Raw genomic sequence first — 576716 nt, 5'->3', positions numbered from 1 at the left:
GAGCAGTGAATATAGTAGACTAGAATGAGTGAAGTGCAGGTAAAGCACTGCATCACCTGGAACATGAGTCTGAGGCCTTGGATAGTGAGGAGGGAGGAAGTAAATGGATGAGAGTTTCATGTTCTCTGATTGCTTAAGAAGGTACCATGGGGGAGAGGGGAGGTGTGGGGAGTGGAGGAGGACTAGGCCTGAAGGAAATGAATTATGTGGAAGGCTGACACAGGAGAAGAGAAGAATATGTGACTCTGGTAATCTGATGGAGGTGGCAGAAATGGCAGCTAATGATCCTTTGGATGCAGATGCAGATGGGATTGTGGGTGAGGACTAGAAGGTCCATCTTGCAGTTGTGGGTGAGAAGAAAAGGGGGTGAGGACCAAAGTGTGGGAAATGAGTCAGACATAGCTGAGGGCGCTGAGTGGGAGGCTGTTCGGTGGGTCAGTGTGGACTCAATGGGCCAAGTGGCCTACTTCCACACTGTAGGGATTCTATGAATCTATGATTCAATCAGAGTGGTGGGGAATCCTCAGCTGAGGAAGAGGTTGGACATTTCTGCAGAATGTGGCAGCATCAGAACTGATGTGAGTGAAGATGAAAAACATGGAACAATGGAATGGAGTCTTGACAGGAGGCAAGGTGTGAAGATTGTGGATCGTCGCTCAGATTAACTGTCTCAATAGATGCAAGGCCCATTGGCACTGGATGACAAGTAACATTCATGCCACATACGTGCCTAGCAATAACCATCTCCAGCAACAAAAAAAAACTATCACCCTTGATATTTGATCTCCATTTTTAAATTCAATTCAATTTTCTGAATCACCTACAGTCAACATCCTCAGAGTTGCCACTGACTGTAAACTGAATGGATTAGCCATATAAATACTGGAGATAGAAAAGTAGGTCAGAGCCGTGGAATCCTGTAGTGAGTATCTCACCTCCTTACTCTCCAAAGAATGTCCACCATCCACAAGGATCGGTCAGGAAAATGATTCTCCTAACGTGCCTGGCTGAGTGCAGCTTTAAAACACCATCCGGGAAAAGGCAGTTTGATCGATACCACATCTGCAAACATTCACTCCCTCCACGATTAATGCTCAGTTACAGCAAAGTGTGCCACTCACAAGATACATTATGGAAATTCACCACGACTCCTCAGGCAGCATCTTTCAACCCGTGGCCACTGTTGTTTAGAATGACAAGGATAATCTTTTCCAAACCACTCAAGCCCGACTTGAAATTGTGTTGATATTCTTCCAGTGTTGCTGGGTAAAATCCTGGAACTCCCTCCTCATGGCATTGTGGATCAGCCTACATCAAGTACACTGCAGCAGTTCAAAAAGGAAGCATAACATCAATTTTTCACAGACAACTAAGGACAGGCAAAAATGCTGACCCAGCCAGTGAAACCCACATCCTCTGAGCTAATATAAAAAAAATTGAATGCATTGTGCACATATTAACTACATATGCATTGAATGTTTTAGAAATCTGCACCACTGCTTCTGAAAAAGTTCAATGATCAGGGCCCATGTCATATGACCTTATGTGAGTTGTCATCTGCATTCTTGGTTGCAAAAAGAACTTCTTCTGTACTCTTCATTATTGGAAAATAAAGCATATAAAATATCTCGCTGGTTATCAAAATGGGTTTTGCAATTAACATAATTTAATACACTATTAATTTTCATCATAATATGACCTTCAATTAAAGGCTGCATGTTAAACTTCCTTTATGGTGGCTGCTTACGAACTGGGTAAAAATGAGTTTTATACTTGGAGTAACAGCAATTTCATAGCTATTCAACATACTGTAGCATTTTGTTATCCTGCACTAGACATGGATTTATATCCCGTTTGAATCAGAGATCAAGTCATTATTATTACATTAGCTCCTCACTGCATAACGCTCTAAATTACAGTTCTGCTTACATAAACACCATTCTGGTTTCCTTAATGATGAAGAGCAGTGTTAAAAGAAAACAATTTTGTGACATGCCCTGTGCTGAACATTCTTTATCCACCTATTTTTAATACAATATTGCAGAAAAGGCTCAGCAATACTTCACAGAGTAAGCATAAAATAAACTACTGATTCCATACAAATGCTATCCTGGTACGAACCCATCAGATTCCAAAAATAGTGAGATCAGTACGAAATTTGTTCACTATTCTGAGTTGGTTATCTGGCCATGTATTATGACCAGAATAAAGAAAGCAACAAGCCTGAATTTTGAATGATGTTGTTCAACATATTTTCATGACGTTTCAAATGAGAAGCTTGATATAAATATCTCAGGCAAAAATCCCCAATTCAGTACAAAAGCAAGATGCTACAGGGGCTGGGGATCTGAATAAAAACGAGAAGTATTGCAGAGCCTCAGCTTGCAGCATCTGGGGAGGAAGAACCAAAAGTTAATGTTTCAAGTCCAATATAACTCGCCTTTAGAGCCTATTGCCTACTGTACCTTTAGGATTCTTTCCCATATTCAGTCAGGGAGTGGTTAGAATCATTTGTGGGGAAATACGTTGCAGAGATTTAGAAGAATGATTCTTTTAATATCAATTATATTTTAAAGAAGTCCAAATATTTTTTGAGGAGCTTTATGCTTCCCAAAGTGATGTGTATCATTGTAGGGAGTGCTATTTTTTTCGCTGATATTCACAAAGCAGTGTTTATAGATCAAGTGCAGCAAAATTAAATGCAGAAGCCATTTATTGCTTTAATACTATACTTCAAATACAACCTCAATAAATCCAATTATCCTTAACCCTCACCCAGAGTATAATTTTCAGCTCTCACACTGTTTGTTTTTTAACCTAAGTCAGAAGTCTTCACCTGATGAAGGAGCAGCACCTCAAAAGCTTGTGATTACAAATAAACCTGTTGGACAATAACTTGATTTCATGGGGCTCCTGATTTTGTCCACGCCAGTCCAACACCAGCTCCTCCACATCATAATTTTGATTAGCTACCTAAGATATTTAATTTAGCTCTGAGAAGGTGTTGTTGTTTAATTTACGCTGCAGACTCAAAGTTAAAATTCTCAGCCTTGTGGTTAATTCCGACTATGTTCTCACTCCACCTAGTTTCCATTAAACACTCCAGCTTTGCAACTCTGCACTTTTCTAATTCTGGTGTCTTATGTATCCCAGATTTTCCCTGAAGCACAATGGCCATGCCTTCAACCACCTAAGCCTTAAACTCTTCAATTCCGTTACGAAATATCTCTACCTCATTCACTCTCGTTCTTCGTTTAAATCAAATCTTTCAAACCCATCACTTCACCTGCCCTAATTTCTCCTTATTGCCTCAGTATTAGATATTACCTGACAGCACATCTGTAAAACATTTTAATGTAGTGAAGTTACAACATAAATATAAGTACTGTTGTTAGTGTGGACTCATGTCCATGAAGGATTAGCTTGGAGCTAGTCCAAATTCAGCCCTGTTGGACTTCAATATGGAGCAGCATTGGTTTCGTTCAATCATTCTGGCAGGATTCGAGTTAAGGTCTCAGAGGCGAAAACCCTTGCATTCCACAATCTCAGTAGTGATATCCTTTTAAAAAGCCAGATCTTCACAAAACACAATTCTCATTAACTTTATCAACATCAATTTATTGTTCAATTTCTCTTTCTTTTTAAATACAAGTGTTATTGTTTAAGTGGAGAGTGATAACAGCATTCATGATGAAGCTGACTGGGATGAGTAAGTGAACTTGATAATGTGAGGGAGTTCATTAAAAACAACAGTTACAATCATTAACCTGAGGTACATTGGCAATTTCAGCGTTACAACCGTGGGAACTTTGATTCCATCCTTCATACTGCCTGAATCAGCATCACCTCAGGCCTATTCCCCCGAGATGTCATCGGCATTCATTGATTAAGCGAGAGTTTTAAGCTTCAAAAATGAAGCTGCATATTAATCAAGTCTCAGAATTGTACTTACAAGACTCTATCACAATTTCCTCAATTTATTGGGTTTTAATAATTGTTTGTGTTCACTAATAATCTAAGAACACTCGTCAAAATATTTATGCTAAATTAACAGCTTGTAATTGGTACATTAGAGAATGCAGCTCCATTATATAAACATTACTGTGCCTGCTGCATCTCACGAAACCCTGTAAAACCCACTTGCTATAAAAAACACATCGCTGTCATCAGATTATTAATGCTGTTAATTGGGTTAATGCTTATTGTCATTCTGAGAACACTCTAGTCCTTAGCGCTGAGGCTATTTATTCACTAGTTTATCCAACCAAAATAGAAAGTCCTTCAGTAAAGTTCAAGTTCCTACTGTAATAGTTTGACTTACCTAGTATCTGGTCACCTGTGAGCATTTGTTTAGGTCCTGTCTGGCAGTTGGCATGACTGGCCTAGTGGATATATCCATTGAAAATAAAGAACAGATATTAGAAAATATTTTGTGGCTTCGCTCAAACTAACACTTTTAGTTTTGTTTTGGTGGATTGCAGGATCAACCTCAACATCACAGTGATTCATCTTTTTGAAACTCTTAGCTTCGGGGACAAGACACTAGGATTTAACCAGAATCCACCACAGGCAATATTACCTTTAATCCTGAAGAAGGATTGGGCTTGGTTGAAGAATTCATATCAAACTGTAGCCAAAATTACTGATAATACAAAGGTAAGTAGAAAAGCAAAAGTAAAGATGGCAAAATGAGTTTGAGAAAGGATGTAGATAGTTTAACTGAATGGGGAAAAGAAAGAGCAGCAGCATAATATGGGAAAAGGTGAAGTGTCCCATGTTGGCAGGAAGAAGGGATAAATGGAATATAATTCAGGAAGAGGGACACTGCAGAGTGCTGCAGTAGGATAAAAACTGAATGTCCTTGTACATGAGTTAATAAAAGTTAGCATGCAGGTGTAACAACGAGTTAGGAAGTCAAATGGAATATTGGGCCTGAATCTGATGGCCACATAGTTGGGGAGAGTAGACTGGAGTTACATGCAGGAACCATATAGAAGTCCAGACTCAACAAATTCCATAAGAATTGTCCAGGAAACGGAAGAATCTAAAGAGCAATTTCCCTGCAACTGAAACCCTTCATGCTAATCTATTGAAGACATTGCATTTGGAAGTTTCTGTTTCAGTCAAATGAATAATTTCCCTACAGACCATTCACCATTCTGATTTGGAAACATATTGACACTCCTTCAGAGTCGCCTAGTGATGATCCTGGAATTCACTCCCTACAGGCATTGTAGGTGAGGTGAAAAAGTGGTAGGTGGGTGACAAGATAGGTTAGCAGCTGTGTGGTGTGGTAGTGTTCCAGTTGAATAGGGGCATTGGGTGCCAGGCACATGATGGAATAGAGTCAGTTCAATGAAGGGGCACAGGTGGCAGGTGTGTGGTGGGGATAGGTTGGTCTCTAAGTAGATTTTTAGATGGTGAGTAAGTTTCTGAGGAAAGCCAAAAGAACTGTGGATGCTGTAAATCAGGAACAGAAACAAAGTTGCTGGAAAAGCTGAACAGGTCTGGCAGCATCTGTGAAGAAAATATCAGTGTTAACGTTTCAGGCCCGGTGACCCTTCCTCAGAACAGACCCTTCTGAAGAAGGGTCACTGCACCTGAAACGTTCACTCTGATTTTTTTCTTCACAGATGCTGCCAGACTTGCTGAAGTTTCTGAGGACTTGGAGGAGGCCAACAGCTGTTGGGATAGGTCAATAAGTGTTGGGTCAATGGGGAATTGAGGTTGTTGGTCATGACTGTTTGTGAGAGAAGCATTTTGTGGGGATCAGGTGATGAGTCAAGTCTGGCTTACTAATGATTAAGTCAGAGATGGAAGTCTAGGGATTGGAATCAGGATGGTGAAAGTTGACAAGTGTTCTGGTCCATAGGCATTATTTACTCTACGGTTAAAAAGAATATGAAATATTATTTCATGAGAATACAGTGTGCTTTCTTCTTAATTCTTTAAATAATAATGTCAAAAGCACTACACTTTTCTTAAACAACAACAGTTTTCAATGAAACCATTGGCTATCACAGAAACGTCACAGTAATACAATGGTAAATTGTGAAAGGAGAGTGGTCTGACAAATGGACAGCAACAGTAAATAATGAATCACCAAAAGAAATTGAAATGAGTATTGGAATTAATGCTTGACTGCCTGAAAATAAGAACAGGTTTATTTAGGTAGAGAGACATTAACTGGATACTTTGAGGCCTGGACTGATTTATATGTAAAAACATTTTGATAGGAATTAAGTTTTCACCTTGATATTCACTCCTGTTGTGATTTTCTTTGTCTGTAAAATGTAGTAGGCAAAAGGTTAAGTAATTTAGAACTTATGTCGTGAAATATGTGAATATAAAAATAAGATTATTCTTTCAAAAATCAACTTGCACTGAATAATTCATGAATCAAATTAGATATGAATCTGTTCTGAAGTTAGGACGCATTCGTTAGGATACAAAGTAGTTAAAAAACATAAGCAAAATTTGAAAACTAACTATTAATTTCCAAGAGATAATAGGAACTGCAGCTGCTGGAGAATCCGAGACAACAAGGTGTGGAGCTGGATGAACACAGCAGGCCAAGCAGCATCTTAGGAGCCGGAAAGCTGACGTTTCGGTTCGAGACCCTTCATCAGAAATGGAGGAGGGGAAGAAGGCTCTGAAATAAATAGGGAGAGAGGGGGAGGCAGATGGAAGATGGATGAAGGAGAAGATAGGTGGAGAGGGGACAGAAAAGTTAAAGAGGCGGGGATGGGCCCAGTAAAGATGTGTTGGTGGGGAGGTAGGGAGGAGATAGGTCAGTTCAGGGAGGACGGACAGGTCAAGGGGTCGGGATGAAGTTAGTAGGTAGGAAATGGGGCTACGGCTTGAGGGGGTAGGTGAGAGAAAGAACAGGTTAGGGAGGTGCGGATGAGCTGGGCTGGTTTTGGGATGCAGTGGGGGGAGGGGAAATTATGAAGCTTGTGAAATCCACGTTGAGAGCATTGGGCTGCAGGGTTCCCAAACGGAATATGAGTTGCTGTTCCTGCAACCTTCGGGTGGCATCTTTGTGGCACTGCAGGAGGCCCAGGATGGACATGTCAACTGAGGAATGGGAGGGGGAATTGAAATGGTTTGCGACTGGGAGGTGTAGTTGTTTATTGCAAACTGAGCGTAGGTGTTCTGCAAAGCAGTCCCCAGGCCTCCGTTTGTTTCTACTGTATGTGCCAATGTTCATGTTGAACAATGTTATTCCCAAACAAATGGATCAACTTCAAAGTCAACTGTAGTTACAATAGTCACACGTGAATGAATCATTAAGTCTGACAAGAATGCACCATTAAGTTAAGTGTGAAAATAATAGTTATTCATATTACTTGGAATTTAATGGTTCCACTATGGAATCATACAGTCACAGTTGTATAATTATTGAAATATAATTAGAAAGGCAGAATGCCTGCATTGAAATGATAATTCAGGAAGGACACAGTTCCTTATGTGAACTAAATTTAGTCCTCCAGGCCTTCTTTATCTATCTGGAGATAGGTATTTCATGCCTGATATCAATGTTTTGCACGTTTCTTACTGAATCCCTGACACGACTCACTTACAGTGAGTTCCTCTGTTACTTTTCCTTGGGCAGCACGGTGGCTCATTGGTTAGCACTGCTGCTTCATAGCACCAGGGACTTGGGTGTGATTCCACCCCTTGGGCAACTGTGTGCGTGGAGTTTGCATATTCTCCCTGTGTCTGTGTGGATATGCTCTGGTTTCCTCCCACAGTCGAAAGATGGACATGCCAGATGCTAAATTGCCATAGAGTCCAGGGATGTGTAGACTAGATGGATTAGCCAGTGGAAATTCAGGAATGGAGTTGGGTCTGGGTGGGATGCTATTCAGAGGGTGCATTTGAATGGCCAAAAGGCCTGCTTACCCACTGCAAGGATTGAATGATTTTAGCAAATTTAGGATGCTACAAAGAAAACGGAGCTTGAATTTATGAGAAAGGTGTTTCTCAGGTAGAAAACAAGCATAAAATAGACCAAATAAAAACCAAAAGAAAAGCTGACGTTTCAGGCCGGGATCCTTCATCAGAAACCTGCTGTGTTCGTCCAGCTCTACACTTTGTTATCTCGGACTCTTCAGCATCTGCAGTTCCTATTATTTCTTGTTACCACATAGTCTGCCATTACACACCCACTGTTGTTAGTCACTAACAGCCCCCATTAACAACTATTCACCCTCCCAGCAGCAATATTTTTTCGGCTTGTCACTCTTGACAGATGCTGTAAATCGGGAACAAAAACAAAGTTGATAGAAAATCTCAGCAGGCCTGGCAGCATCTGTGAAGGAATAAACAGAGTTAACCTTTTGGGGCCGGTGACCCATCCTCAGAACTGATGGTGGCTGAAAACCATCAGTTTATATGCAGAAAAAAGGGAGGTGGGATGGGGTCGGGATAAGCAATTTGATAGAGCTGAAAGAGAAAAGAGCAGCTAGGCAGACAAAGAGTTGATAACAATCTGGCTGGGTGGGTAAATAGCTGTTAATGGGGACTGTTAGTGACTAACAATAGGCTGAACTATCTATTGCCTGCCACTTTAACACACCACCCTGTCCTCTGACCAACATCTCTGCCTCTGGCTTGCTACAGTGTTCCAGCGAAGCACAATGCAAGTTGGAAGAACAACATCTCATTTTCCGCTTGGGGACCCTGCGGCCCTCCAGACTCAATATTGAGTTCAATAATTTTAGGGCCTAAACTGTCCCATGTCCCAGCCCCCCGTCCCACACCAGGCCTTGTTACCACAAAACAAAGTGTAGAGCTGGATGAACACAGCAGGCCAAGCAGCATCTTAGGAGCAGAAAAGCTGACGTTTCAGGCCGGGATCCTTCATCAGAAACCTGCTGTGTTCGTCCAGCTCTACACTTTGTTATCTCGGACTCTTCAGCATCTGCAGTTCCTATTATTTCTTGTTACCACATAGTCTGCCATTACACACCCACTGTTGTTAGTCACTAACAGCCCCCATTAACAACTATTCACCCTCCCAGCAGCAATATTTTTTCGGCTTGTCACTCTTGACAGCCACAAGCCAAAGTTAAAACAAAGTCTCTGGGGAGCCCTGAGGAGGAAGAGAGATTCTTCAACTTCAGATAATCTGTCATCAACTCTTCCACCCTACACCCCACCCCCGCTGTGTTTGCCTGCTTAAAATTCTCCCATTCAAGAGTTACTTGAGAACAACCTGAAAGCTACTGCTGAGCAGTATGCTGTCCCGGTGGCTAGTACAGTTGCCTCACAGTGCCAAGCACCTGGGCTCGATTCTACCTTTGGGATATTGTCTGCGTGCAATTTGCACGTTCTCCTCACGTTTGCATGAGTTTCCATCAGTTGCTCTGGTGTCCTCTCACAGTCCAAGCATGTGCAGATTAGGTGGATCGACCATGGGAAATTACCCCATAGTACACAAGGCTGTGTATACCAAGTGGATTGGCCAGCGTAAATGCAGGGTTATGGGGGATGGGTCCCAGTGGGATGGTCTTTGGACATTCAGTGCTGACTTGACAGGCTGAATAGCCACTTTCTGTACAAAGGGATTCTATGATTTTACTTCTCATGAGGGAAGCCATTGGACAGAAATAGTTCTCAGTTTGTTGAACGGTCTGTGGAGCTATGAGATGCCAAGTATGTTAATCAGAATAGGAAAGCAAATTTTGTTGACTCTGAAGCCTGGTGGTGTGTGACTCTAGTGCTATGTATAAAAATCCACGCTTCAATGAGATTAACTTCCCCTCTCTCTTTTGTACTATGCTGTTCATATCGAGAGTCCTAATTGTCATCAACAAGGTGAAATATACTTGATGCTGATTCATTTGTGAATTAAATGTTTTCAGTAACACACACACATTTTCAAGGTTTCTGTAACTTATTCCCAATGCATTCCCAAGAAGGATGCTTAAGTAATCCAAGGAAACTCTATTTACGATTATCACTTTGTTGGCTTTGGGGAACAATTTCTCATTACACACTCCACAAACTGTGATTAAGCAAATTGTAGTGATAGGATTACAAGCGCAACACGGAATCCTTTCACTGGTTTTGATGCCATATGTTTAATTCATTGCACTATTTGTGGGTTTATGCATGAAATGAAAGTGAAAGTCACCACCGTCCCAGAGGACCACAGGCTGCACTCTCATTAGAGAGATGACTGGTGATGAGTTGTCACCACACTTGCAGAATATAGTGGCTTCAGCTGGTACAGGACCTGAACTCATGCAGTTGGAATCACGATCAGCTAACAGGTCACTGAGCTAACCAACTCCCATTCAGTTACATTATCAACTGTTTGGAGCACTTATATTTTTCACTGCAATTGATGTTCAGATGCAGCTAAAATTTGGAATCAAGAATCTACAATTGTTTGGATCCACTTAACATTCAATTAATATCAACCCTGATTAGTTTATGCTTCCTCAACATAATGTCAATGCTATCCATTTATTTTGAAAAGAGGGGCAATGTTAATATTGCTTTAACAAAACTTGATGTGCAGGTTAGATGAACTGACCATGCTAAAAAATGCCCCATAGTTTTTTTTTAATTCGTTGGATGAGGTCATTAACAGCTGGGCAGCATTTATTATCCATCACATTGTTATGGGTCTGGAGTCACACGTAGGCCAGACCAGGTGACGATGGCAGTTTCCTTCCCCAAAAGAACATTAGTGAGCTAAGTGGGATTTTTTTCCCCCTGGCAATCAATAATGGATTTATGGTAATCATTAGATTCTTAATTCCAGGCATTTATTGAATTCAAATTCTGCCATCTGCTGTGATGGGATTCGAACTCAGGTCCCCAGAGCAATATCCAGGTCCCTGGACTAACAGCCTGGCAATAATGCCACTAGACCATTGCCTCCCCAAAAACTTAGTGTCTAAGGATGTGCAGGTTAAACTTTAGATTTGGATTTTGATTTTATTGTCTCGTGTATTCAAGCACAGGGACACAGTGAAAAGGATAATGTTGCCACACATGGTGCCTTCTTAAGTACAAGGGTATTTAGGTGCAAAAAATCAAGGTACAAAGTGGTAAAAGAAACAAAATTTTAAAAAGTGAAGCATTACCTTCATATAATAAGTAGAAAAATAAAGAAATAAGGGATTATCCAACATTGAAGGTCGGTGTGTTATCTATGGTTATAGCACCATGCGGAGATGGGGTCAGTATGGGTCTTGGTGGCTTTTCAGAGAATCGGTGCGGACTCAGTGGGCCAAATGGCCTTTAATATACTGCAAGAATCCTATGATTCTGTAAAACCCCAGGCCCAGAACTTCATTTTCAGTGTGACATTGTAACCATTTGGCTTTAATGCAAACTTATTGCATAAATAGAATCAGGGAGTTATCAAAAAGTTAGAACTTAAATGCAGGCCATTCCACCCATTGTGCTCCTTCTGGCTCTTTGCAAGAGCAACCCTGCATTTCTTTCTTACTCTTTAGTTGGTTATCAAATTCTCTATTGAAAGCTATACACACTTGAGAGGTAGTACATAGCAAGTTCTAACCACTTACTGCATTAAAAAAAAGCTTTCAGCCCTGTCAGTGTTGATTCCTGCATTGATCACCTTAAGTTTGTGTTCTGTGGCTCACAAACAATCCGTCATTGGGGGTAGTTTCCATCCACTGTATCCAAATTCCTCATGATTTTGAACACTTCCATCAAATTGCATCTCACCCTTTTCTTCTCTGAAGAAACAAACTCCAGTTTCTCTAATCTGCCTATGTAATTGGAGTCTCTCATTCTTGGAACCATTCTTGGAAATCATTTCTATGCCTTCTCTAAAGTCTTCACAGCTTTCCTCAAGTATGGTGCCCAGGATTAGACACAATACTCCAGTTGAAGCCAAACCTGTGCTGTGAACAACCTAAAAGCATTTCGGGTATGCAATGTATGTAGATGCAAAAGAGTTGAGGCTGCTTTCAATTACAAACCTACATGTTTAAAATCAATTGCTTGACTTGCAATGCCTCACTAAATTTAAATCTAAAAGTATATCAAGCTATCTTGCTACTATGAAGTGCTTTGCTTCTAACAGAGCTGGCAGAATAATCTTTTTAACACTTAACTGAGTTGAAAGCCAATTATGAACTGAATTGGCAATGTTGTGTGTTTGGACAAGAGTCAGAATAAAGACTGCTAAAACAAGAGCGTTTTAATTAGGTACAGAGATAGAAGGAGATACTAAGTATACAATCTTATGTAAAACACAAGTTACATATTGATAAATGTGTAAAAAGTGAATTAAATGTCAATCAATTTGGACAAGCATACGGACATACATGGAATAGTGTAGGTTAGATGGGCTTCAGATCGGTATGACAGGTCGGCACAACATCGAGGGCCGAAGGGCCTGTACTGTGCTGTAATGTTCTATGTTCTAAATGTCATAATGGAAATGCAGAAAGCCACTTTCTGAAACATATAGCAGCTTTGAGCACAAATCTTGATTAAAATAACCATTTTGGGGGGACAAATCATCAACTCACATTGCTCAAATTTAGAATCTCAGAAACAGTAAAAGGACATGGATAAAATGAAACACATCCTGGAAGAAAATATTATTTTTAGAGTGAGGATTTGAGCTGAGAAAAAGGGAGAAGGAAGCGGAGGGAAAATGATGCAAGTCTACCCAAGGGCTGTGGGAAAGGCAGGGAGAAAATGTTAAAAGAAGAATACACAGGAAAACTTGCAGCTCAGATAGAAATGAAGCTTTAGCTCTTTATGAAGAAATTAAGCACTCTAGGCTGGAGTATCGAAGGAAAATCAATGTTAATAATGAAGTGATTCAGGGTTTGGATAGATAAAATGTGGAAGAGATCAACAACACAGATTAATATGCAATAATGTTAGGTAATTCAATATCTAGAGGAGATAAAATGATCTTCCATCACCTGCATGTACAGTGGTAGATTGTTTCGTGCCTCTCATTCTACAGCATGGAACATTCTGTTTCAACAGCACTTTTTACACCTTCAACCTCGAACACCTAGGAGGTATATGGGAAAAGCATCACCTGAAAGTTTCCCTCCAAGCTATACACCATCCGACTGGGAACTACATCACCATTCCTCCATGGTCGCTAGTTTAAAATCCTGGAATTCACTTTCTAACAGCACTGTGGATGTAACTACACCCCCAGGGACAAAACGGGTCAAGAAAGCAGTTTACCATGTTGTATGAGAACTTCAGTTGCTGTATGAGTCTGTGTGTATGGCAGCCCTTTATATGTTAGCTTTTCTGTAACCATCCATGGTTAGCATTGAGATCTAGAGTGCCCTCATGGTCTGGCATCATTGAAAAAAACTACTTGCTCATCTAACAAGTCTGAGGGTCCATCTTAAACAAGTTGTAGTTATTGTATGTCAGTAACTAAGTCCAAGTTATACCATACGATAGACATTGTTGCAGAGACCATGAGGAAAAGCTGAACATTATGTTTCACTGTTTTAAAACCCTAAATTGTTCTCTCACTGTAGAATAAACAATTGCACATTTTGATACCCTGACAAAAAAAATTACACATTCTCAAGGGTAATTAGGGATTAGGTCAGTTTGGATTCTGCCAGGGCCACTCAGCTCCTGATCTCATTATATTCTTGGCGCAAACATTGACAAATGAGCTGAATTCTAGAGGTGAGGTGAGAGAGGAACTGCCCTTGACATCAGGAATGCTTTTAACTGGGCAAGGCATCAAAGAACCCTAGAAAAACTGGAGTCAATAGGAATGAGGGAGAAAACACTCCTCTGGTTAGATTCTCAAGTGACACAAAGGGAAATGGCTGTGATTGTTGGACTCCAGTTATCTTAGCCCCTGGATATCTATGCTTCATCAAAGACCTTCTCTCCATGATAAAGTCAGAAGTGAAGATGTCTGCTAATGAGTTACAGTGTTCAGGTACATTTGAAATTTCTCAAATCCTGAGCAGTTCATATCCAAATTCAGCAAGACTTGGATAATACCCAGGCTTGGGCTGCAGTGTAACATACAAGCCACACAAGCGTTAAGCAATGGCTATGTTTAAAAAGAGAAATTCTGATCATCGTCCTTGATATTCAATGACATCAGCACTGAATCCACTATCACTATTCTGGGGGGTTACCACTGAGCAGAAACTGAACTGAACTCAACCATGCCAGACTATGAGTGCACTCTAGATTCCTACCTTAAACATGGATGGTTACATAAATCATCACATTGTGAATTACCTTGTATACAGCCTCATACAGCAAATTGGATTGTTCATATAACACGGCAAGCTGCCTTCTTGACCCCCTGTTGTCCTTGGAGTGTAATTACATCCACAGGAATCTTGCAGTGAGTAGCTCACCTCTGATTCCCCAAAGTTTGTCCACCATCGACAAGGTGCAAATCAGGAATGTGATAAAATACTTGGACAAGTGCAGCTCTAACAACATTCAAGCAGCTTGACACCATTCAGGACAAAGAAGCCTGCTTGACTGCTGCGAAATCCACAGACATTCTTGTCCCCCCCATCACCAATGCTAAGTAGTAGCTATGTATACCATCTACACATGTGGCGCAGAAATGCACTGTTGTTCAACATTTCCAAATCCGTGAACACTTTCATCCAGAAGGTCAAGGGCAACATATGCATAGGAACACCACCAGTTATACATTTCTCTCTGACTTGGAAATATATCACTGTTCCTTCAGCATCACTGGACAAAAAAATCCGGAACTCCTTCCCAAACAAAATTGCAGTTGCTCAGGAAGGTAGCTGTTCTTCATCTTCTCAAGGGAAATTAGAGTTAGGCAATAAATGCTGGACTGATCAGAGATGTCCACATCCCACAAATGAACTAAAAAATGGATAGACTAGATTAAGATTTATGAGAGAATGGAGTACTTCGAGTCAATGTGGAATTCGATAATTATGTGTGGAAAAGTCTGAATTCCTGATAATATGGATTTCAGAGATTCGGAAACAAACCTAGGGTTAGGGAGAACAAAGCGTGGAGCTGGATGAACACAACAGGCCAAGCAACATCTTAGGAGCACAAAAGCTGACGTTTCAGGCCAAGACCCTTCATCAGAAAAGGGGGATTTCACATGCGGCATTCCTAGGCTCCCGGTGTTAGATAGTGAGCAACTATAGGATTAGGAAAATCATAGCCTAGAAAAGGTGTGGTATTAGGGAAAGTAACTACAAATTGCAGTTCATTGCCTTGGTTCTGTCACAGGTGAGAGCTATTTTACGAGGGTAGGCTGTATTTAAACAAGGAGGATACTAATATACTGACAAAATAGTTAAATTGAGAGGTGAAAAAATGGATAAGAAAATAAAACAAACCAGAATCAGAATGTAAAGAATACAGAGATAGGTTCATATCTATGCAGAAAACAAATTAGCAAAAGGGACATGGAGTAAATGAATGAAATAAGGTAGAGTAGTTTGAAACTGAGAGCAAGCTGAAATTAAGAAAGGTGGGAGCCATGACAAACATAAAATTGATGAGAATAGGGACAGTATGAGTGAGACACAATGATCACAATGTAGAGAATGCAGGAAATAAACTCGAGAATTGAAAACAATTATTTTACAAAAATATCCATGCTTAATATCATTAGCAGAAACCTGGCTGCAATCTTAACCGCAGCAGAAATGGATATATCAAATCGAAGTATATTTAAGAGTGCTGGATAAAGGACAAGATAGAAAGCAGGAAGAACTGGCAATACTGGTAAAAAGGAGAATGCTGGTTGTAGAAGTAGTTGGTGGTCTGAAATTAAGATAATGGCTCATACAAACAACCAGAGAAATCTTTATTCAGCACCAATGTTTAAATCTATGTTAAAGCTGTCAGTGAATTTGCAAAAGTACCAGCTAACTGTGATTAGGAAATGCTTGGTGGGATATTACAGAGCAGGAAAATTAAAAAAAAACAACTCCATGACGATTCCATTAAATTTCTTGTTCTCCGTGGAAACTCTAAGTAGGAGATTGAACATTATTGATGCATTTCAGACATTCCTTTATTTAAGAGCAGCCCCTAATCATGACTTATTCATGGCTTTGACACTGATGAAAGAACTGCCAAAGCTTTATCTGGTGTGAAATCCTCTCCCTACTGAAAGAAAATGTGAAAAAAAACGAGACAGTCACACTGTCTTGACATTTCTCTCAAACATTACAGCATTTAGAAAGCAAGTTAACTCTTGGAATACAGCATGTTCTGTCTGAAACGTGCATCAGACTGCTTTGACAACAGAAGAACAATGGTACTTCTGTAATGTAGCATGCAACATTTATCTTTTTTGTCCTTAAATCTCTAAAGTCTTGCCTATCATTGCAGATCTTCCATTTTTGTTGGTTCCCCTCCTTTGTCTGCTTCAATGTTTGCCTGAACCAGTTACATTTCTAACTGTGTCCAGTTCTGATGAAATGATATCGACCTGAAATATGAGGCATTGTCTATTTTGTTTTTGGATTAATAATTGACAATTTGAGTTCCATTTCCATTTTCTTCCCAAATGTTCCTCTTTCCTTCTGGCACTCCAAGCTCATACAAGGGTACAATGCCATGGATACCAAAAGCCTCCATTGCATTAGCCAAGGGCCATCTTCACATGTGAAGCTTGTCAATAAATAGTGGAAGGGAATGGTATAGAATGGTGACTGAATGCATCACAATGAAATCTGGTTCTTTCTTCCCCAGGGTATGCTTGTTCATAGAATCCCTACAGTATGGAAGCAGGACATTCAGCCCAGCAAATGCACACCAACCTTCCAACCATGCCCACACCCAACAGCCCACTTCCGACCCCCGTAACCCCACAGTTTCCATGGCTAACCAACTAATCTTTGGGCTGTGGGATGAGACTCATGCAGACATCAGGGAGAATATACAAACTCCATACAAACAGTTGACTGATGCTGGAGTCGAAACTGGGTCCCTGGTGTTGTGAGGCAGCAGCGTAAGCCACTGAGCATACAAACACCCTGTCATGCCAAAGTAAAAGCACACTAAGTGATTAAGAACAGATATCTCAAGGTGATATTGTCCTCCTAGATCAGGGAAGATTGCAGTAACTAAGGGTTTCCAACTACTGTTATTCCTGCGTCTTTTTTATGAAGACAAATGATAAAGAAATGAAGAATGTTTCAGGAAGAAGTTGAGGCAGACACTACATGAATAAAGGAAAATACTGCAGGTGCTCATATTCAGAAGCGAACATGGAGAATGCTGGAGAAACTCATCAGGTCTGGCAGTGTCTATGGAGAGAAAAACTGCATTAACATTTTGAATCCACTATGGCTCTTAGAGGAGATGATGGCCTTGTTGTATTTTTGCTGGACAATTAACACAGAGAGAAGGTAATATTCTGGAGAGCCATCTTCAAATCCTGCCATGGCTGATGTTAGAATTTGAATTTGATAAAAATCTGGAATCATTCTAATGATGACCATAAATCCATTGTTGGTAAAAAAAATCCATCAAGTTCACAGAGATAGTGGGAACCATTGGTGCTGCAGAATCTGAGATAACAAGGTGTAGAGCTGGATGAACACAGCAGGCCAAGCAGCATCAGAGGAACAGGGAAGCTGGAATCTTCTTCAGCTCACAGAAGTCCTTTAGGGAATCTGCCACCCTTATCTGGTCTGGTCTATATGTGACTCCAGACTCACAGTAATGTGATTGACTCTTAACTGTCCTCTGGGTAATTAGGAGTGGGCAATAAATGCTGGTCTAATCAGTAGCACCCTCATCTTGTGAGTGCATCAAACAAAATGGACTTACAGCAAGTTTTCAAACTGACCTGGAACTTTCAGCGTGGTAAAGATTGCCCTCCCATGTGTGGATTGCCTCAAACGGAGTATTTTACCTGATACAACAATCCTTTTCTCGATAAACAGCTAGGTGTAGGTGTAATATTATTGAAGAAACCAAATCTCATTTATTAGAACCACCGATCATACACGCGGTGATGGCTTCAATGACAAAAGGGCATAGGTTCAAGGTGAGAAGAGGGGAAGTTTGGGGAGAATTACAGGGAAAATTTATTACATAAGGTGTAGTGGGTACGCAGAACACACTGCCAGTGGAGGTGGTGGTAGCAGGCGTGTTAGTAACTTTTAAGGCATATCTTGATAGACACATGAATGTGAGACGAACAGAGGGAAAGACCCATACATGGCTAATAAGTAGCGGGTCTAAATAAGGACTGGGAATTAGCACAGGCTTGGTGGGCCAAAGGGCCTATTTCTATGCTGTCTTGTATTATATAAGCATTCGTTTCTCAGACACTTATGATTCTGTGCCCATATTATGCTCGTCAGTTACAAAGACCAATACATTCCCAGTATGTGTGTCATGCTTCAAACTGATTCAAGTTAAGATGGAATCTGAGATTTTACTACCCTTAGGTCACATGCTGTGATTCAGTGAGGATAACTCAGGCACATCTCCTAAATGTACGCTGACATACCGACTGTGAGACATAACAGAACGCTCGCAGTGACTGCGAAGGTCATTTGCACCCTTATATTTAATGCTGCTGGATCCTTTCAGATGAGAGCAGGTCACATTAGCAGCATCTTGCATTTGTAAGTACAGAAGCAGCAGTGGGGATGACAGGAAAATCTAGAAGGAGACACAACATTTGGCTTGTGGCTCAGGGTTCGATTTATAATATCAAATGCCTGCAGCGCATTCCTCAAGATTTCCTTTAATAGTCTCTGCACCTATAATAAGATAAAGCTGCCTGAGGCACATGTTTTGTTTCAGGTGTAATTTGGCAATCTGCACCATGCAGAAGCCAGAGTTACCATGACAGTGATGAGCACTGTGTGGGAGCCAATTCAGGCCATATTCTAATCACACATTGGGCATACAAATTCCACAAGCTGCTGCCTGTTTTCAACCTGTTGCACTTAGGTCTAAAATCACAATCCCTGTGACCACAACAAAAACACTTATTCAATGCTAACCTCACACTGGAGGTTGGCACACGTTTGCAGCAAGAAAAAGGGGGCTGATGAAAGCAAAACATTAAACAGTGGGGCACTAGTGACTTTCTTCTCTCTGTGATATTACACCCTCAATGTTCAAAATACTGCCTTGAGTACCTTGCTATGTTGTCAGAAATTCTAAGTCCTGTTTTTTTCTCGGTGTAGCACACAACCTGTTATCCTCTAGATGGTTGAAGTACTCTTTGCGTCAATCGCTTGTACCTCCTCAAGAATTTATTTTAAACCTGCCACTTTTGTGGTTACCATTCTCGGTAATTACAGTGCTTTTCAAAATGAAGCAGACAAGCTACTTGCAGAGAATGGGTTGTCAATCACACTGCAATGATGCTGAGATGTTATCTCAATTTGACTGAAAGACAAATCGATCCTGGATCTCTTGTGATTTTCAGATACAGTGGTTGATACACAACACAAGCCTTAGACTTTGGAAAAATAACTTGTCACTCAATCTCCAGTGCATGTATTTCACAAGAGATGCAGAGACATTGCCTTCTGGCAAAAATGGAATCTTGAACATTTTTACTATTCTTTTGAATGATTTTCAGCATTATAAACTGGAGCAGAATCAGAGAGTGAGAGAAAATCAGAGACATAGAGGAAGAGGTAGAGAAGGACACAGAGAGAGAAACAAGAGAAATAGACTGGCAGAGGGAGAGTCAGAGACAGTGAAAGAGAGATATACATATAGAGGAAGAGAGGAAGTCAAAGACAAAGAAAATAAGAGTGTATGGAGATGAAAGGACTGGGAGAGAATGGACCAAGACCAGACACATGAAATAAACAAGCAGACTATGATTTAAACAAACTTCCAGAAATAATCAAACACAAATGCATCCATATACAATCACAGAACGAGTTACAAATATGAACACAGAAACATAAAAGAGATTGCAAACTATCCCCGTGGCTGTGTGGGTTTCCTGCAGGTGCTCTGGTTTCTTCCCACAGTCCAACGATGTGCAGGTTACATGAATTGGTCATACTAGTGTCGTATGAAAGGAGAGAAGATTAGCACTCCCCTTGATAAGGATGGAAGGAGTCTGAGTGGCCTTACAAAACACAAATGGTTAAAGGCATTGCCATCGACTAAGTGGCATCTAACCATGTTTATTTTGTCAGGTGTGTCCAGGAAGGATTTCTGACTCAATATGTAGATAGGCCGACTAGAGGGGAGGCCATATTGGATTTGGTGATTGGCAACGAACCAGGCCAGATGTCAGATCTCTCGTTGGGAGAGCATTTTGGTGATAGTGATCACAGCTCAGTGACATTTACAATAGTCACAGAGAGGAATAGGAGCAGACGGTATGGGAAATAATTTAATAGAGGGAGGGGACAATTGCAATGATATTGGGCAAGAACTATGGAATACCAATTGGGATCAGATGTTCTTAGGAAAATGCACGACAGGAATGTGAAGGTTGTTCAGGGAGCAGTTGCTACGTGTACTGGATAGCCTTGTCCCACTGAGACAAGGAAAGGATGGTAAGGTGAAGAAACCTTGGATGACAAGACATGTGGAACATCTAGTCAAGGGGAAGAAGAAAGTTTACTTAAGGTTGAGGAAGCACAGATCAGGCAGAGCTCCAGTGATTTAAAAGGTAGCCAGGAAGGAACTGAAGAATGGACTCAGGTTAAGTGGTTCAAAGAAAACCTTGGTGGGTAGGATCAAGGAAAATCCCAAGGCATTCTATGCTTATGTGAGGAACAAGAGGATGGCCAGAGTGGGGGTGGGGACAATCAGGGGCAGTGGAGGGAGCTTGTGCATGGAGTCAGAGGAGGTAGGGGAGGTCCTTAATTAACACTTTGCTTCAGTAATCCCTAGTGAGTGGGACCTTGATGTTTGTAAGGACAGCATGAAACAGGCAGATATGATCAAGCAGGTTGATGTTAGGAAGTAGGATGTGGTAGAACTTTTGAAAAACATGAGGATAAACAATTCCCCTGGGCCAGACGGGATATACCCGAGGTTGCTACAGAAAGCCAGGGAAGAAATTGCTGCCCCTTTGGTGATGGTTCTTTCATCTTCATTGTCCACTGGACTAGTACCAGAAGATTGGAGGGTGGCAAATGTCATTTCCTTGTTCAAGAAAGGGAACAGGGATAATCCTAGAAAATACAGACCAGTCAGTCATACTTCTGTAGTGGGCAAATTATTGGAGAGGATACTGAGAGGCAGCATTTATGATTATTTTGAAAAGCACAGTTTGATTAGAAACAGTCAGCATGGCTTTGTGAGAGGCAGGTCATGCTTCACAAGCCTTACTGAATTATTCAAGGAGGTGACAAAACACATTAATGAATGTAGAGCAGTGGATGTGTTGTATATGGATTTTTAGCAAAGCATTTGAAAAGGTTCCACATGGTAGGCTCATTCAGAAAGTAAGGAAGCATGGGATTCAGGAAAATTTGGATGTCTGGATACAAAACTGGCTCTCAAATAAAAGACAGAGGGTGGTAGTAGATGGGAAGTATTCAGCCTGGAGCTCAGTGACCTGTGGTGCTCCGCAGAGCTCTGTTCTGGGATCTCTGCTCTTTGTGATCTTTATAAATGACTTGGATGAGGAAATGGATGGGTGGGTAAGTAAGTTTATCAATGACACAAAGGTTGGTGGAGTTGTGGATCGTGTGCAGGGCTGTTGTAGGTTGCACTGGGACATTGACAGGATGCAGAGCTGGGCAAAGAAGTGGCAGATGGAATTCAAGCTGGAAAAGTGTGAAGTGATTTGTTTTGGAAGATTGAATTTGAATGCAGAATTCAGGGTTATTGGCAGGATTCTCGGCAGTGTGGAGGAACAGAGGGATCTTGGGGTCCACTTCCATATATCTCTCGAGGTTGCTACCCAAGTTGATAGGGTTGTAGCAAGTGTATGGTGTGTTGGCTTTCATTGGCAGGGGAATGGAATTTAAGAGCTGTGAGGCGATGCTGCAGCTCTACAAAACACTAGTTAGACCACTCTTTGAATATTGTGTTCAGTTCTGGCCACCTCATTAGAGGAAGGATGTGGATGCTTTAGAGAGAGTGCAGAGGAGATTTATGAGGATGCTGCCTGGACTGGAGAGCAGGTCTTATGAGGAAAAGTTGAGGCAGCTAGAGCTTTTTTCATTGGAGCGAAGAAGGGTGAGAGGTGACTTGTTAGAGGTGTACGAGATGATGAGAGGCATAGATAGAGTGGATAGTCAGAGACATTTTCCCAGGGTGAAATGACTATTATGAGGGGGTTTAATTTTAAGGCAATTGGAGGAAGGTATAGGGGAGATGTCAGAGGTAGGTTCTTCACACAGAGAGTGGTGGGCATGTGGGATGCTCTGCTGGCAGTGGTAGTAGAGTCAGATAATTTGCAGGCTTTTAAGTGACTCTTGGGTAGACACATGGAGGATAGTAAATTGTAGAGTACGCAGGGTAGATTGATCTTAGTCGGATAATAGGTCGGCACAGCATTGTGGGCTGAAGGGCCTGTACTGTGCTGTACTGTTCTATGTTTTAAATTGCCCATAGTGTCCAGGGATATGCAGGCTCGTTGGATTAGCTGCAGTAAATATAGGGCTAACATGAATACGGTGGGGGACAGGGTTAGCTGGGATGCTCTGTGGAGGGTCAATGCAGCCTTGATGGATTGAATGACCTCTTTCCACATTCTAAGGATTCTAGGATGCTATAATTCCATAAGTAACATAAACAGGAATAAATGCATCCATACAAGTTACATGCTGCATATAAATAAGCAGAAGGATACATCAGAGTCACGGATAAAAATAAATGTGTAGAGAACTGTAGAATGCCTACCTTGTGATCACATTTCAATGATGAAAATAATATAAGCTGGAAGCGCTCATTTAACAGAATATCTACATTGTTACTAACTAAAATTCCAGTCTAAATGGACACGGCGTAAAGCCAGTTGGAAATAAAATCCTTAAGCTTCGAATCAGAAATCACAATGTGAACAGTGTAAAACCAGCTTTGGCTTAGTGAATAGTGTTTTGGCTTCTACATCAAAGAGCTGTGATTTTAAGTTCCATTCTAAAGCTTGATCACTACTCAGTATAGCACAGCACTCAAGGAGAACTGCATTGTTTTAAGAGCTGTCTTTTGAATGAAAAGTTAAGCTGAGGCACGAGCTGCACTTTTAGCTGAATGTAAACGTTTCAATGGCACATTTTCAAGAAACAAAAGTGCAGTATGATGGAATAATATATATTATGGTCTGTAGCATCAGGGAGGTTGTGATGATTTACGAACTGGGGCTGAGTGTGTAGCATGTTCAACAGTATACCCTCTGTCGTAAATAAGTCTATAATGAACAAGACCTCTTGACATTCATACGTATGGGTGTGAACTGTCATCTATCAACAAACTGGACCCTGTTCGAAAGGTTAATATTAGACACTGCATTAAGTTCTGCAAACCTACTGATGTAATAGAGGCTTGATTTGGGGCAAGGCAGAACATCTTAAGATGTCATGATTTGCAAATAGTTTGACTGAGAAGTTTAATGAGGGAAGTTTGGGCAGGCTGGGCTTGTTTCCAATGGAGTTTAGAAGAGTGAGGAAATCATAACTGAAGTGTATGTGATCCTGACTGGCCTTGGCAAGGCTGAAATGGATAGGCTATTGCTCCTTGTTGTAGGTCTGGATCGATTGGGCAGGCACTATTTTAACATTGGAGCTCACCTTTCCAAGGCATAGCTGAGGAGGCATTCTTTCTCCTAAGTTTATGCAACTTCGGAACTCTGCTTCAGAAGGTGGCAAAGGCCGATTCACTGAATGCTTTTAAGATGCATATGGAGATTTTATCTTTTATCAGGCTGAGGCATGAGGAATATTGGAGGTGGATAGGAATTTGGAATTTGAAACATGAACAGATCAGCCATGATGTTTTTGAATGATGGAGCAGACTTGGAGGACTGTTTCGGCTCCTATTTCATACGTGTATGCATCAGGTTCTTGTTAATCTCAACTGTTTTACTGTCACTAATGTAACTTGTATTGGCTATCATGCAATAAATTATCTTGTTAAGATAACAACCTTTTCTAGTTCAGACTCAATGGTGGTAATTCCTCTACCACTGAAAACCATATTGACACAATCATGGAAGGAGGATTAATAACAGTATGTTTCAATTTACAAATACTACAGAGATCCAAAGTTACTACATGGTGACTTAGGAATAAAGAGAGCACAGCTGCTACTATTGAGGAAGCTCAGCCGTCAGAGTTTTGCCCAGCCACTTTTATCAAGGATCATGGCATTTCAGAGCAGTATCAGCATTATAAAATGTTAGAAACAGACAACAGAGCTTTGTAAGTGTCCAGGAATTTGGAGATGCTGAGGGGCATGATGCATTTTTCTTGAGTGATATTACAGACCCACTAGATGGCATGGTAGCTCAGTGGTTAGCACTGCTGCCTCACAATGCCAGGAACCTGGGTTCAATTCCACCTACAGGCAACTGTTTGTGTGGAGTTTGCACATTCTCTCTGTTTCTGTGTGGGTTTCTTCTGGGTGCTCCAGTTTCATCCCACAGTCCAAAAGATATACAGGTTAGGTGGGTTGGTCATGGTAAATTGCCCATCGTATTCAGGGATGTGTAGATTAAGTGGGTTATAAGGGGATGGGTCTGGGTGGGATGCTCAGAGGATTGGTGTCAACTTGTTGGGCTGAAGGGCCTGTTTCCACATTGTAGGGATTCAATGAATGAAAAAAAAAGAGGGTTTCAGGTAAAATAGAACACATATAGCAGCGGTCTCCAAACTTATAAGCACATGATTGCTCTTGACTTTAAATGTGATCCAGGATCTATCCTGAAAGAAATACAGAGTGAATAGTTTATTTTTAGTGCAATTTAAACCAAAAACTTGTTGATGATCAACCAGCCAATCGCAAACAATTAATTGGAGACTCCAGCACAGCATAGGTTTCTGCTTTCCTGATTTCATAAACACACAAATGAAATTCCAGTTAACCAGTATCATGAGTACGAGTGAGGAAACTAGTTCTATATTTGATGTGTGAGTTGTAGGGCGCATTCTATCAGATTCCATCCTGTGGCTGACAGAAGAGCTTTTCCAACCATTGAATTATTCAGTTTCTTGGTGTGGGAGCTCTGTCCATAAAGAATACAAGGGCAGTATAATGGGAGGTAACTGATATCCTATAAATACTTCATTCCTAATCAGTATTGTTTCTTCCTAATGGAAATCTTCTATAGCTTTGATTCTACTTTATTCAGCACAAGAAGGGGAAGCTGACTTGCTCCATTGTGTTTTGAACCAGTCTTTGTTGTTACAGTCCCCAATATCACAAGTAGATTGTAATGTTTCTTCATTTTTTGAGCTGAGTCTAGAAACAGCAGAAATATACCAGGCAAGAAAATGGTCAGCTGCAAGTAAAACACATGACATACAAAGATTCTCTGAGAAAAAAATGAGGAAGGAAGACACCACTGATGTTACTTGTTCTATTCTGTGCTTTAGACCAGTAATAATGTAATCAGATTCTTTCCTTCAGTACCTCTCAGCTGTGGGTGTCTACACATACGCTGTAAGAGGCTAATAGCTTCTTATCTTGAGACAACTCTTTTCCACTCTTCCTGTACTGGAGTATTTGTATCTAAATATTACATGTTACAGAATGCAACACTTTTTGGGCTTTGTCTACTACTTCTCCATCTCCACACTCCTTCCTGATCTGATATCTGCTTCCAGTCTCAGAGAGAGCTGGAACTGGAGATGCTGAAGAATCCGAGATAACAAGGTATAGAGCTGGATAAACACAGCAGGACAAGCAGCATCATCGGATCCTTGGCCCGAAACATCAGCTTTCCTGCTCTTATGATGCTGCTTGGCCTGCTGTGTTTATCCAGCTCTACACAGTGTTATCTCTGCTTCCAGTCTGCCTGATGATGTCAGAGCAACATCACCAGTTGCAACACCGCATCCTTTGGTGCCTATTGCACTAGATTTCCCTTCCCAGCCCCACAAAGTTTCTCTCTGACCTGGTTTACATCACTCCAGCAATTTACTTCCACTTTTTTTTGTGCATTCATTGTTATTATTCACATCACTATCACCATCTGTCCCCCACCCTCAAAGTCTGATTCTCACGGGTCAAGATAAGCTGGAACTCTGATGGGTCATTCCGATCTTGTGAGCTATATTTCCATGCAAGGATGATGGTTGCCGCAATGATTGAAGAATTCCACACTGCATTTACTATAGTATGGATGCCTCTATCCCACGTCCTATGACAATCCCACTCATGGTTACTTCGAGGTTCAAGTAAGATCAATACCTTCCCACTTTCTTTGTAGACTACTATTCTGTTCTGGCATACGTGAGTGCTTGGGGTTTTCCATTCATCTATTTTGGCATTTTTACTGTTCTGATTCTTTACAATATCTGGCTTCAAAATATTCTGAGGCTTCTTTCAGAGGTTTCTCCATCTAAAACCTTGTTTTTGAGGTCTTCCAGGTGGAGAAAATGTTTCTACCAGTTGGAGAGACTAGAGCCTCAGGGCACAGCCTTAGAGTGAAGGGACTGCGCTTTAGAATTGAGATGAGGAGGAATTTCTTCAGCCAGAGCATGGCGAATCTATGGAACTCATTGCCACAGCGGGCTGTGGAGAACCTGTAGACAGGTTCTTGATTAGTATGGGGATCAAGAGTTATGGGGGAAAGTTAAGGGCATAGGGGTTAAAAAACATATCAGCTATGATCAAATGGTAGAATAGATTCAAAAGGTTGAACAGCCTAATTCTGCTCCTATATCTTAAGGGCTTATGGTCAAGGTTTTGGTCTGGCTTTTGGAATTTTCCTGATTTTTCTGTTTTGTATTCCAAGTCTTTGCAAGTTCTATTTAGGCCTTTGAAGTCATTGTTGCCAATTGCAGCATTTTGTAGACTGTTATCAGATTTCAGATCTTAGCTCTGGATATTTCCTTAACTGTCACTATATTTTAATGTAAAATACTTGTTACTAGCATAAGTACATACTTCTCCTTACTAATTATGGTCTGTAGGCTCTAGACATGCACGTTCGGAGGATGGTCATTCTTTATGCTAGAATAAGGCTCTTCTTTCCTCCTCTAATGTAATTTTGTTTTATTTACATTTGAATATCAACAATTATTGAACACAGTTCTCTAGTGTAATATCCAATGCTTGTCTCTTTTCAGGCTTCTTTCTTGTCTGATACTTGCTTCCAACCTGTCCCACTCATCAACATAACATCGTGAGTGATATGATCACTATCAGCAGATTTCAATAAGCTACATAAAAGATTTGCTGGGGGAAGAGTACCTGAATCTTTGAAAACAACATTGATACAGATGCTCTGAAACTGTAAGTTCTTCCTCTTGCCAAGGGGAGTGCGACAGAATAACAAATTCACAATTTAAGAGCAAGGAATTCTAGTTCAAACAAACAATATTTTTGAACCGAGAGTGGGATTTTGAGTGGACACAACGAGATCAAGTCAGGAAAAGGAAACCTCAGAGCCAAAAAGGAACAGTTTCTTAGTGAATAAAACATGTGAAGTTGCTACTTGATAAAGTAACAAAAGAAAAAAAAGCTCTTCAAATCTTTCACTCAAATATAAGTGAACTACTGACAGAGCTGAGATGAACAGTAAAGTGAACAAACAAAACCATTTCAACAAAAGGACAGTTGTCATCGGCCAAGGGAAAAGTGACTAGAAAAAATGAAAGAGATTGCAACTGAAAAAGAAAAGCTTGCAAGAAACCTCCATGAACCCTCTGCAGGGAAAAAAACACAGTCTCATTGACGAAATGGCAAAAATAACAAATTGAAAGAGGTGTTCTGATAGTTGAAAATGCCTGTCTTTTATTGGAATATTAAAAGCTTGGGGAGCACTACAAGTTATTAGCTGAGGAAAATATTCTGCTACGATCGACTTACATCTGCAAGGCAAACGTTTGAGCCTGAAAAGAGTGATTTCAGTTGACTTTTGCAGAAAACTATCATGTAAAGGAAAGCCTTCATTAGAGAAAAAGATCAAGCTCAGAAAAATTATAATAAAACAAAAAAAAATGGATGTTGTTTTAAAACAATATTGATCTCTTAGAAAATGCATGATAAGAAAAATGGAGAAAGAAAGTGTAGACCTAAGCTTTCATCATCAGGCCAATCAAAACCCTCAGATGAGATTGTGTTTTTCAGGAAAATGGAAGATTATGAATATTCTGCCAATGTCCAATCTTGCAGTAAGTCAGAGTATTGAGGTAAAGCTTCTTAGTTATCTCACTACCAATAAAAAAAAATCCTGGGAAGATCATTTTTATCACATCCTGATAAGAAATCACCAAGGATCCTATTTCCTTCTCTCATTCATCACTTTTCCCTGCCATCCCAAAAACTATGGCTTATAAACAGGCTCAGCCTCCAGTTGAAGTATTTGTAGCTGTTCCTGTACCTGAGGAAAAAGCCATTCTTAACATGGGATCTAGAGGAGTTGTTGGCCAATCCTAATCAAGCTTATTCTCATGAGAATAAAATGTGAGGCTGGATGAACACAGTAGGCCAAGCAGCATCTCAGGAGCACAAAAGCTGACGTTTCGGGCCTAGACCCTTCATCAGAGAGGGGGATGGGGGGAGGGAACTGGAATAAATAGGGAGAGAGGGGGAGGCGGACCGAAGATGGAGAGTAAAGAAGATAGGTGGAGAGGGTGTAGGTGGGGAGGTAGGGAGGGGATAGGTCAGTCCAGGGAAGACGGACAGGTCAAGGAGGTGGGATGAGGTTAGTAGGTAGCTGGGGGTGCGGCTTGGGGTGGGAGGAAGGGATGGGTGAGAGGAAGAACCGGTTAGGGAGGCAGAGACAGGTTGGACTGGTTTTGGGATGCAGTGGGTGGGGGGGAAGAGCTGGGCTGGTTGTGTGGTGCAGTGGGGGGAGGGGATGAACTGGGCTGGTTTAGGGATGCAGTGGGGGAAGGGGAGATTTTGAAACTGGTGAAGTCCACATTGATACCATATGGCTGCAGGGTTCCCAGGCGGAATATGAGTTGCTGTTCCTGCAATCTTCGGGTGGCATCATTGTGGCAGTGCAGGAGGCCCATGATGGACATGTCATCAAGAGAATGGGAGGGGGAATGGAAATGGTTTGCGACTGGGAGGTGCAGTTGTTTGTTGCGAACTGAGCGGAGGTGTTCTGCAAAGCGGTCCCCAAGCCTCCGCTTGGTTTCCCCAATGTAGAGAAAGCCGCACCGGGTACAGTGGATACAGTATATCACATTGGCAGATGTGCAGGTGAACCTCTGCTTAATGTGGAATGTCATCTTGGGGCCTGGGATGGGGGTGAGGGAGGAGGTGTGGGGACAAGTGTAGCATTTCCTGCGGTTGCAGGGGAAGGTGCCGGGTGTGGTGGGGTTGGAGGGCAGTGTGGAGCGAACAAGGGAGTCACGGAGAGAGTGGTCTCTCCGGAAAGCAGACAGGGGTGGGGATGGAAAAATGTCTTGGGTGGTGGGGTCGGATTGTAAATGGCGGAAGTGTCGGAGGATAATGCGTTGTATCCGGAGGTTGGTAGGGTGGTGTGTGAGAACGAGGGGGATCCTCTTGGGGCGGTTGTGGCGGGGGCGGGGTGTGAGGGATGTGTCGCGGGAAATACGGGAGACGCGGTCAAGGGCGTTCTCAATCACCGTGGGGGGGAAGTTGCGGTCCTTAAAGAACTTGGACATCTGGGATGTGCGGGAGTGGAATGTCTTATCGTGGGAGCAGATGCGGCGGAGGCGGAGGAATTGGGAATAGGGGATGGAATTTTTGCAGGAGGGTGGGTGGGAGGAGGTGTATTCTAGGTAGCTGTGGGAGTCGGTGGGCTTGAAATGGACATCAGTTACAAGCTGGTTGCCTGAGATGGAGACTGAGAGGTCCAGGAAGGTGAGGGATGTGCTGGAGATGGCCCAGGTGAACTGAAGGTTGGGGTGGAAGGTGTTGGTGAAGTGGATGAACTGTTCGAGCTCCTCTGGGGAGCAAGAGGCGGCGCCGATACAGTCATCAATGTACCGGAGGAAGAGGTGGGGTTTGGGGCCTGTGTAGGTGCGGAAGATGGACTGTTCCACGTAACCTACAAAGAGGCAGGCATAGCTGGGGCCCATGCGGGTGCCCATGGCCACCCCCTTAGTCTGTAGGAAGTGGGAGGAGTCAAAAGAGAAGTTGTTGAGTGTGAGGACGAGTTCCGCTAGGCGGATGAGAGTATCCACTGTACCCGGTGCGGCTTTCTCTACATTGGGGAAACCAAGCGGAGGCTTGGGGACCGCTTTGCAGAACACCTCCGCTCAGTTCGCAACAAACAACTGCACCTCCCAGTCGCAAACCATTTCCACTCCCCCTCCCATTCTCTTGATGACATGTCCATCATGGGCCTCCTGCACTGCCACAATGATGCCACCCGAAGATTGCAGGAACAGCAACTCATATTCCGCCTGGGAACCCTGCAGCCATATGGTATCAATGTGGACTTCACCAGTTTCAAAATCTCCCCTTCCCCCACTGCATCCCTAAACCAGCCCAGTTCATCCCCTCCCCCCACTGCACCACACAACCAGCCCAGCTCTTCCCCCCCACCCACTGCATCCCAAAACCAGTCCAACCTGTCTCTGCCTCCCTAACCGGTTCTTCCTCTCACCCATCCCTTCCTCCCACCCCAAGCCGCACCCCCAGCTACCTACTAACCTCATCCCACCTCCTTGACCTGTCCGTCTTCCCTGGACTGACCTATCCCCTCCCTACCTCCCCACCTCCACCCTCTCCACCTATCTTCTTTACTCTCCATCTTCGGTCCGCCTCCCCCTCTCTCCCTATTTATTCCAGTTCCCTCCCCCCATCCCCCTCTCTGATGAAGGGTCTAGGCCCGAAACGTCAGCTTTTGTGCTCCTGAGATGCTGCTTGGCCTGCTGTGTTCATCCAGCCTCACATTTTATTGTCTTGGAATCTCCGGCATCTGCAGTTCCCATTATCTCTTATTCTCATGAGAGTTGGGAAACAGTGTCAATGCCCTTACATTCAAATGACTGTTGGAGCTTGACCCCAATCTGCTGAAGACTCCCCCAAAACAGGGCCATATAGAGTTCATCCATTTAATTTTTTCTTAAAAAGAAACTAGGATATGGTTGGAGATTGATGCAATATCTGGAAGAGATTTTTATGTTGGGAGGCCAAAACAAAGAGACAATTGTTAGTGGGTAAAGGTCTGTGATTTAAATATCAATCCTTAATTGTTCGTAATTCAAAGAATTACAATGAGAGACTTGGGGTGAGATGCAGTGTGATAGAGTAACACATATTATGGAATTATTAGACTATGACTTTGGTGGTTGCCATGATGATGTGTATTCACATAAAACTGAGACCTGAGTGTGTAGAATTCTCAAAATATGCTTTCTCTTACCCTCTCTTGCGAGCACTGTAATACTGAACAAGGCCTATTGATGTTTCCTTACCTGAATGTGGACCATGTTTCAACAACCCAGATAAATCTTATTACAGCAAGGGGGTTTTCCCTTTTGACATAGCTGATATTTACCCCTCACTCACCATCACCAAGCAGATCTGGTCATTATCACAGTTTGACTCCTGAGATACTGTTTTGGATATTCTGTAATACAATACAACAGAGACTACACTTCACATGTATCTCATTGGTTCTAAAATACTTCAGGACATCCTGGACCAACGAAACGTGCTCTACAAATGGAAATCTTTCTTAATTTCATTTGAGGAAAATGTTCAAGAGAGATTAGTTTGGGTAGCAAGGTGAATCCTGAAATGGCTGACATCCTGAGGAATGATATTACATTGGATAACAGGAGAATCTTTGACAAGATAATTAGGTTCAAAGAAGACAACTTGCCAAGTCATTACAGAATACTTGCTGAGTCCTGAGGGATGAAATTGTTAGGTCGCAGTAAAGATACTTCATAATTATATTAACTGCAGTTATGTACCAGAGTGGACAATTCACTAAACATTTTTTAAAAAGGAGACTGAATTAATGTAGGTCACTATAGTGCATTAGTTTAAAATCATTGGCATGAAAGCATTTAGATGTTCCAGTTAAGGATGAAATTACAATATATCTTCATAAACAAGAAAGAGTAGAAATGTAGCAGATTGCAACATTTAGGCGCTTGACAAATCTCATAATGTTTTGTGAGGTTGACAGGTGTAATAGATGATGAACTTATGATGCATGAAATGCACACACAATGTACATCCTGAGGAACATTAGAGATTTGGAAAGAGGGGCGTCAGTAAATTGGATTAAAAATTAATTAGAATGGAGGAAAAGGTGAGTAGAAGTTAAGGACAGTTTTACAGCATGGTCAGAGATTAGCAGCTGTGCCTCATAATCATGGGCTTGTGGCTGCTTCAATAACTGTGCTCTTATATTGACGATTTATGCCTAGATATAGAGGATTTCAGAGTGGTGTTGCATTCGCCATTGATTGTAAAGCGTCTTTCTCTTTAGGGAGGTAGGGAGGGGATAGGTCAGTCCAGGGAAGACGGACAGGTCAAGGAGGTGGGATGAGGTTAGTAGGTAGATGGGGGTGCGGCTTGGTGTGGGAGGAAGGGATGGGTGAGAGGAAGAACCGGTTAGGGAGGCAGAGACAGGTTGACTGGTTTTGGGATGCAGTGGGTGGGGGGGAAGAGCTGGGCTGGTTGTGTGGTGCAGTGGGGGGAGGGGACGAACTGGGCTGGTTTAGGGATGCAGTTAGGGAAGGGGAGATTTTGAAACTGGTGAAGTCCACATTGATACCATATGGCTGCAGGGTTCCCAGGCAGAATATGAGTTGCTGTTCCTGCAACCTTCGGGTGGCATCATTGTGGCAGTGCAGGAGGCCCATGATGGACATGTCATCTAGAGAATGGGAGGGGGAGTGGAAATGGTTTGCGACTGGGAGGTGCCGTTGTTTGTTGCGAACTGAGCGGAGGTGTTCTGCAAAGCGGTCTCCAAGCCTCCGCTTGGTTTCTCCAATGTAGAGGTAGCCGCATCCATTGTACCCGGTGCGGCTACCTCTACCTATCCCCTCCCTACCTCCCCACCTATACTCTCTCCACCTATCTTCTTTCCTCTCCATCTTCGGTCCGCCTCCCCCTCTCTCCCTATTTATTCCAGCTCCCTCTCCCCATCCCCCTCTCTGATGAAGGGTCTAGGCCCGAAACGTCAGCTTTTGTGCTCCTGAGATGCTGCTTGGCCTGCTGTGTTCATCCAGCCTCACATTTTATTATCTTGGAATTCTCCAGCATCTGCAGTTCCCATTATCTCTCTCAATGTCCCAATTACAAGGTCATACACCAGAAAGATAATATAAAGGAAATAAGTTAAGTGCTGTGAAAGAGCGATTTGGGGTTATATCACAAATATTTGAGTGATGGTGATTTTGTGTAAAAATCAACCTCCTGGTTCACCCAAAATATCACTCATTTGATGTTTATGTGGACACCTGACTTTAAGCCGAAGATACCCAAACTCTTTGTACTTAGCTCGCTGCTGAACAACATTAGGAGTTGAAGAAAGCTGTTTGCACAAGTTGCCCAAGAAAAATATGTGAAACCAGAGGACAGTCGAGCCTGTCAGTAATTGGAAGACAAATTTCTGAAATGCATATATAAACATTGCAAAATGGGCTTTTAGTTTCGTGCTGCTCTATACAAATATTCACCCAGAAATAAGCAGCTCTTTGTGTAGATTTGAATGTGCTTGATCTGTGTCCAAATGGCACATGGAGGCATCCAGATTTTTGCCTACCTGGAGCAACAGTGTACAGATAGGAACAAAGGAGAATAGACAATAAGAAGAAGAGTAGGCCATTCAGCCCTGTGAGTCTGTTCGAACATTCAACATGATCACGGCTGATCATTCAGCTCAATGCCCTGTTTTCACTTTCTCCCCTCATTCTTTAGTCATTTTGACCTGAGAACTATATCTAACTCCTTCTTGAAAGCAATTAATGATTTGGCCTCAACCACTTTCTGTGGCAGAGATCTCCCCAGCTCAACATTTTCTGGGTGAAGAAATTTCTCCTCATCTCAAGTCTAAGTTGGATTCTTCCAACTTTTGAGTCAGTTTCCAAATGCATTCAACAGGCAATTTTGTTGCTTCTGTGTCTACCTGTGTGTGAAGCTATTGATGGTTAACATCACAGAATCCCTACATTGTGGAAACAGGTCCTTCGGCCCAACAAGTCCACACCGGCCCTCAAAGCATTCCACCCAGCGCCATCCTCCTATAACCTACCTAATCTACACATCCATGAGGATTATGGGCAATTTAGTATGGCCAATCCACCTAGCCTGCACATCCTCTGGACTGTGGGAGGAAACCGGGGAGAATGTGCAAACTGCACACGGACCCAAGAATAGAACTGAACCCAGGTTCCTGACACTGTGAGGCAGCAGTGCTAACCACTGAGCCACCCTGCCACCCCTAAGTTTTAACATCACAGGGTCTTCTCCAGCCTGAGGCTAAGCAGGTGCTCCATCTCTGGCCTGGTGAACCTTCCTCAGTCACCGGGCCCAATACGTTAACTCTGTTTTCTCCTTCACAGATGCTGCCAGACCTGCCGAGCTTTTCCAGCAACTTTGTTTTTGTTCCTGATTTGCAGCATCCAAATTCTTTTGGTTTTTACTCAGGCTCTGGCCATCACCTGAGTGCCAGTGACCTGGAGTATTTCTTCCTTGACCATCAGTGATGTGCTGACAAGAATATGGTGCTGACTCTATTCTCGCTAAAATACCACCAATGCCACTATGCAGTATCTGAGCTGGGGATGGGTGTTGCAGTATCTGAGCTGGGATGGGTGTTGCAGTATCTGAGCTGGGGATGGGTGTTGCAGTATCTGTGCTGGGGATGGGTGTTGCAGTATCTGTGCTGGGATGGGTGTTGCAGTATCTGAGCTGGGGATGGGTTGCAGCAGACGGCCTTGTGTGAGCTTTTCCTCTGAGGTGGAGGAGGAGAGGATGACCTGGGGGACTGATATCTTTCTGACAGCAACTGAGTGGATAACACCAGTGCCTGCAGGAGATGAGATGAGAGAAGAATGTGTGAAATAGGGTAGGAGTTCGGGCTTATTCAGACTGCATTCACAGTGGTAGGAATGAGAGATCAGGGCAACATTTTACAATGAATTTTACTTGGGCGTCGGGACATCTCAATTCCAGCCTCACCACTGGAGTTGTCATTGGCCTTTCCTGCTAGAGTTCTCTCTCCGTAGGAAGTGAGCAGATGAATGTAAGGTGCCCTACTACCCATTTTTGCTCTTTCCATCCTATTGTCAGCTGTTTTCTCACAGATTGAGACAAGGAGAGGCACTGAGTAAGATGAAAGTATCTGGCACAGTTGTTCATCCTGGTAGAGGTGGGGCAAAGATGGTAAGGTGTCTTGAGTGAGTGGATAGGCAGTGCAAAGGGCATACAGTGTTAGTAGCCTGGAGGGTTAAGGTGGATGAGAGCGATTAAGGGAACTTGCTGCCAGAAACAGTGAGAATGGCAGACTATATGGATGGTTGGTAAGTGGCTGTAGAAATGGAGTTAGAACATGGCTGAGAGGCAGCAGATGGTGACACTTAGTCTGTGGAATGCAAAAGATCATTAACTTTCTTCCTACACTGCTGGGTATTCCTCCAGACCATGGATATTGCACAGACCGAGATCATTAACCAGGAGGATTCATCAGAGAGTATGATATAGTAATGTAACCTCACATACAAGGAGACCAGACATAAGTAAAAACCAAAAGAACTGTGGGTGCTTTAAACCAGAAACAAAAACATAAATTGCTCTAAAATATCAGCAGGTCTGGCAGCATCTGTGGAGAGAAATCAGAGTTAATATTTTGGATTGGGTTACCCTTCCTTAGAACCACTGTTTCTGCAATTCCATTTCTGAGGCCAAACATAACCACATTGAAACTCACTTCCAAGGTGAATGATCGGGATTTGGACATTGGTTAACCATTCAATATTGTTTTGGTGCTCTGCCAGGCAGCTTCTGCTCAATACAAAGTGTATATGGACCTATTTGCTTTTGCAGTCCTCAACCTTTGTTTTTCTGAATCTGTGTCTCATTATCCATCCAATTTTAATTCTAATGATTCTCCTCTTGACTCTTCCATTAATGTTCTGAGTGTACATGCACTGCTAAGTTGCCCTGAAATGCTTGAGTAGCCTCAAGGGCAGTATGGTTCCAGCGAGAAGCAGCTCTTGGTGCAGCATTATCCCAGCAGACTGATGTGCATGAGGGAGGGTGGACATGTAGCCTGTCCATTGTACATCTCTAAGCCTTGAATGGCAGTGCTCTCCCTTGAAAAGCTGATATGTAAAATGAACTTTTTTTCTGAAGAGGTGTATGAAATCATCATTGTTAATTCAATCCACTCTCTTTCAAAGTGCTGACATCTTCCATGGTACGAGTATTTTCTTAGCAGACGTTCTCTGGGTGTCACAAGAGATGACAGGAAATTCACTATCCCAGAGGGATAGAACTGATTGAGAATATATTCTCATTCTTCATAATGGGAGATTGGCATAGCACAATGAAGCTTATTGGATTGGCAACTAAGTTTTCCCTGTGTTCACAGGAGCAATCATCCTGTTCTCCAGTTCGATTGCCTATATTTTCCGCTTAAGCGAGGGACAGTTTTGTTTTCATCATCTGATGCTGAGCCTGGGTATGGCTAATCTTTATAGCAGTGAAACTAAGGGAGGGATTGAGTACAGAAACAGAAATTACTGGAGAAGCTCAGCAAGCCTAGCAACATCTGTGGAAACACCGAGTTAATACTTTGACTCCTTCTTCACTGGAATCAAAAGGTTAATTCTGTTTTCTCTGCACGGATGTGACTACCCCTGCTGAGTTCTTCCAGCAATTTCTGTTTTTCGATCAGCTCTCCAGCATCTGCAGTTCTTTGTTTTATAATGGAGAGATTGAGTACATTGCAGCGGCTTAAAGAGTGGGTAGTGGTGATTGAAGGGTAAGAAAGGTGTTGAGGAGTCCCAAATGAGAGTGGATAGAAAGAGCAGAGGGTAGGTAGGGTTAATAGTTTGGAAGATTGAAGGAAGCAAGAACCTGAGAGGGCACAATCCATTTGAGAGTTGGAGTTATGGTGCATGAGCCTCGGTGGGAGTCGTGTACATCAGCAGATGTACAGTGCACTGTGGTCATGTGTGAGGTAGCAAAGACTAGATGGTCGTACCTATCTTTGTGCAACACAGAAGATGTTTGACCTTCTTTCTGCACTACTGAGCATCTCACCTCATCCAGGATGCAGCACTGACCTGGGCTGCAACTTGTATCAAAATTGGCTGAGTCTGGTGGCATGGACTTCACTGCCCACTTCTCTGCCACCCTGCCAACCAGCACCTCTAGGTGTCTGTCTGTGAAAAGTAAAGCAAAATTAATATCCCTCCGGGCCATGTGTTCTGTCATTGCTCGCAGCATCGGGAGTGGTGTACCCGTTGGTTTTCAATATAGTGACAGTGGCATAAACATCAGAACGTCCTGGCTGTGGCAAGCACCTCAACCTCTCCTGTCACATGATTCATCAAGGAAGGTGACCATGAGTCCGCTTTCATAAATAATGAGGAATACAGTGGACGATTCCATGTGAAACATTATTCTGACCAATGATGAACTAAGCACCATGAACCTCACTCAACAAGAGACTCGTTGAACTAAAAATGTGAAATTACTGCTCTTAGTCCTAAAAATTTGACCATTCTACATGGGGATACATGTTTTCTAACAGTCACTGTTTGAGGTTTTACCACATAAAAGCAGTGGCATTCAGGGTGGGCCAATGCAAAATCTTACGTCTTCAGCATAAGAATTTTTCAAAATTGAAAGTGGGCATTGCTGGCTAGGCCAGCATTTATTACCAATCCTTAATTGCCCTTGAGTAAGTGGTGGTCTTTGATTTTATTGCACCTTGCTCAGACATTTACAAAGCCATAAGACTACAAGATACAGGAGTGGAATTAGATCATTCGGCCCATCAGGTCTGCTCCACTATTCGATCATGGCTGATTTGTTTTTCAAACCCAGTCTCCTGCCTTCTCCCCATAATTTTTGATCTCCTTCCTAACCAAGAACATATCTATCTCTTTCTTAAATACTCTCAATGACTTGGACTTCACAGCCCTCTGAGGCAATTCACCACACTTTTGCTGAAGGCATTCCACCTTATCTCAGTTCTAAAGTGATGTCACCCCTTCACACCTCTATGGACCCTTGCCATGTTGGACCCAGCCTCCAACACCACCCACTCCCTCAATGCCCCTAGCCCCGTCTGACCTTGTTAGAAGTGACACTCCACATCCTAACGCCCAGCTGACCTTGCTGTAGTTGATTCCATCCCATGCCAGCCTCACCTGACCTACTCTACAGGGTCATTCACTTACATGGCACCCACAATACCCGACAACCTATTGCTTCATCCACCATCCTCATTACCCACCTGGTGCCCTATGCACCTCATCGACATGGCACACAAATCCCTTACCCACCCACCTACCATCCTACTCTCTTCACTAACACACTGACGTTTCCTCAGATGCTGCCTTTATAATCTTTGATCCTGCAATATGGCACAAAGTTTTGTTAAAACAGGTTGTGTCTTGACCGGCAATGCCACCTGCGTGATGAATGGAATCCTTCTTATTTTCCTCCAATGAATGCATTTGGATCAGGCCAGACTCAGGGTCTTGGCTGACAAAAAAAATGGCCATAGGCAACTTTAAAGAGAATTATTGTCATTCAAATCTATTCTGATAGCAATTGGAATATCTGGCCAATTGTCCTTAGCTCGATAACAATTAAATGATCAGTTATATAACCAATATACCACCATATCTCTCTATCACTCCTGCTCCCTCTCCCTCTCTCTCCATTATTGTGCTCTTTAGAGAAGAGGAAAGTACAGATCTAACTAGCAAACCCAAAGTAGAAATTTGAAGGAATACATGAAAATGTAGGACCATTATCAATCCAAACAATTCCAAATTATGGAAAGAGTTGATAGAAACAATTAATATTATAAATTAATGAAACAGGGTAGGTAGAAGCAAACAGTTTCCTGGTTTGAGGTATCTAAAACAAAGGCTAATAGAAACAAAATTTAACATAAGTTTTGAGAGAAAAGTTTAGAAGGAGGTCACAGAATCCCTACATGTGGAAACAGGCCTTTTGGCCCAACAAGTCCACAGTGACCCTCAGAATTTCCCACCCAGACCCATCCTGTATAATCCAACTAATCTACACACCCCTGAACACTACGGGCAATTTAGCATGGCCAATGCACCTAGCTTGCACATCTTTGTGGGAGAAAACCAGAGCACCTGGAGAAAGCCCACATATTCACAGGAAGAATGTGCAAGCTCCACACAGACAGTTGCCCAAGGGTGGAATTGAACCTGGGTCCCTCGTGCTGTGATACAGTACTGAACCACTGTCCCACCCTCAAGTTTAGTGCTGTAGGTAGAAATTCTGGTGTGATTTTTCCATTTTATGACCTCCCTCATTGAACAACACATCATTAGCCAGTCTGCTTGTTAAAAACTGAGTAAGTGAATGTTTCTCAGCCTATGGCTGTCGTCACCATTGGTACCAGATGCTGGCAGTGTCAGGGTCATAAAGACTAACAGTCAAGGCCTACATCACAGGTGATCCAGTGGTGAGAAGGTAAGTGTTGCTCTTCTTGTCACAGGCCTGGGATCACGAGGGAAAGGGGGTCAGAGGCAAGGAGAGTGAAATGGATTTCAGTGTCCATCTTTTTGCCTCTTTCCCATCCATGGGGTTGCTTGCGTTCATGTCGGGGCAATTAAAGACCCTGGCACAACCTACCAGAAAAGTTGCCTTGATTAGCCAATCAGGAAACCGTTCTCACTCACAAGCAAGGCAGGTAACGATGGAGTTGGTGAGTTGAGGCCCTTCAAGTGCAATAATGAATCATGTAAGAATCTTGAGTAGTAGTGAGTCATGAAAGTGCACAGTTGGCCTTTTTAAACAGAACATAATTGATGGTGTAACAGGGAAATGGTGAGTATCTCTCCAGAGTCAACACACCTAATTATTTCCATTTCTCACTCTCTCACAGTGGGCTCTGTGGTTAACACTGCTGTCTCCCAGTACCCGGGGGCTTGAGCTTGATTCCACCCTCAGGCAAATGCCTGTGTGGAGTTTGCACATTCTTCCTGTGTCTGTGTGAGTTTTTGTTGTGTGCTCTGGTTTCTTCCCACAGTCCAAAGGTGTGCAAGTTAGGTCAATTGGTTAAATTGCCCATGGTGTGTATGCCAGATGAATTAGCCGTAGAAAATGCAGGGGTATGGTGGGGGAATGGGTCAGGGTGGGATGCTTTTCAGAGGGCGGTGTTGGGCTGAATGGCCTGTTTCCACACTGTAGGGATTCTATGATCTCGAAAAGAGAAAAGTTCCATGCTCTGTTACTAAACAAGATTTTTTTGAACATATAGGAAAACAGGAAAGGAATTAAGAGAGATAGATGAATCTTGGAGAATACATTTTAACCTGTTTTTTGCAAGAACAATAATTGATGCTGACCCTTTGACAGGACAGTCTCTGTCTTTTACCGATTACACTTCAATCGATGCTAGCTGAGGTTGACATGTCTGTCACTTTTGCTTTCAACATATGAATGAAAGTGACTTTGCTGAACTTATTCCTATCAGTGAACAAAAGCAGGATAAAAACTCCCCACCCTCACCGTTCCTCACTTTCAACTACTCAGTGAAAGCTAGCAGAAGCTCATGTTAATTTGACCAATTTTTTTTCTTTATCCTGAAATGAAAAGCTGCCTCCAATAAATACATAACTGTATTAACAACATCAACATTTAATCCTATAACTTCCTGTAAAGTAAATATGTATTGTTGAATTGGACAATTAGACAACCGTTAATTTATGGCAACAAAAACAATCTCATATCTTATAGATGTAAGTAATCTGCTCAGACTTCACTCAAATTTAGGTCATCAGATGCAAAGCGCAGAATTACAACACTGTAATTTAATGGGAGAGCATCTATTGGTCGGTAATAGATAATTGGAACAATTTATTTTGAACTTATTCTGATAAAACACATTATATATTTGAATGTTAAAGCAGAAATTTATTCCATGATTTGTATTCACAGTTTAGGAACTGAAATTCCATAAACTGGGATGTTTTCATTCTGTGTTAAATCATAACTGGATGATGATCTAAATGAAAGATAAAACACTGATAATATTAAAGCAGCATATCTTTGAAAAGCTGATTCATTGTTATTGGTTAATATGATCATTCCAAATTGAACAGTTGTTCCCAATGAAGTGATAGACCATTGGCATCTTACTGTAATGCTACAAATCATTCTTGCACCTATCCTTGAGTGTGCCAGCTCTGAGAACATCTTAAATTGTTGGAAAACTTGAATCGCTTTTCAGTCACCAAGCATTTCAGAGCACTTTTTTTAGCCACTGCAGTACTTTTGAAGTATTTTAACTGTTTAATGAAGCAAACACAGTAGCCGATCTTACATACAGCAAATACCCATAAACAGCAATGTGATAATGACCAGATAATGTATTCTGATATTGGTTGAGGGATAAACATTGGTCAGGGCATAAGGAATAACTCCCCTACTCTTCTCTGGAATAAACTTTCTTCTGAATTGAAATCTTCTGTGTCATGGGATCCAATGCATTCACCTAAGCAGTAATGTAGGGACTTAGCTCAAGGCCTCTAAAAAAGATTGGCAGTGACTGAGTACTGGAGTTTCAGCCTTGATTTTTCTGTTGTGTGTGTGGTCAAACACGAGAGTGGGAACTGAACCTACAACTTCATAAATCAGTGTTATCACCTAAGTTCAGTGTTATCACCTAAATAGGTTCAGAGATTTACCTCATAAATCATCTTAGGAAGGTAATGGTAAAACCAGTTGGGTGCTTTCATAGTGAGCAAAGCACCATATCCAAAGGCAAACTAAAGAAAACTTGTACCTTTCATAACCTCTGTATGACCCAAATCAGTGAATGAAGTAGTTTTGAGATACTGTGACTGTGGTAACTGTGAAACATAGCAGAAAAAATATCCACTGCAAAGTGATAATGACCAGAAATCCAGTTTATTAGCATTGAATGTGTAACAAGTAGTGGTTAGCACATGGTGAAGAACATCATTTGCCCTCCTCCATAACACACCCATGGGATATTTGACATACTAGACAGGGCTGCAAGTTTAATATTGCATTATGGAAGTCTGTGCCTCTAATAATGCAGCACTCCCTCAGTATGACAGTGAAATAACAGTCTAAATATTGTACTCAAGCATCTGGCAAAGGAATTGAACTCTCAACCTTCTAACTTAGATATGAGAATATTACTGAACTATAGCTGACACATATAACAAGTCTTCTTCATAGAGTGAATAGATATTACAGGAAACGCAATGCAATTTTATGAAATTGGCATTTAGGAGTTTAAGAATTGTCCAGTGGCTTAATATAAGCTCATTATTAAAACATGATCTAATATCTCCACAAAGCATTGCTTCAGAAACACATTATCATTTCACCACTAAATAAATGATAAGGTTAGATTGACTTCAATTTCAAGAAAAATCTTTACGCATAACGTCAGAAAATCCAATGGGAGAGTGCTTGAGACAGCATAACGTGTTTTAAAACAGTCTGCATACCCTCATGAAGTGTGCCTTACTTCATTAATCTGATTCAGGCTTTCTATCAAGATGCAGTGAATGTTGTTCCTTGATTTTAAAATAAAATTGTTAGTTTCATCAGCAATATGTCTTACAGATCTCTTTCCTTCAAAAAAATCGTGAATCTTAATTCATCAGAAGGTACAAGATTAATTTATGTACAGACAGTGAAATTGGTCATCAGCAGGAACACAAAAAGACCTTGTAGTGAACCGAAAGTCTGATTATCTGATGCACTATTTTAGTTTTTATTGATGATATTTCAAAAGGAAATTGGGCACATTTTAAATTGGACGCAGTTTTCCAACAAACTGGTGATTCACTATACCAGCTGTGACTAAACTGTGCTACGCAAATTTTGCAAATTGCTTTGTATCAGCTCACATTCCCATTACAAGAACAGTCTTGATTCTGATATCCCACCACAGTGTTAAATAAAAACTCTCAAAGTACCAATGTATTCTTCTTCATAACCAATGCCTAGAAGAGCATCTGACGTGGATGAGTAAATGATTTTTTAAAAAAAAGTTGGAAGGAGAAGATTTCTTTACACAATGAACGCAAGTGTTTAAAATTATTAATAGGCTAAATTTTCAAAATTAAGCATTGATGCTTCTCTCCCAGAAAAACATCTTCACAAAACCTCTCCCAATCACTACAGCAACTGATTTTACTTTTTTTAGTAAAACATCTGTCATGTTCTTTAATTTCTGTTTAATTAAATATACAGTTCAGTTTTCACCCTCTTCCTTTGATTCCTTTGTCAGTTTGATTATATGCTATTGAGTTTTAATGTGTTTTAATGTGATTACCACATCATTGCAGATAATTAAAACTATCTGCATCCTCACTGAAGTTGCTTCATCGGTCTGCAAAGCTTGCTGGTTGCCTCAAAAACAGTCGAGTATAATTGGTCAGAGTTTGTTTATTTTTCCCAAAAAGAACAAATTATATATAAACTGTTCATAACAAAACATATCATTAGTGGAATGGTGTGCCAATGTGAACTTTTACTAATCCTCAATCACAAGTAATTTCTGTGTGCTGAGCCCTCATTATCTTAGCTGCGTGTTGATAAAGGCTCTTTTTGGTTCATCTCCAGGCTTCATTGTCATCGAGGCATTAAATTGAAAGACGTTTTTTGTGAAGTGAAATCACAGGCAGTGTCATAACATCCAAGGCTATGGGCCTAGTACAGGAAAGTAGGACGATTGTAGATAGTGTGATTTTTTTGGCAGTACTGACTCAATGGGCTGAAGACCGTCCTATGTACTGTATGATTCCATGAAACCTCCTGTGGGATCAATAATATGTACATATTTATTCCTCTTTGGAGGTATCCACAGGCCAGTTGTTTATTTTTTATGTTGTGACCTACTTGTTCCTGCAGTGGTGGAGTTCATGGAGGAATGAGTTCTAGTGAAAACTGGGCAAACACTTGGAAAAATAAAGCTAACTATCACCAAAGCTGTGGTCTTGATCTTTGGACATTCAGGGTTCAATCTCATTAATAACCAGCAGTATATTAACACTTTGGAACTGATACAATGAAGGTCTCCAACAAGCACCTCCCCTTCAAACAAAATCAAAATCAATTTCATTATCATCAGCTTCTGCCAACTCAATAACCTCCTTTGAATATTTTGGTTTAGAAATTAAACTAGGCAGACTTGTATTTTCTTTCCTTTGCCAAAGGTTTCCAAAGCTTCTGTAATAATGGGCAGGAAGCACATTTTCATGATAAGCTCAAAACTGTTATGTTGACAAAAAAATTAGCATGTAGTGCTCTTACATGATGCAGGCATTTAGATTGCTGCAGAAGCAATGGCTAAGCGGTACTATCACTATCCTACTAATTCAGAGACCCAGGTAATTGTTCTGGTGATCTGGGATTGACTTTTATCATGGCAGAGAGTGAAATGTGAAATTCAATTTCATGGGGCTCTTGTGGAGCACTGGTAGTGTCTCTACCCCTGGACCGGTAGGCAAGTCCCATCTGCTTCAGGGTTTTGTAATAACATCTCTGAACATGTTGACTGGCAAATAGATTCAATTATAAACATATTGTTAGCCAGAGGCTGCAGAGAGATAGAGAAAGAGAGTTACAAGCAGCTGACATCACCGTCTGGGGACATGTTGACCAGAGGCTGCAGAAAGATAGAGATACAGAGAGATACAAGCCACCAACATCGCTAACAGGTGGCACTGAATGCAAAGATGTTGACACAAAGAAAGAAGCAGCCTGTGAACTAGAAATGACCTGAGCCCAGGTACTATTTAGAGCTGATTTAAACCATTTTGAATGAACTAAGTTTTACAAAAAAAAATAAAGAAGTTGAAATAATACAAAAGCCTTACTTGGATGAGAAATACTGAGGTAATGTTACCTAAGTCTCTGGATCAAGGCCAGTAAGATAAAGGCATGCAATAAGTGAATTAGCGTGAGCCAACAGGAAAGAGACAACACGACTCGAGAGAGATAAGAGAATGGATAAGAAGACGACTCTCAGGCACGAAACCAGCACAAACTCCAGAGACCAACCATTGCAGAAGCGGACTCTATGCCAAGCACATGATGACGACACTGAGAGAGAGAAAGAGCAGCACCTAGTCAGCATCAGCCCTCATCAGCAACAATAGCTACCCTGATCAGGTATTAGCTGTGATCACCTGGGGGGTGTCAGAGAGTGTATAAATAATTTCTAGTTCAGTTTGTGGAAAAAATATATGAGGTCTAGTTTGTAATAAAGTATATAAGCAATATGTGTCTTGTTTAACACATTAATAAAGTAATTTGTTAAGTTATGAGAACTGACTCTTCTCTCTGTACATGCCAGCTCAAACAGGCTCTAACAGTGTTCTGTGCTGTTGGGTAGGTCATCTTTGATACTACGATGCTGAAAAGATAAACAGTTAAAACAAACAAATGATGTGATGAATGTTATTCAGGAGTTTGATTCTTTACACATGGGGGCTTCCAGAGCCCACAACTACCATTGAATTTGGTAATAATCATGCTCTTTGCTAACTTCAGCAAACTTCCATCCAGTAGAAAGTGGGTTTCCACGTTCATAACTCTACTTTGTTGCACAAAATCCACACAACCTCTATGTGAGCCGTTCAATCTTGGAACCAGGACAATTGCTGGAAAACCAGTTTGTTGGTTTGGTTACTGATGAAATTATACCAAGGTGAAACATTGCCTCAACCTCATGTAGCATTTTTCTCAAAGGTAATTGCAGACCTTTTCTAGTTGTGAAAAGTCAAATTAGCTTGGCATCCGATCTCAGTGTTTTGTAGTAAACTGTCTTTAGCTTCCGCAGCCCATTGAACCACACTGAGCCCTCAGTTCTGAATTCATTATTTTGCTACTTGCCGGTAACTTTGTCAACATTGAAAATAGATCCACTCATGCTTTATTGCTTATGAATTTGATTTTTAATCATGCGTAAGATCTCAAATGTCGCTTCATTTTTATTCCACAGTCTTTGCATTAACTACCCTTCTATTTTGAATAGCTTCTGCCCCTTGGATTCAAATTGTGAATTTCATGATTCAGCCATTCTACATTAAAGAACATAAGAACTTGGAATTGGAGTGAGTAATTTCTACCCTTGAGTCTACTCGACTACTTGTTTCAATGTTGGCTGATCTCATTTCAGCTTCAACTCTGTTTTCCTGCCCATTATCCTCAACCCTTCAGCCCATAAAAAAAAATTAAAATTGAGATGATTGACATACTCGCTCAATTGTCAAAGTGAGCATTCATTGGGTGACTGTGATAATGGGAACTGCAGACGCTGGAGAATCCAAGATAATGAAATGTGAGGCTGGATGAACACAGCAGGCCCAGCAGCATCTCAGGAGCACAAAAGCTAACGTTTTGGGCCTAGACCCTTCATCAGAGAGGGGGATGGGGAGAGGGTTCTGGAATAAATAGGGAGAGAGGGGTAGGCGGACCGAAGATGGAGAGAAAAGAAGATAGGTGGAGAGGAGAGTATAAGTGGGGAGGTAGGGAGGGGATAGGTCAGTCCAGGGAAGACGGACAGGTCAAGGAGGTGGGATGAGGTTAGTAGGTAGGAGATAGAGGTGCGGCTTGGGGTGGGAGGAAGGGATGGGTGAGAGGAAGAGCAGGTTAGGGAGGCAGAGACAGGTTGGACTGGTTTTGGGATGCAGTGGGGGGAGGGGATGAACTGGGCTGGCTTTGGGATGCGATGGGGGTCACTTCCTGCCATTTACAAATTGACAATTATTCTTACTCTTTTCTTCCTGTCCGCTACCCAATACTTTATTCATTATAACATACAATCCCACTTACTTTAATTTTACACATCAATCTTTTCAGTGGAGCTTTGTCAAAAGCCTTTTGAAAGTCCAAATAAACTGCATGAACTGATTCCTCTGATAAACTCAACCGGTTACAAGCTCAAAGAAGTCCAATTGATCTGTCAAGCATGATTTCTTTTTTATAAATCCATGCTGACTGTGTCTGATTTCACCACTGTTTTCTTAGTGCTCTGCTATCTATCCTCGATGATGAACTCTAGCAGCTTCCCCACTATTGACTCAATGGTATATAATTCCTTGTCATCTCACTGAGGCCAGTGTTCTGTCACCAAGTCACCCTTTATTTACACTTAGAGAGTCCATGACACTGATCCAGCTTCTTCAGAGCCAGCTTTCAGAGTGAATAGAACCTCTTACACTCTAGTTTACATCTGTCAGCCAGGGCGCCCTGATTGGATCAGATTAACAGCCCTAATCAGGGAACGCATATTCTATGAAGTCCACCTGGCTGACGTTATTACAATCACTACATCTTCCATTTCTGTTTTTAAATAGTGGGTTACATTAGCTAGCCTCCAATCTGTAAGAACTGTTTCAGAGTCCAAAGAATCAAAGACCACCAATGCATCCATTATTTCCGGGGCCACTACCTTTTGTAATCTGGAATTAAGATTAGTAGGGCTTCAGGATTTATCAGCCTTCAACCTCATTAATTTCTCCAAAACCATTTTCCCTTGAACAGGCTTTCCCCTCAACAACGTCAAAAGTGGTATTTCTGATTTTCAGGGGAAAGCTCACAGGGGATTCCTGGACTGCCTGCCTTGTCTTCTTATTCTGTCTGGTAGTCCTATTTTACCTCCTGTCTGTCGAGTCTTAGGCTGTAGTGTAACCACCTCCCTCTATGGGCTATCCCTGACACTCTCAGCCCCCTGGATGATTCTCAGTTTCCCCAGCCATGAAACCTGCTCTGAACAGCAGGCTTCCAGGAGCTACAGCTGGAGACAGTTCCTGTATACATTCTGGTCCTGGGCACTGGAACTGTGCCTGGCATCCCACGTAGACCAGGAGGGGACAACATAGCTTTCAACTCTCCTGCCATGATTTACCCCTTTAAATTAAACCTTCAGGAGGATGCTCAATATCAAATGATGTCAGTTTCTCTCAATCTCTTCTTTCCTGCTCCTTCTTATTACAGATAACAGCCCTTGAAAACTATAAACCACAAAAAGACCTGAAAAACAATAAGCAATAAAAGTAGTAAATGTTTACCTGGCCTTATCAATCAGCTCAGTCCCTCGGAGCCTCTACTCCTGCAGTAGGGTAGTACAAATCAAGTTCTCCTGTGATATCACACTTTGTTCATTCCCAACAAGTCAGAAGCCTTCCCAGAATGCTTCACCATGACACCAACTGTGAGGAGAATCTTCCCAGATTGCAGCACGGTGACACCACTGCACACACTTCCCAAAGTGATTCACTGTGACACTGACTGTGAGGACACTCTTCCTAGAATGCTTCACCATGACACCAAATGTGAGGAGAATCTTCCCAGATTGCAGCACGGTGACACCACTGCACACACTTCCCAAAGTGATTCACTGTGACACTGACTGTGAGGACACTCTTCCCAGAATGCTTCACTGTGACACCAACTGTGAGGACCCCGTTCCTCAGTTGGATGAAAGGTCACCAACCAGAAACACTGTTATTTCTTTCTACCTCGATGTAGCCTGACGTGCTTTTCGTGTTTCCAGCATGAAATAAAATATAATCACTGACAAGGTTAAACACTGTGAAGAAATGCAATTGTGTTCTACTGCATGATAAATTTGGAGAATATGAATAACTCTTACCATTTGTTTTGATGTGGAACTTAAGAACATGATGTAGCCAACTTAAGAAAATGATGCCCTGTATAACCCCAAGTAACCAGGTTCACTTTGGCTGCTATAATTCAATTTCAAATAAACTGGAGGTCAGGTTATAAGGAGTTATGTAGCTCATCAAGATGTCACCTTACATAATGTTTCTGTTCAGCAACTGTAGTGAGTTAAAACTGGGAACATTTTATTACGGCATTATTCATGTTTAATATCTTATTGAATGTATTATTATCTCTTGCCTTACATAATAACAATGAATAAAGTTGACATTTGATTATGTGATTCTGATGAGGTCCTGGGTGTTTTGTTCTAGACAGACAGTTAGTTTAATTTGAAACAGAAAAGCTTTTGAGTGTAACTGCTTTGTTGAATGAGTATTTTACACAGAATGAGGAGGTCCCAGGTGCTGGTCACATCAGTTCCACAGAAGCATTCAATTATAAATTCAATGCTTCAATTCAGCAGCTGTGGTATTTCAAAGCACAAGTTTGTAAGAGAGCGTTTATTATGGCTGAAGCTAAAAATAAAGATTTTTTCGTTGAACTAAGAAACACTTGTAGTAAAATGTTTGTGTTTGTGACATTGCCTGAAATTCATTTTTTAGAATGAGTTAAATCTATATTCTGGAACAATTGATAATGTGAGGCACATAGACAGAAAGCTTTCCTCTCCATTCCTTGACTCTTTCTGTTGTATGAGTTGTTCTCCTGAGATTGAGCAGTGTGACTACAACTGATCCCAAGGTCCCTGACAATGATACAGAGCATAATGTTAATCGAAGTAACATGACAATTTGAAATTTACATTAGCATTTTGGAACTCCACACCCCAGCCAATGTATGGCTTTATGCCCTTCCTAATGTAGATGGCACTAGCTAAACATGGATCAACTGGAAGTAGACACCTTCATACATCATAGAATCCCTAAAGTGTGGAAACAGGCCATTCAGCCTGACAAGCCCACACCAACCGTCTGAAGAGCATCCCACCCAGACACATTCATCTGCCCTATAACCCTGCATTCACCACAGATAATACACATCCCCGGACACTATGGGCAATTTAGCATGGTTAATCAACCTCAACTACATATCTTTAGACTGTAGGAGGAAACCAGAGCACCCAAAGGGAACCCACACAGACACGAAGAGAATTTGCAAACTCCACACAGGCTGGAATCAAACCTGGTGCTGAGAGGCAGCAGTGCTAACCACTGAGCCACCCTACTGCTTGTTAACATTGTAAGAACATTCCTGGCAAACTATCCAGTACACCTAGAGTGGTGACATACACCCAGTAGTCTGACTCACTGAAGTTCGCATGAGTTCTCCCAGCACATTGTTGCCTTTCTAGCAGACCCCTGCCCCAATCCACTTTCCCATTTCTTGCCTGCATGTGCCCAGCATGTCTCCAAGTGCAGATCCTCCACTCTCATTCTATATTGTGAAATATGCGCATTGCAAGTTCCCAAGCTGTTGGAGATATGTGTAAGATCACATGGCAGTATCTTTTCATCATCACTTTTTCTTTTCCATTTCCCCCTGACTTGGGCAGTTCTTTGGTATCTGAGATGCATAATGGACAAGGGTTACATCTGTGGGAGGAGAGGAAAAAGTAAGAATTGTGCACTCACCACATCCATAACCTGAGAGACAGAAGAAAATGAGGTCGAAAGAAAGAAGGATGAGAACTAAAGGTAATAAAGTGTGGAGCTGGATGAACACAGCAGGCCAACCAGCATCTCAGGAGCACAAAAGCTGATGTTTTGAGCCTAGACCCTTCATCAGAGAGGGGGATGGGGTGAGGGTTCTGGAATAAATAGAGAGAGAGGGGGAGGCGGACCGAAGATGGAGAGAAAAGAAGATAGGTGGAGAGTAGAGTATAGGTGGGGAGGTAGAGAGGGTATAGGTCAGTCCAGGGAAGACAGACAGGTCAAGGAGGTGGGATGCTCCCCTCACTACCTCCCCACCTATACTCTACTCTCCACCTATCTTCTTTTCTCTCCATCTTCGGTCCGCCTCCCCCTCTCTCCCTATTTATTCCAGAACCCTCACCCCAACCCCCTCTCTGATGAAGGGGCTAGGCCTGAAACATCAGCTTTTGTGCTCCTGAGATGCTGCTTGGCCTGCTGTGTTCATCCAGCCTCACATTTTATTATCTTGGAATCTCCAGCATCTGCAGTTCCCATTATCACTGAGAACTACAGGTATCCTCATTCCCAATCCCTCCAACCCAACCAAAGGCAATGACTTTTATGACACCCCTTCCCATTAGGCCCTGCCCTGCCTAGGCGGTAAAACATGAAAACACACTTCCCTCTATTTCTTTCTGCCTTGTCTTGTTCTCTGTCATCTCCCATAAAAAAAGGATGGTGTCAATGTTTACCCTGCAATCTGTTTTGCTGATGCACTGACTACAGTTGAATAGTTGCCAGTATGTGTCAACTGTGGTGTGTGTTGTGCATGTTTGTGTGTGTTTCTGTGTGTGTGTGTGTGTGTGTATGTGTGTGTGTGTCTGTGGTTTTCTGTGAGTGTGTGTGTGTCTGAGTGTGTGTGTGCATGTCTGTATGTGTGTGTGTGTGTCTGTGTGTATGTGTTTCTGTGTGTGTGTGTGTTTTGTGTGTGTGTATGTGCGTGTGTGTGTGTGTCTGTGGTGCGTGTGTGTGTCTGTGTGTTTCTGTGTGTGTGTGTGTGTGTGTGTGTGTGTGTGTATGTCCGTGTGTGTGTGTGTATGCGTATGTGTATGTGTGTGTGTCTGTGCCTGTGTGTGTGTCTGTGTGTGTGTGTTTCTGTGTGTGTATGTGCGCGTGTGTGTGTCTGTGGTGCGTGTGTGTGTGTCTGTGTGTGTGAGATGCTAATATCTGGGCTAAACCTTTGACAGTGATGGAGGTTTATGGATGAAATGCTGAGTATTAAATGCTCCGTTTGTATGATTTCAGCGTTTTGAATTGAGCAACAATTGTAACTCACGGTACTGTAGCCATTCAAGAAAGATCTGTTCTTATAAACCTCAATCTTTATTTTTAAAATCTTTCCATGGCCTTGCTCATTCGTACCTTTGTTGCCTTGTCTCGCTCCACAATCCTCTGCGCTACCTTCGAAACCCTACTGTCGAAATAGGCCATTTGATCCATCGTGTCCACACTAATCCTTTGAAGAGCATTTCACCCAGACCCACCACATCCACCAAACTTATCCCTATAGCCTTGCAATTCCCACATCTAATCCACCTAAGCTGTACATCTCTGGACAATATAGGGCAATTTATCATGGCCAATCCACCGAACCTGTACATCTTTGGACTGTGGGAGGAAACCAAAGCACCCAGAGGAAGCCCACACAGACACGGGGAGAATGTGCAGACTCCACACAGACAGTTGCCCAAGGGTAGAATTGAACCCAGGTCCCTGGCGCTGTGAGACAGCAGTGTTAACCACTGAAACACCGTGTAGCTGGAAATCTGTACTTATCTGATTCCTTATATTTTCCAAATAATAGCTGCACCTCAAATAGTCACTTCACCTTCAGCTGCCTATGCCATAAGCTCTGGAATTCTTTCACTACAGCTTGATACCTTTGTCTCTACTTATCCTTTCGGACACATCTTAAAACACACATCTTTGACCAAATTTTTGTCCACTTGCCCTAATATCTCCACACATGGGTGAGTTGTCATACTTTGTTTTGTACTGCCGTTGTGAAGTGCTGTGAGATGTTGCATTATGTTAAAGACAGAATGAAAAGTAATTTATTGTGAAATAGAATAAGAATTCAGGGAATGAAAAGTGGCTGACAGACACTGTATTCTTTTGTTCAGCATTACAGTACCAACTATCGTACAATCTCCTTGACTTGGAGTTAAAAGAACTGTATATTCCATTGTGAATTGGCTTCTTTCCATGAACCAATAAATTCACTGAGCAATATACATATAAAATAAAATCAGAATTCTCTACAGTTATATTGACAACAGCTACGTTTTTATTCTCCTGTGAATATCAAAATGACAAGATCACTTTGTGTTAGCTCTCAATTTAAAATGTCTCCTTCAAACAAAGATATTCACTTTTTACACAGCAAAATTCACTCCCTGGACTTACACAAAATTGGACGTTAAGTTGTTTAGTTGTCCTACATTTCTATTAGGATAGAATTTGTGCCAATTTGATATTGCTACTGGTAGATTCCTTCAGAACTTTCCCATCATAACTTTGGTCAAATCTGTGTTGTTTTCCCAATCTCACACCGAAATTATAGGGAGATTTTTTTGAGCAAATGTCTAATGTAAATTTCTCATCCTTAGTTTTTACATTAATTCTGCTTTGTTAACCAGTTTAATGTTTTGGAGACATGAGTGAGATGTACCTTCAGTGGTTAATAACAGCCAATGTGTTACTGATTAGGTTACATTCTGTCACTATGATTGAGTGTTAGCGGTTGGTCTAAATATTATTTTAAAATCCTCTTCATGCTCACTCCACAATTGACCTTGTCACCCATTTGATACAACATTCTCTGAAATTTGATAACTCACATGTGGTGTTTTAAAGATTCCCCAAGTCATCTGAGAGATCGATGCTGCACAAGTTAAAATGGTGGTTAACATTTCCCATGACCCGCAGCATGACATGCATTTGAGGTAAGAGGTGGAAAGTTCAAAGGAGAAGTCAGGGGCAGGTGTTTTTTATACTGAGGGTGGTAGTTGCCTGAAATGCACTGCCAGAGGTAGTGGTAGAGGCAGATACAATAGGGGTGTTTAATGGGCTTTTTAGATAAGTACATGAATAGGCAAGGAATGGAGGGATCCCGGGGCAGGCAGAAGGGATTTATTTAATTGTGGGCCAAATGGCCCATGCTTGTGCTATACTGTTCTATGTTCTATGGCAGAAGCTATTCAATATCGTTTTGATCATTGAAATTAAGCTTAAAAGAAACAAAAACCATATACTAAAGTTACTGCCATTCAGTTTTAAGGCACAGTTGCTGCAAAGGGAATTTCTATTTACTTCCAAACATGCATTAGTGACAATTTGTAGAACATACATGGTTACAACTGAGAAGAAAATATATGTATTTATACATTTTAATTAGACAGGTTTCTACTTGTAAGGCAATCTCTTTCTTTCCCTCTTTTTCTCTGCTTCTTTTACTATGGGTTCTGATAGTTTTCTAGTGGTATTATCAGCTTAGCAGAAAATCTGTAATTGTAGCAGTGCAGAAGGGACAACCCTCCTGTCTAATTAGGTGTCAGACCAAGAAGTAAATTCTACGATTTAAATAATGAGTGGCTTTGTTTCAAGCAAGAAATTTTAAAATGCAAGTTCGTGCCAGAGAAGTGTTTTTGTCATTTTGGTGTTCCCAGAAGATATACTGTCATGATATGTCATGATCATTCAACTGGTACCATCTACACATATTCACTCTAGCTCATCTACAACCATTCTGCACTGTTGCCTGAGTGCAAAAACAATGTCCAACACAGTTAAATTTACATCCAGTGGCTGATTCTTTCATGGAATGTGAGTGCAACTGCAAAGCCAGTTTGTTATACATCCATAATTCATATGACGCCTTACGCCAGTTTCAAAACTTCCAGTTTACTGGCTCCAGCCACCTCCTCTTTACCATAGATGTGCAATCCTTTTGCATATCCATTACCCACCAGAAGGGTCTTAGGGCTCTCCACTTCTTCCTGGAACAAAGATCTGAACCATCCCCACCCACTACCACCCTCCCCCACTTGGCCAAGCTTCTCCTTACCCTCAACAACTTCTCTTTCAACTCCTTTCATTTTCTTCAGCTAAGATGGGTTGCCATAGGTACCCGCATGGGCCCTAGTTATGCCTGTCTCTTTGTGGGGTATGTGGAACATTCGAATGTTCCAGTCCTATTCTGGCCCCCACCCACAACTCTTTCTCTGATACATCGATGATATCATTGGTGCTGCTTCCCTCACTCATCTGGAATTGGAAAACTTCATCAATTTCGCCTCCAATTTCCACTCTGCCCTCACTTTCACCCTGTCTATCTCTGACTCCTCCCTTCCCTTCCTTGACATTTCTGTTTCAATTTCTGGGGATAGAATGGCCACTAATATCCATTACTAACTCATCAACTCCCACAGCTGCCTGGACTACATCCTCACACCCCACTTCCTGTAAAGATTCCAGCCCATTGTCTCAGTTCCTCCGTCTCCACCACATATATACAGATGAGGCCAACTTCGACAAGGGAGCCTCCAAAATGTCCACCTTCGTCCTCAACTGAGGATTCCCCAGCTCTGTTGTTGACAGGGCCCTCAATCGGTTCCGACCCATTTCACACACTTCTGCCCTCACCCCTTCTCTTCCCTCCCAAAACAACAATAAGATTCCCCTTTTCCTCACCTACCTTCACACCAGCATCCACATCCAGCAGATCATCAAACAACATTTCCGCCACCTCCAGCAAGATGCCACCACCAGATAGATATTCCCTTCCCCTCCCTTGTCCGCCTTCTGCACGGACCGTTCCCTCTGGGACACCCTGGTCCACACTTCTGTCACCCCCAACACCTCCCCACAGTCCTACGGCATCTTCCCTGGTGAAGGTGCAGCACCTGCCCATTTACCTCCTCCGTCCCCACTATCCAAGGGCCCAAACATACCTTCCAGGTGAAGCAACACTTCACTTGAATTTTCAAGAATCTAGGCTACTGCACTCACTGCTCACAATGTGGTCTCCTCTACATTGGGGAAATGAAGCACAGACTTGGCCACAGCTTCACAGAACATCTATGTTCTGCTTGCAAAAAAGATCCCAAACTACCTGTTGCCTGCCACTTCAATGCACCACCCTGCTCCCTGGCCAACATCTCTGACTCCGGCTTGCTACAGTGTTCCAGTGAAGCCCAGCGCAAGCTGGAGGAACAACACCTCATTTTCCACTTGGGGACCCTACAGCCCTCTGGACTCAATATTGAGTTCAATAATTTTAGTGCCTAAACTCTCCCATGTCCCAGCCCCCCACCCCACACACCAGGCCTTGTTACCACATAGCCTGCCATTACACACCCCTTGTTATTAGTCACTAACAGTCCCCATTAACAACTATTCACCCTCCCAGCCTGATCGTTAACAACTCCTTTGTCTGTCCAACTGTCTTTCTCTCTCTTTGGGCCCTATCGTATATCGTTTACTCCCTACATACCCACCTCCCTATTTTCTGCATATAAACTGACATTTTCCCAGTCACCATCAGTTCTGAGGAAGGGTCACCGGACCCGAAACATTAACTTTGTTTTCTCCTTCACAGATGCTGCCAGGCCTGCTGAGCTTTTCCAGCAACTTTGTTTTTGTTACTGATTTACAGCATCCGCAGTTCTTTTGGTTTTTATTATGTCAGTCACTAATTATCCTATGCAGCCATCTCAGAGGGCAGTTTAGAATCGTTCGCAGTACTAAACATACAGAGTCACATATTATTGCTGGCAATCACTTGCTAACAATTATGATTGTCTACCCAAGAAATTCTGTATCACTGGTCATGAGATCTGTGGGTCCTTTCATGCTGATGATTCCAATTCTAGAGCCAATCACATGTTTGGCTAGCGTTTCCAGTAGGTGGGATTGGTCTTTAGACTTTAAACTGCTTGCAATCCTTTGACTGGGTCCTTTTATATTCTTCATCCTTCCAACAGATACTCTCAAAGAATTGTGTTCGTTCACACAGACACTTCCTCCAAGTTAGTTTCTTCTGAATCATGTACATGTCAGGCCAGACAGAGATCCTAAATCGTCTTCAGTTAGGGACATTAGCAAACCAGATGGGTTTTAAACGAAACTCAATGGTAGCTTCATCATCACAATTATTGAGACTAATTTTCATTTCAATATATTATTAATTTAATTTTCATTGGCCACTATGAGAGGTTTGAGCCGATGTTGCCGGAGCATTCATATCGGCCTCCTGGATTACTCATTCTTTGACATAAGCATGATGTTATTTTCTGTCCCCAACTAATATTGTATAAGTATGAATGTTGCCCTTTACAGATAAACAATTTCCAGTTTGGATCAGCAACGGGACAAGTATGACACCTGCATTGGACTCCAACCAGAAAAATTATAGCAGGTCCAGGCACAATTGGCAAATGCACAAAAAGGTTTTGCTGCTGTAATTCAGCAGACAGACCAAATTCAGAAGGGTACCAGAGAAGTCAAAGTGACTATTTGGTGGGATGGCTTCTGGGAATAGGGCTTAAACATGAAGGTACACCTTTGGGTATGTCTCCCATCACAATTGGATGTGTTGCACACCTTGTTTATTTGATCTACCTCACAGCCTTCACAGTTGCATTTGTCTGTTGGAAAAAGGAACTCATCCAGAAACTAACTGTGGACTCTGCTCCTACAGCAGGATCCAAGAAAAGATTGGTCTCTCTAAAGGCCATACAGGCATGAAGGTAAGTCAGTGTGGTAAATAGTGGCTAATTCTTAATTTGTGTATTAAAATACCTGAATATAGTACTGTTAAGCTTATTGACCTGCATAACGAAGATAATATATAGAGTATTATTGCCTGTGATCGATGGGAAACTCAGGTACTCAGTGAGTTGGGCCATCCATCTGAGACTTAATATGCATCCGCGCAAGAGCGTGGTCTGACCCTGTGATCCCATTTTTGTTCACCGCTTCAATAGATCAACAGGAGTAACTGTGGTCAAGAAAATATGAATCCTAAATTGGACATCTGAAATTGATTGTGCCTAACTGCAAATTAGCCAAGCTAAATTCTACAGTAGCCAGCAACTATTGGCAGTAGACAACAGTTGAAACCGAGGCCAAGGAAGTCATGAAGATTCAGGGGAACCAACTGTAACCAGCCTGAGGATTGTGTGTTGGAGAAATATCGATAAGATTTTCTGGCACATTGACTTTCTTCTTCATTGACTGCCTGAGGATGTGCACTTCATACCTCCCTAGCATGGCAACAGTGATGGATGTTGGTGCAACCCCATTGGATGTTTTAAACTCAGCTCATGACCCCATTGGCCAAAAGGCCACAGACATTTTGGAAGGTGCAGGGTGGGAGTGAAGAAACACACACCTGGAAGCCACCCCCTCAATGAAGCCTCGCAGCAAAACTCATGTAGCAACCTAAGAAGACCCAGGAGAGGATCTACCCTGACCTTTGAGACCCATCTTCTTGGACAGGAGATGCCAATGACCCAGCTCCAACACGTGGATCATTGTTGGTAATATCCTGTTTCAGACGGATAGAGTTAGAGTGTAAATATTGTAGGAGATTGGGAAATATTCAAAGTTGTTTTTAATAAGGAATATTTAGCTAATTAAATCAAGTTGACCCCAAACCAAATTTCTGTGTCCCATTGTCTACCTCATCATCAACAGTGATTGAGTAAAGTGTTTTTTTTACTGCATAAACTGGTCAAAGAGTCCAAAGCACAGACAACAACTCTGTTCTCTAAGGCCACCTCTTTCAACACTTTATGATGTAGACTATCAGGACCACATTTGCTGCATTCAAACTTTTCCCTCTTAAGCAACAATAGAAGCTTTTACAGTCTTATTTTATTTTTGATTTGGTAGATTGCATCCTTTCTTTCCTTATCTGTTTCTTGGTCTTCCTTTCCTGTATTCTAAAACCTTCCTAATTCTCAGATATATTACTACTTGTGGCCACTTTCTAAGCCTTCTCCTTTCATCTTCTGCAATCCTTAAATCACTTTTTCAGTCATGGTGAACTGGCATCTTTCAATTTTTGTACCTTGATGGAAAGAATAGTTCATGGAATCCCTGCAGGGTGCAAGCAGGCCAATCATTCCATCAAGTCCGCATGGACCCTCTGAAGACTATCCCACTTAGATTCACCCTATCCCTGTAATCCTACATATCCCATGGCTAATCTACCAAGCCTGCAGATCCGTAGACACTTAGCATGATCAGTCTAACTAACCTGCACATCTTTGGACTATGGGAGGAAACCAGAGCACTTGGATGAAACCCACGCAGGCACAGGGAGAATGTGCAAATGCCACACAGACAGAGGGAGGCGTCAAACCCAGGTCCTTGGTTCTTTAGGGATTAGTGGTATCCACTGAACCACTGTGCCAGCCAGTTGTTGTAAGCAATCCAATAGCACTTTAAGGAATGTCCATTGTACATGTGCACCCACACCTTTTCATGCATTTTCTCAATGCACCTCAGTTAACTTGTGTCCTATGCTTTCATAATTTCCCTTACTCAAATTTAAAATCCTTGATTCAAATTGAACTATCTCAACTTCAGTCACAATGTAAAATTCTATAGTTTGTGGTCACTGTTTACAGAGAGGTGGTTTACATGTCTCTGATTATTAAAAATAAAACACCCACAGAAGTTCGACTCACCTCGTCATCTGTTAAATGAAGTCTGAAAAGTGGTGTAACCTGCTTCTCAAACCCAACCTGTGATAAAGGAGTGGTTAAATGAAAGATTTCCCTGAATCTCACTTTATAAACAACACGCAACAATTTATTTTTCTAACTCCAACAGTAAGCAAACTAACAGAACCTACTAACAAACCAAACATTTCCCTTTAGCTACTACTCATGAATAAACAAAATTCTATTTGTGCGCTGTTCCGACAAATAAAAATCCCACGTAAATATGTAAAAGAAAGAAGAAAAATGGATTAAAACTTAGTCTCTCAAAATTACAGCCAGCATAAGTCTTCCAGAATTCTCCACACCCTCCCCGATCCTCAATCAGGAACGCCTTTATGTGTCGAATTCTCATGGCAGGAATATTAGCTAAGAGTGTCACTGTACCTCTCATTGAGATGATGGTTTCCTGAGAGCTTAGAGAATACTGTGATAGCCAATGATTCCTTCTTTTGTAGCTAAGAGCTTTTCTCTTGGCAGATGACAATTAACTCTCACCCAGATTTTAAAATGGCCTCTTCTTTTATAACCTTGATGACATATCAATTTCTTACAATTTGATTGGTTCGAGGTTATCAAATCCATCGGGTTTAAGGTTAATTGGGTTTTGGTATCCAGGCCCTGGTTTAAATTAATTGACTAAGCTCAAAAACTTGTTGGCTTGATAAAAATGCTGTTTTGCCTACTATCAGTATAGCCTTTTGATACAAATGTTTTGATTATAGGAACTCTCTGTGCATCTGCTGCTGCCTGCAGGCAGACTAAACAAACATCATCCTCTAAAGGGGCCATGTATTCTTCCCCTCCCCCACATTTTACAAACATCAAATACTCTATCCAACTTTGCAACAGTCACTCATCCTCAAAGTTTCTTTTACAGTAAGACTATTAAGTATCCCTTTTGCATTGCACAACACCAGATCCAAAATAGGCTGCTCTCTAGTCAGCTTTTCAACTTGCTGCTGTACAAAAAATTGACTGCAGCAGTTCAAGAAGGCAGCTCATCACCACCTTCTCAAGAACAAGGGACAGGCAATAACTGCTGACCTAGTCAGCAATGCTCACACCGTTTCAGTGAATTTTAAAATGTCAACTCAAGGTCCTTCGTATTCAAAAGAATTAATAAATCATAGAATTTTTTACAAGTAAATTATGTTGATTCATATGTTCTTTATATATTCAGTCTTGTCTTGTGAAGTCTAACTCATAATTGGCAATGGGAAACTTGTTTTCTGTTAATTAGTGACCAGTCATCAGAAGTGACATTATTTACTTTGTTATTGAAAGTGCTTCCTACACAGTAAATAATTTTTCATTTGGAAAATGAATGCGGAGTAAGCCACTGCAAGGAAACACGAACAGAACTGGATAACGTGCAAGCAAATGGTGTTTCTTTCTTCACACAATGAAGACTAAGCCAATAAGTCTGCTGAGAATGAGTGACAGTGATGTTTTTCCCCCATCTCTCACCTGTAAAGAAGTATCAAGCTCCCTTCAATTAAAAGCCATTAGTGTTTTTGTCTTGTCCCTGGGGTAAGCAGTAAAGAAATGTCTAAATGCCAAAAGGATTAGACATTCAATCAAAAACAACTTCTCCTCACTCGGCAATAATTTCTAAAACTTCTGTCATCTACCTGCAGACAGAGTGTTACATCGTTACTGGAAACATATTTCTATTACCGTGGTTTTGATATTGCCTAAAACAATGTAAGCCTGTAGACAACACTTTTCACTGTATTTTGTAACAAAATACACGTGATGATAAATAAATTAAATCAAATCAAATCAAATCAAATCAAAGACTTAGCTGTGGATCGGCTAAATTAGGATAAGAGTCATTCTTCTACAGCATGCTCATAACATTCATTGAAACAAACACTGATTGCCCAAAACTCTCTTGGTATACACACATAGAAATTGACTGGCGTTTAAGGGAACACATTTTATTTAATGCACCTATGTTTCTGCTAGTTTAAGATCGAAAAATAGTTACATGGGGATTAACAAATAACATATTGTCAGTTATTAATTTCTCTCTTCAGTTATATATAATTTGTGAATTTCAGCACCAACATCAGGGCATCACTTCCTTATGCAGACTGATTTGAGTTTTTTCTTGTGTATCTTCTATTTTGGTAAAGAGTATATTGCATATTTCCAAAGGCTGACAGTTTTAGTTGCTCAGCTTCATCTTTGGGCTTTATGCGGCAATTTGCCTTCATGCCGACTGATCTATACTCAATTTGTTATAACAGTACCTGTATATGATACAAGAGTCATTGTCATTTTCCTCTGATACCTTGAATTCAAGAAAAAATCAATTATTCAGTCAGGTGGAAGCTTCCAATTTCATTTTGATGTCTGATTGCATCAGAGCCGAGGAATTAAATATCCATATCAGCCCACCTTCAAATTTCAACAGCCAAGGTCAATTCAGGTTTAAATTTTGACTATATCCACCATTTTTATTCAACAGGAAAAAAATTCTATAGTATCTTGTTAACTTGCTATGGTGTTGATGAAGAAGAAAGGCTCAAACCTTGCAATAACTTTCAAAAAAAGTCAATTTCAAATAGGAATGAAGTTTTGGCTAGCTTTGCTGCAAGTTTTGTTTGATTTTAATAACATACTATAACAAACCATTCCTCTCATTATCCTTCCAATTCCAAGCTTCTTATCTTTGGAACTGAAGACATTAGAGGTCTAACTGTAATGTCAGTGGACTCTTAATTCAAAGAGTCAGGCTAATACTCTGGAGAGAGATAATGGGAACTGCAGATGCTGGAGATTCCAAGATAATAAAATGTGAGGCTGGATGAACACAGCAGGCCAAGCAGCATCTCAGGAGCACAAAAGCTGACGTTTCGGGCCTAGACCCTTCATCAGAGAGAAACGTCAGCTTTTGTGCTCCTGAGATGCTGCTTGGCCTGCTGTGTTCATCCAGCCTCACATTTTATTATCTAATACTCTGGAGATGCAGGTTGAAATCCCACCATGGCAGCCAACGAAATTTCGATGGAATAAACATATGGAATTGAAAGCTACTGTCGGTAATAGTGACCACAAGACTATGATCAATTGTCGTAACAAGCCATCAGAGTCAGCAATGTCCTTGAGATGGTCCAGCCTTCATGTGTCTCCAAGCACACAGCAAGACGGTTGACTCTTAAGTCCTAGCAAGCAATCAGATTAAGAGCAATTAGACAACAAATGGGCAAAAATGTTGGCCTTGCCTACGATGCTTGCATCCTGTGAAAGAATAAAATCATCTTCCAGTGTCTAGGCACCTCCTTGTAATGCCCTCTGCCATGTCTAATTAGTAAATTAAAAGTCTATCAGAAATACATTGTTCATCATTCATCTTTTTTTCTTTAACATAAATGGTTCCTTGCTTTAAGAGCATCATCTGCAAAGTTTGATTATATGAAATCAGAATCTGAGGAAAAAATGAAGTCCTCCTGAAGTCTGTCTCTGCAATCGTCAATTCATGTACAATAGTTTGCACTATCCTGGTTTATGGATCAAGCAAGGGATTGATGACCCTTTGAATGCAATGAATTAGTGGTTGTCAGTGGTAAGATGGAATTCCAACGATCCTGTTGCAAGCTATTCAGAATTTGTATTGGTAAGATAGTTGCACTTATTCCTCTGCCAATCTCACTTTTCAGGGTGTGCTTGCTAGTTTTCTTTAACACATGGTATGAGTTAGGGCAAAAGCTTTGAGGTGGTTGATTTCATCCACAAATGTGTGGCATTCCAGATGTGAAAAGCCTATGTGTCATCTGGTTGGAATTAGTTCCAGTTTGGGGCTTCAATCACGTCTGTCTTGCCATGAACTTTGTGTATCAGCTTATGTTTACACAAGCCTCTACAGCATTCCTTGTTGCTCTTGCTTGTGTCCTGTTTGGTTGTGTCCTGTTGTAGCCTTTGTCTGCATCTTTGGAGTTAGATGTTTTGTATAGGCAGGCTCAGAGTCCTTTGGAACTGTACGATTACACTGATCTTTGATCTTTGATTGTAGGACAGCTTCACATTGTGTATAACAGATCGCACTTGCCATGGAGCTTACATGGTCTTTGTGTTCTGGTTACAGTGGCAATACTGCTTGCTGTACCTCATGCTTGCACATGCTGCTGTCCAGCTACAATAGATCCAGTGAATCAATGTTGTGGCCTTGCTTTCTTCCCAAAGGAACTTTAAATTTAATATGTTCTGAAGCAATCTACAACTCCATAATTCACTCTGATAATCCAGCTTCCGAAAAACCTATTCATTGCCCTTGTTATGGTGTTATCCATGCTTTGGCTATCCCAACAAAAAAAAAACACTTTACCCAACTGCTGTTGCACGTGAGGTGGACAACGGGACACAGAATTCATTTTATGATTCAATTTGATTTGATTAACAATATATTCCTTATTAAGCACACCATGTGAGCATTTTCCTAATTCCCACAATACCTACTCTCTACCTTGTCCTATCCATCTGAGAAAGGATATTACCCACAATGACCCATGTGTTGAGCTGGGCCATTGGATTCTCCCTCATCTCTGACGTAGGGGTGGCTCTCTGCTATGAAGGTAGGTCCCACAGATCAAAGCGGATCTTCTCCTGGGTTATCTTGGGTTGCTGCATGGTCTGCTGCCCTGAGTCTTGCTACGAGTCTTCATTGAGGGCGTGGCTTCCAGGTCTGTGTTTTTATTCTCCTCACCTTGGACCTTCCTGAATGCTCTCTGGCATCACATCTGCAGTTTAATTTAGTTTGGCCACTTTCCTGTTCGGCCCAATTTCTCTGCCTGTGGGCCTATTTAGAAATGTTGAATTTTGGCCCCATGGTTGCTTGACCACAATGATTTCCACTGGCAAACTGATCGCTTAATTCCTGTGGCTTTTGCTTCTGAGATATCAATGCTTATATCTCTCAGATTTTTGGAAGATTCCCCGTTAGATCTGGTCTCAGGGCACTGTTAGTGGAATTAAGGCATCTTTGAAAGACTAGGTTGAAGCACAATTCTGTCAAAGCAATTGCCTGAAATGAAAACGTTTAGTAATGAAAAAGCTCAGCATGTCTGGTGTTAGCAGTGGAGAGAAACAGTGTTAACGTTTTGAGTCTTGTTGTGTTTATCACCTTTGGAGTGATAAGTGATGTTATTATGTAGTCTTTTCACTTGTCTTTACACACTTTCTGCATTTTTTACAGTTAGTTTTCCCTTCTATTTTGGTTTAAAATTCGTTTTAGGACTTGTTCTGTTGATTCTGTTCTGGTCCTGAATGCAGTCCACTTATTAGTTTCCTATTGTTTAAATTCTGGCAAATTTTCACTTCATTCAGTGGGATGCTGGCACCAGACCATCATTAAAGTTTGAAAAAGCCTTTAGGTGGGTCAGGTTTACATGTGACCCACCTAAAGGCCTGAAAGAGCCTGGCTGGAAACTCTCAGTTTGTGAAAAACTCTTACTCTCTTTTTGTTTTCTGCACTGCGGGAATCTCTGGATTGCCATTACATTTTGTTTTGGCTGCTCCCCTTGGCCTTCAAGCCTGTTAAGCTGGTTTGTTACATTTTATTTGTAACATTAAAAAAATCCCAATTTCCATAATATAACAATATTATTGTGTATTCTAAATATAACTCAAATTAGGTGCATAGATTCCATTTACTTGTAAGAACTTGATATGTTATTTATCGTAGAACCATTATATACAATGGAGAATAATCTTTCAATGTAGTCTGTGTCTGGAGTGCTACAGTACAGAAAGCCTGTGGTCTGTGGTCATGTGAAGGGATACAGGTGCCTGGCTCATTTACATGTTGACCTCTTATCACTCCAAAGGTGATAAACGCAACAGGACTCAAAAATGTTATCTCTGTTTCTCTCTCTACTGATGACACCAGACATGTTGAGCTCTTCAATTACTACCACATTTATTTCAGGTCTTGGCTTCATCCTACTCTCCTAAAGCCTGCCTTATCTCCACTAACAGAGCCCTGAGACCAGATCTAAAGCGGAATCTTATGTCTCCAAAATGTGAGAGGAATAAAAAATTCAACAGCCTTCACCCTCACTTTTTCTCACCCCCACACAGTCTCCATTACATATTCATGCCAATTCATGCAGTTAATACCTTTACCCCATGCCTCATGGTCCCTTATACTCTATGCTAATTTAATGTCTGCTTTCACATGTCATGCCAACTGATGTTGTATCCACAACTACCCGTTCAAGTTGGATAAATTATATATTTCTATTCCTTAAAGTTCTACATTGTTGACAGCCCTGGACAGGTTTTGACAAATTATAGAGTTCCTGCCTTTTACCCGCAAACTTCTCCAGAATTAATAATGACTAAGGACCTCTGCTCCCTCTCAAAGAATATTGATCTGCACCACTGAAGGAAACTTAATATTTTTACTAGCAAGCTCCTGGTAAAGTTCCCTGTCCCCAGCCTTTAGTTTACTGTGGGACCATGTCCTCAGGAGTACCTTAGCTCTTGAAAAGGCTACCCTGGCAATCCAAAAGAAATCTAAAGAGAGCAGATCTTCTCTTACTTGGTCCAATCTCCACATCCTAGCTCTAGACACCATGCAGTGAAGTGGCTGATGAATTTAACAGCCAGCTACTATCCATAGCTATGTATATTTGGACTGATATAATCTTCCTAACATCCTTTAACATCTGTTTCAAAGCAAAAATGCATTACATCATGGCAAAAATCAAACAAACATATCCCTAACCTAATTAAGCATCATTGACTATAAGATATCAACATTGTCATGCATCATTATTGTAATCTGGAATTCAATGCCTGAAAGAAGGATTGTACCAGATTTAAACCTAATTTACAAATGAGAATTGGATGTAGTCTTTATAAGGTGAGGAAAATTCAAGACTTGTTTAAAAAGCAGGTCAATGGGATTTGTTGGATATCTCTTTCAGGGATTGAACCATCCTGGTCCTGGCAGGAGTGGGGTGCTGGGTACATGGAGGAGGGTAATGATTGGAGTAGGCTTCAAAGTGGGGCTGCCAAGAATTTCAAAGGAAAGGACCAGCTGAGCGGTCCAATAGGTTCTCATTTCCAGGAAACTTTTCTGGATGTAACTCATCACCAGTGGAGGCTATCAGCTTGGTTGTGGGAGATCATCAATCTACATTAATAACTGCCAATCTGTGGATTGATTGGGCATACCATCAGGATTTCATGGTGTTGGATAATGCCTTCATTGAGTACATGCCAAGTGAGTGCCTGGAGGTTAGTTGTCTGGAAGTTGTATGGGAGCCGATAAAGTCGTCCATTTTATACCACTCATTGGTGGGCCGAACATGAGCTGGCCACTGTTCCAGCCATGCTACTGTGGCCACTATTTACTTAAAGTACTCTGAGCTCATCAAAGGGCACCCCAAATTAGGTTCACTCACCTCCCATTTCCAGCCATAGCAGTGCCCATGTGGGCCATTAGACATACCGAACCACCCAAACTGTCGACCCTCTATTTGAATCTACAATCCTGGGGACCTTCCCATCAGCTTCCACCCATTGGATGGCATACTCAGAGGCAGCCTATGTATGGTTAGGTCTCATAGGCAAGTCTAACTAGTGGGATCCTGACAGTCAATGAGCGATCAGGAACTGCAAATGGTCTCAACAGGCTCTCATATTCAAACAGCAGATAATTCCACCCACAAAAGGAGCAGCACAAGTATCACGCGGCAACCATCGTAGAGTGCCTGGAAAAACATGGTAGCATTAAAACACATAATTACAACTTCTACTTCAGACAATGACTAATAGTGTACATTGAGTATGCAATAGACCTTAGTAAGCATAGCCTTGATGAAGCAGAACTAATATTGAAGTTACTGTTTTGTGGAAATTGAGTAATTTGTTTGCAAATCTCGAAAAGATAATCCCCCTCTCCCTTTCCAAGGGCCTCTTCCTTTTATGGCCGCAGGCCAACTGAAAACAAAGTGAGCATTTATCTAACCAGAGACATTGTTGATTTCCTGAAAATGATAAAGTATGCAACATGACAGCAATATTTAAACCTACAACTGTAATTTTTCAATGGACATTAATGTGCATCTTTGTCTACTAATTGAAGAGGTTTAATTAGGTTAATGAGTACATTAAAATGGTAAAGGAATTTGATGCTCTATATTTTAAGTGCCCGAGCACTAATATATGGTAATCTCAATTTCATGGTGTTTAAATATACAAAACCAGAAGATTTTTCCAAATATCTGTCTGCTTTCATTCAATCAGCTCATTAATAATCACTCCTTAATGAAGAGTTGAACTGTTATTTCAGCTGTTATTCAATCATGCATCAAAAATCAGTTCAACAGAACATGAAAATCTGTTTTTTTTAAATTAGGTTCAGCCAAAGACAACAGCAACAATATGAGCATTGAGCAATTGTCATCACATACAGCCCAACAGAAAAGTTTCTCCACAGTATTAATGAGTAAATTCTAGATTCCCAATATTGATAGAATCGTAGACCCTTTTGGCACAGAACAAGGCCACTTAGCCCATTATGCTGGTGCTGGCTCTTTGTAAGCTTTCTCCAATTATTATTTAGATAGCCCACTCACCTGGTCATTTGAATGTTATTTTCATGTGCAAAGAGTGGAACTGACAAGGCCAGAATTTGTTGTCCATCCTTATTTGCCCTTGTCCATCCCCTATAGCTCTGCAGAACTTTCTTTCTCAAGTCATAGTGTCATACATTTCTCAAGTCATACAGAAACAGGCCTTTGGTCCACCTTGTCTGTGCCAACTAAAATGTACAATATTACACTAATCCCACTTGGTCCTCAGCCTACAATGCCTGCCATTTTAAATACTTGTCCAGATGCTTCTGAAATGATGACAAGAGTTTCCCTCCATCACTCTGTCAGGCAGCACACTTCGTATATTTATTACCCTCTGCGTGATTTTATTTTTTCTTCTCTGATCTCCTCTAAACCATTTGTTCCTCATGTTAAACTTGTGACCTGTGATCTTAGATCCATCTGCCACGGGGGAAAGATTCTCACAATCTGCTGTTTCCATACCTTTCATACTTTGTATACCTCAAATCAGATCCTTCCCTCAGTCTCCTCTGCTCCAAGGAAAACAAAACCAGTCTATCCGGCCTCTTCTCATAACTGAGGTTTTTCATCCCAGGCAACGTTTTAGTGAATCTTCTTTGCACCCTCTCCAGTGCAATTATGTCCTTTTGATAGTGTGGTGACCAGAACTGTCAGGTTTTGAAAACTATTTTGGAAACTGTGTGCATTTCATGTTATATCAAGCTGCAATATAATATTGATTCCGAAAACTGACAATTTCTTCGCTCTTTCGCTGGTTATCTTAAATTATGGCGAAAAATCTTCATAATTTTGCAAAATTCAGTTTGACCTGCTTTACTGTAAAGGTCTATGCTGTCGGTCAAACCTTAATGGTAACATTCTGACCTCTGAGTGTGAAGGTTGTGAGCTAAATCCCCATTTCAAAGGCTTGAGCATATAATCTCAGCCTACACAGCAGCACTGTACTGAGGGAGTGTCATACTGGCAAAGGTGCTTTGATGAGACCTGCCACTCTCAAATTAGCAGTATGGATCCTGCAATGCTATTTCAAAGAACGGCAAAGAATGATATACTTGTGAATATTTATTGTTTAATCAATATCACAGGAAACAAGTTATCTGGTCATTATCACTATGCTGTTTGTATGGTGCTTCGTGTGCACACACTTTGCCATGATTTCTACTTTATAGCAGTGGTAACACTTCAGAACTACTTAACTAGGTGCAAAGTACTTTTTGGTCTCCTGATACCCACAGTGCATTAAAATGTATTATTCAAGGAATATCGCTTCAGTCAATATGGATGGAATCTGATGCTTCCACCCCAACCCCCAAGATGGGTTCAGAGACAGGAAATACACCTGTTTAGAGTTGTACAGTCATACAGCCCGGAAACAGACCCTTCTGTCCAGCTCATCCAGGCCAACCAGGTATCCTAAATGAATCCAGTCCTATTTGTCAGCATTTGGGCCATTTCCCTCTAAATCTTAGGTAACAAGGTGAGGAGCTGGAAGAACACAGCAGGCCAAGTAGCATCACAGGGGCAGGAGAGCTGATGTTTCGGGCCTAGACGCTTCTTCATAAATGGGGGATGGGAAGGGGGGTCTGAAATAAATAGGGAGAGAGGGGGTGGTAAATAGAAGATGGACAGAGGGGAAGGTAGGTGGCGAGGAGATAGGCCGCTGGAATTCTCCAGCAACTGCAGTTCCTACTATCTCTGAAACAATGTTAACTCCCTCTAAATCTTTCCTATTCATGTACCCATCCAAATGATAGTTTGTTCCATCAATGCATTACTTTCTGTGAGGAAAAGTTACCCCTCAGGTCCCTTTTAAATCTTTCCCCTCTAATGTTAAAACCATGCCCTCTAGTTTTGGACTCCCCTGCCCTGGGGAAAATACCTTGGTTACTCACTTTATTTATGCCTCTTGTGATTTTATAAACTTTTGTATGCCTCTTGGGAAATGACCTTGTTGTTTTCCTGGCTCCACCTGACGAAATGAAGGTCCTACAGAATGGAAGGTTTCCCTTCCCACTCATCCCACAGTTTGAACAATCAGTAAACTTTTGAAATGAAGGCACTTGGCTTGTATAGTTGAAAATGGGGCTTAAATTCAGACCTGTAGTATAATTTTCAAGTTGCATTGTTTTATTTTCCTGGCTTTTCCCCCAAACTACTAATTGTGAACGAAGGACATTACATACCTCTATCACTGACACGCTAAAACACGAGTGGCTGATTTGCCATCTGGGAGATTGTCTAGTAAATAGAATTGCCAGCAGCCTGTCACATTTGGAGAAAGGTCTCTTTGTTCACTGGGCATTCTGTGCCCATGCAAGAGACCTGGCATCTGAAGAGGGAGCCCCAAAGGAGGCCAGCCCTCTGCACTGGCTAACTACTGCTATATACTCCCTAATTTCCTGACAATCCCCTGCCCATGCCCAATCCCTCCCTCTCCCCTCCCCTCCCACACATGAGTTCATTTTTCATCAGCCCTGTCTAAAGTTTCATGACTATATCCATTTGAAGGTTCATGCGTCGTGTTGGCAGGGACCACTACTCATTGCAGTGTAGCTGGTGATGCAGAAGTGATTGCCGAGTGATGCCTTGTGGCACAATGGGTTGCCTTCCTGCCTCTGAAACAGATACTCCACGTTTGAGTGGAGCTTTTTTTTCTCTCCATCTTCGGTCCGCCTCCCCCTCTCTCCTTGTTTATTCCTGTTCCCTCTCCCCATCCCCCTCTCTGATGAAGGGTCTAGGCCCGAAACATCAGCATTTGTGCTCCTGAGATGCTGCTTGGCCTGCTGTGTTCATCCGGCTTCACACTTTGTTATCTTGGATTCTCCAGCATCTGTAGTTCCCATTATCACTCCACGTTTGAGTCCTGCTTTGAGGCTCAATGGCCATGGTATGTGCATTCATGACATTGCTGAAAAGGTCAATTGCTGAATGGCCTGCAAAATTATCTCATATGCCAATGACTGGTGGTAAGAGAAGGAGTCTTTGGGTCAGTCAGGCCTGTGTGGCAGCTGCAGTACATCTACATCGTGATGTTAAGAAACTCCATGTGTGAGGTCTTATCATGGTTGTACTCTGTGGACAAGCGAACAATTTCATTTTGAGGAACTACTGACAGTGATAACTGAACGACAGCTCTCAGGGATGGGAACTCCACCCCAGTGGGAGGGTCAATGCTGTCAGGCACGTGCCTGATTGCCTGGCAAATGAATGATGTTTTAAATGGTAAAAAATTGCAGCATGCTGCTGTGCAGAGGGACTTGGGTGTCCTTGTGCATGATTCACTAAAATTAGGATTGCAGGTGCAGCAGGTAATTAAAAAGACAAATGGAATTTTGTCTGTGATTGCTAGAGGGATGGAGTTTTAAAACAGGGAGGCTATGCTGCAGTTGGATAGGGTCCTGGTGAGGCCACACCTGGAGTACTGTGTGCAGTTTTGGCCTCCTTACTTGAGAAGAGATATACTAGCACTGAAGGGGTACAGAGGAGATTCACTTGGATGATTCCAGAGTTGAGAGGGTTGGATTATGAGGAGAGACTGAGTAGACTGAGATTATACACATTGGAATTGAGAAAAATGAGTGGAGATCTTACAGAAACACATAGGATTATGAAGGGAATAGATAAGGTGGAGGCAGGGAGGTTGTTTCCACCAGCAGGTGAAACTAGGACAAGGGGGCATAGCCTCAAAATAAAGGGAAGCGGATGTCGGACTGAGGTCAGGTGGAACCTCTTCACCCAAAGGGTTATGAATCTGTGGAATTCCCTGCCCAGTGACATGGTTGAAGCTACCCCGCTGAATGTTTTTAAGGCAAGGCTAGATAAATTTTTGAAAAGTAAAAGATTTAAGGGTTATGGTGAGTGGGCAGGTGAGTGGAGCTGGGTCTCAAAAAGATCAGCCATGATCTTATTAAATGGCAGGGCAGGCTCAAGGGGCAGGATGGCCTACTCCTGCTCCTGGTTCTTATGTTCTTTTGTAAATGCACAAGCCTCCAGGAAAGAAGGGACATTGGTGGAATAACTCTTCAGTGCTTGGCGTCCCATCAATCACTTTTTTTACAAATGCATTGCATTTAACAAGAGCACTACCTCTCACTGAGTCAAGCATTCTGGGTCCCAATATCCTCAACATCCATCCTTTGTCAGCCAAATCTTCCTGATTGGACTAGGTTAACAGCCTCATATTCTATGAGGTCCATCCAGCTGACCCCTTTGCAACAGGGTTCCCACCAGTTCTGTCATGAGTGGATCAGATCCCCAATATCCCCATTACGTTCTGTCCCATGACTAATTTGACATGTCAATTTCCGAAGGTGAAGGGCAGATCAAGTCTATATTTTCAGTGACCATAATTATTCCATAAAGCGGAAAAATGGTCGTTTTACACTTAGCACCAGAATCCTGTTTTGGCTTCTTAAAGCCTGAGTCAAGATTTGTAAGTCTTGTTTTCAGCCATGATAATCTCTTGATAAATGCTAAATGTACCATCGGATTTGTACTCAGGCAGTGATTCCACACAAAATAATATTAACTTATTTCAATATCTCCGAAAAGCACTTCAGGTAACAATATAATAAAATAAAGAAGCTTCCAAGATCAAAACTGTTTCTCAGGAATTGACTAATCTACTGACTCAAAGCTTAAACTTATTAAATATTTACTTCCAAACCACTTGAGTTCAAATTTAATAAAACATTACAGTCTCTTAAAAATATAAATAAATCCAATGATTTCCGATCGATGGCAGATCTTTTATCTATATATCCTAGCCACATCAGATGTGATTTAAGAAGTGAATTGAAAAGCAATTTTGTTTACTTTCTATGAAAAACATTGCTATTAATGATTTCTGGAGTTTCTAGTATCTGGCTATGGGTGGGACAGTGGCTCAGTGGTTAGCACTGTTGCCCCATAGCACAAGGGACCTAGTATTGATTCCAGCCTCAAGCAACTGTCTTCATGGAATTTGACCATTCTCCCCATGTCTCTATGAGTTTCCTCTAGGTGGTCTGGTTTCCTTCCACAGTTCAAAGATGTGCAGGTTAGGTGGATTTAGCATGATAAATTGTCCATGGTGTCCAGGGATGAGCAGATTAGATGGATTAGACATGGGAAGTACATGGATGTGGAGACGGGAAAGGGGGGTGAGTTTGCGTGGGATGCCCTTCAGAGGGTTGGTGCAGACTCAATGGGCTGAATGGCCTGCTCCTGGGATTCTATGATTGTTGGGTGCATCATGGATCAAAGCAGAGAAAGGAACACAATGACTTCATAATTTACTCAATGCTGAGAACTCACAAAGAAAAATACACATTTCTAAAACAGTCTGTTTTGACCCGAAATAGCACTATTTGCCATTATGCAAATGAATAAAAAAGGCCTGATTAGCTTGGTTACCTCAGTGCCTATTGTATGGATCAGATTAATGCCAATAGTGCAGGGTTGATTCCCGTTCCAGCTGAAGTAGATTTGGGGCCTGGCACTGCAAGTGGAACACAACAGCTGGCCACTGCTAATGAAAACCTACCCAGAAATAGGTTAGGATGCAGCATCTAACTTTGGCACTGCCTTTATCAGGAGCAAATGTAAGTGAATAAATATGAAACTTCTATGAGTGGTACACCAATTAATTAGACATATTGCTTTCCCCATTCCCCCAATGACCATATGATACCTCTGTAAGGCCTCCATTCTTCTTCACAGCTGGACAGAAATTATGAATATTCTGGGTCAAACAATATTTTGTGGATCACATTCTTATCCAAACATTTCATACACACCGAATTGTGCTTTCTGCAGATACACACATTCAATGCTCCAAGCCTGCGCTGAACTTAGGCACCTCTTTAAGGGTTTTTTCCTGTAAGGATATTTCCTATTTTCTCCCCAATCCTCTTTCGATTCTCTTACTTTTCAAAATGCTTGTATGATATTTATCTGCTTTATGTAATAACCTAACACCTTTTTAAAAGTGTTTAATCAATTTAATATTGAATGCTACCTGCAGGAATGCATTTCTCGTTCTGAAAGCTGTATGGCTTACCTCTGTAGATTTTGGCTCTCATTTTCTCCTTTCAATAAGTGTCTGTTTCAAGTGGTGAACCTGAGAAATATTCCTGGATTTTGGACCAAGTTCAGCAGAGGCTTTAACTGAAGTGTCACTACAACATCACCATGTTAAAGAAAGCACTGTCTCTTATTATGGATTTATTTCTGCCTGAAGGAATATAATTTTGTCATTTATTTGTGTCTAGTAAAGGGTAGAAAAAGAGGGATAGCATAACTCTGTGTTCTCCATTTATATCAGCTAACATCGAACAGCATCACTCTGCATGTAATACACTGAACGTGGTAATCAATGTCCTGCTTATTGTCTTCCACTAAATGTTCTGTCACATTCTAATCTTCTTTTTCATGTGTCTTCACCAAAAGGAAAGCTATTGGTAACTCATGTGCCCTGAATACACCATCAGTCAGATTCAGTATGCTTAAAGCAATTAAAATATGTTATTCTCCAAGATATTGAAATTTGGGTTTACACTAAGATTGCCCACCAGTGATTCAGTGATGAAGTAAAACTTTCAATTCAGCCACAACCAAGTTGTTTGCATCTTCACCTTTGAGTCAGAACATTGGGGATTCAAGTCTCACAATGGACACTTGATTACAACATTTAATTTGATTCTTCAGTGCTTCATGTAATATAAGTATAAGAACTTTGTGGAACCAGGAACAGGAGCTGACCATGTGGCCCCTTGTGCCTGTTTCACTATTCAATATGATCATAATGGACCTTCTGGCTCAACTGATTTTTCTTCCTATTCCCACATCTCTGAGAGACCTAAAACCTCTTTCAGTGAGTCTTAGATATTTTCAACAATGGGTGATTCACTGCCCTCTCTGATATACCATTCCAAATAGTCACAAGTCTTGCAGTGAAGCAATTTCTCCTCACGTCAGTCTGAAGAAATTGAAGCTACAGCCTGAGGTTGTGACCCTGCGTTCTAATTCCCCCAGCTAGTGGAAACAACCTCTCAGTGCCTGACCTGTCAAGTATCTTTATAATCTTGTTACTTCCAACATGGTAATCTCTCATTCTTCTAAATTCCAGTGAGTGATATACTCAACCTCACTTCACAGGACATTCCTGTGATCCCAGGCTCTAATCAAATGAACCTTTACCATGCTAACACAAAATGGAAGTACATTTTTTCCTTGAAATGTTGACCAAGTATACATGTTGCACTCCAGCTGTGCTCTCATCAGAGTCCTATACAATTGCAACAATAATTCATTATGTTTGCACTCCAATGTCTTTGAAATAAAGGACAACTTGCCATTTTCTTTTCTAATTATTTGCTGCAAATGCATGTTGATTTTCTGTGGTCCTTGTATGAATGTATTCAAATCTCTCTGTAGTTCAACATTAACAATTTCATGGCTTTTTTTAAAAAATTGTGCTCTTTAATACATATAACTAAAATAAATCACCCCACATTTCCACACTTGATACTCCATCACATTTTTGTCACTCATTGTAATATACATAGCTCTGTAATCGCTGAGTCTTCCTCATAGCTTACATTCCACTTAGCTTGATATTGCCAATAAGTTTGTACATATTACTCTCTGTCTCTTCAACGTAGTCATTGCTGTAGATTGTAAATAGTTGATGCCCAGGATTGATCCCCAGAACACTCCATGATTCATACCCTGAACCCCAAATATTTCCCATTTATCCTGTTTCTGCCTCTCAGGGAACAATGCTCATTTTAGCTGCGTGGCTCCTTTCCATAGACTTCTAAAAGCTCTTGCAATCTGTTTTAATATTCCCGGCCAGTTTACTCATTCTACATTTTTACACTTTATCAACCATTTGCTGTCTTTTGTTGGTTTCCAAAGTATTCCTGATCCTCAAGTTTACAACTCTTTTTGTGACATTGTAAGTCTCTCATTTAATCTGATACTAACCTTGACTTATTCAGGAAGCAACTGATAGATTTTCTTGCTTTTTTAAATGAATTTTTAAATGTAATATTTCAAATTGTTTTCTTAAATGTTTGAAACTTTTTTTTGCGAATGTAACTTTAGACTAATTACTTAATCAAAATTAGCCCAGCCTTCACTCATAACAATGTAATAGGTTCAATTTAAGGATGTGAGTTTGCTCGCTGAGCTGGAAGGTTAGTTTTCAGACATTTTCGTTACCATTCTAGGTAACATCATCTGTGAGCCTCTGATGAAGCGCTGGTGTTATATCCCGCTTTCTCTTTATCTGTTTAGGTTTCCTTGGGTTGGTGATGTCATTTCCTGTGTTGGTGATGTCATTTCATGACACTTACCAACAGGTGGCGATAGACCCAACCCCACAACTAGAGAACCGAATCACAGCCTTACTCAAAAAACTTCAAAAATCTGGAGAATTAAACAAGAGAGACTTCCAAAAAATGAAACCAGATGGATCCAACACACCACGCTTCTATGGGCTACCAAAAATTCACAAACCAGGAGCCCCCCTCAGATCCATAGTCTCACTACCTGGAACACCAATGTATAGATTAGCCAAGGGACTACATCAAAGGCTAAAACACCTAGTAGAAGACTCACGTCACTCCATTCGCTCCACCCAAGAATTCCTGAACACTATCAAAGACACCAAGATAGAAGAGGATGAAATAATGGTCTCCTTTGACTTAACAGTCCTGTTCACATCCAATAACATCAACCTGGCCAAAGAGACACTGACTACACTATTAGAAGAACCAAAGACACATACACCAGGCACCACCAACCTCATCAGCAAGGACAAAATCATCAAGCTAGCGGACCTATGCCTTACCACCCACTTTGCTTTCAATAACAAAACCTACAGACAAACCAATGGTACACCCATGGGATCTCCGATATCAGGGCTCTTAGCAGAGGCAGTAATGCAGAGACTCGAACAAACAGCTCTGCCAATCATCCAACCCAAACTTTGGGTCCGCTACGTGAATAACACCTTTGTCATCACAAAACGAATTAGAGAAAATCTTCAAGACCATCAATAATACCCTGACGGGCATAACACTCACAAAAGAGCAGGAAAATAACAACAAACTGCCATTCCTAGATGTCACAGTAGAGCGAACGGTCAATGGGGAACTTCAAACCAGCCTCTACAGGAAAACAACACATACGGACCAAATACTGAACTACAGGAGCAACCATCCCAACACCCACAAACGAAGCTGCATTAGAACATTATTCCAATGAGCCACCACACACTGCAGCACAGAGGAGCTACGAAGAGCAGAAGAAAATCACCTATACAGCATATTCAAAAAGAATGGGTACCCAATGAACACAGTCCGCTGATTTCTCAGCAACAAACCCAAACAAACAGGCAAAACGGGCCCAGAAACCATAACCACTCTCCCTTACATCAAAGACACTTCCAAAATGACTGCCAAACTACTTGGACCTCTTGGCATCATGGTTGCCCACAAACCCACCAACACACTAAAACAGCAGCTAATGAACTTAAAAGACCCTATACAGACAACAAGCAAAACGAACGTCATCTACAAAATACCTTGCCAGAACTGTGACAAACACTACATTGGACAAACTGGCAGAAAGCTAGCCACCAGGATACATGAACATCAACTAGCCACAAAACGACATGACCCACTATCACTCGTATCCTTACATACAGATGAGGAAGGACACAGCTTTGATTGGGACAACATATTCATCCTAGGACAAGCCAAACAGAGGCACGCATGAGCATTCCTAGAAGCATGGCATTCCAACCGGAACTCCATCAACAAACTCATTGAGTTGGAGCCCATCTACCAACCTCTGAGAAAAAGAACAGGAAATGACATCACCAATGCAGGAAATGACATCACCAACCCAAGGAAACCTAAACAGATAAATAGAAAGTGGGACATAACACCAGCGCTTCACCGGAGGCTCACTGATGATGTTACCTAAAATTGTGACAAAACGTCTGAAAACTAACCTTCCAGCTCAGTGAGCAAACTCACATCCAGAAAGTCAACCTGAGCTACGAATCTTCTCAAAACTCGCTAGGTTCAATTTAAATTTAGGATTCTTGTTTAGGATGGCATTATGTCACTTTCAAACGTCATTTAGAATTTAGTTGTATTATGATCACTTTTGACAGTGGAGATTTTTAAACTTTCTGATGACCCTACAAATGAACAATGCCACATTGAAAAATTCTAGGTGAAAACAGCTTTATCCCAAGTAGATTCACATCATATTGTTCCAGCTAACTGTCACAAAATCCTGCATTTGTAAAAGAACAGGGGAAACATCCCCATTACAATGCACATTATTTATCCTTAATACATTGTTTTTTTTAAAATGAACACTTCTGAGCAAGTGGCTGCCATGGAAGTGCCTCTTCATCACACCTTTCATCAATCTTTGTTGAAGATGGACAGTCAACACTTGGGTTTGTAATTACCCTGATTGGATTTATGCTATATTTAGTAGTGAGGATATATCTGGTCATTTTTTCATGTTGACAGATAGAGTCCAGTTTTGTAGATCTGCTGGAACAATGTTTTTGTTTTATCGTCAGTATATTAGTATACCTTTAGGGGACATGCTCATAATATCATCACTGTACCACAGCATGTGAACACAGGATATCAAGGTGTCAGACTCCATCTTACTTGGAGTCATGACATGCAGAATGTATCTTGTTACTCTTTGTAAACATGTAGCTTAATATGATCCCAGATGTGAATGATCCCATAAATATAATTTCGATGCACATTAATGAGCTGTATTAATCATTTGTTGAAACTTTCAATACCACATTATCCAGATCCTAGTTTCTTACATAATGCACTATAACATAAACTTCAATGCATCAGATGAAGATACACTGCTGGAGGCAGGCAAAAATCATTCCTGATCAGAAGTGGGCTAATTCCAGAGAGCAAGTTGTGACACAGATGGCAATCAATGAAGCAACCTCTCCCACCTCCTGTGCTTGATCTCTGCCTCCCTCAAGTTTTGGTCTTCTGTCTTCATCGAGAAGAAAAAACAAAGAATTATCACTCTGAGAAATAGATGGTGGAAGTAGAAGAGAAAGACCCCAATTCTAAAGGATAACTGTGAGGGACAGGTAGGAAATGGCACAAAGATGACTCTGAGTGTCATTGATGATTGTTTAGAGGTGGATGTGAGGAGTTGCATGATCAGAAAAGAATTGGTGGAGCGATAAGGTACATTCATCTGAGGAATGCTGTGCAGGTCACTGCTGGGAAACTTGAGACAGGGACATGGAAAACCATTCATTTTTCCCCCATCCTAAACTCTTTAAACTATTGCTGCCATTTCCCTGATGAAGGGAGCAGACTCCTGTTACCATTTCCTTCACCACATCCTTCCATGCCTGCCTGAATGAAGAGGCTGGTCTCCTTTTCCTGTCTGTAGGCTTCCAAACCTTACTTCAGTCCCTCAGATCCCACAGCTGGACCTTCAAGTAAATGTGAGAGACCTTGAAATAGGCTTTCTATGTCTTCCTTTCATTCTAGATCTGGAAAAGCTTTCAACCACTCTGACCCATGTCTTGTGACCTTAACTAGAAATACTTCCTTTGAGTGTATTCCTGGCTGCTCTCTCTAGTAGGTTGAGAAAACAAGAAGTAAGTTAACGAATAATGAAAAAGTCTGCTTCTGCAGAACAATGGAATGGTGCATTGATGACATAACTGAGATATCAGCAATCCTTTGCAAGAGTCTCGGAACAGACATGGAAAAGTCTATTCAAGTTCACTTACTTGGAAACATAGAACATTGTATAATATCAAGGATTATTAAAGAAATGCACCAGATTTTTGGATCTCACAGCTGGAGGGAAAATTTTCCAATCACAATCTGGGGCACAAGTTATCATTCAAAGTGAACTGAAACCAAGAAGCAGCTTCAACCACAAATGTGCTTTTGACTCACATAGACAAGTGCCCAGAGACAGAAACCCACAACCACTCTTCGACCTCTCTCAACACTACAAGTTGGTTTGCTTCTTAAAGTTCACTTAGGGTAATGGTCTTTAACTGGAAAACCGAAATAGGATATCTTCTGTGAATCTCAAAAAAAAATACAGCAAACAGTTCTGTAATTTCGAAATCAAACAGCTTACATCTGTAACATTTTTGGTTATTATTCTCCATCAGCACAGCATCATCTAGTGCAGTTTTTGATTTCAATAGCTGTTGGAAACATGTTTGTTGTAGCTTAATGATACTCTTCATGCCTTCAATATGGGTCGCCATGCTTACATTTCTTTCTGAGATAACACGGTGTGAAGTTGGATGAACACAGCAGGCCAAGCAGCATCAGAGCAGCAGGAAAGTTTGACGTTTCGGGTCATCAAACATCAAACTTTCCTGATCCTCTGATGCGCTTGGCCTGCTGTGTTCATCCAGCTTTACACTGTTATCTCAGATTCTCCAGCATCGGCAGTTCCTACTATCTCTGTTACAGTTCATTTTGCCTGGCTTGCTAAATTGCGTGTTGGTACAATGTCTATGATTTTTACTTGGATTGATGATCTTTGCTTTAGCTGAACATCAATCTCCGTGGTTTCCGTCAACACCTCCCATAGCACTTTCCAACACTGACTCACCTTTTTTACCACAGTACAAGTTTCCTTATTTGTAGCTCTGAAAACCAGCATCAGCTTCTGTCAGGTTTTTGTTTTCAGCCATTCTTTCAAGCTAGTGAACAGTTAGATAGGAAAGTTAGTTCTTCTCAAATGTATGTGACTGCTTTCTGCAACAACAGCAGTGGAGATGCTCTGAAATTTGGACTTTAATTTGTTTCTGCCTGAAGTTTCAGCTGATTAAGGTTGGGAGGAGAGTGGTACACCTGTCAGGGGAAATTGGGGAGACAGGTATCCTATTACAGGAGAGAGATTCCCTGTCAGGGGAGATAGATTCTTCTGTCGTGGGATGAAGATAACCCTGTAAGTGAGAGACAGAGATACATCGAGGGATATCACTGTCAAAGTTGACAGATACTCCCTCAATGGAAACTGATATCCCTGTCATGGGAAGGGAGATCCCTTCAGAGATATCACTGTCAAGGCAGACAGGTCCCACCATCAGGGTAGGCATACACCATGGTCAATATAGACGGACCCCATCATCAACGGAAATGGTTACCACTGTCAGGGTGCAAAAGATAGTTCCTTTATAACATTAATTATCTAACAGTAAAACAATTCTGATTGACTGCCTGTGGCCACCTGGAATGCTATACTTTGTCTCATGTTAATATTCCATTGCCTTTGTGTCTGTCAGGATTTTCTGTACCTTCTCTGCCACATGTTTTGAAATACCATCAATGTTTATTCATTTTCTTTTTTTAGGAATTATGTTTTCCTGATTGTAATGCTTTTCAATCATTAGAACAATTGAATGCTAACATCACTTCAGTTGATAAATTTCAGGGGTTTGAGCAGAATAACAAGAACATTGAACCAGTGGTGGGTAGCTTCTCTCCCCTTTAACATTATGTGTACACTCACATGGCCCTCTCCATTTCCTTTCTACAACAGCAAAGTCCAAAACTCGGTAATGTGTCTGTTACAGAATGACACTGTTGCCTGAATTATGGGCAGTCCTGTAAGTGGAATATATTTGCCTTTTGGCTGAGATTCTAAACCATAATATTTTGAGGATGTTTAAATAGTGAGGTAGCCATTAGAACTATCAAATAATCTTATTTAGAAAATAATGAATCACCTATACTCTAACCAGCTTTAAGCTTAATCAAATTCACAAAAAGTGAGCTTGACATCCTATGTACACCCATCTTGTGTTCACCTTTATTGAACTGAATGGAAGATAAACTCAGATAAGGGTGTAAAACAGCATTTGATCCAATATTTTTCACTGTTTTACTATGGGAGTTGGGTTAGAACTCAGTAGAACCCTGTTGATTTTCCATGTCATGAATTAAAACTCTAAGCTGGCGATTGCCTGGGGCAGATTTTGTTGGACCTTGAGATGATGGATGGCATCAAGAGCTATGTGCTACGTACTCCATTTATAAATTAATGGATTTGAACATTATTATTGTTACTGAGGAGATTCTAGACCAAAGAAAAGTACTCCCAGTGGAGATAGGATTTAATAAATATGCAGATCTCTGTCTGAGGTATACTATGATGTGGCATTGTTCTCCATAGTCATGCGATAAAGATTTTGCTAGAAGGTTGGAATAGAGCAGCTCTAGGCAGAAATGTCCAACATAGTATCACCATGAATATATTGTCAACATATGCTCCTTGACAAAACAGTTTGAGCTTATCTGAACAACTAAAACATCCTAAAACACGATGACACCAGTGGAAACTGTAATCTGGTGTAGATAGTGTTTCCCTCAAAAGAATCTGAAGAACTGCAAGCCAAACAGACAAATCAGGGAGCAAAAATTCTGAGAATTCTTCTTAAATACTGTAAAGTTTTTTACATAGTGAGGTATATTCCAACATGGCAATATGTCCACTTGTCAGCTAAACAATCTCTCCCTCTTCCACAAATGAACCCATGCGAAAACACTCACCTTGTCCTTTTCTGAAGAAACTTCAAACGTGAAACACAGGACCAAAGGAGGCTTAAGAAATGCCAATAAATGTAAATGTGTCTTTCTTTAGTGCTTGAGGTTTAATGACAAGAAAGTGGTGGCATTATAGTAATCTCACCAGAATAGTAATCCAGACCTGGAGGCTAATGTCCTGGGGATGCAGGATTTTAATTCCACTGTGACAGATGGTAAAATTTGAGTTCAACAAAACATCTGCTGTATTGATGAACATGTCACCATTGTGAATTGTCATTAAACACACATCTGTTTCAATAATGCCCTTTGGGGAAGCAAATCTGCTACCGTTACCTGTCTAGCCTATATGTACTCCTCAACAGATAGCAATTGGGTAAATCTAAACTGTCTCCTGAAACAGCCCTTGCAAACCACTCTGTACAAGTTCTATTAGAGATAGGCAATGAATGCTGACGTTATAGTGTCATAAGCAAATAATAAAAGTTCAGAACATTCTTACACTTATCTGTTAAATAATAATTTAACAAACCTACTGGGCATTCTTTACATGAAATAAATATAACGTCAGGAGCAGGAAATTAAACGTTTTGAGGAGGATCAGAATTCTGTGAATGATTGTTGACTAAACAGTAGTGCTTACACTCTCAAAGATAATTAATTAATTATAAAGCACAGTGGGATGCTTTGAGAATGTGAAAGCTGTCATTGGATATTCTCTCCTTATTCCGGACCAGATGTAAGTTTGACTTTCATACTTGATAGTGTCAAACAAAACTTGTTTGTTACTCAATGAGAACATAAGAACATAAGAACTAGGAGCAGGAGGAGGCCATTTGGCCCTTCAGGCCTGCTCCGCCATTCAATAAGATCATGGCTGATCTTTTCATGGACTCAGATCTACTTACTTGCGTTCTCACCATATCCCTTAATTTCTTTATTGTTCAAAAAAAAATCTACCTCAGCTTTAAAAATGTTTACTGAAGTAGTGTCAACTACTTCACTGGGCAAGGAATTCCATAGATTAACAACCCTCTGGGTGAAGAAGTTCCTTCTCAATTCAGTCCTAAATCTGATCCCTCTAATCTTGAGGCTATGCCCTCTTGTCCTAGCTTCACCTGCCAGTGGGAACATCCTCTCTACTTCTATCTTATCTATTGCCTTCATAATTTTCTATGTTTCTGTAAGATCCCCCCTCAATCTTCTGAATTCCAATGAATATAATACGAATCTACTCAGTCTCTCCTCATAAGCCAACCCCCTCAAATCCGGAATCAACCTAGTGAACCTCCTCTGCACCCCTCCAGTGTCAGTACATCCTTCCTCAAGTAAGGAGACCAAAACTGCACACAATACTCCAGGTGTGCTCTCACCAGTACCTTGTATGGCTGCAACATAACCTCTCTGCTTTTAAACTCTATCCCTTTCGCAATGAAGGACAAAATTCCATTTGCCTTCCGAATTACTAGTTGTATCTGCAGACCAACCTTCTGTGACTCATGGACAAGGACACCCAGGTCCCTCTGCATGGCAGCATGCTGTCACTTTTTGCCATTCAAGTAATAATCCCTTTTACTACTAGTCCTACCAAAATGTATGAGTTCACATTTATTTACATTGTATTCCATCTGCCAGGCCTTCGTCCACTCACTCAATGTATCTATGTTCCTCTGCAAAGTTTCACAGTCCTCTACACACTTGAACCCCATCGCCAAAGACAATCATGCAAATTGGTCACTTCTGGCTCTTTCAACCCTGAGGCTTTTGTAATTTGATCTAAAATTCAGATTAGTATAGATACAGCACCAGAATAAAAGCAGGACTTTGTAGTGAGGTTGTGTGAATCAGAAAGTTTCAGTGTATATTTTGCTGAATTTTGAAGCTGCATGTACCAAAAGCTATTGTACAGAGACTTCACAACTGATTGCCTTAAATAAAAACATGTTACTTCAGAATAATCTCCACAGTGTAAAGGAGATGATGACAATTGTTTGAAAATGTTTAATTTTAAGGTAATCATATGATTAAAGCCTGTGTTAAATTTAAAGTTGAAAGATACGTACTGCACAAGGTTGTTCACTTGTAATTGTTGACAAAATTGAACAGAAAAATGAGACACATATAAAATTTCAATTGATTTTCCTTCTCCCTTAAGAAGAAAACACATTGTGTAGGGCAGCATTGGGAGAATCAATGAAATCTAGGCTCATGTGAATGTAATCTTTATTACTTTTGATTTTTGTGATGATGGCAAAGGCTACTTTTTAATTGTCATATTGGTAAAATCACGTACTGTAAAATAATATAAAATATTACCTGCAGCAGACACTTTGAGCTGCTTGTTAACTTCAGATAGAGAGGGAACAATGGAGATGGACCTGAGAGCTGAAAGACTGGAAGAAATGGGTTTTCTGCAAATGCAGTTGAATTTAATCACAAGCTTTTTTTGCTTTCTTGTTCTCTCTATTTCACAGCTACATCAAGCCAGATTGAAAGGCTGTGTAATAGCTGGATGAGGTGGCCTTCAGCAACAGGCCACATCTGTGGAATGGAGAGGAGATGGGTAATATCAGGGTTCCTGGGGAGGAAAGGAGGAGGTGGGAGCTGATGAAATCTGGGGAAGAAATCTGGGGAAGCAGGGGCGGGAGGTGATTAGGGTACAGAGGTAAGGAGCAAATGTAAAACCAGGATTCCAGAAAGGCCTTGAGGCTTGAGGAGATCATTCTATCTTGATGCATCGCAGCTTGGTACAGCAATTGCTCTGCCCAAGATCATGAGAAACTACAGGGAGTTGTGAGCACAACCCAATTCATCACGCAAGCCTACTTCCCACACATCGACTCCGTCTATACTTCTTGTTGCCTCGGAAAGGCAACCAACATCATCAAAGATCCCTCCCACCTCAGTTAGAATCTCTTGCAGCCTCCTCCATCAGGCAGAATATACAAAAGTTTAAACATATGTACCAACAGGTTCAAAAACAGCTTCTTCCCTGCTATGTTTAGACTTTTGAATGGACCTCACAAATTCAAATCTAATGTTGATCTTGCTTTTTGTGCACCTTCTATGCAGCCGTAACTTTGTATTACTCACTCACACACACACACACACACACACACACACACACAAATGTAAATCTATGGGATGAATTTACATTTGCAGATGCATTCGATTTTGTTCAAAAACGCAAATTTTGTCGACAGTCTGTCAATGTGGCATTTTATAAATTCCGATTTCTGAAATAAAACCAATCTGGCTCCAACCAAAACACAAACAGATTCTAAAAAAAATCTGACACCAACAGCATTTTTTGACCTAAAATGTCATTTTTTTTTAACACTGATCAAACCTTTTGTTCTCTCAGGGCAATGACTTGAAAGAAATGCAGGAATTTACAGACACATATTAGTTAGTTAAAGCCTTCTAAATGAGTTAACATTCAACAGCGTCTTAGGTTTGTTTAATACATCTGCATCAGTGGTGTGATCCTTTGATCTTTTATTTCTAAATTCTGTGTGTGATTTCACGTCTCTTACTAATACCTGAAGAACATCCGAGGCTCCAAAAGTTTGTGATTTCAAATGAACTTGTTAGACTATAGCCTGATGTCATATGATTTCTGTCCTTGACTACCCCAATCCAACAGCAGCAGCTCCACATCATTGCTTTTTCCTTTCACCCCATGATCTTTGTTTATGACCCGCCTGTACTGTACACAAAACAGAACTTTTCACTGTATCTAAATGCGTGTGACAATAATAAATCAAATAAAGTCAAATCAAATCATATGTCTGATCGAAGTATTTATTCATATAAGTACAGTAGAACCAGCAAGTTGATGGACAAGCTCTTTTGCGTGAATGCCACTATCCTTATCTTTCTTTCGCTCCTAAGCCCATGAAAGATTGATCAGTTATACATAGGTTTAAGATTGTGTTTTAATATGAGGTATGTAGCTTATTACAATATTTATACTGTTAAGCTACCGATCAGGGTTTGCCTTCCTGTCTTATTTGTACTCAAATTGGAAGTAGATTTTTTTATTGAGTTCAGTGTTGATTTTATTGTCATTATATCATTCCACTAGCTAAACATCATCCAGTTTCAGAGGTTTAAAACACACTCTTTGGTCTTCACGTGATAATGGGAACTGCAGATGCTGGAGAATCCAAGATAATAAAATGTGAGGCTGGATGAACACAGCAGGCCCAGCAGCATCTCGGGAGCACAAAAGCTGACGTTTCGGGCCTAGACCCTTCATCAGAGAGGGGGATGGGGTGGGGGTTCTGGAATAAATAGGGAGAGAGGGGAAGGTGGACCGAAGATGGAGAGTAAAGAAGATAGGTGGAGAGGAGAGTATAGGTGGGGAGGTAGGGAGAGGATAGGTCAGTCCAGGGAAGACGGACAGGTCAAGGAGGTGGGATGAGGTTAGTAGGTAGGAGATGGAGGTGCGGCTTGGGGTGGGAGGAAGGGATGGGTGAGAGGAAGAACAGGATAGGGAGGCAGAGACAGGTTGGACTGGTTTTGGGATGCAGTGGGTGGAGGGGAAGAGCTGGGCTGGTTGTGTGGTGCAGTGGGGGGAGGGGACGAACTGGGCTGGTTTTGGGATGCGGTGGGGGAAGGGGAGATTTTGAAGCTGGTGAAGTCCACATTGATACCATTGGGCTGCAGAGTTCCCAAGCGGAATATGAGTTGCTGTTCCTGCAACCTTCGGTGGCATCATTGTGGCACTGCAGGAGGCCCATGATGGACATGTCATCTAAAGAATGGGAGGGGGTGTGGCTTCCTCTACATTGGGGAAACCAAGCGGAGGCTTGGGGGCCGCTTTGCAGAACACCTCCGCTCGGTTCTCAATAAACAACTGCACCTCCCAGTCACAAACCATTTCCACTCCCCCTCCCATTCTTTACATGACATGTCCATCATTGGCCTCCTGCAGTGCCACAATGATGTCACCTGAAGGTTGCAGGAACAGCAACTCATATTCCGCTTGGGAACCCTGCAGCCCAATGGTATCAATGTGGACTTCACCAGCTTCAAAATCTCCCCTTCCCCCACCGCATCCCAAAGCCAGCCCAGCTCGTCCCTCCCCCCACTGCACCACACAACCAGCCCAGCTCTTCCCCTCCACCCACTGCATCCCAAAACCAGTCCAACCTGCCTCTGCCTCCCTAACCTGTTCTTCCTCTCACCCATCCCTTCCACCCACCCCAAGCCGCACCCCCATCTACCTACTAACCTCATCCCACCTCCTTGACCCGTCCGTCTTCCCTGGACTGCCCTATCCCCTCCCTACCTCCCCACCTATACTCTCCTCTCCACCTATCTTCTTTTCTCTCCATCTTCGGTCCGCCTCCCCCTCTCTCCCTATTTATTCCAGAACCCCCACCCCATCCCCCTCTCTGATGAAGGGTCTAGGCCCGAAACGTCAGCTTTTGTGCTCCTGAGATGCTGCTGGGCCTGCTGTGTTCATCCAGCCTCACATTTCATTACTTTGGCCTTCATGGATGGTTGTCTTTATATCCCAGACTTTGTTGTGACTGGAGATTTCCAGCAGGAACTTGTAACTGCCCTCAAATCATTCGTGACGTGATCAACTATCCTTATTGACCCGTGGCAGTCCCTGACTTATAACTAATACCAAATGCAGAAACTTGGGAGACACTAAACACTTCAGATGCAATCTTCCCATGCCCAGAGAAACATGGATAATGGCCAAAAAACTGGACAAGTTGCATGAAATGGTCTGCGAGAATTTCTGAGCATTAAGAAGAAAAAGTACCATTATGCATCCAAGTATTAATGGTAAAACTAGGTTCTTGCTATTGAAGAGAGGCTGTTTTATATGCATTAGCATGCATTTACATCTTGTTCTCAGTTACTCTTACCTCTTTAAAGCAGTTTCTGCTTCTTCTCCCCGATAGAAGAATCTAGAAAGCATCAATTCACACCATAAAAGACAGAATAATGACCTGGTAAGTCCAGCTCGCCTCTTGCTTGTCCAGACCTCCATCTTGGGCATCAAGTACCAACATCTGAAGGCATGCTCCATGGGCAGTGAAGGTACTCACCCCTCATCCCTGGACATTGTCAAACAATGTGTAACTGCCTCACAGCCGTTTCAGGACACCTTTTCAATTCACATACAGTATGTTCCTTCCCTTTCACACCGCACGTTGGAATGTTGTGGCACCTTTCATTAGGATGCTTCTGTGAGAAAACTGCAGGCAGGGACAGGCAGCTATCTTATAGACCAAAGTAGGGTGAATCTCAGGACAGCTCAGTGACCATCTCAGCACTCATTCACCTTGTGCCTGCTTTAATGCTTTCCCTTGCCATTAAGTACTTTGGCCCTTTAGCTAGAGCTTAAAGGGTCACATTGCTTCTATCTTGACTTACGACAGGCACAAAGCCAGAAAGCTTGTTATGTTTGTCAGCTGTCATCAGACATCGGGTGGATGTGTTGTATCACCCTGCTATGTCAATCTCACAACATAACCACATGTCATCTGTCAAAATGGCAAATGCACTTCATATGCTTCAAGAAAATGGCCATGTTTCAAAGGCTATTTGGAGTAGTCCTTAATCAAGTCAAGGAAACCAGCCTTCATTAATGGAGTGCAGCACATTAAGTCACATTAAGCCTTCAATATCAGCCCAGGGATTTGAGCATGGTTAGTCTCCTTCGGGGTCAGGGTCAGTATGTCAATACTCCACATTTTGAGGAGTGGCCATCAGTCAGTCCTATGGGTCCAGTAAACCAGTCCAAACAAACTTGGCAAGTCAGTCAGGAATCTTGTCAATCATTGCTCAGGGCTATCAATCTAAATCAGTTCAGATGGTGTTAAAACAGGCCACTGTTACAGCAGAGACTTGGGGAAACTTAATTGTAGGGATTGGAAACTGCATGTTATGATGAATGGAGATAATAATGGTTAAGGGCAGTATCTCGATACATGTGAGGAAGACAATACAGCATTGAAGAGAAGAGTAACACATTAAAGGGGGATTATCAATAGTCAGAAACTCTGGATTAAAGTTGGGATGGCACTGAACTAATATATCTGGCATGTTGACCCAATATTCCTAGGGCTGGAGTGGTCAAGTGGGGAGATGAGGATTCAGACAGGGAGGGATTGAGTGAATTGAAAAGTGGTTAGCAGAACTGTTAGTGCTGATGCTGATGGGGGATAGATGGTGAGGTGTCCCAAGGCAAGGAGTGAGTAGACGTGTAGAGACCATACAATGTTAGTTGTTGTGTGGAGACCGAAAGTGACTGGGGAAAGATATTGCCCACAATTCTGATGATAGGCAATCATGAGCCTTGTTGGGATTTACCGTGGCAAAGATACAGTGAGTTTGAAGAAGCAGAGAGAAAATGGTAGCATTTATCCTGGAAAAGTACAGAACATTTCTGCTTTCCTCCTACACTGCTGGATATCTCATTGGACAGCTGAGGCCACACTGAAGTAGGTGGCGACATCAGCCAGGCTGATTCTCCTTGGTCAGTCTTGGATGAAGCAGGTGGCCCTCCTCTGCCCCACCCAATCCACCCAGACATCCACAAAACAGGTTACCAAGTGACCCCCATCTGCCATGACTGGGATAATTCACAGGAACCATGCAGGACAGTTCTGGGCTGACAGTACTTGATCACATGCACAACAACATTTAAATAAGGCACCACACCAAGAATCCTGGAATGTGCCAGCATTGGCAAATATTTCCGTCTATGAGGAGTAGGAGAATTGGTCAAGAGGGATATCATAAGGGTGTGGGGCATAGTTACTGTGTTGAGTCTAGCACCACACTGCAAGAAATTTAATGTTCCTTATAGAGATAAACCCTCCATGAAACTCACCAACAATGACACTTAGCCAATTGCCAGTAAGATTAAAATCATGGACTTTGTTGGAAGCCCACAAAGGAAATGTCAAGACATCAGACAGAGCAGACAAATCTCTAAACCACTCATTTGCCTTTCCCTGTACATGGCCTTCCACGCATGCAACAGAATCCTCAGATCTCAGGCTAGACCGATCAGCAATCTCAGAACCTGCTGGGCCTAACACATCATCAATCACAAGGGACTGTCTAGGAGGAGATTAGCCAATTTACTGTTCAATATTTCTTTGACTCTTCAGTCTCAGTTAACATTCCTGTTAAATTTTAAAGACTCTGCTGCCAAACTCATAATTGCTTGTTTTGAGCATCTTTTATAGGTCTAGGACTAGATAGTACATGCCCCTGTATGGTGTGATTTTATCTTGGGGAGGCGGGGAAATAGGGAGGAGGTCATGGTGGTTGGTGAAGTTAAAACAGGCCAGATGGTGAGCCTGCTACCTTCCCACCCACTCACTCACGCTCCCCCATAATGGGGGAGGGGGTAGGGAGATGGGCATGCATCAAAGTTGTCAAACTACCCATCACTGGCAGACAAATAATCAAGGATCACTTGAAACTATTAAAAACTCAATTAAAGTCAACATTACTCATACATGTTTAGTAAGATCAGTTGGATGGGGAAGCCTATTGATACTATTTTACAGAGGTGCCCATTATCCATTGAAGGATACACACCAAGAAATTGCACTCCAACTTCCTTCCTAGCCACTAAATATCACCATAAATGTCCAACACCAAATCCCATGTATCCTTCCTGGCTGTGGATAAAACCTTCCTGCTCAAAGCACTGCCCCCTCCCTCCCCACCCCCTGACTTACACGGAACATGCAATGGAACCAAGGAACCATTGAGTTTCCTGTTTTGCTCGTTAGCCTGTTGTAATCCTAGTAGCATTCACTATGGAACGCTGGTGCCATCAGCACTGATGAAATTGCCATTCAGAGGGTGGAACCTCATGCCATTGAAGGTCCACTCTTCATCACCTTGGCCCTCCCACAGCAATTTGTGGATGCTCATCTGATTAGTTCTGCTCTGCTGAGTTTTCCTCTTGCACATGGGGCAGGGGAGATGAGCTGTCTGCTTCCCATTGCCTTATAAATTTCTGCCCAAACCCTAAATTCTCATCAGAAAAAACAGCTGCAATTTTGCCTGAAACTATCACTAGAATTGATGTATTTTTGCCTGAGTTTAAATATCCTACTCTTCATAACATGGTGGTCTTCTAAAACTGTGGTGCCAATGTCCTTTCTTGTACCAAGTCCTGTTCCCTTATCATTCCTCTCCTGTGCTCTAGCACTGCAACATACCATTCCAGTCTTGACTTTTATATTCAGGTCCTCAAGTGACACTTGAAATCTGACAAGATTATCACCAACTGAAGTTCAGCCATTAACTCTGGAGTTTCTTCCCTAAATTTCTCCTGTTTGCCACCTCTCTTTCTTCCTTTAATAGTCTTCTTCAAACCCACCTCTTCAGCCTAGCTTTTGGCAAACTGCCTCAAATATCAAATTTTTGCCAATAACATTCCATAAGTGCATTAATAGCACTATATATCTGGAGCTTGAATTTGGCACTTGTGACATGGCAGGGATTGAACGCATAAGTTACCATCTGCATATGGATGGCAATCTATCCAGGTCCTCTTGTTGCCTCTTTATAATGCCAAAAATAGCCAAACAAGAAATACAATCTTTAAAAACTTAAGAAATGGGTTTAGGAGTAGGCTATTCAGCCCTTTGAGCCACTCTGCCATCCAATGAGTTCATGGCTAATCTTCTCATTTAGCACAATGATCCTTGACTATTCCTGTATCTATTGATTTTTTTTTTAAATCTGCAGAAATCTATCAATTTCCATCTTGAATAAACTGAATAACTGAATATCCATAGCACTCTGGGGAAGAAAATTCCAAACGTTCACTATGAGCTGGGTAAAATATTGTTGCAGTGGGAGAGAGGACGCCTGAGGTTTGTCTGGAGGGAGGAGGGTAACTTCTTCAGCGTAGGCATCCCTGGAAGAGGCTTCGCAGTGAGGTTAAAATTGTATCAGAGATAATGGGAACTGCAGATGCTGGAGAATCCAAGATAACAAAGTGTAGAGCTGGATGAACACAGCTCCTCCTCCCTCTGTACAAACCTCAGGGATCTCTCTCCCACTGCAACTCTCTTGTTTCCTCTACCCACCTTTGATCCGCCTCCCCCTCTCTCCCTATTTATTTCAGAACCCCCTCCCTCTCCCCGTTTTCTGATGAAGGGTCTAGGCCCGAAACATCAGCTTTTGTGTTCCTAAGATGCTGCTTGGCCTGCTGTGTTCATCCAGCTCCACACTTTGTTATCTCAGATTCTCCAGCATCTGTATTTCCAATTATCTCTGATACAATTTTAACCTCATTGTGAAGCCTCTTCCAGGAATGCCGAACCTGAAGAAGTTACCCTCCTACCTCCAGACAAACCTCAGGGGATCTCTCTCCCACTGCAACTCTCTTGTCTCCTCTATCAAACTTTGATCCGCCTCCTCCTCTCTCCCTATTTATTTCAGAACCCTCTGCTTCTCCCCCTTTTCTGATGAAGGGTCTAGGCCCAAAACGTCAGCTTTGGTGCTCCTGAGATGCTGCTTGGCCTGCTGTGTTCATCCAGCTCCGCACTTTTTTACCATGGGAAGGCTTTTTGGACGTAATGATTACACCCCCTCAATCTTTTTGATGACGTTTCTGATTGAGTTACCCAACAATCCCCTCCTGTGAACTACAGTGGTAGTGAAAGAAGTGGTGAAGTAAAACCATTCATTTCATCTTTGGAAAGGCAGGCAGAGAATGAGCTAACTGAGACAGTAATGAGTACAGATGACTCAACCAACAAATGGAGACCAAACGTCAAAGCAGCTGACGTAATACATATATATTTTGGGAGTAATTGTACAACATATAATATCAAAACACAGCTTACAGAGGACTACAGGAAAAATGTAGCAATGAATTAAAAAAATTTGAATCCCACTTGGAACCACCAATTTCGTTATGTATCCATATATGGATCTGATTAAGATTTCTGTTTCTATTCATAAACTCAAAAGGTCCCAAAACACTTTACAGCTAATTGATTACTTGCAAGGCCTTGTCGCTGTTGTAATGTAGGAAACATGGCAGGCAAAAAGCTCCCATAAATAATAGCAATGTGAAAATGACCAAACAATAGTACATCATATCTTTATCTACATGTATTCAATAAAAATGTTACTTCTTTTTTTAAAAAAATAAGGAACAGTTTGCCCACAGCAGTCATCTTCAGCTTCACTGAAATTTTGACTTGAGGCAGGGCAAAAGAATGCAACGGTTTCATCCGCAGAAGGAGCAAATGCTCATCTTCAAAGAAAAAGACGTCTGCTCTATGAGTTGCAATTTGTGCTTTTGAAAAAAAAAGCATGAAATGTGCTCGTCATGTAATTTCAATTCAACTTCAAGTGCTCTATAATTCTAACACTTACGAAAACAAGTGCACACATTAAGCCACACTCCCAAGGAGAAAGCCAATGCAAAGAAATTGCACTTTGATGCATCATTGTACTCGCATTGAAAATTCAATAATACTGACAACCGGGAAAGTCAAGCTCACTGTGCTGTTGTGTTAAATTCAGCTATTTTAAGGCCCCACAAAACGGAGGTATTTTAACCCACAATATTGGGAGTGATCTGACTTAAACTTTGTTGGAAATAAATGTGTTTGAATCAAGTTCATTGGCCTCCCCGAGTTTTATCTGCATAGAACATGGTTTTAAAAAAATATTCTCTCCTTCTAGAACTATCTTGTTACTTTTCCAACGTTTCCTACTCTTTTTGTTCCGCTCTCAGTATTTGTCTTCAATCATTTCTAATTGGTTCTTTCTTCACTTTTATCCTCTCTCACTTTATCTTTCAAACTCCTCCACTTCCTCTTGTTGCCGATTTACTATTTGATTTCTCTGCTACCAGTACTTGTTTCTCCATTTATTTCTTCTAAACAGTTCCTATGCTTTCTGTATGTCTTCAACACATGCTCATTTTTTTTCTATTTTTAAATCCTGGGAATTCAATGAGATGCCATCAGATAAATATTATTTGTGGTTTGCGTAATGTCGCAGAAGGACAGAAACAATGGCCTGGAAGCGGGCAGGCTCACTAAATTCTGAAAGAGTGGGAAGCCTATTTGAGGCTAGTGATTGGGATACAGTGAGGTGCTTGAGCTAGAAAGATTAGATTAAATTAGATTCCCTACAGTGTGGAAACAGGCCCTTCGGCCCAACAAGTCCACACCACCCCTTGAAGCACCCTATCCAGACCCATGCCCCTATAACCCACACACCACTGAACACTACGGGCAATTTAGCATGGCCAATCCACCTAGCCTGCACATCTTTGGACTGTGGGAGGAAACCGGAGCACCTGGAGGAAAACCCGCACAGACACGGGGAGAATGTGCAAACTCCACACAGACAGTCACCTGAGGCAGGAGTCGAACCCAGGTCCCTGGCGCTGTGAGGCTGCAGTGCTAACCACTGAGCCACCGTGGCGCCAACACTGAGCCACCGTGCTGCCAGTACCGAATGGAAGCAAGAATGTGCACGTTAGAATAGAACATGTGTCATCCATGTTTAATTATTTGTTATAGTTATAAACTACATGATATTTACCTTATTTAGATCCATGTATTGCAATTAATCATAATGTGCTTATGACTACTTTAATGCATTGTGGTTGTATCATAATTTGCTGTGTTACCTGTAGTGTAATTTATTACAATTGATTTGTACTAATTTATTCTCAGTGCAGTAAGTTGGTACTGTGTTTGTGTTATGGTATTTTACACTGTACTTGTAATTTATCATACTGAATTTGTGATCAAAATTCTTTCCATTGTGTTTATATTAGTGATTAGCACAATGTAACGCCATCTCCCACAGGGGAGATGTTGGCCTCGTGTTACTATCGCCAGACTGTTAATCCAGAGACCCAGGTAACGCTCTGGGGACCCAATTTCAAAGCCTGTCATGGCAGATGGTAGAATTTTTTGAATTCAGTAAACATTTGGAATTAAGAGCCTAATGATGACCAGGAATCCATTGTTGATTGCTAGAGAAACTCATCTGCTTCACTGGTGTCCTTGAGGGAAGCTACTTCCCATCCAGACCCACAGCGTCATGGCTGAGTCTTAATTGGGCAATTAGGGAAGGGCAATAATTGGTGGACACCCAATTATTAATGAAACAAAATTGGAGGATAACTCATCACACCAGTTGCATTACAATTTACTGAAGATTGTTTGAACTGTGATGTAAGTCCACTCATTAAAATTCCGCACAAAATGGTCAATCAGAGGGTACAATAGGCCTATTTTCCATCTATTAAGGCTGCCATGAAGTCCAAGGTACTTTGAACAAAACTTCCATTAATGAAGTGGGCTGGACCCCAGATCAGAGCTCCAGTGCATTCAGCCTTCAGAATGGACTAAGAAATAGTTGGCTCCTACTTTGAGACGATCAACAGTTTGCAGCTGGGGAGCTTTCCTAGTTTACTGACACTCATGCTGCCCAAGTATGAGGCAAAAAAAAATTCAGTCTTTTTTAAATAAAATCAGCCATGGCCATTTTAAAGTCTGTTAATTAGGCCACTCAATGTCTCCTTTAAATTTCCAAAGTAAAAGTGAAGTCCCAATTGAAATGTGCAGGCAGATTGACTGATCTTAAGGTTCTTAACAATGTAGTAGTAAGTACAGCACTGAAGCAAAAATGTCTGTCAGTGACCCACCACATTTTCTGGTTACTATTAACAAACTCTACAATAGATAATATTATAATTTCAAAGTCACATGATATTTATAGATGGAGAAGACCATTCAGCCCTTCTTAATTCATTGATCCAAACAGACCTTAGTGTTATTGCATCCACATACTTATTAAACGAAGCCAAAGTTTTAATCTCTTCTGTTCTGTTTGGAATTCCCATTGAATCGTTGATCATTCTCCAAATGAAGAACTTCCTGCTGGCTGTGTTAAATTTATCTTTGATTTATATTATGTCTTTCATGCAGAGCAGTATCTTTTCCTTCATTTTGCCCCTATCAATAGCCATCTGAAATGCTTCCAAAGAATTATCGCTTTGAACAAGCAGTGTTCTATTATGGGGTAACAACCTTATTTGGATTAGAATTAAGTGCACAGTATTTTCATTAATTTGTTTAATTGTATTGTGATATATGCGCTATAATTGTGATAATTACATTAGGGTTAATCATTTTCCAGTTGGAAAGGGCTGTTCACAGTTCCTCATTATTTCATTGATCCTTACCCTTTCTAATTTTTTTGTTAACGCAGTCCAATCCCTCAACTGTAGCACTTTTAAGGTGGACGAACCATGCATGTTGTAAGTTGAATAAACCATTACAATGCTATTATGCTAAAAATCCAGCACAGGGAATGCAAAATTCAATTTGATTCACAGGCATAAAACACTAAATTAGATAAAAGGATTGACATGTACTGACAGTTTGAATGTTATAATAATTCTTGCCTGAGAAGACAACCCAAACAGTAATGAATCAGAACAACGTTTATGAAGATCTACTTTGTAATACTTAGAAGGACATAAAATGGTTCTGACAGTTCCAATAGCAATTCTCACTGTTAAGAATCTCTTTGAACATGTTGTGATGTGTTAGTCAGTACATCATACATTCTTGTTTCTTTTTTATTGATCTCAATTTGAAAATAGAACAATTTGATTTTAAACACAGCTGTTAGAGTGGTAATCATTTTGCCACACAACAAAATATTCCCCCTCATAATCTTTCAAATGCATTTTGTATGTGTAATTTTGGAAGGCAGAGATTGGCTATTGAAGTCACTGAGGAACAAATCTCATCAGTTGTAAGCAGCTGGTCATAAAGGCAAGCAATTACTTGAGGACGTTGCAGCCACATTCAAGGCATTCAAACCATCACTACAATTTTTCCATAATACCAAGACAAACAAAATACCTTTCTTTTCAATAAAGATACATTTTGAAGACTTTATTAGACTCCAGACTGTAAACAGTGAGTCACGTGGTCCTCACAGGTTTCAAACAGTATGATTTTCTGAACTTGGAATGTCCACTGTCTGGACTAATATAATGGATTTGTAATAATCCCCAAGCTGTTGAAGTGACAGCTATTTGAACATTCTTTTATAACATGCTTCAGAAAGCAGAGTTGAACCATTTGTAGAGCAAAACTCACATCTACTAAGAATAAGTTGGAGGCTTCCATAAACCTAGAGCACTTGCAGCTGACAGAAGATATTTTTCACCCCACTCAAAGTCTGAATTCCAAAGTTTAAAGAGCAATGTTCAAATCCATTAGCCTTACTTCTGCACTTAGCTAAAAATTTTGTTTAAGTTAAACTGCTGCCTAAGGTGCGTCAATTTGTTTTGAAACCTAGGTGTTACCATCTTCTCTACAATACCTCATACTTACTCAAGTCTCTGCTACCAAACCCACCTCCCGCCAAGATTCATGTTCTATCGCTCTCTCGACTGCCTGCAATATCTTCCCTCACGCACTGTTCCTCACTTCATGCCCAACAGCTCTAACCTTGCATGCTGTCTGTGCTGCCTTCTCACATGTCTGGCACACCTGCATCAAAAGTAACAGCTGTGTTACCTGCTGTCACCTTCCCGAATACCTGCCTCTCCCTCATTCCATGAAGAAAACAGTCCACAATGGAGCAGAAAGAGTCAAGATAGGTGGTGGGCTGCTTGTCATTCGGCTTCTCATCTCACCTGAGAGAATCCTGACTCTGACTGCCCTGAGAAAAGATTGGACTAGTGGCAGAAGCTGCCCTTCACTTGAGGTTGCAGACAAGATTTCATAGAATCCCTACAGTATGAAAACAGGCCCTTTGGCTCAACATGTGCATACCAACCCTCAAAGCATCCCACCCAGACCAAGCTGCCTATAACCTACCTAATCTACACATCCCTGAACCCTACAGGCAATTTAGCATGGGCAATCCACCTAACCTGCATATCTTCGGACTGTGGGAGGAAACTGGAGCACCCAGAGGAAACCCACACAGACACAGGGAGAATGTGCAAACTCCGCACAGGCAGTCGCCTGGGGTTGGCATCGAACGCAGGTTCCTTGCACTGTGAGGCAGGAGCACTAAGCACTGAGCCACCATAATTTCTGGCTTGGCCAGGTAGATCTCATTGACTATACGATTGTTAACCTGGGCCAATCAGGGAGCCCAGACAGGGGATTTGGAAAGTCTCTTCAGTCCAGAAACTGGCTCTGAGCTGGCTGGTCAGAGCTCATGTACTGCACAAATATGAATAAAGGGTGACTTGGCAACGGGATACTGGCCTCTGTGCAGTTATTTCACAGTGGTAATACGAACCTGGTATCTGCAGCTGAGGGGGCAAAGCACAAGCACTCAAGGTAAGGCAGAGATGTTACAAGCATCCATTTACATTCAGAATAAGTAAACTCTAAAACTGCAAATAAAAATTCCAGAGGTGCAGCCCAGTCCAGCGTATGAGCTGAGTGTATGTCTCTGAGTGCAATGTCCTTGCTGCAGTGTTACAGTGATAATTGCTAGTGTAGTCCTAGGCCCTAGCAATAATGGACAGGAACATCCTGTAAGTGGGTTCTTAAAGGCTGGCACATGAAGGATAGCATTTTTTTTGCATTGAATCATAGAGTTATGAGGCATGGAAACAGATCCTTTGGTCCAACCAGTCCATGTTGACCATAATCCCAAACTAAACGAGTCTCACCTACCTGCGTTTGACCCATATCCCTCCAAATATTTCCTTTTCACATATTTATCTAAATGTTTTTTAAATGTTGTAACTGTGCCCACATTCACTACTTCACTTCCTCTGGAGGTCCATTCCCTACAAGAACTACTTTCTGTCCAAAAAAAAACTCTCTCATGTAAATTTTTAGATCTTTCTCCTCTCATCTTAAAAATATGCCTCCGCGTCTTGAAATCCACCACACTCAGAAACAACGCCTGCCATTCACCTTATCTTTACTCCTCTTGATTTTATCACCATCTATAAGTTCACTCTTTAACCTCCTATGCTCCAGTGAAAAATATCTCAGCCTATCCAACCTCTCCTTCCAACTCTGGATATTTATATAAATGATTTGGATGAGAATATAGAAAGCATAGTTAGTAAATTTGTGGACAATGTGAAATGGTTAATGTTGTAAAGAGTGAAGATGGCCTTTTAAGAATACAAAGGGATCTTGATCAAATGGGTTAATGGACTGAAAAATGGCAGATGCAGTTCAATCTGGATAAATATGAGGTATTGCATTTTGGTACAACAAACAAGGGTAGGGCTTATACAATTAATGCCTTCTGGAGTGTTGTTGAACAGAGGGACGTGGGTGTAATAAATAATTGTTTGAAGTTCCATCACACATAGGCAGGATAGTCAAGAAGGCTTTTTGCACATTTGCTTTCATTTTTCAGTCCTTTGAGTATATGAGTTGGGAAGTCATATTGAGGTTTACAGAACATTGGTGATGCCTCTTCTGAAATATTATGTCCAGTTCTGGTCGCCCAGTTATAGGAAGGATATTATTAAGCTGGAGAGATTTCAAAAGAGATTCTGGAGGTAACTGTGTGAACAAAATGAGAAGTATCAGAGAATGATTACTGACTAGACTGCAGCAGCCAAGTATCCTACAGTTCCACTTACTTTTGACAGTCCTCAAGTAATGACAAATAATCTGTCTGGCAGTTTGGTGCTGAATTGAGCAGCTAGTCATAATGTGCTGCCTTCTGAAAGTGAACATGGCCCCAGAGGGCAATTCACTGCTGTCTCATTAGGGAGGGATGGTGTTGTGTTTTTAGCTGTGGGTCACCATGCCAGAGATGAGAGGTGAGGTCAAGAAAGCACCAGCATCATGGGACTACAGCCAATGCAGGAATTGAGTCAGCAATGCTGGTGTCACCCTGCATTGCAAACCAGCTGTCCAGCCAACTAAGCTATACAATCTTCAACCTTCTGCATGACTTAGCTCTATAAAAGAAGTGAGTTAATATTGTTAGCATTGGGAGAAAAGAAAAGCTTACGTAGCTTAATAATTGGTAAAGGCAAGTAGCTTATCTATAAATAATAGTAACCAGGATGGAAGCTTTTTATTGGAGCCTAGCCAGAGTACTTTAGATGGTAGATTGGTTAATAAACATATGTGTGATTGGGATGGAGGTAGGTTTGAGTGAATTAGGATGAACAACATTCAATGAGCTTTTGGCAGTTTCATTCTTTGAATCATCAGCTGCTTCTGTTTGCTGATTCTAAGAGCTCTCCCATTTTATAGAAGATAGAATATTGTCCTTAACATGCTGTCAGGGCTTTACTGTAGGAAGGCACAAGATGAATCCTATTGTCCATTTAATTAGTGCTTTCATTATGTGATGACTACATCAATTTCACACTGGGGTCATAATTCAAATCTGAGGGGGACAGTCTTGGTTTCCTAGCCACCAGTCTAGGCTGTAGAACTCCTCAACAAAGAGCAGAGAAATGCTGCACTGTGCAAGACATAGACATAATGAGAGCTATGTAGAAGGTGGCTACACACCTTTATGAACCCAACGTACAAATTTTAATCAACTTCTTGTCATTTGGCTGCCTATAAAACTTCTGTGATGGAAGTGCTGCTATTAGGATTCTGCTTACCTTCAGAAAGGATGAAAATCAGCCTTAAAAATTGGCTACAACTTATATTAGTAGGAGTAATGGCAGCTGAATTGATATAGTGATAATTATCTTGAATTGATATAGTTCCAGATTATTTCCATCATTTATTTTGGAAATAAATAAATGTGACATTAACTTGACCCAATAATTATTTATCAGCAGATTGCATTACCTGCAGATGCTTGACATTTTTGACACTTATATACTTAACCAATGTAATTCAAAGATAAAGAAATGATTTGTTCTGCTTTTATACTGACCCTAGGTTCCTTGGCATAATCACTCTGTCAGTGAGCTGCATCAAATTCTGTTGCAGATAGGAAAGGAATGGAGAGTGCTCAAAAGCAAACTTGCATCTGTGGAATTATTCGTGGGAATAGGTGCATTTTCCTTCTAGTTATTTAGGATACTGTGGGATAGGGTACTGATGTTTCGGCAATTTCTGTATTTTCTATTGGTTGTCACATTTGTGGCAATTAAAAGATCAGTGACCTCAATGGGAAAGGTAATCTTTGTGCAATTGGCTTGAGAGCCGACTCTTTAAATCTTTTTAAAGTCTGTCAGGAATACAATGAGATTTGCTGCAGGATCTGCAACCAGATGAACACTCTTTCTCTTTCTTTATGAACCAAGGTCACAGAGATTGAGAAATGTATGGGCAGCTGACTCCTCCCGGAGGGAAACATGCATCTTGTTGTCCAGGAAACAAAATAAGAAGTTCAGAAAAGTTTACAAGCTGTGATAACAATCTGTAACACAGTGACCATACTCAAGTTTTACTAATGAGCAGGTGAAGTTTGATATGAAACTTGAAGGCTGATAATAAGACATGATTCACTTCTAAAAAGTCTTCAAAGCAGATGTGGGTTTCATTAGTATACACAGCATTTTTCCATCTTCCTAACTGCCCTTACAAAATGATGTTGGGCATTCTAGAAATCTGACACTCGGATAGCCAGCAACCCCAGAGAAGACAGCCACACTGAGCCCTGCCGCATCTTCACCATCCCCCCTGACCTCCCACTGACTGAGGACGAACGGTCAGTCCTAAGCAAGGGGCTCATGTTTGTCCCCCTCCATCCACACATCAACGAATACCAATCACGTTTGGACATAGAGCAGTTTTTCCGCCGCCTTCGCCTCCACACTTACTTCTTTAACCGGGAGCCTAACCCTCCGTCCAATGAGCCCTTCACCCGCCTCCAGCACAAGTCCTCTTCCTGGACACCACCCCCAGGCCTCCTACCCTCCCTCGACCTCTTCATCTCCAACTGCCGTCGAGACATCAACCGCCTCAACCTCTCCACCCCTCTCACCCATTCCAACCTTTCCCCCGCAGAATGGGCAGCCTTCCGCTCCCTCCGCTCCAAACCCAACCTCACCATCAAACCTGCAGACAAGGGAGGTGCAGTGGTAGTATGGCATCTCCGAGGCCAAACGCCAAGTCTCCGACACCTCCTCCTACCACCCCCTTGATCATGACCCCACCCCCGAGCACCAAACCATCATCTCCAATACCATCCATGACCTCATCACCTCAGGGTACCTCTCACCCACAGCCTTTAACCTCATTGTTCCCCATCCCCGCACGGCCCGTTTCTATCTCCTTCCCAAAATCCACAAACCTGTCTGCCCTAGTCGACCCATTGTCTCAGCCTGTTCCTGCCCCACCGAACTCATCTCCACCTATTTGGACTCCATTTTCTCCCCTTTGGTCCAGGAACTCCCTACCTACATCCATGACACCACCCAGGCCCTCCACCACCTCCAGAACTTCCAATTCCCTGGCCCCCAACACCTCATTTTCACCAAGGACGTCCAGTCCCGATACACCTGTATTCCTCATGAAGATGGCCTCAAGGCCCTCCGCTTCTTCCTGTCCCAAAGGCCCGACCAATCGCCGTCCACCAACACCCTCATCCATCTAGCCAAACTCGTCCTCACCCTCAACAACTTCTCTTTCGATTCCCTCCACTTCCTACAGACTAAGGGGGTGGCCATGGGTACCCACGTGGGCCCCAGCTATGCCTGCCTCTGTATAGGTTACGTGGAACAGTCCATCTTCCGCACCTACACAGGCCCCAAACCCCACCTCTTCCTCCGTTACATTGATGACTGTATCGACGCCGCCTCTTGCTCCCCAGAGGAGCTCGAACAGTTCATCCACTTCACCAACACCTTCCACCCCAACCTCAAGTTCACCTGGGCCATCTCCAATGCATCCCTCACCTTCCTGGACCTCTCAGTCTCCATCTCAGGAAACCAGCTAGAAACTGATGTCCATTTCAAGCCCACCGACTCCCACGGCTACCTAGAATACTCCTGCTCCCACCCACCCTCCTGCAAAAATTCCATCCCCTATTCCCAATTCCTCCGCCTCCACCACATCTGCTCCCAGGATGAGGCATTCCACTCCCACACATCCCAGACGTCCACGTTCTTCAAGGACCTCAACTTTCCCCCCGCAGTGGTCGAGAACGCCCTTGACCGCGTCTGCCGCATTTCCCGCAACACATCCCTTACAACCCTCCGCCGCCACAACCGCCCCCAGAGGATCCCCCTCATTCTCACATACCACCCCACCAACCTCCGAATACAACACGTCATCCTCCGACACTTCCGCCATCTACAATCCGACCCCATCACCCAAGACAATTTTCCATTCCCACCCTTGTCTGCCTTCCGGAGAGACCATTCTCTCCGCGACTCCCTTGTCTGCTCCACATTCCCCTCCAACCCCACCACACCCGGCACCTTCCCCTGCAACCGCAGGAAGTGCTACACTTGCCCCCACACCTCCTCCCTCACCCCCATCCCAGGCCCCAAGATGACCTTCCATATTAAGCAGATGTTCACCTGCACATCTGTCAATGTGGTATATTGTATCCATTGCACCCAGTGTGGCTTCCTCTACATTGGGGAAACCAAGCAGAGGCTTGGGGACCGCTTTGCAGAACACCTCTGCTTGGTTCGCAACAAACAACTGCACCTCCCAGTCGCGAACCATTTTAACTCTCCCTCCCATTCCTCAGACAACATGTCCATCATGGGACTCCTGTAGTGCCACAATGATGCCACCGAAGGTTGCAAGACAGCAACTCATATTCCGCTTGGGAACCCTGCAGCCCAATGGTATCAATGTGGACTTCACAAGCTTCAAAATCTCCCTTCCCCCACTGCATCCCAAAACCAGCCCAGCTCATCCCCTCCCCCCACTGCATCCCAAAACCAGTCCGGCATGTCTCCTCTTCCTAACCTGTTCTTCCTCTCGCCAATCCCTTCCTCCCACCTCAAGCCGCACCTCCATTTCCTACCTACCACCTCATCCCGCCTCCTTGACCTGTCTGTTTTCCCTGGGCTGACGTATCCCCTCCCTACCTCCTCACCTATACTCTCCTCTCTACCTATCTTCTTTTCTCTCCATCTTCGGTCCGCCTCCCCCTCTCTCCCTATTTATTCCAGTTGCCTCTCCCCATCCCCCTCTCTGATGAAGGGTCTAGGCCCGAAACGTCAGCTTTTGTGCTCCTGAGATGGTGCTTGGCCTGCTGTGTTCATCCAGTTCCACACTTTGTTAACTCGGATAGAATATACTATTTGCTTGCTGTTAAGATGTTAGTAGCAATGTTAGTGTGGAACTGGAGCCCAACATTGATCAGAGCAGGTAAGGATGACAAGTTATTTTATTGAAATAAATTACTTTCAATTTTATGAAAATTAGGCATTTTCATTGGCACTTTTAATATTGACAGATTCGTTTTTTTTTTAAAAAGCTGAGTTCACATTCTCACACAGTCAGAGTTAGATTTGAACTCAACTTTGCCAGATTATCAGGACAGGTCTCTGAATTACATAGCATATCGACTGCACTAGCCTAGTTTTTTGACCAGATTCTAGGTCTCGTCACCAATGGATAATCCACACCAGTCTTGTTTATGAGTACCACAGTATCTTTTTCTTGTTGAATATGAGGTGTTCCATCAGTTGCAACTTGCAATTTGAACTGACAAAATCCAACCTCAGACAGGATATTCAAATGTACAGCAATAATGATATGTTGAGAGTTAAACATATTGTGTATTTCTTCTCACCTTAACATCCTAAAACCTGTATTCATACCCAACAGAATTTAAATGAATGCACTGTACTCAAAGAGTATTTCTAACCAAAAGATGAAGCATTAATTTTATTGGTTTTCAGGTGAGGCTAGCCTGTATTGCAAATCTCAGACTCAGTGTCCTTAATCTCACAATTCCACTTCAATTATATACTAGAATACTGATTGTATTTGAACTAAATGTTACTTTAAATTTTCTTTATTATTTTAATCCTTTCTGCTTCAACAGTACTTGAAGACAAGCATAAATACAATATAAAGAATGAATATGAACCTGTGACCTTAAATTGTGCAGTATGACATAACCATCCACCAGTTGGCCACTTCTGTCAAACTAGCATCTTAGCTTGTTTAATTCGACTTTGCATGCATTATCGACATAAGTATAATTCATCTGTAGTGAGTGTCATATTTGAAACTTGTCAATTGCATCATGCATCATCTAACACTCTTTTAAATAATTATTATCAGTACAATAGTCACTGACTTCAATCAGCCATCTTGGCTTGTTCAAAGATCCTATTACCACTGCAATAATCAGAAAAGTTACTATTCAAGCCAACAACCAGTTATACCCCTCAAATCAAACTGCTTTACTTTGGAAATTAGCAAGGAATACTATAAAAAATGTTTTGCAGTCACCTTGTGTTGTCACAATTCTCACACTGCATAGCTTAACTAATATTTAGTACATGGTAAATACAAAAAAATCTAAATCTGTTTGATGGAACGGTATGATAGTCATAAGATTAGTCATTGTTATGTAAAAAATTAGCTCCAAGGACATTTTGACCCAGGCTCATCATCTCCTGGTCATGGAGACTTAACTAGCATCTCAAATTGTTCAAACATCCCAAGGTCTTTCAAAGAGGTGCAATTAAATGTTTGAATGCCAAGCAAAGAAGGAGCTATTGAGAGGAGTGTCCAAACAACGAAGTAGTATTGGAATGAATTAGATTGTAAGAGTTAAATTGGTGTATTTATTCACAGTGAATGTAAACAGTACATGTCTCCCACGTGACCCTTGTACCAGATGGAATTTCTGCACTCTTGAGAGTGCCAGCAGGGATGTGCAGGAAAACTTTGTGAAAAAACGGAAGTTAACACGAACAAAATATTCTCGAGACCTTGGAGTCAGGAGAGATTCGAGTTCAGGGAGGTGACAGCTATGGACATGGAATGAGTCAAACAATGCCAATCCAGGATAAGGCTTAGCGGTCCTTGGTAAAATGAAGTAGATATTAACAATATTAATATAGGGCCAACAATACATATATCTGTTTCTTATAATTAGATGAAACAAGATTGAAATTTGGATAATGAAGATGCACATGTAAGTTGAATAACACGAGAGTGAAAATTTAGCTATGTCTCTCTGAGTCTTAATCCGATCTAACTGGGGTGACACTTTCCCAATGTTCACTTGAATAAATGATCATAAATCTGTTTTCAGCTTCTGCTGATCAATTATTAGAAGTTACCACAACAAGTAGATTTTAAAGAAGCTTTTGAGTTCCTGATGAGTAAGACAGCAATGGGTGAGAGATCCGAATTCAGATTACAAGTGATTGCAAGTGATGTTTTTCTGAGTTATCAATCCATATTATTGTCACTCACAACAAATTCTGCTTTAAAGATACTTCCTAATTGAACAAACAGTAAAAAAAAACTTTGTGTTTATCTTTAGAATTATATTCCCTGGTCCATTGCAGCTATGCTGTGCTCCATTTCTGCAGTTACTCCTTGGTTCATTCTTTTTACACCTTTCCTTGTCATGTTTCACATTTTGTCACATCCACTTAATGGGGCGGCAAGGTGGCTCAGTTAGCACTACAGCCTCACAGCACCAGGGACTCAGGTTCAATTCCAGCCTCGGGAATGTGTGGAGTTTGCACATTCTCCCCGTGTCTGAGTGGGTTTCCTCCAGGTGCTCCAGTTTCCTCCCACAGTCGAAAGATGTGCAGGCTAGGTGGATTGGCTATGCTGAATTGCCTGTAGTGTTCAGGGGTGTGTGGGTTATAGGGGGATGGGTCTAGGTGGGATGCTGCAAGGGGTGGTGTGGACTTGTTGGGCCAAAGGGCCTGTTTCCACACTGTAGGTAATCTAACCATATCAAAATCTATTCAGATTTAATGAAGAATTTAAGCTGTTCTTTTCTTTATAGAGTCATAGAGTCATGCAGCATGGAAACAGGCCCTTCGGTCTAACCCACGCCAAACATTTCCCTCCAAACTTTTCCTATTCACATACTTATCCAAATGTCTTTTAAATGTTGAACATGTACCCACTCCCATCACTTCATCAGGAGTTTCATTCCACATGTGTGAACCACCCTCTATGTAAAAGATTTACCCCTCGTGTCTTTGTTTTAAATCTCTCTCCTTAAAAATGTACCCCCTAGTCCTGGAATTCCCCATCCTGGAGAAAAGACTATTGCCATTAACCCTATCAATAGCCCTCATTATTTATAAACTTCTGTAAGGTTGCCTCTCAACCTCCCATGCTTCAGTGAAGAATTTCCCAGCCTATCCAGCTTTTCTTTACAATTCAAATACCCAGCAACGTCCTGATAACTCTCTTCTGAACCCTCTCCAGCTTAATAATATGCTTCCTGTGTTTGTGAGTACATTCTTACTAATGCAACTATATTTTGCATTCCTGCAATATTCTTATATTTTGTCTTTGTTAATAAATTATTCAGTGTTCCAAAATGAATGAAAATTATGGTTGTTCAAAGTGAAAAAGAAATCTGTATTCAGATAGAGGAGTGAGAGCTGATATTTCCACAGGGAATTAAGAGAGAAAGAAGACAGGTATGTAGATAGACATCAGAACTATATGTCATGTCATCTGATTAAAAACCTATTAACAGACTGTACTGATTTTAAAGCTGCCATGTTATAATAACTCTAAAGCAAAACCACCCAACATCTACATTCTCCATGGACACAGATTTTATTAGGTTAAACATTCCCAATTCATAGGATCCAGGGTGGGGGATATTAATGGGTTAGATCAGTCTCAGTGACACAATTATTGCATGTATTTACCATTTTCCTGAGCATCTCTTCATGCCAGCCGTAGAGATGACAAAAAATAGAGTGTTTGATCATAACTTAAGAAATCTAAAATTTCATATTACCAATACACAAATACCTTCATGAAAATATTAGAAAGAATCAGACATTTTTACGATAGAAAAGTGCCTTATTTCAGAGTCAGTTATACTACATTCTGATCCTTATAAACCTACAGATTAAAGCAATTACAGATTAAATAAAGAAAATTAGATGTCTGCTATGCAGTTACTTTTATAAAGAAATATTAATTTACCTTTCTAATATGCAATCACTGCTCTAATAAAATGTACGATTAATATAATAAACTCCCAATGTTATATTATGCAATTATTGTAATCATATATAGTAACATAATGTGATTATTTACACAATCACTACTACACACTATAATTAAAGTTAACTTATTACCACTAGAATAGTTTTTAATGAAAAATATACAAACACTATTAAGTAGATATAATTATTGCTATTAAGTTAACTTCTGTCATAAACATAAACTGTAACCAAGGTAACAAAGTGTAGAGCTCGATGAACACAGCAGGACAAGAAGCATCAGAGGAGCACGAAGGCTGACGTTTTGGGCCTAAACCCTTTTCTACACTTTGTTATCTCAGATTCTCCAGCATCTGCAGTTCCTACTAAATCTGTAACCAAGGTGTTGCTTTGACTTATAAAGTAACAAACAAAAAGCCTTAGAGTCTTTTTTGGGAAATATGAACAGTTATTTGAGTCCAAATTTACTATCCCATCATGTCATATTTTGCACAATTGAAGCTCCCAGCACCATTCCTTATCTCACTGGCTCATGAAATAAAGCAAGAGTACCATAGAGATGGGGTTACTGCAACTCTCATGGAGGCTGTCTATTATGCAAAAGGATGTTGAAACAACTATGCCTCCATAGTGTCTCCTTCTTTCCAGAAAAAAGGCATGTGCAAGCTTCGGGCCAGTGCTCTGTAATGGGAGAAAGTGAAATATAGGAGGTGATGTCAGGATGGAAAAGGAGTGATGCAAGATGCGAAAAGTAACAATTATTTAATGTCATTTTACCAACCCCTGCAAGCTACATGATGGATGCAGGTTGCCACTTTCGAATAAGTTTGTGTGCTTGATGGTAAGCGATGCCTCAGATTATGCAGATCCTGACAAGGGAGTGTCAGCTCTGAATTAACACTTTTGATAGAGTTCATGGCAGAAACAAAGTGGAAAGTGTAAGAGAATAATAACATAACTATTAAATGAAAGGGTATGGAAAGAAAGGGGAAACAAGATTGTAACTCAGGCAGGGCAAGCAGTCGCACAGATGTAAAGGCCAATATTACTGTCAAATGTTACTTCTGTCACTTCTGTAAAATGCTAAAACATGGAATAGAAAATCCCACATTTATATGCCTTTCATGAACTCTGGAGCAATGTCTCTGAACAGCTGCACTGATATATACAATATAGCAATCTAGAATGTGTGGAGCTGGAAACAAATGCACTAGGCAGAGCCAATGCTTACTCACATCCACAGGGCAGATTTAACCAGATTGCAATGGGCGACAAAGATAAAATTTGACTTAACATTGCCGAGGAGGCATTTTACAGCCAATGAAATAAGTTTTGTATCTGTCGTCACCTAGAAATACGTCAATGAATTGAATGCAGCAGGATCCCACAAACACCAGAGAGATAATGTACAGTTCCAGTGCTGCTGTTGAGGGGTAAATATTGCTCCACTATCAAATAGTGTCATAGACATGCAAGACCTTGGTTTAATATTTTAATGGAAGAAAGGCACCTCCAAAAGTATAGCCCTTAACCATTGCTACCAGAAGTGTCAGGCTAGACAACATATTTAGGTCTCCTTTCCTGCAATCAGTGCTGAAAGGAGAACCTATTTACTTAATCTTTTGTATGCAGGAAGTTTCCTGCTCAGGTTGGCATAAGCGTATCCGACTGACAGTGTTAGTCCTTGCATGGTTTGTCAGCAACTATTCCAGAAATACAAAGTTCTCTTATTCTGATTAATCACTCATTTTGGGTTTTCTTTCATAAAGAAATTACTTATACTTTCATCTTTCTTCTGAAAGGGAATCTGAAAAATGAGGGATTCTTCCCTGAACCAAACAAAAACTTGAAGAAGTGCAATTGGGGTTAGGGCAACATTGCAAAAACAAAGCTGAGGAGTCATATTCAATGTTATCTTTGACAAGAAAGTAATTAGACAGTAGCTGAAAAGAGGTAGAATTATACTAAATGCAGGTGAGAGAGAACTGTTGTGATTGAAGATTACCTAAATTCAGCATCAGATCATGTCTGTTCCTTTCATTAATTTGTTACTGCAATCAACTTTGCATTTCTGGGCCATTTTTAATCTCTTGTGGTCTCACAGATGTCTTTTACATTGCTTTTCTGAAATAATCCAAGTATGTGATTCAGCACATTCTCATTTCATTTATCTTTATGTTGTTCCGAGGCTATCGGGTTCTTCTCAGAGGCAATAATTAGAAAACATGACTCTCAACTTGCTTTTTTTCATTCAAGTCTTATGAAAAGGTCTCCAAAAATCCAGTTCCAATGAAAAATCTACAACCAGACCTTCTCTTGGACAATGTTCGAATAAATGTCCAATGAGTTGATTTTTTTTATTTCTCTTGCTTATGCTATTTTTTCCTCTTGAACTCTAGTTTTATCACAAATCATATTTTTGTTTCTTAAGTGTAGGATTTGACTTGTTCAAAAGCTTATTATCATCTTGCACCTAGGGAGGTTTCCTTGAAATTAATTGTCTCATAACAGGAATTCCAAACATTTAATTAATAACAACATTTCCAAGTCTGTTCAGAAGGTTCAGTTATGCTCCCTGTGTGTTCTCTTCTAAACAAAATTATGAAAACTACATCCCCTTTAATTGCAATTGTTTGAAAATCAATAATTGACATAATTAGAGAGTGCCCAAAAGCATTTTTTTTCTGATTTCTATTCATCTCTGTGCCATGTACTTATTGAAATTCCCCTCAAAAACATCAACCTTTAAAATAAGAAAACATTAGAATCTAGACTATCTTCTGAATATTTTGGGGAGGTTTGGTTTAGGTCCACAACGAATCTCAGCAGTAATGCTTCAAATAGCGCAGCATTTACAGCTGATTTTAGGGAAAAACTTTGATTTCCATTTCCTTTTGTGCATTAATTTCACACCTAAATTCACTTCTGAATGGAACATCCTAAGTCTTTAAGATTGTATTCCTTTGGTTTTGATTTTCTTGCTTGTGATAATCATTTCTCCGTATATGTCTTTCCATATTTGTAATATTTCGATGTGGATTATGCATCATCATGCTACAAAAAAAACTAAATAAAGTTTATTTTGGTTTGTGATTCTTGTCAGAACTACTAATCAATATTAATAAGTAGTAAGCCTAACACCAAAACAAAATGGATCAATCAAAATAATATTGTTGAGCGCTTGATTTTTCATGAGTGTTCCAAACTTTTTTTAAAAATTATGCTCAATAATTCTTATTATCTGGAATTACATGTCTGTGAAGAAAGGCTTTTTTTTACATGAAACAGGATATGCTTATTTCTCAGTTAGCTCTACTCTCTATTGTAATGTAGAACAAGAAGAATTAAGGAATGCATAGATTTCAGCTAGTTTAGAAATATATCCTCCTTTCTGATGTCAAACCAACACTAAAGGAATAAAAAATTTTCAAAGTGGGCCAGAATATTGACTATTTCCCTGCCTTTGTACATGCTTAACAATTGTTTTGCCTCTATCAGCCAATGAAAGGTCACTAACCTGAAATATTAACTCTATTTTAACCCCTACCAATGCAGCCTAATCTTCTGAGTATATTGTGAGTGGCTCATACATCCTTCAATATCATTTATTTTAGAGTTTGGAATTTGAAGCATATCAGTTTGTAACATATCAGTTTGGTCTCTGTGCGAAGGGGTGTATTATAAGGCTTTCTAAAGACATGGTTTGTGTTTTTTAGGATTCCAGAATGACACTTAATACATCCTGGGACTTTGATAACACTTGGTGGACCTATAAGAAAATGCTTCTGACCAGATTCAGGTGCGTACAGGATGGGGCAGAGGCACAACCAATAGAAAATAAACTGCTAGACATAGTCTGCCATCACCCATCAGTGTTGTTTAGTATCCATTCAGATGCAGAGCACATTTTAGACTCAGAGCTTATGAGGAAGTATAATTTATCTTTCGCCCCCAGCTAAATTGCTGCATTTGGCAAATGCCTGAGATTGGAGACCCCAGTGAAGATTGCAATCGGCACATAGACAGTGAATTTGTACCATTGGGGATCTGTGGATTCGACACATCAAAATGATTAAGCATGCAGCAGCACAGGCAATTATCAAAGAGCACAAGAGCTCATCATATAGAGGGTGAAATAGTAACAGATGGGCAGGACCTAAAGCCACAATAAAAAACACAAGGGGGCAGAGGGAGAGGTGGTCAAGGTCATTAGCAGCTTGTTAAAGCAAGGAGTCCTACTCCCTGTAACATCTAACAAAAACTCGCCAAAGGGTCAGTTCAGAAACCAGGTGGCTCTTGGTGGCTTATCATTGGCTACTGGAAACTAAATAAACTAGCTTCACTATGCCACCTGACAGGAGCAACTAACCTGAATCCATGACAAGGAAGGCCCCATGGCAAAAGTTTCACTTTATTGGACCTCACTAATGGATTTTGGTCCATCCTCCTCCATTATCACTGCCAATATAAATTCACCATCACATTTCAAGGTCAGCAATATACATGGACCTGTTTGCCTCAGGGTTTCCGCAATTCTCTGTCAATACTTCATCAGACGCAATAGACCGGAGAAGTTTTCCCAACCGGCCTGCAGTACATGGACGATCTTGTCCCGCAGGCAGAGACAAGCACCATCTGACATTGAACACAGTGAAAGCAACTGTCCAGCCTCCTCACTACACTAAGGCTAAGTCAAACCCGAGAAGGCTCAGATCACGAGATCTCAGGTCTCATGATTGGGAACTGTGAAGGCTGAGGGCAAATGTGAAATAGAGGGGAAATGCACTGAGGTCATAATCTGTTTGCATCTCCCACGGGTGTGAGTTCATTATGCTCCTTTCTGGGCTTGATGGGAAATTGAATTGACTAAATAGCGGGGTGAATTCTGGGACCGGGGCTGAAATGTGCAGATACATCCTTGGGTGCATCTTCTATCACACTTGGCTATGTTCTTCATTCTGTTTGCTTTGTGCTGTTTCACCATTCCCTGATTAAATATGTCTGCTGGAAGACGCAACTCATCCAGAAACTAGCCATGGCCTTCTACAGTGGGAGCCAAGAAATTAATTAAACCAGACTGTGTCATGAAAGAACTATGAAAACTGTTGCGTGATAAGTATTTTACTTTGTTGAGTGTTGCTAATTATTGCCAAAGAGGCTTGAAGGCAAGCCATTGTAGGTAAATTGTGGATAACGCTCAATCTATGTCATACATTGTTTGTATATGGTACTATCAAGTTAATTATGTACCTAAGGAAGGTTGTTGGTGCCTAGGTGTTATTGTCTTTGTACAATGGGAAACCCAGATCCTCAGAGAACAAGGAAAATCTTATAAGACTTGATATATGCCTGAACAACAGCATGGTCTGAGCCTATGATTATATTTTTGCTGGATGCTACAGGGATCATTTGACCATGGGCCCAAAAATTGGACGTTCTAAATTGACCCACAGCCAAAGAAACCAGGCCTCACAGAAAATTGCCCAAACTCAATTAAACAACAGCTATCGGCTACAGGGAACAGTGGGAAACAAGATCAAAGAGGTCATAAATGTTATGGGGAATGATTTACAACCAGCTCGAGGACTGCATTTTGGAGAATGTTGATCAGATGTTCTGCTATCTTGACTGCCTGAGTATATGCATTTTATACTTTCCAGCATGGCGACAGTGAAGGGTGTTAGCACGACCCCACTGGATGATTTGAACACAGCTTGTGGCTTCATGTGCAAATCTCCTGTGCAGCTGCTTACAATAAATTGGATAATAATTTATCTTTTAAGGAGATAAGGGTTAAAGTTAAAAAGAATGCAATGTACTAATTGTTGCTAATATGGAGGCTTGAGCCATTGACGCCTTAATGCCGAAGATCATAATTATTCAGCAAAATCACTTGTACAGAATAGGACCAGTCAACTTTCAGTTGTTAGGAGACAGCAAGAACTGCAGATGCTGGAGTCGGAGTCTATACAGTATCAAGCTGGAAGAACACAGCAGGTCTGTATTAACTTTCAGTTGTAATTCAGGATAGAAGTGAGAACACAAGATTAAACGTCTGTTTCTTAAGCTACAATTGTCTTAACATCAGTTTTTAATGTCTTATCTCAAAGATATCTATATTTTAGTAAGCTGTGCTGTGTTAGAAATTTCTCAGTAACAGTTTTGTCGCATATTTAAAAATCAATATTAAGCTTGGAAATAATTAGCTGTAACTATAATTACTGCAATATGTTTCCTTCTAATTAAGTGTAGCAGAGAAGTTTGGAGCAGGGAGTGTGCAAAAATGCAGGGTGTGTCTGTAGACATACAATTTTCATTACTATTTTTGACATATTATACACAATGGATATATATTCTAATAGTGTGGTTTTGTCTAGTCTATCTAGTAATTGATAACATGGTGCAGACATAGACTTGTGCATGAATCCAACGGTTTGACTTAAACAATTGTTTACTGCTGGCAGGAGTGGGAGAATATATGATTCATTTCTCTTAATTTCATCTTTTTTCTGATTCAAAGGTGTGTATTTAGTGGATGATAACACTTCCTATAGATTTGAGAATTAGATTTTATTGTCACATACACTCTAGTACAGAAGTACGGTGAAAATTATGTAATGTTGCCACACAAGGTGCCACATTAGGTACTAATTTACCTCGGTACAAAAAAACTTAAGGACAAAGTAGTAACAGAAACAGAGTTAAAAGATTAAGCATTATTTTCATAGAATAAGTATAAAAATAAATAAATAAGGTAATAGTTAATATTAAAGTCTTTCTTAACTTAAATGAGAAAAATAAAGGAATGCTAAAAGTTCAACAGTCTATGATGAGTGCTTTGGTGGACCTGAGCTGTCTGTTCTCGACACTGCTGATACCAGCACTGCTGCTGAAGCTGTCTTCTCTCCAAACTCCCCTGGTGCACCAGGAACATTCCCAGGAAGGACCCACTTACACAACAAGCCAAGACAATGCCTTGAGTCTGGGCTGACATACCACTGGGGAGGTGAAAAAATACCAAGAGGGGGAAAGCACCAACAATGGGAGAGAAAGGAGAAAAAAATTGGGGAAAAAAGAGACAGAAATGAGAAATAGACAGATGGAGTGGAGGAGCGCCAACTGGTGTGTCCTACTCCATCGCCATCTTGGACTGTCTCCAACTGAGATTGGAGTTAGATGGTCCATAACTTTTCATAGTAAATCTATTGTTTCATTGACTCAGGGGTGTAATACCCAATTAATATTTCATGGTAAATACATGATTTTTTTTGTTGTGGTTAGAATAGACTCACTGTATATACTGATGCAAAAGTCAATCTCATGCAAAGGTTGACCACATGGTTTTTGGTCAGAAGAGACGTTAAGGGAAAAAAAATTGAGTCAAGTCTTTCAGTAATCAAAGTTCAAAACTTCTCAAATCGAGATATAATTCCAGAGGTATTAAAGATTCGATTCCATTGCAATTGTAAGCACATTATTGAAAATGAGTGTTTGCATGTAATGCTTACAAGAAGTACAACTTCAAATTTGTCATTAATTATTTAATTTTACAGGCTTCAGACTATAATAATAAACATTGAGTTTGAGCATTGATGATTCTTTCTCTATTCTATTACAACGGTCTTTATTGGATTTCATTTGGCAGCCACTTAACAACTTTATCTATCTCAACCCTAGGCTACCAGACTAAAAAATTGGTCTCAAAAATTCAACTTTTACATGAGCTTTTATAATTGATAACATAGGCATTACCTGGCATTTGCAAACTGAAAATACTGGCAGCATTGAAATTTCTCCTTGTACTGACAAGAGCTTCATTTGACAGAAATATTCACACACTTCAATATTAAGCAACTTCTCAATTTTATTCTGTCAACATGGCAGGAGCTGTTTGGAATGACAGGTATGATCAACTAGAGTGACACAGATTGCAGAGGCAATTACACATGAAATTGTGTTTATTTTCAAAAGCTGGCATCCCCCAGTTACATTTCCCAAACTAAAATACGTCATTGTCACTACTAATGAGTCGTGCTTGGCAGGTCTGAGCTGCCACAACACTGGCAATAATTTTAATAACTTCTTATGTACATGTCCAGCTATTGATTTGTCAATACACTCAGACAGCCAGTGAGTACAAAGTGAAACAGACAGAGGTTATGGAGAAAGAATTTGCATATTTATAGTCCCTTTCATAATTCTGATTGCCATGAAGCATTTTACATCCAACAAGGTGCTTTTGAGGTGGAGTCACTGTTGTCAGTCATTCTAGGAACCACAACAACAAAAACAGAAATTGCTGAAAAACGTTTTGAGGAAAGTGTTCACGCTGATTTCTCTCCTCAGATGCTGCCAGACCTGCCGAGCTTTTCCAACAATTTTTGCTTTTGTTTCTGATTTACAGCATCTGCAGTTCTCTCCATTTTGCATCTCAGCTGAAGACATCCCTGACAGTGTGGCATTCCCAATGTACCACACTCAGCTCAGATAATACGCTCAAGCCTGTGACCTTCTAACTCTCAGGCAAGCGTCATAGAGGTGTACAGCACAGAATCAGATCGTTGGGACCTTACATTGGCCCACGTTCTTCTCAACCCTTCCTGTTCATGTCCCCATCTGGTTGCCGCTTAAATGTTGTACCAGCCTCCACCACTTCCTCTGGCAGCTCACTGCATACACGCACCACCCTGTGTGTGAAAAAGTTGCCCTTTAGGTCTCTTTTAAATCTTTCCCCTCTCACCTTAAACCTTACCAATTGCGCCACGACAGGATTATTACTTGTCAATGTGGAGGGGGGTGCCATGACAACACGGTTGAGTTTTCCTGACTTCTGTGGAGTTTATTGCGGCTTGCTGCACCATTTATTCAAGAGAGGGCGCTCTAAAACAAGAATCCGTAGTTCTACAGGGAGGGCGCGATCTACTCAGGGGCTGCTCTGAACTGTAATCCATGAATCTCTGTAATGTGAGCTCTGGGGCTTCATATTTCACACTGATTCTCTTTATATTGCGCTGTGGGTCTATAAATCTGAACACATGGCATGAATATGGAACAGATACAAATGAAACGAATTCAACCTTCTCCTCGTTGAGGAAACGGAGATGTGTCTTTATTCGCCACATTAATAGCTTTTACGGAAGGGAGGGGGTGTAGTAAGCTGATGAACAAGGTAGACTGACCGTGCACAATTTGAGGGCAGCGGGAAGAAAATGTAAAGCAGATAAAGTATTCGATGTTCATGTGTAGAAGAAGAATCAAGCTGTGTCTTAAGGCATGCGAGGAGAAAACAACAAAAATCATAAGAATTAGGGGAAGGAGTGGGGGGGATAGGACAGAATTCAAGGTCAGGGCAGACAACGACGTGAATTGGAGGAAAGCCGATGGGTTTAAGGCTAAAACTTCAGCGATTTGCACCGCGGTTTCTTTGATCCTGATTCTGTTGAGTGCAAAAATGCTGCTTTTAACTCCCCCCCACCCCCCGCACCCCGCGACAGACACTGTCCTGTACAGGTGATAGATGTTCTGCCTCCTGTTACTGGACACATTTTTGTTGAGTTTCGCTCAGACAGTTCTGAGGTAGACACTCTATGAGAGAAAGACTGCCTGTTTTTTTTTCACTCCAGACCGAACTAGGAACAGACCTCACTGAGTATAACCGGCGGAACTCCACACGCTGCAAAAACTGGCGTTTTATCTGTTTTTCCCCTTTCTCCCCAGCTGTGTAAATGTTGTTGTTGGGGAAGAGTAATACCACCGAAATGTCGCATCATATCTGGGGGGTGGGGGTGGATTTGGGGTTAAAAAAAACCGCGGTAAAATCTAATCAGGTCTCGAAATTGGACAAGAGGGGTCTGATCGCGGTGGGCTCACTTTAAAGAAGTTACAGGATGAGTGAAAATAGCGGGGACATTTGTAAGCGCAACGTTAGCCGCGCTGTCGCTGGTGGAAGCAGAGTGAATGTCACACAAGCCCACGTGTCGCTCACAATGTTTCCAATCGGCGGGGCAGCACTTCCTAACATTTCTCTCTCTCTCTGGTTTTGCACACGTTGTGTGTCCATTCCTGGTTTCCTAAATTAGGAATGGCTTCCCCCTCTCTCCCCACCCCCGCCACCCAAATCTCAGACGCTGTCCCCCTCTGCTGCTGCTCATTCGAAGTGAACTACTGGTTTAGAGCTGAGCGACTTTCTGACTGAACGTGCGCCTCCCACGATCCCTTGCAGAGTTGTGTCTGTCTTTCCTTCTACTCCGTTTTATTGGACTAAGTCGGTGTGTGGAGACGTGAAGATCATGTTGAGATTGCACGGCTCTGGGAAAGCATCCGCTCGCTCACTCCTGACAATCAGACAGTTTTAAATCTCCTTCCGTACCAGCTCCCCACGACCCGCCACCAAACAAGAAATTCATTTTGCATCGGTTGTAGGCGAAGCTGCGAACGGAAGCTGAATATACGGTGGAATCTTGCTTTAAGCTCAGCTCGTTCCTTCAGACTTGTGACGACGAGAAATCGCTGGGCTTGCCCCCTCCTTTGAGCATGATTTTGGAATACAGGACGGGACTTATTTTTTACTTGTTTTGGATACAATATTCTCATGGGATGCCTCATGTCATTCGTATCGGTAAGGGCTTCTCTCGGCGTGAGAATTTATTTTTTTTGTTTAGTGTTGAGGTGTTGTGCTGTACTGCTCTCTTTCTCTCCGGGAGCTGTGTTATTATAAGGAAGATTGTTCAACTGTTGCTCCTTATCTTTGGTGGTTGGGGAGGGGCAGTGTGAGTGTTGGTGAGGTATAGAATCTGCTAAGTAAATATATGCGGTAACTTGGGGGAAACAGCTATCTATGAGCGATGGACCTAAGTCTGTGCGTAGAACAAAACGGACTCGTTCCCCGTTCATTTGGAAATTAAAACACACACACACGAGTTACGGTCGGCATTTGAAGCTGTACCTTAGTTCACACCATTTTATTGAATCGGAGTTGTGATAGTCCCAATTCAAAAAGGAAGCGGTCAAAAGAGAAGGGAAACTGAAGGCTAAGTTCCGTGTGTCCGACTCAGAAACTTCACTCAAGAAGGGAAGCTAGATTCAGAGTTCAACTCTAGGTCCTCTCCTCTGTATGCCGGGCGGCGTTCTAATATTACGCGCTTTTGTGTGTATGTGTGTAGCTGTAATTATTTCTATAACTGGGAGAGTGACAGGAAAAATAAAGTGCTCTATTTTTGATTTAATGCTAAATTAATGATATTGCTGCCACACGCATACATGAGAATAATGACCTCCCCCAAAACCGAGACAAGGACGAATAGAGACGGGGGTCTACATATATAAAACAGTGAAGGAATGACACTGACTGCACACGCTTGATTCGGGAATGTGCATATGCGGGCTTACAAAGCCTGTCTTTAAGGGAATGGGTTGCAAAACAGAGAGATGGATGGAATGAACCAGCCATATTTATGATCCACATTTCTACTGATTAAATATATTCATAGCACACGGGGTTAGATATCAGAGTAAGCGGGTAGGTACTTGTCAGAGAGATAAAAAGAGGCCGAGATACATAGGTACGGCGACAGAATGATAGACGGACAGGGAGCAGTGGAGTGGGAGAGGCAGCGCTATCTGTCTTGGTTTTGTGAGTCCAGTTAGACAGGCACTTAGACTGAGAACATGCCAGCCTCTCCCAGGGTTATTCGTGTGCTTTAATCTCTCACGGTGACTTGTTGGCTGACGGCTCTTAAATTCGTGTTACCTGTCGTACCTAGTGGAGATAGTGTTAACAAAAAGAAACTGCAAGAGGCGTAGGTTAGTCTTTCTCGGAGTGACAAAGTGTTTCCAACACTGCTGCTCTGTATCAGACAGCCGAGTGCAGATCGATAGGTCGGTGAGGCTGCTGACAGCTTTAGAGAGTGACTTTTCAGCAGCTGGACCCAGTCCACCCGGCAAAGTCTGGACATGAACATGTGAGATTATACAGGTATTCACCAATACGCAGGCTGCTCCCTAAATTGCGGGATCGTTCTCTAGATCCCTCTCAGTTTAAGATCCTCCCTCAATCATACTCCATTATTTGTCACGCGACTGTAGGCTGCGCGGTTATATAACCCAGAATGAAGGCGTTCACTGTTGAAGTGGTCTGTGGGAGCAGCTACCCAGGCGCTGGTATGAACATAGAAGGCGCTTATTAAAGAAGACAGAATCGTGGAGGCAAGTTCGAGCGCATGAAGTGTGAGGATTCCGTGAAATGCTCTATAACCATCCTCATCCTCCTTCCCCCTAACCCCATCCCTGACGCACAGAGATGGGAAACTGGAGATATAATGTCAGTTGAAGATCTGGGTTGTACCTTGAATATCTTGGCAGAGGGGATGGGTTCCGAGGCAGATCTCAAAACAAGATCATGAAGCTTCTGCTTTAAGTAAATGCGACCACTTCCCACCGTCCATTTGCCGCACTCGTCCGAGTTCCATATTATCAAATGGCAACTGAATCGAGCACAAGGTCGAAGAGCTGCTTCGGAAGTAAAATAATTAATCTGTGCGTGGTGGTGACCCCAAAAGGGGAGAAGAAGTCCTCTCCTGCCCATCAGACGCACACATACCGAATTGCAATCCGCCCCCCCCCCCCGAAACAGAACTGCAAGGATTAGGCTGGGGGGGGGGGGGTGTTGATGAATAATCTGAAAGTCTTGAATTCCCAATTGATTGTTAGTCATTTCTAATCTCCCTTTTCACAGTGTCAGCTTTCTCATCCCACCAACAGGCTTGACCTTAGTGAAGGTATCCGAGCAACTTTATGTCATGAGTGTATTCAAACATTTCGACTGGAGACATTCGAAGACAAAGTGCAAACCGAAAGGCTGCGGATAATACATTCTCTCCTCCCTTGAAATTAATTCTTTCAGCAAAAATAGATCACCGGAATAGCTGCAATCCATCTTGGTTGTTCCCCCTCCAACTCGCCCGTCTCTATTTCTGACAGAACAGTTGGCATTTAAAGGGTGTTTTTCGAGGCCGTTTTTTTTTCATTTGGACAGATCCGGCTGTTCAAAAGATTCAGAAGTAAGGGTTTGGGATGAGTTTCTCTGTTGGGATGCTGGTAGCGCGCCAGCGTTTCCATTGGGAGAGGGAGACGCGTTGGTCACTGCCCAGGTTGCAACCTCTGAATGCTCTCTCCCTTGTGGATTCGCTGTGTGAACAGTAAAAGGTTCAGGGACCAGCACTATACAACCAACATCATGCAAAGCGTCTGGGAGTGGGGAGGATGCCAGTGACTCCTGAACGCTCGAAACTATCCGCAAAGCTTTGCAGATTTATGCAGAGCCGCAGACTAAATACACAAACTGTACTTGTACCAAATAACAAGAGGACTCCAGGGACAGGTTAGAATTGACAAAGCTGACTGATAAATACAATTGGGAGTGAGGATGGCTTCCTGTGGGCATGGGGAATATCTCATGTTAAACACTTGTTTCCAGGATTAGAACTAAGTGTGGCAGCAGGAAATTGTCAGTTGTATGTAATTTACTGTGTCTACTGTCGGGCTGTTCTCGGTTGAATAACCCTTTCAAACCCCAAGGAGAAAGTGTACCTTTGCTCTCACTCTGGCCGCCAGTCCTCTCTCACTCTCGATTGAATCTAACCTGAGGCGGTCCAGTTCACTCTGGTATCAAGCATGACAGAAGTGCCCCTAAAGACTCTTTTGCCCAGCGGAGATTCTAGCCCGGGGCAATGATATCTGTCGTATCTGGTTGAATTCATGCATTCAAAAAGAAATAACTAGCGCTGAGTCAGTGTCGATTGAACTGAAACCTTCAATCAGGTTTTCAACAGGCAGATTTATCACAAGCAACTTTTCAATTGAGAAAGTTAAATTCGGACAAAGGTTTATTGAATGGTCTCCCGTTTCCTGGGGTAGCTGAACCATATCGATATTGGCGAACTCATGGGAATGTTTAACTCTTGAGATCAAGTTATATCGAGGAAGATATCTATTGATCATTCGCTTCAACAGAGCTAACTTGGTTCGCTTAATTTACTGACTTCCCGCTGTCCACTGAACCTTAACCCCCCATTTCTTCCTGCATGGTGCCCACGGATTACCACCGCAATTTGCATCCAGTGTATGCCAGGAGCGCTTTGTGGGGCAGTTTGGATAGTGGGCAACCAAACAGACCCCAAAAGGTCAACTTTTTAAAAAAAATGTTTAAATTAATCGTTCATGGGATGTGGTGTTGTTGGCCAGGCTGACATTTGTTCGCATCTTTTACTGTCATGGAGAAGGCGGCCTATCTTCGGGGCTCAGTATTTAGTGTAGGGACGGCCCTGGTGTGCTCGGGAGTCCCCGCGATTTGACCCACGGACAGTTTTGAAGGCACATTTCCCACTTAGGGTGGAAGGGAACTTGCGGGGTGTCACCCCTTGCCCTTTTAGGTGGTCGGCGTTGTGATTTTGGAAGGTAGCCTCGAAAATGCAGCCCCATCCAACTCACTTCCACTGCTTGTTGCACCCAGTGGGTTTATTTTATCCAACTGTGCGCCAGTTCGCGCAACATCAATGTCCCTGCGTCGCCGCACACATTGGACGTGGCTACTGAACTGATGCGAGGATGTTTTGGCGGAGGGGTGGATGTGGGGAGTTGACACTTTGTCATCTGGATCGTGGGACGTCACTTTATTGTCTCAGATAATAAAATGTGAGGCTGGATGAACACAGCAGGCCAAGCAGCATCTCAGGAGCACAAAAGCTGACGTTTCGGGCCTAGACCCTTCATCAGAGAGGGGGATGGGGAGAGGGAACTGGAATAAATAGGGAGAGAGGGGGAGGCGGACCGAAGATGGAGAGTAAAGAAGATAGGTGGAGAGTATAGGTGGGGAGGTAGGGAGGGGACAGGTCAGTCCAGGGAAGACGGACAGGTCAAGGAGGTGGGATGAGGTTAGTAGGTAGCTGGGGGTGCGGCTTGGGGTGGGAGGAAGGGATGGGTGAGAGGAAGAACCGGTTAGGGAGGCAGAGACAGGTTGGACTGGTTTTGGGATGCAGTGGGTGGGGGGGAAGAGCTGGGCTGGTTGTGTGGAGCAGTGGGGGGAGGGGACGAACTGGGCTGGTTTAGGGATGCAGTAGGGGAAGGGGAGATTTTGAAACTGGTGAAGTCCACATTGATACCATATGGCTGCAGGGTTCCCAGGCGGAATATGAGTTGCTGTTCCTGCAACCTTCGGGTGGCATCATTGTGGCAGTGCAGGAGGCCCATGATGGACATGTCATCAAGAGAATGGGAGGGGGAGTGGAAATGGTTTGCGACTGGGAGGTGCAGTTGTTTGTTGCGAACTGAGCGGAGGTGTTTCCATCCCCTCCCCTGTCAGCTTTCCGGAGAGACCACTCTCTCCGTGACTCCCTTGTTCGCTCCACACTGCCCTCCAACCCCACCACACCCAGCACCTTCCCCTGCCACCGCAGGAAATGCTACACTTGCCCCCACACCTCCTCCCTCACCCCCATCCCAGGCCCCAAGATGACATTCCACATTAAGCAGAGGTTCACCTGCACATCTGCCAATGTGGTATACTGCATCCACTGTACCCGGTGCGGCTTCCTCTACATTGGGGAAACCAAGCAGAGGCTTGGGGACCGCTTTGCAGAACACCTCCGCTCGGTTCGCAACAAACAACTGCACCTCCCAGTCGCAAACCATTTCAACTCCCCCTCCCATTCTCTTGATGACATGTCCATCATGGGCCTCCTGCACTGCCACAATGATGCCACCCGAAGGTTGCAGGAACAGCAACTCATATTCCGCCTGGGAACCCTGCAGCCTAATGGTATCAATGTGGACTTCACCAGTTTCAAAATCTCCCCTTCCCCAACTGCATCCCTAAACCGGCCCAGTTCGTCCCCTCCCCCCACTGCACCACACAACCAGCCCAGCTCTTCCCCCCCACCCACTGCATCCCAAAACCAGTCCAACCTGTCTCTGCCTCCCTAACCGGTTCTTCCTCTCACCCATCCCTTCCTCCCACCCCAAGCCGCACCCCCAGCTACCTACTAACCTCATCCCACCTCCTTGACCTGTCCGTCTTCCCTGGACTGACCTATCCCCTCCCTACCTCCCCACCTACACTCTCTCCACCTATCTTCTTTACTCTCCATCTTCGGTCCGCCTCCCCCTCTCTCCCTATTTATTCCAGTTCCCTCCCCCCATCCCCCTCTCTGATGAAGGATCTAGGCCCGAAACGTCAGCTTTTGTGCTCCTGAGATGCTGCTTGGCCTGCTGTGTTCATCCAGCCTCACATTTTATTATCTTGGAATTCTCCAGCATCTGCAGTTCCCATTATCTCTGATACTACTTTATTCTCTCTGTCTGTCTCCCCCCCCCCCCCCCCCCACGACCCCATGAAGACGCTGTACAATGGTTTCAGGTTGTCGCCTATCTTTCCACCCCTGAAACCCTTCCATTAGCAAAACGAAGTTGCACTTTTCAACCGGGAATCCTTTGTCGTTTTGTAAAATGCGTAACAATTACCCATAGTGACACTCCCGCTGCTATCCAGGGAAAGGGGCAAGTGCTTTATTCCCCACACGATCCATTCCATACCACATAGGAGCAGAATTAGGCCATTCTGCCTGTTGAAGCTGCTCTACCATTCCAACATGTCTGATATGTTTCTCAACCCAATCTCCTGCCTTTTCCCCGTAACTTTTGATCACCTTACTACTCACGAGCCTATATGTATCCGTCTTAAATGCACTCAATGACGCTGAAGACGAATGCCTTCCATTAATTTCTGCCACTGATACAGTAACATAGTATTATCCTCCGTCCAAAATTACAGTGTCCCGTCTCACCAGCACTCTGCTATACTCTCCTCCCTCGACTCTCTCTTCACACCGTCCTGTCTCTTTATTTCTGCCCACCATTCTCCGTCTTTGTTCTAAAGGTTTACTGATAAGAAATGACTGTTTTGCAGACTATCACTTCATCCAGCAGCGCAAATTTATGAAATTCCAAAATTATTTTGTTTTTCTGGACTCAGGGAGCTACTTTGGCTTCGAATAAGAGGCTGGAGCTGGGGGTGACGGTGGGAGGAAGGGGAATAGCCGGGAACTGAGTCGAATCTCCATTGAAGGTGCGGTCATTACGAGTGGGCGCAATCCGATTGTCCGCGATCACCGCTGCGTCCTCCATACACTCAGCGCTGACATTCTCCTGGCAATGGGGCAACAGCTGAGAGGCGGTGTGGCAGAGTCCCTGTGGGACCCTACAAAGGGTTCAAAGTTATCAGAGGGAGAATTGTAGGGGAAAGTCACAAACAGGTTCAATGTTATCGCCTAGTGCGTGTAAAGAAATAGTAAGAATGTTATTTCTTAAATCTATTTAGCAGTCAATCTGCTCAGGGAAGCTGTGAATGCAGTTCAGGGGCAGGTCAGACTTGACCTATTGGTAAGAGATCGGACCAAGGGGCCAATCTGTAAGGGTGCGGGACCTCCGTCTGGCCCCACGGCTTTTAAGAATCTTCCAGTATTTGAAAACTCACAGACACTTTTGGTCGAAAGCTGTTCCCTTCTAAGTGTTGCAGAAAACAACGAGCCGGGTCTTAATGAAATTTTGACCTGACGAGAAAGGGACCAGGAATATGCCTTTAATGGAAATCTGGATGTGGTCCAGTCTCTGGACCCAAGAAGTTAATTTATTCCGCTATTACTTAACAATCTTAATTGTTCTCTTTAAAGGGGAATGGATATGTATTCCAGTACAGTCGGTCCATTCATTAAGACTGAAGTATTAAAGCATTGAACTTTCTGACATCTCCGCTTTCAGACAAGGCATTTTTTCTCTTCCTGTCCTGGGTCCCCCGCTTCTCTCCCAGCCCCGGGCCTCCCCGCTGATCAGGGCAACTTGAACACGTGCAAACTCATTGAGGTCACTATGAAACCTCTCTGTATTAACAGCAAGTCAATTTCTAACATTGATCACCCAGCTCCAGATACATGCCCACGATGCTGCTCCGAATGCAACCGACCGCTGTGGGCGGGAACACCTGAAAAAAAATTTGAGGCAATTGTCAAGAGCCGGAAGGGAAGTCAATTGAGGTATTTCTGGCGCGCATTCTCTCAGACAACATCCCAGGAGACTGTGGTTGTAGAAAGAAAAAAAAATGGAGTGGTTACAGGCAAACCAGCCATCTAAAGACTGCAAAACTATCAGGTGCACCAGGTGAGAAGTATGCAGTGTGCTAGGGCTTGGTATCTAGAAGCTTCCAAGAGAAATCCTGCTCTTAAATGTTTTATTTTCATTTAAATATACGAACACAGCAGTAGACATTGATTATTTGGATTTTAGTAAAGCCTTTGACAAAATTCCGCATGGTAGACTAATTAGTAAAGTTAGGTCAATGGGTTTAGGGATGAGCTTGCCAATTGGATACATAATTGGCTTAAAGTCAGGAGACAGAGACTGATGGTGGAGGGTTGCTTTTCCGACTGGAGGCCTGTAACTAGAGGTGTTCCACAGGGATTTGTTCTGGATCCCCTTTTGTTTGTCATTTATGTAAATTTGGATGACAATATGGAAGGCAATGGTCAGTAAGTTTATGGACGACACCAAAATTGGTGGCGTTGTAGACAGCGAAGGAAGTTTTCTAAGATTACAAAGGGATCTTGATCAAATGGGTCAATGGGCTGAAAAATGGCAGCTGGAGTCCAATCTAGATAAATGGAGGTATTGCATTTTGGTCCAACAAACAAGGGTAGGGCTTATACAGTTAATGGTAGGGCCTTGGGTAGTGTTGTAGACTAGGGGTAGGGTATATAATTCTTTAAAGTTGACGTCAATGACAGACAGGATGGCTAAAAAAAGATCGTTGACTGCTTCCTTTCTGGCGCGCGTCCCCTCAGACAACATACCAGGAGAGTGTGTTCGCTCATTTGTCAAATATTGAGTTGTAGGAAAAAAAACCGAGTGGTTACAGGCAAACCAGCCATCTAAAGACTGTAAAACTATCAGGTGCACCAGGTGAGAAGGAGGCTCAGTCCTTTGAGTGTAGGAGATGGGACGTTATGTTGAGGTTGTATGGGACATTGGTGAGGTCTCTTCTAGAACACTGTCCAGTTCTGATTGCCCAATTATAGCGAGAATATTATAAAGCTGGACAGAGTTCAAAAGAGATTTGCCAGGATGTTGCTGGGAGTGGAAGGTTTGAGTAGGAAGTAGGAGGTGAGGTAACCTGACAGAAGTTTATAAAATAATGAGATATAAATAGAGTTGATGATAGTTGTTTTTTCTCTAAAATGGGTACATTCAGGACTAGAGAGGCACATTTTTGCGGTGAGAGGAAAAAGAATTTAAAAAGAGAGGCTTTTTTTTACACAGACAGTAGTTCGTGTGTGGAATGAACTTCCTGATAAAGTGGATGCCGGTACAATTACAACGATTAAAATTCGTTTGGATGGATATATGAATAGGAAAGGTTGGGCTAGGAGCAGGCTATTAGGACTAATTTAGTTTGGGATTATATGCGGCATGGACTGGCTGGACTGAAGGGTCCGTGCTGTGTGACTCCATGACTATATTTGCCCATATTAACTCGGCCCCGCAGTATCGCCTGTCTTTGTGTTCAACGCTGGAAAACGGCCAGCCCATTTCAAGCTGGGAACAAGTCAAACTGGAATCTGGAACCCTCTGAGGAGGGACAAGGAAGAGGCGAATGGGAACCGGCGGCGCAACTCCGCGCTCAAACAGCTCGCTTCTGGTCAGTAAGAAGCCAGCGGCGAGGAGATCTCATAGAGTTGCACACGCAAAGGCACTGAATTCTCGCCGAACATATTCAGACCTGCAATGTAAACTAGACCCATATCCATTAGCAAGAGACGCCGCAATCAAATCATTCTAAAGTGAGGCCAAAACGACAAAGGAACGAACACCATGAGTTTAGTGAATGGGGAATATTGCAACGCTTTTTAAAAATTGTTTTGAACTTCTGAAAGAGATTGTCCTAACCTATTTTATATCCATGTGCTGTTCTAACTGTGCACGTTCATGTTACATTCCGTTTGCATGTAATCGTTTATTAATCTAGTTCAGTGAATAGCTATGGTTGTGTGTGCGTGCTTAAACAACAGTTCCCTGTTGTATCGATCCTTCCAAGAGGAAGATGTTTGAAGTATAACAATGAACTTCTGCAACTGAACTTGTTCTTAGCTTTGCAAATCAGGTTTTGGGACATTTTTAAAAATCATGTAGATATCTCCCCAATCCTGACGGCCCTTCTGTTCTGGAGATAACAAGGTGTAGAGCTGGATGGGCAGAACAGGCCAAGCAGCATCAGAGGAGTAAGAAAGCTGACGTTTCGGGCCGAGATCCTTCTTCAGTCATGCCCTTCTGTTCTTCCGTTTTGATGCAGAGGGCTGTAAAAGGTACGCCGCCAGTCATCCGCGCTCAGTCTCTGTGAAGTTGTACATTGCGTTCCAACGTTGCGTTTTCGACTGGGCGAGCTGCCTTGGAATATGTGGTCTTCCTATCCACATCCCAAACTCATCATTTACTTCATTGTCCGTTGTTCTGTCCACAGAGGAAGCGTCTGGGCCCGACCATGAAACGCTATTTGTCACTCAGATCGCTTCAATTGGCAGAGTGCCGTGTGACTCTGTTAAAAGTTCTCCTAGAAAATCCGCTGGCAAGGCCTGCATTTATAGCCCAGCCCCTCATTTGGAGTACGGACTAGGCAGGCAGTGTACAGTGTATAGAAGAGGTCAGTCAGTGGAGAATCGGTTACAATTAGGATTTGTTGATTGCAGTTGGCATTACATCCATCCGGACAGGGTCCATTTCAACAGGCACAACTGTTTGCAAAGTGGAACCCAGGATGAGAGACCAAAGCGGAACAGGAAAGCACCAGCGGGACTGCGAGATAGAAAAAGATAAATGATATACAGAGATAGGTTGAAGTAAGATTAAAATGTCCAATAAGATCACAATGTGTGCTGGACTGCAATGGTGAGAGAGTCACCCAGAGAGCTGTTGGAAAGATTGAGCAGCTCCGAATACCTGGGAATGGGGAGGTGACGGATTGCACTCAGCTCCAGATCAGTCAAACTGCATCGCCAAACATTGGTTGGATGAGGAAGGAACCTCAGCGCCCTGGCGAGCGGCAAGCTGGGGATGGGCCCGATGCAGCATTGTGGAAAGTAAAGTTAGTTAGGCATGGAAAGCGCAACAGAAGTTTTCACATTCTGATACTTTAAGTAATTCACAGCCAGAATACACAGACGGCATCGAAACAGGAGATTTTTTTTGAAGACCCTGTTTTGTAACGTATACGCGATTTTCATGAAGAATTTTAACAATCGCAGCAAAAGCAAACTGCAGACAAATCTTCCACCCCATAGACTGCTCATTCAGCAACTCAAACTCACAAAGACCAGAACGGTGACATATATATATATATATATATATTTATGCTCAAAGTAACTGTTAATTCCGGCAAAAAAAAATCTAGGAGCAAAATTGCCTCTATTCAGCGCCCTGACGGAACAAATGTTGGCCAAGGTATACTGCAGACTCATGTCAGCAATTCTACGTCGCACAAGCAATTTAATAAATTTTGGACTGTATGCTTGACTAAACCATGCCTTTATCAGGATTAGATAATGTAGTGGATATATTTTCTAAATTAAGACCTCAATGCATGAGTGCATGTATGGTTTTGCCTACCACTTACTCTCAGCTCTCTGAATCATATGCAAAGGTGTGACCCAGCTGAGTGGACAATCAGTTAACAATGATTGCGACAGAAGAGGAAATCCATTCGGCCCATCCCGTCTGTGCTAGTTCTTCCTAAGAGCTATCTACTTCGACCCATTCCCCTGCTCTGTTCCCACTTTTTAATGTATTTCTCCTGTTCCCGTTTGAATGTTATTATTGTATGAGCTTCCAACATCCTTTCAATTAATGCAATCGAGGTCATAACAAATCGGGGTATTTTTAGTCCTGATTACACTTTTAGTTCTTTTGCCCATTACTGGTAAACTGGTTCCCAACATTTTTTTTGACACTATAATTATTTTTGATTCCTTATTTCGTTCGTTAATTTTCCTCAGGTTTCCCTGCACTGAGGAGAACAACTCATTTTCCACTGTACACATTTGACCGAAGTTTTTAATTCTCTGTATCATTATAGCAAATTTCTTTTGCATTGCCTAAGGTGTGGTGCTCAGCATTAGACATGTTCTTCAAGCTGGGACCAATCAGCTTTGTTTTAAAATAATTATTTAGCAAAACTTTTGTCCTTTTGTGAACTGTGCCTTGGTTTATAAGCCAGTTATGCCACATGTCTTTTAATAGCCTTCTCAAATTTTCTGCCGATTTCCAAAACATCTCTACATATATCCCCAGATGTCTCTGTTTCTGCATTCTCTTTGAAATAGTGTCATTTAATTTTACTAATTCTTGCCACCAAAATGAATGAATTTCCATCTGAATATATAAATTAGAAATGGAAGTAGGCTACAGTACCTTCAAGCCTGTTCTGCCATACCTCCCATCACCCTTTTCCCTCCTGGCTTAACAAGAACTATCAATGTATGCAGTGGTTCTCTGCATTAAATAACATTTGCTCTGTCTTATCAGCTGCATCAGTTTATGTCCTTTTGAAGTCTATTGATGTCCTCACCGATTTTATTACCTTCTAATTGGATGTGAACTACAAATGTTGAAACTATACTCATATCCCAAAGTCTATTTCATTAAAAAGGTCAAAAAGATAAATAGCCTCAACATTAACCTGTAGGATTGTAAAGGATTTATTCACTACTACTTTTTAATTTTTGTCCTTTTGCCGATGCTGTATCCATGCAATCATTTAAACCCATGGACTTTAATTTTGGGAACACATCTATTGTGCCATTCTTCATCAGATGCCTTTTGCAAGTTTAAAAGCACAACATCAATTACATTACTTTTATCAACTATTATTATTTCTTCATTGAAAAGCTCAATCAACTTAGTCAAATACAATTTGTTTTAAATCAATTCATTCAGATTTTAATTTACTAACTAATATTTTTATTACAGCCAGTTTTGTTTGGCCTAGATTCATTTTTATACAGGTTTCCTTAACACGTTCATTAAGGTGACTTTAGTCACTTTCTTTATTTTCTTGTTCTGAAACTGAACACAACATTTATAAGCCTCAAGTCCTCTGCTACTTCCCCCATATTGATGAGGAGTTAAAAGATGGTGTCCAGAACCTCCATAATTTTCACCCTTGTTTCTTTCATCAATTAAGGATGGAGCTCATTCAGACTAGGTGATTTTGCATGCAGCCATTCAATTTTTGACCTTCCTGTTTATCCCATCCAATTTACTTTTGTTTATCCCATCCAATTTCTCTACATTTTCCTTTGTATGACATTAGTAGAAATCCACTTATTTAGTGCTGGCCAGATGCAAAGCCATGCCTTCTGCATTCACCAGAAACACTTTATTAACTCTCAACTGGGATCCACTCTTCTTAATTACACTGAAACCCAGTCACATGTACATAAGTAGAATGAGATCATACAAACGTGCAACTTGAGAACAGAACAAGAATGGAGTATTTCAGGTCTGGTCTATCAGTTCATAAGATTATGCCAGATCTGTTTGTGTTCCAAATTCTGAATTCCCACTGAACCCCTTCCTCCCAATAACCAATGATTCCTTTGCATCGACCCCCAGTTTAAAAAAAATATTCAATGAATGTACATTCACTACCATCTGAGGCAGAGAGTTATCCATGGAATGGAATGGCACCAAACACGCTACTGCTTCAATGAGAGATAATGGGAACGGCAGATGCTGGAGAATCCGAGACAACAAAGTGTGGGATAATAAAATGTGAGGCTGGATGAACACAGCAGGCCAAGCAGCATCTCAGGAGCACAAAAGCTGACATTTCGGGCCTGGACCCTTCATCAGAGAGGGGGATGGGGAGAGGGAACTGGAATAAATAGGGAGAGAGGGGGAGGCTCCAGCATCTGCAGTTCCCATTATCTCTGATACAACAAAGTGTGGAGCTGGATGAACACAGCAGGCCAAGCAGCATCTCAGGAGCACAAAAGCTGACGTTTCGGGCCTGTCAGCTTTTGTGCTCCTAAGATGCTGCTGGGCCTGCTGTGTTCATCCAGCTCACACTGCTTCAATGAAGTCGTAGTTGAGCATTAAAAGAAACAAATCTAATTTCCATTCCTTTGTCTGTAATCATTTCCAGTTTTCTTTGAAGGCCACCCTCTTTCCTCACTACACACCGAGCGCTGCTTGTTACCCACCTCTCAACTAAGAATCACCATTCTGTGAATATTCGTAACGAGTGGTTTAGTTCCGATAATCAAGCCGGAGAATGGGGTGAAATTCCAGAGCACACCGTCCAGGTGAAATTGCAGTTACTGTAAAATGACATATTCCAGGCTCCGTTCAAATAAACGCAATTTTTTATTTGGCAATGCATAAAAAGGCTGACCAATGCCATACCATGCGTTTTTGTTTTCCGCCTCCCACATCTTCTTTGGTCACGGGGTAAGCTTTTTTTAAAAGTTTTTTTTCAAAATATCAGCTCTTCACGCGTTCTTAAATAGCACCTTCGAAACCCTGCCTATCTAGGAGGACAGCGGATGCATGGGAGCAACATTATCTGCAAGTTCCTGTATTCACAACTCCCTCGTTAACAGCCTATTGGTGCCCCACATTAAATGCACAACTGCGGTTGAAGAATGCAGGTCAGCCGTAGTTTCCCAAGGGCAAGTCGGGATGAGCAGTAAACGCTGGTCTAGCATGTGGCGCCCACACCCACTGAAAGAATGAAACGAAAATCCAAGAATTTGTTTTCCCTTCCACTGTTGCTCCGTTGACCCTGCAAACTTTCACACTCGCCCCGGCAAAATGAGACGATAGTTTATAAAATTAGCACACAGCATGGGCGGGAACCAACGGGAATCAGAGAACAACGATGTTCTTTGAAGCTTAGCTAATATATTAGGTCAAGTGTATTTGGCATGAATCTTGCCAGTGGCGTTAAACACTTGAAATTATTTTGAAAATAAAGTTTATAAACATTTCTAATTTAGCTCTGTGCAGGAGAGACCGTTGCTGACAGCTGGGGAATAGCAACATGGACTGTTTTCGACAGCAGTGCCATTTTAGATTATTAGCATAATAATTCCCAAACCTTCGCAGTTGAATGCTTTGCAGATTGATAGAGTTCGCGCCAGGCTGCAGCAATGCTGAAGACTGATAAAGCTATTTCACTGTGGCGGTGCTGAAAATTGATTTTATTTTGGCATTGCGGGTGAGTTCAGAACTCGGGTTATTAGAAAACATGAGAAAGAAGCCAAACCGTTCGCGCTATGGGGAGGTCAGTGTTTATAGATCTGCAATTCTGGCCAAAAAGGAATCAGCCTGAGCATGTAAGAACATCGTGGGGACTAGGTCAATAAACGCCGATATTCCACTTCCAGTCTCGAATTTAACCCACATTCCAAATCAAACTAGTGATCTAAACACACAGGGGAACAAACGGTGCTGAAAGTACAGAACACATCCGCCCCCATTTGAGAAAGAGTTTAAAGTGAAAATTTCGAGGCGGGCAGCTGTATGGTGCGTCTCAGAACTGAGGATGGGTTTGAAGGTAGAGGAGGAAGTAAAGCGGAAGTTTTAGCATTACAGGGTACTCAAGAAAGTAGTGTCCCTACCTCTGAGTCAGGAGGCCCAGGTTCAAGCCTCAACTGCTCCAGCCGTATGTGATAACATCTCTGAACAAGTTGATAGAAACTATCTTCAACGGGTTCCGCTTTCAATCACTGATCACTTCCACGCTGCGCTTTTGTTTCTGATTGGATCAAATTTATGTCTGATATTGACACTTTCTTTTCGCGCCCGGGGTGAAACACTTGGGAACGGACTAGACAAAGGTTAGAAAAGCAATATCGCAAAGCAAAACCTACTGGTTTACAAAAATATAACAGTGTTGGAGAAACTCAGCCGGTCTGGCAGCATCTGTGGAGACAGAAATAAAGTCAACATTTCGACTTCGAAGAATCTTGTCAAAGCCTTTCTCTAGCAGATGTAGGTGCCACGATTGCGCAGTTAGGATTCAGCCTCAAGTTGTTAAGGGTCTGGATTTTCATGTCGACTAGTCCAGGTAAGATTTCCCTTGCCCAAGGACATTAAATATCCAAAAGTTTTATCCCACCCCAACAATCAGATTAAGTCCTATTTTTAAATACAAATGACAATCACTTACATGACACTGCACTGCCACCACTTAAATTGATTTTGATTAGACCTGTTCTATCCAGTATCTCACATATAAAAAAAAACTTGTCAATGGGATTAAGAATCAGGCACTGCACAGAATAGGCAGTCAATCTGAAAGGTGTAAAATGAAGTTATGGGCCACTGGGCATAAAACCTTCAGCTTAACCCCAAATCACAGGGAACACAGAGCCTTTACACATTTCCAAATCAAACACAGCTGTTCTCAATACTACCCCACAGTGTGCCAGTCTAGGACCTGACGGCTCCAATATCCAATGCCATGGGCATGTATTGTCAGCAATTAGGTGAAAACCCGTTTGAGCTTGGTCCTTAGATACTGCTGTCGATTCTTTTTAATGCTGGCTGAACATGTGCTGTTTTCAGCAGCTCCCTATGTCATGGCCTCACTGTGTAGCAACACTCAGGTTAACCTGTCAGTGTGACTAGGCACAGGAATCTCATTCAGTGAAGTGAGCATATGAGTGTGACACATGTGGTGTGGCGTTAGAGCAGGCTGGCCAGTTGTTCCTGATGGCACTGATTAGAGTATTGGTGTAGCTGTTTTTAAACCCAGGCATGTAACACAGCATGGAAGAATCGTTTGTATAATTCTGTTTGGCTGGGTATTGTGTTTATACGTGGGTGGGGAGTGGGTGCTTTGGAAATGTGCATCACTGGCTGTGGATGCTCTCTGCTGTCAGACATTGGAATAAAAAAGACAGCAGTCTTTGTCTCACAAGTGACATGACCTCATGCAGCCAATAGGGCTTTGGCATAAACTCAAGCCACATACAGAGATTTCAGCTCAATAATCCTGGGTTTGAGCTTTGTCATTGACTTTAACTGATTTGATTTGATTTGATTTATGATTGTCACATGCACCAAGATACAGTGAAAAGCAATGTTTTGCGTGCTAATGAGAAATTTTATACCTTACATAAGTACATCAGGCAAATAGATCAGAATTCAGAATACAGTGCTTTAGCTACAGAGGAAGTGCAGAGAAATATCAACTTTAATAAATGAGAGGTCTGTTCATAAGTTTGACAACAGCAGGGAAGGAGCTGTTCTTGAATCTGTTGATGCATGTTTTCAAACCTTTGTATCTTCTGCCTGATGGAAAAGGGTGTAACCAGGGGGATCTATGACTTTGTTGGTTGCTTTCCCAAGGTAGCAGGAAGTGTAAATGACGTCAGTGGAAGGAAGGGTGTTTTTCATGACGGACAAGTCTGTGTAATTTCTTGTGGTCTTGGACAAGCAGTTGCCATACTAAGCTGTTATGCATACAGATGGGATGCTTTCTATGGTGCATTTATAAAAATTACGAAGGGTCATTGTGTACATACTGAACTTCCTTAGCTTTCTGAGGAAGTAGAGGTTATATGAGTCATATGAGAAATATTCTGCTAATTCTAATGAACTGAAATGGAAAGGCCCTGAACAAGTTGGGGCCCCTTTATTAAGACATTGACCATTATTACTGAATTGATTATACATGAAAATATAGAAAATAGGAGCAGGAGGAGGCCATTTGACCCGTCAAGCCTGCTCTCTCATTCATCATGGGCATGGCTGATTGTCCAACTCGTTAGCCTAATCCTGCTTTCTCCCCATAATCTTTGATCCCATTCGTCCCAAGTGCTATATCTAGTTGCCTCTTGAATACATTCAATGTTCTGGCATCAATTACTTCCCGTGGTAATGAATTCCACACACTTAACACTCTTTGGGTGAAGAAATGTCTCCTCATCTCTGTCCTAAATCGTCTGCGCTGGATCTTCATATTGTAACCCCTAGTTCTGGGCACACTCACCATCAGGAACATTCTCACTGCATGTACCTGTCTAGGCCTGTTAGAAGTTTACTGAATATTGCCACCCAATCTACAGGGTACCTCTGACCATACCATCCTTCAATGCAAGTTTGCATAGTGTAGCAGAATGCCAGAAATAACTTTACGCAGGACTCCCGAGCTATAACGCTATGTTCAATGAGCTGAAATCTTAAGCTTTTATGCAGTACTCAATGCAGAAATTATGTTGTTAAAGGGACCACCTAGAATCACAGTTCATTAAAATGCATAGCTGTTTGCCTTCCATGTAAATACTTTTCATCTAATGTCTGATGCAATGTTGCTAAAATAGAGTCATAGAGTCATAGGGTCATACAGCACAGAAACAGACCTTTTGGTCTAACCAGTCCATGCCGAACATAATCCCAAATTAAACTAGCCCCATTTGCCTGCTCATGGCCCATATCCCTCTCAACCTTTCCTATTCATTTATCCACCCTAATGTCTTTTAAATGTTGTAATTGTACCCACATCCACCACTTCATCAGGAGCTTCATTCCACGTGCGAACCACCCTCTGTTAAAAAAAAGCCTTATGTCTTTGTTAAATCTCTCTCCTCTCACCTTAAAAATGTGCCCCCTTCTCTAGAAATTACCCGTCCGAGGGTAAATACAACTACCATAAACTCTACCTATACCTCTCATTATTTTATAAACTTCTATCAGGTCACCTCTCAACCTCCTACGCTCCAGTGGAAAAAGCCCCAGCCTATCCAGCCTTTTCTCATAACACAAACCTTCCATACCCAGCAACATCCTGGTAAATCTCTTTTGAACCCTCTCCAGCTTGATAATATCCTTCCTACAAGTGGGCAACTAGAACTGGACACAGCATTCCAGAAGAAGCCTCAGCAACGTCCTGTACAACTTCAATATAACATCCCAACTCCTATGCTCAAAAGACTGAGCAATGAAGGCAAGTGTGCCAAAGGCCTTTTTAACCATCCCATGTCTATATGTGACAACAACTTTAAAGAATTATGTACCTGCATCCTGACGTCCCTCTGTTCTACAACTGTACCCAAGACTCTACCATTAATTGTATAGGCCCTATTCTTGTCTGTAGTACCAAAATGCAATACCTTGCATTTATCCAGATTGAACTCCATCTGCCATTTCTCACCCCATTGACCCATTTGATCAAGATCCCTTTGTAATCTTGGAAAACCCTTTACACCATCTACAATGCCACCCAATTTTGGTATCAATTGCAAACATACTGGCCATGCGTTCCACATTCTCATCCAAATCATTAATGTAAATAACAAACAAAAGAGGACCTAGTACTGATCCCTGTGGAACACCCCATGTGACAGGCCTCCAGTCCAAAGCTCCTGGGATGCTGCTTGGCCTGCTGTGTTCATCCAGCTTCACACTTTGTTGTATGAACCCTCCATCATTACTTTCTGTCTCCTGCCATTAAGCCAATTATGTAAACAACTAAAAAGCTCATCCTGACTCCCAAGTCACCTATCTTTACTCATTAGTCTCCCATGTGGAACCTTGTCAAATGCTTTACTAAAATCCAAATAAACAGCATCTACTGCTCTGCCATCGTCAATCATTTTGGTAACTCCCTCAAAAAACTCAATCAAGTTTGTGAGACATGATTTTGCATGCACAAAACTATGTTGACTATCCCAATTCAATGTTTCCTTCTCTAATTTTCCATAAATTCTATCTTTTATAATCATTTCCTACAATTCAACCGAAGTCAGACACACAGGTCTACAGTTCCCTGATTTCTCCTTACAACCTTTCTTAAACAATGATACAACACTAGCCACCCTCCAGTCATCGGGTACCTCACCCATTGTTATAGATCATGCATATATTTCTGGAAGGGGTCTCATAATTTCCTCTCTTACTTCCCAGAACATTCTGGGGTACATTAGGTCAGGTTCCAGAAATTTAAACACCGTTATTTTCTCCAGGACCTCCTGAACTTCCTCTTCTGTAATATGAACTGTTTTTAAAACATCAAAGTTTCAAACATCATTTCTCTGCATTCGCTAGACTCTATTTCTTTCTCCACAGCAAGATGTGACACAAAAGTATTTGTTTCGTATCTCTCTCATCTGCTGGATTCAACACAAAGACAACCTCCTTGATCTTTAAGAGGCCTTACCCTCTCTCTAGTTACCCTCTTGTTGTTAATGTATTTGTAGAATCTCTTTGGATTATCCATAACCTTATCTGCCACTGCTATCTCATATCCCTTCTTTGCCTTCCTGATTTCTTTCTTAAGAATGCCCCTACACTCTTTATATTGATTAAGAGATTCAATTGAACCAAGTTGTCTCCATCTGAAAAAAAATTATTTTATTCTTGACTAGAATTTCAATCTCGTCATTAGTCCATTGATCCTTAATCTTGTCAGCCTTAGCTTTCAGTCTAACAGGAACATAATGCCTCTGAACTCTCGTCATCACACTCTTGAACGTCTCTCATTTGTCAGACATCCATTCACTTGTGAACAGTCTCGTCCAATCTACTTTTGGAAGTTCTTGGCTCATACCATTAAAATTTGCCTCACTCCAATTAAAAACTTTGACTTTTATGGAAGGATTATTCACTTTCCATAACCATTTTGATACTAATAGAATTGTAATCGCTAGACCGAGAGTATTCCACCACTTTTATTTCTCATGCCTGCCCTGTCTTATTGCCCAAAAGACTGTCTAATTTTGTTCTTTCTGGATGTGATTTTGCTCGCTGAGCTGGAAGGTTAGTTTTCAGACGTTTCGTCACCATTCTAGGTAACATCATCAGTGAGCCTCCGACGAAGCGCTGGTGTTATGTCCCGCTTTCTAATTATCTGGTTGGGTTTCCTTGGGTTGGTGATGTCATTTCCTGTTCTTTTTCTCAAGGGATGGTAGATTGGCTCCAAATCAATGTGTTTGTTGATGGAGTTCCGGTTGGAATGCCATGCTTCTAGGAATTCTCGTGCATGTCTCTGTTTGGCTTGTCCTAGGATGGATGTGTTGTCCCAATCAAAGTGGTGTCCTTCCTCATCTGTATGTAAGGATACGAGTGATAGTGGGTCATGTCGTTTTGTGGCTAGTTGATGTTCATGTATCCTGGTGGCTAGCTTTCTGCCAATTTGTCCAATGTAGTGTTTGTCACAGTTCTTGCAAGGTATTTTGTAGATGACGTTCGTTTTATTTGTTGTCTGTATAGGGTATTTTAAGTTCATTAGCTGCTGTTTTAGTGTGTTGGTGGGTTTGTGGGCTACCCTGATGCCAAGGGGTCCGAGTAGTCTGGCAGTCAGTTCAGAAATGTCTGAAAACTAACCTTCCAGCTCAGCGAGCAAACTCACATCCAGAACCTCAACCTGAGCTACAAATCTTCTCAAAACTCGCTAATTTGGTTCTTTTTCTGGTAGATACATCACATATTGATAAAGAAAATTTTCTTGAGTAATTTTGACAAATTCTTCCCCACTGCAAATCCTTAATACTATGGTAGTCCCAGTCAATGTTTGGAAAATTGAAAGCCCCATTATTACAAACTTATTATGCTTACACATATCTGAGATCTCCTACATAATTGTTTCTTAATTTCTCTCTTACTACTTGGGGGGGGGATGCTTTAGTACAATCCTATCAAAGTGATCTTTCCTTTCTTGTTGTAATTTCTACCCATATATTTCCAGTGGACAATTTTTCAGAAATATCTTCCCTAGTTACAGCAGTAATGTATTCCTTGACCAAAAACACACCACCACATCCCCCATGTTTTTTGCCTCATTTTTTTATCCTTCCTGTAGCATTTAAAACTGGCAACATTGAGCTACCACTCTTGTCTATCTCTCAGCCAAGTTTCTGTAACAGTTATGACGTCCCAATCCCATATTCTTAGATATGCCCTGAGTTCATCAGCCTTATCTGTACGATTGCTTGCACTGAAATAAATTCAATTTAGTTCTTCAGAGTTACTACATACAATAACGCTTCCTTGTCTTTCTTTCCAAATTCACCTGCTCTTCTCACATTCAAAACCTTCCCCGTCAATCCTTCCATTTACACTGCGACTTAGAATTCTTCTACTCACCTTCTCTCTCAGTATAAAATCTCCCTTAACAGAATGAGCAAATCTTCCTTCTGAGATGTTGGTCCCTTTCCCAGTGAAGTTAAACCCATCTTTTTTTGAACATGTCTTTTCTATCCCAAAGGACATTTCAATTGTACTAAAACCTGAATCCATGAACAATCCATCCCCTCTGATGAAGGGTCTAGGCCCGAAACGTCAGCTTTTGTGCTCCTGAGATGCTGCTTGGCCTGCTGTGTTCATCCAGCCTCACATTTTATTATCCATGAACAATACACCAGCTCTTCAGCCATTGATTTATCCTCTTTAACGTTTTGTTCCTTCTTTCATTTTAGTTTGGCATTGGAAATAAACCAGAAATTACTACACTTAAGGTTTTATTTTTAAATCTTCTACCTAACCTCTTAAATTCGCTCTGTATTGCTTTAATCTTTTCCCTAAAAATGTCATTCCCTCCAATGTGTACAGTAATTTCAGGCTTCTCAATCTCACCTGTATCAATATGATTGAAATGTTTGGAAACATCCTTAATCCTAGCATCAGGAAAGCAACAAACTATCCTAAATTTATGCTTACTGCCACAGAATCAACTGTGTATGCCCCTGACAGGAGAGTTCTGTATAACAATAATTCTATTAAATCTTGTCAAAAATTGCCTAACGTAAGAATGGTTCCAGTGTCCAATAACTGACTGGTCCTTCCATTTTCCTCAGAGAGACTATCTACTTCAACTATTGCAAAAGCTGAATATCTATTTGATGAAGGAATACATACTGGAGACTTTTGAACTACCCTCTAACTTTTCCAGACAGTCACCCATCTATTTGACTGATCCTGCTGGGTAATAACTTTTCTGAATCTACCGGCCATCTCACTCTGTACCCTATATATGGCCTTAATAACATTAAGCCTAAAAAAAAGTTTCAATAACATCTCATATGTAGAATGAACTATCTTTTCATTACGTACAGAAATAATGTTAAAATGGAAAAAAAGTTATAAATATATCAAACATACAAAAATAAATAAATAAAATCAACCACTCAGCTGATTAACTGAATAAAAATGATTCCTCTTCAATAAATCCCTCAAAGGAAAAAATACTTCTGTAGAGCTGACCATGTATAGGGCTCTCCAGAATGAAAAAACAATTCCTTATTTTTAAAAAAATTCAGTTTTTCCAAAAAAATCTTTTGCAATGTAAAAGACACCCTCCAAAACACATTTAGACTTTTTTAAAATTTCTGAATTAAGAATAAAAGAGTTCAGCAGTTCACTGTAGAACCTTAAAAAAAACACCATTTAAGATAAAAGGCCGTTTGTAAAAGAAAGTAATCTTTTAAAATTTTTATGGGGTTTTTTTGCATGTTAATAAAACAAAACTGAAAGAAGTATTATATTAGTGAACTATAATGACTATAACAACTGTAAAACTCTGAAAAAAACTATAATAGTTCTTTAACCAAGCCGGCAATCCCAGGAGCAGTTGCAAGATCCAATAATGATTTTTCCATTGTTCTGTGTGACCCAAGCAAGAAAGATTTTGTACAAGGCACCATGCTGGTATCACTACAGTTGGTTTGCTGAGGTCAAGAGTTAACCTCCCAAAACTTAAATAAACATTCATAGTGAGACTACAGAGCTAGAGCAGGATGATGTTCATTTGGACAATTTGTTTCAGTTTTGGAGTATCATCTTTCTCACATGCCAGTTGTTGCAAGAACTCACAGTGAGATAAACTAGCCATTGCAACACCGACAATGCAGATCCCAGTCTCAATAGCAGTTGGGGAACATTACCACCATGGATCAAAAGATGGCAGCTTTGGGATTTTACAGTAACTTAGGTTTAAAGCATTGCCAAGACCAGGCCACACATGCAATTTTATCGCAAAATTTAAAAACAAAAAGAAGAAATATGGGCTGGAAGGATTTATTGTACTTTAGACTCTGAAGTGTTTAAGGAGATCGCTTTAAGTACCACTCTGGGAAGAAGGATTATACTTTTTCTGCTATTTCAAGTAGATGTAAAAGATTCCATGTCAGCGTGGAAATTTTCTGCAGATGTGCAGTCAGTAGATTTCTTCACAGTTCACACAATTTTAAACCTTTACTTTTAACAAAAAATGATAAACTAACTTTGTGCTTACAACAAAATCTTTGATAGTATCCAATTATACTCCTAGACAACATTTACTGCTGAGTGGTCCATTAGCAGATATTACAAGGTTCACTTTGTTTGAGGTCTGCAATGTTAATTGAGTAATTACATACAGCTTGGGAGTTGTATTTTGTGCTCTGACTATAGAAAGCAGACTGAATCAGTGGAGTGCTCACTTGGAGGCTCCTTACTGAAATACCTTGGGTATTAAGCATGTCATTTGCCGAGATATTTCTCTGTCTGCTAACAGTTCCACAAGAACACTAAATTGACTCACTGTACACAAAGTGCCCATGATATTGGAAGAACAATTAGGTTTTAATGGAAAGTGTGGAAGTGCTGAATAAATAAGAAGCCTTGCCACCCAGGAATTCTAATGAGTTGATTTTGGTATTAAAAGCGCAAACTTAAGTAAACATGTGAAAAGTTTGACCACAAGGCAGTGATTAAGCACAATTGTTAGAGACAGAAACACAAATACTTTGGTTTGTTTCTGATTTGGATAGCTCACTCCAGCAGGAAAAAATAGCATCTGGCTGGATGCTTAGCAGAAGTTGAATTAGCTCTAATACTACTAATGGAACTCTAATTGTTTCAGTAACTATTTCAGAAATAACTCACACTCTACAATCCAGGCATATTAAGGGAAATTGTCGAGAGGCACTAAGCTTTGCCCATCATTTCAGGTGGATGGAAGGGAATGATTTCATGCCTCAGTTTCAAATGGCCCCCAACAAGCACCACCAATGGGATTTGGCCCATGTCACTTATGGTTCAAGCAGCATATCAGGAGCACAAAAGCTGACGTTTTGGGCTTAGACCCTTCATCAGAGAGCTCTCTGATGAAGGATCTAGGCCCGAAAAGTCAGCTTTTGTGCTCCTGAAATGCTGCTTGGCCTGCTGTGTTCATCCAGCTCCATACTTTGTTATCTTGGATTCTCCAGCATCTGCAGTTCCCATTATCTCTGATCACTTATGGTTCAGCTGTGGAAGAACTGATTGAAATGCTTAGTGTACACTGTCTACTATTATTGGACCACATGACTGCTAAGTTGGCAGCAGGGTAACTAGACCATAAGACATAGGAGTGGAAGTAAGGCCATTTGGCCCATTGAGTCCTCTTCGCCATTTAAATCATGGCTGATAGGCATTTCATCTCCACTTCCCTGCACTCTCCCCGCAGCCCTTGATTCCTTGTGAGATCAAGAATTTATCGATCTCTGCCTTACAGACAATAGACAATAGGTGCAGGAGTAGGCCATTCGGCCCTTCGAGCAAGCACTACCATTCGTTATGATCATGGCTGATCATCCACAATCAGTATCCTGTTCCTGCCTTATCCTCATAACCCTTGATTCCACTATCAAGAGTTGGAGAGTCCTTGCTCTTTTTCTCAACTCTTGCAGTTCCCCTGTCAAAGTAAGAGCAAAATGTTCTGCTAATATCTTAGTCAACTTTTGTCTCTTAACATTAATGACAAAAACAACTGCTGCAGGCAAACTGGTTGTTCAATTTGCTGGGACAAGAATAAGATTACAGAATCTTTGAATCCCTACAGTGCACATGGAGGCCATTCAGCCCATTGAGTCTGAACAACCCTCCAAAGAGCATCCCACCAAGACCCAACATCCCACCGTATCCCTGTAACCCTGGATTTACACATCACTGGGAACTGCAGGACACTTTAATATGGCCAGTTCACCTAACCGGCACATCTTTGGATTGTGGGAAGTAAATTCACTCCAAAAAATAAATAATTTGTTGCAAAATATGTTAAGATATATTGAAGACTTTCTGAGACTTCTGAAAAAAAGTGTGTTTGTTTCTTTCATATTCAGAATACTTCGAAACTGGTATACTATTCTCGTGGTCTCTTATTTCACTGCTGTTTTGCTGATATTTATTATAAAGCTGGATTTATATGTTACTGATTCATGACTTTTTTTATAAGTCACTCAAACCTAGACAATGTAAAGCCTGCAGGGAGATCTGACTGACAAACCAGTCCTTGTGACTCTTTCTGGTTCACTGCACTTGAACCTATGGTAGCACAGTGTAAATTAAATGAGGTAACTCTTGGAAGATCAATCGGAGCAGGTAAGTTTTTCTGTTGCTTTCCAGAGGCAGTTTCTGGCGAACAAGCCTATTTCTGACATTTGACAACAAATAACAGCAACCAGAAATGCAAGCTTTGAAACAAGCGTGCATGTGCAGGCTTTTTCTATTGCTCAGCAATGAAGAGGCTGCTTCTACCAGTCCCTAAATCTAACATAAATGATTTGTCACATGTTAAATTCGTGAGCTTGACTTTGGTGTCCATTATTGGATGAGCAGATATCCTCAAGTGAAATATTGGGATGACTGAAGGCATTTTTTTCAATCTCTGCTCCAAACTGCATGCCTCAAAAACTGACTTCTATCTTTCTCCCAAACAACTGACTGAGATGAAGTCAGTCTGTTCACAATATTTGCTCACAAGCTGAATTTCTGACCTCATATTGATAACATTACCAAGATCCATAAACAGTGCACAATTTCATCACCTCACCTTCCCTCATCTGAAGCTGGAACCATCATCCGTGCCTTTCTACCCTCCTTAAAGATGATGTCATCTAAAATTCTGCTGCCCGTGTTTTAATTTGCACCAAACTCTCTTTTCAATCACCCGCTGTGTTTGTTGTTGACCTACATTGGTTCCTACTAAAGCAATGAATTGCTTTCAAAATTCTCATCCTTGTTTACAAATTCCTCAATGGTTTTGGTCCTTTCTATTTCTGCAAACTCTTTCAACCCCACATTGCTCCCACCCTCCTCCACCACTAGATGTCTGTGCTGTCTAATTCTGCCTTTGATACATCCCCAATTTTAATTGCTCCCTGTGTGATTATGCCACAAGATCAGGCATATTATTCCCCCTATGTCTCTCCACCTTGCCATCTCTCTTTCATCCTTTAAGACAATTCTTAAAACTCACCACTTTGAACAAGCTTTTGGGTATTTGACTGAACTTATCTTTATATGCCATATTTTGTTTTATAATGCATTCGTGAAGCACCTTGGGGTGTTTCATTATCTTGCTATTCCGAATTGCAGAAGTCATAGAGGCCATTTGGCTCATTGTGTCCATAGTGGCTGCCATAGTAGCAGTTATCTACTGCAAATTTGCCCCATACCTTTCCATTTCATTTCCAAAAAAAAATCACCAACATCCCCTTAAATGGACAGGGGAAAATTAAAAAAAAATACAATTTGTAGCTTTTACTTTGTCTGGAAGTGCCTGTTTGATCTGAAATGTGTAAGAATGCATTCATTATATTTATCCATGTTTGATTACTGTATTTTTACTCTATTTTTGGATATTGTTTCTGAGATTAAAGGTTTCATTTTTTTGGCAGGCTTAGTCAGAATTTAGAAAAAAAACTTTTTTTTAGCTAATGCATATTATTGATGTAACAAATAGTAAGTGATGGAAAACAGGTTCAGATAAAATACATCAGAAAGAATGACTATAAGAACATGAAACATGCTACAGGTGTCACACTGCAGAAGAAATAATAGAATGACACATTGCATAAGATGATCGTTTGTCCCATCAAGGTTTTGCCACATAGGCTGGACCACACAATTGATTCTCTGCATGGTGAGGTCCTGTTTACGACTACTGTGAGAAAATCCAACATTGCATGACGGAGAAGCTAATGGACATTGACAAATGTGCCATCCCTTAAATCTCCCAGCAGTAGAATATATAGGCACAATGGCAGAATTTTATTTAAAAAAAATTAGAAGCAACATTGGTGCAAGACGAACTCACAATAGATGAGCTTTTTGTGCCAGTGATAAGGATTTGACAGCTCATTTTGCATTTCTCTGGCACCGTGCCAAAATTACCCCACTTATTTTGTAACAGGAAAAATCAATATATATTGAAGCTTTACTCGGTAATATTTTAAAACAGAATCCTATTATTCTGCATCATTTGAAGCTTTTTATGCCAGACAGGCGCAAATTCTTCAACTGTGGGAGGTTCTGAGTGAATCAGTTCTACAACTGTCTTTGCATGAAATAAAGTTCCTGCAAGAAATCAGACCTTATGTGGCTGTGATGTGAAGCGTTTGTATTTTTGCTAAACATGATTTTGAGAAATTGTTGGTGACATGAGTGTTTTATAAATAATGCATTGCAGCAGGAGAGTGCACAGACCTCTTCTGGTTCCCGACCATGAACTGTAGGACTTTGAAAAGGTTTGACTGAATAAAGCAGCATGATCCTTTTAATGAACACCAGTCATGAGAGGAATGTGGAGATGGCAAGATGCAGGATTCAGAAAGTGTGCCAAGTATCATTAAAGTACAATACATACAGGATGATAGGTGTCTGGCGGTATGATAGGAGGCAGTAATTGAATTGAAAGCCATCAGACACTCTGGGTTCAATTATTGCCTTGTATCTCTGCCAGTTATTTCTTATTCTTCATACTGTAACCTATAAGTTAACATGTCTGTTTAGTACTGTAACTGTTTCCAATTACTTACCGTGAGATATATAGCATTCCATCATTTGGACTAGTATGATATCAACTAATTATTTTGGCATAATGCAGAAAAGTGTAAACAGAATCATCTAGGGATTTACTAGCACTGAGATGCAGAGGTCTTATTTTGTTTGGTTTGAGCATTAGTGACGCATAGCAACTATTTTGGAACTCAGTGTTGGATTTTACAGCTGCAAAGCAGACAGGGCACTGGCCTCTCTGCACAATGACATCAGGTTGGCAGTCGAAAGACACAACACTCGTCCCTGATGTTACAGAAAGTGAGTGGGAGCAGAGGTCAGAAGCCTGCCTACCACTTCCTGGATATTTTTAATCAACCTGTTCAGATGCATTATTGCAAACATCAGGAACAGGTAACATTTTAACATTTAAGCTTTCTAGCTCAATGGAAGGGAGAATACCACAGCTACAGAAGAGCCCAAAGCTGCCATTTAAAAGTATCCAATTTTTTGCCATTTTATCTTCCTTGATGCATTATTTTTGGACCAAAAATGTTCAGGGGTATTTTACAATAGACAAAAGCAGCTCAAGCCTAATGACAAAGCCTGCCAGTGGAACCAGAACTGAACCATAACAGAGTCTGTTGAAGGTGGCAGTGTTTCTATGTCTTTTTAACAACATAATTTAATCAGTTTTAAGCCTGACAGAAAGAAGCAAGGAGAGATTGAGAAAGTAAGGGCTTTAATTTTGTGGCCATGACCAACTTCCATTTCAGGCAGTAACACCTCTCCCACATGACGGGCTGGCTGAGAAATCCATTTGGGAATTCCAAGTGCTCCCATCCTTCAAATGCTTCATTGATGGCCACTTGCCAAGTGGCCACTAATTGGCAGTCCAATGCTTTATTCGCTGTGCTGCGATGGCAATGGAGAGAGTGACTGGACCATTCACATCCTGTATCAACTCCTGGCAAAGCAAAATGCAGCCCTTGAAATGATACATGTTGAACATTTCAACAAAACTACAAATGTGTAGCAATTAGAATTGAATCAAAACGGCAGAATAATGTCTCTGCAGGGAATGTGGAGTTAGACCCTGTCATCAGCTGTCTCTCAAAATGTGCCTCTGTTCCTGTCACATAATGTTGCACCGTAAGCGTGTTGACATGTCATCTCCATTTAGCACTGGAGCTATCTCTGTAGCCTCGGAGTGGCAATGCCATTGTAGAGTCAATTAGTGCCAAACTGCAGGCATTTCATGCTTCCCCCCAGGGATGTGATAGAAATTTCCTTCTCGTCAATCTTAGTTGGACATGAATCCAAAATCCCAGCAGTGAAAAATGTGTGTAATGAGTTAATGCATCATCTGTCCATCTACATTTCTCTACAGCATCTAAAATAATTTTTATAAATGCCACTGTCTTAATAAAATTAAAATCAAAACAATGAACCTTCAACATAGAGACCAAAGGATTGACAGGATATTAAGGCCACAGTGTAATTTTGTAATATATCTCATTATTACCAAACTTATGATATACTTTGAACTTGCTAACTCTATTTTAATGGCTGTTCAACCTTTTAATCTCTGTTAACAGCTGTTAAAAAAGTGACTACTTCTCTAGTCAAACAGCTATTAAATTTGTTTTGGGCTATTTGGCAGTGAGGCTGAATCTTAAAAGCACTCGAATGCTAGGTAACATTTATTAAATCATAGTATTATGGGAATAAAGTGCATCTGCCATTTTGATGGTGTATTTGTGACTTGAGTGGCTAAAATTCATTTCTTCAGGTCAGTGATCTGAGACTGGCAATATTAAAAGCTACTGGCCCTCAACAGCAGCATCAACGGAATTCACGATAGGTGAATAAAAACCTTGTCATTAGGCAGAACCACTGAAAAAGATTGGACTATAATGTGGTGTCTATACATATGCAAGGATTAGCCTTCATCCCTTTGCCTATGAATATTGCAGAACATATTTGTTCTCTATGGAACATTTATGTGTATTAAATCGAACATCAAAAACATGTTTTATTTAGAATATATACGTGTTCTGTATAGAACACGTATATATTCTATGTTCAACTATATTCTTTGCTTGAATAAGCAAATTCAAGAATATTCAAAATGATTTACTTAAAATTCTTAATCCCGTAAGGCAACATTAAAACGTTAACCTTTTCATGACAAACAGACCAGTTTCTTATAGATCTGTGACTATTTACTCTGATGCTTCAAAATTATCTGGAAGAGGAATTACTAGCTATCTGGTTATACTAGATCAGATTGTGCTGTAAATTAATTTATAATGAACACAAATGTCAGAATGTGGTAATTCTGTACTTACTCATTTCAAATCAAGTTCTTTCATTTGCTATATTAATGGTCTCACAAGCTTGTTTTTATTTTCCCAGTGAGTAAGCACCTCTTTCGTTTAAATAGCAGGGAGACAAATGTGATCAGTATTTTTAGGATAACACTGAACCACACAATTCGCTGACAACAATGCCAAACAATGTCAAGCTCTAAGATACTGAAGATACAATACTGGTCTGAAGACACTGTTTTGCAGCCAAATGCGGTGTTTCTGAACGTGTCAAATTTAATGAATCATTATACTTGTCACCAGACACTAAAATGGTTTGGAATACTTATTCACTTGCTGCTTCCAGTGGTAGGGCTAAATAATTTGACCTACCAATTGCAGAATAAAGTGTTCACTCTAGTGCCTCATCCATGAATGATAACTGTGGACATGGAGAACTGATATCCAGCATGTTCATGTGACACCTTTCTCGTGGCTTCTCAGTGTGGGTATGTTGATTTGCTGGTGAATTGCATCATTTTGAGATTTAGGGCTGATATGGCCTAAGTTTATTCTGAATGTGATCTTTGGAGTGGCATTGAGTTCAGTCCTATCTGCAATATTGAAAGGGATGTATCCTGATCAGTTGTCTTTCAATCTGGTCAGTCACTTTTTCTTTATTTAATGAATAGTGATATGTTTATTTCCCATTGATAACACTGAATTGTTATGTTAATTCAATGTTATAGGCACAACAGGCCATCCATTGAATTTAATAGCTCTTCAACAGGCTGTTCATACTGTAGTACGGATTTCAAACCTGCATGTTGGACAACACACAATTAATTTGCATTGCAAAAAAAGTTTCACCAAAAGCAAATATACCAATATGTCAAATAAAATAGAAGTTGGACAGTGTATATTTGCAGAGAAGGAATTCTAAAAGAAACATAAGTCAATGTTTTAAGAAGACTTTTGAATAGGAGAAGAATTTGATAACATGAATGATTTTGGGATCACAAAGATTAATTTTGATTTCTTGCATATCTCCCTGTGTTGTCAACTACACCATAAGCACCTTTGCCTTTTGCTTTGTCCGAAAGTATGGGATTATTTTCCGACACTTTACCTGTACATTTTCCTTCAAAGTTCCCTGGTAAAATCTACTTCTTCTGGAACCTTTTGGTCATCTGTCCTAATATCGTCTTAGGTGGCTTGGCTTCACATTTTGTTTGATGATGCTCCTGTAAAGCACACTGAGATGTTAGGCTGCAGGAGGTGACAGTGGCCTCGTGGTAATGTCACTGAACTAATAATCTAGGTCGATACTTGAGGAACACGGCCTCAAGTCCTTTGCCAGCTTATGGAATTTAACTTCAATGAATAAGTCTGGAATTGAAAGCTAGTCTCACCAAACCATTTTCAATTTTTTTGTAAAATCTCAAGTGATTCACTAATATTCTTTCGGTTAGGAATCTGCCGTCTTTACTCACTGTTGGTCTACATGTGACTCCAGACTCACAATCATTTGATAAGCCATTCTAGCCGTGTAGTTATCCATTCATTCAAGGTCAATCAACTACAAATACTGCCAACGTTCCATGAATGAAGAAAGAAAATTAAAGGCACCGTATAAATTCAAGTTGTTGTTGCAACTGAAAAATCAGATAGAATGAAGGTTTTGCAATTTTCTGAACAAGCGATTAGGGTGGGAGCAGCCATCTCCAATTGCAGATTTTTCATGTACCTCAGAGGTTCTGATGCAATTTACAGAGGAAGAAGAAAAGTAACATTAATTTGAAATAAACACCGAAACAGCTTGAGAAGCTCAGTAGGAGAGTCTATGGAGAAAGAAGGAATTTCAGAACTGTTCTGAACATGTCATCGAATTAGAATGTTAATACTGTTTCTCTCTTCACAAATGCTGCCAGACTTTCCAAGATTCTCTGGAACTTTCAGTTTTTATTTCAGATTTCCAGCATCCACAGTATTTTGTTTACATCAATGTGTTGATTTGTTGGATTGTAGTGATACTTGGAAGCTGGCAATGATGACTTTGATGAAGGTCTGAACTGGAGTGCTTGTTTAACAATTCATTGATGTGTGAGTTTACCTTTGTATGAATATTTGTTCAGATATTCTGTCTTCTACAAGAAGGACAAATACTTTATCTGGGAGAAAAAAAAGTGAGGTTTCTAATCAACAGGGATGAACAGATGTTGGGGCCAGACATGGTTAGATGGGCCATGACTCACTGCAACACTCCAGAACTATGCAGGAAAGTGGAATAGCACCTATACAAAATCTTCACTATGAATGGTTATCCCTGAAACTTCATCCACAGACGCCTACTAATAGACAACAATGAGGACACAGTACGCCCTAACACAATGGCCACACTGCCCAACATCAAGAGCATATCAGAACTGACAAGGCTCCTACGACGACTAGGAATCATGATAGCACACAAGCCCACTGCCACTCGATGACAAACACTCATAAGAATTAAAGACCCCATTCCCATAGCAAACAATGTGGTTTACAAAATACCATGCAATGACTGCCACAAACATTACATCAGGCAGACAGGAAGGAAACTAGCCATCAGAATACATGAACATCAGCTAGCAGCAAAACAATATAATGAGCTTTCCTTCCTATCATTACACTCAGTCAATGAAGGCTATCAGTTTAACTGGGGCAAGGTAACCATAGTAGCCCAAGCCAAACATAGACAAGCACGGAAATTCCTAGAAGCATGGTTCTCCACCTGTAATGCAATCAACAAACATATAGAATTGGAGCCCATACATAAACCCATACAGATCAAAACCAGAAATGACAGTACTCACCACAACGGACCAGACAGTATAAATTCCAAGTGGAGTAGAATAATATTGCTTCATTGGACGCCTTACGGATGATGTCAGCTGGCATAATGATGAAATGTCTGAATGAGAACCAGCCAGATCGATGAGCAAGTCAACAACGTCACCCACAACCCGAGTTACAAACCTTTGCTTAAACTTTAAACAGACATATTATCTCAGGACATGTTCCAACAAACTTTAGCAGGGAACTGCATAACATGTTGCTGATAAGAACTACTGTATATATTTGCATAGTGCTCTAACCATTGATAAATATTCTAAGGCAAGTGCAATCAGACACTGATCTGAATATAAAGTGAGTTTAAGACAGATAAGCACTTGAGAAGACAAAGCAGTAGATTTTAAGCAATGGTTTAGAAGGTCATGGAGAAGATGAGGAAGGGTATTGTGGGGGTTCAAAGCAAACAGAAGTGGGGAACAACTTCCAGATTTCAGGGTTTGGACAACTGAAAGCATGAGGGCCATCAGTAAGTTAGAGTCTCCTCAGGAAGGCAGAATTGGAGCGAGATGCCATTCCTCGGAGTTTGTAAGGCTGGAGTGATACAAGGATAAAAGAAGCTATAGGGGGATTTGAGAACATGTTTGAAATGATAACATCTAGTGATTTGTAGACTGGAAAACTGAGTCGGTCAGCGAGTACAGGGCGTTTAGGCAAATGACACTTGAGGTTTAGGATAGGGACAGCAGAATTTTGGGTGAGCTCCTGTTAATGGAGGGTGAAAGATAGGCCAGGGGACCATTGGACTAGTCAAAGCTAAAGACAACAAAAGATTGGCTGAGAATGTCAGCAGTGGATGTAATTTGAAGATGTTTACTCCTTGCCAGACTTTTTCTCAGAGGGAATCCAGGAAGAGGAGTCATTATCCATAGTGCCAAAATGGCACCACTGGATAGGACCCATGATACCAGGCTGCAGGAAGTGTCAGTGTGCCCATGCATTATGCATGCCACCAGGCTGGACATGAGGTGGGGGGGTGGTGGGGGAACAGTTCAGTGAGACTATGGATAAGGGAGAGTCAGAGGTGGAGGCTGGGCTGACAGTGCAGACCAGACCATCCCCAATGGCATCTGAGGGGTAAGCTTCCTTCAGCCACTCTTAGCTTGTCACACTTGCCCATCCGTGTTGCCCAGGGAGGGACCCATCCCAGAACTGGGAGGCTGTGTTGGGGCGGGGGCCAGGGCTACTGTTGTGCGTGTGCTGTAATTCCCCTCCCCCACCCCCCAAAGGCTGCTAATCCTTTCCACTGCTGTCATTGATACAGAAAGGGTCAACCACCTCCTTATCCAGATGCAAAACGTCATCAATAAAATGGCCGCCAGTGATGGTGCACCAGGGACCAGGATTGTCTGCTGGCTGCACAGCTATGCTCCTGTGAGTGCACACGCGTTGCTCCACTGGGAAATGGTACTCAAATAAATGTTCCCTCCAGAAGAGTGGACAACAGAAGTTAACATGGCAAATAAAGTAGAAATTGTGCAAACCTTTGAAAAAAAGCACAACCATCCATCGCGAGATAAAGCCACCTAAGTGATGAGCATACCAATTGTCTGACAATCACACAGTTTGTAGAATAGACAGGTCAGTTTTCAGCCAGCTCTGATTTTTGTTTTGAAAATGTGAAGGCAATAAGCAGACTCCCTGTCTTGTAGACCTCCGGCATGTAAGAAGTTAAAAAAAATTCTGTCTCAATTATGATGAGCGGAAAATGTTCAACTGCAACAAAGTGATTGATAGGTATTGCTATAAAATCTTTCAGCGATACAAAATACTTCATAGCTGTGATATACTGAAAGTGAAGCCTGTGTTCGGGGGGAATACTGAACGACAAACTCAGTGTCTCCGGGGAAGTGCTTGTGAACCATGAAGGGTATTATAATCAAACATGATCCTGTCACCACCTCATATCCACTCTCATGCACTATTGTTTTTGGTGGAGAATGAAAATATACTTTGGTTCATTTTGTTTTAAAGGCCAGTAACCCAGTATTGGAGTACCTCTCCTTCCTCCTTGCCTACATCTCCAACCCGTTCCTCCCAACTTTCCACTCTGCTCCATTGGCAACCCACCTCGAAAGCCCCAGACTCAGTGGGGAATCTGATTTTCACTAAGAAGCCCAGGAGGTTGCAGTGGCTTTTAGTTTTGCTGGGTGTGGGATTGTCACAGAGTACGTCCGAGAGATCATGCTTGTGAAAATGCTGTAGGTATTTATGATAATGTTTGTTTAATGACCATTTACCTAACAAAGCTATATGCAGCAAAATACTAGCATTGCTGTATTCAGAATACTAATGCCAGGTAACAGTGTCCAGAAAAGATTTACTGAACGAGCATTCAGTTATGTGGAACTCCACCGCCTGTTCATAGAGCAGGCTGATGATTGAATCTGAAACATTTCTAATTCATCATCGAGGAGGGGTTATGTTTTTGAACATTTTACTTCAGTGAATAATGGTTCAATTAACGCTGACGCATAAAAAAGTAAGAAATAACTTGCATTTGTGAGTGACTTTCATGACCTTGGAATGTCCTAAAGTGCTTTACAGCCACTTTAGTAATTTTGAAATTTAACCACTGTTATAATGTGGGAAATATGGCAGCTAACTTCACACAGCAAGCTCCTACAAACAGCAGTGTCAGGGGTGACCATAAAACCGAAAAAAGTGCCCAAATAGGCTATTCAATCCAGTCAGTGTGTGCCACCATTCAATGAGGTTATGGCTGATCTGATAATCCTCAACTCCACACTCCTTCCTTCCCCCACCCCCCAACCCAGATCATTGCACAAATCTGAAGTAATAGTAACTACATCAATACAACTGTATGAAGGAACAACACGTAGCTTTTGTAACATCGAAGAAAATACAAAGGGATTGACAGCACATTAGCAGGATGCTCGAGTCTGAGCGAAAGTTCAAAGCTAAAGGGCATTATCGGACTCACAGTAAACAATGAAATAACTGCATTCATGCTAAATTTGGTATTCCTCCACCTTTCATCATCAAAATCAATCAAACTTCCTGATGCTGGAAATGTAACAAATGTTCTTTCTGCCTGGCTCGAACCCTGACAGATTATATAACCTGCTGTTTCTACTGTTCTTCAATGGCAGTCATTTCAATGATGCACTCCAGTAAAAGCTGCAGGCATGATGTCTGGTGATTTCAAAAGAAATAACAGGGGACACTTGTTAGGTGAGATTAAATTGTTTGGATGCCAACTGTGATGAAACTGCCACACATCGTTATTGTATCCCTGCCCCCCCGGCCCCCACCCCACCCTGCGCATTCCGGGATGCTTTGGAAATCTTTCCACTCAAACAAAATCCCCTGTTTTTCTGGTCGATTGTGCAGCGTTTGTTTGCTTCCTGATCTTGAAGACCAATGCAGAGATTATCCCTGTGATTAATAACCCATCTAAGGTGATTACTCTAACTCAAACTGTCAGTGCAAGCTTTGAAGCTCAGCTCAGAGAAATTCTCATGTTCTGAATTTCTAGATTTTGAGCGGGGTTCAACATAAGTCAACAAAGCTAATATCTGTGGAGAGAAACAATGCTGCGAAATGTAAAGAGATAAAAGTACACAGACACCAAAGCCTGCAAATCTGGGTTAATAGTGGAAAACACTGGAAATAAGCAGAAGACTGTTTGTGACTTAAGAGAGAAGATCTGGGCTAAGATTTTAAGTGCTCTTGTTCAGGATAAGTAACATCAAAGTGAACAATCAGAGTGGGCAAACTAAAAAGAGATGGGGAGAGCAACAGGTGATCCAGGGGTTAGATGTGGTAATAGCTTTGTGCAAACATAATTATTCAACATATTGACATGGTTCAATTTTCCGTTGACCACAAATTAAAATTGTCAATTACAGCAACAATCCTGCAGCACCACACTGCATAATTTACAAAGCTGTAATACAGTTCAAGATAAAACAGGGAAAAATGGTATCAATCACCCTAATCCAGTTTAATTTAGCTTCTGAGAGTGGATATCACATCTCATAAAGATTTGGTCAGGAAGATATTGAAATGAAAGAGATCTCCTGGACTATGTTCAATCTCTGGATAGGTTGAAGTCCCTCCTCTTCCAGGAGATCATATGGTTCAGGGTTACCATAAGATCAGAAGAAACAGGAACAGAAGCAGGACACTCATCCTCTCAGCGCTACATTCAATAGGGTCTTGGTTGATCTGACGCTCCTCATGTCCATTTTCCTGTAATTTTCCATGCAAATCTTGATTCCCTACTGATCGAGAATCTATCTCCGACTTAAAAACTACAGAAGGACTCTTCCCCCACAGCTCTCTATTGCAAGGAGCTCCAAAGACTCTCAACCCTCTGAGAGAAAAAAAATCCTCCTCATTTTAGGCTTAAATTGGCACCCTTTATTCTGAGACAATATCCTCTAGTCCTAGACGCTTTCATGAAGGGAAGCACCCTCTCAGCATTTACCCTTTCAAGCCCATTAATAATCCAATACATTTCAAGGAGATTATCACACTGGATGTGAGTTTGCTCGCTGAGCTGGAAGGTTAGTTTTCAGACATTTCGTCACTTTTTTTTTATTTGAACAAATATACTTTATTCATAAGATATACAAAAAATAAAACATATTTATACACCTACCCAGTCATGCAAGCCGGTCCAGGTTACCAAGGGGGTATGTACACCAACTAAAGGAAAAAAACAAACAAAGAAGAAAACAAAAACAAAGCAAAGAAAATACCCTGGCAGTCGTCACCCCGCACAATCCCAGTTGGCCCCCTGACCAGTTGGGGAAGGCGTCAGCTGGGCCCAGTTACCAGATAGGGCCCTTTTTTCTATTCTGGACGTGGGGTTTCACACCATGGTCTTGCCCCACCGCGCCTTGGCGGCGGCTGCCCCAAGCTTTAGCGCGTCCCTCAGCATGTAGTTCTGGACCTTGGAGTGCGCCAGTCTGCAACACTCGGTCGGGGTCAGTTCTTTCAGCTGGCAGACCAGCAAATTGCGGGCAGACCAAAGAGCGTCTTTCACTGCATTGATGGTCCTCCAGGCGCAGCTGATGTTGGTCTCGGTGTGTGTCCCGGGAAACAGCCCGTAGAGCACGGAGTCCCGCGTCATGGAGCTGCTCGGGACGAACCTCGACAAATACCCCCACTGCATCCCCCTCCAGACCTCCTGCGCATAGGCACCCTCTAGAAGGAGGTGATCAACAGTCTCATCCCCCCACAGCCGCCTCGAGGGCAGCGTGCGATGGCGCAGAGATTCCGGGCATGCATAAAGGATCTCACTGGCAGATCCCCTCTCACCGCCAGCCAAGCAGTGCTCTTGTGCTTGTTTGAAAGTTTTGGCGATGAGGCATTCTGGCAAACGACTTTGGCAGTCTGCATGAGGAACCACATGACGGGATCAACCCTCTTCTTTTCCCAAAGGGTCTTGAGGATACTACGTGCTGACTACTGCCTGACCGCTTTGTGGTCAAAGGTGTTTCCTTTCAAAAATTTCTCCACGAAGGACAGGTGGTACGGGACGGTCCAACTACTCGGAGCGTTCCATGGCAACGAGGCCAGGCCCATCCTTCGCAACACCGGGGACAGGTAGAACCTCAGTAAGTAGTGACACTTGGTGTTTGCGTACTGAGGATCTATGCACAGCTTGATGCAGCAGCACACAAAGTTAGCCGTCAGGGCGGGGGTAGCGTTCGGTACGCCCTTTCCCCCATTTTCCAGGTCTTTGTACATGGTGTCCCTGCGGACCCGGTCCATCCTCGACCCCCAAATGAAGTGGAAGATGGCCCAGATGACCGCAGCGGCGCAGGTCCAGGGAATAGGCCAGGCCTGCGCCACATACAACAGTACCGAAAGCCCCTCGCACCTGACAACCAGGTTCTTACCCGCGATGGAGAGGGACCGGAGCCTCCACCTGCCCAGCTTCTGCTTCAGTTTGGTGATATGCTCCTCCAAAGTATTAGTGCACGCCCCAGCTCCACCGAACCAATCACCCAGCACCTTCAGGTAGTCTGTTCTGACGGTGAAGGGGATGAAGGAGCGGTCGTCCCAGTTCCAGAAGAACATGGCCTCGCTCTTACCCCAATTGACTTTGGCACCCGAGGCCAGTTCAAACTGGCTGCAGATGTCCAACAGCCTATTCAGCGACCGACGATCGGTGCAGAAGACGGCGACGTCGTCCATGTACAGGGAGGCCTTGACCTGAAGGCCTCCGCTGCCTGGGATAGTCGCACCCTTCAGGCTCACGTCCTTCCTGATGGATGCGGCGACGGGCTCCACACAGCACACGAACAAGGCAGGAGAGAGTGGGTAGCCCTGCCTGACTCCAGATCTGACAGGAAAACTGTCCGATTCCCACCCGTTGATCGAGACTGCGCTAACGATGTTGGTGTAGAGCAGCCAGATCCAATTGCGGACGCCCTCCCTGAACCCCAATTTGGAGAGGATGTCCCTCATGTAAGCATGAGAGACCCTGTCGAAGGCTTTCTCCTGGTCCAGGCTGACGAGGCAGGTGTCCACCTGCCTGTCCTGCATGTAGGCGATCGTATCTCTGATCAGCGCGAGGCTCTCAGCGATCTTCCTGCCCGACACAGCACAGGTTTGGTCAGGGTGAATCACCGACTCCAGGACTGACCTGACCCGGTTGACTATGACCTTGGCCAGGATTTTGTAGTCCACGTTCAATAGTGAAATGGGACGCCAATTCTTAATTTCTTCCCTCTCCCACTTCCTCTTGTAAATGAGGGTGATGATGCCCTTCCTCATAGACTTGCACATTTCCCCTGCCCGAAGCGCACTATCATACACCTCCAGCAGGTCCTGGCCGACCAGGTCCCACAGAGCGGAATACAGCTCGACCAATAAGCCGTCGCTCCCGGGAGTCTTATTCCTCTCCAAGGACTTGAGGGCTCTGGTCAGCTAGCCCAGGGATATCGGCCGGTCCAGCCACTCCCTCGTGCCATCGACTAAGACCTCCGTGACAGATGACAGGAACGACTCGGAGGCCGTGCTGTCCGTGGGCTTCGTGTCATACAGTCTGGCATAGAAGGATCTGCTGATCCTCAAAATGTCGGGCCGAGATGACGTCACCGAGCCGTCGTCCTCCTTCAGCCAGCGAAGCACAGAGCTCTCTTTGTGCACCTTCTGAAAGAAGAAATGCGAGCACGTCTCGTCCTGCTCCACGGAGCAGACCCTGGACCAGAAGATTATCCTGGAGGCCTCCACGGCGAAGAGCGAGGCTTGCTGGCCCCTCACCTCACGGAGATCATCTGTGACATCAACCCCCATCAAGTGCAGAAGGAGCTGGTTCTGCACCCTTTTCTGGAGTCGCGAGAGCTTTTCCCACCTCTCTCTCGCCTTCTGAACACCCTTGAGGACAAAGAACCTGTTGATGTTCTCCTTCACCCGTCTCCCACCAGTCGCCCAGAGACTCAAAGAGGGGTTTCATGGTTCTCCAACCGGCATACACCCTCTTAAGTTCCTCAACATTCTCTGGGGTCAACAGAGTCGTGTTGAGCTTCCACGTCCCCTTGCCGGCCGGCTGGTTGTCCTGTAAGTGACAGTTGGCCAGCAGAAGGCAGTGGTCAGAGAAGAACACCGGCTCGACGCCAGTAGACCTGACCAAGAACGCCTGTGACACAGACAGGATGTCTATCCTTGAGCGGATAGACCCGTCTGGCCACGACCAGGTGTACCTCCGCTGCGCTCCTTCTGCAGGGGTGCTGAAGACGTTGAGCAGCTTGGCGTCCTTCACCGTGCCCATCAGGAATCTGGATGTGATGTCCAGTTGACTCTCCCCACCCGCTGTCCCCACGCCGGATCTTCCATCTGCATCGATGACGCAGTTGAAGTCTCCAACTAGGATGACCGGCCTGGACGTAGCCAGCAGGGGTGGAAGCCGCTGCAGGACGGCCAACCGTTCACTCCGTACCGCTGGGGCATACACGTTGATCAGCCTCAGGGGAATGTTCCTGTAGGTGACATCAGCCACTAGGAGGCGCGCCCCCCACCACCTCCTGAACTTGAGAGATGGTGAAGTTGTGCACCCACAGCAGAATAGCCAGGCCCGAGGAGCGACAGTCGTTACTGCCCAACCAGATCGAAGGCCCACAGGTCCAGTTGCTGGATCAATTCCCGTACCTGCTGAGGTGCGGTATCCCGCACTCCTGCAGAAACAGGAGGTCCGCCTTGACGTTGGTCAGGTAGGCCAACGTGGAGACACATCTTGCAGCGGATTTGACACTGCACACATTAATGCTCGCAACTCGTACCCCCATTGTGGGCAGTAACCGCAGTACCCTCCCCAGGTCCAAGGACAAGCCCCTCCATCTATCCCTTCATGCTCATTGCCCGGGCTAACTGCTGGACGCTCTCGGGCTCAGGAAACCGTCCGTGCTGCCTTCCAGGTGGCATCCCCCCGTCGGGGGTACGGAGGCAGGAGAGTCCGGCTCTGGGTCAGGCTGGGGACATGCTGTTTCCTCCTTCCTGCCTGGAAGTTCCGGGGGCCCCTCCAGGGCCCCAGCGGCACGTGGCTGGATGTCGGAGGGAGCCTCAGGACGCCTCCTGTCACCTGGAAGCGTGGTGCTGCTTTCCTTCTCCCTTGAGATCTTTAGCTTCTGCTTTGGGCGGGCCCTCTCCAAATCACCCTCATCAGAGGAGCTCTTATAGCCCCCCTGTAGCTGCCTCTTCCCGCCTGATGGTTGCGGTGCCTGGGCTCCCTGACGCACCTTCCTCCTCGCTTTCTGGACCGTCATTCACTCCCCTGGGTCACCTGTCGCCGCCTCCATCGACTCCGGGTTGTCGGGGGGGAGCGGAGCCTGCAGCTTTGCTGGCCTCGGGTCCATCCTGCGGGGCTGGGCCCTCCTGCACGACCTGGCCCTCCTGCACATTAGTGGGGTCCTTGCAGGGCCCTGGTGCCTTCCTCTCCTCCGGAGGGGGGGGGCTGGCCCCGCATTGCCCCTGCCGGTGACCTGGGCGTAGGTGGTCCCCCGCCGCGGGCATGCTATTTCGAGGTGGCCCGCTTCCCCGCAAAGGTTGCAGCTTTTTTCTTGTGGGCAATCCTTTGCAAGGTGTCCCTCCTCCCTGCAGTTCCTGCAGATGGTGGCTTTGCAGTCGGCCACCACGTGACCTGACCTACCACAGGCATGGCAGACTTTAGGTTGCCCTGCGTAGGTCAGGTAGCCCTTGCTCCTGCGGATCGCGAAGCTGGATGGTGGGTGTACAATGTTCCCATCCGCGCCCATCTTCAGCGTCACCTTGACCTGCCTCTTACTGGTCCAGATGCCGAAGGGGTCTATGATGTCGGTTAGGTCCCCTTCCACCTTCACGTACCTTCAAGGAAGGTCAGGACATCAACTGCTGGCACATGTGGGTTGTACATGTGTACAGTCACCATACGGCTCCTCTGCGCTGGCATCACAAACAGCGGGACAGCAGTCAGTACAGAGAGGGGGCCCTCACCTCCTTTCTCCTTGAAAACCTCCAGGAAGCGCTCGCAAAGCTTGGCACTCCTGAAGGTTACATCGTAAAAACCTCCTCTGGGGAAATCCTGCAGGCAGTAAATGTCTGCAGCAGTGAACCCACAACAGTCCAACAGGACCCTCTTCACGAAGAAGATGCGGTCCACAGGTGCACCTTCATCCACCTTCTTCACGGAAACGCGGATGGTGTTCCGGACCCCATGACCTGGGGCACGAGCACTTGCCGCAGCCATCGTTGCAGGCTGGCTGCTGCCCCAAACCAGCGTTAGGCCAAAGCCAGCATTAAGATCCACCGGTTGCAAGGGTGCACAGCCAACCCGACGTCTTCCTTTCACCTCCAACACAGCGCTCTTCTCCTCTCGGTCCACAAAAGAGTGGGTCTTTATTTTGTTCCAGATGTAAGTTTGCTCACTGAGCTGGAAGGTTTGTTCCCAGATGTTTCGTCACCATTCTAGGTAACATCGTCAATGAGCCTCCGGTGAAGGGCTGGTGTTATGTCCCACTTTCTGTTTATCTGTTTAGGTTTCCTTGGGTTGGTGATGTCATTTCCTGCGTTGGTGATGTCATTTCCTGTTCTTTTTCTCAGAGGATGGTAGATTGGCTCCAAATCAATGTGTTTGTTGATGGAGTTCCAGTTGGAATGCCATTCTTCTGGAATTCTCGTGCGTGTCTCTGTTTGGCTTGTCCTAGGATGGATGTGTTGTCCCAATCAAAGTGGTGTCCTTCCTCATCTGTATGTAAGGATACGAGTGATCGTGGGTCATGTCGTTTTGTGGCTAATTGATGTTCATTAGCCACAAAACAACATGACCCACTATCACTTGTATCCTTACATACAGATGAGGAAGGAAACCACTTTGATTGGGACAACACATCCATCCTAGGACAAGCCAAACAGAGACACGCACGAGAATTCCAGAAGAATGGCATTCCAACCGGAACTCCATCAACATACACATTGATTTGGAGCCAATCTACCATCCTCTGAGAAAAAGAACAGGAAATGACATCACCAACGCAGGAAATGACATCACCAACCCAAGGAAATGACATCACCAACCTAAGGAAACCTAAACAGATAACTAGAAAGCGGGACATAACAACAGCGCTTCGCTGGAGGCTCACTGATGATGTTACCTAGAATGGTGACGAAACGTCTGAAAACTAACCTTCCAGCTCAGCAAGCAAACTCACATCCAGAACCTCAACCTGAGCTACAAATCTTCTCAAAACTCACTAGATTACCACACATTCTCCTAAATTCCAGTGAGTAGAATCCCCAAACTATCTTTGTTTTTAAGGCAATCCATCCATACTGGGATTACCCTCATGAACCTTCTCTGAACTGCCTCAAATGAAACAATATATTTCCTTAAATAAGCGGACCAAAACTGCTCAAAGTGTTGCAGATGCAATAAGACTTCTCTACTCTTATATTCCAACCCCCTTGAAATATGTGCTGACATTCCTTTAGTCGTCCTGATTACCAGCTGCCCCATGTGCTAGCTTTCTGCACAAATATCCCCAAAACCCTTTGTGTTGCAGATTTCTGCAGTTTCGCTTCATTTAAGTGATACTCGGTTCCTTTGTCCGTCTTTCTAAAATGAACAATTTCACATGTTCCCACATGGTGCTCCATTTGACAACTTTTCACCACTTACTTAATCTGTCCACATGTCCCTGTAAACTGTTTGCATCCCTCTCACAAGGTACCTTTCCACCTACTTTTGTACTGTCTGCAAATCTAGCTATAGTACGTTCACTTACTTCCTCCAAGTCATTCATATATATATTAAACCTGCTTCATTGCCCTTTACCAGATCCAGGTAGATTGCTCATAGCTAACATTTCAGGTCTGGTGAGTTCTGAGGAAGGATTATCAGACTCAAAACGTTAACTCTGTTTGTTTCCTTCACAGATGCTGCCAGACTTGCTGAGCTTTTCCAGCAACTTTGTTTTTTGTTCCTGATTTACAGCATCTGCAGTTCTTTTGGTTATTAGATTGTCCATAGGTTGGCCCCGTGACATTTTGCTCGTGGAAATTATCTCTAACCTACTCTATGAATTCATTGTCATGTCTACTATTTCCAACTTGATTAACCCAATCAACATGAAGATTAAAGTGATGTATAACTGTTGGTTGGAGTGGGAAGTGTATATCTGATGATACACAAGGCACCTAATTATTTTCTGACAGGCTGGATGGATTGAAAAGTGTCTCTCTGTCTACTATTAGTACTTATGAGGTCTGAAATAACTGAGGATGATTTTGTTTTTTGCACAGTCTTGAAGTGGCAATATTGAATTGGCTACTTTTTATGCAGAGTGCCTGACTTACCTTCGGTTGATGTCAACACATACAGAAATGGACAGCAGCAATTAACATGTGGTTGAGATAATTTTTCCCACATTTTCAGCCCGCAGGGTATCTATACAACAAGAAAATCTTCATCATTTGTTGGCAGGAAACCAAAAGCTGAACTCACTTGTCTCCCTTACAATAACACAAGTTGAAGAGACTAATGTTCATGATCATTTAATATCAATTCGCTCGACACCCCTATCGTGAGCAAAACTAAAATTGTAATTTTGAACTGGCTAAATACCCTTGTTCTGGATTCAACTTATAGATCTTTAAATTGTCTTCTTCTGGGAAAAATGGGGCAATGAAGCTTGAAAATGAAGTTGTGTTTTTAAGTGTCAACACTAGTAAAATGAAATCTGTGGATATCTTCTTGCCAATATAATGGTTAATGTCTAATCGCTCTGTAAGTGATAATAATTCTTTCTGGCAGCTTGTTATTTTGTTGCCTGCAGTTTGAATCCATAAGGACATGTAGACAGCAGATAGATTGGGCTTAGAAATGAAAATTATTTATAGATTGGCACACAGTAGCTTATATACCAGAAATAATATATCCTGGTATTAATGCTTTGTTATCAACATTATTTGGGAAAAATAAATCCTCTATGTTCCTTTACTTTTTAGTAGGATTGATTGTATATGTCAATTGTACTAGATAGCCTTGTTACCTCCTCCAACATTACAATCTTCCAAAAACTTTGCATTGCTCCAACTTTGGTCCCTCATTCATCCACCTCCTTCTTTCACATTACCAGTGGCAGCCATACCTTTGGCCCGGAAGACCCTCACTCCATTCTAACTATCTTTTCCACTTCTCTACACCTGTCTTATTGATTAACAACATATTTAAAGTTGACTACCTATCCCAGTGTGTCCAGTTTGAGTCAATTGCAATGTTTGAACTGCCATGAGATATATAAAGGTTCTTTATAAATGCTAGTTGTTGCTGGTGACTGAAACTAGAGAGTGGGTGAGTCTGTAAACTCCCTAGTTCCTATATATCAGAAGTAGAAATCACCTGGTAAACAGCAGGGAAATAGATTCTCCAGCCACTCGGACCACATTTGGGATCATGGAATATTGAAATAATCTGACTGCTGGAGGGACCAATGTTCATGCATGTTTTGTTTTAGATTAGTCCCATAGGAATATTAGTCCACAGCTTCAAAGGTGCACCAATTATGGATCATCGCACTTGTTGAATGTTAACCTACCTTGACACCTCAACATTGCATCCTCGGACTTCAGAGCTTGGCCTCTTCTGAAACACAGAGCACAGCATCCACGAGGACACTTTGTCACAGCACTATAGACTCAGGAAAGACATGACTCAGCCCCTTTATTATAGCACTAGCTGCAGTAATAAGTAGTAAGTTGTGAATTGGTGAGGAAATGGGTGAGTAAGTGGTTAGGGTGGATAGGCAGGCTGGGTCAGGGAAGTGGTAGGTGGGGAGGTAGTGCATGAGAGAGGTAGTTTTATGTGTGTGTTGGTTTGACGGGAGGTGGCGGCTGGATGATTTGGTACATGGGAGAGGAGGTTGTGGAGTTGAATTGCAGGGGAAGTGATACTTGAGGGAGGTGGCCCATGGTGGGGTTGGTTTGTGAGAGAAAGGTAGGTGACTGAGGTGGTATATGACTAGGATATCAGGTGAGGCAGGATGCAGGTTTCCAGGGTGATAGATGGGTAACTGGTACTTGGGTAAAGTGACAGATAGATGGATGGTAAATCCCTGAAGTGACAGATGAGTGAAGTCATAGTTGCTAGAGTGGATAAGGGAGCGTTAGGTTAGGATGAGATGTAGGAGAGGGAGCAGAAGGGTGGGGTGATGAGTGGGTATGCTAGTAGCTGGTTGAGGTTACAGGCAGGTGAGATGGCAATTGGATTGGTCATGATTGGTTCAGGTGGAAATGGGCTGGAATTTGTCGAATCAGCTCAGGTGAAATCAGGCAGTCAGGGGTAACATGGCAGTTCCCGGGTGGGGCAGAGGGGTGAGGTGGGGAGGGGTGGGCGTAGCCATGTTGGTAGTGGCAATAGCTGAGCAGTTGGGAAAGGGTAGCCAGGTCAAGTCAGGTCACAATTTGGTCAGAGTGGTCAGGACAGCAGTCAGAAGTAGCGGCAAGGTCAGGAGGTAGTCTTAGGGTGTCAATGTGAATGATTGGGGGGGCCAATTATATAAGTTACCCTTTAATTTGGTGCATAAAAAGTGAATATGATTTGATTAATTGCCAAGAGTTTATAAAGTATTTGATGAAGAGTTGAAGATAGCAAGGAAGAAAGGTCATTACCTATCAATTAAACTGACTCCCTGTTTGTTTAATATCACAATTTTATTGAATCCAGACATTCTCCAGGGGCAGAGTATATGAACCCAAAGAGATTTATTTGGTTGATGTTCCCCTATCACAATCTATGCCCTCACACAGTTGCCATCAATAAGTAAAAGTTGCAATCAGGCTCCACCTTTGTTTTACCACTGACAACAATATTATCAGTAAAGTCAACACAGTCAATCCTGTTTATGTGTTGCTAGAATAGGTCCTGCTTTACTGATAGCCCAAATAGTAGTCATTTAAACACTACTGTCTTAGTAGTGTCCTAAACACGGTGAGCTTCCAGGAGTCTTCTAATACCTGAACAGACCAATCACCATGCTTAGTATCCAACTCAGTAAAGATTCTTGCTCTGCAAAATTTAAGATTTCATTCTTCCAGAATTGGCATTATATGTGGAAATCTTTTAAGTGAAATGTCAAAGCACTCTGGATCTAAACATGTTCTTACAGTGTCATCTTTTTCAAGATAGAATGATAGAGCTGAATCAATTTGTTGCATCAACTTTCGGATTTTCCTTGCTCTGTGACCTGCACTCAGTCTCTCAATGCATTTTGTTTCCGCTCGTCTGTATTGTTTTCTTCTCTTACATGAATTGGACTGGTTTGTTTCAAATTATAAGTACTTCAGTTGGGTGATTCTCAATCTAATTCATGATATGTTGGGGTTCACTGGATAAAATCATCCATCATTGAGTATCAAGTAGGACTAAATCAATACTGCATGAGAGTACAAAAAATAGTGAGTTTTGAGAAGATTTGTAGCTCAGGTTGGGTTCTGGATGTGAGTTTGCTCACTGAGCTGGAAGGTTCATTTTCAGACATTTTGTCACCATTCTAGGTAACATCATCAGTGAGCCTCCGGTGAAACGCTGGTGTTATGTCCCACTTTCTATTTATCTGTTTAGGTTTCCTTGGGTTGGTGATGTCATTTCCGGCATTGGTGATGTCATTTCTGGTTCATTTTCTCAGAAGATGGTAGGTGGGCTCCAAATCAATGTGTTTGTTGACATTGACAATGGACAGCAGCAAACACATTGATTTGGAGCCCATCTACCATCCTCTGAGAAAAATAACAGGAAATGACATCACCAACCCAAGGAAACCTAAACAGATAAATAGAAAGCGGGACATAACACCAGCGCTTCACCGGAGGCTCACTGATGATGTTACCTAGAATGGTGATGAAACTTCCAGCTCAGCGAGCAAACTCACATCCAGAAGTACAAAAAATAGCAGACAGGGGAAATAGAAACTAGAATACTAATGAGGTTGAGGTAGATTCCCAATGCTATAATTTTATGACCTACTACTACGTCAAAGGAAATGGCCTTTGATTCAATATCAGGCCTGTGCTTCATCTGACAAAGGGATTCTTGATGTTTACACCATACTGAAAATGATTTATTCCCTTTGAGAGGTATCTCTGAGCTAGAAGGAAAAACATTGCTAATCTATTTGGTGGTTCATACACAAGACTACAATGAGTGATTACTGTGAGCACACGGCTTGATTAGAGAAGATAAGTATATATTCTTCAGGAGTACAGCCTGTCCTGAATGGTAATGATGCTCCACAGCTGGCAATCTGCCATTGCAAATTGAAGTTCTATGCACACTTCTCGCACATGTTACGACTTACCTCCAGATGGGAATTGAACCCACACCATTTAGATCAGAGAATGGACATACCCAATGTGCCACAAGAACCCAAAAATTGTTAATCCATTGTCTGAATCACTTGGCTATGATGTCACAACCCTAACCTCAACGTCTTTGCAGACTCATTGTCTTTGATAAAGACATTTCAGTAAGTGTTTAACCGGCAAGCTACACAATGATGCAATGATGATGTAGCGAGATTGTCATCAAACATATTTGTATCTGTCTTTTGGAATTCATTTACATTTGAATTTGAGTTAAAATGGAATAAAGCAAAGGAACCGTTGTTTCAAACATACACACCTATTAACAAAAGCATGGCTAAAATGTTGAACCGGGGACTGGCGCGGGCAGTCAGTGTTTTGTGAGCTCGGACAGACCACATCGGGAAGCACCCTCCTTTGATCTATTGCAGGCCCTCTATAGAAAGACTGCAATCTTTACCTTTTTAAGTTAAGTTCTTATATATCTAACTTATACTATGAATAACTGTAAGGTAAAGTAGCTATTTTTTCCTCTTTATCTCTCTATTTGTATCGAAGAAATGTACCTCGGCAATTTGTACCTAAGATGGTGCCATGTGTAGTGACGTTGCAAATTTTTCACTGTACTCCTATATTAGAGCACACATAGCAATAAACCTAGTTCTATTCTAAACCTTCTTCTAAAATTCTAAAATAAAAAAAATTCCTAGTAAACTATTGAGTTTTGAGAAGATTTGTAGCTCAGGTTGAGGTTCTGGATGTGAGTTTGCTCGCTGAGCTGGAAGGTTAGTTTTCAGACGTTTCGTCACCATTCTAGGTAACATCATCAGTTAGCCTCCGGTGAAGCGCTGGTGTTATGTCCCGCTTTCTATTTATCTGGTTAGGTTTCCTTTGGTGATGTCACCAACCCAAGGAAACCTAACCAAATAAATAGAAAGCGGGACATAACACCAGCACTTCACCGGAGGCTCACTGATGATGTTACCTAGAATGGTGACGAAACGTCTGAAAACTAACCTTCCAGCTCAGCGAGCAAACTCACATCTAGTAAACTATGTCAAGTTTCTTCATACTGCATTACTTTTAGAATCTAGCCTCTTTGAAACCTTCTCGAAGATGTAAATAGATAACATTCCCATAGTCTTGCCGGGCCACAGGGCTGTACTCTGATGGCAGAGAGACAACTGGTGGTGGTTTTACCTAAAGATTGCCAACTCTCAGGTGAGGGGCGAAGTTGAGAAGGAGAGTCCTTCGCGGTAATCTCAGCTGGTGTCAGAATTGAACCCATGCTGTTGGCTTCGCTCTGCTTCACAAATCAGCTGCCCATAGCATCGTCATCCACGCTCAGTCAGCTGTACTGATTCGGACTCTGTGTAACCTGCCCTGGACAGACCAGTGCAGAACATGGACGAGTGTACCAGTGTGGAATCAGAATGGCAGGAAGGAATTTGACTCTAAACAAATCCTACTATGAGGAAAGTACTAAAGGAAATGAGATGCTGTATGTAACACAGATAAATGAAGAAAAAGAAGAAGAATTGAGGAGGTAAGCCATTTAATATGGATTTAATCTTCCATTCTTCCAAATTTGCGTTTCAGCGAATCCTTACATAAGGATATTTCCCATGTAGAAAGTTAGTAATTGGACACACTAGGTGATTCTCCTGTGTGTAGAACATATGCCAATTTTTTGACTGATTCTTCAGGATGGAACTGAATGGTTTCACCCAATGGCTGAAGAGCTGTTACCCATCTCTACTCGTGAAAGCACAATATTGTAGAGACATGATCAAAGGCCCAGGGATTCTGTTTAACATTGGCACCAGACATGAGAAGGCTGCTGGCAATATAGCACCCACCGGAGGCCTGAGTCAAAGATGAACTCAGGAAAACAAGTGAGTAATGGTGGCATGGAGGTCCTGGGCTGGAGATCAAGGGGAATTAGGGCTAGGTTAGCTGAGAGTCATGGATGATGTCCAGGGGAATCCCATTTCCAATGCCACATCCCTTAATCAAGCGCTGAGCATCTCAGAATGACAGATGCACCAATCAGACCCTATAAGTGAGTGTGCCAGGAATCAGTTGTCACACCAGCTGCATCGACTGATTATCATTGAGATCCCACCTACACTGGGTTAATATGACCAGCAGCAAGATGAGGCATTAATTACCCACTTACAGGCCTCAATTAACCTCCCCACCATGGTACTTAATTTGTGTGGAGATGGGAAGATGATCAGGTCCCACCTGCTGCATTCCAAATAAGTAAATGTCACTCATACCATCAAATTCTCTCAAGCAGAGGGATTTAAACTCTTCCCATCCTCTGAGAACTAAAAGTCAAATGAAACAAAAGTTCAATATCAGGTTTGACTCTTTCCAATTGGTGACATACGTGAGCTGATTAATGAAACATGCAACATCAACAATATGTGAAAAAAGGAATTATTTTTATCCTAACAGGATTGTCAAGGACCATAAGTGATTTTCCTTGAAAGAAAATGAATAAAGAGAGAAAGAAAATCTAATAAAGCTCCTGTTCTGGAGCCTGATAAATTGCCTGAGCATTTGGAATTACAATGCTTGCCCTATGTATTGTGTAAATACTTTATTCGATTTGGTCTCCTTGGGCAGCCAAGTCAAAACTGCCTTTGTTTGTGGCAAACAGGAAAACATTCTATGGTTCATAATATTTGCAAAGACATCTGTAATGAACAAATTGTCAAGTATTGTAGGAATTATAATATTATAGGAGGTACACATTTTGCATAGGTGAGGTGAAATTCTGATGAAGTTACATCAGAATTTCATCTCTACTCGTGAAAGCACAATATTGTAGAGATGGGAAGATAATCGGGTCCCACCTGCTGAATTCCAAATAAGTAAATGTCACTCATACCATCAAATTCTTTCAAGGAGAGGGAATTAAACTCTTCCCATCCTCTGAGAACTAAAAGTCAAATGAAGCAAAAGTTGGATTAATTGTGTGCCAAAAGAGATAAGAAACATGTAATAGACAGATCTAAATGATCCAAGTGATCTGATTAATGGATCGGATATACATTTTGCAGCTCCACTGCATCCAGTCACGAATAGTAGTGGACATTTAACCAATTCATAAGAAAAGGAGGCCCATTAAAAAAAAATCTTCAATGATGGGGGAGCCTAGGGCAAGGTAAAACTGAAGCTTTTGTAAGCATCTTCACTTGGAGCTGCCAAGTGGATAATTCATCTCCATTTTCTTCCTGAGTCCTAGCATCACAAATGCCAGTCGTCAACCAATTCAATTCACTTTGTGTGATATCAAGAAATGATGATGGCATGACACGGCAAAGGCTTTTGGCACTGGTAATATTTTGGTAATAGTACTGAAGATTTCTGTTCCAAACCTTGCTATGCCACCAGCCAAACTATTCCAATATGTTTGCAAGTATATTGCTTTTCCTTTCTGCGGCTTGGCTCAAAATCCCAGAACTCCCTTCCTGACAACACTGGGTGTTAATGCATCAAGTGTTTCAAGTGGCAGCTCATCACCATCTTCTTAAGGGCAATTAAGGATGGAGAACAACTGCTTGCACAGTCAGCAATGCCTATATCTCCTGAAGAGTTATTTTATGAATCACTACGTATGTCACCATTTCAAAATTGGCAAATTTGGGACAGAAAAGAAGAGAAATCTTTCCTCAGAATTCCGAGTCATTTTGAGTTCTCTTCCTCAAAAGGCGGTAGAAGCAGAATCACAGAGTATTTGTTTAGCACTGTTGGACAGAAACTTGATAACAAGAGGTGATCGATTATTAGGGCTAAGTGAGAATGTTGGGTAGAGATTACAATCAGATCAGCCATGAAGAATAGCAAAGCAGGCTCAAGGGGCCAAATGGTCTACTGCTGCTCTTAATGTGGATGTAAGTTTGTATGTATGAGTGCAAATATTTCCCTACAATGAATGAAAGGATGAAAGGAAAGCCATGGAAGCTCTGCTGCAGCTCACCCTTGTTCACTTAAGTCAGCTTATGGAAACCTTGAGTAGAATTTGATAACTCCTCCCAAAAGAAGATAAGGCCATATGGCCAGGGAGGTGTTTGTAAAGTAAAAACGCAACACTGTCCCATCTGCCTCCAATGAATTCAAGGGCAGAAAGATTTTCCTGTGACCTTCCCAGCTGGAGGTCAGTTTAACCTCTTAATTGCCCACTAAATTATTCAAGAAGCGGCCAGTGGGAGACTCACTAATGGCAAAGCTATGCAGCCATTTCTTTCAATGTTCACCAATGATGTACTCTGTTGGATTATTTCCTTATTCTTAAGAGATATGTGCTTGAGAGATACCATTTGGAATGGGTGGTGCCCAGAGACATGCATCTCCTACCCCTGCTTCAAGTTCCCCTTTGCCCTCTGCCTATCCCAGTAGTGAGCAATCCCTGTGATCTGCATAACTGTTTGCTCTCACCTCTGTCTGTGAATCTATCTGTAACTTCCCCCGGTGGGCAGGACTGTAGTATTGGCAGTCACTATCACTCCCTGTGGGGGGATAATACAGGTAGAGAACAGCCTCGTCCTCACACACCACCCCACCAACCTCCGGATACAACGCATTATCCTCTGACACTTCCGCCATTTACAATCCGACCCCACCACCCAAGACATTTTTCCATCCCCACCCCTGTCTGCTTTCCGGAGAGACCACTCTCTCCGTGACTCCCTTGTTCGCTCCACACTGCCCTCCAACCCCACCACACCCGGCACCTTCCCCTGCAACCGCAGGAAATGCTACACTTGTCCCCACACCTCCTCCCTCACCCCCATCCCAGGCCCCAAGATGACATTCCACATTAAGCAGAGGTTCACCTGCACATCTGCCAATGTGGTATACTGCATCCACTGTACCCGGTGCGGCTTTCTCTACATTGGGGAAACCAAGCGGAGGCTTGGGGACCGCTTTGCAGAACACCTCCGCTCAGTTCGCAACAAACAACTGCACCTCCCAGTCGCAAACCATTTCCACTCCCCCTCCCATTCTCTTGATGACATGTCCATCATGGGCCTCCTGCACTGCCACAATGATGCCACCCGAAGGTTGCAGGAACAGCAACTCATATTCCGCCTGGGAACCCTGCAGCCATATGGTATCAATGTGGACTTCACCAGTTTCAAAATCTCCCCTTCCCCCACTGCATCCCTAAACCAGCCCAGTTCATCCCCTCCCCCCACTGCACCACACAACCAGCCCAGCTCTTCCCCCCCACCCACTGCATCCCAAAACCAGTCCAACCTGTCTCTGCCTCCCTAACCGGTTCTTCCTCTCACCCATCCCTTCCTCCCACCCCAAGCCGCACCCCCAGCTACCTACTAACCTCATCCCACCTCCTTGACCTGTCCGTCTTCCCTGGACTGACCTATCCCCTCCCTACCTCCCCACCTACACCCTCTCCACCTATCTTCTTTACTCTCCATCTTCGGTCCGCCTCCCCCTCTCTCCCTATTTATTCCAGTTCCCTCCCCCCATCCCCCTCTCTGATGAAGGGTCTAGGCCCGAAACGTCAGCTTTTGTGCTCCTGAGATGCTGCTTGGCCTGCTGTGTTCATCCAGCCTCACATTTTATTATCTTGGAATCTCCAGCATCTGCAGTTCCCATTATCTCAGAGAACAGCCTCTGATTGGCAAGCAGGTGGGAGTCATACTCCACTGGGAGCTTGATTAAGTGCAAGACCTGACACTGCCCAGGTAAATGCCAGATTTATCTTGAATAGCACGGCAGGATTCCTATGTGTTCTTCAAACAGTGGGTGAGACCCTACTTGCTACATTAAATTCCAACTACTTTTAACAAATTCACTCGCAGAACATGCAAATATTTCCAAGTGCATTCTTACAGAAAATTGCTTTACTTACAGAAGCACGTCATGGAAATCATAGCAGTCAGTTCTTTCCTAGATAAAGAAAATGATCTGCACTTGTACATTCACAAGTAATCTCTTGCATGAGAAGAAAAATGACCCAACAGTAGAAGCATAATGACTTTAAATTAAGTTTGAATTCAGAGGATTACGCTGCACTTTAAGTCAGGGATACTTGTTGAACAAAAAATTGTAGACTCAACACTTATGATGTGTAGTTTGACAATGTTACAGTCAGTCTGATTAGGTTAATTATAGTTGCACTCAGTTTGACAATAATCAATTGAAATGTTCCTTCTGTTCTCAGAAGATTGATCATTCTCTTTTATTTGAACCCGAAGAAAGTTAGGGAGAATAGGTATATGTGGAGGTTTTGAAGATCGTGTGTGACGCGCTAGTGACATTTCTCATTCAACATTTCCTTTCTAATATCCCTGCGCATTCAGTGAAAAAAGGTCAGAGTATGTGAGCCACAGCTGTAGTAACCTGAGTTCTGATAAAGAGTCACTGTACTTAAAACATTGATTCTACCTTTCTCTCTACAGATGCTGCCAGACCTATTGAGTTTCTCCAGCATTTTCTATTTTTATTTTAGCATTTATGCACCTGATTTGTTGTTCTGTCAATATTAAACCTTTGAAAAGGGGTCTGTGGGGCAATATTAGTGTCTGAAGGTGTGGGTTCAGGTCCCAGTTGCCACACAGGTCTGAACAGATTGTTTGAAAAACACCATTCTTTTAGACTTAAGCATTATGAGAATAATCTTTTATGCTGTTTCAATCGGGTGTAATGAAAGTTTACTGCACAGAAATAATAAAAATGGGAATATATTTGAACTGAAAGAAACTAAAGGCAAGTATCCCACCCCTTCTGTTTTGCAGAAATCATGTTCACAAAGATTCCTCCTAACTACTAAAACACAAAGTTTGTTAAATCAATTGTGGTGCATTCTGCCCGATGAAGATGATATAGGTTGCTACTAAAAATATACACGAGAATAATGAAAATAGATTATTTAGATTTTCATCCAGATTAGATCCAACTGCATCAGAGAAATTACAAAATATTGTTATGGAGGTGTGCATTACCATTTTCAGTCTACATGTTTTGTAAAGCTTATGCCACCTCGTTATGTAAAGCACACCTACAATCCGGCATGAGATGCAGCCTTAGGGTGGTGACATTTAGAACATGTGGTAATCTTAGCCTAAGGCAAATAAGTTGTTTCTATTATTTTCCTGTTCAAACACTATTCAGAGTGCATGCACACAACAGTGTTTGAAGAATTTGTTTTCTCCAGTTTAAAAAGGTTTTGACAATTTTAACTCAGTTTGATCAGTTATTTACAATGATCAATTGCCTCAAGCAATCTTTCATTTACTAACTATGATGTGGCTTTGGTTTATTGGTATTTAAGGTTGACAGAGAAAATGAGATTTCCTTTCCAAATGTTGAATATTTGAAGGAAGATTGGAGTGTAAAATATGACTTAAAGTCTAATCCCTTCTCTTTGCAATTCAGTCTCTCAGTTTTAGACTCTCCGTGAAACATACCTTTTTTGGCCCTTTCTCAAAATATTCTGTTAATGACTTTAAAAGCATTACGTACATCAAATCTGTTGTTATTTTTATGATAAAGGTGATATGAATGTGGATCAGAAGGTTGGAAACAGGATTGCAGGCCACTAGGATAAGACCACAAATCTATAAAATGTAGGAGCAGGAGTATGCCATTTGACCCATTAAAGTCTGCTCCATCATTCAATGAGATCGTGGCAGATCTATTCCTCCTCACTCCACTTTCCAGCCTTTTTTTCTATAAGCCTTGAATCCCTTACTGATATAAAATCTGTTTCAGCCTTGAATATACTGAATAATCTAGCTCCTGTGGTAATAATTCCACAGATTCACTATCATTTCACCAGGATGATCCAGGTGTGGAGATACTGTCTTGTGAACAAAGACTAAACAGGTTGTGGCACTGCTCACGAGAAGGGACCTCTTTGAATCAAAGAGAATTCTTAAGCGGCTCAATGGGACAAATGCTGAGAGGATGTTTCCCCGCATGGGATAGTCCAGAACCAGAGGGCATACTCTCAGAAGAAAGGAGTACCAATTTAAGATTGAGATGTGGAGGAATTTATTCTTTGTGAATCTTTGGAATTCCTTGTCATATAGAGCTGTGGGGACAAAGTCATTTAAGGCTGAGATAAATTGATAGATTCTTGATCGCTAGGGAAATAAAGGGTTCTGGGTAAGAGGCAGGAGAGTGGATGTGAAGAATGTTGTATTAGCTGTGATCCTGTTGAATAGCGGAGCAGGCGTGAGGGGCTGAACAACATACAACTGTATCAGAGATAATGGGAACTGCAGATGCTGGAGAATTCCAAGATAATAAAATGTGAGGCTGGATGAACACAGCAGGCCAAGCAGCATCTCAGGAGCACAAAAGCTGACGTTTCGGGCCTAGACCCTTCATCTCTCTGATGAAGGGTCTAGGCCCGAAACGTCAGCTTTTGTGCTCCTGAGATGCTGCTTGGCCTGCTGTGTTCATCCAGCCTCACATTTTATTAACATACAACTGTTCCTATTTTTAATGGTCTATGGGCTTTGAGAGAAGAAATTCTCCTCATCTCTCTCTTAAATGTACAACCCCTTATTCTGAGATAATGCCTTCCGGCTTCTAGACTTTCCCACAAGGAGAAGCAATCTTTCCACATCCTTTCAAGTTCCTAAGAGCACTGGTCCCAACCTGTTGCAGTTTTGTTGCCAGTGGCCAAGTAACCAGAACCCACTTCTCCCGCACTAATCTTTGAGCCACATCTTCATATCTCATTTTACGACCTTTGGGGTTCTAATTTCTAATTTACTGCCCAACTCTTTATACTCTCCATACAGAACCTATTTCATAGTTCTACCTATGGAATTGGCACCCACTTAAGACGAGGATCCCAGCCCTCCCCTCCCAATGCAAGTTCCTTTTCGGTCATGTGCACGTAAGAATATAAGAACTAGGAGCAGGAGTAGGCCATCTTGCCCCTCGAGCCTGCCCCACCATTTAATGAGATCATGGCTGATCTTTTTGAGACTCAGATCCACTTTCCGGCCCACTCACCGTAACCCTTAATTCCTTTACCGTTCAAAAATGTATCTAGCTTTGCCTTAAAAACATTTAGTGAGGTAACTTCAACCACTTCACTGGGCAAAACATGTCCCAAACCCTGTCAATTGACAAATAACACAGCTGTCAGGAATCTCATTCGTCGTTGCAGAGAATAGTGTCAATCCCATCACTATATTATTATCCCCCACTACTCCTATCATAGTCCTTGTTGCTCCACCCACTTGAAGGGCTTCCCGTACCATCAAGCTATGATCAGATCCCTCATCTATCCTGCAGACCCCATTCACATTGAAACAGGCTGAGAGAACCTCAAACCTGTTGGACAATTGCAGATGCTGCTACATTTGTGCCTTCTGATTTACCTTAGCATCCTCACTCAGTCACACAGTCCGGTGCCTGACCACTGACCAAAACAGTAGACACTATCCTAAGTGCTGTGACTGTCTTCTGGTGCAAAGCATCTGGATAATTGTTGCTCACTGATGTGTCACAGTCTCTGTAGTTGCATTGTGATGTGTTGAAGTACATGATTTGTAGAATACTTTAATTCTTGTCCTGTTGAGAAGATGGGAACATATCTGTGAAGAAACAGAGTTAAAGTTTTGGGTTTTATAATTTTCGGGCCTGAACTCTCCCATGTCCCAGCCCCCTACCACACCCACACACCAAGCTTTGTTATCACATTGCCTGCCATTGCACATTACCTGTTGTTAGTCACTAACCGTGCCCATTAACAGCTATTCATTCTCCCAGCCTGATTGTTATCAAATCCTTTGTCCATCCAATTGCTGTTCTCTCTCTTCAGGCCTTATCCTATAGTTTACTCCCTACCTGATCCCCCTCTCTAATTTCCATACATAAACTGACGTTTTCCCAGCTACCATCAGTTCTGAGGAAGGGTCATTGGACCCGAAAAGTTAACTCTGATTTTTCTTCACATGTGCTGCCAGACCTGCTGAGCTTTTCCAGCAAATTCTGTTTTTGTTTGTGATTTACAACAACCGCAGTTCTTTCGGTTTTTATGGGAATATATCTGTTGGATTGTAATTTGTCAAGGATTATTGATACAGTTTGATGTACCAATCCTCTGGGGAATTCTACTTGCTGAGAAAAACTAGGAAGAAATGTCAGACTTTTCTTTTAAATTACCTATCTGTATTTGCTCAGCTGTTCTTAGCAGGCATGATAAAAGTTGGATAAAGCCCTTGAAAGCCTATCAAGGGCATTAATCTCATTCGGCTAAATAGTTCTATTGTGTTTCACAGTTTGAAACATTAGACAATAGACAATAGACAATAGGTGCTGGAGTAGGCCATTCCGCCCTTCAAGCCAGCACCACCATTCATTATGAGCATGGTTGATCATCCACAATCAGTATCCTGTTCCTGCCTTATCCCCATAACTCTTGATTCCACTATCTTTAAGAGCTCTATCTATCGCTTTCTTGAAAGCATCCAGAGAGTTGGCCTCCACTGCCTTCTGGGGCAGAGCATTCCATATATCCACCACTCTCTGGGTGAAGAAGTTTTTCCTCAACTCTGTTCTAAATAGCCTACCCCTTATTTTTAAACTGTGTCCTCTGGTCCTGGACTCACCCATCAGCGGAAACATGCTTCATGCCTCCACAATGTCCAATCCCTTAATAATCTCATATGTCTCAATCAGATCCCCTCTCATCCTCTAAACTCAAGAGTATACAAGCCCAGTTGCTCCAATCTTTCAACATATGATAGTCCCACCATTCCAGGAATTGACCTCGTGAACTTCGCTGCACTCCCTAAATAGCAAGAATGTCCTTCCTCAAACTGGGAGAACAAAACTGCACACAATACTCCAGGTGCGGTCTCACCAGGGCCCTGTACAGCTGCAGAAGGACCTCTTTGCTCCTATACTCAATTCCTCTTGTTATGAAGGCCAGCATGCTATTAGCTTTCTTCACTACCTGCTGTACGTGCGTGCTTGCTTTCATTGAGTTTGTGTCAAAAAGAAATGGAAAGTTGTACTTTTTAAAAAACATGAGTATGAATTAACAGTGTAATATATTGTCCCTGATTTTCTCAATGATGTTTATCATTTTGCTGTACAAAAAGCATTTTATCAAAATGAATCGTATTGTTTCATTTTATTTTTGCTTTAGCTGAAATAAGCGTTGCTTTTCTGAAGTATTCTGAATGCAAATAATTCCTCTCATGTTTAAGGAGAATAAAAAAAATGCTTTTCTTTCTGTTATGGTATAGTTTACATCATTGGCAAGGCCAATGTTTCCTGCCAGCCCGTAGTTACTCATGAACCGAGAGATGCGCTAGGCCATTACAATGGGCCAGGTCTAGGCCCGAAACATCAGCTCTTGTGCTCCTAAGATGCTGCTTGGCCTGCTGTGTTCATCCAGCCCCACATTTTGTTATCTTGGAAACCACATTTCTGTGGGTCTAGAGTTAGAGGCAGGGCAACCCAGGTTGGGATGCCAGATTTCCTTTCTGATGGACGATTGAAATGGGTTTTCAACAATTAGTGAAAGCTACAATTACTGAGACTAGTTTTATAATTCTATGCATTTTACCAAAAATGTGAATGGAAATTTCACCAGCCACAGTGGTGGGATTTGAACCCCTGTTCTCATTGTAATAGGTGGTTGCTCTAAAGCAGTAATCCAGTGACATTTCCTCAATGCCACTATTTCCAATGGCCAGAAATTGGGAATTGGTCATCTTACTTGGTTGGCTGACCAGTTTGTGATGCAGTGTAATACTAAGAGCAGGGGTTGAATTCCTGCATCAGCTGGGATTGCCATGTAGGACTCTCCTTTGCAACCACCTCCCTTACCTGAGATATGGTGACCGTCAGGTTAAATCACCATCTGACATCTCTCTCTCTAACGTGAGAGCAGTCCAATGGTTCAGTAAGACTATGGCAAGTTTACCTTTACTACAGTCAAAAATATCTGTACGACTCTTAGTTTATGAACCACAGTTTCCAGAATTAAATACTGAAATTTTAAGAATGCAGGGAATTTCCCCAAATCAATACTTGAATTTGTTTTTATTTTATGGTGCTATGGATCTTGCAACCTTAAACAGTCATTAATCAAGATGCAGTCTGTAAAATGAATGAATACATGAGAAATGTAAGTGGATGAACGCTTTACCAAAGTCACAATTGGCTGTTTAATCTAATGGTAATTGATATTCAATTATGACAGCACCATAGCAAATTAGACATAAGAACATTAGAATAAAGAACCCTGCTCTGTCTCTTATTACAATCATGGCAGATCTTGGGCTTCAACTTCACTTTCCAAATTGTTCCCTATATTTTATGAACTCCCCAAGAGGCTAAAACTCTGTCTATTTTAGCCTTAAATGTATTCAATCATGCCAAATTGCTTAATCCTACTATATTTTTCTGAATATATTGTTCAGTTTTCCTTAACAATGGATTCTAGCATTTTAGCAGTGACTGATGGTACGTTAACTGGTTTACATTTGATTGCTTACTTTCTTGAAAGACAGTGTAACATTTGCTAACTTCCAGTCTAATGGATCCATTCCTGTATCTAAGGAATTTTGGAAAGCGTAGCTCATTCATTCAATATCACTGTAGTTATCTCTTTTAGGACCCTGGGGTTTAGGCTATCAAGTCCATGGAATTTGACAGATTTTTGATCCTTAAGGTACTCTAATACTTTTACTCTGCTGATATTAATTTCTTTTATTGCATAACTCTTTTTAATCCCCAAGGTTACTTTATCATGTCTTAATCTGAAAGCTGTTTGGTGCTTTTGAAGGAAGCAGTGCTTTCAATAGTGAACTAGATAAGCAGCTGAAGAAGAAATAAAAACTTACTGAGCAATGGCAAAACAGCAGGGGAGCGGAGCTAGCAGAGCTGTTCTTGCAGGGGCACAGCACAAAGCGTGCACCAAGCGTACACCTTCTTTGCTTTAAGAATTCTGCAATTCTATTATTCAATGTAGAGGAGGATTGGGAATTAATCATCTTTTCTGATCCTATGCATAGATGCACATCCATATGTAGTCCTCTGATAAACTGTTGGTGAGGAGGTGAAAGGATGGGTGGATTGTGAGACATGGGGAATTGCATCAATTATAGAGATTGGGAAGAAATTTGCAAGCATTTGATTTATAATAAAACCTTGAAAAGAAGTGTCAAAATTAAGTTACAGCCTTCTCTGTTTTTTTTAAAAGAGCACAAAAATCATACTGTTTAAACATTCAAGCAAGAAAAAAAGGACTGATGCTGATCAAATGCTCACGTTTAAAGATTGCATTAAACAAGAGGCTGATCTGATTTTAGCTGAATGACAACATGCTTCCTAAATAATGAATGTTGGCAAATGACACTTCTACGTAAGAGCATGTAGATTGCTGTAGATTCAAATGCTTTGACAAAGCCTGTGAACAAGACTCAGCTTCATTACAAACTCCATTTCAAGGAATCCTCACACATTAAGCAGAATTAATGTGTGGCAGCAATTCATAATTACTTTGAAACACAGCCTATTTGGGAAAATAGGATTGCTAAACATTCTGATGAAGAATCACCAGACTCAAAATGTTAACTCTGCTTTCTTTCCACAGATGCTGCCCGACTTGCTGAGTTTCTCTCGCAATTTCACTTCTTGTGGGTAAATTTTGGACTTGGCAATGTTCAGTGTTACTGCATAGCAGCACTGGTCGCACATGTAACTGAGAATCAAAAGCCATGGTTAGTTTCACATCATCCCAAAGCATACCACAAAAGTTGAATACATAGTACCTTCTTGTGAAAAAGCATCATCAGCCTGCTGTGTTTTTGTCTTTTTCAGCAGACCTAGTAGAGTATAATATCTTCAGTAAATAGTGAACAAGAATAGGAAACAATGGTGTGGGGAGTGAGGGAGTTATAGTCTACTGTCCGACATGGTATTGGTACTCTTAATTGGGCATGGTTAGCTCCCTCAAATGGTGATTAAGTATTGATGGAGGAGGCCTTGTTTCAAATAAGGGGAGGGCCTGTGAGAACACAACTTGAAAGACTTCCAACATGGTATTGGGACTATTGCTGCCTCTCAGTAGAATGCGCCATCTTTCATCTTTTGTGAATGGATAAAATTGGCACCAGAAAAATACCAGGCAATCTAAAGCTTTTAGTGAGTTGCTTGTTGTTTTTGTTGCATGTCTAATATTCATATTCAGCTCAAAAACACAAACATTAGAACTAACAAAGGCCATTCAGGCTTGCTTCTCCATTTTTCACAGCCACAAAGTCAGACAGCACAGAGGATGCCCATCAGTCCATCAAGTCTGTGCTGACCTTTCTACGCTAATCCCACTTTCAAGCACTTGGCCCAAAGCCTGAAATGTTATGAAGTTCAAGTGCCCATCTAAGTACTTCTTAAAATGAGGTTTTTTGCTTTAACTACCCTCCTAGGCAGTGCATTCCTGATTCCCGACACCCACTAGCAGATTAAATGATTCCTCAAATCACCTCTAACCCTTCCTCCGTCCACCTTATAATTGTGCGCCTTTGTTATTGACCTTTCAAGAACAGCTGCTCTCTATCCACCCTGTCCTTGCCCCTTATAATCTTAAGCGTATCAATTAGGTTCTCCCTCAAATTTCTCTGCCCCTAACAAAAAATACCCTGAGGCCAATCAGCCTCTCTTCAAGTCTAATTTCTCTTAACATAGATAAAATCCTTCTACACTTATGTTCCTAGGTTTCTCTGTGTGATATCCACAATCCTATCAGAGACAGGGCCTGGCATGTTCTCCAATTGCTGGCACTTCTTGATCACACTCAACAACAACCAGCATTTAATAAACCACCACTAACTCAGTGAAATGTCTGAAGTAGCTTCGCAGAAATGTCATTAGACACCAACCTACATGAGGAGATGATAGGATGTGTGACAGACAGCTTGATCAACCAAGTAAGTTTTGAGGAGGGATTTTGAAGAAGGTCTAAGAGGTTAAGAGATTGATGGAGAAATGTCCAGAACTTTCAGGCTAAAGACATCTAATGGTACCACAACCAATGCTCTGTTGACAGAGCAGTGGATATACAAAAACTCAGAATTAAAGGAATACAGTTTTCTCAGGCAGCTGTAAAGCTAGAGAGATGACAGAGATAGAAAGAGGTGAGGCCATGCTGAACACAAAGATGATGCTCTCAATCATCTTTTGCCACAGCGCTACAAAATGGATAAAGATCTGGTGGCTGCTTGGCAGCTAAATTGCCTCTTTTGAACGAGATTTGAATTTCTGTCATGGATTACACCGTTATAGTTTCTGATGACAGAGTCTGCAGCTCTGACTCATAACAACTGCAGCAAACTTTCAGCCTCACAAAAAAAATTATAAATGAGATTTTGCTTTCAGATTATTAAAGATGTTCTTATGCTCTGTTGTCCTGATTCACAGGGGAAATAATGTGCTGTACGACCTCAAGAAGCTCTGCTAAATATTTGCTGTATGTAGAGATGCAACTGCCAGGAGGAATCTGATGGTTTTTGCAGCAATTGACAGGAAATGCTTCAGGCATGAAAAGAGCTTAAAGACACATAAATTCTGTGCAAATGGGATGAACTTGTTCACGAGACATCAAACATTTTGAGCTCGATTCCGCAATCATTTCTGCACCTAATTCTTGCAAAGTAATTTCTCCCCATTCCCTGTGTAAGTGAAGGTATCTTTAGTACAGTGTATATTTTGTCACATTGAGTTGGGTAGACCTTCAACATATGTATGGACCTTCTATCTAAACTCAACAGGCTTTTTGTGTGACAGACAATGTTGCTCAGGTGGATTCATCTATGTGGACATGGTCAAATGGACAAAGTCAGAAGTCAGACGACACCAAGTTATAGTCCAACATATTTATTTGAAATTACATGACTTCGGAGCGCTGTTCCTTCATCAGGAGAAGCTCCTTCACTTCACTTCACGCAGGAGCAGCGCTCCAAAAGCTTGTGATTTCAAATAAACCTGTTGGACTATAACTTGGTGTCATGTGACTTCTGACTTTGCCCACCACAGGGTCTAACACCAGCACCTCCACATCATGGTCAAATGGGAGAAAGGCTGACCTTTTGCAACTAAAACACAATACTGAAAATCTGATTTTAAAAAAAGATAATGCCTTTTGTGGGGAGAAACCCCACATGTTTGGCAGCATCTGTGGAAAAAGGAACAGAATTTACATTTTGAGTCCGATATAACTGAAGAAGGTTCTGAGGAACAGTCATACTGGATTCAAAACATTAACTCGACTTTTTATAAAGGCCCTCACAACAGAGATAACAGAGTGTGAGCTGGAGGAATACAGTAGACCAAGGACCCAGAAGGGTCCCGACCTGAAACATTCACTTTCTTGTTTCTTTGATGCTGCCTGGCCTGCTGTGTTCCTCCATCTCCATACTGTGTTATCTCTGACTCCAGCATCTGTAGTTCTTACTATGTCCTCACGAGAGAGAATACATTTTCAAAGACACCCTCTATAGATATAAGCCTCATCCATCATGTTTTAAACGTCAAAAGTTTCAGGAAAAGAAGCTAGTCTTTTAACTTTATTTTTCTTGATAACAGTGTTTAACACTGAGGAGAGTAGTTAAGGGTTGATAAACTGTTGACCAGTTTATAATTGGCAGAATCAAATTACGTGATAGCTTTCAAATGACAATTGGATGGATATTTGCTGAGACCTCTTGGTCAGGATAATTGTAGAAAAGCTGAGGATTGGAACTATTTAACTGGTCTGTTAAATAGTCAGCAGAGTCATAGACAATCAAATGGCTTTCTTTTGTAGGACTGTATGGTTTAGTCACCATTATTAAACTTCAGGAAGTGCTGACTCAGACAACTTTCTCTTTTAGCCAAAAAAAACCCCAACCCTACCAACAGTTTCATCGTCACAGTGTATGCCAGTAGCTGTGAATGTCATGAGAGAACATTGCATTTTCATTAAAATGGCACAAATCATTGTAAAATTACATGAGCTAGTCAGATTTGCAAAATAAAAACAAATCAAGTAACATTATGCAGATAGCAACGAAATAAAAATAACATTTTTTTCTCATTCATTTATTACGATATATTCTGATGCATGCTTCACAAAGCATTCACCAGAATTTTCAACAGGGTGAATACTGAAGGCAGATCTTATCCTAATCTGTTGCATGAACATAATGGAGCTTGAACAGAAAATAACCAATTTACTCCTTGTCAGATCAAAAAGTGATTAATCTATTGCAATGCTTCACAGGCTATGCAACAGTCATTGCACCTTATGTGGGGATCTGTTCCTTTCTAATTTTTGCCATGGTATTTTAACACTTAATAGCAACTTCCTGTCACCAAAGTGGTTAAGGTCTACATTCGTATTTAGTCTTATTAATCCAAACTAAAATAAAGCGAACAATGAAGTTTGCTTTCCTTTTCTTTCTGTGAACATTGACCTCATATTCCAATAAATTTGTTGAAATACATTCTGAAAATCAATTCCCTGAAGCACACTTGATCTCTCAAAGTCGTACTGTTCATAATTAAATCCCCATTGTCCATCTTGGACGAAAACATATTCTTAAGTGACAGTGATGGGTCGTTTGATTGTTTTCCAAGGTTTCCATCGGCAAACAAAAGTTCAGATGAAAGAAAATATCAGTTTAACACATTATTGAAGAAGCAACACTGTATTTTTCAGATGTTTATTTTGTGCACTCAAGGCCCTTTCACATTTACTTAAGCTGAAGCTAAAGCCCACATGATGTCTGGTCCTGAGAAATAAAACGGTCAATTCAGCCAAGTGACAAAACATGTATTCTCTTAGTCTTTTATATGAATGAACGAAAATACAATTACGTCCCTTGATGATAATGTCCATTAGTGATCCCATGCTGTTTTGATAAAAAACAAAGTGCTTGTATAATTAAATTATGGTTAATGGGTACATTCTGTAATGCAGGAAATGTTCTGATTGATTTCTAGTCTATTTAAATCCGAAATGACAGATATAGCCACATGAAATAGCGCAACAATGCAACACATAAATACAACAATTCTGTTCTAACTAGGTTGACCCCTATGACCAACAGACTATTCCCCATTTAATAAACTTGTTGTAGACAAAAAAAAACGCATGAATAGAATTGTCTAATATTGTTGTGTTGATCAGATCATCGAAACATAAGTGGTTTATTTAAAAAAGGGATTAAAAGGTGGCAGACAGAATATCTTAACTATGTAAGTTATCATGAATATCTAAAATCCTCACACTCTCAAAGTCATCTAAGTTCAGGAAGTCTCGATGGATAGTATGACCCTGGTATTAAATATGCCAGCTCTTTGTAACTCAAATCCCAATAAGGCACCATGGATGCTAACTCACCCTGCATCCTTTGGCATTATGATATAGAGATTTTAATCATGGCTGTTGTTTTATGTTAGATGCGGTATTTCAAACCAGCTGCATAACCTTTCAAAGAAACAGCTGAGTACAATGCCTAATATCACATAGTATCAGAAGAGTGGACAGAACGTCATGGCAAGGTGAGATAACAACTTTCGACTTGTGCTTCAAGCACATCCTCCCCAGTTTTCTGCATTTATGGTCTATCAATGAAAAGGAAGAACTGTTTAGCAATTGCTTAGGTACCAAAGGATAAAATTAAGCTACAAAAATTCCAATATGGGCGCCAAATATGATGTTGAGTGAAGCAAAGAAAACATGCAAATAGACCAGAGATAATGGGAACTGCAGATGCAGATGCAAATAGACCAATTTTCTTTGTTATTAGTAAACAATTGTGAAGCGAGTTAGTTAAAATAATTTGTTCATATTATGTTCTTGTGGCCACACTGATTCACTGCAAGAAAATTTAACATTAGCTTTGTCAAAAAAGCTTGCAGGTTTTCTTCTACCTCTGTATGAAAGTGCAATGTGAAGCCTGGAACTCTAGAAGAAACACACCAAACAATGGAGATTTGGTGAACAGAAGCACAGCAATATTTAGATCATTCATTCAGCTGTTCTGTAATGTATGGAATCTCAAAACTCAGTGAACAGTCTTGTTTATTGAAAGAGCAACTAGATTTAGTGAAACAAATGCTGTCTCGATATAATCATGCTTCGCTAAAATTATGTTGTAGGAAATTCTTTAAATCTAATTTCAGTGTTTGTAATTGACATGTAGAAGATCCATCAAGCCTTTGATTCTTACTGATACTTTTGTGACAGTTTCAATTGTCTGCAAAGTGGTTCTTCAATAATGTGTTAAACTGATATTTTCTTTAGTTGGAAGCTAAAATATAAGACCATAAGCTATAGAAGCAGAATAATGTGATTTAGCCCGGGTCTGCTCTGCCATTCGATCATGGCTGATATGTTTCTCAACCAGATTCTCTTGCTTTCTCCCTGTAATACTTGATCCACTTACTAATCAAGGTACAATCTATCTCTGTCTTAAATACATTCCATGATTTGGATTCCAAGGCCTTCTGTGGCAATGAGTTCCACAGACTAACCATTCTCTGGCTGAAGAAATTCCTTCCCATCTTAGTTATAAAGAGTCTTGTTTTCTCTCTGAGGCTGTACACTTGGGCCCTACTCGGGGAAACATCCTCACCACTACCACTCGATCCAGGTGTCTCAGTATTCTTTAAATTTCAATGGGATTCCCCTCATCCTTTTAAATTCCATAGAGCACAGAACCAGATTCCTCGACCACTCTTCATAAGACAAACGCTTCATCATCAAGATTATTCTTGTAAACCTCCTCTGAACCCGCTCAAATGCCAACACATCCTTCCTTAAATACAGGACCCAAAACTGCACATAATATTCCAAGTGTGGTCTGACCAGAAACTTATACAGCCTCAGCAGTACGTCTCTGTTCTTGTATTTTAGTCCTCTTGAAATGAATGCTAACATTGTATTTGCTTCCCTAATTGTCAACTGAACTGGCATGTTAACTTTAAGAGAACACTAAAGTAGAACTCCCAAGTCCTTCGAGCTTCAGGTTTCCAAAGCTTTTCTTCTTTAAAAAGTGGTGCATTCTTCCATTTTTCCTACCAAAGTGCAAACCTCACACTTTCCCACATTGTATTCCGTCTGACACCTCTTTCCCAACTCTTTGAACCTGTCCGGGTCCTTCTTCAGCATCCCCACTTCCTCAGCACTACTTATCCTCTATCTATCTTTGTGAAATGTGCAAACTTCGCAAAATGTCCTCAGTTCCTTCGTCCAGATTAATAATATTTAATGTGAACAGTAATGGTCCCAGCTTTGACCCCAGTGAAATTCCACTTATCACCTGCTGCGATCCTGAAAATGATCCCTTTATCCCTACCCTCTGCTTTCTGTCAGTCAGCCAATCCTCTATTCATACTATTTCCTTGCCCCTAACACAAACATCTCATCTTATTCTGCAGCCTCCTGTGTTGGTACCTTATCAAAGGTATTCTGAAAATCCAAATAGAGTACATCCACTAGCTTGCCTTTGTCTAACTTCCTCATTACCTCCTCAAAGAATTCTAATACTTCTGTGATCTAATTTTGACAAAACTGTGCTGACTCGACCTATTTTACAGTGCACTTCCAAGTACTCTGCAATGTCATCCTTCATAATTGACAAGTAATTGCAATTATAAGCAAATACCATCTTTTCTTCCAATCTTAATTTCATAGATAGAATCATAGATTGTACCTATGAAGTCAAGATTTGAAGAAAAAGTGATATACATTTATAATTTTGAGAAATGATTATTGCTGTGTGAAAAGAACTTTCATGCATATAAGCACTCTGCACACACTTTACAGGTGAATCTCAGCAATTAGTATGGCAGTTAATGCCGTGATGGAAAGGCATCATTTGAGCTCAGTTGGGGATCAGTTTAATCCAATTGACCCATTCATTACCATTTATTGGATGGAGAGAAATAGAGCAACAACGTTAGCTCCTGCAATTATTTTTGGGGGTTCGGTGGGCACTGGGTAATATGCTGGCACGATTGGCACTTGTGAGGAACTAGAAGCCAGGATGCAGCTTTCGCTTTGAATACATGGTTGCACTGTGCCACCTCTTGTACAGTTTAGTTTCCAGTTCAGCTTGATTGTTGCATCTATATTCCCAAGAGAAATGCCTAATATAGTGCAGATGTTGAGCTTTCTGAAACATTGTTCATGAAAAACAGCCCATTAGAAACTAGCTTATTCCTCTATTCTTTCTACGGAGTGATTGTAACAAGGTCATCCAAGTCAACCATATAGAAATGTGTTCCCTGATTGGAGATGTTAATCTGGTTCACTCAGGGAGCCCTGGCTGACAGGTATAAACAGGAGTGTCAGAGATTCTGATCACCCTGAGAGCTGACTCTGATGAAACTGGATAAATGACAAGGATTCTCCATGTGTAAACAAAGGGTGACTTGGTGATGGGAGTTATTTCAGAGACCTTTCCTTGTGAAATAGCAGGAAAAGATGGAGAAAGGTGAGGGGAGGAGGGGAAGATGTCTCAAAATGTGATATTTCCTGGGCCCTGCACTCCCTTGAGATGGCTTGGTGCTCATTAAAAACACATACATGCTTTTCATCCTCCCTGATTACTTTCCATTTAAAGACATTTGAACGCGATCTTCTAGATTTCCAACATTTGAGTGACGTTAAGATTACCGAAATGCTGAAGAGACCTGGCCTTCAAATACAATCACTTCCCAGTAGGGGGCAATGAATAATGATCAGCAGCGATAACCTTACCATGGTTTTGCACTTCCTTACCTACAAGCATCAAAGCCAATTATAGAACTGAAATGCAACAAATGAAGGGTCAATAACATTAAAGCATTTGAGGAGGTTTGAAACTAATACTACTAATTTTCTTTTGAAAATACTCCAGCTATTGAATTAATTTTCTCTTTTTTTGTGGAACTTGAATACAATGGTTAAAATAACATTTGAATATATTTTATTTGAACACAATAAACTGCATTTTTGGAGCAATTGTTTATCTATTATGTCCCAGCATGCTCTGGGATGATGTCAACCTCCATCTGAGATTCAAGATGGCTGTTATATCTTTGCTCTGAATTATATTACTGGTATTTTATTGAGAGAGATCAAATTTGAATGATTCATCATTTTCTATCAATATCACTCAAGATCTGTATTTTGTATGATGCATGAAATAATGTTTTTGATTTAGAAATGACCAAGCAGTAATAATGTTTTTTTTTCTTATTGTCTTCTCAAATAGGCACCTTTTTATTGATTTAACAACTTTAAAATAGATGTTGCTAAAATAGATTTTTCAAGGTCATTGAGGTCAGAACAAGCACACAATACATCTAATTTGTGTATCTAGATTATCTGTATATGCAGGTATTAAGGAATTCACACAGGTAATTAACATTACTGAACATTATAACTTCTATACAGATGGGATGTCTAGTATTTAGAACATACTATATCTCAGTTGATTGAAAATGAAAGAAAAAGTTCAACTTTAATTTAACTTTAATCACACAAATTAGATCATTGTTTGCATCATTCATATGATTTCCCAAGATATTTATACTCTATTTATTAAGTTCCTAAAGCTAATATTGATTTTAGATTGTTTCCAATAATTTTTTTTAAAAATTTATATAGTGTATTAAAACAAATTATAAAAGCTGTGATTGTTTTCCAATTGCTTCGAAGCATATAAAGTCAAATGTCTACTGCAATATATGTTCGGCAAATATTGTTAGTAGCGTAACTGAATGCAAAATTATTCATCCATATTTTTCATTAGAATAAGGGTAAACAAGTTCATGCTCACCATTCTGAAATAATAAATCAGACATCATCTTGTTGTGCTAGAATACTTCCAGGTATATATGGAAATCAAAAAGTTGTAGGTAAATTTTCCCTGCCCCTCCACAAGCTTTGCTACACAAATAATTCACACAGACGCACAATGTACAAACATATAAATGACATAAAATAACAATACTTGCATACTACGTGTGTGACAGAAAATGTTAGTCTGCCCATTCAAACGTTAATGATTTTTTGGCGCAGTGATAATGCTTAATCGTTGTTAAAACGATCTCTGATATTGGAAAGTTGCTTAAAATTATTGTTGCAGATCTAAAAATAGACAAAAACTTTTTTTTTATTTTTGTGTTTGGTCCCTTTTATCTCCCTCCCGTTGTCTTAATTCCATCTCTTCAGCTCACTTTATGCACATGATTTACCATTGAATGAAATATTTCAAAATAGATATATTCTGCATGTCTCTGTAAAATTTCCTCAATCCGATTGAAGGGCAGTGCTGATGCTTGCCCTGATAACATAGATATCAGATTCCCGACAACAGACACCATCCTGTTTTTGACTAGTGATAACAAAGGTTTAGTCTAAAAGTCAACAAATATCAATGGGCAGCTATAAGTTTTGTGAGCACTGAATGCTACTGATTGCAAAATGCATCCCATAGTGTTTATATAAAATTCCTTTACTAATATTTAATTTGATACAGTGACCTGCTTATTTTCACAATGGGAAAATAGCAGATATAAAAGTGTCCATTGAATGTTGTAAGAATTCACATGTTCAGTAGTTATTTATTGACCACAGTGCTTTCTTTGTTTAATGTACAATCTGCTGTATGAGCCAGTGATTTGGAGCCGTTGTATTTTTGATGAACTTAAATATTTATGCATGGCACATTAACCAGGAACAAGAGGATAATTATGCTTTATCTTCAATATATTAGACCTCTTCAATTATGTTGACAGTTGTCGATATTGCTGAGTACATTGGTACAGTAGTTGTAGTCCTGAATTAGTAAAAGAAAGGCCTGGAATAATAATTTAGAGAAAAGGAGATGGAATCCTATTGTTGCACATTTAAGAACTTGAATTTGTCGATAAAATTTGGAAGTAAATGTTTATATCAGTAAAAGTGACCATGAAACTTTCAGATTGTCATATGATGCCAATTGGTTCACTTTTATTTAGGAATATAAACCTGTCCTGTGGCTGATATGCAGTTCCATCCCCACAGATATATTGTCTCTTAACAGTCTTCTTGAATGTACAGCACAACCATTCAGCCATACCAAACCATTGCTGATGGGCCAGGAGGATTGTTTACCAATATGTTCTCAGAGTAGCCAGGGGAATGAACATCAGCTATGCCTGTGAGAGCCACTTAGCAAGTATTAATTAAAGAACATATAGACATTCACCATGATAGCTATGTAGCATGGAGAAAAAATAGTGTAGTGGCTGCAGTACTACTGAACAAGCTGGTCAGGTTCTAAAGGATATAAGCTGCTTGTCAGGGTCTGCAGCAGGTGGTGAGGGAACCAACAAGAGGGGAAAACATACTTGACCTCATTCTTAACAATCTGCCAGCTGCAGATGTATCTACGCATGACGGTATCAGTAAGAGTGACCATGAAACTTTCAGATTGTCAGATGATGCCAATTGGTTCACTTTTAGTGCTTGTGGAGTTCTTGTGGAGATTAAGTCTTGTCTTCACATTGAGAATAACCTCCATTATGTTGTGTGGTCCTATCACCGTGTTAAAGGGGACAGATTTTGAACGGATCTCGCAACTAAAGACTGGGTATCCATGAGGTGCTGTGGGCCATCAAAAGCAGCAGAATTGAGCAGGAGTGCAGGAGGACATGTCAGGAGCAGCACCATGCATATTTGTAGATGAGATGTGAACCTGGAGAAGCTACAGGACTACTTACATCCGGAACAGCTTAAGCAGCAAGTGAGAAAGACAGCTAAGTTATCCCACAACCAAAGGATCAGATCTAAGCTCTGCAGACTTGCTACATCCATTCATGAATAGTGGTTGATAGTTAAATAACTCACTGGAGGAGGACACCCCACAAATATCCGCATCCTCAATGATGGAAGAGCCCAGCACATCATACAAAAGATAAGGTTGAAGCATTCGCAGCAATCTGCAGCCAGAAGTGCTGAGTAGATGATCCATCTCGGCCTCTTCCAGTGGTCCCCAGCATTACAGATGCCAGTCTTCAGCCAATTCGATTCACTCCACGTGCCATGAAGAAATGGTTAGGGATATTGGATACTGCAAAGGCCACAGGACCTGACGACTTTCCGACAATAGTACCGAAGACTTGTGCTCCAGAACATGTCGTTCCCCTAGCCAAGCTGTTCCAATACAGTTACAAAACTAGTACCTACCCAACAATGTGGAAAACTGCCCAACTATGTCCTGTACATAAAAAAGCGGGACAAATCCAACCTGGGCAAATTACTGCTCCATCAGCCTATTCTCAATCATCAGCAAAGTGATGGAAGCTGTCATCAACACTGTTATCAAGCAGCACGTGCTCAGCAACAACCTGCTCAGTGATGCCACTCAGCTCCTGATCTCATTACAGCCGTGGTTCAACCATGGACAAAAGAGCTGAATTCAAGAGGTGAGGTGAGAGCGGCAGCCCTTGACCATCAAGGCTGCACTTAATTGTGTTTTCCATCAAGGAGCCTGAGCAAAACTGAAATCAATGGTATCAGAAAAAACTCTCCGGTGGTTGAAGCCATACATGACACATAAGAAGATGGCCATGGTTGTTGGAGGTCAGTCATCTCAACTCCAGAACATCTCTGCAGGAGTTGCTCAAGGTAGTGTCCTGGGCAGAACCATCTTCAGCTGTTTCATCAATGACCTTCTGTCCATCATAAGGTCTGAAGTGAGGAGATTCATTGATGATTGCACAATGTTCAGCACCAGTCATGACTTCTCAGATACTGAAGCAATCCATGTTCAAATACAACACGATCAGGACAATATCCAGCTTGGGCTGACATGTGGCAAGTGACATTCATGCCACACTAATGCCAGGCTATGACCATCACCAATAAGAGACAATCTACCCACCACTTGGAATTCAACAGTTTTGCCATCACTGAATCCCCCACTATCAACATCCTGGGGTTATCTTTGACCAGAAACTCAACTGGACTCACCACATTAACACAGTGGCTACAAAGCAGATCAGAAGCTAGGAATACTGCTGCGAGTAGCTCACCTCCTGACTCTTCAAAGCCTGTCCACCATCAACAAAGCACAAGTCAGGAGTGTGATGGAATACTCCCCACTTGCCTGGATGAGTGCAGCCCCAACAACACATAAGAAGCTTGACACCATCCAGGACAAAGCAGCCTGCTTGATTGGCACTACATCTACAAGCATCCACTCCCTTCGCCACTGATGGTCAGTAGCAGCAGTGTGTACTATCTACAAGATGCACTGCAGAAATTCACCAAAGATCCTCAAACAGCACCTTCCAAACACACGACTACTTCCATCTAGAAGGACAAAGGCAGCAGATATATAGGAACACCACCACCTTCAAGTTCCTCCCATCCAGACTCAGAAGTATGTGACCGTTGCTTCACTGTCGCTGGGTCAATATCCTGGTGTTCCCTCCCTAATGGCATTACGGGTCAACCCTCAGCAGGTGGACTGCAAGTAGGCTGTTTGCCACCACTTTCTCAAGGGCAGTTAGGGACAGACAATAAATGCTAACCAGCTAGTAATTCCCACATCCCACACATGAATTAGAAAACAAGTTACTAATCTGTGAATCAAGAACCCTAGTATTTTGGGTTCCTAGGTTTGAAGCCTAGATGCTGAAGTATCAGTTCAATACAAACGAACTGGCAGAAAAGAGCTTACATAATGGTGACCACAGACAATTGTCACAGAAACTCATCTCGTTCACTAATGCCCCCAAGGCTGGCCTATGTGCAACTCTAAACTCCATAATGTGGTTGATTCTGGGCAATAGATACTGGCCTAGTGGTGGAATGAAGAAGTAAAACTGCCTGCTGTCTGCAGATTTAGTAAATTGCATTGAGAGTGATGCACCTAGACCAATGAACAAACTTGGCAGGTGGTTTGTGGCAGAATTCATTCCTAATGAACAATTATTGAAGAAAAAAAAGATTAGCTATTCAGTGGCTTTACAAATACAAGGAGAATATTAGTGTTTCTTTAAAGATCTTTAGGCCATTTGCTACATTGACATGTTCTACCATATTGATACAATTTAGACATTCAAATGATTAAATCTCTGTGAAACAGATTTATAAAAAAATTATGTCACAGTCTTGTCCATTGTTCAGAGAAAATGAGAACTGCAGATGCTGGAGAATCCAAGATAACAAAGTGTGAAGGTGGATGAACACAGCAGGCCAAGCAGCATCTTAAGAGCACGAAAGCTTGACTGATGTCGAAGGGGGCTATACAAGTAGTACTAATGTACAGTTCACTGACCTCATGGTAGACATGCCGACATGCTGTGGCATTTGTCTACAGTTCACAATTCTAATCTAACATCGGTTGTATAAAGGACATCTCCACAGAATTCCCACAGTGTGGAGACAGGCCATTCGGCCCAACATGTCCACACAGACCTTCTGAAGATCATCCCATCCAGGCCCATCCTTGCATTGCCCATGGCTATGGGACGCTACAGACAATTTGGCACAGCCAATCCACCTAGCTTGCACATCTTTGGACTGCGGAGGAAAGTTGAATCACCCGGCAGAAACCCACGCAGTTGGTGGAGAATGTGCAAACTACACAGGCAGTTTCCTGGGGCTACAATTGAACCTGGGTCCCTGATGCTGTGAGGCAGCAGTGCTAACCACTGAGCCAATATAATTTTTATAACAAAACAATATTGCGGCGTCACTTTGAAAAGTGTCTGAAAAGTGGTTCCGCAGGGAGTACACTTCAATTCCAACTTCGGGTACATTCCCAAGGGCTCTTGGAAGTCAATTTTTGACATCTTCTTCCCCATAACATGGAACTGACAAAGTGCGATACCTCACATCGTACAACAATTGGTTAATTGTATTGAAATTACAAACAATAGCTAGGTAATTAAATTTTGAAAATTGTCAAGTGTTCAAAAAGAATTGAGCATGTTGTGATGTGACGTTCAAGGTTGTGCATTCTTGGATTTTGATAAAACTTTAAATGATCATCTCATCTTAACCTGCAAGGTGTTTCACAGAATTTCAAAACAATTTTTGTCATAAGATAATGTATTTGAATGCAATTGTTTACCTCAGGGGATGTGGGTGGCAACATTTGATCAAAGAGCTCCTGAACTTTGGAAACGACTACTTCTGACCGACATCCAATAAATTCTGCTGGAAGTTACAGTATGAAATTGTCGTGTGAGGCTATTCTGATTATCTCCCATCATTCCCACAGAAATGAAGATGGAAATCTAGGCTCTTCCATGAATTGGTGACAGGGAGTACCTCCTCAGAAATTGGCTTCCAAAATGATCATGGACCTTGGGAATGAAAGCAGTAGTTGGTTTGACCATGTCACGTTTTAATGATTGAGTGCTACACACTTTTTGAACATGCAGATGAACACTTGCCACATGGACAAACTACTCAATGCATTCTGCCACAAACCACCCGCCAAGTTTGTTCATTGGTATAGGTGCATCATTCTCAATGAAATTTACTAAATCTGCAGACAGCAGGCAGTTTTACTTCTTCATTCCATATCCTGCTCAGTAATAGATTTGGATTTCCAGTCCATAAAATCTTAGCACTCACGTGTAATTGTTCATCTGATAGAATTTAGGTTGATCAGTCATAAACATCCTTAATCATGGTTATGATGATTTGTGACATTTAGGGTTGGAATTTTCCCCTCCTGGGAGCTGGGAGAAAGCGGAATAATTGGACCAGGAGTCCCCAGCAAGGTACTTGTCTAATTCTTAGTACTTCACTAATTAAGTTCTGGGCCAGAATGTGAATGGGCAGTCCTCTTAGATCATCACTAATTCAGGCTTCAGTAGGTCAATTAATGGACACTTGGAGGCCTCAAATCATCATCTCCCCAATTACATGCTTTCTTGGCAGAGAAGAAAGTTTGCTTCCTTTCTAAATGTGGAGCCAGCACGAATTGCCTGCTACATTACATGGCGAAGCCTCCAATTACCTCAGTTTGAAGTCTATCAAAAGCACAGAAGGGGTCAAAACCATTCTCTTGCCTATAAATTTCTTGACCTCACTCTCTCTGCAATCTCTTATCCCCGAAAGGAGCATAAAAATTACTTACCTCTCACTGCAAATTCCCTGAGGGATAGGCTTCAACTTGAAAAGCAGAAGCTGTTGGCATCTGATTGACCAGTTCTTCTTGCAACTAGGGTTACCAATGTCAAGGTTGGGAACATCCCATTAGGTCAGCGTGTCTGCACTTGCATGTGATGCGGTGAATTAACCCACCTGTGGCAAGTTTGTCACCGGCTAACAAGTTTACCCCCATACTTTTAAAAGAAATGGGAAATATGCACGATTAAAGGTCAACTTGTGATGGAGTTATGTTCCTTTCTATTATGTTGATCAGCTAGGTAGTATTAAATATTAAATATCAAGCTTCAAAATCTCCCCACCCCCGGTCTCATCCAAAAACCAGCCGAGCTCGTTCCTGCCTCCTTGACCTGTCCGTCTTTTCTCCCACCTATCTGCTCCTCCCACCTCACTGACCAATTCCCAACCCCACCTCCTACCTACCAGGCTCATCCCTGCCTCCTTGACCTGTTTGTCTTCCCTTAACTGACCAATCCTAACCTTTACTGGCTCCATCCCCGCCGGCTTGACCTGTCTGTCTCCTCTCCACTTATCTGTTCCTTTGTCCACCTTCCATCTGCATCCCCCTTTCTCTATTTATTTCAGAATCCCCTTTCCCTCCCCCATTTCTGAAGAAGGGTCCAGACCCAAAATGTCAACCTTCCTGCTCCTCCGATGTTACTTGGCCTGCTGTCTTCATCCAGCTCTACACCTTGTTATCTAATATAAAATAGCATAACTGTTTAATTAAAATACAATGCTCCTGCCTAATGTTCTTGCTAATTAATAAGTATGCCTTCGCTGTGTAAAGCATCTTCACATCTAGCTCCCCTCCCCTTATGGTAATGATTGGAAAGTGAGTAAAAAATCTGTAAATCTGCGTGCAGAGACAAAGAAATGGATAGTCGTTGAATCTGGCTCTCAGAAAGTCTGTTCCATATAGGTATGGACTCTTTTCATTGTGTTAATAATTCCATTGAAGTTCACTTCTGGGTGGTAGTCATTCATGACCTTGGTTGATCACAGTGGTGACCTGGAATACATTGATTCAGTTGCCTGTTCTACAGCACGTATTCTTCAAATTTAGAAGCTCATGATTTTACCTCCTTGTTGTTTTTGTAAATGTGTCCGAAAATTTGTGCTGCTCTTTTTAGCAAGAGAAATGGGAAATTGCTAGCCAACTCCATCTTCCAGCTTTACTTGCAAGAAATAAATAGACAACTGTTTCCCATTACTTTCCTAACATGCATCCTGTAATCACAGGAAAATCAGTCCTATTTTCTTTTAATTATCTCCAGAGTTGGTATTGACTGCATTGAGCGGCAGTCCGTTTCACAAATCAATGTCATTAAGCATCACTAAGCTTTCCTAATTTTAAGTTTACCTCGTAGCTTCCTGTTTATAAAGCAGTCATTTTGCTGCCCAGTGTTGTTTCTTCATGACATTTATCCCTCAGTTGCCACCTTGGTGACACTCTTCATGCTTTTCAGAACACTTTACTCTGGGAGCAATGCACAGCTTCATTATTTCGTGTCCTGTGAGGACACGGACCATTACACTACTGCACAGTTCTGCTGAAAAGAATCTTTTATCTTCATGTTATTAATATCCACCATCCCCCATCATTGTGAAGGTGTGGTCTGACCAAAGCAATGTCCAGTTATTTCAAAAACAGTCTCATTGGTCTCACAGTTTAACCATTGCATTAAGCTGATTTCGCACTTTATTAGCTATGTTGCTGGGGTTGCTTCAGTTTCCTCCCACAATGCAAAGATGTGCAGGTTTGATGGATTGGCCATGCTAAATTGCCCATAATGTCCAGGGATGTGTAGGTAGGTGGATTAGCCATGGGAAGTGCAGGGTTACAGGGATAAGGTAGATGGGTGAGTTGGGCAGGGATGCCCTTTAGCGGACTAGTGTAGACTCAATGGACAGAGGCCTGCTTCCACACTGCAGGGATTCTATGATTCTATGATTCAATGTTGCTTGTCCCTCTGCATTATTGAAATATGGCACCTAAAACATGGAGCTTGGATTTTTTTGCCCACAGAATTGGCATTGCACCCATATACATATATGAAATGACCTGAGCAGAATGTAATTGCATATGAAAATCCAACCCACCCTTGAGTACAAGCAAGTCCTGGTTTCAGGTCTGTCTCAACGCAAGACTAATCATCCAAGTCCTGGTTTGAACTGTCCAAGGTTGAACTTCTCAGCAAAGCCATAATCCTGGTTCTGTGTGGAATACAAATGTACTCAATGTTCTTGCAAGAAAAGAATTGCTAGAAGGTGATCTTGCTGTGTATTACAAGCACGTCAGCACAGAAAACTAGCAGAATAGTCACCGCAACAGTGGTTGAAGATCAGTACCAATGAGCTAGAATTTTATTTCTTACAATGGGCATTGAAATACTACATGTGCCACACACCTCAACAGGAGGAACAGCACTTTAATTGCTTAATTCTATATGGATTGGGAATATTTATAAAGTTTCAGTGACATTATTAATGACTTGGGAGGAGAGAATAGAGACAAAATACGATAACGCCTGAAAATAGGTACAGAGATTGCGACCTACGTCTGCTGTTTCTAATGCAGTCAGCACACAAACTATTCCTTGAAATGATTGTAGGTTGCAGTAAGCACTGTAAGTGCTGTTGAGCATCTGCATAACTCAGCACAGAGCTTAAGTATGTTAATACCACTGAAAAGTAATCTGCGGTACTTAAAACCAGCCTGCACCTTTTAAAAGAAGAGGAGCATTCTGGCTAGACCAGGGGTTGTAAGTGGTTAAAGAATTTCTCCGCAAGAAGATCACTACATAATGGCTCAGCAGCAAATAGCTAACATGTTTCAAGTTTCTCCAAAACAGTCTCAGAGGCCTTACTTCCCCAGATGGACAGATGGTATTCTACTTATAGGGAAAAAGATAGCTGTTTGAACTGATGATACAAAGACACAGGAGCACATTGTGTTTTTTTGGTAAGATTGTGTGGAGGTTCGTAAATAAATTTAGAGTACATGGGTCTGGGATAATACACTATGAATGGAAAGTTAGTTAAAAGACAAAAGCAAAGAGTTTGAATAAACAAATCATTCCCAGCATGGTGCTACGTCCAGGACTATTCACATTCTGTGTAAATTATTTGGATATGGAAACCAATTGTAAAATTTCCCAGATAACAAGGTGTAGAGCTGGATGAACACAGCTGGCCAAGCAGCATCAGAGGAGCAGGAAAGCTGACGTTTCGGGCCTAGACCCTTCTTCAGAAGGGTCTTTCTGAAGAAGGGTCTGGGCCCAAAACATCAGCCTTCCTGCTCCTCTGATGACGCTTGGTCTGCTGTGTTCATCCAGCTGTACACCTTGTTATCTCAGATTCTCCAGCATCTGCAGTTCCTACAGTCTCTGTAAAATTTCCCAATTTGCCAATGACACCAAGATAACAAAGTGTGAGGCTGGATGAACACAACAGGCCAAACAGCATCTTAAGAGCACATTTCCTAAGATGCTGCTTGGCCTTCTGTGTTCATCCAGCCTCACACTTTGTTATCTTGGATTGTCCAGCTTCTGCAGTTCCCATTATCTCTGATGCCAATGACACCAACTGGGTGAGAATGCAAAATATGAGTATGATGCAAGAAAGCTACAATTTTTATCTCTTTATCTAAGGAAGAATGTACTTTCCATCGTAGGAGTGCAATAGAGCTTCACCACATTAATCACTGAGTTGGCAGGATTATCTTACAAGGAAATTTTGAACCTCATGGGGCCATAGTCAGTCTGGCAAGGAATGACTAGAATTTGAAATGTTTTTTGGACAGTATTTAGATTAATATGATTGAGCCTGGGAATGCTACAGGACTGAGAGTTGATTGCTCCATGGTTATCTTCTCATTATCATCGTATTGAAAATTCAGACAATAGGATCTCCTTTGTCAGAATTAACTGAATATTCCTTGGACCCTATAAGAAAATATTGCTTAAATGGCTGTCATTAGAAATCAAGCGAAAAATAGTCCAATTACCAGTGATGTTACGGATTGTGGAGCCTATTTAAGTGAATTGTGCAGTTACATCTCATTTATTTTTTACCTTTTGATTTATTCCTGATCTGTATCTGTTTGTCCATCTGTCTTTGTGTGAGAGTGGGAGCTGGAATCAAGAATGATTCGATTTAAATCATGAATAGACATTAATTGTGGTAAACCTTGTAGCTTAACTTTGCTCTGCTAAAGCTACTATATTATTAAAATATTCTTAAAGCTTTCATTTATGCTAGAAATCTGCCCTTTTGCCTGTCAACCAGACAGACCACACTGCTGCCATTTACACATGGCGATGCACCTTGAAGTCAGGCCTTCTTGGGCTGTGGTTCTAAAACCTGGTCTGCAAATTCATGGAACGATGCCGAAATTTCCCAGGAGTTTGCAAAATAATCTCTCAAGATGGTGGAGGAGTGAGTGAAAGAAAACAATACAACTGGCAGAGGAGAGAAGAAAGAAATTGAAAAATTGCTATTTTACATAAATTAATGTGAGTTAGCATTAGTCCCACACAAATAGCTTACCTTATATCCATCCCTATATCTCTGGGATACTCATGCTTCTTTGCATCTCATGCTTTAGTTTTTTTATTGTCGTGAGTCCTACATTACTTTCACTGCAAAGGAAAATGCAAGTCCAGCTGCTGTATTTAAATTGGACATGTGCAATGAGCAAGCGCAATTACAATGTTGCGTGACCAGCAGTGCATTTCTTGAATTTTATCAGTTGTTGGTTCGATTCTTGTGATCACGGAAAAGCTGACAGTTTGATTTAATTCTTCCTTCGTGCCTTCAGCAACATACATTCCTTGTATGATTAAACAACTCATGAGAAACATGGGCCTGCAGAATATTCTTTAGGGTGTCACCTTCAAGTTAAAATTATGCAATAAGATTGGAGTGAAAGAATCTTGTATGTTTTTAGGTGATTTTTTTCATTAAAAAAAAGTTAATCTGCTTGGAGCCAGTTCAACATCTAAACATGGTGTGACTGGTGTTCATTCACATTTGACCAATAGCTATTTGCATTGGATATGACCTGTGAATTGATTGGATGTTATGTTATTAATAGACGTTCTTTAACCACATTAAAAAACAGTTCAGTTGGCATTTGCTACAATGTTAATGGTGTCACACTTATCCCTGATTTCCCTGTTTCCATCAGTGAAATAGTCCTTCAGTTATTGCTCCAAGTGATTACCTGTCTTCCTAAAAGCATTATTAAGACATTTTTACATGCAGCACTTTTTATCATGTACATTGTCGAGTATCAAGTGGTCTGTGCTTACGAATCCATTTGAAAAGGGGCCCATCATCCACAAAAATTTATGAACTATTATTCTAGTGCTACTGAAGCTACTGAAGGTCAGTGAGGACTTCCTGACTGAAGCACTAGTGCCAACAACACAGTACTACATTCTAAGGGTGAAAGAGGAGAATTTCTCCCAAAAGATCCTGGGTAGGTGTGGTCCTCTGCTAAAAATCTTTCTAGACTTCCTCCATTGTTGAGCATTTTGCAATCTTGTCTCAATTCCCAGGCCAAAGGGGATTAAAACCATTGCATCCATGAGTGGGAAAATATGTTCTGAACATAACCTTGGAAGTCAAAGTTCCCACATTGCCACAAAACACAGTCGTCGACTTCAGCAAATTGAAAAAGCTATAAAAATCACCAACACTCTATCTTAACTCATTATAAGCCAATCTAATCAATCAGCAACTAACCAGAAGATAGTTGATGATCTCTGTCAATGATACTTTTCAGGCATCCTTCCAGCATTTTAGAAGTAGAATTAGGCTTTATTGTCACACAGGGATACATAAGTACGGCAAAAAGTGTACAAAATCGCCACTTCCAGCACCATCTAAACAAGTTCATCTGTGTGCGGACATGACAGTATGTTAGTTAAAGTATTGAGGTAGAAAATGGCGCCACAGGTGTGAAATGAATATCACAATGCTGCCTAGTTAGGCTGAAGTGGTGATGTTAGAGTAATATCGTTGGACCAGTAATTGTTATGACCAGTCCCAGACAAGGTTCTGCAAATCATGTTTTAGACGGGGATACTCCAAATTGCCCCAAGTTCCTCAACGATAAGGGATGAACTCTTCTTTATTCACTTCTACCCTTTGTTGGTTACAAAGATTCGTTTAAACGGAATCTCTCCCTTGTAGATATTTTTCTTCCAGACCCAATGAATTCACGTTTTAAAAGGAGCCAATTTAACCAGACGTTCTTGAAATAATAGAAGTGAGTTTATTAGTTATCAAATTCTAGAAGAAATGACGACACAGTGCTCTTCTCATTTTTAATTTGTATGTGAGTCAAAAAGAGAACAAAAATTAGATGATAAATGCAACAGTTTCTGGGTCATTTGTAAAGAGTAGATAATGGAGTGTTGATACTTGAACTGTCAATTTCAAGATTCCTAACTTTACAGGTTAAATTAAATCTTTTGTCGTTGGAATCCCCACAGTGTGGAAGCTGGCCATTCAGCCCAGCAAGTTCACACCAACCGTCCAAAGAGCATCCCACTTTGTCCCACCTCTTACCCTATCCCTGCATTTCCCACCCTGGGCACTATGGGTAATTCAGCACGGTAAATCCACCTAACCTGCACATCTTTGGACTATGGGAGGAAACCACAGCACCCATAAGAGACCCACGCGGAAATGGGGAGAACATGCAAAACTCCACACAGACAGTCACCCAAGGCTGGAATCAAACCCAGGTCCTTGGCATTGTGAGGCAGCAGTGTTAGCCACTGAACCACTGAACCACCATACTACCCCGTTTCCTTTTGACTGGCTTCCTCCAGCACTCAGACCAAGCTAGCCTTTCAGCTGCAACATAGGGGCGACTAGTTGGTGGTTCTTTGACTATGACTTTAACAGCAAACTAGCGCTCAAATCTGGCTTGGTCTACATCTATACCTCAATTTATTAATGTACATGAACGCCTCAGCCCACATTCAGACCAGTTGGCTTTTAACTTCTGTCTTTATGCATTTTTGAAAGGGATAAAGCACAAACATGTCTCTCATCTAGACTGCTTGCCTTTTCTTCCACTATTTTCACAGTATGAGACACTCACAAGAAATTAAAATTTAATTTTTAGTGCATTTCACCCTTGAAAACTTTGACACCTACAGCTACAAAATTTCAGGTTTCCTCTTCAGCCACTGAATTTATATCCATAGTCATGTTTTGTCTGTATCTTTTCATTTTTGAAAAAAATCACATTTTGAAGTTAAAAGTCATTAGAAATCTGTGGTTATGATCCATGGTCATCACATAGTTTGTAGGCTAAAGCTAAGGTTCAGAAGAGGTTCATGAGAATGATCCCAGGAATGAAAAGCTTAACATATGAGGGATGTTTGAGGACCGTGGGACTACACTTGATGGAGTTTAGAAGGATGGGGGGGGGGCAGCGGTCGGGGTGATCTAATTGAAACTTACAGAATACTGGATGGCCTGGACAAAGTGGGTGTTGGGAAGATGTTTCCATTGGTAGGAGAGACTAGGACATGAAGGCACAGCCTTCGAGTAAAAGGAAGACCTTCTGGCTCAGAGATAAGGAGAAACTTCTTCATCCAGACAGTGGTGAATCTATGGAATTCATTGACACAGAAGGCTGTGGAGGCCAGGTCATTAAGTATATTTAAGATGGAAGTAGATAGGTTATTGATTGTCAAGGGGATCAAGGGTTTTGGGGAGAAAGCGGGAGAATGGGGTTGAATGGGAGAGCCAATTCAATGGGCTGAAGATCCTAATTTCTGCTCTTATGGTCTTATAGTCTTACAGAATAGTCTAATGATATTGTTGGCAGTATGGTAGCTCAGTGGTTAGCCCTTCTGCCTTACAGCACCAGGAATCTGGGTTTAATTCCAGCTTTGGACAACTGTCTGCATAGAGTTTACATTTTTTTCTGTGTCTGTGAGGACCTACTCTGGGGCGCTCTAATTTCCTCCCATAGCCCAAAAGCATGCAGGTTAGGTGGACTTTCTGTAGTGTGCAGGGTGTGGACTAACCGTCATAATGTGTGGGGTTACAGGGATAGGATGTGGGGCTGGAGTTGATTGAAATGTTCTTCAGAGAACCAGTGCGAAATTGATGGGCTGAATGACCTCTGTCCACACTGTAGGGGTTCTATATGGATTCAATTCCCACATGGAGTTTGCATTCAGTTAACAAAACCAGAAACAAAAGCTTTTTTCAGTAATGTTTACAATGATATCTATCATCTGAAACAGAAATTGCTGGAGAAACTCAGCAGATCTGGTATCATCAGTGGATAGAGAAACAGAGTTGATGTTTTATGTTCAATGCCCCTTCTTCATCAATTGTCTTAAAAGTCCACCTGGTTCTCTAATGCCCTTGTGGGAAGAACATCTGCTGTCCTTAGCCAGTCTGGCCTACATATGACCAGTTATTCCTCAAGTGCCATTCTGAAATGGCCTAGCAAGCCAGTCAGTTCCACGGCAATTAGGGAACTGCAACAAATGTCAACTTTGCAAGCAGTACACACATGCCATCAAAAGAATTTTTTAAAAAACTCTGCATCTTTGAAATGCAGGCTCCGATGGTAGCTGGTGAAATTTGAATTCATGGAAATGTGGAATTAAATGCTCGTGCAATGGTGATGAGGTTAGAATTGCTTTGGGGTGGCATGGTGGCTCAGTGGTTAGCACTGCTGCCTCTCAGCACCAGGGACCCGGGTTCAATTCCACCCTCTAGTGACTGTGTGAAGTTTGCACATTCTCCCTGTGTCTATGTGGGTTTCCTCCGGGTGCTCTGGTTTCCTCCCACAGTCAAAAGATATGTAGGCTAGGTGGATTGGCCATGCTAAATTGCCCAGCATGTTCAGGGGTATATAGGTTAGGTGGGTTATAAGGATGGGTCTGGGTGGCATGCTCTGAGGGGCAGTGTAGACTTGTTGGGCTGAAGGGCCTGTTTCCACACTGTAGGGATTCTATGATCAAAGCTTGCATGAATATCCTCACCAATAAGACTCAGCTCACACAAGAAGTGCTTGAATGCAGAACAGATGTTATTTTGGGAGTCACTGAATTTTGTAATGAAAAGATTTTACTGGGGACAAGTGTATCCATCGGATGTGAAGGTTTGATTAAGCGGATTGATGACTGCAGATACATTGTGACAAGTGGAAAAGTCTAGACATTCCAAGGTTTGAAAGTGTTGTTTTTAAGTGACTTGAAAATTGTTTTTAAGAAGTGACTGGAGAAAGATGTGGTGTAGGAAGAGAGAATGCAATGCGAGAAATGTAGAAACAAGAGACTATCTCTAATTGAAACAATGGTAATAGAAAGGCCATATGAGACGGCAAAGTTGAAGAGATGGAAATGAACCTGGGTGGAACAGTTTAAATGGAGAGACCATATAGCCTCAGTTCTTAGAAACTTACTTGTCAGTCATACGCACAATGATACACTGTTTTACAAAATTCACAATCATTTGAGATACTGTACCTCGAAGAGATAAATAGCTTTACATTATCACCAAATATTCTTTATCTTCAACTTACTCCAGATGCATTCTGTTAATCTTTGGTTTCTACTCTGGTTTCGATTTATGACAAAAATATCCTTTTCTTGGTTTTGCATACTGCATATCACTAGAACTCTGCTGCCTGTTGTCAGCCAGTTTATATGCAATATGAGACTCTTCTTCAACATTTACAATTAATTTAGCTACAAAAACATGCAGAATATTTAAAAATGTCGCTATGTCTTCATTGGATAGAATCGAGCAGACTGCACATGTCATTAGAATCCCTACAGTGCAGAAAGACACCACATTGCCCATTGGATCTGCACTAACTGTCTGAACAACATCCCACCCAGACCCTTTGCTGTCCCCATAAATCCATATTTACCATGGCTAATCTACCTAGCCTGCACACTGCAGGGTAATTTAACATGGCCAATACTTCAAACCTGTACATCTTTGAACAGTGGGACGCAACCACAGCACCCAACAGGAAGCTCCACAGACACAGGGAGAATGTGCAAACTCCACACAGACAGTCACCCAAGGCTGGAATCAAACTCAGCTCCTTGGCATTGTGAGGCAGCAGTGCTAACCACCAAGCCACCATGCCCTGTGGCTGGATCTAGTGGATTAACCATTCATATTACAGCAGATGTAGTTTGAAACAATTTGTTTCAATTGCCTTTATCTTGATTGAACTGAGGTCATGCATGAAAATATGTGTTTATACCTGTAGCTCTGAAATTGTTTTTTTCAATGAAGATCCTTTTTCAAATGAATTAAAAATGATAGACTCCCCAATCTAAATAAAAGAAAACTGTACAACACTCAAAAATATGGAAGCGCTGCATGTAAATAATGCATTTTTAAAGAGATAAGAAAAGGTAATTATTTGGTGATGTTCAGTTCCAGACTATTAAAAAAAAAGCAGCAGTTTTCATGTTGCATACAGTGGTCTTCTCCCCGGGGAGACAGCCAGCCACTTTGTCCCATCACTGCTCCCCCCCAGCTCAGCGCTTCTGTGCAGTATAATTGGCAGCCACAAACCATTTCCACCTCCTGATCCTATCCAATCTTGACTCCAGCTGCACTCATTACCAGCTAGCCTTTTCTGAAAGTACATTACATTTATTTTGTAGAAGCATGAGAAGGCCCCCCCAGTTTGAAATCGACTGATTTTTATAACATTAGTCACATCTCTCTGAAGCATCTTTGAAGAGCCAAATGTATAATCAGGCAAGAAAGAACTAACAGTTGCAAGGTATTTTTTGCTTCCTCGATGCATTCCAAAATGTTTAAAATCAATAACTTGCATAGAGCCATAATCACCAACCTCCTGAATTATCCTGAAGATAAATAGGTTCTCTGACGTAAGCATTTAAAATTGATTTGATAATAAGAAGTCTCAAAAAGATAAATTTCAAAATTAAGATTAATCTCAATAAAGCTTTAAAATGCAATCTACATGGAAAGTAGCATTTTTAATAATTGAATGAATATTTTTGGAATATAATTACAGGTTCAATTTGCAGTCATCCTGATAAAGAATTAAGTTTGAATAGCATTTCTTTTGGGCTCTGTACACTTGTAATATTCTAAAGTTCACATTTCACCAATATCTCTTACTTCAGTGAGCTCACAACAACGCTCAGTATAATTGTTATCCTTTAGTCCTATTGGTTACATCTGATGCCATAGTTTATTCACCTAAACATCTGTTAGAATTTAGGCCCTTACTACCTCATGTCAATGAAACTTTTATCAGATGACAGTTAGCTGGAGAGCAAATACTAACCAGCAAATTGCTCAGGCATTGTCAACTAGGCAGATGAGACTTTCAGAATAGAAATCTGCCTTCTGGCAAGGTCTTAGAAGCATCGAATTGTATTCAATGGGAACTCTGCAATGGAAATGTCACGTATATATTTCCTTGAAATAGACTATTTCAGTTTATTGAGTGTCATGATTGTGGTATTGAATTCAGAATTAAATAAAGCAGCAGCCCATTCAAGGTGCAAAGCTGATTGTTTAGGGAACAGGTTTAGTCTGAATCACTACTAGAAACGTATTCAGGAGAAAATTCCTGACAGCTAAACGAGTTTCAAGAATTTTGTGGTTTTGAAATCAATTACTTCTGAACCTTGCAACTTTACCTTAAAACTTCAGAGTTACTGCATGTTGTACAGACTACTTTTCAAATGGCCGTATATATCATCTTGCAAGTACATTTTTTATATCCTGTTTCATGTATTGACACTCTTACTTATTTTGCTTATTAGGGTAGTTCAAGGTGCAGTGCCAGCTTCAAAATGGCAACTGAAAAGAATGTATCATACAATCAGCATTTACTGAATCATAAAATGGGCTACACCAAAGTACAGCTCATTCTCTGTTCATCAGGAAAACGGCATTGATAGTCAATTCTCCTGCAGCGGCACAGAACTCTTACTTCAAAAACTTCAACTCAAGCCCATTTTCTAATTTTCAGGAATAGACTTTAGGACATCACAAAATGCTTCACATTATTTAATATTTTTGTACTACATGTATATATTTAGTCACTACAGGTTATTACAAAGAATGGAAGCCCAAAAGCCAAATAGCCGCCCCATTTCACAGCAAAGTACTCCCCCAGATCTCATATGTTGCAGCCTGTATCCACTGATCTCCCTCAACCTCGACACACACGGGCCTCTCCACATTTACCCCGTCCACTCTCATGGATCCCATTGAGGGGTCACAACAATTTTCAAACCTCAAAATAGGGCCAGAGAGCAAACATTTGTAAAACACTCATATTGGCAATAAAAGCTATAAAGATGCAGTTGTATTACAAAGAAACAAAGAAACCTACAGCACAGGAACAGGCCCTTCGGCCCTCCAAGCCTGCGCCGATCAAGATCCTCTGTCTAACCTGTCATCTATTTTCTAACGGTCGGTGTCCATTTGCTCCCTGCCCATCCATGTACCTGTCCAAATATATCTTAAAAGATGCTAACGTGTTGGTGTCTACCACCTCCGCTGGCAACGCATTCCAGGTGCCCACCACCCTCTGTGTAAAGAACTTTCCACGCATATCTCCCTTAAACTTTCCTCCTCTCACTTTGAATTCTTGACCCCTAGTAATTGAGTCCCCCACTCTGGGAAAAAGCTTTTTGCTATCCACCCTGTCTATACCCCTCATGAGTTTGTAGACCTCAATCAGGTCCCCCCTCAATCTCCGTCTTTCTAATGAAAATAATATTAATCTATTCAACCTCTCTTCATAGCTAGCACCCTCCATACCAGGCAACATCCTGGTGAACCTCCTCTGCACCCTCTCCAAAGCATCCACATCCTTCTGGTAATGTGGCGACCAGAACTGCACACAGTACTCCAAATGTGGCCGAACCAAAGACCTATACAACTGTAACATGACCTGCCAACTCTTGTACTCAATACCCCGTCCGATGAAGGAAAGCATGCCATATGCCTTCTTGACCACCCTATTGACCTGCGTTGTCACCTTCAGGGAACAATTGACCTGAACACCCAGATCTCTCTGTTCATCAATTTTCCCGAGGACTTTTCCATTTATTGTATAGTTCACCCTTGAATTTGATCTTCCAAAATGCATCACCTCGCATTTGCCCGGATTGAACTCCATCTGCCATTTATCTGCCCAACTCTCCAGTCTATCTATATTCTGCTGTAATTTCTGACAGTCCCCTTCACTATTAGCTGCTCCACCAATCTTAGTGTCATCAGCAAACTTGCTGATCAGACCACCTACACCTTCCTCCAGATCATTTACATATATCACAAACAACAGTGGTCCCAGCACAGATCCCTGTGGAACACCACTGGTTACAGGTCTCCAATTTGAGAAACTCCCTTCTACTGCTACCCTCTGTCTCCTGTTGCCCAGCCAGTTTTTTATCCATCTAGCTAGCACACCCTGGATCCCATGTGACTTCACTTTCTCCATCAGCCTGCCATGGGGAACCTTATCAAATGCCTTAATGATGTTCATGTATATGACATCTACAACCTTTCCCTCATCAATCAACTTTGTCACGTCCTCAAAGAATTCTATTAAGTTGGTAAGACATGACCTTCCCTGTACAAAACCATGTTGCCTATCACTGATAAGCCCATTTTCTTCCAAATGGGAATAGATCCTATCCCTCAGTATCTTCTCTAGTAGCTTCCCTACCACTGACGTCAGGCTCACTGGTTGATAATTACCTGGATTATCCTTGCTGCCCTTTTTAAACAATGGGACAACATTAGAAAGTTTCCAGTCCTCTGGGACCTCACCCGTGTCTAAGGACACTGCAAAGATATCTGTTAGGGCCCCGGCTATTTCCTCTCTCGCTTCCCTCAAAACCTGTGATAGATCCCATCCAGACCTGGGGACTTGTCCCCGGTAATGTCTTTTAGGATACCTAACACTTTCTCCTTCCTTATGTCAACTTGACGTAGACTAAGCAAACATCTATCCCTAACCTCAATATCCGTCATGTCCCTCTCCTTGGTGATTACCGATGCAAAGTACTCGTTAAGAATGTCACCCATTTTCTCTAACTCAGCGCATAACTTTCCTTCTTTGTCCTTAAGTGGGCCAATCCTTTCTCTAGTTACCCTCTTGCTCTTTCTATATGAATAAAAGGCTTTGGGATTTTCCTTAACCATGTTTGCCAGCAATATCTCATGTCCTCTCTTAGCCCTCTTAATCCCTTTTTTCAGATTCGCTCTACATTCCCGATATTCTTGCAAAGCTTCGTCTGTCTTCAGTTGCCTAGACCTCATGTATGCTTCCTTTTGTCCCTTGGCTAGTCTCACAATTTTACCTGTCATCCATGGCTCCCTAATCTTGCCTTTTCTATTCCTCATTTTCACAGGAACATGTCTCTGCTGCACGCTAATCAACCTCTCCTTAAAAGCCTCCCACATATCAAATGTGGATTTACCTTCAAACAGTTTCTCCCAATCTACATGCCTCAGATCCTGCCGAATCTTGGTATAGTCGGCCTTCCCCCAGTTTAGTACTCTTCCTTCAGGACCACTCCTATCCTTGTCCATGAGTATTGTAAAACTTACGGAATTGTGGTCACTATTTCCAAAGTAGTCCCCTACTGTAATATCAACCACCTGGCTGGGTTCATTCCCCAGCACCAGGTCCAGTATGGCCCTTTCCCGAGTTGGACTACATACATACTGCTCTAGAAAACCCTCCTGGACACACCTTACAAATTCTGCTCCGTCTTGACCCCTAACACTGAGTGAATCCCAGTCAATGTTGGGAAAATTAAAATCTCCCATCACCATCACCCTGTTTCTCCTACACCTTTCCATTATCTGTTTACATGTTTGTACCTCTATCTCACGTTCGCTGTTAGGAGGCCTGTAGTACAGCCCCAACACTGTTACTGCACCCTTCCTATTTCCGAGTTCTACCCATATTGCCTCACTGCTTGAGTCCTCCATGGGGCCCTCCTTCAGTGCGGCTGTGATATCGTCTTTGACCATTACTGCAACCCCTCCACCCCTTTTACCTCCCTCTCTATCCCACCTGAAGCATCGATATCCTGGGACAACTAGTTGCCAGTCATGCCCTTCCCTCAACCAAGTCTCAGTAATAGCAATAACATCGTACCTCCAGGTACCGATCCAAGGCCTAAGCTCATCTGCCTTGTCTACTACACTTCTCGCATTAAAACAAATGCACCTCAGACCACCTGTCCCTTTGTGTTCATCATCTGCTCCCTGACTGCTATTCCCTTTAGTCACACTGACTCCGTTATCTAGTTCCCTACAGGCTTTCGTTTCTACCTCTTTTCTGTCCAATATTTGGTTCCCATCCCCCTGCTGCATTAGTTTAAACCCTCCCCCACAGCATTAGCAAAAGCACCCCCAAGGACATTGGTCCCAGTCCGGTTCAGGTGTAGACCGTCCAATTTGTAATAGTCCCACCTTCCCCAGAACCGGTTCCAATGTCCCAAAAATCTGAACCCCTCCCTCCTACACCATCTCTCAAGCCATGCATTCATCCTAGCTATTCTTTCATTTCTGCACTGACTAGCACGTGGCACTGGTAGCAATCCTGAGATTACTACCTTTGAGGTCCTACGTTTTAACTTGGCTCCTAACTCCCTAAATGCTGCTTGTAGGACCTCATCCCGTTTTCTGCCTATATCGTTGGTGCCTATATGCACCACGACAACCGGCTGTTCGCCCTCCCCCTTCAGAATGTTCTGCAGCCGATCGGAGACATCCCTGACCTGTGCACCTGGGAGGCAACATACCTTTCGTGAGTCCCGTTTTCGACCGCAGAACCGCCTATCTACTCCCCTTACAATTGAATCCCCAATGACTATCGCCCTTCCACTCTTTTTTCCCGCCCTTCTGTACAGCAGAGCCAGCCATGGTGCCGTGAACCTGGCTACTGCTGCCTTCCTCTGGTGAGCCATCTCCCCCAACAGTATTCAAAACGGAATATCTGTTTTGGAGGGAGATGACCGCAGGGGACACCTGCACTGCCTTCCTGCTCTTCCTCTGCCTTTTGGTCACCCATTCGCTATCTCCCTCAGCAATCCTAATCTGCGGTGTGACCAAATTGCTAAACGTGCTATCCACGACCCCGTCAGCATCGCATATGCTCCAAAGTGAGTCCATCCGCAGCTCCAGAGCTGTCATGTGGTCTAACAAGAGCTACAGCTGGACACACTTCCTGCACGTGAAGGGGTCGGGGACATCAGCCCTGTCCCTGAGCTCCCACATTGAGCAAGAGGAGCACAACACGGGTGTGAGATCTCCTGACATTATTAAACTTAACTTAGATAAATGAAAAAGGGACCAAAAGGTTTTTGGCAATCACACGATATGTATTGCCAACAATGAGTCAGAAGAAAGTGGCTTATTGATGTAAATGTCCTTAGGTTATCAACAGGACATCCTGAATGCTTGATAAACTTATTGTGGCATCCTTTCAATGTACAGGACCTTGAATATTGTCACCTAACATTAGAAACTAGGCTGGAGTGGAGTCAGACTGTGAGATCTATGTGAGTGCACGATCAGTAAAATCCTTCTTCTGATAAGTGTCATATAACAAGTTATTTCTTTCTCACGTAAGTCAGTATGTTGTGTCATGATGCTGTCAAGGACTGTTAACATTTTAAAAAAAATTAACTCTGCAATCGTAATTATCAGGTCAGGGAGTCATACGGAACAGAAACAAACCCTTCAGTCCAATTCATCTGTGCCGACCAGATAACCTAATTTGATGTAGTCCTATTTGCCAGCATTTAGCCCATATACCTCTAAACCCTTCCTATTTGTATACCCAACTAGATGCTTTTTTAAATGTTGTAATTGTACCCACCTCCACTAGTTCCGCTGGCAGCTTATTTCATACAGGCACCACTCTCTGAGAGAAAATGTCCTTTTTAAATCTTTCCTCTCTCAACTTAAACTTGTTTCTTCGTGTTTTGCACTCCCCCAAACCTAGGGAAAATAACTTGGCTATTTGCTCTATCAATATCTCTCATGATTGTGTCAGCCTCTATAAGGTTATCCTTCAGATTCCAGAGCTCCAGGGAAAATGGCCCCAGCATATTCAGCCTCTCCCTAGAGTTCAAACCCTCCGCCCCAGCAACATCCTTGTAAATCTTTTCTAAACCCGTTCAAGTTTCACAACATCCTTTTTATAGAAGGGTGACCAGAAATGCAGGTGGCATTCTAAAAGTGTCCTCACTAATGTGCTGTACAGCCTCAATATGACGTGCCAACTTCTATACTAAGTGTTCTCACCAACGACAGCTGGCATGCCAAACACTTTCATCACCACACGGTCTACCTGCAAATATATTTTCAAAAAGCTGTGCACCTGCATCCCTAGGTCGCTTTCATTTTTGGCAATACTCCCCAGGTGCCTACCTTTAACTGTGTAAGTTTGTCCTGTTTGCCTCAATGAAATGCAACATCCCATATTTATCTAAATTAAACTCAGTCTGCCACTGCTTGGCCCATTGGCCCATCTAAGCAAGGTCTTGTGGTACTTTGGATAATCTTCTTCACTGATCACTCGACCATCTATTTTGGTGTCATCTGAAAATTTATGCCACAAGAGATCACATTTTTAAACAAAAACAAAATATAGTTAACAAGGTGTAGAGTTGGATGAACACAGCAGGCCAAGCAGCATCAGAGTAGTAGGAAGGGTGATGTTTCAGGCCTAGACCCTTCTTCAGAAATGGAGAAGGGTCTAGACCCAAAACATCAGCTTTCCTGCTTGGCCTGCTGTGTTCATCCAGCTCTACATCTTGTTATCTCAGATCCTCCAGCATTTGCAGCTCCTACTATCTCTGAAAGAAAATATAGGTAGGCCGCATTCGGAATATTATGTTCAATTCAGGCCACCACACAACTAGAAGGACGTGGTGGCTTTGGAGAGGGTACAGAAAAGATTTACCAGGATATTGCCAGGTGTAAAATTAGCTATTCAGGGAGGTTGGAGAAACTTGGGTTGTTCTCACTAAGCAACAGAGGTTAAGGAGTGAACTGATAGAGGTCTGCAAGATTGTGAAGGGCATAGACAGAGTGGACAGTCAGAAGCTTTTTCCCAGGATGGAACAATCAGTTACCAGGGGCCATAGGTTTAAGGTGTGAGGGGCAAGGTTTAAAGATGATGTATGAGGCAGGTGAGTGCCTGGAACTCACTGCTGAGTGAGGTAGTGGAAGCATATACTGTAGTGACTTTAAAGCGCATCTTGAGAAACAAATGAATAGGATGGGAATAGAGGATACAGTCCCCGGAAGTTTAGGGGATTTTAGTTGAGACAGACAGCATGTCAGTGAAGGCCTGTTCCTGTATTGCAATTTTCTTCGTTCTTTGTTCTTTATTACAGTTTATCAATAAGAAAACTAAAGAAAGTTTCTATTAACCTAACACTATAACTTACAACAACTTAAGCTATAAACTCAGAATTATTTTGAATTTTACGCCATGAATTCCATTATGAAATCTTTAACGCTCCTTTTCTGGGATCAACTTAACAAGAATATCTCCATTCTTTGGAATGCACTCTGTCTTCTCTTCTATGTTTCATTAATTCACCAAAGTCATGGGGCTCCTTCCATTACCTCTTGGTTAAATTACCTGCCAGTTCCTCTTAAAATCTCACAACTTCAGATTTCACAGCTCAAGCACAGGTTCCAATTTGACCCCTACACGATCGTTTAAAGCATCGGAAAACAACTTTCATTTCCCAATAACCTATTGCTATGGTTTCAAATTGTAACCAAGGTGATTACTTCCAGAGCTCCAACTGCAATAGCGTTAACCATCTTTTATTGACATGACTTCAGTACATTTTATCCCTTGACATTCAACAAAACAAATCTTGAAATAATTTCTCCCTGCACCTAAGATGAATTAAACCGAAAATCAGCTTGCAATCGTACACATTAGTATATCTCCAGTAACATAAACTTATCTATATTACACTTACTCTCCTGAAGATGTATGTCTAACATAATTACTCTACTTCCAAGGAACTATAAGATACATAAGGTCCGAAGCTAAAAATTGTCAGAGTGGTTATCGAAGCATCAACTAGTTTTACCTTTTAGCTACGCCCTGATTGAATGTACAGAGATAAACTCAATAACAAAGGATAACACTAAGTTCCAACTCTCTCAGAATAACAGAAACACAGATATCATACAATGCAAGAGGTCATTCTGCCCATTGTGTCTGCACCAGTTATACAAACGTGCATCATCACAAAGCCACTGTCCTTTATCTTTGCACATGCACTTGCATATTTTCTTTGTTTAATTATTTGTCCTCTTGTACACCATAATTGAACGCGATTCCACCAGACCACCTCTCTGCCAAAGTGACACACATTTTATACTGTCATACAATATAAAGTTGCACTCCAATATTTGAATTTGCCATCTGCACAGGGCACCCAGTTTCCAGATAGAAATGTCTACTTTCAAATTCCAAGGTTTCCAATACTTCGAGGAAATCTCATTAAAAGTCTATTTTTTTTAAACTGGAATAACTGCATAAATCATGTATCCAATTACTTAGCGAAGTAACCTGCCATTTTATGACCTTACCTCTCTCGCTGTTAACTTCTTATGTTAACATGGTGTCAACCTTTCGAATGGAATAAACAGCAAGCATATTTGAATCACATTTGCTTCAGAGTTATTAGCAATCTCTCAATCAGAATTTTCCATTTATCTAACATCCAACACTTTAACCTCCTAAAATTAAAAGTTATATTCCAATATACATGAATTGTGAACTGGAGAATTGCAAGTATAGGTTTGTAATTCTGGGTGCCCTGTGCAGATGGCAAATTCAAATATTGGAGTGCAACTTTATATTGTATGACAGTATGAAATGAATAATAGTTAATTGGGAATTTGTTTTAGGTCTCCTAATGATTCTTGAGATCAACGAAATATTAATTACAAAGGATGCAAAACATGCTGCTGACTTGGAAACTCTGATTTCACTATTCCTCAAAAACACTAGATTTTATCAGTGATGATATTGAAGGATCAGTGTATTACCTTCATGTCTTTTTGAAGAATGCATTTATTTCTTTGGATCCCTTTTATCTTGCACTAATCAAAGTGTATGAGAACACAATGTTGTGTGATAAATTTCTGGGGAATATGATTTCATTACCAAGTAAGACAAAAAAAAGTCAGCTTTCAATTAATCTTCTGAAAGAATCTTTCTGAAATAGTTAATGAGCCAGTGAACCAGTGTAAATGTTGGAAATCCCATTCACCTTGCTCACTGTGGGATTTTTAATTTATGAACATGATGGCTCAGTAACAGTCTTGAAAGCTCCAATTTACATATAACAGCTTTTTAGTTCCAAATTCAGATCTATATTGTGTTAGAGTGGAAACTATACATGAGGGTTCACAGCTCCTTCCCAAAGAACAGAGCGACTCTGCTGCACCACAAAGCATTTCCACACCACAGACGTGATTCCACCGTGATAGGACCATAAGCTATTGAAGCAGAATTAAGCCATTTGGCTCAATGAGTCTACTTCACATCTGATCATGGTAGAACTGTTTCTCAATTCTATTTTCCAGCCTTCTTCTGGTGACCTGTGATTCCCTCACTAATCAATAACCTATCTACCACTGTCTTAAATACCCTGGCCTTCACAGCCAGCTGCATCAGTGTGTTGCACAGATTCACCACCCTCTGGCTGAAGAAATTCCACTTCATTTCAATTGTAAAGGATCATGCCTTCAGTCTAAGAATGTGTCCTCAGGTCCTAGTCTCTCCTACTATTAGAAATATATCCATGTGCACTCTATACAGGCCTCTCAGTATTTTGCCTGTTTCCTTGAGATCCTCATTCATCCTTCTAAACTCCGTTGACCACAGACCCAGATCAGTATTGTAAACTTCCTCTGAACCGCATCCACTAGCAGCATATCTTTCCTAAGGTACAGGGCCAGAAATCATTGGTAAAATTCCAAATGTAGCCTGACCAAAGCCTTATATGGCCTCAAGACTATATCCCTGCTTTTGTATTCTGGCCTCTTGAAATTAATTCTTACATTACGTTTGTCCCCCTTACTGCCAAATGAACCCAAATGTTAGCTTTATGAGAATCTGGAACTAGGATGCATAAGTCCCTTTTCTGTCCCAGTTTTCTGAAACCTTTCCCCATTTAGAAAATAGTGTATTTCTCTATTTTTCCTATCAAAGTGCATAACCCTCATACTTTCCCAATTTGCATTCCATCTGCCACTTCTTTATCCACTCTCCTGTACTGTTCAAGTTCTTCTGTAGCCTCTTTGCCTCCTCAACAATACTTGTGCACCCACCCAACTTTGTGTCACTTGCAAGCTTAGCAGCGAAGCTCTCAGTTTCCTTGTCCAGATCATTAATATATAACATGAATAATTGTGGTCTCAACACTAAACTCCACTTGTCACCAGATGCCAACTTGAAAAAGACCCCTTTATCCCAACTTTTTACCTTCTACCTGAGATCTAATCCTCTATCCATACCAGCACCTTGCTGCTATCAGCATGGACTCTCATCATATTTAGCATCCCCTTGTGCAGCACCTTATCAAGCACCTTCTGGAAATCTAAATAGATCACATCCACTTGGCTTTACTTTGTATAATTTGCTCATTACCTCCTCAAGGAATTCTAACAGATTGTCAGGCATGACCTCCCCTTGATGAAGCCATGCATTTCCAAATACTCTGCAACCTAATCTTTAATAATGGACTCTCAAATCATACCATGACCAAGGTCAGACTAACCAGTATGATGTATCTTTATAGAAAGGTTTGATAATATTTGGTGATTGTGAAAGATTTTGTTACATTGATGAGCATAAATTATACTTCTTTCAAACAAATAGCTATTTTATACAAATTTTTTTTAAAATCAAATAGTCCAACCAGTATCTCCTGGCAATGTAGGATGGCTTGATGTTTCTCAAAGAGATCTAATATTCATTGCAAATTGCGGAGTATTACCAATACATATGCTCCAAAGCGTGCAACTCTCCATAGTAGAAATGGTTATCAGTCAGAATTCACAAGTTTCCACTAGCTACCCATAGAACTGTAGTGGGCAATCTCAGAAGTAATACCATTTGAGGTATTCAATTATAGGCCAATGACAATATCAATTATAACTCCTAAACTCTGCATTATATTTTTAATCTTTTAATCTAAGAACCCTCTTCCATACTTCCATTTCTTTCTCTTTATATTAATATTGGCTTGCTTGTATTATTTTTAAATTCATTCATGAGAAATGAGCAGTGCTCACAAATTGCCGTTGGGAAGATATTCATGGGAGGTATTTTAAACCCATGGTAATCCTTGTGCTTGATCTATATCCACAATGCTTTTAAGGAAATGTTTCCAGAATTGATGATGAAGGAACAAGCTACTTCCATGCCAGGATGATATGTGTCTTGGAAGGAAATTAGTAATGTTGTTCCCATGTGTCTGCTACCCCCATTCTTTTTCTGATTGGTTCTCAACTAATATTTCAAATAATTAGAATCTATACATATTTAAACCTAAATATGCTACATGCAATTGTATGATCATTTGCAAACTTTTACTTGTTTAGTGGCATAAGCTTTGTTCATCATCTGGGAAACACTGGTTGTTCAGGTTGACTTTATCTATCTCCTATATATTCTTTTGCTTTCTCTCTGTCTCTCATCCTTTGTCACCCACATACATGTATCTCTGCCTTTTAACAAAAGAAAGGAAATGAGCGATTTGAATTTATACAGCACCTTTCTTGACTCCAGGAGAATACAACCAAGATCATACGGATGGACAATAATCATTATTATGATCATGGAAATCTGAAAGCCAAATAACACACAGTAAACTCTCAAAGAGTAACTTGATAATGCTGACATAATCTGTTAGTAAATGCAAAATAAATATCAATGAGGACTCCAGGACCATAAGACCATAAGATATAGGAATGGAAGTAAGGCCATTCGACCCATCAAGTCTACTCTGCCATTTAAATCATGGCTGATGGGCATTTAAATTCCACTTCCCTGCATTCTCCCCGTAGCCCTTGATTCCTTCTGAGATCAAGAATTTGTCGATCTCTGCCTTGAAGGCATCCAACGTCCTGGCCTCCACTGCACTCCGTGGCAATGAATTCCACAAGCCCACCACTCTCTGGCTGAGGAAATGTTGTCTCATTTCAGTTTTAAATTTACCCCCTCTAATTTTAAGGCTGTGCCCACAGGTCCTAGTCTCAGTTCCTAGGACAGCTCCCCTGTTCCTCTTTCAAACAGTGTTATGTGAACTTCTCTGATTTAAGACATGAAACTAGAATTTAGTGTAATGTCTGAAGCTAATGCATATTTTCGGACAATGTCGCACTGCCTCATAATTACATTAGAATGTTAGTCAAAAATTTTTACTCAAATTCCTGAAACTCTCAACCTTCTGGCTCAGCACCATGAATTTCACATTTAATCCACAAATGACGCTTACTGTAACAACATACCTGGCTCAGTTGTATATGAGACATGCACAAGACCAAGATTAAAAGTATCCAACCAGGTTATGTTATAATTTTAAAAATTGTACACAGTATATGGGTGTCCTTGGTAAACATCAAAATTTATTTTTCATTTCATATTGTTTTTAAGGTGGTGATTTGCCATTTTCTTGAACAGTTCCAGCCCATATGCTGTAAGTCCATCCACAGTGAAATTAAAAGTGGGTTCCTCTTGGAGTTTGACCCAATGATAACAAAATGACAATGAAATATTTCCAAGTCAGGATAGTATGTGATTTTCAGGAAGAATTGCAAGTGTCATTATGCCCATCTGTTTTGTCCTCTTGTCCTTCTAAGTGATACAGTCTGCCGGCTTAAAAATTCTTGGTGCGTTGTTGCAATGTAGCTCATAGATGGGATGCACTGATGCCACTGTCAACTGATGGTTGGCGTTTGCCAGTAAAATAGGCTGCCTTGTCTTAGATGGTATTAAGAGTGCCATTCATCCAAATAAATGAGAAATATTCCAGCGTATTCCTAATTTGCTGCCTTCTAGATTGTGGAAAGTCTTTAGGTGATTAGAATGGAAGTTATTCACTGCAGAATCTCTGACCTTTCACTGTTCCACTGTATTTCTGTGGCTGATCCAGTTAAGATTCTTCTTAATGGCAATTCACAAGCAGTGGATGAAAAGTGCCCACACAGTGTATCTGTATGCCTGCTCTGAAATGCTCACATAGGGATATACCTGCAATTTCTCTCATTGCCAACAATCTTAATATTCTAAATTTGCTCAAGTTCATCAGAATTGTCACCCACTCCTAACAGAGGGGCTTTCACAAATAAAGATTCTCAATGGTAGATCAAGAAAACTGACTAAAGACTCGCATAGATTGGAGCTGTCAGCACTGAAACCTGTCTCCATTTATGTTATAAATTCATGTGTACAAATTCATCGTGGATCGCAACACTGGTCATGCCCAGAAATTGTGAACCACAAAAAGAGAACAGTGAAGTAAGGAAAATTGAATAAAAGGAGGGCTTGCTGTAGATTTGAACTACTGGAAAGTATTCTGCAATGTAGGTAATACACATTAAACAGGTATCAATGTATATAGTCCACCATGACATAATCATTAGTAACAACTAGAGAAACTCAGGGAGAAGCAATACATCCAAAATAACAAGATAGAATGTTAGAAACACTGGTAGCACATCTGGAACGATAAACAACTATTATCTTAGGTCGAATGCCCTTTGGCATGTGCGAGTAGAAGGGCAACAGAGGAACACCAGGGCGACTGAGTAATGAAGAGGTGAGGCCTAGTTTGTTTTTAAAACTTGACTCAGTTTAATACTCAATCCAACATTTTTTATTATTGTTTCTGATTTCCAGCATGTGCAGCAATTTACTTTTGTGCGGAGAGAACAGCATCCATTGCTCACGCCAAAGGTTAAAACAGGAAGCAGCTTTTTCTTTCCAAATTGAACCAAGTTCTGTTATTTTGCCAGCACGGTAGGGCAGCAGGTTAGAGCTACTCAAAGGGAAACACCTGGAAAGGGCTTAGCCAAACTCATCCTCACCCTCAACAACTTCTCTTTCAATTCCTCTCACTTCCTACAGGCGAAACCGGTGGCCACGGGTACCCGCATGGGCCCAAGCTTTGCCTGTCTCTTTGTAGGTTACGTGGAACAGTCCCTCTACCACACCTACACTAATCTTAAACCCCACCTCTTCCTCCGTTACATTGATGACTGTATCGGCGCCGCCTTGTGTTCCCACGAGGAGCTCGAACAGTTCATCCTCTTCACCAACACCTTCCACCCCAACCTTAAATTTACCTGGACCATCTCTGATACCTCCCTCTCCTTCCTGGACCTCTCTGTCTCCATCTCCAGCAACCACGTAGAAACTGATCTCAATTTCAAGCCCACCAACTCCTACAGCTACCTAGAATATGCCTCCTTCTACCTAACTTCCTGCAAAAATGCCATCTCCTATCCTCAATTCCTTCACCTCCACCGCATCTGCTCCCAGGATGAGGAATTCCACTCCCAAACATCTCAGATGTCCTCGTATTTCAAGGACCGCAACTTCCCCCCTCAGTGGTTGAGAACGCCCTTGACCGTGTCTGCCGCATTTCCCGCAACTCATCCCTCAGACCCTGCCCCCACAATAACAACAAAAACAGAAACCCCGTCATCCACACGTACCACCCCGCCAACCTCTGGATCCAACGCATCATCTTCCGACACTTCTGCCATCTGCAATCTGACCCCACCACCAAAGACATATTTCCCTCCCCACCCTTATCTACCTTCCATAGGGACCACTCTGTCCATGACTCCCTTGTCTGCTCCACACTCCTGTCCAGCCCCACCACACCCGGCACTTTTCCCTGCATCGGCAGGAAGTGCTCCACCTGCCCCTACGCCTCCACGCACACTCCCATCCCAGGCCCCATGAAGAATTTCCACATCAAGCAGATGTTCACCTGCACATCTGAGAATGTGGTATACTGCATCCACAGTTCCTGTTGTGGCCTCCTTTACATTGGGGAAACCAAGCGGAGGCTTGGGGACCGCTTTGCAGAACACCTCCACTTGGTTCGCACTAAACAACTGCACCTCCCAGTCGGGAACCGTTTCATCTCCCCCTTCCATTCCTCAGATGACATGGCCATCATGGCCCTCCTGCAGTGCCACAACGATGCCAAACGAAAGTTACAGGAACAGCAACTCATATTCCGCTTGGGAACCCTGCAGCCCAATGGTATCAATGTGGATTTCACAAGCTTCAAAATCTCCCCTCCCCTTACTGCATCCCAAAACCAGCCCTGCTCATCCGTGCCTCCCTAACCTGTTCTTCCTCTCACTTATCCCCTCCTCCCACCTCAAGCCCCTCCCCATCTCCTACCTACTATCCTCATCCCGCCCCCTTTATCTGTCGTCCTCCCTGGACTGACCTATCTCCTCCCTACCTCCTCACCTACACTCACCTTTACTGGCTCCATGCCCACCTCTTTGACCGGTCTGTCTCCTCACTACCTATCTTCTCCTCTATCCATCTTCTATCCACCTCCCCCTCCCTCCCTATTTATTTCAGAAGCTCCTTGCCCTCCTCTATTTCTGAAGAAGGGTCTTGGCCCGAAACATCAGCCTTTCTGTTCCTCTGATGTTCCTTGGCCTGCTGTGTTCATCCAGGTCTACACTGTGTTACCTGGAAAAGGCATTACTTGTTGACAGTCAACTCTCACATAGGTCTCTATGATGTTAGTTATGAAGAAAAATATTGGGTTCAGAAATAAGGCAACTTCCACCTCTTAGAAATCTCATGGCTTTCAAAAATGAATCACTAATTGGCTTCTTAGCCTCTATTTTCGTCTGCAGGATATCTTGTTTGACTGGGACACCATTTTCTGGCATTTTTTTTCATGCAAAATTGGGCCATTACAGCCTTAAGTAATCTCTGTAGGAGACCCATTAGTTCTTTTTTCTTAGAAAATGCTTTGAATTGAACATTTTGAAATTTCCTTTTTTCATAATCACACTCACGTTCTCTTTATTTAAAAGCCATTAAAGCAGCTCAAGTTAACTCCTGTTGAGAACAAACACAATAGGTACAAATGCTGGCAGGCAACAAAACTGTTTTTCAAGAGATTTAGGAGGTAGAATTTTGAAAGGAACAAGTTTAAGTCAATCGGCATATTGTCCTGTATGTATAATTTTCTACCTTCATTATTAGTCAATGTTCCTCTATAATCATTCACCTGTTGAGATAAATAAATCTCTGCATCTGACAGCATATTATTACATCGCACCACTGTGTTCAACCAGGAAATCTGATCTTATCCGATTGTTCTGCTCCTAATCCCTAGCTTGCCTGAGGTGGTAGCAAATATAAATTAGGAGTTTGCAAAGATCAGTTCACAGGAATGAATATTCAACTTGCAATGCCCTAGCATCCAACTACATAGGTCAACACGCCACCAGAAGGATGTGGATTATTTGGAGTGGATACAGAAAAGGCTTGCCTGGTTTGGGGAGGTTTTAGCTATGAAGAAAGGTAGGGTAGAATGGGTTTGTTTTCAGTGGAATGCAGGAGGTTGAGGCCTTAGAAATTTATACAGTTGTGAATGGCATGGATAGAGTAGAAAGTATGAGGTCTTTCCCAGGATGGAGGGGCCAATTACTAGGCGACACAGGTTCAAGGTGTGGATGGAGGTTTAAAAGAGATATGCGAGGCACGTTTTTCATACAAAGGGTGGTGAGTGCTAGGATCGTGCTGCCAGAAAAGGTGGTGGAAGCTGACGTGATAGCAGCATTCAAGAACTGATTTTCTGAAGAAGAACGTCAAGCTTTCCTGTTCCTCTGATGCTGCTTGGCCTGCTGTGTTCATCCAGGTTCACACCTTGTTATCTCAGCATTCAAGAGCTACTTGGACAAATACATGAATAGGAAATGAATAGAGGCATACGGATCCTGTAAGTGAAGACAGTTTTAGCATGGAAGGGTGCAATGTGTTGGTACATTCTTGGAGGGCTGAAGAGTCTGTTCCTGTGCTGTATTGTTCTTTGTTTGTTCTTTGCATAGGGACAGATGAGATCCTCGTGGATCGGGTAGACAATCTTAGAGGCAGGATTATTGATGAACAGTGGGAAGTGTTTAAGGAGATAATCAATTGCTCCCAAATAAGACATATTCCAGGAAAGAAGAAAGAATATTAAAAATGATATAAATATAAAAACTAAGGTCTTATGTTTTCTGAAGGCGAGGGCAGCTTTAATATTAAGAAATATTTAATGATCATCTGGGATCCCAACTCAGTCACTAACAAGAGGCTGTATTGTCTATTTAAACTAACAGGTTATGATGGAGCTGCATCTCAAGGAGGACACAGGCTTTAATGAACAGTGTTCCTAACTATGTGGAACCACCTTACTCCACCTTAATGTTGATGCCTGTGGATGCTTTGACTCCAGTTTGTTCTTATTTTGTGTAAGCAACCATTATTGTTTACTCAACAAGATATCTGGGTGAAATTGGCCTTCATCAAATCGATATTTGGATGCTGTGAGGTTCTTTATAATTCCAAAATAGCATTTGTGTCGTATGTATTCATTTCAAAATCGATACCAAAAGGACTTGAGGTGGAATATGAAAATCCCACCCCATGATGGTGTTAGGTTCCTGATGTCTTCAGGACAATTGGAAATTTCCAAAAGGTTGCGAGGGAGAGGGAGCACGAACCCTTTTCAACACAATTAATGGCACCTCAATTCCATTTGGGAGTTTATTAAGTCTGTCGATAGTGTCAAAATTGTTTTCTTCTTCCTATCTGGAAACAAGATACCACTGTTGATGGATTCAGGACAATTAATGTGACTGAAAAAAGCTGCATTTCATGTCATAAAATATTTCTGTGTTTTGTCCATTCATGCAAAAGCATAACTAGACAGATGCACTGAGGTTTTTTTTTAATGGAGCTATGTGTGTTGTTTCTGGAAGGATGTCTTTCAGTATTGCAGGACTGTGTAAATAATTCCCAGTCCCTTTCTGATATAGAAACATCAAAAATAGGAGCAGGATGAGGCCATTCAGCCCTTGGAGCCTGCTCTGCCATTCATCACGATCATTACTGTTGACCCAACTCAACAGTCTAATCATGCTTTCTTCTCATAACCTTTGATCCCATTCACCCCAAGTGCTATATCTAGCCACCTCTTGAATACATTCAATGTTTGACATTAATTGCCATCTACTGGTAATTAATTCCATAGGCTCACTACTCTTCATGTAAAGAAGTGTCTCCCAATCTCCTTCCTAAATCGTCTACCCCGAATCCTCAGACTGTGACCCCTTGTTCTGGACACACCCACCATCAGGAACATCTTCCCTGCATTTAAGGTGTCCAGTCCTGTTAGAATTTTGTAAGTCTGTATGAGATCCCACCCCCCATTCATCTGAACTCCAGTGAAAACAATCCCAACTTAGTCAATCTCTCCTCGTACATCAGTCCCGCCATCCCCGGGATCAGCCTTGTAAAGCTTTGCTGCACTCCCTTGACAGCAAGAACAGGAGACCAAATAACACGCCATGTTCAAGGTATGGCCTCACCAAGAACTGCATAACTGCAACAACACATCCCTGCTCCTATACTTGAAATCTCTCGCAATGAAGGCCAACCATTCATCTTCTTTATTGCCTGCCACACCTGCATGTTTATCTTCAGTGACTGGTGCACAAGGACACTCAGGTCCTGCTGCTCACTCTCCTGTCCCAATTTACAGCCATTCAAGTAGTAATCTGCCTTCTTGATTTTGCATCCAAGGCGAATAACCTCACACATATTCAAATTATATTGCATCTGGCATTGATTTGCATACTCAGCCAAACTATTGAGATCATGCTGAAGGATCTCTGTATCCTCGTTCAATTCACCTTCCCGCCCAACTTGGTATCTTCAAACTTTGAGATGTCACATTTTGTTCCCTCATCCAAATCATTAATATATATTATAAATAGCCAGCACTGATCCCAGTGGCACCCCACTATTTACTGTCTGCCAGTTTGAAAAGGACCCCATTAATTCCTACTCTTTATTTCCTCCCTGCCCACCAGCTTTCTATCCATCTCAATACACTTACCCCAATCCCATGCTCTTTGATCTTGCACAATAATCTCTTTTTCAGGACTTTGTCAAATGTTTTCTGCAAGTCCAAATATACTACATCGACTGTCTCCCCCTTGTCAATTCTATAAGTTACATCTTCACTGAATTCCAACAGATATGTCAAGCATGATTTCACCTTGATAAATCTATGCTGATTCTGAATGATCCTGTCACTGCTTTCTAAATGGTCTGCTATAAAGACCTTGTTGATGGATTCAAGAGTTATCCTCACTACCAATATTAGGCTTACTGGTCTATAATTCACTATTTTCTCTCCACCTCTCATTGAGAATAAATGTTGAGATTCGAAGAAGCTATCTCATTTGTTTTATGGTGCAATTTGTGGCCAGAGCAAATTGTTTGATGAATACTTTAGAGATTATACGCAGGTTTTTCACTACAAAAATGAAATAAAACATTATTTCTGCTGTTTGTATACGATCAGGTATTCTGTCAATGAATTGATGGCTTTTTCAAAAAGAATATGAAAGGCCTGAGACTAATGAGTAGTGACAATAGTTGGGGTGGATCAACAAATTTTTCAAAGAAATTTCCCCTAGTTTTAAGTGAAGATGTACTGATAAATCAGATCAAGTCCTGATTTCTCAGGTTCACTCAGCCGAAGGTAGATTCCTGCCACTATTGCTACGACAACTTGAGCTTATGTTGCATAACTAATACAGTAAAAGCAAAGGTGCTTCACAGAAATTAGGATGAAGCAAAGTTTACACTGAGCCACTTAGGGCTTGGTTTGGACAGATTAGAGAAAGATTAATTAAGAGTACCTGAAAAGACGAAAGAGATGTGCAGAGGTGGTAATGTTTAGACACAAAAACTTACGGCCATGCCAGGTTTGAAGATCCACTAAAGACAGCTCAGAATAATAAACATGAGCTCCAGTAAACAGTTTAAACTAATAGTTTGAAGTTATTGTTCTGACATTTTTAACTTATTTAAAATTATATTACTTGTCTATCTATTTACAGCTTTGGGGATAAATTTATTTGAAGGTTTCATTTTAATTAATTCATTTGTCAATATGCATAGTTACTTTGAACAGGAAGTAAGACAGTTCAGATATAACTTCACCAACTGCACCAGGGTGACAATAAAGAATACAGCTGAGACAACTGAGAATTTTTCTTTCATTGATGAAAGCAAGGACAAATTGCAATCCCCTGAGAAAAAGAACAGGAAATGACATCACCAACCCAAGGAAACCTAACCAGATAAATAGAAAGCGGGACATAACACCAGCGCTTCGTTGGAGGCTCACTGATGATGTTACCTAGAATGGTGACAAAACATCTGAAAACTAACCTTCCAGCTCAGCGAGCAAACTCACACCCAGAACAAATTGCAATGTATAGTGTTGAATGCTCAAAAATTTTTCAAACTAATCTAAATCTAGTTTACTGTTCAGATTAAGCAAAACTAGTTGGTTCACTCCACCCTTTATTATAAACAAAAATAATTTAAATCACTTGACCATTCCTTCTTCTGTTGGTACTGACAGCAGATTTAATTCTAGCTTTCATACTAATATTAACAGTACAATTTATTATGGTATCTAAGGGATGAAAATAGTTCCATAAGAATCATTTATAACAGTAATTGTCTTGAGCAATGTAATGCATTTAGCCACGCAATGGAATTTGTGCCAGCACAAATTCATAGACAATACCAACAATGCTATCCAGTGGCATTTTTAAGCTCAAAGAGTGCCATCAACAGAAGATACACGTTCTGCCTTATTGATGATCCTCTATTATAAAGCTAGAGAACTAGTGAAACTAAGGCTACATTTCTGTAAGCTGACTTTGGTTTTGAAATTTTGATCATTGGTCAGTGGAAACAACATTCTTTCTGTAGAGCCAAGAGCCCAGCAAATCCAACATAGATGGCATCACAAGTCTATTTTAGATAACACTGCAGGTCCATCATCGACAGCATCACTAGTTCGCAATAGATCTGCAACTAAGTGCTGTTAATTTATCAACTTGCTCCAGAGAGCTCTTAAAAATGTATTTTCAAGACCTTTTGTTGGTGGTGTACAACTTTTCACCACGACACACAGACCACTTATCTCCTTTAAGCAATAAGATATTATAAATACTGTGGAATGTTTAGTGTACACTTTACTCACTAAAATGTTTACATCCTTACTTTGTAACAACTTATTTTTGTGTGCCTTGTTTATCATGAATTTATTTGCATCATCTGGTCCTTGAATAGTTTATTGGCCCAAAACTTGGAGCAATTTTTTTTGAACTGTGATGACACCTTGCTTTTATCTAATTACCTTAACCTCTCAAATAAGTTAATTTGAGTTTTGCATTTTATATTTTTGATTTTAAGTCAGTACATAATTGATATATATTTTTACCTAAGATTCAAAAAAGGATTTTGCCCATCTATTTCTTGTGCTTCCAACTAGGTCTCCTACCTAGTACTACCTACTACCTTGCCTACTCCCCACTCCAGCTTTCTCACTTATTCTTCTAGCGAACAGGGGATGAGTATACACCTGTATCATTCAACATCACACTTCACTCTTGGGAATAACAACAGTTTGCATGTGAGTATTTTTGTGCTGGTGTTCTGCTCTAGTCTCATTCGTCTTCAGTGTTCACAGCATAGATCCTTTTCTGTCCTCCTAGCATTTGATACCACGAGCAGCAGCTCTAATCAATCAGCTTGACTTTCTGGCCATTTATCCGACCCACACTGCAGACTTCCAACCGTTCCTCCAGTTATTCTCAATGTTCTTTCAAAATCCATTTGCTCCCCAGCTCTCTTGCGGGGCCATTTGTTACATAATTTAAATGTTAAAAATCATATATTTTTAAATAGCATGTAGACATCCACGAATGGGCATCCTAATATTCCTTGCCTACTCCTAATTGTCTTTGAGAAGGCTTTGGTGAGCTTCTTTGTTTAACCACTCCATCCACATTGTGTAGGTACACCTGCTGTGCTGTTATGGGGAGTTCCAGGGTTCTGGACTCACAATTTAGGGCACCATGATTCCAGGATTAATACAAGCAAATCTGATACAAATCTTGAAATCACCAGTTTGCAGTTTGCAAGGAAAACATCATTCATCAAAGTAGATTTGCTTGAGTTTCTTGACTGACCTGCTGCAAACTTTTGTCAAAATTCTATGATTGGAAATGTTAAAATATTTTTAATAACATCTCAAGATCGAATGTTTAAAATACATCAATACTATTTGCACTTTTATTTCAATCTTTAAGTTCACACTTAAATTAGAAATTCTCAAGTATTCCCTCCTGACTTCTGATGGCTCTCTCTGCTACTCTATAAATATTACAAAACCCTCCACTGGCACATAAATTCATTAAAAAATCACTCCCAATTCACTTCTGACTGTTTCATAACTTATTTTGTAATTCCATTTTCATTTATTTAAGCAGTGTATTTCACATAACTATATATATATTTTTCCTTTTAAACATAGAATAATAGTTGAATGATTAAATCATATAGCACAGAAACAGACCCTTTGGTCCAACTCATCTATGTCGACCAAATTCTCCAAACAAAACTAATCCCATTTACCTGTATTTGTCTCATCTCTCTCTAAAAATTTCTTGTTCATATACCTGCCCACACATCATTAAATGTTGTAAATGTACCTCCATCTAGTACGTCATCTCGCAGATTATTCCACATGCAAAATACTGTCTTTGTGAAAAAGTTGCCCCTCAGGTTCCTTTTAAATCTTTGAAATCTTAAATCTATGCCCTCTAGTTTTGAACGCCCCTACCCTGGGGAAAAGACCTTTGCTTTCACCATATCTATGCCCCTCATGATTTTTGAACCTCAATAAGGTCACCCCTTAACCCCATACCTTCCAGTGAAAAGAGTCGCAAACTAACCAGCCTCTCCCTATAACTCAGAAACATATGGACTTAATGTTTAACTGCAGCACCAATAAAAAGTTTTCATTTCATGAGTAATGTCTTCAGCAATTCCATTGTAGCGAAAGCCTAATATCTGCAGATAAATGGTACATTTTCAGGGGCATCACTTAGCTAGTGGTGAGTTTTCTTTTGACAAAATGAGTTGTTTTATGAGATAATACAAAGAGTTGATGAGGATAAAGCATATAACGTGGTGGACCTCGATCACCATAAAGTGATAGGTAAAATGACACATGACAGGCTTTAGAACCAGAGATAAAGCTATGAAATAACAGAGAGATTAAAAATTTGGCCAAATTGACAAGTGTCAAGTCTGTGTAATTATCTTGTTTTACAATTTGTTAAGAAGGTCGGTTGACTTTTTAATATGGACACAGCTTCTTTGAACATGGTTTCCATAAATCTATGACTGCTCTTAATATCTCATTGCCGTCCAAAAAAAAATAGACTGATGTGTTACCTCAGTATTGGTCACACAGGAAGGATTATTAAGGATTAATTATTATATTAAAGATTTGATCAATCCTTGGAAAACACAATGGCTCCTTTTAAAGATGTAATAATTCAAAACTTCTGAGAAAATAGAAAACTGGATGGCCACATATTGAATTCCAGCATAATTAGCTTTGCTTTAGTGGATGTTGATTCAGTAATGTTAACACAACAGCCATTGTAGCTTGTCTGTGATAGGTCAGGCTGTGAGACATTTTTTTCAGAACACATTTGCGAAGGCACTGAGAGATACGTTTAGAGAGAAAGAAAGGTACAAAAAAAGCTTTTCTCCATCCCAGTCTGAGCTACTTTACTAATTTTCAATTCATTTGATTTCACAATGTGCTTGCCTTGCCAAGCATTCATAGGAGTCTTTTCTGGACTATCTATACCTTGGAGTTCTATAGTTTCCAGCCCCTTCGCATACTATAGCTAAAAGACTTAGACAGTGACCTTTCTTTCTTGTAAATCTGTGGAACCTATCCCAGGTTTTAAAACATCTCTCAGTACATATTTCTGAGCCTTAGAAAATGCCAGTCTGCAATTCTTGGTCTGGTTTAACTGTTTGCATCAGAAAGCAAACAAGTTTCAGGCAGGTCAAAGAATATCCTTCACTGATTTGCTGGTCGTCTAGCCACAGTTGAAGTTTGCCATAGTGTGTATCCATGGAAACAGTACATTGAGCATAGAGTTATGCACAACTGAATTGTTCAGAATGAACTTGACAAAAATGACTATAGTAAAAAACCTGTAACTCAAAGGGAACAGTTCTACCACCTGAGCCTCAGTAGACATTTACACCTCCATAGTGCAGAGGAAGGGCTGGCGAAGGAACCATCTCTAGACTGAGCGGGGCAACTTTATAATAATAATTATCAACCTTGACCACTCATAAGATCCAGTGATTTGTAGCCCTTAGCAGTTTGTGATAATTTTTTTGCAGCTCAAAGGGAGGGTGAAACACGTTTTTCCCTCAAATGGAAAAGTATCTTCAGCATGTTCCAAAGAGCATCCCACCCAATCCCTGTATTTCCCATTACTAATACACCTAACTTGAACATTTTTGGAATGTGAGAGGAAACCAGAGTACCCAGAGGAAACCTGTACAAAACATGCAAACTCCACGCCATCTCCTGAGGACGGAATCCATCCAGGTCCCTGGTGGTGTAAGACAGCAGTGCTGACCACTGAGACATCACGCCATAAGGAAGGCTTTCTATTTGAATTCAGTTTGGAAAACACTCATTGCTGTACACAGTGTGATGTTTCATCACGAGAAAATCTGTATGCATTTGACACAAAATAAAATAGATTGCACGTTGATTAAATGGTATTGTTTGGAATTAATGGAAATGTAACTTTAATTCCAAAGCTCATTCACAGGGAAAGCAAAGGTAGAAACTATACTTTTTTTCTGAAATGACATTAATGCATTAGGGCATAAGAGAGCCTCTGTGGGCATTTGTCTATTTATTTGTATTTGAATATTCAAACAAGAATCTCAACACATAAAGATCACACAGGTCTAGAATTCTAATATTGTAGGTAGCTCAGGTGTGGAGTCATTTGCCAGATTGAAGTTGGAATAAGGATCTTCATTTCTGCAATGCTTTTCACTGATTTATTTACAAAGCCTCTTCATTCTCATTGTGGACAAGATCATTGTGAAAATAACTCTGGGAACTATTGAACTAGTTCTGATTTTGTATCAGGCTGCCAGTGTCAATCAAAAAGGCCAGAGTGAACTTGAGCAGCGATTGCACCAGTTATTCTTTCACTGGAGATAGTGCACAGCTGAAAATAAACTGTGTGTAAAGGATTTCAGTTTGCATTTAACCAATATTACAACTGAGCTGGAAGTGAAACATTATTCTTCTTTAAATTGCTGCCTAATTTCATCAAGTCATTGGTTAGTGTAGCTTAATTTAAAGGAGTATTTCAGTCATGACTCGGTCCTTTGTCAAATTAATTAATCGTAAATCAACAAAGTGTTTTGGATTGACTTTATTTTTCATCCGAGAGTTCTGGAATTACTTGCTCTACCTTTCTTTATGAGGAAAAATACCTTGACTATACCTGAAACATTTCATTTTGTAGGTAGCCCATTATATGGCTATGGTTTCTCCCTCTAACCTTTTGCTTCAGTCTAATCAACCCAGCTCTGTTCTTTCTCCATTAAAATCATTCTCCCTTGGTTAATAGTCCCTGGATTACCTATTGTCCTTTACTATCATCATTCTAAACCTCTTATTACAATGATCACTGTCTCTTAAATATTCCCCTGTTTACTTGATAGATTTAATCCCCATCGTTTCCAAGAACAATGCCCAGGAAGACATCCTTTCTTGCTGGATTGGATGTATTCCCCTATAGAAGTTTTGTGAGCACAAACTAGGAGGTCAGCTTGCTCAGTTGGCTGTGCGGTTGGTTTTCATGTAAGCTCAGTTCCTGCATTGGCCAATATTATCATGAAGGGCACTCCTTTTCTCTTGCCTGATGCGTGGTGGCCATCAAATTAAACTGCCACCAGACATCTCACTCTCTAGTGAGAAAGCAGCCATATGCTCTTGTAAGACTATGATGACTTTGATCTTTTACTGTCCAAGTCTATATTTGAGTCATTAAAGTCACACACTACAACTACTCTAGAATGTAATCACTCTGTAATTTACCCGCAGATTTGTTCCTCGACATTCCTTCCAGTAGTTGCTGGTCCTCAGAGTACACCAAGTGATGTAATTGCATCCTTTTGTTTCTCAGCTCAAATCAAATTGAATCTGTCCTGGAATCCTCTGGGATGTCCTGTTCCTTCAGCACCATAGTGCTCTTCTTAATTAATTGTGCTGCTACTCCTCTTTCCTTCCTTTCCTATATTATCTGAAAACATTGTACATAGGCATATTTTACACCCTGTTCTGCCCTGCATTGAGCTAGGTCTCTGTTATCATCACAATGTCATGTTTCTACATTGCAGTCTTTGCCTGTAACTACCAACCTTACTTGTTGTATTCTGTGCATTTACATACATGCATACTATCCCTGATTTAGAGTTCATTATTTTCTCGCTACCTCAGCCTTCGCCTAATGACTCAATTTTTTTCTGTGCCAAGGCTATCTAATTTTAACTTATATTGTGAACTCTGGTACTCTTCCTTACCATTCTGTCACAATTCCCTTGCCTGCTGATTTAGCCTGAAATCCCCCGAAAAGCACTAGCAAAAGCCTTCACAAAGAATCCAATCCCAGTCCTATTCAGGTGCAACCTGTCTGCCTTGTGCAACTGCCATCTCTTTGACAGGCAGTCTGACTGTCTCGGAAATCTAAGATTAAAAATCACACAATTCCAGGTAATGGTCCCACAGGTTTATTTGAACACACCAGCTCACAGAGCATTGCTCCTTCCTCAGGTGTAGGAAGTCTCCAAAAGCTAGTGTACTCAATTAAATCTGTTGGACTATTACCTGGTGTCGTGTGATTTTTCACTTTGTCCAACCCAGTCTGACACCAGCACCTCCACATCAGGAATCTAAATTCCTTCCTGTTACAACATCTTTCCAAACTATACTTCTAGAATTGTACTCATTTGGTTTGGCACTGTGAATATTTCTGAGTACACTGCTGTTTCAGTCCTGCATGTTATTTCTATTCTTTGTTGATTGCTGGACCTCATTCCCCTCTTTCTGCCTACATCATCGGTATCAGTATGGATCATGATTTCTGGCTGTCTCCATTCTGAATGCAGCGTATTCTACAGTTACTCTGTGAGACCCTTGACCATGGCACCCAGGAGACAAAACACCGGATTGTATGAAAAATATTTCCACACAAGGAGTTCAGATCTTGAATAATTGGCTGAAAGTGTAGTGGAGACAGGTGAAATTGAATCATTCAAGAGGTATCAGAGTATTACTTGAACAGAAACAATACAGAAGGGCATGTGCAAAGAGCATGAGAATGGCACTAAGCCACTGAAATAACTGCACAGAGACTGGTATCCTGTCACCAAGTCACCATATATTTATGTGTACACAGTACATGGGCTTTGACCAGCTATCTCAGAGCCAGTCATTAGAGTGAGGAAAATCCCCGAGACTTTTGTTTATACCTGTCAGCCAGGTCTCCCTGTTTGGCCCAGGTTAATAGCCATAATCAGGGAACTCAGACTCAATGAGAGCCACCTGGCCAACCTCATTCAAATTATGCAGCCACAAGCTCATCTGGAAAGCTAGTGGAGACACATTGGGCCCATTGGCTTCTTTCTGCACTCTTTCTGCATGTAACCCTTCTGTGCTTCTGTGGTATGCAACAATTGGCAAGACTGGCTTAGCCAGGGCCCCTGCTTTTGTATCTGTATCAAGGTGCTTGAAGCCCGAACCTCACACTATCAGAGCGATGCTGCATTATCAGGGATGTTGTCGTCAGGAAAAGATTTTAAAATGAGGCTTAACGTGACAATCCAGGAGGACAACCACAACAACATCTTCAATGGAGTAAAATACCCCATGGTTGGAAAGTTCCACCTAATAATTATCATTCAATCATTAAATAGATTAATAGCAAGTTTATCTTACTGTCATTTCAGGATCTTGGAAGTTAGTTTCCGACAGAACAAGTCTGATTGTACTCAAATGATTTTCAATGCCTTAGGAACATGGAAATTGTTACTTGAATGTTATCTCTTTGAGAGACTGTGAAGTAAGAAAGAACCAAGTGGTCAGGATACATGCTTCTGATTGATTGCAGTAAGCATTGCTGGAAAATAGAGGCTGGATAATGGCTGAAACAATCCTGTAAAAATGCTTACACTTGAATGACCTGCCAACACCTACTGTTTAACTCACATGTCTTGAGTGGTTATTTGGGTAAGGATTTCTGTTGGATATGGAAGTATACTGAAACTCAACACCAACCTTCAATTCTCCATGCATTCTTATTGAAGAAATACAGGCAGGGAAAAGTTGCAAAATAGAGATCTGAGTCTTAATGATAATTTAGGTCAGAAATAAGCTCTTAGTATGAATAGCAAGCTTCTGTTATACCCACTGTCATCTCACAATGCTTTGTATTGGGATTTGCCCTTCCACTCCCTCTGCACAGCTTGACAATAACACCTTTATGCCTGGTGAGATTTTATTTGCTTTTGCCTCAATAATTTAGTCATTACTTACCACTTGTAGAACACTAATATGACAACAAAGGAAGATTTGTGTGACTTAGCTGTAAATCTTTCAAAGCTACACCAGACCAGAAAAACAAGAGTAGTTACTAATCTTATGATCTTTAAGGAAAAGTCAATATATGTTGGGGAGCAAGCCAATGCTGCATTGTTAATGTCAAAAAGACAGGAAATTATGAAATGTTTGAAAGAGAGTAAATTAGCTGTAGCCTCCAGTCATATAGACTTTCTGTTCTGAGATTTGTAAATTAATTGTCATGCTTACATTCTCTGAAAGGAGTGAGACCACAGATCAACACAGAGGAGGTAGCTGAGCATTGGCCTGCAGCTGTGTATTAGCTGTTATAGCTGTTACATAGCTGATGTTGTGACTCTGGGAAGATCTATAATACTACCTGCCAGCACCATAACATATGAGTTCCTGCATTTCACTATTGCTTCAATAATAAAAAAAAGTCTCACACAAACCTATGCTGGGATTGGGCAGAAAGTAGAGGGAAAGCATCTCTGTTTGTGATAGTAGGAACTCCGATGCTGGAGAATCTGAGATACCACGGTGTAGATCTGGATGAGCACAGCAGGCCAAACAGTATCAGAGAAGCAGGAAAATTAACGTTTCGACTCTGGACCCTTCTTCAGAAATGGGGGAACAGGAAGGGGATTCTGAAGTAAATAGAGAGAGATGGGGCAGGTGGATGGAAAGTGGAAAAAGGAGCAGATAGGTGGAGAGGAAGCAGCCAGGTCAAGGAGATGGAGATGGAGCCAGTAAAGGTGAGTGTAGCTGGGGAATTAGGAAGGGGATTGGTCAGTCAAGGGAAGACAGACAGTTCAAGGAGGCAGAGATGAGGCTGGTAGGTAGGAGGTGGGGTTGGGGGCTGGCCAGTGAGGTGAGAGGAGCAGATAGGTGGGAGAAAAGATGGACAGGTCAAGGAGGCGGGGCGAGCTGGGCTGGTTTTGGGATGAAGTCAAGGTGGGGAGATTTTGAAGCTTGTGAAGCCCACACTGATACTATTGGGCTGCAGGGCTCCCAAGCGTTTTTTCCACATTGAGACCATTGGGCTGCAAGGTTCCCAAGTTCCGCTGTTCCCAATATAGCCTCCTTTGTATTGGGGAAACCAAGCAGAGGCTTGGAGGCCGCTTTGTGGAACACCTACCCTCAGTTCGTGACAAACGACTGCACCACCCAATCATGAACCACTTCAACTCCCCCTCCCACTCCTTGGAAGACATGTCCATCCTGGGCATCCTCCAGTGCCACAATAATGCCTCCCAAAGGTTGCTGGAACTGCAGCTCATATTTCGCTTGGGAACCCTGCAGCCCAATGCTCTCAATGTGGATTTCACAAGCTTCAAAATCTCCCCACCCCCAACCTCATCCCAAAACCCGCCCAGCTCACCCAGCCTCCTTGATCTGTCTGCCTTTTCTCCCACCTATCCGCTCCTCCCACCTCACTGACCAAACCCCACACCGACCTCCTACCTACCAGCCTCATGCTGCCTCCTTGGCCTGTCCGTTTTCCCTGGACTGACCAACCCCCATCATAACCCCTCAGCTACACTCTACTGGCTCCATCCCGGCCTCCTTGACCTTTCTGTTTCCTCTCTGCCTATCTGCTCCTTTATCCACCTTCCATCTGCCTCCCCCCATCTCTCTATTTGTTTCAGAGTCCCCTTCCCCTCCCCCATTTCTGAAGAAGGGTTCAGACCCAAAACATCAGCTTTCCTGCTCCTCCGATCCGACTGGCCTGCTGTGTTCATCCAGCTTTGCACCTTGTTATCTCTGTTTGAGATGCATGCCTTAATAAAACTATTTAAGTTTCCTTATTCTTTGCTGGGAGCTTTCTTTGCTGGTGTGAGTTTGCTTCCAAAAGGGCAATTCACCCAATGTAACAATGCTTATGATATCTCCCTTTACATTTACTGTTGCAAGTTTTAAGTGCTCTCATAACATTTAAGAAGCAATTGGATAAGATCTTAAAATGCCAGGGTATATTAGACAATAGACCAAGTTTAGGTCAATAGGATTTTTGTAGTATGGTATTTGTTGGTTGACGTAAACATGGTGGCCCTGTTTCGATGCTGGATGACTCTATGAGAAACTGGGTATGAGTATTGTGTTTTTGAATAATTCAACATACCATAGGATACCATAGATATAACTATGATAGACAAACATTACATTCATAGAAACAAACTTGTCTGGGATAATATTAAGCTATTAAGTTGCAGCAGAATGGCATGCTTCCTGTAGTATTGTGCTTCAAGCGATCAAAGATAACATGGAGTATGTGATCTTTATACACTCGGATCGCATGCTATGATGTAGTAATGATACCATAAGTATATTTCTTAAAACTATACTGACACACTGATCATGAGGCATAACACAACATTCTCTTCTTTTTCCCAAGGTTAAAATCTAATGCCAAACTGATATATGGCAGCGCGGTGGATCAGTTGATAGCACTGCTGCCTCACAGTGCCAGGGGCCTGCGTTTGATTCCACCCTCGGGTGACTGTCTATGTGAAGTTTACACAGTCTCCCCGTGCCTGTGCTGATTTCCTCTGGGTGCTTTGGCTTTCTTCCGCAGTCCAAAGATGTGTGGGTTAGGTGGATTGGACATGCTAAATTACCCACAATGTCCGGGGAAGTGCAGGCTGGGTGGATTAGCCATGCACAGAAATGTACAGATAGGAGAGTGGATCTGGGTGGGCTGCTCTTCAGAGGGTCTGTCTGCACTTGATTGGCTGAATGGCCTGCTACCACACTGTAGGATTTCTATGATAGTCACAACTGTCCACAGGGTCTTGTTGTCAATTCAATAATTATATAACTAGGGAAAACAAAGTATACAAGACAAATATTTCAAACTTCCATGCAATGTCTTCATAGCTCATCCTGATCTAATGAGATAAATTTGGTTAGGTAAATCCTGTTATCTACACTAACATTTGGTTGTCTTGCTGCTGGTTGCTGTTCCTCAACATAACTGTTCAATCATCACCTCCATTATTGGAATGTTCTTCCTCACTCTTCCTCATGTATGATTAGTGTGCTACATATTGGTTTAAGTTGCCTTCATTTTCTTTGTAATATTGCACTGTTATCAGTCATAACTTCATATGATCTCGGCTGGTGGCGTATTTTCAAAACTTTTTTAGGTATCCAAGCATTTGTAACTGCTTCTTTACTCACAATTTCTGCATAGTTTGTCATTTTGTTAGTTTTCCACTTCCTCACTTATCATGTATCTCATTCTTCTCTGTCTTTGAAAAAGCATATCCCGTGTCTCGAAATAATTTGACAATTGATTGCTGGGCAAGCTCGTTAACAATTGGCTTCTGAGCATAAATTGTGCTAGAAATGATCTCTTCTCTATTGCTGTTGTACAGAAAGTGCAGCAATGCAATATGAAAATCTTGCCTTGTTGCTCGAAACTTAATGATTATTGATTTGATATTACCTACCATAATTCTGCTAATAACAATTTGAGTGAGTAGTGGGATCGGCTTTTCTTTGGTGGTGTACTGTAACCCATTGTCAGACAATACCTAATCCAGCCTCCTGAGTAAACTGAAAATTGGGCTCGTGATATTAGCTGTAGTTGCTCTCAATATGTTGTGAATTCATCAAACAATGGAAAATTTGGAGAAGTAATCCATTATAATATAATATTCCCCACGAACTGTAAATAGTTCTGTCACTACTTTCATCCAAGGTGTTGATGGAAATAATATAGATGTAGAGGCTTTCTTGTCTTCTGGGTTGATACAATTATCATACCTCACATGCACTCCCAGTACTGGACAGAGATGAATGAAGTGTTGAATATTTTGATTCATACCCAGCTAGTACATGGGTTTGTCTGCTTTTTGTATTACAATTTAAATAACTAGACGTCGCTGGAAAACATGTACGTGATAGCAAGGAACGTGATAGTTCTTAGTGTTAGAACTTGTTAGTCCTGGAAAATGATTTTTCATAAAATGCCAAGTTCATCTCTCTATGGTAGAAATGAATGAATCTTGTGAGGGTTCTTCTTTAACATTGTCAGGACACTCCTGGATAATGATATTTGAAACTTTAATACATTATCAACTCATCATTGGCAATTGCCAATTATAACTGTTCACAATGGCGCTGGTCAAAGTTTAAGACATCAATCTTCCTTGAGAACTTCTTCAACTTCATAGTTTAGAGAATGACTGTCTAGATCATTAGGAATATCTTAGTCTTTGTATAGGTTGGGTATTCCGATCAGTGTGTCAAATGTAATCATTTTGGTCCCTTGCTTGTACCTCACATCAAAGTCATGTCCTTCTAGATCATTGATTGAATTAATTGCGTTACATGCAGTCTGTTCTGTCCCATATGTCATGAATTTGCAACTGTAATGAGATGTGTGCATTTTGCCTGTCCTAGACTATTGGTATCTAATTGGTAAGTGATTTCCAAAGCCATGCCATGCTTGTGTATTGGCACTGCAGTGCAATTCTGCAAACTCACGGCATTGGTGATCCAGTATATGCTATGACATAGACTGTCATAAGCTATTCCAAGCAGCTCCCGTTTCTGAAATACATGTATTTCAGGATGCTCATGATAATATGTTGACATCACCTTCCATGTTGACCCTAGCTTTTAGTGTATTGCCCTTCATTTTTAGGAGATATCATTCTCATTATTGTAAAAGCTTACAACCATATCAAACTGTTAACATGGTGCATGGGAACAAGATGGAATGTTAGATTATCTTTAGAAATTTGCCTTTCACTTGGTCGACTTTGAATTGCATTGCTTTTGCATTTGTGAATCTTCTTAACACTTAACCCTCAGTTTTGTGGTGTTGTATTGTCTCCTTGTTCAGGAGTCCAGGTACATAATTCTTTGAAATCTGCATCACGGGGTAGTTAAGAAGGTGTTTAACACGCTTTCCTCCATTGCTCAAACCTTTGAGTATCGGAGTTGGTATGCCATAATGAGGTTGTAAAGGACATTGGTGAGGTCTCTTCTGAAATGCTGTGTCCAGTTCTGGTTGCCCTGTCATCAGAAGCAAATTATTAAACTGGAGAGGGTTCAAAAAAAGATTTACCAGATTGTTGCTGGGAATGGAGGGTTTGAGATATAAAAATAGACTTGGAAGGCAAGGAATTTTTTTCACTGGAGCATGGGCTGTTGAGGGGGACCTTATTGAGGCTTGTAAAATCAAGAGGGGAATAGAAAACATGGTCAAGTGTCTTTTCCCAAGGGTGGGGGGAATTCAAACCTAGGTGGTATGTTTTTACAGTGAGAGGAGAAAAATTTAAACAGGTCATGAGGGGCAGCTTTTTTATGCAGAGAGTGGTTTATGTGTGGAATGAACTGCCAAAGAAAGTGGTGAATGCACGTACAGTGACAATATTTAATAGACATTTTGACAAATTCATGAATAGGAAATATTTGGAGGGGTATGGGCCAAATGCAGGCAAGTGGAACTAATTTAGTTCCAATTTAGTCAGCACGGGCTGGTTGGACTGAAGGATCTGTTTTCGTGCTGTATGACTCTATGACTATTAATGTGCTTATTTTATGGAGTCTGCCTTTGTCTTTGGGACACATTTCTTGTATGTGTATACCCAATGCCCCATGGTGTCATATGATTTTGAGATATCGAGAAAAGCTGGACAGTTTCTCGGCTACTGCCACAAATCATTTCTATTGCACATTTTATTGAATGAATACACTTTGCAGACTGTAGCATTTGTTTTGGCTACATCCACGGCATGTTTTTTTTATTGGCCTGTCAGCATGGATTCATACTCCTGTCCATCCTCAAGTATTACATCAATAGTCTGATCAATTTTAAACAAAGAACTGCAGATGCTGGAGATTTGAATTTTAAAAAAAGATAGTGCTGGAGAAACTCAGTAGGTCTGGCAGCTTCTGTGAATGAAACAGAGTTACCATTTCAAGTCTACTATGACTTCTAATTGCAACAGGTATGACTTTTCTTTTGCTCAAATGTCCTTCCTAAAGGCTTTCATAGGCATCCGTGCAATGATCAATTCAACTCATTGAATCTCTGTATCAGTAACTCTTCAGAAAAAGGACACTTATGCTTTTGCCATGGTATCTTACAACAAACAGGTCAATAGAAGGGCAAGAAGGGCAGGGCCGGCTACTGAATGTTCCACGGTTTAGATGTTTCAGACACGATAGAGAAGGATTTAAAAGGGGTGAGGGAGCAATTTTACTGATTAAGGAGAATGTCACAATTGTACTCAGAGGACACATTGGAGGGCTCATTGAGCAAGGCCATGTCGGTTGAACTCTGCAATCACTATGATGGGGTTATACTAAAGACCTGTCAATATCCAGGAAGAGATAGAGGAACAGATATGTAGGAAGATCATGGAAAGATGTAAACACAGCAGAGTTGTTGTCAAGGGTGATTTTAACTTCCCCAATGTTGACTGGGGCTCCCTTAATCTCGGGCATAAATGGAGCAGAATATGTTCAGTGCATCCAGGAAGGATTCTTAAAACAGTCAATATAGATATTCCAACCAGGGAAGGAGCCATACTAGACCTTATATTGGGGAATAAACCTGGCCGGGTGATTGAAGTTTCAGCAGGGAGGCATTTTGTAACAGTGATGATAATTTCATAAGATATAAAATAGTTATGGATAAGGGTAAGACTGGATCTTGGGTGAATTTGCTAAATTGGGGAATGGTTAAGTACAAAAGCATTAGACAGGAATAGGAGAAAGTAGATTGAAGACAGCTGTTTGAAGGTAGAGATAACACAATGCGGAGCTGGAGGGGCACAACGGATCAGGCAGCATCAGAGGAGCAGGAAAGTTGACGTTTCAGGTCAAGACCCTCCTTCAGGAGGTAAATCAACAGGAGACATTTGAGAGTATTTTGATCAGAGCTCAGAACCGACATGTTCCAGTGAGGATGAAAGATAAGGACGGCAAGATTCAGGATCACTGGATAACAAAGGGAACAAAAATTTAGGTAAAAAGAAAAAGGAAGCATTTGTAAGATTTAAGAAACCGAAAACAGCCAAAGGCCTTGAGGAATATAAAGGAAGCAGGAATGAACTTCAACAAGGAAATAGATATTTTATACATATATTGGAGCAAGAGGATGGCTTGGCAAACAGTTGGCCCACTCAAGGACATAGAAGGGAATTTTTATGTGGAGTCAGAGTAGGTGGATAAGGTCCTTAATGAGAACCTCATGTGGATATTCACCAAGGAGAAGGATATGGATGCTGGTAAATTTAGGGAGGGAAATGTTGATATTTTTCGGGCATGTTGATATTAATAAGGAGGAGATGTTGACTCTCATGAAAAATGTTAAGGTAGAAGAGTCCCCAGGACCTGGTGGGATCTATCCCAGGATAATGAGGGAGACAAGGCTGGAGGTTGCTAAGGTTTTAGCAAAGATCTTTGAAGCTTCTTTATCCACAGTCAAGATCCCAGAAGACCGGCAAATAGCAAATGTTGTTCCTTTCTTTAAGAAAGGCAACAGGGATAATCCAAGAAATTATAAAATGATGAGCCTGGAATAGGTGGGTGGGAAATTATTAAAGAAGATTCTTAAGGATAGGACTTTCTTGTATTCCATGACAGTTCACATTTATGCAGCGATTCTGTGGTAGTGATATGTTGGTAGCAAGACCTCACTTTTACTTCAGATAATGTTGTCTGGAAAATTAGACCCTTTTTGTATTTGATTTCCTCTGCCAATAGCTTTATCCACAGTGCCAAGCTACCAATAGCCGATGGCTGACCTTGGATCTTGTGTTCATTTATATTTCCATTCACAATGTGCTTGAGAGAAATTTCTTGTTTTTCTGTTCTCAAGTGTTGAAATTCAGTGTTGTACAAACAGGGACGAGAGTTGCCTTAGAAACAGGGAGCACTTCACTTGAGAGTGTACACACAGGCATCTGTTAGCCCCAGGAAAATCTTGCAATAATAGAAAATAATCCCGCTGCTGGACTAAGGGCTCCATGACAATTTATAATGACGTGTGCAGCGTCTCTCTAATTAAGGATCATGATCCCAGATGCGGTATCATTATATCAGCATGGAGTTTTTTTCCTTTGGTTTAATTTTCTGTAAGTTGGAGTTCTTAACACGTAACAATACTGTGAAATTTCCTTTTGTGCTATTTCTTGCTAAGATATAAACGTACATGGTAATGTGCAATGCACTTTCTGGAAATACACAGATGAGCAACTCAACCTTGACACTTAAATCCACATTTCAAACCCCTATTATGCTGAATGAGAATGTGGCATGAGAATTAAAATGGCCCAGGCTTCATGTTGGCAAAATAATACAAATCAGAGCTTTAAAATCCATAGGTACACAGCATGAACGAAGGGAAATTTTTTTGCAGCTACTCAACTTGTGCACCAGAATTCAGTGCCAACAAATCTAATATGTTACAAAATATCTGCAAAATTACAAGCCCAGATTCATTTTTTGTACCAATGTAATAAAAATCTTGGTGTTAGCTGATTTTATTTTTGCTTTCCCTTCACCTTCTTGGATATTGAAAAATAAATCTAGACAGGAAGTTAATTGGACTGAAACCTATCTCTCACACAAGAGGAAAAGCAATTGCGATAATGAAGCTTAAAAGCTAAATCAATATCCTAACAGAGATTGATGTAAAATATCATGCATTGCAATGTGAACATTTATTACTCTTTCTTTTCCTGATTGTCTGCACATCTTTTTCCAGATCTTTGTTCACAACTTCCATATCATCTTCACGCATCCACACTTGGGAATCTAAATTGGCATATTTTTGTGGCTGGCAGAAGGTTAGGAAACACTTTATCCGAAAAAGACATCGACCAATACCCTGACCCCAAACCTGGGCTCAAATACATCACTTCATTGCTGGCAATTTTGACATTTGCTGTGCTTGTCCTCACAACCTGGTAGCATCTTATTTGAAAGATACCTCATCTCCAGATTTTTTTTTTCAAGAGGAACATCTCCCCATTCATAGAATATTACAGCACAGTACAGGCCCTTTGGCCCTCGATGTTGTGCCGACCTGTCATACCGATCTCAAGCCCATATAACCTATACTATTCCATGTATGTCCATATGCTTATCCAATGACGACTTAAATGTACCTAAAGTTGGCGAATCTACTACCGTTGCAGGCAAAGCATTCCATTCCCTTACTGCTCTCTGAGTAAAGAAACCACCTCTGACATCTGTCCTATATCTTTCACCCGTCAATTTAAAGATATGCCCCCTCGTGCTAGCCATCACCATCCTTGGAAAAAGGCTCTCCCTATCCACCCTATCTAACCCTCTGATTATTTTATATGTTTCAATTAATGCACCTCTCAACCTTCTTCTCTCGAATGAAAACAGCCTCAAGTCCCTCAGCCTTTCCTCATAAGACCTTTCCTCCATACCAGGCAGCATCCTAGTAAATCTCCTCTGCACCTTTTCCAAAGCTTCCACATCCCTCTTGTAATGTGGTGACCAGAACTGTACACAATACTCCAAGTGCGGCCGCACCAGAGTTTTGTACAGCTTCACCATAACCTCTTGGTTCCGGAACTCGATCCCTCTATTAATGAAAGCTAAAACACTGTATGCCTTCTTAACAGCCCTGTCAACCTGGGTGGCAACTTTCAAGGATCTGTGTACATGGACACCGAGATCTCTCTGCTCATCTACACTACTAAGAATCTTACCATTAGCCCTGTACTTTGCATTCAGGTTACTCCTACCAAAGTGCATCACCTCACGCTTGTCTGCATTAAACTCTATTTGCCACCTCTCAGCCCAGCTCCATGGAAGTCCAGGAAGATACCCGTAGCTACCTCTGGAGGAAGTTAAAACAACTGAATTTCTGTCATGGACTATGGCGAGCTGGAAGCATTCAGGTCTGGATGTGACAGGAATGCAGAGCTCAGATATGACCTGTTAGTTATGATATGGCTTACCCATTGCAAACTGCTTCTTCTGTTCAGCATACAGCTAGTTCAATGTTGAGTTTCACCGTGTTGACATCTCAATTTTAGGTCTCCTTGATTCTGATTCTTGCATGCCCTTCTGCATTTTACATTGGTTTAGGATTAATTGCTTGATGATAATCAATAAGAACAGAATCCCTACAGAGTGGAAACAGGCCATTTGGCCCAACAAATCTACAACAACTCTCTGGAAAGCATCCTACCCAGATTCACCAACACGCCAACCCCCAATCTTATCACTGCATTTTTTCCATCAGTAATCCACACATCCTTGGACACTATGAGCAATTTTAGAACATAGAACATAGAACAGTACAGCACAGAACAGGCCCTTCAGCCCACGATGTTGTGCCGACCATTGATCCTCATGTATGCACCCTCAAATTTCTGTGACAATATGCATGTCCAGCAGTCTCTTAAATGTCCCCAATGACCTTGCTTCCACAACTGCTGCTGGCAACGCATTCCATGCTCTCACAACTCTCTGTGTAAAGAACCCGCCTCTGACATTCCCTCTATACTTTCCTCCAACCAGCTTAAAACTATGACCCCTCGTGTTAGCCTTTTCTGCCCTGGGAAATAGTCTCTGGCTATCAACTCTATCTATGCCTCTCATTATCTTGTATACCTCAATTAGGTCCCCTCTCCTCCTCCTTTTCTCCAATGAAAAGTGTCCGAGCTCAGTCAACCTCTCTTCATAAGATAAGCCCTCCAGTCCAGGCAGCATCCTGGTAAACCTCCTCTGAACCCTTTCCAAAGCATCCACATCTTTCCTATAATAGGGCGACCAGAAGTGGAGGCAGTATTCCAAGTGCGGTCTAACCAAAGTTTTATAGAGCTGCAACAAGATCTCACGACTCTTAAACTCAATCCCCCTGTTAATGAAAGCCAAAACACCATATGCTTTCTTAACAACCCTGTCCACTTGGGTGGCCACTTTAAGGGATCTATGTATCTGCACACCAAGATCCCTCTGTTCCTCCACACTGCCAAGAATCCTATCCTTAATCCTGTACTCAGCGTTCAAATTCGACCCTCCAAAATGCATCACCTCGCATTTATCCAGGTTGAACTCCATCTGCCACCTCTCAGCCTATCTCTGCATCCTGTCAATGTCCCGCTGCAGCCGACAACAGCCCTCTATACTGTCAACGACACCTCCAAACTTCGTGTCGTCTGCAAACTTGCTGACCCATCCTTCAATCCCCTCATCCAAGTCATTAACAAAAATTACAAACAGTAGAGGCCCAAGGACAGAGCCCTGTGGAACACTACTCACCACTGACTTCCAGGCAGAATATTTTCCTTAGCATAGTCAATCTAATTAGCCTGCACATCTTTGGACTGTGGGGGAAAGCCAGAGCACCCAGTGGAAACCCACACAGGTACAGGGAGAATGTACAAACTCCACACAGACAGTCGCCCAGGGCTTTTTTGTAAGACTTTGATACATCTGTTCTGTATGGCTCTATAGCTGATTGGTAATTGCTAGCATATTGCAGAGGGGATTTAAGTGACAGGCAGTTACCCTTCTCAATGCTGTGGAAAGGCTGCCAACACCATCAAAGACTAATCCCACCCTAGCAAAACCCTCTTCCAATCTCTTCCGTCAGGTAGAAAATACAGAAGTTTGAATACACACACCAACAGGTTCAAGAACAGCTTCTTCCCAGCTGTTATTAGACTTCTGAGTGGACCTCTCTAATTTCAAATCTAATGTTGATCTTGTTTTATGCACCTCCTGTGCAGCGGTAAAAGCACCTTCTGTCTGTCTGTGAGGGATAATGGGAACTGCAGATGCTGGAGAATCCAAGATAACAAAGTGTGGAGCTGGATGAACACAGCAGGCCAAGCAGCATCTCAGGAGCACAAAAGCTGATGTTTCGGGCCTAGACCCTTCATCAGAGAGGGGAATGGGGAGAGGGTTCTGGAATAAATAGGGAGAGCGGGGGAGTCGGACCGAAGATGGAGAGAAAAGAAGATAGGTGGAGAGGAGAGTACAGGTGGGGAGGTAGGGAGGGGATAGGTCAGTCCAGGGAAGACGGACAGGTCAAGGAGGTGGGATGAGGTTAGTAGGTAGGAAATGGAGGTGCGGCTTGAGGTGGGAGGAAGGGATGAGTGAGAGGAAGAACGGGTTAGGGAGGCAGAGATAGGCTGTGCTGGCTTTGGGATGCAGTGGGGGGAGGGGACGAGCTGGGTTGGTTTTGGAATGCGGTGGGGGAAGGGGAGATTTTGAAGCTTGTGAAGTCCACATTGATACCATTGGGCTGCAGGGTTCCCAAGCGGAATATGAGTTGCTGTTCCTGCAACCTTTGGGTGGCATGATTGTGGCACTGCAGGGGACCCATGATGGACATGTCATCTGAGGAATGGGAGGGGGAGTTGAAATGGTTCGTGACTGGGAGGTGCAGTTGTTTATTGCGAACCAAGCGGAGGTGTTCTGCAAAGCGGTCCCCAAGCCTCCGTTTGGTTTCCCCAATGTAGACGAAGCCACACCGGGTGCAATGGATACAATATACCACATTGGCAGATGTGCAGGTGAACATCTGATTAATATGGAAAGTCATCTTGGGGCCTGGAATGGGGGTGAGGGAGGAGGTGTGGGGGTAACTGTAGCACTTCCTGCGGTTGCAGGGGAAGGTGCCGGGTGTGGTGGGGTTGGAGGGGAGTGTGGAGCTAACAAGGGAGTCACGGAGAGAGTGGTCTCTCCGGAAAGCCGACAAGGGTGGGGATGGAAAAATGTCTTGGGTGGTGGGGTTGGATTGTAGATGGCGGAAGTGTCGGAGGATGATGCGTTGTATCCGGAGGTTGGTGGGGTGGTGTGTGAGAATGAGAGGGATCTTCTTGGGGCGGTTGTGGCGGGGGTGGGGTGTGAGGGATGTGTTGCGGGAAATGCGGGAGACGCGGTCAAGGGCGTTCTCGACCACTGCAGGGGGAAAATTGCGGTCCTTGAAGAACGTGGACATCTGGGATGTGCGGGAGTGGAATGCCTCATCCTGGGAGCAGATGTGGCGGCGGCGGAGGAATTGGGAATAGGGGATGGAATTTTTGCAGGAGGGTGGGTGGGAGGAGGTATATTCTAGGTAGCTGTGGAAGTCGGTGGGCTTGAAATGAACATCAGTTTCTAGCTGTTTACCTGAGATGGAGACTGAGAGGTCCAGGAAGGTGAGGGATGTGTTGGAGATGGCCCAGGTGAACTTGACATTGGGGTGGAATGTGTTGGTGAAGTGAATGAACTGTTCAAGCTCCTCTGGGGAGCAAGAGGCGGCGCCAATACAGTCATCAATGTAACAGAGGAAGAGGTGGGGTTTGGGGCCTGTGTAGGTGCGGAAGAGGGACTGTTCCACACAACCTACAAAGAGGCAGGCATAGCTTGGGCCCATGCGGGTACCCATGGCAACCCCCTTAGTCTGTAGGAAGTGGGAGGAATCGAAAGAGAAGTTGTTGAAGGTAAGGACGATTTCAGCTTGGCAGATGAGGGTGTCAGTGGAGGGGGACTGGTCGGGCCTGCAGGACAGGAAGAAGCGGAGGGCCTTGAGGTCATCTGCATGAGGAATACAGGTGTATAGGGACTGGACGTCCATGGTGAAATTGAGGTGTTGGGGGCCAGGGAATTGGAAGTTCTTGAGGAGGTGGAGGGCGTGGATGGTATTCCTCTCGCCCATCCCTTCCTCCTACCTCAAGCCGCACCTCCATTTCCTACCTACTAACCTCATCCCACCTTCTTGACCTGTCCGTCTTCCCTGGCCTGACCTATCCCCTCCCTACCTCCCCACCTATATTCTCCTCTCCACCTATCTTCTTTTCTCTTCATCTTCGGTCCGCCTCCCCCTCTCTCCCTATTTATTCCAGAACCCTCTTCCCATCCCCCTCTCTGATGAAGGGTCTAGGCCCGAAACGTCAGCTTTTGTGCTCCTGAGATGCTGCTTGGCCTGCTGTGTTCATCCAGCTTCACACTTTGCTCTCTTTCTGTCTGTCTGTTCTTGCTGACTGCAATCTACCTGAACTGCTCACCAAACACAATTTTTCACTGCACTTAGGTGCATGTGACAGCAATAAAACAAATCAAATCAAACCAAATATTGCCATCGGTCTGGAGCCACACATACTCCAGAAAAGCGAAAAACAGTAGATTTCCTTCACGAAAAGATATTTGGGAATCCAATGGGTTTTCATCACAATTAGCAATGGTTTCTTGGTCATGTCTCTGACAATTTCTTATAATTCAGATTTTATTTTAAACATGAATTGACTTTAAATTCCACCCCTGCCCTGGTGGAAATTGAGCCTCTTTGACCAGTGTGTGAGCCTGGATTGCTGGCCTCGTGACAGTATCACTATTCCCCCATCTCCTTCCAGTACATGCATCAGGAACTCAATGACTGATTGAGAGGTCTAAACAATGAGAAGATGAATCCCACTGAAGCTCAGCCTCCTCCACCTTTCTGCTGGCCCACTCTTCCCCTTGCAAATGCTGTCCTGAACTCCTTCCTGCCATCATGCATCTCTGGCCTGGATCTCCTTGTAACCGCAGGCCTCACAGCATTGCTAGCAGCAACCACCTCCTCCCCAGCAATGAAGAGCTGCTGGCCTCTGATCAACTTTCTACTTCACAGATCCTTGATCTGCTTCAATTTAGTTGAGTGCCTGATGTCATGGCACTTAATTTGGCAGACCTTTTTGAAAAAAAGGTGATGCTGGGTTCTTGGCAGCTTCCAACCAGCATGCATGATCTCTGTCTCCTACATTAAATTCCACCCAAGCAGGCAGAAATACACAGCCCAGCAGACACAAGAGAAACTTCCAAAAACATCAATGTACATTCTTTCCAAGTTACTCTGTGTTATAAAATCAACAATAAATAACTACGGAAAAACAAGGATCACTATCCTGGGTACTGCCATTTCACCAGTAGCCTTTCTCAATTCTAATGTTCAGTAACATGCAGAAGTCTTTGATGTTGGTTGAATAGAAATATTTTAATCTATGATAAGAGTGAAAATTATAATTAATATTGTGGTCTCAGACCATGTTGTCTTATCTTAATGCACATTTGCAATTCAGTTTTCAAATTATTTTCATACTTGTATTTGAACCTGACATCCAGTTCTCACCTGCTTCACTGGGTGGATTATGTAACATAATTAACTCAGAAACAAGGACCAAAATGCAAAGTGTGTGTTGAATAGAATAGTCCTGCACTAATCAGGAAACGGATTTGACCGTTATTGTGTCATTGTAGGGCCACTGGAAAAAAATGGTAGAAAAGCTAACACTGCGCTGATAGAATACAAATAAGGAGGAGTGATGCTTTTACCGTTCCAGCCATTGATTGAACCCCACCAGGATGAATGTGTGCAGTAATTGTTTGTCTTCCACAGCAGTCTTTGGAGATTGCAGTATAATAAAGATGATAATCCAATTTTAATGAAAGGTCAAGAATAATGAGCTGGTCTTATTGAGTATCTGAGATGAGCTAATGAGAGTTTCAAATACTTAAAAAAGTGACTGGTAAAGATGAGCCAGATAAATTGACTTCAGTGCTGGAGGTTTCAAAGTTTGGGAACACAACTCAAAATCCAACGTTTGGAGTATGGCGGTATGCAGGTTTACCTTGGACAAGTGTTCCACTATCAGCAGCATTTGAAGCAGGGTCTCGCTGTGGGAATGATTAGCAAATTATAACCAGTATTGTTAGCTGTCTTGAAACAAATTTTCATGCAGTACATGTCCCAAAAATGATCTCTTTGGTGTAGGAAGAGTTACATTGATGTGCCACCTTTCATAATGTATCTTTATCTTTTCGTAAGAGGCGACATGACAGCAAATTTGTACACAAGATCCCACTTCAACAATGTGGCCATACTAAAATAGAATCTTAGTGGTGTTGATTGAGAATCAATATTGCTCGGGACACTGGTAGTAACTCCCCTGCTCTTCAAAACAGCGCCTTGCAATATTTGCAAGAGCAGGCTCACATCAAGCCAATAAACAGAACTGCTTAATTGGAGTATCAGCCTAATTTCTTTTAAACGTACCCATCTCCAAACTCAAAGACCTTCCAATTCAAAAGCACAAACATTACCCACTGAGCTAAAGATGGCAGATTGGTTGGTGCACCTTAAGAACACATGGAAGAGCCCATTATCCTGAATTTGGCCCAGTTTATTTATCCAAACACTTGAATGAAAAGAAAAAAAGCACAGCTTTAAGACAGCAAAATACTTTTAGTGTTCTGGAGATTGATCCATATGCCCAAATCATGATACCTTGCCAAGGTTTGCATAGTGCTGCTTCAGCTCAACATTTTTCAGGCTTATGAATCCTGCAGTGTCTCTGTTGGCCAACATTGAGACTAAGTAATGAATCTTGCAAAAATCTATTGGGAAATAAAACATTCAGAGAAAAAGCAGATTAAGCCCAGACACCAACGAATAGCCAAACTACAGAACATATTCATCAACAGACATTGAAGTTAATTGCAACAGTTATTTTCTATTTAATAATACATGATTCTAATTATAAATTAACAAAGAGAATATAAACAAATTGCTAAATGGTGCAAATTTTAAAGGAGTGTAGGAAATGGGTATGAATGTACAAATCACTGAAAGTGCCTGGATAAGTTGAGAAGCTTGAGAAACATAAAGGATCATTGATTTTATAAAAATCTGCCAAGTAAAAAATGTTATGTCAAACTTTTGTAAAATATATGTTAGGTCTCAATCGGGTATCTGGGTACCACCACTTAGACAGGATGCTAAGCTGTTAAAGGGGATACCAAGATTTACTGGAATGAAATGCTGGACATGGGACCTCACCTACAAGGACACAGTTGGGTTGTCCTCCATAGAAAAGAGAAATTTGAGAAGAAAAGATGGTCAAATCATGAAGCTTTTGTTTTCTAGAGAGGAAATAATGGAAACTGTGTTCAATGGCAGAAAGATCAATGACTAAAAAGAAATAAACTCTCTAATGCTCTTGATCTCATTTATTTTGCTGCTAAAGAATATTTACAAAGACTATTGAGTTTAAGAAAACATAATGTTTATTTAAGGAATACTTTACAGTGGCTTATCTTGCCACAAGGCTGCAAAAGGCAGCAATCGTATGAAAGCATCTACTCTGACTTTCTCTGGTCCATAGGGATTACTCTAAGTGTTAGAAACCCAAGGAAATTCTAACAATATACTCAATGTTCTTTTTGTAAAGCAAAGACCACTATGAAAAAAAATGCAAAAATCTTCTTATAAAATGCTTGCAATTACAAGTGAACCCTTTTACACAGACTTGTCTGAAGATCAGTATGCTCTGATTTAACCTCTCGTCAGCCTTTTCCCCGAGCTAGCTATATTTTTGTTGTGTGCCACATTGCTTTTACTATTCTTTCTGCACAAAGAAGCTGTTCGTTCGATGACTTTAACACTATCCAGCCTTCCGAAAATGATCAGGATGACCACAGAGGAACATTACAGATGTATTATGCTTTCTATGTTGTTTTGATCAATTAACTCATTTGAACTTCCTTGCGTCTTCTTGAAAAATAGCTTATCTCTAGCCTTTAATGAACTTTGAGTCACTGTTTACCACTTTTATGTCATCCAATCAACTGTTTGATATTTACACAGCACAATTTCATGGCATTCACAAAATCGACTGATAAATAGTTTAGAGACAAAAAAAACTGCAGATGCTGGTATTCAGGGTAGACAAACAGGAGGCTGGGAGAACACTGCAAGCCAGGCAGCATCTAGAGGAAGGAGAAGTCAATGTTTTGGTTATTATCCTTTCTCGGGGTGGGGGGGGAATAATAGCCTAATGGTATTATTGCTGGACTGTTAATCCAGAGACCCAGATAGCGTTCTGGGACTCAGGTTCAAATCCTGCCACAGCAGATGGTGGAATTTGAATTCAATAAAATACCTGGAATTAAGGATCTAAAGAAGACCACAAATCCATTGTCCATTGTTGGGAAAAACCAATCTGGATCACCAAAGTCCATTAGGGAAAGAAACTGCCATCTTTACCTTGTCTGGCCGACATGTAACCCCGGGCCCTCAGAAATGTGGTTGACTCTTAACTGCCCTCTGGGCAATTAGAGATGGACAATAAATGCTGCCTAGCCAGTGACGCTCTCATCTCATGAATGAATTAAAAGAAAAATAAAAGACTTTTGTCTCTTCAAAGGATGCCCTTTTTGAAGAAGTTCTCTGCCTCCCTCAGGCATGAACTCAGTGATTCCCTTTCTCAGCGCCACACTGCTATGACCTCTTCAGCCCTTCAACCACACCATGAAACAAACCTGCTACTACATCCATGTGACCTTCCTCAGCTCCTGTCTTCACCACCATCTCACCCCTCAATGCCTATAGGTACTTTTTAAACCCTCAGAATTTAGACTCAGCTTCAATGTTCCATACTCACAACACCAGTTCTGAAGAAGGGTGATACCCAAAATGTTAACTTCTCTGTTCCTCCAGAGAAATAGTTTACATTGTCACATCTGATTCACTATGTCACTTTTAACAAAATTTCAGCTTTTCCAGATAGTTCAGTCATGACTGTGGAATTCAAGGCTTGATGTAATGAAAAATGCATATTTCTTTAGCCTCACAGAAACACTTTAAAACAAACCTGTGACCTTTCTAATGCTTGCTGGTCAGAAGCAACAGGAGTGTTTCCACTGCTTTTATAATGTGGTTTGATGCCACATTATGACAAGCTGAGAGGAGAAGACAAGGTTAAGACTGTCTTCAGGCATTGACTTCAAAGTAACTATGTTTATTATACATGGATAGCAAATACTTGTATACATAGTAATCATAGAGACACCACACTCTGATTTTATAGTTATATTAAGTGAGGAATTGTCTTAAGTATTGTCTTGTGAGTTCATGCCCACATGCTCATTTGAATCTTCCAGAGTGAGTGCAGTATGATTGCATCTAGACTGGACTAGTGCGGCATAGTTCCACCCATGCTGTGCTATTTATGCTCAGTGATGTGTAGCTCCAAGATATTATCACAATTTTGCTCCAGGCTCCTGAAACCATAACAACATCACAATGCCTAAAATATCTTAGCACTTTACTCATTGCACAATCTACCAGTGGCTCACCTCATCTTTCACTATTAGCAACTCCCCTATCTTTGAACTTCAATTTCTCCACTGTCCACAGTGTTTGATTCACCCCATTATTACTGATCACTGACTTGCATAGCAGGATCCCTGTGATGTTTGACTTGACTTGAGAAACTTAAAAGCCATCCCAAAGATATATTTTGTAGGCAATCAGAGAGTCCTGCCTGGAACTTTCCTTCTGCTCCATCTCCATTTTTTGATGGCCAAGAGTAAAAATCAGGGTCCAAGTTTATAAATGAAGTTAGTGGAATTGTTTTAATGGGTGCCTGCTTAGTTATTGTTGGGTAAAACGGTAATTTATCAGACTGTTCTTATGGGTCTATAGATGGTCATAAACCATGCAGACAGGAAGGTTCATGAATTCAATGAAAGATTGGATGTAACCCTTATTCCATTTTTGCCTGCAACCACTCACGGTTTCTTCCAGGCAGCAGAAATTAATATTCAGCCCAGGTATCCAATTTTTCAAATAAATAATCATCATTCAAACTATAGGAGAGAATCTAACCATTGTCCCTTGATGCTCAATAGCATCACCATCACTGAATTCCCCCACTATCAATATCTTGGGTTATCAGTGGTTATAAACTGAACTAGGCTATCTTCGTAACCATATGTAGTTACATAATGATTCTGATAAAGAGTTACTGGACTTGAAAAGCGTACTCAGCTTTCTCTTCACACATGATGCCAGTTCTGCAGTTTTGCTGGCAATTTCTGTTTTCGTTTCAGAACTCCAGCATCTTGCAGTTCTTTGTTTTATCCATATATTTACTGTGGCTACAGGAGCAGGTCTGAGACTGGGGATTCTGACTCACTTCCTGGCTCCCCAAAACCTGAGCAATACCTACAGGGTGCATGCCAGGAATGTGACGGAATATTCCCCACTTGCCCAGATGGGTGCAGTTCCAATGGATTTCAAGAAGGATGATACCATCCAGGAGAAAGCAACTCACTTTCTCATCGATAAACATTTATTCCCCAAACATATATACAATGGTTTCTTCAGTGTTGCTGGGTCAAAATTCTGTGCCTTTTATTTTGTTCATTCATGGGATGAGGGCAGCACTGACTAAGCCAACAGTTTTTGCCCATCCCTAATTGCCCAGATGGCAGTTAAGGTTCAACCACATTTCTGTGGATCTGGAGTCACATGTAGGATGGACAAGGTAAGGATGGCAGTTTCCTTCCCAAAAGGACATTAATGAACCAGATGGGTTTTTCCCCAACAATCAGCAATGGTCATGAATCTATTTGGCGGCATGATGGCTCAGTGGTTAGCACTGCAGCCTCACAGTGCCAGGAACTCGGGTTCAATTCCAGCCTCAGGTGACTGTCTATGCAGAGTTTGCACATTTTCCCCTTGTCTGTGTGGGTTTCCTCCCACAGTCCAAAAATGTACAGGTTAGGTGGATTGGCCATGCTAAATTGCCTGTAGTGTTCAGGAGCCTGTGGGTTATAGCGGGATGGGTCTGGGTGGGATGCTCCAAGGGTTGGTTTGGACTTGTTGGGCTGAAGGGCCTCTTCCATGCTGTAGGGATTCTATGATCATTAGATTCTTAATTCCAGATATTTATTGAACTTAAATTTCACTAAATGCCTCAGCAGGGTTTGAGCCATGTCCCCAGAACATTGCCTGGGTCTCTGGATTAATAATTCAGTAATAACACCACCGGGCTATCACATCCCCATGTGTCCACATCACCCCGAAGCACTAAATCAGCCAGTGGAGCATTTATTACTATTGCATCCATGAAGCAACAAAACCTTACTGGTGCTTGAACCAAGGGTCCACTGGTTCAAAGGACAGAGCGCTTACAATGGAAATTCCATTGAAGGATTCAAGGATTTTGAAAGAATGGAAACACCTGTTCAAGTTAGGATGGTGTATCACACTGTGGAAATCTTAAAGGTACTGGTGAACCCATTGCCCTTGTGTCTGCATCGGCTGGAAGTTACTGGTTTGAGAGATGTTGTCAAATCAGCCTTGACTACACAGTGCAACCTGTAGATAATACATACATTGTGTGTTAAGTGGGTGTTTGAGCCAGCATATGCTATGACAATCAAGCAGGCTGCTTTATCTTGCTTCTTGAATGTGGTTAGAGTGAATGAAGAGTACTCCATTACATTCCAGACTTATCCTGTATAGGCTGTGCAGCATTATATTTGCTGTGCTCAGAATAATAATGAAAAGAGTTGAAAATATGTTCACTAGTTGATCTGAAACTAATGTGTGACATGAGAATGTCCCAAGCAGGCTAAGTAAGTCAATTTCTTCACGTGAAAAATAATTACCATTTTCACTTCCTACAGTATAACATGCTACAGTGGGTCTAATTTAAGAAGGACTTGATTCCGATTTTACACTCTTTGGCATTGACCCATTTAATTCAAGTGAAGAAATTCCTCAGCTGTTAAGTTGAGGGACCATCAAACAAGCATAGTAGAAAACAAAAGAAATGCTGGAGATCACAGCAGGTCAGGCAGCAACTATGGAGACAAAGCAAGCTAATGTTTCAACTGCCCATCAGAGCTGCCTGACCCACTGTGATCTCCAGCAATCTGAAGGATTGTAGAAAGTTAGATAAGACATAGTTTTCTTTCATAGCTCCTCTGTAATTATGAAGGAATTCATTTTGATCAAAATTGAACAACAAGAAAATAGAAGCCTCTGCTTTATCTAGGGACAGTATGAGAACAGAAGACATTCCAAGCGAGAGCAGAAAGCAGAACTGGTGAATTCCAATTTTGAGAAACAGTTAAGAACTGTGAAGCTGCTGCACTTGCAAATACTGATGAAAATCGTAGCCAGGTTTTACATTGTAAGCTTCTAGAAAGCTATAGTATTTAGTGCCTTTGTATATTATTTTGCTGACAAGTAGCCTTCAATGGACCTAAGTTATCTGGCTATGCAAGACTGAGTTGCTGCAAACATTAATTGAAGGAGAGCTGTAGCTGACGCCTTTACTTATGCATAGCAGTGAGAGTGAAGGAGACTGCAAGTCGATATTTTGCTTGTTATTTACTCCTGTCTAACTGGTATTCCAGTGCTGATGAAAAAAAGGTTTGCCATTTCAAACAGCTGAAGAAGTACCTATTAATTGCCTTTGCCTGTTTTACTATTCAGCAATTTAGTGGTCAGTTGACAAAAATCACCATTTTAGTAAGGCTTCAAAAATTTGTGGAAATGGAAAAGGATTTTAAAAAAAACTCTGTGATCTTCGTGAGAAACTGTTGGCCTCCTGAGGCATTGATCTGTGTATTAAGAATAGACAGCCAAGCGTAACCCTTGTCCTCATCTTAATATTGTTGGACGCCTTCAGTTTGAAGCCACAATGTTTGTCACTCTCCCATGACAAGCAGATACATAAGAAGCTATCTTCTGATTTATTCAAATTAATGAAGCTCATCCTGACACGAGAATGTTTATTGGCCAGGGCTGATGCTCAGAGAAAGTACATTCACATTGGTGGATCTTCAGGCACCAAAATATTGACTGAGTGGAGTTTTTGCATCCAAAGATTTTCTCACAGACTTTCTCTTGGTGAGTTTTGTGCTGACAGAGGCAAAGGTTTGTAATCAGCCTCAAATTCAAGATGGTACCTGGATTAGATTGGTATCGAGTAGCTATTATTTCTGAATCCATCCCATCTTCTTTTTGATTCAGCCTCATCATTGCCCTGAACTATTCATTTAAAGAAATAAATATCAAACCAAAATTGGTCACATTTCATCAATGTTACACACGCATGGGATGGAAATTGTTGTTCAACAATTTCAACAGAGAAAGTTCAGGTCTTTCCCCAGTTGGAAAAAAGTCCCTCTTTCTGTTTTGAGACTTTGCTCATTGGTTATCAAGACTTGCAAGACCTCAAGTACTCTAGCATATAATGTTCATTTCAGGATTTTAATTGTTTGAATTGATATGAAGATCTTGCCTGAATCTTAATTTAAATGCCATTTGAAATCATTGAGCTCAGCAGTTAAAGGTTGGAACCATTTCTAATAGTTTCATTTTCAAATAATAATTGATTTTTTTCTTCCAAATCAGTGAATATGTGATAAGATTAAATGGCTGCAAGGAGGAAGTCATTGCCACATTAAGATTTTGCCACGACAGCGTACAACATAGATTTTAAATTTGATTATGCTGATTGCAGTACCAGCTGAGATGCCTCTCTAGTAAGATGACAAGTTAGCAATGAAGTCTGGTACTGAATTAGAGGTGAATGTTTCCCTAGGTTTCAACCAGGACCTGTTTTGTTTTGATGAACCTTCCTTTGAAGCAGGAATCTCACACAAAAGTCACATTCCTGGTTCTGATTGGACTGACATTCTTGTAGTACTTAATTTGTAATATATTTCCTTGAATTAGGTCTCCCGCTTGACTCCTCTGCTCTTAATAAAAAACCTGAGCTTACTCACACTTTTCTCATACGAAGAAACATAGAAAATAGGAGCAGGAGTAGGCCATTCAGCACTTCAAGCCTGCTTCACTTTCCAAGGTGATCATGGTTAATCTTCTAATCCAATGCCATATCCCGCTTTCTTCCCATATCTCTTCATGCTTTTAAAGTTCTAATAATATAATTATGACTTTCTTGAATATATTAAGTGATTTGGCCTCCAGACTCTTCTGTGGTAGAGAATTTCACAGGTTCACTACAGTTCAAATGAAAAATCTTTTTTTTCCTCATCTCAGTCCTAAATAGCCCATCACATATCCTAAGCCTTTGCTTCCTGGTTCTAGACTCCCCAGCCAGGGAAGATATCTTCTCTGCATCTGGTCTGTCCATTCCTGTTAGAATTTTATGCATTTCAATCAGGACCCATCTAATCCTTCTAAAATCTAGTCAATATGGGCCCAATTAAACCAATCTCTCCTCACAGGACAGGCCTGCCATTCTTGGTATCAGCCAGTAAACCTTCATTGCACTATGTCTATCTGACTATACTAATTTCCAGGTAAGGAGACCAAAACTACATGCAGTACTCCCAGTGTAGTCTGACCAAGACCTTGTATAACTACTGTAAGATATCCCTACTTCTGAAACTCAAACCCTCTTGTAATGATAGCCAAAATAGTGCTTGCCTTCCTAATTGCTTGCTACACCTCCCTGAGTACTTTCATTGACTAGCGTACAAAGATACCCAGGTCTCTTTGTATATCCACCCTTCCCAATATATCACAATTTAAATAATATCTTTTCCCTTCTGTTTTTCATGCTGAAGTGTATGACTTCACATTTAAACACATTGTACTGCATCTGTCATGTGTTTTCTCACTCAGTCAATTCATCTAAATTACTTTGGAATCTCCCGACTTCTTCATTGCAATTCAGAAATTCTGAAGAAAGGTCCTGACCCAAAATGTCAGCTTTCCTGTTCCTCTGATGCTGCTTGGCCTGCTGTGTTCCTCCAGCTCCACACTTTGCTATCTCTGACTCCAGCATCTGCAGTTCTTGCTATCTCTTGAAATGTTGCATTTGGTTCCCACATCTGGTCGTTTATATACATTGTGATGGACTGGGGCCAAAACATGATCCTAGGAAGTCACTGTCTGCCAGTCAGAAAAAGGTCTATGTAATCCCACAGCCAGAACCAAAAAAATCAAGAAATTTTCCATGAAATTTCTATCTAGTGCAATGGCATTTTTTTCTGTCATCAATTAGCCAGAACAGTTGCTAAATTAATGAGTTTTACATTTTGAGTGTAACCTCCCAGTTATTATATTTTCTTCCTCTGCAAATCAAGGCAATTATCCAAAGGCATTCTTGATCAACTCAGGCCAAACTCACATATTCTAGTGTCCATATAGGATATCGCTTTGAAGGGACTGTTTCACCGACAAGTCTTGTGTAATGCAGTAATCTGTCAGGAATGTGTTCAAAAGAGGTACTGTACTTTCACAGACAAGCAGCATCAGAGGAGCAGAAAAGCTGATGTTTAGGGCAGGTCCTACTATATCTCTACTTTTACTTATCACTTAGTGGACGAACACTACCTTTATTGTTTTGAAAATTATGTTACTGTTCTCTGTTTGCATTGTCCCATTAGAATTTTATGCCTCTTAATCAGGTCTCCTCTAATTCATCTAAAATCATAATAAAACATGCTATTGTTACAAAAGAGAATAGTCTGAAAACGCGATTTAGCCTGAATGTAATAGTTTGATAGTGGTCTAGAGATAACAGGAAGGCAACAGAATGTCAGCAATATGCCCCACTAAAATTTATCCATTTGCTCCACTCTCACACACATAAAGATACTATTTTTGCAGTGAACAAAAGACAAAAATAATGAGAGAATGCAGTTAAAATAATCAGACATAATAGGAACTGCAGATGCTGGAGAATCCGAGATAACAAGGTGTAGAGCTGGATGAACACAGCAGGCCAGGAGCGATCTGAGGATCAGGAATGGTGACTTTTCGGCCCTAGACCCTTCATCAGAAATTAGGGAGGGGAAGAGGATTCTGAAATAAGTAGGGAGAGAGGAGGAGGTGGATTGAAGATGGATAGAGGAGAAGATAGGTGGAGAGGAGACAGACAAGTTAAAGAGGTGGGGATGGAGCCAGTAGAGGTGGGTGTAGGTGGGGAGGTAGGGAGGAGATAGGTCAGTCCAGGGAGGATGGACAGGTCAAGAGGGCGGGATGAGGTTAGTAAATAGGAAATGGGGGTGCAGCTAGATGTGGGAGGAGGGGATAGGTGAGAGGAAGAACAGGTAAGGGAGGTGGGGACGAGCTGGGCTGGTTTTGGGATGCGGTAGGGGGAGGGGCGATTTTGAAGCTTGTGAAATCCACATTGATACCATTGGGCTGCACGGTTCTCAAGCGGAATATGAGTTGCTGTTCCTGCAACCTTCGGGTGGCATCATTGTGGCACTGCAGGAGGCCCAGGATGGACATGTCGTCTGAGGAATGGGAGGGGGCGTTGAAATGGTTCGCAACTGGGAGGTGCAGTTGTTTCGTGTGAACCGAGTGTAGGTGTTCTGCAAAGCAGTCCCCAAGCCTCCGCTTGGTTTCCCCGATGTAGAGGAGGCCACAACAGGTACAGCAGATACAGTATATCACATTAGCAGATGAGCAGGTGAACATCTGCTTGATGTGGCAGGTCTTCTTGGGGCTTGGGATGGGGGTGAGCACTTCCTGTGGAAAAATGCCAGGTGTGGTAGGGCTGGAGGAGAGTGTTCAGCGGACAAGGGAATCATGGAGAGAGTGGTCCCCGCGGAAAGCAGACAAGGGTGGGGAGGGAAACATGTCTTTGGTGGTGAGGTCGGATTGCAGATGGCAGAAGTGTTGGAGGATGATGCGTTGGATACGGATGTTGGTGGGGTGGTACGTGAAGATGAGGGGGATTCCTTTTTGGTTGCTATTGCAGGGACGGGGTGTGAGGGATGAGTTGCAGGAAATGGAGGAGACACGGTCGAGGGCATTCTCGACCACTGCGGGGGGGATGTTCACCTTAAGTTCTCCTGGACCATCTCTAACACCTCCGTTACCTTCCTGGACCTCTCTGTCTCCATCTCGGGCAACCACCTAGAAACTGATATCCATTTCAAGTCCACCGACTCTCACAGCTACCTGGAATACACCTCCTCCCGCCCACCGTCCTGCAAAAATTCCATCCCCTATTCCCAATCCCTTCGCCTCCGCCGCATCTGCTCCCAGGAGAGGTATTCCACTCCTGTACATCTCAGATAGCCTCATTTTTCGACGACCGCAACTTCCCCTCTGCATGTAATAAATTAGTTGATTTTTCCATCTTTATGAATTTAGAACAATGCTATGAAACTGATTGATGATGCATCCCGCTGCCACAATGGTTGGTAGTTCAGGGTTATACACTTGTAAAGCTTGATCCTTTGTATAGGCATTCCTCACTAATATAAATATAAGGCCATATGTACAGACTCAGCTACTTATACATGTCGGGCTCAGTTCCATCACAATATCTGGTTGTCAGATATTTGACAACTGTTTTTGATTCTGGAAAGAATGGATATATTTCATTTTAATGGCTGTGATCAATATATTTTGTTTAAAGAAATTAGAATAGTTTTTTGTTTATCCAGTATTCCAATTAAATAATTCGAGCAGCAAACTTTTGTCTTAAAACAAAGGCTTTTATTTATTTCCACAAATGTATCCTGAATTTAAAATGCCATGTTCTCTAACATTCATTTCCACATGCACCTTCACACACACAAAGACTGGTTGGAGATAAAGATTGTATACTTGTACAAATTATGCGTAACTTGGTTTCCAGTTACAATCCTTTGTCTCATATGAATTAGGCTTGGTTTCTCAAATGAAGGTGATGCTTTAAAGTTGCACTTCATCAAGCAAACAATTCTCAGTAGAATGTGGGTAGGTTGAATATCAGCGAACTTGATGAGAATCTTTCAGTCCACTAGGATTATAGAGTATAGCTGTGAATTTCCTTGGCTGGTTGAAATACTTTTGGCTAGGTTTGATAGTGTTGGTGGAAGTCTCAGCAAACAGCTTTGAGCTGATTTAAAGCAGACAACAATGTGGTTTTCCTCATTATATGACTTGTACAAGTTCAGTGTGTTTCAAATCAGTGTAAATGCTGACTACGTTAATCCACATTGCTGTTTCACATCTTTGACACTCATCTATCCAGTTTAGGTGAGGAATCTATCATAGAATCTGTGCAGTGTGGAAACAGGCCATTTGGCCCATCAAGCCCACAGCAATCCTCTGAAGAGCATCCCAGCCAGATTCACCACCCCCACCTTATCAAACACTTCACAAGCACATCCCTGGACATAATGGGGCAATTTAGCAAGGCCAATCCACCTAACCTGTATATCTGTGTAGTGTGGGAGGAAACAGGAGGAAACCCATGCAGACACAGGGAGAATGTGCAAGGTCCACGCAGACAGTCACCTGAGGCTGGAATTGAATGCAGGTCCCTGCTGGTGCGAGGCAGCCCTGCTAGCCACTGAGCCACCATGCCATCCTCTCTTAGCATAATGAAAAACTGATATAGTGCATTCACTTTACCTGCTACAATTCAGCTTTGATAGCTTGGACGGAACATAGAGGCAAGCAAGCTAGAAATTCTGTAGACTTTTTGAGTTGGTTATCCTCATTCAAAGAGATGTGCTGTTCCCTTAATCAATTTGAATGTCCATATTTAATCAGGTATGTGCTTAAAAGATACGATTGTTACTCAAATACCTATAATTAACATGATTTGAAACAGCCATTTTAAAAGTTTGTTTGTTTCCAGTTTGTAGTTGTATTGACTAAAAGATTATAATGTCATAAGGCACGATAATATGTATCACATTGTATAAATACAAGGCTGGTTATCACTATTAATGCATACGAATGGAGTCTCTGTTCACTTATCTGTTAAATACCATCAGGAAAAACCATGTACCAACTCTTGTAACATTCTGTTTCTGGAATATATTCACCTCAGTCTATCTCATTCATGCCTTTCTCATTTGATACACTATGTGCAAGAAAAACAGCAGATTGCCTTGTCGGATTTTTTTTTCTCAATCTATCAGAATTTCCATTGCTCACATTCCTGTCATCTGTAATCGTACTTGTGGAATTGAAGTTTTAGCTTGCACAACTTAGTTGAAATGCAAGTGAGCACTTTTAATTAATTTTTCACAGGCTCAGAGTTCTTGGTCCAGCAGAATAAATAGATATGTGCACATCCAATATCTGGTAAAATTTATTTTGCTTGCACTTTGATATTTCACTCCTAACTAAAGGACTAGAATTATCATCAACTGACATGTTTTTGAGAATCTTGTTTATTTTGAAATGGGAAGCAGCAGGTCTGAGTGGATCAAGAAAAAAAAAACCAGGAAGATAGGGGCCTGAAATCATGATGTAATAAAATAACTTGCACAAAATGCCTATCAGAACTTGAAAACTATTCTCTGCTATTTTTATGGTACCATCACCCATGGGTTAGCATTTCTCCCAAGGTGAATCATCAGAAAAGTATGATTTTATTATATGTGACTTAAATGCAAGGAAACCAGTTAATCATCTTCCTTTATTTCTCACCAAGAGGGAGCTTTTTTTTGGAAATTCAGCAAATATGTCTTTCTTTCTGCTCAAAGGGAGGAATCCCAGTGTTGAATAGGACATGTTTCTCTCTTTTTGATCAAGCACTTTTTTGTGCCATATGGAAGTTATTCGAGTTGGCTGCGAAGAAAAGCTGATGAGTTTATTCTCAATTCAGAATACAAAAATTGATTTGTTTGTTATACAAACAATTGGTTTGGGCTATCACAGTTCAGATTACAAATTTATTAATAGAAGGACCTATATCATGTACTGGACTGAGTTATGACTGCAAAGCTAATTGTTAACACTTTCAGGAAGCATAGGGAAAAGAGGGAGAGATGTCGATTTCATTTCTTCAGACTGGGATAAAACACAGGTGCTATTTTGAGTAACTGCTCTGCTTTCCATGTAGGCTACCTTAAGTAGCACCCTATTTTTATGACCAAAACATGACTGTGTCCAGTTCTAGTCTCCCTGTTTTAGGAAGACTATTATTAACTGAAAATGGTTCAAAAGAGATTTACCAGGAAGTTTTTGGGCTTGGAGAATTTGAGTTATAAGAAGAGCCTGGAAAAGGCTGGGACTTTTTTTTTACTGGAGCTTAGGAGGTTGAGTGGTGACCTTAAAGAGGTTTATAAAATAATGAGAGGTATAGATAAGGTGAATGTCGGGGATCTTTTCCCCTGGATTAGGGCTTTCGAGACTACAGCCCATGTTTTTAAGGTGAGAGGAGAAAGATTCAAAAAAAGACATGAGGAGCAATTTTTTGTTACACAGAGAGTGATTCATGTGTGGAATGAACTTCCAGAGGAAGTGGTGGATGTGGACACAGTTACAACATTTTAAAAGATAGTTAGATAAACACATGGATAAGAAATGTTTGGAGGGATAATATCCAGGCACAGGCAGATGGGACTAGTTTGATTTGGGATTATGGTCAACATTGACTGGTAGGACCAAAGGGTCCATTTCCGTGCTATGACATTTCCATAGTTTAAAAAGTCTAATCTCACAGCTCACATTTTTATATTCTCTTTTTAATGGTGTACGTTGAAATGTAGCTATAATTACTGACTTATTGCCCCTCAGTCTTAATTTCCTTTCGAAGGAGGAAAGCCTTGAAGATGGAAACAAGGTGTCAGTGAGGAGAAATGAAGTAATACTGCTCAGGATGGGCAGTGATATCACTAGAGAGATGGCCTGAGATAAAGAATCATGTGAGGAGAGGGATCAAGGTAAAATAGGTGAGGCAAACAGAAAAAGAGAACATGAAGGAGAGTGATGCCAAAGCTTTGAAGAGGGGAGAAAGAGAGGAGAAAGAAAATGTTTGAGCTTAGAAGGAGCACATTGAATGAGAGTGAAGGCAGTTTGAATAAATGTGAACAATTTCTAGTTCTTTCTCTTATAAAAGAGGCACATGGTTGGTATATAAGATTTGTTTTCATTTCATGATGTGAACTTTGATAAATCTTCACTGTAGTATGGTTAGATGCAAACCATATCATGCTGCTTTCAGCATGTGTGTAAATTCAGCTGCAAACAAATAAATAAGGCACAGGTGCCACATGTGTTGTGTAAAAATCCAAAAAAAATGCCAGGAGAAAAATTAAATCTTTGCAACAGTCCCCACACATTTGATACAAAACTTATTAATTTATCAAAAAGTTGTCTCTTTCCACATAAATGAACATGCGGGGGTGTCTCTTGTTGCACTAAACAAAGGACTGCTCAGATTTTTTTCCATTTGTATCTAGTTGGCCTTCTAATAATTAAAATACAAAACACATTTTGCAAATGATAGTGTTTTAATATGACAAATGTGGCAATGTGTACCAGTTCTTAAATCGAAACACAGTTAATACAGTAGCATTGATCCATTTCAACGAAGTAGTGATTCATTAGCTATTAGCTGTTTGTGTGCTTTTCAGCTCAGCAAAGAGTAAATTGAAAGCTTGTATAATCAGGGAAACTACTGCATATCATAAGTGGGCCAAAAACTGTCACTTTTTTCTGGCCTCTGACTTGTCAGCTAAACCACTACCCTTTTGAAGGCTTAAAAGTGCTCAAAAATTGTACATGGCTGTTCTCAATCTATTTCCATGCACCTATAACAGCTCCCAGTGCAGTATTATTACTGAGATGGGAGTGTGAATGAATGCCTAATATAGAAAATGCACATGATAGTCTATTTCACAGAGTTTTTTTTAAAGTTATTTCATTCAGTTATGATATTTACAGAGTGGCGTTGTTACGTCAGAAAGATTAAGAAGCAAACTGATGCAATTTCTTCCCAAATCCAACAGGTTTGATGCTAAGGACTTAAAAACCCCAAGTTAATCAGACAACGTTGGCTGTAGGTTAACTGAATCCAATCTGAATAATATCAAGCTCCTTCCAGAGGACTTTCTTTATTGATGGACTGGCTTCTAGCATTGGCATCACAATGGAACACTTAGCCTGATTTTATACTTTGGTCACATAATGGCTGCTCTCATACTCAATCTCTTACTGACTTGGAAATATCTGATCACTTTGTGAATTGAATGGTAACATGAATTAGTAATTATCAGCTCGATTCTGTGGTTCCTTTACAGAAATTGAATCTTCAAGCGTATGGTAGGAAGTCTATGCTATATCCAGGATGGACTTTGGTTTGACTTGAACTCATTTGAAGGTTATGATTGACTTTAGAGATTTGACCCAATGTGCCACATTTCCAATGACAAAGCTTTTGAATAAAATGGAAAAATAAGGATAAGAAAAGCAATCAGTTGCAAGCAACCAGTGACAATGCAAGGCTGAAGCATTTGCATCTACCTTCAGCCAGAAGTGCTCAATGGTTGATCCATTTCAGCCTCCTCATAAGGTCCCCAACATTACAGACACAAGTATTCAACCAGTTCAATTTGTTGCACATGATATCAAGAAATAGCTGAAGGTATTTGGTACTGCAAAATTGTTGGGCTCTGACAACATTCTCACAAAATTCTGAAGGCCTTACTCCAGAGCTTGCCGTAACCTCAGCTAATTTGCTTTCACGCACTATTATCCACTTAACAATGTGGCCAGATATTTCCTGTCCATAAATCAAACCAGATCATTTATCACCCTATCAGTCTACTCCTATCATAAATGAAATGATGAGAGGGTTGAGATAACAAGGTGTAGAGCTTGATGAACACAGCAGGCCAAGCAACATCATAGGAGCAGGAAAGCTGACGTTTCGGGCCTAGGCCTTGAAGGATCTGAAATGTTAGCTTTCTTGCTCCTCTGATGCTGCTTGGCCTGCTGTATTTATCCAGCTCTACCAGATTCTCATCCAGATTCTCCAGCATCTGCAGTTTCTACTATCTCTGTTGAGAGGGGTTGCTCACTGCCTTGCTCACTAATGATCTGTGTTTTGTCAGCTCCTGATCTAATTATAGCCTTTGTCCAAACATGACAAAAATACTGAAATCGAGAGATGAAATGACTGTTAGTGCCCCAGCTTGAAAGAAGCATTTGACCAAATATGTCATCAAGGAACCCTAGCAAATTTCATATCAATGAGAATTGGAGAGAAACCTCTCGTCTGGTTAGAGTCATATTTAGCACAATGGAAAATGCTTATGGTTGTTGGAGATCAATCATCTCGGCTGCAGAACATCACTGCAGGTATTCTTCAGGTCATGTCCTAGGCCCAACAATCTTCAGTTATTTCATCAATGATGTTTGCTTCATCATAAAAGGCCAGAAGTAGGGATGTTTGCTAATTATTATGGAATGTTCAGGACCATTCACAACACCTCAAATAATGAAGCAGTCCATGTTTAAAGACAGCAAGACCTAGACAACATCCAGTCTTAAGCTAATAAGTGACAAATAACAATTGTCTCTCACAAGTGCCAGGTAATGACCATCTCCAGCAAGAGAAAATCTAACAATCACCCCTTGACATTCAATGGCATTACCATGATGGAAACCTCCACTATTAAGATCCTAGTGATTAACATCGACTAGAAACTGAACTGGACTAGCCGTATAAATAAAAGGGCTATAAAGCAGATCAGAATTCTGTCATAAATAAACCACCACTTATCTACCCTATGCCTACCCATCAACTATACTGCACCAATCAGGAATGTGATGGAATAGTCTCCACTTGACTTGATGAGTGAATCTTCAGGAAGTTGCACGCCATCCAGAACATTTAAGCTGCTTGATTGGCAACCCATCCAACATACAATCTCTTTAGCTTACGATGTATTATGGCAGCAATATGGACCATCTACAATACATTTTTGTAAATACAGTGAAAAAGAAATACAATACAAAAGAGATTCAGAACGGCTTTTAAATATGAAGGTCTAGCCTACGGAAATGGTCAATGAGATTAGAACTAATGCATAAACATGAGAAACAAATAGGTTCACAAGCGCCTAGTCAACAATGTTCCCGTTGTAACTCACTGCTGCCCTGGCACTTGTCGTTGAATATTAGGCTAGTCGCAGACGATATTGAATAGCTTGCATTCAACCTTTGATTAATATACTGTAAGGAGAGTCAACTACGTGCACTCCTTTCATAATGCTTTTTAGGAAATTGGCCATCGATGATGATTACATGTTATTTGCAAAATATACAATAGAAATATACTGTATCAAAGAAATTTCCACCAAAACCTTTCTTATAGCACTTTAATATAAAAATGTGGCAGAAGTCTCACATCAAGTCCATTGGAAATGAAGTATGGAGTAACTTGAAGGGATCCTAGGGCCTTAGAATGAAGTGATGTTTGGTTTCTTTGAACAGCAGTATAAAACTTTTCAATTCACAGCAGACGTTGAATTAAGTTTCTCTGCTATCACCAGGAATATGTTGACTTTGTTTGATAATGTTAGGAACAGTATCATTTATGTAGTATGTTGACAATGGCTTTAATCTGAGATAGCATGAGTTTTAAATAAAAAATTCATTTGAATTACTTTTCGATTGAGTTTGATGGAAATAAAACTATCTTTACAAGGACTGGTCTTCACAATATTAATAATTCTAGGCAATATCTATTGTGTAAAGACAGGCCTCCTTGAAAACACAATAGGATTTATCTGTCATATGAAACAACAAAAATCTCCGGCAACTGGATAAAGAAAAAATTCTCCACATTTAGCCAAATTTTATCATTACACCATACCATTCTTAACAAATGCTGCTGACATACATTATAACAGGTCATTAGCCATTGGTATGTAAGCTAACAAACATTTAACCGTTAGGTTAAATTAATATTTATTTTCTGAAAGAGCTGATCTATCAACTACAACGTGACATGCCAATTATGTCACAATTTCCCATATTTTTTTTATCCTCTTCCTCAATAAGGAAGGTAGAAGCTAAGGTTTAACTTATAATTGGAGCATTAAGCCAATGTTTTGGGTTAGGTACTTATTATAGAAATTGACTAAATCTTCTTAGTACTGATGTAGAATTACTGAAACTACTTTTGTCACAGCATGAAAATTTGTGCTGTTGTACAAATACTCTTGTGAACAATTATTTAGCAGGCCAACCACGTCCTATAAATGATAGTCCATTTCCCAAATGTTTGCATTCTACTCAGAATGGATCATGCCTGTGAAATCTGTTCTGAAAATTTTGGAACCGGAACTTCCAACAGCATTGGAAACAAATGTCCACAAAGGACACTCATTTCATGCTTTCAGTAATTAGGATCCGTTGCACAACAGCATAAAGAACATTTCAGACAAATCAAAAAATGTTACAGCACAGGAAGACACTATTTGGCCCATTGTTCCTAAGTTGGCTCTTTCAAAGTACTCAAATGCAAGCAAAATACTGAGGATGCTGGAAATCTTAAAAAAAATCAGAAAGTGTGAAGGAACTCAGTAGGTCTGGTAGCATCTGTGGAGAGAGAGACAGAGTAAACATTTTAAGCCCAATAAAACTCGTCTTCAGAACTTCAGCAGTCTGTAGAACTTCCTCGCGTTGTCCTGCTGTCTTCAAAGATTTTGTGTGCATACAGATGTGTTTAGCACCCATAATAATTTTCTGATGAAAATCTTAATACATTGACAAGCAAAGGTGCTGCACCAAACTGATGCTTGTGAAGTAAATGATTACAGAATGCTCAATTTAGAACAACACTGCTGCTTCGGTAAGATTCCTCAGAGGCTCCTTTCACCTCAAGAACTTGTGTACTTGCTCGGTTAGCATTCTTGTTATTCTCAGACCTACTTTCACATCTGATCTCATATAGAAATATCTGCACCATAATGACTCAAAGTGACAACCAATACAATGTGTTTCCTGTTGGAAAGATGAGAAGTGCTTTCTTTCAAATGTTTTTTGTTGCTAATTTGCACTACCAGGTGCACTATTTTCATGCTCACAAAGTGTGGAGCTGGATGAACACAGCAGTTCCAATTATCACTATTTTCATGCACTTAGTACACATAGTACTGACATCTAGTGGTAGTAAAGTTGTGTACTGTTTTTCACAACAAAAAAGCAACATTTTCTCATGTACAAATACTTCCCCAAGACATTCTTTTAAAGGGTAAAATGGGTCACTGGAAACAACAAGGAAAGGAAATGAGGACAGTAGTCAAATAACCTATTTGAATATTTTTCCAGCCAATGGCGTTTTTTGTTAGAAAGCTTATGGAAATGCCCACAAACTCAACGGTTTCAGAAATAGTAGAAACTGCAGATGCTGGAGAATCTGAGATAACAAGGTGTAAAGCTGGATGAACATAGCAGACCATTTCTGAAGGAGGGTCTTGGCCCAAAACATCAGCCTTCCTGCGCCTCTGATGCTGCTTGGCCTGCTGTGTTCATCCAGCTCTACACCTTGTTATCACAAACTCAATGGTCTTTGGTTAGATATGAAAAAAAAAATCGGCATGGGCTTTTCCTCTTGACTATAACCTAATGACTACACGGTGAAAAGTGATGACAGGAGACAAGTCAATTTGAAGCTTTTTTACAAAGTACTTTATAATCAGATTCAGTTTAAAGTGAAGCATGAAAATGGTAATTTAGCCAAAGTACTAGATATACAATCAGCAATCAGCATGAATCAGCCCTGAGCTTGCTAGCTTGAAATCTTGATGGTTAATCATTTGCTATCTGGAACCTGGAATGTGTTTATTTATGTATAGCCACTGCTGTTAACCTTGATCTATTCTGTCTACATGATGTGGTGATGACATTTTACATTCAGCAGGGATTTTGTACCTGAAGAGGTGATGCTGACATTACCTCTCCTAATGTAAGAACTGAAAATGAATAATGAAGTACTGAAAAAATCCATAGATACATATTACAGCTTCTAGTATCCAAATGTACTGGAATCCCAGGCACTTCCCTCTCCAGGCTAGCACTAAGCAATTTGCTGCAAACTATACATTCCATCCTCAGCATGTCATTCTACAAGTGGCCTTGGTAAGATGGAGTCTGAGACCGTTAGGCCACACAGCATGAAACAATGTCAATATCATGAGCGTATCTCTTAAATGTACATTCATTGAATCAAACAATTGTACAAATAATACAGTGCAAAAGATGTCCTTCAGCCTATCAAATCTGTACTGCCCTCCATACTAATAATGAATTGTAACACAACAGTTAAGGACCTTATGAATTATGCTCATCTCTCATATAGACATTTTATTATCCTTCCTGTAATCAGATAACATGTTCCAAGCAGTTGAAAATATGAATTGATTATCTCAGCCAGGGATGTTTTTGGCAGCTGTTTAACTTCATGCAGGGTAATTTTCAGCATGCCACAAAGACTTAACCAACTAAGCTTCTAAACTTTGAAATTCAGTGGCTTGTAGCTGTTTGAATAAAACTGAGTAAATGTTGATCCAGCATTATAAAACTAGCTGCTCAACACACATCAAAAATCTAATTTTCATCTAGTTATCAGATTACTCAAGCAGTGGTTGTAAGTGACTCAATCTTCATTGATTGATAAGGTGAACTGAATCCCACAACGAGATTATGTCACAATTGGAATACTGAAACCTGTTCCATTGAGTGTTACAGCCCAAAACAAAACCACAAAAGGACTCAATTAGATTACAGGCTATAACTCAGATCTGAGAATCTATTTTTATTCTACGTACAAACCATCACAACATTCAATTTTATTGTGAATAATCTCTCTTCACTTGAGAGAGTTCAAAAATCATGTTCAGTGATAAGAATTTCTTGTCGCTGTACATCACAGTTTGTACATGCATAAATCAAAACTCTTTTAGTACAAACAAGGCAGATAGATTAAAAATTTGAACAGTTGGAATGATTCTCAAACTTGTCCATTATTCTTTGTCCCCTGCGCCTGGTGGGTTAAGGAGTATATTAAAATATATGCAGAACTGATTCTGTACCTGTGCTTTGTACAAGGCGTAAAATAAGGCTTTTGTGTTCATGAAGTCAATGATATGTAATTGTGTATGTGAGATTAAATAATTACTAAGCTGGTTACTGAACATTCCTGGCGACAGCAACACTGTTTTGTGCACTTTTGACACTCAATCATTAACTGATCATGCCACAGTAGGAGATAATAATAGAGAATCACTAGAGTCAGGTGTGGCAAAATACAAATTTCTCGCTGCAAACTCTCCGAAGCAACATTCCTGTTTTATCAGGATTCTAGCAAAAGGTGGGAAGACATCTTCAATAGAGGCACAGATATTTTCAACAATCTTGTAAGTTCTGAGGAAGGGTCACCGGACCCGAAACGTTAACCCTGTTTTTTCCTTCACAGATGCTGCCAGACCTGCTGAGCTTTTCCAGTAACTTTGTTATTGTTCCTGTAAGGATGTTACATTGCAGCTCAGTATTGAGAGATACACACCCTTACTCCATCCCAAATAAGTTTAACAGAAGGATGGTCGCGTTTGAAACCAGTCCGATATTCTTTTTGATGAAGATTTTGATGGATGAATTCAAAAGATCAAGAAAATTTAGGAATAATGTATTAAATATAGAGCTCACTTGCCCCAAAACTGTGTTTATATTAATCCATGTAATTGGTTTGCATTCTGATTGTCTGTAGTAGACATCTAGAAACTTCAGGGCAAAGTATGGTGTTTAAACAGACTGTGCTAAGGAGACACAGGAAACTCAGTAGGTACAGAAATATTGAATGTAATTGTTGAAGTTTAATGACACTGCTATAGTATAGATTGACCACTTCAGAACATTTGTAAATTGCATTTGCAATGTTCTATATTGTTATATATGAACATATGAGCAACAAGGGAGGACACCATTTGGCCCATTTGACAAGATCATGGTTGACCTGATTATAACTTTCAATCCATATTCCCACCCACTACTTGTAAAGTTCATCCATTCATTTAACAAAAATCCATCCAACTGTGTCTTAAAAGTTTTCAAATATTCTGTTTCCATCACTTTCTCAAAAAGAAAGGCTAAGGACTCCCATCTCTCAGAGAAAGAATTTTACCTTATCCCTGTTTTGTTTTTCAAACAGTGATCCCTAGTTCCACTTTCTCCGAGAGAAGAAAACATCTCCACACCTACAGATCAGGATCCTTTGGAGTCTTATATGTTTCAATCATTGCCTCTTACTCTTCTAAACTCCCGCAGTTACAAACATAGCTTATCCAATCTTACCTCATGAGACAACCAAATAACTCCAAATACAACCAACTTTGTTTTAACTGACACCTTGTCTCCTGGCACTCTTGATAAATCAGCAAAAAGTAAATATTATAAACCTCAAATACTTTGATATCTGAGTATTTATACCGTAAACAAGGCATAACAGTGAGGTGTATATCCATGCATTACTTTTTTATTACTTTTTTTACATTGATTTTAGGAATGTGTTTATTTCTAGATTTTTTTGAGGGATGTTGATGACTCAAAGCTCCGCTTAGTCAGGGTTAACTGGTTATGTACACCTCTTCATTATCCAGAATATTTGATCACCCTTGGTCCCATAGATGCTGGTTAATAAAAAGTTTGTTATATTAGTCTGGTAAATCTTCTCTGAACTGCTTGCAACAAATTTACATTATTTCTTAAAAGTACAAAGAATTTCAGATACAGTCTTACGTTTTTTTCTTTATTCATTCATGCGATGAGGACGTTGCTACTCGGCAGCATTAACTGCCCATCCTTAATTGCCCAGAGGGCAGTTCAGAATCAGCCACATTGCTGTGGGTCTGAAGTTTCATGTGGGCCAGATCACGTAAGGATGGCAGTTTCCTTCCCTAAAGGACATTAGTGAATAAAATGGGTGTTTCCAACAATGGACAATAGACTGATAGTCATCATTAGATTCTTAATTCCAGACATTTCATTGAAATCAAATTCCACCAACTGTTGTGGTGTGATCTGAATCCAGGTCCCCAGAACATTATCTGGGTGTTTGGATTAACATCCAGTGATAATACCACTAGGTTCTCACCTCCCTCCTGAAGCGTAACCTCCCTATTTTGGTATTCAATTCCACTTGCAGCAAATGGTTACACTCTATTAATCAACCTAATTACTTGCTGGACCTGCATGTTAGTCTTTGTGATTCATGCAGTGTGGCACTCTGATTCTTTTGCAACTCAGAGGTCTTCAATCTTTTGGCTTCTACATAATATATTTCTGCTTTATTCTTCCTGTCAAAATGGATAACTTCACATTTTCCCACATGATACACCATTTGCCATCTATTTTACCACTCACTTAACTGATTATATCTTTTGTTACCCTTCTGTGTCCACTTCACAATTTACTTTTTTACATATCTTTGCAATATCAGCAAATTTGGCAAAAATATCATCCATTCCTTCATCCAATTAATCAATTAACATTGCAATGAATTGAGATTCCACCACTGATTCCGATGGCAAATGACTTGTTACATCTTGCCAAACTGAAAAGGATCTCTGTCCCTGTTTACTCTCTGCCTCTTGTCAGTTAACCAATCTTCTATGCATGCTAATATGCTTCCCACATCATCAGCTTTTATTTTCCTCAATGGCCTTTGACATGGTTCCTTAACAATTACCTTCTGGAAATCTAAGTGCAGAACGTCCAACAATTCTCTTTCATCCACAGCATGTTATTCCCTCAAAGAACTCCAACAGAATGGTTAAGTATGATCTTCACTTTGGAAAATCATATTGACTCTGCCTAAATAAACTTATCTAAGTGCCCTCCAATTGCTTCGTTAGTCATGGCTTCAAACAATTTTCTGCAACAGAAGTTAACATACTGTAGATTCCTGATATCCATCATCCTCCTTTTATTGAATAAAGAAGTTATATTTGGTATTTTTTAATTTTCAGTGACATTTCAAAATCTAGCGAGTTTTGAAAAATTGAAACCATTATGTCAGTGAGCTCAATGGTCACTTCTCTTCAGAGTATAGTATGAAGTCTATCAGGATCAGGGTACTTGTAATCACCTGCAGTTTCAACAATTCACTTCTCTGATAATTGTAATTTTTATCAGTTCCTCTGTCCCTTCAATCTCCTGATTTATAGCTATTTCTGGAGTGGAACTTCCTCAATAGTGAAGATCGGTGCAAAATATCTGCTCATCTGCCTTGTCCATACTTTTCATTATCATTTTTCCAGTCTCTTTCTCTAAAGAATAAAAGTGTACTTTGTGAACTCGATTTTATGCATATTTATAGAAACTCTTACCATCTGTTTTTGTACCTCTGGTTAACCTTATACTTTAATGTTTCTATCCTTATTCAATTTTCAGTCATTCTTTGCTTTTTTTCACATTCTATCCAATTTTCTGATGAGTCCCTTCTCTTTGCACAATTATGCAATTTTTTTTAGTTTCATACTAGCTTTAACCTTTCTAGTTAACAATAAATGGTCAGTTTATCACTTAGAATCTATCTTACTGACTGGAAGATATTCAAACTGTGTATTACAAAATATCCCCTTAAATGTTTGCCAGTGCATCTGCATTGCTCTATCCCTTACACCTAGTTTCCAACTCATATTGTTCAACTCTGCAATCACACCTTCATAATTGCCCTTATTCATTATTTATTTTAATAAAAGACTCTGATCACTTCTCTCTACCTTGAACTGAATCTAAGATTTGACCATGCTATGGCTGCTGCTACCTAGGGGAGCCTTTACTGTGAAATCATTAATTAATCCTATCTCATTGCACAACTCCAGGTTCAGTCAATGACTCCTGAACATGTTTTTTCCAAGAAACTATCCCAAAAACATTCTATGAACTTTTAGAACATGATACATTCAAATTAATTGACAGGCAGGATTTTAAATGATGTTATTAACCTGTATATCTCAATATGGCTGTGATAAATATCTCTGTAATTTACTATTATTCATTATGCTACAAGTACTTTTTTAAAGAAAGGATTAACTTTACTAACCTCAGATGGATTCATCTAAATTGCATATTCAGGGAATTTTATGAGTATTATAAACCGTTAGAATTCAGAAGGGTTTTTATTTTGTCACTTCAGTCTAAGTAAGCATCAATACAACTGCAGGCCAATATGTGATTGAGTTCCATTCTGTCCATTAGAATGGAAACAATCTAGCTTCAGGAACCAACTTGCCCCACCACCACCCAACTTCATTTGAAAAGCAGCATTCCCAGCTAAAAGGCAGATAAAATGAATCTATGTTTGTAAGGGACTAATTGGTGGAAGTGTGGTTTGAACCCATGATTTCAGCAGGCTTGATCTCTGTAATCTTGGATTACTCAGGGATCTGACATGTGATAAGATGTAAGTATAAGAACTTCAATGGTAAAATGTGATTACTGCCAACCCAGCAGAGCTATAACAGGTGACAGAATTATCCAATGGAAGGACTGAATCTCAGATATTGACAGCATTACCACCACATTGTACCATTCTATCATATTCTACTCTACTTGTTGAAGTAGCGAATGAGTGAAAAATACTCACAAGTAAATTACTATGAGAAGACAGTAAGAAGAAAGGGATGATCTCTGTGCATTGAGCATATTTAATGCATAGATATATAAGGGGCATTTTTATAATTTCACCTTGTCAAATACATAGTAGAAATGATTCCTGCAAACATCATTGAGGTTTTCAGATGTCAAATTATGCTGGAACTATTGATGAATTTTAGTTTTGCCATCTGAACCACTTGAATAAATTGTTGCTTTGCTGTAACACTCAGACATCCATTGTTTTTTATATTTAATTTTGTTGGAACAATTTGTTCTAATAAAATAGAACCAATAATTAGGTGATAAGACCTGGGAGATAATTACATTTTTGACTTTGGCTCTTTGTCAGCACTTACAGTACTTTTCCCCTCACTCAGTCTTCTTATTCAAGCTCTTAAAGCTAAAGTTGAGTATTCCAGTAAATTAGTACATTTACCCTTTATCCCATCCTTTCTCCTATTCTTTCTAATCTTGTTGATTTCACATATACAGGCATTGGGCCTTTTGCCTTTTGTTAAGAAAGAATGAATTTACATTTATTCCACAACATATCACATGCCCAGAAAATCTAAAAGTCCTTTGCAATCCTATTGTTGCATAGTCACTGAATTTCTGGAGCAACAGCAATATTCAAGTTGCACACAAGGTCACACAAATAGTTTGAATGAATGAGCATATAGCTGTGGTTTTATGTTGTTTGTTTGTGTGGCAACATTGATAGAACACAGAAGAACCTTAGAGTATTCTTTGACTGGTCCCGTGGGTTTCTTTTTGTGATCCTGTGACTGAGCAGGATGCATCATGGTTTAAAGAAAAACCAAAAGAACTGCGGATACTGTAAACCAGGATCAAAAACAGAATTTGCTGGAAAAGCTCAGCAGGTCTGGCATCATCAGTCCTGAGGAAGGGTCACTGGACCGAAATGTTAACTCTGATTTCTCTTCACAGATGCTACCAGGCCTGCTGAGCTTTTCCAGCAAATTCTGTTTTTGATCCCAGTTTAAAGTCTCACCTAAAAATGGATGCCTCTGGCAAATGCAGCGGCTCTCCTCGACAACTCCACTAAAGTAGCTATTTACAGTATCTATTTATATTGATGGTGGATCTTGAATCGCTAACCCCTGAACTAGAAAGATCTCAATATCTAGGCCTTGAGTGTCTTTATTTTCAGTTTTCTTCCGGAAAGCATTCCATTTTGGATTATCTGCCAAATCACAGCAATTCAACCTGATTTATTACTGCAGAAAGTGCAAGGAGACAGGTACAGAATCTGTCTCAGCCAGAATGGGGATTGAACTGTCGGCATTAATCTGATTGCCTGCTGGTGTTCCAGAAAACTGAGCTAACTGAAACCCATATAGATTTCTACAGCTGATCTATTTTATGAAGTAGTTACGTGATTAACAACTTCAAAGTAAAATTACAGTACCTTACTACTAAAGTAACTAAATCATGAGATCGTAGTCCTACCTTGTAATATATCCCACTGTTGAAAGTCTCTGGAAATCATTTTACTTTGTTGTATACTGTCAAATTGAGAAGTTTATGCTGACACCAGCTTATAGACCAACAAGTTTATCTGAAATCACAAGCTTTGGGAATGCTACTCCTTCACCAGGTGAACACTTTGGACTATAACCTGGTGCCCTGTGGCTTCTGACTTTGTCCACTCCAGTCCAGTACTGGCACCTTCACATCATTGTACCAAATTGGATCTCGAATAGTAACATTTATGTTAAAGCATCGTTACATAAATAAGTACATGTTACTGTATTGTGCAGAGATTTTCATAATGGCATATCATAGAATTCACTTGTAACGATCATGCAGATATACCAATTGATCTCGAAGCATCAAAATCACATCACATTGGACACTATCATTTGCCAGTTGTTTGCAAATATTGGCAAAGGTCTTAATTTCGAGGCACCATTGTACGTTTTTTTTAATATGATGAGCATGGCATTGCATTAACTATCTCAGCTAATAACAACCAAGCTTCAAAAAAAAATGGTTTCATTCCTGCTACTCATATTTTTACCATCGTAATGAATGAATCAAGATCAGTTTGCGACTTTGCAAGAAAATCGCAAATTTTACTGGCACTCTGCATGAGATGAGCAAGGGATATGTGTCTAATCAATACTTCCAGGTTTCTTTAGGAATAAACAGAAATAATTGGGAGGTTGACATTCCCAAGTGATAATAACTTTTTTGAGCCTCTCTCCCACTTCTGTCCATTTCCTGACTGATAGTGTTTCTGAATGTTCCTGCTGTCCTGTTTTGTGAGTACAAATGCAAAATTCCTGTTCAAACTATCTGTTTTCTGCTCATTGCGCATTATTAATTCCACTGACTTGGTCTCCAAATGATCAATGCTTACTTTATTAAAACTTTTCTCTTGAAATGTCATAATAACACTTACTATTTATTGATATATTTCTGCCAGCTTTCTCTCATATGTTAAACTTCCCCTTTTTCTTAATCTTTTACTCATCTTAGTCTCACCCATTCTCAACTGTCTGTCAAGTTGATATTCTTTCCAATTGCACATCCTGCAATGATATAATCTGCTTGCAATTCTGTTAATAATTCAGAGGCACCATTTAAATGTGGTCCATGATGTCTAATTCCTTTCATTCCTAATTGGAAGCTGTTCTCTGCAGGAGTCAATAATTGCTGTAAAATGTTGACAGCCATCATACAGCAACCCCAAGAGGGATGAGGACCTGGCCAACAGGTTTATGATGCTGGCACAAAATTCAGAAATGATATTTCTACTTCAGATGCAAAGTTTAATGTTATTTAATTGTCCCTGTATCACTCGATAATGCTGCCCAAGTTTAAACCATGTTTTTTTCATTTTTCAATGCACAAAGCCCTTGTGTGGATATCATTGTTTAGATTGTTATCTATATAAGGCTATGCTAATAGTTTAAGAATATGTTCCAACTTAACTGCAGCTTTAAAATAATACAACATCCTGAGCATCATTCTGCACTGTTGTCTTGATGAATATGCATAAAGAGGGAAAGGGTTAAGGTATTTTGAGGTGAAAGGTTTTGAATGATTTTCACAACCAGATGCCAGTGATTGCTGTCTGAGCGCTTAATGACATGAAACCCATTCTGAAGCGTGTATATGAAAAACAGAGCAAGAGACAACGCTAATGCATGTGTCTTCATCAATTGAATGTCATTCCTGAGAGACTAATTAGTGTGCTTTGTAACTTTAAAGAGAAATGATGAAGCAGTTAGTGATATAACTCCACAGAGCCTAGGATTCCATCACCAAATCACCCTTTATTTGCAAGTTTAAAGTACTTGATACACATCCAGATTCCCCAGTACTGACTCTCAGAGTGAACATTTGGTATGAGAGAGATAATAGGAACTGCAGATGCTGGGGAATCTGAGATAACAAGGTGTAGAACTGGATAAACACAGCAGGCCAAGCAGCATTAGAGGAGCAAGAAGGCCGACGTTTCGGGCCTAGATCCTTCTTCAGAAATGAAGAATTTCTGAAGAAGAGTCTAGGCCCAAAACGTCAGCCTTCCTGTACATTTGGTATGCTTGCCTTCATTGGTCAGTGCAATAAGTATAGGAGTTGGGAGATCATGTTGCAGGTGTACAGGACATTGATTAGCCCACTTTTGGAATACTGCTTCCAATTCTGGCCTCCCTGCTTCAGGAAGGATCTCGGAAACTTGAAAAATGTTCAGAAATCATTTACATGGATGTTGCTAGGTTTGGAGTGTTTGAGCTATAGGGAGGGGCTGAATATGCTGAGACAATTTTTTCCTGGAGCATTGGAGGCTGAGGGGTGACCTTACAGAGGTTTATAAAATCATAAGGAACATGGATATGATGAATAGCCAAGGTTTTTTTGCCCTGGGGTGGGGGAGTACAAAACAAGAGGGCATAGGTTTAAAGTGAGAGGAGCAAGATTGTAAAGGGAATTCAAGGCAACTTTTCCATGCCGAGGGTGGTACATGTATGGAATAAGCTGCCGGAGGAAGTGGTAGAAGATGGTATAATTACAACATTTAAAAGGCATGTCGATGGGTATATGAATAGGCAGGGTTGAACATAGAACATAGAACATTACAGCACAGTACAGGCCCTTCGGCCTTCGATGTTGTGCCAAATGCTGGCAAATGGGACTAGATTAATTTAGGATATCTCATCGGCATGGATGAGTTGGACCAAATGGTCTGTTTCTGTGCTGTACATTTCTATGACTCTATAGCTCAATAACTTCTGACACTGCTGTTTATATCGGTCAGCCAGGGCTCCCTGGACCAGTTTAACGGCTCCAATCAGGGAAGTCATATTCTATGGAGCCCATTTGGCTGACCTTGTTATAACCACTACACTTAGGTCTATATCTTGGTTATATTCTCAAACATTAGGTTATTGCTGACAATGCATAAGACATATTGTGCAAGTTACACTGGAAATTAATTTTAAATTTGTTTAATATTTGTGTATCTATTGAGTGAAATACCAACAAAAATAAACAAATTGAAAAAAAACCAATACATTTACAACAACTTAGTAAACATGTGTCCATTTATTTTTACATTTCTGCATGAGAAATTGAATTTCTTGTGTTATGGATGCAATTTTAACTTTGTGCAAGTGAATGAGTTGCAAGTGAATTAAAATCCCATTTATTAGTCCTGACTTTAACAGATGAGGAGGGATGAGGTGAAGTTGAATACACTTTGTAAATCCAAAGGCAGCTGCAAACTGAGGAAATACTGAAGCAAGGAGACCTGTCAATCTTAATGAAATCTTCCCAGTCATCCACTCAAACCCCCTTACATCCATCACCAGGCTGGAACTCTCCAGTAGAAGGACACAGATAAATCCTGGTGGGAATGGTCCCTGTGGTCAGTCAGTTTGTGGCTGGAAAAGTGGAAATGTTTTCTGGTCATGATTCTTGAGGGGAGGTGGGAAAGGTTGGAACATAAGATACCCAAGACATCATATAGAGGCCCTGAAGGACGCTCCTGCTTCTTCTAAAAGCCAGCAAAATGTACCTTGATAAAACCTATTCTTCAGGCACAAGATCCAGCTTTGACCGTTAAGGCTCTGGGGTCACAGTTGCTGCTAGTCTGCTTAGGCTTTGGCCAGAATGGTGGCTCAGTGGTTAACATTGCTACCTCACAGTGCTAGGAACTTGGGTTTGGTTCCACCCTTGGGTGACTGTCTGTGGGGTTTGCACATTCTGTCCGTGTCTGTCCAAGTTTCCTCCAGGTGATCCAATTTCATCCCAGAGTCCAAAGATGTGCAGGTTATGTATGTTACCCATGCTAAATCATCTATCGTGTCCAGGGTTGTATAAATTAGATGGATTGGCCAAGGGAAATGCAACGTTGTAAGATAGGGGGTGGGTTTGGGTGGGATGCTCTTCAGAGGGTCAGTGTGGACTCGATGGACCAAATGGCCTGCTTCCACATTGTAGGGAGTCTATTGTTTTAAACTGCAAGTTAAAGAATTTGGTACTTAGGATGTGAGGATATTATATGCTAATATTGGTTAAGTTGGACAAATCATTTCTGCCATAATACATAGACATTTTTTATAGATGTTCTATATCTATACTCCATCCCCAAATAATTTTGTTAGTTTGAAAAATCCTAGGAGGATGGACAATTCATTGCAGGACTCAAGCCAAAAATAGGTGGAGAGATAGTATTGAACAAGCAGGGCAGCTGCAGAAAGATTTAGAGATAATGGGAACTGCAGATGCTGGAGAATCCAAGGTAACAAAGTGTGTAGCTGGATGAACACAGCAGGCCAAGCAGCATCTCAGGAGCACAAAAGCTGACGTTTCGGGTTTAGGGCCTGTCTCTCTGATGAAGGGTCTAGGCCCAAAATGTCAGCTTTTGTGCTCCTGAGATGCTGCTTGGCCTGCTGTGTTCATCCAGCTTCACACTTTGTTATCTTATTATGCAGAAAGACTAAGGCAGGTTAGGAGAGTGGGTAATGACATGGCAGATAGAATACAAAGGATATGATCTTTGATAGGCAGAATAGAGGCATGGGCAATTTTCTAAATGGGGAGAAAATTCAGCAACATGAGGTGCAAAGGGACTTGGAAGTCCTCGCCCAGGTTTCTCTGAAAGTAAACTTGCAGGTTCAGTTGGTAGTTAGGAAGGCAGAATCAATGTTAGCATTTATCTCAGGAGGACTGGAATATAAAAGCAGGGATGTACTTTTGAGGCTTTATAAAGCTCTGGTCAGACCACATTTAGAGAACGGTCAGCAATTTTGAGCCCCATACCTCAGGAAGGATGTACTGGTCCTGGAGGTTCATAAGAGTGATTCCAGGACTGAAAGACTTAAGATATGAGGAACGTTTGAGAACTCTGGGTCTACATTCAATGGAGTTTAGAAGGATGTGGGAGGTGGTGGGATCTAATTGAAACTTACAGAATACAGAATGGTCTGGACACAGTGGACATTGGAAACATGGGTTCTTGATTGTCCTGGGGATCAAATGTTGTGGGGAGAGAGTGAGAGAATGGGATTGAAAACTTTATCAGTCATTATTGAATAGCAGAGCAGACCCAATGGGCCAAATTAGCTAATTTCTGCTCCTATGCCTAATGGTTTTATGGTCTCATTAACGAAGCTGGCTGAATTCCTTGCATTATCTGAAATTACACTTACTTGAGTCTTTAGGCCAGCAATGAGTTTGATTCACACTTTTACCTTGGTGGGGATTAAATGTAGTTGAGCTAATTACAGCTAGCATGTACTTAATGTAGGTGTCCAAAAATTCAGAACAGGAGAGCTGACTATTCCTCAGGAATAAGGAATGGATTCGAACACAAATCCTCGCAACGAAAGGGTGTGCGCTGTTTGTCCAGTCTCAGTCATACACCTTATTAACAACTCAGTGCAATGAAAATAGGTTCCTGTTTCCAAGACATCAAGTAACATATCACTACATCCCTCTTGACCATCAATAAGATTGCAACTCTTAAATTATTCCATGATAATGTTATTTTTTAAATTCATTTTTAGGTCTTGTTTCATCTTGCAGATTTTCTAAAGAAAATTCCATTAGGTTTGCGGGGAATTTGTAACAAGGTCTAGCTGTGGCTTTTGTTAGGTGAAAAGCAACCAAAAAATCCCAGTTTTGCTGCTTTAATTAGCAGAATCCTTGTAAACCAAAACAGATTCAGTCAGCTGAAGTATTCACCCACATCCTCACATTACAGTCTGCAAAAGTGGCTAAGATAATGAAAAGCGCATTGAGGCGTACCCTTCATCTTCAGAAGAAAACTGTATAATTTGATAGAAAATCACTTTCACCCGAGCATCTGAGGGGAATATTGGTTTGAATTTTATCGAAATTGCGATTAAGTGTCAATTTCGAGGAGCTTCAGGGAGCATTTCTCACACGATTTTCCACTGCACACCTCATTATAAATGCACCATGCCTGTACAGTACCGTTCTCTCACTATCTCACGCTCACCAGCGACAGAAATAGTCGGCGTTGCCGCAACCTTCCACATTTAAAAGGCAACTGAGCGCCGAGTGAACCTTCCTGGTTATGAACAACGTTTCGTCGTAACATTGTAGGTGGCAAACAAAAGTAAACGCCTCCCAGGACACAGATTTGACGCAGGTTGCAATAAGAAGCCTACTCAGTGGGATTCCTATTTAGTGGTGTCCAACTTGTGAACGCTCATTCTTATCAACACGGTCTCATCAAGGGGTGTAGTTTTTTTTTAAAAAATGCAAAAACTGACAATGCAAACACTTTGGGTATTTACGAACGGCTGCTTTGCATTGTCCTGCATTGTGTTCCGACTTGCATACAAATCAACTTGTGAACAGCCTCCAGACATGAACCCCTTCGCAACCCAGGGACTGGTTGTATTGATAAATGTAATATCTCTGAAATCCTTACCGGTCTGATTGACTGACACTGTAACTGTGGACATAAGAATGAAACGACACAGACTGTCTGTCGTGAACACCACAATATGTTAGAATTCTGTCTGCCGGCATGCTACCCTTTCCCTAAAGCCCAGTTTAGTATAACACGTTAGAAAGCTTCCACACAATTGATAATGTTAACTTTTATTGAAGAAAAGGAATTGTAAAGAGCCCAAAAAGAACAAGGAATAACCCAGTGTGGAGCTGGAGGAACACAGCAGGGCAAGCAACGTCAGGGGAGCAGCAAAGTTGACCTTTCCAATTGGGACCAAAGCAAGAAATCTGCATTTGCTTCTGAGAAAAAATAGGCGAAGCTTGCCTTTGGAATAACAACAAACTTGCAATCAATGATAATGAAATGTGAGGCTGGATGAACACAGCAGGCCCAGCAGCATCTCAGGAGCACAAAAGCTGACGTTTTGGGGCTAGACCCTTCATCAGAGAGGGGGATGGGGTGAGGGTTCTGGAATAAATAGGGCGAGATGGGGAGGCGGACCGAAGATGGAGAGAAAAGAAGATAGTTGGAGAGGAGAGTATAGGTGGGGAGGTAGGGAGGGGATAGGTCAGTCCAGGGAAGACGGACAGGTCAAGGAGGTGGGATGAGGTTAGTAGGTAGGAGATGGAGGTGCGGCTTGGGGTGGGAGGAAGGGATGGGTGAGAGGAAGAACAGGTTAGGGAGGCAGAGACAGGTTGGACTGGTTTTGGGATGCAGTGCGTGGAGGGGAAGAGCTGGACTGGTTGTGTGGTGCAGTGGGGGGAGGGGACGAACTGGGTTGGTTTTGGGATGTGGTGGGGGAAGGGGAGATTTTGAAGCTGGTGAAGTCCACATTGATACCATTGGGCTGCAGGGTTCCCAAGCGGAATATGAGCTGCTGTTCCTGCAACCTTCGGGTGGCATCATTGTGGCACTGCAGGAGGCCCATGATGGACATGTCATCTAAAGAATGGGAGGGGGAGTGGAAATGGTTTGCGACTAGGAGGTGCAGTTGTTTATTGCGAACCGAGCGGAGGTGTTCTGCAAAGCGGTCCCCAAGCCTCTGCTTGGTTTCCCCAATGTAGAGGAAGCCACACCGGGTACAGTGGATGCAGTATACCACATTGGCAGATGTGCAGGTGAACCTCTGCTAAATGTGGAAAGTTTCCATTTTCTCCCCTTTGGTCCAGGAACTCCCTACCTACGTCAATGACACCACCCACGCCCTCCACCTCCTCCAGGACTTCCAATTCCCTGGATTCTCCAGCATCTGCAGTTCCCATTATCACTGATACAAACTTGCAATCAATGACTGATTGGCAGTAGGTGTCAATTACATCCTGACTACCTTTTGAGTGCTCTATCATGGTGCTCCTACTCAACACCCTGGTCTTCCTCAGTGGAACACAGCTCTGTCGACTATTTTGAGTCCATCACATTCACTCTTTGCCTGCTACAGCTTTGTAGAGCAGAGCATTGCAAAGACTATGCAGTACATTCTTTCTGGAGTCCACAACGACTCCCACCCTGCATCAATCTGACCATCAGAACCTTATCTCCAGGTGGCCTATTGTTTGTTCCACAATGGCCTATTGCAATAACAGGCTACATTTTATCTACTTTTGCCCACAGACAGGAAGTTTGCTTCACACAGTCATCAGCTTTGGCTGCAGAGGATACCCCTCATTTCCCACAAATCGTCTTTGTAAGGCATCCATGAAACGAGGCACAAACTTAAGACTTATCAAAAATGTCACACATGGCTTGGAGATTTATTGAATGGATAGCTTTCTATTGATGGAGTCATGGTATGTTATGAAATGTGCTCTCTCTATGACCCTCTTTACCCCCTGTATCTGGGGAATCCAGCAATGTTGACAAATTTTATTACTTGGGCTAGGGCACTGACCTTGTCACAAGGAAATGAAATGAGGCAGCGTGACCAACCACAAACTGCATTAGTAACAGGCACCCGCTCAGACTTTCAGAGAGGAAATTGTTGCTGTCTGTTTTCTCTCCACTTCCCGGTAAATTGGCAAACTGCATATTAATGGGACGAGTTTAAATAACCATTGAATGTAATTGTGTGCAAATAGGCCTCTCAGTGTTCACTCTGAGATCCTCATCTTGCTGTCAAAACCCTAGGTGAAAAGTATGTCAAGAAAATTCAATGTCAAGAATCTAATTGTTCCAATCTCACCATATTTGCCCTAATGATTTGCCGTTGGCTTCATTGCTCTGGAGCTGGGAATATTCTGCCCGTTAATTCTGAAAGAAAAGGCCATCAGTTTCTATTTCACTCTGCTTCATTGGTTCACAAACTTTCCGCATGCAAACAGTAACAAATTCTTGAGTTCTTCTGCTGAAGCACACACTCCAAGCTTTGCCCTACTTTCTGAAAAACAATGGCAAGTATGTGCTGTCAAAATCTCAGTGAGGATAATATTGCAGTCTTTCATTCCGTGCAAATGGTTTTATGATGATTTTTCTGGGTTTATCTGCCCTTCAGATATTCACTGTCCAAACTTTCAAGTTTTTTTCAACAAATTTCATTAACAATGCATACACAATGAGCCAGCAACAACCATTACTGCATTGACAGCTCTTGAATCAACATATTATAGTGGATATTTTTGATGTGGAGATGCCAGTGTTGGACTAGGGTGGAAAATCACACAACGCCAGGTCATGATCCAACAGGTTTACTTGGAAACATAAGTTTTCAGAGTCTTGCTCCTTCTTCAGCTGTTAGTGCCAGAGGTGACATCAGACACAGAATTTATAAGCGAAAGATCAAAGGGTTGTAGAACTGATGCGAATGTACTAAACAAACCGAAGATGGCTGTTAAATCTTTCGTCCGTTAGAAAGGGGATGCAGGTTTTGATTAATTAATACGCAAATCCCAGGATTTCTTTAAGATCACCACCCCAAGATAGCTAAAGGTTTTATCCATATATCAGAGGTGACATCTCAGGTATTCTAACACATGAATATGGAGGTCCCATTTACATCACAATATGCCTCAACGGTTATCTTACAAACTCATCAAACAATGCATGAATGGCAACTTGAATTTAGCCAAGATGGAAATACGTTGTTCAATGTTAATATTCAATAACTGCTGTGTAAATTGTACTGTCCATCATTAACTGCTTGAAGATACCATATAGAAAAGTGTACAGTAAAAAGTAGAAATCTACTGAACTCATGCATTCTGTAATTCCTCCAAGTTCGTTTAAGATTCACAGATAGATGTTAGCTTTAAAACATATGCAGTATTATCAGACAAATTATTCCCTTGTTCCCCCAGCCAAAAGCCTTATCTTACAGCCATTTCCATTAATAGACTTTAGCATTATAACAAGACAGAAATTGATGGATTTCTAGAAACTAATTACATGAAGGGATTTGGAGAAAGTGCAGAAAGCTGCCATTGAGACCAATGATCAGCCACGATCTAATTGAATAGCATGTAGGCTCAACAAGCTGAATGGCCTACTCCTGGTCTTATTTATTCTCATAGGATTGACATTTGCCTCAGTTTTAAAAGAAAACTCAAAGCAAAGACCAGCTTTGGGACCCATCAGTCCGCCTGGAGAATTAATGTAAACTTTCGTAACCCACTCCCTACAGCGCATGCAGATCTTAAAAAGATATCCTGCTGCAATAAACAGGAAAGAAAAAGGAAACATTTTTTATTAAAATTATTTGATTATGCAACAAAGGTGAGATGTAGCATATTTTAAGTATATGAAGGAAAAAATATTTAGAACTTGACATTCCCAGATAAGGCATCAGCAAACACTTCTGAGAATTGCTATTTATCTGGCTATTGCCTGTGAACTCCTCAGTGTTCAATCTCCACAGTTTAGTTGCAGTCCCTTTGAGCTTGTGCTCATTCAGTGAAGAGCACTAATTATAACTATTTTCATCCCAGACAACTCGAAGTTGTTTGACTGTCAAACAATCAAAAAGCTGCCTTTGTCAATGCTGATCATCAGTCATATATACTTAAAGCAGTGTTTTCCATTTGTTTGTCAAAGGGTAAGTTGCACTGAGTTTTGTGAAGTATTTCTCGCAGCAAGGCTGAACGCATTTTCTCACTGTATCTTCCCAATCTCACAACATGAATTGCTGTCGGATCCCTTGTGTTGAGAAGCACGTCGAATTTCAACCATGTCACACATGCCATTCCCAGAACCACTTGCTGCTCAGTGGAGGTCCTCCCTAAGACCAGCATCGTTTGTGGCGACACTATCTTGCAAAAGACCACTGTCCCCCTGTATGAGTGTTGCACTTGGGGCTGTGCTGGAGACCGGGAGGCCAGTGCATGCTGCTCTGCAAGGAAACCTGAAGGCCCTTAGGAATGGAGAGTTCATGAAGATGGGAGTCCTCTTCCGAGAGTACCAGCAGAGAAAGCTATGCCACCATACCATGTCAGCCTGGTAGAGATTGCCACTCAAGTCAGTGCCATATCCAGGTTGAGGAGGATTGGGCAACATTACAGGAAGAATGTCAATGATCTTCTCCGCTCTGTCAGGATGAATGCAATACTGTGCTGTCTGTTACCCCACATTTAACTGCGCCACCGCACTCACATCCCGTATTGATTTATGATCTGACAACCCTTCCACTGCATGATACAACTTCCCCACTTGGTCTGGCTACCACCCATCTTCCCATATCATTAACCCCATATACCTTCCATGCTCCCTCCTCACTCCCAAAGACACCATTCCCTCTCCAGTTGTGCCATCCACCGGCATCTTACTCATTTGGCCCTGTTATATCATGACTGGAGAAGGCAGCACATGACAGGTTGGAACAATGGGACTAGTTTAGTTTGGGAACATGTTCAGCATGGACTGGTTGGATCGAAGTGTGTGTTTCCATGCTGCATGACTCTATAGTGAGGTGCTGTTGAGGGGTCTGTTCTCACATCTCCAAGGAAAGGACATTTGCTCTGGCCAGAGTAGACTGGGATAGCTCCTATGGGAATGCAGGAACATCCATGTTTCTCAACCTACCTATGTACCGTGTTTTATCCAGCTGCAATGGCCATGTTTTCCAGGCATCAAACACCATCACTATCCAGCAGATGCACTGCCTTCTGTTCAGCTGTCTTACAGCTGCACCCACACTCCCTAGGACCAGTTCATGTCCCACAGAAGATAATTCCTCAACCTCGCTGGATGACAGATGGATTGAAGGGATCTTCGTCTGCACTGCCTCTGGGATCCCCCTTGGAACATAGATGAGGACATCTCTATGAGCTTGATACGTTCACACACAGTGTTTCAGGTGCCAGCACCTCCACATGCAGACAAGAGAGCAATACACCAGACCAAATGGCCATTGTTGTAGACCAAGTACCTGTGGAACCCTTGGCAGTAGATGACCCTGCAGCTGAAGTGGTCAGGAATCACAGGGAGGAGGAGCAATGGCAGAGAAGCTTGAGAGTTGCAGTCATTCTTATATCACACTGCTTCTCATCGCTCAGATGCTGCAACAATGCAGGCCATCCTGTGACCACATGTCTGCCTGTACAGGCAGCCATCATGGAGAGACAGGCACCACTCCCTCAGGGGCTGCTGGATGAGTCACAAATACCTGCACTCCCATGCCTCATTCATTGGTTGTCAGGAGAGAGGGCAGGGTGAGAGAGGCATGGCTAACCTTGAGTTCGGTTGCCCCTCCTGACAAGGAGAGAAAGGGGATTCCATAAGGCACTTAGCTAGAGAAGAGGCTCCTCCACAATCTCCACTCAGGGGACTCAGGCTAAACCATCCCCCATCCACTACGTCTGTCATTCTTCAAGCATTGGAAGCTCCAGCTGAGGAGGAACAACCTCCTCTGGTAGGAAGGTCTGTTCTCAGGTTTGCTGATCGAATCTCTTGGGTCAATGGGCTCTACTATGGAGCAGGCTCCCTCCGATCCATCTATGGACGAGGGGACCTTAGTGCAGCAGGAGGGAGAGAATGAGAACTGATGGCTGGGAAACTTCTGCAAACAGTTTTTTGTAGTCTACAGTGTAATGTAAATAGTTTGTTTTGCAAACAATGTTGTGTTGAAAGTTTGGCTTTCATGTAAGTCCATGTGAATAGGTATTACATTTCACAAACTCTTGAGTTTCATTATTCACGTGGTTGTCCCTGTTTCATCTGTAAATGCTTTGTTGCACCTTGCAGCGCCAATCCTTAACCATTAACTAGGCATAATAGTAGGGGATGCACAGCAAGCACTGCATACTTCAAGTGGGAGCAGAGGTAGCATTGCGAATATATGGCGTTAGCTCACTCCAAGATGTTAGGTCTCCCTTCTAGACATGATCATATTGAACAGTAGTGCAGGCTCGAAGGGCTAAGTGGCCTATTCCTGCGCTTATTTTCTGTGTCTCTATGTGTAGGGATATAGGGAAAAGGCAAGCAATTGGCACTAGATGAAGAGAACAAGAGGTTATGGCTGCTGGTAGTGTAAGATGGCTGACCCAGAGCAGACCCTGTGTTCAAATGTTCAGGTATACATAATGCCAGACGATTGTATGAATCCATTGCAGCAAAGTGGAGGATTATCTCAGAGCTACAGTTCAATTTTATTATTTATATTTAATTACACCTTGGCTCAATAAATGTTAATATAAATATTACAAAATGCTAGTGGATCTATCAAGCATAATTTGGATATTTGCAAATTTCCTTAAAAAACTTGCATTGAATTTCACTATTTCAGTACTGTGACTTCATTGATCTTTGAGCCTGTGCTCACTTCTCTTATCTGAAATCTTCAAATTCTTTCAATTTTAAATAGCTATTAACCGAGCAACAGAGAACTGCATTGTAGCAAATTGATTTTTCCTGGTTGTACTCCATGCAGAACAGGTCACTGTAAATTCAGAGATAAAATATCCAATTTTAAATAAAACAACCATTAACTAATGTTTCAAGCACAGCAGATAGAGTCATAGAGTCATAGAGCTGTACAGCACAGAAACAGACCCTTCAGTCCAACACGTCCATGCCACCCAGGTATCCTACATAAATCTTGTCCCATTTTCCAGCATTTGGTCCATATCCCTCAAAATCCTTCCTATTCATGTACCCATTCAGATTCATTTTCAATGTTGTAATTGTACCAGCCTCCACCTCTTCCTCTGGCAGCTTATTCCATATATGCACCATCCTCTGTGTGGAAAAAGTTGCCCCTTAGGTCTCTTAAATCTTTCCCCTCTCATCTTAAAACCATGTCTTCTAGTTTAAGACTCCCCCACCCAGGGGACAAGATCTTTTCTATTTGCCCTATCCATGCCGCTCATGATTTTGTAAGTGTCAATAAGGTCACCCCTCAGTCTTTGACGCTCCAGGGAAAATAGCCCCAGCCCGTTCAGCCTCTCCCTATAGTTCAGCCCTCCAACCCTTGCAGCATCCTTGTAAATCTTTTTTGAACTCTTTCAAACTCTACAACATTGTTCCTAAAGCAGGCAGATGAGAATTGCACACAGTATTCTAAAAGTGGCCCCAACAATGTCGTGTACAGCTGCAACATAACCTTCCAACTCCTAAATTCAATGCACTGGCCTATAAAGGCAGGCATACCAAATGCCTGCTTCACTATCCTAACTGCCTGCAACTCCATTTTCAAGGAACTGAAAACCTGCACTCCAAGGCGTTTTTGTTCAGTAGCACTCCCTGGGTCCTGACTATTAAATGTACAATTCCTGTCCTGATTGACTTATCAAAATGCAGCACCTCACATTTATCTAAACTAAACTCCATCTGCTACAAATAATTGACATTACTTGGCATATTGGCATTTAAATATGATGAACTGATTTCAAGAAGTGCTTTCTCAGGATAGAATAAGTTTTGCTTGCTGAATGACCTTCTGTGTTCCATCCTTTCTTCCATCGTTATTCTTGGAATTCACGAGCTCTATAATTAAATATTTCACTTTACAGCATTTGCCTACATGACAACAATATTTGTAAATTAAAAAGTGTATTGGGATGTTCTGCAGATATGAGAGACCACTGTCGTTGGAACACCATGGATTATGCTGAAAATCCTGAGCGAATCTTAAGAGTTCTCTAGGTCTTTGTTGATATCAAGAATGACTAATTACATTTTCTATAAGAGTTCTGGGCATTGAAGTGGGATTCTTGTTAAGGAGTTATAAAACATCTATTAAAAGGGATTATTGCTCATGCAGCCTCATTAATGGCAACGATTGCTTCATTAATACATCGGCTTTTACGCTGCCACCCACCTCATGAAAACTGGATGCCGAGAATTACCAACAGGTAAGTCTGAGTGAGTATGTGGCGATTCCAGCCCTCAGCTTGCACTGCCATCCTCCAGCTCAGACACTCAACAACAGCATCTCGGGGCATATTTCTTGGCCAGTGGCCGCATCCACTACCCATGCTCATGGACCTTGCCATTGAACTCATTACAATCCCTCTGCATCATTGTGGCGTATCTCTAACCTACATTAAATACACTGCTGCATGGCCAAAGTGCGCCTTTGGATGCACTGGCAACAGTTACTGCACCACTCCCATCTCCTAACACACACTTCCCCCCCCAAACCTCCACACACACACACACACACACACACACACACACACAAATAGACAAATACACACTCCCACACGCCCACATACACACGCACCCCAATACAACCACACCAAAACACATTCCCACACGACACACATACACATACACACACACACACCCCAATACAACCACACCAATACACATTCCCACACGCACGCACCCGCGCACACACACACACACACCCCAATACAACTACACCAATACACAAACACACACACATACCAATACACAAACATACTCTCCTACACACACGCACACTCCCCTCCCACACACGCACACACCAACAGAACCACATCAATACACAAACACACACACCAATACACACACACACACACACACCAACAGAACCACGTCAATACACAAACACACACACCATTACACACACACCAATACACACACACACAACAATACACAGGCATACCCATAGACATGTTGTGATACACCTTTACCCACACACACTCATGCACACACACACACACAAATAGACAAATACACACTCCCACACGCCCACGTACACACGCACCCCAATACAACCACACCAAAACACATTCCCACACGACACACACACACATACATACACACACACCCCAATACAACCACACCAATACACATTCCCACACGCACGCACCCGCGCACACACACACACACCCCAATACGACTACACCAATACACAAACACACACACATACCAATACACAAACATACTCTCCTACACACACGCACACTCCCCTCCCACACACGCACATACCAACAGAACCACATCAATACACAAACACACACACCAATACACACACACACACACACACACCAACAGAACCACGTCAATACACAAACACACACACCATTACACACACACCAATACACACACACACACCAATACACAGGCATACCCATAGACATGTTGTGATACACCTTTACCCAAACACACCCATGCACACACACACACACACACACACACACACACACACAATCTCTATCCACACACACACATAAACCCACATACCCACATACACACAAACAGACACACCCATATACACACACTTGCACCCACACACACCCGTTCAGACACGCACGCACACACACACACACACACACACACACACACACACGCAAACATGCCCACACATTTGCACACACAGACCAGTTGTTCCTTAGAGATATTAACACATGTAGGCTATCAGAGATTAGTGACATGGCTTAATCTCCAAATCAAAGAGAAATCCAATTTTTAAAAACGTGATTTGTTCTCTTCTGAGACATTTTGCCTATTATTTTATTCATTCTGCTCATCAGTGTGCTTTGTATTGTTTTCTATTGCTCCATTCTTAATGAGAAATTGCTTGTGATGAGTTATGATATTTTTAATTGGTGACAGCAGCTTGATTGATTATCATACAGGACAAAACGCAGCTTACATGCAGAATACTTAGTGGTTTTCATAAAAGGATACAATAAAAGGCTAATGTACCTGAAAGTGACATGCAGCATTATTTTACAAATATGTTGTTCAATCAAGTTTATTTATAAGTTCCTAAAATTGTACTTCGGGTCAATACATTATCATTCATTCTCTATTTCATTTGTTTTGCATACTCAGAGCATGGTAGAGTATATGGCAAAAAAAGAATCAGAGAATATAGCAACAACAGAAAGTCAATCACCCCTCTAAGCCTTCTCCAGCATTCAATATCAACACAGGTTGTCTTCTCCCTTTAACTTCACTATTCACTTGGTATCCAAAATTCCTTAATTGTACTGAATCTCTTAAATAAAGGGGAACAAGGTTTTGGGAAAGGATTCTGGATGGTTCAGTGCCGTACAAAGATACATTGCTGGAACTGGATGTAATACCAAAGGCATCCAGTCTTTTTGGTTCTGTTTGAAAGTTTTTCTAAACCTCCATCAGGAAGAGTGTTGCTAGAAGTCTCTTTCACATGGTTTGTGAGTGACATGCAAGATCTTGCTGATGTGCTGCCAAAGAGCTGGAAAAAGGGACCGGTAATTTTCAAGCGTATTGGTGATACTGAAAGGAAACATTTCAGGGCTTTGAAGAAAGAGCATAGAAGTGGGCTTGATTGAATTGTTTGTTTTCAAAGACCCAGCGCAAAGGTAGTAATGGACCATTGAATGGCCTCCTTCTGTGAAGTGAGATGCTGTGCCTTGGTGATAACACTGAGGCAGAAAGACAGAAAGGGTGAGCATTGGTAAATAGGAAACTCAATTTCACACATACCCCACTGAGGTTAAAAGGTGGGACCTGTGTGAAAATTTTCAACACATTTTCCTTTTAAGAACTGACAGTATTGCTGTGGCCTGTTGGGATGGAAAGGAACTGGAGATTAAGATCTGTGGCATTTACACAGGGGTATCTAACCTTGAGGAGGCCGTAGTAACTTACAGAGGTCCACTGGCTAGAAGGCAAATGGGTTTGTATAATGAGTTGAGCTGGTGAGGTGAGGTGAAGGTGCCAGGGAAGCAGTGTGTCAGCACTGACCTGATTATTTAGCATCACACATCTTGTCATCAGCTGGGTTTTCTGACATTTATGAATCCCGGCCTACAGGTGCTGAGAAATAAGAATGTAGTTCAAATGGAGGCTTACCTTCTCTTTCAAATGTCGAACTGACATCATCTCCTGAGAACTGAATGTTGCCTCCTTCATTCTTTTGACTCACCTTCATTAAATCCTGGTGTGGATTGGTTGGAAATGTGTTTAGGTCAGATGTGGCATTTATCTTAGTTCCTACCCCTCCTACACTACACACATTCTCATCCATGGCCCTGGCAACAATGGAGTAACATTGGGCCAAATGACTGTGAACAACCGTGAGCTTAACCATAACTAAAACCCATCGATTTTACAAAGACACAAACAGAAAATGTAGCAAAAACTTCACAGACCAGTGGAAAGAGCAGACTATCAAATGAGCGAGGTTTAACTTTTTTTTAAGAATCCCTACAGTGTGGAATGACTGTGTTTGTTGAAGCCAATGATATTAATGTTAGAAACAAAACAATAGTGACAAAAGATAACAAATTCTTGACCATGTTCTAATGGTAAATTAGAACATGACCAATTATTAACTTATCTCCTCCTAGCTGCCTGGCTTTTGTAATCTTTAAGATGCTTGCCTAACAATGAAAGGTATCAGAGTCTCAGTTTCGAGCATATCCAGCCAAATAATGTACAGCGCCGATGATAAAATTCTCTCTTCTTGAGCCCAAGTATGTGTCTGAAGCCAGTTTCAATGGAACAATTTTAACTGCAGCATTGTGACTGTTTTTCGGCACAGATCTTCCTTACACTTTCTAATAATTGGGTGACAATGCCACAGGGGAGCATCCATTACTAAATTGCCTTTAGATTCTACATCAGTCAGAGGGAAAAAGGAGAATACTTTCTTTATCAGGCCTGGACATGTTCAATTCTGGCTCTCACCGACTGAAAGGTGAGCTAATTCCGAGGGCAAGCTGTGAAGGCAGAGCGTTTTGTTAATCATTCCTTGTCAGCAGTCAAGTGGTGGAAAGGTGACCTCTGTTTACTCTACTTTACAAAAGAATAGATTTACCATTTCACTCAAAATCATGGATAGATGAAATATTCCTACTGTTTGTTGATCAGAGGAAATTTATTCTCCTCCACTTCCAAACACTTCCTTTGAAGGCACAGATTGTGGTGAAGCATATGCTGTTTTTCTGTCACAGGAGGGATCTTTGAATTAGTGGAAGGTGGAACAGTGGGAGCAGAAGAGTTGGCCTTCAAATTTGCTGTCAATAACATCAACAGGAACAGGACACTTCTTCCTAATACCACCCTGACATACGACATTCAAAGAATAAATATCTACGATAGCTTTGAAGCATCCAGAAAAGGTAAGTCCCTGATCCAAAGGGTGTCACTTACTGCACTTTCTTGATTTGATTGCAGTTTAGTATTCTGCTGCGTTCACTTTTGCCTGTATATCAGCAGGATGTTGAATGGAATGGGAAAATTCTGATAGTTTGCTCCTTCAATTGAAGTCTTCATAAGATTGACAGTTAGATGAGAATCATCAAGAATACTCCTAACTGACTTATTTTCCTTCCTTAGTTTGGATGACATGGGTATTCAAGCTTTTTACTTCAAGATCTATATTACCTTGTATACAATATGTGCTGCAAAGAGAAAGAATCCCATCATTAACTACTTGTAACATTTTGACTAAAAGATCAGTTTATCCTTCAATATGAACGTCCTTGTGGAATAATGATATGTCATAGTTACCATTCCCATTCGCAACCACATAAAACATAAAAAAATGAGTTTCAACCCAAAGTGAAAGTACATTTGAACCTTAACACATAATGACGGGCATGTCTCAGCAAAAGGAAAATGCAGAGACTGAATTTTCAAAACACAATGGTGGTTGGGCTAGAGGCATTTTTGCTGGCACACATTCACTTCGATCATGCAACCCCTGGATGTAGAAACAGGCCCTTTAGCCCAACAAGTCCACACTGACCCTCAGAACATCCCACCCAGACCCATCTCCCTAATCTACACATCCCTGAACACTATGGGCAATTTAGCATGGCCAACCCACCGAGCCCGCACATCTTTGGACTATGGGAGGAAACCAGAGTACTCCTGAGGAAACTTACACAGACACGAGGAGAATGTACAAACTCCACACAGACAGTCACCTGAAGGTGGAATCAAACCCAGATCCCTGGCGCTGTGAGGCAGCAGTACTAGCCAGTGAGCCACTGTGCCGCCCACCTCTGAAACATTTTCCAAAAGTCAGGTCACGGGGACAAAAATGTTACAGATCTGCAAGTGCCTGGAAGTTAATAAGAGAATTGAGGGTACTATTAGATTTCCAGCCAGCAAGCAGCTCTTCTTCAATGGGAAGAGGTAGCCTTCCAATTACAGGCTGGGGTCTGGTGTTCCATTGGAGTATTTAGCTGCCTCCACACCATCCATCTTCTGCCTGTCAACACCCAACTTCCAACCCACCCCAGTGCCCTCTACCCTGTCCAGACCAATATGGCTACTTTTCAGGTACCAGGTGCCATGTTTCTACCTCATAAGAATGGCCTGGTAGGTGTGTCTTCTATTTTTACAAACAAGTGTTCAGAAAACATCTTGATGTAGCAGCATACCCATTCTCTCTTTCATATATTGACAGCTCCCATCTTAGGTAGTGACGGCTGCCAACATCACTTGAGGGACTCCGATTGGCTCTGCAGTCTCTGAAGCCTGAATGCCTTCCTTAAGTTTTTGGAAATTTTACCCTCTGGCCATTAATTTACTTGGCACAAATAAATCACCTCGAGCTTTACTTCCAACACGGTGCCAGTTTGAGATCTGGAGGTTCTCCTGATATTGGACTCCTGAGTCCAGACACAAACTCCAGCCCCAGGTTTTGTCTCAAGAGAAGGAAGAAAGTCATTCTTAAACCACTTTCAAGTGTAACATTTGGTAACCAGTGGGGAATAAAATAGAGAAAGCAAGACTATGTTAACATCACTCAGCCAAAAAGGCAATCTATAATTAAGTTAAAGAGTTGTGGGAATGCTGGATGTGCAATATTCTCACTCCTGTGTGTGTTACTACAGAACAGCTTTTTGAGAGGAAGGAAATAATTCATTGGAGACAGATTCAGCCATTGTAATGGTGTGATACATAATCAGGCCAAGGATTCCCATGTAATTTAACTGAAGCCCCCCAACAAAGCAATGAAAACATTTTCATTACCTCAGAGCGCCAAAACTACAGAAACAAATTCATCCAAGCAGGCTAACAAATATGCATCTGGATTAATACACAATTGAAAATCCAACTTGAGGCTGGGTAACATTGGGATATGACCAGAATCTGGAGATCCAATTCTATTTTTGACTCAAGTTAATCTGTGAATAAGGCAATGTTGCAGGAATGGTGGTTTATAACTTCGCTAGGAACACTGGCCAAAATTGATCTTCACAATCCATTTAGAAAATCAGTTGAAACCAAGGCTAAGTTCAGCTTGCCAACACACAGCTAGCTGCACTCATGAAGGATGTTAATTTACAGCATGAGTAAGCAGCTTCAAGAAATGGTGGGGGAAACTTTGTTTTATATAAGTAATAAGGCAGCTTCAATAAATATCTATATTGAGTTATCTTCCCTTGTGCTGTGATTGTCTCCCCCAGGCAAGTTTGAAGTCAAAATAACTGGTCAGATCCTAATAAGAAACATTTATACCTTGTGTTTAAAAGTTTATGTGATGATACCTCGTTAAAAAGTTCTGTTTCTTCTTTCCTCCAGCCTGTGATCAGCTTTCATTAGGAGTGGTTGCAATATTTGGACCTTCTCACAGCTCCTCATCCAATGCTGTCCAATCTATCTGCAATGCGTTGGAGGTCCCACACATCCAAATCCGATGGAAACACCATCCTATGGACAACAGAGACTCCTTCTATACTAACTTTTATCCTGATTATGCCTCTCTCAGCCATGCAATTCTGGATCTTGTGCAGTTTTTGAAATGGAGGACAGCAACTGTGGTTTATGATGATAGCACTGGTAAGTTCAGAGCTGTATTTGCGAGCAGGTAGAAGGTTGTGTGCATGAGATGGGTACTGTCCTTTGTGCAAGAATAAAATTTTAAAATGTGATCATTCGATATGTCATGCCTTAGCCCGGTCATTGATAGACAGTCAAATGAGCCCCTCTGTACAACATTTTTCCTGTGTTCCTGAACATTTTCCCTCTGCAATTGTTGAGTCTGCTTCCACCATCTTTCTAGGCAGCAGTATCCAGGTCATTGCACCTTGCTGCATGTTTATTTTTCCTTTTTTAACTATTCATTCTTTAGTAACATCCTCCAGTTATCAACATTCCTGCTTTTATTATTATTTACCTAATCAACTCCCATTATGAGTTTGGACATCTCTATTAAAATTCCCCTTAAGCTCCCTGATCAAAGAGAAATAAACCCAGTTACTGTAATCTTTTTTGTGTAACTCGAATCCCACAATATTGGTGCCATCCTAGTAAATCTATCTTCAGCCTCTTTACAGCCTTGAGATCTTTCCACAACTCTGGTACCCAAAATCAGATGCATTACTCCAACAATGGCTCACCTGATATTTTTTCAATGGTCTGAATAGCCTTCTTGCTTTTGCCATGCCTCTTTTAACAAAGCCAAAATTCTGTGCTCCTTTTTAAAATCAGCCTTCTCAAGTTATCATGCCATTGTCAAAAAAAACTTGCCTATGTATGACCCCAGATCTCTTTCTTCCAGCATCTTTGAAATTATACCATTTTGTTTTTATAATTTGTCTTCAATATTCTCAGCAAGAACTATACTTTAAATGGCATCTGTCATATGTCTGCCTAGTTCACCAGTCTGTCTATTCCTTTCTAAAGTCTTTTAATCACCTGCTCATTAATTACAACATTTCTGATTTTAGCATTATCTGTAAACTTTGAAATTATGCCCTGCACACTCAAGTACAGGTTAATAATATACAACAAAAAGAACAATGCTTGCAAAAGTGAGTCCTGTGGGACACTGGCTAAGTGCCTCCCTCTAGTCTGTAAAACAACCATTTCTATACATCTTCACTTCATTGCCCGAGCCAGTTATGGGTCCAAGCTGCCGTTACCCCTTTAATCTCTTAGGCTCCAATTTTCTGAGCAGTTCTGTTAGGTGATATTTAAAATTACTTCATAGATTTATATTTATCAATTACATGACCCTCTTTTACTCTTACGCCTTTCTAAACAAGGCACACAAGTTGGCCAGAGATAATGGGAACTGCAGATGCTGGAGATTCCAAGATAATAAAATGTGAGACTGGATGAACACAGCAGGCCAAGCAGCATCTCAGGAGCACAAAAGCTGACGTTTCGGGCCTAGACCCTTCATCAGAGAGTTGGCCAGTTGACCCTTCGACCCAATGAGATATCCAATGAGATCATGGTTTGCTTTTAATCTCAGCCCTTCTTCCTTATAATCTTTCATTCCCTTACAACCTTACATCCTTGCCCATGATATTTTGTCCTATTATTCACTTCCTCTGCTTCCCTCACCAATGCCCTGCTCCCTTTCCCAGTTTCAAGACCCTGCAGCTACATTCACAGCGCTTTCTGGAACTCATGAGCTGCAAACTTTTTCACCTTATAACTTCATCTCAAAGTCTCCTCAAAATGAGGCCTGTGGCTATTTCTCCTAACTCATACCTTGTCAGCTTTTTTGGCTTCAAATTAATGCCATTACACAGACACATTTTATACATTAAAAGAATAAAATAAATGCATTCATTTTATATTGATACTGCTATCGCTAAGATTAGGTACTCATGCCAGGGCAATGACAATATCAAAGCCTATTTTTGAAGGACTTCTTTAATTGTTTCTCCACTACCTTTTTAGAATATTTTGACAAGACTTTTGTCCTCACACAGGCATTACTCCAATATATATCATTCCCAGTCACACATAGAAAGTGGTGTTGTCATTACTTAATAGTGATAGTTACCCTTAAATTGGTTAATGGCACATTTCGATATTCCAAAAACCTGATGCATGAAGCATTGGAATGAGACATCTCCCTGCTGAAGGACAATTGGAGATGGGCAACAGACACATGAGGTGATGAGGGAATCAACAGGAGGTAAAAAATACCTTCTCATAAAAATATATTTTATTCCTTCCATTCCGCATGTAGTTGATGCTTGTGTCCATGATAGTATTTGAAGAAGTGCCCACTGCACTGCCCTTCTGAAATAAAGTCTCATCTTCAGTCTCCATCATGTTATGTGGCATAATCACCGCACTAAATGAAGTAGATTTTGAGCAAATCCAGCAACTCAAGACTGGGCACCATGAGGTGCTGTGAGCTGTCAGCAGCAGCAGCAGAACTGTACTCAAATGCAATCTGCAAACTCATGGCCTGGCATACATCCCACTCTGCCATTAACATCAAGCTGGGGGATCAATTGTGGTTCAATGAAGAGTTGAGAAGGCCATGCCAAAAGCAGCCCCAGCAGTACTTAAAAATGGAGTGTTTCCCTGGTGAAGCTACAGCACAGTGCTACTTACATGCCAAGCAGCATTAGCAGAAAGTAATGGATGGAACTTAACAATTCCATAATGTATGGAACAGATTGAAGTTCCACGATCCTCCCACATCCAGTCATGAATGCTAGTGGACAATTGAACAGCTCACTCACACATGAGGCTCTACAAATGTCTCCATCCTCAGTGATGGAGAGCCCAACACATCTGTATAAAAGGGAAGGCTGAATCATTTGCTTGAATTTTCAGTCAAAAGTGTTGAGCGGATGATCCATTTGGTTTCCTCCACAGGACCCTGGCATCACAGATTCACTCTCCTGCTACTTAGATTCACTCCATGTGATATCATGAAGTATGTTAAAGCACTGGATGCTACAAATGCTGTGGACCCCTTGCTTCATCCCTTGACAAGTCGTTCTTGTACAGTAGTAACAAGCTATATAACAATGTGTGAAATTGTGCAAATATGGCCAGTACGCATAAAGCAGCATAAACCCACTCAAACCAATCAGTGACGGTGGTGAGGCGATCACAGACCCAAAATTGGACATTTCAAATTGACCCACAGCCGGAGAAATCAGGCATGTCAGAAAATTGGCCAAACTAAATTAAGCAGCTGCCGATGGCTATGATCTACAGGGAACAGTGGAAACCAAGATCAAAGGCAGCAGAAAGGTTCGGGGAAACCAGTTACAACTAGCCTGAGGACTGAGTGCAGGAGAAGTATCAATCAGACTTTCTGTCACCTTGACTTCGGCCAGTGGCTGAGGATGTGCTCTTTACACCTCCCTGGCATGGCAACAGCGAAGGGTATCGGTGTGGCACGAATGGATGCTTTGAACTCCCTCATGATCCCATTGGCCAAAGGCCACAGAATGGTCGGGAAGGTCTGGGCTGAGGGCAGACAACGCGCACCTGGAAGCCAACCCCTCAGTGAAGACTCTCAGTGAAGAATCTCAGCAAATGCTCACAATGAGACTTGTAGCAGAAGACCCTGCAGCAACTGAGGAGAAGATCTGCCCTGACTTGCAAAATCCACCTTAATGGAAGAGAGCAAGCCCTATGTAGGAAAGGAACGAGATTCCAATGGCCTGGTTCAAATACATGGATTATTGTGGGTAATATCCTTCCTCAGATGGATAGAGCTAGATAGAGACTATACTTTATGGGAATTTGGAAAATGCTCACATGGTGTTTTTAATGAAGAATATTTTGTTGATAAAATCAAGTTGAACTGCAAAATGAAAACTGCGTCCCTTTATCTACATCACTGCCAGGAGTGCTTGGGTCAGGCTCTTCAGCAAGGTAATGAAAGGTGTCATCAACAGTGCTTTCAAGCAGCACTTGCTTGGCAATGACTTTCTTGTTGACACTTATTTTGGGTTCCAACAGGATCAATCTGCTCTTGAACTCATTACAGCCTTGTTCAAACATAGATAATAGTGTTGAATTGCATATGTCTAATGAGAGTGACTGCCCTTGAGATCAAAACAGTATTTAACTGAGGTTAACATCCAGGAGCCTTTCTTCCTAACAATGTAGTCAATTGGACTTGGGGGAAGACCACCTGTTTGTTGGAGGCATTCCTAGTACAAAGGAAGATACTTGTGGTTGTTTGGGTCAGTCATCTCAGCTCCAGGACATCACTGCAGCAGCTTCTCACAGCACTGCCCTTGGCCCAAACATTTTCAACAGACTCATGAATAAGTATCCTTCTATCTTAAGTTCAACCCATTCATGATCCCAAGGCTACTTCAACAGTCCATGCCTATGCCAGTGAGACCTGGAAAACACCCAGGTTTAAGCTGACAAGTGGCAGACAAAAACTGTCACCAACTAAAGAGAATCTGAAACTTTTCCCTTTACATTCAATGCCATTTGCCATCATTGATTACCCAACACCCCCCCCCCCACTATCAACTTCTTTGAGTTTCCCATTTACTAGAAAGTAAACCAGACTACCTATAAATTATGTGGCTACAAGAGCTGCCAGAGGCTTGGAATTCTGCATTGAATAACTTACCCACTACTCCCCATCGGCAGGGCAATAGTCAAGAGTATTAGAATCACAGACTTCCCTGGATGAGAGCAGATCCAACGATACTCAAGAAGTTTGATACTGTCAAAGCAGCTGGCCATTGCCATGACAACCACAGCCATTCACTTCCCCCACCACCAATTATAGTTGCAGTTGTGTACCAAGTCTCCAAGATATATTTTCAAAAATCAAAACGTTTCCTTTGTTAACATCTTCCAAACTCGTAACTATTACCACCAAGAAGGACAAAGGTAGTAGGTACATGTCAACAACAAAACCTCCAAGATTCTCTGCAAGCCACTCACCATTGTGACTTCAATATATATGACAGTTCCTTCTGCGTCACTGCATTAAATTCCCACACCCAAGCCCCAAGCCCCCTGCCGATGACATGCAGGTGTCTCAACAACAAATAGACAGCAGCACATCAAAAAGGCTGCTTGCCATATCTCTGACAGACCTGCTGAGATTTTTCAGAAATTTCTGTTTTTGCTTTTGATTTCCAGCATCTGCAATCCTTTCAGTCCTTTCTTCCTCACTGGAGTTAGGCATGGCCAATGAAATATACTCGCCCAGCCAATGAAACCCACACTCCTGAATAAATAACAAAAATCCAGAGCTGAAAAAATCCCTTTCAAACTCCACAGAGGAGTTTTGGAAAATTCACCCATATTTGCTCGTCCGTTACGTGGCATCATTTGAGTGGAAGTCCAACAGATACCATATGTAGGCTGTTGAAGTTATGAGCTTTAATATATCCATTTGAAGTTTTTCATTTTGGTAAAATGTTTTGGACAGCTTTTATTTTGAGTAAGTGGGAACGTATGGGTTAACCATATGATGATGGAAATGCTGATGTACCTCTGACATTAACAGTTGCACACATGCTAATGAGATTCGAGTAGATAGGATCACAAGACCTGTGCTAAGGTGGTATAATAAAAAGATTAGTTTTCTGTGCAATCATATGTGAAAACAGAGTTAATAAAATTCCAGCAGGTCAGACAGTAGATCACATTTGGATTAGGCAGAGGGAGGGATATAACAGACTCAGAATAAGGAATGCTATTCTGAGAGAACAGTCTCTACAGTGAAGGAAGTCCCCAGTGATCAGATCTCATATTCGGCAGAATTTGTGAGAAGATAGGTTTGTAACCTTGATGCCAGCTCAAACCACACCCAATCCCCAATTACAGCATCTTGCTCTTTGAACTCAATATCCTCATCTTTATTCTAAATCACCCACTAACAATTTGGTTAATGGCATTTTTTTGAGAATTTGTAGATTCTGACCATGAATCTTAATCATTCATAGAGCTAGTTGAAATAAACACTTATGGGAATTTTATTAAACAATAAATCCATGGAAAGTGAATGCCAAATAGCCTGGCTTATATTTATGATCCATCTCTAATTGCCTTTGAGATGATAGTAGTGAGCTTTCTTCACCAACCATAACTGCTCATATGGTGTATGTACAGCCACAGCGCTGTTTGAAATGGAGTTCTAAGATTTTGACCCAATGAAAGGTGCAGGGATAAGGCTTCCTAAGACATCTTGGTGAATTGGTGCAGTATCTCTTTGAGATGATACACACTGAAGCCAATGTGCATCAGTGGTCAAAGGAATGAATGTTGAAAATGTTAGATGGGATACCAAACAAGCAGGCTCCTTTCAGTTGGAAAGCGTTGATCTTCTTAAATTTTTATTTTGTTATTAGTTATTAGTTTTTACTATTAACTCATCTAGGATAGTGGAGAATATTTCATCAGTGTCACATGGATGGTAAACAGGTTAAGGAGGCAGGAAATGAGTTACTTGCTGCAGAATTCTCAGCTTATGACCTGCACAGTGTTTATATGGCTACTTCAATTATTTTTCAGGTCAATAATACCCAGATTGTTGATAGTGGGTTATTCAGTGATAGACATGGAATTCAATGCCAAGGAGAATGATTAGATTCTCTTTTGTTAGAATTGGCACTTGCCTGGCAATGGTGAGGCATGAATATCACTTGCCACATACAGCTAAACCAAAATATTACCCAGGACTTGAGCATCATGAAACTGACAAATAATGAATGGTACTGAGCATGGCACAATCATGAGTAAACATCCATATACCTGACCTTATGATGGAAGGAAGGTCATTGATGAAGCAACTGAAGATGATTGGGCCAAAGAAAGTACCCTGGAAAATTCCTGAAATAATATCCTGAGACTGAGATGATTGATTTTCACCAAACACAGTCATCATTTTTAGCTCGACATGACTCTGATCAGTGGAGTGTTTTCTCCCTAATTTCAATTAATTCCAGCTTTACTCAGGGTGCCTGATGTCAAGCGCAGCCAACTTACCTTCCATATATTTTGCTGATCATTGAGATTGTACCGATGAGATAGTCAATAGCTCAGATAGTATTATTCTGTTTTTTGTGTACAGGACATACCTGAGCAATTTCCTGCATTACTGGGTAAATTCCAGTATTATAACTTTACGAAGCAATTTGGCAAGGAACATGACAAGTTCTGGAGCATATGTCTTCAATACTATTGCTGGAATTTTGTCAGGGACCGTAGCCTTTGCGGTATCTGATCCCATTAGTTGTTTCTTGATATTACTTCAAGTGAATCAAAAGTAGTTGAAGGCTGGCACCTATTATGCTGTGACCTTCAGAGGACTCCAGGAATAATTGCAAATTTCTGACTGAAGGTGATTACAAATGTTGCAACCTTGTCTTTTGTACTGAAGAGTTTAGATCTCCCATTTTGAAGATGGGGATACTTTTGAAGCTTCCTTTTCCATGAAATTGTTTAATTGTCCATCACCATTCATGATTGGGTGTGGCAGTAAAGTTATGCTTCGATCTGATCTTCTGGTTGTGGAATTGCTTAGCTCTATCACACGTTCTTCAATGACCGCAACTTTCCCTCCGCAGTGGTCGAGAACGTCCTTGACCACGTCTGCCGCACTTCCCGCAACACATCCCCGCCCCCACCACAACCGCCCCCAGAGGATCCCCCTCGTTCTCACATACCACCCCACCAACCTCCGGATATAACGTATCATCCTCCGACACTTCCGCCATCTACAATCCGACCTCACCACCCAAGCTATTTTTCCGCCCCCACCCGAATCTGCCTTCTGGAGAGACCACTCTCTCCGTGACTCCCTTGTCTGCTCCACACTCCCCTCCAACCCCACCACACCCGGCACCTTCCCCTGCAACCGCAAGCTACACTTGCCCCCACACCTCCTCCCTCACCCCCATCCCAGGCCCCAAGATGACCTTCCATATGAAGCAAATGTTCACCTGCACATTTGCCAATGTGGTATATTGTATCCATTGCACCTGGTGTGGCTTCCTCTACATTGGGGAAACCAAGCGGAGGCTTGGGGACCGCTTTGCAGAACACCTCCACTCGGTTCGCAACAAATAACTGCACCTCCCAGTCACGAACCATTTCAACTCCCCCTCCTATTCCTCAGACGACATGTCCATCATGGGCCTCCTGCAGTGCCACAATGATGCCACCTGAAGGTTGCAGGAACAGCAACTCATATTCCGCTTGGGAACCCTGCAGCCCAATGGTATCAATGTGGACTTCACAAGCTTCAAAATCTCCCCTTCTCCACTGCATCCCAAAACCAGCCCAGTTTTTCCCCTCCCCCCAACTGCTTCACTAAACCAGCCCAGCTCGTCCCCTCCCCCCACTACATCCCAAAACCAGCCCAGCCTGTCTCTGCTTCCCTAACCTGTTCTTCCTCTCACCCACCCTTCCTCCCACCTCAAGCCGCACCTCCATTTCCTACCTACCACCTCATCCCGCCTCCTTGACCTGTCCATCTTCCCTGGACCAACCTATCCCCTCCCTACCTCCTCACCTATACTCTCCTCTCCACCTATCTTGTTCTCTCTCCATCTTCAGCCCACCTCCCCCTCTCTCCCTATTTATTCCAGAACCCTCTCCCCATCCCCCTCTCTGATGAAGGGTCTAGGCCCGAAATGTCAGCTTTTGTGCTCCTGAGATGCTGCTTGGCCTGCTGTATTCATCCAGTTCCACACTTTGTTACCTTAGCTCTATCACATTTTGATTCTGCTACTTGACATATATGTAATCCTGTTATGTAGCTTCACCAGGTTTACTCCTCATTTTTCAGTATGCCTTGTGCTACTCCGGGCATGCCCTCCTGTACTCTTCATTGTTCAAAATTGGTCCCTTGCCTTGATGGCAATGGCAGAGTTCTGGACTATGAAGTTACAGATTATAGTTGAATAACATTCTGCAGCTGCTGATAACCCACTATGGCTCATAAATATTCAATTTTGAGTTGTTGGACCTTTTTGAAATCTTGTGGTGATAGCCTCATACAAAACAATGGTACATATTCTCATTGAGAAGGCAAGAATTTGTCTCAGTAAGAACTGTACAATAGTCAGTCCTATGAAAACTACCACGAAGAGATGCAGATTAGTCAGATTAGTGAGAACGAGCTTGGGTATGCTTTATCCCCTCTTGTTGGTTCCCTCAACACCTACCGCAGCCTCAATTTAGCAGATATATCCTTAAGAATGCAGTCCTTGTCTGTGTTCAGATAGGCATTCTAGACAAGTTGTATGCTTTACAAGATGCTAATAGAAAGTGTGATTATCATGTGTGATTGGATTGGACTTTCCCCATAAGTTTGAAGAAAAACACCAATGGCCACATGGACCAGAGGATCTCATCTTCCACATGGTCTGTCTTTGCCAATCATGTGCAGCAGACAAACTGAGGATTTTGGAATGTCCACATGGAAGCATGCAATGTACTTGCAACTGCACCTCCCAGTCGCAAACCATTTCCACTCCCCCTCCCATTCTCTAGATGACATGTCCATCATGGGCCTCCTGCAGTGCCACAATGATGCCACCCGAAGGTTGCAGGAACAGCAACTCATATTCCGCCTGGGAACCCTGCAGCCATATGGTATCAATGTGGACTTCACCAGTTTCAAAATCTCCCCTTCTCCTACTGCATCCCTAAACCAGCCCAGTTCGTCCCCTCCCCCCACTGTACCACACAACCAGCCCAGCTCTTCCCCCCCCACCCACTGCATCCCAAAACCAGTCCAACCTGTCTCTGCCTCCCTAACCGGTTCTTCCTCTCACCCATCCCTTCCTCCCACCCCAAGCCGCACCCCCAGCTACCTACTAACCTCATCCCACCTCCTTAACCTGTCCGTCTTCCCTGGACTGACCTATCCCCTCCCTACCTCCCCACCTACACTCTCTCCACCTATCTTCTTTACTCTCCATCTTCGGTCCGCCTCCCCCTCTCTCCCTATTTATTCCAGTTCCCTCCCCCCATCCCCCTCTCTGATGAAGGGTCTAGGCCCAAAACGTCAGCTTTTGTGCTCCTGAGATGCTGCTTGGCCTGCTGTGTTCATCCAGCCTCACATTTTATTATCTTGGAATTCTCCAGCATCTGCAGTTCCCATTATCTCCAATGTACTTGTTGCACTGTTTCCAGTTGCAGTTTGTAGAATTTGACAGTGCACTGCACTGTGGCATAATAGGAATTAAGACCAGATCCCACAAGGAACAAGGGGTTTCATTCTAAACTGCAAACAAAGGACTTGACTTTTATAAATACTCAGGTGATAGAAAATGTTACAACAAAAAAAATCACTTTTTAAAGAGAAATGCGTTTTATTTAATGCAAAATAATTGATTTTATCATTGGTTTGTGGGTTTAAATTCTCATGAATAAGTTGACAACCATGCCAGAAAATGGGAACATAAATTTGAAGGGAGAGATGCGAGGACAGCACAAATTGTATGGTTAGTTTTGCAGGACATACTGCACATCAGAAATAGCTTTTCTGCTTTATCATTGAAGGTCTCATACGTCTGCAGGAGCTCATAACAGCTCCCTCCAGGTACAATATCCGGCTAAAGATTCGTCAACTTCCCATTGATTCAACTGATGCCAGGCCTCTCTTGAAGGAGATGAAGCGAGGCAGAGAGTTCCGCATTATTTTCGACTGCAGCTATACAATGGCTGCTCAGATCCTGAAACAAGTGAGTTCCATTCATTGTCGCTGCAGCTCGGCGCTATTGTTCATTTTAGAATACTGACAGGGTGCAACACGCTGAATACTAAAGATCCAAGTCAACAAAACCAGCAGTGGATTCACATTTTTTGTAATGTTTAATACTTTGTTTGCATCCTGTTGGTCTTTCATGACAGTGTTTACTTTGTTCATTCTGTGTGTTCGCAGCCTTTTCAAAACAGTTCTTTTTGCATGTTTTCCACTCTTGGCACTTAGTTTACCAGCTGAAGCAACAGAATGTAACAACTCCTGCAGAACACTGCTGTTAAGGTCAATGAAGCAACAAGGGTGGTTAATCAAAGTGCAGTCTGAGTGAGAAAGCACTGGAGAGGAAATTCAGGCATTCTTTATAATAGAAGCTGATATGCAGCATCAATTTAATAGCAGCACCAATTTAGAAAATCTAAATCAATCTAGATTGCATAATTTTAGTCTGATAATTTTAAATGAAATTGCAGTAATGAAATGATACTTTAATTTCAATAACTTCATACTACCAGCATATTTGCACCTAGTAATCTCTTGTTGCTGTGAACCCATATCAGCAGATTATTGTATCTATGGATAAGACTGAAACATGTTCAGAATTAAGATTATCATTTGATGTTCTGCAATTTTTTAACCTACTAGTGGTTGCTTTAGGGTCAGGCAGCAATCCAGGTGCAAATCACACCCAGACTTCCACTGGTGTTGAGAAGTGGTCCATTTCACAAATTTGTGCTCAATTCATTTTTATGTAAAATCTTCCGTGAACTCACCTGGGTGGATAATGTTTAAAAATCCAGTTATTTATGTTTTGTTTTAAGATTTGCTTTAAAAAAACTTCAAAATGACAATGCATTTTGCAGTTTGATTTATACAATTTGGATTGAAATTGTAATAAAGATCAAACACTTTATTCAGACCACTACCTGCAAACAACCTGGCTTGAAAATAAGTGAAAATGATTTTTAAAAACAACTGTGCGTGGCCATTTATTTGTTTTCTTTGATGATACAGTGGTTTGGTTTCTTCACAACATTTAAAATAATCAAAAAGTCTGTAAAAATTGCCTATTTCTGTCTTTTCAGTTAACAATGCACTTCATTGTTAGAGTTCTTGAAAACCTGCAAACAGCCTTAGTTAGTGAAAACTCCAACTGGTGTTTAATTACACCTGCGTGGGAATTCCCAAGCTGGAATATTTTACCATAAGTGCTTATTGAGACGAAGACATCAATATCATTTTAAAAGAGTTGGAAAGGCTGTATTTGAAAAAGAGAAACAAACACAGAATGCTGGAGAAACTCAGCAGGTTTGACAGCATCTATGCAGACAGAAACAGACTAAACATTTTGAGTCCAATCTAAAACTTAATTCAAACTGGCTGTCGTAATCCAACAGTTCAATAGTATATGCACATTAATAGCTGCATTCATACAATAGCCACTTGATCCATAGATATGTTCCTATGCATAGCTTACCACTTTCAGAAGAGGAGAAGGCATAGGAAAGCAGGGACCGGCGAACATGGAAGCTGGAATAACCTGGCACAATTAAAAGTTTTACAAAATCTGTAACAGCCTTTTCTCTTCTTTTCAGGCAATGAGTATGGGGATGATGACCGAATATTACCACTACATTTTTACAACGCTGGTAATTGATTTTGCTGTTTTATTTTGAATGCAAACAATACTTAATTATTAGTTGGAAAATATCTAATGTTCATTGCACCCAATATTAACCCTTTCCAACTATCTTCATAAGACCATAAGACTATAAAATATAGGAGCAGAATTAGCCCATTAGGTTCAAAGAGTCTGCTGCACCATTCTGTTATGGTTGATAGGTTCTTCAGTCCCATCTTCATCCCTTCTCCCTCTCGCCTTTGATACCCTTACCAATCAAGAACCACTCTAGCTCCGTCTTAAATAAACTCAGATTAACCACACTCTGGCAAAAGAAATTCTTCTTCATCTCAGTTTTAAAGGGCCGTCCTTTCTCTGATATTAGCCCAGATAACTATTTATCTGAGAAACATAATACTTGTACATAGTCATTAGTTGTAAAAAAAAGTCTGTTGGATTCTTCAATACCACAACATTAATGCCCAGTTTCTTGCATTATGGTGGAGAACATAAGCATTGCCATATCAGGTAAATTCCACTGTTGCAAATTGATATCACAATCTGACTTCATTTAAACCCTCCCTTTCATTTGCCACCTTCTCATGCTCAAAGAGCAACTGTCTGGAGTCCAGAGTGAAGAACAAATAATTTTCTACACTTTTTATTTTCAAAAATGTTGCACCACTAAAAATTAAACGACTCTCTGCCTTTTTATGAATGTGTCAGACAACGAACAAGATCAGGCAGACTCCCATATTTGTTCCACTGCAAATCTTTAATCACAGTTCTCAGAAACATCAACATCCTGGGTTCTAAGTAACAAAGCTCAGCATTTGAACACAAATAACGGAAAACCTCCTTATCAATGACAAAAGGCAGTGGTAAAAAATTTGACTTTGGAGTAATTCTACAATGTTTTGTAGAATTACAAAATAGAGGCCCTTTGAGATACTATGCAAATTAACTGTTGCTTAATTAGTTGATAGATGAGTGATGATTTCTGGTCCATAAGCATTTTTGCTTGATGCCTCATGATAAATGTAATATATAAATATGTATATATTAGTGAAAAGAGGCAGGTGTTGTCAAAGCTTTTCATTTCGTACTCAGCAAATGCTGAAAAATCCTGAGTGTGTTTAGATCTACACTATCAACCAAATTAACATATTCAATTGAGCTTGTAATATTGCGTACTTATGCATGCTAGGAGTAAAGTACATTTTGATGCATGGGCTTCATTTCAAATAAAACTAATGCACTTAAGTTTAGTTAACCAAGTGTGGAGCTAGATGAACACAGCAGGCCAAGCAGCATCAGAGGAGCAGGAAAGTTTAACGTTTCAGGTCAGGACCCTTCTTCAGAATCTCTACTATCTCTGTAACAATTTTAACCCCACTGCGAAACCTCCTCTGATGCTGCTTAGCCTGCTGTGTTCATTTAGCTTCACACCATGTTATCTCAGATTCTCCAGTATTGGCAGTTCCTGCCATCTCTGTAACACTTTGACTGAAACATTACCACAGTGAATCTAATTTGATATTTCCACCAATAAACACTCTTTTTCTCGTCTCTTACCTTATAGTAATCTTTTGAAATTTGCCGTTTTTGCATCTGTCCTGATGTGGGTAAGATATCTCTTTTCCACAAATATCCAAGCCCTATGCTACCAAAAATCAATATATTTTATCTGTTTTCACGCAAAAACTGGTCACTCATCCCAACAGATTTATCCCATTGGTTATATTCCACTCAGTCTTCCTCCCATCCACTTCACCTCAACAATTACCAAATCCTTCTATTATTCTTTTTCCTTCAGTTCCTCCTTACCCACACCTATTCCATTAGCCTCAGTTATATCATGTGGTAGCAAGTTGCATACTCTAATTGCATGGAAAACATCTTTGAAACCATTACCTATTGTGTTCAGTTTTGGGAATCAATAGCAAAATGTATGCCACTCATTATTAAAGGTGCCTTCTTGCCCCTCTATTGCCACTTGTGATCCGTTGATACCAAAACCCCACTGTTCTTGATAATTTATCCAAATCTGGTTAACAACAATGACTTTTATCAATATAATGCCTTTTTCTGCCAAACTATAACTCTCAAGGCACATTATGAAACTATTATAAAGCGTAATATGATGCAGAGATATACAGACAGATATTAGGCCAGATGACTAAAAGCTTTGTCAAAGAAATGAGTCTTAACAAGTGCCTTAGTGAAGGTAAACAGCAGAGAGGTGAAGGAAGTGCTTAGCTCACAGTCAGTTGAAGGCACAACATAGTCAAATAACTCGAAGGAGACAGGTATCCTGTTACCATGTCACCTTTTATTTATACGTGCATAGTGCATGAACTCTGAGTCAGTCCCTAGAATGAAGGGACTTTCTGAATCTCCTGTTTATATCTGTCAGCCAGGGTTCTCTGATTGGCCCAGAATAAAAACCCTCATCTGAGATTGTGCAGTCAATAAGATCCAACATGACCCTTATTCCAATCACTATAAAAGGAACTCAAGTACATTGGAGGGTTGTGGGGCTGGAGGAGATAACAAAGATAGTGAGGAGTAAACCATTGATTGATTTGAAAGTAACAGTCCATATCATCTGAATAAGAAATCACCATGTGACATAATTAGAGTTAACCTGAAAAAGTCTTTAAAATTATGACTACTTTTGACAGTGTGGAACTAAAAAGAGCTTCTTTCACTTAGGGAAATCCAAAGCTAGTGGCTCCACAAGTACAAGATAATCTGTAAGAATTTGTGTAAGAAATTTATGTCAAACCTTTCATTGAATCATGGAATCCGGACAGTGTGGAAACAGGCCCTTCGGCCCAACAAGTCCACACCGAACTATGGAGCTTCCCACCCAGATCCATACCCCTAGAACCCACATAATCTACGCATCCCTTACACTGTAGGCAATTTAGTATGGCCAATTCACCTAGCCTGCACATCTTTGGACTGTGGGAGGAAACTAGAGCACCCGGAGGAAACCCCGCTACTCTGAATGGGATTACATTATGGAACTGGCTCCCATGCTCAGGGATTGAGGTGAATAGCACAGGTGCAGTTAAAGAGTAACTCAATAAATACATGAAGGAAAAGTAGCATAAAATTGGATCAGCTGAAGTATGGTGGGAGGAGGCTTGTGTGGAACATTAAACACTGGCACAGACCTACTGGGCTGAATAGTCTGTTTCTGTGCTGCATATTCTATATGAAGCTATGTAAAAAGATAGCAGCTATGGATTTCCACAGAAGAAACTCAAACCAGAATGATAGGAGTTGAGAATGTGCTGACCTCAGTAGTTGAAGAAGGTGAGGTAGACAAGCAATTTAATGTAGTCCAGCTAAGTGTGGATAGGGAAATTAAGAAACTGACCCAGCCTGGAAAATTGTATCAAATCAATTTTAACGGTATGAGAACCCTGATCCCATACAGATGTGTTTCTCTTCAAATGATGATCCATCTCTACAGATAACATCAATCATTCTACGGATACCTCACTAGGAGATACTTGAAAAGTGGAGAAGAGCTTAATTCTTTCCTTGGCCTCATGGATAGTTGGAAAAATGAATTGATTATATATCAAATTCAGGAGACAGTTGAATGAATGCTGAAGTCAAGGCTAGCATCCACACTTCCAGGTTAGGAGGCAAAGACCCTACTGTCTTTCCTTCCAACTATTTTGAATGCTTTGAAGTATATGAGAGAACTAATTGTTCTTACTAATTAAAATAATCTCAATACATTATATTTGATATCACTTGTTAGATTATGTCATTGAAGCTATATAAATAAAGTTTTGTTTACATTTGATGAAATATCAAAAACGCTGGAGTCTGCCAATCAATGAATCATAAGCAGTAATCCAAAAGAGATACAGGAATGGTATCATTAACCATGAGAAGTTTATCTTTTGTTAGCTGACTCCCAAAATTGAGTTAATTATACAATCATGTTCACACAGTAGGGAATTTTCCAGAATGGTTTGCAAAATGCTTTCTATGCATGGCTAGAATACGGAACTTGCTAACACATGGTGTGATCACTTGCATTACTTAAAACTTCAGATTATCAAAAATAGACAAGGATCATGGGAAAGCTTATTTCATATTCAGAATCTATTTCTGTCAACTATAATTGGCTTCACCATGCTAGCATACTGCATGTGGTTTAATCAATCATGTAGGAAGTGTTCTGCTATAAATTTCTGAAGCTGTTGAAGCGAGTTTTAACTGATAACAATTAGAGATAATGGTGAATAATAAATTGGATGGGAAATCAAGTCTAGGACAGGCAGCAATAGTAAGGTCCATTGAGTGTTCCCCATTCTCTCTCCCCAGTCACTCATACGCATTTAAGTGTTACTGCAGTTAGACTTCATTTACATGACTCACTGCTGCAGAAAAACTACCGACATCATCAAAGACCCATTGTACCCTGGTAATGATCTCCTATAAGCTCGTATGTCAGGCGGAAGATACAGAAGGCTGAACACACACTTGAGAAGCTTCAGGAACAGCTTCTTCCTGGTGTTATCAGACTGTTGAATGAGCGCTCTAGCTTCAAATAGTGCTGATCCTGCAAATGTTGAATTCACCTAGTGCACACCTTGTGCCTCTGTCTAAGTCTTTTTGCTCTGCACATTTCTTGCTTACCATGATCTGTCTGTACTGCTAATAAACAAAGCTTTTCACTGTATTTTGGTACACAATCAATCAATCAATCAATCAAGTGTAGAGATCCGTAGCACAGAAACAGATCCTTCAGTCCAACTTGTCCATGACAACCAGATATCCTAAATAAATCTAGACCCATTTGTCAGCATTCGGCATATCCCACTAAACCCTTCCTATTCATTTATTCATCCAGATGCCTTTTAAATGTTGTAATTGAACTGGTCTCCACCACATCCTCTGATAGCTTATTCCATACACGCACCACCTTCTGCATGGAACAATTGCCCCTTAGTTCCCTTTTAAATCTTTCCCCTCTCACCTTAAACTTATGCCCTCTAGTTTTGGACTCTCCCATCCCAGGGAAAAGACCTGGTCTATTTATCCCATCCATTTGTAAAAGATCTTGATGAGGAAGTCAAATACATTTAAATACAAGGAGACCATTAATACTTGCTCATCAATTAGTTGGACTCAAACTGTTATATGCAGGGGTCATTTAAGTAAATTAAATTTGTAAGAGTGATCATTAACCACTCACAATATGAAATTATCTGTACTAAGGTAAACTGGAAGTTCAGTAAAGCGCAGGCCACAATCCAATAACTTTAAATAGCAAATGTGAGTCAATTAGAGGGCAACATCTCATGATCCTACTTTCTAATAACTACATTTTATCAGTTAAAATCTCAGTTGAATTGAATATCTGTTTTCATTTTTATTGGATAGATCTGATTGCTATTTTCACTTCAGTCACGAGTAGATAGATGTTGATCATTTGTTCATGTATTCTTTATATGAAGGCTCATTGTCTTCGCCCTGAGCTTTTATTTTTGTCAGCTGTAATTCACTATTAGCTTCCACTCTCAGGGATGATGTCAGGAAACAATTCCAAGCTCTATCACACCCAGAACAGGAAGGGAATCTACACTCTTGATGTTATTCTGTCCCACATGTTAGCCATTCAACCAACACCCTGTCAATGCTACAAATAAGGAAGCAAAATATTGCAGATGCTGGAAGTTTGAAATAAGAAAAAAACAGCAGATGTTGGAAATACTCAGCAGGTCTGATAGCATTTGTGGATGGAGAAACAGAGTTAATGTCTTAGGTTGATGACCTCTTACCTGAATTGAATAAAGTTAGAAAAGTCATGAATTTTTCACAAGAATAAAGAAGGAAAATGAGAAAAAAGAACTGCAGCTGAGAAAGTCTGTGGTAATTTAGAGGGCATGTAGAGAAAGGTGAATGGTACACTCAGTAAGATATGTACTTTAAGGTAAATCATTGTGTAATCACACCATCGTTTTGTACAAGTGAATTTCTAAATTGTATTTGGAAGCATGCAAATGGATCAGTAATTGTTGATGCTCAGAGAAACTTGCTGAACTTGTACAAATGGCACAGAAAGTTAACTTAGGGCTACAGCAAGATGGGAAGTAAATATTTAAGGGTGTGTAACCTTTCAAAATGACAGGAAGGAAGGAAAGGGTGGTGGGATAGCATTGTTGATATGGGATGGAATAAGTACGATAGCAAGAAGTCATTTCAGATTTAAAGGATTAGAACCTATATAGGTGGAAGCAAAAAAGAAAACAAGGCAGAAGACTGTGGTAGGAGTAATGTATAGCTCCCCTAATATTCCTTACATGATAGGACAGAGGAAAAACTAGGAGATAAAGAGGACGTGTAACAAAGGCAACATTAATCAAGGATAAATTTAAACTATATGCAGAATGGGAAAATCAAATTAGCAGAGGCAGCCACAAGAAGAATTCATAAGCGTATTTGGGACAGTTTTCGGGAACAATATGTTATGGATACAAATAAGGATCAGACTACAAAAACAGAAGTTACTGGAAAAGCCCAACAGGTCTGGAACGTTTCAGGTCTAGTGACCCTTCCTCACAACAGTTCTGAGGAAGGGTCACTGGAACCGAAACGTTAACTCTGATATTTTTCTTCACAGATGCTGCTAGATCTGCTGAACTTTTCCAGCAACTTCTGTTTTTGTTCCTGAATTACAACATCTGCAGTTCTTTCAATTTTTATTAAGGATCAGAATACGTTTGATCTGGTGGCGTGTAATGAGGCACGCTTAATAACATATTATTGTAAAAAAAACCCTCATAAAAAGTGACTATAAGTGTTAAAATTTAACAGTCAGCTTGAGAAGAGAGAAATTTGTGTCAACAACAGTTCCGTTAAGCTTGAATAAGGGTAATGAGGGCAGAACCGGCTGGAGTGGACTGGGAAAGGAGTTTAACAGAAAAGACCTAGGAGGAAGGAAGATTTTAGAAATGGGAGAAGCCAATCATGGTTAACTAGAGAAATAATACATAGCATCAAATTGAAACAAAAATTGAACAAGCACGCCAAAGATTAGTGGTAAGCTAGAGCATTGGGAATGTTTTAAAGGTCAGCAAATGACGGCCAAAAAAGAAAGTAAAGAGAGAAAAAATACCATGTGAAGGTAAACTTTGAAGGTAAATTTGCAAGTAATTTTAAGATGGGCAGCAATAGCTTTGTTTAAAACATGAAAAAGAAGAGAGTGGCCAAAGTGAACATACGCACATTACAGAATAAGTCCAGGGAAATAATAATGGGAAACCAGGAAATGGCAGAGGTGTTGAACAAGTACTTTGCATCAATCTTCACTGTAGAATACACAAATAGTATTCCAAAACTACTAAAGAATCATGCCTAAAAAAGGAGAGAAAATATATGCAAACACTACCACAAGAGACAAAGTGCTAAGAAAATTATTGGATAAAGAGCAGTAGGTTGCCTGGAACTGATGGGATGCTTCCTAGGATATTAAAGGAAGTAGCTACAGAAATAATAGATGCACTGATTGTCAATGCCCAAGAATCCTTAGATTCTGGAAAAAAGCCCCAGAGGACTGGAAACCTGACAATGTAACACGTTTATTTGAAAAGGAAAGGAGACAAATTAGGTCTTTACAGTCCAGTTATCCTAATATCTGCCATTGGGAACATATTAGAGTCTATTATAAAGGATGCATTAGCATAACAAACAAAGTCATCATGGCTTAATGAAGGGGAAATCTTTCCTAACAAATCTATTAACATTCTTTAAGGAAGCAACAAACAAGATAGATAAAGAGGAAGCAGTGCATATGACATATTTGGATATTCAGAAGGCTGGTGGTAGTACGTCAACATGGATAGAGGCTTGATCAACATTAAAAAGCAAAATGTTGGGATAGAGGGGCACTTTCTGAGTGGGGCCTGTGACTAGTTGAGTGCCTCAGGGATCAGATCCAGAGTCATAATTTTTTATGATATGTATGATGGAGTTGGATGAGAAACAGTGAATGTATTCCAGCTAAATTTGCAGATGACACAAAAATAGGTGGGAAGGAAAGTGCTGAGGATGGTGCGAGCAGTCTGCAGAGATATATAATAAAGTCACCACAGTCCCAGGGAACCATAGGCCTGCTGTCTCATTCGACAGAGTTGACTGAGAGTCACCACAATTCAAGTGAAAGGCAAGGTTGCGAAGCCATCACCTTCATGTGGAGAACTATAAACAGTGTAAGTGAGTGGGCAAAAATTTTGCAGATGGAATATACTGTGGGAAAATATAAGGTTATGCACTTTGGCAGTGAGAATAGAGGAGCTGAATATTATTTAAATTGCAAAAGGCTGAAGACATGCAAGATTCTTAGGACACTTGACAGTATAGTTTAGCTGTTTCCACTTGTGAGAGAGTCTAGGACCAGGGAACATAATGTCAGAATATGAGATTGCATATTTAAGATGGTGATGATGAGTTTCTACTACCAGAGTGTAGTGAATCTGTGATAACAAAGTGTGAAGCTGGATGAACACAGCAGGCCAAGCAGCATCTTAGGAGCACAAAAGCTGACGTTTTGGGCCTAGACCCTTCCTTTCTGATTGAAGGGTCTAGGCCTGAAACATCAGCTTTTATGCTCCTAAGATGTTGCATGACCTGCTGTGTTCATCCAGCTTCACACTTTATTATCTCGGATTCTCCAGCATCTGCAGTTCCCATTATCTCTGTAGTGAATCTATGAGGGTTTTTGTTACAATAGATTGTAGAGGCTGGGTTAATTGAGATAATCACATTTTTAATTCATAAGGGAATTACGTATAAAAGGCCAGAAGCTGGAGTTGAGGGTTCAGATCAGCCATGATTTCATTGAATGGCAGAGTAGACTTGGGCTGAATGGCCTACTTCTGCTCTTACATCTTATGGCCTGATAATGTATGTATTACTGTGTTCAGCCTCTCTCATGTTTATGTGTTCATTATTCCAGACAGTCATTTCCCAAGGCAATATCATCACAACTCGTCATTTTCGATCATATAATTAAAAAGCACTGTTAAACAAAAACGATGTTAATTGTTGACAATAGTCCTTTGTGAGTTATGTTTTCTTCATGATGGCAAGGTACTCTCTTCAGATGAAAGTGCGGAGTATTTTAACTTTGCCTGAATAAGATTTGTTTGGCTTAAATCCAGATTACCTCACGTTCTGTGACAGCTCAGTAACAATAAATTTACGGTACCAAGATTGTTACTTTATATTTTTCCAGTGAGCCGAGTAAAGCTTCCCTACTTGTCTGCTTTGGTTAATGTTCTTGCACAGAACCAGACTCATGGGGTCCAAATGAATTGGACTTTTATGTTAAGCTGAATGTTTCAGAATGGTCCCACGCTGATAGTCAAAGCATTGTGTTCAGGAGCTTGGCGTAGGTTTATGAAGCAGCTGCCAGCTGGCAGGACTCAATGCAGTTCTTTGACTAGGCAGTATGGCAGGTGGATTTTACATGGTACTTTAACCCTTGGAGTACTTGCTCTGCCAGCTGCCTGTACAGTTATAGAAATTTATGCTTCATGCATTATGAAACTCCGAAAGCAAAACATATTTTTTAAGATTCTGATTTTGTGTTTACATGAAGAGACATCGTTTAGTCAAATTCCTCTGATTAAGGTAATGAGTGGAAACAAGAGATGCTGTTGAGAATCTTTGAAATATGGAGGTTTAAGGGTGGCATGGTGGTTAGTACTGCAGCCTCACAGCACCAGGGGTCTGGGTAGGATCACTGGGGGTGACTGTTTGTCTGGAGCTTGCACATTCTCCCTGTGTCAATGTGGTTTTCCATTGGATGCTCCAGTTTCCACCTGAAGTCCAAAGATCTACGGGTTAGGTGGATTGACAATGCTAATTTGCCCCCTGGTATCCAGGGATTTGCTGGCTAGATGGCTTAGTCATGGCAAGTGCAGGGTTATAGGGATAGGCTCGGGAGCTGGGTCTGGGAGGGATGATCTTTGGAGGGATTCTATGACTGTAACAGAAGTGCAAAGCTGTCAGTATCCAGAATGATTCATGTCTCTGATGTTATCAATGAACTTAATTGACTATGAACTAAAGAAAACATTGCATGGTAATGATCACAAGAAATGATTTCAATGTCATTGAATATTTCAGAAAATAATATGAATGGATTTTCATCTTTGCACCCCTCAGCTAAATCTTAAGGTGGGAATATGGCCTTGAAATATTTCTCCTGATGAAGAATGTGTTGCCAGAACTTAGCTTGCATTATTCTTGCAGTGCATTCACCTCTCCACTATCTCCTGATTGATAATATGTATATTAGTAATACATTGACGGCTCTCCTATCCTGGGGCTCATTTTCATATAAAATGAAAAAGAATGGCTAAGGTAAACATTCATCCTTTAGGGGCTGAGAAGGGGGATTTAATAATGGGAAATGACGGGTTAGCCGAGGCACTGAACAGATATTTTATGTTGGTCTTCACAGTGGAAGACATAAAAAGCTTGCCATTACTTGATGACGAAGAGACTGAGATGGGTGAGGACCTAGGCATCGTTATCATGAAAGCATTAGTGTCGGGCAAGCTCATGGAGCTAAAGATAGACAAATATCCTGGCCCTGATGGAATGCATCCCAGTGTACTAAAGTAGATGGCGAGAGAAATAACAATTGCGCTCGTGGTAATTTTTCAAAATTCACTTGCCTCTGGGGCAGTTCCAGCACATTGGAAAACAGTAAATGTGATAGTATTGTTTAAAAAAAGGGAGGTAGACAAAAGATAGTGAATTATGGGTTGGTTAACTTAATTTCTGCAGTTGGGAAAATGCTTGAATCTATCATCAAGGAAGAATTGCCAAGCCATTGAGATAGAAATTATCCCATTGGGCACAAGCAGCATGGGTTCATGAAGGGCAGATCATGTTTCACTAATTTACTGGAATTTTATGAAAATATTAAGAGCATGGTGGTCAACAGGAACCCAGTAGATGTGGGGTGCCTGGATTTCCAAAAGGTATTCGACAAGGTGCCGCACAAAAGGCTGCTGCACAAGATAAAGGTGCATAGCACTACGGGCAAGGTAATAGCATGGATAGAGGATTGTTTGACTAACAGAAAGCAAAGAGTGGGGATAAATAAGTGTTTTGCTGGTTGGTAATCAGCCACCAGTAGTGTGCCTCAGGGATCAGTGCTGAGACCGCAATTTTGTTACAATTTACATAGACGATTTGGATTTGGGGCCAGGTGTAGTTTGTCGAAGTTTGTGGATGCCACTAAAATGATTGGTAGACCAAAGTATGCAGAGGATTCTGAAAATTTGCTGACAGATATAGATAGTTTAAGTGCGTGAGTGAAGGTCTAGCAGATGGAATTCAGTTTTGATAAATGTGAAGTCATCCATTTTGATAGGAATAACAGTAAAAGAGACTGTAATTGTAAAAAAACTTGCAGCAAGCTGCTGTGCAGAGGGACCTGGGTGTCTTTGTACATGAATCGCAAAAGGTTGATTTGCAGGTGCAACAGGTATTTAGGAAGGTAAATAGGATTTTGTTGTTCATTGCTAGACGGATTGAGTATAAAAGTAGAGAGGTTATGTTATAGTTGTACAGGCTACCTGGAGTACTGTGTGCAGTTTTGGCCCCCTAACTGGAGAAAGGATGTACTGGCATTGGAGGGGGTGCAGAGGAGTTTCACGAGGTTGATTCCAGAGTTGACAGGTTTGGCTTATGAGGACAGACTGAATAGACTATGATTATAGTCATAGGAATTGAGAAGAATGAGGGAACACCTTGTAGAAACATATAAAATTATGAAGGCAAGATAAAAGCAGGGAGGACGTTTCCACTGGCAGGTGAAACTAGAACAAGATGGCATAGCTTCAAAATGAGGGTGAGCTATTTTAGGACTGAATTGAGGAGGGACTTCTTCATGCAAAGGCTTGTGAATCAGTGGAGTTCCCTGCCCAGTGAAGCAGTTGAAGCTTCCTCATTGAATGTTTTTAAGCTAAGAGAGATAATTTTTTTAAGTAGTAAAGGAAATTAGGTTTATGGTGAGAGGGTGGATTAGTTGGATCTGAGTCCCCGAAGAGATCAGCCGTGATCTTATTGAATTGTAGACTGGGCTCGAGGGGTCAGATGGCTTACTCCTGCTCCTGGTTCTTATTTAAGAAGAATTGAACAATTAGAGACTCTACAATTATCTCTTCAAATTCTTCCAACAACCTACTTTATATAGAGTTAGAATCCAATAACTTAAGGACTACTAATGTTTGCCAAGATCATTACTTTTCTACTGTTAACTTTGTCACTATTTTCAACTCTGTTTCTACAACACTTATTCTACTATCCTAGAAAAGCAAGATATTTAAATTATCCCACTTTCATCCTTTCCATTAAACTCTTCACTCTCTAATGTTACCCTCTCCATACATCTCCACACCACCCTTTTTGTATCTGTTTCTTTTCAGAATGTCTGTTTGACATTTCTTAGATTTCCTTTCCAATTTTCCACTATGCTTTCTATAGCTCTCAACATTATTGGTCCTAATGTTATCATTTGCCTCCCTCTTCAGTTCAGTCTGAATCTTTTCATGGAACATTTCAATTCAATTACTTTTCGCACTATGCATCTCCCATTTAAAGATTCCAGTTACTGGTTGGTTAATAAATTAGATAAACAATAAACAAAGACTGTTATCTCCTTGAGCCATTGGAAAAATATGTATGGTTGAGGTGGGGGCAGGTGAGTGGGCAGCTGATCAGGTTTCATGTCTCTTAAAAAGGTCTTCAAATCTAATTTCATCTAATTTGAGAGAATTATTCATGATAGTCAAATTCAAAGATCCACTTGAGCTGTTTTGGATTTAAGTGCATTGCTGAACAGCCCAAAACATTCTTCTAATGCTTCCAGTGGGCTACTGATATCATATAAAAGCATTTCTTACTTCTTCCAAGAGATGTGGCCTGTCTGATTGGTATTATGTAAGATCATCTGAGAAAATAACTTGTTCAGGGATTTGGTACTTTTTGAAGTGAAAGACATCCATCTGATCTAATATGCAAGAGCTGTATAAATGTCTTCCTGTTTTTTTTCACATAGAACATTATGAAACAGAATAGAAGACAGGATTATCCAAAATTTTCTAAATGAAGCACAAAGGACTATGTCCGACAAGTGTAGCAATCTCAAAGGTGCATTCAATATGAAAACATTGATCTTGGTTTGTTTCCTGAGGCTTTGGAATTGTGTCATTTGTGTGTGTTTACCATGTTAGAGCAGATAAAACATTCATTGAGTAGCAATCACAGGGAAACATTCATTGGATCAATAAGGGTTTCAACAAGCTTACCAGACTAGATTAGATTTCCCTGTTACCCTCCCTCATTGTTGAAATAAAAAAAACAAGACAACGGGACCACAACACTATCTCATTGCTTCCTGACTCAAAGGCATTTAACTCATACCATAATGCCAAATGAATTGCTAAATTATTTGCTTTTGATTCCTTTCTAGTGAGAAAATCACAGAGGGACTGAGAACAAGAGTGTGGGTGATTAGGAAAAAATGTGTTTGGGGTGAGAATGGGGTTGAAGACAAAAGGAAATTAAATATTTAGGTTACAGTGATTTTTTAAGGACTTTTGAAAATTAAAATCTATTGAAATATAAAATTTAAATTTCTCAGAATTGCTCACTCTTCAGGTAATTTAAAATGTCAGTTAATTTCTTTGTTACTTCAAATGGTATGAATACATATCATTCTAATGTCTTCTTTGACTGTCTTCTTTGACTTTACCAGACTATTTTGAAACATAAGCAGGCCAAAACTAATCAGATTCACAACCGGCAGTTAAACAACATGCTTCTTATATATTGCACAATTTTGCATGAATGATTAAATCTGTCTCTTTAGGAGGGAGAAACTTAAAGAAGGAGCAAAAAGAGCTGAACAAATTATGGTTTGCATTGAGTTACCAGTTTCTCTAGTTGGTCTGCCTCAGTCCATTATCTCAAGGGTTTGCAAACCCAACACATTGGAGCTTAGATAGAAAGCTAAAGTAAACATAGAGAATGAATGTCCCACTGTTAAGTTAGTTGGTTCAGGTCAGGGTAGGGTAGGTGTATAGATCAGGATGATTTTAGACATGAACCATAGAGTAACTGAATTACCTTGGACAAAATTTAAAATCCTCCCTGAAGGTAGGTTTGGTGGTTTCTGGTGCATTTAATTGGGTGGATTCAATGAGGTGGGGAACACACTGTTTTCATCTCTGCCCTGACTGAGTCCAAGGCATTCTTCCTGGATCAGTGTCAAATAAGCCCTTAACTGAGCAATTAATATTCATTCTGTGCCAAAAGCACTCAGCCTATGGTGGATGCAGAAATGGTCATGTGCAGCAAGTGCCTGTTCACGGGATCTAGGACTTTAAGATATAGGAGCAGGGTTAGGACATTCAGCCCAAATTGTGTCTGCTCTGCTATTCGATAAAATGAGAAAAGCAGACACCCTTCTGCCATGCTGCCAAACCCATCCACCTAAGTAAACTCTGCCCTGCCTTGAATTACTTATGGCTTGGATCCCTTGTTAATTCTGGACTCTGGTGTATGCATTACCAGTAGCTATGACCATTCTTCTAATGATGCCTGTCATTCAAATCAGCTGGTGTTGACTGGATGGTTCTTGGTGGTAGAGAGGTGGGGTTGGAATTTCCGGACTTGCAGTCCTTGATCCTCAGTTGAGTCTGCTGCTGCCCATTTAAGAGCCCGGCTAACATTTAATATGACAGATCTTTCCCAAACGAGACATCACAGGACTAACCCTGGATCCCACGCATGGGAGACACGCTCATCACTTAGATTCACTTGTACCAATGGCCTGAGGGTGGCCGGTGCACTAGCACTCCTATCTCTGGGTGCAATTAGCTAGGGCCTCTGTCTCAATCAGTGTCTTGCAATTTCTGCTTGCCATTCATGTCAGGTGAGAAAAGGATCTGGCTTAGGCTGCTGGGTGTCTTCTTCCTTGCTCTCGGGGGAGTACAGCAAAGGTTTACCAGGCTGATTCAAGGGACGGTGGATCTGACAACTGAGGAGAGATTGACAAGGTTGGGATTGTTTTTGCTGGAGTTCAGACAAATGAGGGGCTCTCTCATAGAGACCAATAAAATTCAAACAGGGTCGGACAGGGTAGATGCAGGGAGGATGTTCCCGGAAGCGAGTATGTCCAGAACCAGGGTTCACAGTCGTCGGGGTAGACAATTTATGATAGAGAGGAGGAGACATTTCTTAACCTAAAGAGTGGTGAGCCTGTGGAATTCATTACCACAGGAAGTAATAGATACCAAAACATTGAACGTATGCAAGAGGTGACTAGATAAAGCACTTGGGTGAATGAGATCAAAGGCTATGGGGAGAAATCAGGATTAGGCTATCGAGTTGGACGATTGTGAAGATTAGTGGAGCATACCGAATGGCTGAACGGCTTCCTCCTGCTTCTATTTTCTATATTTCTATATTTCATTGGCCCCACCCCCAAAATAGCTGAGCAACATTCAGAATCTCATAACACTTTATCGCAGGGGGAGGTCGAAGTCCATTCAGTTATGCTGCAGGAAGAAAAGAATACTGTTAAAAGAAAAAGAAGGAGAGTATTGATGAGAAAAGAGAGCAGAATACAAACTGGAAAGGTGCAGCATGTGAAGGTGGTTAATTTATGTCGGTTCCCTTTTACTTCTTCACATCTTTATGTGCTTCCACATGCATTCCCAGTTTCTTCAACTATTATTCCAGATTTTCAACATTCAGTCATTCTAAACATATTGCTCGTGCACATCTCACCAACCTCCTCTTCTCATAAGCATGCACTCACAATACGACAGATAATCAGGCAAGTCCAAACCTCAACTTGCTCATCAGCAGAGGAATTTTGTCTGTTAAAAAAAAGATTGATGGTTTACCGTTTGCCTAAAGGTCGATTTTTCATGGACCATGGATCAAATGCAGCATCAATTGAAAGAGAAATGAAGCAATGTTTGAAAGAACATTCTCAGTATTTGGGTGAATTAAACTTTAAATAAATCCCAACTCTTTCATTGCCCATGACAGTACTATTAACAGGCACAATTAATGGTGCAGCATTCTTCTTATTATTTTTAAGCTGATTCAAACCTGTTTCTTTTTCCTTGCAACTGAGATGACACAATGTAGAGCAGATTCTTATAGCGGTTAAGGTTTAGCTCTGGAGAGTTTTACACGGCACACAATATTGATCAATGCAGCTGAAAGAATGTTGAGCAGAAAAGCACTCGAGTGCATCTTTGATAGAAGGCGGCTGCAGTGAAAACAAAGGAGACAGTACAACTATTCATTAGATTCAGCGTGTGAAATGCCATAATATCGGACTTGCTCTCTCGTTCACAGGATCTCTTCGCCCTTGACTTAGATTCCTATCGCTACTGTGGGGTAAACATGACAGGATTCCGAATTTTAAATACAGAAAACCCGCATGTAGCTTCTATCATTGAAAAGTGGTCCATGGAGCGACTCCAAGCATCTCCGAGTGCGGATTCTGGCCTACTTGATGGAATTATGACGGTACGATGGGTTTTCAAAAGATCGAGCGCTCGGAGTTCAAAGGTTTTTGGATAAGGATGCTAATTTTCTTAATTGTGATAAATAAATCACAATCATATTAATATAAATCTTAATGGTATCCACTTTTGTACACCTATTTGCCAGTGGCTAATCCACTTTCCTACCTATTCCCTATATAACGTATTTACTGAGAGACCAAAAATCTATCTTTTCCCATTTCAAACTTACTCAATGATCAATCATTTATGACTACTGGGATATAGAATTCCAAAAATTCACAAATCTCTGAGTGAAGGCATTTCTCCTCATTTCAGTCCTCAGTGACTAATTACACATGCTGAGAAGGTACCCCCATATACAAGGACCCCTCCAACAGGGAAAGCAACCTCTCAGTTTCTACACTGACAGCTCCCTTCAGAATCATCTGTGAGTTCACTCCATTTCTAAAATCTAGAAAGCACAGGCTCAATTTACTCAACCTTGATCATAGGGAAAGAAAAATTTTCTTCTCAGTATCCAAATTTACTGGAATTTACTATGTCACCTCAAGGCAATTACATAATTTCTTAGCTATGGAGGCCAAGATGTGCACTCAGTACTTGAAGTGAGACCTTATTAAATCTCAGTACAATTTTCATAAAACAACCCTATTCTTGTATGCCATTGCCCTTGGAAACATAGACCCCTGTTAATTTCTTTACTGGCTGCTCACTTTACCTACATGCTCAGTTTATGTATTTCTTTTATTGAGCACAACTAAGTCTCATTTTATAACAACATTTGAGAGTTTCATACTGTTTAAAAATTATTCTTCTTATCCTTTATGAACAAAGTGAATCACTTTACACTTCCACATACTATTCTTCATCTGCCACCTTGTCATCCATTTACTTAAGTTGACTCTATAGCCGTTGTATACTCTTCACAATTTAGATTTCAACATAGCTTGATGCTATCAGCAAACTTGGATATAATGTTGAGTCATAGAGTCATACAGTGTGGAAACAGATCCGTCAGTACAACAAATCCATGCTGACCATAATCCCAAGCTAAACTAGTCCCACCTGCCCGCGCTAGGTCCACATCCCTCCAAATATTGTACTGTACCTGTATCCATTACATCCTCTGGAAGTTCATTTCACACATGAACCACTCTCTGTCTCAAAAAATTACTCTTTCTAATATCTCTTTCAGTGGCTTGGATTTTGCTTAGCCTGAAGTTTCTTTTTTTTTCCCCTTACATTAGAGGTCCTATCTGAAAATGTAATTGTTAGATTAAGGAGAGCCACCATTTTCAAAAATCTGCTTCCTTCACTTTCTGTGAAGTGGCTAGTAAATACTGCCATCCCTGGTATAATGTTCACTAACTGTCCATTAACAAGAGTATACAATGCTCTATATTCAACATATCTAAAAAAAATTAATGTAAGACCAAACTATTGAAATAGGCTCACCAATTGGCCATTTTAGGGTAGTGATACTTGCTAGTTCACAATACCACACATTATTCTCAAAAAGGGAAAAGTGACTCCAAAACAAGGAACTCTAAATGGTAAGCACTTTAATCCCCAAGTAAAGGTAAACTCAGTCTTCAATTTTAAGCATTTAATCATAATTGAAGCGATATAGAGTGATGTCAATAGTTTTGCTCAGTATTTGTATGCTTTTAGTCTTGAAAAACTCTCTGGCTCCCTTGTCCTGCTTTCCAAATTGGAAAATCTGTTAGTTTTGTACATTATAATATCAATGATGTTATTCCAAATTGTTCCTGCAAGTCATTCTGAGTACTACGTAAATAGATACCATTCCCATGAACTAACTGGAATCACTTATGGATTATGTGCCAGTATGAATACTTTCTTAATGAGCTAACTGGGTACAAGGATCAGCTTGGAAGAAGAAGGCTTTCTGAAGAAGGGTCAAGGCCCGAAACATCAGTTTTCCTGCTCCTCTGAAGCTGCTTGGCCTGCTGTGTTCATCCGGCTCTGCACCTTGTTATCTCAGATTCCCCAGCATCTGCAGTTCCTACTATATCAGAGAAATGCTCTGCTGCAGACATTTGCAGAGGAGTGAGATATTGCACTGTGGCCAGGCATAAAGTTGGGCATGCACGCCATAGATGTAATAGTGTTCAAGGGAGTCTTTAGTCCCAGAATAATCCTTCACTATCTCTAAACTCATCGCAACACACTTCCAAGTCAGGGTGAAAGCAAGTAGGAAGGTAATCAAAACACATGCAATTTCATACAATCCTGCACAATGAAAAGACTTAACTTTAAATAAGCCACTGTTTTCTGATTGTTTATATTTATTTGTTCTGAAATTTCAAAAGTGAGCAAAATGACGAAGTAGCTTTCCAAATTCAGCTGGATAATACATGCATACCTGTAAATGTTGAGAACAAAACAGCGGATGACAGTTGGTCACCATGGTTTCTATTAAACATACAAACAACCTTTTCAAGTTATACAATATTGTGAATAGGACTCCTCAAATTGGCAGAGTTGACAGATTAATTTGTGGTTTGAAGTATTGTTAAAGTAAATTATAATATCTGCAGTGTGCTAGGATGTAGCTGAGTTGTCAAACAGCCAGATGTCAAACTGGGTCTAATATGCTTTGCACAAATCACAGGAATTCCGAAAAATCAACTTAAGCAGTTTTCACATTTATTTCAGACAGATGCTGCTCTGACATACGATGCGGTTCATATTGTATCAATGTCCTATCAGCGAGCACCTCAGATGACTGTTAACTCTTTGCAATGCCATAGACACAAGCCCTGGAGATTTGGAAGCCGCTTCATGAACTTCATAAAAGAGGTAACATGCAGTCGATGTTCATGCCTATCTTATGTTCATTAGAACTGAGAATAATCTACAACTTGCATTCATGCATCAATCGTGGTCCCAAAGTCAACAGAACACAAATATAACCATTTCAATTCGGAAATAATAGTCCAAAATCTACTTGAAGAGTATTTTGACCAACACAATCTCATCATAATAACTAGACTATAATAAAAATGATGCCATGAATTCAAGATGAATTTGGCCTGTACAGACCATTAGAGGCAATGCAAAGCCACAAACTAACATTCCACTGAATATGCCATTGGGAGTTGATTATGAATTGAATTATGTGGTGGTTTGACATCAAAATGTACAAAAAAACGGTCATGAGAAGCTCCACTGGGGCTATCCCACTTGGGCATGCAGAAATATTCCGACACTATCAACCCCATCCTTCTCTCGATAACCCCAACGTAAACCCATGTCATGTAATCTCCCTGGAAAAGAAGATTTAAAGAAAAAACAAAGGTTGTTTGCCAACTTCAAAAAAAATCTTCAACCAATGTGATGCTGCTGGGCCTGCTGTGTTCATCCAGCCTCACATTTGAAAAGACAGTCTGTGCAAAGTTGCAGAAATAGGTTTAGTTCATTGTTTTCTTATTAATTGGGTTTATTAAGTTGAAGTTGTTTATCTGAACAATATTCCAGTAGAATTTAGACAAGTCAGGAAGCATTTAGTAGTCGGGGTGGGGGGGGAGGGGAAGAATGGGTGGTTTGTTAATAATTCTGTTAATCTGTTCACTGTTGGGTTAAATAAATAGTGTTCGTTATTACTTGTAATGGGGAGGTCAGGGATTTTCTTTCTTTTAACTTCTCCGTTAATAGATTATGAGGGGGAATAATTGACTTGATTGAAACATATAAAATAATCAGAGGGTTAGATAGGGTTGATAGGGAGAGCCTTTTTCCAAGGATGGTGACGGCAAGCACGAGGGGGCATAGCTTTAAATTGAGGGGTGAAAGATATAGGACAGATGTCAGAGGTAGTTTCTTTACTCAGAGAGTAGTAAGGGAATGGGACACTTTGCCTGCAACGGTAGTAGATTCGCCAACTTTAGGTACATTTAAGCCGTCATTGGATAAGCATATGGACGTACAATGAATGGTGTAGGTTAGATGGGCTTGAGATCGGTATGACAGGTCGGCACAACATCGAGGGCCGAAGGGCCTGTACTGTGCTGTAATGTTCTATGTTCTAAAACTGAGAGAAGTCCAAAATCTGTACAAGCAGATACTTACCACTTTCAGGGACTAAATTAACAACTAGTTTACATTCACATTCACTTGCAAAAGATCATTTGTCATTTGAAAAGGGAAGTATATTATAGCATCTATGTCCTATGGTAGATGGACATAGTATACTTCTTTGATATGGTGTCTTCACATTTCTCAGACATTGAATTAAATTCAGTTTAATAATGATAAAGTTTATATCCTCATAATGGCATGGCTGTGGTGGATAGGTTACAATTGTAACCGGATAAAATTTGCAAAATTTTCATTGCAAACTCATCAATTTTTAATCAATTTAACCACATCTCCTCCCATAACAACAAATCAAGATGACACTTCAGCACTGATTCAACTTCAGAATGTAATGAAGATTTGACAGTAAAAGACATGAATAAATTCACTATAATAGAAGCAAAGATGAAACACTTTCAGTTATTTGGATAGTCAAGAAAGTCTGAAATGTTGGCCTGACGGTAGAAGAATGAAAGGACAGATGTGCTCAGAGTGTTCAAAAGCATGATGGACTATGATAATGTAAATAAGAAAGGAAAACAAAACTGTTCCCATTTGGCTCACACCTCCCATTTATAGAAGGGTTTATAACAGACTTAAGGTGATTGTCAAAAGAATCAGAATTGGCACGAGGACAGATTTTTTATGCACAATGGTCCAATACCTTTCAAAGCAGAATGTTTGAAATAATCAATGGGTTTAAATTTGCAAGGCAGGAAAGAAAGGAAATGAGACCAATTAGGTAATAATTTTAAAGAGGCATGACAAGCCAAATAGGCTGTTATGGTGCTGTATGATTTTATAATTTTAAAATAATACCATTATCCAATTTCCTCCAAGGCATAAACAATTGCTACTATTGTTAGATAACAAAGTGTGGAGCTGGATGAACACAGCAGGCCAAACAGCATCTCAGGAGCACAAAAGCTGACGTTTCGGGCCTAGACCCTTCTCTGATGCTCTCTGATGAAGGGTCTAGGCCGGAAACATCAGCTTTTGTGCTCCTAAGATGCTGCTGGGCCTGCTGTGTTCATCCAGCTCCACACTTTGTTATCTTGGATTCTCCAGCATCTGCAGTTCCCATTATTACTGCTACTGGGTACTACAACTTCAGTTTTTTTTTGGATTGGTAGGTGTTCTGTGGGGTAAATTGATTTGACAAATGCTTACTTGGTTGTAGTAGTCACGTTTGTGCAGCCAACTTAAACTTGAAACTATTTACATGTGAATTTTTTTGGGATAGATGAAACACTAAACCAGACATATTACCTGAAGATGCCATGAGGACTATTCTAACTAATATGTACCTAACTTGGGGAGTGCACACTGCTGATATCAAGTATAAATGTGACGTTTACAGCATAACCAGATAAGCATGGAAAATCATGTGTTTTAACCCAAAAGCACTCAACTCTTTATGAATATTCATTACTTTACATTAGTTGTGATCTTCCTGGCTTCAGAACAATAGCTCTTCTGTCATGTAACATCAGTTTGTTCATGTAATAAGGCTAAAGTAATGTCCAGTCGGGAAAAGTCCTTCCAAATAGTATTTGCACAGGCATAAATATGATATTCCATAAATATGAGAGATGCCCAAGAATGGGTCCAAAGCAAAGTGAAAACCACAGAACGTAAAAACATGGAACACAAGAACATAAGATCTAGGAGCAGGAGTTGGCCATCCGGCTCCTCGAGCCTGCCTGCCATTTAATAAGATCATGGCTGACCTTTGAGACCCAGCTCCATTTACCCGCCCACTCACCATAACCCTTAATTCCTTTACTGTTCAAAAATTTATCTAGCCTTATCTTAAACACACTCAGCGAGGTAGCTTCAACTGCTTCACTGGGCAGGGAATTCCACAGATTCATAACCCTTTGGTTGAAGAAATTCCTCCTGACCTCAGTCCGACATCTGTTTCCGTTTATTTTGAGGCTATGCCCCCTTGTCCTAGTTTCACCTGCTAGTGGAAACAACCTCCCTGCCTCCACCTTCTCTATTGCCTTCATAATCTTATGTGTTTCTGTAAAATCTCCCCTCATTCTTCTGAATTCCAATTAGTATAATCCAAGCCTACTCAGTCTCTCCTCTTAATTCAACCCTCTCAACTCTGGAATCAACCAAGTGAATCTCCTCTGCACCCCCTCCAGTGCTAGTATATCTCTTCTCAAGTAAGGAGACTAAAACTGCACACAGTGCTCCAGGCGTAGCCTCACCAGGACCCTATACAGCTGCAGCATAGCCTCCCTGTTTTTAAACTCCATCCCTTGAGCAATGGCAGACAAAATTCCATTTGCCTTTTTAATTACCTGCTGCACCTGCAATCCCACCTTCAGTGATTCACAAGGACACCCAAGCCCCTCTGCACAGCAGTGTGCTGCAATGTTTTACCATTTAAAACATAGTCCAATTTGCTGTTATTCCTACCAAAATGGATAACATCACACTTGTCAACATTGTACTTCATCTGCCAGACCTTTGCCCACTCACGTAGATTATCTATGTCCCTTTGCAGTGACTTCTGCACACTTTGCTCTGCCACTCACCTTAGTGTCATCTGCAAATTTTGACACACCACACTTAGTCCCCAATTCCAAATCATCCATGTAAATTGTCAATATTTGTGGTCCCAACACTGATCCCTGAGGCACACCACTAACTACTGACCGCCAACCAGAAAAGTACTCATTTACCCGTACTCTTTGCTTTCTCCGAGTCAACCAATCCTCTATCCATGTCAATACTTTATCTGTAATACCGTGCAACCTTATCTTATGTAGCAGCCTTTGGTGTGGCACCTTGTCAAATGCCTTCTGGAAATCCAGATACGCCACATCCACAGGTTCCCCATTGTCCACCATGCAAATAATGACCTCAAAGAATTCCACTAAATTAGTTAAACATGACCTACCCTTCATCAACCCATGCTGGGTGTTCCCAATGAGAGAATTTATATCCAGATGTCTCACTATTTCTTCCTTAATGATAGATTCAAGCATTTTCCCCACTACCAAAGTTAAACTAACTGTCCTATAGTTACCAGCTTTTTGTCTACTTCCTTTTTTAAACAGTAGAGTCACATTGGCTGTTTTCCAATCCACGGGAACTACCCGAGAGTCCAGAGAATTTTGGTAAATAATGACTACTGCATTTGCTGTTTCCCCCATCACCTCTTTTAGTACCCTGGGTTGCATTTCATCAGAGCCAGGAGACTTGTCTATCTTTAGCCCCATTATCTTGCCCAGTACTGCCTCCTTAGTGATGATGATAGTTTCTAGGTCCTCACCTGCTATAATCTTCTTGCCACAGTTTTCGGCAAGTTATTTGTGTCTTCCACTGTGAAGACGGACACAAAATAATTGTTTAATGCCTTGGCTATTTCTTCATTCCCAGTTACTAAATTGGCCTTCTCATCTTCCAAAGGACCAATGTTTACCTTTGACATCTTTTATGATTTACATGTTTATAGAAACTTTTTCTGCCTTTTTTGTATTTTGAGCTAATTTACTCTCATAATCTATCTCACTTTATAACTTTTTTGTGGATTTCTGTTGGCCTTTAAAGATTTCCCAAGCTACTAGTTTCCCAGTAACCTTTGCTTTTTTGTATTTTTTTTCAATCTGATACTTCCCTTTTTTCCTTCGACATGCATGGCTGGATCTCTCTTTTCCGACAGTTCTTCCTTATCACTGGAATATACTTCTGTTGAGCACTGTTAAAAGTTTGTTTTGAAAGTCCTCCACTGATCCTCAATTGATCCACCATAAATTTTTTGCTCCCATTTTTCTTTAGCTAACTCCTCCCTCATCCCATCATAGTCTACTTTGTGTAAGCAGAGGACATTGGTTCTGGATTTAACCTTCTCACCCTCCATTTGTATTTTAAATTCGACCATACTGTGATTGCTCCTTCCGAGAAGATCCCTAACTGTGAGATCATTAATTATTCTTGTCTCATTACACAGGACTAGATCTAGGATAGCCTGTTCCCTTGTCGGTTCTATTACATTACATTACATTACATTACAAGAAGACTTGCTGAAATCAAGAATGCATTCAATTTCACTTCCTCTCTCAATTTATTTCCAAACTGGGTGTCCATTTGCTTTAGTTATTTTAAACTATTTGTGTTCCATGTCACATTACAACACTCAGTTACATACACAAGCTGCTACTGCTAAAAGGCAAATAATGGGCTCCTGTTAGGCATATTGCATCAAAGAAGAAGCTTAACCTTTTACTCCACAGGGACTCTTTTTACCAGGATTTCAATCTGCTTCCAAAATCCTTTCAAATTTTATGTGAAGAGGAAGCCCAATACAAAACACTGTAGTATGGATGTTTGCTGTGCATTTCATGAGCCAGATCACTGAATTTTTATCCACGTTGTCTGCAGCAACTTTTGGAAAAACATTGTAAAATGTAAAGATGTTTTATGTTAACCAACACTCCTAATGTGAATGATGCCAGATATATCAATGATGTTGATAAAGGGTCTGCTCTTTAAAATTGACTTTTGGAATCTATAAAAGAAAGAATGTTTTATATGTCTTCTCAAACAGTGAGAGAACAATAAAACCTGTAAGCTGTAACACTATTATTCATTTTAGCATCACATTGATTTATATATGCCCTCTTTACCTTGCTTCTACAAGATATAAAATGTAAAAGTCAGAAGCTCATCTCAATAGTTCAGGTTCTGAGGGGACCAATTGAAACAAAATCAGCTTTAACCACCCATTATAAATGACCAGTTTGTCCCATCCATGGATGGGCTGGTGTCTCAGCTTGCTTAAAGAAGCTCTACAAGACAATTTCTACATTATTGTCCCAAACATACACCAGGAACACAATACTAATCACAAGTTCAGAATTGCAACTTTGCTTTAACCATGTGTGCCCTCACTTTGGTGTTAGCAGACTGCATTATAAACAGATCTGATTCAGAATATCAATGTTGTTTCCCCAGTTCTGTCATATAAATTGAGCATTAGATGCTCTGCAAGCCCCTGCCAGTAATCACGGGGCGGTGTCCCTGCACACTCATTCATCATCCTTGTGCAGCTGCTGTCACAAATCTGCAGGTGCATTAACAGATAGAGTCCAGAATGAACCTAAGTTGATATTTCATTACTGGTTGGCAAACTCAATGTAACTTTGGGTTAAGAAGGTTAATGAGAGTGTTAATAAGAAGTTCTAATAATTTCCAGCTAGTGTTCCCCTCTCCCCACTCATGACAGATACGCATATACTTACAAAGGCTTTGAGATAAGAAGCTTGCAATGAAAACTGATGAGATGAAAACAACATCTTTTCTTTTCAAGATGACATCTGAGCAATCGTGTAGGTCCTCAATATACATAATATTATTAAAGTCTGAAACAAGATACATGACTGGCACAATAGCTGTGTCTATAAATCAGTACACAGAGCCAAATGGGATTCATGGAGCGACTTGGATAAAGAACAGCAATGATTAATTAATCATATTCCACAAGGAAACAGAATTAGGATCATTTCCTTGTGAGAGAGCAATTAAAATTTACTGTTATACAGAGTAATGATTTATACTGCCGTACAATTACCTCCGTGTATTTTTCTGTTGAGGCTCAATGGGAAGGATTAACAGGCCGAATCGTATTTAACAAAAGCACTGGACTGCGGACTGATTTTGATTTGGATGTTATCAGTCTTAAGGAAGGAGGCCTTGAAAAGGTCGGTATGTTTCCTTTCTTTGAGAGCACTATGTTGTAATTATTTCAGTTGATATGTTTCAGAATGAAGCATAATATTTCATATAATAGTACACACAAATATACCCTCTCTTAACCATGTTCTTCATAGTTCCAACTTAACCTCATATTTTATTATGCAACAATGCCTGTCACACGCATATTTACAGAGACGCTCTTCATCCAATGTTCTGCTTAGTAAACATATCACTTTTGTAACGAACAGACTCCAGTGTTAACAAATAGCAACTGCTCGATTTATATTTGAAATATATTTATTAACAATAATCATGCTGCAGCTATTGTATTGCATGATAGTCTATTTGTGTTCCAATTCATCAAACTTAATATTTTCACATTTAACAGGAATTCACTGCTGGTCTTACATGTATCCTCCTTCTCTTCACTCTCCATCAGTAGCAAATCCTTTAGCTGCCTTGGCCTAAGCTGCGAAATTCCCTGCCTAAACTATCTCTGTTTCTAAACTAGTTCCTCAAATTCCATACAAAAACCAAAAGAACTGTGGATGCTGTAAATGAGAAGCAAAAACAGAAGTTTCTGGAAAAACTCAGCAAGTCTGGCAGCATCTGTGAAGAGAATTCAGAGTTAATACTTTGGGCCTAGTGACCCTTCCTCAGGACAGGTCACCGGGCCCGGAACATTAACTCCGATTTCTCTTCACAGATGTTACCAGACCTACTGAGCTTTTCCAGCAATTTATAGTTTTGTTCCTCAATTTCCATCTCAGGTCCTGACCTGGTTTCTATATCAATATCTTTACTACTTTACTCCATTTTCCACTCACACTCCTTCTCTAATTCTGCATAGTAAAATATATATGAAAAAAATGAGGGTCAAACTTCATCTCACTTACAATTAGCAAAAAGCTAATACTTTGCTGTGATTTCTAATGTTGTCCTTCTATGACATTTTTGATTACTGTAGAGGACTAGGAATGCCAATGTACATGTGAGGCATAATTTGAGAATTTCCGTGTAAACCACAAATGGAAAGTAGTGTGTGTGTGTTTGTGTATTTGTTTGAGTGTGAGTATCAGAATTATAAGTGAATGTGATTCCGTGCATGAGTTGCAGCTATCAGAATAGCTAAATCTCTATTGGGCTCTTATCAGATTAAGTATTGATTTTACTGTGAAACTTAGCCATCATAGCTCTATAAAGATCGACTGTCACAGGGAGTACTGGAGACAGTAATGCAATAAGGGGCAATGAGATTGTGTGTAAGACCAGTATTGTGTGCTTAAATGTTCCATGATAATATGCGGTAGTTACAGCACAGAAAAAGGCCATTTACTCCTACAAATTTATTCACATCACCTAATACCATTTTAAGAACTCATAATTTTTTGTGATTTTTGTGAGGCTACCTGAGGTGAATAAAAATGAAACTAAGCCAGAAGTGTATGATTTATATAACTAAATAGTCCCAAGTTTGAACCCAAATCTTTTCTCTGTTAAATGTTCTCAGTCAGACACTATATTTTGCATTAGTGCCCTGATGGTTTGAGAAGAGGAAAAGAAAATCACTAATGGCTCCTACTCCTGATCACATTTTTAAAGCACACCCCCCAGCCCCCGGTAGTTTATAAGTGTGCTGATCCTCAGAGGCCATGACTGAACTCAGCTAAGTATCCAACAACTTAGCTCACATGGGAATAGTCAAAAAATAATGAATGGTAACCACATTCCACAAGGCTGGACAAAGACGAAGGCCTTCAGAGAAAGAGCAGAGAACATTTAGAGTTATGGAATGTACACTGCATTAAAGATGCTGTTTGAAACAATTGTTTCTGAGGCTATTAAAGTAAGGAAAAGCAAGTGGATGTTTTGATTACAGATTGAATGATACTAGAACCCAATGGTACCTTAAGGAACTCTTTTAGAAAGTGATAGTCTAAATTACGAGTGTTGTTCTGAAACATGCAAAGAACATTGTAAATATTCATTTTAACAACATCCTTATCTCTACCTCCGCAGTGCAATTTATTTATAGAAACAGGAGAAAGAAATTAGACTACTTTTTCTAATGTTAAAGCAGAGCAGATCAATCACTGAGAGGGCTACACAAAGCCAGAATTAACCTGAACGCATGATGAATGCGTTTAGCACTAGGATTGAGAAATATTCAACTAATAAATCTTGCCTCACTAATTAAAGAGTAATGCTTATTATAGTACGACGGTACACATTTATCTTGTTGTTTTAAATGTGATTTGGTTGACTTCAAAGGTTGTAAGCATTATTGACTATTGGATAAAAGTAATTGCAATGTGTGGTTTCTGAAATTTGTTGAACCACAGGTAAAGACCAGACTTAAAAGAAATGAAATAATGTTTATCAAGTTTAATCTTTTTGGTTCTGCAAAGTATTTTTATGTCAGTCCATCCTCAGCCTTATGCAGTCTGTGGCCGACACTGCTAGTTAGTGCATAAGCTTCAGCGTGTCATCTGTGGTTGGATTCTAAGTGACATTTATTTTACTGTTGTATAGGGGATTGCAAGATTGAATGAAATTTCATGAGTAAAATTCAACTGGGCCAAATTTCATTCAGGAATTAAAAAGCTTTTTCACTCCTGCAAAATATCTTCGAATCAATTTGGGATATCGCTTCCAGAATAAACTTCAAAACAAAGCTATTTACTCCTTCTTATTGTAGCCTTTCTCATTGTACTTGGGATTGGCACATTCCTGATTGATCACCCTGCTCTGTCTTCTCCTGTCAGTCACCTTTTCTTCTTCCAGTTTCATTGTGGTTTCAGTGATTTTCTATCAGAATCTTTCATCTGGCTTTGGATTTTCTCTTATCCTTCCTGGCAGTGCTATTTTCATAACTCGCCTGACCAAGTTGCCTCCTTCTCTCTAGCCACAGTCACATGCACACCAATGCGTGTCAGTGTTGCAGGGAAATAAGACATCTGTAGAATGTGTAGTGATGGCGAAGTCTGAAGATGTAATCCTGATGTTACTCTCTCCTTTTCAAGAAGGAAGCAGAAGGTCCACTAATGTCTAAGACAATGTGTGTATCTAGCATGCTTGAAATAAAGAATTTTAAGGAAAGCAACCAGACTGAAGAAGCAGTAATTTGGAGATGAAGAAATAGTCAGATGCAAGGTCAAACATGCTGGCAGTGGAAATGGCACCAAAAAATGTAAAGCAGGCATTGAATGCAACTATCAAAGTGAAGCTCATAGTCAGAAAGAAAATAGAAAACTTTTCAAATTCTTCAGGAAAGGCGGGGGGTGGGGGGGGGGGGTGGATATCGCGAGCACAACAGAAGACTGGAAAATAGACCCAGGCAGGAAAAGATGGAGAACCATGCTGAAGCAGCATGCATTGGGAAAAGCAGAGCCATAGTAAAATATGCAGCACCAGGACACCTACCTGCCACTTGCAAAGCTGCTACAGTGATTGCCGAACCACACAGATCCAGGAATGGAAAAGTTGAAAGAAAACAATGATAGTTTATGGATGGCTTCAGGCTTAGGCAAGATCAGTGCAACTACATGTTGCAACCATTCTGAACGATATAGTTGGAGACAGGACATTGATAAAAATAAACTGTCATATGAAGAAATATTGAAGGCTTTCAATGTGTCCTTCAATGTGAGGAGAGTGTGTGGAATTTAATCAAAGAAGATTGAAGGTTAGTGAAAGCAGAAATTTGTTCATAAATGACATTTACAGGCAGCAGAAAACTGCATATAGGAGGAGCTGAAGACAAAAACTATTTCTGGTCAGAGTTTCACATGAGGTGGGTCAGACCTTTTACAAGACAGAGAAGATTCAGTGCTGGAAAATGCAGCAAAAATCACTAGACAAGCAGAATTTTGAAAGCAAAACAGGATGCTCGTCCAAATGAAAGTGAAGCACTATGGAAGAAACTGAGTGAGCTGATTCAGTCCATTAGAAACTGAATCAAGAATACCAGTAAATGCAACACAGAAAGCAAACATAGATTTATAAAAGAAGTTGAAGCCAACCTATTCGAAGTTTAAAAACATTCAGCATGAGCGTCACAAATATGGTAAAGAATCTATTGGAGAAAAAAAATACCGTCTGCAAGGTTAATCAGGCCACATGCTGAATAATTCCAGAACATAAACAATATTCCAAGCAGTGTAGCCACAGCGTGGAGGTGCCGGTGTTGGACTGGGGTGGATAAGGTCAGAAGTCATACTCCTGAAGAAGGAGTGAGGCTTTGAAAACTTATGTTTTCAAATAAACCTGTTGGACTACAACCTGGTATTGTGTGATTTCTGACCTCAAGCAATGTTGAAATCCTGCACTCATGCCTTATTAGTCTTCAATGAGAGATTAGTAATAACAAGGGCAGTTTGACTTAGAGTACATCAGTGAATTTACCAAGTACATTGGGCACTACCAAGTGTCCTCTGAGGGTACAACATTCATTGAGTGGTCAGGAGTTTCAAACTGAAAGCAAGAAATGAGCACCTATTGTATTTCATGTGTGATGCACAGCCAAGAGAAGAATTTGTCACTTCTACCATCATCATTTTTTTCCCATTAAGGTTTTGGAACACTTGAGAATAGCTTTATTCAAGTTCAAAGGCAAGACCTTCACTATTCTCATAGATTACTACTTGCGACGGATTGAGGTAAATCGTCAACACGAAATCACTGTTGTAGCAGTGGTCGAATCACAGAAGAAGTCTTCCCAACACATAGTTTTTTGGACACTGTTATCTCAAACAGCATTCTGCAGTTTGCAAATGAGCAGTTCAATACATTTGCATGTGAATATGATTTTATTCACATCATAAGTTCACCATACTATCCTCAAGTGAAGGGAAAAGCTGAGCAAGGTGTTTGTACAATCGAGACATTATTGAAAATGAACGAAGATGTATGCCTTGCATTATTAAGCTACAGAGCATTCCCACTACAGAATGGTACTGAAGGGGAGGAGATTGGAAGCATGATTTCTATTTCTGGCTCTGAGGCTGCAATTTCAAGTCACTGAGCATAGCCATAAGAGAATGAAAACGCATGAAGAACAAATGAAAACCTAGGCTAGAAATTTTAATAAATCATAGCAAACACCAGATATACTTAAACTACAGCCCAGGGAGAGAATATAGATAAGAGATAAACAGAAAGAAAGACCTTCATAATGAAGACATTGCAACTGAGACCGTATAGGCTGAAAAAGATGAAGCAATATCAAGAGCAAATTACAATGCATTGATATAATTGAACAAGAGACTTTTAGAAATATGGAACTATCTTTGGAAGAGAAAGAAGAGAGCTCTGCAACCCACCCGGGAAAGAAACATTTAGATCCAAGAAATGAAAAATGCAGAGGGTCAAATATTTTAACATGAGACTAGACTAGATCAGAGAGATTGATTGATGCACCACAAAGACTAATACTGATGTCCAGGACTTTGTGTGTAGTGGTAGGAAGGAAAACATTTACACGGGGGAATAAGGTTACCTGTAGGACATTGAGACATCAGCAGAATATATAGGATGACGAATATATCTAATGATGCAATAATAGTGTCAGTAATTATTCGGAGAGATCTGGAAGGATGCAGAATCTTCATCAGCATCCAAGAGAATATGTTCATTTATAATGCTACAAATAAAGGGCTTTCAAAGGAAAGCCACTTGGACTCCACAATCAGAAATTAGGAGACTAATGATAGTTAAACCCCATATCCTCGGGGAAATAGGTGCTGGTTTTCAGTCATGATAAATGGGACGTTTTGGCAGTAGGCAAGGCACCTGGTTGTAAAATCATTTGCCAAATCTAAACGACAATCCTATTGCATGGAAAAACACAATGGTACTTAATAATCTGCAAGTACTGCCACAGGGTTATTGAAATCAGACCCATTTCATTTGTTCCAGTCTCCACTGAATGCTTCATCATCTGTTATTTAATTAGTTAATTTTGAGGAACCCTGCATCCAGCCTAGAGTAGCAAACCAATTGGAGCCATTTGCAATGGTTACACTATCATCTGCATACAACTGTATTCTCAATGTATTCCATGCTCCTTACTTCAGGAGCCAACGTTAAACATTACATGTAACCTCTCTTGATTTGAAACATTAACTATCAAGTATTCAGCTCTAACAGCTTAATGAGTTTTGCCTTTCTAAATTGTACTTTATGATCAAATACTTTGCGCATGAGCAGTTTCACAGAATTATTGCTTTCTCCTTTTTGACATGGCTTAGTGTGACTTCAACAACTTCAATCCTGGAACTCACTTCAATTTCAGGTCCCAGAGACTGAGAATTTTGACACGTTAAAAAATTCTTACATAGAAGCCAAGTAACACAGCATCTGGTTGAAGAAAATATTAATAAAACGCTTCACTTGGACATTTTCACTTTTTTTCCCCCAGCAAGAACTGTAGAAGATTGCCAAGGTTCTCTCCTAATTGTCTGTTATGTCTCAGTTCTTTCTTTAATTATTTTCCGCAATTCACTCTTTCTTTGCATTCTGTGAAATGTTGAAAGATACGTACTTCATGCTACATGGTAGCTGTGGGCTATGGACTTGGGAGAGAAATTGACCAGTAAAACTCTGAAATGTCAGCTGAAACGTGTGCATAAGCCTCTGGGGTAAATTGCACAAGACATCCTAGATATTTTTGATCAACTTCTGCAACGATGTAATTGCACATTTCTAGTGCAGGTGCGACATGAACTCAGGCCTCCTAGTTCACAGATAGGAACAATAAAGTCCACAAGACACTATATTGGTAAAGGATAAGCAAGTGCAATAAACTTTAGACAGGCCATGTTGTCAATTAGCATGCAATGATTTCACACAGAGTTCAAATAAAGCCATCAATTAATAGCTTCAGCTGCAGAAACAACTCTTCACACTTTCAAGAACTAACAGATTTATTGCTGGATTGATCATTTCTGGCTGTTGTTTTGACTCTACCAGTGATTGGTGTTTTCAAAAGTTGTTGAAATTTACAGATTGAGGCACCAAGCAATCAAATACTTGCTTAAGGTTTGACAATATACCAAGCATTCCTATGTGCATGGCATTAGTAATCTCTTGTGTACCATCCTTCAATGTCCTCACGTGAATCCTTGCATCAAAAAGCATTGGCAACCTCACCCTGTGAGAAGTTGGTAGCTGAGGCCATCTTTCCTCTGGCCTAACTACCAACCATTCATACCCAGTGACACATGATGTACAGATCATACCGAGTGTTTCTCTGGGTGAGGTCAAGTATGTGAATGAAAGGCTTGAGTTATGCTTGTATCTTATGTTAGTAGACAAGGTGTGAAGTTAAGTGAAGGAAGCAGATTGTGAGGCTGCTGATGTATTTCTTAGGAAATTACTTCAGGGATGTATTTGTTACTTTACTTTGACCTTAACACCATTCCCTCCACATCAGACCAATGCCATTGACAATTTTATCATGTGGTTTTATGCCCATGTCCAAGAGTTTGGCTCAAGATGGACTAGCTGGAAAAAAATTGATGAGGTCAGGCTTGGGCTACTTTACAGCTCTTTATCACAAATTATTATATACCGTTATTACAAACTAAGACTAAACACCATAAGGCATAATAATCAGATATATGCCAAGTTCTTATCTCATTGTTGCATTATTGAAAGAATATTCCATAATCTGTACTGCTGATTGCTAGTTGGTCTACCCTACGTGCTTCCCTGCATATGTGTTTTTTTTTCCCTTACTATTTAGTCATCTCTGCCCACTGTACTGTATTTATGCCCATTGGACAGCAGCTCCATGAGATCAGCACATGCTTGCTCCAGAGTCCTAAAACCCTTGGCATAACATTGATTTTCCCCCACTGTTTTCTCAACACTTATCTGGAGGGTCAGCCAAGAGACAAGAAATTCTCTCTCTCTCTCTCTCTCTCTCTGAACAAACAATGGCAGTACAACAATGTAGCTTTCCTAATGCACCATTTTTGTTCCTTCCTGCAGAAAAATGAATCATATCCAAGCAGTTTCACCCCTGGCTCCAGCCAGCACAAACCTTGCCTTCAAGCTTTGAAACTTGCCTTTATGTGGTGTAGGTGCACTGCTTACATAGACATGGGGACCCCAGGCTGAGACCTACTGTAGTTCAACAGCACATTCAGTGCTGGACTCCACCTGAGTATTATTAAAATGAGCAGGCAGGATATTTACCCAATGCTTGCACATTATTAGCTTGATGGGCACAGGATAACCAAGCATTTTAATCCTTACAAATTTAGGAACTATCCAATTAGCCCACTAACAATTTGAATTCCTCTCATCTGATGCTTGTGTTAAAAAGCTCAAAGAGAAATTTAGTCAGAGTGCAACAAGCTCATGTGCAGTCTCCGTTAAATGGCAATATCCCTCAAGGCCAATGCAAACTATTAGTTGAATTCCACTTAAATCTTCTTCAATTAAGCTCACATTCTTGGTGCCAAGCAACTTTCTATTCCACTGGTTAACAACTTGAAGTAATAGATTTCTTCAATATCTGGCTGACACAGTAACGAGAGGGAACAAATTTAAAATAATCACGGAAAGAATTAGTTAAAACAATTAGAATGTGAAATTCTCAGCCACAAAACTGGTGTTGAGGCAGAGTCCATAAATTCTTTTAAAAGTGAATTGGGTAATTGTTTGTCAAAGATGAATATTAAAGGCTACAGTATGTGATCAGGAAAGTGGAACTAGACTAGACAGCTCAGGCATAGAAAGAAAGTCAAAGCTTGTTTCTGAGCTGTAACATGCTGTTACTCTGACTCAGAAATACAAAAGCAATTTCTCTTGCAAGTAATATTCTGCTTTATAGCCATATTCAACAGTTCTCTTGTGATTCAGCATACACAATGTTTGCATGTACATTCCACTGAGTTCCTTGCTGACAAATGAGAACCTAATAGCCTTTCGTAATTCTGCTTCACAGAACTAAAAGTTAAACAAAATGCTGAGGATGTTCAAACTCTCAAATAAAATATTTTGACTGTGATTTAGACACTTTGAATGTTTTACTTTTTAAGAAGAAAACTTTAGCCAAGTATATGCAGGTGAGGCAGACGAACAGACACAGAATTCACTTTGTTCTTCAGCTTGATTTTATTAACAAGACATTCCATATTAAGAGCCCCAGCTGAGCATTTACCACAAGCCCACAATACTTACCATCTATCTACCTCCATCTCTGAGAAAAGAGGTTATCTGCAGCAATCTATGTGTTTGAGCTGGGCTGTTGGAATCTCCTTACTCCCTGGTGTAGGGCTGTGTCTCTTCCATGAAGGTGGGTCTCGAAGGTCAGAGAGGATCATCTTCTGTGTCTTCATGGGTTGCTGCATGTTTTCCACCGCAAGTCTTGCTGTGAGTGTCTCCTCAGTGTTCACTGCTTATTCATGAGGGGTTGCCTTCCAGGGGTTTGTATATTTATCCCTTCTCTCACCAGATTTTCCAAAATGTTTTGTGGCCTTTGACCAATAGGGTCATGAGCTGAGTCCAAATCATACAGTGGAGCCACGTTAAAACCGTTCTCCGTTGCCATGCCAGAAGGTGCAGATTGCACAGTTAAGATGTCAGAGCATCTGATTGGCACTTGTACAAGACACAACCCTCAGGCTGGTTGTTACTGGTTCTCCCTGAAGCTCTGTATCCTCTTTGACCTTAGTTTGCATTATTCTCAGCAGCTGATAGCTGCACAATGTTTAGCACCATTTGCAACACCTCGGATACTGAAGCAATCTATGAACAAATGCAAAGAGATCCAGAGAAAGTACAGGCTTGGTCTGACAAGTGCCAAATAATATTTATACCACACAGATATCAGGCAATGACCATCTCCAACAATAGGCAATCTATCCATTGCCCCTTAACATGCAATGATGTTACCATCACTGACTCCCCCCAATATCACCATACTTGGGATTCGTCATTGACCTGAAACTCAACTGGACATACCACATAAACACTGTGGCCACAAGAGGAGGTCAGAATCTTGGAACACGTCAGCAAGGAACTGACTTCCTAACTCCACAAATTCTATCCATCATCCACAAGGCAATGCTCAGTAGCAGCAGTGTGTACTATCTACATGATGCACTGCAGAAATTTACCAACAACCATAAGACAGCACTTTCCAAACCCATGACCATGTCCTCTTGAACAACAAGGGCAGCAAATACATGGGAACACCATGACGCACAAACTAAGTTACTCACCATCCTCACCTGGAAATAGATCACTGTTCTTTCACTGTCATTGGTTCAAAATCCTGTAATTTCCTTCCTAAATAAATTATGCGTCAACACGCAGCTAGTGGATTGCAGCAGTTCGAAAGGCTCACTTACACTACCTTCTCAAGGGCAACTATGGACAGGCAATAAATGTTGCCCAGCCAACAATACCTTCATCCATGAATGAAAATAAAACAGCCATCTCTAACACTTTGCTCCTTCCCATGGTGCCTTTCAGTGCAATTGCGAAAAGTGCTATCCCTGTCCTTTTTCATTCTCTCTTCTCATGATCCAAGACTATTCCTGTTGAAACAGTGAGTTACATGTGTTTATTTCAGTTGATTTTTCAATGTTGTATTCACAGCTTGGATGTGGTCTCCCCCTACACTGGGGAGTCCACGCAGACATTGAATGATCATTTTACAGAACACTTCTACTCACTTTTCAGTTGTTTACCATTATAATTCACCACCTTGCATTCACACTCACCTGCTGCAGAGTCTCTCTGTACTTCAGCAAAAACTCAAATAATAGGCATTCAATTTCTGATTCAAACTTTGCAGCTGTTTGATCTCAACATTGAGTTCAATAGATTTAGTCTAAAACATCTATCACCATTTTAGTGTTTTTACTTACCATGTGGCAGTCTGAAACTTGAGTTTCATTTTATTTTAAGTGTGTTGACGAGATATGTGCATTGATAGCTAGGCCAGCATTCATTGCCTATCCCTTATCGTCTTGGATAAAATGGTAATGAGCAGTCTTCTTGAACCCCTGCAGTCTATTTGATGCAGGTACATCCACAGTTCATTTTGGGAGAGAGTTCAAGGATTTTGACCTAGTAACAGTGAGATATAATTCCAAGTCAAGATTATGTGTAACTTTAGGGGAATGTGTAGAGGGTGGTTTCCCATGTATCAGTTGTCCTGTCCTTATTACACTGCATCTTGTAGATGGTACATACTGCTGCATGTGCTGATGGTGAATAAACTGAAGGTGATTGGTGAGGTGTCAAGAAAGCGCTCAGCTTTGTCATAATGGTGGTCATATTCTTGCGTGTCATTGAAGCTACGTCCGTTTAGACAAATGGAGAATGTTCCATCATCATTGGTGGGCTCTCGCAGATGAGGATGACTTTCTTCCACTGGCAGGGTGAGTCTGAAGGTGGCTATACATTTCCATCACATTCTTGACTAGTACCTTGTGGACAGTGGACAGATACAGGAAATGAATTGCACACAGCAGAATTCCGAGTCTATGTTAGGATCTTGAAGATGTTGTATTTATATAACATTTTCAGTTCAGATTCTGGAAAATGGTAATCCTCAGGGCATTGATATTAGGGGATACAATGACAGCAATGTCATTGAATGTCAAGTGGTGTTAGATTTCCCTTGTTTGAAATAGTTATTTCCTGGCACCTATGTCACTTGAAAATGACTTACAATTTATAAACTGAAGCCAAAATGTTGCCAGGTTTGGCTGCATATGTTACTGTACCTGAAGAGTCACAAATGGTGACGAATATTATTTAATCAACAGCAAAAATTCCCCCTCCTGACCTATTGATGGATGGAAGGTCATAATGAAGTGTCTCAAGATGGTTTGACTGAGGACTCTGTTCTGAGGAGCTCCTACAGTTCTGTTGAAGGTTCACTGGACCTGAAACATTAACTCTGTCTTCTCTCCACAGATGCTGCAAGGCTTCTTGAGATTTTCCATCAATTTCTGATTTTATTCCTGCAGAGATATTCTGGAACTAAGATAACTGACCTGCAATATCCACAAACAGCTTCCTTTGTGCTATTTATGCTCTAACCAGTGGGGAGCCTTCTCTTGATCCCCATTGACTCTATTTTTGTTTCGATTCCTTGATGACATTCCCTGTCAAATAGGGCAGCCACTCTCTGCACACCTCTAGAGTTTTGTTGTTTTGTCCATGATTGGACCTAAGTTGTTAGCGAGTTTTGAGAAGATTTGTAGCTCAAGTTGAGGTTCTGGATGTGAGTTTGCTCGCTGAGCTGGAAGGTTTGTTTTCAGATGTTTCATCACCATTCTAGGTAACATCATCAGTGAGCCTCCGACAAAGCGCTGGTGTTATATCCTAAACAGATAAATAGAAAGCGGGACGTAACACCAGCGCTTTGTCGGAGGCTCACTGATGAAGTTACCTAGAATGGTGATGAAACGTCTGAAAATGAACCTTCCAGCTCAGCGAGCAAACTCACATCCATGACCTAAATTGTAATGAGGTCAGGAGCTGTATGGTCTTGACTGAAACAAATTGAGCTTCAGTAAGTTATTGCTTTCCAAATGCTACATTATAACACTTTTGATGAACAGTTCTGTCACTTTTCTGATGATTGGGAGTTGACAGATGGGATAATAATTGGCCAGATTGGATTTGTCATACTTTTTGTGCAGAGGTCCAAGCTGTGCAATTTTCACATTGTTGGGTAGATACCAGTGTTGTAACTATACTTGAACAACTTGGCTATGCTGCAGCTACCTCCAAAGCATGAGTTCCCCCAATTTATTTTTTTTCGACATGGACCTCAGAGTTCTCTGTGCGGCTGCAACTTCTGAAACAAGAAATCAATGCTGTGATCCATGGGGGCATGCCAATCACAACACACAGAGCATCAGAAAGTCTGTGTGGGTTTCCTCCGGGTGCTCCGGTTTCCTCCCACAGTCCAAAGATGTGCAGGCTAGGTGGATTGGCCATGTTAAATTGCCCATAGTGTTCAGGGGTGTGTGGGGTATAGGGGGATGTGTCTGGGTGGAATTCTTCAAGGGGCGGTGTGGACTTGTTGGGCCGAAGGGCCTGTTTCCACACTGTAGGGAATCTAAAAAAAAAAAAAAAACATGCAGCTATACAGTTTAGAGCTAGCACTGACCTGGACGAGGTCAGAGTTGTTCAATATGCAATTCACACTTACTCTAACCAAAAGCTGTTTCTTTATGACAATAATTACCACTTCATTTGCTTTTTGTTCCATGACATCTTTGTCATTTACTCAATCCTACCCTCTTCACTATCCCAGAATATCTTATTTGCTCTTTCTTTCCCCAACAACCACATCTTTTCCACCTGTGCTTAAGAAGGATCATATTTGATTCAAAACATGAACTAAGTTCCTCTCTCCAGAGATATTGTTCGACCTGCTGAGTACACCCTGCACTCTCGATTTATTTTTCTTCATAGCAGTTTTCAGTAATTATCCTTCGTTCTATCTTCTAGCAGTATTTTCACAATGAATTGATTTAACTGAACATACTAGTGAGTGTGGTCTCCTCAGTGATTCATAAAGTGTCATAATCACTTGGTTTCACTTGGAGACACTCTGCTTGTCTTGACTATTATTACCATATTTATGAACACACTTTCAATAATAACCAAACAAATTTCCTATGCTACTTTAACTTTTACAAATCTTTTCCCTTGTGATCATTTGTATTCTTTTGTCAGAACAATCCACTACTTTGGGCACGCCATTACTCATAGACATAGACATTAATTGCGCTCATAGACATTAGCAAAGTTCAGCCACATTATTGACATTCATAGTTCAGGTCAGTTGTGTAGCTATAATATGTAGCTAAAAGCCTGTACTGGGGTTTGTGCACCCAGACATCCAAATAAGGCCCGTAAAACTATTCAAGTATCATTGTGGCCAGAAATATTTTTATAGCAAATAATGTTGAATTTTCAGTATCCATAGAAAACAGGTCCCGGAACAGCATGTGCAGTCAGCAATTCACCAATGCTGTTGTGACAGTCGGGCTTAGAAAAACCTGCTAAAAATAAAATGTTACGTCATTTGTTTTTAAAAGAGCAATGCTCTCATTTTTAAGCCACTGAGTCCTTCAAACAACAGCAGTTGACATCAGGCAATCGCACTATTTGTGTCATGCACGTTATTTCTATTACCTGATTGTATCAATTATTTTGTCAATTAATCATTACACTGCGTATATGTGACTATTCCTCCCACCATTTTTTAAACCAGATAGTAGTATTCCTGTTAGCAGACTGATTCCTATAAACAAAAAAATTTATGCATTCCTCATCAAATATTCACATGCTTGTTTTCAATGGAAAATCCCTTTAGTTGAAACATCAAGAATTCTTTGCCTGGGAAGTTAATACCAAATTAAAATTAATAACTGTTTCAATGAAGTTTTCTTTTGACTCAAGAATGTCTGAAATGTTGACCATTTTTAGTTCACTTAAGTCCAACATATATTTAGGTCCCTGCTGATACGTATAATTGTGCTTACATATAAAACATCAAATAACTGAATTTCAAAGAACTCCGAAACTTAGAATTTAAAAATAAAATTCACTTAGAGAACAGTCTTTTTTCTTCCACAGTCAGTTGTAGTTGGCACTGTGGGTTTTGTCATGTAGTTTGATGTATGGAATCAATCAGGTTCCTTTAATCTAATTTCATATCTCTAAACATGCATTTTTTACAGGGCTACAATGGTTTGGGGCCCATGTTTACACTATATAGTGCAGTTGTCTCGAAGGAGGCGTTATATTGGTGGAATGCCTGACTCTACCCATAAACCATTATAAAAGGACAACACTGCAGGGCATTCCTCAGGGTAGTATCTTCAGCTTTATCAATGACCTTACCACTGTTATAAGGTCAGAAGTGAGGCTGTTCAATGTTGATAACACAGTGGTCTCTAATATTCGCCTTGCTTTAGATAACACAGCAGCTCATTCCCACATGCAGCAAGACCTGGACAGATTTCAAACTTGAGCTGACAAGTACTGAGTAACATCTACATCATATAAACAATAGGCAGTGAACATGTTCAACACTGCACACTGTGTGGGTTTTCTTCGGGTGCTCTGGTTTCCTCCCACAGTCCAAAGATGTGCACATTAGGTGGATTGGCCAGTGATAATGGGAACTGCAGATGCTAGAGAATCCAAGATAACAAAGTGTGGAGCTGGATGAACACAGCAGGCCAAGCAGCATCTCAGGAGCACAAAAGCTGATGTTTTGGGCCTCGACCCTTCATCAGAAAAGGGGGATGGGGAGAGGGAACTGGAATAAATAGGGAGAGAGGGGGAGGCGAACCGAAGATGGAGAGAAAACAAGATAGGTAGAGAGGAGAGTATAGGTGAGGAGGTAGGGAGGGGATAGGTCAGTCCAGGGAAGATGGACAGGCCAAGGAGGCGGGATGAGGTGGTAGGTAGGAAATGGAGGTGCGGCTTGATGTGGGAGGAAGGGATGGGTGAGAGGAAGAACAGGTTAGGGAAGCAGAGACAGGCTGGGCTGGTTTTGGGATGCAGTGGGTGGAGGGGAAGAGCTGGGCTGGTTGTGTGATGCAGTGGAGGGAGGGGACGAGCTGAGGTGGTTTTGGGATGCAGTGGGGGAAGTGGAGATTTTGAAGCTTGTGAAGTCCACATTGATACCATTCGGCTGCAGGGTTCCCAAGCGGAATATGAGTTGCTGTTCTTGCAACCTTCAGGTGGCATCATTGTGGCACTGCAGGGGGCCCATGATGGACATGTCGTCTGAGGAATGGGACGGGGAGTTGAAATGGTTCGCGGCTGGCAGGTGCAGTTGTTTGTTGTGAACCGAGCGGAGGTGTTCTGCAAAGTGGTCCCCAAGCCTCCGCTTGGTTTCCCCAATGTAGAGGAAGCCACACCGGGTACAATGGATACAATATACCACATTGGCAGATGTGCAGGTGAACGTCTGCTTGATATGGAAGGTCATCTTGGGGCCTGGGATAGGGGTGAGGGAGGAGGTGTGGCGGGCAAGTGTCGCACTTCCTGCAGTTGCAGGGGAAGGTGCCGAGTGTGGTGGGGTTGGAGGGGAATGTGGAGTGGACAAGGGAGTCGCGGAGAGAGTGGTCTCTCCAGAAGGCCGGCAAGGGTGGGGATGGAAAAATGTCTTGGGTGGTGGGGTCGGATTGTAGATGGCGGAAGTGTTGGAGGATGATATGTTGTATCTGGAGGTTGGTGGGGTGGTATGTGAGAACGAGGGGGATCCTCTGGGGGCGGTTGTGGTGGGGGCGGGGTGTGAGGGATGTGTTGCGGGAAATGCGGGAGACACGGTCAAGGGCGTTCTCGACCACTGCGGGGGGAAAATTGCGGTCCTTGAAGAACGTGGACATCTGGGATATGCGGGAGTGGAATGCCTCATCGTGGGAGCAGATGCGGCGGAGGCAGAGGAAATGGGAATAGGGGATGAAATTTTTGCAGAGGGTGGGTGGGAGGAGGTGTATTCTAGGTAGCTGTGGGAGTCAGTGGTCTTGAAATGGACATCAGTTTCTAGCTGTTTACCTGAGATGGAGACTGAGAGGTCCAGGAAGGTGAGGGATGTGTTGGAGATGGCCCAGGTGAACTTGAGGTTGGGGTGGAAGGTGTTGGTGAAGTGGATGAACTGTTCGAGCTCCTCTGGGGAGCAAGAGGCGGCGCCGATACAGTCATCGATGTAACGAAAGATGGGGTGGGGTTTGGGGCTTGTGTAGGTGCGGAAGAGGGACAGTTCCACGTAACCTACAAAGAGGCAGGCATAGCTTGGGCCCATGCAGGTATCCAGGGCCACCCACTTTGTCTGTAGGAAGTTGGATTGGCCATGCTAAATTGCTCATAGTGTTCAGGGATGTGTAGATTAGGGGAGGGTGGGATGTTCTGAGAGTTGGTATGGACCTGTTGTGCCAAAAGGCCTCTTTCCACACTGTAGGGATTCTGTGAAAAATAGTTCTAATCACTTCCATTGACGCTCAATAATACAAACACCTCAAATCCTCTTCCGGGAATAAAGATCACCATTTTCTACAAACTTAATAGAACTATCCATTTAAATATTTTGGCTACAAGTGCAGGCTAGTGTTCTGGAACATCTCACCATCTACACCCCCAAAGTCTGTCCACCATCTGCAAGGTACCTGTTAGGATTGAGGTGAAATACTCTCATGACCTGCTCCAGTGCAGATCCATCAACTCTTGAGAAACTTGATGCCTTCCAAACCAAATATGCCTTCCTGTTTGGCACCCCATTCACCAGTTTAACATTTTCACTCTCCACCAAGGTGCAGTGTGCCAATGTTGCATGCCTAGCAAGATGCACTTCAAAAACTTGCCAAGATTTTCTCAAGAGTACCTTTCAAACCCATGAAATCTACCACTTGGAAGACAGGTCAATCATCTTGAGTTACAAAAATACATCACTGCTGCTTGTTGCTACATCAAAATTTTGGTAATCCCTCACCATAATCACTAAAGGTATGGTTTCACACTAAGGCAGGTCAAACAGATGGCTCCCCATCACTTTCTCAAGGGTATTAGGGATGTGGATAATAAATGCTGCAATTGCCAAAAATGCTCACATTCTATGAAAGAGTACAAAATATTTTGAGATTGAATGCCTTATTAAACAATTTGTGATTTATGTCGTGTTAAACATCATAGGAAACTTTGTTGGTTATAGTTTAGTGTGTACAGTCTTGCACAAAAAGTCATAAAAAAATGAGGAGCAGGACAAGTTTATTTATTAACGGATGCTATGCATTAATACAAGTGTACAGCTTAAAATAGATTATGCAAAGCATTAGCCTTTGTCATGGAGAGGAAGTTGCACTTCTACTGAAGTTCTTTCAGTTGGGAATCCCAGACATCAGCAGTTACTTTACTAAATCTAGCTCTCTTCCACCAAAACCCACCCGCCCTACCCCGGGAGAATTGAAGTCCCACTATTTCATGCATTTATGATTCTTTACTAGTTAAGGTGTTGGATACAATGTTATAAATGCTGAATGAAAGTCCTAGACCACAGATCTTCTAAAGGGCAAATAGTGCAAACACCAATGTAAAAAATGACTCCAACTTTTCTTTCTGCTTGCTAAGCTCATCTGTAGTCAGGAATATGACAGAGTCACTTTAGATAGTACATGAACATTTTCAAAGCAACATCACTCAAGGTTACATTGGACATAATTGTGGTAGAACTTAATTTTTAAATTACATTCTTATTTTCCAATGTAACTCCAATCAAGAAGACATTTGCTAAGTAAGGTTCCACACATATTGCTTCTCTTTTGATATTCAGCCAAATAATCATCGTTTATTAGTCAGGGTCAAGCTGACGTGATTTTCAGAGTAAACAAGGAACAAATTGAAGAGGAAACACTTGGCAATTTTCTGTAACATTGGAAATCAGAAACAAACTATACTGGGTAATTTGTGCATCGAACTGGATCCTCTGTTGTGTCAGCGTAATTTGATAAGGTGCAAAAAATGGAATATAACATTGAGAATAACTTTACTCTCAGCATTCCGGGGATTATGTGTTCTTTGATTTCTCAACCATAAATGTTTCTTCACATAAAAGTACAAAAGAATTTTAACAACAGTATTACGCTCTTTCACATTGCAGTCCTCTCATCCACTTACATATCTAATATCTCAAATATTTTCTTCCTATTGTAATGCATTATCTTATTCTTTGGATCATCTTGCACTGCCCAATTCACAAATCTAATTTTATTTGTGGACAAATTATACCTGATTTCCCTTTTTCATTCCCTGTTCATGATCTCTGGAACACCAGCCCTCCATTACAGTGGATAGTTAGTGCGGATCAATTCCTGTCAATTTTCTTCATACATTCCTGAAGTTTTCAGTTAAAGCGCAGTGAGATAGTTGATTTTTGAATGAAAAAACTCAACCATCACCTAATATTCTTTCCTCATTATCACATTCCCCATTCTCCAGAATCTTCGTTGTTGCTTAACTCTACCAGCTAAGATGCAATTATATCTTTCCTGACATTAACTGAATAGAACACAATAATCAAAATGATATTTGATCAATTTTGGAGACAGTAATAATGCGTTCTCTTTTTGATCTGTGTTGTATTGACTTTGAACGTAACTTTGTTGTGGGCCTGTTTCACATAGATTCATCTGAATTAAACCTGATCTCTTTCTTGATCTATAAGTACTTCATGAAACTGTTGCTTCAAAATCTAGTTCAGAATGAGGAAAAAAGGACAAAAGGAAGAAAGTAGAAATGATGTGACATCAACAACCTTGCAGAATGTGCGTCTCATTGACAAATTAATTTCAACATGGGCAAATGTGAACTGTTATGTTTATGGTAGGCAGAATAAGGAAGACACACACTGTTTGAAAATAAGAGGGGGACTTTAGTCACAAATAATAGCTGGGTTGGATATATTAATATTTTGAAAGTATTAAAATCCACTTCAGTCTGCACACTTCTATTTTCAATCAGTATGTACGAAGGATTGTGCCATTAGTATGCTCTGTGGTTTAAATAATACAATATTGCTCAACTTAACCTTGCTAACTTGCATTTCCTAGGTCTTAGGAAACCCAGCATCTAAAGAAAGGCAGGGATTTCTGCATGGAAAGGGCTAGTAGGTTCACCATTTTGTTTGTAGGTAAAGTGAAGCCCAAGCTTAACTTTAATGATGGCTCCACATGGAACCAACACCCACAATCCGAATATCTCCCACCTGATTGACCTACCTAAGATTAGGGATCTGATCCATTCAGACCGGTGGAAATAAACAGAGGCGGGACACCAAATGTTCACCAAACTAATTCTTCAGAAAGAGAGACTGTTCTGTAAAGATCACATAGGCTGAGCCTATATTTTCCAGAGCTTAGATGAATGAGAGGCTTGCCTAAGCTTCTCTTAATGTATAAAGATATTTGTTGATATCTATGTTGTAATATTGCAATTATCTCAGAAAGGAACTATACCAATAAATCAACCAGATGACATTAAGACATAAGAGGTCTTCTTGTAAGGGTCTTTATTTACTCTTTCTTCATCCAGTCAATAGTTAAGTAAGTGGACAGTCAGCCTGCTAGTTAACCAGTTAACTATGTGCTCAACATAATCATAATCTACATTTTCATATAACCCAGTCTGCATATACAAGTCTGAGATATCATAGTCAGTACATTAATAGTCATTGATAAAATTCCAGATATCTGATTCAACATGAACTGGACTCTCTGTGGCAAGTGTTTCATGGCTTAATAAATAGAAGCCCATAAACATATACAAACACTCACATTCCTCATCCTGACCATTATGATTGCACCACCTGAGCCGGTATCTTCATGAAGTGGGAGCACAAACCTAATAATTTTCACCATTTCCTGCAATCCATCTCAAGGTTGAAAATCTGTCCACTTGTGCTTTAAATATAATTTTCTATCTAAAGTTCAAATTCATTACAAGGTTCCTGTTATTAAGTCTGGGAAATCACAATGACTTGTAATATTTGTAAGTGTGATATTAGGAGGAGTGACCCATGTGTTCTCTTACCAAAATATCCTGTGAAGGGATTCCTCCACAAATTTTGGCAAGCTCCCTGTAAAATCTTGCAGATCATCAAGGACTCCCCAAAATCCACAAAACTAGTTGGACAGAGATTTTCAATAACTGAAAGGAAAACAGAAATTGAGAAACAAACACATAGCACAGAATGTAGCCATTCTGCTAATTGTGATTATCAGATCTCATTCCTGGAGGAAGTCAAAATGAATTGCGTTGCCTCAGCCATCCCATATGGCAATCTCCCATTCTTCACCAGTTCTTTATAAATTGCTCTCGTCATTCTAAGTGATATTTTGAAATTGATAATCTTTCATCATTAACTCACCAAAGTAATGAGTGACACATATCTAATCTACCAAAATTCCTCATCACCTTAGAGACATCTGGTACACCACTTCTTAGTCTTCCAAATACCTCAACTTTCCCCTCAGAACTGGTATCTTTCTGAGGAATCTCTCTTCCGTTGCATGGAATTGCACGGAAGGCTGAACACAGTAACAGGCTATTCAAACAAACCAGCCCAAGCTGGTGTTTATGCTCCTCTGATACAGCCTTCCATCATTCCTCCAATTTTGTCAACATTACTTTTTGTCAATTTACTTTTCCTTTATTTGCATGTCCAGTTATCTGTTAAGCACACCTATGCTATTTTCTTCATCTGCTTCCTGAGGTAGCGAGTACCCCATTTTTACCACTTTCTGCTTCTGAATTTCCTTTTAGATTTATCATAGCTATCTTTTATTGATGGCTTCTAGTTTACTTTTCCTCGCATTTCCGTTTCAATGGCTTTCTAGGTTTCAATGTCCTTTTTAATAATGAGATGCCCAAGATTGCAGACAATGCTTTTAACTGTGGCCTGGAAGCAACAGAATTAATTTTACTTACAAGTCAGCAAATGCAGGGAAGTAAAAAGGAATATAGAATTCTTGAGATACTGTCAAGTCTGAGAAGCTCCTGGGATTGCTTTGTGGATTTTTAAACTGCATTACTTTAATTCACTGTCAGTGGATAACCACAGATGACTGACAAAAGATCAATCATCCATCTCTATGAATTTCATTAGTATTATTCACTATGATAACTCTTCAAAAACATACGCTTCTGATTAGAAAAAGAGTCTCACAAAAATAGCAAATGAGAATGTATAAAATCAGTTATCCAATTCTTGCTGAATTAATAACATCATAAACAGTCCTGTAGCCGATAAGACTATTGCTTTTGTCAGCCATTGTGCAGTGAACTAAGCTGATGAAAAATATTTCGTGATTAACTGGCCAGACTGTTCAGTGTCTGTATATAACACTGTTAGTGTGTATCCCTTTTGTAGAAGTTCCTGTGATTAGCACACGGCCATGAGTTGACACCTCAATAAATTTTGATACAGAAGGATAACATATCCTTAGGAGAGATAGTGCACCATAGACAAAGACCTTAACCAAAACCCTGTCATCAATATACGTGCTGTGACTCAATTCATTGAACCAGAAATTTGGTAAATGATCTCTGAAAACTCAAGTTCTTAATACAAACTGCACCAACCACATCTATGATTACTTGAAAAAACCTTTGTCAGCCTATTTAAATGAATGTCAATGCTTTATTTTTAAACATGCTAACATGTCAGCTGCAGATCTTTCAAGCTAGCTGTAGAAGTGTACTTTTAATAATGTACAACTGGTAATATAGTTGGAGTCCAAAGGGTCACACTGTGTTATAGTTGGACATTAATTAATAATAAGTCTCCTACTTTCTCTATAACTCCTCATAAATGGACATTTAAATAAAGCAACACCTCTTTTGGGAGCCTTGAGACCCTTGTGCTATAAAGGCATCTTTGGTATATTGAATCACACTGTATTACAGCTACTGAATGCAATGTTATGTGACTGCATCTGATGATTTAACAAAAATTGTTGTCTCTTGTCACACAGGTTGGGACTTGGGACACAATGAATGGTTTAAATGTCACAGAGATTTCGAGGGGAAGAGTATCCAACATAACAGACTCTTTGACAAATCGGTCGCTGATTGTGACAACAGTACTGGTAGGTGATTTTGCTAGATTCTCTTTTCTTCTGTAAAGTAGTTAGTCTAAAACAGAGTTCTGTAGATTTTGGCACAGAGACCCAGGCTATGGATCAAAATTAAGTACTGGGTTGCAACATCTTAACCTTCAAGATCCAAATCCTAACTTGTTTCAAGCTTTTTATCTGTTAAACTTGCTAATACATAGCACAGAATCTAATAGGGACCTGGATGATGTGGCTATGGTGTGAAATCTCATGAAATGTCTAGTGAGGCCTATCTCACTGTCGGAAGCAATTTTCTGCATCTTTTAAATGAATCCAGCATCGAGGTGAGATTCTCGCTGGACAACAGCGAATGTTCAGGGGATTATTGCTTGTTTATAGCAGCTTGAGCTTCATTAATGTGCAGGCTTCTATCCTCCCATCCTACCCTGAAGAAACTAGAGGCCAACAATTCTCCACATGGAAATCAGAGCAGGTAGCTGGCGACTTCAGCTTGCCTCTTGTTCCAGACTGGGTATCAATATCTCAGAGCATGCATCATGGGCATCAGCTATACACATCCCACATCAATGCACATTGACATCTGATACGTGCCAGCCTTTAAGAATCTCCATGACACATCTCCTGTCCACTTAAAAGTGTTTCTGCACTGCAATGCTGCATTTCACATGCAACAGCAATTGTTCCTGTAACAGTGAAGCAAGTACACTTTGAGCTCAGGAGCACACACCCAGCTCAAGGACTTAACCAGACTGCATCTTTCCGATGTTCAATTGCTCTCTTAATGCTCATTCACTTTGATTCTATATGGATCCTCACAGAAAACTGGACATACATTGCCTTTTTCTGATGAAGGGTCCAGGCCCGAAACGTCAGCTTTTGTGCTCCTCTGATGCTGCTTGGCCTGCTGTGTTCATCCAGCTCCACACTTTGTTATCTTACATTGCCTTGCTTTCTCTTTCCAAGACTTAGCTGTCAGTCAGAGATACTAGGTTTAAAATATTTCTCTATTGCCATGCTATTTAGTGCAGACACAAAGCCAGGAAGCTTGTCATGGTTGTTAGCAGGCTTCAGTCAAATCAAAAGAGATGTGTTTATCTGAGATAAGTAGAGTCATAAAAGTGATCTCCAATAAGACCATAACATGTTGGAGTAGAAGTAGGCTATTCAATCCATTGAGCCTGGTCTGCCATTCTCTGATATTATGGCTCATCTGATAACTTTCAGCTCCACTTTCTTGTCTTATCCCATAGCCATCAATTACCTCACTGATTAAAAATCTGTCTGTATCAGCCTTGAATGTACTTAACAACCCAGGCTAGACATCTCTGTGGTAAAGAATACACTAGATTGGGACAGCACAATGGCTTAGTGGTTATGCTGCCTCACAGTGCCAGGAACCCAGTATCTATTCCATGCTTGGGTGACTGTCTGTGTGGAGTTTGCATGTTCTTTGTGTACCTGTGTATTTCTTCCGGGTGCTCTGGTTTTCTCCCTTAGACCAAGATAGATTGACCATGCTAAATTGTCCTTAGTGTCTAGGAATGTGCAAGCTAGGTGGACGAGCAATGGAAAATGCAGGAGAACAGGGACAAGGTGGTCTGGATGTAATGCTCTTCAGAGTGTTGCTGTGGAGTCAATGGGCTGAATGGCCTGCTTCCAAGATGTAGGGATTCTATTACTGTCTTCTGGGAGAAAGAAAAAGGTCCCCCTCCTCTCCATCTTAAATAAGTGGTCCTTTATTTTGAGATTGGAGTGGAAGCACAGTCTGTGATTTGTTTTAAAGCAATTGTGATTCTTGATGAGCAGTGGGGTGAAAGATCACTGGAGGTATGCTGGAATGTGGAGTGACCAGATCAGAAGGACTTGGGCAGGCCAGAAAATTAGCAAAGAATTGGCAAATGGGAAATAATGTTAGAATGTGTGAGATTTTGCACTTTGGTAGGAAGAATAGGGATGTAGATTATTTTCTAAATGTGGACAGGCTTTGGAAATTTGAAAAAACAAAGGAACTCAAGAGTCCTAGTTCAGGACTCTCTTAACATACAGGTTCAGTTGGAAGTTAGAAAGGCAAGTGCAATGTTAGCATCCACTTTGAGAGGGCTACAATACAAGAGTAGGGATTTACTGCTGAGGCTGTATAAGATTCTGGTCAGACTGCATTTGAAATATTGTGGCTGTTCTGTGCCCTGTGTCTCAGGAAGAATGTGCTGGCCTTGGAGGGCACCCAGAGGAGCTTTTTCATTATTCTTTTGCAGAACGAGGGCATCAGTGTCTAGGCCAGCCCTTATTGCCCATTCCAGAGGGCAATTAAAAATCAGCCACGTTGCTGTGAGTCTGGAATCACACAATGGCCAGACCAGGTAAGGGTGGCAGTGTCCTTCCCTAGAGAGTATTAGTGATCCAGGTGTGTTTTTCCCCAACAGTCAACAATGGTCATCAGACTCTTAATTCCAGGTTTTTTTTTCATATTGAAGTCAAAGTCCACTATCTGTTATGGCAGGACATAGACCCATTTCCCCCAAACGTAACCTGTGTTGCTGGATAATACCACTAGGCCATCACCTCCCCCAGACACAAAGACTGAAGAACTTGTCTAATGAACAGGCGTTGAGGACTATCAGTTTGTACTCATTGGAGTTCAGAAGGATGAGGGGGCATCTGATCGAAACTTCCAGGATACAGAGAGGTCTGGATAGAGGAGACGTGGAGAAAATGTTTTCGCTAGTAGGTGAGACCAAGATTGATGACACAGCCTCAAGTGAAAATATAACCCTTTAGAACTGAGATGAGGAGTAATATCTTCAGCCAGAGGAGGGGGGTGAATCTGTGGGACTCATTGCCTCAGAGTGCTGTGGATGCCAAGTCATTCAGTGTCTTTTAGACAGAGTTGGAAAGGCTCATTATTCTTAAGCGGATCAAGGCTTTCTGGGAGAAGACATTTGAATGCAGCTGAGAAACTCATTAGCCACAGTTGAAAGGCTGGGGCAGGCTTGATGGGCCAAATAGCCTTATTCTACTCCATTTTTAATAGCCTTATCAGCCGTAATCTTACTGAATGGCTGCGTGGGCACGTGGGGTCATGTGGCTTATCCCTGCTCCTAATTTACATGTTCACATATTTTCATGTTCTCTTCCTGAACAACAGATTTGAAAATTTGAAGTTAGATTTGAGCAGCTGTAATGATTCCCTGTTGCAAATAGTGGATTCACCTGGTCTCTGGTTTGGGACTGAGAGGAGTTTCTAGTTTTTCATTAGCTCTGTGGCAACACTGTCAGTTTGCCTATACTTTCAAAATAACAAAGATTGTTTTCTGAAAGGCTTTCTCTTTGTGCTCCCTTTGGCTGAGAATGCTCTTTCTGAGGATACTTCTTAGAGACCTTCCTGTGGAGCTCTACAAAATGATGTCATTCAACTTGTTTGAGCAGAATGGCTGCTATGTAAACCTTGATGAATTATTGTTCCACAAAGTAAGTCAAATATGTTGGAAGTCCCTATGGCCTGCTTCCAATCACCTACTTTCTCAGAGACTTTGGGTTCTCACATTATGATGTCCAATTGTTATTTGAATTCTAAAGTCCATTCTTTTTTTTGCTTTAAGATGAGAAAATGCTTCAGTCTGCTAGTTTTGTTCTGTGGTGAATTAATGACCATGTTGTAATCTTTGTGAGTTATGTAGCAGGATTTTGTGTGCATTTTTACAGACAGGTTAGCCTTCTTTACAAAATGTATAATGTGACAGACATTCGTAACAACAGAAAGAGACCATTTAGCTCATTGTAATGTTTTGAAACAATTATTTAATTCTGGTGCCCTGACTTTGTTTCGTACTCTTTCTTCTTGTTTTCAACTGTTTATTTACTTTCCTTTGAAAAAGCTGTTGATAATACATCTGTCAAAGAATGTGTTAGGACATTTCAGCCTCTGCATGAAATGTCTCCTGATTTCCTTTCATTCTTTTACCATTATATCAAACTTATGACCTCCCATTACCAATTGACCAATCAGAAGAAACTTAGTTTTTCCTGATTTATTTCTCAAAATCATTCATCACTTTCAATACCTCAATAAAATATCCTGTGTGCCTTTCTTTTGTAATCATAAAAGCTCCAGTTCTTTCATCTCTCTTGTTGTCTAAAGTCTTTTATCTCTGGTAATCTTAGTGAATAACTTGTGCATTCTTTCTGTGGCTTTGCATTCTCCCTGCATTATTCTAAGTGTAATCCGTTGATCTTCTTTGTGTCACATGTTTTAAAGTTTTACTAGTTGGTGGACTTGTTAATCTCTTTTTATTCCTTGCCATCTCTCCAGATTTTGCCAGATAAAATTTCGGCTGACTTCGCTTTAGCTTATCTACCAAGCTGGTTAAGTCTTACAGAAAACATTGGCAATGCTGTCCACAGTTAGCAAAGCACCTGATGTTGTTCCTTCTGTAACGGTTGCTATTGTGGGCTGAATTTTATGTTTATCAGGCTCAGTGACAGTCACATTTTTTTTTGCAGCGATTCTTGTGCTGAAGCTGATTGAGATTTCTTGCTGATTCTTACCAATCTCACCACATTAATTAGCATTTCAACCCTTATGATAAGCATTGCATCTGATTTCACTCCACATTACCACATTCCCACCGCAATTCGTCATTCACTGGAGTTCTCAATATTGACTGGCAACTCTGGCACCAGCACTCTCGTTAAAAACTTGCTATGTACCTGGACAAGTGCCAACAGTCCAGTGCTGCCCTGCATGGCTTCAGATATTTGCCACAGACCTGGCTGACTGGAAAAAGCTGGTACCTCACTTTGTGGTCAGGATCCTGGAACTCCTAATGGATGACTTCCTCTTCCCATAGGACCAGCCAAGAAGACTGACATTAGGACCACGTCAGCCTGGTCAGAATTTGTCACCTATGTAAGACCATACTCAGCTGTCTGGGGGAATGCCCAGCAATGTAGGAAGAAGATCAATGACCTTCTCCATTCCACCAGCAAAGGTGGGCCACCATCTTCTTTCCAGTAACTCTGATTCACTCTATGCCCACCACTTGACCTCACTCCCATTAAGGTTTGTCCTCTAGTACTATCACTGATCAATGCAACATTTTGCATGCTCACCCTGACCTGCCTCAACATGCCACACAACTAACTCTGCCTGTCCACTGTGCAGTCTAGTAACTTGTTTGGACCATCTGCACCAACATTTAAAGATGTATCTGCCTCTCTGTCATTCTGGGAGCAAAACAGCCCACAATAGGATAACAATATGTTGTCCATTATTAGTCTCCTCTGCCTACTGGAGGTTACCCTGACTTATGGAGTGCAGACTATCCCCTCTGACTGGAATGAGGTCTTCTGACAACTTTTGCAAGTTTCTTTGCCTTATCTTTGTGCTAAATGGTATCTATGGATGAAGGCCAATGAACATACATGTACTGCAAAGCAAACGAATGCCAGGCAGGGATATTGCGGGCATCTAGTTGGTTCAGAGTGTGTAAGTGCTATGACAATGAGTGAAGAGTCCAGAGAAGTTACTTGGCCCAGTCCATAATCTGGGTATATGCCCCTGAGGCCAAGGTGTCCTTGTTGCCACCTACTGATCGCTGCTGGTGTCATTAAACACACACTCAGCAAGTAACTCATCATCATTCTTAGAGCTTTAGCCATGCTTCCTTAACTAGTTGTCCACTGAAACCTGCAATCTTTGATGTTTGCCACACAAACAGCTTCCAAAATGATTAAACTAAGAGCAAGTTCTCCATTTTGAGATGTCCTTTAAGGGATCAGAGATGTGCCTTGAAGGTTCATAGATGCTGAGACATGTCAGATGCCAGTGTTCATGGAGTGTTGCCTGAGATGTTAGTGCCCTGTCTCTAATATGAATGCTTTTAGGACCAAACAGCATGTTGAATCTTTCATGGACTCGCTTGGGTTTCCATGTCAAATTTCCTCATTGACTAGCTTAGTAAGATCACAGGCTGTAGCAAGTTGAACTGTTAACAAGGACTTGTCCTCTATTTCAACCTTTCCTATCCACGTACCGATCCAACTGTCTTTTAAATGTTGCAATTAAATGCAAATGGAGGCTGATTCCATATACGTACCACCAGGGGACAGTGTAGGACAAAGGTTGATATATCTAAGCTGTAGGCTAGCACTGACCATTGAAGGAAGATTAGCATTCTAAGAAGATGTGATGTCTCATGGTATTATTGCTAGACTTGGGTTCAAATCCCACAATGGCAGATGGTAGAATCTGAATTCACTCTTTAAAAAATCTGGAATTAAGAATCCAATAATGACTGTGAATCAGTCATTGGGGCGACACGGTGGCTCAGTGGTTAGCACTGCAGCCTCACAGCACCAGGGACCCAGGTTCGATTCCAGCTTCGGGCGACTGTCTGTGTGGAGTTTGCCCATTCTCTCTGTGTCTGCGTGGGTTTCCTTGGGGTGCTCCGGTTTCCTCCCACAGTCCAAAGATGTGAAGGTTAGGTGGATTGGCCATGCTAAATTGCCTGTGGTGTTCAGGGGTGTGTGGGATATGGGGAGATGGGTCTGGGTGGGATGCCCCAAGGGGCGCTGTGGACTTGTTGGCCAAAGGGCCTGTTTCCACACTGTAGGGAATCTAATCTAATCGATTGTCAATTGTCGGGAAAAACTCATCTGGTTCATTAATGACCTTTAGGGAAGGAAACTACCATCCTTACCTGGTCTGGCCTACATGTAACTCTAGACCCACAGCAATGCGGTTGACTTTTAACTGCCCTCTGGGCAATTAGGGATGGGCAATAATGCTGCCTGGCCAGCTATACCCTCTTCCTGTTAATGAATTGAAAAAATCTCCTTTCGACAGCATTCTAAGAAGGAATGAAGCTAAGGATGGGTAAGCTGTGAAGCTGGGTTGCTAATTTGCAATACAAATGTGCACTTGTATATGCAATAAAGTGTCAGCTTCATTGTGCTTCTGAAGTGCTCATAGAAGAAGCATTTCTTTTTGGTTCCTCTCTCACTATATGCACAGTAAAGGGCAACTTCTAGCTGGCAGTGCTTGACCTTGTGTATAGCTGGGTTTTAACAATAGCACTGGCAATGGAAATCCCAGAAGTCCTCCCGTATTCATGAAGTTGGTAGGAAGAATAGAGGCATACATTCTTTTCTAAATGGGGTAAGACTTTCGAAATCTGAAGCAGAAAAATGCTTGTGATCAAGATTCACTGCAAGTTAACATGCGGATTCGTTGGCCATTAGGAAGGCTAATACAGCATTAGCATTGATATCAAGAGGGCTAGAATGAAGGAGCAGAGAAGTACTGCTGGTCAGACTACATTTGGAATATTATGAACTGTTTTGGGCTATATATCGAAGGAAGGATGTGGTGATATTGGAGTCGGTCCAGAGGAGGCTCACAAGAATGTTCCCAGGGATGGAGGGCTTGTCGTATCAAGAATGGTTGAGGATTCTGGGTCTGTACTTAATGGAGTTTAGAAGGATGAGGTGAGATCTCATTGAAATGTACAGAATACTAGGACACCTGGATAGAATGGACACTGAAAAAATGTTTCCACTAACATCTTAGTAATATGTTCGGAGAGGCTAGAGCCTGAGACCACAATTCTAGAATGAAGGGACAACTCTTTAGATTTGAGATGAGGAGGAAGTTCTTCAGTCAAAAGTGGTTAATATGTAGAAGTCATTGCCACAGAAGGCTGTGAAGATCAAATAATTGAGTGTATTTAAGACAGAGATAGATAGGTCCTTGAACAGTAAGGGCATCAAGGGTTATGGGGAGGAGGCAGGAGAATGAGTTTGAAAAGCATATCGGCCATGATTGAATGGTGGAGCAAACTCGATGGACTGAATGGCCTCATTATGCTCTTATATCTCATGGTCTTAACGTTTTCACCTCTGGTGAGAAGAAAAGTAGGATGGTTGGGACATCACAGAGACATGGTGCATAGGTCAGTTTCAGATAATATGTGAGAAATCTCGCTGGGCCTCACAGAAGTAAAATCTCCATGAAACTCATCAAAGTCGACACAGTCAACTTCTGGTCAAATTCAGCACTATTTGTATTCATTCCTCAGTGATTGTAAAGTGCTTTTGGGCATCCTGTGGTCATGAATTGAGAATTGAACACCAAACCATCTGACTATGAGGTAAGACAGCAGCCAACTGTACTGTAGCCAACAAAGCGAGCATTTGCAGGACCAGTTTTTAGACCGATTTAATTGATATTTGTAGCTGGGCATCAGGACGTTTATTTAATCAGTCTGGAAACATCTTTCTGGACAGTTCCCATCCCCCTGCAGATTATTTCTGACATCAAACCATCCCAAGCCATCAACTATCAGGCCCTAGGCATGTCACCTCCTGTCAAACAATTAATATTAAAGAATTATCAGAAATAGTACCACCAATGTGCATAAAGTTGGCATATCTGCAAGGCAAGTTTCCATTTTGGCATAGTTGGGCAATTGCCCAAAACGTGTCAAAGTTGTATCAATTATATTACAGCCCATCTTACTAGTGAACACAAAATAAATGGTTCAACATAGAATTTTCAAGTTATCTCTGCTGAATTTAAATCAGGTTTTTCCCAGTTGTAGTTATAGAGTTATACATTGTGCAAGCAGGCCATTTGGCTCATCGAGTCCATACAGTATCGCAAAGAGTATCACATTCAGACCCACTCCATCTCTGTAACCCTGCATTTCTAATAGCTAATCTACCCAACCTGCACACCTCTAGACACGATGGGCAATTTAGCCTGGCCAGTCCATATCACGTGCACATGTTTGAACTGTAGGAGGAAACTGGAGCACCTATACAGACACGGGGAGAATGGGCAAACTCCACACAGACAATTGGCTGAAGGTAGAATTGAATCCAGATCTCATGAAGCAACAGTGCTAACCACTGAGCCACCATGCCACCCGTGGAGGATGGTATATTAATGTGTTCAAATTTGAGTTGAATAGACTACAGTCCAAGTTTCTGCTAAATTTGATCTGCACAATCATAAATGTAACATCTTAAATGAACTAACACAGATGGTACCGTATTGGGAGGTAATTGTTTTCTTTCCAAAATACTTGATGTTTTCAAAGAGAGTTACATGGTTCAGTTTTTGTATTGAGTTGTAAATGTGCTCGTTGTTGAAACTAAGCATTATTAATAATTGTTCAGTCAATTGAACTTTAAACCTATTGAAAATGTTGCAGAAGTCAGAAATAGAAATGGTGCAGAGCACAGCTCACTGAGACAAATTGTCCTATTATTACTGATGTGAATAAATTGACACTGCTTCAAAATCTTCAAAAATGCACTTCAGGCAGAATTCAAAACAGACTTTGTTTTCACAAGCTCAAAGTTCTTAGAAAAATGGTACAGATTATTAAACTTTCTGCTGAGATGGAGATATAGGTATAAAGGAAATTAAGGAAAATAGTTCACATATTCCTGAAATAATTTACAAGCCATAAAACTATAAAATTGACAGCAAATATAGTTGAAAATACTGCTGGAAAATCTGTTATTTTGCTGAAGTGTTGCCTGAATGGGATGCCCTGCTTACTTTCAGCATCATATTTTCTGTTACAAGTGAATTGGTGGTTAACAGGATTCATCAAATAAAGACACCTTTAGAGAAAAGTGTCTCAGTTTTGTCATCATGGCGGCCACACTAAAGATAATAGAGGAAAAATAGCAATTCTAGTAATTCAGTAAAATCCATTCAATTCTAACATCAACAGTCATGACTTTTTTTGTCTTTGTAAACAGTAATACAATTAAAGGAAAGAGAGTTAACAATCAATAGGTTAATAATCTTCGTTGAGTTTGACACAAACAGAATTCTTGCATTAATCGGGCCAACAGAGTGAGAAATGTTGTTCCATTTGGTGCATTGGCTCATTAATGGATCTTTGAACATGTTGACGCATTCTTGTGGCACTAATTCAAAGTTTTTTTTTACAAACAGTGTTCTTAATTAAGACTTCTGCTCTTCAGTGATGAATAGCATGGTCTGGATTTTTCACAGTAGCAAGGGGCCTTTAAGTTGTGGCAAAAATGTCAGTCAAGCCTAGAAATGTAATGTCTGATTTGACAATCATTGATTGTCACAGTAGAGTTGCTGCTATTTCACTGTTTGATTGACAGCTTCAGGTGGTTATAGCCCTAGGGGTATTAGAAAAGATTGTGAACTTGAATAAAATGTTTGCTGTGATATGGTTTTATCTAGATGAAAGAATGGAAATATGAAGGATGGGTTTTTATGGATTAGTTTTTTTTTAATTTGATGAAGTCTGTAAAAGATAATTAGATCTTTATTTAATTGAACTTCATTAAATTACATCTCTGTCCATGTTGGGTGCTCTGTGATTGGCATGGGGACAAAAAAGGGTGGTTGGCCCAAGATGGCCTGAGTTTCCATGAAATTGGTAATAAGTTTGTAAAGGGTCAAGAGGATAGTTTGTGCACTTTAGGTTGCTATGAACACTGTAAGGTGTTAAGGATTTTGTGTGGCATTTATGAGAGATTATTAGGTGGGGCAAGCCATATATTGTGTGGTTTGTGGTAATATAGATGGAGAAAGGATAGTATGTTGATGGGTGTAAGAGCAAATGAGAAGTGAAGGCAAGGGAGTGTTTTATTCCATCTTCTAATTTTTTTTTACAGAGTGCTAGAGGTGCTAGGCAGTCCTTCCACATAACTCACCTGTGCACCTGGCATTGTCCCTACTACAACAGAGGTCACCCACAAAATTTCTAACATATAGCATTTCTTCCTGATTGAAAATCTGATATCTGGTCAGCCACTTCCAAAAGCCAGGTTCAAGGAATTTTCCTGACTTTGTGCATCCGACTTGCAGATAATAATGCACGTCCGTGTGTTTTCAAGTGCTGGGTGACTTGAATCAACAGGGTGGGTTAGAGATTTGTCCAGAAAACACAACCTATTACAAATTTGAGAATTTGAAACTCTCTCATTTTATTTTCCCTTTTGGAAGTAGTTGAAAGATTTTTTTAAACATTAGAGACAAACCAATATTCAACTGTTTTGATGATATTGGTGAACATTTTTGAAACTTCCCTAGTCTTCAGAGGATTGCTGGAGAGTTGAAATGAGACAGTGTGGGTGATATGGAGTTGCGGGTAACATCAAGCTGTGACGCTAACAATTCTCTTACGTTAACACTGCTCCCAACCCTGCAAAGCCCCAACCATCATTCACCTACTTCCCCAACTTTCATTGGTCAGGGCTTTTAAAAAAACTTCTTAAAAATGATTTTAGTTGAGAAAGTTAAGGGTCGCACAGTGGCTCAGTGGTTAGCATTGCTGCCTCATGGTGCCAGGGGCCCGGGTTTGATTCCACTGTCAGGCGACTGTGTGGAGTTTACATGTTCTCCCTGTGTCTGCATGGGTTTCTTCTGAGTGCTCTGGTTTCCTCCCACAGTCCAAAGATGTGCAGGGTAGGTTGATTGACCAGGCTAAATTGCCTGTAATGTCCAGGGATGTTCAGGTTATGTGAGTGGCACATAGGGAAATGCAGGGGTATGAGAATGAGATGGGGTGGAATGCTCTTCAGAGAGACAATATGGACTTGTTGGACCAAATGGCCTGTAGGAATTCTATGAAATCTCAGGCATCAAAAGAGAATGTTGATATATGAACAGAAAATGAGATTCCATATCTTGTTACAAGATAGATGAGTCGATGTACAAAGATAAAAATGACTTGATAATTATTACACAGACACGGGGGTGACCATCTTCCTTTTGCGAAGTATGCTTGCAACCAACGGAGAGATTTCCCCTTGATTCCCATCCACTTGAGTTTTGCTTGTGTTCCTTGATGACACACTTGGTCAAAGGCTGCCTCACTCAATCTCACCTCGCCTCTAGGGTTTAGCACTTTTGTCCATGTTTACAACAAGCTTGTGATGAAGTCAGGAGCTATGTGGCCTTGGCTGAATCTAAACTGAGCATCAGTGAGCAGTTTATTCATGTGTGAGGGCCACTTTATGACACTGTCAACAGCCATGGCCATCAAATTACTAATGACGAAGAGTAACTTCATAGAACAGTAATTGACCAGGCTGGATTTGTCTTGGATTTTGTGCACCACACATATCTGGGCAATTTCACATTGATAAATACCAGAGTTGCAATTGCCTTGAAATACCCTGGCTAGGGGCATGGCTAATTCTACAATTCTGAATTTTCTTCTGTGTAATTGCCAGAATGTTGTTATGGCCAAATGCCTTTGTCCAATGTCTTCAGCCATTTCTGGATGCCATTGTGACACAGTGACTGAAGATTGGCATCTGTGACATTGTAGATCACATGAGGAGTCTGAGCTGCATTGTTCCATTTTGCTACACAGGTCAATCCTCTGATCCCAAACTTGAATCACATCAACTTTTGTTTCACCACTTCTAAGACAAGAATATTCATTGTTAGATAAAGAAGTGTGGTCTCAACAAAACCCTGTATAATTCCTGCAAAAACTATTAACTTTTAAATTCCAATATGCTTGCAAAATAAAATATTGCACTGCTTCCCTCATTGATCATTGTGGCAGCATGTTCACTTTTTGCCATGAGAGTACAGGGACTCATTAAGCCTTTTGAACACTAACATTTACAACAGTTGCAGATATATTTCAACAATTGTAAATGCTTACATTTTCTTTATTTCCTACCAGAGTGGATAATTTCAATCGGCCCCACTTTATACTTCATCTGACCCCTTCCTGCTCAATCACATTATTAGCCTCCATTCTTCTCCCCCCTTGCTCTGCATCTTCAGCAAACTTGAATTGGAATTATTGATTTAGATGGATAATTGGCACAAGCACTGATTCTTAAGGCATCTGTCATTGCAAAAATATCCTATTTAATTCTTTTCTCTGTTTTCTGTGCTTTAATGAATCTTCAATCCAACCTAATATATTACCCTTAAGGCAAATACCTATAATCTTGAGTAACAAGCTTTTGTGTTGTATTGTTGTGTAACAATCTTTTGTGCAGCAGCATATCAAATGCGTTGTCAAATTCCAAATTTACTGTATCAGCATTTTTTTTAAAAAAGTGGAAAGCATGATTTCCCTTTCAAAAAGACATTGCGCTATCTCCAACAAGTCATTGCTACCAAATTCTTCATCGATTCTAGTAAGCATTGTATATTCTGTTGTCAGGCTACAAGCCTACACATTCGTGACTTCTGTCACTATTTCCAACACATTACCCCAATCCCTTAGATATTGGGATTATTCTGACCCATGGGGAATGATTCTGAATATACAGGGAAATTTGAAAGGTCAAAAGTAGTACATTCATTATCTCTGCATCCACCACTTGTAAAACCCTGCAATGAAAGTTGTCAGGTCCAAAGGGAGTAGTTAGCTTTTATTCCCAATTTTTGCTTCAGAAATGGCTGAATATTGATATCATTACTCTGGATAACTGGAAACAATAAGGGACTGTTATCTCATCTCAGCTCCACCTAACAAACATTTCTAACAGAACCTTCCCTGCTGTTCGAGCTTTCTGGGGAGCTGATAACAAAGTCAAAGTAATACCACAGCTGATTTGATTAGCAGTTGTTCTAGACAATCCATTGGGCACAAAATGGAAATAGGAACATTTCCCATACTTTATAGGCAGGAAAGAGCTGTTCAGTACATTGACAATCTATAAGATTTTCTTGTTGATCTGTGGTCAGAACATTATAAAGAGGTTGGTGAGGAGTGTGGAGCAGATGAAGGGATTGTGGAGTGAGCTGGATCCAGCGCATCATCTTCCGCCACCTGCAATCCAACCCCACCACCAAAGAAGTATTTCCTTCCCTACCCCTACCTGCCTTTTGTATGACTCCCTCATCTGCTCCACTCTCCCGACCAACTCCACCACACTTGGCACCTTTCCCTGCGGCTATAGGAGATGCTACACCTGCACCAATTCCTTCCCCCTCACCTCCATCCAAGGCCCCAGACAATATTTTCACATCCTCCAAACTGGTCTGCTGTATCCACTGCTCCCGATGTGGTCTTCTCTACATCTGTGAGACCAAGTGCCGACTCGCATTCACAGAACATCTGCGCTCTTTACGCTATAATCAACAACACCTCCCAGCCGCCAACCATTTCAACTCCCCCTCCCAACCCCTTAGTAATGTGTCCATCCTGTCCTCCTCCAGAGTCACAATGACGTGACACGCAAACTGGAGGACAACAACTCATATTTCCTCCTCAGGTGCTTACAGCCTGCTGGCCTCAATATAGAATTCACCAGGTTCAAAATCTCCCTCCCCCACTCCGCCCTGGTCCTTATCCCATGTCCAACTCTCCCCTCATCCCCACTTCCTTGACCTGACACAACCTGTCCATCTTATTTCCCATCTATCCACCCCACCTTTCCCACTGAACAAAATCCACTATCTCTTACCTGCGTCCAACTATCACTATCACACCTACCTTATCCCATTCCCACCGCTCCTCCCTCTATTTATTTCTAAGCTCCCTTCCTCTCCCCAGTCTTGATGAAGGATGTCAACTCAAAACATCAATTCTCCTACTCCTCTGATGTTGCCTGACCTGCAGTGTTCCTCCAGCTCCACACTTCATTGGATCTGACTTCAGCATTTGCAGTTCTTGCTATCTCCCAGTTTCTGACTGGCCAGTAGCTCTCACTGAATAGGACCTCTGGGCCCCAGGTTCATTCCCAGGGAAAGGCTCACAGTTATCCTCGCCACTGCCTGAATGATGTTTGGTTCACTGAAAAAGCAATATGGCTCTTTCACTAGCTCACCAGCAGCAGATGGAACACTTTGACAAGATTCTACCCATTGTCTGAAGTCATCTTGGTTAAAAACAAATGGATTGGACGAATCAACCAATCATCCAAAAAAACAGGGAAACATACCAATGTGCCATTGGGGCAAAAGGAACATTTTTATGGATCTTGTGAAAAGATGTAACGAGATCCTTCTTGTCTACTGATCATAATTTAATAACAATGTGAATTTTATCATTAACCAAGCTTACGGTTTCAAAGGACTAATCAGCCAACCAGTTGCCAGCATTGAGCAAAAGTACAGGTGCAGTACTTTTATCTTGACATGTAGGATAATACTGAACATTGACATACCTGCAATATATATGAACCTGAACAAATGAAGCTTGACACATACAAGGTATATAAAGACATTTAAAAGTGAGGAAATAATTATCTAATTGGCTTCAACCTAATTTTAGAACTTAATAAAGCTTGACGACTGAGTAAATGTAATTTATTATTGTCATTCACCTAGGTAGGACACGCATCCAAACTAAATGCTTTGAGTGTTGGAAGTGACCTTTGCAATTAACTGTTGTTAATTTGACTTGCTCACAGGAGGAACCATATGTCATGTTTAAGAAGTCTGACAAGCCACTCTCTGGTAATGACCGATTTGAAGGATACTGCATTGATCTGCTGAAGGAATTAGCCAGTATCTTGGGCTTTGTTTATGATATTCAGCTGACAAAAGATGGAAAATATGGAACTCCAGATGACAAGGGGCAATGGAATGGCATGGTGAAGGAGCTCATTGATCACGTGAGTAGCATTGGGTTTTGGATAATATTTTAAGACTGCTTCATCAATGGGCACTCAAGCACATGATATGTATGAATTATTGGAAGCGTTGCTCAGCACTTTCACTCTCAGTACATACCTAACTAGAAAACCAGACATCAAGGTTGTTATAGATCTGAACTTATGTGTGCAATGATCAACATAAAATAACATAAAGCTCCCACAAAACAAAGATCATGTGAAATCCATTGCCTACAAAAGCCCAGTCTGTGTACTTCACTAAAATGGTTTGGAGCAGAAGCCCTTATGAAATAATATAAATGTTAAATAAATAAAAACAATGATAATGTTAATAGTAAAGGCAAAAATATAAGATCAGGGCAAGTGCACTTCATTGGCAATACTTATGCCCCCACTAAAAGACTAATGAGATTGGTGCTTTTCATTTGTGTACCTACCCTAATGTTGATTTAAATCTATACTCTTCATTATGGTTAAACCTCCACTAAATTTTCCCATTCAGTAGAAGCACTGGAACAAACTCAACAGATGCCATTAAAATTAGTTTCATAAACCACCTCAAGAACTCTTGAAATGAATGCAATTAGTTTCTTACTGTTGCTTCATAACAGATTTCAATCTCCCTGCTAACTCATGCAGGTCTACTGATCTACCTTATTCTATCAGACGGAAACCATAATAGACTGATTGGATTCATTTTAATGGCTTCAGATTTTCCTCTTAATGAGCCTTACAACCATTAAATGATCATAACTTATTTTATATTTTTAAAGTTAATGTACTTCTACTCTATTTTAAAGATTTCATAGAATCCCAGCAGTATGGAAACAGGCCATTTGGCCCAACAATTCCACACTGCCCCTCCAAAGACCATCCCACCCAGACCCATTCCCCTATATTTCCCATGTCTAACCCACCTAGCCTAAACATCCCTGGGCACTATGGACAATTTAACATAGCCAATCCACCTGCCCTGCACATCTTTAGATTGTGGGAGGAAACCAGAGCACCCCCACGCAGGCACGGAGCAAATGTGAAAACTCCACATAGACAGTCATCTGTGGTTGGAATAAAATCCCTGGTGCAGTGCTAACCATTGATCCACCATGCTGTCCTCAAAACCAATGCAGAGAATATGGGCAATGATCCTACTACCTCTCGCATTTGTTTGGATAAATTAAAAATATACACTTTGGAGGTTTTATCATTGACCGAAAATTTATAATATTTTAATAATAAAAAAATCACATGTACCTCAGTAAATACACTTCAGCAAGCTTGTTTGGATTCCTTTTTAAGGTCTAATTGTTCATGTCTACAGATTAGATTTTACTGAAATAGGCAGAACCATTTGGCCTCAACACTTGGGATCAAGCTTCAAAATTGCAGCAGATGTAAAAATACAGATTGCTGTAAAGTAAATCTTTCACAATGAACATCACTGTCTTTGCATCGTGAGACTAGCTAATGTCAATACTAAACATGAAGCAATAAAATGTTTTGATTTCGTAGATGAACATCTACACAACTGGACGGTTTGCCTGTGTGCCAAATACTTTCTTGTTTATACTCAAACTGAAATCAACGGCAACTTTCATTTACCTTGGAATTCAATTGAAATAAAATGTTCCAAAATACTTCATAGGAATATTACAAAGCAAAACTTGACATTCCACCACATAAAGAGATTTTAGATAAAATGAACAAAGAGGCAGATTTTAAGTAGTGTCTTAAAGGAAACAAGTTTCAAAGGAATTTTTAGGGATTATGTAGGTGAAGGCATATCCACCAATGATGAAATTGTTTAATTTGTTGATACTCAAGAGACCAGAATTAGAGGTACTCGTATATTGTGGAGAATTGTGCTTCTGCAAGAGATCTAGAGATGGAGAGGAGTGATACCATGGAAGGATTTGAAAATGAGGGGATGTATTTTGTTGCTTAACTGGAACCATAGTGTATTCAACGATAAAGGACTAAACATGGGCAGAAAACTTTTGGATTACCTTAGGTTTTGTGAGGGTAGAATGTGGAAGTGAGAGCAATCATGTTTAGAGTAAAAAGAAAAGGCCTCATAAGTATTATAAAACTGCTACTTGAAGAAAAATTACAGTTAATTCCCCTTGGCATTTGTGTGTGAAGTGTAATCAGTGATGAGAGAAGAATGTTTTTAGCAAAAACAAAACTAATTTATTTGAACACGGTTTTAATATTGTACATTATTCAAGCTGTTTGTTCAGCCTTGATTTTGCTATGGATGGTGACACAAACCCAAGCAGAGACGTAAAGTATAGATTGAACACTAAAGGCAGTGCAGAGATGGGTTCACATGGGCAGAGCTCAATGTTGGTAACTGGGTCATGAGGATAGTATGGAGAATCACAGCCTTTTCAAACTTGAAATGAGCTGACTGAGAGGGTATCTTGTCAGGACATAACACAAAATGCCAAAAACCTAAAAGCTATATTTCCTGAATCAAGGAAGGTCAAGAAGTATTGATTCAGGGAAGCAGGAACTGCAGATGCTGGAGAATCTGAGACAACAAGATGTAGAGCTGGAAGAACACAGCAGATCAAGCAGCATCAGAGAAGCAGGAAATCTGATGTTTCGGGTCTGGACCCTTCTTCATAAAGGGGTGAGGGGAAGTGGATTCTGAGATAAATAGAAAGACAGGTGGAGGCAGATAGAAGATGGATAAAGCAGTAGATAGGTGGAGAGGAGACAGAGAGGTGAAGGAGGCGGGGATGGAGCCAGAAAGGTGCGTGTAGGTGGGGAATTAGGGTGGGGATTGGTCAGTCCAGGGAAAATGGACGGGTCAAGGAGGTGGGGATGAGGCTGGTTGGTAGGAGGTGGGGGTGAGGTTGAGGTGGGATGAGTGGATGTGCGGGAGAAAGGATGGACAAGTTGGGGAGGCGGGGACGAGCTGGACTGGTCTTGGGATGTGGTCGAGGGAGGGGGGATTTTGAAGCTTGTAAAGTCCATATTGATACCATTGGGCTGCAGGGTGCCTGAGCGAAATATGAGGTGCTGTTCCTGCTGAAACAGCACTGATACAGTCATCAAGATAACAGAGGAAGAGGTGGGGGATAGGGCCAGTGTAGCTTCAGAAGAGGGATTGTTCCACAACTCCTCCAAAGAGGCAGGCATAGCTTGTGCCCATGTGGGTACCCATGGCCACCCCCTTTGTCTGTTGAAAGTGGGAGGAATTGAAAGAGAAGTTGTTAAGTGTGAGGACGAGTTCGGCTAAGTGGATAAGGGTGTCAGTGGAGGGGGACTGGTCAGGCATGCAGGACAGGTAGAGGCGGAGGGCCTTTAGGCCATCTGCAAAATCTCCCCACCCCGAACCGCATCCCAAAACCAGGCCAGCTCATCCCTGCCTCCCTAACCTGTCCGTCCTTTCTCCCACCTATCCACTCCTCCCACCTCAACCCGCGCCCCCACCCCATACCATCCAGCCTCACCCCTGCCTCCTTGACCTGTCCATCCTCCCTGGACTGAAAAACCCCCACCCTAATTCCCCAACTATAGTCATCTTTACTAGCTCCATCCCTGCCTTCTTGACCAGTCTGTAACCTCTCCACCTATCTGCTCTTTTATCCATCTTCCATCGGCCTCCCCCTCTCTGTCTATTTATTTCAGAATCTCCTTCCCGTCCCCATTTCTGCAGAAGGGTCCAGACCCGAATGTCAGTTTTCCTGCTCCTCTGATGCTGCTTGACCCGCTGTGTTCATCCAGCTCTACACCTTGTTATCTCATGGTTTGGAATAATTTCAGAAAAGTAAACAAAGTAAACAGATTCTCCAAAGACTTGGAACTATTTAAGGTATTTCAATCCTATGGTGGGTTTCATGTCTTTTTAAAGACAATATTGTTGGGCTTTCCATGACTTAATAAAGAGCAGTTCACGGTTATGAAATATTTCTGTACTTATGGAAGAGAAACATAACAATTTGCACATAGTCAATAAAGAAAGACCAGGAGATAAATTATCAATCCATCACGAGTGTTTTGAGGTATTGTTTGGGGGATCAGTATTCCAGGGCAATAAGAAGTGCCACATCCTTACTTTGAATCATGCCATAGGATTATTTGTGATCCATCTGGGAGAGCAATGGGGCCTTAGTAAGAAGTTAGCCTGCAGTATTTCAAGCCAGCCTTGCCTTCAGCTCATACGTCCATTAGGGTAGGGGAAAGTCCTGAAAGTAAGTTTAGAACTGATTCTGAGCTGAAAAATAACACAATATGGTAGAACAGTTTTCAAGATTCTCTGTTGCTGCTCAGGAAGCTACGGTAGAGGATGTTTAGAGGAAAAAAATATGAGAATATGGATATGTTTTAGCCTTGAGAAGCACAAGCATCCGATATTCCAAACAGTACACAATTATTGCCTTTATTCTTTCCCTTTGTATCTGGTTGCATTGAAATGCAATCATGTGCAAATGTGCTTCCTGGCCTGTTGCAGATATGATGCACAGTTGCTGTAGGCAGATATCTAAAGTTTATGTCGATTCTGTCTCTAGTGAACACAGTGCTGCACTACACACACGGAACATGGTACTAAAGTGACACGACCGTGAGTGTTGCAGGGCTGTATGGAAATATAACTATAGATGGGGAGACACAACTTTGCCCAGAGTGGTGAGCTACCTTGCAAAGAAACAAAAAATCAAAAATAAAGGAACAAGCCACAGTTAAAACATTGTTTAAAAGAAAATGGTTGCAGCTTTTATCCTACCAGCTCCTGCTCAATGACAGGAAGTGTAAAACAAAATAAGAATTCCTTCCATAACAATGGTGACATTTTGAAATGGCAACAGATATGTTGAGCAGTTACAAATTCCCGCATCCTTCTACTTTTGGGAAGAGACGGTTTCAAAATATTCAATGCTGAATCTTTCTGAAGAACACAGGAAAAGAAAACACATATAAATTCTAACAGCTTTAGATATACTATTTGTACGCCAAGTAAATGTTATGTAAGAATGGGACATATCCAATGTTAGGGAGTACGCTGCATGTTGCTTTAATCATTGTTGGTGAAACTGAACAGAAATGTTTACAATGATAACAGGATTTAATGGTTTAGATGCAGAAAAGCTATCTGTTTTGGTGAGGGGATCCAGTAATTAGAGAAAAATATTCAAACTTACAAACAGGCCATTGAAAACTGAAATCAGGAAAGATGATAGCAATGCACCCTCCCATCACCTCCAATGCAAAACATTCTGTGAGTAATGAGGTTCAACTGAAATATTCCAGTCTTAAATAGATGAGCTTTATCAGGTAAGTGTATTGAGAAGCATGTATTAAGAGCAGGTAAACTGATTTGAGCTGCAAGCCAGCTATGATGCATTTGCATGGCAGAGCTGGCTTGAGACATCTAATGGCCTACTTACATCCATTGACCAAATTCTCTTCTATTCATTGTTAGTGTATAAGACTTCTGCAAAATCAAAATAATATAGCTTTTAAGTTTCATGCCATCTGAACATCAATGGAGAGGCCAGTACATTTTACATTGAAGTTTCCTTGAAGAAATTTATTGTTTATTTATATCCTGTGCCAATTCTTGCACTGCCATAATCTGTCTAGTGTTAATACCGCTGCAGTGCCATTAGGAGGGACTTTGACCCAGTGACAATGAAGAAATGGCAATATTGTTCGAAATCAAGACATCAAGTGATTTGGAGGAAAGATTTTAAGTGGTTCACTTGCAATTGCAGCCTTTGTCCTTCTGGGCAGCTGAGCTCACAGAATTAAAAGATCATGTCAAAGATGCCTCTGAGCATTTTTATGATGTGACATCCAGACGATACATGTTCCATCACTACGTGTAGGAAGTTAATATTTAAAGTTGTGTAGGGGGTTCTAAATAAATAGTCTTCTTGAGTATTTTTGGTGTTGAACCCATTTCGACAAATATATATATATATAAAATTTGGACTTTAGTATAGATATAGATGTTTTGGTTTCAGTTCTGTGAAGGTTATTTTTGAAACACAGGTCAGAAAATCATTTGCAACAGTGGCCTATGTATATCCAATCCAAGAAGGCATGTAACTGCAGTCAAGTACCTGTGAAAACCTTTGTAGCATTGATGGAAAAAATATTTATTCTGTTTCATTTATGAAAGATAAATATATTAAGATATTAGTTTGGCTTTTACTTCAGAAAACAGTGTTCTAAGTTTCAGTTGAGAAGAATCAGGAATCCAGTTCAGAAGGTATGCCAGAGGATCAAGTCACTTCAGGGAAACTGGCCACCTCAGCATTGGTTTCTAATTTGCAAAGCGTCCAGACTAGAACAGTTTGGATAGAAATCTTCAAGTTGTTCAAACAGAAAAGGCTAAGGCCACTAAATGAAATAGAATCATAAAATTGTCTCCACATTTCAAGAAAAGTAAACTGAAGAAAAAGTAAGAATTTAAGTAAGCATTTAACAAGCTAAGACAGGAGTGTTCCATTTTTTGGATTGAGTTTCCGTAATGGAGAGTGTTAGGTTGTGTGAATATGTTTCAGTGACTAAACATCACAATTGATTATGTTAAAAATATGATCTATCAAACCAAGTATCTTCTCCGACTTGTTGTGTCCAGTATTAGGAACATTTAGGATCATAACAAACACATTCAGGAGTACGGTATTCCACTTACCTTTTTAGATGATGGTACAATTTTAGAGACTCAGGAATGAATTAATAGCCACAGAATAGACTACCTCTTATCTGCACTTGTAGCCATCTTGTACAGTCATGTGGCTGACCTATTTAGGCCTTTGGTGAATGGCAACACCCTGCGGATAATGGTGAGTTCCTTGATAATTCCTTGTAATAAGACCGTCTAATAAAGGAATGTCAGGAATAACAATGTAATTAGCAGCAGGAGTCTTACTGGTTGGGAGAAGTTAGTGATTGCCGCAGTGATGACAACAGAATAATGCACAGAATGTCACTTAGGAATATCAATCATTGGAGGTCAGTGTGTCCTGGGAAAGGAATAGCTATCTAATGCAAATTTAATGCCATTCCTTTTTATTAGCATGCATCACCTGGGCTACCTCTATATTAAAAAAGAAAAGCTAAATACTCTTCATTTTCTGCAAATCTCCCAGTGCTACTGTTAGACACTATTGATGGAGCTTTAGGGCTGCATTCTCTAAATTTTGTTAGCAGCCACAAGATCTTTACAATCTGCCCACAACATACAAATATATTGGTTGTTTGAAGATCTCTCACCATGTTCATTTGCAAAGAGAATTTGTAGGACTTATTTCATTGCATTTGTTTTAACCTAAAATACGCCAAACAGACAAATAAAGATAAAGAAAGATTTGCAAGCTAGAATTAAATCCAATATGATTATGTGAGCAGGGCAGCATTAATATAACTGGCTAAGGGATAGAAAGCACAGAATATTAGTGAAAGAGATAACACAGTGTGGATCTGGAGGAACACAGCAGGCCAGGCAGCATCAAAGGACCAGGAAAGTTGATGTTTCAGGTCAGGACCCTTTTCAGAAAGTTGGTGAAAGGTTGCTTTTTCAGACCAGCATAAAATCTACCCAATTGTGCCTTGAAGAACTGACTTGACCAAAGAATTCTTGTGAACTTTACTTAATTTAAATATTACTACTTGTAATCGGCAGATTTCTACAGAACTAAGGACGTATACTACAACAATGTGTTAAGGCTAAGACTTCCAATGGAGTGCTCCCAATCTAGTATTTTCATGTTCTCCCTTCATATCCTTATAATTTGGTAATTATCACCTGTTAGATGGGTTAGGAAATCCTCAAGCCTCACTTAACGTTTGAAAACCCAAGTCAGCCTTACTTTTCCTGGTTGGGAAGTTTGATGGGAAGTAGTATAGAAAAGTACATCAAAGAATGAGAGACCTTGGCTCATTGAGTTTATGACAGATTTTGAGAGAGAAATTCATTTAGTGTAGTCCCAAATTCTTTTCAAACACACTTGCTAATTTTCTTTCCTTCAAATCTTTATGCAGTTCTCTTCTTAAAGCTGCTATTGAATATGTGTCAAAGTACTAGGCAAAGCTCCAAAATCTAACCACTTGTTACATGAAATAGTTCTTTATCATGTCACCTCTACTTCTTTTGCCAATCACCCTATAATTATGATGTCTGGGTTATTGACCCTTCAGCCATTGGAAACCACTTCTCCTTATTTACATCACTGGGGCCCTTTATGATTTTAAACACCTCAGTCAATTATCCTTTTAACTTTCTCTCCTCTAAAAACAAACTCTTCATCTCCAGACTATCGATCTGATCATGATTGCTTATTCTTGAAACCAATCCAACAAATCTCTACTATACTCTCTCCAAAGCCTTTATATCTTTCTGAAAGTGTGGTGTTCATTCATAATTGGGCATAAAATTTGACTTGGAGGTTTATGTAGGGTTAAATTAACTTTTTGGCTTTTTTAACCTCCGAATCTTTGAATCAGTTTAAGAATGCAATGTTCGGTTGCATTTGTTTTATTAACGGTATTGATCCCCTCTGTCACTTTCAAAGATTTGTGGACAGGTAACCTTATATCTCTTTCTCTCTCCCCACACTTAAATACAATAAAAACATAAAATGCTGGAATGACTCAAGAACTATTCCCTAGGATGGTGAATTTCAAACCTAGGGGGCACATTTTTAAGGTGATAGGGGAAAGATTTTAAAAAGACATGAGGAGCAGATTTTTGTTTTAAACAGAGAATGCTTCATGTGTGCATTGAACTTCAAGAGCAAGTGATTGGTGGTGGTATAGTGACAACATTAAAAACAAACATTTAGGTAAGTGCATGAATAAGGAATGTTTGGACGGATATTCTAAAGATGTGCAAGTTAGGTGGATTGGCTGTGCTAATTTACCCAAAGTGATCAGGGATGTGTAAGTTAGGTGTGTTATGGGAAATGGGAAATGCAGGGTTACAGGGGTAGGGTAGGGGGATGGGTCAGTGTGGGATGCTCTTCAGAGGACCAATGTGGACCTGTTGGGCTGAATGGCCTATTTCCGCACTGTAAGGCTTCTGTGGATTCTGTTGACATGGGCCGAGCAGGCAGGTGAGACTAGCTAAGTTTGGGATTGTAATCGGCATGGACTAGTTGGACTGAAGGGTCTGTTTCCATACTGTGAGACTCTATGACTTTATCTTTGGCTGCATCTATGTGAAAAGGAAATAGAGTTCACATTTCATATCATGGACCTTTCTTCAGAATGGACCCATTTAACATATATCACTTACCTTCATGCTTCCTACCACACGGTGCTATTCTTGGGATGAATTTCACTTACCACCTGTCTGCTCATTTTACAACAGATTTAAAATTTGGAATAAGAATTGCAAAAAAAAAGTAGCCAATATAACAGGGAATCCCAAAGTCTGCTAGACAGATAAACAGTAAAAAAGGTAGTTAAAGAAGGAATGAGTCCAAACAGGGACAAAAAAGGAAATAAATTGATGCAGAGTTGAGGTTTCAAATGAATACTTTGCTGTTTTCATTTTAGAGGAAGAAGAAATTGCACAGGCAGACATCAAAGATGATGAAGAAATGGACTGGGTGAGATGTATCTAAGGACAATGAATTAATGGAAGTGGCACTGAGCATAATTCTTCATTCACCCATAGAGTTCGGGGTGGTGTTAGAGGACTGGAAGATTGAAAATGTTACATCCTTGTTAAAAATAAAAGAGTAAAAATAAACCTAGCCAACTTAGGCTAGTTGGTTTGACTTTGGTGATGGGGAAGCTTCGAGAAACAGTAATTCAGGGCAAAATACAGAGCCACTTGGCAAGTGTGGATTAGCTATGAAAAGCTAGCATGGAGTTGGTAAGGGCAAATCCTGTTTAATGAACATATTGCAGTCTTTGGAAGAGCTAACAGAGATGTTTGTTGAGGACAATACAGTGTGTATGGACTTCCAAAGACGTTTTATAAAGGGCCGTATAACAGATATATGAGCAAAGTGACAGCTTCTGGTGTAAGATGGTATATCATCAGTGATCGCTTTGTCTGCCTAAGTCTCTTTATCTGTCTTTGGGGTCCACCTCCATCTATTCTCTCACTCTTTCAGCCACTCCATCTCTCATCAGCATTAATACCATCTTTTCATAGCTACTATGAGTTCTGAGGAAGACTCAATAAATTCAAAATATTCACTGTGGTTTCTCTCCACAAATGCTGCCAGATCTACTGAGTTCTCTGAAATTTCTGTTTTGGTTTCAGACCTTCGGCATTCATGGGTCTTTGTTTTAGTGTAAGGATCCTTACTCTTTCTGACCCTGTTATAAAGAGCACTATTTCAAAAATAGTGGTCGGCGTAAAATGTGGAAGCATCGCCAACTGCAAGGAAGATAATATGGAACGGGACAGAGACACTTTGAGGAATGGGTGGACAAGTGGCAGATAAAAGCCAATGCAGAGCAATGTGAACGTTTTGGTGGGAAAAACCAGAAGAGAGAAAAGAAAAATAAAAACAGTATAATTCTAAAGGGAGCTCAGGAGCTGAGGGACCTAGGTATGTACATTTATAAATTCATTGAAGGTGGTGGTGCAGGTTGAGAATACAGTTAATAAAATATTTAGTATTGCAGGTTGTATGAACAGAAGCATGGAATGCAAGGGTAAGGAAGTGCCGTCCAACAGAGGCAGAAAAATGATTTGGCCTCAAATGAAGTATCATGTCCACCTTTGAGTCTCACTCTTTAATAAGGGTGTGAAGGTACTAGAGGGGTTGCGGAACAGATTTACAGGACTCACATCAAAAATAAGCAACTTCAACTCTGTAAATAACAAAATAAAAGCTTGGGCTTTTAGCCTTGAAGAAGATTGAGAGGTGATTTTATTGAGGAGTCTGGTCAGTGTAGATTGCAAAGAAAAACTGTTCCAGTTGGTCGATGGATCCAGAGAAAGAAAGAACATTTTTAAAGTCATTGGCTAAAGAAGCAATGGAGGCAAATTTATTTTACTCAGCAGATGTTTGGGATCTAGGAATTGCAGGTCCACAGATCACTAAAGGTGGCAGTACAGATAGATCAGGTTGTAAAAAAGGCCTATGGCATGCTTGCCTTTGTAGGAAGGGACATTGAGTATAAAGATGGACAGGTTCTGCTGCAGCTTTATAGAACTTTAGTTGGGCCACACTTGGAATATTACTTACAGTTCTGGTCGCCACACTACCAGATGGAAGTGGATGCTTTGGGAGGGTACAGAAAAGATTTAAGAAGATGCTACCTGGTATGGGTGATTTTAGCTGTGGAGGAAGATTGGAGAGACTGGGCTTGTTTTCTCTGGAATGCAGGAGGTTGACGGGCGACAGAAAAGAAGTTATTAAGATTGTGAATGGCACGGATAGAGTGGAAAGTATGAGCCTTTTTCCCAGGATTGAGGGGTCAATTGCCACGGGACACAGGTTCAACGTGTGAAGGAGCAAGTTTAAGAGATGTGCAAGGCAAGTTTTTTACACTAAGGGTGGTGAGTGCCTGGATCTCATTGCCAGAGGAGGTCGTGGAAGCAAACACAATAGCAGCATTCAAGAAGCTTGGATGAACACATGAATAGGAAGGGAATGGAAGGATACAGATCCTGTAAATGAAGACAGTTTTAGCATGGAAGGGCAAAACGTGGCGGCAGCCTTGGAGGCCTAAAGGGTCTGTTCCTGTGCTGTATTGTTCTTTGTCCTTGTTCTCTCTTTGCAACATGCAAATCCTGGAAAGAGGACAAGGGAGTGGCACCAGATCGATCCTGTACAGTAACTGTTCTGTAATTCTGTGGCATGCTAACAGACAAACAAAGAATTGCAGAACCATGAACCAATCAAAAAATACCCAATTCTGTTTTGAGAGACAACAATTGGAAAGCTATTCTCATCCTAAGTGTTGCTAAATATGAATTATATCTATACAAATGGTGCAAGTTTTTTTTGGTGCTGTTGTAGCTTCAAACGTTGTTTGGAATAAAAACAAAATACAACAGTAACAGAATGAAGAACATAAATATGATCCATCATTTAAGATTTTGACAAAATAATGGACAATTTGGTGGAATTCAATCTGGAGTAAGAATCTTAAAACATTTTATGAAACATGGTATAAGATTTAGTAATATACTGTAGGCAGTTTGACATTGTTATCCACATGTCATTAATATATGACCGGTTTAACTTGGCAGAATCTGTTACTATGAGCCATGCCACGGGAAATCTACTGGTAGAAAAAAATGCTAGCTTGCAAGGAATTAAACTTTTAGTTGTACACCAGTCTGAGAAGCTTAAAAATCTGGGTATGCCCTTCTTTACCAGATCATTTAGAACCTGAAGAGGTCATTTGGTCCTTTGCCTCTTTTTCTGACATTCAATTAGAACATGGATAAACTACTTCTGGACTTGGACTATAGCTACCCACCTTTGCTCCCACTGGCTTGGTTCAACATTGATACATTTACTCAACTGTTACAAGCACCAAGTCTCTCAATTATGGAAATGAGCCACTATTGACAATCAGAAAAATCAGTCTGCCCAGGAGCTAGAATATTTCCTGAGCTTGTCAATTCTCTGAGAGTTAAAATAATTTGATAACGCTTATCACATAACATTCAAGCACTGTATCACTGTATCACAATTGGTGATGGACCTCTCATTTTGCATTATAAATTGTTGTTCACTAAGCCGAACCCTGAGTTTCATTTCTGCTGGACTGTGGTTGTATTCTATGCAGACCATTAAAATGATGCGGTCCCTTTATATAAAGCAGTGGAACAGCCTCCAACAACATCAGATGTCGTGAGAGTATGTGGTTTTCTACTTTGCACGAGAATAGTAAAAGACACAAGTATGTGATCGTGTTAATCTCACAGATGACGTAGTATAGCCTTCAATTATTACTGAAGCCTCTTGGTTAGAAGGGAAAAAAATTCTGAAGATATTTAAGTGTCATCTAATGCAATCAGGATTGTCTGATCATTGATTGCACCTTTTAAGCTTTCAATTCTTACTGAAATTTCCCTGTCAATCATGATACAGTGCTTGTCCACTAGGAAGCAAGGTTTTTCATTTGAAAGTCTCATGAGATTGCTACTTCTGAAAAAGTGATTTGTGGCATATGTTAACAACCACTTTCTATAGTCATCCATCTTAATACACATTTAATTTTTTTGCTGCTGTTATCACAACACCAGGGAGAGTGCAATCAAAGCCTTGCTAGATATGATCGATCGGTTCCATCATGTCACAAATGCACAACAGCAGCAGTTAAAAAGGTCACGCAAATGTAAATGTTTTGATTCATAGACTATTTGTTCTGTAGATTTGCAAGAAAGGATATTCCTGAACATATCACTTAGTGAATTACAATGGTTGTCAGATGAGAGGTGGTTTGTTTGCAGCTACTGTACGAACTGGTCCTTTTGAAATCTGCTGTTTATTACCATTAGAAAGGCAAAAGGCATTTTGCGTCTTTTAGTCGAAATGCCATCATTTAAATTTCAGAATACATTACTCTGATTCTACCAGAGCTAAATCTTAACATTTTAACAGACCATTGTTAAATAGATGTAGTGTTGGAGGGGATAGTTTGTAATATTGATGTAAAATGAAAAGTAGCATAAATTTGAGATGTGTCAAGTCACCATTTTACACTTTTCTTCTACCATTACTCTTATTTTTAATGATAGAATCTCATTTTAATTCTGAATAAAAATGACACAAAAGAGGCTCCCTGAGCGACAAAATACTATATTTACATAGTGCCTTTAACAGAGAATGACCTGAGGCACTTGGCGTAAATGTTATCCAGAACTTAAACATTGCTGAAAGGAAACACAAAGGAGAAATTCGGGATTTTCATTGTGCACATATCAGGACGAGGACATAAGAATCCAGACTTTCTGAAGGAAATCTTATTTATACTGTATGATAACAAGTTGATGATTGGTTGAGCCTTTGTAGGTGTGGGAACACAACAAAAATTGTGAACAGTCAACCTGATCTGAGGACATGCTGCATAAATACGTGGCCAAAGAAATTATGTAACTATGGGAGCAGGCATAGAAAGGAATATAGATCACAGAGTTCCTGACAAGCTGAAGTTTAGGGATAATGAAATTTTGATTTTTTTTTAATGTTTGATTTATCATTGTCACATGTACATAGGTAGAATGAGAAGTTTTGTTTTGCTTACAATGTGGTAGATCATACCATACAATTAAGGTAACAGAACAGAGTGAAGATTACAATGTAACAGATGCAGAGAAAATGCACAAACAGCAAGATCAACATTAAATTTATAAGTTGAACTATCCTTTCAGAAATCTAATGATAGTGGGAAAGAAGCTGTTTTTGAATCTGTTGGTACAAGTGTTCAAGCTTTTATATTTTCTGCCTGATAGAAGAGGTTTGAAGAGATTATAGGCATCTGAATAGCAGAACAGTGCAGTAATCCAATTTTGAGCTGTCCCATGTATGGGATAAGGGCTTCAGCACCAGATTGGTTAAGCTGGAATATAGGTGTGTGATGTTACAGTGATAGAAGTCTTTGTGACGGAGAGATTTCAGGGTCAGCAAACTTAGGTCATGGTCAAATAGCTTGCGAATGCCAAAGTACATTTGAAGATACTTGCTGAGCAAATGGATGAATCAGTGACATATTGTAAAGTTTACCACAGGGAATGCAGATGATGATGACTTTGACTTTCCTAGTATTGAATTGTACATCATTGTGAGATGGATTTTTTGTCAAGCTGTCCAACGATGCAGCTGCAGAGGAGAAATCAGAAAATGCAGTGGAGAAGCAAAACTCAGTGTTGTCTGCATATGTGTGGAAGCTGACATGGGCCAGAACCAGAGGCAGTCAAATACTAAAAGTGGTGTTGTTTGGCCAGCATGCCAGTTTCCCAGCTCCCTTCTGTCCTATGTCTGCTTCCTAATGTTGAGGATGGGGCAGATAGTAATGTTACCCATTCATTTGTGTGATGCATGCAAAATTTTGTTTTGACTTGATGGCATAATCATGTTAGGGGTGATCATCACATATGTTACTACTGTTTAGTAGCAGCATGTATGAAGTAGCTTTGTCTGTTGCTTAAACAGTTAAGAGCTTCATCTTCCATGGTAATCTGAGACTGGGTAGGTAGTGTCAGAACCAAAAACAACATTAGACCTGATCATGCAGTTTGTATGATTCATGATGAGAAATTAGTAATGTGGTATATCAACTCCATTGCTAATATACTGCTAGGTATACAGCCTATACATCCCAAAGACTGAAGGATAATATCAAAAAGTATGTCTCTTCAGCTGTCTGCAATAATCAGGCTTTGACCATCCTGCCTGTATTTGCAAAACTCTGATAAAAGTAGTTAATACTGAATGTCATTCTGTGATTAGACAACAGTTGCTAAGGAGCCATGAGTGTGCAAATACTTATGCTGATGACTAATTTTAGATGATCAGTTGGGCTCACAGTGTTGTGCACTTGCTACACTAGCTGACACACGCGTCCTGTACTTTATCGACAGGAAGAACATATATGCATACCGATATGCATGCTGTGCCGAATTCAACTGAACATTAAAGATGACAGTCAATCTGGTTCATTTCTGATAGCAATGTCTTGGCCAATCAGAGTTAAGCTTCCTGGTTTCATTTTTAAAAAATCTTTGGCAATTAACTGTCAATCATCATCCAACTGGGGCATTCTTTATAGCAACACATCTACTAATCAGTGTACCCTTGTCAACCAATCAATAGCCCCTTCTCGTACAGTATAGTTGTTTTCTCTTAACACTGGTATTTTCTGTGAATTATGTGGATGAACACAAATGAAAAGTTTTGAAACTATGTCTATTTTTTCAGAAATGCTAAGGAGTTTATTTTTGAGTCAACTTGAAGTTGGAACAGGTTTGGTGGAAGTCTTTTCTGTGTTAGAATCTCTCACTTTCAAGGTTTATTATTTTGGCTGCTTGCATGGCTCATAGTTTGTGAGATAGCTTTTAATGGAATTCTCTCTTTCTGAAGGAAAGTTACAAGCTGATTTAAAAGCAAAAACCAAATTGAATTCTTCAACCTGTGTTGCTGTTTAAAACCTTGAGATTTTATGACAGTTTAGTTCAAATGAGGGAGACTATCATAGTACAATGAAACTTTGAATGGATTTGTTCAGATTCCCCCTTTAGGTATTGATTTCCTATGTTCTATTTTGCTCAAGATGAAACATAGACAGAAACTGACATGAATTCAATAGTTCTTATTGTGATATTGAAGAACACAACAGGCATTTATTATAACTAACTATTACATACAAACCTTACATTCCTCAGGAATATAAGTGCTGTGACTAATATTATGCTGCTATCTTATAACAGAGGGCCATGTTTCCAGTAGACTGTCATACTTCAAGTGATCTGAGGTAAGATAGAACGTAATCTTTATTTCCTCAAATCACATGATACAATTTCTGACAGAATTGAAGTACCTGAGAAGTTTTGCTCATTTTTTTTTCATATGGAGGCACGTATGGCTCTGAGCATATCGCTTCAAGGTATCCAGACATATTGACTGTGAGATATCATGCAACGTCCCTCTTTTTCCAAAGGCAAAAACTTAACCCAAACAGATTTAGTGAGTTGAAAATAGGCACATGTTGTCGATTTGATAATTATACAAACAGTTCACAAGACAAATATTGAAAACCTTGTAATACTTTAAAAATTTTGAGAAATCATCTCGATATAGTGACCACATACCTGCCTGGAGAGGTATGCATTGCTCTTGGTTGTAATTGTTTGACAACCTGCTGGCCTTGCTGCTGGTAGCTGCGACTCAGTATCAACAGCCTATCATCTTCAGAGTGTTTTTCCTCACCCTCTTTACATATGCTTGACATGCCATACATTGGTCTGAGCTGGCATTGTTCCTTCGCAATGTAGCACCCTGATCAATGAAGACATCATGTCATCTGGCAGGTTGTGTTTCTAAAACTCTTCAATGTACCAAGTTAATGTATTTGTATTTCTAACCTGTACACAGGTTTTCATTCTCCTCCTTCCTTGAAAAAGCAAGCCCCGTGTCTTGGAATGTTGGACAATTGGTTTCTGGTATGATCATTTGCACTTGCCTTCCGAGCATGAGATGTGCTACGATGATAACCCCTTCTTCATTGGTGCTGCATAAAATTGCCGAAAAACAATACAAATATTTTGCTCTGTTGCTTGACACATAGTTGTCATTGATTAGATAGTATGCATCATACATTCTCCTCAGCTATTTGAGAACAGACAGTGCACTGACACCATGATATAGGTCACTTTTCACTTAGCACACATGCCTTGAAATAGTTTTCTGGTATGCTGAGATCCCATGTCAGATAATATCTGATTTGAGAGACTGAATAAACTGAAAATAGCGCTCATCATGTCAATGCTCCCGCTCATCATTTTGCTAAGTTATTGATCAATGGGCAATTTAAGGAAATAATCAATCACAAGGATATAAACATCCCATGTGTTTTGATTAGTTCTGCATTACTTTTGTCCCGAGAGTGGATGGAATATCACATGGAGGTAGTGAACACCCCTGGTCCTGGAGTTGATAACTTTGGCATGCTTCACATGCATTTTCACCAGGAGTTCAATATTCTGATTCATCCCTGGCCACACACAGATTCACATGCTCACTGTCTTGTGCGTTCAACATCAATAAGTCCCTGATATAAGATGTATATGATGTCTTGGTGTGATGCTTTTGGCATTAGTATATTGGCATATTTGTATAATCGTATTTATGCATTGATATTTGAGTATTTCTGACATTAGCGTTGTTTTCCTTTGAAAAAACTCTGTTCACGATATGTCAAATTTAAGCAAATCTAACAGAATGTACCAAATAGATGACTCACTGGTTTGCACTTCTGCGTCACTGTGCTAGGGACTCATGTTCAATTCCAGCCTTGTGTGACTGTCTGTGGGGAGTTTGCACATTCTGCCCGTGTCTTTGTTGGTTTCTGCTGGGTGCTCTGGCTTCGTTCCACATTCCAAAGATGTGCATATTAGGTGGATTGGCCATGCTAAATTGCTCATAGTGCCCTGGGATGTGCAGGCTAGATGGATTAGCCATGGTAAATGCAGGGTTACAGGGATGTGGTGGATCTGGATGGGATGCTGTTCGGAGGATTGGTGCAGACTTGAAGGGCTAAATGGTATGTTTCCACACTGTAGGGATTCTATGAAATTTGCCTCTGAATGAACAAAATGAACACATTTTCTCAGGTACCTCTTTAATTCTCTCAGCCATCCCTAAATAATGAACTTTTGAAACTCTTATAGCTGCTCATCTTTGACAATTAACACTGCAATTGCTCATATTGGTTCTTGTCAACTGTAACAAATCAACATCATCAACTTCATAATCAAGAATATTAATGTATAAATCAAGTGAATAACTTGGTCTTTGTATGGGTTGGGTAATCTGGTGTGTCAAACCTAAATCAGTCTGATAGTGAAGGTCTACTTCACTTCAAATTTATGTCTTTGCAGATCATTGACTGATTCAACTGCATCACATGTATCCTGTTTACACCACAGAAGAAATGGCTTGAATATCATGATCTGTGACTGTACTGAGATCTGTGCATGCTGGTATCCTGCCACTACTATTGGCATCTACAAGAGAGAATATCTTGGGAAACCATGATCAGATTGCTAATTGGCACTGTATTGCAATTCTACCAATACGTTGAATTGATGATCCTTTACACATTTTGGGATTGTTTCCTGTAGGCATTACCATGGAGCATTACTTGTGGTGATAAATATCTTACAGGCAGTGGAGTGGCAATATGTTAGAACTAGCTCCCATGTTGAGTTCAGTTTTTTTATGGGCATTACATTGCCATTCCAGAATGAATATTATTTATGATGGTAAAAACTTCTGAATGCCTTACACTGTCCATGTGGCATGAGGCTTACACTGGGGAAAGTTTAGTTATCATTTGGAATTTGCCGTTTGCTTGATTGGCTCTGAACCTCATGCATATATTTGCAACTGTGCACCTTGTTAACACTTTCCTTAATGTCTTTTTACTCACTTGTGTCAAGATCTGGCATGGCCTTTGGAACAACATTTCCAGTAAATGTGTGCCCAAAGAAATCTCGACATTGGCTAGTAAATTACAAGGGCAGAAGGGTTAAGGATCAATTCCTGAGGAAGGGATGGTGATGGTGGTTTTGACAAGGACGAGGATAGCACCTGTTGTGTGGAAACCATTTACAGTATCAGCTAACGTGCAGGCCAAGAAAGTTATTTTGATGGTCAAAAGTTTAGTGGATACTTAAATGTGATGTTACATGTGATGATCCATTCAAGTTTACATATAACGTTAGACTTTTTGAATGTATAAGATTATAAAAAAAATTACTGGGTGAGTAACTGAGAAATTTTAAGCACAAATTCATGACAAGTTTTAATGTTGAATTGCATAAAGTATTGTCTCATCTCTGAAAGAATAATGGCCATGAAAAACAATTTGTTGTGAAGGGTCAGCTGTGTGACTGACACACCTACCTGCCTACAGATAATACTAGATAGTTTTTCATTCCCTCTGATCTGACCTTGCAAACCATTTGATTACACAAATAGTCCCTACTTAGGAAAGTGATTCACCACAGCTTTCTCAGAAGAGTAATTGCAATGGGGACATTGTGTTTTTGTTCTTACAACAGATATTATGAGACAGGCCCTCACTCTGCATAACAAGATGCATATTTGTACCTTGTTCTAAAGTGTGATACTGAATTGGATAACCTGATTTCCCTCTCCTACGACGCATATTTCTATTGATGTTGCTGGTATTAATATTGGGAGAGATGTAAAAACGCTACTGATCCTCTGTCATGAAAAGCCATTGTCTCCAGGATAGGAGAGAGAAAGTGAGAAAATAAGTGAACAGAAAATATTAAATAACTCTGCAGGCATAGCATTTCAAACATCAAAAACTTTCAGTGGTTAAAATGCTGGCAGTGCGCCATGATTACTAAGCAGCTTTTGGCTTCTTTAATGTAAAAGCTAAGTGTCCTTGGAAAATTCCCAGGACATTGATATCCTCTAAGATTTAAAGAGATGATAGCACTGGAACATTGAATTTCTAACGTGTTTGAGTTTGGCTTCCTGATGGATGTTTGACAGATTTTTATTTCGCTTTTGTTAGGATTAAACTAACATTTAATATAAATGTAGATTGGCAATATTTTAAAAAGCATTTCTGCAATTTGACAAATCTGATCCAGCAGTGCAATGCATTCAGTGTTGGCTCCAAATATTTATCTAACTTTTCCAGAGTAAAACAAATACACTTTCCCTTTGAAATCTCAACGATTTTACATCCTGGATTTAAATGTCAACAGGACAGTGAAATCTTCTCTGATATTTAAGAGGTTCCAAATGTAAGTGTTAGTGATGGGATGTCTGCAGAAGTTTCTATTTGTAATTGTTTTGTGCAGTTCCACGGTGACAAATCTTTTTCTATTATTTGTTCATGAGACGTAGGCATCATTGACTGGACCAGCATTTATTCTTCATTTCTAATTGTCTTTGAACTGAGTGGCTTGTTTAGCGTTTTAGCATTTAAGAGGTGACCAGGTTGCTGTAGGTCTGGAGCCACATATAGGCCATACCACATAAGTATGGTAGATTTCCTTCCCTAAAGGGAATTAATGTATTAGATGGGTATTTAAGGTAATCAGCAATGATTGTAATGACTGGACATCATGAGATTATCTTTTAATTGCAGATTTGTATTGAATTCAAATTTCATCATCTGCTATTGTGGAATTTAAATCCATTTCCTTAGAACAATAGCCTGGGGTTCTTGATTACTAGCCCACTGACACTATCACTATCACATGCCACTCTGGTACTGAGGTTCAGTGTTGTATTACCCCCTGTGTTTATACAGCTTACACATGGATGATATTTCACTGACTGGGGAGAAATTGCCCTTGTGAAATCCCTCGTAAGGAATCAATGCCTTCAGAAGACCAAGCCAGCAGAAAAAAAAGGCCTGAGGCAATCTGTTTATTGATATAATGTACATAGGAAACACAATTTTAAATTCTGGAACTCGTCTTTATCATTTAGATTGTGAAGTATAAAGGAAACCACTTTGGAAATGGATCTAAACAAAAATGTTTGGAGGGCAATATTGCTTTTATTTAATGTCTTGCAATTCTCTCTCCAATTCTCTCTTCACTCTATGTTGGGACAGTTGAGGAACAGTGGAGGGCTTTCAAAGTAATTTTTCAAAGAGTTCAGCAAAAGTATATACCAGTTCAAAAGAAGGACTGTAAGAAAAAAGGGTAATCAGCCATGGATGTCTAAGGAAATAAGGACGGCCATCAAATTGAAAGATATGGTGTACAAACTGGCAAAGACCAGTGGGAAACTAGAAGACTTGAAAAACTTTAAAAGTTAATAGAAAGCCACAAAGACTTCTATAAATAAAAATAAGATAGATTATGAGACAAAACTAGTTCAGAATATAAAGACAGATAGCAAAGGTTTCTGTAAATATGTAAAATGAAAAAGAGTGGCTAAAGTAAACATGGGTCCTTTAGAGGATGAGAACGGCAACAAAATAAGTGAAAATGAGGAAATTGCTGAGACATTCAACAGGTACTTTGTCGGTCTTCACAGTGAAGGACACAAATAACTTGCCAGTAATTAATGACAAAGAGGCTAAGGTAGGTGAGGACCTAACACAATCATTATCACGAAAGAGATCATAATGGACAAGCTAATGGAGCTAAAAGTAGACAAGTCTCCTGGCCTTGATGGAATACATCTCAGGGTGCTAAAAGAAATGGTGGAAGTAATAGCAAAAACACGTGGTAATTTTCCAAAATTTGCTGGACTATGGGGCTGTTCCAGCACATTGGGAAATAGTCAATGTGATGCCACTGTTTAAAAAAGGAGGAGGCAAAAGATGGGGAATTATGGGTCAGTTAACTTATTTTCTGTAGTGGGAAAAATGCTTGACTCTAACATCAAGGGGAAAAACAGTGCGGCATCAAGATAGAATTTATCCCATTGGGCAGACATGGCATAGATTCATGAAAGGCATGTCATGCTTAACTAATTTGCAGGAATTCTATGAAAACATCATTTGTGCAGTGGATAATGGGGACCCAGTAGATGTGGTGAATCTGGATTTCCAAAAGGCATTCAACAAAGTGCCGCACAAAAGGCTGCTGCATAAGATAAAGGTGGCCTGCATTATAGGCTGTGCATTAGCATGGAGCAAGGATTGGTTAACTAGCAGGAAGCAAAGAGTGTGGATAATTGAGTGTTTTTCTGGTTGGCCAATAGTGACTTGTGGTGTGCCTCAGGGATCAGTGATGGGACAGCAATTGCTTAGATACATAGATAATTTGGAGTTTGGGACCGTGTGTAGTGTGTCAAATTCTTCACTGAGTGGTGGAGAAAAGTGTACAGAGGACTCTGGAAGTTTGCAGAGGGATCCTCTGTTTCTGCCCCTCTGCTTCTGCCCCAGTGTTTCTGACCCTCTGCTTTGATGAGAGTAAAGGAAATATCAGATTTATACGCCTTTCTTTCCTCATCTGGTTAACTGCTCACTCAACAAAACTGAAATGTAAACAAGTTTTACATAACAGTGGTTAACGAAAATTGTTTCTTTATTTCAAAGCTGATTTGGTAGTGCATTGACTCTAATTGAAACATTGAGTAAAAAGAATATAATTACAAAACATTTTAGGTCTGGTAAACAATGTTGTATTTTAATGTCACTGAATTAGGATCAAAGTCCACAGTAAGGAACATTTCTGGCAGACTGGAACACGTAGATTAGTTAGTCTAACCCAAATGAAAACATGCTGTCTTCAACCAAAATGATACTGCCCCCTTTTCCAAAAAAAACCCAACAAATTACATTTAAAAATCTCACGTTTACATTGTAAAATACTCTAAGGCAGTTCTTGGGAGTGTAATCAAACAAAACTTAGCCAAAAGTCAAGCAAGAGATATCAGGAAAGGTGACTCAAAGCCTTTTGTATTACTTACATTTCACAAAGTACTTTAAAAGCGCAATGAGACAAAGGTTTTGCAAGGCCTGAGGTAGCTGGATGTATTGCTACCAATATTAGACTGAAGGAAGTGAGTGCAGGACCAAAGAGAATATTTGGAGAAACATAGCAATATTGTTGGGGGCAGTTGCGGGGGGCAGGGAGTGGCTGTAGGACAGCAGGAAATTTAAACATAGGAACCCCTCCCGTAAATAGTCAAATGGAATACAAGAAAAGTTGAGATGACATTCCTCTAAAACACATCTATTCTCTGATCACCAACTTTCCCTAGACTCCTAATGCCCAAAAGTAGAGGTCTCCTGCCATCCAATTTTTCTTTCCTTAATTTCCTTCTACGTATTACTGAATCACAAATTGATTTAATTTGCCTTTAAATTAATGGAATTAGTACCACTCCATCTGCTAATGACTTGAGTCAAGCTAAAAACTGCTTTTAATGGTGATGAATTGAAGATATCCGTAAAATCATTCCACACATTCTAATATCAAAATGGCATCAAAGCATACAGTTCCAAGAGTAAACAGCAAAGGGTCTGCACAACATTCCTATATCAAATCAAGAAATTACCTAAAATCAATATAATGAAGTAGTACCAACACACATTATCTCTCTCGCGCGCGCACACACACACAGACACACACACACACACACACACACACAGACACACACACGCGTATCTTAAAAATGTCATACATCCCTCAAAAAGTGTAAAGACTAGCTTGCTTGGACTTCCAAAAGCTTGAAACAAAAAAAACCTCTAAGATTCTCAATGCACTTTGTCAAATGAAATAATGAATTGATGTAATCCAAGTACTCTGCAAATCTTTTAACAAAGTTGCAAAATTTATAAGTATGGAAAAAAAATCGTTAAACATTTCATTTTTGTGATCATATTCTTTGTGAATTTCTAACTTTGCTTTCACATGCTACATTTTCTAGAGGTTGCATTATCTGTCAAAAAAATTAACATGCTAATTAAATTTCTATCCTATTTGTATTAAATCAAAAATGCTGACTTTTTTTTCCTCCCTCGTTACTTTCAATTAAACCAGTCATCAAATTAGGTTGTCTTATTTTTCTGTCTTATTGTCAGTTCTGTGATATGGCTTGGGCATTTATAAATCCAGAAGTATCAATTAGCTATGTACTGTCCATGGCTTGAGAATCTCTGGCCTTGTCCTTCTAGATCGTAGAGTTGTGTCTTTGGAAAATGCTGCAAACAAGGCTTCTTCAGCAGCACTTTCCAAACACACAACCTCTGCCACTTAGAAACAAAAGGGTCGTGCCTGCAGTGGAAAACAACCACCTGCAAATTTCCCTCAGAGCCGTCGCCATCCTGATCTGAAGTCTCTCGCCATTCCTTTATTATTGTTGGATCAAAATTGTGGAGCTGCCTAACTACTAGGACTGTTGATGTACCTCCATTCCAGGGATTGGAATGGTTCAAGATGGAATTGAATTAGCATGTTATAAACTTGTAACAGATAATGCAACCTCTAGAAAATGTAGCAGGTGAAAAGCAAAGTTGGAAATACATAAAGATTATGATCACAAAAGCAAAACATTTAATTATTTTTCTATATTTATATATTTTACAACTTTGTTTGGCCCCATCTTCTCAGTGGCAATTAATGATGGCCAAAATACTGCTGGCTGAGACAAAGATGCCCACATGCATTAAATGAATTAAGATACCCTTGCAAATTATTGACACAGTCTTGGTTTGAAATACTTGGAAAATAATCCAGTGCAATTCTAACTCATCTTCTCATCATTCCATTCATGACCTTCCCAGCTCCAATTTGCCATTAGGGTATCTTATTCAATTCCCTTCTGAAAAATCACTGCGAAATTCTATCAGGAAATAAGACAACACAAGTGAGAAGTTTGTATTCAAATTATAAGTTACGTTCCTGATTGTTACATTTCCCTAGTTATGTGAACCTGCACTGCTGGGAACCATGTATTTGAAATCTAGAGTTGACTATTTATAGAGTCAGGAGCAGGGATCCATGCCCCACATACTATGGTGTGGAATATTTGTGCATTCTTGTCGAGGTCCAAGATTTCCACATGCGGCTCTTCACAAGATCTCACCATGGAATGTCATCCAAATTTGGCAAGTAGATGACAATCTTTATGAATTTTTACAAGGAGTGTCCAAAGAATGGTTTTATTTTAATTTTCAAAGCATCTTGTTTCATGTTGCTGCTCAGGATAAATAATGTCACATTTCCAGCTGCTTTTGAGATAGAGAAACGTCTATGTCACAGTCTCATCAATTGAAGAGTTAATTCTGCAAATGCTGAAGAAACTGAGCAGGCCTGGTACCATCTGTGGAGAGAGAGGAGAAAGCAATAAAATTCAGTTCATTTTTACCAATTACTTTTATTTCCTTCTTTGTTAATATTTTACACTTTGCTTCTGGATTGATGCTCATTTTATTGTTATGCAGTAATGGATATCTTACAGCTCCAATAGTTTGTGGAGCTTGTTCATAACATTTAGTTGCTAAACTCACTATTAAGATCATTTCTGAACTTCCTGTTGGAGAAATGGTACAAAACAGGTGTCTTGTTGAAAATAGCTGTTTGCAAATTGTCAAATTCTTATAACTGTCTGGTTTAACACCAACTTGCAAACTTCTCTCATCATCACAAATGAACTTGCAACTGATTTTGCTTCGAAATGATTGTACTTGTCAATGAGTTTGAGGCTCATTTCAGTGTAAACAACATACTGTAAGTAGACTTTCAAATAAAGAACATAATTTAATGCAGATTGTTCACAATTTCCAGATGTCCCAACAACTTTGAAGCTAATAAAATATTTATTTCAAGTGTAGTCACTGATCAACTGCACAGGCTCAATGTGTACGCTGAACAGCCAATTTAATTCCATAATAAAAGACTAGACAATCTATTGTTTAATAAGGTTGGTTAAAGATTAGGTATTTTTCAGAAAACGGCACAGTCCCCACTGTTCTATGTTTAGAGCCATCTCACCCAAAAAATAGCTTTTCTTGACAATGGAACATTCGATAATGTGCTTAAGTCTGTAGAATGAGATTGTGTTAAAACCAATTCTTGTATAGATATGCAAATAAAAATAAAATACTGCAGATGCTGGAAGTCTGAAATAAAAATAGAAAGTGCAGGAGGAACTCAGCAGGTGAGGCAGCCTCTGTGGAGAGAGTAACACAGCTAATGTTTTGACTCCAATGAACCTTCTACAGAACTGAAGGAGGAATATGTTGTTGACGAAGGGAGAGGAGCAATGAGAGAGATAGATGTGGAGTGTGAGTAAAGCAGTGATGTAGAGACAAAGTAGATCTGATTATTAGAAAACAGGTCACCGCTGTTGAGAGTAAAGCCATACCAACAAGACACTAGGGGCCTGGTGTATGATGGAAAATGAGGACAGTGTTCGTGCTCTAAAGCTGTTGAACTCAATGTTGAGCCGCAAAGGCATTAAAATGCTATACTGGGCCTTGCTGGGACACTGCAACAAAGCTGCAATGGAACTGTTAGCTGACATCGACACCGTCAGTTTTCCCATGTTGTATGTCTCTAATCTTATCTATTTTGTCCCAAAATTCGATCCCTGCTACTCTGAGTTAAGTTATTCAGGGCTGTCACTTTTGGAAGAGCTCAATCATTTACCCAATGAGTGATGGAGGCTGAATAATTGGATATTTTTAATGTAGAGGTAGATAAGCTCTTGATGAATGATGGATTCAAAAAAATAGACAGGCAAGTAGAACTGAAGCCATTTGATCAGCTATGATCTTATTGAACAATGTAGCAGGCTCAAAGGACCTATTAGCCAACTCCTGCTCCTGGTTTATTATCAACAAGCTATGGCTAATGAAGGTAAAATGCATCTAAGGTTGGTGCTTCAAATTATGGACTAGAAAGCATTGAGTAAATACAATATTAGCCTTAGTTACAGTATTCACCATGTAGAAATATTGCCCCATATGTTCCAAAAGCCAGATAGGTATTTATGAAGTATACGTGCGAGTTGTGCATGAGGAAGTTGCAGAATATTCATTGTAGCAGAATCAGAAGGAATTAGCTGCGAAATTGAAGATGCCACTCCCACTACAGACCTGGGGTTTGGCATCCCCCTTATGTATCCCACTGTTAGACTCATTATCTCCCACCCATCCATACCTACCCTGACTTGGCTCAATTCCATCCTAGGGCAACTGTGTGGAGTTTGAACATTCTCCCCGTGTCTGCGTGAGTTTTCACCAGGTGCTTTGGTCTCCTCCTAGAGTCCAAAGATCTGCAAACTAGGTGGATTGGCCATGTCTAATTCCCATTGTGCTCAGGTGAGGTGCATTTGCCATGGGAAATGCAGGGGTTACAGGGACAAGGTAGGGGGTGGGTTTGGAATGGATGTTCTTTTGAGGGATGGTGTGGACTTGTTGGGACAAATAGCCTGTTTCCACACTGTAGGATTTTATTCTATACCTGTACCCTACCTGCTACCTACTTGGCACCATAAACCCCTGTCCACCAGGCACCTTACCCTCTTGTCATCCTAACCTCATACATCCATTACCAGATTACTGCTGAAAGCAGCTGTCAAAGTAACTATCTGTGACACTTGAATTGTATATTTCTGAATATGAAAGCTGACTGCTCTGAATAAGGGCTGTTGGTTTGCACTACGCAATCTGAAACGTCAACTGTCCTGTTCTTCTGATGCTTGCTGACCTACTGTGTTCCTCCAGCTCCACACTTTGTTATATTGGACCTAAAGAAGTAGACAGCAGCCTTCCAGCCACTTCTCCATTACTTTCTCAAACTGTGGCAACAGATATGCCTTAATTCCATTTAGTTTTACTTTATTTTAAACCAGTGATAGGTCCCGTTGTAGATCCAGGGACCACACACTGGCTCATGTTGATGCAACATCAGACCTGCACCAAAGAATGCTTGTAACATAATTGTTGCAGGTTAATGAAATTCGACCAACCGTTTTTATTACAAAGATATAATGCAATCAATGAGTATAATGGATTATTACATAGTCGTAACCTAATGAAGTAAATGGTTATGTAATTCCCATTTGCACAATTAACTTAGATTGCATTTCATAAACATACACATTAAGCATATCGTGGATCTCCTGTGACATTGCCCACTCTAAGTTGCTGCATCTGTCACGCTATGGAACAAAAAAGTCTCAAGATGTAATTATAATGGTACATTTATTACTGAATCGCCTTTTCCAAATAGGCATAAAGAAATTGCTTCAAGCAAGGCTGGTTGCTGTTAAGGTGGAGCTATTTAAGATAATTGACAAAAGAACCAAGGGGTATATGAGTTTTTGCTTAATGCAGTGAGTCATTGTGAACTGCAATGTACTGCCGCAAAGGCACTAGTAACCTATAAAGAGTAAACGGATTTGTATCAAAAAAGGAAAGCTTTCAGGGCAATGGGGCATGAGCAATGGAGTGAGCCATACTAGGCATGTCTTTCAAAAAGAAACATTTTAGCATTGAGGACCAAATGGCCTCTTCTGCATTCAAAGGTTCGATGCTCTATGTTTAGCTCACCTGACACTTCAAGGCAAAACATTCTAAACTGGTGCATCCTAAAATGACTTATGGCCCAATTACCAGCGATGTGTGAAGCTCACCTCTAGTTTGCTTCAATCTTAGTCATACAGCCATCGCCAAGAGACCAGTTCATCAAAATCAACAGGAAATGACAACTTTCTTTTCTTCCTTGATCACTTAGTTGTGATTTAAGAGCTAAAATTCTGACACCATTCTGAAAATGTATTCATAGGATGTGAGCTCCTCTGGCTGGGCCACCTTTCACTGCCCATCCCTAAATAATCTTGCAAAGTGAGCTGCCTTTTTGAACTACTGCAGATTATTTGCTTTACTTCTTCAGTGCTGTCAGGAAGGGGTTCCACTATTTTCACCGAGTGATGTTGAAGGAATAACAATATTGCTCCAAGGCGGCTTGATGTGTGGCTTGGAGGGAACCTTTGTAGGTGATGACATTTTAATGCATCAGCTAGTCTTGTCCTTCTAGGTGGTAGAGTTTGCACTTTTAGAAGATGCTCGCAAGGGAGCTTTGGTAAGTTGCTGCAGTGCATGTGTAGCTGGTACACACCTGCTGCTTTAATATGTCAGTGGTGGTGGGAGTAACTGGTGAATGTGTTTGATGGGCTGTTAATCAAGCATGCTGCTTTGTCCTCAATACTGTTGAGCCTCTTGAATGCTGTTAACGTTGCATTCATCTTAGCAAGTGAGGAACATACCATCATACTCTTGACTTGTGCCTTGAAGATAGCGGACAGGTTTTGGAGCATCAGAAAATAAGCTACTTGCTGCAGGATTTCATGACTGTAACCTGGCCTTGTAGCCACAGTATATATCTGGCTGGTCCAGACCAGTTTCTAGTTAATGGTAAACCCCAGGATTTTGATAGTTGGGAATTTAATGATGGTAGTGCAATTTAAAGTCAAAGAGTGATGGTTTGATTTTCTCTTGGAGATGACCACTTCCTGGCTGTGCCGTAGCATGAATGTAACTTGCTATTTATCATTCCAAGTCTGGATGTTGTCCAGATCTTGGTGCCTTAAACATGTTTGCTTCAGCATTTGAGGAATGGCAAATGGTACTAGCAATTGTGCAGTTATCAGCAGACTCCCCGTTTCTGACCTCATGATGGAAGAAAGGTGATTGATGAAGCAGCTGATGATGATTGGACATAAAACACCACCCAGAGGAACTTCTGCAGTGATCCCCTGTGGCTTAGATGATCGCCACAACTATCTTCCTTTACGGAATGACACCAACCAGTGGATCATTTTCATGCCTGATTCACATTGATTCCAGTTATACTGAAGCTCCTTGATGCCCCATTCAGTCAAATACTGCCTTGACATCAAGGATAGTCACTGTCACCTCACATCTGGAGTTCAGCTTTTTTATCCATGGTTGAACAAAGGCTGATATGAGGTTGGGAGCTGAGCTGTTGGAATCCAAAGTGAGTGGAAATGAGCTGGTGAAAACTGAGCAGGTGCCATTTGCTTGCACTGTCAAGCACACTTTCCATCCTTTAGCAATGATCAAGAGTAGACTAATTGTGTAGAAATTGGTCAGGTCAGATTTATCATGTTTTTTTTTGTGGACAGGACTTAACTGGACAATGTTCCACCTTGTCAGGTAGGTGCCAGTGTTGTAGCTGTATTGGAACAGCTTGGCTAGGGGCATAGTGAATTCTAGAGAAAAGTTCTTCAGTACCATTGCAGTGAAGTTAGGGCCCATAGCTCTTGCAGTATCCAGTGCCTTCAGTCATTCCCGTTGTCACCTGGTGTGAATCATATTAGTTAAAGACTGAAGCTTGAGGTGGATCATCCACTCGGCACTTATGGCTGAAGATAGGTGCAAATGCTTCGACCTTGCTCTGATGAAGGGTCACTGGACTCAAAGCATTACCTTTAGTTTTTCTCTCCACAGATGCTGCCAAAACTGCTGAGTTTCACCAGCACATCTTATTTTTACTTCAAACTTGACTTTTGCACCAATAGTGTCCTTCACTGAGAACAGAATTATTTAAAAATATGATATTTTAAGTGTAATGATCAAGCCACATACAAGAACTTATGCAAGTCAGGATTGGTGATATTTTGCTTTTATATATTCCCTCTATCTATGCCCATGAAGCAGATCATCTTCCAGATGTTGTCGTAAAGTCAAGAGTTTAGAAATTAGAAAAGCCTTTTTCCCCACAGACAAGTAAAATGTTTCATTAATTAATTTCCTTTGAACATAATTGAATCATTAACTGCTTAAGAATGGGATTGAAGGTTACAGAGAGAATATATGCACAGATGGTGACATGTTTCACAGAAAACAATGACTGCAATGCTCTCAATAAATTACAAACTAAATGTGTCAGGCAGGTAGTAAAAGTGAAGTCACATCGAGTATGTTACCTTGGAGATTTCTCCTTCCTTTTTCTTGGATCAGGATGGAAATCCTTTGATTTAGAAACTTCTTCAGAAAATCAAAGTGTGGAGAGTCCAGGTGAATTTCAAATAGCTATTTTAAGGAAGAAGATTTGACAAAATTGATGTTCTCTTCTGTGTCTTTATTTTCTGTTGGCTATAAAAAATGAAAAGCAATCTTATTAGACATTAAGAACTTATTTTACAAGGTTAGATAGGGTGGGTGTGCTAAGGGCTTTTTTCGCATTTGGGGAGTCTAGAATCAGGAGACCCGGTATCAGAAAAAGATTTAAGCAATTCAAGACTGAAATGGAGACAACAACTTTAGTCAGAGGGCAGTAAATCTATGTAAATTTCTCCCTGAAGGACTGTGGGGTTCAATCATTAATTATATTCAAAAAAAGGTATCTATAGATTGCTGGATAGTAAAAATATCAAGGGATGTCAGAATATTCCAAAAAGTAATGTTGAAACAGATGATCTGCTGTGACCTGGTTGAATGGTTTGAGGGATCCAAGTGGGTCTGCTACTGCTGTTATTTCCTGTTGAGTTAGATTTCCTTGTTTATATCTTACACTTGGGAAGGTGTGGGCCACAAATGAAGGCGGTCTGTCAACGCTACAAATTTGACGACCATTTCAATGATTTTTCTGGATGACTGCTCTTAGTACCTTGTGGTATTTTCCACCTCTGTGCTGGTAAAGGCTTTTTTAAGATTGGGATTAGGAGTAACAATTGGCTGTTGCCAATCTGCCATTGGAGTTGCTTTGCATTGGGACTTTCTAATGATTAATGGAAGATGGTAGGCCATCACAGAGTATCTAGAGAAGAGGTACTGTTCTTAGGTATCACAAAGAATTATTGCCTGACAGCAATAAGTGCAACTACATTTGGCCAGGTATAATTATAAGAATATTGGGAAGCCGGTACATAAGCATCTGCTCCCTCCATCCATATTGTGTGTAATATCAGCAGAATGAGTGGATTAATGTAAAATGAATATTAAACTTTTCAGAGCTATTACCTTCTACAACAAAGCAAAAGTTAACTCCACAGTTATAGATGGGGCCAACATTATTCTAAGTGTCTCATTGTACAGTCACGTAGTATCTAAATCTTGCTATCCAAGAGATAACTAAGTTACACACAAGTTGGATGGACCCATTAGGACTTGTACATATGGCCATTTTAAATAGGCAGTACGACAAAGAGAAATTATGAAGAACATTTGTGAAATCGAGAAAATTCAGAGATAGATAGTTTTGTTTGCTTTTATTCACATACTGATATTTGTAATATCAATTTTAGGACACAGGGTTTTTGAAATGTTACTTTCTTAGTCCAAATGTATGATTCCCAACATCTTTGCCTTCCTCTAATTATAACCTCTTGCCCATCCTGTCTTTCCATCATTCCACTATTGATAGCTATACATCCTTGATTTTTTTTTTACTTTATGTTATTGATTTTGTTTTATTGTAGTCACATGTACCTAAGTTCAATGAAAAACTTTGTTTTGTGAGCAGTACAGGCAGATCATAGCAAACAAGGATATGCAAATCTTAGGGCACTTAAACAGAGCAAAGAATACTCAGTTATGGTTGCACAGGAGGTGCACAAAACAGGATCAACATTAGCAATATCAACATTATTTGAAGTTAGAGAGGTCCATTCAGCGGTCTAACAATGGTAGGAAAGAAGCTGTTCTTGAACATGTCGGTGTGTGTGTGTGTTCGAGCTTCTGTGTCTTCTGCCTGACAGAAGAGTTTAGAAGGGAGCATTATTGGGGTGGAAGGGGTCTTTGATGATGTTGGCGGACTTTCCACTGCAGCAAGAAGTACAAATGGACTCCATGGATAGAAAGCTGGTTCCTGTGACGGTCTGGGCTGTGCACACCACCTTCTGTAGTTTCTTATGGTCCTGGGCAGAGAAATTGTTGTTCCAGGCTGTTATGCACCCAGATAGTATGTTTTTAATGGCGCATCTGTAGAAGTTGGTGAGGGTCCTCATAGACATGCCAAATTTCCTAAGCTGCCTGAGGAAGAAAAGGCATTGTTGTGTCTTCTTGAACATCACATCTACTTGGGAGGTCCATGGACAGATTGTCAGTTATTGTGCTCCTCAGAATTTACATTCTCGACCCTCTCCAACTCACCTCCATTGATGCAGATTGAGGCGTGTTCTCCTCTTTTCTTCCTGAAGTCAGTGATTAGGTCTTTTGTTTTGCTGACATTGACAGAGAGGTTGTTGCCATTGCACCATGGCACCAAGCCTTCAATCTCCTTTGTGTATTCTGACTCATCATTGTATGATATCCACCCTGCCATGTTGGTGTCATTAGCAAACTTGTAGATGCCATTCATTCAGAATTCTGCCGCTCTTCAGGACTGTTTTTGAATTCCCTCCTTACCCATCTGTGTGAGTCTATCCTCTGTCTCCTTTTAAGGCGCACTTGAAAATAATTAATCAAGCTTTCTGTCACCCCTTCTCATACCTCCATGTGTCCCAATGCCAAACTGAATTTGTTGTCATGTTACTACATTCAAGATGCAATATAAATTCAAATTGTGATTGTATTTTCCAGTTCCTGTGCTTTCTTTAGAAACCAATTTTCTACAGCAAAACAGCATTGAAACGATGCAGTACTCTTAAAGAGGCCCTGGTCTAAGACATGAAGGCAAGCTAAAACTTGTTCTGCGCATGTGTGCCGATTTGTTCCCATAAAGCATTCAATGAGCGATGGAGTTAGTGCGGGACTAAACAATGAAATGATGAAATGGTGAGCTAGCAGGAACTTTGCATTCTACCTGCATAGGTTTGGATGTAGGATAATCACAGATTATGACACCTGCCCCTGGAAAAGGGAGAAATTCATTGTTTCCCCTTTGTCTTGACCAATTTCTTTTGTAACAGATATCCCACTTGAGCCATGGAACCCATGATTAATTTCTCTCCTACTTTCGTTGTCTTCTTGACTTCACATACAAAGTGGAAGATTAATCATTAACTAATCAGCCTACGTATACAGAGGACTTTAAGGTTCTGCACTGCGTCACCATTCATCGATCCATCTGTGATGCCAACAGTAAAATAGACTGCTGCTATGTAAGTTCTTGCTGCTCTTGTAACCTCCCGCTTTTTCACCACTGGTCTTTAAAGACAGCAATGAGAAGATGCTGCAAACCAGCTCAAGCCTTCAATAAATTTCCACCATGATTAGATTGAATTAATCAGACACAAATGCGGGGCTGCAGTTATGTGTCTATACTGTCAGAGCAATTTTTTATGAGTTGCATGTCATGTGGTTGATGACAATCCTGTCCTTCCATGAAGCTTGTTCTAGTAGATTTTTCCCTCTAGTCACTTCACTTGTTTCTTAACATAGGCAACCCTCGAGTTTTTGATCATATAATATTCTATTCTAAATCTACATTCAGCTGTCATTTTTTTTAGAACTCAAAGGGATGTTATATTCCACACAATCTATTGATAACATATGGGTTTTGGTTGGGAGAAAAATGGAGTCCGGCTCAAAATCCTGTTGGAGACAGATGTGACGTCAATGCCCCCTGATATTCTTTGTCATTATATCCAACATCCAATTTAGTTTGCACCTATTGTTATCATGCAATAAACTGCATCTCACTCAGACAAGTGCTTCTTCTCGTTAAAATTCATTCATGATTTACCGTCCAACATTGATTACCAACTTGGTCCATAGACCCACTACAAAAAGGAGGATTTGTAGTTTATTATGTTAAAGTGCGAAGGAGGATTTCTGGTGGTTGGTCACCCTGTCCACCCATTAGGTGGTAGCGGTTAGTTCTTTTGTACATATGACGTGGTTGATCAAAGTGGTGGGAAAAAGGATCCATTGGATCCAGGGAAAAAGAAAATCAGAAAATAAATGCATTTACTGCTTTAAGTACTTAATTGCTTTAGGGATATTCAAACAGTCAGTCAGCGGCAACAAACAGTCAACAGAGCCTATGGAAGGAGCAACAAGCCAGAAGCAATGCTCCAGTCTGAACCACTCACCATGAACCACACAAGAAATACAGGAGAAACGTTATGAGCCAGTAAGAGTCCAAACAAATGAAACATGCTTGGCAGGTACAGAGCCATTACAAAGAAAAATCTGTAGGGCAATTCAGATTCAAGGTTTGGTTGGATAGTGACTATTTTAGATGACCATGAGAAAATTTATATATCACTGATAGGTAAGGCGAGACATTTTTAATTGATGGTAAATGGACCAGGCTAGGAAAGTCCCAGGTTAAGAAAGGACCACTTATCATTTGTGACATATGCTACTACTGTAGTGATTATAATGAGGTCAGCCAGGTGGACCCATAGAGTATGAATTAAGGCTGTTGATCTGGTCCAATCAGGGAGCCCCGGCTGACGACTATAAACAGGAGTGTCAGACATCCTGTTCACTCTGAGAGCTGGCTCTGAGACAGCTAGATCAGTGTCAAGGACTCTCCAGGTGTAAATAAAGGGGGATTTGGTGACGTTATTTCGGTAGTGATGTGAGAAAAGCACGCTCCTGAAGAAATTTACTCGCAACAGTCCTCTTTGAGTTGGGGTCAACATTTCTGGCATCATGCTATTATTTGGGAAATGTGACTCGTTCAATCAAACCTTGGCTAGTGGGGAGTCTTTATAGATTAAGGATACAATTTTGGTTCTGGTCTCTTCTGAGAAGCAGCTGGTTCAGTTACCACTCATTGTGGTAAATGGCTTTGGCCATAGCTTGATGAGTTGAGAAATTGGTTGAAAAAGATTTGCTTAAATTGGCTCAAGCCTGTAAGTAAAATCCTGTATCACTGCATTAACCCTAGTGTTTGGTATGTACTTTAAATTTTGTCATTCTTGTCAAATGCTAAATAGAATGTAACTTATTGGCATGGTCCAATCCTGAGAAGGACTGGTCAGATCTTAAATTCTACAAGCAGATGAGATGGGGGCGGGGGGTGGGGGGTGGTGCAATAAAGGAGGGTTTTGGGGGTGGAAAGAAAGAAGGGGAAACAAGAGAAGATTTACATTTATGTCTTGATATTGTATTTTCAGGTTACCTCAAAGAATGTAATAGTTGATATAGAGTAGTTGGCAGCCCATTTTCTGATGTGAAGAAATGTTTATATCAGATTCAGATTAAGCCTATTTTTAGGGATAAGGGGAGAAATGGGGTGCTAGAGCTATGGCTTTGTCACTTGTGTTCACATCATTAAGGTACATAAATTTTGGGGAGCCCTATGGATGAGTGTGCTGTTCATGTCCCGTATTTATGTAATGAAGAAAGTAATTGTAACATCAGGAGGTGATGTTTCACCAAACAGAGGAAAGAATAGTTGACCTCCTGCCTTGTATGGAATAGCATTCATTGAAGGGACGATACTGTGATGTCTCACTGTGACTAACTATTTCCCTTTATGATTAATCCACTCCAATTTCTAGTGTAGAATGGTTACTTCTTATTATAAAGGCCTTGAGCATTACAGACCGGTTCCGTGGGAAGGTTCTCAGAGAGATATGAGGTCTCTCAGGATTGAAGGTAGATATGACAGATTGGGGGTTGCAGGATTTCCATTTCACATACCAGATTCAGTGTGGTACAAAAGTAAGGGTAAAGTTGCCATAGGTATGCCAGACAGCTGCTCTCTCTCTTTAGAGAGACATGACTGGTGGTGGCTTAACGTGAAAGTCACCACACCTGAAGTGAGGGCAAGTTTCAAAAGGAGAGTCCTTCATTACAACCTCAACCTGTGAGAGAACTGAACCCACACTCTAGATGTCACTCTGCATATCAAACCATCCAGCCAACTGAGCTAACTGACTCACTGTGATGCAACAATATTGGATGGCACAGTGGCTCAGGGGTCAGCACTGCTGCCTCACGGCACCAGGGACCCAGGTTTGATTCCCACCTAAGGTGACTGTCTGTGTGGAGTTTGCACATTCTCCCCGTGTCTGTGTGGTTTTCCTCCCGCAGCCCAAAGATGTGCAGGGTAGGTGGATTGGACATGCTAAATTCCCCGTAGTGTTCAGGGATCTATAGATTAGGGGGATGGGTCTGGGTAGGATTCTGTGACGGTCGGTGTGGACTTGTTGGGCCAAAGGCCCTGTTTCCACACTGTAGGGAATTTATGAAATTCTATACTTGCAATGCCTTAATAAATGAAGGCAGAATAAACTGAATGAAGTCACACTGTAATTAAAACGACATTCTATACACACTCATGACGGCACTGTTTACATTGACTGTTTAATGATAATAGAATGTACATTGTTAATGGCTCTTTCATTAGATGAAGCGCAGAATAAAGCTTACAATGTACCCCTTCTGAAAACAGCTGCTTGTCATTTTTTTAACATATTTGAATAAAAATGTTTAAGAATTTGCAATAGACATACAGGGTAAAATAGGAATTGTTAAAAATGTTAAGTTATCAAAGTTCCAAATTCCTACAACTGATAACATTTGTGTCAGCCCTATTAGCATTTGCTTTTGGTTTATTTTTTGTATTTTGCTGTGTGTATGATGGAAATAAAGCATTGCAACTTATGTGAAACTAAAAGGCAGGAGGGGAATATGTAGATTGGTGGAAAGCCTGGAATGTTAGTCAGAGTTCAGATCAGAGCATTATGGAAAGACTAATGGGCATTTTAGCGAATTAAAAGCACCCTGATGGAAGAGTGGACAATGTACTGATGCACTGACACATTCTCAGGGCAAGGTTGCATATTGGCTGCTCTCTGTCAAGACTCATTAAAGCTGTATTCATTGCCAGTTAAAATATTTCCTAATTCTATTCCCCAACTAATTTTGAAGAGATGTTCTTTGGGGACTAATCCATTTATAGTGATTGGTAGTCAAATCTATGAATTTTGCTTCATGTTAACAAGAAACTAGTGACTTTTGTTCATTGGAATAAAACAAAGAACGGTGGATGCAGGAGATCTGAAAGAGTAACAGGAATTACTGGACAAACTCAGCAGGTCTGGCAGAAGATGAAAATAAAGTTAACATTTCCAGTCCAGTGAATTCTGAAGAAATTTCATAGGACTCAAAATGATAACTCTATTTTCTCCCCAAAGATGCTGCCAGACTTGCGGAATTTCTGTTCTTGCATATCCATTAGATACCCACCTCTGCTTTTTGTTCTGAGTGCAGTACAACATCTATAATCTCTGATGTTCCTTGCAGAAACTATTATGACTTCCAGTGCATACATTGAAGTAATTTCACTGTCATTTACTTGTATAAGATCCTTGCCTCGATGAAAATAGTTTTTAGAAGGAATCACAAGATTCACAGCTATGAAAAGTAATCATTGTTTCGATAGAATATCTCTAAGTAGTTTGAAAAGAAGAAGAAATAAAAGAACTGGGATTGCCGATGGCAACACAAACCTGCCTTCCTCCTCTGTATGATCATGAGTGATGTTCTACCTCAACTTCATTTTCTCATTCTACCCACTCATCCCATGATAATCTTAATTTATAAAAATCTATCATTCTTGGCATGTAAGGGCATCACAATGGCTCAGTGGTTAGCACTTGCTGCCTTACAGCACCAGAGACCTGGAATCAATTCCAGCATTGGGTGACTGTTTGCGTGGAGTCTGCATGAATTTCCTCCCACCGTTAAAGTGTGCAGGTCAGGTGGACTGGCCATGCTAAATTGTCCCATTGTGTCCGGGAATGTGTAGGTTAAGGAATGGGATAGGGTAGGGTTGTGGGTCTGAGTGGGATGCGCTTTGGAGGGCTAGTATGGATTCAATGTGTCAAATGACCTGCTTCCACCTGTAGGGATTCTTTAATATCTTGAATGACTGAGCATTCCCAACTGTCTGAGGGAGGAAACTTCAAACTTCTGGGTGATGTTATCTCTCCTCACCTCAGCATCCAATTTTCCCTTAAAAGAAGAAACAGTCTTTTAGCTTCTTCCGTGTCCAAGCCTCGAAAGAATTTTGCAGATGTCAGTGATATCACTTATCAGTCTCCTCCACACTAACAAATATAGGTTAATTCTACTTGATCTCTTAGGGCAGCCCTCACATGCTGGGAATCAAACTAGTGAACTTCTGTGGCACCTCGTCAAAGATAGGTGCAATTTTCTTTAGGTATGGAAACAAAAGATGCACATTGTGGTCCATGTGAGTTTTCAACAAACCTACATATAATGCAGGCATCCTTGCTCCTGAACTCAATCTCCTTGCAATATTTAAATTCCTGATTGCATGCAGTTCCTGCATTATCGGAACAGTTAACGTATTTATTCAACCAAACTCACTGCTCAGCCTGTAGAAAGTAAGACTTCTTCCTACCTTTCAAGGTAAGCACCCTCATTTGTGTATTTCTTTTACTTTCTGGCTGCTAACACTGACTCTGTGTTGAAACAACAGAATTGGAACATGAGGAGGTCAACATTCTGAATTTGCAGACATGCCTTTTTTTCAAGGAGTTCTTTGATTTAAAGGACTTACTAAATCTTAGTTGGACAAATCGATGAGCAGGGATCAGTGGACAGACCCTTCCAGGAATGCAGCAACTGTTTCTTTCTTCTGTGAACCCAGCCTTCAATTCTGTGTGTGCAGCAGTTACAAGTCCAGATTGAAAAAAAAATCAATTTCTATTTCTGGCTTGGCTTTAACTGCTGCGCACATAAGATCAAAGCAACAAATCCAAGATGACATAGCAGAATCATCCAGTTCCTGCAACAGGCTCCACTCTGCAGTCATCAATTGCAAGAACACTGTTGCACTTTTGATGGAGTATCTTACAGAACTGGGCTGCAAGATGGCAAATAGTGGTTAATATGGGCTCTTTGTGCTGCCAAGAGCAGCCAACCATTGCAGATAGCGTAGAAATAGTCAGACATTTCTTATATAAATTCTGAATGTCATGTATCACTTCATGCACCAATAAAGTGGATAGCTGAAGAATTGCCAAATCTCAGGAATATCATCGTCATTGCTGGTCCCTCACAGATGAGGTTGACTCTTTTCTACTTTCAAAGTGAGCCTGTAGGTGGCAGTACAGGCTGATATGGCTACTGCAGGCTCTGTTACACTTGGGGCAGAAGGTGGTCATGGGAAGGTGGGGCATTGATGTGACATCCTGCTCCTTTCGCTGTTCTTGCCTGGTTTCCACTTTTTCGCGACACCATTTCTCGAGGTCCTCGAAGCCTCCCCAGATGCTCCTGCTCCATTTTGGACGGTCTTGGTTCAGTGATTCCCAGGTGTCTGTGGGAATGCCACACCCTTCCAGTGAGGTCTTAAGTGTACCCCTGAAGTGTTTCCTTGGCCACCTGCTGTTTCAAAGCTGAGAATAGAGCAGCTGCTTTGGGGAGGGGCGCAGGGTGGGGAAGTGTCTCATGTCAGCCACGTCCAGCCCATCACGGGTGATCAGGGGTGGACACTGCCTTGTCGCTGCGGATGTCAGCCTGATCGAAGATGTTGATTTTGGTGCATCGGTCTTCCCAGTGGATGCACAGGATCTTGTGCAGGCAGCATTGGTGGTACTGTTCCAGTGCCTCGATGTATCTCCTGTAGACAACCCATGTCTCAGAGCTGTGTAGGAGGGTGGGAACCACCATAGATCTGTAAACCATGGATAAGTATATCATAACTAATAATACCCTCAAGAGTAGGCAGTGCCATGAAGGCCATTGCGTAATTTTGCTGAAGAAGTGATTTTGCCATGGAGGCTGACCAATAGCCAGAACAAAGGGTGAATTGTCACGATGTTAAAATCTAGAGGGTGGTGATGTCAAGACATATTAACTGGGACCCTAGACAAAAAGGACCTGTTGAAGTCCCACTGAACAATTTCTCCATAATTAATTAACAAAAAGGTAGTAAATGTTCATTCATCTGCATGATTATGGTTTTCAGCCCTCATCTATCAAAATCATCCTGAACTGATAGTGATATACAAACAATATAATAAAATGTGAGGCTGGATGAACACAGCAGGCCAAGCAGCATCTCAGGAGCACAAAAGCTGACGTTTCGGGCCTAGACCCTTCATCAGAGACTTCACAAACACTTCACCTTGGTGTATCGCGTTGCAGTTTACTATCAGTGAACCTCTACAAAGCTGGTCTCTTCATACAAGCAAATGAATTCAGAACAGGAGTAAGCCACTTGTTTTCTCAATCCTGCTCCAGCGTTCAATAAGATCACAGTTAATCTGATCACTCTATATTCCTGATAACTTCTCACCCCCTTGCTTACCAAAAATCTATGTTCCTCTGCCTTAAAAATATTCAAAGGCTCAGTTTCCACCACCTTCTGAACATAGAAACATAGAAGGTAGGAGCAGGAGGAGGACCTTCGGCCCTTCAAGCCTGTTCCACCATTCATCACAATCATGGCTGATCATCCAACTCCGTAGCCTAATCCTGCTTCCTCCTCATAACCTTTTATCTCATTCCTTCCAAGTGCCATATCTAGCCACCTCTTGGCATCAACTACTTCCTGTGGTAATGAATTCCACAGGCTCACCACTTTTTGAGTGAAGAAATGTCCTCTCATCTCTGTCCTAAATGGTCTACTCTGAATCGTCAGACTGTGACCCCTGGTTCTGGACACACCAGCTGTTGGAAATATCGTCCCTGCATCTACACTGTCTAGTCCTGTTAGAATTTAAAAAGTATCTCTGAGATCCCCCTCATTCATCAGAACTCCTGCAAAAACAACCTAGCCTAACCAATCTCTCCTCATATATCAGTCCTGCTATCCCCTGAATCAGCCAGGTAAACTTTTGCTGTATTCGCTCGACAGCAAGGGCATCCTTCCTCAAAAGAGACCAAAACTGTACACAGTATTTTAGGTGTGGCCTCACCGAGGCCCTGCATAACTGCAACACATTTCTGTGCCTGTATTCAAAACCTCTCGCAATGAAGGCCGCTATACCATTTAACAGGTTTACCACCTGCTGCCCCTGCATGCTCACCTTCAGCGGCAGTTCCAAAGACTCACAAACTTCTGTGAGAAAACAAAAATCTCCTCATCTCTGACTTAACTGCAACTGTTTATTCTGAAACAGTTACGCTGTAATTCTAGATCCGTCCACAAGAAGAAACATCCTCTCTATAAGCACACTGTCCAGACCCCTCAGGGTCTGACATGTTTCAATCAAATTGTCTCTTACTCCCAAACTCCAGTAGATGTAAATCTAGTCTGTCCAGCCTTTGCTCATAACACTACCTGTCCATTCCAGGTAAGCCTTCTCTGACCTGCTTCTAACACATTTACATATATCCTGCTTAAGGAGGCCAATACTGCACACCAGAAATCAGATATGATATCAACAATGCTCTATATAACTGACACATAACCTTCTCACTTTAGTCTTCAATTCCTCTGCAATAAACAGCTCTTTAACTTTCCTAATTCCTTGCTGTACTTGCATATTCACCTTTTGCCATGCATATACTAGAATATTCAGATGTTTCTGCAATTGCTCACCAGGTACTTCTTTCTTATTCTTTCTGCAAAAATAAGTAATTTAAATTTTTCCTACATTATACTCAATTTGCCAGTTCCTTAGTCCACTGACTAAATCTATTTATCTCCCTGTTGTGCCATCTTTATGTCCGCGTCAAAAGAGAATTTCCTATTTACCTTATTGTCATTAGCAAATTTGTCAATCATCTCTTTGGTTTCTTAATACCAGAAGTCACACAATACCAGGTCATATTTCACCTGACGAAGGAGCAGCGCTCAGAAAGCTTGTGATTTCAAATAAACCTTTTGGAATAAAACCTGGTGTCATGTGACTTCTGACCTTATCCACTCCACTATAACACTGGCACCTCCACATCATGGTTGCTTCATGCAAGTTATTTGTACAAATTGTAAACAGAAAAGACCCCAACACTGAGCCCTGTGACTCTTTTTATATTTTGCTAACCAGTGCTCAAAGCACATAGCAAAACAAAATAAAAATAGCCAGACAATTCTCAGTCAAAATGGCAAACCTTCAAATGAGGCTGGGAATGATTTTTGATTAAACCGATCTATCATATTGATATGATACAAAGAGAGGGAGCTGGTCTCTGTAGACAAAGACCATACTATGGAACACATGTTGCTATTCACTGTGCAGTTTATTACCAAGTATGCCCTGAATTCATGTACAGCATAATTCAAAGCTGAAACTGCTGTATATTGGCCATTGTGTTAAGCATGTTGAATTCTAACCTTTTCAAAGAGGTCATCAGAACTCCCAATGCTCATTATCTCAAAGAAGTGATGCTGTCTTCAAACGAGAAATGCCAACTAGCTCTAATTGACCTCAATTAAACTGATTTAAGAGCTATGTGAAACGACAACTAATATGTACAATATCGGTGGAATAATCATCTAAATACCTTTGATAAGAGATACTTTACAGATAACACATTTACATTTACCTAATGTATTGATTATTCATGAAAACAACAAATAATTTGAATCCATCTCTGTAAAGAAAAGATTATTTTTATGCAAACAAAGTCAGAATAAAACAGAAAGGAAAGATTTTGGTGAAGAGTACAATCTGTCCCAAACTTTTGAGAAGAGCATGCACCATGGAAAATCCTGACTACAGTAATAATGACTGAATTACTGTTATTGTGCAGTTAAAGCAGCAGCTGACTCATCAGCAAGCAACAGTGTATGCAGCTAGATTGGCGATGGCTCAGGGCAACAATGTGTATTAGATCTTATTGCGTAGCAGAACCTGGTCTCTGATCGAAGTGTGGATGACTATCATCGGACAAAGTCAAGGTTCTTTCAGGACCCTGAGCTGGTCGGTAGGCAATGACCTCTTCGTATTAAAAGATCTCATGCACAGGCATCTTCCACAGCCCTGAACATGAGAGTTGAGCCCTGGAACATCAGAACCAACATAGTTGGTACCAGCAGTGACAGAGCTGGGCTACTATCATTGCCTTAGGAACTCTGGCGCTACAATATTGACATGGCTGTAATGAGTGAGCCATAGTGAGAAGGAGAATGGCAGCTTAATAAACAAGACAGTGGATTCACATTTTTTCCAGAAGGGTAAACCTGAAGAAGAATGGCCAAATCAGACAGCTCTTGAGGGACAAATGAAAGCCTCATAACTCAACTCACCCTAGCTTAGAAGCAGTGCATCACAGTCAAGAATTTGTATGCGCCAACCCTAGATTGCAGGATTGACTAAATACCTTTCTCACTACCACGTTTGCCAATGGGGAAAGAAGAGAACTTCACCCTTGATCCAGAAATATATTCTTACCTGCCAGATATAAATCATAAGAAAAACATTTTACACACATGATTACATCAGAAATCAAGTTCGAGAAGCGATGCACTTTTGTTTTCAAAGGTGGTCATTCTATTGCATCTTCAATCAAACTAGACAATCTCCAATGTTCTCTTCTGAAGATTGGCACTGTAAACAAAGTAATACATATGACACAAAATATAATCCAAGTGCTATGGACAACAGCTGAAGAGGTTTGATATTTCCACTTAACAATGCATTCTCTATTGTTACAATATAAATTCACTGATCATGTTAAACAAAACTGAAGGTCACATCAACTTCATAAACAGCTAGCTGCAATCATTCTCTTCAAAACAATATTGATTTATATTCCACAGTGACAGATTCAAAATGTATAATGAATTTAATTTGCTGTTGTTCATCAGGGCACGATGTTAGCCAATAGGATTGAATGTGAGAAACATTCTCCAAGAAAAGTAAATTATTGTATTTCATTACTATCAAGAATTGTGGCCCAATGACTCGGTTCAAGAGGTAATCACTGAAGTTGAACATAGACCATCACAATAAAAGTGTTGCTGTTCCCTCTGGCATAATGCAAATATTGAAACTTCTGTCACTTAAACTGATTATGCTGATTCTGATAAATTCCATGGTCTCTTTACAATGCAAGGTCAGATATCAGTGGAAGCAATAACTATAGCGTAGTTGTTTGTATTCTGTGAAAGATGTCAAAACTATCTTTCATTTTCTCCTGGTGACCTCCCCAGCAGAACAGAAAAACATCCCACTGGAGATCATTAAGAATGAGGATAATTGTGAATAGATAGATCATAACTTTCCTCCTTTCGCTGATATGAAATATTATTGAAATATTTGAGCTGAGGGAAGTAGGAAGAATCAAAGAGATGAAGGAGAGAGAGTGGAGACGGGATATGAGAGAAAAGCCAGTGTGTATGTGAGAGGAGAAGAGAGAAATAAGGGAGAAGAACATAAAGATTGACAGTTACATTCGTCAGGCCATGAGGGAGCTCAGTCTATTCAAATTTAATTAATTCAGAAGAAAGTATTGGTACATTCCAAGGAGGAACACTAGCTACCAATGGGTAGGGATAACACAGAACACCTTAAAATCTCAATAAAGTGAATACCTATATCCACAGATCTCCTGGGCAGCACAGTGGCTCAGTGGTTAGTATTGCTGCTTCAGATTGCCAGAGACCCAAGTTTGATTCCACCCTCAGGTGACTGTCTGTGTGGAGTTTGCATATTTCCCTGTGTCTGTTGTTCTGAATTACAAACCAGCCACCCAAACAACTAAACTAACTCACTCCTGCTAGGCAATAGGAGAGGACTGACCACTAATAAATTGTAAAGTAAAGACTTTTAATCTGAACAAGACAGTAGTTGTTTTAAGAATAGCAATTTGGCACATGTTACACTTAGGCCAGAAGGCCTGGGTTCAAGCCTCACCTGCTCCATGGGTGTGTCACACTTATCTGAACAGAAAGATGAAAAATATCTATATTTGTTCATTAGATATTGTTACCGGGGTAATGGGGAATGATAGTGCCCTACAGTGCAAAAAGAGACCATTCAGCCCAAAGAATATTCTATCTAGATCCAGGCCTCATCCCATACAGGTATTCTCACATTTCTCATAGCTCACCCACCTAGCCTACACATTTCTGGACAATTTGCCGTCGCCAATCCATCAAACCTGCATATCTTTGGGCTGTGGGAAGAAACCTATGCAGACATGGGGAGAATGTGCAAGCTCCACATAGAGAGTCACCCTAGGCTGGAATTGAAACCAGGGCCTTGGTACTCTGAGGCAAAAGTGCTAACCATTGAGCTACCGCATCTCCCAAGGAATCATTTCATTGAGTGTGATCAGCTGGAGCCTAAAGCAATCTCCAATGTTAAGCTTCTCAGACCATTACCTTGGGTAAATGGGTCTGTAAACAGCTGCAGAGTACAGACAGTTCTAAAAATTGAAACACGTATCAATTGGCCGAGTGATTGGAAACCTTGTGTTTTGATCTTTTGGCTATGAGTCGGAATTAGCTAATTTAATTTAAACCTAGCACTTAGCAATTAAAAGCCAACCGAATTCAAATCGCATGGTTTTGACAACCTCGGGCCAATGCTATTGTGAGAGAATTGATATGTCATCCAAGGCATACAGGGAGGGTGTTTTTGAAAATCGGTGTGAGAGCGAAATGCCATCGGAAAAAATAACTATCAGACTCTCGAGAAATTGCTAAGGTCTCTAAGAAAGTATGATCTTATCCAAAAAAGGTACCTCCACAGCCCTTTTAGATAACAGCCCTTACAGAGAAAACATCCCTAAAAGTGGGATCAGCAGAGGAAAAGTGTTTATGTCAAGAGAGTAGCAGAAAAAAGACATTTATGACTGGAGAGACAGAGGAGAAGGAAAAGCATTCTGGGAGAAACATTCTGTGCGGACTTTGAGAGATTATTTTTTCTTATTACTAGGGTTATAAAAGTGGGGCTTGTATTTATTGGAATAGCATACCAGTAGAATTTTGTTCATTTGGGAATAGTTAGGGGTTAAGGGGGGATTGTTAAGTTTGTTTGCAGTACTGTTAATTTGCTCATAGTAAGGGTTAAATAAATTAATTGTTATTTGTAATTAAAGTGAATATCAAGGTTTTTCTTTCATTTAACCTCCCCTTCTCTGTAACAGTTTAACAGATTAGGTGACATGAGGTGAGCTTCTCTGGGTGTTTTGGGTTTAATTATTAGAAGGGAATCTCTACTCCTACTGGAGCAGATTGAGGGTTTGAGATACAATTTTCATGATTCAGAGGGATTCAACCTCCCCTTCCCAACAATCCTGATGTGGGAATTTATCACTTTTCCTTTGGTATCTCTTTATCTGACAGCATTTTCAATCTACTTGCACTGAATGGACTGCGGTGGTTTTAGAAGGCAGCTCGCTATCACTTTCTCAACCTTTATAGTCAACATGGATTTGTCAAGGGCAGGAATAGTCAACATGGATTCTTCAAGGGCAGGTCATGTCTCACAAACCTCATTGAGTTTTTTGAGAAGGTGACCAAGCATGTGGATGAGGGTAGGGCAGTTGACGTGGTGTACATGGACTTCAGTAAAGCCTTTGATAAGTTTCCACATGATAGGCTATTGGAGAATATACAGAGGCATGGGATTGATGGAGATTTAGCAGTTTGGATTAGAAACTGGCTTTCTGTAAGAAGGCAATGAGTGGTGGTTGATGGAAAATATTCAGCCTGGAGTCGAGTTACAAGTGGTGTGCCTCAAGGATCTGTTTTGGGACCACTGCTGTTTGTCATTTTTATAAATGACTTGGACGCAGGTAGAGGTGGATGGGTTAGTAGGTTTGCAGATGACACTAAAGTCAATGGAGTTGTGGACAGTGTGGAAGAATGTTGCAGGTTGCAGGGAGACTTGGATAAAGTGCAGAATTGGGCCGAAAAGTGGCAAATGGAGTTCAATGCAGATAAAAGTGAGGTGATTCACTTTGGGAGGAACAATAGGAAGGCGGAATACTGGGTCAATGGAAAGATTCTTGGTAGTGTGGATGTGCAGCGGGATCTTGGTGTCCATGTACATAGATCCCTGAAAGTTGCCACCCAAGTTGATAGTACTGTTAAGAATGTTTACAGTGTGTTAGGTTCTATTGGTAGAGGAATTGAGTTCCGGAGCCATTATGTCATGCTGCAACTATACAAAATGCTGGTACGGCCTCACTTGGAATATTGCGTGCAGTTCTGGTCGCTCCATTATGGGAAGGATGTGAAAGCATCGGAAAAGGTGCAGAGGAGATTTACCAGGATGTTGCGTCTGGAATGAAGGCCTTATGGAGAAAGGCTGAGGGACTTGGGTCTGTTCTCATTGGAGTGAAGAAGGCTAAGAGGGGATTTAATAGAGACACACAAGATGTTCAGAGGATTAGATAGGGTGGACAGTGAAAGCCTTTTTCCGAGGATGATGACTTCAGCTTGTACAAGGGGGCATAGCTACAAATTGAGGGGTGATAGATTTAAGACAGATGTCAGAGGCAAGTTCTTTACTCAGAGAGTGGTAAGGGCGTGGAACGCCCTGCCTGCCAATGTTGTTAACTCAGCCACATTATGGGAATTTAAACAGTCCTTGCATATGGATGATGATGGGATAGTGTAGAGGGGGGGGGGCTTAGATTAGTTCACAGGTCAGTGCAACATCGAGGGCCAAAGGGCCTGTTTTGCGCTCTATTGTTCTATGTTCTATGTTCTATGTTCAATTGCAAATGGGGATCAGCAAAAAATAATTCTGGCTCAGCTAGTGATGCCCACATCCCACAAATGAATATAAAGCAAACTTTACATAACTTGTTTTTTTTATGTGAGTTCTGAAGAAGGGTCATTGGACCAAAAACATTAACTCTGATTACTCTCCACAGATGCTGCCAGACCTGCTGAACTTCTGCAGCAATTTCTATTTTTGTTGTTGTTGGTTTTCTTGATCTGTTTGCTGCCCCTCAGAACTAGTTGAGCATTTTCTGTCTTCTCATGGATGTTGAGGACAAGATATGCAAGCAGGCCCTGAAGTAATACGTACTAATTGAATGTCAGGTGGACTTTTCCAACTATAATAATCTCTTTGAGTTGCAGAGATGCTTTTGGTTTACATTTAATCCTGAGAATTATGCCATTTGAGCATAAAGATTCTCAGCCATGATATTCCATCTATTAAGACATTTGCGCTTGCACCAAGCTTAAACTTAATGATAAGTCTATTAACATAACAGGATTATGTCAGTTGAATCACCTAATTCCCCTTGGGATATATTGGGTATCTCATTCTTTTAGTGTTGCTGGTTCTATTGCATTTGTGTCTTTGTCTGAATAGGTGTTAGACTTTTTGCTCCTCAAATCATTATATTGTTAAAGCAATCTATTTGAGTCCACATCGACGCTTCCAAGAGCATCCACCCAGAGGGTGGGGGAGGCAATCGCCAAATGGTATTATTGCTGGACTGTTGATCCAGAGACCCAGGTAACGTTCTGGGGATCAGAGTTTGGATCCCATCACAGCAGATGGTAGAATTTGAATTCAATAAATATCTGGAATTAAGAATCTAATGATGGCCCTTATTCCATGGTAGATTTTTGGGAAATCCCATCTGGTTCACTAGTGTCCTTTTGGGAAGGAATCCTTACCTAGTCTGGCCTACATGTGACTCCAGACGTGTAGCAATGTGGTTGACTCTTAACTGCCCTCTGGGGAATTAAGAATGGGCAATAAATGCTGCCTAGCCGGCGACACCCCCATCCATGAATGAATGAATTTTAAAAAAACAACTCCCTACCCTACCCCTGCATTTCCTCTACCCTGTATATGCCTGGATATTATGGACAATTCAGCATGGCCAATCCACTTAATCTGTAGATAACAAAGTGTGGGGCTGGAAGAACACAGCAGGCCAAGCAACATCTTAGGAGCATAAAAGCTGACGTTTGTGCCTAGACCCTTCATCAGAAAAGGGGAATGGGGAGAGGATCTGAAATAAATAGGGAGAGAGGAGGAGGTGGACTGAAGATGGATAGGGGAGAAAATAGATGGAGAGGAGAGTATGGGTGGGGAGGTAGGGAGGGGGTAGGTCAATCCGGGGAGGACGGACAGATCAAGGGGGCGGGATGAGGTTAGTAGGTCGGAAATGGAGGTGCGGCTTAAGGTGGGAGGAGGGGATAGGTGAGAGGAAGAACAGGTTTGGCAAGCAGGGACGAGCTGGGCTGGTTTTGGAATGCAGTGGGAGAGGAGAGATTTTGAAGTTTGTGAAATCCACATTGATATCATTGGACTGCAGGGTTCCCAAGCAGAATATGAGTTGCTGTTCCTGCAACGTATGGGTAGCATCGTTGTGGCACTGCAGGAGGCCCAGAATGGACATGTCGTCTGCCCTGGTTGACTTATTGTCTCCACCTGCTCCTGTCCCACTGAACTCATCTCCACCTATCTGGACTTTATTTTCTCCCCCTTGGTCCAGGAACTCCCTACCTACGTCTGTGACACCACCCACGCCCTCCACCTCCTCCAGAACTTCCAATTCCCCGGTCCCCAACACCTCATTTTTACTATGGATGTCCAGTCCCTATTCACCTGCATTCTCCATACAGATGGCCTAAAGGCCCTCCGCTTCTCCCTGTCCCGCAGACCCGACCAGTCCCCGTCCACCGACACCCTCATCCGCCTCGCCGAATTCGTCCTCACCCTCAACAACTTCTCTTTCAATTCCTCCCACTTCCTATGGACTAAGGCGGTGGCCATTGGTACCCGCATGGGCCCAAGCTATGCCTACCTCTTTGTAGGTTACGTGGAACAGTCCCTCTTCCGCACCTACACTGGCCCTAAACCCCACCTCTTCCTCCGTTACATTGATGACTGTATCGGCGCCGCCTCATGCTCCCACAAGGAGCTCGAACAGTTCACCCATTTCACCAACACCTTCCACACCAACCTCAAGTTCACCTGAAGCATCTGCAACACATCCCTTACCTTCTTGGACCTTCCTGTCTCCATCTCAGGCAACCACCTACAAATTGATGTCCATTTCAAGCCCACCGACTCCCACAGCTACCTAGAATACATCTCCTCCCACCCATCTTCATGCAAAAATTCCATCCCCTATTCCCAATTCCTTTGCCTCTGCTGCATCTGCTCCCAGGATGAGGCATTCCACTCCCGCACATCCTAGATGTCCTCATTCTTCAAGGGCCGCAAATTCCTCCCTGCAGTGGTCGAGAACACCCTCGACCGTGTCTCGCGCACTCCCCACACCTCATCCCTCACACCCCGCCCTCGCAATAACTGCCAAAAGAGAATCCCCCTAATGATACCACTCGTAGGTTGCAGGAACAGCAACTCATATTCCGCTTGGGAACCCTGCAGCCCAATGTGGATTTCACCAGCTTCAATATCTCTCCTCCCCCCACTGCATCCCAAAATCAGCCCAGCTCATCCCCACCTGGCTAACCTGTTCTTCCTCTCAACCCCTCGTCCCCACCTCCGGCCGCACCTCCATTTCCTACCTACTAACCTCATCCTGCCCCCTTGACCTGTCCGTCCTCCCCGGACTGACCTATCCCCTCCCTACCTCTCCACCCATACTCTCCTCTCCACCTATCTTCTCCTCTATCCATCTTCAGTCCACCTCCCCCTCTCTCCCTATTTATTTCAGAATCTTCTCCCCATCCCCCTTTTCTGATGAAGGGTCTGGGCCCAAAACGTCAGCTTTTGTGCTCCTGAGATGCTGCTTGGCCTGCTGTGTTCATCCAGCCCCACACTTTGTTATCTTGGATTCTCCAGCACCTGCAGTTCCCATTATCTCTGATCACTTAATCTGTACATTTTTTGACTGTGGGAGAAAACTAGAGCACCTGGAGGAAACTTTTGCAGACACAGGAACAACATGCAAACTCCACACAGTCACCTGAGGCTGGAATTGAGCCCTGGTCACTGGTGCTGTGGGGCAGCAGTGCATACCACTAAGACACCATGTCACCCTAAAATCGAGAGGCCTTTTGTTCCTGATTGGTTAGCCTACATCTGTACATCCTTTGAAAATAACCTGTAGTTTTACAAATGAAACATAGCTAGATACTGCTCGTTCTTGTGAGAATCTCTTGTTCCATAGTACTGACACTGACCCCTGTTTTTTTTTCTGTTTGTCCTGCTCTTTATGCTGGGCTTCCTACATATGCCTTTACAGTCTTTTGACCTGATAAAACAGATGAATTTTGATAGTCTCCGGTAGTAAGGGTATCCTTCTGCTTTCAGGGTTTGAATATGATTCTTCCTGTTTTCTGTTTCCAGGCCAATTTAAGTAGCTTTCTTCAAAGTGACATCTTCTTGTGACTAAATTGGCAAACTCTCTTCATTAATTCTAACAATAGTTCTGTCTCTTAAGAATTCTGATTTCAAAGCTCCATTGTCACAACTTTCCTCTCAGCTTTAGAGATGATGGGTGAAATGAAATACTGATTCCCCGGTAAATACTGAAATCTTCTTTTGAATTTTGCTGTTTCAAGAATTCTGTTTTCACTCATATTAAAGTAATTGCCAAAATCTTAAAGACATTCTTCAAAAGTATCTGCACCTTCCTTTATGTGTTTTTGCAATTTGTGACATCATCCACTATAGGTCCTGGTGAATGGAATAGTGTATTTATTTGTTCATCATTTTATTTAGAGTTTCTAAAAAATATTCTGCATTTTAAGAATTATTTTCTTCCAGATGTCCAATTCCATGTTTTATTTGGACCATCTCTGATATTAAATCTCTATAATTGTATTATTTCTCCTCTCATCTATTCCGAATGTAACTATTTATTCTTGTAAGGCTTATAAAATCTAAAATAACTTAATTGGGTTTCCCTTGACAACTTCTGTAAGCAGCAATGCTGTTTAATTTTCATTGCCTTGAAATTTTTAACTGGAGCAGTATAAGAATACCATGCTTTAAAGTTAAGCCGTAATTCAATATGACTAAAGCGCTTACTCAGTTTTCTTTCCGGGAGTATTTTTTGAGGTCGAGATGGATATTTTCTGCCTTCTGCAAGCAAAGTGGATGAATTCCCACCTTTCATGGCCTAATCAGCAATGTTTGTTCTTTTTTTCACAACTTCCATGAGTAAAGCCTGCATCTGCAGCTTTAATAAAGCCTTCGCACTCGATCTACAATTTAAATTATAGTTTCTTCACTCATCACAGTTTCAGAAATCTTCAAATTATCTTCCATTATATTCTGTCTACTTTAACTTTTATCTTAAATATTTTATTGACTTGATTATGCGTTGTGATGTTCCCAGTATAAATTACTTCCATGCCCTGGATTTCCTTACTATAGCTGTTGTTCATAGTGTCCATTTCCAGTGGCCGAATGAGAGAATTATTCACATTAAGAAAGGGACAAAATAGTTATTTTAATGTATTCTTTCATGGGATATGGATGCTGCTGGTAAGGCCTACATTTGGTCCCCATTCTTAATTGCCCTTGAAGTGGCTTACCACGCTATTACTGAAGACAGCTAAAAGCTGTGGATCTGGGGGTACAAATAGTTCAGATCAGAAAAGAATGACTGATTCCCTTCCGAAAAGGACATTAGTGAACTGCTTGTGGTTTTTTTTGCAACGATCATTGGTTAGCTTATGATCACCATTACTGAGACTAGCATTCAGTTCTAGATAATTATAATCGAATTTTAATACCATCAGCTCTTGTAATGGTATTTAAACCAATATCCGCAGAGCATAAACCTGGACTTCTTGGCAACTAGCTTAATTTCACCACTATTAGATCATCATCTCCCCTACAATTCTGAGAAATGTACTGAGCATAGGCTTATGGGCTGAGCAATGAAAAGACTTGGGAAGTGTGAGACAGAGAGACATAAAATGTGCATATGTGATAATACATGATCATTGGATACAAAGATAGGATATTTTACTATAATAGAAGCTGCCATATAAATACAAGATCCTATTATTGGATCACCACCAGGAGCTTGACAATATTGTATAGTTAAACAGTTTTTTTTGCAATAAGGAGAATACGATCCTGACAAGACCATAACACAAATGGTTTTATTGAAATACTGAGGAATTTCATTAAGTGACCATAACAGAAGTGGTTTTATGCTCACTTAATGATATTCCTCAGCATTTCAATTCACCAATGTACTTTCTATTAAATACCCACTAGTTAAGAAATTTGATGCATATATTTTTACTCAAAATGTTTGCTTCTCCCAACAGAAAGCCGACCTTGCTGTTGCTCCATTGACTATCACCTACGCCCGTGAGAAGGTCATTGATTTTTCTAAACCCTTCATGACATTGGGGATCAGTATTTTGTACCGGAAATCAAATGGAACAAACGCTGGTGTCTTCTCCTTCCTGAATCCTCTCTCTCCAGATATCTGGATGTACATCTTATTGGCATACCTCGGTGTGAGTTGTGTGCTATTTGTGATAGCCAGGTAAGGTATTGATAATGTTAACCTCATGTCATTGTGACTGTTCAATCTACACTTTGCAATTTTCTGAAAGTAAATCACCTAACAAAATTTATATAATCTATATAAAGACATAACTCATTACTGATTTGAAAATTGTTACACCTTAGTTTTATCATAAAACAGAGAATTAACAGAGAAAAATATTATTAGAAGTCCCAATTGTATACTTTTGGAGACAAAGGACAAACATTGGTTATAGTTTCTCGTTCAACTGATTTCTGATTGCATTGAGAGTCAGGCAATTCATGTTGTTCAATTTCAGGAGACATTGGAGCACTTGATCACTAACGATGTAATTTCACGGAACTACATAGAATTTACAGTCCAATGCAAATTATCTGGCCCAATAAGTTTATTCTGGCACTTATAGTCATCCTAGCCTAATTTATTTATATTGAATTGTGGAGTAATTTTCAATGGACTAGTTGTTTTGTACCTGATCGAATCCAAACAATCCATCTGGAATTAGCATAATTAGTCAACTCTCTTCAAAGGTAACTAATTGGCCTCAACTATGTGACTATTATATGCATTTGATGTGCCTTGCAACCAGAGGCTCTTGTAGCACAGTGGTCATATCCTTACTCTGGAGCCAGAGGGTTTGATTCATTATGTGTAACACATTGTTGATTGAAAAGATCAAATCCTTGTAATCCCAGTCTCCCCATTTACAATCCATTCATTGGATCACTGTGGTCTCACTGATTGGATGTAAATAATATTTGATGGACCCTGATTAAGCAAACTGGGAATATCAGCATTTGTTTGTTTGTGAAAAAAATAGTTACATTCAATTCTCAGCAATGCCAAGGGTATTAAGTGTCCATTATCTGTATTAGGGACAGACTTTCTGTATTCCCATGATGGTCTTCAAAGTGTCAAGCTGGCATGTGAGGTTGGCTACATAGATGCACAAGTAATAAGAACACTGAAGTTCGAACCAATGTACTGGTGAAACTGATGTTCAAATCTATAATATTTTGGCTTTCTCTCTCAGGGAATATAGCCAAAATATTACTTACTTTCCCCCTTTGTGTTTGACAGCAGTGTTCACTGTGTCTTTTTTTTGCAGTAAACTAGATTACTCAGAAGTCTATGATATTTGTGGATTCTAATACACCAATATTTGATTCAGTCAATGAAACTAGCAATATAGTACATCATAAGTTAGGCCAGGTTTTTCTCAATTAATTTATCAGCTGTCTAAGTTGGTGATCAGGAAGTGGATGCACAGATTGTTCACAAGTGAAATGATCATCAACGATTTGTAGGGACTATCAGATTCTTCAGAAATGAATTTTAAATTGCCTGTAGTTGCCTGCACTCCAATTTTCGTAGTTTTTTTTCTCTCTAAATGTAGGTCAGAGATTGTGATCTTTCTCAATAATTCTCTTTTATTTTTGTCAGCGAAACCCACATAAATCATATCACTTACATTCAATCTGGCCAATCCACGATGATGTCATAGTCATAGAGTCATAAAGCACAGAAACAGACCCTCAGTCCAACCAGTCCATGCTGATCGTAATCCTAAACTAAACTCACCCCACCTGCCCGCATATCCCTCCAAATATTTCCCATTCACAGCCAGTAAAATCCCCAGTGTTCACTCTGCTCCTGTAAACCTTTACTGTTCTTTCCACCTATCTAATCTTTTCATAAACATTGACAAGGTCCCTACTTCAATCAGTCTGGTCATGCAGGTTGCATCCTCTCAACCAGCTGCAGTAAGATAAAAATGGTTCTCTATCCTAAATATTTCACATTTAATCTTATATTTTTGTCTCCTTGTTCTAGACCAGGCAGGCATTCTGTTTCAACATATAGAGCTGGATGAGCACAGCAGGCCAAGCAGCATCAGAGGAGCAGGAAAGCTGACTTTTCACGCCCAGACCCTTCTTCAGAAATGGGGGAGGGGAATGGGGTTCTGAAATAAATAGGGAGAGAGGGGGAGGTGGATAGAAGATGGATAGAGGAGAAGATAGATGGAGAGGAGACAGACAGGTCAAAGAGGCAGGGATGGAGCCAGTAAAGTGGAGGTGGGGAGTTAGAGAGGAGATAGGTCAGTCCAGGGAGGAAGGACAGGTCAAGGGAGCGGGATGACATTAGTAGGTAGGAAATGGCAGTGGGGCTTGAGGTGGGAGGAGGGGACAGGTGAGAGGAAGGACAGGTTAGGGAGGTGGGGACGAGCTGGGCCGGTTTTGGGATGTGGTAGGGGAGGGGAGATTATGCTTCATTATGAAACTACGACAAGCATCAGAAACCCTAAAGGGCAAGTGTAGCTGCCCACTCAGCTGGTTTTTACTGAATCCTTTGGGTTTATCCATTACTCTCCTCTTCTTAACATACTAATTCATGTTGCTGTAAAGGTTCATGGCTATCAACTGCCTCCTGAATCTCACCAAGTGGTTCTTATTTCTATATGAGACTGGTCAGTGTATGTTTGAGATGGGATGTGAAGGGTAAAGAGATTAGGGGAGTCCCTCCCTCAATTCTGAGTATTACCCTGTCCACACCTAACATCAACACAGACTTATACTTTGCAATAGATTAATTATCAAATGTTGAAAGCTCTCTTTTTTTTGCACTGTTTCCTGTTGTATATGGTTATGAAAGGGATAATATTGAAGAGTGTCAAGGTGCCATCTGCTTTTAAGAGATCATACAAACTTGTGTCAGAACAGCTCAGGACCACAAAGAGCTGAGACTCAACATCCGATTCTCCTCAAAATCCATGCAACAATGTCGAATATATGAATGTAACCCATAATAAGTTATTAACATGCACTCAAAATATCTTGTTAACTCTTCCAATTAGGCCTGTTATGATCCAGACCAAACACTCAAAACGTATTAAGAAGATAGCCTAGCTGTAACTTTTTCATATTTTAAAGGCAAGTTCCAGGTGTGTTGCACTGGATGCAAATCAATTGGTCAAACTACCAAATTTGAAGCAAAACACCACTTTAATCATACACTTCAATTAAAACACAACAAAAGAAAGAAGAAATTGAAATAACAACTCCATTGGAAAGCTTAACAGAATAAAAAATGAATAAACTGTTGATCAGTAACCATTCGAATTTAGTAACATCCCAAAAACACACCCTTGGCAATAGCAAATTCAGAAAAATAGATTGTCTCACGTGCAATTCAAATAGCAGGAAAATAACCCCCAGCATTTGTCTATAACAGAGATGGGAAAAACAGCTTCCACATCCAGTTTCAATACCCTAGCAAAGCTAAAACTAAAAATCCTGGCTCTGTGGAAACTTGACCCCGCTCGTTCAAGCTACTTCTATTGTCCCAACTTTCAAAAAACAAGCTGACACACTCTGTTTACTTCATTAGATACACACAGACAACTCAGCACCTCAGTTTTAAAATCTCTCTTCACAAAATAACAGGACAAAATGCACCTTTTAAAGCCACAGTATCATCACCAGCCGTAAAGGGATTTTCCTCGAACACACAAATCCAAAATGGCCCTGTAGTATCCTGCACTTAAAGAGGACGGTAGCAAAAACTTACATATTTGCAGCAGCTCATACATTATAACGAACAGGCACATCATACAACACTTCCTTTCTACTGCTGAAAGTGCTGAACATAATTGTGACACCATGTTACCTAGTTGACAGAAGGCAACGAATTCAGCAAAGACCACAGGATGTTCAGAATTTGTAGGCTTCAGTTTCAAAGGACAACATTGCGTCTGCAAAATGTTAAGGGCATTTAGTCACCATTTTAATGAACTGTAAACAAGGTGTTGAAGGTAAAACTTTAAACTGTTTTCAACTTATACAGTGAAACACCAGCAGTTTTAATTATCCGACAGCCAGGTCAGTCAGGAGTAATAGTTATTATCACAATAAACACGTTAACTACTTTGGATTCTTGCAAGCTCACCCTTGAAATGTAACTTGGCTGGGCAGGTTGTGCTACCAATCTATTTTGCTTTCTGTCTGAAAGAGTTTCTCATGAAGTTATACCTTATTATATCAGGAATTAGAGCGTGATAGCCAAAAGTACAAAAACAGAAATTGCTGGAAAAGCTCAGTAGGTCTGGGAGCATCAGTGGAGAGAAATCAGAGTGAGCTTTTCCACCATTTTCTGCTTTTGTTCCTGATTTACAGTATCTGCACTTCTTTTAGTTTTTATTTAGTCAAAAGCACACCTTGGTCCACCTGAATTTCTTCCTCTTGCTGCCATTATTGACTGTCTCTGACAGGATATAACAGAGTCCTATCTGTGACCAATTTACTAATTACACAGAGATTTGTAATAAGTTGGATAACAAAGCTGATGCATTGGAAATGACTGCAATTGGTTTGTGCCCCTCGTGCAGTTCAAAAAAAAAACATAAGAAGAACAGAATAAAGTTATTTAAATCAAAATTAATTCATTAAAAGTAATTAGAAGAATGGCTTGATGTTAATTATCTGAGTTTCAATGGTCAACCATTTGTGTGCCTGATTGAAGTGGCTCTTAACTAAACTCAGTAAATATAGTCAAAACCTTTCACCTCTGCGGTCTGACCAGACAAAAGAAAATTCAGATGGCCCAGTTTATGATAATATCAAAGGATTACTGTGAAGGGCTTTAAAAAACAATACTTGGGATGTGGATACTTCCAGCAGGGCCAGCAAGTGCCCTTCTCCATGTGCCCTTGAGAAGATGATGGTGAGCTACCTTCCTGAACAGTTGCAATCTATTTGTTGTAGCTACACTTACCATCATGGAGGCATTGCAGGGTTTTAAACCAGTGACATGGAAGGAACAGTGATATATTTTCAAGTCAGGCGCAGTGTAACTTGGGGGGATCATACAGGTGGTGGTGTTCCCATGTATCTGTTACTCTTATCCTTCTAGATAGTACTAATCGTGGGTTTGGAAGGTCCGTTTAAGAAACTTTGGTGAATTTCCACAGTGCATCTTGTAGAAAGTATACACCGCTACTACTGAGCATTAATAATGGAGGGAGTGGATGGTTGTGGATGTGAAGCTAATCAAGCGGGCTGTTTTGTCCTGGGTGGTCTCAAGATTCTTGAGAGAGATTAGAGCTGCAGTCATCCAGGCGAGTCGGAAATATTCCACCATGCCTTGTAGATGGTGAACAAGCTTTGGGAATCAGAAGGTGAATTTCTTGCTGTGTATTTCTAGCCTCTGGCCTGCTCTTATAGCCTCAGTATTTATAAGGCTAGCGGAGGTGAGTTTCTGGTCAATGGTAACCCACAAAATGTTGACCATGGGGGATTTAGAGATGGAAATGTCACAGAATGTAAAGGGATGCTGCTTAGAGCCTCTCTTGTTGGAGATGGATATTGCCTGTCATTTGTATGGCATGAATGTTACTTGCCACTTGTCAGCTAAAAGCTAGATACTGTCCAGGGGTTGTTGCATGTGGACATGGACTGCTTCAGTATGTTTTAGGTATCATGAATGGTGCTGAACATTGTGGAACCATCAATGAACTTTTCCACTTCTGGCTTTATGAAGAAGGGAAGGTCATGATGAAGCCTGGCAGAGGACACTGCCCTGAGGACTCCTGTAGCGAATGTTCTGAACTGAGATGACTGACCTCCAGAAACCACAGCCATCCTTTTTAGCACCAAGTATAATTCTAGCCAGTGGAGGGTTTTCACCCTGATTCACATTGAATTCAATTTTATTAGGACTTCTTAATGTCATATTTCATTGATTGTGGTCTTGATGTCAAGGGTAGTCACTCTCCCCTCACCTCTGAAATTCATCCCTCTTGTCAATGTTTGGACAAATGCTGTAGTGAGTTCAGGAACTGCATGGCCCTGCTGGAATTGAAACTGCCATCAGTGAGCAGGTTATTGCTGAGCTTATGCGGTTGATCGTATTGTTGATGATACCTTCCTTTAGTTGACTGATCATTAATGGGCAATTGATGGGTCAGTAATTGTCCAGGTTGTATTTGTCTGACTTTGGTGCACAGCACACACTGTGCTAATTTTCCACATGGTTGGGTAGATGCTGGTATTGTGGCTGTGCTGAAACAGTTTGTCTCGGTGTGTAGTAAATTATGGAAAAATAGGTCTTCAGAACTGCTGCCAACATGCTGTTTCTTGGTACTATGTAGAATGAATCAAATTGGCTGAACATGATCATCCAATATGCTATGGACCGCAGAAGGAAGTCAAGATATATCTTTCACTCAGCTCTTCTGGCTGAGGATTGTTGCGAAAGCCTCTGCCCAACCTTTCTATTGATGTGTTGAGCTCTCCCATTGTGAAAATAGAGATATTTGTGTAAACCTTCCTCCAGTGAGTTGTTTAATTGCCTGTCATTGCTACTGAGGTGCTAACGTACTTTTAAATTTCTCTCTATTTTTTATTGGGTTGTCATCATTAATATAAGTCAGTCAGAACCCTCCAAAGTGTCTTACTTTGACTCAATGTGGGGATCTTTACATAGCTCCAGACAGTAGGTAATTGACCACTGAAGGTTTTAACTTCATAGACATTTCCTGAGTCAGCTAGGCTGAGAGTACTACATGGTTTTTACATGTTGTTCCTATCTACACTGCTACAACAATGATTCTATCAGAAGATCTGGTCCATTGTTAAAGAGATGATGAAGAGGACCTGGATTTTAGGTTTAAATCCTCTAAAATCTTAAACTGTTCTGCCTATAAATCCAGATGACATCAGCATAATGTGTCATGCTTCAGATATTCCTCAATACTAACCATTTCACACCCTCACATATCTTCACTCTCCAAGCATTTTTCCATTATTGATATATATTTTTGTATGCACCCACATTCCCAGATCCAGTCCACCTTCTGATGTTATCATTCTTCCACAATGTTTTCTCTTTGTACTTGGAGGATTGGTAGCTCTCTGGGTTGATGAGTTTTAATGTGGATTCTTCTTCTCTTAATGTGCGAGGTTCAAAGATGCCTTTGAACTAGAAGACTTTTGATTTCATGATTTTCCTTCATAGACTATATTTGTCCTGCTGAAACAGTCAATTTCATCTTTGCTGAATGCTGAGTGTTTTGGAGATGACTTAATTAGTTGAATGTCCCTTCTCAGTGGTGGCTTCCACAGTGTTGAATACGCCACATCTTCAATCGATGGCAACATTTTTTCGCTCTCCCTCGACCTGCCTGTAGACTTATACTGAACAATGCAGACATTTCCCTTCAACGTGCTGTTTGATTTAGATATTCTTCATTCACACTCGGTAATTGTAATATCACTGAAACAATGTGTTCACCTTCCACAGTTCTGCTATTTGAATATTGCTTCTGGATTTCCACAGTATATGTCATATTACTGAGGACTCCTCCTGGGAAAATAAAAGAAAAACATATTGTCCTTGAATTTGTTTCTTCTGTGTCACCTCATCGTCTAACATTGGACAAAAATCTGTCAGAACTATTTTGCAGAATCATGGAAGTTTCATGGTGCAGAAGTAGGCCATTCAGCCCATCATGTTGACTGCTTTGCGTTCTGAGAGACATTAGTTTTCGATTCATCAATTGACGCATCAGCTGCTTATGTTTGTCCAGAAACCTTGCTGATCTTGCAGTCTCAACTCGTGTCAGCATTAGCAGTAATACAAAACATTTTTGCCAATCCATTATACTACATCTTGAGCTATCTGAACCAAATCTTTTACACCAACATTGCGCATCTTGATGGATTCTATCTTCTGCTTAAATTCCACCATGAGACTAGAAAGCCCTCTGAAATGTTTGAACAGTTGCCCCTTGGTCAATCATTTGATAACACTGGAGGACACCTGTCCCACATACCTTAATCAAGTCCTTCCCACCTTTAATGCAATATCAATGAAGACCTTTTTCTGAAGCTTTAATAAAGTCCCCTATCTTTTCCTGTTAGACCAACACTGCTTCAGATGCTAATCTGACATTTTGTTGTTTTAATATTTTCTTTGCATTGTTTCTGGTCTGCCACCCCAGATTAAATTGTTTTTGTCACCCTTTATTTCACTTACTGTAGCCAGGAACTGTGGTGCCCCTATACCCATGGTGGCATCATTCAGTCAGCGATGGAAGTAATTTCCTTGGTTTTTTGCTTTGATAGCCTGTCAAACTGCACCATTTTTAAATAATTTCCTTTGGCCACGAGAGATTTTACCTGCACAATTGAAAGTCTCAGATCAGAGACTTCAGACCAATGCAGTCTTGAGGCAGACTGTCTCTGCTTTGAAGTAACTTATATTCCTTCTCCAGGAAATCTCTCACTTTCCATTTGCAGCACATCATCTTACAAGGTCCATAACAATTGACTCTCTGTACTTCCTGTTGACTCTTGCCATAAGGAACTTTTCCATAAAGGTTCTTAAATGCTCATCTGTTTCCTTCTGCTGACTGTCCGCATGAACAGATAATTTAAAGCTGAGTTTGAAGATGTCAAAAAAATCATTAGACCTCCATTGTTGCTAGCATATAAAGTGAGACAGCTAAATGGAGGCCACACAACTACCCACCATGTTATATGTGCAGTTAAACCAAGTTTGCAGCTCATCCTAGAGTAGGATTTGCAGTCACCATCTCTTTAAGTGTAGGTGTGCACTGGGCCTGCTTTGTCTAGTGTGGTAGAGAAAAGCCACTCACTGAATTAACTGGAAGGCGATCCTGTGTTGATCAGAAGATATTTTATTGTACTAGTTATTTTAGTGCTAGTTTATTATAATTAATTTATTGCAACTAGTTACAAGTTGCATTGATACAGATATTACTACAATTTCCATGAGAAGGAATTGGATGTCAGACTTGACTACCCCAAATTGTAAGCCCACAAATATATTTTGCATCATTGCAGTGTTTAATACGCTACTCAGTATTAATCCTTTCTGACCCTTCCACCCTTATACAACAGCTATTATAATTTAAGCTAACTATTACCTAAACTCCCTAAATCACCCAGCTTTGAATTCAGTTTCCCAGAGCTTCAAGACTGAAGATTGTAATATTGTTCATTCCATCAACATGCACTACCATTTCCTAATTAGAGAACTGAAGGTTCTCTTACTGTTCAAGATGGAATACCATGACATTTACTGCTACGTAGGAAAAGTATGAGTGTTCCTTGACCCAATTGAAGGGTTCTCAGCAGAGTTTGTCTCAAGTTATCTTTTACACAAATGTATATTGACAGGTCACTTAATATTATCTCTATATTTAACATAAAATTTTGTGATACTTTGAAAGATGTGAAGTGATTGATGCTGAACAAGAGTTCTTTCAGTCCCCTAGAGATATCAAATTCTCTTTTAAAATACTTTGTTAGACCAGCGCTGTCACAGTCATCTTGCCAACAATCCATTTTCACTATTGGTAAAATGATTTAATTATCATTTTCCGAAGTCATAATTAATCATCCTTCCCCTTTGCAGTTTAGATTCAGTGCAACTTCAAGGTCGCTGAATTTCTCCTCTGGTGTTAACTGACTTTATGTTCTCATCTTTCAAAGTAGATCAGCTTTGAATGAAAAAGGGCGAGTAGTGTTCTGGACACTGCAGTCAGCAATAGTTCAGCTGTGAATATTTCTTATTGTCTGATGCCTGATATGTTGCCCTTTTGTGAAGGCAGCTTTAAATGATGAACTTAATTAACTAGATAAATAGCCATGGCAATTTTGTTAAATGTATGAAGTAATTGCAAAAGCACATGCAGTTTGCAGATGAGTAATCCTTCCCAAAGTAGATATTACTACAAGAGTTTGATTTTGAGTATTCCCTGTTCTTGACTCTTTAATTAGATCCAATATCTAAAGTGGAGGGAATTATTAAAGTAGGCATGTTTGAATGGGACACATACAAGATACGTGGTATGAGGAATTTTCAGGAAATACAACCAATCAATCCCTGCAGCAATTAAAAACATTTTAGCAATCTTTTACACTTCATTGGATGTTGTTGTTGATATTTTGTGAACAGAAGAACAAATAATTTAATTCCTGTTAGTGGCTAAATCATTTTTAACAGTGACTTGAGTAGTCCCCACTCATGGTGGAAGAAGTAACTTCTTAAGATTGTATTGCACTATAGTAGTAACAATGTTTGGGGAATCTTAGCAGGCCTGGCATCATCATTGGAGAGAGACTGGAGCTTTGAAGATCAGTCATGTCGGACTTGGAAATTTAACTGTTTCTCAGATGCTGTCAGTTTCTGGAGCATTTGGTATTTCTATTTCAGAAAACCAGCAGGCACATCATTTTGCTTTTGATGCATCGCACCTGCAGGTAGGCTTGTAAACCCAGCGTTGTAAATTAAGGAAGACAGTTGCAACCAATTTCCTGCTGCAGGAGGGGGAGTAGAGGCATGACGGAGTTATAGGAACAAGGGAGAAAGGGTGGTGGGTGGAGTGGAGAGTGAAAATTCCTGTAAGACCAAAGGAAGGTTGTGCCATTGGAGTTTCCAAGATAACAAAGCGTGGATTCTGATGAAGGATCTATGCCCGAAACGTCAGCTTTTGTGTTCCTAAGATGCTGCTTGGCCTGCTGTGTTCATTCAGCTCCACACTTTGTTATCTTGGATTCTCCAGCATCTGCAGTTCCCATTATCTCTTGTGCCATTGGAGTTACTGGAGTGGAAAGAGATTGCATTTGAGGAGCTGTTCTGCACGTGCACAGAGAATGGAGTTACAGGAGAAACTGTCCCAACAGGACTCAACCAGGCCATGGAATGCAGGACAGTTCCCCAGTAATCTTAGGCAGTTAGCCACCCTTTGCTTCCCAAGAGGAAAAACCCATAAAACTTATCGATGATATACACTTGCCTGAGAAACTTTAAAATGGACCTCCAGGACGACTAGTATGTTCATATCCATGCACTACTGGTTCTTTATCTGTTCATTCCCTTTGGCTTGTATTTTCCTTGCTCAGTCCTGTCAAGCCTACAGGAGGGGAGATTCTGAGATAAGGGTGGGAGCTCCATTGAGGGTGGAAAAGTCAAAATTGAAAGTAAAAATTTTCCAAGATTAAATTACTCAGAATGAAACTTCAGCCGTTAAGTGATTTTATTTTGGGGTGAAAAAGTTGTGTAGTATTATAGGGACATAAAATTCCCCATTAAAAGGATGCTTATGCTGATAAGTACCAGCCCTAATTTCTGCAGCATGTTTATTTGGTAATTAATATGCAAATGCAGCAATTTCTTGAAAACTCACGAGGAGGGTGAGCTCGCATTTCTGGGAAGCTAATGGCAAACAGTGCAAATTGTCTAGCAATTTGTGGAAAATTGCAAGTTGTCAGGTATTTCTTTGTCATCTGATATTGGTGACCGATTTGCACATGAATGAAGGAGTGCAACGTTAAACTCACCAAAGCAAGTTTCGATTGAGCAACTCATGAGATTGGTTACATTATTAATCAAGTGACTTGATATACAAAATACATCAAGTCGTAGCTCTTATAACTAAATGCGTTGCGTTGATCTCACATCGATTGCATGACATAAATGAGGCTGACAAATCTTTCCCACTAATCCACAAACTTAAACATTGTAATGAGGCAGGCAGTGTGAAGCGGTGGAAGTTTCTGGTAATTCCATCCCTGCTCCTTAATGAATCACTGACTTCGTCACTTTTGCATTATTTTCTTCATTCACCGGAACAGGGCGTCACTGGCCAGGCAGCATTTGTTGCCCATCCCTAATTGCCCAGAGGGCAGTTAAGAGTCAATTACATTGCTGTGGGACTGGAGTCACATGTAGGCCAGACCAAGTAAGGATGGCAGCTTCCATCCCTAAAGGACATTAGTGAACCAGATGGTTTTTTCCAACAATTGACAATGGATTCATGGTTATCTTCAGACGCTTAGTTCCAGATATTTATTAAATTCAAATTCCACCATCTGCCGTGGCGGGATTTGAAGCCAGTTCCCCAAAACATTATCTGGGTGTCTGGAGTAACAGTCCAGTAATGATACCACTAGGCCATCACCGCCCTCCATCCATCCACCAGAAAATGTCTAGATCACCAATTGCAAGTCAGACTGCAGCTGAATGCTATGCTTGTTCAGTGGGTGCCATTCCTCACATGACACTTTTAATACTGCACTGTACCTGGCCCACGTGAAATTGAACAGTTTCTATCAGTGACTGAGCAAGTTAATACTGTCAAAAGCTGCAATTTCCTTCTGTGCAAATGGGGTTGTTACAAAACTTGTCTTATTACACCATTCGTGAAATCTCGAATTTGTCTCCCCTTAAAAGCCTTTGAGGTAAGATCAATTGAAAATTTCAAAATTGAGATTGGTATAGCTTAGTCAGTCAATGGAAAGAATTATGGAACCAAACAAAGGCAAATATAATTAAAGTCCCAGAACAGATACAATCTAATTGAATGCTGAAACAAAATTGACCAACTGAATGACTCAGTCCTAGCTCTAAAATTGATATAGCTGTACAATTTAGTAACTCACTAGAACTAGTGTTTGTCAGCTTTATGCAACATACTTTTCTCAGTAATTGTCTATTAAACATTGTAATTACTTGTTTGTTGGTGCATTTGGGCACTTCAGTCTTGTCAATGAGCATTACCACACCACCTGCGCACAATGACAAAGGAGCAAATAGAAAATTTCTAGACGCAGCGGTTCTCTCAAATCAATTTCTCACAGGCCTGTGCCACCTAACACCCTGTCTTTAACCAGGGCAGATGAGGAATTAACAGTAAAACAGTGCAACATGGGAAAGAGGTGGGTGACACAGTGATATGTTAGATCTTGGAACATGCTGGGTTTTGGAAAGCCAATGAAACTAAGATCACTGAAATTACAAATAATCCCAATCTTCTGGTGAGTGAAAATACATATCTAATGTTTTGTATATCTTGTCAGTTGTGAACTTAGTGCATATGACACCCATATACTTTGAAAAAGAAATTCAGTGGATTTTTGTCTTGTTATAGTAAAGGATGTCATTGCTGAGGAAGTCAATATTTTCACATTGTGTTCATGGTCATTGAGATGGAACATTCTTAACTCTGATAACGACACACTTCAGACTGACACTTTCTCCATTCCATCCCAAGTTAGTCTTAACCCCAATTTCAGGTCAATATTCTCCATTGAACTGATGCAACATTCCAGTTGTCACTCCAACCACTTCTGCTCCCTTTTCAAGTTTCAGTAGCTACACTTCAAATGTAATCCAAACTTGTCCAGGTGGCTGTGGATAACACATCATAAATACAAATCTTTCTTTTTTTAAAGGTAATCAATTAAAGCTGAGTTTGCTTTCCTATCCAACATTCATAACATGACAAAAAAGGATTTTCTACTCCATTCTATCCTAAATTATTAAACATCAGATAGTAAATTCTCTGTATCTGCAAAATCACAAATTGTGAATTTGCCTGACTGCACCAAGAAATAAGTAGCAACAAAATTACACATGCATGGGTGAAAATGGTATTTCCAAGATTTGACGTATTTGTGACTTACTTTTAATGACATCCGCACTCACAAATTTTGTCATTTATGGTGGCTTTCGGGAACAGAACCCTCACAAATAACGGAGGAATATCGGATTTGGTAAAAATTTGATAATGGTAAAAGATGTCAGAAGGAACTGAATTACAAACAGTTGTTTTAGCTGGAATTAAATTGGCTTCAGAGGGAAAATGCCAGTATTTTCACACCGTGCTACTCATCTTCTGTCATGATGTCGCAGTTTGAGTATGAGACATTCCCTTGACACAAGTAATCACTGATTTAATATTACAGTTAAACAATTGGCTAGAGCCAGACTGGAGAATACATTTAGTAAACTGGAAGTGGTAAACTGGCAATGAGTTGTTGAGCACTTCTCTTGATAGCAATTCTTTCATTTGTTGACAGGAAGTGGGTATTTTTAGCTAAGCCAGAAATTATTGTCCGTCGCTAATTACATTTTGAGAAAGTGGGTGGTGAACTGCCTTCTTGAGTCATTGTGGTTCATGTGATGTAATTGCACCCACAGTGCTGTTCAGAAGGCTTTTGACACAACTATAGTGAAGGAATGGCAATGATTTATTTCTGAGCCAGAATAGTGTGTGGCTTAGAGGGGAATCTGCAAGTGCGGTCTTCCCGAGTACCTGCAAAACTTGTTCTTCAGCATCACAAATGTCACTGCTTTGCAAAGTACTATGGAAGAAGCCTTGGTGACATGTTGCAATGCATCCTGTACATACTACACAGTGCTGCCACAGTGAAAATAAATGTAGCTTTTCCCTTCTCAATGGACACTAACTGTTTGCAAACCCTGATAAAAACACATAGGCTCCTTCTGAAAACAAAGCATCACAACTAGGACTTCTGTACAAAACAGCTGTAAGTCGGAAAGGTAATTGTGTCACAACTAGCCCTGTGTCTTTGACAGGTGGGTTTTGGCTGATGCACAGTTTGGAAGATCAGTCAGGATTTCCAATTATGATTGTAATGTCTGCCGAAAGCCTGAATGCTGAACTCGGACATGACTGGGTTCAAATGTAATGCCCATCCCTCATGATTGAATAAACTGTCAGAAGTCACAAGACACCAGGTTATAGTGCAACAGGTTTATTTGAAATCACAAGCTTTTGGAGTGCTGCTTCTTCATCAGGTGAAGTCTAACTTTGTCCGCCTCTGTCCCACACCGGTACCTCCGCATTACGAATAAATTGTAATACTGGTTCTCTGGAGTCCATGATTATCAACCTCTGATTGGGCTCCTGGAGTCAAAAGCAATTTTAAAATTAAACTCTGGTCAGTTTAGGGAACAAGTAATAATAAAGATCCCAGGAACATCAAAAGAGGAGCCTTTGAATTTTCTTTGAATGTTTTTGTTAAGTGTAAAAGAAAACAAAGTCCATTTCAGTCAAATGGCCTGTTTTTGTGCTGTATATTGTGGATTTAAAAAATTATGGGTTCATTAGAACACAGTAAAAGCACCTTTTTGATCCATCATTTTGTTACTGCCCCTCCTAAGCAGAAATTCATATGCCACTCCTTGCTAGCCCGATCTCCAGATCCTTGAATACTCCTCTTCTTCAAATACATAGAGTATCCTATGCAACAATAACAATCCAGGAAGCAAAAGTTTAATAGAGTTAACAATTGTTAATTAGGTAGCAGGAATCTGTTCACAATCAAAACTGTTCTAGGGAAAACAGTGCACAGGGTATACATGTCAGGTGTGCAATGGCAGAACTGTAGGAGTGTGGCAGTTGGAGGTGGTAGGACATGTGATGGAAGCTTCTGAAATGCATCCAAGTAAAGTTGACCACGCTGGCAGGCCACTGGATGAAGGAGACCAATGTACTAGAGGATATTGGTATCCATTGCATCCTTTAGTACAGTGAGTTCAGGGCAGGAGGAAACACATTTAGTAGTAAATAAAATACCATTAGCTTTTCATCAAACAAAATGGGTATGGCTATCACCTCCACACCACCTGCCTCCCCCTTTAACTATCCAGTGTTAATGAAATCATCATTGAAATATGTCCTGGGGAGAATTAAACATAAAGCATTGATGAAATCATCAATGAAATATGTCCTGGGGAGAATTAAGCTGAGTAGCAAGAAGATTCTGAATTAAGTGATTCAGTTGATAACTTACTGTTATTGAGTCACTTCGAGGGTTGTCAATGTACGTAACAATGCTCATTTACACTGTCAGCTTATTATCTTCCCCTGGTCAATTCTTCTGATTATATTTTCAACATTTAGTGCATAAAATTATATGGTACATCTTGTAGTAGGAAACACAATTCCTCTCTAGCCTTGTCCATAACCTACCCAGATCCACTTTAGAAGTTAGCTTGTATACATAGATACCAAAATGTATTTATTATTTTCCATTTTTTTCCAAAACCTTTACACTATAATCTATATTAAACAAAAAGATATATCATATCAGGAGATTTACAGTAATGTATTAAAGATGTTGCTGAGAAACTAAAGGATATCATTATTGAATGATAATTATTTGCACGAGCTTGATTCAAAATCTAGCTCATTAACATTTTGTGCACTAAGATGACTTGAAAATAAAACTGGAACAACAAGGTGAATGTTTTAAAATCAATGTTTTGAGTGCTGCTTCTTAAAACGAGAGGTTTGATTTTAAAAACAGTCAATGCAGAAGCACTATATGTCTGAAAACCCTGGAACTCTCCAACTATTGGCAACCGACTCAACAGTGTTTGAAAATTTTACCCTTATGACCTTGAATTCCAAAGACAGTGCACTGCCTCTACTGAGATTGTTCAAAAAGAAAGTGTGTGATATTTTCACTGTACAGAAAATATACATCAGACCAAAATGTTATCCTAATTGAGATACTTTGGTATATTACAGCGAATGTAATAGATTGATGGTGATCCTTTCAAAATTGGGATACATCATTGAGGCCTCTGAATTTGTAACAAACAAGAGATAAGAGCATGGTTCTTTATTAGTAAAGGATATACTTGCCCCAGGCTAATTACAGGCTGTTATCTAATCAAAGAGGCTGGTCTGTTTGTATACGGAGTAATTAATACTCAGGAGTGATCACACACTGTAATCTAATCAAAAAGGTCAAACTGCTTATATGTGGAGTAATTAATACCCAGAAATAATTGTGCACTATATCTAATTGAGGCCATGCTGTTTATAAATATGTAGGGTATTGAGAATCCAGGAATGATTATATTCTGTAAGCCAATCAAGGCAGTCTGGCAGATTATGTACCATTGTTATAATACACAATCAGAAATTATTGCAGGTTTAGTTGCAGGAGGTCAGATTGCTGGTTCTTCGGTTACCTAGCTCCACTTTCTGGAATTTGCATTGTCATGCTCCCCATTGTTTCAAAGATCCTATTTTGACTCTTCTTTCTTGCGTTCTGTTTCCAGCCCACCAAATCACTGTCAACATACTCTGACATTTTACTTTATACAATGTCCAGAGCGCTACCCGCTCAGTTGATGCGGTCAGCAAACATGAAGTACATTGACACTTCTTAGCCTATTTTCCAACCCCAGTGATGTTATCCTAACAGAGTGAGCTCTTCAGACTCTGACAGGGAGGTGCTTCATTTGTCTTTGAGTGGATACTGGGGTGGGGATGTGAACGGGGGGCATAGGTCCAGGCTTTATTGGGAAAGAGTGTAAATAACATCAAGCTGACCAGCATGCTGCCTGCCAATACTTTATCTAACTTGAGTAGAATCTCCCTTTTCCCGAAGGGTAAGTTAGAGAACTGTGAAGAGAATTCTACACATTCTTAGATAATAAAATGTGAGGCTGGATGAACACAGCAGGCCCAGCAGCATCTCAGGAGCACAAAAGCTGACGTTTCAGGCCTAGACCCTTCATCAGAGAGGCGGATGGGATGAGGGTTCCGGAATAAATAGGGAGAGAGGGGGAGGCGGACCGAAGATGGAGAGAAAAGAAGATAGGTGGAGAGGAGAGTATAGGTGGGGAGGTAGGGAGGAGATAGGTCAGTCCAGGGAAGACGGACAGGTCAAGGAGGTGGGATGAGGTTAGTAGGTAGGAGATGGAGGTGCGGCTTGGGGTGGGAGGAAGGGATGGGTGAGAGGAAGAACAGGTTAGGGAGGCAGAGACAGGTTGGACTGGTTTTGGGATGCAGTGGGTGGAGGGGAAGAGCTGGGCTGGTTGTGTGGTGCAGTGGGGGGAGGGGACGAACTGGGCTGGTTTTGAGATGCGGTGGGGGAAGGGGAGATTTTGAAGCTGGTGAAGTCCACATTTATACCATTGGGCTGCAGGGTTCCCAAGCGGAATATGAGTTGCTGTTCCTGCAACCTTCGGGTGGCATCATTGTGGCACTGCAGGAGGCCCATGATGGACATGTCATGTTAAGAATGGGAGGGGGAGTGGAAATGGTTTGCGACTGGGAGGTGCAGTTGTTTATTGCGAACTGAGCGGAGGTGTTCTGCAAAGCGGTCCCCAAGCCTCCACTTGGGTTCCTACACATTCTTAGTTGGCTCCACAGCACTTTGCTAAATGATGGATTTCAGGTCTGAATGAATGTTACTGTTCCCAGAGGTGTTGCAAATCAAACGGAGGAGGCTGAGTTTCTCTCAATTTCATTTCATTATCACACTCCATCCACTATTTGTGTTGGCTTACATAAAGGAAGGGGAGGAAATACCTAATGAATCACTAGATAGGCTTTTAGAGCTGTTGAAATGACCAGGAGTGCAGGAAGATGGAGAAAATCTCAATTATCTACATTAATACAGTCCAATATTTTAAGTGCTTTTTCCCAGTAATCTGCATTACAATTGTGCATGTTAAGTTTTCTTCAACAACCTGTCTAATTTTTCTACACTTTCCTGATGAGTCATAATGAGATATAACAGCCTCCCCCCAAGGTCAGTGGCCCATTTATCAGTCAGAATCGCCCAGAATTCAGACAATAAGCCTTGGAAACATGTTGAGTTGCATTAACAACTGACTACATCTTTTGTATCATAATGTCAGTATCTTGACCAAGAGGTACTACTCAGCAGGGTGAACCAATGGCTCAGTGGTTAGTATTCCTGCCTCAGAGCAGCAGGGGCCTGGGTTCAGTTCCAGCTGTAGATGGGTTTCTGCTGGATACTCTGATTGCCTCCTACGTTCTAAACGTGCAGGTTAGGTGGGTTGGCCAGTATGTGTAGGATAGCCATGGTAAATGCACTATTACATGGATTGAGTGGGATGCTCTTCAGAGGGTTGGTGCAGATTCAATGACCAAATGGCCTCTGCCTACAAAAATATTATTTATAAAGTTTTGAATTTAATAGTTTTTGGTTACATTCCAAAAACTGTGTCTTATTTCAACTTAAGCTCTGTGTTCACTTAATTCATATTAATTAATAACTTACATTATTACCATTCCACCTGGTGGTAATACTGGGTAAGCCAGACCCCACAATAAAAGCTGGCTTGCTAGGTATTTTTTTTGTTTACTCTTGAGATCAGTTACCAAGCGTTTCTACAATAGGCTGTCGGTGCATTTTTAATAAAGAGGATGTTTATTACACAAAAACATCACAAACTATTTTATACTATGTAAAAATTATTTGAAACAGTCTCATTACAAATGTTGGAAAGAAAGAGTCAACGCTAACAAAACAATATTACAGATACTCAGTGAAAGGTCACTTGGTCTCTAATCTAAACCTAGTTCAGCTCGCAGGACTGCAATCAATTTCATTTTGATCAATTTCAGAGCGCACTCAATGTGCTTCTTTAGCTGACATCTCTAAAGTAGATTTGTGAGCCAGATGGGTTTCCCCATTTGACACAATGCTTTCACAGTCATCAGTAGACTCTTAATTCCAGATTTTTGTTGAATTCAAATTCCACCATCAGCCAGGTTGGGATTCAAACCCAGGTCCCCGGAATATTTACCTGGGCCTCTGGATTAACAATCCAGGGATAATACCTTTAGGCCATTACTTTCCCTTACCAGCACAGTAATTTAAACATGGCATTGCTGTTAAAACTTTGATGTGCACCTTATTCAGTCCCAGTTCTATGCTTATTAGTGTTTGTGAAATCAGACTTAAAGAGAGAAGAACTTAATTTATATAGCAAATATCATTGCCTTTATGCTTTATAGCCAATAGTATGCATCAACAAATTCATCATCTAGAAAACATAGCCATGATTACTTGCACACAGCAAGACCCCATAATGTGATAAAAATCCAAAGATCTGTAGAGAGAGAGATAGTAGCAACTGCTGATGCTGGAGAATCTGAGATTGCAAGGTGTAGAGCTGGATGAAGCAGGCCAAGCCGCATCAGAAGAGTAGGAAAGCTGACGTTTTGGATCTGGACTCTTCTTCAGAAATGGTTGAGAGGAAGGGGATTTTGAAATAAATAGAGAGAGAAGCGGAGGCGGATAGAAGATGGATAAATGAGCAGATGGATGGAGAGGAGACAAATAGGCCAAGGGGGCAGGGATGGAGCCAGTAAAGGTGTGTAAGTAGGAAGTTAGGGTTGGGATTGGTCAGTCCAGGGAACACGGATAGGTCAAGGAGGCGGGATGAGACTGGTAGGGAGGAGGTGGGGGTGGGGGTTCAGGTGGTTGGAGTAGGTAAGTGGGAGAAAGACTAGGGAGGTGGGGAAGAGCTGGACTGGTTTTGGGATGCGGTCGGGGGAGGGGAGATTGTGAAGCTTCTGAAGTCCACATTGATACCATTGGGCTGCAGGGTTCCTGAGCAAAATAGGAGATGCTGTTCCTGCAACCTTCAGGTGGCATCGTTGTGGCACTGGAGGAGGCTCAGGATGGACATGTCATCCAAGGAGTGGGAGGGGGTGTTGAAGTGGTTTACGACTGGGAGGTGCAGTCATTTGTTGTGTAGGTGTTGCACAAAGCAGTACCCAAGCCTCCGCTTGGTTTCCCCAATGTAGAGGAGGCCACATCAGGAACAGCGGATACGGTACACCACATTAGCAGATGTGCAGGTGAACATCTGTTTGATAAGACCTATAGTCAATTTTCATGGGGGTGGATATTGTCTGGAAAATCTTGGAGCCTCCTCTTACTCTAGTTTGAAATGGCTCTGCAATCAAATGGTCAGACAGGCCTACAACTTAACATCATCCAATCTTCCACAGTGAAGCACTTCCTCAACGTTATACACAAATGTCAACCCACACTATGTGCTGAAATTTCTAGCATAGAATATGAGACCCTAAGCTTCTGACACAAGAAGCAAGAGGGCTGCAGTAAGGCTAAAATTGACAGTACTGATCACAGAAACAGGAGCACATTCAGTGCAAGGGTGTAAATGTGAATCCAGAAGCTGATCCACACCCCATGAGAAATTGAAAGAGTGAGATCACTAATTACTTGAAGAAACTTTCAACAAATAACATTTGTATGTGGTAGCGTTTTCACATGGGATCCTGAGGGAACGATGGCTTATCTTAAAGTTTAAAATAAAGAACTGCGACAATTCTTCCATTGCATACCCAAAACAAAGAAAAAACAGGAAAGTGATTGAATCAGAATATTTATGATGCAATTTAAACTGAGAAAGTGCTTAATTACTTCACAAAACATCAGCTCGATTTACCAAATAAATATCAGACCTTACAAATCAGTCTTGCAATTACAAACATGAATTAATAAGGTCATTATTGTTGTTTTAGTTGTAATTAATTAGACGTGAAGTTTAGTATTTTTGTTGATTTATGCAAATGCTTCTTCTGATTCTGGCATTTCTTTTCATGTTAAATTCAGAAATTTCAGATCAACGCTTGCCATTATTATAATTGAGAATATAATACAAAGCAATTGAATGTTTATTATGAATCTAAATACCATATTAAAATATAAAGGTTGAAAGATGATTGTGGTTGTTACTGATGACCAAAAATAGATGTGTCAACTGAAATTCTTCACCAAGTTTGGCCACAACTGATTTTACTGGAATAGTGAATCTCACATCATTTAAGTTGTATCCTTTGATCAAATTTTTGCCAGAAAAATATGCCAGATAGCCCTAAAAATAAGATACCCCACATTCAAATGTATAATTTCCAATTTTTATGGGCATGTATTTGAGGTTAGCCTACATTTCAGTCAGAGATGTTTAGCTGTTAAAATGGTCAGCTGCCTCCAGTTAAATAACATTTTGATATCCTGTCACCGAGGTCACAAAGTGTGCAAAGCAGGTCAGGTCAGAGTCTCAGATAATTTATTTTATGTAGCCCTTTGGAGAGACAATGCACCCTGTGGATACGGTCTGGTACATTTTGGGAGGAGCAGGTGACCTAGTAAGGGGGAAAGATCAGTTACAATTGGCCGTGCAGTCAGGTACTCTTGGAGGTTTAGGTGGTGAGAATGAAGCTGTGAGAAGTTATCAAGAAATTTGCCTTAAAAAGCACATAAGCACATGTTTAGATCTGCCAAAAATAAGTGTTACACTTGTCAAATCTTCAGTCTATATAGATCTGTCTATATAGTTATAGCTGACAAAAAGCAGTTCACACTCTCAAAGGGCTGTCAGTAAAATATCTGTGGATTTTAAAAAAAAGTACTAGGTATTTCAGTACTCCCATTTATATAAGCCATTAGAAATTTTGTACTGTGGGACTGATCTCCTGACCTGTCATCTTCACAATGTTGAGTGAGCATTTTGATGAAGATCTTCAATGTTTGCTTCCATTCGGAAGTAAGGGCAGAAGTGAATGTTTTTATAAGAGATTAGTTGAAGGAATTTGAATAAATTGAAAGTTGTTTTGTGTTAATTGGAGTGTGTTTTTAGTTCTGAAGTCACTTGAAGTCATAACTTTATGTTAGCAAACCTCCCGAAGTTTGCTCCTGTTGGATAGCAGCATTGGGCGTGGGCTGCCTGTGTTGGCATGAGTTGGTGCTAAGTATGTATAGGGAGCTACAAAGGGTCATGGGAATGAGTGGGGGTCATAAATTTCTTAAGGGACATGGGTATAAGAAAAGGGACTGTTTTAATCCTAGCTGATATTAATGGACAAATCTGTTTCCACATGGAAGTCTTGCTTAATAGACTTTTATTTTGTTTTAATACACATTTGTCATTAAATTGCAAACATACAATGTTTTAGATTTCATTATAACAATAAAATAGTAACTTATTATGCAAAAGAAATGAAGAATAAACCAAACTATCAACATATACCACTAAAATAACACAGTAAAAAGGCCTGAACCACACCCATCCATCACCATCATTCTTTGCCAGGCTGAGCTTGTCCACATTTTAAACAACTTTTCCTTTAACTCCTCTCACTTACTTCAGATCAAAGGTGTGCCCAACGGTACCTGCATGAGCCTCAGTTTTGGTTGTCTCTTCGTAGGGTACTCAGAATATTCCTTATTCCAGTACCCCACCAAAATATTTTCTCTGGTACATGGAAGACATCATCAGTACTGCTTCCCTTTCTTAAACAGAATTAGAAAGAACTGATCAAATTTGCTTCCAATTTCACTCTGCTCTCACCTTCATCTGGTCCATCTCCGACTCCTCAATATACTCCCTCGACATTTCTGTTTTCATTTCTGGGGACAGGCCGGCCATCAATATCCACTCCAAACTCACTGACTCCCATAGTCACCTTGACTATATATCCTTGCACCCTGCTCCCTGTAAATACTCTATCCCATTCTCTCAGTTTCTCTGTCTCAGTCACATCTGTTCTGATTGTGCTACCGTCTGCAGGAGAGCTTCAGAAATGTCGACCTTTTCTAATCAACCGAGGATTCTCCATCTCTGTGGCTGACAAAGTCTTCAGTCATGTTGTAACCATCAGTCCTCACCTCCTCTCTTCAATCTCACAATGCCCCCACTCTCACTTTCCACCCCATTGGCATCCATATTCAGTGAATCATAAGCCACCATTTCTGCCACTTCCAGTAGGGATGCCACCACCAGATGCGTATTTCCATCCCCTCCCTTATCAGGTCTCTGCAGGGACCATTCCCTCCAGGACACTCTGGTCCACTTCTCCAAACACACCACCAAAGCCCCATAGCACCTTCACATGCAATTGTAGAAGGTGCAACACTTGTCCCTTTACTTCCTGTGGCCTCACTACCCCAGGGTCCAGACACATCTTCCAGGTGGAGCAGCAATTTACCTGCACTTCTTTCAATCTAACCTACTGCCTTCGCTGCTCACAATGTATGGCTCCCTCTATTAAGGGAAGACAGAACATGAACTGGGTGTCCATTTTTTTATTCCAAATGCATGAATTTTATCTGCATAAAGGACACTGAACTTTTGATTGCCTGCTACTTCAACACACTACAGTATTTCCTGACCAACATTTTTGCCTCTGATCTTCTGTCGCACTCCAACAAGGCTCAGGGTGAGCTTAATTTCCATTTCGGGAACCTATTGCTTTCAGGACTCAATATCAAGTTCAATCATTTTAGATCCTGAGAACCTTCTACCACATCTTTTTTAGTCACCTCCACATCCCTGAAATCACACGGGCTGTATCCTGCACCGTGTATTTTCACCTACTAATGCTCCCTATTATCAGCTTTTCTTTCTCCCCGGTTTACCATTATCTGCCCCTTTTTCTGTCAAACCATCTTTCTCTCCCTTTGGAACCCTTCTACATCTATCATTTACTCCTCTTCCCACCACACCCTCCCCTCTAAATTTAACATAATTACCACCTTATTCTAGCTACCATCAGTTCTGATGCAGGATCACAAGACCTGAAGCATTAATGCTGTCTTCTGTCCACAGACGCTGCCAGACTGCTGAGCTTCTCCATCAAATTCTGCCTTTATTAAAATGAAACACAAGTTTAAAATCTTCAAAATGCACAATAAATTAAATTCCCATTAATCCCATCATCCCTCCTACACAGATCAAAGAATTTCTACCCTTTTACCTTTATAAGATTTAATTTGATAGTGGCTTCAATTCCCATAACTGAGAATTTGATAGCTTCTTCCTTGAGTCTTCAACAACTAAGTTTAAACTTTTTGAACTGCAAATAATCCTTCAGAACTTCAACTGAGTACTTCTTGTTTGAAACTTGAAAAATAAATTCCATGCATTCAGGGAACATATTTCTTAATTGTTTTAAACCATTTCCTTCAATCCGAAATTATTATTGCACACATCCTTCTGCAGCTGAGTCTTCTGAAAATGTGAAATCACAAGGGCTTCTTTAACCTATGGATATTTCCCCTCAACTAAAAAAAAATACATCTTGGAACCTTGTACCTGAAACCTGTTGCACATTGCTTTGCTCGCAAAAGTCTCTCAACAAAAACAAAACTCACTACGGTGACAGGAATGCTTCTGAGATTATCATTAAAACCCCTTATAAACATAGGTAAACCCACATGCCACTAGTTCAAAGTCCAAACTCCATAATAAATGTAATTAAAATATTGATGAATTAGACGACATACATGACAGGACTTAGGGTGGCAACGGGGTAAGACGGGCCTTTAGGGACAATTGAGGGTCAGAGGGAATGTGTGGAGGAGATTACGTGCAACTAGTGAAGGCTGGAGGATTCCTTTTAATTTCATTTTTTTTAAACTGTGGAGAAGTGTCTTGTACCTAACCTGTCTCCCAACGAACCAGCAAGACCTGGACAGCATTAAACCCTTGGCTGATTAGAGACGTTTGTCATTCACATCATACAAGCCCAAGTCAATGACTATTTCCGGTCACTTCTCCCTAACATTCAATGTCATTACTTTCATTAAGACTCTCACTGTGTCCATACTGAGGTCACTATTGGTTAGGAACTTAACTAAGTCAGCCACATATATACTGTGACAAATAGAATAAGTCAGAAGTTGAGTATACTGTGATGAATGGCCAGTCTGAAAATCTAATTTAACTTAATTAAAGAAGTAGGAAAATATTTACACAAAATGCTTTGCCACTTTTTTTTCATTCTGTTCCCTGATCTCAATCTTTGAACTTTAGCCTTACAATGTTAACAAATGTAAGCAAGCCTGCTGATAATTTCAGCGAGATAATTACATGGAGTAATTTTATCTGTCAATTGTGAAATAAATTCTTCTTTACATAAAATGCATAATGAACCAGCCAATGGGTACACTAGTATGAAAGGAACGTGTATGAGTTTTTTATTAAGTGACTATAAATGTCCTTCACTGAGTGCTTTGGCACTCCCTAAGGACGTTGAAGGTGTTGTCTAAATACGCCTTCTTTGAGAAACAAAAAATGCATGCATTTTTGCTGTTTAGAGTAACTGATCTGAGTTTATTATTAAAGTTTAAATGTTAAAAGTTATCACGATTAAATTTGGAATAATTTGCTCAATAACTGGACAGTCCATTAGTTTGACTGGAATGCAAGGCCCAGGACTTTTTTACATGCTGTACATCTCTATGATGCTATGAAATGCTGAACATTTGGTATCATGATGACAAATTGAACAACTATGTCGGAATGGTTAGATACAAAGAGGGCAGTGTCAAGATAGTTTGCCTTCTACCATCCTGAGATAGCATGAGGCAATGTCCATCTGAAACACAAAGTGTTTTGAATGCTCTTTGGGAAATCTGATTGTCATGAAGGGGGCAACATAGAAGTAAATTTATTTTTTTTCTTTTAATATCTATTCCATCAAGCCATTATAACAACAGAACATCACAACAGTATTGTTAGCCATTGTGATATCTGACCTGTCGATTAACTTCCAACACGTTATGAGTCTGTTGCCACCTGGACATCACCTTGCACCCCAACCTTCTCCCCATTGCTGTGGATCATTAGTTCTTTGTGACCTCTGTCCTGGACCCTTGTCATTGCTATCAGTGAATGCACAACACTAACAGAGGTGGCTCAGCTTTGGTTCAGCTGCTTATGGCAGTGTCGAATGATGGCATTCTCTACAAATGCAGGCAGGAAAATGAGAAAAAAGCTGATCCCTTACTTCTTATTGCCATTCATCAGCAAGAACCTTTCACTGAATTTGAAGACTTCATGGCAGATTATATCGTGCACCTGGCCAGATTTAAACAGAAAGGAGGGAGTTATAAATTGCCACCCCTATTGCAGTATTGTCACAAAGAAACAACAGTACACCCACTTAGTGCTGTCAGTCAAACAGTGCACAGCGATTGGAGTGAAACACCACACATGTTTCGATAGCAATCTTGCAAGCGCAAGTAAGTCTGGAAGTCAATTTATCATTTTGTGTTATAAAAGAATCCAAGTCAGACATAGAATGAAATTATTTTTAAAACTTGTAGAAGGTTCCAAGGTGTGGCTGATTTAGATTCTAACCAAAACACAGAGTGTTCTTTCCTATTTTCACCTTTTTAAAGTTTAAGCTCATTGCTACATAATCCATATGGGAGAGGCACCCAGTGGCAGGGTCATGGATATTTCTGAGAGAGAACAGGGCATCTTGAAATGGGAGGGTAAACAAACAGAAGTTGTTGGCCATATTGACACAAATGATGTACATATGAAGAGTGACAAAGTCTTGCAATGACAATTCAGGGAGTTCAGTAGTAAACTACAAGGCAGGACCATTACTCCCCTTGCCACATGCCACTGAGGTTAGGAACAGACACAGATTACTATTGACCATGTGGCTAAAGAGCTGGTATATGGAGGAAGGCTTCAGATATGTACATCATTGAGATGTCTTTTAAGGAAGGTAGACCTGTTCAAGAAAGACAGGCTGCACCTAAACTGGAGGTGCACCAGTATCCTGGCCGGGAGGTTTGACAGTGCCATTCGGGAGGGTTGAAACTATTTGTGGGTTGTGAGAACCGGTGCAGTGGGTCAGTCAGTATGGAGACTGTTGAAGAACCTGACTCTGAGGCAAATATAGCTAAGAGGAAGGGCAGTCAGCGAGAGGTTACTGAGCTCAGTGGAACTGAAGGCTTGGACTGCATTTGCTCTGATGCAAGAAATATAACAGGTAAGATGGTTGCCATATTAGAGCCTGGATTAATATGTGCAATTATAATGTTGTCGCTATCACAGAGACATGGTTGAAAGAGGAACAGGATTGGAAGCTTCATGTTCTGGAATATTGATGTTTTCGACAAGACAGAAGAGGAAGCAAAAATAGTGGGGGAGTCGCATTACTGGTTAAGGGGCATATCACAGCTGGTTTCAGGGAGGGCACTCAGGAGAGGTCTTGCAATGTGCATTATGAGTAAAGCTCAGGGATAGGAAGGATGCAAACTCAATGCTGGGGTTGTACTACAGATCTCCCAGCTGCCAGTGGGAGGTAGAGGAAAAAATATGTCGACAGATTCTGGAAAGATGTTAAAGTAACAGGTGTTTTGTGGTGGGTGCTTTTAACTTCCCCCATATTGACTGGGACTGCCTTAGTGCTGGAGTTTGGATGGAGAGGAATTCATTAGATATGTCCAGGAGAGTTTTTGTTGAAACAGTATGTGGATTGTCCAATAAGGAGGGGGCCTTACAGGACATTGAAGTAGGAAATAAGCTAGGCCAGGTGATCATTGTTTCAATGGGGGAGCATTTTGGGAATAGTGACCATATTTCCTTATACTTTTAGATGCTTATAAGGTCAAGGGTGAACCTCGGATGAAGGTGTTAAATTGGGGGAAGGTCAACTATAACCGAATTAAGCAAGAATTGGAGAATGTGGGTTGGGAGCGGCTGTTTGAGGGTAAAACCACATCTGACATATGGGAGTCTTTTAAGGACAATTTGATTAGAGTGCAGTAGAGGCATGTTCCTGTAAAAATGAAGGACAGGAGTGGCAAAATTCCGGAACCCTGAGATGAAAGGGAAAATTATCGACTTAATCAGAAAAAATACCGAAGGTCGAGGCAACTAAAAACAGACTTAAAGATTGTAGAGAAAGCAGAAAGGATCTCAAACGGGGAGTTAGGGGGGCTAAAAGGGGCTATGAAATGTCCTTAGCTAGCACGATTAAGGAGAATTCCAACGCATTTTATACACATATTAAGAGCAAGAAGGTGGCTAAGGAAAGGTAGCCCACACAAGGATAAAAGGTTAGAGGCTATGCGTGGAGTCAGATGAAATGGGTGAGATGCTTAATGAATACTTTATGTTGGTATTCGCCAAAGAGAGGGATGTGAGAGATGTTGAGGTTAAGAAAAGGTGTGTGAGTACTCTCAGGCAGGTCAACAAAATGGAGGAGGAAGAGGTGGGTGTCTTGAAATACATTAAGGTGGACAAGTTCCCAGGGCCACACGGGATCTATATGAGGACATTGCGGGAGGCAAGGAAGGAAATGCCTGAGGCCTTAACGGATATTTTTGCATCTACTGTGGCCTCAGATGATATTCCAGAGGATTGGACAATGGCGAATGGTGTTCTGTTGTTTAAGAAAGGAAACATAGATAACCCAGATAATTACAGGCCGGTGAGCCTGATGTCAGTGGTAAACAAGCTGTTGGAGAAGGTAGTGAGGACAGGATTTATTAACATTTGGAAGTTAATTGACTTGTCAGTGATAGGAATCATGGGTTTGCATAGGGAAAGTCAAGTATCCCCAATTTGACTGAGTTTTTGTGGAGATGACAAGAACGATTGAGGTAAAGGCAGTGAATGTTGTTTACATGGACTTTAGTAAGACATTTGGTAAGGTACTTCATGACACGTTGGTACAGAAGGTAGAGTGTCATGGGATCCAGGGTAAATTGACAAGAGGGATACAAAACTGGCTTGGTCATAAAGGACAGACAGTAGTGGTAGAGGTGTGCTTTTCAGAATAGAAATGAGTAACTCATGGTGCTCTGCAAGAATCAATATTGAAAACTTTTTTGTTTGTAATATATATAAATGATCAAGTCAAAAATGTAGTAGTCTGATTGATAAGTTTGTGGATGACACCAAAATTGGTAAAGTTGCAGATAGTGAGAATGACGTCTAAGGATACATCGGAGTTATTGAAAGATTGCAGATTTTGGCAGAGAAATGGCAGATAGAGTTGAATCTGGACAAATGTGAGAGGATACATTTTGGAAGCCCAAATTCAGGTGCAAGTCATATAATAAATGTCAGAATCCTTTGGACCATTGATGTGCAGAGGGATCTGGGCATACAGGTTCACAGATCCCAGAAAGTGGCAACGCAGTTGGATAACATGGTTAAGAAGGCATGCAGCATGGCTGTTTTCATTGGCCGTAGCATCAAATATTAAAGTCAGCAAGTTATGCCATAACTGTACAAAACTTTAGTTCAGCCACTTTTGGAACATTGTGTGGGGTTCTGGTCGTCACACGACCAAATGGATGTGGATGCTTTGGAGAGAGTGCAGAGAAGGTATACCTGGTCTGGAAGGTTTTAGTTATGAGGAGAGGTTGAATAAACATGGATTATTTTCACTGGCAAGAAGGAGGCTGAGGGCAAACCTGAATGAGGTCTAAAAAATTGTGAGAGCCATAGTTGGGATGGACAGTCAGAGACATTTCTCCAGGGTGAAAAGTTCAACTACAAGAGGGCAAAGGTTTCAGGTGACAGGGGAAAAGTTTGGGGGAGAAGTGCAAGAAACAATTTTAACACAGAGGGTGGTGGGTGCCTGGAATGCACTGAAGTGGGGGTGGTGGAAGCAGGAATGTTAGCAATTTGTAAGGCGTATCATGATAGACACACCAATGGGAGGCGAACAAAGGGAAAGATGTTGCATGTGGACAGTAAGTAGTGGGTCTAGATAAGGAATAGGAATTGGCACAGGCTTGATGGGTTGGAAGGCCTGCTATTGTGTTGTATTTTATTATTGCTCGTGGTGTGTTATTATTGAACATTGAGAAACCTTGCATCACAACAGCTTACAACGTTTGTTTTGCAGAGAAGAGAGCAGTATTTTGACTGAAGTAGGACACTGCAAAGCCGGAGAGCAGTTCAAATCACTGCTACATGAAGTAGCTGAAAAAAATAGCATTGTTGCACTGATGAGAAGCTAGATAAGTACATGAGGAAGAAAGTAACAGAACATTTTGATAGGTTTAGATCAAGCAGGCTGGGAAAAAGCTTGTGTGAAGCAAAAACACCAGCAAAGCCCAGTTGACTTGTTGCTGTGCTATAAATTCAGTGGCCCCAAAACATTCTAAGCAGCATTAGAAGCTTTATTTCAGCCCCTGATCTGATTTTAAAATTAATCACTTAATTATAATTGAATTCTATGTTGTTGACTCCTGACAGGAATCCACAAATCCAGCAGCTCAGAAGATCTTTGTAGAAACACACCATCTTTTGAGTATTCTGTGACTTATAAATGTCTCCGGAGTACTCTGAGTCATTTTGACACTTCTGTGAAAGGCTAAGTATGAAAGGCAGTAGTGCTGTTAGTATGGCATTTGAGAGGTGTTAGAGTTTCAGTTGGGTGATGTGGAAAGAATGCTCGATGGATGCAGTGGGCAGTTTGCCAGGTGGGCAGGATGTTAAATGGTTAGAGTACCACGGTGCCAAGTAAATGACTGAGTGTTTCAGGTAAGTCAGAACTTTGGTCAAGAGAGATGTTTCACGTCGTGTCAGTTTTAGGGGATGTTGTGTTGTGTTGGGTGGAGTGGATTGAGCTGAGGACTCCAAATCCCGCTGCGAGGTGGGGTACCAGGTCGTAATAAGGTCAGACCTGGCAGGTCGAGTTTGTCAGGTTTCGGGTGGGAGAATTTCTGCCGGATTGAGGGAGTGCCCAGTTCAGGTTGGTCATGTTGAGGGGTTTGAGAAAGATTTGTTTGAGTTTGGGAGAGGGAGCGTGTTGAGTTGAGGAGTGGTTTGTCACATGTTGGGTGATACCAGGAGCCTGGTGAGGTGTACTGAGGTGAGAAGTCAGTGACGAATTGGGCATTACTTTAAGAGTTATCCATGAGTTAGAGCAGGCTTTTAATTCTCAAACATTTCCTGGGTAACTATTAAACTTAAGAGTCAGAAGTGCTTTTGATGCACAATGGTAACATTCTGAGTTTTGATTCAAGTTCCCCCTGCACCAGAGGTGTATCATAACACATTGATTAAAAATATCTGAAACATTCAAACGCTCTGAAGTTTCCAATGCTAAGAAACTTCTTTGGAGGGTTCCTGATGCAGGGAACTGCCCCTTTGAAGATCCAATTTCCCAGCAATTGTCATATTGTCTGCCGTGTGCAGGATTCCACAAGTTCCTGCTGCTCCAACAACTCTCTGGTCATTAAAATATCTGGATCAATGTAGTGAGGTTGGTGACCCAGATTCAATTGCATTGTCTTGTATAGAGCAGAAACATTACCCAGTCTTCTTTCTCTTCTTTTTCCCTCTTCACTGCGTCAACATTTGAACATACTTCCTTGACTCAGAACATAGTCTCACCCTCAAAACATTCGAATAGTTTCCAAGCATCAGTTATATCTTTATGTTCAGATATTTATTTCAGTCAGCTTTTGTCCTTGTCAAGATGATGGATGCCAGCAATAGAGGAGAGTAATAAATTTGTTATTCATTGTGTACTTCAAAGATCAGTAATTAGGTGAAAACTTCCCTTTGCAAAAAGCAACCTTACAGACCATACTAGGTTGTGAGAGTTGACCTATCCTCCATCTGCTGGGCACTTACATATGATCCTTTACAACTTCTAAGTTGCTCGTTCACATTGCTTGTCAAAAATTGAGCCCATGCCATGACCAAAGTGCTCCAATTGTAATAATTCCTATTGTTTTCTTGAATGAGGATCCCCCACTCGTTATAATCCCAGAGTGCAGAGTCTTGGTCTGGAAGATTGCTGAGTTCTGAACAAAACAATTGTCCTTGAGTCAAGGGAGAACATAAAGAATTCTTCAGTGCATGCGAATAATTCCATTTACTGGATATTTCTAAAGAATGCATAAAAAAGTGTTTTGGAGCTGCATTTTCATATATTCAGGGACAATAATCAGTGCATTGAGCTTCTATCAGGGGACAGTGTGTTGAGTTACATAAGTGAAGCTATCCACATCTTAAATGTAAGGAACTTTTTATCCTTTTGCATGAACAGTTAAAAATTGAGCGTCAAGACTTATAAAATGTAAATAAACACGAACAAATTATGCATTTCTATCATTATCATTATATGTGAAAATAGCACTTCTGTTTCCTAAAGGATTGTGCTTAAATAATCATTTCGTGCCTCCGACAATTTTGATAGACCCTTTGTTTAAGGTTTCCGAGTGGTACGGTTCTTTCAGAAGACAGTGACAACATATTATTAAACATGCGATTTTCTTAATATTGTCTTATCAGAAACCTAGTTTTTCAAACCTGCAGTCAGCAAGATGAGGAAAAAGCAAGTAGATGTAAAAATATCAAGAAACATTTAGCTCATTATCTTTGCATTTCCAATGCAGTTACAAATGACTAAATTACAATTAATAATTCTGAATCACATCATTTAAATCTGTTTGCACCAATCAGGTGTAATGAGTATTAATGGATTTGGTGCAAATCTGACAGTGAGCATGTGTACTACACAAATTTACTTACTGACACCAGAAATTTCAGCGGCAGTATGTGGACACTAATTTTTTTTAAAAAATTCACACTGTGGAAATAGATATCACTGACTTGGCCTGCATTTATTGCCAGTCCTTAAATGCCTGAGGGCAATTAAGAGTGAATTTCATTGCTGTGGAGCAAATGCCATATGTAGGTCAAACCAGGTAACAATGGCAGATTTCCTTCCCTGAAGGACATTAGTGAACCAGATTCTTTGAACAACAATCGGCTGAGGTTGCACATTTATCATTCGGCCAGCTTTTCACTTGATTCAAATTTTATCATGGCAGATAGGATTCAAATCCAGCTCCCTGGAACATTAGTCCAGGTTTTTGGAAACTAGAGTCATAGCCATGGACACATACAGCACAGAAACAGGCACTTTGTCCCTATTTGTCCATGCCAACCAGATATCCTAGTCCCATTTAGCAGCATATGGCCCATATCCCTCTAAACTGTTCCTTTCATATACCCACACAGATGCCTTTCAAATGTTGCAATTGTACCAGCCTTCACCACTTCCTCTGACAGTTCATTCCAGACACTCACCACCCTCTGCATGAATAAGATGCCCATTAGATCCCTTGTAAATCTTTCCCCTCTCACCTTAAACCTTTGTCCTCTAGGTTGGGTGAAAAGACTTTGAATATTCATCCTATACAAGCCCGTCACGATTTTGTAAACTCATATAAGGTCATCCCTCAGCCTGTGACACTCCAGGGAAAGTAGCCCAGCCTACTCAATCTCTCCCTAAAGCTCTAATCATTGGCCACATACCACCTACTTTTTTTTCTAACCAATAAATACAATTTCTTAATTCATTCACAGGATGAGGGTGTTGCTGGCTCGGCAGCAATTATTCCTCATCCCCAATTGCCCAGAGGGTAGTAAAGACTCAACCACATTGCTGTGTGTCTGGAGTCACATATAGGCCAAACCAGGTAAGAAAGGCCAGTTCCTTCCCTAAAGAACCAGATGGGTTTTTCCCTGATAATTGACTCAAGGTCATCATTAGATTTGTAATTCCACATATTTATCAAATCCAAATTCCACCATTAGCTGTGGCAGGATTTGAACCTGGGTCACCAGAACATTATCTAAGTCTCTGGATTAACAGTCCAGTTACAATACCACTAGGCCATCACCTCCCCAATGTAGCTGTGCATTTTTTGGAGGTACAATGGAAAAATAGTGACAAGGTATCAGAGACAGTCCCCTTGCTTTATCTCCCAGTGCTTTCTGACTGTAAGAATCTTATAAATCTATAGATGTGTACACTTTCTACAAACACTGCAGTGACAGATGCAAGAATTTCCACAGTTTATTTAAATTAAATGTGTTTCTTCCACTGTATACCTTGACTCGAATATCATTTTATGTATCGTGGTGTCTAAAACAATGTTACAAATTAATTCAGAGATAATGGGATCTGCCGATGCTGGAGAATCTGAGATAACAAGATATAGAGCTGGATGAACACAGCAGGCCAAGCAGCATCAGAGGAGCAGGAAGATGGGTCCAGATCCGAAACATCAGCTTTCCTGCTCCTCTGATGCTGCTTGGCCTGCTGTGTTGATCCAGCTCTACAAATCGTTACATAGAACATAGAACATAGAACAGTACAGTACAGAACAGGCCCTTCAGCCCACGATGTTGTGCCGACCATTGATCCTCATGTATGCACCCTCAAATTTCTGTGACAATATGCATGTCCAGCAGTCTCTTAAATGACCCCAATGACCTTGCTTCCACAACTGCTGCTGGCAACGCATTCCATGCTCTCACAACTCTCTGTGTAAAGAACCCGCCTCTGACATCCCCTCTATACTTTGCTCCAACCAGCTTAAAACTATGACCCCTTGTGTTAGCCATTTCTGCCCTGGGAAATAGTCTCTGGCTATCAACTCTATCTATGCCTCTCATTATCTTGTATACCTCAATTAGGTGCCCTCTCCTCCTCCTTTTCTCCAATGAAAAAAGTCCGAGCTCAGTCAACCTCTCTTCATAAGACAAGCCCTCCAGTCCAGGCAGCATCCTGGTAAACCTCCTCTGAACCCTCTCCAAAGCATCCATATCTTTCCTATAATAGGGCGACCAGAACTGGACGCAGTATTCCAAGTGCGGTCTAACCAAAGTTTTATAGAGCTGCAACAAGATCTCATGACTCTTAAACTCAATCCCCCTGTTAATGAAAGCCAAAACACCATATGCTACAAATGTTACAAATTCATCTCTCAAGCTAAAAAATCAAAATTACAATCAGCAATTCACATTTTCTAACTGAAACAACAACGATATGGAATATAATTCTGAAAGGATTAGGGAAAATAAAAGAATGGCAGGCTTTTAAAGACAAAGTTTCATTTAATTGTTCACTGCAAATATTTGAAGCTTTGGTATTTCAATCAGTGCAACACAACCTCCTTCAAAACCAGCAACACAAGGAGTGATTTGTTAGTAACAACATACAGGCACATATTATCCATTCTGCCACTTCATATAGTACACTTCTGATTCACTAGTCTGTTGTTAGAATGTGGACTTTGTTACCAGTGGAAGTGATACAGGCCAAATGCATTTTGGGAGAAGCTAAATAGAGAAATGAATGAAAGCATTTGTTGGGCCGAGGCTCATGTGAAACACTGAAGTAGACTATTTGATACAAATGCTCTGTTTCTGTGATGTTAATTCTTTACAATATGCCAAAACGTTTATCTCATAGCTGAACTACCTATGGGCCATTTACTGCTATCCAATCCTTTCATTTTCTCAAAATGCAAGTAAAAATGCCTCCACCCAATAAGTTTCTTCTCTCAGATGCTAACAGATTTGCTCCAACTTTCAATATTTCTGTTTTTATTCAGACTTTCATATTTGCAGTTTGCCTCTTCATTGCTTATACATTCTTTTGACCTCCTCTTCCAGGTTCAGCCCCTATGAATGGTATGATGCCCACCCATGTAACCCTGGATCTGATGTTGTGGAAAACAACTTCACCCTATTGAATAGCTTCTGGTTTGGAGTAGGAGCTCTCATGCAACAAGGTGAGGAGATACTTTTCACTCATTCTTTCTTCCTGTATCTGTCTCCTGGAAAAAATGGTCCTTCAACTACAATCTGCTTACAATACAGGATTTATGATGTACAGCGCAAAGCTGAGTGGTAAAAATGGTTCCCAAACTCTGGCACACATAACTAATGAGTCAAATTCATGGCCAATGAAGTAACTATTACTGGAAACCAGAGCACCACAACAGAACTCAGCACTGCTGAATACTCACACCATCAGATCTTGTTTCAATGTCAATAGAGTGACAAAGTGAATTTCTGTTTTATTTGGGAATTCAAAAGGGCATGAAAAAAGAGAAGGTCCTTCACCGCATGAAGCCCATTCCTTCCCCAGATTATATGTGTATTGACTCTCTTGCGAAGAAGGAATAATTAATTCCAAGATGCTGCAACAAACATAATGCTGCTATACTGATCTACAAGATAACAAAGTGTGGAGCTGGATAAACACAGCAGACCAAGCAGCATCTTAGGAGCACAGAAGCTGACGTTTCTGGCCTAGACCCTTCATCAGACAATTCTACCCGTGATCCTTAGAGGTAATTCAGCCCGACAATATTCCCATATCTCCACCACTGAAATATTGTTTGACAGTATTTCTATGAAGTGGATTTGGACTTTGTTAAAGGCACTGTCGGAATGACCTTAGTCAACCATAGCTTACTTTCGCTCAAAGCTAATGTGTCCTGACTCACCTTCAGGCTCGCAGGAAAATATGCACATTAACTATCTACCTCATTGGCTTTCTTTCATTCAAGATAATTACAACTTCTCTGAAATATATTCGGACATGCAATAATCATTGCACTTAGCTCTGAAAGCAGTTTTAAAACCAAAGGCTTTTAAAATCAAGTCAGAATATTTACAGCACAAACTCTGGACATTCATCTAGTTGCTCATTGCTACTGATATGATTTATTTCTGACTAAATTAACAATAAGAAAATGAGCAGTACATTACAATAAGGACTATTATAAAACAAATGAAGGATTTTTACTGGTTATATTTGCCAGGCAGAAATATGTTCCTGGCCATAATTCTTCCAAAACTTTAACATTCAAAGCTGTAATTATCTTTTTTAATATTGGAAATGAAAAAATGTTTTTAATGTCACTGAATGTTTCCGGATTTTTCCCTGAATTCTTTGACTTCTTTCTTGGAACCAGTTCTCCAAGTGTTAGGTACGTTTGGTCATCTTGTAGAAATAACCATTATTCAACTCAGAGATTAAGTAGTGAAAATCACAAGCCAGTAGAATAAACCAGAGACTAAATATCTGTACTGAATGCTGATCAAATATTTTAACCTTGGACAAGGCTGAATTTATTCACGTTGGTCAGGTTAACAGAGAAGTGCTGCTTTTAGCACATAAGGAATACATTTTGTGAAATTGTAAGAAAATACTACAGCATCAAGAACAGGGATGGCCAAACTCAACTTCCCCAAGAACCAGGCAGGCAATCTCTACTGCCACCATACCATGTTGCCATAGCAAATTTGCACATCAGCAATCATTCTAGCAGTCAGAGCACAAGTATTTTCAAAATTTGTGAACATATTTTTACATATTGCTCAGGCAGAGATGGCAGACTCTTTTTTAGAGGGAAAACCACTTGCACAAAGTGAATTTACTCTATTTAATCATCTGTCAGATATCCTTCTCTAGAGGCTGAAGAAACAGAAACATGAGGGAGGAATTTAATGCAGGCCATGGGGATCTCAGCAGCTGGCATTTGACATTGCACTTTCAGGCTTCCTTTCACTTGTGGGATGTGGGTCTCTCTGGCTGGACCAGCATTGATTGCCCATGTCAATTCCACTTGAAACTGCTGAAGTCCATGTGCTGCAGGTATTACCCACATTGTCATTAGAGAGGGAATTCCAGGATTTTGACTCAGCAACAGTGAAGAAGTTGCGATATATTTCCAAGTCAGGATGGTGAGCTGTTTAAAACGGAATATGCGGGTGTTACTGCTCCGATATGTCTGCTGTCCCTGTCCTTTCTGGTGGGAATAGTCAGAATCAAAGACCCTGAGGGGTAGAGATTCCAGTCACTGAGAACTACTGCCCAGCTGCAAGAGCTTCATCATTTTGAGACGTGTTGCCCAATGCCCAGGACTGCCATGGGACTCACACCACAAATGAGTGATGGTGGAAGGGATAATCATAGTTTTAAAGGGAATCAGCAGGAAGATGATCATTACCCTCTTATCATTATCCCCCTGATGTCAGGTCATGCGATCAGGCATTGAATATTTTAGATCAGAGGACCCCACTGGAAGCCTGAAGGTAACTCTGATAGTATTTGAAAATTGGGTTCCATATAGCAAATCCCCTGATTTATATTTGCCTCCAATAGTCGATTTGGCCTGATACAGGAGTGCTTATATTATCTCATGCAACATAGAAAACTTGTCATGAATATTCTGGAAATGAGGATTAAATAGATGTTTACAACAGCAATCTATTATGTGCAGCCATTACTTTCCAAGCAACAGTAGACTATTTGTTACAACAAAGTAGCATTCATCCAGTCTAGTCTCATGCTCCAAGTGATCTAAGGCAGAATGAAGTATAAGATCTTTATATCCTCAGGTCACGTGTGCGTTACACTGATAACATCATTAATGTCTCCCTGAAAGGAGTACTGACATGTTAACTGTAAGACATAATACAACGACCCCTCTATTCAACATTTTTAAAAAAACCTATCCCAAACTACTATCCATTGACAAGAGAAAACTCAGCAGGTCCGGCAGCATCTGTGGAGAGAAAGCAAAGTTAACATTTTGGGTCCAGTGACCCTTCTTCAGTACTGGACCCAAAACATTGATGTTACTTTTTCTCCACAGATGCTGCAAGACCTGCTACGTTTTTTGAGCAACTTCTGTTTTTCCTTCTGATTTCCAGGATCCACAGTTTCTTTTTGCGCGCAAGCAGGTGCTGTCAGCTCGATAATTACATAAATAAGCAAAACAAAGTTTACCAGTCTAAAATGTCAAACTTTATAGCGGTGCTCTGAAGGTTATTATATGTTGTTCTCTGTTGCTTTTGTTTCACAATGTCGTTGTCATGCTGCAGGTTGCGATTACTCAATGTCACTATAAAGGCATCATCACAGCGTTCTTCCTTATTGTTTCATGCATGATTGGTGGGCTATTTGCTGGCCTGAGCTGACTTCTATTCCTACACGATGTAGCACCATGATGAATAATTAGAGTGACCTGAATTGTTGACATCTGCTAACTTACTAACCATACCTCCTATATTCACATCCAAATCATTTATATAAGTGAGCAAAAGCAGTGGACCCTGCACCGATCCTTGTGGCATACCAATGGTCACAGACCTCTAATCCAAAAAGCAAACCCCCACCACCACCCTCTATCTTCTACCTTCGAGCCAGTTCTGTGTCCAAAAGGTTAGTTCTCGCTCTATCCTGTGTGATCTAACCTTGCTCATCAGTGTACCATGAGGAATCTTGTTGAACGCCTTACTAGAGTCCGTATAGATCATGCCTACCGCTCTGTCCCCATCAATCCTCTTCGATACTTCTTCAGAAAACTCAGTCAAGTCAGTGAGAAACGATTTCCCACACATAAACCCATGTTGACTATTCGTAATCAGTCTTTGCCTTTCCAAATACATGTAAACCCTGGCCCCAGGATTCCCTCCAAAAGCTTGCCGACCACTAATTTCAGGCTCACTAGTCTATAATTCCCAGACTTTTTCTTACCATCTTTCCTAAATAATGGCACCACGTTAGCCAAACGCCAATGCTCCGGGACCTCACCTACAGCTATAAATGATACAAGTATCTCAAGAAGGGGCCCAGCAATCATTTCCCACAGAGTTCTAGGGTACACCTGATTGGGTCCCAGGGATTTATCCACCTTTTTGCATTTTAAGATGTCCAGCACCTCCTCCTCTGTAATATGGACATTTTCCAAGGTGTTGCTATTTATTTTCCTGTGTTCTCTACATTCCATTTCCTTCTCCACAGTAAACACTGATGAAAAATACTCCTTTAGTATCTCCGCCATCTCCTGAGGTTCCACACATAGGTTGCCTTACTGATCTTCAAGTGGTCCAATTCTGTCCCTTGTTAACCTTTTGTCCTTAATGTATTTATAGAATCTCTTTGAATTGTCCTTAACCCTATTTGACAAAACTATCTCATGTCTCCATGTCTCCTCTTTACCCTCCGGATTTCCCTCTTAAGCGTACTCTTACTGCCTTCACACTCTTCTCGGCAATCACTCAATCTCTGCTGTCCATACCTGACATATGCCTCTTTCTTTTTGTAACCAAAATTTCAATTTCTCCAGTTATCCAGCACTCCCTACAGCTACCAGCATTGCCCTTCCCCTTAACAGGAATGTCATGTCTCTGGGATCTTGTTATCTCATTTGAGCCATCCATTTTCCTGTGAATATCTGTCCCCAACAACTTTTGCAAGTTCTTGTGTAATACCATCAAAATTGGCCTTCCAATTTAGAACTTTAACTTTTAGTTCAGGTTTATCCTTTTACATAACTATTTTAAATCTCATAGAATTATGGTCACTGGCACTTCAGTCACCTGCCCTGCCTTTTTCCCAACAGTAGGTCAAGTTTTGCACCTTCTCTACTAGAAACATCCACATAAGAACATTTTCCTGTATGTGCTAAACAAATGCCTCTCCATCAAACCCTTAACACTATGGCAGTCCTATTCCACGTTTGGAAATTTAAAATCCCCTACAATAACCACCCTATTATTCTTACACATAACTGAGATCTCTATACAAATTTGTTTCTCAATTTCCAGCTGACTATTGGGGGGGCCCATCGTACAATCATCATTTGAGCAGAGATAATGGGGTGCGATATTGGTCATTCTCCAATTCATACACATCTTGAAACAGGTTGTTAGTATACTGCTGCTCATTACTGGACTCCTGTTCACTCTGTACACCAAATAAACTGAAAATAATACCCATTGTGTCAGCAACAGTTGCACTTATTATGTTGTAATTTGTCAAACAATGAGAAATTTACAGAGGTGATTCATTATAAAGATATAATTTTCTTCTCAAACTGTGGATAGAATTGTTGCTACTTTTATCCAGGAGGTGAAAGGAACACCATTAGATGTGGAGACTCCCTTCATTGTTGGATTGAGTCTTGTGGCAGGTCCCATACACATTCACAAGTTCTTAAAGTGAATAAGGAGATTCATGTGGACATGCTCACCATTTGTGTGTCCATAATCCAAGTGCCTTTTGTGTAACATAGCCACATTTTGGCATAACGCTATTAGTGTTAGGACGTGTTTGTTCTTTAAAAGAACTTGGTGTGATATGCCATGTTCATCTGTCTATGGCCAAAACGAACAGATCATCAGTTGCTGACTGCAACTGTTCAATTGCGCAAATGTGCTTAACTTTGTTGTCAAGATCATCAATGAATAGATCAAAAGGAAGTTTTGGTCTTTGCGTGTGATTTGTGTAATCTTCATTAAGTGTCAAAAATAATCATCCTAGTGATTAGCTTAACCATGCACACTCATGAGTAATTCAATTCTTCACTGTGGCACAAGGTCTGTTTCGATAGTGATTTGAATCTCAGAAACTTTGACTTTACTGAGATCTGTGTATGCTGGTAATAGAACATATAACATAGAACAGTACAGCACAGTACAGGCCCTTCGGCCCACGATGTTGTGCTGAACTTTTACCCTAATCCTAAGATCTATCTAACCTCCACCCCTACCTTGTACTGTCATCCACATGCCTACCTAATAACTACTTAAATGCCCCTAATGAGGCCGACTTCACTACCCTCTCCAGCAATGCATTCCACACCTCAACCATTCTCTGATAAAGAACCCACCTCTGACATCTCCCCTATAACTACCTTCATTCACTTTAAAACAATGCCCCCTCATAATAGCTACCTCCACCCCAGGAAAAAGTCTCTGGCTGTCTACTCACAGCTGGACTATTGGTGCCTGCTGGGTAGGGTTTAAGAAACCAACAAGAGCTTATATTTCAGCATTGCCATGTGATTCTACTAATACGTATGTAATAATGTGGACACAATGCTACAGTCCAGACTGAACTAGATACACAGAAACCCTATGCAAGCCAATTTACCCTTGCGGCTTCCATAAATTATTATCAATCAGTAAATTAAGCCCAACTCCCGTGAAAACATTGGTTCACCGGTAAAAGATGTTATTGATCTAAGACTGAAGTATTTTAAATGGAATCTGTGTGACTTTGCCTTTTGAAAGCAAGTCTTCAAAAGGAGCAATGATTTCAAAGCTGATTTTGAAAACAATTCGGAGGAAGGTTTGTGTTTATGCTGTGAAAAATGCTTGCTCTGGAGAATGGAAAACTTCAGTGCTTTCTATCTAGCATTGGTATCAGGCATTTGTGAGTCAAGTGTGGCAAAGGCCAGGTTGTATTTGCAATGCAAAAATAGAAGTTGCTGGAATTTCCAATCTACCAGCGACTGACAAGAATCTGGAAACCATAATGGATGATCAGCCATGATCATATTAAATGGTGAAGCAGGCTTGAAGGACTGAATGGCCTATTCCTGCACTCCTTCCCTTTGTTTATGTATAACATAAAGTCCTGAGACCACAGCTATACTGCTAATGAAAGGTTGCACTTAGATTGCTGAAATTCGTCCATGCTGACCACATATCCCAAATAAATCTAATCCCATTTGCCAGCATTTGGACCATATCCCTCTAAATCCTTCCTATTCATATGCCTACCCAAATGCCTTTTAAAGTCACAAATGTGCACTTCTCTGGCAGCTTGTTCCATGCATGCAACACCACACTGTGTGAAAAAGTTGCCCCTTAGGTTGCTTTTAAATCTTTACCCTCTCATATTAAAAATGTGCACTCTAGTTTTGGACTCCCCCATCCATAGGAAAAGATCTTTGTTATTCACATTATCTATGCTCCTCATGATCTTATAAACGTCTACAAGGTCACATCCCAGCCTCTGACGCTTAAGGAAAAGAGCCCCAGCCTATTCAGCTTCTCCCTACAATTCAAACCCTCCTAGCCTGACAACATCCTTGTGAATCTATTCTAAACACTTTCCAAGTTTCACAACATCCTTCCTATAGCAGGGTGACCAGAATTGCATGCAGTATTCCAAAAGTGGCTCAACCAATCTCTTTGGCTCATTGTCTGTTGATTCTTCATCCTGGCACTTTTCTGTTGGAGACTATTTACTATTATTTTCCACTCTGTGACAAGGCAAGGAGGCAGGTTGCCAGTCTATCGCAACTAGAACAAGAACCAAACCTGCATTGTTGGCATCAAAGTGAACTAAATGATAGCCATCTAGTCATCTGAGTTAGAAATAATGGGAACTGCAGATGCTGGAGAATCCAAAATAACAAAGTGTGAAGCTGGATAAACACAGCAGGCCAAGCAGCATCTCAGGAGCAAAAATCTGACGTTTTGGGCCTAGACCCTTCATCAGAGAGGGGAATGGGGAGAGGGTTCTGGAATAAATAGGGAGAGAGGGGGAGGCGGACCGAAGATGGAGAGAAAAGAAGATAGGTGGAGAGGAGAGTATCAGTGGGGAGGTAGGGAGGAGATAGGTCAGTCGAGGGAAGACAGACAGGTCAAGGAGGCGGGATGAGGTTAGTAGGTGGGAAATGGAGGTGCGGCTTGAGTTGGGAGGAAGGGATCGGTGAGAGGAAGAACAGATGAGGGAGGCGGGGACAGGCTGGGCTGGTTTTGGGATGCAGTGGGGGGAGGGGACGAGCTGGGCTGGTTTTGGGATGCAGTGGGGGAAGGGGAGATTTTGAAGCTTGTGAAGTCCACATTGATACCATTGGGCTGCAGGGTTCCCAAGCAGAATATGAGTTGCTGTTCCTGCAACCTTTGGGTGGCATCATTGTGGCACTGCAGGAGGCCCATGATGGACATGTCGTCTGAGGAATGGGAGGGGGAGTTAAAATGATTCGTGACTGGGAGGTGCAGTTGTTTATTGCGAACCGAGCAGAGGTGTTCTTGCAGAACCTATCTTCTTTTCTCTCCAACTTCCGTCCGCTTCCCCCTCTCTCCCTATTTATTAAGCCAATGAACTTTAAAGTGTAGCCACCATTAAAATGGTAGCTGCAGTAGGCATGAATAATACCAACAGCACAGGTTCACACTTGTGTTCACACTTAGATTTACACTGACTACCATTGTGATAGATCATGGAAGCCTGCCTTCTTATCTTGTCCCATGCTTGGTTGTCTCAGCTATTTAAGCAATTAACATGCCCTAATGGAGAGAGATATCTATGGCCCTTCAGAGACAATAGATAATTATCACAGACCAGTCACAGCAAGGCTCCACAGGGTGTTAGTGGTGTCAGCAGAGGAATAATTGCTAGCCATTCTTTACTAATGCAGCACTACAGGATCATTTAATCCACTCAAGCGTGGAGGCAGAGCTTCAGATTAATGCCTTATCAGAAACATGTCATCTCCAGCAGTTTGCCTCCATCAGTACACTGGGGTTTGAATCCACAATCTCCTCACTGAAGATTCATAAATAATACCATTGACCCATAACTGGCAGCCTCAGTAAACAATCATTGGCCCAAACTGGGTCCAAATACATCAGGCCTGAGTTAGAGATCCACATTGACACTTTTGTTTCAATTGATGCCAAGACATATGGTTGTGAATGTACTTTGTTGTCCATTGTTCAGTAACAGTGATTTTGTGTACAGTGTAGATCCAAATTTATTTTGAAATTGCTCACATAATTTCTGCAAACCAGAGAAAATAAATCTAGCCTTCGAGAAGAAATCAATTTCTATGTGTTACACAAGCAAACCATAATTCATCTGTTAACATTCAGTATTTCAATACTTCAGTATCTTTTTGTGAAAGATTTTGGAAAGAGAGTTCTGTGATGAAAGCTCCAACAGAAATCCCACACTTAAAATGTCAGAGCGCTGGAGAGATATATTGGAGCATAGTCACAGATTCCTTCTGAGAATAACAATTTTATATGATCTATCTTCATGTGATAAAAGGCATTACAGCATTTCAAAGCAGCTGTCAATTCTCGTTTGATTTTCTTAGCAAGACAAATTAAAATATTTTCAAACATGTGGTCTTGTGGTCAGTCAGTGTGAATAACTCACATTCTTATTATATCCTTGAGAACAGAATTTGGACTATTTGGTTGCTTTGGCTTCATATTAATGGCACTTTTATGGATGTCAAATGTATATTAATGATTTACAGAAGTCAACCATTAGAGCTGTATACAGACTTTCCAAACTAACACGAATACAGAGCTGCCTTGAAGACTTCATTTAATGCAGGAGCCAGTCAAACTCTCATTACATATTCATCAACTACCATTACTTGTCTGAAAATGGTTTTCGTAAATACGCACATGATCATTGCTTATTTATTATCCTACGCTATGCGAATAGAGAATGTGTTACCAACAGATATGATAGATATGATATGATAGAAAGGTCTTTTCGAGTGATGAAGTCATGAGCCTTGAATTAGCAGAATTGAATTGATTTTACTCCACATTTTCCATTTTTGGGGCTAGAATATGAGTTGAATCATTGCGCAATGTCATTTCCCCAATTTTTCACCTCAACGTGATGATACTGAGCCATTCAGTTTTGCAGCTGCTCCAACAATCACCTGAACACATTCCAACAAGTTATTATCTCTTGGTTTGCTATGTGTGCATGTGCCCTGGAGAGTTCTTTTACCCTCGACATTTCCCTACACATATGTCTCATGCACAAGTGATGTCAATATGCTCGAGTTACGATGTAAAGATAAAGTCACCATAGTCTTAGCAGACTGTGAGGCTGTTCTCTCATTACAGAGAGACAATTGATGGTATATTAACCTGAGGGTCACCATGCATCAGGAGAGGGGAGAGGTTGACAATCTTTTGTAGTAACCTCACCCAGTTGCAGGAATTGAACCCATGCTGCTGGCATTGCACTGCATTGCAAACCAGCCATCCACCCACCAATTTTGCAAACTGATCCTGGATATTTGCTATGACTAGCTGTGAGAAAGATAAACTAGTTACTCCCAGAATTAGCAGATTTTGGAAGCCAAAGAGACAGAGACTCAGGACACATGTTCCTCTCTAAAGCCAACATAACCACATGGTAAACATGGTCCTCATGCTTCAATATCTCTTGGAAGCCAGGAGGAGGTGCACGGTATTGAGATCCGGTCTTCTGACACGTGGATCGAGATGGAGCAGTAGACATCTTTGATGGCTGTATGGCAATGGTCAAGGATGTTCAGACCTGTGGTGGGACATGTGATCGGTTGATGGTATTTTGGTAGCATCTTCTTGAGGTTGGCCTGGTTAAAGTCCCTGGCTATGATAAACAAGGCCTCGAGGTGTTCTGAGTCAAGACTGCATATATCATTGTATACTTCATCAAGTGCACTGTTTGTTTCCACATGGAGAGGGACGTAAACTGCTGTCAGGATAGCAGAGGTGAACTCAAGTGGCAGGTTGCAGGGATTTCACTGTTAAATATTCTAGGTCCCACCAGCAGTAACTCACCAGGGTCACTGCATCTGAGTGCCGGGGGTGTTGATTCAGAGGAAGACCCCACCACCCTTTGCTTTGCCTGAGAACACCAAGCAGTTCATTCAGTGAATTGAGATATCCTCAGGTTGTAAAGCACAGTCGGGTGGAGTAGGAGTGAACCATGTCTATCAATTCCCTTTGGAAGGTGAGTCTAGTGTTAAGTTCATCCATTTTATTCTCAATGACTTGGATGTTTTCCAGGATCATGCTGGGGAGGATGCATTTGAAACCCTGAAATTTTAATCTCGCCTGAAGTCCGACGTGTGTCCCATGTTTCCTGGGTAGGTGTTGCGTGTATGGAATGAGCTGCCAGAGGAAGTGGTGGAGGCTGGTACAATTGCAACATTTGAAAGGCACCTGGATGGGTATATGAATGGGAGGGTATAGGCTAAATGCTGGTAAATGGGACTAGGTCAAATTGGGATGTCTGGTCGACATGGATGAGATGGGTTGAAGGGGCTGTTTCTGTGCTGTATGACTCGATGAAAGCAGGATTCCTGACAGAGATGTATCCTCCCTTATTCAGGCTGTTAATATCCCCATTCAGCTTTTAGCTAATGGCATGAAGCTCAGCAGCCATCAGAACTTCGTACCTTCTGAGCTTGTATGGCTCAGCACTATGTCACCTTTTAGTGACAATTTAAGCTCTCAGGAGAGCTGAAACATTGCTTTCAATTGCACTGTTGTTCTTCAAAATAGGTTTCATCATGTCACAAACAGTAGTTTACAGAAGTTATGAAATGCTGAACAGGTAATTAACAAGCTGGTGATCAAAGAAAAAAAATACAGTGATATCGTGCCTTACGTGAGTTCAAGACATTCTAATGCATTCTACAGCAGACTATTAGCACTCAGGTTAAAAAAAAAAGTAGCAGTGGAATAAATGACCAGGTAATCTGTTTCTTCTGTTTTGTTCCTGATTTATAGCATCGGCTGTTTTTTTTTCAGTTTTTGGTCTATTGGAAGTAATGTTTGTTTGAGACAGAAAAGCTGTCCAGGAGACCAACAAAACCCTTCTACTCTTCTTCAAAATTTTCATCCAATCATTTACATCAAGCTGAGGGAAGATGGTACCTTAGCTGGTTTTGTGTCTCACTCAAATCCTGACACCTCCTCCAGTGGAGGACTTCTTCAGTCGTGGGCTGGAATGTTAACTTGGATTAATGCTCCAGTCCTAAAGTGGGAAATCCATTCTGTAGCTTTCAGCTGGAGCTAGGAAAGGGTTGAAATTGATCTAGGACAAGAAAAAAATAATCAGGATCAAGTTAGTGAATTAAAAAGAAAAGAGAGGAATTAAAAAGATGAAATAAAAACTGAGATAGAAGATAGGAGCATGGAACCTATTCTTCTGCCATTGAAGACCAGAGCCAAAAGAGGCAACATTATAGAAGTTCATAGATAAATGAGGGACATAAACAAAGTTAATGGTAGTTGTCTTTTCCCCAGGACAGGGCATTTCAAGACTCAGGAGCACATTTTTAAAGTGAAAGGAGAGAGATTTAAAAAAGACATAGGCGCAATTTTTTTACACAGAGGGTAGTTTGCATATGGAATGAACTTCCAGAGGGAGAGGCAGATGTGGATACAGTTATAATTACAATACATTTGAATAAGCCCATGAATAAAAAATGTTTGGAGGGATATGGGCCAGGAGCAGGCAGGTGGGACTAGTTTAGTTTGGCATTTATGCTCGGCATGGGCTGGTTCAGCCAAAAAGTCCATTTTCATGCTGTATGATTCTATGACTAAAATTTGTATGAATGAGGGAAGTTGCAGATGAGGTTGGAGAAATTGGCTAGTGTAAGGGAGGAAGTCACATTTACATTAATAATTTTAGACTTAAACGCTCGGTTCAAAGAACCAGTATAGATCCAACACGGAAAAAGACCCTTGTCAGGAGACCCTCACATGTGAATGACCAAAATGGAAAGCACCTAACACAAAGAGAATTCATTGGGAAAATGGAGAGGAAAATTTGAGTCATTGGAGGGAGCAAACAGACATTTAATGATTTCCACTGAATGACTGTGGATGAGTGAGATAAGAGATAGGATGCTAGGTGAAGAGGCTAGCCACATGGTAGGTGGTAGGGTGCAAGTTAAAGGGTGAGGGTTTAAGACCATTCTGGGGGGAGATAAATCATGTTGGACAGGGACTCATGGACTGTTGGTAGGGGTCCTGTTGGATGTAGGGTCATTATTCAGATCAGCAAGAAAAGTTTCAGGTCTGTGATGGAGTTTTGGGTCTGAGAGGGGATGGTGGAGGTGTTCATGTATTGACTTGTGCAGGCATTAGGTATCAGCAGAGAGTTGGCTGTTCAGTTGGGTATGAATTTGGATGTCAAATGGGGAGGGTGGCAGTTTTGGAAATATAGTTGTTTGGGGATTATTGGTTGGAGAAGGGGGAAATTGGTTTTATAGTTATCCAGGAGCTAGGCTAGGCTTAACAGTTCAATCCCTTGGTTGACTCTGAAGGTAAATCAGTCTGAAGTGGCTGACTGTAACCCAGAGTTAGGGATAGAGTGCAAGCACTTCAGATGCCTGAATAATTGTCCTGTGGTTGATTCAACTTCCTAGGGGATAGTTCCTGAGGAGTTAGCTACATTGGGTAGGACTTTTGCAAGGCCCAAGCATACAACTCAAATCTATACTGCTGCAAAACTACCTTCCCATTGGATTCCCATCTTCTCTGTTGTTTAGCTATCATCTACAATTTTGTGCTTATCTTTACACATGAGCATTGCTAGTTGGCCAGCATTTCGCACTCATGACTTGTGCCTTGGCAGGCTTTGGGGTTTCAGGAGGTGAGTTACTTGCCACAATTTTCCTAGCTTCTAACCTGCCATTGTACTTACATGGTGAATCAAGATGAGCTTCTGGTCAATGGTAACCCCCAGGACATTGATAGTGGAGTATTCAGTAATAGTAACACCATTGAATGTCAAGGGTTGGTAGTTAGATTGTCTCTTATTGGTGATGGTATATACCTGGCATTTGTGTGGTGGGAATGTTACTTGCCACTTATCAGCCCAAGCCTGGACATTGCCCAGATTTTGCTGCATTTGAATATGGACTGCTTCAGTGTCTGAGGAGTTGCAAATGGTGCTGAATTATGCAACCATCAGCGAACATCCCCACTTTTGAACTTATGATGGAGTGGAGATCATTGATGAAGGAGCTGAAGATGATCAGGCCTGGGAAACTCTTGCAGAAATGTCCTTCAGCTGAGATGACTGACCTTCAACAACCAAAACCATCTGATGTGCAAGGTATAACTCCAGCCAGACAGATTGATTCAGATACCCACTGATTCCAGTTTTGCTATGGCCCCTTGATGCCACACTCATCAAATTGGGCTGGATGTCAGGGGAAGATACTTTCCATGACAAATCTAAGTCATTGATACAACCAGGGCTCTTTCTTAATTCTTACCTCTTTTGCAGTTTATAATTTTCTGTCGAGCGAAGCATAAAAAGGTAATCATTCTAATCATTCAGTCTTTGGCAACCTGGAGTGAGATTGGTGACTTTTTGACCTTCTAATCATACATCTCAGATCTCCAGTCACATAATCAGTTCCCCTACCTGAATGTAATAATTATTTCGGAGATAGTAGGAGCTGCAGATGCTGGAGAATCTGAGATAACAAGATGTAGAGCTGGATGAACACAGCAGGCCAAGCAGCATCAGAAGACCAGAAAGGCTGACATTTTGTAATGTAATAATTGCCTGTTTCTCCAAATTGAGAACAAACAGAGGTGTTACATTAACAGCAATAATACAGACTGACTGCCAGCTGTTCACAGATGCACTGAGATCTCTGATGAAGGGTCTAGGCCTGAAACGTCAGCTTTTGTGCTCCTGAGATGCTGCTGGGCCTGCTGTGTTCATCCAGCCTCACATTTTATTATCTTGGATTCTCCAGCATCTGCAGTTTCCATTATCACTGCACTGAGAAGTGTGTTCTGTTGTAGAAACCACAGTACCATGTCAAGGGATAAACAAACACCTATGCAGAGTTCAGCTCTATGTACACGATGGACAGGAAACAATTGACATTCCACATCACTTACATAATTAGGCTAAGCTAGCAATAATACTGACCATGAGAGAGGTGATTGTATTAATCTTACAAACAAAACTTTCATTATTGTGGCACAGTGGCAGTCTGAGCCAGCCGGCCAGGTTAAGCCCCATTTGTTCCAGACGTGTATACTATAAATATCTATGGAAATGACATGTATTCATTTAGTGACTTTCATAGCCTCAGAATGTCCTAAAAAAGACTTCACAGCCAATGAAGCAGTGTTAAAAATATTTTAAAATAGAAAAAAATCTGTTTTAATGGTGCTGATTGTAGGATAAGTGGTTGAAAGGAAAATTTGAAATCCTCTGCTATTTTTGAAGAGTATGACAGAATATTTTGTAATTCATGAGATGGTAATTTGTATTGTGATATCACTTTAAATGGAAATAGGTTAATAAGCAATTGACCAGGATGTAGAACATGCGACTAACAACCATTGAACAATCAACAGCAGCATATAGGGTGATGGTGTTGTATTTTTTTTGTATCAATAATTGTTGAATTATGCTGAGATGCATCATCCAATGAGCAGAGCATTGTTTATCTCATCAGTTCTGCTGTGAGATGGGTCAGTGTCACATTGAACTACACCAAACAAGATATCAGTAACAAGGAGAAGGAGGGTATGTGCAGCTATATACATTGCATTTGTAAAGCCTGAATGGGCTTGAAAGACTGAATGACGTCTCTTTCCTTGCTGGAAACATTGTATGATATAGTCTCATCTGAAAGAACCGTTTGGTGTTGCAACACTTTGTTAGCATTACACTATTGTGTCAGTGTAGATTAGCATTCAAAACTAATCCTTTCAGAGTCACAGTGCTACCAAAGAATCACAGTTGATTGTACATCCTTGTACAAATTTTACAAGATTGTACAAATCTTCTCAAAACTCGCTAGATTATACATCCTAATAATGCATCAAATAAGGATACTTTCCCACATTCTTTTTGGTAGAATGATTTACTCTGTACATCTGCAGAACATGGAAAGGGTGACAAGAATAAAGCAAATTAGCTGGAGTTAAGGGGTAATCATCAGATATTTACGGTGTTCCATTAAACTAAAGCATGTCTCTGGACCTTAGGAAATCCAACTAATTCCTGTAGGGATAAATAATGGCAAATTTTGGCAAACATCCTCTCTATTCCCAAATGAGGCAAAGATGGAAATCTCAGATTGCACAATAAAAATGTAAGATTCTTGTCCCCAGTTAGCACCAGATCCCTGAAACAGTTTTATTGGATGTTGCCATGTGTCATTACTAACAGAAACATGAATGCACATTTTGAATTAAATGGAATTTCTGTGATTATGCAGGTCCAAGTTGATCATTTAGCTAAAGCAGAAGAGTTGTATGACAGGACTTTATTGTTTGGCTGGCTGAAGATACAGGGTTGAAATGTTTGATGGGACCAAGCCATATCCCTGCAATGTATCCTACAATAGCTCTTGAGTGATCCAGGCAGCTGTGTGGGCGGATTTCATGGAGATTGGACTCTCTGATAGTAACTTGGAGGTAACTTGTAAGGTCAGTAGCTGGGATAGCAAATGGGCTTCTATCCTACTTGTTCTTCCAGTTCCGAGCCCTCCTCTGGGTTCTGTGCAATTTATGGTGTCCTATCAAATACAGGTAGAGCTCCAATTGGATGGTCCAGTACTGAGGGAGATGTTAACAGGAAAGATTGCATCAGTATTTTCTTTGTGATGCATATATCTGATCCAATAATTTGTTCATTATTCACAATATATGGCCTGTCCACTATCAGGTACCACAGATAACTCACACTTACGTTAGGCCCAGGAGAGATTTATTTGAAAGATCTGACACTTGGTTGTAATTAAAATTCACCGAGCATCAGTTACTTCTTCGTTAGAAGTACCCTGCCTCTTACTATCCATTTTCAGTTTTTAATATGCAATGCCACCTGTGATACAGAAATCAAGAAAAAAAAATACAATACTAGATGGTACAATAGCTATGGACATAGTCTATTGATCACCCAGCCAGACTGAACTGAAATTCCAGTCAAGGATGATTTCAGATCAGTTGAAATTCCTGTTAACTCATGGCAGCAAATGTGTTGAGTGAAATCAATTTGGGATGTTCCGAATACACCCACCCCACTCCACGTGGGAAGAAATTACCACATGATTAACTTGGCAATTTTACTCAGACAAATGGCAAGGATGATTGACAAGGGAGTTGAAAATCTGGTTATGCTGGTGCTATGAATGTTACATTTTGTAAAAAAGATATTTTGAGCTCCAGTAAGAGATATTTTGTCACTTATCTCTGATTTACCCCAGTCTAGGGCATCAAGGTGCAGTCAACGGAAACACTGCATTGGACATACTGAGAAATGTACCATTTCATTGCCCTCTTCCACTCTTAAATATGTTTGAAAGTCAAGATAGGGATTATAGATATGGGAATATTGAATATAATCTTCAAGAATTAATCTCACAATTAATTTGTTGAATTAACAACTTTTTTTTCACCCAGCAGCACTCACTTTTGCATTTGCCTCTCTCTCTCAAATGTTCTGTCTCTGGAGTAAGTTTTCTGATTGGTGTTGGTGTATTTGTATTCAGTTCCTGTATGCTGTGCTAAATTAATGCAGAGGGATTGAATGCAAGCACATTTAACTTCTCATTTTCGGACCAGTGTCAATGGGGAAATTGAATTCGGTTCCATGTATCTTTTTCCCATCTGTTTATAGCCTTCATTTGTTAGTGCATGTCTCTGTATGCTCTCTGTTGCCACCTGTCTGTCTGTCTTGCTATTCCCTACTAGTGGCTGTGCTCACACAGCTAAACAACTCCTGAGAGCTGGAAATTTATTCAGGGTGTTTGAAATGACTCATGATGCACTAGGGGTTCCTCATGTCTGGTTCTGTTGTAGATTAATTCAGAGTGAGTAATTACTGTCATTGTCACTTAGTAATTCCAATATTGTTTCCGCATTTGACAATCAGAATTTTGAAAGGGCAAACCAGATGCACATTGTTCCATTTTTTAAGGTAACAATTCTTATATTTCTGTTCTGTATGTAAATTAAAGAATTTCCTTAAGGTCACAATGTAATTTATCAAATAGTAAAGACAAGAGATTCGCGAAGGCATTTTCAGTGAAAAACAATCAGATTTTACATATTGGCTTGCAAAGAGCAATGGAAGTGGACAATATATTACAGAATAAATTAGCCCAATAGACTGTCTACAACTACATTCATCATTTATTAGTGAAACCTGGGTGCGGTATTTTATTCTGTGTAGATATCTTGGTTTTTCCTCCAGGGCTTATACATTTTTAGATTGAGTACATTTTATGTTTGGAGCCATACACAGACAAAGTAGGCACAAGTTAAAATGCATTGCCTGGGTTGTAAATAGTTTTGAACACAAATGTCACAAATTTATTTCTGTTTACTGGCTCAATTACTGATCATGAAAAGATCTGCTCAAGTATTTGCTGTTCTTTGAGTTTAACTAAAGGATACTGGAATCTATCCCACTTAAAATTTGAGGCAGATTTCAGAATATCCAAGAAAGCCCAGACACACACTTTCTCTTTCTCACACACACACACACACACACACACACACACACACACACACACACACACACACAGTGCTGGAGAAACTCAGTAGGTCTAGCAGCATCTGTGGAGAACAAAACAGAGTTAATGTTTCAAGTCCATTACTTGTTCTGAACTCCATTAGAACCATACATATTAACAGCATAGAGGTATGTCCTGATATCACCAAGGGGATTTTTAACTGTACAAAAATATATGTCTTTGGGCTGTGTGAGATGCTAAAATCTAAAAATCTCAAACCCGTCTTCAAAATCCTGAGCTGTACTTCTTATTTTAACTTACCTGCAGTTTTGCAAAAATAGTTTTAGTAGTTTGAAATGCTTTATAGCATAAAAAAGCTGCTAATTTTATCACCTATTCAGGTTTAAATCTAACAGTCCATGTTTCCCAGAGCCCAGCAGCTGAAGAGAAGATGCAAGTCTTTTTCCAGCACTACTTGTGGACCAGAGAAGCAGAAGAGCTTCCCCTGGCCCAGTATTACATCTAGGTCTTCGCTGTGAACGTATGTGCCATATTTCTGAGATCAAAGTTGTTGCTCAATAGGACCTGGGCGTATGATATAACCAGCCTCTCCACAATGTTGGTGAACCTTCCGAATTGCTACACTCTTCCCTATGATCCACGTCTCCCCACCGCCCTGCCAAGACTCAGCCTGCACTGTAGCATTGCTATGCCACTTTTCGCTCAAGCATTCCCTGCCCACAGGAAGCCAATTCAGTCAGCTAGGCTAACTTCTGGGCTCGGAATGTTCTGAAAGGAAAGAGTTGGAGGAATAGGATTTCCTGATAGCAGCTTCTCATCCTTTTTAGAACTTAGCCCCAGCGGGGGTATTCTGTCCATACTAAATCTTTGCCTTGTTAATCCAACATTTGCCTTGTGAACTCTTTAAAAAAAAACCTTCAGCTGAAATACGTGCCCACTTTTCCCATTAGAATTTGGATGATATTTATCCATTCTCCTCAATGGGATAAATCATTCCAAGTTCCAGAAAAGCAAAATAAACTGTTCGTGCAAAAATATTTCTCTGATGCTCTACCATAGAGTTATACAGCATGGAAACAGGCCCTTTTTCCCAACTTGTCTTGGTGTGCCAGCATTTTTTCACTAGCAGTGTATCCCTCCCGCTGTGTCCAAACTGAGTGCTATGACTATCATGACGGAAGTGGCTTCCCCTAAGTAAATCAAAGCATCAAAGTAGGACACTACATGTCTCAAAGAGTGTCAGGAAAGGCCATCCTCAATCCACAACTACTTCTCTTTACAAGAGGCCTAATAGTTTTACTGTGCAAAATTTATAATTCTATTGCAAAGATCCGAGCCCGCCATCATGTTGAAGCGTCCTCGTAGCTTTATGACCTGCCTTGGCTGCGCCCACCTCGCCAGGTGGATCTGCCAAGATTTCAGAGTTGTTGCCTTTATGACCAAGCATGAGGTGTCCTCGTGCCATCTGTAATGCAGCAATGATCGAGGAGGTCAAGCTCCTGAAGACTGTGGGGCAACTCCAGTCCTACATTCCTGAGGACATAGAATACAAATCCCCCCCTGATGTGATGTTCCAGATTTCTTGGTTTACATTGCAGTGGCCAGCAGCAGAGGTACATCTACCTGTGTCTGTCTGTGATTGTAGCACCCCTGAACAAAGCAAATTGTAGAATACATTGACCAAACAGTTGACCAGAAAAATAAACAAAGAACTGTGATGCTGGAAAGCAGAAGCAAATACAGAATTTACCAGGAAATTTGAGCTGGCCAGGCAGCATTTGTGAAGAGAAAGCAGAGTTAATGTTTCAGTTGACCCTTCTTCAGAACTCAGTTTAGTTTAAGCAAGAGTTAAGTTATCCCAAACCTAAAATAATGAAGGGCCAAAGGTGTATTGAAGGATGAATCAGACAGAGATAGAGAGGACAAAGTGTCTTGTTGCTGAGATAGTGGTGAAATAAAAACTATATTGTGGCATGGTGGCTCAGTGGTTAGCACTATTGCCTCACAGTGCCAGGGACCTGGCTTCAATTCCACCCTTGGACTACTATCTGTGTGGAGTTTTCACGTTCTCCCTGTGTCTGCGTGGATTTGCTCCAGTTTCCTCCCACAGTCCAAAGATGTGCGGGCTAGGTGGATTAGCCATGCTAAATTGCCGTTGTGCTCAGGGATGTGTAGAACATGTGGGTTTGGGGATAGGTCTGGCTGGGATGCTCTGAGGGTCAGTGTGGACTTCTTGGGCCGAAGGACCTGTTCCCACACTGTAGGGATTCTGTTTAAGAAAAATTCCTTAAATTAGCAGTTATATCCTTTGCACTGATTTGAGTGCTCCTTCAGCATGGACTTCCATCTTTGCATCAAATTACATTACTGGACCATAATTATTAAAGGTTAATGGTATAATTATTTTTACCAAGATGCTGAAAGAGGACCACATATGTGAAGATGGCAGGATTAAGTAATTCAAAAGAAGTAAAGCATTAGAAGGCTCTGGAAATGACTCTGCTTCCAATACCCCAATAGACAAATGCAGCATCCATTGTTATAGTCTGTGCAGACAATAAGAACCTGTCAAATTCAATTGCCAGAGTGTGATGTATTAATCAGCTAAAAATGTGATAGAACTGGCATAATTATCTTGCCTGTGTTTAATTGGGAAAAATTCAACAAGGGACCCTAATCATTACCATTATCAAATGTCTATTGGCTAGGGAAAAGAAATTACTGATATTTGGCAAAGCTAAATTCAGCCTATGTTATATGATCTAATACCCTTCCCCAATTTGCTATTGTTCATCGTCGTGGAACAAAAGTAAAGGTTGATATCCTTCCATTTTATTGGGCTAAAGCCAAAGAAATTAGAAGAGGGAAACCCACAAACTGTTAATAAAAGTGAATTGGATTTTCAATCAATGTACCAGCTGATTGGTAGAGACCCTGCCAGCAAACAGAATTAAGACGTGATATTATAAAGACCCAAAACCACCATGAGCTGCTAACCAATTTGAGACTGACAGCTCTTGACATCAGTAATGTCGTAGAGGAGGCTGTAGCTTTTACTGTCAATACACCCTTCAGACTCTGGGAGTTGAAGATGATCTATAGAAAAGGAAAGTATTGCATGCTTTGTTTGTTGGTAGGGGATGTGTCTTGAGCATGGGATCAGAAGCAGTGGCAGGATATTGGCTCTGAGTAGCCATCTGCCTTTTGTATGCCCAGTCTCTCAATCACACACGGATTAGTGCAAAAGCTGCACCCAAATTGGAAACCTGCTCACATTGGAGGGTAAATTGACTCTTGTTCCACCTGGAACTTCAGTAATTAAACCCCAGGCAGGAATCAGTTCTTGATTAAACATTATTTGATCATTTTAAGGGCCTCAGTGGGGAAGGGAGTGTGGTGTGAAGGTGAAGCTTGGGCCTTCCTGTCCAGAAATAAGCTTGGATAGTAGTTGAAAGGTTGTAGTGTTCTGATTTTTGTGCCTTTGGATTTTCAGTTGATTCTACCCAAAGACTATATTACTTGGGTGAGGTATTGCATATGGAACTGGAACTCAGTAGGGGTTACCCCTTTTGAGACAAAGGTAGGGGAGAATGTTAGAGGAAAAATTCAAGCCAATACAATTTTACAGTATTGAAGTATTGTGCACTGACATGAGGCATTTGAGGAATATAATGGAAGTGGTAATTTATTCATGGCAAGAAATGACAGCCATAATTGGATTAGTTGGCTTATAATCTAAAGATGCATTTGTGTTTCATAATGTAGTAATGAAAATTTCCTCCAAGGATTAGGAAGGATGTAGCAATTTACTAAAGGGAACCATGTTTTCAGAATTTCTTTTGACTGGAAATATGCATAAGCCTAATAATAGCTAACTTCCACATGCTTTTTTTTCACATGTTCATGGGATGAGAGTGTCATTGGCTATGTCAGCATTTATTGTTCAGCCCTAATTGACCAGATGGCAGTTAAGAGTCAATTGTTATGGCTCTGGAGTCATGTCAAGGTAAGATCAGGTAAAGATTGGCAGATCTTCCCTACAGGATGGTGGTGAATGAAGAGAGTTTTTATAGCAAACAATAGTAGTTAAATGGTGATCATTGGGCCAATTATTTTTTTAAATTCCTGATTTTTTTTTTCTTTATTATTGAATTCAGATTTTGTGATCTGCCATGGTGGATTACTAGTCCAGTGACATTACCCTTGTGCTGTTACCTCCCATTGTTAGTGGTGTCACTGACACAAACAGGCAGGAATAATTTGGAAGTTGGTTCTTTTTATTATGAAGGACTCAGTAACCTGTCAATATTTTACCTCTTTGTTCTTTGACAGGATGTGGGTGTCACTGGCAAGGTTGACTTTTGTTACCCATCTCTAACTCTACTTTGGCTAAATAGCTTGCAAGACCATTTCTGGCAGAAGTTGTCAATCTTATTGCTACGGTTCTGGAGAAAAAGTCGGGAGAGAGTGATCCCTATGAAAGACAGGTGGGGTGGGCAGAGAGAGATGTCTCTTTGGTTGTGAGGTTGGATTGTAGGTGGCGGAGAGTGATAATCTGGATGCCGAAGGTGATGGGGTGATACGTGAGGGCAATGGGGATTCTGCCTTTATTTTTGGGGGAAGGTGGTTTGAAGGCAGAAGTGTGGGAAACACAAGAGATGTGGTTGAAGGCATTTTCAATTGCTGGATAGGGAAAGTTACCACCTTTGAAATAAGAGGTCTTCTCCACCACCTCCATCTGACCCTACAACCAAAGAAATATTTCCATCTCCACCCCATCTGTCTTTTCTTTGGGACCGCTCTCTCCACGACACTTGTCTGCTCCACAATCCCCACGAGCCACACCACCCCCAGCACCTTTGCCTGCAATGCAGGAAATACTACACCTGTCCCTCACGTTCCCCCTCACCTCCATTCAAGGCTCAAAACAATCCTTTCATATCTGACAGGGGTTCACCTGTATATCCATCAACTTGGTCTCTTTCATCCGCTGCTGCCGATGTGGCCCCCTCTACTTCGGTGAGACCGTTTTGTAGAGCATCTGCATTTTGTACGAGACAAATGACAACACCTTCTGGTTGCCAACCATTTTAACCCTACTCCCCTCTCTGGGTGACTTATCCATCCTGGGCTGCCTCCAGCGTCACAATGATTCCACCCACAATCTGGAGGAGCAACACCTCATATTCTGCCTTGGGACCCACAGCCTGATGGCCCAAACATGGAACTTACCAGTTTTAAAATCTCCCCATCCCCGGCATCATCCCATGTCGAACCCTCCCTCTCAACTCCACCTCCCTGACCTGACACAACCAATCCATCTTCTCTCCCACCTATCTGTGCCACATGTCCCGCTGACCAATCCATGCCAGTGCCTACTTGCACTCACCTATCATCATCCCATCTACCTTCCCCAGCCCAACCCCTCCTCACTCCAATTATTTCTCAATTCCCTCCCCTCTTCCCATTTCTGAAGAGCTCCTGACCTGAGACATCAACCTTCCTGCTCCTCTGATGTTGCCTGGCCTGCTACATATGTATAGCTCCACACTATATTGTCTCTGACTCCAACATCTGCAGTTCTTGCTATACCAGACCATGGGGCTGCTTTTTCATTGGAGATGACTGGTGGCGGTTTAGGCTAGGAGTTAGCAGTCAACTGAGCACACTAAAAACATAACCTTATTCTGATTCAACCTTATTAATTACCAGCTCAGTGACAGGATTGTATGCTAATTATTTACTGCAGTTTTATCTTTTAATACATGAATAAGAAAATAAGTAAATACAAGATTTATTCTTCAATCTTTTGATGATGGAACACCATGATCTGCAAATTCCTTCCTGTATGTCATAGAACAAGTGCAATCTCGCATAAGAACAGGCCCTTGGGACCATTTTGGCCCAACAATGATGCCTGTCTAAACTAACCTCATCTGCCTGCATATCGATAGAATCCCTACAGTGTGGAAGCAAGCCATTTGGCCCATCAAAGCCACACTGACCATCCACAGAGCATCTCACTCAGGCCCACATCTCTACCCTCTCCCTATCACCATTAATTTCCATGGTGAATCCACCTAGCCTGCATATCCCTGGACATTGAGCAATTTACCTTGGCCAACATACCTAAACTGCACATCTTTTGATAGTGGGAGGAAACTGGAGCATCCAGAGGAAACCCACGCAGGCATGGGAAGAATGTGCAAACTCGACAGAGATTGTCGCTGAAGGCTGGAATTGAACCCGGGTCCCTGGTACTGTGAGGTAGCAGTGCTAGCCACCATGCCACCCCAGTATGGTCCAAACCATTCTATTCTCCTCCAGTTCTTGTGTCTGTCTAATTGACTTTTAAACATTGCTATCATACCTATATACGCTCCTGCCTGGCAGCTTGTGCCAGGCACCTAACTTCTGCAATAAACAGACTTGCATCTCTTTTAAGCTTAGGTCCCTTCACTTTTAAATGTACTCCCCCTTGTATTTGACATTTCCACCCTAGGAAAAACACACCAACAATCCACACCATTCATGCCTCTCAAAATGTTACATATTTCTATCATTTCACCCCTTAGCCTTTGACGCTGTTGTGAAAACAATCCAAGTCTATCCAAAATCCCCTTCTAGTTAATACAGTGCAATCCAGACAACATCCTAGCAAACCTCCTTTGCACCCTCTCCAAAGCCTTGACATCCTTCCTATGTTGTGATGAGCTGAACTGCACACAATACTCCAATTGTGGCTTAACTAATGTTTTGTACAGCTACAACATGTCTTTAAGACTCAGCGTCCCGACCAATGGAGGCAAGTATACGTTATGCCTTCTTTATCACTTTATCCACTTAGCTATTTGTCTTTTTTTCCAACAAAGAAAAAAGTTATGACTTTGGCATTATCCATTTTTGAAAGGCCAAATGCAGCAAAGGGCGTGGGAAGAGAAGAATTAAGTTAGAAGTTGCAATGGTAGAGGAGGTTGGAGAAAGGGAGTGTTGAAGATATGAAATAATTTAAACAACTGGACATGTATAATAAAGACAGGCAGAAAGCAAACACAAGACACAAAGAGCAGGGCTGATAATTGAGGGTGATGTGCATATTAACAGCCCAAGTAACAGCATAAGTAGATCATTCACCCCCTCGAACCTGCTCTGCCATTCAATGAGATTATGGCTGGTCTGTTTGATTTGAATTTCACATTCCCATTGACCCCTGATAACCGTTTGATTCCCTGTCAAATGAGAATCAATCCATCTTGGCCCTGGAAATGCTCAATGGCCCTGCCCCCACCGACTTCTGAGGGAGCGAGTTTAATACTTTAGCATTATAAAATTCTTCTCCTCTCTATCAAGTAAGGCCAATGCCTAATTTCAAGTCAGTGTCCTCTAATCTTCAACTGTGCTGCAAGTGGAAATATGCTTACCACATCTGCTTCAGAATCTTATACGTGTCAATTGTTGAAGGCTGTGAATACTGTGCAGGATCTGTGCCCCAATAGCATTTCGCAATAGTAGTGATGGCCTGTGGGCTAGAAATTGGTACATACTGAGGCAAACTGTTCCAATATCAGGGCTGTCGTTGTATCTGACCAACAAGGCTCTGTTATGCCCAATACATGAATAGCAAAACAAATCCAACCAAATTAATTACCGCCCTATCAGTCTCCTCTCAATCATTAGAAAGGTGGTTAAAAGGGTTAACAAAAGTGTCATCAAGTAGCACTTGCTTAACAATAACCTGATCAGTGACTCTTAGTTTGGGTCAACTTTGTTCAACCATGGACAAAAGAGCTAAACCCCAGAGGTGAGGTGAGTGTGCCTGCCTGTGACTACATTTTACAAGAAGAAGTAGCAAAACTGGAGTTAATGGGAACTGGGGGACACTTCTCCACTGATGAAGTCATAACAGATTCCATAGCTCGGTGGATCTTATAGAGTCATACGTCATGAGAAGAGATCCTTCAGTCCAACTGGTCCATGGAAACCATGTTCCCAAATTAAACGAGTCCCACTAGCCTGCATTTGGCTTATACCCCTCCAAACCTTTCCTATTCACATATTTATCCAAATGTCTTTTAAATGTTGCCATTATACCTATGTCCACTTCTGGCAGTTTATTCTACACATGAACTACACCTTGTGTTTAAGAGAAGTTGTCCCTTGTGTCCTTTTTTGATCTTTCTCCTCTCTCCTGAAAAAAGCCCCCTCATTTTGAACTCCCCCACCCTAGGGAAAAGACTTGTTATTCACATAATCTATACTCTTCATGATTTTGTAAACCTCAAAAAGTCACCCCTAAACCTTCTACACTCTAGTGGAAAAAGTCCCAGCCTATCCTTATGAATCAAACCCTCCATTCCGAGTAACATCCTAGGAAATCTTTTCTGAACCCTCTCCATTGTATTTTCCTCCTATAAGTGGGCAGACAGAACAATACACCATACTCCAGAAGTCATCTCACCAACATACCTTATAACCTTAACATGATGTCCCAACTCCTATACTCAATGGTCTGAGCAATGAAGGCCTCTCTGTTCTACAACACTACCACAGGCCCTCCCATTAATGGTGTCAATCCTGCCCTTGTTTGTTTTACCAAAATGCAATGCCTCAAATTTTTCCAAATTAAATTCTATCTGCCACTCCATTGACCCACTAATTCAAGCTGTCTTTGTAATCTTACACTGTACACTATACCACCACTCTTGGTGCCATCTCCAAGCTTACTAACCGTGCTTCATATATTCTCATCCAAATCATTTCTATAAATGACAAACAGGAGTGGGCCCTGTACCGATCGCAGTGGAGCACCACTGGTCACAGACCTCCAGTCTAAAAAAACAACCCTCCACCACTACTCCCTGTCTCCTATCATCAAGGCAATTTTGTATCCAATTGGTAAGCATACCCGGAGTCCCATGTGATCTAACTTCACCAATTAATCTCCCATGTGGAGCCTTGTCAAAGGCTTTTACTGAAGGTCATTTGAATTCAGCCTCTAATTTGCTTCTCTTGAATGGCACCACAAGCATGTGATAACTGTACATATGTATGGTTTTGTAAAACTTTGTCAGTTTATATCGTAAATCACCCCACCTAACCAGCACAAGTTTCAATTTAAAGCAGGCAGACTAAAACACTTAATGGTTTTAACAAAATGTAGAGCTGGATGAACACAGCAGGCCGAGCAGCATCAGAGAAGTCTGATGCTGTGGGCCTAGGCCCTTCTTCAGAAAGTGTCTAGGCCTGAAACATCAGCCTTCCTGCTCCTCTGATGCTGCTTGGCCTGCTGTGTTCATCCAGCTCTACACCTTGTTATCTCAGATTCTCCAGCATCTGCAGCTCCTACTATCTCTGAAACACTTATCAGTTTTGTTGAGTTAAAATATAAACACAACACTTATTCATGTTCTTTTTGTCAGCAAAGATCAAGGCCTTGTATAATTAAGTAAAAATAAAGTTTGACGACTAACTCTCTCATTTCAAAGGAAATAGTGTAGAAAAGTAAGGAACAAAAATAGAAATTGCTGGAAAAGATCAGCAGGACTGATAGCGACGACGGAGAGAAATCAGAGTTAAGACACTGCCAGGTCTGCTGGGCTTTTCCAGCAATTTATGCTTTTGTTTCTGATTACCACCATTCACAGTTCTTTTGCTCTTTTATTTAATAAAAGTAGGGAGGTTTTGCTTAAACTTTAAAAAGGCACTGAGTTGACTACGAGTGAAATACTCCAAATAGCTTTGGGCCCCTTATCTCAGCAAGATATACTGGCATTGAAGTCAATCCAGAGAAGGTTTACTTGCTGATATAAGGAATGGAAGGACAGTCTTATCAAGAGACGTTGAATAGATTGGACCTCTAGTCATTGGAATTTAGAAGAATGCTAAGTTGTGAAGGAAATTAATAGGATGGATGCAGAGGGGCTGTTTTGACCTGCGGGAGAATCTATGACTAAAAGGGCATAATTTCAGCACAAGTGGTCACATATTTCAGACGGAAAAGTCCAATATTTTTCTCTGTGGGTGGTGATCCTGGGAGATTTTTTATTGCAGCGGGCTGTCAAGGTTGATTAATTAAGTATATAGAAGGCTAAAACAGACAGATTTATAATCAGTAAATGAATTGAGAATTATGGGGAAAAGGCAAGAAAATGGGCTGGAGGGTTATCAGAGCAGCAATGATCTCATTGATTGAGTTTGCTTCACCATTCAGATGAATGGTCTACTCCTGCTCCTGCATCTTATTTTTAACCTGCCATGTCACTTTCAACATATAGTATGCAAAGTGCCAAATCTTTCTTCAAAACTATTTATTTTATTTTATGCCGCATTTCTTCATTTTTCCTACCAAATGCATCACATCCGTTTTCTCCGAATTGAAATTCATCTACTATGTGCTCATTCATTCCATTCCATTCTCATTGACTCTTTGAGTTTGGTTTCTACCTTCCTCTGTGTCTACAATAATTCTAAGTTTTTACACATCTGCAAAATTTGTATTTATGCTCTCCACAACCAAACCCAGATCAGTCAGCTTTGTCCATATCCTGCTGTATGCTTTGACAACTTCTATCACTATTCACAACTCCATCAGTTTTCATTTTCTCTGCAATCTTACTAATCAGATCAAAGGTGTGAAGCCGAATGATCACAGCGGGCCAAGCAACATCAGAGGAGCAGGAAGGCTGACGTTTCGGGTCTAGACCCTTCTTCAGATTCTCCAGCATTTGCAGTTCCTACTATCTCATAAGTTCTTTCCTGCTTGCTTTATATTTTTCAAGTGTGTGGTCGGTTTCAGTTCCCTAAACCTTACTTATGCCTCCTTTTTCTTATGACTAAATTTTCAATATCTCTTGTCACCCAGTGCTCGTAATTCTTGCCATCCTTATCTTTTGCCCTCACAGGAACATGAAGATTCTAAACTCTGAGCTTTTAAAGGGATTCTGCATGTTAGATGTGGGTTTACCCTCCAGCAGTCACCCCAATCAATTTCTTTCATTCCTGCCTAATACTGTTGTAAATTGCCTTCCTCCAATTTAGAATTTTCACCCAAAGACCTAATTCTATTCTAATTCTTAACTATCTTAAAATTTGAGTAATTATGATCACAGTTCCCAAAATGCACTCCCACTGAAACTTCAATCACCTGGCCAGGTTCATTCCCCAATATAAGGTCTAGTATAGCCCTTTCTCTCCTTGGACTGAAGAAGGGTCCTGACCCAAAACATCAGCTTTCCTACTGCTCTGATACTGCCTGGCCTGCTGTGTTGCTCCAGCTCAACGCTGTGTTATCTCTGCCTCCAGCATTGGCAGTTCCTGCTATCTCCGGACTGTTTACATATTGTTTCAAGAAACCCTCCTAGATGCACTTAAGAAGTTCTGCCCCATTTAAGTTCCTGGCACTAAGGGAGCCCCAGGCAGTATTGGGGAAGTTAGTAACCAACTTCAATACCCTTTCTGTTTTTACATCTTTCTATGATCTGCTTACATATCTGTTTCTCTATCTCCTGCTAGATACCGAGAGGCCTATAGTATAACTCCATCACAGCGGTTGCACTTTTCCTATTCCTGAGTTCTGCCCGAATGGTCTCGCTGGATGAGCCCTCCAACATGGCCTCTGAGTTCAGCTCTGACATTCTCCTTAATTAGTAATGTAACTGCCCCACCCCTTTTACTTCACTTTCTGTCATGTCTGAAACATCTAAATCTCGCAACACTGAGTTCCCAGTCCCACCCTTGTCTCAACTTAGTTTTTGTAATGGCTATAACACTATAATTCCATGTACTAATCCAGGCTCTAAGCTTATCTGTTTTACCTGTTAAACTCCTTGCACTGAAATAAATATGTCTCAGTCTGCCAGTCTTGCTGTGTTCATTAACCTGGGCCTGGCTGTTCTTCCTATTAGATTTACTTGACTTAACAACTAGATTCTCCTCAATCACTCCACATGCTCCCTCTCCTTACCACACTAGTTTAAGCCCTCCTACGTGACAATAGCAAACCTCACTGCCAGGATATTGGTGACCCTCCAGTTTGGATGCAACCCACCCTTCTTTTACCGGTCCCACATACCCTGGAAGAGGTTTCAGCCCAGGTATCCGAATCCCTCCCTCCTACACCAGCTCTTTAGACATGTGTATAATTGTATTATCTTCCTACACCTGGCTCACTAGTGCACAGCACAGAGTGTAATCATGAGTTTACAACTTTACAGGTCTTGCTTTATGACTTCCTGCTAACTCCCTAAATTCCCTTTATAGGACCTCATCTCTCTTCCTGCCTCTGTCTCTAGTCCCAGTATGGACAATGTCCTCTTTCTTCTCACCCTCCCTTTTCGGAATATCCTGTGGCCACTTAGAGACATCTTTGAACTTGACCATGCTCATGGCTACAGAAATACTTATCCATTCCCTTGGCTATATAGTTCCCTATCACTACTGCTTGCCTGCACTATGAGCCTTCCTGCTATACGTCGTCCCAGTCATAGTGCCACTGCAGTTGTTGCTTTCCCCTTACAGGCCATCCCCATCACCAGTATCCACACTGATATACTTGTTTGAGAAGGGAATAGCCGCAGGGGATTCCTACATTACCTGTCCACTTCGCCTATTAGGCAGGCTACCCGTCTATCTGAATGAACCTCTGGTGTGACTACGCCCTTGAAACTCCTATCTACAAAACTTTCTTCCTTCTGTATGTACCTCAGAATCCAATGGCTGCTCCAAACGGTCCATGTGGTCTGAAAGGAATTGTAGGTGGACCTGCTTCCTATAAGGTCAGAAGTCACTCAATATGTCAGATGACAAAGTGGCTATGCTCCGAAAGCTTGTGATTTCAAACAAACCTGTTGGGCTGCAACCTGGTGTCGTGAGACCTTGTTTACCCCAGTCTAACACCAGCACTTCCACAACAACACTGCCTGCAGACACAGTTATTAGGGATATTTGACTTCTCCCACATCTCACAGGAAGACCATAGTACTCTATTAACTTCCATTATACATAGACAGTTACTGAAGCATTTCTGTACAGGCTTTGCACATGAATAACAAGCAGCATTAATGTTTCGGGTCCTGTGACCCTTCTTCAGAATGTTCAGAAACGTTAACTCTTACTTCTCTCCACAGATGCTGCCAGCTGTGCTGAGTTTTTCCAGCAATTTATGTTTTTGTGTCTGATTTCCAGCATCCTCAATTTTTTCATTTGTTTTTGTTTAACAAACAAACATTGGAATTTGGTAGTCCCTACAGTTCCAAAAAAAAATCCAACGCATTTCTCACCTGTCAAGAGCTTTTTCTTTGGCAAAAATATACTTTATTCACAAAAAATATCTTTATGTACATGCACAGTTACTAAAGCATTTTGGTTCTGTACCGTGTTTGTGTACGGAGGGCAAACAAACCTTGGAGTTTGACTTTCTTTATAATTACAACAAACCTAAAAGCACATTTCTTTCTTATGTAAGATACTATGTTCATGTGTTTGAGGCAATGAGGGGGTCCAATAACTGAATGAATCTCCATTGTACATTGGCAGACAGAACTTAGCTGGTGGTCTTTCCCTACTGCACCTTGGTAGTGGCTGGCCGAAGTTTCAGTGCATCACTTAGTCCGTAGTCCTGGATCTTGGAATGTGCCAGTCTGCAACATTCAGTTGAGGGAAACTCTGTACACCGGAAGACCATTAAGTTTTGGCTAGGCCAAAAAGTATTTCTCATTGTTTTGCTGGTCTTCCAGGCATACCCGGAGGATCTGCTGGGTGGTGCCCGTCTTAGCAGCAGCCAAGTTAGGTTTTGGTCCTTTTTGGAAAGTTCTGGTGATGAGGCATTCTGCCAAATGACTTTGACAGTCTGCTTAGAGAGCCACCCTACAGAATCCACTTTCCCCTTATCCCCCAATGTCTTGAGGATGTTAACCACTAGCTAGTGAGTTCTAGTCAAAGGTCTTTTCTTTCACAATTTTTTTTTCCACAAGGGACAGTTAATGTGGAATAGTGCAACTCCTTGAAGCATTCTGCAATATCAAGGCCAGCCGCATCTTCATAATAACAGGGACAGGTCGAACCTCATCACATGTACACACAGCTTGATACAGCCACACTCCAAGGATGAGGATGGCATCGGGCACATTCTTCCCCCTTTATTTAGAACTTTTATATATAGTTTCCCTTCAGAACTGTTCCATCTTTGACCTCCAGATGAAGTGGAAGGTGGCTTGAGTGACTGCAGTGGTATAGGCTCCGAGATTAGGTCTGCACTACATGCTACACCCGTAACTCACACCTGTTGACCAGGTTTTAACTTGCAATGGCAAGGGAGTGGTTTTGCATGGTAACTAAGTCCAATGGCATGAGGAGCCTTGAATATCAGCAAAATACTGTGGATGCTAGAAATCTGAAACAGGCAGAGAATAGTGGAGAAACTCAACAGTTCTGGCAGCATCTGTGAAGGAAGAAATAGAGTTAAAATTTTGATTCCGGTATGCCAAATCTTCAGAATAGCTCTGAAGACGAGTCATATTGGACTCAAAGTGTTAACACGGTGTGGAGCTGGAGGAACACAGCAGGCCAGGCAGCATCAGAGGAGCAGGAAAGCTGATGTTTTGGGTCGGGACCTTCCTTCAGAAGCTTCCCTGCTCCTCTGATGCAACCTAGCCTGTTGTGTTCCTCCAGCTACACACATTGTTATCTCTAACTCCAGCACCGGCAGTTCTTACTATCTCGAAGTGTTAACCCTGTTTCTCTCACCACAAATGCTGCCAGGCCTGCTGATTTTCTCCACTGTTCTGTGTTTACATACAATGTCGTTCCTCTAAATGCCCTGATTTCACTTTAATATTAGTTTTCAGTCTCATCAACTGGAAGTCTTCCTTATTTCAAGCTATCATGTCCAAGACTAATGACAAACTAAAGGGCACACTTGTAAAAGTTTTTGACTTTTTTAACTTCTATAATTAGAAGGACTCCAATTCATTGTGCACACAAATATATGTCCATGCATCGATTTTTTTTTATGAATTGCAATTACACAAATGATAAATGCAGATCTTTCTAAAACAAATAAGGTGTTGTAATTTTGTGTTTACTTGAGCAAGTGGAATCTCACACCAGGACTGACAAATGGACGTAGGTTGTGTTTGCTTGAAGATCTGTTACAGGATTGCACAGCTACACTCCTCTGCCCTACAAGCTGTCAGTGGCTGATTCTCATGTTCTCCATCCTGGATGGATGTTCATTAGTATAATTATCCTCACTGTAATTAAACTAAGGGGCAAATTTTAAACCAGGTGCTTTAGAATCATGGAATCCCTATCGTGTGGAAGCAGGCCATTCAGCCCATCAGGTCAACTGCAACCTCTGAAGAGCATCCTACCTAGCCCCATCCCAAATTTCCCATGGCTAATCCACCCAGCCTGCACATGCCTGGACACTACGAGCAATTAAGCATGGCCAATCCACCTAACCTGAGCATCTTGGACAGTGCAAGGAAGGTAGAGCACCTGGAAGAAACCCACGCAGTCACAGGGAAAATGTCCAAGCCCCACACAGACAGTCATCCATTTGTGGAATCAAACTGGGGTCCCTGGTGCTGTGAGGCAGCAGTGCTGGCCATGTGCCACCCATGACATTGGCAAAAATGTCAACAAGAGTCCCATGTCAGTTGCTTTTGACAGTCCTATCATTTTGTTTGCCAGCCTGGCAGTGGAAATACCCAGCAGCAGGCATTCCTCAGTATTGAGGATTTGGGAACAGGGTTTAACCATCCTGATAACTGCCAGTTAACCCAAATGTGATGGTTCCTCATTCCTGTCAGTGCCACTGTGGGAGAGATGGTCACTGCCAGCAATGCATTTGCCAGAAACCCAGGATCAGCAAAAGACTGAGGCAGCAAGTGAGTGGCAGTCACGGAGACAGGGTCCAGTGTATCGAAATTTAAAGCAGAAATGCCCTTTTGAACATGTGTTTCTTAAAAATTTTCAACTGGCAAAGTCAGCTGAAGAAGGAAAACTAATCACTGGAAATTAATTTTATATATCTTTTCCATTTTTTTGAGAGAGAGTTGAGTGAATTTCCGTGGTCATTGGAGTCAAAGGTATTACCTTTGGGGAGGGTTTGGTTTAGCTCAGTTGGCTGAATGGCTGGATTCCAATGCAAAGTAACACTAACAGTGTGTGCTCAATTCCCACATTGACTAAGGTTACCATGAAGGACTCTTAACTTCTCCCTTCTCCTAAGGCATGGTTACCCTCCAGTTAAACCAGTTGTTTCCCTTTAATGAAAGAAAAGTCCAATAGCCTGATAAGATTTTGGTGACTCTACCGTCTATTTAATGGGGGCAGGTTTGTGTATAATTATATTGGGGGAGGCAATGGCACAGTAGCATTTTCACTAGACTGCTAATCCAGAGACCATGCTAACATTCTGAGTTCAAATCCTGATTGATTAATTTTTTTCATTGTCATGTGTACCAAAAATACAGTGAAAAGCTTTATTTATGAGTGGTACAAGATGATCACAGCAAGCAAAGGATGTAGAGATCAAGAGGACTTAGAGGCATACAGGTTACATTGCAGGTTATATTACTTGAGGCTAGAGTCCATTCAGCAGTTTGATAACGCTTGGAAAGAAGCTATTCCTGAACCTGCTTGTGCATGTGTTCAGGCTTCAGTATCTTCTGCCTGATGGGAGAGGTTGTAGGAGGTTCATTACCAGGGTGTGAAGGGTCTTTGATGTTGGCCACTTTCCACGGCAGCGAGCTGTGTAAATAGAGTCTATGGATGGAAAGTTGGCTTCTGTGATTGATTGGGCTGTGCGCGTTGCTTATTTCTGTAGTTTCTTACGTCACTGGGCAGAACAGTTGCCATACCAGGCCATTATGTATCCAGAAAGTACACTTTCAATGGTGCATCTGTAGACGTTGCTGAGGGACCTTATGAGTATGCCAAAGTTCCCCAGCTGCCTGAGGAAGAGAAGGTGTTGTTGTGCCATCTTGACAGTCGCATTTACATGAGAAGTCCAGGACAGGTTGTTGGTTATCATCATTCCAAGGAACTTGATGCTGCTCACTCTCTCAACCTCAGTTCCATTGATGTATGTGGGGGCATGTTCTTCTGCTTTCTTTCAATTATCCATTCTTTAGTTTTCCCAATGTTGAGAGACTAATTGTTTTCATTGCACCATGTCACCAAGCCCTCTATTTCTCTTCTATATTTTGACTCATCTTTGTTAGATATCCATTCCACTAAGGGTCCTGCCATGGCAGATGGTGGAATTTAAACGTAATAAAAATATCTGGAATTAGGAATCTAGTGATTATCATGAATCCATTGTTGATTGTCGGGAAAACCCGTCTGGTTCAATAATGCCCTTCCTTTAGGAAAGGAAACTGCCATCCTTTCCTACATGTGACTCCAGACCCACAGCAATGTGGTTGACTCGCACCTGCCTTCTGGGCAATTATTGATGAGCAATAAATACTGCCTAGCCAGATAAAATCTTAATGCTCATGGGTTAATCTGCATCTTGAGAGCATGTCATCTTTAAGTGGAAACAAAGTTTGTGCTTTAAAGAAAGTAATTTGTGAAAACGTTGCAAGTTCTCAGCCAGAAACTGTTCAACAGCTCAGATGGAAAGAATAGATGTGTCAACATTTTGAATCGAACCTCGGTCAAAATTAGTGGACCTTAGAAACTGAGGGAATTGTAAAAAGGAACACTACAAGTATAAAAATGATCCACATTCTGTGTCACATATTCATGCTTGTGTATTTATATAAAAGATAAATTATGTTGATTTAATTAAGTGGATTGATTTTCAACTTGGAATGATGCAACAGAAGGGAGCCCAGTTGACCAATTGCACCAATGCTGCTCTTTGGGGGAAACAATACAGTAAAATTAAAAGTTGGGTATTTCCTAAAGGGGCAACTGATTTTAAATCACCAATTATACACTTTCGCAGAGTCCAATGGGTTTGATTGTTTCTCTGTCTTTTTAAAAAAAAGCTTTGTGGTTCATATTTAGATTCTACAGTCCACGTTCAAATTTTTAATTGAAGACAAAAAGACATTTTCAGCTGTTTTATTACACTGCATTTTATAAGAAGGAACTTCTAAATGGGCAGAGAAATTTGCCTTTGGTTTTCTCCCAACAGACTCTCAGATTGGTATATTGCAGGTGGAAAAATCAGCAGAAAGTCACTTAAAGGCTTTCAATGAATCACTGAGAGCCAAATAACTAGATTTTGAGGCACATTTATCAATTGAAGAGATTGAAGGAATGAATATGTGCAAGATTTTTCACCTCATTTCTTTCATGTTAAATTGACCCGTTCTGTTCCTGCTCGATCCATAAAATGTAATATTCACACTTTTGTTTTGTCATTGACACAGCATTTTAAAATAGATTAACATCAATATACATTTATTATTGACAAACAAAAAAAATATTGTCTACCTGTTGCTCACTGTGTATTTTATTTTTGTCCTGTGTTTGCCCCAGGTTCTGAACTGATGCCCAAAGCCCTTTCCACCAGGATAATTGGTGGCATCTGGTGGTTTTTCACCCTCATAATTATCTCATCCTACACGGCGAACCTGGCTGCTTTCCTAACAGTTGAACGTATGGAATCCCCCATAGAATCAGCCGATGACCTAGCAAAACAAACCAAAATAGAGTATGGGGCAGTTAAAGATGGAGCCACCATGACTTTTTTCAAGGTAAGGAGACATGGTCTTTTATTTAAACACAACCAAACTCCCTCTGTTTTATTTACACCAGGATGCCTAAACTTCTCTTTCAGCTATGTTTTAATATCATGTAGACAGTTAAATCATGCATAATGGATTATTTAAATTTATCATCCTTGTTTGAAAGAAACATTTTACGTGAGCTGGTGAGGTTCATGTAAATTTACATGATTTACCAGCAGGTTAGGTATACTATTGCTCTGAGTTTTGTTCATTGATATCTGTTCTACTGCAGGGTCATGCAAATATTGGTCATGGCTTCAAATTTAATCAAGAAGCACTTACTAGAGATCATACCTACACTCCCAACATTTATCATTGGAGTTTGTTTGCAGAACTGCAGGTTCCAGGCAAAAAAAAAGACATAATTCATCCGCAGGAGATGCGATTTCTACCCTGCCTAAAAGCAAAAAAAATGTTGATAGGCAGGGTTGACTTGCATCAAGGATGGGATGAGATGGCGCTTTGCAGCTGATGATTATCTATTTAAGAGGACTAAAGATGAGAAGATTTAAGAAAAAAATGTCATTCTGTGATCAGATGCTGTTTAACCCTTGGAATGTTGAGACGTGAAAACTTTGAATGCGGAAAACAAATAATCAGAGAGTGACCAATACAGGACAATTCATACAACATTATGTTCACGGCATTCATATTCCAGGGGCCTGGCATCAAGGAGCCAGGGCCCAGCATTTGTCTTGTTTATTTCATTTTTTGGATCCCTTGAAATGTTATGCCTGAAATGAGCGAATAAAAGAGTCAACATAGGAATTGAGCATTTTCTGAAACTGAGTTAACGTATAAAGTCACCCTTTGATAATGTCAGATTTAATATCTTAGATGTTTTGCATAATTGCCTTTTGTAAGTTTGTGAACAGCTCTCACGTGGTTGTCCAAAGGAAACTTATTTTGCATTGTGTAGCTCATGAAAAAAACAATTTTATAACAGGAGCTGACTTGAGTAGACTCAAATGGATGCATGGATTGATGTGCTTTATGCTGTCCACTCATTTTTAATGGTTTTAACACAAAGTTTATATAACTGACCAAAAGCTGGAGGTCTCTTTTATGAATTAAAGGGGTCTTAGTGTTCTGGAAAGTGATCAGTCAATTTCACATTGAGCCTTCCCAGTAATGGACGAGAGTATGAGCAGAAAATCCAGTATGCTGAAAGAAGTACTTGGAAGAAGTGGGTTTTGGAGTATTGGAAGAGTGGACCAGGGTGTCACCAAGGGAATGGTTCCTTCAGAATGATGGGAAGGGAGGGGAAGATTTGTTTACTGAATGATGCTGTGACGCTAGAAGTGTGGGAATGGTTGAAGATAATGTATTGAATAGTAAGCTGGTGAGATACAAATGAAGAAAGGGTAAAGAAAGTGACACAAAGGTGATGAGCTAAACTGCAGGATATGGAATGGCCCTGTCAAACATGGCAAAGGAAAATCCCCAGTTCAAAGCAAGAAAGCCATATCAAAAGTACTAGTACAGAAGATAACATCATCAAACCAGATGTGACAGATATGGAGAAATTGGGAGAATTGTATAGTGTTCTTGCAAGACTAAGATATGAGGACATCTCTGCATCAGGGCATTTCATTGATCATTTTATCTCTAAGCCATGTGAGTGTCCATAGCAACACTCTACATTTGGAGGAAGTGAGTTGGAATAAGGAGACATTATTCGATGCGAGAACAGAATCACCCTGACAGAGGAACATGATAGTGACAGAGAGACTAGTTTGATAAAGAATGATCAGTTAGGCAGAAACATGCGTAAACATTAGATCTAAAAGGGCTAATTCATTTTGGGATCTTGGAAAGATAGTGAATGGGTGTTGGGGAGGTAAGAATCAAGGAATGTTTTGTGGGATTTGTGGAACATTCTTTGTTCTGTTTCTACTTGACCCTGACACCCGTTCTTCATCACTTGTCTGGTACATTGATTTATGTATTGGTGCCATTTCCTGCTCTCACCCTGAACTGGCACTTTTCATCAACTTATTTTCCAACTTCCATCTTTGTCTCACATCCAACTGATCCATCGCTGATAGCTCCTTTCTCTTCTGTTAGGAGTTGTGGGCTGTGAGGTTGGTATTCAGGGAAGAAAGACCTCCAAAGGTGAGAAGGTCAATGACAGACCTGAAGAAATTGGAAGAAATGAGAAAGTTTTGAGCAGTTTACTTTCAGGTCTCTGATCCTGAATGATCCATCCTTATAAAAGGGATCAGTTTGGCCTCTTGTGCTTCTCCTCGATGAATTTTGAATTGGACATGTTGCTGAGCTCTTCCTGCATTACTTTTGCTTCTGTTCCACTTCCTGAGGCAGTAGTCTGCACTTTGCCCAAGCTCAGTTATTATCCCTCCACAAGGCCTCTGCTTTCTGGTCACTTAACTTCTCTTGATCTTTTCAAACTGCTGCTGTGGCATCAACTCCTTTTGATCGCACTTTCTTTCCCCAATACACGCATGCACGCACATACACACATGCATCACAGTGCAAATGATTCCAATTATCGTGATGCACTGTCCTTTCCCCTTCACTAAAGATTCTCCCCACAATGGTCGACAGGGCTTTTGACTTTGTCTATCTAATTCTCCACACTTCTAGTCTCCTCTCTTCTTCTCCCTCCCAAAACCACCACTGTGTTCCCTTTATCTTGGCCTTCCATTGCAACCAGCACCTATCCAACAGATCACCTTATTCCCTTTATCCATCTCCAGTATTTCACCACCATGCTTTCCCATCAACTTCTCCCCTCCCCATGTAGCACTGCACAGGGATTGTATCCTTTATAATCTCCTGGCCCTCTGCAATCCATAACATCCATTCCATTTCCTGTGACACATTTCAATACAACCATAGGATATCCTACTTTCTTACTTTTGTCCAAGGTCCAAAACACACCTTTCAGGTGAAAGAACAATTTTACTTCTTTCAGCTTAGTCTACTGTGTATATGTTGCTCATATGACATCTGTTCTGGAATATGAAGACTAGTGTAGCCTGAATAACTGTTCTGTAGAATGCTTGCATTAAAATGTTTCAGTGAAACTCAACATTAGCTCAAGGAACTGCATCTCCTGTTTTATTTGTATATTTGATTTGTCTTATTATTGAGATTCATGTACTGAGATTCAGTTAAAAGTATTGTTTTGAGTGCTATCCAGGCAAATCAGACTTTGCACAAGTACATCAGGACAATAAAACAGAATGCAGAATATAGAGTTACAGCTACAGAGAAGGTGCAGAGAAAGATCAATGTTAATATGACAGGTCTGTTCATACGTCTGACAACAGCAGGGAACAAGCTGTTCTTGAATCTGTTAGTGCATGTTTTCAAACTTTTGTAAGCCTTTTAAAGCCTTCAGGACTCAACATCGAATACTAAGCGTACTGTAATATCTGGCCCCATTTTGTTTTCACTTTTTTTATAGGTTTTCGTTTCAGCCTCAGTTTTCTCTTGTTTTTGCCTCCTTTCTGAGAGCAACTGCCCGTTATTACTCTTAATTGTGACTTTTGTTTCTTTAGCTGTTCCATTGCCATTTCCTCTGGCCTTGAACCATCATCTCTTTTGTTATTTGGCCTCTCTTGGATTCCCCAAGAACACAGGCCTTCACCTTTGTCCTTTACCCTGCCTTTACTTATAATCTATTACTTTTCCAACCTTTGGCTGTTCCAATGAAAAGTCACTGACTTGAAACATTGGCCGAGACATTCCAGTTAGTATTGCATTGCAGCTGTCTGTGACGTTTCCTGTGAGATGTGAACTTTGCCGATTTTTATTTGTATCTTCCAAACATGCCTAAAGTAGAAATAGGCAGCCTAGGAACTCTAACATATGTAGGAGAGGCCATGCCCTTTTTATGAAAATGACTGCCATGTTTAGGTACTTTCTTTTTAAGGGTTTGAATTCTTTCAGTGTACAATTGAGTGGGTAAGATTGGGAGGTGGATAAGGTGTGCGAGTGGGTCTGCAGGTGGTTGGCTGTTGGGGAGAGTTGTGTTGTTGGGAGGGCTAGTTGAGTGCTCTGGCAGGGTGAAATGTTCATTGGGGTCTGAATTATGATGCTCAGTTTGACCGCATGTCTCATATTTGCAAGAGTATAGACATAACTGAAGTCTTACCTTTGTGTCAGACATTTGCAGGGAATCGGCCTATTGGAATATCTGCATATATTCATACGTCTAAACCTCCACAGTATCTTGATGGTTAACTCCAAAATACATTCTCAGCTCCAATGCTCTGGAGGCCATAAACATTGGGCCATTAATTCTGTTTCATTTTAAACATATACTGCCAGGCCTGCTGAACACTTCCAGCACTTCCTGCTTTTGGTTATAGATAAGAAAAATTGTCTCTAGGCCTGCCTCTAAATCAGATGACAATCTGAAGGTTAATGTTGTTTTCCTGAGCATTTTATTTGTATATGTTTACTTTACATAGCCAGACGCTGTTAATAAATGTTGGGAGAAATATAATGAGCTGGATCTTTAATGTTTTGGGGTTAGCACTTGGCATAGAATGTCTATGCTGAGGATTTTGCAGAACACAGAGCCTATGATTATCAAGATTCATCTACTCGATTAAATCTGTTCACAGAAGGTGCATTCATATTTTAATGAGATTGTTCATTGATTTTGTAAAATCAGAGAAGACAAGATAAACAATTGAGTATTTAGCGTAAATCCTTTTGTACACATAATTATGCTCATGTAAATAATGGACTTAAAACACTTAAAACCAAGGCACGCTAGAAGACAATGACATATTAAACTACTTGCCTGAGACTATAAATGGTAAAGGAGAAGTTTTATCACCTGAACTCTGTGGCACATGTCTAACTCTTCATTGTGTAAAACAAACACAGGCTGTAACTATAGAGATAATTTAGTTTTGCTTCAGGTTTTTTTTTAATAATCAGTGGCTTATAACAGGTCACACTGTAAAATTACTGTGATTCTGCCAAATTGATGTCAAGTTCAATTACAGTCTGAACCTGCAACCATTCAATTGCCCATGTTCCAGCACAGGTGAATGAAGAGTGGTTGGGGATTGGAAACTTGGTTGTTATTTCCAACAGTTAAATAACCAAATTAGGCATAGCCCCTGATATGAGCTAACACGGCAGAGATCAGTAATGAGACCAAGCATTTCCTTAGGCTTGCAACACCAAGCATCCACAGAATCACAGAACTGTTATGATATTGAGGACAAAAGTTTGGCCCATCATGTCTGCAAGGCGCGCCAAATCTGTGCCATGGCTAAGTGCCATCTCCCCATCCTTTCCCTGCAATCCTATGCATTATTTCCAATTAACTCATCATCAATGCATTTTTACTGCTTTTCTTGAACCTGTCTCTACAACACTTTCAACCTGCACATTGCAGATTTGAAACACTCACCATGGAAAAAGTATCTTCTCACATCATACTGACTTTGCAAACCACTGTTCTTGATCTTTTATGAGCAGGCACAGTCTCTCTCTGTCTGCTGTCCAGCTATCTCATGATTTTGAAAGTTCTTAATCAAATCTCCTCCTGACCTTTTCTACATGGAAAAAATCAAAACTATTTTCATAACTAAAGTTTCTCATTCCTGGAATAATAACTGACTCCAATACTTTGACATTCTTCTGAAGATGTGGTACACAATACTGCAGTTGATGTAGAACTGGAGTCATCGACAGGTTCATCTTAAGCTCCAGCTCTTGCACGCTATGCCAATTTAAATGAAATTTAGGATACAGCGTGTTTTATTAACAATGCTTTCCACCTGTCCTGCTGCTTTTGATGTTTTCCACACCTATACATCCAGGCCTCTCTGCTCTTTGATTTTGTCTGCGGCTGTTCGTTGCACAAAAATGTATAACATCAGGTTTGCATTAACTCCATCTGACAATACCACCAATAATTCAAACTCCTATTGACATATGACAGTGTCTTTCTTGCAGATCACAATGCTCCCTATGTAATGAAATGTAGCCATAAATTAAGCCACCACAGCCCAAAATAGGATGTCTAAATTGACCTACAGCCAGAAAAATTAGATCTGACAGAAAATTAGCCAAACTAAATCAAATGGTAGCCACCAGCTATCGGCCACAGAGAACAGTGGAAACCAAAGTGAAAAATGTCACCTTGGGGGAACCAGTTACAATCAGCCCTGGGGGTAGTGTATTGGAGGAGCATTAAGCAAACTTTCTGGCACTTTGACTTTCAGCCAGTGCCCTCAGCACTTTACACTGCTCCAGCAATGGCAACAGTGACAGGAACTGGCACAACCCTTTTGGATGCTTTGATCCCTGCTCATGACCCCATTGGGCAAAGGCCAAGGACATGCAGGAAGGTCCGAGATGAGGGAGGATCAATCGCACATCTGGAAGCAACTCCCTCATTGAAGACTCACAGCAAGACTCATGACAGCAGACCATGCAGCAACCCAAGATGACCCAGAAGAAGATCCACCCCAACCTGCGAGACCCACCTTCGTGGAAGAGAGAGGCAGCCCTACATCAGAAAGGAAAAAGATTCCATCAGCTGAGCTCCAACATGTAGAGCACTATCGGTAATGTCCTTTCTCGGGGTGGTGGTGGTGGTGGGGGGGGGTGGTGTAGAGCCAGATAGAGGGTAAATATTATGGAAACTTGAGAAGTGATCACGTGGTCTTTTAAATAAAATTGAGTTGAACCACAAACCGAATTCTGTGTCTTGTTGTCCACCTCACTGATGAGCAATTTGGTAAAATGTTTTTAATACATAAACCGGTTGAAGTATCCAAAGTACGGACAACAGGACCCCCACAAAGCGTTGGCATGATTGTTTGTGTGTTTGTACCACAATCTAAACATGAGGGATCCAATAACTCTCAAAATTCACTGTCTTCTCAGATTGTGACAATCAGTAAACTAAGAATTGATATCTGCAAATGTAGAAATATAGAATTTTTAGATTGACTCATTGTTTAAATACTCACTGCAGTGTTAAAGCCAGGTATCCCCATCAGAACTTTGTTTATGGGTTCGATACAGAGTAGTTTATTGCTCTAGTGATTTCAGGAGCTTGTGGAATCACTCACTGTTCAGTAGTATGTGACTTCAACCTCCATCATTACAATAAGATTAGCACAATTTCTGTTTATGGCAGAGGGGAAAACGTTCTTTGTAACAACAAAATAAAGAAGTGGCTTATATAATCTATTAGAAAATGATAAAAGGCTTCCTATAATTCTTGGCTTACTGTCCTTCAGCACAGTGCATGTGTGCTACAAATAACACAAATGATTCAGTTCATTATTCTAATGGGAACCTGCATATGGTTGGTTCAGTGGATTGTGACACTATTGATAACATAAATCAACATTAAATGAATGCCTTGTAAATCTCATTTATGGGCACAATCATTAGCAAGAACTAGAGTTTCATAAAATTATCCATGACAGGAAGATGCCATTCACTCATCGCACCAATGCTGGTTCTTTGAGAGCTATACAATTAGGTCAATTTGCCTTTACTGCACGTGGCTCTTATTTTATTCTCTTCCCATCCCCCACCCCACATACCAACCACCATGCACCACCGACCCCACTTCTCCACCTAATTCCTTTTGAAAGTTACTATTAAAGCTGCTTCCAGCACCATATCAGGCAAAGGTACAGACCATTATAACTCACTGCATGAACATTTTCCCCCTTATCTTTCAACTAGATTTTTCACAATTAGCTTTAAATTCGTCCCCCTCCAGACAAAGTTTCTCCGTACTTATTTTGGCAAACCCCTTTATGATTTTGAAAGACCTCGGAGTTAAATCCACACCACCCCTCCAATCTTCCATGCTTCAACCTAAACAATCTCTCTCCCATCTCTTCCCAGGATGAATGACAGTCATTACAACCTGGCTGGTTACTTTACCTTTGTCTTAGCCAACTGAAGTGGAAAGGTGAGGTACTGTCACATTCCTATCAACGCTGCTCTGTAAATGGGCCATGATTTGTCAGATGTTGACTGTATTGGATAGCACTTTCTCTCAAGATTGTTGCTTTGCTTTCTGTGAGGTATTATTTAGCTGCTATTTACCAACTCTTACAAACAGCTTGGCGAAGATAATGAACTCAGTATGGCATTCAGAATTGTGGACAAAACAAACAGCAGATTAGGGACTTCAAATGCCACCTGACAGACAGAATAGACAGCCCTGATTTCTTGTCAATCAACATTGGATTGAGGGAGAATCTGTATACCTAGTCTTCAGAATGTCATGTGAAGATATTAGCTGTGAGGACAGCACAACTGCACCCACTAGTATTCAGTTGGATGAAAAAGTAACAATTTTCAGGTGCCATATTATACAATGCAAATCCCTGTTAAAACTGGCAATTGCAGAAAGAATCAAGTCACTCTTGGCACAATAACTTATTAAATTCAAACCCATTGAGATCTTGGCTGAAACAACAGCTGTCAGATGCTCAGCTGCAGCTAAAATCAGGCACTAAGCTGGCTCTTTACTCCAAAGTTCTGTCTCCACAGAGCCTGCTGAGCTTTCCAAGTGCTCTTGTACAATTGAACCCAAGTAAGCACAAGTATTGAGCATTTTCCAGTCCAGCCTGCATTTGGTTTTTGAAATAAAATAATTAAAGGAAACAATGTCTGTTATGGAAATATTGAATGGCATCTTGGTTTTTGAGGTTGAGAGAGATTTTGGGCCTCATAATGAAGGATGTTTCCAGCTTGAGGATGGATTTGGTTGTGTTGGACGTCAATGACTTTTCAATTCATTCAATTTGTATGCAGCAAAACCTGTAAGCAGCAAATTCTGAACTATACAGGAAATTCATAGACTCCCTACAGCGTGGAAATGGGCCCACTGGACCAACAAGTCCACACTGAACCTCAGACTGTCCTAGCCAGACCACCTAATCTACACATCCCTGAATACCACAGCAATTTAGCATGGCTAATCCACCTAACCTGCAAATCTTTGGACTGTGGGAGAAAACCGAAGCACCCAGACGAAACCCATGCAGACACGGGGAGAATGTGTAAACTTCACACAGGCAGATGCCCAAGGGTGGAACCAAACCCAGGTTGCTGGCGCTGTGAGGCAGCAGTGCTTACCACTGAGCCACTTTCTTGGCTTTGATCTCCAGGGGCTTACTGGTTAGCTCTTCATTTCCTGTAGGACAGGAGCATTACTGAATCTCTGTTAGTAATCTGCAGTCCCCCCTGAAGATGTCTCACAACAGACATTGAGGTTCTCCTGCAGGCTGTCTAATACCGAAAAGTGATGTATAATTTGGTGCCAACACGGATTTGTTCAACTGATGAAGGCTGTATTGAAGATGCAACAGACAGCAGAGCCATAGTTTGTGCAAGGCAGTGTGGCTTCATTGCTCCAAGAGGATGAATGATATGCTGCACTCTATGTCCTACTGTTTACTCAATGCTTCAAACCCGAATGAAAGTGAGTTAGCAGGTTTGCCACTGCAGAGGATTTTCACACGTAAGATTGCGTCCCAGGGATCTCTAACAGATGTTTTATGTGTTAAGTATGTTTCAGTTAACTAGAGCTAACAATGTTCCAGTTCTGCATCAGTGTTTCCAATTATCTCTTGTGTTCCAGAGTTGACAGTTATGAAACAAAAGTAGCTACAACATTCTGAGCTCAGGCACCATCTGGTTACTGACCGTTCATCTCAACTGGGAGAATGCATATATCTGACACAACTTCATCTAAGCATTGCGTGGGAGAAGGACAGAATCATGGCCCATACCGTACCAGCCTGCCGGGTGAATCCTGGTGGCAGCGAGATGACGGTTTAAGAGTCAACATTTGTCCCCCGTCTAAGGGCCTCAATTGGCTGTGGGACAGGAAGGCCACCATTGATGCTTTGTATTCTGGGCTTGTTTGGGGGTGGAGGCAGGAAGGTGGAATGGTCCCCACTCACCATCTTCCCCTCTGACCAAATGTCTCCAGCATCAAACTCGCGACAAAGGGATAATATCAAATTGCATGCAGAAAGTCATCATTTTCATCCTGATGTATTCTGTGAGCAATCATATTTATGGGCATACGATTTTGCAGCAAGTAATATTTATTTCTGACTGATCTATTTTACTGTTTATATTTCATATGAGACTCTTGACCTCCCCCCTTCATTATAATTTACCAGCAACAATGTCTATTCCCTACTCCTGCAACTAAGTTTCCCTTAAATACCATTATGCTATGCCCATCAACCTCTTCATGGTTGTTAAGATTCAGATTCTAACCATTCATTGTATGACCTTATTCTCCTGAACTCGTTACTGAATTTATGAATAGCTATCATATAAGGAGCTCAGGATCAAGTACCATTCTATGAGTTCAAAGTTGGTCTGTGACCAAACTCCAAATACCTGCACTTTCCTGTTTACATTAATAACTTTGCCAAGAATATCCATCTTAGATTTGAAGTTGATGGGTTTTTTTTCAAATTATTATTGGGATGTGAACATTGCTGGGCCGCCACCTTGAACTGTTCAAGTCCATTTGTTTTAGATAGACATACAGGGCTGTTAGGATGTGATTTCCAGGATTTTGACCCAGTGAGGAATACAGAGATATTTTCAAGTCAGGGAGTTGAGTGGCTAGAAGTGGAAACTGCAGATGGTGTTATTGTCATGTGTCTGCCACCCTCTTCCTTCTAGATTAAGGTGCTGTTGAAGGAGCCTTGAAGAAATTCTGTAGTGCATCTTGTAGACGGTACATACTGTTGCGACTGAACATTGGTGGTGGAGGGAGTGGATGTTTCTGGGTGCTGTACCAGTGAAGCAGACCGCTATGTCCTGGATGGTATATCAAGCTTTCTGAATGTTGTTGGAGCTGCAGTCATCCAGAAAAATAAGGTATTAGATAAAAAGGTGTAGACCTGGATGATCACAGCAAGCTAAGCAACATCAGAGGAGCAGGAAAGCTGATGTTTCGGTTTTTCTGAAGAAGGGTCCAGACCTGAAACATCAGCTTTCCTGCTCCTCAGATGCTACTTGGCCTGTTGTGTTCATCCAGCTCTACACCTTGTTATCTCAGTCTATCCAGCATCAGCAGTTCCCACTATCTCCACATATTCTATAACACTCCTGGCTTGTGCCTTGTAGATGATAGACAAGCTTCCAGGAGTCAGGAGGTGACTTACTGCAAAATTCCTAGCTTCTGAGCTGCTCTTGTAGTTAAAAATGTGAAAGGCCAATGAAACTGAGTTCTTGGTCAATTGTAATCACAGGACATTGATTGTGATGGTAATACCATTGAATGTCAAGGGATAATAGTTTGTTTCACTTGTTGGGAATGCTCATTTCTTGGCACTTGGGTCATATGAATATTACTTGTAGTTGAATATCACTTGTTACTTAATTTCTATCGCCCATTTATGTAGGACATTACCTCATGTCCTCCTAAAAATCTGGCTTTTTTTAAAGCTATGGCTTTCTAGTCAATGGAAATGTTTTCTGTAAATCCACCCAAAGTTTCTCTTTTTTTGAAATGAAATTACCCTAATCTTTTAAATTCAAGCATTGAAATTCTTGTTTGTGTAATCTCCCATAACTTAACCTTTAGAATCCATGCATAATTCTGATAAATCTATACTAAACTCTTTTCAAGGCCGAAATATCCTTAACAAGGTGTGGTGCCCAGAGCTGCCACTGGTAGCCCAAGTGTTTTCTATGCATGCCTTGTATAGTTGATTCCCCAGCTTTGGACTCTTCCACAAATAGAAAGATGTACCCAAGATGAGTTTTGATATTTTAAGGACTTTGATAAGGCCACAGCCCAGTTTTCTATTCTGTGCAGAAAAACTGCCAAGTTATTGAATCTTTCCTGAGTTGTTTATCATCAGCTTTCTGCTTTGAGTAAAAGGATTTAAGGCTGTGATTTTGTGCACAGCACAAGTTATTGAGAGTGTGATGCCTTGAGGAGATACTAATTGAAAGTCATCAACCTCACTGTATTTTAAACAGACAACTGATAGGTACATTTGTATAGGGGTGAACTAGATGTGGTTTATCTCTGTTTGTGATGCATAGAATTGATCAGCAGTTAACTGTTCCATGACATCTGCTTTATGGTAATTCCTTTAGCAACTAGGGTATGTTTGCCAAACAATCAACATCCTCCACTCATGCAGTGTAAATTGATGTTCCCTTTTGAGACTATATATTCTTGCAATGTTGTCTTTAGTGCAAGACAAAAAGCTTTGACAGTATGTCTCTTTTTGTCAGCAATACTCCAGAATTAATTGAAATTGGTAAACATTTCAAATACCTTTCCTGCTTATGTACATCTCTTGCTTGCCTGAAATGAAAACCTGTTAGAAATAGAATGTGTTTGAGAGAGTGAGACAGTGCGGCTGTTAGGTGTCACCATTTGTAAACAGTGAAATGCATGAAGTAGCATTTGTGATTACAAAGTCTATGAGTCTTTGCTATTTCAAGATTAATGTTTCAGCATTTTCCAGTGGGCAAAATGTTCAGCAAATCCACTCCTGCTTTATTACATATGTTGGAATGTACACCATTGGAAAATAAGTGTTTTTCATCTGTGCAATTTTGGTGATACCATGTTTCTGTAATAACAGGACATAATGCAATGCAATGTTAGACAGGTTTGTGATATTCATGTGTACAGTGCATCTAATGAGAATGAAAACCATGGAAGCACTAGGCATTTTTTAATATGTGGTTTTCTTCAGGAAAATTGATAATAAAAAGCATGTAACTTTATTTTTATCCTTGCAACTTGCTCATTAATACATCTGGTAGTGTTATATTCACAGGTGTCCATAATGCTTGTCTTTCTATTGTGGTTCTCAAAACAGCAAAGTAAAAATTAATCTGATTAAAAGGCAGATATAATGGTTCATTTTGTTACTTTATACTTTAGTTTTAACAAGTGTTAATTACTTTTTGATGCAATTGAATTTCTAGTGATTAGAGTAAGAGATTTGTCTCAATGAAGTGTGAAATTTACATTATTTTGGATCACCTCTTATCTTACATTCCAAGTGAAACTAGGTTCATTCTCTGCAGAACAGATTGCATTTTGTAACAACATGAGGTTGGACAATATCACTACATCTTCCTTCAAGTTGATCAGAACTGGCTCACAAATCTTTGCAGTATGGGAGCTTGCAAACCTTGCCTGCAGCTCCTGCAATTTCCACCGTGTACAACAGTATTTTCATTTCCCTTGAATGCACCAGAGCAGTATATGTCAAACTGTCAGTTCTGAGGAAGGACCTTGACCTGAAATGTTAACTCTGATTACTCTCGACAGATGCTGCCAGACCTGCTGAGCTTTTCTGGCAATTTCTGCTTGTATTTGCAACTGCCACATCATTTGGTTTAGAGTTGCCCTGACTCCTGAATTTAGTTGAGTCTGTCTTCCTCTCCTTTAGCATGGTGCTTTCCTCTAGCCATTTGTGCCATAGGTTAGTTCTCTCCTCTTCTCACCTTTCTCTACCCTCACTGAAATAAGTATATAATTTTGGCACCCAGATAAGGGTTCTGTCACTGTCAACTTGATCACAAGAAAGATATCTCAATTTCTTTCTCCTTCCTCTTCTGGGCAGAGCGGTGGCTCAGTGCTGCTGACTTACAATGTGTGGGACCTGTCCTCGATTCTAGTCTTGAGCAACTCTGTTTGGCATTTCCACATTCTCCCCATGTCTGCATGGGTTTCCTCCCACAGCCCAATGATATGCAGGTTAGGTGGATTAGCCATGGAAAATTCTGGATTGCAGGGATAGGGTTAGGGGAGCGGGTCAGGATGGGATGTTCATCAGCGGGACAGTGTCTATTTGATGGGCCAAATGGCCTGCTTCCAAAATGTAGGGATTCTATGATTCTCGGTTACTCACAACATCACAGGATTTTTCTCTTCTGTCCTGTTCCCTTGATTGCATCATCACCAAACTCAGTTTTGAAAGATTTCAAGGACATTTATAGCGCAATAATCATTGAAGCTAAAAAGTATTTAAATTCTCAAACAGCGTAACACTGGAACTTCTGAGCAAGGGAGCTTAATTTTAATGCCAGTGAAAAGAATCAATTCTGTATCTTAACCTTGTTTTCCTTTGAATTTCTGCATTCTAATTGCTAAGCTTTCTTTCTTTTCCTCATACTATATTCATACAGTACTTCCAATGGCTCTGAGCTAGTGCTTCAGGCTCAGAGGCTTTGTTGGCAATACAACAATTGGACTGTTGGTTGTGGAAGTCAGTATTTTTGGCCCTTCTTACACATGATTCTTCTATAAAGAAATGAGTTAACTTGTGACATGCACTTCTATTTTCTTTCTCAATGATTGTTTTGAAGCATGTTTTGCAGTCATTCCTTCTTTCTGTTTCTATGTTGCTTCCTCTGTAACTCTACTTATTGTTTTTCTGTTTGGTCCCGCTTCATCTCTGTAACCCCAGTCACTCTTGGTTTTGTTGCTAATGCTTGTAAGCTTCTTCAGAATTCCGCCTACTGTTCTGACCTGGTCTACCCCATGTTACATATATCACATAGTCAGATTCCTGTCGCGTCAGATATTTGGAAGTTTATTAACATCTAACTGTGCACACTAGCATGAAATCTCAAACTTACATATACAGGCTGATCTATTGTTATTTTAACCAAACTTTGGACATGTTATGACACACCTCTGCCATAGCAGAGACGTCTGGCTCAGAGGCAAGGACACTATAGTGCTGTTGTGACACAGTGATAGGTATTTTTTTGAAGACCTATCCAGAAATATTATATCACATTTCTGGAGCAGATGAAACTTGAACCTAAGCCTTTGGCTCAGAGGAAAAGGTGCTACCACTCTGATATTTGGGTAATAAAACACCCACAAACATGCCATTACCTGAGTATAATTATGTTTTGTTTTAAAACCAGGAGAAGGTGCTGATCTTAACAGGTCAGCATAACGTTTCTTGATTACCAACTGTGTACCTCTTTCGTTAGATTTTCTGATCTATATGCTTCCTCTGTGTTGCCACTTTAAGTGAATAAAGCTGGGAGTTCATTCATTATTGATGGAATCGCACGCATGCGATCGTAGGACCTCTCCTTATTGACAGTTCAATTTGTCTCTATTGCCTTCAGAAAGTGGTGCTGACCCCTTTTTCTCCTCTGTTAATCAGAGTAAGCTGTGTACGGTCAGGAAGGAGAGATCACACACAGATTAGAAAATCATAGCGATGTACTGCATGGAAACAGACCCTTCAGTCCAACTCGTCAATGCTGACCAAACACCCTAAATTAATCTAATCCCATTTGCCAGCATTTGGCCCATATCCCTCTAAACCCTTCCCATTCATATACCTATCCAGATGCCTTTCAAATGTTGTAATTGTACCAGCCTCCACCACTTCCTCTGGTGGCTCATTCCTTACATGCACCACCTTCTGTTTAGGAGCAGCACGGTGGCTCAGTGGTTAGCACTGCAGCCTCACAGCGCCAGGGACCCAGGTTCGATTCCAGCCTTGGGACTGTCTGTGTGGAGTTTGCACATTCTCCCTGTGTCTGCGTGAGTATCCTCCGGGTGCTCCGGTTGCCTCCCACAGTCCAAAGATGTGCAGGCTAGGTGGATAGGCCATGCTAAATTGCCTGTAGTGTTCAGGGGTGTGTGTGGGTTATGGGGGATGGGTCTGGGTGGGATGCTTCAAGGTACAGTGTGGTATTGTTGGGCCGAAGGGCCTATTTCCACACTGTAGGGAATCTAATCTAAAAAGCTGCCCCTTAGGTCCCTTTTAAATCTTCCCCCTCACCTTAAACATATGCCCTCTAGTTCTGGACTGCTCCATATTGGGGAAAAAACCTCGGCTGTTCACCCTATCCATGCCCCTCAGGATTTTATAAACTTCTATCAGGCCACTCAGCCTTTGATGTGCCAGGGAAAATAGCCCCAGCCTATTCGGCCTCTTCCTATGGCTTAAATACCCTAAGGCTGGAAACATCCCTGTAAATCTTTTCTGAACCCTTTCAAGTTTCACAACATCCTTCGCACAGCTGAGAGACCAGAATTGAATGCAGTATTCCAAAAATGGCCTTACCAATGTCCTGTAAACTGACCATTGGAGTGAGACACAGCTTGAGTGGATATATAGTTCAGGGAATTTGGAGGCAGTATGGAATTCAGTGCAGAGGGGAAGAAATGCTTGTTGCATGCTGTTTTGATTCATAATTTGTAAGGTATTTTCATAAGGCCCAGCACAAAAGAAAGAGTAATATCACAGGAATACCATAAGTCTTTTGGTTGGTAATAACCACTAATTTGACTATCCGTTATAAAGTACTTTTGGATTGAATGTAAAAAGAGGAAATATTTACTGGTGAGAAACTTAAAAAAGGTAGGAAATTTATACAAATCAAATTAAGAACTAAATAAATCGAATAGTGATGTTGGACCAGGCGATGTGTTGGATCTGCATGATGTGGGAGCTTACGGATCCTGTTGTGGTTCACAGTGAACTCTGACTCAGAGCTGATGATTGGATTCAGAGCTTCAAACACTACAACACATCCGGGCAGAGGAGAATTACTTGGACATTATGTTTCAGGAAGGAAATAACACCCCTCAGTTTGACTGCCTTGAATTTGTGACCAGGTGGGAGGGTTTGACTGTGGGTGAGGCAGGTGGTGGGGTCAAGAATGTCATGCTGAAGGACCTTCAGTCCTTGAGCTTGTCTAACTCATTTGAGATTCTGAATCCCCATGAGGATGAGAGTGAGGGCTGCATTTTGGATGAGCAAACTGACTATAGTACCAATTGATCAGGGTAGAGGGATCCTTTTGTGACAGGGAGCAAAGAGAAAAGATGTTGTATTTGGGGCTAGTACATTTAGGGGAATAGACGCTGTTCACTGCAGCCAAGATCGAGCGTATGGAAGGCTGTGTTCTAGCCGGTGTCCAGCTTCAGAATATCACATTGGGGCTGCAGAGGAACTTGGAGTGGGAGGGGAAAGATCCAGTTGTCACGGCAGCAGATAAGTAGCATTAATATAGGTGGAAAGAGGAATAAAGTTCTGCTGAGGGAATATGAGTAGCTGGGATTTAAATTAGAAGACAGGATCACAAAGGTAATAATTTCCAGGTTACTATTTAGCTATGGGCTATTTAGCACATGGTCAACAAGATTAAGGTGGGCTCTCAAAGATTGGTGTGGGAGAAACAAGTTCAAAGTTTTGGGAAATTGGCACCAGTACTGGGAAGGATGAACTATTCCAATAGGATATATTCCAAGTTGAGGCAGCATGGTAGATCAATGGTTAGCCTCACAGCGCCAGGGATCAGGGTTCAATTCCACACTCTGGTGACTGTGCAAACTCTGCACAGACATTCTCCCCATGCCTGTGAGGGTTTCTGTCAGGTGCTTTGGTTTCCGCCCACAGTCCAAAGATGTGCAGGTTAGATAGATTAGCCCATGGTAAATGGGAATTGGGCAGGGTGGCTGGGTCTGGGTGGGCTACTCTTTTTGGAGGGTCAGTGCAGACTGAATGGGACACATGGATCCTTTCTGCACTGTAGGGATTCTAAAGTTGTCTGAATCATGCTGGGACCAAAGTCCCAATGAATCACATAACTACGGCTATGGAAAGGGCTTTAAACTGATTAGTAAGGTTTGAGTGGGTTCTCTTGTATGGAAAAACTGTGGAAAAAGTCGATGGAAATCTATGGAAAAGGGAGTGGGAGGGGAGTCCAGCTGAGGTTATTAATGTTTCTAGAAGAAGTGGCGGGACAGAGATTTGGAAAATCTCAACAATCTAACATTGGGGACAACTATGAGAAAGGGTGCTGTACTTAAATGTACACAGGAAACAAAACAAATGACCTTGTAGCACAGATTGAAATTTGCAGGTGCGATGTTCTGGGTATCTTGGATACGTGGCTGCAAGGGAGTCAGGGCTGGGAACTAAATATCTAAGGATATGCAGCTTATTGAGAGAGCAGACAAATGGCCAGTGGGGCTGAGGTCGCTTTGTTCATAAGAAATGAAGTCAGAAAACATTGGAATCTGTGTGAAGATTTGAGGAACCCAAAAGAAAAAGGTTGGGAGTCACGTGCAGGTCTCCTGGCTGTAGCAAGGATGTGAGGTAGAAAACAAATTAGGAGATAGAAAAGAATTGTCAAAAAGGAACAATTAGATAACTATGGGATCCTCAATATGCATGTGGACTGGGAAAATCAGGTTTGTAGTGGATCCTAAGAAATGGAATGCCTATGAGACTGTTTTTTTTGGGGAAACTTTGGTCAAGCCTGCTCAGGAACTGCCATTCTGGATTTGGTGATATGTAATGTGGCAAACTTGATTAGGGAGCTTAAGATGAAGGAGCGTCTAGGAGGAAGTAACCATAATATGATAGAATTCACCCTGCAGTTTGAGAGGAAGAAGCTAGAATCAGATGTAACATTATTACAATTGATTGAAGACAACCATAAAGCCATACAGGAGGAGCTGGCCAGAGTTGATTGGAAGAGAAGCCTAGCAAAAAAAAAAATGGTAGAGCAGCAAATCAGGAGTTTCTGGGGGTAATTCAGGAAGTAGAAATTCATCCCAAGGAAGAAGGAATGTACCAAGGGGAAGATGAGGCAACAAGGGAAGCTAGGACGTAATAAAAGCAAGAGAAAAGTATACAATATAGTGAAGATTAGTGGGAAGCCAGAGAAGTGGAAAATATTTTAAAACCAGTAGAGAACAACATTAAAAAAAAGCAATAAGTGAGCAGAAGATGAAATATGAGGGTAACTAGTTAGTAATATAAAAGAAGATTGCAGAAGGGCAAACATAAGTGTAGCAGTTATCACTAAGGAGAAGATGCTTGGGAAACTAAAAATCTGAAGGTGAATAAATCACCCAAATCAGATAGACTACACCCCATAATTCTGAAGGAGATAGCTGAGGAGATAGTGGAGGCATTGGTGGTGTTTTGTCAGGAATCACTTGATTCAGGGAGGGTCCCAGAGGACTAGAAGATGGCTAATGCAACACCCCTGTTTAAGAAGGAAGGCAGGCAGAAATTATTGGCCAGTTAGCCTGACCTCTGTCATACAATTGGCAAAATCTTAATTAAATCTTATTAAGAGTGAGAATGCAGAGTGCTTGGAAGAAAAGTTAGTAAGCTTTGTCGAGGAAAGGTCATGTCTAAGAAATCTGTTAGAATGCTTTGTGACAGTCATGAACAAGTTAGACAAAGGAGATGTGATCTATTTGGATTTTCAGAAGGCCTTTGACAAGGTACCACAGAAGAGGCTGCTAAGTATGATAAAATGAGAGCTCATGGTGTTAGGGACAAGGTTCTGGCATGGATAGAGGATTGGCTGACTAGCAGAAGGCAGACAGTGTGGATAAAGGGGTCTTTTTCAGGTTGGCATTGGGTGACAAGTAGAGTTCTTCAAGTGTCGGTGTTGGGACCAGAACTGTTTTACATTAACAATTTGGGTAAAGGAACTGAGAGCATTGTTCCTAAGTTTGCCAATAAGACAAAGGTGGGTGGAGGGACAGTTAGTGTTAAGGAAGCAGGGATGCTGCAGAAGGATTTGGGCAGGCTAGAAGAGTGGCAAAGAAGTGGTAGATGAAATACAATGAGTTATTCATATAAAACAATTCATGTAATCACTGGCATGTTCCTTGATTAGTATCATTTTTACATTAGCCATAACATTTGCAATAGTTAAGCAATTCTTTTACCTGTACCAGGTATCCATTTGGACTTATTTAATTAAGACCTTGTTACAGGTGGATCTGTGCTGTTGTAGACCTGTGCCCACTAGCAATCGAGTTCAGATTAAATTTCTTAGTTGTGAAACCCCATTGTAAGGATCACATCACAACTGAATATATATTGTCATCAAGGCAGTTTAGATTAAAAAATGTGCCACTAATTTCGCATCATTAAAAATAAACTTGACAGCTCTGATTGATCAAAACAACTGATTTCTTTGTGTGGTTCAATTTGAACCAACTGCAAATGTTTAAATTGAAAGAATTGTGTGAGAACTAATTGCTAATATTAGAGAGAAAAAGAAATTGCTGGTACAAACATTCTTTTACCATTATTCTCTATACCTATCAGTTCAGAAAGAAAAAGACATCAGATAAATGTCCAGTATTCTCAATCACAGCAAACTTTGTTTCATTCAGCACTCTCGATAAACCAACAAAAATTATATACCTCAAATACCACACGTTTATTGCATTATTCTGTCAAATTATTAGATTTTAAAAATTTATTTACTTCAATATAAATCTGCTTGTTGTTCAATCGATGGCTATATGAAATATCAGCAGCTGATTCAATTTTGAGTTAATTTCTCGGCAAATACGGCAATTTCCGAGTTGTCGGTTAAGGGTACAAGTTAGAAGGGAAGTTTTACTGAAAACAAAGTTGCATTATTATTTAAGTATAACAGTGATGCGTACACACCCTGCATTATGATTTTCTGACTTAATATGTGTTTTTACATGATGTGGACCTCATGACTCTCACAATCCCTACAGTGTGGAAGCAGGCCGTTCAGCGCATCAAATCCACACTGACCCTCCAAAGAGCATCCCACCCCAACCCATTACACATATCCTATAACCCTGCATTTCCTATGATTAACCCACCTACCCTGCACAACATCGGTAATTTTAGCACGGCCAATCTATCTAAACTGTAAATCTTTGGCTGTGAGAAAGGAAACTAGAGCACCCTGAGGAAACTTGAGCAGACACGTGGAAAGTGTACAAATTCCACACATACTATCACCCAAGGCTGGGATCGAACCTGGGTCCCTGGCACTGTTAGGCAGCAGTGCTAACAAGTGAGCCACCCCATGCCATCCACAGGAGTTAGCCAAATGTTTTATCAACTGGCACGCTCCTTGTCCCATAGGTGTCAGTTAATAAAACATTTGCTGTATTACCTTCAGGTAAGGTGACCAGACTTGGCTATAAATTTTCCCAGATGGAACCTGACTGATTGCTACCACATGAAGAGTGGCCATTTGGTAAGTGTCTCTGGTGATGTGTCTTAGCAACACGTTTTCGAAAGGAGCAAAGAAAATTAATTAGAAAATCCAAAGCAGTTGGGTGAGGCAAAGCATCCAGAGTCTATGTGTATTTTTATGATCCAGATCAACAGTACATCTTTGAAGTAACAGTGTGAAGCTGGAGGAACACAGCAGTCCAGACAGCATCAGAGGAACAGGAAAGTTCACTTCTTGGGTCAGGACCCATCTTCAGAAATGGTGAGGGGGAAGGGAACTGGGAAATAGACAGAGAGAAGAGGGGTGGGGCTGGGGCAGGTAGGTGGGATGGTGATAGGTGTGTTCAGGTACGGAGTGGTGGGGATTGGTCAGTGAGGTGGAAGGGATGGATAGGTTGGAGAGCTGATCGACAGGCTGTGTCTTGTCAAGGAAGTGAGCATGAGAGGGAGGGTTGGTTGTGAAATGAGGCTGGGGGTGGGGAGATTTTGAAACTGGTAAAACCAACGCTTCAGCCATTGGCTCTAGGCTCCCAAGGTGGAATATGAGATGCTACTTGAAGTGTCTTTTGTTTTGGCTGCAGATTCATATGTCAAATCTATTTGGGGCAAGTTCATGTTCAAAAACACAAAACTGCCCTTAACGAAAATCAAATTCACCTTCTTTGTGAGGGTTGCAAGAGATAAAACATGCGACTCTGCGTGCTTTGGGGTGTTTGTGTCTGAGATTTTGAGGACAAATGATTGTAAAGTCAGATAGACTTTGTGCCTGAGCTGATACGGATGTGGAGCCCAGAATCTGGAAACCCTATCCTCCTTTTTCATCAGAACCTGCCTATCACTACATTTTGTTGGCGGGGTGGTGGGGGGGGGGGGGGGGGGGGTTGGTGCGGTGAGGTGAAGTGAGTGAGCAAAAGAAGCATGAAGCTTTATGGTAACTTCCACATTGTACTTGAAGAAGAATGCAAGCCTACACTTTGACTTGCCACACGAGAACAGCATCGACTTAAAAGACAAGCTTGAGGGTTCAGTTAGACAAGATGCAGCAAGATGGAATCATTAAGAGTATGGGAGTACACAGACTGGTGTAGCTCCTTAAGTGTGCATGAAGAAGGATGAATCTCCTAATCTAAGTAAAATAGTGAATATAAAAACAGTTCCAATTCCCCAAGATAGGTGTAATCTTCTAAGATCTCTGTGCCTCTTTAATTTCTGGCATCAGATATTACCATTTTGCTCAAAATCATTCATCATTGTCGGGATTATTTTCACTTTCCTGTGGCACAAGGACCACCAGTAGCCCTTTGAAGCACATCATTACCGAAAGCAAAAAATGTGTAATTTTGTACCCCAAGTAAACAACTCTCCTGAAGCTGGAATCTCACAGAAGAGTCTGAGAGCGTACATACAACAAGGTAAACCAATTACATTTGCTTTCTCATGACAATGGGCCCAACTGCACCCATTAAATGACAATTCAACCTTCCAGACACTGTCATCCAAATGGCAGATGATCTTCCATTAAAAGCCACCACACAAAACACTAAAAGAACATAAGAACTTTGTGTTTACCTTTCACTTGTTTCAAAACTCTAGCAATAGTGCCGTCTGACCACTCATGCATTTTTCATTTTGGAATCATGCAATTCCATGCCTATCTATTTGGCAAGGAGTTTGAGACTGTTCACAAACCACCAGAGATGCTTTTGTGGGCACCATTGATTTTGTGTACTGCATCATCTCCTGACAAAGGTCCAAGGTTATTGTGAGTTCGGGTACACACCAGGTAGCTTTTCTTCATTCACTCATGAGATGAGGGTGTCACTGGCTAGGTCAGCATTTATTGACCATCACTAATTTCCCAAAGGGCAGTTAAGAGTCAACCACATTGCCATGGGTCTGGAGTCACATATGGGCCAGAGCAGGTAAAGATGGCAGTTTCCTTCCCTAAAGGACGTTAGTGAACTAGGTGGAATTTTTCTGATAATTGACTACGATTTCATGGTCATCCTTAGACTAATAATTCCAGCTTCTCTTTTTTTTGTATTGAACTCAAATTCTAACATCTGCCGTTGGGATTTGAACCCTGGTCCCCAGAACATTAGCTGAGTCTCTGGGCTAATAGTCTAAGTGATAGGCATCACTTGATGGTCACATTGAATGCACTTTGCAAACTGCCTGGCCCATTAAAAACAAAAGATGGGATTTGCAGGTTGGCTTAATTAACATCAAATCTGAAAATGGTCTGGCAAATGTCAGCAGCCACAATAAGAAATGGCAAAGATTCCACACTGCAGAAACTGTGGCCAAAATCATTGAAGGATTCAATTCAGCATGTCCATGAATATTTTTGACTATTTTAGCCTTTTCAAGATTGTGTGTTGCCTAGCAGGAAAGCAGATCCTGATGCAGATTCTTTCTTGGTGACCTGATTCTTCCACCGCTTCATGACTCTCTCTCTCTCTCTCGAGCATTAATCAGATAAGAAGATTTAGAAGAGAATTGGCATTGTGACATTGAGATCCTTGTTAAGAACCGTGGACATTTCAAGAGTGTATAATACGTCACTGGAAAGAAGTGTTGATACCCCATAAAGTCACTGGTTATCCTTACTTTACTGCTGTTACTTCCACAACTGGTTCAAAATTCCACAGCACCTGAGGTGCACCTTTTCTTCTGAAGGATCTCCCTTGGAATATGATAGCACCCCTAGCTGGTTCAGAACTCTTTCTGGTTACAGAGTCCCCAACTCCAGTTGGCACTTTCACCCCTTGAATGAAAATTCAACCCTACAGACCTTGTCTCCCAAATAGCAGATGATTTCCCATTAAGAATCGCCACACACAGCACTGAAAGAACATAGAACTTGTTGTTTACTTTTTATTAAGAGAAAATGTTTAGTCTTATTGCTTAGCATGCTAAAATATCACAGCTATCCCACCAGGATTGCCAACTGCTGCATCAGCATGGTAAGGGTGACATTAACTTGCACAATATCAGTTATGTATATGAACAATGCACAAATTAATCTCACTGGATTTCGAATAATATATGTGTGAGTTGTAGTACTTGACAGTGTAATTTATTCCTGGATTTCTAAAATTACTTTGCCATAAAATGGCATACAGATTTTAGCCAGCCAGTATGTATTCAGTCTATTCTATCCCCACTGTCTGTTGGATGCAGGATTTGTTGTTTATCTATATGCTTCAGACTATTGAAGGCCAAATCACTTTCAGAAGAGCTTTATATGTCATTCACAGATATTACTAATCTATTCCTCGGAGGGTCTAATCTCCTAATTAGACTGATTATAATCTAATAATCCGTACATGTCATTTTTAATGGCAATTATAGCTGATGGAAGGACAACTGACAGTTACCAGGTTTCATGCTTTAATAGTTTTACTTCTTCTCATGTCACATCAGGCTGCGTAGATTGGAAGAAAAGAAATCTGAAACCACAGATTTGCATTAATAAGATTTTTCTTTGCCTATGAATCATATTGTTGCTTAATCGGACAGAATATGAATTTTGTTGAAAAGAGAGACAGGTTACCGAGCTTTTTAGTTTTGCATTTGGAACAAAGGCAAGAATGTTAAATGTCAAATGATCATCAAAACTTCGAGGAAAGAAAAGCATGCCATCTGCTTGTCAGTTTGACTCTGATCGAAAAAGGCACCGTTACGGAGAAGGCAACTGCTCCCATGAAACTTAACATAACAAATGGCTCGAGTATATTCATTCTGTTTGCAGAGAACTGGGCCCTATAAATAAATACACGTCAAAGGAAAGCAAATATAAATGTTCCATGTTATGAGGTTGACTGATCATCTTAAATTCTTTTAGTGTGGACACTGGCACACTTGTCATAGTTTAACTGCCCAGTTGTGGAACAGTGGACTTTTTTTATTGGAATTTGGAAATGCGGGCTGCTTGGGTATAATTTGAAACAATTCAGGAAATAAAAGATTTATTTTTAGATATGAATCCGCATTGAGCAGCAGTTATTGCACAATCCTGACCGTGTTAATAGCTACCCTAATGAGCAGCTTTAAGCTAATCATTTGCGTTTGTAATGTGGTTCCTTTGTGCTTTCTAGAGGCAATTTACATTCATAAGTAGGGACCCCTTAGCAAGCAAGTGGAATATATTCAAGGCATATCTCCTCTTTGAATTATCCGTGACCTTGGGAAGCCACTGGACTCCCATTTCTATCTCCATGGCATTTCGCAGGTCATTCCAAGTTATTTACCCACCTAACTAATACCTTTGTCTCCTGCAATAAAACATGTCTTATACATTTGATGTGTTTGTTCTGCTGTGCGCAAGATGAAATGCTGCAACATTTCTTTTTGGAAATAATCCAATTGTTATTAACATTTTGGTCAGAACATAATGGTTTTATATTACTGATAAGCAGTGATCAAAAATGGAATTGAGATGAAAAAGTTCACTGATGAAAATTAGTGTTCCTCCCACTTTCATAATTTTATGCCCTGTTCCTTGGCTGACAGATGAAAAAATCACTTTTTGCATTGCCTGTTCTGAATAAATGAGACTTGGATTCTTTAGGTTACCATTAGGAATGATGTTTCTCAACCACTCCTTTTGCCTGAGGCATGGTGATCTTCTGGTTTGATCAGCACCAATTGTTTTTCTTTCATAAGAACACAACACTATCCTAACTAACATGTTCTTCCTCTCACCCATCCCTTCCTCCCACCCCAAGCCGCACCCCCATCTACCTACTAACCTCATCCCACCTCCTTGACCTGTCCGTCTTCCCTGGACTGACTTATCCCCTCCCTACCTCCCCACCTATACTCTCTCCACCTATCTTCTTTACTCTCCATCTTCGGTCCGCCTCCCCCTCTCTCCCTATTTATTCCAGTTCCCTCTCCCCATCCCCCTCTCTGATGAAGGGTCTAGGCCCGAAACGTCAGCTTTTGTGCTCCTGAGATGCTGCTTGGCCTGCTGTGTTCATCCAGCCTCACATTTGATTATCTTGGAATTCTCCAGCATCTGCAGTTCCCATTATCTCTGATACTATCCTAACTTTACATGCGTTTGGTTTAGCTCAGTGGGCTAGATGGCTTAGTGATGCCAACAGCATGGGTTTATTTCCCACATGGGCTAAGGTTACCATGAAAGAATTTATTTTGCAATGTCTCTCTATTCTGAAGCATGGTGACCCTCCGGTTAAACCACCACCAATCATTTCTCTGTAATGAGGCAACAGCTCCAGGACATGGGAGGACAATGACAAATTTACCTTAACATCACCTCCTATAGTAATATCTTAAAATGTGCCAGGTATGATAAAATACTTTTGGAAAACAATGACTTTCTATGCCAGTAAATATGGCAATGGTTTTGTATTAGCAGGAACCCTCAAAGAGCAATAAAAGCACATTTTTCAGAAAAGACAAGTTGGGATACGTTAATGATTCTTTATCTGCTGTCAATACATAGTGCCGAGAGATTTTAACATTACTTTAACTTTCAAAGAAGTAGGTTGTTTTGTTATTTCAATGTAGTGAAAAGTAAACTGATGGCAAAATTTATAAATTACATCCAAATAGAAGTACATGAACAATTGTGATGAAAATTAATGACATTATTGCTATTAATAATTAGTATTCAGGAACAAGGGTACTAAAGTGGACTGAAACTCATACAGCTGCATGTTTGATTTGTATAACTACATTGCGTGTTAAGGAGGACATAGCTTTAGTTTCATTTTTGAGTTCTATGATTGTTATAAGATTCTGAGGAAATGCTTATCATGCATTTAAATGAGGCTTTTCAGATCCTTGAGACAGAATAGATCAGTGCCTTAGAAACAATGATAGAAGAGAGAGAGGGAGATAAGGCTTCCTATAAGAGGTGGAGTCAAATTATTTTAAAAAGTCAACTCTGTAGAAGGGTAGTGAATGTGCAGATTGTTTTCAGAGAGAGCAGCAAACCATTCAATGGAGTCTGGAACAGCGGCAACACAATTTAAGCAGTCTCTAAAACAATCAGGTAAAAAAAAGTAGTCTTGTGGTTTAAAGTTAGGAAGAGAAAAAAAAGTTTAAAGAACTGATGTTTTACAAAGATCTGAGCTACATTCACAATTTGTGTAAAGGTCTTGGTAAGGGACATTAACTAAAGAAATAGCATCCAATGAATGCAGCAAATTATCAAAAAAAAAAATGAGTTGCTGCTTTGCCAAAAGAATATGGAAGTTCAGAAATGGAAATCGAGTGACCTTTCGCTGAGGTTTGAGTATCTGTAACGTTTTTCTGGGTAAAAGGGTTGAATTTTTATTTCTGATGAGCGCAGTAAGATTGTTTTGATTAGTTTCCGTAGTATAAAATAGTTAACTTTTCCCCATTTGTATGTAATAAATTTTGTTAGTTTATTGAAATTGTTGTTTCCTTATTGTGAATGTGTTTAATGATTGATTACCATAGACAGCAAATTGCAAAAATAAAACACTCAGACCAGAATTTACGCTGGGATCAGACTTGCCCAATATTACCAGCAGCTGGAATCTTAATACAATGAAGCTATAGCAAGTCCTCTTTTTAAAATAAAAACAGTTTGGGAGAATGAGAGTTTTGGATGAATATAAAACAGGAATGATCCTTGGCATTTTTTAAAATTTGGAGTCCGACAGTGCAGTAAAGGCTCCTTGGTCTATTCTTTCCATGTTAGTCAAAAACAAGAGTTTGACTATTCTAATCCTATTCTAAACTATTGTGTGAATTGGAACCAAATCAGATGTTGAAAGGAAAATAGAGAGAGAAAAAAAAATGAATTGAGGGAAAGATAAATTGGATAAAACAAAAAGCAAAAGTGAGAAATATTTCTTTTAATAATCTTTCGCAACAATTCACTGCAGTAGGATTGAAACACTACAGTTCTAATTGTTTCATTCCTTGACCATAACGTTTCAGCAGCATTGCAAAAACATCATTCCTATTGTTGTTTTGCCCACTTTAATATCGGTGTTTATGCACAGAATTTAGTTTGTTTTTGACACACAGGTTCAGCACTTTATTCAGGTTCATGAGGCGGTTAATGGTGAGATTTCATAAATGTAAACATAATGGCAGAGTACTACAAATCATCCAATAATTTGTGGTGATTTGTAGGGGCACCTCTCTTCCTTGACAACAATTGCTGAGGTTATTTACACACTAGTTATGCCACGTGCATTTAGCTCACTGTTATTTTCCCAGCAAATTCTGAGTCAGTGTTTCTGAATCAGTCATAAGGTTGTGGCATGGAACAGGCTTGTCAGTTCTCTCTACCTCACCACAGGGATGCATGTAACCAGTTCGTCACTTCACTGAGATGAATCTTCCAAATTGGTGTGAGTGTTCGTAATTTGCAGCAATCTGCCACTATCTTTACAATAATGGAATCTCACCATTAACCATCCATGAACGTGAAGAAAGGCCTGAGCTTGTGTGATAAAGGCAAATTAAATTCAGTACAGAAAATAAAGTCTGATATTTAATTAGGAGAAAGGAAAATTTTGATGCGGGGGGCTTATGTTCCTGCATTGCTGCTGAAACTCTGAGTGTAAGTAATAATCTTTTCCTTCCATGTTGCTTCAAACTAGAATTAAAATCTCAATGTGCTGCTCACTTGCTTGGTGATCCCATGTAAATGTATAGATAAAATGTTCCATTTAAGCAACAAAACTTTCTCCCAAATGAATCCACCCACGTTGAATGATGTTTCACAGATTATTAGCTAGCTGTGTTTTGATTCAATTATTAGCCAATTCAGATTTTTGCAATTTTGTACACCTTTTCATCGACGTCATTTCTTATTTTAATCCTATTGTCTAGTAGATAAAAAAAATGTTTGACAGCTTTAGTTAACGTTTTTGTGGATGTTGCTCCAAGAGAGTGCATGCAATCATAAAGTTGTTTTAACTATTTTTTTACCTTAACATTTCAATCACTGCAGTAGACTGTGATGTCAGAACATATTATTCGTTTATGTAAATTCACAGGTCATTTAAAGTAGGGACCAATATGCAGTACTCCTCTTTATAATCATTGTGCAAAATACGTTGACCCAGAAATGGAACTAGTTCAGCCTGAATGGCAGAATCAATTTAGATTTACACTTTGAAGCCGGTATTGAAAGTATTAGATCTCAGCATTCCATCTCTCTCAAGTCAGAGTGATGAGGAGACAGAGAGCGAACTTGGCATGGTGCCACAGAATTCAGCTCCTGTGAGTGCATTCATTAATATATTTGGGTACTTGGGCTTGCATCAGAAGTTATTCATGGCGTCTCCTGAGCTAATTCAATGAACAATTGAGGAACATAAATTTTTGTGTCCATAGATTATATTGCATTTACTCATAAAGGTATTGTGCACAATGAGATCAGCAAGGTTTTGAATCAGATTCCATGTAATAGCAATAAGTCAGGTGGTAGTAATATTCTAGCAATGTTGCCACGGCATTTTGCTTTCCATATCAATATCACCTTTAATGTTGACTTTTATTCGGCTATTTATTGACTTATTGCTGCTGTTATGTCCTACCAATCTGAGCTTCTGTCTAACACAGAAAAATGTGTGTACAGCCATACTTGCTAAGAAAACACAATGACCAGACTCTCAATCATTTCCTGCTGAATACACATCAGCTTGCAACACTGAAATGCTTCAAACTTCAGCAGTGCAGTGCAGGGGAGGCAACAACCTAGTGGTCTTCATGCTGTAAGTTCTCTGGACCTGGGTTCAAATCCCACCATGACAGAAGGTGGAATTTTAATTTAAAAAAATATAAAATTAAGAGCCTGATGATGACCGTGAACCTGTTAATTGTCAGGAAAAACACATCTGGTTGACTGATGTGCTTCAGGGAAGGAAACCGCTGGCCTTTCCTGGTCTGGCTTACATATGACTCCAGACCCACAGCAAATTTGGTTGACTTTCAACTGCTGTCTGGGCAATCAGGGATCAGCAATAAATGCTGGCCTACCTCATGATGCCTTTATCCTCTGAATTAAAATTTTTAAAAAATGTACAATGATAGGTGCAACTTTTGCAATTGTCTATCTGGTATCAAATTTTCATCAGAGCCTTGTGATCCTACCCCTAGTGTTGTACCATCCGGTCTCATTGTAATATCCTGCACCAAAGGAAGGGCATTTGCAAGAACCACCCAAGAGGTTTTAGCTTACAGGAAGATCCTTTGACCCTTCATCTATTTCCAGTTGATTGGAAGATCTACCCAGTTAGTGCCACTACCTTGTCATTTCTCCCTAACCCTCCTAATGTTTTCCATTTCAAGCATTTACTTTATAAAGTTGTGACCATCTATGCTTCCCTCAACCTTTCTGGCAATTTGCAGGAATCTTGTGTGACCGTTTTTCTTGCAAAAGAAATTGAGGACTCCTGATGTCTGTTCTGAACATCATTTGAAGTTCAAAACTCACAGCCCCCTGTTTCTACTACAATCTATAAGCTGTAAGATGTTTTGTTTTTAAAAGAAAAACACCAAAAGTAACATCAAGTGTACTTGAGAATGAATTTATGTTAATTAAAAATGAACACATGAAAAACATGTTTGATGATAAAGGAAGCTTTAATACAGATTTCAGGTTCAATTGAACAATCTCCTGGAAACTATTCCCTGTTTGCATTATCTGAAATTTTTAGTGAGGCTGTTTGCTTCAGAAACACATTCAACATCCCAGTGTTCTCCATAAGATATACACATAATGCTGTGCGCATATAATTTGATTCCTCTTTGGTTTCATAGAGTGTCAAAAAGATATGTTTATATTTACTGTCTTTTCACGCCATGTGGAGGACACTTTGTAAAAATACTCTCACTAATTTCATCATAATCTCCTGCAATAATTTTTGACAAATGGCAAATGGCAAAGTGTGGGACACAATTAATATAAAAAGCAAACTACATTGGCGAACATTTAAAAAAAAAGCCTGACTTCTCTGTTCTATGTATGATCAGCTGATCTTCCGTGAGATCAGATATGGTGAAACAAAATAAAAGGGGAGTTGTTGGCTCAATGGTTACACCATTAGCCCAGTAATCCTGAGCTGTTCTAGGCACCTGGGTTTGAATCCCACCATGGCAGATGGTAAAATATTAACATAATAATAATTTGGAATTAAATACGAGACTAAGGGCAACTGTGTGACTGTCCTAAAAACCTATCTGTCCTGCTGATGAAAAAGCTCCAGGATCTATCTGTCTTATAGGGAAGAAAATCTGTTGTCCTGGCCTGTCCAGCCTACATTTAACTCCAGGCTGATAACAGTGTGGTTAACTCTTAACTGCACTTATAAGCCACTCAATGGGCAATTAGGGATGGGCAGTAAACGCTGGCCAGTCAGAAATGCCCATATCCTGTGAATAATTTTAATAAATACTGCCCTGAGTCTTTTAGAGTGCCCCTTTCGTTAGATTTATTATTTCATGTTTACATTTATTTTCCATATGCCTGGTTTTCTTAACTGAATACATACTTTGGTTCTGTCCTCACAAAAAAGGACACAAATCAAACACCAGAACAGTTGGAGGAAAATTTTAGTGAGAGAGAAGAGCCGAGGGAGATCAATATTAGTAAAGAAATGGTGCTGAGAAAATTTGTTGAGATTGAAGGCTGATAAATCCCCAAAGCCTGATAATCTACATCCCAGAGTACTTAAGGGAGTAGCTCTCGAAGTAGTGGATGAATTGGTGGTCATCTTCCAGGATTCTATAGACTCTGGAACAGCCCCTACAGATTGGAGGGTGGCAAATGTCACTCCAATATTCAAAAAGGAGAGGTAGGGAGAAAACAGAGAATTATAGACCAGTGAAGCTAACCTTGGTAATGGGGAAATTTTTTAAATCCATTGTCAAAGATTTTATAGCAGAGCATTAAGAAAGCAGTGGCAGGATCAGACAGAGTCAGCATGGGTTTATGAAGGAGAAATCATGCTTGACAAACCTGTTTGAATTCTACAAAGATGTAACCAGTAGCGTTGACTAAGTCGGCAGGGGTTTACGCAGTCTATGTAGTTTGTTTGGACTTTCAGAAAGCATTTGATGGAGTCCCACATAAGAGATTATTGTGCAAGTTTAAAGTGCATGGAATTGGGGAAACTGTATTGAGATGGGTAGAAACTGGTTGGCAGAGAGGAAACAGAGTAAGAATTAATGGGTCCTTTTCAAATTGGCAGTAACGACTGGGGTACTACAAGGATCAGTGTTGAGGCACTCGCTATTCACGCTGTATATCAATGATTTGGGTGAGGAAACAGAATGTAACATCTCCAAGTTTGCAGATGATACCAAGTTGGATGGGAGGATGAACTGTGATGATGATATAGAGATCCTTCAGCATGATCTCAACAGGTTGGGTGAGTGGACAAATCAATGACAGATGCAGTGAAATTTAGATAAATGTGAGGTTATTCACTTTGGAAAGAAAAACAAGAAGGCAGATTACTACCTGAATGGCTGTGAATTGGGAGAGGGGAGTGTGCAGTGGGACTTGGGTATCCTTGTGCAACACTCGCTGAAGGTAAGCATGCAGGTGCAGCAGGCGGTAAAGATGGCGAATGGTATGTTGGCCTTCACTGCCAGAGGTTTCGAGTACAGGAGCAGGGATGTGTTGTTGCAGTTGTACAGGGCCGTGGTGAGGCCACACCGAGAATATTGTGTGCAGTTTTGGTCTCCTTTTTGGAGGAAGGATGCTCTTGCTCTCAAAGGAGTGCAGCAAAGGTTTACCAGGCTGATTCTGGGGATGGCACATCTGACATGTGAGGAGAGATTGACTAGGTTGGGATTGTTTTTGCTGGGTTTCAGATGAATGAGGGGGGATCTTAGAATTTTATAAGATCTATAACAGGACTGGTCAGGATAGATGCAGAGAGGATGTTCTCGACGGTGGGTGTGTCCTGAACCAAGGGTTCTAGTCTGAGGATTCAGGGTAGACAATTTAGGACGGAGATGAGGAGACATTTCTTCACCCAAAGAGTGGTGAGCCTGTGGAATTCATTACCACAGGAAGTAGTTGATGCCAAAACACTGAATGTATTCAAGAGACAACTAGATATAGCTCTTGGGGCAAATGGGATCAAAGGTCATGGGGAGAAAGCAGGATGTGGCTGTTGAGTTGGACAATCAGCCATGATCATGAAGAATGGATGAGCGCGGGTTCACAGGGCTCCTGCTCCTATCCTCTATGTTTCAGTCCACGTTGGCTAGTTCTTTTCATACAAGGAGTTCTAAATGGCAATGCTTTTAGATTTTACCTGCCTTCTGAAATTTCTTTTCAGATCTGAGTTGATGTTGATTTACATCAAACCCAAAAATTAAGAAATAACAACTGAAATTTTTGGAAATTCTCAGCAGGTCTGGCAAGATCTATGGAGAGAAATCAGAGTTAACATTTTGGGTCCAGTCACCCTTCCTCAGAACCAACAATAAAGAACTTTGTTCTTTGCTCATGGGATGTGCCGTTGCTGTTATGGCTGACATTTATTGTCTATCCTTAATTGGCGAAGTTATGCCATGGTCATGCTGATGTAGGAGTTCCTGGTCCTTTCGCAGGGATGGTGATGTGCTTCTAAGTCAGGGAGCTATGAGAGTTGCAGGTGACCATTTGCTGCCGTTGTACTTGTGATGGTGGAGGCTATGGTTTTGGAATGAGTTTTGAAGGAACCTGGTTGTATTGCTATGATAAATCATGTAGATGGTTGGTATTGCTACTTTAGTGACAGAAAGAGTGATCATTTAAGGTGGCCAATGAGATGCCAATCATTTGTTCCATAACAGTGAATTATTGGCAGGAACAAATATTAATCTCTCAAGTCGTGTGAGAAAATGAGATGAATGTGTACAAGAAGTTGACAAAAGAAACATATGACACAGAGCTCTAAAGTACAACTTGCTTGTTGGATCAAATATTCTGGAAAATTTTTAACATGATTCCAATGAATCAGGTAGACTTGATGGATGTATTGTGCTAAAGTGAGTGTTAAAATTAATTTCACCATCTTTTTCTCCAGATATGGGGTCAGGGCGGGGTGGAAAGAGAATTCTGTGAGAATTCCTGCTCTCGGTAGTTGCTCATTAAATGTTGCAGTAAGTAAATGATGATTGGATGTTGAGTGAATGGACTTGATTGTTATATCACTTTTCAAGGGACTCAGTTACCTTCTATTGCTCCATTTTGAGAAATGACCACTTGGGTAAAGTCTTAAAAAGTTATCACTGCTACACTGGATAAATGCTCCTTTACGAGTATGATGGAAGATAAAGAAATTTTTTCATTGAACAATAAATGAAATCTCACCCTCTGCAGCTTGATTTCAAATACCTCCCCCATTGACTGATAAGTAAGCAATTCAAGCCATCCAAAAAATGAGGCAGCACAGTGGTTGAGTGGTTAGCAGTGCTGCCTCACAATGCCTTGGACCTGGGTTCAATTTCACCCTTAGTTGACTGTGTGTGGAGTTTGCATGTTCTACCCGTGTATGCGTGAGTTTAATTCAGGTGCTGTGGTTTCCTCCCACAGTCCAAAGATGTGCAGGTTAGGTGGATTGGTCATGGGAGAAGCATGCCTACGGGGTAGGTGGGTCGGATGCTCTTCAGAGGGTTGATATGGACTCAATGGGCTGAATGACCTGCTTCCATTGTAGGGATTCCATGAAAAATGGTAAGGTTTCCTGGCTAACGATCATCCCTCAAGCCACAACAGCAAAAATAGTTGCATTACTCAGTCAATTCTTAGCTGGTATAAAATGGCAACCAGACTCACTTGACTGAACTTCTTGGTAATGCAATCTGTGTGAAGTGTTCTGGAAAGTTTTGAAAGATTTGAACAGATAAAACAAATTTGCCCTGTGTAACATCTTACCGTCTCTGAGGACTTCCCAAAAATTCTTCATATACAAATAGTTGTTTTGAAAGCCAGATAAAGTGTTATATAAAAGCCAGTTTTTTTTTTGTTTTTCACTACTCTGAACAGCTGATATTTCTCCTTCCATTGATCAAAAACAAAACTAGTGGCTGGCATCACTTCCAAGGGTACCAACAAATCAAAAAGCAATGCATTTACTGAATTTTAACTGTCTAATGAAAACTGGGGCAAGTTCTCATGGTAGTGAAACACACTTTCAAGACAAAATGGGAGCAACCTCTTTCAGGTTAACTGAAATTACTTTATGAATGGACAGAGCTGACTGATACGTGCTTAAGGAGTATGGTGTCAGGCACTATAATATAATGTTCCACAGAAAACAGCAAATCTAGCCCAACACATTTAAATTTTCACAATATTGATTAACCATTCAAGATAGGTATAATTCAGACTGGCTTCATTTCAGAGAACCTGAATATAAATCCACCTAAGCCAATTTCCAAAGTAATCTGGACAACTGTACCCATGATGCTCTTCAAAAATTTGCATTATGGCCAATTTAGTATGTGCCATTAAACTCTTTATTCTCTCAACTTATATTGAAGCCAAAAATACTTCAATTTGAACAAGACTTTTTTAAAGTATGAAAGGCCATGGTAGCATATATGCGACTATTTGTTGAACAGACAATGACATGCATGACACAATTAATTCATTCAAATCTATCCAATTTTTACTTATGTGCAGTGCCAAAAAGGTGAAAAGTATAACATTCTAATTTGTTTCTTCTGAATGTATAGTGTTTTTGTTGAATTAATTCATAATTCACAGTTACAATGCAGGACTGTTTTAACATTACAAATATGGCACAGAGAGCTGAAACACAGCTGCAGTCCAAAAAGCAGATAATACCTCAGGACTGTAAGGCGCCTGGTACAAGTCTTATTTGTTCTTGTCTGGCAATAGTAAATTGTTCTGTTGTGAGTATCTGTCTCATGTGGAGATTGGGGGTGAGCTTATGTTGAGGGAGGTAAAGTTTATTTTATTGTTTTATTGTTTTACATGTCTGTAAATGAATGAAAAAAAGAGCGATAATGGAAGTAAAATAAAGAGCACAATGGTTTAGCATGTAAATTAAAAAATCTTAAAAGATCCCATCAGCTGCTGGTGCATGGAGTTGAAGTTCAAGATTTTGAAATCTATTTAATTACGAGATAATACATCAATTTGTGTTGGCTGTCAAGTTAAAGTTTGTAGCGAATTAGAGTGTTGGATGCTACAGTTGGTCAGCAGGCTTGTGATAATATGGGATCCCTTCTACCAAGATTTCGGCAGAAAGCCTTGAATTAACACCTCAATCAAAGGCTCTTGCTTCTGATAGTGATTTTTATAAATTCTTCATGGAATGTGGGCATCACTGGCTAGCTGGCATTTATTGCCCAACGCCATTGGTTAAAAGGGCTATCAGGAGTCAATCACATTGCTGTAGGTCTGGAGTGTCATGGATGCTAAACCAGGTAAGGTTGGAAAATTTCCTTTCCTGAATCATTTTTTCTATACAACAGTTAATAATGGTTGCATAGCCGTCATTGGACTAGCTTTATATTCTTAATTATATTCAAATTTTGTTTTCTGCCATGATAAATTCAAACCCATGTCACCCAAACAATAGGCTGGGATTTGGATTGCGAACACTCTGATGTTATCACCTAAACCATCACCTCCCACTATGCCTTACCACAATACCAGGTGTTCAATATGGGCTATGGCCTTACTTCCCTGTAAATAAAGCTGGAATCCACATCACCTTCTGCAAATATCTAACATGTGTTAAAGGAAGCAACTCACATTTCAAAAATAATAGAGAAAAAGATGAGCAGAATGCCAAGTTCTCCCTACCCTGCTATGGGTGAAGACCGTCATTAGAGTTTATTAATTCTGTTCCATGGAAATGAAATTTAGTTGTATCAGAATTGATCACTGCTGAAATTGTCACATCAACAAAGTCCATTTTCATATTTCTATGCTATGACTGACTTTCTAATTTTCTGCTCGTTCATTCCTGTCCTAAATTTGAAATTTAATTAGCTTACAGATATCATCTAACCTCTAACCCAGCAAGTAGTATTGAGATACACTGTCTAGGAATGTTGATAATTAAGCTTATAATACCAATGTTACAATAGCACTATCCTCAACCCAAAAATTTGCATAAAACATTGACTCAGAATTGGTGAACGGAGATGCTCTGGCAGCAAGATGAGGTAGAAATACACCATCGAGACAGGGTCATCAGTGTGCCTTCCACAAGAATTCAAAGTAGAAAGGTCAATTCATCATCACCTGACAATGTTACAATGAGTATGTAGCATGAACCATGATTGAGATTCATGAATAGGTTTGTCTTTTGCTTCTGTATGAGTCAGATTCATAGAGTCATACAGCGCAGAAACAGACCCTTCGGTCCAACCCGTCTGTCCATGCCAACCAGGTATTCTAACGAAACTAGTCCCATTAGCTGGCATTTGGCCCATATCTCTCTAAACCGTTCCTATTCATGTACCTGTCCAAATGACTTTTAAGAGTTGTAAGTGCACCCACCTCCACCACTTCCTCTGGCGCTCAGTCCATTAATGAACGACCCTCTCTGTGAAAATGTTGATCCTCGGTTCCCTTTTAAATCTTTCCCCTCCAATCCTAAACCTATGCCATCTACTTTTGGACTCCTCTACGCTTGGAAATCTGTTTGTTTTAAAAGTAGAGACAAACAATCAAATATATTAAATACATCCAAAGTACTTTCTTTCCCATTATTTCCCCTCACTCTTCTTCATACCTGAAGACATGGAAATGTTGAAGTACATTACAATGGACAACTAATAGTGCCTTGCCCCCAGTTGTTCATTTTTGACATGAACAGCAGTTACTGCAAAGTTTGCTTGTTCTTACTTTTTTAGTTTTGCCTGTTTTGTGCTACTTAGACATTCACAGTTAGCCAACAATCAAGGTTGAGAATTAACACTCATCTAATAATCTCCCCAACCACCCTCGTCATCTCAAGTCCAATTTGCTCTCTGACCAGGATGAGTGAATATAGTTGCAAGCTCTATATTCAAGCCACTCACTAACCTGTCTTGGAAGGATGTTGTCATTCCTTCAGTGTCACTGTGTCAAAATCCTGGTATTCCCTCCCTAATGGCCTACCGACAGCACATGGATTGCAGTGGTTCAAGGGGTAAGCTCACTATTACCTTGGGTAGTGGACCTCATTATCCGCTATAAGCTGAAAGTAAAAAGAATTTTGTTTGGAATAAACTAAGATACTTCAACAAAAATCTACATCTTCTGCAAAAAGTAGTTAGTCAGGTTTTATATAATTGTCACTATTGTTGGCATCTGAGATTTATTGGAAGTGTAATAGCTTTCGGTGTATTGAATGTAAGTCACAATTGACACTTTCGGCATTTTACGGGCCCGGATAATCCAGTGATCAGATCTCCATTTCCACAGTGCAGGTCACAGTTAGATCTAGGGACTGTACAAATTCCATGTGAAATATCCTGGAAATTGAAATTTCCGTTGGGCCACTTTACTGCATCTGGAAACCCCTGAAGAAAGGCTTTGACATCAGGGTAGTTTCCCTCTGTTAATAGTTATAGAGGCAAAGCAAGACAAAGAAATACCTAGTCTAATCCCTGAGTAATCATTGACGTGCCCCCCTACCACCACCCTCCACCATCGCCACCCACAATTTATCACGTAAAGTCCTATCCTTTTATTCCATATTCACGTTTTCCCCCACAACCAGCCCAAAGCCCACCGGACAGATACCTCTCATCCACATCCAATCCAGACCACATATGATGCACACTTCAACCCCACCCACACTAAATACTCAACTTTCCTGGCACCCTTCTCCTGCCATCCCAACCCCACATCTACCTTTGTGTCTTCTGAAGAAGGGTCACTGGACCCATAACGTTAACTCTGCTTTCTCTCTACAGATGCTGCCATAGATGCTGTTTCTCCAGAAATTTCTGCTTTTGTTTCGATGCCAACATGCACAGTTCTTTGCTCTACCTACATATTTACCTTTGCACAGTAGCTGTCAAAGTTTCTGGCTGTATTGCTGCTGGATATTTAAATCCCAGACCATGATACACTGCTGCAAAAAAGAGCATACAGTTTGATTTCCATTAACTGTTCTGCACTACTGGGGAGTTGAGTTGATTTCAACTTTGTTCAGCATTTCTGAAGCCACTGGGATCAGACTAGACCCTGGCTAGAAATGAGGAGCTGTGTGTTAAACAGAAACGCGATAAGTGTGGTGGCAATTTGACTGTGATTGTCACTATTCTCAATGTATTTAGTTGTTCACAGAAGTGGAAAATATGTGGAGTTTTGAGTTGTACTTTTAGACTATTTTTATTTTTCTGTCTCTTCTACATTTGTTCGTGATAAATTGTTGCTTGATTTTATCAATATTTTGCAAGAGCTAAGAAAGTAGATTTTTGACAAACTTAATCAACTTACAATGATCATAAATGGACATTAAAGTGTTTTTGTTACAAGAAGCATGATTAAGGATATTTTCTTTCATATGTACCTGCAGGTTACCTTAAGTACTCAACAGATACATTGCTATGCTTGTAATTCTCCCCTTGGAGAGAAGCTAAATATTGATTTGGCAGCTCTCATGAATGAAATCATATACTATTACAAGCTAACAAAATAGTGTTCACTTCTGCCATTTTAAAATTAATCACACTATCTTTCAGCAACCTATAAAGGGCTAAAAGTTTAAAAAATAAGATCAATTTCTGCCAAATAAAATCAGCATAAATTTCAAATCATTGTTGCTAACTCTTTTTAAAGTATGCATTATAGTTGTGATACTTTGTACAATCAAATGCCTTGCTAACACAGGAAGCGAGGAACAGAAGTAGACCACTTAACGCCTTTAGCCCTTGCTGACATTAATTGAGATAATGGTTGATCTGTGAGGTCGCACCATATCCCCAGATTTGCCCCATATGCCTTTGATCAACAAACGTGCAGATTTGAAATTCACACTCAATTCAACCTCCATTGTCATTGTGGAAGTGAACTCTTAACTTCTACCGCACTTTTCCTCAGAGAAATATTCCATTTCTGAAAAATCTATTTCTACTTTTTTACACAACATCACATGAATCTTGCCCCCCCAAACAACATTTGCTGTCTTTTAGCTCGGTCAGTTCTCCTTTATGTAAACTTTGACAATGATTCCTTAACCATCTAAATTCCAGGAAATCAAAGCTAATGTCAGTAATCATTCCTTCAGTTAACCATTTGGAGTTCAGGCATCATTTGTGGTAGACCTAAGTGGCAATGCATCCAATGACAATATATCCCAGTATATTCTTCCTCAACTTTTAAAAAATGGTGTTCTAGGATTTTGACCCAGTGACATTGAAGGAACACTGTAACAGTCCCAAATCGCATGATGATGTGCGTCTCAGACGAGAATTTTCAGGCGAAGGTCTTCCCAGGTATTTTTGCCCTTGTCCTTCTAGGTAAACAAGATCATGGTTTTGGAAAGTACTGTTGAAAGATGGTTTGGTAAGTTGCTGCAGAGGGGAAATCAGGAAAATATTGCAAAAACACCAACGTAATCTTCTTTAGAACTAATGGCAGTTGATGCTTTTTCCTCAAAATGTATAGCTGTTTCATGTTGACTTTATTCTCATCTCATTACTCAAAAGATGTCAAATCCTTTACTGATATTTCAACATTATAGATTATAAATATCTGCTGCTTTACTCAGATTCAATAGCATTTCCCAAAAGCTTTGAGGCCAGATGGTACCTGAGTTGAATGTGATGATTTCACAATGGGTGGAGGGTAACGCAATGTCAATCAGACTGAGATACATTGATTATTTTTTGGAGTGGTAAAAATTCTAATCCCTCCACATGAAGGATTCCTGCAATAATTGCTTAAATGGTTTGAATTTACAATGATTGCATATCGCCATCAATGACTGAAGAGGGAACATTTGGCAGCAGCTACTGAAAGTGCTGACACTTGTGCTTTTTTATTCAATTATTTTGTTTGTTCTGTACCTTTAGTTTGCTGACTACATGTCACAGCGCGCAAAAAGACATCAAGTAAAATTTTGCAATTGAGAGAGCGGGCAAGTATGCAATGAGAAGTCCATTTCCTTTACAGTCTTTGCATTGCTGTCCATCACGTTACAGTAAATGCTTCTGTTAGGCTCTCAGTTCCTGTGAATTTACACATGGCCTAAATTTTGTCGTGGGAACTGTTAGTGCTGTCTGTTATTGAGAACAGTGGACAGCAACTTCTTACATCTGCACATACACAAATCACCAAGGTGCTGCCCAATTTGTCCTCTATTTTTGCAAAAACTTTACTGCACTAGTACCTCAATATCCAGAAACATGAAGGATGTGGTGATGTTACTTACCTACTAGGCATTCTAGATACTTATTCGACATGGCAGAAAGATTCAGCATTCATTAACTCAAGTATCGATGAATTTTATTTGTGCAATCAGTCTTAATACTACCAAGTAACATCACTGATATTAAAAATGTACTTTGAACACAGTCACGTTCCTTTATATCTTAATCACTTGCAAATTTTTGAAATAAATAAAACCAAACTGTGTGCCTCTTTCTGTTTCTTCTACCTTTCTTTCTGTATTTTCCTTGCTCTATTTGACATGATTTTGTATTGAATTAAATATTGTAAATAACTTGTTTTATGCCCCACATGCTCCAGTAAACTTCCTTCATTCTGTCTGGCTGATGAAGCATATAATTGCTTCTGATGTTCACTAGAATCTCAAATCTTCTGCAGAGGACACTTTATTCTTTTATCTAGTGGCTGGAGTGTTGACCAGGTGGACCTCATTGGCTGTGAGATCCTTGATTAGGGTTGTTAATGTTGGCTAATCAGGGAGTCTCCGCTGAAAAATTGACAGTTTCCTTACTGTAGGAACTGGCTTTGAGCTGGCCGGTCAGACCCCACATACTCTGCACATGTAAATCAACAGTGACTTGTGGAATACTGGCCTCTGTGCAGTTACTTCATTTTTAAATAATTCTAGGTTTTTTTAAAATCTGCCAGACAGTTGGAAAACAGCTACATAGAACGAATTATTGACAACAAAGTCTGAACCATTGTCTGTGGTTTCAAGGGTAAGTCATTCAAACAAACTGTGTTGACTGTACTGAGAAAAATAAAGCTTCAGCATATGAGAATATACCATAACTTCAGTATTACTGTAACACTGGGTGTATTTGCAGTACAATGTATTTGATAGCTGCTGAATGCTATATTATGTCAGAATTGTTTTCTCTGAAAATTGCAATATTTGGCAACACAGCAACTGCAAAGTTGTACCAGATGAAATTTCCATTGGCAACAACTTCCCTTTGTACTCCTTTAGACTTTTAACGTTTTTGATTATATGTTGAGGATGACATTCCTGATGAAAATTGTATATGTTTTCATGGTTTGTGTTTCTTGCCCTCTTTCACCAACAGGGGGTGTGTGGCTGATCTGTCCACACTGTAACAAGATTACTTTATAACCAGCCAGAAAGTGGTGCATACGGATAATTCAGCGTGACTAGTATGGCGCTTTATTTGTTTTCACATCACCCATCCTTTTCCCAGTGATTTAGTTATAGCTTTCTCTACATAGCTTTATAAAGGGTGTCTTTGTTGTCGGCAATTATCAACTGTTCTCTTTGAAGCATGCAATAGCATCATGACATTAGTCAATGCACTTTTTTCCCCACCTCTGCTACTGTAGTTGCTGCAGTCACAGTAACTTGCCTTAAATTATTCACTGGTACTATCTCTTTCTGGTGCATGTAGATTACAACTTTAACAATAAACATTTCTAGTTATCTTCACAAAACACAAAGGGGCTACTGTAATTTAAGTTCTGAAATCTTTCAAGGTGGGTTCGAAAGAGTCACACTGGACTAGAAACATTAGCATTACCTCTCTGCACAAAGATTCGGCCAGACCTGGTGAATTTCTTCAGCAGTCTGTGTTTCTTAACTTAAGAAGTTGCTTCTGTCAGGGGGTTAAAGGTCAATGTTACCATGAAACAGCAAATTAAATACAATTCATTAGAAGTCTAGATGCCAATAAACACATTTCTTTGTGAGTATTTTTGCTCGTAAAAATCTGACCAACACCAGAGGCTCTGAGGCTTGATTTAGAGGCATTGGGTAAAATGAAATGGAGAGCAAGCCCCGGATCAGAGCGAAGGGGGGAAGCGAGTCCCGACGGGGGGAGCAGAGGGAGGCGGGGAGCAGAGCAACTTAACTTGGTGCAGCTGAGTGCTGGCGTGGGGTGGACAGGAGGCATTGAGCAGAGCAGGACGGCTATTGGACAGAGACCTGGGGCCTGGGGTGGACTGTCAGACCACATGCTGAGCTGCTGCTATTGGAAATTCTTTACCAGACTGTAATATCAATCCTTATAACTGTGTTATAACTGTCTTACTTCTAACTTAATTTTAGACACTAAGTAACTACTTTTTCTACTAAGTACTACTTTTTCTTTTATTCCTCTTTGGTTTCCAAAACTTGTACCGAGTTACTTGAGCTAAGATGGCATCATTAGAAGGCAGCCATTGTAAAAATTTTTCACTGTACGTCTGTGCTTCTGTGCTGGAGTACACGTGACAATAAAGGTTATTCTATTCTACATCATTCTAATTTATTCAGCCCAGTGTCGGAGGAGGGACTGGTGAGAAACCAATCCTGTGTATCCATGGAGTGCTGAGTTTATTTAACTGCAATCAGGCACTTAAGTGGGCAGCATTTGACCTTCCACAGAAGGAAGTCCCCAGTTAAGTGTAAATCCTGCCCCCTACTACTGCTGGTTAATTGAAAATCTGGCAACTCCACAGTAAATGCAGCACCACCCAGGAGAACTGATGCCATGGAGACAAGTGATGGAGAGACTCTAGGTCACAGGGAAGGAAGGGGTAGGCACCAGCAAGGGGACAACAGACGTGAGGGTGAGTTAATGGCTATCAGCAGATTCCTGATTGGGCATAACGCGCCAGTAAAAATTGGAAACCCCACCACCACCTCCAGGATTCTCCTGAAAAGCCTCCAAGACCTTTACAGGAGGCAGATAAAGCAATTGACACCGACCCGAGCAGCTGAAAGAGAATGATAGGAAAGCTGGCATACTCAAGTGAATCTGCTTAATGTAAGATTTTCTTGCTTTATTTTTGGAAAGCAAGTGGAGAATGTAAACAACATGAATGACTGAAGGCATGAGGAATTGTTCAAAGATTTGAAAAGGCTGTCCAGCTGTCAGTTGTCTACTAGCAATCCAGCCATAGTGCTTCCTGAACAATTCCACAATATCTACAGTTTAAAATAATCAAACTGCCACCATCTAAATTACAGTCAGTGACATTTCTAAATTTACTTGAAAATTAGTTTAGTTCAATTAATTAAAAGGCGATTTCCTTATAAATGTTGTCTTTTTGGGGGAAGTTCAAACTACAAAGCCTACTGACCACGTTGTAATGTTTAATTGTGTTTTGAACGCACAGTGTTGTGGGCAGTGTCTTTGCATGGATAGAGGATTGTTAACTATTAGGAAGCAAAGAGTGGGGATAAATGAATGCTTTTCTGGTTGGCGATCAGTGACTAGTGGTGTGCCTCATGGATCCGTATTGGGACCAAAATTGTTTGCAATTTACATAGAAGATTTGGAGTTGGAATTAACGTAGTGTGTCAAAGTTTGTGGATGTCACTAAGTTGAGTGATAGAGCAAAGTGTGCGGAGGACTCTGAAAGTTTGCAGAGGGTTTGAATGAGTGAGCAAAAGTCTGGCAGATGGAGTATCATGTTGATAAATGTGAAGTCATCCATTTTGGTAGGAATAACAGTAAAAGGGACTATTACTTGAAGGTAAAGAGTTGCAGCATGCTGCTATGCAGAGGGACCTGAGCATCCTTGTACATGAATCACAGAAGGTTGGTGTGTAGGTGCAACAGGTAATTAAGAGGGAAATGGAATTTTGTCCCTCATTACTAGAGGGATTGAGTTTAAAAGCAGAGAGGTTATGTTGCAGCTGTATAGGGAGCTGGTGAGGCCACACCTGGAGTACTGCGCATAGTTTTGGTCTCCTTACTTGAGAAAGGATATTTTGGCACAGGAGGTTGTTTCCAGTAGAGGGTGAAACTAAAACATGAGGACATCGCTCCACAATTCAGAAGACCAGATTTAGGACAGAATTAAAGAGGGACTTCTTCACCCAAAGGCTTCTGAGTCTGTGGAATTCCCTGCCCAGTGAAGTAGTTGAGGCTTCCTTGTTGAATGCATTTAAAGCTATGTGAGAATTTTTTGCATAGTAACAGAATTAAGGGTTATGGTGAGAGGGTGGGCAAGTGGAGCTGAAGCCACAAAGAGATCAGCCGTGGTTTTATTGAATGGTGGAGAAGGCTCAAAGGACCAGATGGCCTACTCCTGCTCCTGGTCCTTAGGTTCTTAGGAATACTTCTTTCAATTAGATTGATATACTCTGCACTCTTTTCTTAACCTTGTATTTTTTTGGAAAAAAAAGCTGGGCCTACTTATGTTAATGTAGAATATAGCTATCTAACAAGACAAGTGCAGTTATTTCACCTGTTGCTGTCGTGTTAAGAGATTAGTCCCCTGGGTACTCTCCGTACTTACCTTGCCTAACATCAAATGCACATGCTTTTAAAAACGTAAACTTCACTCAGGCTTCCTTCAACATTTATTTTCTCCTATTTGGTCAAATATGTTTTGCTGGAACAAGCTGCCATAATAAAAATGGTACAACCATTAAATGATGACTGAGCCAGTCAGCCTCAGATCCTGTGAAACAATCTTAAAAAGAGGCCACGAAATGGACAATGTAGTAGGTGAGGACAAATTGAGACCAAGTTTCATAACTTTGAATATGACTAGACTTTTGTGTACTTGAGGGATATTAAAAAGTAACTGATATAACAACACTCGCTAAGAAGCTAAATCTTAGGTGATTATTTTGCCACAAGGCATTCATTTTACTACTGCAATTAGGCTCAAAAAGGTGAAGGGCATTGGCGGTGAAAAATATAATACTTCCCATCTCAAGAAACCAGGACAGCCATGACATGGTTAAAAGCAGAATAAAGCTGTTTCTTAATTATCCTCATTTTTAGCATCAGATAAGAATTCTGTCATGTATATGTGACATTTTTCCAATATGTGTCATGGCCATTTTGCTCATGCAGACTGGCATTGCTGAATTTTGTTCCAAACAGCTTGCAGTTTGATCATGTTTGCTGACACTTAATGTTCTCCAACAGTCACCAAGAGTCAAAGTGACCAACTACCAAACAGTTGGCTCAAGGTTGGCATTGAGAATTTGTGAAAATAAATTCACTATACAATGAATTGTATAGATTCCCATTGCAAAAGCTGATTCAAGGTGGTCACACAAATGCATTCTGCTTAACTTAGAAATTCATTATGTGAAGAAAAATCTCAAAACTTAAATATTTCAAAGCAGAATAATCTTTCGTATTGTCAAATGTTGCTCTTCAAGGATTTAGTGTTTGAATATTTAGTTATTATCAACATTTAAAACCTGAGATGCAATGTTTGTTTCTATTTGCTTAATCTGAAGTGCAGTTCTGCTGATTGCTATTTTATGGACAATATAAGCCCTAGAGTTAAAAAAAAATACAGTGCAATCATTAAATTCAGTATTCATTTCATTAAAATTCATTTTTTGTCTGGTTGTGCTCCATTGTAGAGCCTTTTCCAGGCTCAGAATTGCTCTCTTTTCCCAAGAACATGTAATTACAACTGTAAATTTCGGATATCTTTGTGCGATTTGTAAGAAATGCCAGGCCCCAGTATAAATATGCAACAGTTTGACAACATTTAATGGCAAATGAACAACTTAATTCCCTTCTTACTTTAGATAAATGAGCTTGATCAACCAAACTATTTGAGGCAGGCTGCTGTAATGATTCCAAAATAAGTAGCTGAGTTATACACCAGTAAAGTGCTTGGTTTGTTTCCAGTCTGTGCGGAGTTACTTGATCGCCCCTTTGATGCTAAAAGTCAAGGAAGAAAATCAAGCCAGGGTTACCAATCTTCGTTTTCATCATCTGCGAAAACTGTGCAAATCTGAACACTGGATTATGGATGGAACTGTGTTCAACTGTAATGCTCTTCTAGTCAGTTAGCCTTTGATACTTTCTGCAGTTGATGGGTGAACTGAACATTATGGTTGATTATCTTAGATAACAAAGTGTGGAGCTGGATGAACACAGCAGGCCAAGCAGCATCTCAGGAGCAAAAAAGCTGACGTTTTGGGCCTAGACCCTTCATCAGAAAAGGGGGAGGGGGGAGGGTTCTGAAATAAATTGGGAGAGGGTGGACAGGTCAAAGGGATGGGATGAGGTTAGTAGGTAGGGAATGGAGGTGTGGCTTGAGGTGGGAGGAGGGATAGATGAGAGGAAGAACAGGTTAGGGAGGTTGGGACGAGGTGGGCTGGTTTTGGGTTGCAGTGGGGGAGGGGGAGATTTTGAAGCTTGTGAAATCCACATTGATACCATTGGGCTGCAGGGTTTCCAAGTGGAATATGAGGTGCTGTTCCTGCAACTTTCAGGTGGCATCATTGTGGCACTGCAGGAAGCCCAGGATGGACATGTCCCTGGACTGACCTATCCACTTCCTACCTCTCCACCTACACTCTCACCTCCAGTGGCACCATCCCCACCCCTTAAGCTTGTCTGTCTCTTCTCCACCTATCTTCTCCTCCATCCATCTTCGATCCACCTCCCCCTCGCTCCCTATTTATTTCAGAACCCTCTCCTCCCCCCCACTTTTCTGATGAAGGGTCTAGGCCCGAAACATCAGCTTTTGTGCTCCTAAGATGCTGCTTGGCCTGCTGTGTTCATCCAGCTCCACACTTTGTTATCTCAGACTCTCCAGCATCTGCAGTTCCCATTATCTCTGGTTGATCATCTTCTTGGGCCAAGAGAAGAGCAACGAATGTTGAAAGCCCAAGAACAATAATTTAAGTTAAAAAATGATAACTTAAAAGAAGTACAGAGCAATATCTCGAGGTCATAGAAGAACATTACAACCAGATCTGACTTGAGAGAGGACTAGTGAAAGCAAAGCATTATCCTGAAGTTAGAAACAAAATAAATGGATCAATTTATCACTGCTTTGTGTTAAGAAGTCTCAAAATTTAAAGCACTTTATGGGCTTATTTCATTTCAAGTACTCAAGGTATAGCATTTCTTGTCAGTGTAGTTGACTAGAAAACTGTAGGGTCTAGAGCGTGCTCATACAAGGAAGTTGAAAATTTAGCACAAAAGCAAATTACTGCAATAAGTGGAAATCAGAAGCAAACACAAAATGCTGGAGAAACTTAACAGGTCTGGTAACATCCACGGAGAAAGAAACAGAGTTAATGTTTTGAGTCTTGTATGAATTTTGTTCAAAATTGTTCTAAAAGAAAGTTAGCATGCAGGAGCAGCAAAAGGGCAAGTGGCATGTTGGCTTTTTATATGCAGACCAGTGATCAGGAATATATTACTCTTCCAGAAATAGTCCAGGAGTTTGGTGGGACCACACTTGGAGCGGTGTGTGCTATTTTTGGTCTCCATCTTTGAGGATGCTTGCACTTGTAATGGAGGTAATGCAATGAAGATTTACTATAAATTTCCTGGAGATGAGAGGACTAATCCTATGTTAGAATCTGCGGAAGTCAAGACTTCATTCTCTGGACTTTAGTAGAATGAGGAACTATCGAATTGAAACATATAAGATTCTGAAGGGACTTAATAACGTAGAAACAGTGTGGGGTAGACTTTAGAATTGTTACAGATACTTGGATATTTTGATCCAAGAGGGCTCACAACCCTGAAGTTTGACAGTTGTTTGCTTCCTGGCCACAAGCCAAACCTAATGTGCCTGCAACATAAGCAGCTCAAGGGAATTGTAGGTAAAGTGGTGGAGAAGCCTCGATATCTGTCAGTGTTCAGCTATGATGTGAAGGTGCCAGTGTTGGCCTGGGGTTGGCAAGGTCAAAAATCACACAACACCAGGTTATCGTCCAACAGGTTTATTTGAAGACACAACCTTTTGTAGTTTTGCTCTTTCTTTCTGCTACAATATTCTAGATATTGCATTCTGATCTAGACACTGACATCTGAAGAAGGAGTGAGACTCGGAAAGCTTGTGTCTTCAAATAAACCTGTTGGACTATAACCTGGTGTTGCGTGGTTTTTAGCATTGCTCAGTTGGTATGAGGTAGTTGTTACTTATGGAATTCAGGGAGAATGGTTGAATGGACCCCACGTACTGTGGTGCAGGAGACCATTCAAACACGAATCATGAGAAGAAAATTATGCTCAGGAGGATGGATACAGTTTTTGTTGACACATTGAGGAGCCACGGATATGCTGTTGCCCACTCAAAGTCAGCAATAAATTGGGCAAGTAACAAATAGATGAAATATTTAAGTGTAAGACTGAAAGAATGAAGGGAATAAGCAGTAAGGGTGAAAAAGGACGCAGACAAAAATAAATTTGAAAATCAGAAAGAGAAAAATCAGGCTGAAAATGGTGTTAGATTTGAATAATATCTAGGATATTGGAGCAGAAAGAGGCAGTGAGCTTATTGACAGTTATAGAAAGTTAGCAGCTCAGGCCAATTGAAGAAAATATGGTGACAATTTAAAATTACAACCACTTTACTGAATACACATGAAACAGATAGCAAATTGGCAAAAGTTGTTTGAAGGACAAGTTCACCGAATGCATTCAAGGCAGTTTTCTAAAATAATAGATTCTAGAAGAATCATTAAGGAATGATCTACTTTAGATCCTTTATTTTGTAATGAGACAAAATGAATTGGTAACCTTAACGGTTAAAGATCATCTTTAAAGAACGGACTTTATATGGTGTTTTATTAAGTTTGGGAGTGATGTGGTTGAGTCCAGAACTATGACCTTAGACTGAAACCAAGTCCATTAAAGAAGATACAGCTGGAGCAGGGAAATAGGCTGGAAAGTAGTAGATAAACAATGGCATCAAACCTTAATTAATACTTTATTCCTTTCAGGACTAAAAACACCATTGAAAATCTATTACAGCTATGAGTAATAGAAGTCAGGACTAGTATTAGTTTGAAAGGTGCAGCTTACCACATTGCAAAATGAGCGTTGAGCCTTAGAATTATGGAGACATTAAAACTAACAAAGGATAATTAAGAATTAAGAATAGAATTAATAGTGTTATAGAAAAATGTAAGAAAACAAGTTTGCAAGATCTTGTACAAGTATACATAAAGGAAGATTTTAGCTACCTTAAACCATAAAGGCTAGAGCCCTTTAAAGCTAGCTGAGAAGAAATCTCTTCACTCAGAGGATTGTGAATCTTTAGATTTCTATATACCAGAGGGTTATGAATGCTCAGTTAATTGAATATATCCAATTTTGAGAGCAATAGATTTTTAGCCATTAAGGGAAGAAATGGATATAGGTATCAGTTAAGAAAGTGGAAATAATGTAAAAGTTCAGCCACAATCATATTGATTGGTGCAGTTGATTCGATAGGCCCAATAGCCCTCTCTTGTTCCTATTTCTTTTGTTCTGACATGTTTTTGTAAATCACCTTTTAATCTTATTTCAAGTGAACATCTCACATTGTATTCCTTGCAAAATCTTCATAAAATCAATCCACCTCCACGCTTTTTATGAAATACATCGCTGCATTTACTTCTTAACAAATCTAGTCTTTGCAACAAGCGACAGTTTGAGATATTAAACAGCCTGTAATGTAGGACTGGTTGAAAGATTTCTTTTGTTGCATTAGACAGAATATGAGCACCCTCTGATTTGCTCCTGACCTGCCCCAGTTCCAATTTTACATTGTTCACAGCCTGCATCCCCTCAAGCACAACTCGACACCAATCTTTCCACTTATTTTCTTTTAAATTCAGGCTCTCCATTCACACTTAGCCCTGAATATCACTTTCATTTTAAAGGCTAAAAGTAGACATAAAGTCTATCTTATATAAAAATCCTGATTTTAAGAGCTATTTTTTGTCTTGAAGTGATACACTTAAAAAGTTTCAGCGGGGGTATGACGCATGTATTTTTAAAAATATGTTACTTGTGCATTATGAGTATAGTTGGTAAGCCCAGAAATTATTGTCCGTCTCTAACCTCACTTGAGAAGTTCAGATGAGCCACATCCTGAAACTATTGCGGTTCCCATTGTGTATGTACACTCAGTACTGCTAAAGAGGGAGCTCCAGCATTTTAACCTAGCAACAGTGACTGAATCACTACATAATTCCAAGTTAGGATGGATTGGGAGTTGGAATAGAACTTGCAGCTTGTGGTGTCTCCAATGTACTCTAGTTGGTAGGGATCCTGGTTTTGGAAGGTGCTGTCAAAGGTCTGGAGGTAAATTTCAGTACTGTAACCTGTGAATGAGTGCACTGCTCCCATTGTGCATTAACAGGTGAAAAAGGTGAATGAGTGAGAAACTAGACATCAAGCTTACTACATTGACCTGGATGGTATTTTTAACTTGGCTGTTGACTATTGTTGGAGCTGCACTCATCCAAATGAGAGGAAAATATATGATACTTCTGTGCCCTGTGGATGGCAGACAGACTGTGGGGAGTAAGGAGTTACTCACTACAGAATTCCTAGCCACTGACTTGCTCTGATATCCATAGTATGTATAAGGTCAGCACAGTTAATTTCCTGGCCAATGTTGATGCTATTTGAACATCAAGTAGAAATGATCATTTTTTGGCACTTAGGTAGCACAAATATTCCTTGTCCAAGCCACAATTTTATCCAGGTCATCCTGCATATGGACACAGTCTACCACAGTATGTGAGAAATTGTGAATGGCGTTGAACATTGTGCAATCATCAGTGAATCCCACTGCTGACTTTATGATAGAGGAAGGTCAATTGCTGGACATCAGTTTATAATTAACTTTTTAATGTTCAGAGCTAAAACACCATATGGCACAAGGTGTGGTTATTTGGCTCATTTTACCTTTGTTGGATTGTTGAAAGAGCTATCTAATTAGTTGACTCACACACCAGCCTTTTTTCCCATAGCCCTGCACATTTTTTCTCTTTTTTTCATATTTTTCAGTTTCCTTTTCAGTATTACTGATGAATCTGCTTCCATTATCATTTCATAGATTGTAATCCACACCATAACTTATTGTATCCATCCTTAACATTATTAAGGGATAAATAGTAATATTACAGGGTCATAGTGGGAAATAAGATTACATCTTATTGCTCAGAGCTTGAATCCAATGACAAAGTCAATTTATTATAACGTTACTCTGACTGTCATCTAATTTTCAAATCTGCCTTCTATCACAGCCACTGAGCATGCTAGTTGGGGGAACAGATTAATCACACAAATTATTAAAGAACCCTTTACAATTAAATAGTTCTTATGGGAATGATGGATTAACATGAAAAGATCCTTTTTTTGTATCTGCTAATCATGATTGGCATAAACTGCATACACAATGGGAAACAGTAAAACCAATTTATTCTGCTTCAAGACATCTCTAATTCCATTGTGATTTGTCACTCATGAATTGTCAATAGTTGCTCATTCATTCAATAAGAATGTTTCCATGTCACCACCCATATCCTGTGCTTCTGAAACATAACTCCATCTGTATAATGACATCCTTCTTTTTCAGAATAAAAAGAGCTGGAATAGATTTTATTTATTCTTCAGATGCGAGGTCAGGACCAAAGATGCAATTGTCGCATGCAAGTAATGTGATTATGCCATTCATATCTGCTTTGTGCTTTCCCAAGGAAGAGTATAATGATCAAATACTATTTAATGAGCTGCTATCAATCCAACTGTTGCTCAAAGCAGAGATAAAGAGAAATGCAATTGAATTGATCATGGTTAACAATATTCTTTCGGATTTTATTGAATTCATGTTCACCAAAACCACTAAACTCATTTAAATAAATTGGTTAATGATTTAGGAAGTACCTGTTTTACCAACCATCAAATGACTATACATCAATATTTGAAAAACATTTCAATCATAGTTCAGCTGGTAGTCCTCTGCCTTTGATTCAGAAAGTTGAAAACCCAAATCTCACTCTAGTGCTTGTGCACAGGGCAAAAAAACAAGACCAGAATTCTGCTGAGGGAGAACTGCACTGTCCAGGGTGCTATCTTTCAGATGGTACTTTACACTGAGGTCTCCTCTCCTCACTTGTGTAGTCATAAAAGATCTCATGAAATCATTGCATAAAAAAGCTGGGTCCTGGCCAATATTTATCTTTCATTAGCATCACGCAACAGAATATCTGGTCATTAGTTACCAGCAGGTGAGGTGGGTGAATCAGCTCCTCTCGGTAAACAAAGATTTTGAATTCTGTTTAGTGCCCTGCTCTATCACACCTCAGTGAAGACGTAGTTCTTGCAATCAACATTAAGGATCTAATTACAAGGCCTTCCTTGAGTGGTAGAAATGGGAATTTCATTGTCTGCCAACCCTGAGAAAAATTAAAGTGTGACATTCAAAACACACACAAACACATGCAAAAACCTCTAAAAAAGGGAAGGGTAAAGTAGGTTCAGATGATAATGAATATGCCATTTAAAGACTTCTTAAAGTCCTTGGGATTTAATCATTAAAACAGAACTGTAGAGTCTTCAGTGTTTCTCAGATTAGTTCTATCATTGTTGGTCAGTTTAAAGACGATAAGGAAATGGGGGAAGAGATACCACTACTAACCCTCTTACTTTTACCAATCCAGTTTATGCTTTTCTCTCTCTCTACTGCCTCATCAACCACTGAAACGTGGTTCGTTTGTTTATTCATGAGTCTGGTTTTGCTCCTTGGAAAGTTTAAGTAATGTTCTCTGTTCTATATGTGCAACTTGAAAAATATAAATTAAAACAAGAGAGTTTGTAATTTCAGATCAGATGATTTAATTTATTCCATTTTGATTTCCTGAACAAGCATCAATCTGATTACTAAAAGTGATTACTACACCTATTTTAGTTGAAGGTTACTTCTGCCTTTAGAGTCATTTTAATCTATGAAGGTCTCTGTTTCTAACATTCACAATCGATAGCTCATAGTCTACCAGTATCATGATAATTGTCACATTATTGTTTGCGAGTGGTTACTCTGTGTAAACATGCTGCCGTGTCTTCTAGCTTATAACAGGTACTGTATTTTGTTTACTTTTAAAGTGCTTTGAAGGCACTATAGAAATGCAAGTATTATTTTTGACAGACTGAATAACTCCTGACTTGGTGTTGTTTATAATTGTACTGCAAATGCAATGTTTAATTATGGCTTGTAATTGCCAGATTAAATTACGAATAAGGAACCATCACTTAATTGTAATAAGATGGACTATAAATTTAACATGCACTAGTTTCAACTTCTGTTCAGTGTTGGCTGTCACATTAAGCCTTGATTGTCAAATTGATACTGTGGTCATATCTGAATGAAGCATTTAAACTGCTAATATTTCATCTTTATCAAGATCTAATTAACAATTGGAAATCAATGAAAGATCATGACAAGGGAAGGTATGAACAGACATGTTGTTAAACTGCTCCATTCTCTCTCGCTTTTCATCTATCACTATTTTTCTAGCAACTTACAATTAAGCATCTGGAGAGTGAGGTTAACAAGGGAGAAGACACCAATGTAAAAGTAGTATAGACAAAAAAAAGTTCACACTCAGCTATAGCTCAGTTCTTTGCTCCACCTATATTTTATGTATTTGATGAGGTTTCTTAACATTTGCTTTTGTGACCTTAAAACAAGAAGCTACTCTGTACTGGAAAGGAAGGAAATAACACATTTTTCAAAGTTTCAAAAGTGGCACCATATAAAACTAATTTACCAATTTTGAGGGAATGCCAGTTAAATAAATATATGTAATAAAAGTAGTTGAACTCGAGGTAAAAAAAAATGATGCAGGAAAATGCAACCATCTAGGCAAAGGTAGCAACAGCCAAACAATGTGTTTCTTGTCTTTTAAAAACCCCTTGTTGGATGCTCATCAATGTTGCAAGTTTTGTACCCTGTTCTGTAAAGGACCATTCACTATGGAGGCCCATTACACTTCGCACCAAATTTGCAACAGTTTTCTTGATGCCAGGAATTGGAAACGGGTATTCTTCAATTATACAGTGGGCTCCATTCAAGTGTGCTCAAAGAGACATTCTTCAATAGTAATATGGCTGTCTAAAGAGGTGGCAACACATGCAAACAATGAGATACAAATGTGAGGCTTCCAATATTGCTCATTGTGCAAGGATGATGTGAAGTTACAAATGTTAAATATGAGTTCTGATTTGATAGAGTTTGTTGAATCTGGTATCCAAAAATATAGTCACAGATCTTAACCACTTGTGATATGTCAATAAATTTCCCACTGCACTACTACAGCATAATTCCGAGCATCAACAATCTCCACTATCACTCGCCAATCTCTTCTGACCACATGACTGGAGGAATGCCAGCAGCACCTGAGATTACAGTATATCTTTATTCCATTGCCTCTCTTTCATCAAGTGTAATGTTCAAAAGAAAAAGAAAGGTGCACTTTGTCTCCTATGGTCAGCTGTTTTTGATTATATATTGCACACAAACTCAAATGATTTCAGCGCCTTCAGCAACCACAGTGTTCCTTCCCTTTGAGAGGTGCAAGCTAACGTTGAGTAGGGTTTGGAAGTGATGTCTCAGCCTTCCTGCTGAATGCATGTAGCCAATGATCAGAGTGGGTAGTGCGGGCTGCACTCACACCAAAATGATTCAGCCAGGACAAATGGAAAATTGCACAGTGTGTTCACTGCACCCACTTTTGGGAGCTGTGCAATAAACACCCAAAATAGGACATACTTTTTCCAACATACAGTTCCGTGCATTAAATAACAATGACGTCCATACACCAAGATCATGGTACAAATCAATTTTCTTGATAAAGTCATTCTGAATTCATAGCAGTAAATTACTTTAACTGTGCAACACTTCAACTATATACATTCAAACTGAAAGCATTAATATTGCTTCCTCAATGAATGAGCCATAGTTGGGAAACGTGCACTGAGGCATTCTTCAACTCGTCGCTGCTCAGCACAAAATCTGTTGGCAAACATTTACCTCACTTACATCACTTTTTAAAATCAAGTTCTATTCTCAGATCAGTGATCACTCAGTCGTCAGGTGGGTAAAGGTTTTTGAAATGAATTTTGTAACTGATTCTCTGGTAAATATGATTGTGTTCACAAATGCAGCCAGGTTGTTGGCATTTAATCTGTAAATTCATTAATTTGCTGGCTGAGAGGAAGGTGTAAGCAATGGCAGATAGGATTTGCTGCATCTGCCAAGATGTGGATATGAATTAAATGTGTCCTGCAGTACTACATTTAATAATGATACATTTTTACAATATGTCCTCACCGGAAGACTGTGACCCAAGTACACGACCTAAAGAGTTTTTGTTTACAAATAGTATTAATTGAATTGTAGTAATGCATTTATATGTAAGATTAGAGAAAACTCGGCAAAACGTAATAAGCAATAAATTACCGAAGATAAGCCCAGTTCTCTTCTGCTAAAGGTGTTGACTTTCACCAGGATATAGATCCACACGTGCTGGATACTAAACAGTGCCTCAGCCACTTTAAGCAAATCAAAATAAAACGTGAGAATAAAGAAGAATTATAAAAATTAAGTAAGGAGTTTGAACTGGGGACCAGAATGTATGCAGGTTTGTTCACTGTGATTACAGACGCAACAGCTTTCAGCTCCAAAGCAGTGATGTGATCTGCTAACTGTTCCTGAGGGTAAACTTTGATCCTTATTTCTAGGCTTTTAACTGCTACGTTCATTTGCAATTATTTTGATGTCCTAAACGGACTGCAGGTGCATCCAGGTAATTATGCAGAATTTCAGACAGACATTTAAATAATTCAACATGAAAACGCTAACAAAATGCTTTGTTCGTTTCACAACAGAAATCAAAAATTTCCACTTTTGAGAAGATGTGGGCCTTTATGAGCAGCAGGCAGCAAACTGCACTTGTCAAATCTAACGAGGAAGGAATCCAGCGAGTTCTTAGTGCCGATTATGCCTTCCTAATGGAATCTACCTCCATTGAGTATGTTACTCAGAGGAATTGCAACCTGACCCAAATCGGTGCACCCATAGATTCGAAAGGCTACGGTATTGGAACACCCCTTGGTATGGAACAGTACTTCTTTCGTAAAAGCTGACTCACTGACCTTTTGTGCAGTTAGGTAGAATCTGTCTGTTAATCGTCAAATATAAAGCTTTGTTAATAATTTCTCTCATGATTCAGAATCAAGGAACTGAAGAAACAATTGTTTTTGCAAAAACTACCTATTGTCAACTATGTTAAGTTAAAGAGTAAGGTATTTGGACCTGCTGCAAGGTTAAAGCAAAACAAACTTAATTTTGTAGTAGTGATGATGAGTTTGAAGTATAATTGTGCAATTACTGACAACACAGAATTCTGCCACTTTCTCTTCACACATTTTGCCGAGTCGAAAGGGCCTTCCTTTGATAATAAAATGTGAGGCTGGATGAACACAGCAGGCCAAGCAGCATCTCAGGAGCACAAAAGCTGACGTTTCGGGCCTAGACCCTTCATCAGAGCCTTCCTTTAATCTTTCGCAGCAACATCATCCAGGTCTGTTGTCAGACTGACTTGAACAACAGTCACATAAAAAAGCCCAGCACCCAACCCCACTACATGCTGGGGACCACGAGTAGTGTGTCAAATTTAGTGGATGTTACTAAGATGATTGCAGACAACTTTGAACATTTGCAAAGGGATTTAGACAGTTTAAGTGAGTGGACAAAGGTCTGGTAGATGGAGTACGACATTGATAAATGTGATGTCATCCATTTTGGTAGGAATAACAGTAAAAAGAACCATTATTTGAACAATAAAACGTTGCAGCATGCTGCTGAGCATAGTAACCTGGGTGTCCTTGTGCATGAATTATAGAAAGTTGGTTTTCAGGTGCAACAGGCAATTAAGAAGACAATTGGAATTTTGTCCTTCATTGCTACAGAGATGAGTTTAAAAGCAGGCAGGTTATGTTGCAGCAGTATAGGGAGCTGGTAAGGTCACACCTGGAGTACTGTGTGCAGTTTTGGTCTCCTTACTTGAGAAAGGATGTACTGGCTCTGAAGGGGGTTCAGAGGAGACTCACGAGGTTGATTCCGGAGTTGAGGGGGTTGGCTCATGAGGAGAGATTAAGTATACTGGAATTATATTCATTGCAATTTAGAAGAATGAGGGTAAATCTTATGGAAACATATAAAATTAAAAAGGGAAGAAATAAGATAGAAGGAGGAAGGATGTTTCCACTGGTGGGTGAAACTAGAACATGAGGGCATCGCCTCAAAATTAAGGGGACCAGATTTAGGACTAGTTAAGCGATTGTGAATCTGTGAAATTCCCTGCCCTGTGAAGTAGATGAGGATTCCTCATTGAATGTTTTTAAATCCTAAAATGGGTAAATTTTTGAACAGTAAAGGAATTAAGGGTTGTGGTGAGAGGATGGATAAGTGGGACTGAGTCTGCGAAAAGATCAGCCGTGATCTTATTGTAGGGTGGAGCAGGCTCGAAGGGCCAGCTGGCCCACTCTTGCTCCTGGTTCTTAGGTTCTCACTTTAAATTTAAAGTTATGGTCCCAACAAAAACATAATCTTGTAAACATCATAACCAAATGAATGACATTTCAGGCCTTTCAATCTTAGCAAACAGCCATGTGTCCCATAAGATTTTTATTGTGATTAACATTTAACTGAAATAACGATGGTACAATTCAATCCTCTCCTACTGTCAAAATCATTACTTCACAATGACTATCGACTAAAATTCAAGAGAAGTTGACTGATTGTGAGACAGACACTGCACACAGTAGTGCACTGTGCTGCCATGACAGGTTTTTTTAGCTCGAGTTTGTCATTATTTGTTGTGCACCCCTGTCTTTCACAGGCTCACCGTATAAGGAAAAGATAACCATTGCTGTCCTGCAGCTTCAGGAGGACGGCAAACTGCACATGATAAAGGAGAAGTGGTGGAGAGGCAATGGCTGCCCTGAGGAGGACAACAAAGAGGCCAGTGCCCTGGGGATTCAAAACATTGGCGGCATCTTCATTGTCTTAGCAGTGGGCCTTGTGCTCTCAGTGTTTGTGGCAATAGGAGAGTTTATTTATAAATTACGAAAAACTGCTGAACGTGAACAGGTAAGTAAGCAAGAATGAGTCATTTGCTCTCAATTACAGCAAGGGGAGACATACAGAATTGTAGTGGTCTCCCTGTTTCCTTGGAAACTGGAGAGTTAATGCTGTAACTTCCAATCTTACCCCACCTCTTGGTTGCCCATGGCAACATGACTGATTCATTAGAGCCAGAGGCAGCTGGCTGAATCTACAACTTTCACCTTTTTCAGTTCTGAAGGCCAAAGGAAAAGCATGAAAACATTTCAGCATGTGGCAGACAATGTGACCACAGAGCTATCTGTAGTGTGCTCTGTTAGAGTTCATGATGCCTATGAGGCTTACATCCATCTGAGTACAGCAGAAACTTGATCAACAATGTGGTAACTGAAATTTCAGCAAGGCACTTGTTATATTTGACTTTTTTTTGTGCTTGGTGAGTACATGTTTGTAAAGAAAAGTCACATAGGACATGGGAAACAGGCAAGGCACAATGGCTCAATGAATAACACTGCTGCGTCACAGCAACAGGGACCTTCATTCGATCCCAGCCTCATATGGCTGCCTATGTGGAGTTTCATGCTCTCTCCGTGTCTGCGTGGATTTCCTCTGGGTGCTCCGGTTTCCTCCCAAAGTCTAAAGATGAGCAGGTTAAGTGGATTGGCCATGCTAAATTGCTCATAGTGATGTGTGGGCTAGGTGGATTGAAATGTGGGGTCACGGATTAGGGTAGGGGATGGCTTTGGATGAGATGCTTTCAGAGGGTGTGTGCAAACTTGATGGGGCTGAATGGCCTCTTTCCGCTCTGTTGGGGATTCCATGGCAATGAAATTAGACTGTAAAGAATTAAATCAGGAGCTGCTACAGGCAAAAAGCCTTCCTCTGCTAAAAATGGTAGTTTCACAAATAGTGACAGTAAACAGGGGGCTGTTCAGAAATGAGCAAGAATGTTTTGGAACAGCGATCTGACATGCCTTAACATGTGAGTTTTCACTGTGAGAAAACAAGAAAGATATGAGATCTTAGGTTTCAAGGTTATCTAGTCTTGTGAACCCACTGCTTTTCCAGTACGCTTTAGATGGATACATTTGATAAAATTCACATAGCACTGTGCGCTGTGGGTGAATGTTACCATCAATTAACAATTTACAAGAATTACAAGAATCCCAGCCAAAGTACTGCCAAAGGACTACTTAAGGAATTTTTTGCCTTCTTCACCACACTGCAATGAAACACTGGCCTACATCTGATCCCCCATGTAGTAAACTCTTCACTTCAAACCTGCTTTTGTGGAACATTCCTAATTGGAAACAAGCAACAGGAGGTAAAAATCAAATAGCTTGCAGCTCTTTTAAATATTTATTATTTTAATCATGCTCTGTCACCTGCTGCTTGCAAGTTGGGATAACCATGCTTATGAACAGCTTTTCTTGAAGACCAACAATTCGGAATTATATCTCTGCACACCTCGCAGAAGCCAGAAGGCATGCAAATATAGGCTTAGCAAAACAAAAGAAACAAAAATGGTTGCCAAACTACAAACGTACAAAAATTATTTGGAGATTTTTTTTCCCTAGCCCACAGACTACTTAATAAGTAAAAACAAAGTGAACCACATTGGAGAAAACAATGTTTGCAACATGACATTGCAAAGGATAAAAGCATGACATGGCTATTAGGACATATGAAAGGAATATCACTTGCCTGACATTTGTCTAGCTTTGTGTTAGCTTTTATATTAAATGTGCTGAGCTGGACACCGATAATTGTTTATTTTGTTTTCTATTCATTCATGAAATTTTGGTGCCAGCATTTACCACCTTTAACTGAGGGCCTTTTGAAAAGGTTAATCACTTTCTTGAACTATTCAGTGTGTGTGGTGAATAGACTCCTGCAGGACTGATAGATCAGGAGATATGATATTTTGATCAAAAGATGATGTATTCTGATAAACAAGCATTGTTTTGTACATAAACAATCTACCTTTTTCTGAGATTACAAGGTGTAGAACTGGATGAACACAGCATGGCAAGCAGCATCAAAGGAGCAGGAAGACTGATGTTTTGGGTCGCCTCTTTGACCTGTCTGTCTCCTCTCCACCTATCTTCTCCTCTATCCATCTTCTATCTGCCTTCCCCCACCGCCTCCCTATTTATTTCAGAACACACTTCCCCTTCCCCATTTCTGAAGAAGGGTCCAGACCCAAAACATCAGCTTTCCTGCTCCTCTGATGCTGCTTGGCCTGCTGTGTTCATCCAGCTCTACACCTTGTTATTTCAGATTCTCCAGCATCTGCAGCTCCTACTATCGCTGTACCTTTTTCTTCTCATTTAATGCTGTAGTGAACAGGGAAGAATATAAAAAGGGCCTGAGGCAACATTTTCATGCAGCGGGTGGTGTGTGTATGGAATGAGATGCCAGAGGAAGTGGTTGAGGCTGGTGCAATTAGAAATGCTTACAAGGCAGTTCGGAGGACTCTCAACCCAAAATGTTAATGCCCAGATGCAGCCAGAGCTGCTGAGCTTTTCCAGCAATTTCTGGTTTTTTTGTTTCTGATTCCCAGCATCCGCAGTTCTTTTGTTATTTAAAAGAAGTCTGGACGGGTGTGTGAATAGGGTTTGAAGGGATATATGGACCAAACGCTGGCAAACGGCACTAGACTAATTTAGAATATCTGGTCGGCATGATGAGTTGGACCGAAGGGTCTGTTTCCGTGCTGTACATTCTCAGTGACTCCAAAACAAACACCAAAACGACCCACAGCACTATATATGGGATTTTTATTTTAACTTCATTGCAACTTGACATTGGTGCTAGATAATAAGATGGGCTGAAAAACTTGTGACTGATGTTTCCGCAGAGATCCTTATGCAGCACCATGGCCCAGGAGCTACGGTTATCTCTCACATGCCAGCGGCGGGTGAAACACAAGCCACAAGCACCGGTCATGGTGAAAACAGAGGCGGTAATTAACATGCACACATTCAATGACCGACGACTGCCCGGGAAGGACAACATGACCTGCAACACCGGGCTGACTCCGGTGTTTCCCTAGGAGTTGCGCAGCCTGTGCTGGGAGCAGAAAGAGGGCACGGCTCTAGCACTGGAAAAAAAAAAGCGAGAGGCTGGAGCTTTGTTTCAGGGACAGAGCCTGAGGGACGTCAGAGGTGTTTCGATCGGAGCAAAAAAAAACCCCAGAAGCATGGACAATGCAATATGCAACGCATGGAAAACAAAACAAAAAACAGCACAAGGCTGCAGGTAGTGTTTCTGAAACTTCAACAAGGACAAATGCGGAACATCAGACTCCAAACTCTCAATGCGTGAGAAATTTCAGTGCTGATAGATTTGAAGAAATGGATCTGGGCAGTGGGCAGCGAGACAATCGAGGAAAGGAAGTAGCAAGAATGCAATTATACGTTGGTGAGAACCTCCAGCATGGCAATAACGGCATTCATTCTGTTAGCTACAACGATTGACTCAGACAGGGGGCATCTACAGATATTGATTTGGAGAAAACTGCACAGTGCGTTCATTCAAGGATGCAGCTGACCGTTTAACACACAGCATGTAAAGTTGCTGTCTTGTCTCGGCAGCTGTTACAACTTTATCGTTTACCTCAGTGCTATGCTTTCCTTTCTGCCATTGAAAGAGACTAACAGAGCTGGAAGTGAACGGTGCCTCCAGAGAACTGAGATTGAGAGGGGGGTGGGGGGGGGGGGGGAGGGGAGAGGGAAAGCAAAAGATGAAACAATGGGAAAGGACTTAACAGACATCAAAACGATGAGGAGAGTGTTCAAAATGTCGTTTTCATATTTTGTGTCCAGTTTTTTATCTAATTGTTTAATTTGTGCTTGATTAACAGAAAGAACAAATGGTAGTCTTTTTATGAAATGATGGTTTTGAAGGGATTTTACCATGTGAACAAAATTTTAATTCAGTAAAAATTACCAAAGAACTATCTGCTAACTAGAGGTAGTCTGTGGAGTATGTGTATTTTTTTTAAATCCTTTGGAATTGTTTATATAACCTGCACTTTTTAAGTTGTGACTAAATAACAGTTTCCAGTCCATTGCAAGGTACAATATCTCCCTGCCTCGCATTGATGGCTGGTTTGGAAGTTGATGCTGGAATCGCAATGCAGATTTAAGACAGAGGATGCCAGTAACCACTGAAAGAAGCATGCATCTGTCTTACCAGATGCCAGATTGACCCATTGCAAAGCAGATTTGACATGGCTGCGGTCTAACATACTCCTGCTGCCCAGATCTGAAAGCTCACTGACAAGTCTAGGCTACAGTTAGTATCATTTAACAAAAGTTTAAGTTGATCTGTTTGATATCTCACTGCATCCTTCAATCTCAATTCCTATTGCAAATGTTAAAACAGCTTGCGTTGTAACACTATCCTGGGGTCGTTGTAAATGTCAGCATTTGCCATACATTGAATTTTTTTGTCATTAGATACTCAGATTCATATTCAATGAAATTATTTGTCTCGAGTAATATGGGATGGGCGGAGAGCAAGAAATTGATGGGATAGAACCGAGAAGGAGTTAAAGATCAAGGAGGGAAAGATATATATGCAGAGATAAAATTTTGAGATATAGAGCCTTTCTAATTCTCCATCTTTGAGATAGGTTCAACAATTTGCCACGAGGGTTGATATTATCATTAAAATTCTAATCCCTTAACCCCTGTCCTGATTCATTATTAATGATTTTCATTGGTAATGATCTCGCATACTTGAATAAATTGTGTATAATTTTCTTAAATGTTATTGTACTATTTGTTGATGCAGTTCTTTGTTATTTTACATATCACAGAACTGGTAGAGTGTAGCCAGATATTTCCCATTCAGCAGACTTACCTTTTTGTACTTTAGTGGACTCAGGAATTCTTGCACATTATAAATTGGCAATTTTGTAAAGAGGCCGATCAATAAGATATTGTTTAAAATTGGTGGGGAAACAGTGATCTATGTGGACCTGAATGGTGTGTATTAAGGCCTGTTTTAGGAGATTTCATCTGGTATAAATGTTGAGAACTGCATTGACTTCCCCATCAACACCACTCCCTGCACGTTGGGTCAAATTCCTTTGAATTTTAAGAACATTCAAACCAGGATTCCCATGCCTAGTCACTGCCAATGTTGCTAGACAATGTCACATATGTGAATATTGCATCAGGCTTGACTACAGGGCTCACAATCATTGAACTACAGACATTCACTGCGCAGACTATGCATGAGGTCTTGCCATTTAGTTATACTGCAGGATTGTGATCAGCCTTTATTGATCCAAGGCAATCAAATTGAGGATGATGGGAAAAAAAATGGGGTCGCAAAGTGAGGGAAAGAAAATAACCACATCTCACCAACTCATTGTTTAAGATTTTAATTTGTAACATAAATGCACTCATTGAAATTTTGTGATGTAGTGGATGCTGAATTTTTCCAATGCAGAGGTCAAAAGTTTCTCTTCCCATACAAAAAGATCTGCTTCTTGATCTTAAATACATGCAGGAGAGCTTTTTTTTGTTTTCATCAGACACTGACACACTGCACAAAAAGTTGTTGTACTTTGCTGAATTTTAGAACAATCTCTAAATTAAACAATAATTGGTGTCCAGATCATACCAGGCTGAATGGTGGTTAAGCCTATTAATGAAGAATGTCACCTCATTCTCTGGCAGGACGGTGCATGTCGGTTTTCAACCAGAGTTCAAAGGTTCTTCAGATCTGTGTGTCATACAACTTGTAATGGCTTTAGTGATTAATTGTAGCTTATCCCCCCTCCATTCAACATGTCTTTCCATGCAGAAATACACATGCACTTGTATATACATTTGCAACCTACATTTAATTCCAATTTTCAGGTCACGTAATTTTTGTCAGTATCTTTGGATCTTTCAACCAGTCATTTCAAAGCCCACCATCTGAGTATGAATGAGCTTTTAAAGTAAAATAAAACCTCTTTTCCAATTTTTGATTTTCTTTATGCTCTTCTTTGCAAACTGTACGTAATGTGTGTTCAAGTCAGCTGTGACTCACTGACATGAAACAAAGGCTTTTGTTCTACTTATAGCGGTTTGATATGAAAGCTGTGTTCAGACACAGTCCTTGACAGGTCTACAAAGCACTTTGCGCTCATAATAAAGTGTTATTTTATTCCAGATGGCAGTCAGCTTAATCAGTCAACTGGATCCAGTATCATATTGACGCATGTAGGGTCTTATGCAGTGCTGCTGATGAAACAAAACAACCAAATAGTGTTGTAGAGAGAGCACAAGGCAAATTTTAGATTCTCAAATCTCTTTGATGTTTTCATTGCCTGCCAACCTATCCACTGTTGACTCAAGTGTTTCTCAGAATCTCTGTAAACTGTCCCATATGTGTTCTGAACACATGTTCGAAACTTAAAAGTTTATATGTTGCTTTAAGGGAAAACTTGCTCAGGGTTATTTGAGGTCAAGCATCAAGAATTGTTTTTACTTGTATTTTTCTACAAACATGTCACCCAGACATTTACAATCCAGGCTGCTTCTTCATTGCTGTCTTCATTAGAGATGATTGGACTGAAACTAGCTGAATTACATACTTTTTTGACTGAGTATGCTTGGTATAAAAAGCAGAAGTTAACTTCTATAGGGAGAGATTTTTGTCGTTCGCCATTATAAATAATGAAGATTGTCATTATTGAGATGTGTTATGACATTTTCTTTTGTGTTGGAATCAATTAGTTAAGAGACTGCATTGTAAATGCATTTACAAACATTAAATATTAACTGGATAAAGCATCAACAGAAACCTTGAAAGAAAATTGGAATGATTGTCGGAGCTGGGCTCGTATCTAAAGTATTCATGCTATCTCACCTCCCTCGCTTAAGTGCTTGCAATAAATATAATTCAATTTTCAAATAATAAATGTTTTGCCAGTAATTGGTGTTTAATCTAGATTAACATTTCACACCCATTGGCAGGCTAATAAAACATTTAGGAGTAATTATTTTACTTTATTTTCAGATTTAGATTGGAATTTTCAGTAATTTACTCACCACTTTACCTTAAGAAGATGATTCATACACTTAAATGTTAAAAAAACTACATAAATCAAGACAACTATTTGTTCCCTGTGAATGTAATAAATCAGCAGTGACAAAAGGTGTTCTGCATGGTCATACATTTATTAATGTTAAGTACAGAAACAAAGGGGCTGCTATGTTTGAGAAACTGTCAAAAAAGAATTTCTTTGGTTGTTCCTTGAGGGATATTTCAAGCTAATAATGTTCTAATTAATTTAGTCCGGACATGCTAAAAGTGAACTGTTAGAGTCATAATGTAATGAACGCTTTCAATTAAACTTGTGATATTGCATGAACATATAGATGAACTGGTTTATTTAGAGGCTGCAGACTTAGTCTAAGGAGCAGTAAGGTTCACAAATAATTGTGAACAAAAACAGAAGCTGCTGGAAAATGTCAGCAGGTCTGGCAGCATCTGTGAAGAAAAGAAATTCAGAGTTAACGATTCAGGTCGGATGACCCTTCCTCGGATCTGATTTTCTCAGTTCCTCGGAGCTGTCAGGTCAGTGCGGAGCCTTTCCAGCAACTTCTGTTTTTATTCTTGATTTACAGCATCTGACAGTTCTTTCAGTTTTCTCAGGTAATTGTATTATGTAATGACTTGGTTCCCATATAGTAAACTGCAAGAAACAATTAAAGGATTCTGTCAAGGCTTTCAATACATTGGTGTTACAGATCTCCTTACTTTAAACTTTACAGTAAGGTTTCTAAGACCAACTGTACTTCCAGTTCGTTTACAGAGTAGCAAAATTCAAGGCTTCAAAACATTGTAATATCATGTAAATATAAGGGCCAGATACTGATTGCTTTTCCTCAACAAATAATAGATGAAGCAACTGTAAGAGTGTAAACGTTATTTAAAATTGTGGGTTGTGTTGAGTATGTATTTCGTCAAACCAAAATGTTACGAAGATAGTCAACTTTCTGGTCTAACCAGAGGAGTTTTATTGACTAAGAATGAGAAATTTATTGCGTTATTAAGAAAAACTCCACAGTGGCATCACCAAGTCACCTTTTATTTATATAGCAACCGTCCTTGGTGAGAGTACTGCCTTATACAGAGCCAGGCAGGGGTGTAACAGTATCTCTGCTGCTTAACATTTTGAAGGCTGCCAGGGCTCCCTGACTGGACCAGATTACTAGCCTCAATCAGGGAACTCGTATTATATGATGATGTGGAGGAACCCTTTGTTGGAATGGGGTGGACATGGTGAAAAATCACATGACACCAGGTTATGTTTCAACCGGTTTATTTGAAGACACAAGCCTTCAGAGTCTTGCTCCACATTCACTTGATCCAATCACACCTTTGTCATGTGATTTTTGACCACTCCCTGTGATGCCTAGCCGACTTGCCTCATTACAATCACTGCACATTAGGGCAACTATTTACGGATGTATAAATATGGCCCTCATTACTACAGAGTGTGTTAGGAACACAGTAACTATCTCCTGCAAGCTTCTTTAATCTGTCCAATTTTCTGTGAAATCATCACAATGGGCAGTCACTACTGCACTTAATCAATTCAATAATACCTTAATCAGACATCAACCCTTTCAAACTTAAATATAACAGCTTGGAAAGCACTACCGTAAATTATTTACAATTTCAAATTGTGCTGATTAATGAGTATAATGATAACTGGAAAGTATTTACTCCAGTTATGATAAATCCATACAACTTTGAATCTGAGAACAGGCAATATGCTTCCCAGTGATATCTTTCTCAGACGGTCAAATAGGCAAAGCAAGATGATGCAACCAATTTCCATTGGCGAAATCTATTGCCTATGGCCTAGAGCTCCTGTTTATTTACAGCTGGCAGTGTGCTCAAGATAAAGATTAAATTGAATGCAACAGCAAAAATATTTTTCTGAAAGCTAATTAATAAATACTAAATGGCAAACACCAGTGGAACTGGAGCAAGCCACTCTTAATACATGGGCCTTTGGATGTAACAAAATAGCAATGCACTTGAGAATTCAGATTACATAAATCACAGGATTAAACTTTCAAAGGTCAACAGTCAGAGCTTCTCACTGGTGATTAATCGCACTCAAATTTTCATTGGATTTAATATTTTCATGGACCTATGGCTTCATGTATTAAGAAGGTCTTTCTTTACATAACACAGGTGTCAGAGCCAAAAGTGATAACAGCGAGTTATCCAGTTGTGCTCCGTCAACTATTATTTGAACTATTGATTAAATTTCATGTTATAGGTGATTGAGTGAATAATTAAGTAAATTTTAAATTTGATTCAAACATAAAAAGGCTGGTTGATCTTGGTGATGGAAAAGTTTGAATGTATGAGCAAGTTCAAAAGGCTGTGTTCTTCCCTGAAACCAAATAGATTGATCTACAACTTTTACTGGGAAGGCCACAGTGCTTTAAGTTTCCAATGGGCCCTGTACTTTACTATTTGACTATAAGACATCCTCCTCATTTTCCCACTGACCACAAATTTTTGAACCACACAACTCTCCTAGCTAGAGAAATATGTTGGCCTGAGCTTCACTATTGTTGCTATTTTGCTGATTTTGAATTGTAGTTTGGAGATGACTCATTCCTCTGATGCTCCTCCACTTCTTAAAGGAAGAGGCCCTGCTTCCACTGAATGCCTTAGCTTAGTATTCATGAGTTGTTAATGTGATCAACTCGGGCGGCATGGTGGCTCAGTGGTTAGCACTGCAGCCTCACAGCGCCATGGACCCGGGTTCGATAACACCCTCGGACAACTGACTGTTTGGAGTTTGCACATGCTTCAGTTTCCTCCTACAGTCCAAAGCTGTGTAGGCTAGGTGGATTGGCCATGCTAAATTGACCATAGTGTTCAGGGGTGTGTAGATTAGGTGGGTTATAGGGGGATGGGTCTGGGTGGGGTGCTCTGAGAGTCAGTGTGGACTTCTTGGGCTGAAGGGCCTGTTTCCACACTGTAGGGATTCTACGATCCTATGATATGGCACCACTTTGTAATCCTTTATGTTTGCTACTCCATTCTGCTGTAGAATTCCTACAGTATGGAAGCAAGCTATTTGGCCTAACAAGTCCACACCAACCCTCTGAAGAGCATCCCACCTTGCTACCCTATAATCCTGCATTTCCCATGGCTAAAGCACCAAACCTGTGCATCTTTGGATGAGGGGAAGAAACCAGAACGCCTGGCGGAAACCCGCGCAGATGCAGGGAGAATGTGCAAACTCCACACAGTCACCCAGTGCTGGAATCAAACCTAGTCCCTGGGGCTGTGAGGCACACCACTAAGCCACCATGCTGCTCCCAAATGTATTGCTACATTAATCATCATGTCATTTGTCTTCATTTGCACTAAGCAACACCTTTGAAATTATGATGTAAAATGGCAAAAAAGAGTCAAAAATCATTTTAGTTTGGCCCCACT

At 40.7% G+C, this 576716-nt stretch overlaps 1 protein-coding gene and 1 non-coding gene across 4 annotated transcripts; both read left to right on the top strand.

Annotated features, from left to right (window-relative positions):
- The first annotated feature begins 20016 nt into the window (after positions 1-20016).
- Positions 20017-20144, top strand: LOC125465212 (U6atac minor spliceosomal RNA). Its single transcript, XR_007250205.1, has one exon. It is a non-coding gene; the product is annotated as a U6atac minor spliceosomal RNA (small nuclear RNA).
- Positions 20145-118744: 98600 nt separating this feature from the next.
- On the top strand, positions 118745-569935 carry LOC125465127 (glutamate receptor ionotropic, kainate 3). 3 transcript variants are annotated; one of them, XM_048558279.2, is made up of 16 exons: positions 118745-119239; positions 299911-300078; positions 302495-302752; positions 313172-313353; positions 314966-315019; positions 331420-331593; positions 334254-334415; positions 341300-341407; positions 363926-364039; positions 379412-379615; positions 433758-433981; positions 469862-469980; positions 506773-506990; positions 563996-564221; positions 566011-566261; positions 569095-569935. In XM_048558279.2, exons 1-16 carry the CDS (start codon positions 119155-119157, stop codon positions 569287-569289), a joined length of 2742 nt encoding a protein of 913 aa, XP_048414236.1. In that variant the 5' UTR covers positions 118745-119154; the 3' UTR covers positions 569290-569935. The 3 variants fall into 3 exon arrangements, with proteins under 3 accessions (XP_048414236.1, XP_048414237.1, XP_048414238.1); XM_048558280.2 differs by having other exon boundaries at positions 118746-119239; positions 334272-334415; XM_048558281.1 differs by lacking the exons at positions 118745-119239; positions 299911-300078 and having other exon boundaries at positions 302622-302752; positions 313150-313353.
- The last annotated feature ends 6781 nt before the right edge of the window (positions 569936-576716 follow it).

Source organism: Stegostoma tigrinum, chromosome 24, assembly GCF_030684315.1.
Source record: "Stegostoma tigrinum isolate sSteTig4 chromosome 24, sSteTig4.hap1, whole genome shotgun sequence".
NCBI classification, from domain to species: domain Eukaryota; kingdom Metazoa; phylum Chordata; class Chondrichthyes; order Orectolobiformes; family Stegostomatidae; genus Stegostoma; species Stegostoma tigrinum.
The sequence above is the reverse complement of the archived record's forward strand: the minus strand, read 5'-3'. Positions and strand labels throughout refer to the sequence as shown.

Excerpts from the sequence above, each read along its gene's own strand:
- LOC125465127 (XM_048558279.2), top strand. The coding sequence starts at position 119,155 with ATGATTTTGGAATACAGGACGGGACTTATTTTTTACTTGTTTTGGATA. Across the intron at positions 331,594-334,253 it reads TACTTGATGGAATTATGACG|TTTTCACATTTATTTCAGAC; the intron begins GTACGATGGGTT and ends CAACTTAAGCAG. Across the intron at positions 469,981-506,772 it reads AGGAGCTCTCATGCAACAAG|GTTCTGAACTGATGCCCAAA; the intron begins GTGAGGAGATAC and ends TGTTTGCCCCAG.